Source organism: Anolis sagrei, chromosome 2 (assembly GCF_037176765.1).
Source record: "Anolis sagrei isolate rAnoSag1 chromosome 2, rAnoSag1.mat, whole genome shotgun sequence".
NCBI lineage: Eukaryota > Metazoa > Chordata > Lepidosauria > Squamata > Dactyloidae > Anolis > Anolis sagrei.
This window is the reverse complement of record NC_090022.1, coordinates 186212102-186720063: the sequence shown is the minus strand read 5'-3', so window position 1 is coordinate 186720063 and position 507962 is coordinate 186212102. Positions and strand designations below refer to the sequence as shown.

At 42.7% G+C, this 507962-nt stretch overlaps 8 protein-coding genes across 21 annotated transcripts; 3 read left to right on the top strand and 5 right to left on the bottom strand.

Annotated features, from left to right (window-relative positions):
• Positions 1-4537: 4537 nt before the first annotated feature.
• OS9 (OS9 endoplasmic reticulum lectin) lies at positions 4538-47035 on the bottom strand. 2 transcript variants are annotated; one of them, XM_060762960.2, is made up of 15 exons: positions 46819-47035; positions 31431-31607; positions 30860-30923; positions 28058-28134; positions 26454-26552; positions 25873-26074; positions 23799-23909; positions 21526-21638; positions 21306-21348; positions 20395-20483; positions 19499-19744; positions 17883-18108; positions 15364-15531; positions 12362-12474; positions 4538-10917 (listed from the first exon to the last, which is right to left on the bottom strand). In XM_060762960.2, exons 1-15 carry the CDS (start codon positions 46981-46983, stop codon positions 10780-10782), a joined length of 2031 nt encoding a protein of 676 aa, XP_060618943.2. In that variant the 5' UTR covers positions 46984-47035; the 3' UTR covers positions 4538-10779. The 2 variants fall into 2 exon arrangements, with proteins under 2 accessions (XP_060618943.2, XP_060618944.2); XM_060762961.2 differs by lacking the exon at positions 15364-15531.
• Positions 47036-70083: 23048 nt separating this feature from the next.
• On the top strand, positions 70084-162613 carry B4GALNT1 (beta-1,4-N-acetyl-galactosaminyltransferase 1). 5 transcript variants are annotated; one of them, XM_060762966.2, is made up of 11 exons: positions 70084-70397; positions 121564-121779; positions 123166-123339; positions 133326-133432; positions 133610-133647; positions 135082-135262; positions 150336-150443; positions 154621-154811; positions 156241-156381; positions 157842-158079; positions 159998-162613. In XM_060762966.2, the coding sequence occupies exons 1-11, from the start codon at positions 70360-70362 to the stop codon at positions 160210-160212; spliced, it is 1647 nt and encodes a 548-aa protein (XP_060618949.2). In that variant the 5' UTR covers positions 70084-70359; the 3' UTR covers positions 160213-162613. The 5 variants fall into 5 exon arrangements, with proteins under 5 accessions (XP_060618949.2, XP_060618953.2, XP_060618952.2 ...); XM_060762970.2 differs by lacking the exon at positions 70084-70397 and adding an exon at positions 89572-89633; XM_060762969.2 differs by lacking the exon at positions 70084-70397 and adding an exon at positions 98600-98738.
• Positions 161067-191172, bottom strand: LOC132767714 (solute carrier family 26 member 10-like). Its single transcript, XM_060762965.2, has 18 exons — positions 190875-191172; positions 187878-187988; positions 184615-184775; positions 183801-183965; positions 181517-181669; positions 181237-181319; positions 180871-181018; positions 178320-178433; positions 176967-177044; positions 175969-176064; positions 174624-174730; positions 173717-173786; positions 171534-171704; positions 169982-170021; positions 169512-169591; positions 167865-167919; positions 166504-166610; positions 161067-163006 (listed from the first exon to the last, which is right to left on the bottom strand). The coding sequence occupies exons 1-18, from the start codon at positions 191149-191151 to the stop codon at positions 162968-162970; spliced, it is 2055 nt and encodes a 684-aa protein (XP_060618948.2). The 5' UTR covers positions 191152-191172; the 3' UTR covers positions 161067-162967.
• Positions 191173-246578: 55406 nt separating this feature from the next.
• On the top strand, positions 246579-258369 carry LOC132767717 (transcription factor Sp5-like). The gene is made up of 2 exons (XM_060762974.2): positions 246579-246636; positions 256583-258369. The coding sequence occupies exon 2, from the start codon at positions 256700-256702 to the stop codon at positions 257516-257518; it is 819 nt and encodes a 272-aa protein (XP_060618957.1). The 5' UTR covers positions 246579-246636; positions 256583-256699; the 3' UTR covers positions 257519-258369.
• A 6171-nt stretch (positions 258370-264540) lies between these two features.
• On the bottom strand, positions 264541-393405 carry ARHGEF25 (Rho guanine nucleotide exchange factor 25). Of its 6 annotated transcripts, none has more exons than XM_060762963.2 (17): positions 393331-393405; positions 360162-360324; positions 299056-299366; positions 295076-295153; positions 290300-290427; positions 289483-289549; positions 281707-281810; positions 281111-281180; positions 279391-279480; positions 277541-277633; positions 276027-276077; positions 274545-274622; positions 271571-271765; positions 270186-270366; positions 267850-268070; positions 266060-266164; positions 264541-265012 (listed from the first exon to the last, which is right to left on the bottom strand). In XM_060762963.2, exons 2-17 carry the CDS (start codon positions 360286-360288, stop codon positions 264902-264904), a joined length of 2010 nt encoding a protein of 669 aa, XP_060618946.2. In that variant the 5' UTR covers positions 360289-360324; positions 393331-393405; the 3' UTR covers positions 264541-264901. The 6 variants fall into 6 exon arrangements, with proteins under 6 accessions (XP_060618946.2, XP_060618945.2, XP_067320351.1 ...); XM_060762962.2 differs by lacking the exon at positions 393331-393405 and adding an exon at positions 363342-363798; XM_067464250.1 differs by lacking the exon at positions 393331-393405 and adding an exon at positions 363461-363797.
• DTX3 (deltex E3 ubiquitin ligase 3) lies at positions 295594-448375 on the bottom strand. 2 transcript variants are annotated; one of them, XR_010909280.1, is made up of 6 exons: positions 448110-448375; positions 430055-430129; positions 420575-421308; positions 414517-414734; positions 410404-411198; positions 295594-295624 (listed from the first exon to the last, which is right to left on the bottom strand). XR_010909280.1 is itself a non-coding variant. In XM_060762973.2 (5 exons), the coding sequence occupies exons 2-5, from the start codon at positions 430065-430067 to the stop codon at positions 411123-411125; spliced, it is 1041 nt and encodes a 346-aa protein (XP_060618956.1). In that variant the 5' UTR covers positions 430068-430129; positions 448110-448375; the 3' UTR covers positions 408904-411122. The 2 variants fall into 2 exon arrangements, 1 of the variants encoding a protein (XP_060618956.1); XM_060762973.2 differs by lacking the exon at positions 295594-295624 and having other exon boundaries at positions 408904-411198.
• A 7754-nt stretch (positions 448376-456129) lies between these two features.
• Positions 456130-506656, bottom strand: PIP4K2C (phosphatidylinositol-5-phosphate 4-kinase type 2 gamma). 3 transcript variants are annotated; one of them, XM_067464246.1, is made up of 11 exons: positions 506347-506429; positions 497825-497915; positions 489511-489608; positions 486874-486970; positions 483814-483957; positions 480933-481079; positions 473753-473791; positions 472004-472117; positions 460433-460682; positions 459560-459663; positions 456130-458160 (listed from the first exon to the last, which is right to left on the bottom strand). In XM_067464246.1, the coding sequence occupies exons 3-11, from the start codon at positions 489573-489575 to the stop codon at positions 458080-458082; spliced, it is 1041 nt and encodes a 346-aa protein (XP_067320347.1). In that variant the 5' UTR covers positions 489576-489608; positions 497825-497915; positions 506347-506429; the 3' UTR covers positions 456130-458079. The 3 variants fall into 3 exon arrangements, with proteins under 3 accessions (XP_067320347.1, XP_067320348.1, XP_060618958.2); XM_067464247.1 differs by having other exon boundaries at positions 497825-497912; positions 506347-506400; XM_060762975.2 differs by lacking the exon at positions 497825-497915 and having other exon boundaries at positions 506347-506656.
• Positions 478081-478515, top strand: LOC137096113 (small ribosomal subunit protein eS12-like). Its single transcript, XM_067464248.1, has one exon. It carries the CDS (start codon positions 478111-478113, stop codon positions 478474-478476), a length of 366 nt encoding a protein of 121 aa, XP_067320349.1. The 5' UTR covers positions 478081-478110; the 3' UTR covers positions 478477-478515.
• Positions 506657-507962: the final 1306 nt, after the last annotated feature.

Genomic DNA, 507962 nt, shown 5'->3' with positions numbered 1-507962 from the left:
AAAATCTTTATGAAAAATACATATAGCAGCAGAACAGTTCTTGATGGCTAACAATGATACCTAGTGAGTCACCTTCAAACCGGAAAGTTTATTTGGTGGCCCTTGGCCCCTCTCCAGGCCATGCTTCCTGTGACTAGAAAGGAATAAATTGCTTCTTCTGGCAGCTAAAAGAAGTTTGTGTTCTAGAGGTTGAAGGGTTCCCACCACTGCTTTTTAAAAGAATAGTTTTGTGTTCCAGAATATGAAATAGTGAGTTACGTGTGGGGATCATTGAGTCGGAACTTGCAGGCACACGAGGAAATTTTGAAAGACAGGGAAATCTGTGTTGTCAAAGGCTTTCATGGCTGGAATTACTTGGTTGCTGTGAGTTTTTCAGACTCTATGGCCATGTTCCAGTAGCACTCTCTCCTGATATTTCACCTGCATCTGTGGCCGGCATCTTCAGAGGTTCTGTTAGCAGTGAAGTAAGTGGAGTGTATATATATATCTGTGAAATGTCCAGGGTAGGAGAAAGAACCCTTGCCTGTTTAAGGAAAGTGTGAATATTGAAATTAGTTAGCTTGAATAGCATTGAGTAGCTATGAAGCTGCAAAGTAAATCAGTGAGGGTATCCGCATAGAGGTAGTCTGGTCTTTGTTGCCTAGAGGCATCCTCTGTTTGGGAGGTGTGAAATGTTTGGGAAATCTTCCAGAGATCAGAGAATCTTTCACTCTACACAATTATAGCACTAGGATTCTACTTTATCATCATATCACAAGCAATCACTTGTATGCTTGCCTTCCAAAAGTAAGTCCTGGTGGCGGGAAAAATTGAATCTATATCCACTGCCATGGGCCAGTCTGTAGCTGGGGGCTTCCAGATTTCACAGCCCTGACCCTGTTGCTGCTTGCTGATCACCATGGGACATTTGTTGGTTTTGATTTACTTAAAGGCACCTGTGTGTGAGGAGCCCCCGGTGGCGCAGTGGGTTAAACCCCTGTGCCGACAGGACTGAAGACCGACAGGTCGCAGGTCCAAATCCGGGGAGAGGCAGATGAGCTCCCTCTATCAGCTCCAGCTCCTCATGCAGGGACATGAGAGAAGCCTCCCACAAAGATGATAAAAACATCAAATCATCTGGGCGTCCCCTGGGCAACGTCCTTGCAGATGGCCAATTCTCTCACACCAGAAGTGACTTGCAGTTTCTCAAGTTGCTCCTGACACGACAAAACAAGCAAACAAACAAATTGTGTGTGTATTTTTTTATGTGTGGAGATTGGTGCCTCTTATCTGTTGCAGCCTTTGTCCACAGTCACAGGCACTGTAGCCATCTATCTGTTCTGCCATTGAGGACTTCCTCAGATCATTGTATGTAACACAGAAGACATAATGTAACAGTGTCTTGCCAGCTGTCTCCCTCCTTCTCAGTGGCCACCAGAATGGCAACTAGTGATAGTGGGAGAGACACTCAACAGTTGCTGCAGAGGACATCATAGTTCCGTGCCTAGTTGGATGGCTGCCTCCTACTCTACTTTAACTGCAATGGTCACATGCTATTGAATTTTGGGATTATTGGCATCTTAGAGCCATTTACACATTCTCTTCTTCTTTCTGCTCAAGCTATGAATGCCAGGATGTAATGACAGTTTTCAAGTGGAATGATGTTATTTGTTCAGTTGCTTCTGACTCTTCGTGACCTCATGGAAAAGCCCATGCCAGAGCTCCCTGTCGGCCGTCACCACCAAGTCCTTCAAGTCAAGCCAGTCACTTCAAGGATATCCATCCATCCATCCATCTTGTCCTTGGTCGGCCCTCTTCCTTCTTCCTTCAATTTTTCCCAGCATCATTATCTTCTCCAGGAGTTCCTGTCTTTTCATGATGTGCCCAAAGGAGCTCATCTTTGCCTCTAATAATACTTCCCTCCAATGAGCAGTCGGGCTTTATTTCCTGTAGGATGGACTAGTTGGATCTTCTTGCTGTCCAGGGCACTCTCAGAACTTTCCTCCAGCACCACAGTTCAAAAGCATCTATCTTCCTTCGCTCAGCCTTCCCTAAGGTCCAGCTCTCACATCCACAGGTTACTAAGGGGAATACCATTGCTTTAACTATGCCGATCTTGGTTGCCAGTGTGATGTCTCTATTCTTCATTATTTTATCGAGATTGGTCATTGCTCTCCTTCCAAAAAGTAAACGTCTTATGATTTCCTGTCTGCAGTAATCTTTACATCTAGAAATATAAAGTCTGCCACTGTTGCCACGTTTTCTTCCTTTATTTGCCAATAGTTTTATATTTTATATAGGGAAAGTAGCAAAGGGGACCTAGCCATGCTCACAAAAGTAGAAGTCAACTTACCTGAGCAAGTTAATCCAGAGCAGCAAGGTGAGGCCGTAGTGAATTACCTCGCTAAAGCTTCCTGGAATGATGCTTTAAATGAGATGGCTAGAGAAGACATGCCCCAGCAACTCCACCCATGAAAGCATTGCCAGGTGTGATGTGCCTCAAGTACATCCCAGTCAATACAGGTGTACCAGGATGTACCTCAATTTATGGGAAAGAGAACTGCGCAGGCACTTTCTCCGTGCCTCCAACAGTCTTAATTTGGAAGGGATTAATCCTTTGCAGTTCCACAGCATTTCAGTTGCTTGCAAAATGTCCCAATTTTTGTGCCTCCTCCCACATTCACCTCTTTATCCTTAGTTCTACAAACTGAGTACAAAGTACTCAATGAACTCGGTAGAGAACACTGGAACAGGGAGGCAGACATTTTTCTTAACCAGTAGGTTCAAGCAAAAGCAAATTTCTGCAATCTCTTAGGTTCCCATTGATAGCTTTTGTCACACTCTCTTGTGGCTTAGCCATATGAGTCCCAATTTCCATCTATAAAATATTGTTGCAAGTAGAATAGTAGGGCACCATATGCTGCTAGGGGTTTTAGGAAACCTCTCCCCCCAGCAAAAGGAGCTTCTCTTTGCCTTAAGGGGAGAACAGTGACCCGTAAAAAGGTTGTGATGTAATGTGTCCTTTAAGCAGCTTGGTTTGATGGAAGTCTATCGTTGTTCGTGTTGGAAGAAGTAAATTCAAGGCTGAAGCAAGCAGTTAAAAACTCACAGAGGGATACATTCATGGATTTCAAAGACCAAAGGAGAACATATTGGCATTTTTGTCCTTTTCTTTCTGCAGCCACCAGATTCCAGGGCAGAAAGAAGGTAGACAGGCCATACTTGCCTAACCTGTTTGAAGGTCGTATTTTAAGTCCTGTTAACACTTTTCCAGCCCCCAAAACGTTCCAGGAACAGGGGTTGGGCTGCATGGCTGTTGTGGTCTTTTCCAAATCTATGATTCTATGAAATATTAAGCTCTGGACTTTCCAAAGCATACTCACACTTGATCAAAATATGCATAAGCAAAGCCTAAGCATATACTTGTAATAGTGTCATTTGGTCTAGAGGTGTGGGTGCTTTCACATTTGTTTCTATACTGGCAGAAAAGTTGGTTTCCTTCCTTCACTTTTTACACCTCCCCCACCCACAAGAATCACCCACTTAAGCACTACACTTTTTGCAAAAAGGGTTTGGCCACAGAGTTTTGAGAAATGTAGGTTTCCCACATGACTAGGATACTGATTTTAAGATACACCACTGCTGGTTAAAATGACTACAGGTATACTGAACCTTGCAACACTGATAGAATACAACCTTCTCAGTTCACGCTACTACTAGGTTCCTGTGAGTTTCCCGGGCTGTATGGCCACGTTCCAAAAATATTATCTCCTAACATTTCACCCACATCTTTGGCAGGCATCCTCAGAGGTTGTGGGGTCTGTTGGAAACTAGGCATGCTACGACTGTCAAAATAGTAAAAATGTGCCAAATATTGCAAGTGCAGGGGAAAGGCAACCCAACTTCAGAGAAAGAGAGCAAAAGAGAAAATCATAGAGTTGGAAGAGACCTTGTAAGTCATCCAGTCCAACCCCCTGCCAAGAAGCAGGAAAATCATTCAAAGCATCCCTGACAGATGGCCATCCAGAAAGAGAGTTGCACAGTCATTTTATTCATTTCAAAAGAAGGAAGAGAAAGAGAAAAAAACCCCCCATAATCAGGAAGTAACTAGAAACAAAGCAAATATGAACTTTTAAAAGTGCCGGAATTTTTTTTAACAACATTGTTAAAACAAGAATTGCTCAACCAGCACGAACAAGCAAAGAAAGATAAGATGCCCAAGAAACCACAGGAAGACGGGAAGAAGGATTTTTTTAAAACATACACTCACTCCTCCACATTTGCATTTTTCCCGTTTCAGATTTGATTATACACAAATTCCATTAAAGGTTCTCTAGCAAGCTTTAGGTGCTATGGTCTTTGTCTAGCAACATCCAGGGAGTCTGCATGAGCTGGCCACTTCAGAAGAGTGGTCAAATATGAGGATACTAGACTCCGAGCATGTTTGCTTTGCCTCTGCTCTCTTTACCCAGTCATACAGGACTGGCATCTAAGAAATGGACACAGTCATTTCCGTTAGTGCATGAACAAAGCCAAACAAACATACAAGGATGTGGAATAGGGTTTCACACTCGCTATCAGGTTTATTGATCTGTAAACTCAACTCAGGCAGAGCAAACAGAACATGATTACTTTGAACAATGACAATCTCCTTCTTGGCACCATTCAAAGCTACTGATTTTAGCCTGCCAGCATTACAGCTGGGTCACAAGCTGCATTTAATCTATATACACAACTGATTAACAGTAGCCTACAATTAATTTAGAAAGCCTCAATGTCATCTGTGAAGGTCTGGCTAGTGGTGCTGCATCCAGTTAGCCATCATTTCATATGGGACCCAGATCAAATTCAAACAGCTTAGGTGATTTTCACTGAATTTAACTAGAATACAGTTAAAAACACTTACAAAGGCTCAAGTGAACATAAGGAAAAAGTTATTGCTACACTGCAATTCAACTGTCCATAGAACTAAATCCATAGAATCTGTAAATTACATATGTAAAGCCCTTGTTTCTAAAATATTAAAAACATCCACTTCTTAGGTCCCTTCCACACAGTTGAATAAAAACCCACATTTTATGCTTTGAACTGGAATATACAGTATGGCAGTGTGGATGGAATCAGATAACCCAGTTCAAAGAAGATACTGTGGGATTTTCTGCCTTGATATTCTGTATTATATGGTTCGTGGAAGGTGAGAGCCACCTTAACCTGGGTTCAAAAACCCGGGAGCAGCCACTGACAAGACCTTCTCTTGTAAAGGTGGTAAGACTAAGGAGAGTGTCCCCTGAAGGTATTACATAACACAAGCAAGTTCATATAGGAAGATATGGCCCTTCAGACAGTCTGGAACCAAACTATGTCATAACTGGTGGTTTCGATTGTGACCAGATATGGAACAGTAGCCAGTAGAGTAACAGCAACAAGTTCCCTGTTGTCAGTCACAGTAAACAATCTGGTTGCCATCTCTTTGAGCAAGGTGAACTTTCTGAATACTTTTCAAAGGTCATAGACACATTATACATAATCCAAATAGAAACTAACCCATGTATCACTTTGGCCAGATCAGAAATTTCCAGGAAATGGCACTGTCAGTACTCCAGTATTCGCATTCCTGGCTACCGCCAAAACCGGGCACCCAGATTCAGATCTCAGTCCAGGAATATAACTAAGCTGCAAAGATTTCAGTGGGAGTGTAATATCATCAGCACAATTTGAATCCCTGTTCTCCCTGTCTTATTTCAATTACATTTCAATTAGTTTGCCCTCATTTAGTCCAGTAGGGACCACAAACACCAATTTAGATTGGAAATGGCTTCCATGGAATTAGGCGTTTGGGAGAAATATAATTGAGTGACATGAACATAATCATGTCCCCAAAAACTCCAAGCAACACCAATGCTCTCCGAGTGGTTTCACACACATGTTGAGTAACACAGAAGGCAAGTCAGAGGGCTGTGGAATTCCATGAGCCAAATGCCAAGGAGACAAAATTGAATATTTCAGCACCATCTTCTGAGTTTGCTCTTCCAAGAAGAATCAGAAGAAAACAGTGAAAAGCTCTATCCCAGATGGCACAGAATGAAGGTACTGAAAGCCACAGCAAAGTCCAGCAGAACAAACAGGAACATATTCTTCCCATTCTGTTACCATTGTAAGTTATCCAACAGAAGCCATATCTGCCTCATAACTTTCCTGAAGCCAGATGGAAATGGATCTTGGTCATCTTTCTTATCCAAAACCCCGTGCCGCTGGAAAGACGTTATATGCTCTAGAGGTGAAAATGGTGAAATCCCTCCACACCTAGATCAGTATCATCTCATCCTTATAGTGGTTTCCAACCTGTGCTCTGCAAGAACTAAAATATGGTTTGTGGCCTCACTGTTACTACACCGTTGCAACGAGATTGACTGGTCTAGCGAAATCCTCTCATAATGCTGAGGCTTATTAAATATGGTTTTCTGTGGGCGAGCAGATGGTGACTACTGGATGGCATATGTTCTGTATCAGAAACTAGAGCTGATGTGGTCTGTCCAATACAGTTTTCTGAATCAGCACCCCAAATAACCAAACTGAATCTAAAGTTGACCAAAAACTGATTCGTAACCCTTTGGGTACTAATGTTGGAGAGTGGTCCCTGGTCAAAGTGGTCCATGGTCAAGTCATCCTTGGTCAAAAAAAGGTTGGGAACCATTGCTGTAGAGAAAAAAAAAGATCTAGAGCATCCCCAGTAGACATGATGTACTCTTTGTAAGTTAAAAATGAATGTTGGAGATTCATACCACAACCCAGGAGACTACAACGCCATTCTGGGTAGTTCAAGAGGGAAGATTTTTGAGCAGCAGAATGGGTACTATTATCAAGGAAACCCCTATTTTAGTTCCAGCCAGGCAACTTCAAATAAGACACTGGTTATGATCAAATGGAAACAATTCAAGACATAGCGTGCCAGGAAAATCTAGTAGAGGGAAAAACCAAATTCAGGGGACTAGAAACACAGAGCCACAAGAAATGGTAGAACTGGAAGTCAGTGAAATCCCAGGGATGAGTACTGTTGTGGCATAGGCATTTGAAGGAGGCAAACACACAGTGCCTTCTTGCCTTGCACTTTCTGAGAATCACAAAAGAAGGGATGGATAGGCCTGAATGAGTCAGGAAACTCTTTAAGAAGTTGGGAAGCAAGCGCCGACTCCTTGGACTTCCAGGCTTTCCCCTCTAATTAATGTTGTGTCAGGCCACTTGTGGCTGTCCAGATGCAGCTAAAATTTAAATCTCATCTACTCTAAATTTAAATCTCATCTACGGTACTCATATCCAATGATAAAGAATGATGTCAAATGCAGTCTAATAAGACCAAAAAGAATATGTTCCCCAGCATTCCTGCTATGGAAGATCTCAGGGAAACACTTGAGGATATGGTGGGGATCTTATTCGTTTCTCAGTAATGGCATGGATAAGTTTTCCCCAATCTGGTGTAATCCAGAATTGTTGAGCTACAAAGAATCTGATACGTGTGGAAAGCACTGAATTGAGGAAGGTTATAATAATGCATTTCTGGGCAAACACGGGGTTTCTAAAGGACAACAGTACTTTATCCCAGTTAAAAACGTAATCTAAACAATTCTTGGCTTCCTACTTCAACTCTTCCTTGAAGCCTAAGCTAATGATTTACAAGCAGTTCTGCACTGAACCAAGTTGCAATACAGGCAGAAATAATGAAGACAAAGGGCCCTGCAACAACAATATACACAGAGATCCTTAAAAGGCAATGTTTATGACTTTTTTGCTGCAAAAAAGTGGTAGTACCAGAGGCATAGTGAAATATGTAGAAAGAAGAGTAAATGCCAACACCTTCAATATAGCATCAGCAATATGAACAATTTGCCAGTACCAACACCAATACAGGAGCTGTCTTGATTCCTCTTTAAGCAATTTAGTTCAGGTATTTCCAGAAAAGAGGCTTCAGCTTTTTTCTTCTTGCCTTTCTTCCCTCATATATTCCTTCCTTGAATTTCCATAAATAGTGAGCAAGATTTCTTCAGTGCTTTGTCATCCTGTTTCACAGTCTCTTGAAAAATCTGCACATCAGTTTTAAGACACACTCCAAATTTCAAATGAGATTGCAATGTTCGCAAAGCAGCTTCTCCGCCTGGTCCCAAATGGCCTTCTTCTGGCATTGCTTGCTCTGCCCAAGGGCTAAGCGGCCAGAGCAAGTAATAGATTGCAATTAAGGAGGAGCTGAACAGACATGAAAATAAGAAATGATTGATATTGTGTACGTGTATTCACAACTTCCATGTTTTTCTATATTTGCTTGGCAAACTTAAAAAGAACTCGGTACTCCTGCAGCTTTGATCATTGTGCAGAAAAGGTTTAACACATTAGCAGACACAAATTGATATTCATGGCTTAGTGATTTGAAGGATGGACTATGATTCTGGGGACCAGGGTTCAAATCCCTGTTTGGTCATGAGAATCCACTGGTAATCCTGGACAAGTTGCACATCCTTAGCCCAAGTGATAGAGTTGCCATGAGTCAGAAATGATCTGAAGGCACACGACAAATGCACTTGCAACCTTTGCGAGCAGAAACAGCAATATTATTAAATAATTATTAATTGCTTACTTTTTTCATTCAGGCTCCACATTTCATGTATATACTAGACTACATAAAGGTTGAAACACAAATTAAGAGATTCCTATTCATCATCAGATTCTCTCAGCCTCAAAGAAGGCAGTGGGCATTTGAAGATCTGTATCACTGGATGTTTTGCTTCAAAAGAAACAAAGAAGAGCAGGGAATGTAAGCCGCACCAAGTCCCTAGGGGAGATGGTAGCGGGGTACAAATAAAGTTTATTTATTATTTATTAATGTCTGAAGAAATATTACTAACTCCTTTTCTTCTAGACCAGTGGTTCTCAACCTGTGGACCCCCAGATATTTTGGCCTTCAACTCCCAGAAATCCTAACAGTTGGTAAACTGGCTGGGATTTCTGGGATTTGGAGGCCAAACCACCTGGGGACCCACAGGTTAAGAACCACTGTTCTAGTACAAGGGGAGCAGGGTGATGTGGTCCTCCAGATATTGTTGAAATGCCACTCCTAGCATTACTTACCATCAGCTGTGCTGGAAAAGAAGGATTGGAATTACTATTATCAATATGAAGAGGCAAGAATTATTCCAACCCAGTTCTAATGGAAGGGATTGGATGAGAACAATGTGAACCCACCTCCGAATGTTGCTTGACAACAACTACCAGTCTTAGCCAACATGAATGCAATATCCAACATTGGCCTGAGAGGCAGAAAATATGCTGTCAGTCAAGCATCGGGCTCGGAGGAGATATGGCTTCACTCAGCAAAGCAGCTCCTCCTGCTTGTCTTCACTCTGTGTCAGTGTTTCTGACTGTGATAATCCTGCAGTACTGTCCAATATTGCTTATTTTAAATGTATTGTGGTTAAATGTTCCAAGAAATTTGCATCCATGAACAAGACTTTTCAATACACAGATGATTCAAGGTCCTGCTCAGAAGTCTACGACAGTGTCTCCTCCCTGAAACAACCAAGAAAGCAAATTTCCAAAATCAAGGCTTGGGTGATCTGGATTTATTGACAGAAAAAAAGGAACTGTGAATAGTCCTTGATGTGCCAAGAGAGACGGGCAGGATTCTTCCAGGATCACCTCTTTCCTGGGGGAGCAATTCTTTCTTTCCAGTCACCCATGAAGTAGTTTTGATTGTTCTGTGTTTGAACTGGATTTACCGTCTTACTAGAAGAGTTTCCAGCCAAGTTTGTGGCTTGGGATTTCACAGAAGGAACAGCCAGCCCTGTCTGTAGGGCTCCTCCACAGAGGCTGGACTTTTTTTTATATCCAGTTCATGTTCCATTCCTAGAGTTCTAGCAGAAATGAAACAATGCAACAAGGGAAAGCAGTACCCAATACCTTTCCCCCACATCATTCTGCATTCTCTTTGCTGTATTCATGAGCTCAAACTGCCAGCTTCCACATGACCTTGGAGCAGCATCAGAGAAGTTGGTCACGAAGAATGGCCAGTACAACATGGGGCTTATTTGTGCTCAATTCACAAACTTTCAGACAAAAAGCCAAAAAGGGGAGGGCATTTGAGAAGAGGCCTAAACAAAATAAAGATACTAGCCCTCTCCTTTCAGTTTGACATTTCAAGGCACACAGGTGACACCATTTACACAAACCAGACCAGGGTGGGGTGGGGTGCAGAGGTAAGAATTTATCCAAATATACAAGGCATTAAGAAACAAAGGTTTTTTTACCCTGATTCCACCATTCACTGAATTGAAGGGCTTTTTTTGGTAGGGGCGCCGGAGCAGGGTGGGGATTAACAGTCTCAGGTCAGGAGAGTTGGATCTGCCCTTAACTTCAACTGGGGCAGGGGGCACCCTGGCCTTTCTCCTCCTCCAGCCAAGCACAGCTGGCTGGGAGCTGGAGGATGTAGCCAATAGCTTGGCACTGGAGGGCACCAAAGTTTAGGATCTGAGGAAAGGCCACAGTACTATTGGAGACAGCTGACAGATACCTTTGTGATATGGTGAAGAAAGGTGATGAAGGTGCCTTGGTAAAACTTGGCATGACAGCTGTCGGTCTAAAGAAGGTATTTTGCACCTGAGAACCAAGATGCCCCTTGCACTGGCTGCTTGCTTTGTGAGCATTCAAGTGGAATTCTGATCACTGTGGAAAATCATTGATCCTCCTTTTGATTATCAAGTGGAAGGTGCCATCCAGTCCTGCATGGTTGGCAAAAGTTCTAAGGACCAGTGAGGTTCAGAAATCCAACTCATCCGAATCCGTGCCACCAGTAGTTGGTAGCTCTTCCTGGTTGCGTCCCCACACAAAACGGTAGTTGTCTTCCAGCTGACGCTGGCGCCGCTGTTCCTTGTGAGCTTCCTCCGTACCCTGGATCTATGTGAGGAAGAACAAGGCTATGAGAAATCTACCATCACCACCTATATGTCCAGGAAATGAGGAACTCTAGGAACCACTGTGAACCCAAGATATTCTAGGGAAAAAGCAAAATGGAAATGCCCCTCACCCCACCTGGTAAAGACAAAGGAATGCAGGGAAGTGCTGCTGCCCCCATTTCACTGGAAAACAACTCTGTTCAGGGACTTGTTGAAAGGAATGGGAGCTGCACAATTGACACTCACTCCAACAAACCATATATATCCTCCAGATACTATTGGGTTCACCCCCCCCCCCCCTCCGCTATGAGGAATTCAGTTGTGAGAATCGATCTGTGGATTGCTGTGAGTTTTCTGGACTGTATGGCCCTGTTCCAGAAGCATTCTCTCCTGATGTTTTGCCTGCATCTATGGCAGGCATCTTCAGAGATGGTGAGGTCTGTTGGGAACTTGGCAAGTGGGGTTTATATATCTGCGGAATGTCCAGAGTGGAAGAAAGAACATTTGTCTGCTTGAGGCAAGTGTGAATGTTGCAATTGGCCACTTTGATTAGCATTTAATGGCCTTGCAACTTCAAGGCTTGACTGCTTACTGCCTGAGGGAATTGTTTGTTGGGAGGTATTAGCTGGCCCTGATTGTTTCTTGTCTGGAATTCCCCTGTTTTTGAGTGTCGTTCTTTATTTACTGTTTTTATTTTAGAGTTTTTAAATACTGGTAGCCGGATTTTGGTTTTCTCCTTTCTGTTAAAATTGTCCACATGCTTGTGGATTTCAATGGCTTCTCTGTGTAGTGTGACATGGTAGTTGTTAGAGTGGTCCAGCAGAGATGGTGAGCTCTGTTGGAACCTTGGCAAGTGGGCTTTATATATCTGCGGAATGTCCAGAGTGCTCTCAAATTATATGCTGTGTCCAGGTTGAAGCTGCAAGGCCATTACATGCTAATCAAGGAGGCCAATTGCAACATTCACACTTGCCTCCAACAGACAAGAGTTGGACATATAAACTCCACTTGCCTAGTTTCCAACAGGCCTCACAACCTCTGAGGATGACTGCCATAGATGCAGGCAAAACGTCCGGAGAGAATGCTTCTGGAACATGGCCATTCAGCCCGAAGAATTCACAGCAACCCAGTGATTCTGGCCATGAAAGCCTTCGGCAATAAATCAGATCTAAGGCAGGTATCCTCAAACTGAGGCCCTCCAGCTGTTTTGGCCTCCAGCTTGTTCAATGGTCACGAATTCAGGGAGTTGGGGGCCCAAACAGCTAGAAGGCTGCAGTTTGAGGATGTCTGATCCTCAAAATTCAACAATTTGGTGCTGTTCATCTTCCTTTGGAAAAAGACCACCACTGCCAAGAAAAACAAGTACATGAACATTGTTGACCCCAACCGTAATGTAAGAGGAGGAGCTATGTCTGTTTTCCAGTGTTGGCATCTTAGATCCTCACCAAAATGTTGAAGAAAATATCCTTGAGGTTCTTGGTGTCCTCTTCTGACAGCCAATGAGTGTCATCATCGTCTCCCAAGCCACCTGTCGTCACTATCTTGATTTCAATTTTACCTGCCAGTTACAGAGCAAACAAAACAACCATTAGACAGCCCTCCACAAGCGTTTGGGCAGCCATCTTTAATGAGATGCCTTCTAGGTATTGCTTAGCTCAGCAGTCTTCATGAGTGGTTATGTTGGCTGAGGTTGAGGAGCATAGAAGTTCAAAACATTTGGAAAATGCTAAAATTAAGAAACACTTATCTTAAAGAGTCACATTTAGGAAAATGGCCATGAGGGTGGATGAACTTAGCAGGGACCTTTTGCTGATTCAGTGCTAAGAAAGAATGTTCTTCTTCTTTAAAAGAGAAGCAATGGCAAGTAACGGAGCTACATAACAGTGACTTTGGCCCCAAGTAGCAGCAAAGACACATGCAGAGGCTTACAAAGACAATTCATGCAGGCTCAAACCAAGCATCATCTTACATCAGAACTTGAAAAAAAGAAGGGGATGAACTATAACTCAGGCAATGCAAGAGATTGTTGGAAATATAATCCAAAAAATAATTCTTCCCAAGCTCCCTTCCCTTGGAGCTCCCTGTCATATCACTTCAACTGGAAATGGAATATGTCATCACTGAGTTTAATGTTTCCCCACACATTAAAAGGCAATTGTCCATTAAGAGGAGAACGGGCAGGTAACTGCTAACTATAGTGCTGAGGCAATGGGGATGTCAGGAGGGGAGAGGCTGACTACCCACAAAAAATTACTATTATCACATCAGCTCTAGATTATTAAATATGGTTTTCTGTGGGTGAGCAGATGGCAACTATTGGGTGGCATATGTTCTGTATCAGAAACTAGGGCTGATGTGGTCTTTCCAATGCAATTTTCTGAATCAGCACCCCAAATAACCAAACTGAATCTAAAGTTGACCAAAAACCGATTTGTAACCCTTTTGGTACTAAAGTTGGAGAGTGGTCCCTGGTCGTTGTTGTTCATTCGTTCAGTCGTCTCCGACTCTTCGTGACCTCATGGACCAGCCCACGCCAGAGCTCCCTGTCAGCCGTTACCACCCCCAGCTCCCTCAAGGTCAGTGGTCCCTGGTCAAGTGGTCCCTAATCAAAGTGGTTCCTGGTCTAAAAAGGTTGGGAGACACTGCTCTAGGGTAAGCGAAGGCAAGTCCTAGAGACTTTTGTGTTACTTATTCCTTATTCTCTTTCTCTTTTGAATGCGAGGAATCACATGCAAATGATTAAATGTGAGAAAGCACGTGGGCTCCCTAGGATTAAACTCTCTGTAGTTCTTAATGCTAAAAGAGACTGAAAAGGAGAAGTGACTGAGCTGAGTCATCAGAAGCCAGACTCGATGTCCCCCTTCCCCCTCGTGGCTGAATGGGACAGAGTGGATGCACATGCACACATATGCAGTTATGCCCTCTAGCAAAACAAACACATGACTTGCCACAGTTTATACTCTTAAGAGGAAGCGCCAAATGAACCAAAGCTCCCCAAAATATAACTAAGGGCCCTTCCAGACAGGTCCTGATCCCAGGTTTTCTGTTTAACTCAGATTATCTGGCAGTGGGAAATCATATAATCCAGGTTAAAGCAGAAAACCTGGGATCAGATCCTGGGATATAGGGCCTGTCTGGAAGGGCCCTTAGAGAGCACTTGTTCAGTTGGGAAGGAAATGATGGATAGTGTCAGCTCTGCCCATTCACACTGGCCAGGGCTGGATGTGGCCATTTCACTAGTTTTTAGTTTTGATGTTAGATTCAGATTGACATAGCAGAAGGGCTTGATTTTCAGTTGTTTTGGATTCAGATGCAAAATTCCTTGTTCTCAGCAGTCTTATTCCCAAAAGATCTCTGTGATGGACACCCCCCCCCCCCTTGTATAGGGACAAACCACTGGTAGTCAAGAATTTTGAAACTCAACATGGATCTGCTATTCACTTGAATGCAGTCTAGTAAGAATTCAAAATTAAGTAAATCAGGCCTTGACCAATCTCTAATTTTGATGTGGTGGATGGGTGGGTAGCAAGAGAGAACGGATTATTCAGTGTCATCTAATTCTCACAGTATCTATAGATTTCTCTGAACATACTCCTTTGATGCTTAAGTTTTGAGAAATATTGGTTGAGGATCAGATACGCCATTTTAAAAAAAATCAACGTACATAATCTAAAGGCGTCTTTCAGCAACAATTACTCTTACAAATCATCTATTTTGCCCTACTTGAAAGATAAAGGATGTTTCATGGAAAAGATAAGTTGTTTCCTGTATTTCTTAGCTGGATCTCCCTGTTTTTTGAAAATTCATTTTAAATATCAAGTCTTAATCTCCTGTTTTCAATATGAGTCCCTCAAAGGATAGCATGACTCAGCATGACTCAGTTTATTTTATTTTCTTTCAAATTTCAAGATGAAGATGTATGTCAAGGTAGCTGTCAGCAATGGTTACTTTAAAAAACACCATTTGCCCATTCTGTATTTCCCAAAACAAATACATTTTATGCAGTGAGTGGACATCCTGGCATTGAATATGTGAGATCTTGGCATTGAATATGTAACATCTTCTTCCACTGAGACAGCCTGGAGTCTTCCATGATCTCCAGGCAGCGCTCTTTTCCAGGTTCCAAAAATCCTATTCAGTTTGAGTTTCACAGATGGAACAAGGAAGTGTGTGTGAAAACACAAATGATCTCCCAGTGAACTATGGCCCCCAAATTAAATGCTGGCAATCATGGCCTCAAAAACCTTCTCAGGAAGATCATTAATCAGATAATGTCTTGAGATTATCAGCTCAGGATCAGGGTAGCCCATGACTCCATGAAAGTTTGCCATGGGAATCCTCTGGTGACCTTGCGTCCCTGCCTGCACTCTGCCTATGGCACCTAGCTCAGAAAAGGCTCTAAGCAATGCCTATCGCCCTCCTTGCCCAAGTGGCATGGCTGCATTACCTTCTGCCTTCAGGCCTTCCTTCTCCAACAGGTCCTTAACCACACTCTCTATGTGGCGCAGCTGTGGATTGTCCCTGCTCATCTCTTGGACTCGCAGCTCCTTCTGCCGGGCGCTACCTGGCTTGACTTTAGTGACCCTGACTTTCACGCGCCCGTCCGGGTTGCCATCTGAGACAGAAAAGGGACAAGGGCGTATCAATGAATTGGCATTTGCAGGAGGAAAGTCAAAGCATAAGCTGGCTGCATCTGCTCGCAAGGGCTGCCTACAGAATGAGAGCCTCTCTTGTACCAATGAGTTCTAGGACAACAACATTTGCACCAAAGGCATTTTGAGCACAATATCAAGGCCTTCAAAGCACCCTTGCAAAAGCAGAAGAGCCTGGACAGCAGAGGAAAAGGAAGGCAAGAAGTCCTAGAAAGGTGTAGTGATCAGCCAGTGAGCCACATCAGCTTTGTTTCTGATCTGAATTCAGTCCACTAGTTGTGCACTGCTATCCACCACTATTCTATGGGCTCTGGCTCCTGCTTGGGTCTGCCAGCAGCAGGCAGAATGCAAGTTTGGGCTACTGGGCCACATTCAGCTGGGGAAGGGGCTTGTGCAGGAAATAACAACCAGTGGGCCCCTAACTTCAAAACCTTGAGCACCTAGAGCTTGACTTGAAAATGTTTGGATAATGCTGGAAGGGAATTTCAGAAGCAAAGTAGGAGAGCTAAACAAGGAAATAAAAGCTTCAGTGCAGAGACTTTACTATGGCTAAGAGGAAGTATTGTGCAAAAAAAGCAAGAGCAGCAACATTTTTTTTATTGCAGACAGACAGACAGAGACACACACACACACACACTAGCTAGAATCAATGGAAGACTTCAAAACACTCAATGGCAAAAGATGAGAAGTTTAGTTATTAGGCCCAACTGTTTACATCAGGCATCCTCAAACTTTGGCCCTCCAGCTGTTTGGGCCTTCAACTCCCAGAATTCCTGACAAGTGAACAAGCTCATTAGGGCTTCTGGGATTTGGAGGCCCAAACAGCTGGAGGGCCACAGTTTGAGGATGCCTGGTTTACATGGTCAGTAGTGATGAGATGACCAAATAGCAACAGCAGCAGAAGCAGCAGACTTATTAATTCCAAAGAGTTGACAAATTTCATTAGAAAGAGACTTATTCCCAGCAATAGATTTAATAACCAAAAGGTTTTCCCCAAGTGAATTATTGATCAAGAATAAGGAGAAAGAAGAAGAACACAATTCTTATAAAGATTTAGGTAATCAGCAAATCTATTCCGGAGAATCCCAGTCCAACCACCAAGACACCTTGAGATTTTGCTGGTTGTATCACAAGACATGTACCCAAATATTTGTCAGTTACCCTGTGGAACACACACACACAAGAGATTAAAACAGCTCCCTCCCTTTCTTCTTTCAAGACCCATTAAAAACTTTAGACAGGCCTTTAGTGAAGGAAACTAAGCTGGACTGAAAAGAAAAACCATAATGTTTATGGACTGGAACAAAGTGCAATTTGATCTGACAAGATGCCACAAGAATGTGAATGTATATTATTGTTGTTTTAAATTGTTAATTTATGATGTTTTATACTTATTATTGATGTATTTGGATTGCTGTGTACATAATTTTACTATGTTGTAAGCTGCTTTGGGTCCCGTGAGGGAGAAAAGCGAGATATAAAGATTTACTATTATTATTACCACCCTAAGTATCTTTAGCCATCTCCCAATCCATTTTCCTGCAAGAACTTTAGGGCAGTGGTTATCAACCTGGGTCCCTAGATGTTTTTGGTCTTCATCTCCTGGAAATCCTAACAGCTGGTAAACTGATTGGGATTTCTGGGAATTGTAGGCCAAAACATCTGGGGACCCCAGGTTGAGAACCACTGCTTTAGGGACATGTGTAAAGATAGGTAATAAAAATGTGGCTCCCTAAAATCTAGCTCCATATATGATCAGAGGTATGCTCCATCCCTAACTATTCCTAGATATTTTCTATTTACGTCATTTGCTGGTCACTAACAGTTATTTAGGACAATTCTTGTTCATCTTTTTTTGTTCGATTCAGTTAGCAAGCGAATCCTTAAAGTAATATCCTTAAAGTTCACAGCAGAATAGTGCCTCCTGCTGGCTATTACAGACAGATCCTCAAACTGGTATGTCATCCCCAACTTATGGTGGCCTTATCTCAGAGATTTCTTGGCAACATTTATTCAGAGAAGATTTGCTATTGGCTTCCTTTGAAGCTGAGAGTGTGTGATATGCCCAAAGTCTAGCTTGTTATTCAAAATCTCTACACTACACAAACATACTACCCTTATCTGAAACAGTACTCAAAACAATGAGCTCTACATCATCTATATCAATTGTTCTCAACTTGTGGGTCCCCAGGTGTTTGGCCTACAACTCCCAGAAATCCCAGCCAGTTTACCAGCTGTTAGGATTTCTGGAAGTTGAAGGCCAAAACACCTGGGGACCCACAGGTTGAGAACCACTGAGCTATATGAAACATACCACTGGCTGCATCGTCTTTAGCAGAATCTCCTTCATCCAGTGGTGTCTCCTCCTCCTCCTCCTCCTCTTCTTCTGGTTTCTTCTCTTGCTCTTTATCACCTTTATTTTGGACTTTGCCTGAATCCAGCTTGTCAATAAGCTTGTTGAGAGTTGATGCCAAAGACTTTGAGGCTTGCTTTCGATCAAACTCCCCTTTCAGGCCTTCTGTTTCTAGCTCATCCTTCACCTGTCAAGTTAGTCAGAGGAGGGAAAAAAACACAAGCCAAGATTTTTGGAGAATCTGAAGCTGTGACTGGTTCATTTCCTACCACAGTGGTAAACTTAAGCCAATGACAACTTCAAAAGAAGAAGCATTATTGTTGTTGTTCATTCGTTCAGTCGTTTCCGACTTCATAACCTCAACCATTAAACACAAAGCCTTTTACAGTATGACTAAGAGCCTGCACAAAAAGGGCACACAGATAGGAAGGGAATATCTTTGTTGGGGTTACCAGCAAGAACACAATCTTCCTTTCTATGCCAAATATAAGAGATTTTAATGCCACAATCTATGACACGCAATAATAATAATAATAATAATAATAATTATAATAATAACTTTTTGTAAACCGCCATGAGTTGCCCTCAGGCTGAGAATAGAAGCATAGTAAAGAAAGAAATAATAAATAAACTTTATTTATATTCTGCCCTATCTCCCCGAGGGGACTCAGGGCAGATTCCAACAAACATAAAACACAAATTCAATGCCTCAGTGCAATAGCAGATACAAACACAATAGCCCAAACAACCGCACTTATGGCAACAACTTATAACATGACATCTATACATTAAATAAAATGTAACTTATCAAAAATATATCTAACATAAAACCTAAATATAAAACATCCATATTTATTTACAGGAGTCAACGAAGACTCACTAAGATATGTGAGCTGATTGTACAGCCAGTGATGTTAACTGGACAAACATGGTCTGACAAAGCCCAAATACAATAATAGTGTTCAGTCAGAGGTCTAGTGATGGTCTCTCATCATCTTATCCTGAGCAAAAGTAAGTTTTCTGTTGTTTTTTGAAAGAGAGGAGGGAAGGGGCCAGCTTTATTTCTTTAGGGAGGGAGTTCCAGAGGTGGGGGTGACCACAGAGAAGGCCTCTCTTTTGTTCCCACCAGCTGTGCTTGAAATGGGGGTGGGACACAGTTCAGTGTACAGGCAGGATAATATATCTGGAGGCATTACGTCACATAACCCAATTATGTACAGTATGAAGTCTGAAATACCTATTTGGGTTAGTCTGGAATATCAGTATGCAAAGGGATCTTGTAGCACCTTTGACACTAACTGAGAAAAAGAAGTTGATAGCATAAGCTTTTATAGACTTAAGTAGATGCATGGAGTGAAAAGTCCACTCCTCATCCCATTCAGCCAAGGAAAATCAGTCTGCAAAAGCTTATGCTACCAACTTACGTCCCTCGGTCTCAAAGGTGCTACAAGAACCCTTTGCATATTATGTGAAATACTGCACCATACCATGACCTCTACTGGCTTCTGGACAATGTATTTTGTTTTTTTTTTCAAAAAAAAAATCCCTTCCCCATATCTGTCCTTACAGATCTTTACCTCATTAATGATATGATCAAACTCCTTCTCCATCTCAGATTTCACCTCTTCCTTCAGTTTGGCCATTTCAGACTTTGGCAGCAGGATGTCTTCCAGCTCCTTCTCGAACTTCCCCAGAAGTTCTTCTTCATCCTCCTCCTCTTCTTCCTGGGCCCCTTCTTCAGGCTTCCCCATCTCTCCTGTTGACTCCTTTTTGGGTGACGCATCTTGTGCACTTGCTTCTGATTCACTGGTCTTCTCCTTACTCTGGAGGAAGAAATGGCAACTCAGGAAGTAAGGTGGAGTCTGGGTGATCTAAGTCATCCATATCTTCCCTTGGCAGGAGAAAAGCAGGACACAAACCAAACAGAGTTGCAATGCACCCCCAGGGCTATCAGGGCTAACACAGGAACTCACAGCTAGACACCTCAGAAAGATGGTTATCCAACCTTTGCTTAAAAGCCTCCAATGAAGGATATTTTAAGCAAGATGACAACAAGCATCCTAATACTGAAGGCCCAAACTGCTCCAGAAATGCGGTCAAAAACATGCCTTTTTATATGATGTTCCACACACATTACACAGACAGGGAAGGAAGTGCCCATAGCAATTGTCAGACTGAGATTCCCACTACACTTCAGGATTGGGAATTTTGATTAAGATCAAGGGAGGGACAATCCAACTACATCTAGAGGGCTAGATTTTGCCCAGCTCTAATCTAGGAGGTAATGGGGAGTCAAAAGGCAGGGCTTGTGCTCATCAGGACTTGCATTAAAAAATCAGTTGTATTTGCACACATCATGATTGCTTTATCAGGGTGGGAATAACAAGCTATGAAGATGTGCATCTCATTCATTTAGTGGAAACTCTGAGCCTCAGCCCACCTTCAGATGCAATGTTTTGCCATAAAATCTTACCTTCCTGGCACTCTCCTTCAAATCGTGAATGAACTGAACCAGATCTCCAGGATTCCGGATAACTTTAAAGTGTATTTTTTTCTTGAAATCTAGAAAGATTTGGGCAACATGTATTAAATTCTCATGAAAACACGTGGCTGACAGGAATTCAGACAAATAAACATAAGCTAGTAAACACAGGGCTGAATTTAGAAGCCTGTAGAAGTCCTGTGAAATTTGTTCTGCATGAAATATATCACATTTCTGACCAATAAGGCCTTGATCCTCCATTAAACGTTTGAGCTTTCACGAGGCATTTCCCATATATGTGCCTTTCCATTGCCTTAAGGATCAGAAACTTGCTTTAAAATTAGACTATACATGTATACAGTGGAGGTGCCCAGTGTGTTGAATGTTATGTCACCTTACACACATGGGACCACAGTTTTATACAGATAGCTCTTCATTCCAGTCCCGTGGATAATAAAACAATGAAGTTATAATACATATTTGTTTTTACAAAGTCTTTTTACACCAACCCTGTCTCCTCTGCCTAGTTGGAGATTTTCAGCAGCATTACCACTGGAAAAGAGGGCACCTTCCCAATAACAACGTTTTATCTTGTACTCTTTAGATCACTGTTTTTCAAACTCTGCTCCTATAGGTGTTTTGGACTACAGCTCCCCAAAATCCCAGCAATCTTACTAGCTGTTAAGAATTGTGGGAGCTGAAGTCCAAACACCTGGAGGAGCATTTTGAGAAACACTGCTTTGGACCAGTGGTTCTCAATTTGTGGGTCCCCAGATGTTTTGGCCTTCAACTCCTAGATATCCCAACAGCTGGTAAATTGGCTGGGATATCTGGAAGTTGTAGGTCAAAACACCTGGGTACTCACAGGTTGAGAACCACTGCTTTAGACCATTGCAACTTACCTGCCAGACGACTTTCTTCTGCTTTTAGGATTGATTCTTCCTCCTGAAAAGCAATAATAAGAGGAATAGTTGGCATACTATCCACAGGAGCCATATCAAAGTGGGATTAAACAGTGAACCCTTTCTGCAATACACAAGCCCTTGAGCTCTGCTAGTTGTTCCACCAGGATTGATTTCCCACATGGGGAAGATACAAGCAACTGTTACAATTAGGTATTACCTCTGTGTCTTTTGGCATCTGGGATGCTTTCCCACCTCCACGCATTACTCCCTCCCAGAAATTGGTGTCATCGTCTTGTTCAGTCTCAGAAGGGGGAGAAGGAACTGGGGTCACTGAATAAACCAGCAACCAAAACCAAAACAAGACAAAAAAAAAAACAAAACAAAAAAACACAGTATGAGCTGGGAGGAAGCAATGGGACTTATCCACAGCATCTCTGCAGGACTCATATCAATTGGCTTCAGCAGGACTTTCCAATGATGAGAAGCACCTCAGCCCTCTAGCTGCACCTATGTGCTACCATTAAAACTCATTTTAGTTCGGCATGCATTTGGCCATCTGGTGCTGAGGATAAATGTTAGATTCCATGCCAGTAGGGCAGTGGACCCCCTCTATGTTTTAGTCTGAAATGTAAAAGAACTATCCACAGCTTTGAATCCTCCTGTCAATATACAGTAAGTTCAGCACCTTAAGAAAAACTCCTTTCAAGTTTAGAATAAATCCAGTGCAGATTTATCCATCGCTGTTGCCACCAGCCATCCTAGATTAGGAGACTGGGTTGCTGTGAGTTTTCCAGGCAGTATGGCCATGTTCCAGAAGCATTCTCTCCTGACATTTCACCCACATATATGGCAGGCATCCTCAGAGTTGTCTGTTGGAAACTAAGCAAGTAAGGTTTATATATCTGTGGAATGTCCAGGGTGCGAGAAAGAACTCTTGTCTGCTTGAGGCAGGTGTGAATGTTGCAGCTGGTCAGCTTATTAGTATTTAATGGTCTTGTAGCTTCAAAGCCAGGCTGCTTCCTGTCTGAGGGAATCCTTTGTTGGGAGGTGTTAGAAGTCAAAGGCTGGCAGGTGCGCCCATTAGTCGCTTCACTCAGCCAGAGCTGGCTTCACCAGAAGCGAGGCCAAGTGAAGCTGGCTGAGGAGGCCTGCACTGGCTTCTGCAGCTCTCCACAGCCAGTTTCACTGGGTCTCGCTTTTGACAAGACCTCGTCCGACCTCCATCTGAGTGAAGCAGCTGGCGAGTATGCCTGCTGCTGCCCACTGAGGCAGAGTGAAGCTGGCTGCAGAGGCCAGCACAGGACTCCTCAGCCAGTTTCACTTGGCCTCGCTTCTGGTGAAGATGCCTCTGGCTGAGTAAAGTGGCTGGTGAGTGCGCCCGCTGCCGCCGCTTCCCACGAAGCCACCTCCAGCCTCCTTCCTCACGCTGCTTCCTTCCTTCCTGGGTCCAGGTGGGTCTCAATGGAGCGTCTGGCCTATGCCACACTGCTTCCGGAGGTTACCTTTGGCCTCCATCTACATGCTGGCCTGTGCTGAGCACTGAGGACACCGCAAGCAAAACGGAGGAGGACCTCTGCTCACAGCGACCTGCCTGCCTTCCTGACTTCCAGGGCCATATTATTATTATTATTGAGGCTGGGTGGCCATCTGTCAGAGGTGCTTTGATTGTGCTTTCCCTGCATGAAGGCAGAATGAAGGGGGTTGGACTAGATGGCCTTTAGAGGTCTCTTCCAACTCTAGGATTCTATGAAAGGAGTCTTGGTCAACCACGAGCCGGTCATGAGCCAACAGTGTGATGCTGCAGCTGAAAAGGCCAGTGCCATTCTAGGCTGTGTCAATAGGAGAAGACTGAGAGAAGGTGAAAAGGAACTGATATGACACTTTACCTCAGCTGGTTTTTAAATTGCTTTTAATGATAATTATATAATTCAGCTGTTTGCTTCAACTTATTGTACAATGTTCAGTATTGTCTTTTGTTTAATTTTATGGGGTTTTTTATATAGGCATTTAATGTTTGCCTGTTACTATGTTGGAAGTCACCCTAAGTTCCCATTATTATAAAGTTATTGTTGATACCATATTGTTTTGTTGACCCTCCTTTTCCACTTACAGAGCTGGTTTACTGTTTTGCTTTGAAATATGGTAAATATTCAAAAACATTTAACCTATTGATACCTCAATTAATTTAATTTTATTGGTATCTATTATTGTTGTTGTTGAAATTTGCCAGGAGCTGCTGTATTTCCCACCCTCGGCTTATACTTGAGTCAATACATTTTCCCAGTTTTTTGTGGTAAACTTAGATGCCTCGGCTTATACTCTAATATATACGGTATTTTAATTCTATTTCTCTTATTTCAGAAACATCTTTATGATCCTGTTTTAGCCTCTCCAAAATGCTAAATGGTTAGGGCTACAATTCCCACCAGCCCTGGGGATGGAAGCTGTAGTTCAGAAAGCACAAAGTTGGCAAGAACAAGGGTGCTCTACCATTTCCATCTGCATCCTGAATAGCAGAATTACGGTCTGGCTCATTCCACAGTCGTGTGTCTAATGCTTTCAGCTCTTCAGAGATCTCCTCCACTTTGCGCTTGGTATCAGCTGCAGAAATTGAAATAAAGAAATGCTATTATATCCCACTGCCTCACACACTCTTGATCACTGTGGCTAATAAATAAAAAGTTCAAGACTACTGGGGTTTTTCCGAAGTCTTTTGGGAGTCAAGGGTAATAAACTAACAAGATCACTTTTTTGGAGTTGTTTGGCTCTTACTATACAAAGAGGGCAAATGAGGACACAGATATGGAGATTCCCCACCAATGTAAAAATCTGAAGGAGATATGAATTCATGGCCTCATTGAAGGCACAGCAATCTGTCATCTCATCTCTGAGATGTCTATGCCATGGGTCCCTTTAAGAGAGTGCAATGTGGATCCAGTAGGGCAGCAAGGATGGGGGAGAACTGGCCTTGGGCCTACCAGTGTTACCAACATCTGTCTTACAACAATTTTATTGTTAACTTTGAGATCAGATATCTCGATTGTTATGCCCCTGATCAATGATATACCCCTCTTGCTAGAACAATCCCAAGGAGAAACACAAGGGCTGCAACCCTAAGACAGGAGTGTCGGACACATTTTCATTAAGGGTCACATCAGCCTTATGGTCGCCTTTAAAGGGCTGCTGAATCTGTGGAAAAGGAGGGACAACTATATATATATTTACATAGTAGTTGGTGCCCTTTAGCATTTGCCCAAGTTAGGTTCCCAAATGTTATTGAACATCAACTTATTATCTGACATGCAGACTGGGATAATGGGAATTGCAACTCAACAGCACTGTGGTTCTGAGGTTGGGGAAAAGTTAGAGGACATTTTAAAGTCAGACAACATATATCCTCAAGCCTTGTATCTAAATTCAAACTCTGCTATGTTGACCCAGCAAAAGAAACTGCAACCTTCTAGGTGTTACAGTATCACAATTCTCATCAGCTGTTGTCGTGATAATAATAATAATAACAACAATTATTATTATTATTATTATTATTATTATTGACACAAAAGGACAGTATGTCACAGCAAATGAGATCTATGTGCTGGATTTCATATCACAAAATCACAAGTCGAACACTTCCCAAGCGTCTAGGACTGTGTGATGTATTTTCGAATGATATGCGCAGATCCAAGTAAGGTGGCCTTTTGCAGTTGACATATTGTGATTTTGTCGATGTTTATTGTTTCCAAATGCCGGCTGAGATCTTTTGGCACGGCACCCAATGCACCAATGACCACTGGGACCACCTGTACTGGTTTATGCCAGAGCCTTTGCACTTCGATTTTGAAGTCTTGATAGCGGCTGAGTTTTTCCTGTTGTTTTTCCTCAATGCGACTGTCACCCAGTATGGCGACATCAATAATCCAGACTTTTTTCTTTTCCACAATCGTGATGTCTGGTGTATTGTGTTCCGAAACTTTGTCAGTCTGGATTCGAAAGTCCCACAGTATTTTTGCATGTTCATTTCCCATGACCTTTGAGGGTTTATGATCCCACCAATTCTTTACTGCTGGCAAGTGGTATTTCTGACATAAGTTCCAGTGAATCATCTGTGCCACAGAGTTGTGTCTTTGTTTGTAGTCCGTCTATGCGATTTTCTTGCAACAGCCGAGGAAAACGTCTATGGTTTCATCAGTTTCCTTGCACAGTCTGCATTTTGGGTCATCTGCTGATTTTTCAATCCTGGCCTTAATTGCATTGGTTCTGATGGCTTGCTATTATTATTATTATTATTATTATTATTATTATTAATAATAATAATAATATACTGCCCTATCTCCCCAAAGGAACTCAGGGAGGTTTACAGACAAAAGAACAAAGTGGCAAACATTCATTGCCAAAATGAACAAATATCAAACAACATCAAACAAATGATGCCTAATGATGAAGAATACAGGAGTTGTAGTTAAGAATCTGGAGCGCCACATAAAATGGCACGGGAGTTGGATTCACCAATGAGTCTTGAATTTGACACAGGCGTCCTAAGACAAGACAACTCTGAGGTACTCACACACTTGGGCCTTGACATACTCCACATATTCAGCCGGGCTCAAAGCTGGATGGCAGCGGATGGTCTGAGGGGAGGCAGTGGATGGAGGCCGCAGGAATGGGTGGTGGCAGATGCGGGTGGTGTGGACAGTTAGAACATAGGAGCAGGACTGAGGTTCATCCACACGGGCAATGTAGTCACCTGCACCTTCTTCACACAGGAACTGGAAAAGGGATGTGGAAAAGCTCTGATTACATTTGCATCCTGGCTTCCACTCCCACAAATGGTAGCCCTAGCAACGAACAGTAATAACTTTGAAATCTGTTAGCAGCCTTGGTAAAAGCCCTTGGATAGTTATCTATGAGCTGGGGATGAGTGGGAAGTTCCTCTCTCCAAAGGGATGATGCATGAGATCCAGTTGAGTTTGCCAGCATGAAAGGGAGTCTTACACTGGTGAAGAGATCACATGCAGTTAAAATTACAGAAGTACAAGAGCTGCTTCCCACTTCTACCATTCTGTGACCACAAAGACCAACTCCCTTTCCATCACAGCTGCTGACAGAAGAGATGCTCTCAAGGAGCCAGAAAGACCCTTTCCTTACCCTGACTTCAGCCTCCCTGGGCTTCCCATTCAGGTTACACTTGGAACCATTGACATAGGTCTGGCTGTGATAACGCTTCAATTTGTGTTGCTTAGAAGCCTGCAGTGGAAAAGAAGAACCAGGAAATTCTGAAAATAATGTAAAGGAGCATTGGAAATTATCACAGCTTCTCCCTCAATTTCCTATGAGTAATTAGAAAGCCCCTTTATAAGCAGACACCACAGATAAATTCGATTACGGTTGATCCTAGATACAGGCAATAGTTGCAGTTTATCTCTAGCATAACATGGGAACAACCACCATGAGCACTCTGGAAATATCCAAGAAAGAAACTACTTTCAGTGGGATTGGAAGAGAGAAAGTGACTACGAGAAAGGAGATTCCATCTGAACATTAGGAAGAACTTCCTGACTGTGAGAGTCATTCAGCAGTCGAACTCTCTGCCCCGGAGTGTGGTGGAGGCTCCTTCTTTGGAAGCTTTTAAGCAGAGGCTGGATGGCCATTTGTCAGGGTTGCTTTGAATGCAATATTCCTGCTTCTTGGCAGGGGGTTGGACAGGATGGCCCATGAGGTCTCTTCCAACTCTTTGATTCTATGAGGTCCCTGCTTTGCCACATGAGGCAGCTAAAAGTCTGACAAAGGTCATTAAGAGAGCAGAAACTTAAGTCTCTAAAGGTCACTTCAACCTTTTCTTTAATGAGCCTTCAAACCAATGCAAAAAGGAAAGCTCTGGGTTAAGTCCTCCATAGTCAAGTGGCAGGAACCACATTTGCTCAATACATTTCCTAGCCAGAACAAGACAAATCAAAACAAGAAAACACAGAAGGGAATCTCTCTCTGCCTCATTGTACTCCAAGGCAGGTCACTGTAACAGGAGATTTTCTTTAAACGTATTTCTGAATCACTTTCCAAGATTGTGGCCTTCTTCAACAGGGTAACAATGCAAACATCAATACAACTCATTTAGAAAAGCATCTTAACGTTTACATAGACCAGTTAAAATGAAAATAAAACGTTCAAATATATATTAAACTATGTAATAGCATCTAAATATGCTAAAAACATTTCAATTAAGCAGACAGGGGAACAAGATGTTTTATCCGTATCTGTTATGAAGGCAGCCGAAAACATTTATGTTTTGGGAGATTTTTGGAAGCCAACTGCTGGACAAGGGGCTGGGGGAGAATAAGTTGGATTGTTTTCATAGTTTTTCTTTTTCTATTTAATGGCCATATTAATAAAATGAATACTATTTGTACCTTTTTCACAATGTGGATTTTTTAGTTGTAGCAATTTTAACTTTTATAAGTCACTTCAAGCCTTAGACTGAGAGAACAGTTTGATATTACAGTAACAGGAAGAAGAGGAGGAAGAGGAGAAAAAAGAAGCAAAGACACAATGGGAGAAAATACTACATAAATATTGGAATAATTTTCACTGTTGTCTGGTTATGATGCAGAAGAAAAAACTTGTAAAAAGCCTCTTCCTGAAATTTCTCAAATTCAAACACTGCAGTTGGAAAGGGGAGCGGGAGGAAGCTATTTCCTGTGTCATTTCTTCTGTTATTTCCAAAAGGAAACCTTAATTCAGGCTCGAACACTCACCTTTGCCGTTTCATTGTCCCAGTCAAATGCAGATTGGTAATATCCAAGGTATAAGATATCGCCCTTGATTTCAGATTCTGGGGAGACAACAGATGGGAAGGCATAAATAACCTGTGAGTAACCTAGGAGCCAAGGTCTTGCCCCTAATGAAGCAGACTGGGCTCATAAAAGCTCAGACCAGAATGAATTTGCTACACACTTATTATAAGTAACATGTTAGAAATTATAGTCACACATTACATTTATTATAAATTGGGTACCCAGCACTGCCTGGGTTATTTTCCAGAATGTTTTGTTGGTCATGGGGGTTTGTGTACCAAGTTAGTTCCAAGTCCATCGTTGGTGGAGATCAGAGTGCTCTTAGACTGCAGGGGAACTATGCATCCCAGTACCAACAACTCCTATAAATCATTGTGAATTCTCCCCAAACCTCTCTAGCATGTTCAGTTGCTGATCAATTCCTCTGTTGGCCGTGTACCATAGAAAATAATTGGAAAATGTTAAGGGAGAGGCAGTAGGCGGAGTCATGCAAATCCCAAACCAATGGAGAGAGAAGAAACACTGGGGGGCTTCCACACAGCCCTATATCCCAGAATATCAAGGCAAAAAAACCCACATTATCTGAGTGTGGATTCAGATAACCCAGTTCAAAGCAGATACTGTGGGATTTTCTGCATATTCTGGGATATAGGGTTGTGTAGAAGGGCCCTGGGATGCCTGTGGTGGAGGAAACATATAAAATCTAGGATGAAATGGTCCCCATATGAAAGCCTTCACTTGGGTGGTGGCAGTATGATGTTTTGGAGGACATTGACAGGGCCTTTGGACATGTTAATGGCACTCACTATAACCTGCAATATCATTGGAGGGGAGGGCCACTGGTGTCTCCTGAGTAGTGGAAGCTATAGCTATTTGGAAGTAGAAGCCTGTCTGTGTAAGTAGACACCCCAGCCACATACACACACATACAATTTTCACTTTTATTACGTGCATGGATGTGTAATCCTGAAAGATCCTGTTGTTTTGTTATATTTTTGATGGCACTGTTCATGGTGGGAGGGAATGTTAGCATAGGACAAAGAAACTAGAATGAGTTACACACCAGGATCAAAATTCAAGTCACTATTCCAGCTACAATCACATACACACACATACATCAATGGCCTGGGAACAATACCAAAAGTTTTATTTTAAACATATCGAAGCAAATTGTTCAAAAGAAATTGAGGTTGTTGCAATCCAGAGCAGGAAACGAGGTCCTAAGATAACCATCCACCACACTTGACTGGGAAAAAACAATCCTTTTTTATTGATGAAAAATGGTTACAAAATAAAGGAAAAATGCAAAGTCAAAAGCCACAACAAAATCAGCAAACATGAATGTCCATGAACAAGATCAAAAACCCAAAGCCACACTGTAAAATACTGGAACCTGTTAGCAATCCACTAACCGTACTTGGTGTCCTAGAAATCTCTCAAGCCGATGGCCAGAGGAACCGGTAGAACTGCCAAGGTCTTAATCAATCTAAAACGATGCCTGAACTGAGAAAGTCAGCCTGGCGGAAGGCACTTAAAGCCGAGGAATTGGTTTCATGATACGCCTCCCTGCTTTGAAGCCCTTGTTTGTTTTTCTTTTAATCTCGAAGACCTTCGCAAGCTGAGTGATTTACTCCTGTCTTGCCAGATCTGCCCCCTTCTATTCTCATTAAGGTTCCCAGGTGAAGAAGGGAGTGAAAGGTCATTGCTTCCCTCTGAAACATTCTCATGAACACTGGTACTTTCATTTTCCAAATCTACAGAAGTTTCTTCCTCACTAATTTCAGGAGCATTTTCACTAATTTCAGGATCATTGACATCAAGAATTACATTTTCATTAACATCAGGAAGTACATTTTCATCAGCATCAGTAAATACATTTTCATTAGCATCAGGAGGTACAAACAGAGAATCAGATTCAAACTCAGGCTGAACCCCAACAGAGGTCTAAGTAAGCTCTCCCATCACAAACTCCCCAAGGAAACCATGATACACTAAAATCCCAAATATGAACAAAACTACAAGATATGAAGGGTCTATTTCTACAGGCATCAAGTCTGTGATCTTAAATTAGGGACTTGGGTGAGTGAAATTATGGTACCAAGGGATGTGTTTTAATTTTGTGAACTGATGCAAAAAGAAAGGATGCTGGTGTATTAATTTTCCTTCCCACCTCAAGAAGAACAGCTGGGCGAAGAAAACCCATATTTATGCCAGTTTAAAATGAGGAAAAGTTAGACGATTCATGTTTGCTATGATTATCTGCAGATAATATGGCCCTCCAAGGTCATTTACCCGGTCCTCACTCAGGGTCAACCTAAGTCTGAAACGACTTGAAAGCACACAACAACAACAGCGATTCTATCACATCAGCCAAAAGCAGGCCCACATTTCCCACTGAAATACTAATAAGTTTATATTTGTTAAAATTGTTCTTCATTTTAATTATTGTATTGTTTTAAAGTGTTTTTTGCACTACAAATAAGGTATTGTGCAGTGTGCACAGGAATTCAAATTATGTTTTTTCCAAATTATAATCCGGCCCTTGAACAGTTTGAGGGACTGTGACCTGGCCCTCTGTTTAAAAGGTTTGAGGACCCCTGGTCTAGTTCATAGATTAGCCAAGCATTCTGTACAGAATGACTTCGTTTTAGCTTTCTCGAACCTTTCAGAACTTAGCATTTGTGATGTACCCAGTTTAACTTTTCCTTAAACGTAGACCAGGCAGGTAAGCAGGCAGCCAAGTGGCAAAGGAGAAGAAAGTACCTTCCATGTGATATTGCTGGATGTGCTTCCCGTAGCAAAACTCGTAGGTCCACCAGTCCTTGGTCTGAGAGGAAAAGGAGAAGGGTTAAGGTCCAGGATATTTCACTGATGCAAAACCTGTATAAACTGCCTCTTGAATTAGACCTCTCTTGAAGGACCACCACCCAAATTCTGCAGCCTTGGCCTATATAACACAAGAGGTCCCATGTAACCTTGCCATACTGTTGACCTTTCACATGTCTCATAGGGAGACCTCTGCAGGGTTCATCAACATTGTACCTGCACTGGATCTCCATAAACATCAGGGTAGCCCTGTTGAAGCCAGTCCCTCAACCTCAGTCCCCATAGCTGTGAAATGGGAAGGATAGTAATTGGCCTCCAAGAGTCCTTATGACAATTACTGAAATGAGTATGTACTTTGCTTATCTGGCACTGTCTTTTTATATGCCTCTGGAGCTCTGTGAGGAAAAACACCTCAGAGAAGATTGGTTTACAAACACCTTGGGTGTGACACCCACCATGCACCTCAGATTCCAATGGCTCCTTCCTTCCAAACCTAGTGTAAAAGTACCTTGATAAGGCAAGGTGCGGCTTCCATGGGCTTCAGCAGTTCTGAGATCCCCAGGCCAGTATAGCTTTGTGGATCTTCCTCTTTGTCCTGATGTATCTTCACAGCCGCAGCAGGCAGCCGGCACTCATATTTCTGCTTGTATTTTGAGGAGATGGTCACCACATCGGCAGATTTACTCTGAGAAAATAGAAGTAAGGGAACTATTGGTGAACATTTAAATGAAAATATAATATAGGCATATTTCAGTTAAGGAACCGCTCCCAAGAGTGACTGCTTTAACAAAAACTTCCTCCTGACCTTTAGGAAGAAATTAAAAATGTGACTGTGGGACCAAGCCTTTGGACAATAAACTCAGTGCAATAAGTGATATGGAACCAGTGCAATCACAACCAGAATGGCTCTTGGACTATGATTTTAGATTGTGTGGTTTTTAATTATTGGTTTTAATATTTAGGTGGGATTGTGCACCGGGATTGTGGCGCAGCTGGCTGAGTGTCAGCTGCATTAAGATCACTCTGACCAGAAGGTCATGAGTTCGAAGCCAGCCCGGGTCGGAATGAGCTTCCAGCCAATTTTGTGTAACTTGTTGTCGACCTTTGCAACCCGAAAGACAGTTGCATCTGTCAAGTAGGAAAATTAGGTACCACCTATGTGTGGGGAGGCTAATTAACTAATTTATGAGACCATAAAAAGACTCCAGCAAAAAGCACTCCAGCAAAAGCATGCGGGGAATGCAGAAATACTTCATCAGTGTCGCAGATGGACGATGAAAGCGACAGCTCCCCTGGCGGCCAGAAAAAGTTAAATAGCCTCTGTGTATGTTTATATACGTTGTATGTCTAATTGGCATTGAATGTTTGCCATATATGTGTACATTGTAATCTGCCCTTAGTCCCCTGCAGGGTGAGAAGGGCGGAATATAAATGCTGTAAATAAATAAATAAATAAATAAATAAACTTTATGGTTTTTTAATGCATTTGTTTATTCTATTTGTATATCTGTTTTATGCGGCATTGGTTTTTTAAATTAAGTACATAATAACACAATCTGTGAATAGGTAATAGACAGCTATTGCATATATACATTTTAAATAATGGGGTATTTCTATATTATGTATTCATCTCTTTTACACATTTTTTCCTCTCCTCTGCCCCCACTCTCCACCACTCATATCCCTACCACATTTTTCTCTATATCTTTATCTTTAACCATGAACATGATTTAATTAATCTTTGTACAATATCTATATTGGTTTTGTCACTTTTTATGTATGACAGCTTAAGCTGCTATACCTTCCCTATTGCAGACAGGCACACATGGCTGCAGTAGGATTGGCTAGAGTAAATCCTACTTTATCCTCCTTATCGGGAGAAAGGCGGGTTGAAATAATGTAAATAAGATAAAACCTGAAAATGAAAATCTGTATTTTCCCAGCTTTCCTTCACCTTTTCCCCAATGGTAATGTTGCTAAAATGTATTAGCTAGACAGAGGTTGAGGAAAAAAGGTGAAATGTAGGTTCCCTTTAAATACATAGTAGGAGTAGTAGAGTTTCCCACACCAGGATAATGAATATTTCACTCATTCACTTGTGAAATATTGGTTTTTATGTATTCAGAATATGAATATCAGTGACCTTGAATATAAAGGTGAACTTCTAGGTATTTGGAGAAATGGAGGATAGCAAGGTTTCCAGATAGAATCTTAATAATACACATACACACACACACAGAGAGAGAGAGAGGAATAACATATATTTACATCAGTGGAAAAATTGTGTCATTTGTTATCGGGTCTTTCAAGATTAAATACATGGTCAGCAGTGAGTACACAAGAAAACTGGAAGGCCAGCACTAAAATGAGGTCACCTTGTGCTCGGTTCAAACTGCCCAGCTACTCCAACAGCAAATCAAATTTTGGAAGCAGCTTTAATCTACTTACAGAAAAGGATGCCTTTCCCTGACAAATAATTTGGCAAAAATCCATAAACCCATTAATGTATTCCATCACTTCCTTTTGAAATTGATTAAACACGAGAGGAGATGGACTCTATTTTTGCAGCCCTACAGGGAATGGAAAGCTGTCAGCCACAATGTAAGCAGCAAGTTCACAGCAATGGAGTAAGTAGGAACCTATTCCTAAATGCAGAAGAGCTGTTTTATCACCACATTGTACTGCAGAGACAGTCGATATACCCAAGCTAAGAAACCATGAAGATTGCACAGATTCTTGAACTAGGAAGAAGCAGAGCCTGGAAAACCTGCTTGCTGCTCAGCAGGTTTTAGTGTAAACAAAAAGCTTTCTAAGCTTTGGAATAAGATCCCTAAACATCTTTTAAAAAGGTATCCCATACTGCCTACTGGATATTCTCATGTATAACTTGATCTCATGTATTAGTTGAGGGCTGATTTTGGGGTCAAAATTCTGGATTTTTATATGACCCATGGATAAGATGTGAGTTATCCCATGGAGAAGGGGGAAAAGGTCAGTACCACCTCAATGGGTCAGTTGCCCCTACCATTTCCTTCCCCAGATTTTCAAAAAAGGCCAGAAGTGACACTGTAATGAAGAAAGTAGAGGGAGTAAGTGATTCTTTTTAGTTCTCCTAGGACAAGTTAAACTCTTGCCTTTTGCCACATTACACAAAGAATGTGATGGTTTCTGCTTTTGTTACAAGAGTTAAGACACATTTCTTTGGCTTGTTGTAGGTTTTTTGGGCTATATGGCCATGTTCTAGAAGATATAGCCTGAAAAACCTATAACAACCCAGTGATTCCGGCCATGAAAGCCTTCGACAATACATTTATTTATTTATTTACTCTATTTGTATCCTGCCTTTCTTTACTGCGAAGTGGACTCAAGGCAGCTTTAAACAAAGAATGTGATGGTTTATGTTTTTGTTAAAAGAGCTAGGATACATTTATTTACTTATTTACTCTATTTGTATCCCGCCTTTCTCTACTCCGAAGGGGACTCAAGGCAGCTTTACATATGGTAACTATTCAATGCCTTTGGACAACAAACAGAATACACTTAAGTTAAAAATTAAAATTAAAGGCACATTAAAACATATAAAACATTGCATTCACTATTAAAATCATGCTAGACATTACTTAGAATGACCCATGGATATGTCGATCCCAGTTATCTGGGGTCATTTTTAGACAATAATTTGTTTTTCAACCACTTTAAGCATGCAGAGATGTCTGGCATCAAAATACAGCAGGGCAGAAAACCAAATAGAAAAGGATCCTTAATTGTATGGAAAGTAACAAGTGCCCTAATAACAGGATAAACAGATGGCATCAACACCAATACATAGCTTCAATCGATAGCTGTCAGGGTCCCATTAAAATCAGGGTGCATTCCATTAAAAAAGGATAAAACTGGTACTAGATGAGTTTGCTCAATGTCAGGAAAACCCAGCATGGACCTCTTACAGAGAAAGGGGGCAAAAGAGTGAACTTTGTCCAGATTCCACTGGAGTTGCCCTATCTTGGTATTTGTCTCCCACAGAAGAATGGGGGGGAGGGGAGATAACCTGACCTTCAAATACATGTACAGACAGTCCCTGAGTTACAGACATCTGACTTACAAATGGTTCCTAGTTAAGAACGGGGGTGAGACAACAGGAAGTGAGAGAAATCTACCCCTCGGAAGGGAAATTTACTCCTGGAAGAGTTATCATGGGGCAAAATTGTCTCAAAATTGTGTTATCATGGGGCAAAATTGAAGCTTTATCACCAATTCTATTTTTCCACTAAGCCAAATTTTTCAAAATCCAATTTTCACAGGGACAGAAAGTGAGGTGAAATCTTCTGAACAGGGGCACTGACAACAAAACAAACACCTTCAATCTGCTATCTAAAGCGAATGGCTGGGGCTACACTTAAAAATGTGCCTGTTCTGACTTACATACAAATTCAACTTAAAATCAAACCTACAGAACTTATCTTGTTCATAACTTCGGAACTCCTGTACTGCATTTCTTTAAGGTCTGATATATATGCAAAGATATGTGTTTGCAGCTAAAAAGACTGGAAGACTTACTCAAAAGGAACATTTTTTGTTTTGTTTATAGCAGCATTTGCTTAAACTGTTTCTTTTTCTTGCTTCGGAAATTGAGATTCTCAGGAAGCTAATGTCTGTGCTCATTAAGGCGTTTAATGGCTTTTTACCACTTCTGTAAATTGGCAGTACATCTGCCCAAACATACACATACTCATCTCACACTAAAACTTAACCACATGCCTGAACTGAAGCTAATAAGGTAACAGTTTCTCCACTTATACTCCTCCTTGGATCTTTCCATGGCACCAAAAACCTATTAGGGAAGAGTCCCCCATCCCTTGTGAGGTTTTTATGCCACATGATGAACATCACGAGGCAAAGGAGAATCAGTAAAAATGCACCACTGAATCCTGCACAAGTACTCTAATATCCTTCTTTTGATTTCCACAATAAATGTAGTGCCACATAATAATAATAATAATAATAATAATAATAATAATAATAACAACAACAACAACAACAACAACAAGCCATTCAAACCAATGCCATCAAAGACAGAATTGAAAAGTCGACAACAGATCCCAAATGTAGACTCTGCAAGGAAGCAAATGAAACAATAGCCTGAGCTGCTGCAAGAAGATCACGCAGACAGACTACAAGCAGAGGCATAACACTGTTGCTCAGATCATTAATTGGAACTTGTGCCACAAATACCATCTGCCTCCAACGAACAAAAAAGGCAAACATTCAGTGCCTCAGTATAACAACAAATACAAACATAATGACCCAAACTAACCCTACATATGAAAACAATTTATATCATGATATCTATTAATTAAATAAAACGTAACCTATCTAAAATTATATCCAGCATAAAACCTAAACATAAAACATCCGCATTAATTTACAGAAGCCAATGAAGGTTCACAAAGATATGTGAGTTGATTATGTGGTCAGTAATGTTAACTGGGCTAACATTATCTGACCAAGCCCCAATACAATAATAGTTTTCAGTCAGAGGTCTAGTAGCGGTCTCTCATAAACCCCTTTTGACTTACAGCTGGCCTACACTGCTGATATATAGGTACTCTCCCAGAAGTTTGTCCCAGTGAATTCCATGGAAATTACTTTTAAGCAGCATAACATTGCAGTGCTGTACACTTAGTGTATGGTGATAGTGATCTATGGCTCAAGTAGTGATAGAATACTTTAAAGAATCCCTCTGAGTGGTTGGTAGTAGCACATGGATTATTTTTCTTCAGCGATTTTTATATTATTAAAAATGATCAAACATTACTTTCAAATTCCATTTTACGACACTATTTGCTTGTCACATTCTGGAACAATCCAATGGAATCTAAAGTTCATCCTCAGATTGAAAGAGATGCCAAGAAAGCCACTGGGCAAAACTGTTCCCCAAACTGTACATGGGCTCCCAAAGTTGCTCAGCAGCACCTGAAGTATAAGAAAAAAATGGTGCCGGACCATATGAAGCCCTGTGGAACAACTGACTTAGTCTTACTGCTCTATCCATCACAGGATACCCCAAAAACCAGGAAGAAAGCCCAGGATATATAGCACATGGTCTAGAAAAGCAGTCCTATACGACATCCCCATTTATGTTGCCAGCACTCAGAAGCTAGTGTATTACCAATCCAGAACTGGAGTGCCACTTCCGTCTTACATAAAGAAGGAAGCAGCTACCTAGCCTTCAATAAAATGTCAAGCATGTGAGTTCTAATTTGTTTCTGTTTATTTAAAAAATAAACATTTCAAAATCTCCAACCAGAACAAAAGTCTAATCTTAAAGATTTGTTTGAAATGTCAGAACTGAACAGAGCACATAGTTCTTCCACAGAGAAGTCTATTCCTGACTCCTTCATTTCAGGAAAGACAGAGTTGTCGACTGCTCTAGTTAATTACGAGTTGAGGAATCTTGCTAATTAACTGCAAATCATTCAGAGATCTACATGCATATGCAGCCCAAGCTCCTATCTCTCCTTGTTTACAGCAGCTGCATGTCAAACATTCAAAGAAATTCCTGAATAATGATTAACTTCCACATGCCACCCTTTCCTATAGAAACAGACCTAAAGAATCCCCCTAGGCAAGGCCATATAAAGACTATAGCAATCCTAGATGAGCTCACTTGAATATAAATCTCACTGAATTTACATGCAAAGTCATATATGTATATTCGGGCTTACCTATAGCAATGATATAGTGAATGGTGATTTACGAGTCTAAATTAAGGTTGTATCTCTATCTCAGAATTAATACAGTATGACATCAATTTAGCTGCTGTGGCCCAATGCTAAGGGATTCTGGAGTTGTAGTTTCAAACGCCTTTGGCCTCTTCTGCCAAGGAGTGCTGGGGCCTAACCAAACTACAAATCCCTCACTTCCATAGCACTGAGCCATGGCAGCTGAAATTAAACTGCATTAATTTTACAGTGGAGATACATCCTAAGATACCAGGATCTGTCAGTTGAAAACCATCATTTTACATTGTTTATGCTCACTGCTTGGAATGCTAGCGGGCAGTATCCCATGAGTCCCCCCAAAATTAACTACCATGGCTTATGGTGAGAGATGACAGGAATGAGAGTCCAACATTACTTAGGACTACAGTTTAGAATTTATTTTATTTATTTACTTTACTTCTATACCGCTGTTCTCAGCCTGGAGGCGACTCACAGTGGTTCACAACACACAGGAAACAGCAAAAATTCAATGCACCAATATAAAAAACAGTTAACAACCTAATCTAATACACAGTTAGTACACAATTACTATAATAACCATTCACTAGCATCTCATCGCTAAAAAACACGATTCTTCGTCATCCATTGTTCAATTCCTATGTCATTACCGATCATTGCACTAATTATTCGAACGCCTGCACAAATAACCAGATCTTTACTTTTTTGCGGAATACCATTAGAGATGGTGCTAATCTAATGTCTGTGGGAAGACACTATCCTTCTCCTTAAAAGCCACTGGAACACTGCAAGTCTGAAAGACAAATTTAATTAAATTACTAGCTTAGAGAAGCTATTTAACTGGGCTGTTGTTCTTGTTTTAATCTCTCTGTGGAGAAGCAACATGCCACTAACAAGCTACACAGTGGAAGCTTCATTGCTTTATTATTTTTCATTAGTAACGATTTCAGAAAAATAAGCAGTCTGTGTACAAACACACAACCATCTTTTTTCTACTTCTCAAAAATTATTTTGTGCATAATGCGATGGAGGGAATGGAGGGAAAAATGATAATCTTGTAACGTTTTACAGCAATGTTCCATCCCCTTTCACCTGCCTCACTGTTTCTGAATTACAACCTCATTTTATTTCCCTTTTGGTCTTTTACCCTCTTCTTTGTTTCTTTCATTATTAATTTATTAAATTACTATCCCATTCTCTCTCACCCAGGAGGGGACTCAGAACGGCTTACAGTATGGCAAATTTCCATGCCACACTGCAATACAAAAACATAAATACAACACATTAAGCAATAAAAACAAACAAAAAGATATAAATACAGTTAAACTATTAAAATATAGTCTAGTTCCATAGTAATAATTTCTGCTGCTAAATTTATGTCAGTTCTGTATTGCAATACCCCCCCTCCCTCCCATGTGCCTGGTTCCATACCCAGGTCTTCACTTTTTTTCCTGAAAACCAGGAGGAGAGGGCTGACCTAATATCCCTGGGGAGGGATTTCCATAGTCGAGGGGCCACTACTGAGAAGGCCCTGTCTTTTTTACTCACCAGTCGCACTTGCAAAGAGGGTGGGACCGAGAGCAGGGCCTTCCCAGCAAATCTTAATGCTCTAACCGGTTAATAGGGAGAGATATGTTCAGACAGGTAATTTGGGTTGGAGCCGTTTAGGGCTTTACAGGCTAAAACCAGCATTTTGAATTGTGATTGATAGCAGATTGGCAGCCAGTGGAGCTGACGTAACAGGCCGGGTGTCCACTTCCTGTATGCCGCTCCAATAAGCAGTCTGGCTGCCGCCCATTGTACTACTTGGAGCTTTTGAACAATCTTCAAATGCAGCCCCACGTAGAGAACATTGCAGCAGTCTATTTGAGATGTAACAAGAGCATGGACTACTGTGGCCAAGTCTGGCTTCTCAAGATACGGATGCAGCTGGCACACAAGTTTTAATTGTGCAAAAGCTCCCCTGGCCTCCACTGAAACCTGAGGTTCCAGGCTCAGCGATGAATCCAGGAGAGCTCCCAAGTTGTGAACCTGTGCTTTCAGGGGGAGTATAACCCTGTCCAGCACAGGCTATAACCCTATACCTTGTTTGGCCTTTAGACTGACCATGAGTACCTGTCTTGTCTGGATTCAATTTCAATTTGTTCACCCTCATTCAGATCATCACAGCTGCCAAACACGAGTTCAGGACCTGGACAGCCTCCTCAACAGTTGGTGGAAAGGAGTGATAGAGTTGGACGCCATCTGCATATAGATGGCATCGTATTCTGTATATGTTAAACAACATGAGGGGCAATACTGAGCCTTGCGGGACCCCACAGGACAAAGGTTGTGGGGCTGAGAAAGTGTCCCCCAGCAACACCTTCTGAGAGCGATCCTCCAGGAAGGACCGGAGCCACTGTATCTATTTATTTATTTATTTATTTATTTACTATAGTTATATACTATCCCTCTCAGCCCGCAGGTGACTCGGGGTGGTTCAGAATTGGTGCCAAGACCATAAAATACAATTTCAATACAATAAAAACAATCAGATAATAAAACCATAACAAAATCAACAAAAACATAAACATTAGAGTCTCCTAATGTAAAACAGTGCCTTCAAGTCCCCTTCCCATGAGGCATCTCAGAAGGCCACTGAGAGGTCCAAGAGAACGAACAGGGACACACTCCCCTGTCTTCTTTACACCATGCAGCCGAAGCCTTGGTGGGTCCAGAATTATTGATACAACAGCATATTGAACATCTGAATAAAATGCTAGTGAATAACATGAAGAAGAAAAGGGAGAAATCATAATTCAGAGGAAAAAGGCAGCATGTGTAAACTAAAGCAGTTTGGGTTTTGACTTCATAAACTCACTTGCTGGATGATTCTGCAGAAAAGGTACCCAAAACAGCGGTAGGCATGTCCTTATTTTAGATATGCATTTGACCAATAAAAATTGATTAAAACTTGCTCTTGACTTAAATAGTGGTGAAAAACATAAAGCACAATTTGGTTTTAAATTCAATTTAATTTTATTGATTTATATTACAGTTTTTCCCCAACATGGAACCATGTTGGTTTAATCTTCAAGACCAAAGCATCCCTTAACATATGAAGGTGGCATCGTTCCACAATACAAAAAGCAAATTCACTTAAAGGGAAACCTCAAGCTCCTACAAATGTTTCTTCTTTATCCAACAAAGGATCAGAAAGAACTTTGTACATATTCAAATCCTGCTATCTTCTAATTTTTCAAGCTATGCAAAACTGTGAATTCACTACTATAGAAGCAACTGTGCCTTCTTGTAAAAGGGGCAACTCCTTTGTGACTCAGTTGCCTGTTCTGCAAAGTATGGCCAGAACTCAAGAAGAAAATGAGTGAAAGAGCCATTTGGCTCTCTCAAGCCATAGGGCAGTCCTTTTCAATCCGAAAGGCAGCAAAAGCACCTAAAGCCACACATAAATCTTCAATTTCCCCTGGGTCATAAAAAGTTTAGATGGTGCAAGCTTCACATAGGATGATGCAACTCTTGCTGAAGTTGTAAACACAGAGTCATTAAAGTCTGCTTGTCAAGGACAGGCCAAGGATTTTGGGCTTACCTGGAATTGCCCATGTGCAGGAGGAGGCACTACTGCTCCCTTGCTTCCATTCCTTCTTTCACTTTCTCTCCTCTCATACCTTTCCCCCTTTATTTTCTTTTCCTTTCTTTTCCTCCCCCCCCCCCTTTCTGTCCCTCCCTTCCCCCTCTTTTTCTTTCTTTCCCTTCTTTTTCCTTCCCTTCCCCTTTCTTCCTTCTCCAGCTCTGAGAGGGCCTACCCTACAATGTCTTCTTTTTGGCTCTTTTCTTCCATTCTCGCTTCCCCTAATATACGTCACAGGGGACCACTCTGCCTAGCAACAACCTTTGTAGTACAGACAGATGGGTGTATGTATGGACAAACATACTTTGATTTTTATATACAGACCAGCTAAGGTACCTGGTGATGCCCAGGTTAGGCAATATATAGTGCTGTTTGTTAGAAGAAATAACTGTTTGCTTTTGGATTTTATTAATAGTTCCATTAGAAAATGCATAAGGTTATGGGTAAACTACCATTCCTATAATCCCAGGTCAACCCCCCTCCCAAACTTGGTCAACAGTTATAGTTGGTCAAGAGGGGCATGTGTGCCAAGTTTGGTCCAGATCCATCGTCAGTGGGGTTCACAATGATCTCTGGATGTGGGTTAACTACAACCCAGCTTATACTCGACTCAAAATAATGGTTTAATCAGAATATTTACATAAAACTTAAATTATAGATTATGTAAATATTCAAAAACTTTTAACCTACTGATGCCTCAGTTAATTTAATTTTATTGGTATCTATTTCCCACCCATGGCTTATACTCAATACATTTCCCACTTTTTTGTCGTAAAATTAATATTGGCTTATATTCGGGCTCGCTTATACTTGAGTATATACGGTACACACACATACAAACAAAAACACACACACCTAAAGCATCAACTTCCTTGACAACCACCATTCCTGCATTTAAAAATGGTTCCTCCCACTCACAACGATAACTGGTGACTTGTGTATTCTGTTATGAGACATTTTGATTGTGCTATTCCTGCATAACCCAAGAGAGAAATTTAAGAGCAACCATTCACCTTCTTCAATATTTTAAAAGAACTTCACAGTATTAACAATGTACAGACGTTTGACAGCAATTCCTTTATCACTCCTATTAATTCAAGCATTATATAATAATCACAAAATTCTATAATAATCCACAAATTTGATGAAATGGGCCGAGTTAAAAACTCATGCTTTACAAAAGTTAAGAGCCATTGATGCCACAAGACTGTTGTTCTTCCTTACATGGCTGCCCCTCAGGAAACATCATTATGCAATATGCATCATTAAATAAATAATAAATGGATGTTTATGAGTAACTAATGTAGGGGGTTTTTTTTTGTCATGTCAGGAGCGACTTGAGAAACTAGAAATTCACCAAGCCCCCCTTTTGAAAGTGTGGAACACTGTCCCTTTAAAAATAGGAAGAAACCGGAATTCCAAGCTTGTTAAATTGACCCAGTTACCATACATCTTCATTCACACACTGCAGCCTCTGGTGCCTAGAAAGCACACAACTAAAAGCATTTTACCATAATACACTTATTATTATTATTATTATTATTATTATTATTATTATTATTTCTGGTATTTCTACTCCATCGCTTCTCTACCCCCGAAGGGGGACTCAGGATGGCTTACCAGGGGTATCGATACGATGCCACTACATAACAATTACAATAATAAAACCACAATTAACATAAATCATAATTAAAACAATAGACCAGCAATCAATAAAACAGTCTCATCAGCCGTATTGCCATTCCAGTCAATGTCCCTCTAAAGTGCTACATACATCTACTGTCTGAAAGCCTGGTCCCAAAATCATGATTTTAATTTCTTTCTAAAAGCCAGGAGGGAGGGAGCAGATCTTACCTTGTTTGGGAGTGTGTTCCATAGGCGGGGGGCCACAGCCGAGAAGGTCCTGTCTCTCGTCCCTGCCAGATGCATTTGTGCTGTTGACGGGTGCGAAAACAGGGCCTCCCCAGATGATCTTAGATTATGAGGTGGAATGTAGGGGTGGGTGTGTTTGGACAAGTAAGCTGGGCCAGAACTGTATAGAGCTTTATAGGTCAAAACCAGCACTTTGAATTGGGCTCGGAGATGGACCAGCAGCCAGTGGAGCTGGCATAGCAGAGGGGTGGTAGTAGACACTTAAGACATTTTGACACCGTTATTATACATCATGAGTGCAAATGTTCCACTTTGATCCATCATGGAAGTAAGCTTGGTCCTGCAACTGTGTGTACAATACTATACATCTAGAATGGAAGTGCATATTAAAGAGAAAAGGAAACAAAACTTTTCATGCTATAATACAACTATATTGATTTGGCATAAACATATCTATTCCAACTCTCCTGTAAAGGAAGTCAATTATATTCTCAATTCCACCTCCAGTGATCTAGGTCTTATAATTTCTGGGACGTGTTAAGGGATAGCCACATGATCAGTTTTATTTTATGAATGCTGACCATTTACCAAATTAGTTCAGAATCACTCTCACAAATTCCAATACAGCTTTTCTCCTCCCCCTTCCATAAAGCTTCATGAATTTTCAAAATCTCTTCCCATAGTTGTGTTTGCCCTAGATCTGTTCTAAAATATATCTGTCAATACAACATTGCTTCTGCTGGAAGCTGACTGATCTATATATAAAGGATAATGAAGAAAAGCGTCATGTTGCCAGGTAATGCAGACAACAGCAGCCTGCTGTGACTACACCAGCTTATCATGCTTCTGATAGCTCTATCAGTGTGCACTGCCTCTCAATGAATGAATATCATAAACAAAAAATAAGCAAGTTCTGCACTTGGAATGCTTACCAACAAAAACAGAAACCAAGGACCAACTAAACCTGGCAGAAAGTCTCACTAGCCTAGCATACATTATACCAGCAGCATTTCATGTTTGCAAGTGACAAATGTAACCCAAAGCAGTTTGTTCTTATGATCCAGAGAAGAGGGGAAACTGAATACTGTTTACTCAAGACTATAGATCTGAAAAATGATTCCCAGACACCAGATCTGGATTTCAAACATTTTACAAGTAACTTTCATCGCTCCATTTTCACTATACAATTCTTGATGTCAGGTTTTCATTCACTCATACAATCATTCTTCATACAACAAAAAGGTCCGCATGCCAAGTTGATCAGTTCTCATCACTGGTTGAGAACTGATCACTGCTATTCTTGCACATTTTCTCTGGAGAGTCTTTTTATAGACCTTCTAACTTCTGTTATCTGCATGCATGTGTTGTTTTTACAAACAACTGTAATAATGAACAATGTTTTCTTGTTATCTCTTGTTAAAGTTCCTATATTGACTAGTCCTGTGGCTTTACTTGATTTTTTTTTTTAAAAAGTCAGGAGCGACTTGAGAAACTGCAAGTCGCTTCTGGTATGAGAGAATTGGCCATCTGCAAGGACGTTGCCCAGGGGACGCCTGGATGATTTGATGTTTTTATCATCCTTGTGGGAGGCTTCTCTCATGTCCCTGCATGAGGAGCTGGAGCTGATAGAGGGAGCTCATCCGCCTCTCCCCGGATTCGAACCTGCGACCTGTCGGTCTTCAGTCCTGCTGGGACAGGGGTTTAACCCACTGCGCCACTGGGGGCTCCGCTTTACTTGATAACATGCAGCCATTCTGAAGGTCATACTTCCTCTCTCAGAGAATCCTCACTTTAGTTGTCAATTCACCATATCATCATGCATTGTGCTTCTCAATTTCTTCACAGATACTTTTGTTTCTTCAGCACAAGGGCTCAAGCACACAGGTTGGTCACAAACACTTCCAGCTTGAGATCAAAATACATTCTATTTTGAAATCACAAATGCTGTTGGAACACATGCATTTCCATTTTTATCTTTTTGAATTAAGTCTGATTGTTTTTCTTTACACTAAATATAACAATTATCTCATAATCAACAACAGTACGCTGCAAATCCACACAATGGAGTGTAATAAAACATGCAAGAAAGCTGTAGCTCTTGGCGAGCATTCCTTTAAAATATCATACCAGTGATACGCAGTTAGTACACTCTCCTGGCAGCTATACGCTGTGTTTCTCCATGTTGGAATTGAATTTTAACAAAATCCTTTTTAGTATTCCAAGTATGCGGTTCTAAATGTTTCTTCATTTGTTCATTTTGTAAAAGCAATGTCTTAAATTTTACATTTGTTGTTCATTCGTTCAGTCGTTTCTGACTCTTTGTGACCTCATGGACCAGCCCACGCCAGAGCTCCCTGTCGGCCGTCACCCCCCCCCCCCCCAGCTCCTTCAAGGTCAATCCAGTCACTTCAAGGATCCCAACCATCCATCTTGCCCTTAGTTGGCCCCTTTTCCTTTTTGCTTCCATTTTCCCCAACAACATTGTCTTCTCTAAGCTTTCATTTCTTCTCATGATGTGGCCAAAGTACTTCATCTTTGCCTCTACTATCCTTCCCTCCAATGAGCAGTCGGGCTTTATTTCCTGAAGTATGGACTGGTTGGATCTTCTGGCGGTCCAAGGCACTCTCAGAACTTTCCTCCAACACCACAGTTCAAAAGCATCTATCTTCCTTTGCTCAGTCTTCCCTATGGTCCAGCTCTCGCATCCATAGGTTACTATGGGGAATACCATTGCTTTAACTGTGCGGATCTTTGTTGCCAGTGTGATGTCTCTACTCTTCACTATTTTATCAAGATTGGACATTGCTCTCCTCCCAAGAAGTAAGCGTTTCCTTTATATAATTAGGTCCTACTACTATATTTAAATCTGACATTAATAATTCTAAAATTTTTTTTCTCTTAATCATTTCTGTAGCAGAAATTATATTGTCGAAGGCTTTCATGGCCGGAATCACTGGGTTATTGTATGTTTTTTTCGAGCTATATGGCCATGGTCTAGAGGCATTCTCTCCTGACGTTTTGCCTGCATCTAATCACCTCTCAACAAAAGTTTGCTCCAGGCTCTGTCAGGCCATTATATGCTAATCAAGGTGGACAGTTGAAACGTTCACACCTAGCTCCAGCAGACAAGAGTCCTTTGTCCCACCCTGGTCATTCCACAGATATATAAACCCCTTTTTCCTAGTTCCAACAGACCTCACAACCTTTGAAGATGCTTGCCATAGATGCAGGTGAAACGTCAGGAGTGAATGCCTCTAGACCGTGGCCATATAGCCCGAAAAAACATACAACAACCCAAAAATTATATTTCCTGTCACTAAGTTTTTAATATACGGTAAGTAACATTACAATTACACTCTTGATTTTGTTTATCAAGTTCAATTACAGTTGCATCAGATCTGGGGGCGCATCTGCACTGTAGAATTAACGCAGTTTGAGCCCACATTGAACTGCCCCAGATTAGTGCTATGGAATTATGGGAGTCAGGGGTTTGGGGAGGCAACAGCCCTCTTCAGCAGAGTTAACGACCTTGTGAAACTACAACTCCCAGGATTCCTCAGCATTGAGCCATGGCAGTTCAAGTGATACCAAACTGCGTTAATGCTCCAGTATGGATGACACTTCCCTTCCTCTCTTCCCCATCCAGGTGGGCCTACCTGCCCGGCCATCACTGGCTCGGCCCCGATCTCGATCCCGTACTTCAGCTCGCTGAGCTCCAGCAGGTTCAAGGAACCCAGCGCCTCTCCGCCTCCCAGCGCCGCTGCCCAGAGCAGCAGCAGGAGCGGGCCGCAAAACCTCGAAAGCAGGAACCTGGCCGCCATCTTCCCCGCACGGCCGCCCCCTCCGCCTGTTTCTGCCCTTCCTAGGCAACGGCCACTTCCGCCCTGCCTTCGCGTTCTGACCCAGGGAAGAGAATGGTCCCGGTGAGGTGTCAATTATCGCAGAGGGCGCTTACCATTGGCTGATTCCAAGGGGCGGGGAGAGTGAGGCTTTTCGGTGGGGAAAAAAAACCTGGTAAAACGCCATTGGTTCACTCCTTGGGCCAATCAGGGGAGCGAGCGCTTGCACAAGCCGCGGCTAAAAAAACCTGGTGGAAACCGATTGGCTGAAGTTCAGGCAATCCAAGCAGCCAATCAGAATGGCAAGCGGCTGCCCTACTGGAAAGCTGGCAGAAGGCGAGTGCGCCTACAACACAGAATTAATACAGGGCCCTTCCACACAGCCAAATAACCCAGAATATCAAGGCAGAAAATCCCAAAATATCTGCTTTGAACTGGATTATCTGAGTCCACACTGCCATATATTCCAGTTCGAAGAAGATAGTGTGGGATTTTAGTCAATTGTGTGGAAGGGGCTATAGTTTGATGCTGTTTGACCTTCCCTGGCCGACTTCTGTGACATGGGAGTTGTAGTTTGATGAGACACCAGCGCTCTTTTGGCCAAAAAGGTGTCCTTGGCAAAACTATAAGTTCCCTTATTATAAATTAGATTTGTAATAAGAGGGGGTCATGCTTGGTAACAGGTACTACATTATTTTCTTTTCTCTATATTGACACTTCCATCAACAAGGATCCCCAGTCATTCAAAGATGTCACCACTGACTTTTCTAAGATCTACAGAGACACTCCCTGGAACACCTCAGCAAGCGAGAGTCCAAAAGTGGCAGGCTCAAACCCAGAACCTCAACCAATGGCTGATACCAAATGAGAGACTCCCCCCTGGGCACACAGAGGACTGGGCGACTTGGAAGGCACTGAACAGACAGCGCTCTGGCACCACGAGATGCAGAGCCAACCTTAAGAAATGGGGATACAAAGTGGAATCCATGACATGCGAGTGCGGAGAGGAGCAAACCACAGACCACCTGCTGCAATGCAACCTGAGCCCAGCCGCATGCACCATGGAGGACCTTCTTGCGGCAACACCAGAGGCACTCCAAGTGGCCAGATACTGATCAAAGGACATTTAATCAACTACCAAACTCACACATTTTGTATTTTCTCTGTTTGTTTGCTTTGTTCTGTTAGAAATGTAATATAATTGACTGGCTGCCCTGACATGAGAAATAAATAAATAAAATACCACTGACTTTTTCATCCTTTTGATTACTGCTTTCATGAGATCATATCCAACTGAATTTCTGCATTAACAGTTGTTCGTGCTGAATGAACTACATGCCTGGCTGAATAACAAGTCCATGTGAAAAAGATCTTGGAGTCTTTGTGAACAAAAAGTTGAACATGAGCCAACAATGTGATCATAGAATCATAGAATCAAAGAGTTGGAAGAGACCTCATGGGCCATCCAGTCCAACCCCCTGCCAAGAAGCAGGAATATTACATTCAAATCACCCCTAACAGATGGCCATCCAGCCTCTGTATAAAAGCTTCCAAAGAAAGAGCCTCCACCACACTCCAGGGCAGAGAGTTCCACTGCTGAGCGGCTGTCACAGGAAGTTCTTCCTCATGTATTGTCGAAGGCTTTCATGGCTAGAATCACTAAGTTCTTGTGGTTTTTTGGGGCTATATGGCCATGTTCTAGAGGCATTCCATGTTCTAATGCCTCTAGAACATGGCCATATAGCCCCAAAAAACCCACAAGAACCTAGTTCTTCCTCGTGTTCAGATGGAATCTCCTTTCTTGTAGTTTAAAGCCATTGTTTCACGTCCTAGTCTCCAGGGAAGCAGAAAACAAGCTTGCTCCCTCCTCCCTGTGGCTTCCTCTCACATATTTATATTTGGCTATCATATCTCGTCTCAGCAGGCATGTAGCCGGGGGGGGGGGGGGCTTCAGCCCCTCCCCTCCCCAAAATTCTCATGGTGGTTTGAGAGAAGGCCTTACTGGTACATTATTTAAACTGTTATGTTTATTCATATCATGATCTGATCACCATGCTCAATATATTCCATATGCATGGGGGTATTGGGGTAACGATACAAAAGGTTTGCTAGTTTAGACCCTCTTTCACTTAGACTCAGCCCCCCCCCCCAAACTAAACTCAGCCCCCCCCCCCCCAAACAAAATTCTGGCTACAGGCCTGCTTCTCAGCCTTCTCTTCTTCAGGCTAAACATGCCCAGCTCCTTAAGCCGCTCCTCATAGGGATTGTTCTCCAGACCCTTGACCCTTGATCTCCAGACCCTTGATGCAGCAACTAAAAAGCCAATGGGATTTTGGACTGCATCAAAAGCAGTATAGCATGTAGATCGAGGGAAGTCCTGGTGCCTTTGTATTCTGCTTTGGTTAGACCTCACCTAGAATATTTATTTATTTACTTACTTACTGTATTTGTATACCGCCCCTCGCAGCCTTCCGGTGACTCGAGGTGGTTTACAAGGCAAAATTCAATGCCACCAAAAACACAATTACAAGATAAAAACATTAACATCAATAAAATCATAACAACTCTAATAAAACATAATTCAATAAATACACATTAGAACAATGTCCAGTCCCATCATGTAGTTGTTCCGTTCTTATGTCCGTTACTCAGTATTCGCAAATGCCTGCTCAAATAGCCATGTCTTGAGTTTTTTCTGAAATGCTAGAAGAGAAGAAGCCGATCTGATCTCCCTAGGAAGGGCATTCCATAGCCAAGGGGCCACCACTGAGAAGACCCTGTCTCTCGTCCCCACCAGCCATGCTTGTGATGATGGCGGGACCGAGAGCAGGGCCTCTCCAGACAATCTTAAAGTCCTCGAAGGTTCATAAGGGGAGATGCATTTGGACAGGTAAGATGGGCCAGAACCGTTTAGGGCTTTAAAGGCCAAAGCCAGCACTTTGACTTGCGACTGGTAGCAGACTGGCAGCCAGTGGAGCTGGCGCAACAAGGGGGTTGTATGCTCCCTGAGAGCCGCTCCAGTTAGGAACCTGGCTGCCGTCCATTGGACCAGTTGAAGCTTCCAGACAGTCTTCAAAGGCAACCTCACATAGAGAGCATTGCAGTAGTCTATACAGGATGTAACAAGAGCGTGGACTACGGTGGCCAAGTCAGACTTCCCAAGGTATGGGTGCAGCTGGTGCACAAACATTCAATAGAGATATTGACAAACTGGAACTTGTTCAAATGATCAAAGGTCTGGAGAATATGTCCTATGAGGAGCAGCTTAAAAAGATGGGGATGTTTAACCTGCAGAAGAGAAGACCATGTTTAAATATGTGAAAGGATGTCAGAAGGAAGAGGGAGTAGGCTTGTTTTCTGCTACCCTGAAGACTAGGACTAGGAGCAATGGGTTCAAATGCCAGGAAAGGAGATTCCACCTGAACATTAGGAAGAACTTCCTATCTGTAAGAGCTGTTCAGCAGTGGAACTCTCTGCTTCCAAGTATGGTGAAAGCTCTTTCCTTGGAGGCTTTTAAGCAGAGGCTGGTTGGCCATTTGTCAGGGGTGCTTTGATTGTGCTTTTCCTGCATGGTAGGAGATTGGATTAGCTTCCAACTCTATTATTCTATGACTATGGGGAACACTCTGAATAAAAGATCTTCAAGAAACTCATAGAACATAAACAGTTTGCTATGGATAGTTTATCTGGCATTTGGCAAATGAAATTGCTTATATCCCCTCTGACTTTGACACTAGAATTGGTACAGATGCAGTGAATGTAACTTTGACTCTAACTTGTTGATGATTGCTTTTTAATTTGAGCCACCCAAGAATGTAGACAGATTTCTTTGAGAGATACGAACTGCCATATGTGCGTTAGAGACTTGGCCTTCTTGAGTTATTAAAAAAAGGCTATTCATTTACTAAATAGACGGAGTGGTCAGTGTCATGCTAAAACATGACAGAATTCCAACTTGCCTGAAGAAGGCTGTTATAAGATAGTGGAGACATGGTGCTGGAGAACTCCAGGTCCCCTTGGCCATTGGCCTGTGGGATCATTCAGACTCACTTTGTCCTCCATGCTATTTAATAAATACACAAAACATGGGAAGTTGCCCAGAGCTTGGGGTTTGGTGTCAACAGTATGTGGATAGCACCCAACATCTACTACTCCTTTCTATCAAAATCCAAGGAAATTGTTTTTGTCCCAAATTTGTTCCTTTCACCTGTAATGCCCATAATGGATGTGAACAAATTGAAACTTAATCCAGCCAAGGTCTGTGACTTGGGTGTACTCTTGGCTTCAATCCTGAGCCTGGAAGCTCAGGTTTCAGTGCATTTGCACATTTAATGCTTGCTTGCCAGCTGGATCTGCTCCTTCAGATGCCACAGTGACACAGGATTTGCCTACATCACAGCTGGGTTATTGTGACACGCTCTACATGGGGCTGCCCTTGAAGAATGTTTGGAAACTTCAGCTGGTCCAAAAAGCTTCAGCCAGTTTGCTTGTTTGATACAGGGAAAACCCAACTCCACTGGCTGCTGGATGAAATTCAAAGACCTGGTTTGAAGCTATATGGGAAGGTTGAGTGAGAAAATGATGCCAGAAACATTAACAACCTTAGGTATGCAGATGATACCACTTTGATGGCTGAAAGTGAGGAGGAGCCGAGGAGCCTTATCACCAAGGTGAAAGAAGAAAGTGCAAAAGCTGGGTTGCAGTTTAACGGCAAGATTACGGCAACCAGACTGATTGATAACTGGCAAACAGAAGAAGAAAACGTGGAGGCAGTGACAGACTGTATTTCTAGTCGTGAAGGTTACTGTAGATGCATCCAGAAAATCAGAAGATGTTTACTTTTTGGGCAGAGAGCAATGACCAATCTCGATAAAATAGTGAAGAGTAGATACATCACACTGGCAATGAAGGTCTGCATAGTTAAAGCAATGGTATTCCCCATAGTAACCTATGGATGTGAGAACTGGACCATATGGAAGGCTGAGCGAAGGAAGATAGACACTTTTTGAACTGTGGTGTTAGAGGAAAATTCTGAGAGTGCTTTGAACTGTAAGACAATCAAACTAAGCAGTCCATACTCCAGGAAGTAAAGCCCGACTGCTTACTGGAGGAAAGGATATTAGAGGCAAAGATGAAATACTTTAGCCACATAATGAGAAGACACGAAAGCTTGGAAAAGATTTTTTTCCATGTGAGGAGTGACTTGAGAAACTGCAAGTCACTTTTGCTGTGAGAGAATTGGTCATCTACAAGGATGTTGCACAGGTGATGCCCGGATGTTTTACCATCCTTGTGGGAGGCTTCTCTCATGTCCCCACATGGAGAGCTGGAGCCTACAGAGTGAGCTCATCTGAACTGTCCCTGGATTTGAACCTCTGGCCTGTCTTTAGTCCTGCCGGCACAAGGGTTTAACCCATTGTGACACCGAGGGCTACAGATAAGATAATGATGCTGGGGGGAAAGGAAGGAAAAAGGAAGAGGGGCTGACCAAGAGCAAGATGGATGGATGTTATCCTTGAAATGACTGAGGGTGGCCAAGGCTGACAGAGAGCTCTGACGTATGCTGGTCCATGAGGTCAGAAGAGTCGGAAATGACTGAACGAATAAACAACAAACCAATCCTACTGTTATAGGGAAAGGAAGAGAGAGGGTTGCTGCCACCCACCACAAGGTGGCAGCTTTATATAAAGCTGGCTATTTCTTGACCGCCTAGCTCCAAGGCATTCTGGAAGAAGCGACAGGGGATTTTCCTGGCCATACTTCCCTTTGTCTCTTAAGCTTTGAACAATCCAGGGAACCAGACATCCAAGAAAAAGTCAGCTGCATGTTAAGCAGACTCCTAATGAGCAGGAGGCATTCCTCCTCCTCCTCCTCCTCCTCTACTACAGGGACTAGGTTGGGAGGAGCCACCTTCATTGCTGTTGCTTCCTATGTTGAGGGAATACCTTCCTTTCTGGTGCACATGGTGGAGCTGAGCAGCTGCCTGACTGTTCACATTGTGCAGGTGGGTGCTTCACTTTCTGCTGCGGACAATGGAAGAATTTGCATCACAACATGAATTTTCTCTCACATTATGGTCATTCCGTAATTATTTATGTAAGGATCACCCTGAGATCACTTCTCAATTATTCCATTACTTTGCAATCACAAGGCATCACAAAACAAGATTAGTATAAGTTCCAAGTACTGAATACATATAAACTACAAATAAATATAAGACAGCCAGTGTGGTGTAGTCATCTGAGCATTGGACAAGGAGACATTATGGTTCAAATCAATGCTTAGCCATGGAAACCCACTGGATGACTTCCCTTGGTCAAGTCACAGCCTCTCAACTTCAGAAGGAAACAATGGCAAACCCTCTCTGAACAAATCCCGCCAAGAAAAGCCTGTAACAGTTTTATCTCAGGGCCACCATAAGTAAGAAATGCCTTGAAGAGTCACCACCACATATGAATACAAGCTACTTTTTCAGATCTGCAAAGTCAGGCTCCTTGATAAATAGAAAATGCACTGAGCAACCCTTTTATGCTGCTTTAATATTTTAAAAATGTAACTAATACAGTTCTAGAACCAGTCTGTCTCCACGTTCAGATAAATTTTAGAAATTATGGACTACTCAGTAATATGTAAAATATAACTATCATGCTTTTTTACAATCAGGGCAAGGTTATGTTTACAGGATTATGTTAGAACATTAATATGCTAGTCCTGCAATATAATTGTGGTAGACTTCCAACCCAGAGATCCTAACCACATCACATTTTTCATTTCATGGCTCTTTTGAGTCATAGCTTTAGTGATGTTTGTTGTGTCTGAATGTATTGCCTCTCATGCTCATGTCTCCATATGATGAGGATGCCACTGCTATTAGTATTGCTATTATTGTTTATGGCATTTCCTCTTATGCCATTACAGTTAGGGCTGGTTTTTAAGAAAAACATTCTCTTGAACAGAGCAGGGTGTTTTCTTGTTATTTTATTTTATTTTTGTTGTAATTACGTAAATACTTATTATTTGTGCCAATGGCACACTGGCAGCTGGTCGCCCTGATATTTTGGAGTAATGAGCCCCTTCTGTGGTTTGGCCTAAATTTTAAAAGGGATATCCAATATGCTGAATTTATTTTGAAGTGATTGGATTCAGCACCTTGGATAGATCCTTTTATAGTCCCAACTAAAGCTCAAAGGAAAATCACTGGCCTGTTGTTTACATAGGAACCAGCTACTATTGACTTAATCCAGAATTGTCTTGAGCTCCTTCTACACTGCCATATAATCCAGAATATCAAACAGACACTCCACATTATCTGCTTTGAACTGGATTATCTGAGTCTATACTGCCATATAATCCAATTCAAAGCAGATAATCTGGATTTTATACAGCTATGTAGAAAGGGCCTTAGGCACACATTATTAGGTTCTCTGTGTAGTTTCAATAAGCCCAGACCTGTGGCATATGTGACACTTTCCCTAAACTGTCAGCTATACCAGGGATTCACTGCTATCTTGTTTTGTTCCGCTTCTCCTCATTAGATCCCTTTCCTCAGGGCACTTCCTTACAGTCATATAACCCAGAATATCAAGGCAGAAAGTCCCACCGTTCCTGCTTTGAACTGGAATATAAGAACAGACAAGCATCCTGAGCTCTGAGGATTACCTGGGAAGGAATCCCACTGGAGCATTGCAGCGCACCCAAATACCTGGGAGTCACTTTGGACCGTGCTCTGACCTACAAGAAGCACTGCCTGAACATCAAACAAAAAGTGGGCGCTAGAAACAACATCATACGAAAGCTGACTGGCACAACCTGGGGATCACAACCAGACACAGTGAAGACATCTGCCCTTGCGCTATGCTACTCTGCTGCTGAGTATGCATGCCCAGTGTGGAACACATCTCACCACACTAAAACAGTAGATGTGGCTCTTAATGAGACATGCCGCATTATCACAGGGTGTCTGCGACCCACACCACTGGAGAAATTACACTGCTTAGCCGGTATTGCACCACCTGACATCCGCCGGGAAGTAGCAGCCAATAGTGAAAGGACCAAGGCAGAGACATCTCCAGCTCATCCCCTGTCTGGGTATCAGCCAGCACGTCAACGACTTAAATCAAGACATAGTTTTCTTAGATCTACAGAGACACTCGCTGGAACACCCCAGCAAGCGAGAGTCCAAAAGTGGCAGGCCCATACCCAGCACCTCAATTCATGGGTGATACCAGATGAGAGACTCCCCCCTGGGCACTCAGAAGACTGGGCGACTTGGAAGGCGTTGAACAGATTGCGCTCTGGCACTACGAGATGCAGAGCCAATCTTAAGAAATGGGGCTACAGGGTGGAATCCTCGGCATGCGAGTGCGGAGAAGAACAAACCACTGACCACCTGCTGCAATGCACCCTGAGCCCTGCCACATGCACGATGGAGGACCTTCTTGCGGCAACCCCAGAGGCACTCCAAGTGGCCAGATACTGGTCAAAGGACATTTAACCAAATACCAAATTTGCAAAATCTGTGTGTTTTTTTCCTTTCCTTTCTTTTTTTTCCTTCTTTTTCTTTTTAATCTCTGTGTTTGTTTTGCTCTGTTAGAATTGTAATACAATGGTTGCTGATGACACGATAAATAAATACTGGAATATATGACAGTGTGAACTCAGGGCCCTTCCACACAGCCATATAACCAAAATATCAAGACAGAAAATCCCCGCATGTGCTTTGAACTGGGTTATCTGAGTCCACACTGCCATATATTCCAGTTCAAAGTTGATATAATTCTGGGATTTTATTACATTGTGTGGAAGGGGCCTCAGTTGATCCCCCCCCCCCCTCTTTTCACCCTTTATAAATTCCTTGAGATTTTTATCATTCCTCTTCAGGGACAAAGTGGCATATGTGACACCTACCAACTACCAAGCTTGCAAACTTTGTGTTTTGTCTGTCTGTTTGATTGTTTTGTTCTGTTAGAAATGTAATACAATGGTCTGGTTGCCCCTGACATGATAAATAAAAATAAAGGGACAAAGTGTTGTCTTTCTATGTTTTTGGCTGGGGCCAGGTTGGTGTGTGCATTATCATACCATTAGGCAGTGACTGCATAACAAAACAAATACTTCTATGGACAAACATATTAATTTATATAAACCAACACTGATGGAAATAAATAGCCTATTGGTGATGAGACACCACTTTCTTTTAATCTACACATTCCCATGTGTAAGATTGAAATGCTGCTTTTGCTTTCTTGGGACTAAAAATCCAGTAATCCTCAATAATCCACAAAATCCACAATATCCTACTTAAAAATAATGAACTAGTAAATGTCCATTGGAGCCCCCGGTGGCATAGTGGGTTAAAGTGCTGAGCTGTTGAACTTAGTAACCAAAAGGTCGCAGGTTTGAATCCAGGGAGTAGTGTGAGCTCCCGCTGTTAGCCCCAGCTTCTGCCAACCTAGCAGTTCAAAAACCATGCAAATGTGAGTAGATCAATAGGTATCACTCTGGCGGGAAGGTAATGGCACTCCATGCAGTCATGCTGGCCACATGACCTTGGAGGTGTCTATGGACAATGTCGGCTTTTCGGCTTAGAAATGGAGATGAGCACCAAACCCTAGAGTCCGACATGACTGAACTTAATGTCAGGGGAAAACCGTTACCTTTACTTAAGGTGTCCATTATGTTCTATTTGTGACTGCAAACCATAAATTAGCACACTATTGCTATTTTTTAATTACTTAAGAGAAAGTAATTCCCATGTTTTGCTTTTGTCAGATTTTATCTGTTAATTAGTTCTCATTCCTGGTTCAAAAATATCTATGGCACAATTTTGCCCAGGTTGAATGAGATTCTATCTCTTCCCCCTGGGTAACTGTTTCTAAACTACCATAATTGTAGCAGCTTCTCTATGGAAGCAGAACTATGCCTAACTTTTGTAAAAAAAAATTTACTCCAGTTGGCAGTTTTTGAGTAGTAATGGGACTTTGGAACTATCCTGATATTTGTTGGAAAATAAATTTTGCGAAGAATGTCAGGTCCAACAAATTCCTCACTTAACCTGCAGAAATTTTCATTATCCAGAAGGTGGAAGAATCAACAAGGTAATCAGCTATTTTAGATCTGATCCTAACCTACACTGACAACATGGTTAATTTTGTAGAATTGCCAGATTCCTTTGAAGGGAGGGAGTTTGTTATACAGTGGAAAGGGGAAGTCAAGCATAGTAAGACATGCATTTCGGATTTTAAGACAGCTGGCCTCAGTAAACTTAGGGGAAAAACTGTGTGTGATGACATAATCAGGAATATTGAAAAGCATTCATAATGGATGAAAGTTTCTGAAAAGTGAGATTGGATGTACAATTTCAAACAGTTCCAATGAGAAGGAAAAATAGGAGTCATCTATGATTCTATGAGAGCTGTCAATTTGGCCCAAATTTGGCAAGGAGCAATAACTGTCAGCATAGTGGCTCAAACATTGTGCTGTTTTCCTTGTCTCACTCATTTTCTGTGAATAAACATTAATCACAGTTATGATAGGACATAGTCCTCCTCTGAAGCTAAAAGCTTAGATCAGGGATTCCAAAACTAATGCCTGCAGGCTAGATGCTGCCCTAAAAGGTCATTTATGCAGGCCCCGCCTTAAACTTTAAACTGAAATGACTTGAAGATACACAACAACAAGAACAATCTGAATTAACTTGACTATCTCATCAGCCAAAAGCAGGCCCACATTTCTCATTGAAATACTGGTAAGTTTATGTTAGTTAAAATTGTTCTTTATTTTTAATATCAATTGCTGTGGCTCAGTCTGGTGATCTGGAAAATAAAGTAATGCGAAAGTGTTGGTTTCTAATATAAGTAATTTCTTTATGCTTTGTGAGTAAACAGTATTTCTTGTTGCTTCTTTGTCAGTGTTGATGTGGAGAGTGTCTGGTTTGCCTACTCTGGAATATGTGACATATCATAGTCCTTTATTTATTTATTTATTTATTTATTTAGGGTTCTTTTACCCCGCCCTTCTCACCCCAAAGGGGACCCAGGGCGGCTTACACAGTAAAGGCACGATTAGATGCCTGCATCACAACAATCATCACAAATTACAATAAATTCACAATTACCAACAGCTTCATGGATTATTCCAATAAAATCAATAAAATCAATACAAACCTAATTCCTCCCTTACATTGTCAGTGTTTGCTGTCTCATAGATCTGCTTTTAATACCATTTCGTCAATCCTGCTGGTCTTTAATTGCCTGATTGCCCAAAGGCCTGGTCCCATAACCAAGTCTTCACCCTCCTCCTGAAGGAGAGGAGGGATGGTGATGCTCTGATTTCCCCGGGGAGTGAGTTCCACAGGTGAGGGGCCACCACTGAGAAAGCCCTGCTCCTCGTCCCCACCAGCCTCACTTGTGAGAGTGGTGGAGTCGAGAGCAGGGCCTCCCCAGATGATCTCAAACTCCAAGGTGGGACGTAGCGGGAGATACGTTCAGACAGATACACTGGACCAGAGTCCTTCTTTAGAGGTCCCTTTCAAATCTATGATACTATATCTGTGTGTGTGTGTGTGTGAATCATATCTATCTATCTATCTATCTATCTATCTATCTATCTATCTATCTATCTATCTAATCTATGGCTGGATGGCTCTTTGTTAGGAGGGCTCTGATTACATTTTCTTGCCCTGATAAAGAGAGTTGGACTGGATGGCCTTAAGTATTTTCTGTTGGTCATGAGGGTTCTGTGTGGGAAATTTGCCCCAATTCTGTCGTGGGATTCAGAATGTTCTTTGATTGTAGGTGAACTATAAATCCCAGTAACTACAAATCCCACATGTCAAGGTCTATTTCCCCCAAACTCCATCTGTATTCATATTTGGGCATATTGAATATTTGTGCCAAGTTTGGTCCAGATCCATCATTGATTGAGTCCACAGTGCTCTCTGGATATAGGTGAACTACAACTCCCAAACTCAAGGTCAATGCCCACCAAACCCTTCTAGTGTTTTCTGTTGGTCATGGGAGTCCTGTATGCCACGTTTGGTTCAATGCCATAATTGGTGGAGTTCAGAATGCTCTTTGATTGTAGGTGAACTATAAAATCCGAGGAACTACAACTCCCAAATGAAAAAAATCAAAATATTTTGAGTGAAGGACATACATTAGGTTGTTAGGTGTATGCTGTCCAAATTTGGTGTCAATTGGCCCACTGGTTTTTGAGTTCTGTTAATCCCACAAACGAACATTACATTTTTATTTATATAGATTGTTCTTTTATGGTTTTTGCACTACAAATATGATATGGGCAGTGTGCTTAGGAATTCATGTTTTTTCAAACTACAGTCTGCCCACCCCCCCCCCCCAACAGTCTGAAGAACTGTGAACCATCCCTCTACTGAAAAAGTTTGAGGACCCCTGTCTTAGATGATAAATAGCTGGTAAGGGGCACACACATATCCCTTTCCATTCTGCAGCCCTCAGTATCCACCTCCTTAAACAACTGCCTGGTGCCAACAGAATGGCTCAACCTGGCAACTATATCTGGAAGAAAAATATATGGAGCAGTTTCTTTGTCCATCTGAACCCTGGCTTGCCAACAAAGTCTATATCAACTCATCTCTCATGATGCTCTTTGGTCCCATGTTCTGCTCTGTTTCTGGTACTATTTTCTGTACCTTGAATTTTGATGACTTCTTGGTCTTCCCTAATCTGATTTGCTGTCCACAACCCTGCCCTGCCAGCATCCCTAAATTTCAAACAGAAAAAGCCTTAAGTGAGCATGCCAGGTATGTCATCTAGCAAAGTCTCAATGGCAGGTTCAATGTCAGACACCAATCCTACCCCACCAGCAGCTGGGTTTGAACCACACTGGGTATGTTCTCTACTATAGGAAAATTGACTGAAATTATGAGTATTAATTCTTAATAACAACTTATTGCTGGAGTGCAAAGGAAAGGAAGAGATAGAAATTGGTGAAACATATTCCTGGGTGCATGGTTCTGGTAGCTATACGTAAAAAATAATTTCCTGAGGTGTGAAGGACACTGGTTGGTTTGTATGGAAAAGAGATCCCTCAAATATCACGGTCTCAACTTTTACTTCTTTTTCTCCAACTACCAATTTAGCAATGTGGTATTGTGGTTTGAGTGTTGGGCAATGTCTCTGGAGGCTAGGGTTTGAATCTCTGTGCAGCTTTGGAAAACCACTGGGTGACCTTGAGCAAATTACACACTCACTCCAGAAAAGCCAATGATAAACCACATTCATAACTCAAAAATGACTTGAATTTACACAACAATGGTAAGTCAATTAAACCTCCTCCCCAGGGCAGATGGTCTTTTAGACCTCTAGCACTTCTATCATGCAAACTGAGCCATGATTGGATGGCCAGCATCATCTGGGAAAGATGTATTTTCAAATCCTGTAGAAATCCCTGGACAATCCACTTGGGGTTTCAAACCTCCCCCTTTTCAGAGCTAAAAAAGAGCCACTTACTGGCTGTTTTGAATCAGGCATTGTACTGAGTCTCAAACTAAAAGTCTTCCACCCCCGATCAGCCCTCAGCACAGAGTGGTTTCATCAGGAGTCCTGCGTTGGAGATAATGGAAAGCATTGTGCCCTATTAAAGTGGTAGATACTGTTCTTCTGAGCTCCTGATACATAGCGCTATAATAGCTGCTGCAGCTAAGGTCTGTGGGATGGAGCAGAAGGCCTGCATCTGGATGGACACCCGATTCATTACTTAGACATTGCTGTATTTTTATAGACGGGCAGGGGAGAGGATTGTATCTGAGCTTAAATGCACAAATCCTTCAATCTCAGCTAGTTACTAGCAACTGTAGAAATCCTGACCATTAGGGTTATTTTATTTAATACAATTAAAGACTGAGAAGGATGGATCAGACTATGTCTGGCTCAGATTAAGGGACATAATAAGACTCAGAAACCTTGTTCCAATTCCTTTGTGTCAGATCAGCATTTCGAAAGTAACAACTGGTGAAAATGAGGGTTCGAGGTGGCTAGTTGTCTTAATAGACTGGGGATGCATCTATGTGGTAGAATTAATGCAATTTGGTATGTATTCTGGGATTTGTGATTTGGTGAGGCTTCACCACTCTTTAGCAGAGAAAGCTTTTTGAAATTACAACTCCTGGGATTCCATAGTATGGAGCCATGGCAGTGAAAGGAAGGTCAAACTGCATAATTATATATTGTAGATACCGTCTAAATAATAGGCCTGGGTAACAACGGAAAAATTGGTTTCTAAAATCGATTCGTTTTTGGGGGGTTTTTGCGTTTCGATATTTAAAAGAATTCCGAAATTTTTCTTTTAAAAAGTTCGATATTTACGAAATTTTGTAAATGTAAAAAAAATTACGAAACATTAACGAAACAAATACGAAACAATAACGAATTGATTCGTTAATGGCGGACGCGACCGTGCAATACGCTAAAAAACCTCCAAATGGGACAGGGGGAACTTCTGAAGCTCCCCTCTCCCTCTGTTGTTGACTGTTGGTGTGATATTATAATTTTTTTTCACTAATTAAACAAAAAACAACTATAACACTTGCCCCAGACATGCGGAAATAATAATGAAATGACCTCAAACCGATAATGAAACGAATACATAACAAATCCGAAGCATTTACGAAACGAATTTAAAAATTGTTTCGTTTTTAAGTTGCTCCAGAATGGTTCGTTATTGCTTCGTTATAAAAAAATTAACGAATTTTTAACGAATTACGAATTAATGAAACGAAACCGCCCAGCCCTACTAAATAAGATTAACTGAGATGCAATTCCAGACTAGATGGAGGTGCTTGGGGAGTAGTGTTCATATGTTTCTTGGTTGGTATTGAATGTTTGCAACATCCATGGAGATAGGGTGGTTTACAAATAAAGTTTTATTATATTATTATTATTTGAAACACAACAATATGAGTCCACAGCAGACACTCTGCTGGCTGTTGAATTGGATCACATGTCAGACACTTCCCAAGTGTCTAGGACTGTGTGATGTATCGGAGAATAATGTGTGCAGATCCCAGTAAGGTGGCCTTCTGCAGCTGGCAGATGGTAATTTTGTCAGCGCCAAGTGTGTTTAAGTGCAGGCCAAGGTCTTTAGGCACTGCACGCAGTGTGCCGATCACCACTGGGACCACCATTACTGGCTTGTGACAGAGTCTTTGCACTTCGATCTTTAAATCCTCATATTGTGTCAGCTTTTCCAGTTGTTTCTCTGCAATCCTGCTGTCACTTGGGATTGTGACATCAACAATCCGTACTTTGTTTTTTAACATGATTGTGAGGTCAGGAGTATTATGCTCCAGAACTCTGTCTGTCTGAATTCAGAAGTCCCAGAGGAGTTTGGTGTGTTAATTCTCTGTAACTTTTTCCGGCTTGTGATCCCACCAGGTCTTTGTCACAGGCAGATGGTATTTGTGGCACAAGTTCCAATTAATCATCTGAGCAATGGTGTTAATGCCTCTGCTTGTAGTCTGTCTGTGCAGTCTTCTTGCAGCAGTTGAGGATGTGATCTATTGTTTCATCTGCTTCCTCGCAGAGTCTACATTTGAGATCTGTTGTTGAATTTTCAATTCTGGTTTGATGACATTATAATTATTATTATCATTATTATTATTAGTAGTAGTATTACTACTAATAAATTAGGACCATGGATAAGAGGATCCATGCCTGGCGAGCATATGCTAAACCAGAAAGGCCAGGACAGAGAAACCTACTCACCAGGCTGAAGACAAGACACAGAGATTTATAACTGTGATGATGTGTAACTTTTATTCTTATGGTTATGTGTTTAAACAGTAGTTAATAAATGGTAAGTATGTAGGATTATATTTTGTTAGAGATGGTGGCTTGTGGCTTGAGCGGAGTTGCCATAGCAACGGGGGCGGAGCCAACTGTTACTTCACGGCGCAGCTTTTTGAAAGTAGCAGTCTGTAAGCCGGTGAGCTACAGGGAAGGACTGGTTTCTCTAGTGGGAGAAACAGGGAGTTTGTCTGTAACCGTTAGTGTTACAGGAAATTAATTGGTGACCAAAGGGGTTACAGGAAAGGACCCGGTAGTGATAAAACTACAGGGGGTTATTGATTCTGGGTTAAGAATCAAGGTTTGGCTGGGAGCCAATTCTGTTGAATAGGCCTTTTGGCTTATTTGTTTTGTTGGGACAGTTGTCCAGAAAAGATACATCTGCTTATAGAAACCTCTTGGAAGTCTGTGCCTGAGGTTACTCATTAAACCTTACTAATGTAACCAATCAAGATTCGTGCCGCTTGTGAAGAAACAATTAAACATGTTATACTCCTGTTAAAATAAACTTGTTACTGTTTTCCTCAAGCCTTGCCTGATACAGTTTCTCTTAAGTCAAACAGCCTGCATAAGAAGTAAAGCCAAACCAGGGACAGAAAACGCTATGCTATCAATACTTCTGTAAATAATAGTCCCTTTATAAATCAGCTCACAAGCTGATCTTGATCATTGCCCGGCTTCCCTCACAGATTAGGTGGCAGTAGTTTTACCCTCCTTCACAATAACGATTTGGCCAAAAAGGATGCAAGTACAGCAATTTGCTTCAAAATGTACAAACATATACATACAGAGAAATACAAGACATATTATACAGTTCTAACAGCTATTCGGACTTCCCACCCTCTCCCCTGATTGGCCAGAAAAGAAGTTAGGATCTGTGCTGGGATTGGCTGGGAAGGAGAATGACAGCCTGGGATTGGTCAGAGTGAAGGATCAATCAGCTGCAGAAGCACCCCCTGGGAGGGCACAGTCCAGGGAAAACAAATGGTAAAGATATGTTTATGGGCTTTTTATTAGCAAAAATGTCCAGTTCTGTGTCAAACAAAGGTATGGATCTTAGGAAACAAAGGTGCAATACCAAGGACAAAGATGCTGATATTGGATAATCAAGGGTTTGGTCATCAATAAAGAGATTTAACAAATGCACACACTCTGAACCTCTGTTTCTACAGGAAGCAATCTCTCAGCTTCAAATGAACCATATAATTAGACAAACAGGTTTGGCTTTATCTGGGCTGACAGGGAAGTCACTATCTCTGTATATACATAAACAATGGATTGTGATGATTGCCTGGTTGAGAAAGAACCCGAGGGGTTTGCCCAACCTTTTTATTTTCAAGAAATTCCTCAGCAAGGTTAGAAAAAGTGACTGTCTTTAGTTTATCTGGTCACATTTTGGTAAAGAACGAAGTGTATACATTTTATATACAAGAAATAGATGCAGTTCACAAAAAGATACAAGTTATACAAAAGTCATGAAAAAATAGATATTTACTAAAGGGTTAGATACGATATTTAGAGGTTTATAGTTGCTCTTGGTTTGGCCTCGATTTTAAGATGCTTTGAACTTGTGCAAGTCCGGAAAGGGTCTTTTTTTTTTTTTTTTTTAAGGAAAAATCATATATTTACTAGCTAGACCTGACCACTCTTCGCTGTGGCTCAGTCTGATATGAAATGAATGAGATAGTAAATAGAAGTATTGCTGCGAACATAGATTCACCAAGAAAACACATCATTCAATTCAATAGCCTGCCTTACATTGCTATGTCTATGTGGAATGAAAAGAAAGGAAAGAATAAGAGGTTTTTAACAGAAATTCTTTCAAATTGTAAAGCTAGTAGATTGATTACATTTTTGGTTTATCCATTTTCTGAAGAAACATAAAGATTGGACTCCGGAGCAAGCAATGCATAAGTGCCTATGAGGGAAGCAATTGTTTTCTAAATTCAAACCACACTTGCAAAGATTTCCCCTGCAATTTATTGATAGCCACAGTGACCACAAGATGTATTGAAAATTGAAGTTGTTAGTACTCGAATGCCATGTTGGTAGAAATGAGTGGTATGCCAATAGCAACCAATCACAGCTCAGCTTTCATTTCTTATACTGCTGAGGTAAAAGGAAAGCTGCACTGTGATTGGTTGTTATTTCTTCTACTGCTGAGGTAAAAAGAAAGCTGTTCAGTAATAGGTTGTTGTTTCTTTCACTGCTGTGGTAAAAGGAAAGCTGTACCACAATTGGTTGTTAGAGCTCAGTTTTTATTTCTTATACTGCTGAGGTAAAATGAAAGCTAGGCTGTGAGTGGTTGCTTTGGCGCATCACAAATTCCACTTTGTCTATTTCCAGACTGCTAGTTTTATGCTAAATACACGCATGTATTTGAATGCAACATTGTGTCAAAATTTCATTTTACTATTAAAAAAATGCTTGTATTGGAATGCAATGTTGTGTTGAAATGTCAAGTCAATCAACTGACTACTTTTTGAGTTTTGTGAGCACAAACATATGCAAATCATTGCTGAACCCAAAAGTTCTTGATTATTATAAACAATAAGATTGCAGATTAGCCAGTCTCAAAGTCAAGTAGGCCATTGCCAAACCCAAAAGTTCTTGATTATTATAAACAATAAGATTGCAGATTAGCCGGTCTCTAAATCAAGCAAGCCATTGCCACACCCAAAAGTTCTTGATTATTATAAACAATAATATTGCAAATAAGCCGGTCTCAAAGTCAAGCAAACCATTGCCACACACAAAAGTTCTTGATTATTACAAACAATAAGATTGCAGATTAGCCAGTCTCAAAGTCAAGCAAGCCATTGCCATACCCAAAAGTTCTTGATTATTACAAACAATAAGATTGCAGATTAGCCAGTCTCAAAGTCAAGCAAGCCATTGCCATACCCAAAAGTTCTTGATTATTATAAACAATAAGATTGCAGATTAGCCAGTCTCTAAATCAAGCAAGCCATTGCCACACCCAAAAGTTCTTGATTATTACAAACAATAAGATTGCAGATTAGCCGGTCTCAAAGTGAACCAAGCCATTGCCACACCCAAAAGTTATTGATTATTACAAACAATAAGATTGCAGATTAGCTGGTCTCTAAGTCAAGCAGGCCATGCCACACCCAAAAGTTCTTGATTATTATAAACAATAAGATTGCAGATTATTTACTTACCTAGGCGATCCCTCATAACCCAAGTATGATGGGTCCTCCAAGTGTAATGTCTTGGCGGTGGGTCTGTAGGTGGCTGTCTTGATCCGCATATTCTCCTGCAGTGAGGACATCAGTTTCCAGGTGGAAGGCAGTGCTGGTCAGGGTTGGCTTGACACGCCTACCTCTTGGCACATTTCTCCCTTTTGCCATTCATTCACGCCTCTTCGAATTCTGCAGCACCGCTGGTCACAACTGACCTCCAGCTAGAGCACTCAAGGGCGAGGGCTTCCCACTTCTCTGTGTCTATGCAACAATTTTTAGGGTTGGCTTTAAGCCCATCTTTAAATCTCTTTTCCTGTCCACCAACGTTATGTTTCCCGTTCTTGAGTTGTGAGTATAGTAACTGCTTTGGAAGACGGTGATCAGGCATTTGGACAACATGGCCAGTCCAATGGAGTTGATGACATAGGAGCATTGCTTCAGTGCTAGTGGTCTTTGCTTTTTCCAGCATGCTGGCATTTGTCCAGCTGTCTTCCCAAGAGATTTCCAGGATTTTTCGGAGGCAATGCTGATGAAATCACTCCAGGAGTTGAGTGTGACGTCTGTAGTAGACGGTCCATGTTTCGCAGGCATATAGCAGGGTTGGGAGGACAATAGCTTTATAAAACAAGCACCTTGGAATCCCTAGAGATGTCCTGATCCTCAAACACTCTCTGCTTCATTCAGAAAAATGCTGGACTTGCAGAGCTTAGGTGGTGTTGTATTTCACTGTGAATGTTGACTTTTGTGGAGTGGTGGCTGCCAAGGTAGCGGAAATGATCAACATTTTCTAACGTTACACCTTTAAGCTGTATTTTTGGCTTTGGAGGGGGATTAGCTGGTGCCTGCTGAAAGAGCACTTTGGTTTTCTCAATGTTCAGTGAAAGGCTGAGCTTCTCATATGCTTCTGCAAAGGTGTTTAGTGTGGCTTGTAGGTCTTCTTCTGAATGCACACAAACTATGCTATCAACATATTGGAGTTCTATAACAGATGTTGTTGTGACCTTGGTTTTGGCTTTCAGTCTGCTGAGGTTAAATAGCTTGCCATCTGTCCAGTAGATGATTTTCACTCTGGTGGGAAGCTTCCCATCAACAAGCTGAAGTATCATAGTGATGAAGATAGAAAATAAGGTTGGAGCAATAATACATCCCTGTTTGGCACCTGATTCCACCTTAAATGGATCACTTTGGGAATCATTGCTGTCCAAGACTGTTGCCATCATGTCATCATGGAGGAGCCACAGGATGTTCACAAATTTGTCACAGCACCTGATTTTTGGAGGATGGTCCACAGAGCACTGTGATCCACTGTATCAAATGTCTTTGCAAGGTCAATGAACGCCATGTGCAGAGGTTGACTTTGTTACCTGCATTTTTCTTGGAGCTGTCATGCAGTGAAGATCATGTCCACTGGAGGGGTGGAAGCCATTCTGGGATTCTGGAAGGGTGTCTTCTGAGACAGGCAGAAGGTGGTTTACAAGGATTCTTGCAAGGATTTTCCCAGCAGAGGTTAGAAGCGTGATATATTGATAGTTTCCACCATTTGTTCTCCCCCCCCCCACCACTTTTAAAGGGTGATAGTGGTGGTGTCTTTGAAGTTTGCTGGGATTTTCTCGCTCACCCACACTTTTTCAATGAGCTGGTGGAGTTGTCATGTCAGCTCAAGTCCACCCTCTTTAAAGACTTCAGCAGGGATCCCATCAGGTCCGCTGACTGATGGCATTGGTGACTTCTTCCAAACTAGGCAGTGCTGCAAACTCACATCTGGTTTGTTGTTGTGGAATTTGTGAGAGAACCTCTTGGGCCATGTTGGAACTGCGATTCAGGAGGTTTTGGTAGTGCTCTTTCCAACATAGTGCAATTGATTTTTTGTCCTTCAGAAGTTTGGTTCCATCTGATGAGTGTAGAGGGTGTATGCCATGATTTCTTGGTCCTCAGATGACCTTTGTTGCTCTAAAAATCCGTATCATGGGTATCAGCAAAGTGTTGGATTTCTTCATCCTTCAGCCACCAGATGTTCTTGAGTTCTCTGGTCCTTCTTTGAACCTCAGCTTTTGGACTGGCATGGATCTTTTTCTTGTCTCTGCAGTTGGTATCTCTCATGTTTGGAAGGCTTTCCTGTTCTTGTCAATTAACTGTTGGATCTCTTTGTCATTTTTGTCAAACCAATCTTGATGTTTCTTAGTTTGATATCCAGTAGTTTCATTGCAGGCTGTGATGATGGAGGCCTGCAATTTGTTCCAGTGTTCCTCAACATTTTTGGGGTGTTCTATGGGTAGATGATCCTTAAGTGTTGTCTGCAGAAGAACACATCTGGAGCGTTCCTGAAGGGTTTGGGTGTTTATTTTGTACCTTATCTTTCTTCCTTGAAGTCTCCATTTGGGAGCAATCTTGATAGCCATTTTGGATCAGATTAACCTGTGGTCTGTCCAACAGTCATTAGCACCTGTCATGGCTCTTGTAAGAAGCACGTTGCAGCGGTCTCTGGCACATGTAATTACATAGTCTAAGAGGTGGCAATGCTTTGACCAGGGGTGCTTCTATGATGTCTTGAGCTTGTTTTTCTGGCAGAAGAGCATGTTGGTGGTGACACATTTGGTGAGAAGCAAGATGCCATTTGGGTTGCTGTTTCCAACCTCGTCTTTTCCTATGGTCCTTGGCTGCAGGTTAGTTTCATCCGATTCTTGCTGGTGGCTGGCTATACCATTCCAAAGGCCACCCTCCCTGTTCTGGGGTTCCCTGAGCTGGACCACAACCGCCAAACCTCACAATCTTTCACAGTTTTACACCACAATGTTTTCAAACAGCAATGTTTTCAAACACCAATGTTTACAAACAGGATTGTTTACAGACAGCAATGTTTACAAACAGTAGTTTACAAATAGCATTTTTTTACAAACAGTGTTTTCAGACACCAGTGTTTTCAGACATCAGTGTTTCCAAACCTCAATGTGTTCAAACCGCAATATTTACAAACAGCAATGTAAAGTGCTGCCTCAATGGCCACACTGCCAAAAAACTCCTTCAGGATTTCAACCAACTACCTCATCCTATCTCCAAACCTCAGCCAAGGACCATAGGAAAAGACGGAGTTGGAAACAGCTTCAGCCCCCCCCCCCCCGAAATTCTCATGGTGGTCCGCGAGAAGGCCTTACTGGTACATTATTTAAACTGTTATGTTTATTCATATCATGATCTGATCACCATGCTCAATATATCCCATATGCATGGGGGTATTGGGGTAACGATAAAAAAGGTTTGCTAGGGTAGACCCTCTTTCACTCAGACTCAGCCCCCCCCCTAACCAAACTCACCCCCCCCCCCCCCCCCCGAAACAAAATCCTAGCTACGGGCCTGTGTGTTACCATCCTTGTGGGAGGCTTCTCTCATGTCCCCGCATGAGAAGCTGGAGCTGATAGAGGGAGCTCATCCGCACTCTCTCCGGATTCGAACCTGTGACCTGTTGGTCTTCAGTCCTGCCGGTCACAGGTTTGAATCCGGGGAGAGCGCAGATGAGCTCCCTCTATTAGCTCCAGCTCCTCATGCGGGGACATGAGAGAAGCCTCCCACAAGCATGGTAACACATCAAAACAATTAAATAATTGTTTTTTATAATATAATTTTATAAAATAATTAACATAATAGGGTAGAATGCACCCTTACTACTATGAAATACTGGGATGTGTAATCTGCTGAAGCACCAGTCCTCTTTGGTAGAGAAGGACCAAGTCCTTATAGAACTACAACTCCCATAGTTCTATAGCATGGAGCCATGACAGTTAAAGTGGTGTCGAACTGTATTCATGTTTGCAATTAGATGCACTCCTGGCCAAACAGTTGGAGGGTAAGCAATCAGCCAACATAGCCTCTTGCATTGTCGGAAGGGAGGGGGGAACGTTGCGACAAAGAGACTATCCCTTTGATGGGCTGCGCTTCAGACAATGGACCGTCCCCCCCCTCCCCTTTTCTCCCGCAGAAGTGGTATCTTCCGAATCTTGGCAGGAAAAGGCAATCACCGCCCTCCGCCGCACACCTCTCCGCGTGCGCTTCCGGCTGTGGCCACTAGGGGCAGGATAGAGCCAATTATATATTTTTCCCTCTAGTCTAGACCCTATAATAGCGCGCAGGCTGGGCTCCCTCCTCCCTTTTCTCCTTCATCCATAGGGATGCCTTTAGCTTATAGATCCTGGAGCATCCTTCCTTTTATGTAAAGGGGGAGAAGCCAAACGCCAGGAAGGCGGGGAGCTGGGAGGAGATCCAGCGGAGCTATCCAGGCACCAAGATGTGACAATGGCACAGAGGAGTCCCAGGCGCTGGTGAAGGAAGATGGTGCAATGTTGAATGGGGAGCTGCTCTCCTCCTCCGGAGCAAGGTAGGGTCCTTCCTTCCACCTCCATTTGCTCTGCTATTCAGGATTGAGGTGGGGGATTGTCGCTTTTCTTTTGTTCATGGCCGATTTGGGGTGGAGACACAACCGATCAGATCCATGATGCAGAATGACAGGTACCAAGGAAAACAACATGATAGGGAAAGATTGGTACCAATGCAGGCTTTATAATAAAAATGCGGATGGAAAGGAGAAAAAGAGGCCTGGATCCAGACCTTTCCTTTGTTTCTTTTCTCCTACTTCCAGGAAAAAAGGAGATCTCCTCCTCGGCTTTATTCCCTCCCAAGAAGGGAGCAAAGGGTTAATGGCTGCTCTTGCTTTGGCTCGGGGATGCTGGAGGGATCTTCCCTTTAAGAAACCTCACTGCGTCCTCTTCTCCATCCTGCTTTTTCATGTCTGGGATATAATAGAGAACCAAATAGTGGCATAGCTGGGCAAGGGTTGCCAACAGAGGCTGGAGGAACCCGGCAAAGAGGGCCCAAGATGCAGCCATATTCTCAGCTGGGAAGGATTCCCTGCAACAGCAGCAGGCAGGCAAGATGTGGGCAACCATTGCCATGCTTATGTCCTGAGGATGCAATAGTTGCCTTGTTGGACAACGATTGCCATCAGAAGCTGGAGGAACCCGGCAAAGAGGGCCTAAGGTGGAGCCATGTTCTCAGCTGAGCAGGATTCCCTGCAAAAGCAGCAGGAAGGCAAGATGTGGGCAACCATTGCCATGCTTACGTCCTGAAGATGCAATAGTTGCCTTGTTGGATAATGATTGCCATCAGAGACTGGAGGAACCCGGCAAAGAGGGCCTAAGGTGCAGCCATGTTCTCAGCTGAGAAGGATTCGCTGCAACAGCATCAGGCAGGCAAGATGTGGGCAACCATTGCCATGCTCATGGCCTGAGGATGCATCCACACCGTAGAATTAATGTTGTTTGATTGACACCACTTCAGTGCTGTGGAACCATGAAAATTGTAGTTTTACAAGGTCTCCAGCTCCCTCTGCTAATGGGTACTGGTGCCTTATCAAACTAGGAAGAGCCCTCGGTGGCACAGTGCCCTATGCCGGCAGGACTGAAGACCGACAGGTCGTAGGTTCGAATCCATGGAGAGGCGGATGAGCTCCCTCTATCAGCTCCAGCTCCTCATGCGGGGATATGAGAGAAGCCTCCCACAAGGATGATAAAACATCAAATCATCCAGGCGTCCCCTGGGCAACGTCCTTGCAGACGGCCAATTCTCTTCAATACGTCTCTTCAAGACAGCCAATTGCTTAGTGGGACCATGAAGCATCTGGCTCAGATTTTATTTTTATTTTTTGGCTTTTAGACATGACAATTAAAACTTATGGTTTCTCAACATTTAAAGTGGGATTTAAAAAATAGCATCCCAAAATCTTAAATTTATAATTTTGATAGCTCTCGTAAGATTTCATCAGTGTAACCAAAAAAAAAAAAAAAAACAGCTGCGGAAAGAGCACCCGTACCCCCCTCTGAAATACAGTGTTAAGTCATCATGAGCCTCACATGTTCAACTGTTCAGAAATGATTTTTTTTCCATTAAAGGTGTTTGTCTTTGGGAAAAAAGATTTCATCAATGTACAGGCATATTCGCCTGTATTGAAGTGTATGTAGCTGGCCCTTCACATCCACAGATTCAACCATCTACAACTTGAAAATATTTCTTTTAAAATTCCAAAAAGAAACCCTTGATTTTGCCATTTTATATATGGAGCACCACATAGTAGTAGTAGTAGTAGTAGTAGTAGTAGTAGTAGAATCATAGAATCAAAGAGTTGGAAGAGACCTCATGGGCCATCCAGTCCAACCCCCTGCCAAGAAGCAGGAATATTGCATTCAAATCACCCCTGACAGATGGCCATCCAGCCTCTGTTTAAAAGCTTCCAAAGAAGGAGCCTCCACCACACTCCGGGGCAGAGAGTTCCACTGCTGAACGGCTCTCACAGTCAGGAAGTTCTTCCTCATGTTCAGATGGAATCTCCTCTCTTGTATTTTGAAGCCATTGTTCCGCGTCCTAGTCTCCAGGAAAGCAGAAAACAAGCTTGCTCCCTCCTCCCTGTGGCTTCCTCTCACATATTTATACATGGCTATCATATCCCCTCTCAGCCTTCTCTTCTTCAGGCTAAACATGCCCAGCTCCTTAAGCCGCTCCTCATAGGGCTTGTTCTCCAGACCTTTTATCATTTTAGTCGCTCTCCTCTGGACACATTCCAGCTTGTCAATATCTCTCTTGAATTGTGGTGCCCAGAATTGGACACAATATTCCAGGTGTGGTCTAACCAAAATGGAATAGAGGGGTAGCATTACTTCCCTAGATCTAGACACTATGCTCCTATTAATGCAGGCCAAAATCGCATTGGCTTGTTTAGTAGTAGTAACACTTTATTTATAAACTGCCCTATCTCCCCGAGGAGACTCAAAGTGGTTTCCGACAATGGAACAAAGTGGCAAACATTCAATGCCAAAACAAGCAACTATTAAATAAATCAAATACAATAAGACAACCTAAAATGATATAAGACTGGCTAAAGAGTAACTAATTAGAACATAGATAAACATGATATAACATCAAACACGTTTAACCACATGATGAAATCTTATGAATTATGCTAACAAGGTATCAAAGTATAAAATGGTTTATAGCTGTCAACAGGCTGAGGTGAGTTTCCAGTATCTAGGCGAGGGTGTTTGGAAATTTATTAATCCTCCTCTTCTCTATAAGCTGAGGTGCACAAATAAGTCTTTAAGAGCTTTTTAAAGATGAGGAGAGAGGGGCCTGTTTTTAATTCTTTAGGGAGTTCCAGAGGTGGGGCGTGATCACGGAGAAGGCCCCCTCTCTCGTTCCCACTAACCATGCTTGAGATGGGGGTGGGCCGAGTTGTGCCAGTTTGTATATAGAGATGCGGTTTTTTAAAATAATCTGGGCCCGAACCATTTATGCTTGATAGGTAATAACCAGCACTTTCTATTTAGCACCGAAGCACACTGGCAGCCAGTGAAGCTGCTGTAACATAGGAGTTGTTTCCTCCATGTACCCTTTACTATGCCATTGTATATACTGTAATACAATGGTTCCCAACCTTTTTTTGACCAGGGACCACTTTGACCGGGGACTTCTTGACCATGGACCACTTTGACCAGGGACCACTCTCCAACATTAGTACCAAAAGGGTTACCAATCAGTTCTTGGTCAACTTCAGATTTGGTTTGGGGTGCTGATTCAGAAAATTGCATTGGATAGACCACATCAACTCTAGTTTTTGATACAGATCATATGTCATGGTCAGCGACAGGGAAGAGGTGGCAGGCAGCACTAAAGGAGTGGAAATAAAATAAAATAAAACAAACAAATAAATAAAGAGGAAGGAGGCTCAAGGAACAGATTTTAGTCCTTGCGGCCCACTGGCGGTCCACGGCCCACAGGTTACGAACCACTGCTGTAATAGAGCTAAATCAGGAACTGTCCAACTCATTTTCATCAAGGGCCACATAAGCTTTATGTTTGCAGTCAAAGGTCTGTTTGTAATAGTAAGACTGTATCAATGTAATTGTATAAATGTTCTCTGGTACTGAAAGCTTAGTGGGCCATATAAAATTATGTGGCAAGAAGGATTTGGCCCATGGGCCTTGCGTTGAACACATGTAAAGTAGAGCATTCATAGACTTTGGTCTACATCAGTGGTTCTCAACCTGTGGGTCCCCAAGCGTTTTGGCCTACAATTCCCAGAAATCCCAGCTAGTTTACAAGCTGTTAGGATTTTTGGGAGCTGAAGGCCAAACATCAGGGGGACCATAGGTTGAGAACGACTTTTCTACGTGGAGCATCCTGGACCCAGTAACGCTTCTCAATGAACATGCCCAAGACTGTTCTGTACTGTTGTCTTAAGAGTAATTTAGTTACATATAACATTCATGTAAATATCTTTTATTTCTTATAAATTTGAAAAATCATGGGCCAGATACACCATTGTTATTCTGGGTTTACTAGTGGTGACAAGTTGTCATACATATTTAGATTGGAGCAGAAATTACAAATTCCTCTAAAGTTTGAATCACTCAGTGGTCCATGGGGTTAAACTGCTGAGCTGCTGACCAAACCCAGGGAGTAGGGTGAGCTCCCACTGTTAGCCCAAGCTTCTGCCAACCTAGCAATTCAAAAACATGCAAATGTGAGTAGATCAATAGGTACTGCTCCTGCAAGAAGGTAATGGCTCTCCATGGAGTCATGCTGGCAACATCACCATGGAGGTATGTACAGACAATTCCAGGTCTGTGGAGATGAGCACCACCCCCCAGCCAGATACGACTAGACTTAATGTCAAGAGGAAACCTGTATCTTTACTTTACTAGAGTTATTGGGAAATAATTCTCATTATGCATACAGGTCAATCAATACAATACAAAACTTTATTATGGTCACTGACCAGAACAAAGTGGGGCACAAGTTCCCAGAGAAGGGGAAACACCGCTCCAAGTGAAGCAGTTATTTAAAAACAGATTAGAAAACAGTTTACAATCACAGTTTGAAAACACAGGTTAATGTAACAGATATTGAGCCGAGAGGAGGGGGGGAGACTGATAGGAGGGGTCAAAGTACTGGGGGAGGGGGCACTAAAGGGGATGGGAGGGGCAAATTACAAGTCTAGTAGCATTTCAGCTGTAATATGTTGCTCTAACTACATTCCCAATGGGGTGTTGCCTTGCAGGGGTCAATCATCATTGTCTAATTATAAGTGTTGCAGCACAAAACTTAGCAACACTGTACGTTATTGTAGTGCTGCAGGTCTGTGTCAAATTGGGAATATCTTTGTGGAAGCTTCTTCTGTGTACCTTATTTGAACTGAGGAATGTGTGTGTGTGGACATATACTGTAGGTGGTAAATATATAAGCAGGGTGTATATTTATTTTATTTCAATAGATTCCTATTCAAGTACTAATCAGGGTTGACCCTGCTTCCCTTGCAATACCCTGGCGAGACAGAGAGAAGCACCCAATCCCTGATTTTTCCCAATAAAAGGTCTCACCAAGTGGAAGGAAGTGTCACCGAGGTTTATTAGCGATTCAGCTGAAAAGGATGCAGAGCGGCAATCATTCGCCAAGCAGAGCATGTGGTTACAGAAATAAAGGCCATTTTTATAGAAAATACAGAGTTATGAGTTTCAAAATTCACACTCCCCCCTCCCGCCCAGCTCGAAGGGGATTGGTTGACATGCAAACAGCTGAGAGGAGGCTTGGCCATCCCCCATGCATCAGGACCAATCGCAGGGCTTTCGCGGGGTGCCAGAGCCTATCAGGAGGCTCCTGCTGCCTTGACGCTCCAGCGAATCAAAAGAGAGGGAGGTGGGATGAAGGGAGACAATGCATTCTGGAGTGGATTATGGAGTTTTAATGTCCTTAGGCTTATCGAGGCTGAGGATCGGCCTTCCAGAGAAGCCACTTTATTGTCCTGAGATGGGTTTGTGATAAGCATTGATGGCTTAATCCGGTTTTTCCTCTTACAATCAGATAGGGCACAAAGGGGAAACTTTTGTGAATGTTCTTGGGGGGGGGGGGAATGTTCAATTTCAGCAGGGTGTAGTGCCTTTAGGTTACTGTATTCAAGCTTTTTATATATTATTGATTTATTTATTTAAACCTTTTATATCCCAATCTTCTCAACCTCCTCGGAGGGACTCAGACCAGCTAACAGCAAGGATTCAGTGCCATAATACAGTCTAAAACATCATACAACGACAATAGATTAAAATACATATAAAATAAAGTACATATAAACCAGTTTGCTTTTGTGGAGAGTGGGTATTACCTTAAAATAAAGGCCTTTCTTCCTACTTAAGAGGCTCTGGGTATGGTCCAGAGGTCATTCAAGCAGCAGGTTTGGGTGTACATCTTCCCATGAAAGAGACAGCCTCTGTGATGCAAGGTTGCAGTCAGGACACAGTTCCAAATTCATCATCATAGTCTATGTTGGATGGGGTTTGCTGGGACTTGCAACCCAATGACATGGGGAGGGAGGATTGCTTTCATCCTCATCTTAGATTATCAAGTTCCAGAAAGTGCCTTTTTGTGATTGCTAGGTGCATGTGCTCATTTTACAAGTTGTAAATATATAATAGTTATATATTTTTTACTACAAATATTACTAAATCCCTTTTCATTTGCACGTATCCCAACTTAGCACAATGTTCCAGACACTGCACTGACCAATAATTACCACTGTCCATTCACAAGACATGTCATAAGTAACCTTAGACATTTAATATGCAGTCTGCCATTTTCTAAAACTATAAAGCTGCCTTTTTTAGATAAGAGCTGTCTCCAAAGCCTGGGTGAACTGGGTTATCTGAGTCCATGCTCAGATAATGTGGGATTTTCTGCCTTGAAATAGGCATATTAGGAATAATGTATCCAGATTTGCATTGCTGGTACTTTGGAGCACAGCATAGCGTTAGATGCTAGATTTCTGCAATCCAGTCCTCAAGTTCCATTGATGGCCATTTATGATGAAGGGTAAGGGGCAGGCTTTGGGGCAGTTGGATGGGATTGGGGGGATATGAGATTTAAATGCCATTTTATTAGGCATGTGCAATAAAATGTGCATTTTATTAGGCATGTGCAAAAAAATCAGAAGAGTTTGCTTTGAACTGGGTTATCTGAGTCCACACTCAGATAATGTGGGATTTTCTGCCTTGATATTCTGGGATATAGGACTGTGTAGAAGGGCCCCCAGTGAGGTGAATGCCGTAAAGCTTGCTTCTAAATGGAAAGATTAATCTCCCCAGGCAGAATTTGGTTGCAAATATCTTTTTCACTTCTGAGGCCCCTTCCACACCACTGAATAAAAAGTCACATTTTCTGCTTTGAAAGGGGATATATGGCATTGAGGACTCAGACAACCCAGTTCAAAGCAGGTATTGCCAGATTTTCTGCCTTGATTATTCTGGGTTACATCGCTATGTGGAAGGGCTTTATGGGTGAGGCAAGTTGTACAACAATGGTAGGTACATTTTTATACTATGTGTTTGTAGTTTGGGTTGGCTTCAAGGCCAAGGTGAGATATGAATACAGGTTCTTCTATACTGTCAAATTAATGTGGCTTACTCCATGGGCCGTTCCAGACAGCCCTATATCCCAGTATATCAAGGCAGAATATCCCACAATACCTGATTTGAACTAGGTTATCTGAGTCCACACTCAGATAATGTGGGATTTCCTGCCTTAATATTCTGGGATATAGGGCTGTGTGGAAGGGCTCCACTTTAACTGCCATGGCTCAATGCTATGGAATCATGAGAGCTGTAGTTTCACAAGGTCTTTAGCCTTCTCTGCAAAAGAGTACCAAGCTATAAATCCTATGATTCCATAGCACTGAGCCATAACAGTTAAAGTGGTGTCAAACTGCATTCATTCTACCATATAGAGGCACCTGAAGTTTCTTATACTCATTTTAGATTTGAAGAGCCTATGCTTGTCTATATGTACCTTTTTGTCATCTGTTGATGTATCCTCATCCTGAATTTCATTGCGTTTTTTGTGTGTGCAAGGAATACTCTGAGTTGATTTTGTCATTGTTTCCCTCTGTAATATAATCTGATGTTCATTGGCGGTCTCCAGCTGACTTTACTCAGCTTCCAAGATTAGATTGGTTCTAAATTAGATTATAGGTCCCATCTTGTAGAGTCTGCTTTGCTTTTTAAACAACAACAGGAGAAATATCCCTAAATCATTGGTGACACTTACCCACTCATCGCCTGGCACTAAAGGCATGGACTGTGTGCAGGAATCAGTTTTTACTCCCAGAACGCAACCGAACCCACAGTTCCTCCAGTCAAGATTTGTTTTTTCATGTTGGCTGGATACTTTCGAATAATAGAATCATAGAGTTGGAAAAACCAGAACCATCCAGTCCAACCCCATTGTATCATGCAGGAACATACTGTACAATCAAAACGTTCCTGATAGATTGCCAATTTAGCCTCTGCTTACAAACCTAGCAGCAATCATTGTGTTGTTGCTTCTGTTGGTCAATCATTGGGAGGTAAATATTCTTGCCAGCCTGCTTCACGTCATCTGGAGCTCTAGCAGGAGATGTGATCCTGCCCACCCCAAGTGTTGCATCACCTGCTCATTTACCATGGCAATGCTTTCATTCTTATTAGGCAGATATAATTTGCTTCACCTTCGCTAGTTCTCTCTGGCTTTGGAGACAGCTCACCTGAGGAGGGGTTCGTTCCTTAAATGAGAATACACTGTGGGTGAAGCCTGCTAAGCATTGAAGAGATGGAAGCTTGACATCAGGCATTTCCTTTGAACGCATTCTCACCCCACATGGTCAGCTGGCACCCCTCCTTCACTGTCATTTCAGGTCTGCAAACCTGAAGGAGGAAAGGAAATAAACATGAATGGACTGGCCAATCGATCAGTTGTGACACATGTTTTGCTGACTGTATTGTAGAATGGCATTTGTCAGGTCTTGTATGTGTCTGTAGCAATCGGAGGAATACAGTGGGACTTCGGTATCTGTTGGCATTTGGTTTCAGAAGTTCCAAAATCCAAGTACACTCATTATATACAATGGCGTAGTAAAATAGAATCATTCACACACACACACGTATTTAACAACAAGGAGCCCCCGGTGGTGCAGTGGGTTAAACTGCTGAGCAGCTGAGCTTGTTGACTGAAAGGTCGCAGGTCCGAAGCCAGGGAGCAGCGTGAGCTTTCGCTGTCAGCCCAACTTCTGCCAACCTAACAGTTTGAAAACATGCAAATGACAGTAGATCAATAGGTATCGCTCCAGCAGGAAGGTAACGGTGCTTCATGCAGTCATGCCAGCCACATGACCTTGGAGGTGTCTATGGACAACGCCGGCTCTTCGACTCGGAAATGGATGAGCACCACACCCCAGAGTCAGACACAACTGGACTTAATGTCAGGGGAAAACCTTTACCTTTATAACAACAAAAGCAATGTTTGCGCTGGGGGATTTTTTAGGATTATTTTAAAGCCATGGATGGTTAAATCTGTGATGCAAAACTCTGGGTTCATTTCTAAAACAAAGCACGCCCCACTTATAAATGCTCGGAAGGTGTACAATTAGGTGCAATTTTAACCGGACACATAATACCACTTGTTTTTTTAATTTTTGTATTTGCTTTATTTTAAATTGATCAACATGTGTGAGTGTTAGCTGCCTTGAGTCCCCTCAGGGAGGAAAGTGAGATATAAATACATCAGTTATAATAGTAATAATAATAATAATAATAATAATAAGTATGTGCGTATCATTATCATTACTATTCTTTCTATAATTTACTTATTTCCCATAGTTGTACCCCACCCTTCTCACCCTGAGGAAGTCTCAGAGCAGCCTTATATGTTGGCAACAATTAAATGCCATAAAAAAAAACATATAATTAAAATAATAATTGCATTAAAACCAAAAAAATTAAAACATCTAACATTACAGCAGTTATTAAAGACAACACAGTCCAAGATTGTATTCGAGAGCCATTCCAGTTGTCAATGCACAAATTCTGTATTCATTTATTGAGCTACAGTTGCTATCCGAAGGCTTAGTCCCATAGCCACGTTTTTACTTTCTTTCCGAAAGCCAGAAGGGAAGGAGCTGAATGAATCTCACTGGGAAGAAAGTTCCATAGCCGAGGGGCCACCATTGAGAAGGCCTTGTCCCTCATCCCCACCAACCGCTTCTGCAAAAGAGGTGGGGCAGAGAGCAGAGCCTCTCCAGAAGATCTTGATCTCCGAGGTGGTTCATTGAGGGAGATATGTTCGGACATGTAAGCTGGACCAGAACCATTTAGGGCAGGGGTTCTCAAACCTTTTAAACAGAGGGCCAGGTCACAGTCCTCAAACTGTTGGAGGGCCGGATTATATATATATATATTTAAAAAAACATGAATGAATTTCTATGTACACTGCACATATCTTATTTGTAGTACAAAAAAAAAAACCCCACTTAAAAACACTACAATAATTAAAATGAAGAACAATTGTAACAAATATAACCTTATTAGTATTTCGATGGGAAGTGTGGGCCTGCTTTTGGCAGATGATATAGGATTGTTGTTCTTGTTGCTGTTGTTGTGTGCTTTCAAGTCGTTTCAGACATCGGTTGACCCTGAGTGAGGGCCGGGTAAATGACCTTGGAGGGCCGTATCCCGCCCACGGGCCTTAGTTTAAAGACCCCTGGTCTATGGTATCGAAAGCCGCTGAGTGGTCCAAGAGAACTAACAGGGACACCCCCCCCCCATCCAGTTCCCTGTGTAGATCAGCCATTAAAGCCATCAAGGTTGTTTCATTGCCATGTCCCAGCCTGAAGCCAGACTGTGCTGGATTCAGAGAATCAGCGTGTTCTCCAAGAACACTATAACTTTTTTATTTATACATCCTAACTATTTCTTGGAAGAGAGCACATGTCATGTTAGTCCCACTCCTGCAAACAAGAAAGGACGGTCAGATACTCCCAGAACTATACCTGTGGCATCCATGCAATCTTTGCTTTCTTTATGTGGACCTCGTTTTTTTAGCCAAAAAGTCAAATTGATGCTTGGATGAGATAGAAAAATAAGCCTCCCCATAGGCTTTGCCTGGCCTGTTCTCTGCAAATTGATCTCAAGAGGAAAGAAAAATCAGCTTCCGGGCCCAGATAAAGCCTCTGGGGTGAGGAGGGATGAAAAAGATCAACAGTGGATAGGGAAATGAGAGTCAGACACTGCCCGAGAGGGAGAAAGGATGCAAGTATCTTCTTTAGACCTGTATTTCTTTGTGGGAGCTGTGAGAAAAGACCTGAGCAACTGCTGGACTGAGGACTTTTTGGCAGGGCATCCAAAAAAGGTGAGACTCCAGAGAAACCTGGACAGAGATGAGAACATGCTTTCTACCAATGGGAAGGCAAAACAGGTTAATCAGGCGAGTAGTGGACTTGGGTAGTTTCAATGAAATCCCTTTTACGTCTTAGCAGAGATATCTTCTTGTTCTTGCTTGTGGTCTTGCCTGCTCCTTGAGTCACCAACACTCCCAGCCTAGACCTGCTTGGGCTCCTCATCCCTTTCCCTGAACCCTACCAACTCCTGTATCCTGAAACCACTTACTGAAGCTCGTGGTGCAGCCATTTCCCATAACTTAGGGTTCTGTGACCTTAAAATAAAGGCCTTTTTTCCTACTTAAGAGGCTCTGGGTATGGTCCAGAGGTCATGTAAGCAGGGGGGTTGGGTGTACATCTGTATCACAGACAGCCTCTGTGATACAAGGTTTAAGTTAGGACACAGTTCCAAATTATGCATACAGGTCTGTCAATACAATAGAAAACTTTATTATGGTCACTGACCAGCACAAAGCGGGGCAGAAGTTCCCTGAGAAGGGGAAACACAGCTCCCCAGTGAGGCAGTTTTTGAAAAACAGATTAGAAAACAGTTTACAACCACAGTTTGAAAACACAGGTTAATGTAACAGGTATGGAACCAAGGGGAGGGGGAGACTGATAGGAGGGGTCAAAGCACTGGGGGGGGGGCACTAAAGGGGATGGGAGGGGCAAATTACAAGTCTATCTAGTAGCATTTCAGCTGTAATATGTTGCTCTAACTACATTCCCAATGGGGTGTTGCCTTGCGGGGGCCAATCATCATCTAATTATAAATGTTGCAGCACAAAACTTAGCAACACTGTACGTTATTGTAGTGCTGCAGGTCTGTGTCATATTGGAAATATCTCTGTGGAAGCTTTTTCTGTGTACCTTATTTGAACTGGGGAATGTATGTGTGTGGACATATACAATGGGTGGTAAAGGTATAAGCAGGGTGTATATTTATTTTGTTATTTCAATAGATTCCCATTCAAGTACTAATTTTTAAATCCCAATTTAAATGTTGAGAAACCATCAGTTTTAATTGTCAAGTCTAAAAGCCAAAAAATAAAAATAAAATCTGAGCCAGATGCTTCATGTTCTTGTTAAGCAAATACATGCAAATAGCCATGATAGGAATAATGTATCCAGTTTTCCATTGCTGGCACTTTGGAGCACAGGATAGAGTTAGATGCTAGATTATTATTGTATCCAGTCCTCAAGTTCATACATGATGAAGGGTAAGGGGCAGGGTTTGGGGCAGTTAGGTGGGATTGGGGGTGTGTGAGTTTTAAAGGCCATTTTAGTGTATTTATTAGGCATGTGCAAAAAATTGGAAGAGTTGGAAATCATAAGAAAATTGGAAGTTTTGTAAGTCAGAAGCCATATCCAAAGCGTTTGCATGGCCCAACCAAATATTTTAGAATAGAAACTTATCCCATACTTTTTCATGTTAGTATTGCAAATCTCAGAAGGCTCCCAAAGTCAGTTTCATATTCAGTGCAAGGAAGCAAAGCCAAAAAGCCTGCCTGTCTGCCTTAGTGCTTTCCTTGTCATTCCTCTCTCTGGAATTAATGGAGTCCTGTCTCAACATTTATTTATTTATTTATTTATCGTGTCATCCGCAACCAGAACATTGTATTACATGTCTAACAGAACAAACAAACAGATTAAAAAACCCCCACAAATTTTGCAAACTTGGTAGCTGATTAAATGTCCTTTGACCAATATGTGGCCACTTGGAGCGCCTCTGGTGTTGCCGCAAGAAGGCCCTCCATCGTGCATGTGGCAGGACTCAGGTTGCATTGCAGCAGGTGGTCAGTGGTTTGTTCTTCTCCGCACTCGCATGTCATGGATTCAACTTTGTAGCCCCATTTCTTAAGGTTGGCTCTGCATCTCGTGGTGCCAGAGCGCAGTCTGTTCAGGCGCCTTCCAAGTCGCCCAGTCTTCTGTGTGCCCAGGGGGGAGTCTCTCATCTGATATCACCCACGGATTGAGGTGCTGGGTTTGCACCTGCCACTTTTGAACTCTCACTTGCTGAGGTGTTCCAGTGAGTGTCTCTGTAGATTAAGAAAACTATTTCTAGATTTAAGTCGTTGACGGTCTCAACATTAGGAATGGTGGAAAGAGGTAGCAGTGCATTTTGGGGAGCCCTATGCCAAAGAATTCAAAAGGCTCTGCCCAGAACTACATTTTCCAGTCTGTATTAGCATCAGAAACCCCCAATTAGGAGAAGAGATTGATCTGTAGCCAGCTAGAGTTCCAATAAATTTGTTAGTATTCTGCACTATGATTTCTGTTCCTGGGTTATAAATGTCAATTCGTTATTGTTTCTGTCATAAAAACATGGCAAAAGTTTACTACACTGCAAAAATGTTGTCTTTGTGTAAGGGCCATCGTCCTATATATAGCACATTTTTCTTTGTTGAGTCTCTAGCAATTTAGTGAAGTTTCTGCCACAAAAGCAAAGTTTCTGGAGTAGAACAACTACTTTCAAAGTAAGGACTGCACAGTTAAACATGAAATGATATTTTGAAACTAGGAACATATTTTCTTTATGATTAAAATAATATTGTTTATAAAAACTTTGATACATCCCTAGTATTTATTGTATTTTAATTCTGTTTTTAAGGCAAAGGTAGAGGTTTTCCCCTGACATTAAGTCCAGTCGTGTCTGACTCTGAGGGTTGGTGCTCATCTCCATTTCTAAGCTGAAGAGCTGCCGTTGTCTGTAGACACCCTGCTCCTCGGATTCGGACCTGCGACCTTTCGGTCAGCAAGTTCAGCAGCTCAGTGCTTTAACCCACTACACTATTGGGGGTTCTGTTTTTACCACAACGATAATATTTAATTGTTTTTAAACGTTTGCAATGCACTTTTAAAACTTGTCTAATGTAGATGGTTAGCTGCTGAGTCCCCACGGAAAGAAAGGCAGAGTATAGATAAAATTAATAATAATAATAATCATCATCATCATCTGATCATGAGTCCAGCTAGAGCAGATACAGTGAATCCATTGCTGAATGGTGAATAAAAATGTATATACAATCTCTTTCTTCATTAGTTCAAATCTAGTTAAACTAGCAACTGGATTTTGGCCAGGGTTAGGGAATATGCAATCTCCCAGATACTGATGGACTGCAGCACCCTGTAGCCCATATCAGCACAGACCAGCAACATCTGGAGGACCTCAGGTTTCAGTCATGGGAACTTCTGCACCACAAAGCAGCAGTCCATAAAATGCAGATTGCATACTTTTACACTACGCATGCAGAGCACACCATTCTTAGGGCAGATTAGTCTCCTTTTAGCCTAGACCTACTCACTTTTATCTCAAAGTGAGCTCCAGTGTCCCCAGAGAAGGTTGTTGTTGTGTGTATCATCAGTTTATTTATGACTTGTGATGACCCTGTCATGGGGTTTTCTGAGGATAATAGGGTGTGACTTCCCCAAGGGTACTCAAATGGGTTTAAATGGCAAAGTGAGGATTTCTGTGCTGTTCTCAAGTGTCCAAACAACTATGCCATGCTGAGAAGTTAGTTCCATATTGCCCCTTGGACCAGTGATGTCAACCTTTGGTCCACCAGATGTCTAGGACTTCAGCCCCTTGAGTCCTTCGCTATTTGCTGTGTAGGCTGGGGATTTTGAAAAGCCCCATACCAGAGGTTGAGAACCACAGTCTTGGGAAGGGCTGATGACTGTAAAAGAGCTTTGAGACACACATTTAGCCTCAGGACAGTATTCTGCCCACCCTGACCTATATTAACAGGAAGCATCTTTCAGGGTTTCAGATTCCTATCTGGAAGTGCTGGGGAGTGAAGGCAGAAACCAACTTGCTTGCTCGGTCAGCTCACAAATTCCTTCTGAAAGGGGCTGATTCATCACTTGTCAAAGAGAACACATCAACACAATGGGTCTGATGCCTTTAGGGTATATGAACTCAATTTTCTCTACCGTGTCTAAATACAGCTATTTGTAATATCTTGACTGATGAAGATATCTAGACTAGCTTGCACATTTAGGTATGTGCAATCTTTTAGTTGCAGTAAAATATTTGCATAATGGACTTTGTATTTTTAGCTGTACCAACACATAAAGTTTGTGGGTTGACCAAAATAGTGAATCTGTTCTTAGAGTCTTCCTAGTTCTGAAGCTCCCATACTTTGTTTACCAGCCAAGTTTCCTCCTAATGATTTAAGTATGTAAGAGGTTCACACATACATATTACAATTTTCCTGCCTTTTCTCTTTCTTGGCTTTGACAGAGCCTTATGATGGTACCCTCAAGAACAGGCAACTTTCCACATCTAGGAATTCTGATCTCAGGTTTTCTGTTTATTCCAGATTATCTGGCAGTGTGGAGTCGTATAATCCAGTTTAAAGCAGAAAACCTGGGATCCGATCCTGGGAAATATGGCCTGTCTGGAAAGGCCCTTAGGCAAAGGTTGTTTACCTGTTGTGTAGCTGCCTTCTTTCAACACCTTTTTAGATGCCTTCACCTGTTTTAGATGCCTTTCCATGCCTTGGCTTCTACCTTGGGAACCTAGGTGAAGATTTCTTGTCAAATAGCCAAGGAATGCATTACTCATTTGCATCCTGCCTTGCCTCCCGCAAAGGAAGCTTAAACCATGACAACAAGTACAGATAAAACACACATCAATAACCCATTACAAAAAAAGAGATAGTTGCAATACGATTCGGCCATCGGTAGAATTACATTAAATTATTTAAATGTAAAAGACAAGGATAAAAACCATGGGTGGCAATGGTGGTTTCGGGTTGGAGTTTAGACGGACAAGCATTTCATGAAAGATAAACCTCTTAAGCTGCCAGTTGCTAACTTCTAAGGAAGGCTGGTTAGCTTGATTTGAGGGAATTTGGCTCCATCCAGAGATTATGATTTGGCTGTTTTTGGAGATCCTTGAAACAGAGGAAGAGAGCAGTTGGTGGCAGTGGGTGGTTTATTTAGCTGAAATACCAAAGGGCATGCCACCCGTCTTCCTGTTACAGCCTTTCTGTGGGAAGGGTTTTCTGAGAATTACATTTTACCCTTCCATTTGAGTAATGTTTCTGGTTGACTGAAATCTCCAAGACAGGTTTTTGTCAGGAGGGGACTTTCTTCCCCTGTGAGATTGAAAATTAGTTGGCGGAGTGTACATATCCTCCCAAAGAGCTCTGAAACGAAATCTAATTTTGCAGCCTAACAGCAGCTGGAGAATCACATGTTTCTTGTTTACCATTTCAGAATTATCCTTCTCGATTTAAGAAAAAGCAAAACTGCAAAAAGTTGGCTGTGAGACCTCTCCTTCTTTGGCTTTTAAGTAGTTCATCACACTAAAGAATGAATCCACTTTAAATCCGGGTTCTTCCTCCTGCATAATTCTGGTGTTTGTAGTTTAGCGAGGCTGGAGGAAAGTGCTGAGAGTGCCTTGGACTGCGAGAAGATCCAACCAGTCCATCCTCCAGGAAATAAAGCCCGGCTGCTCACTGGAGGGAAGGATACTAGAGACAAAGTTGAAGTACTTTCGCCACATCATGAGGAGACAGCAAAGCCTAGAGAAGGCAATTATGCTGGGGAAAGTGGAAGGCAAAAGGAAGAGGGGCCGACCAAGGATGAGATGTATTGTGTTGTTATTGTTGTGTTGATATTGTATATTGTGCTTTTATGGTTTTAAATTGTATATTGTTGTTGATTATCTTGTTGTAAACCGCGTTGAGTTGCCAGTTAGGCTGAGAAACGGCAGTATACAAGTAAAGTAAATAAATAAATAAATAAATAAATAAGATGGATGGATGGCATCCTTGAAGTGACTGGACTGACCTTGAAGGAGCTGGGGGTGGTGACGGCCAACAGGGAGCTCTGGCGTGGGCTGGTCCATGAAGTCACGAAGAGTCGGAGATGACTGAACGAATGAACAACAACAACGAGGCTGTTAAAGGCTCTTCCCTAAACTACAAACCCCAGAATTCTGTAGGAGGAAGGAACCGGATTTAAAGTGGATTCATTCTCTAGTGTGATGAGGTCCTAAAACTCACATTGTTCAACTCCAGAAGGACTTAATACAGGTTTTGACTATATCAGTGACTATTTTCAGATCTCTGTAACTTCTGGACAGCCATTTTTTTAGGACTACAGATCCTTTAGCCATGTGACTGGAGATGATGGGAACTGTGGACCCAAATATGTGAAAAGTCATAGGTTATTTACCTCTGCTTGAAGCAAAGAAATTTGCTGCACTGACTTTAACAATCCCATTGTCTTGTGGGGAAAATAAACTGGAAAGTGGAGAATTAGACTGCCCATAAAGATGACATTTAAGGGTGAGATTTATAAAGAGAAAAATCTACATTTAATGTACATCAGGGGTAGGAATTACATGTTCATACAAATGATGGATATTTGAAAACCCATTAAATTAGCAGAGTTCTAAATATGAATGCAAGCAAGCATTTGAAGAATCATCTTTCCTATTATTTTTCCATCTTGCACCTACACTAGCTCTGCCATTCTTATCTCTTATTGCCTGTATCCCTCCCTAGCATCTCTACTGCTGTCATTATCTCTATTATCTCTCTACCGCAATCATTTTTTATCATCCCTTCAAGGAAATGTTTAAGCCAAAAATAGTCTCAACATGCCAAACTTCAAAATCTCATGTTGTTTTGACTGTTTTTGGACAGGTTTTTTTTTTCGCCTGTCAGTTCACCCATTTTTGATCAGGGACAAAAACATCTGCATATATTCTGTAGATCTATAATTGTTAACCAACAATCTATATAAATAAAAAATAAAAATCTGAAAATAGTTTCTGGGATTAGCATAACTCAAAAACCACTGAACGAACTGACACCAAATTTGGACACAAGACACCTATCAGGCCAACGAGTGACCATCACTCATAAAACACTAACTCCAGCTCTTCTGAGATGATTCTTCCTTGATAGAATGGGGACTTGCTGAGGCTGGATGTGTTGTGTATCCTTTTTATATTCCACTTGGGCCTCAGTAGTTCCATTAAATACATTCATTTGCTATTCTACTTCCAGCTGTGTTTTTCTCTTAAATGTGTAAACCCAGGCTTCTGGCCAGCTGGTCATCTTGAGTTATTGTTGCTGTGTTTGTGCTCTTCACCATAGCATACTGTGTATCCAGCTTCTGGTGGTCATGGCTGGCTGTAGGTAACTAATTCCAAGAAGAAAAAAGGGTTGCCCAAATGGGGATCTATCTGCAGGACCTCTTGTCAGAGTTTTTACATTTTATCATTTCTGAGGATTACCTGGGAAGGAATACCACTGGAGCATTGCAACGCACCCAAATACTTGGGAGTCACTCTGCCTGAATATTAAGCACTGCCTGAATATTAAGCAAAAAGTGGGCGCTAGAAACAATATCATATGAAAGCTGACGGGCACAACCTGGGGATCACAACCAGATACAGTGAAGACATCTGCCCTTGCGCTATGCTACTCTGCTGCTGAGTATGCATGCTCGGTGTGGAACACATCTCACCATGCTAAAACAGTAGATGTAGCTCTTAATGAGACATGCCGTATTATCATGGGGTGACTGCATCCTACACCACTGGAGAAATTACACAATTTAGCCGGTATTGCCCCACCTGACATCCGCCGGGAAGTAGCAGCCAATAGTGAAAGGACCAAGGCAGTGACATCTCCAGCTCATCCCCTGTTTGGATATCAGCCAGCACATCAATGACTTAAATCAAGAAATAGTCTTCTACGATCTACGGAGACACTCAATGAGAGACTCCCTCCTGGGCACACAGAAAACTGGGCAACTTGGAAGGTGCTGAACAGACTGCGCTCTGGCACCACGAGATGCAGAGCCAACCTTAAGAAATGGGGCTACAAAGTGTAATCCATGATATGCAAGTGTGGAGAAGAGCAAACCACAGACCACCTGCTGCAATGCAACCTGAGCCCTACTACATGCACAATGGAGGACCTTCTTATAGTAACACCAGAGGCACCCCAAGTGGCCAGCTACTGGTCAAAGGACATTTAATCAACTACCAAGCTTACAAACTTTGTGTTTTGTTTGTTAAAAATGCAATACAACTGTTTGGTTTGCTCCTGACACTAAAAATAAATAAATCATTTCTTAAGTGACAGCAAGTAAGTGTAAGGATCAGGGCCAATAAGCATTAAAAGTCAAACCACCTGACTAGCATTGAGTAATCTACAGCTAGGGTGGAGTAGCTGTAAGTGTACTAGAGAAGCACAGGCTTCCATGGTGATTAGAGAATAGAGTTGTGTGTTGTTCCAGATGAAGCTGCCAAGAGACTGAAAGATTGGTGAAGAAAACCAGAGAGAGCATTTTGCAAAGAAGAAGGTATGAGCTAGGAAGAAGGGCTAAAGAAGAGACAAGATTTTCTGCTACACATATGTAAATATTTCTTTTTGACTGACAAGACAACTTGTGCTTGTCTACTCCTTAACCAGAGAGGGAGTGCTTCCATTATTTTGCTGCCACACCTCTCTGTTGTTGGGGCCCCTGGCTAGAAATGTTGTAGGGTGTAGAGAGAGTGAGCCGAGTATAGCTGTCCTTCCACATTTGTGATTTTGATGTTTGCAGATTTGATTATGCATGGATTTGTTTTAAAATATCCACTCAGGGAATCTCTTAGTCCTCCAGAGCAACCATATGGATGGCAATTAAACTTTTCAAAGCTAAAACAGTTGCACAAAGGCTGTATGGAGCCCAGCTTGGACCCTTTTCAAATTATGTCCCACAATCAAAATTCCTAAGAGCAGGTCTATAGGCTCCCACGTGTGTCTCTAATGCCACCCTGTGATTGGAGACACGCTTCGTGTAAGTGGAGGCAAGAGTATGAACAACCATTCTGAACTATTGGCTATGTCTATCCTTCCCCCCCATGTGGTCTTGTCCCTCTAACCATGAGGGCGACTTCCAGTCCACATGGATAGTGACAGTAAAGATCACAACACTAGGTTTCTCCCAAGGACAACTGCTAAGCATGAGATGGGATCAAACCAAGGATCTCATTATGCAACAGATCCTGGACATAGAGTGCCAATTGGACCTAGCTGTTCTCCAGTCTTTATTGTTAGGGAAGCCCATAGATACCTCACTGCCCCCATGGCATACTTTACAGACCTGGAGTGCCCAAACACCGAAGGACTTTTATCTTAGCAAGATGCCATGCCCTCCCATCGGAGGGGAGATATCCGAAAAAGCCCTTCAAGGAGAGATTATGCCCCTGTGAGTCCGGACATGTAGAAACAACTCGGCACGTTCTCCTTCAATGCATGTGCTATAGAGATCTTAGAACTAATCTCATTAAACCATGGCTTCTAAAATACTCAGGGCGCAGTGAAAAATATTGCTCAACTCTGCTGCTTTTGGACTCTAGCACTACAAGAACTTAGTGTTGCTAAGTTTTGGCTGCAGCACTTAAAATTAGACGGATGATGTAGACCCCGCAAGGCAACACTCTGTTACAGCTGAAATGTTACTAGACTAGTTCTCCAATGTGATTATGTGCTCAGTTTTCAGTCGAAATTGACCATGGAGTTGTGCTGGAAGACCTCGAAAGCACTAAAGAGGTGTTCTCTTAGGCAAGAGAGAGGGTTTTTTTTCCACTTTCACAGGGCTCTTGTGTCTGTCAAACCAAGTGGTTCTCAACCTTTGGTTTTCCAGGTGTTTTGGACCTCATCTCCCACAATTCCTAACAGCTAGTGAACTGGCTGGGATTTCTGGAAGTTGAAGTCAAAACACCTGGAGAAGCAAAGGTTAAGAACTACTGATCTAACCTAAGTGAATGTGGAGGGATGACTGTGGGTGAAATCTGAAAATGAGTGAAGCTGAGGCTGAACTGGAGGGCAGTGTAACTACTGGGGTGAAAGGGTGGGATGAAAATTATGTTAATAATGTATTGTCGAAAGCTTTCATGGCTGGAATCACTGGGTTGTTGTAGGTTTTTTCAGGCTATATGGCCATGTTCTAGAGAGGATGCTTGCAATAGATGCAGGCGAAACGTCAGGAGAGAATGCCTCTAGAACAGTGGTTCTCAACCTGTGGGTCCCCAGATGTTTTGGCCTTCAACCCCCAGAAATCCTAACAGCTGGTAAACTGGGATTTCTGGGAGTTGTAGGCCAACTGGTTGAGAACCACTGCTCTAGAACTTGGCCATATAGCCCGAAAAAACCTACAACAACCCTAAGTTAATAATAAATAAATACTCCTTTTCTCACTGAAGTGCAGATGATCAAGTTTACACAAAAACAAAAGTACCTGCTTTGTGTCCCCGTTCCCCCCCCCCCCCCCCACCGGCTGTACAGAGGGGGTTGTGAAATATTAGGGTGTTGTCAGGTCTGATCTGATATTCTCAGGCTGGAAGCCTGACAGTAGCAGGGCTTTGTGTATTCTATGAATACATTTTTGGTACCAGAGCTGTCTAGAGCTTGTGCCAGGTAAAGTTGCGATCTGTATGAATTTGAGCAAGCACGTGTAACTTTATGTACTTTGGGAGATTTTATAATGTGTGAGTTTTGCAGTTGTTTGCATTGTCTGTTCGTTCCTGCTATTAATGGTTCACTGATCTCTCGCTGAAGTCAGCCACTGCAAATCTTGAAAAATGGGTCATGGTTGGGTTTTTTTTATTTTGTCTCCATAAAATGTTGCAGTGGAGAAGTTCACACTGCAACCCTTCTGACCACAGCTAGGAATGCCAGGCCAAGATAAAACAAGGCCTTGAGATTTCAGAACCAGGATTTGAGATTTAAGGATGCTATGATTTTGCAGCATGTTGGCCTGTGACATTAAAAGGAGCTAAAGCCAGGATATTTTAAGCACCAGTCACAGTTAAAAACCATTTGAATAAAACGCACACATTCTACCACATGAAAATACACAACACTCTTTTCAATGCAGCACTTTTATCCTGGGATTTCTTGTTCCTCAATCTGAAACGTTAGTCCATGCCCTGAGATACAGGTCCGGGTCCTGAAATGGGATAGTGATAGTCCCATCCAGTTCTCCTCGCATCTTCTACTAACAATTGAATGGGCAACTTGAACCCTTGTATTTGCAAAGGACTAGACCAGTGGTTCTCATCCTGTGGGTCCTCAGATGTTTTGGCCTTCAATTCCCAGAAATCCTAACAGCTGGTAAACTGGCTGGGATTTCTGGGAGTTGTAGGCCAAACCACCTGGGAACCCACAGGTTGAAAACCACTGCACTAGACCTACACATTAAGGAGAGTGAATGTTGATAGAATATTGGATGGAACTTCTCTTTTTAATAGTATCACCTGATGATCTCTTACAATAGCGAGGAACTGCATGTTCTCGTTTGAAAGGGCTGTTTCTCCAAAGATTTGTAAAGGGAGAGCAGAGGGCTCTGCACAGAGGTTTCCTTATAATTAAATAGATATAATATAATTAAGCTATATTTGTTCAAAATGTTGTTTTCTTTCCAGACCTCTACATTGTAGGAACATTTCATGCCCAGTGTTCAACCAAGAATGCACAGACAAGTTATTTAGGAGATCATTACTGTTTTATTTGGTTATCTTCCAGGTTATACTCTAGAATATATTTGTATAACTTGGAGATCAATCCTTTATTTTCATTCTCCAAAATATTCTCCAACTCCGATTTCCTTTTGGAGAACTCAGTTTCTTAAATATATCCTGTAGTTGATGATAAACCAATTATTTATCTTTTGCTCTTCTCTCCTTTTTAATTTCCATCCCCCCCCCCCAAAAAAAACCCTCTCAAAAACAATATTGATAAACTGGAAGGCTTATCAGCATGTTTTTTTGCATCTCATAGACTTAGCATGGGAATTTGGTTAACCAGTTAAAATTTATGAGTAAACCAGGGTTTTTTTTTTAAAAAATCTGAAACATTTCGGGGAGGGTTTGAACCCCTAAAACCACCCCCTCGCTACAGGCCTGCCAACACCTCCTGAAACTCTTTAAGAGGTAGAATATTTAGCGTATGTCCTTATTATCTGAGATAGAAGGTTTTTCAATCTTTTTGAGTGATGATTTATAACAGAAATTCCTATTATTAGCTAATGACATTTTTACGATGTTGTTCATTAAACACACAAATTCTTTGCAATCCTTATGAGTCTCAGCGGAGGGGTCCCGGTCTACTTGTATGTCCACATTCCTATATTGTAGAATAGGCAAAGCATTTAAACATTTTTTAAAAGGCCATGTTATGGAGATACCTTGCAAACTGCACAATAACATCTCTTGCTCTGTCTTGCAATCGTGACATGAGCGTTTCAATTGGCAATCTATGTCTGCACTGCATTCTTTCATCAGTCAGCCTTAGATTTAAGAAAATTTGTGCAAGCCATGCTACGATCAATTTAGCAACAATTACATTATTCTCTCACCTCTCAGGTAGTTGGCAAAAACATAGGTTTAGCCTGTGGCTCCTATTTTCTTGGTTATCAAACAAATCTCAAGTGGCTCTGATGAAGTGTTCATCCTTTAAGCTTAAATCAAATACTTCTGATACTGTGGTTTCTGTTTTGGAAATACTGGCCCCAGGCATGTAGCCCGGAAAATGGGGGGGGGGGGAGGCATGAGGGGCTTCAGCCCCCCCCCCGAAATTTTCAGGGTGGTCCGCGAGAAGGCCTTACTGGTACATTATTTAAACTGTTATGTTTATTCACATCATGATCTGATCACTGTGCTCAATATATCCCATATGCATGAGGGTATTGGGATAACAATACAAAAGGTTTGCTAGAGTAGATCCTCAGCCCCCCCACCCGAATCAAACTCAGCCCCCCCAATCAAACTCAGCCCCCCCAAATCAAACTCAGCCCCCCCAATCAAACTCAGCCCCCCCAATCAAATTCAGCCCTCCCCCCCCCCCCCCCCCCGAATCAAACTCAGCATCCCCCATCAAAATTCTGGCTACGGGCCTGACGGGCCCCATGTTTGCTAAATTAAAGATCTAAAATATCACACACACCCCAAAAGAGTTCAAGTAAATGATCGTACATTTTAAGATTCCCCCCCCAAGTTGTGGTGCTGTTATTTATGTGAAGAGAGTTCAATGTCAGTCTACTCGATGTGGGCAATAGCTAGTTAAATTGCAGCAAACATTTCTAGACGCGGTTTGGATAATTCCCCACAAAGAATAAACAAAGCAGCATTCAGTGTTTGGAACTAAAATACAAAATATGTTGGATGTTTCCCAGAGCAAGAAAGCTAAGCAGCCAATGTGGTTTGCACCGAGCGGTGCCTCTCTCAGAAGGAACATCTTGATGATTCAGGACAAAGAAACTAATTGCCTAAAGAGGTGATGGCATCTCTTTCTCTAGATGTCTTCAAAAAGAGGCAGGACAGCTTTCTGCTGGGGGTGCTTAAGATGGAGATACTGTATTGAGTAGGAGGTTGGTCCATGAAGCCCCTTCCAACTCTACAATTTTATGAGATGAATACATACTTGTTCTACTTGCTGTCAAAACAGATGGGAAATGGAACAAAATGAATTGCAGATGTTGTTTTTGGCCTGCATCTGTGTTCCAGGTTTAAAGATGCAATCAGTATTCTGTTTTACAATGCACAAATATAACATTTTAATAACATTTCAACAACTAGGAGTCAATCTTTTGGCTCCCTGGGATTTGTAGTTTCAAAGGATATCTAAGAGTTTTTTGGAAAATGGAAATCTCCATAGCCTTTTGGAGATTTTATGATCTTTGGACCTTGTTAGAAGTCATAACCTTTTTGAAAATGTTACCGTACAGTCTTGGTATGTTAATATTATAAACTTTTGGGAAAATAGCAGTCATGCAAGGCAATTAGGTTTTTCAGCTGTTAAACTGATGTATCCAGATATGTATTTGAATGGTTAGGGACAAAGTTATGCCAATGCACAAAACAGACAGACACACAAATATATACAGCAGAGTTTCAGAAGTTTTCTTTTTTAATTGCCCAAAACATCTACTCTCTCTTAAAATATATTTGTCTTTAAATCATGCTCTCAAAAGACAAAATTAAGCAGTCTTCTTTAAAAAATAACATAGTTGGTTTACTCACAGACTTCATGTATTCAACATACAGGTACTTTGCATATAAGTCCAGTTACAGATAAGATTTGAAGTGGTTTCTCTGTGTAGGTAACACAGGGCATCCTTCTTAGAATCAACTGTCTATAATCTAAAGCAGGGGTCCTCAAACTTTTTAAACAGAGGGCCAGATCACGTCCCTCAAACTGTTGGCGGGGCGGATTATAATTTGAAAAAAGCATGAATGAATTCTTATGAACACTGCACATATCTTACTTGAACACTTAAAAGCAATACAATAATTATTTTCACAAATATAACCTTATTAGTATTTCAATGGGACGTGTGGGCCTGCTTTTGGCTGATGATATAGGATGGTTGTTGTTGTGTGCTTTCAAGTCATTTCAGATTTAGGTTGACCCTGAGCGAGGGCCGGCTAAATGACCTTGGAGGGATATATCTGGCCCTCGGGCCTTAGTTTGAGGACCCCTGATCTAAAGCATCTCTCTGTTCTGAGAGTCTAATAGAGTCTCTATCTAGTCTGAAAGTCCAGTGGAGTCTCTTAAGCATACTGTTCCTACTGAAATCTAAGAGTTCCTACAAAGTCTGAAGCATACTGTTCTAAAACGGAGTCTGAGTTCTGAACAAGCCCAGATGATCACATAGGCTGCAGCCCCTCCCACAACAAAAGAAAAACTGCAAACCATATGCAGTAAGCATAGCAATACATAACAAATAACTAGTGGAGGCTTGAAGAAAGTTGCTATTTCCAACTGAGTTCTCTTTCAGAGAGCTTTATGGCTTCACAAAACTACAAACCCCATGATTCTCCGAGAAGCCATATTACCTGTTGTGTCCAAACATGGGGAGACTGTGGTTTGGAGCAATAAAGACTAGCATTATGACTTCCTTTTTCTGATGCTTCAGTTCCCCTGGGCATTACCTCTGTAATAGATAATGTGGCACCAGAGGCCCAATTAACATGGAAAGCAGAGTTTCCTTAATGCTACCAGAAAGAGTAGTTCATCATATTTCAACACACTTTTAAAAAAAATTCAAGTTAGCCTTGCATAAGTCAGCAAAAATACTTTGAATCTTCTAGAGACCACTTGAAAGCTTCTTCCACAATGCATCCAGGAGAGATTTTTTTCTCCACCAGTCTCCATTTTTTATGATTTCCCTTTTAGTGGCCAAACTTCAAATACATAAACTGAGGCTAGATGGCCATCTGCCGGGGATGCTTTGAATGCAATTTTCCTGTTTCTTGGCAGGGGGTTAGACTGGATGGCCCACAAGGTTTCTTCCAACTCTGATTCTGTGTATGCATTTATACATGTAGGATCAACTAAAGTAAAATCACTCTGGGTTGCTGTGAATTTCAGGCTATATGGCCATGTTCCAGCAGGATTCTCTCCTAATGTTTCACCTGCATCTATGGTTGGCATCTTCAGAGGTTCCAAAGATGCCGGCCAAAGATTCAGGCAAACAGTTAGAAGAGAATGTTGCTGGAACATGGCCATATAGCCTGAAAAACTCCCAGCAACTCAGTGATTCTGTCCATGAAAGCCTTTGTCAACACATAAAATCACACCCTTTCCGGCATGAAGTTTTATTACATTTCTTAATGCAGATAAGTAGGTAAAGGTAAAGGTTTCCCCTTGATGTTAAGTCTAGTTGAGTCCAACTCTGGGAAGTGGTGTTCATCTCCTGCAGAAGCGGTACCTATTGATCTACTCACATTTGCATGTTTTTGAACTGCTAGTTTGGGACTGACAGCAGGAACTCATTCCACTCCCCAGATTCAAACCACCAACTTTGTGGTCAGCAAGTTTAGCAGCTCAGTGCTTTAGCCTGCTGCGCCACCGGAGGCTCGTCTTAATGCAGATGCAGTTTAGCAATGCAACACCGAACCTCTGTGTTTCGTCAACCTGCCGCCTCTATCCTTATAATATTGATAGAACCATAGAGTTGGAAGAGACCTCATGGGCCATCCAGTCCAACCCCATTCTGCCAAGAAGCAGGAAAATTGCATTCAAAGCACCCCCGACAGATGGCCATCCAGTCTCTGTTTAAAAGCTTCCAAAGAAGGTGCCTCCACCATATTCCAGGGCAGAGAGTTCCACTGCTGAACAGCTCTCACAGTCAGGAAGTTCTTCTTCATGTTCAGGTGGAAGCTGCTTTCCTGTAGTGATGATGATGATGATGATGATGATGATGATGATGATGTCCTTGGTGAGTGAGTTCCAGAGTCGAGGGGCCACCACCGAGAAGGCCCTCTCCCTCGTCCCCACCAATCGCGCCTGCGATGGAGGTGGGAGCGAGAGCAGGGCTTCTCCAGATGATCATAGAGATTGTGAGGGTTCGTACACAGAGATGCGGTCACGCAGGTAGAGGGGACCCAAACTGTAGGTAAGAACCTGCACCTTGAATTGGAACCGGAAAATGAACGGCAGCCAGTGGAGCTCCTTAAACAGGAGTTTGAACCCATTCTTCTGCATCCTAGTCTCCAGGGCAGCAGAAAACAAGCTTGGGGCTTGTTCTCCAGACCCTTGATCATTTTGGTCGCTCTCCAGCTTGTCAACATCTCCCTTCAATTGTGGTGCCCAGAATTGGACACAGTATTCCAGGTGTGGTCTAACCAAGGCAGAGTAGAGGGGTAGCATGACTTCCCTGAATCTAGACACTATATTCCTATTGATCCAAGCCAAAATCCCATTGGCTTTTTTTGCCGCTGCATGACATTGTTGGCTCATGTTTAACGTATTGTCCACGAGGACTCCAAGATCTTTTTCACACGTACTGTTCTCAAGCCACGCGTCCCCCATTCTGTATCTTTAAAAGTATCCTAGGACCCGCTTTAAAAAATGTAGCTGGACAGAAAATGAGGAGGAAAAGGGTGTCTGGGTGGCCAGGCCATGTAAAAAGGAGCTTATTTCTCAGAGTCTTTTAAAACTGAGTTATGCCTGTACATCCTTGGCTTCCTGTAATGATCACATTGTGGGAGGTCAGAAAGTGCAATTCCCAGCACGTGGCTGGCCTCTCAGCTTCCACCATAGCCATGCCCAAGGCGCAGGGTAGCCTCTCCTAGATGAGCAGGTAAACACAGTTTTCAGATTTTATTTATTTTGAATATTTACAGCCCGCTCTTCAGCCACAAAGGCTCTCCCTTAATTTTATAGTTCCTGCCCTCTGGCTTGCAATCTAAACAAGACAGGGCACACGCAAGGAAAAGGGCATGGCTGTGGAGGAGGGAGTAAAGTTCAGCAGATATTCCCGAGTTAGTTCCTCACTCCCTCTGAGCCAGCTGGCATGGCAACATGGTGAGCTGTGAATGTAGTACTTTTACAATATTGAGTTTTTTAGTAATTGCAATGTTTTAACAAATTTAGCCAGCCAACCACCTCTGCCTGCTAGATGACTTCCAGGATGAAGGTAAGGGCTCCTAGGATACTTTTAAATTCTACCAGATCTGTTGTAGCCTATACATTTTCTTGAACTACGATCTGTTCATGCAATATTTAAAGTGTGTTTAGCTAGCAGAGTTTGTGTCTGTATTTGTGGATGGACAAGCACATACAGGATAGCATCGGAGTCAAATAGCCATGCCTTAACTCTGTAATAACTCCATGTAAATGTTAAGCACTTTCCAGAGTGATACCTGTGTTGATCTGTTGCAGCATAAGCAAGCAAAATATGTACGTAAATCTTTAAAGTGCAAGTAGACACAATGTTGTTAAATAATGAACAAAACTACCCCTTTCAGTGACAGAATCTGGTGATCCCTCAGGTCCCTTCTACACTGCCATATAAAATCCAGATTATCTGCTTTGAACTGGATTATATGGCAATGTAGACTCATATAATCAAGTTCAAAGAAGATAATGTGGATTATCTGCTTTGATAATTTGGATTATATGGCAGCATAGAAGGGGGTTCAGTTTTCCCAGTTCTGCTCATCTAATGTGTAACCGTTAAATAGCTTGGTGCCTTCTAGAGGCTTTGGGCCAGACCTTCTCCTATTTCTGACCACTGACCAGTGCTATCTAGATTACTGTATATACTCGAGTATAAGTCTAGTTTTTCAGCCCTTTTTTAAAACTGAAAAAATCCCCCTCAGCTTATACTCAAGTCAAGGTTATTTATTATTTTGCTCTGTAATTACATTTATTATTTTACTTCATTGTTGTTGTTGTTGTTGTTGTTATGTTTATTATTTTACTCTATTTATTATTATTTGAAGGATACGTACTAAGCACATTTACATTGAAGAATGTCAGAATAATTGTTTATTCAGACTTGAACAGTCTTATCTTAAATTAGTTTTATGCAAATATTCAAAAACATCCAACCGACTGATGCTTCAATTAATGTAATTGTATTGGTATCTATTTATAATATTATAATGTAATACAGTATAATACTAATACTAATAATGATATTATAAATATGTATTTTATATTGCATGTAATATTACTAATAATATTACAATATAATTGTATAGTACAATATAGTGATGTATAGTGCTGATATTGTACTGTGCTAATGGTATAATGTATTGTGTGTGTGTGTGCGTGTGTGTGCGTATATATATATATATATATATAGTAAGCTGCTCTGAGCCCCCTTTGTGGTGCGAAAAGTGGCATATAAATGTCACAAATAAATAAAATAAATATTTTTATTTTGAAATTTACCAGTAATTGCTGGATTTCCCACCTTCGGCTTATACTCAAGTCAATCCATTTTCCCAGTTTTTTTGTCATAAAATTAGATGCCTCATCATATATTTGGGTTGGCTTATACTCGAGAATATACGGTACTTGGTATTTGAAGTTCAAAGGATCTGTCTAGTGGACCCAGGAGCAGAGTGGCCCACTTGGAAACTGTAATCCTCTTGCATTAAGTTCTGAATGTTGCAATTTTCCACATCAGATTTCTGTCATTTTATTCTTTTGGGTAGGAAAGTATGGCCATTCACTTGGGGAAACTCTCCTCAACCCAAGTCAACATAGCTTTTGGAAGCATAATGGGAGTTGCACTATAATGTCACGTGATGGGCAATATATTTTTGCATCCCCAAGCTGCTGAGTGGCAAAAACCAGAGCTTCTAAAGTTAGCTAATTTAGGGAACCAGGAAACTGGCGGCGGATAGCTTGTGGACCAACACTAGCCCATGGACCACTGCTTTGAGTAGTATTGGCTTAAACAATGTTTAAGGCAAAAGAACATTGGGTTGCTCTTAGTTTTCCAGGCTGTATGACCATGCTTGGAGTACATCCTTTTAGTCTGAGTTCCTATCTAAGAGATAAAAAGGAACCTGTGTTCCAGGTGGAAACTGTTCATGTGTAGATGTATCTCATAGGTGGGTTTCTGACAAAAAGTAAGGCTTGTATGTCCATTGTGCAGTTGCACAGTATTGACTAGAAAGCGAGTCTGTTGTATGGATTGCTCTATCTGCAGATTGGTGTGTTGCCTGAAAACACCTTAGTCCTCTTTCCCTAATCCATAGATCACTGTGGACTCAAACAATGATGGATCTGGACCAAATTCTACACAAATACTCAATATGCCCAAATGTGAACACTGGTGGAGTTCACATATAATCTTGACATTTGGGAGTTGTAGTTGCTGGGATTTATAGTTCACCTACAATCACAGAGCATTCTGAATCCCACCAACAATAGAATTGAGCCAAACCTCCCATACAGAACCCCCATGTGGGCCACAGCAACGCGTGGCAGGGGACGGCTAGTATGTTATATGTACTGTATATATGTATCAGGCATGGGCAAACATTTTGGTGCATTGTGCTTTAAATATTGACAGATGGATTGGGCCAGTGGCAGAAGGATGGAGAAACTAATTGGAAAAATAACAAATAATAATAATACTTTATTTATAACCTGCCCTATTTCCCCAAGGGGATTCTGGGTGGTTTCCAGCAGTGTAACAAATTGGCAAACATTTAATGCCAAAGCAAACAAGCATTAAATAAATCAAATACAATAAAACAACCTAAAACTAAATAAAGCTGATGAAAGAATAACAAAATTGAAACATAAATGAACATAACATATCCAAACACATTTAACCACATGATAAAGTCTTATAAGTCAAGCTAACAAAAAAAAATGAAGATGTTACAACATGAATGAATTCCTATGCACACTGCACATATCTAATTTGTAGTGCAAAAAAGAAAGGAAGGAATATAGGAAGAATAATACAATACAATAATTAAAATTAAGAACAATTTTGACCAACATAAATGTATTTCAGTGGAAGTCCAACTCCCTTCTGCCATGCAGTAGAAGCACAATCAGAGCACCTCCAACAGATGGCCATCTTGCCAATAGTAATAATATAAAATCACAATCTGGCAACTGCAAAAGGCCACCTTACTTGGATCTGTGTGCATCATTCGAAAATACATCATACAGTCCTAGATGCTTGGGAAGTGTTGACTTGTGATCTTGTGATACAAAATCCAGCATATATATCTCGTTTGCTGTGACATACTGTGTTTTTGTGTCAATAATAATAATAACAATTATTATTATTATTATAGCAGCAGAAACCCCAGGCTCCATCCAATCCAACTCCCTTCTGCCATGCAGGAAAAGCTCAATCAAAGTACCCCCTGAGTGGTGGAAAGGAAATAGGATTTTGGAAGCATGTAAGGCGAGGGAGGGAGGGAGGATCTGAGTGGCAAGGGAGGCGAGGAAAAAAGACTTGATGGCAAGGGAGGGGAGGGGAGGAGGAGGGGGAGGAGCAGGAATTAGGAGGAAAAGCTTGGAAAGGAGAAGGAAGGAGGGAAGAATGGAGCTGCTCAGTATGCCCTAAGGGCTCCACAGAGCACACTTTTAGAACCACTGATATATACGAATGGAGCTGTTTCTAACTACAGAAACAGAATCCACTCAAATTCTAACAAAAATATGGAAAATGAAGCAATGGTTCACAGATTGGGAATGCTCAAAATACATTCTAATTTGCAGCTGGGCTAGAATAAGTGGCCACACTGGACAACATAGAATCATAGAGTTGGAAGAGACCCCAAGGATCATCCAGTTCGGTGTCACTATTGAACAGCTCGTACAGTCAGGAAGTTCTTCCTGATATTCAGGTGAAATCTCATTTCCTGTAATTTGAACCCATTGCTTCAAGTCCTAGTTTCCAGGACAACAGAAAACAGGCTTGCTCTCTCATCCTTATCACACCCTTTCAAATATTTAAACATTGCTATCATATGGCCTCTTACTCTTCTCTTCTGCAGGCTAAACATATCCAACTCTTTAAGCCGCTCCTCATAGGGCATGGTCTCCAGACCTTTAATTATTTTAGTTGCCCTCCTCTGGGTACATTCCAGCTTGTCACTATTCATGTTGAATTGTGGTGCCCAGAACTGGTCTTATGTCTGTTATAACAGACTGCGCTTTTTATTTAATTTTAATTTGTTAAGTTATAATTCATATTTATAAGTTGGGTTGTATAAATGTTGTTAGTACTAGCTGTGCCCTGCCACGCGTTGCTGTGGCCTATAGTAAAACTTATCAAAGTTGAGGTAGATATCTGGACTATTATGAAAGAGAGGTACCTACCTATTCCTTCCCCCTTTCTCTCCTTTCTTCCTTCTCTACCTCTTTCTTTCTTTCCTTCTTTCACTACTTGGTTTCATCCTTCTCTCTTTCCTTCATTCCCTCCCCCTTTCTTCCTTTGCCTTTCTTCCCTCCCTGTTTGCTTCCTTCTTTCGCTTTTTATTTCCTTTTATTTCACCACCATCATAACAATAACAATAATGCAATGCATTGCCTCTGGGACCTGACACCTCTCCCATTCCCCCTAAAAGGGTCTCAGAGGAATCATAGCATCATAATAATCATAGAAATAACAACCTTTACCCGCCACGCATTGCTGTGACCAACCTTCCCTCTTTCTCTCCTTCTTTCCCTCCTTCCTTCCTTCCCTCCCATCTTTCCTTCTCCTCTTCCTTCTCTATCTCCTTCCTTCCCCCTTTTTCTTTCTCTTCTGGCCTCTTTCCTTCCTTCTCTCTTTCCTTCTTTCCTTCCCTCCCTCTTTCTCTACATCTTCCCCCTTCCTTCACTCCCTCTTTCCTTCCTTCATTCCCTTTTTTCTTTCCTTCTCTCCTTCCTTCCTTCCCCCTTTTTCTTTCTCTTCTGGCCTCTTTCCTTCCTTCTCTCTTTCCTTCTTTCCTTCCCTCCCTCTTTCTCTACATCTTCCCCCTTCCTTCACTCCCTCTTTCCTTCTTTCATTCCCTTTTTTCTTTCCTTCTCTCCTTCCTTCCTTCCTTCCCCCTTTTTCTTTCCCTCCCTCTGTCTCTCATTTCTTCCTTCTCTACCTCTTTCCTTCCTTCCCCCTTTTTCTTTCTCTTCTGCTGTCTCTCTTTTCTTTCCTTCCATCTTTCCTTTTCTTTCCTTTTCTTCTTCCTTCTTTCTCTAACTTTCCTTCCTTCCCCCTTTTCTTTATCTCCCTTTCTCTTTCTTCCTTCTTTGCTTCCTTCCTGTCTTTCCTGGATTTTGACAGGGCGGGAAGGGGTGCGGTGGGGTTTGGAGGTGGCGTGAAGTAAAAGGAGGTAAGATTGGGGCAGGCGAGTGATGGAGCGTGAGGTTGTGTGTGTGTGTGCAGCAGCGGGGGAGTGATGGAGCGTGGGGTTGCGTGTGTGTGTGCGGCAGCGGGGGGGAGTGGGGTTGCGTGTGTGTGTGTGGCTGTGGGGGGAGTGATGGAGCGTGGGGTTGCGTGTGTGTGTGCGGCGGGGGGAGTGATGGAGCGTGGGGTTGTGTGTGTGCGTGCGGCGGGGTGTGTGTGTGTGTGCGAAAGCGGCGCGGCGGGGCTTGGAGTGGGCATGGCTTCCGCAGAGGGAACTGTGTGCGCGCGCCAGGGAACTTGCGGCTGGGCACCAATGTGCATGCTCAGTTGTTTTGCCGTTTTGTGAGTGTGTTGTTGTGTTGTTTTTCATTTTGAGTAGATATGTTTGTACCTTGTGGGTTGTGTTATGGGCATGGCAATTTTGGTTAAGTTTCGTTGTTGTTTTTTTTAGTTTTGTTGTTTTGCCGTTTTGTGAGTGTGTTGTTGTGTTGTTTTTCATTTTGAGTAGATATGTTTATACCTTGTGGGTTGTGTTATGGGCATGGCAATTTTGGTTAAGTTTCGTTGGGGTTTTTTGAGTTTTGTTGTTTTGCCGTTTTGTGAGTGTGTTGTTGTGTTGTTTTTCATTTTGAGTAGATATGTTTGTACCTTGTGGGTTGTGTTATGGGCATGGCAATTTTGGTTAAGTTTCGTTGGGGTTTTTTGAGTTTTGTTGTTTTGCCGTTTTGTGAGTGTGTTGTTGTGTTGTTTTTCATTTTGAGTAGATATGTTTGTACCTTGTGGGTTGTGTTATGGGCATGGCAATTTTGGTACATTTTCGTTGGGGGGGTTTTGAGTTTTGTTTCCTCGTTGGATGCCCCTAACAAATTTATATATATAGATGGATGTATTGATGTTGTATTCGGGCATTGAATGTTTGGGGGAGATAGAGCGGAATATAAATACAGATGATGATGATGATGATGATGATGATGATGATGATGATGATGATTGGACACAGTATTCCAGATGAGGTTTGACAAGAGCAGTCAATAGGGGCACTATGAGTTCCCTTGATCTAGACACTAATCTCATGGATTGGTGTCTGTATCTGTGCATTTCAATTTTTTTCTGCCTAAGTGCAGTATCTTATATTTTTCCTTGTTGAAATTGATTTTGTTAATTTTAGCCCTACTCTCTAATCCGTTTTGAATTCTGGTTCTGTTTTCTGGGGTATTACCTATCCTTCTCAATTTGGTGTCATTTGCAAATTGTGATAAGTATGCCTTCTTATTCAGTCATCCAAGACATTGATAAACATGTTGAACAGAACTATGGGAATCCACTAGTCACTTATCTCTAGTATGAGGAGCAACCATTGGTGAGCACCCTTTGGGTTTCGCCAGTCAGCCAATTTCCAATCCACCCAATGGTAGCATTGTTTAGCCCAGGGGCCCTCAAACTTTTTAAACAGAGGGCCAGGTTACAGTTCCTCAAACTGTTGGAGGTCTGGATTGTAATTTGAAAAAAAACAACAACCACGAATGAATTCCTATGCAGACGGCACGTATCTTATTTGTAGTGCAAAATAACCTTTAAAACAATACAAAAATTAAAACTAAGGACAATTTTAACAAATATATACTTATTGGTATTTCAGTGGGAAGTGTGGGCCTGTTTTTGGATGATGAGATAGGATTGTTGTGTGCTTAAAAGTCATTTCAGACTTAGATTGACCCTGAATGAGACCTGTGTAAATGACCTTGGAGGGCTGTATTTGGTCCCGCGGTCTTAGTTTGGGGACCCCTGGTCTAGCCCATATTTTGTTAGCTTCATTGTGAGAATGACGTGGGGAAACTTGTTAAAGCCCTTACTGAAATCAAGATATGCTATATCCATAGCATTTCCTGCATCTACCAAGCTTGTAACTCTATCAAAAAGAGAGAGGAGATAAGATTAGTCTGGCATGTCTTGTTTTTGAGAAATCTATGTTGACTTTTAGTCACCACAGCATTCCTTTCTAAGTGATTGCAGACTTCCTCCTTAATGATCTGCTCCAGAATCTTTCTGACTGGACTATAATTGTTTGGGTCTTCTTTTTTCCCCCCTTCTTGAAGATAGGGACAACATTAGCCCTTCTCCAGTCAGCTGGGACTTCTCCTGTTCTCCAAGAACTCTCAAAAATTATTGCCAGTGGTTCTGAAATGATATCTGTAACTTCCTTCTATACTCATCTGGCTGCGGAGACTTGAATTCGTTTAGATCAGCTAGGTATTCCTGCTACTTCTCAGCTATTTTGGGTTGCATTTCCCCTACTGCCTCATTCACTCCATATTACTCAGGTTGAACACCGATTTCCTTTTGGGAAAAGACTGAGGCAAAGAAGGTGTTAAGCAGTTCTGCCTTTTCCCTTTCACAACCTTTTCCATGCAGAGCCGCCACTGTTTCTTTGTTTTTCCCTTTTCTACTGACACAACCAAAGAACCAATTTTTATTGTTTTTAATCTCTTGGGCAAGCATGAGCCTTTTGGATTCTTTCCCTACATATGTTAGTTATTTGTTTGTATTCCTCTTTGGCGATACCCCCCCCCTTTCCATTTTTGTACACATCTGTTTTGTACACATCTGGACATCCGTTCAGGCTTCTTTAGGCACAGTTGCAAACAATGCCAACAAGGAGAGAAAAATGTTTTCTCCTTTTGTTGACACTGTTTGCAATTGTGCCTTCAGTATCTCACTTTTAAGGCACTCCCATCCATAATTAACTCTTCTATTTTAGTATTCCTATCCATAGGATTGCACTAAATTTTCTCAAAACAGCTCTCCTAAAATCTCGAATGCATGTCTGACTTCTCTTAGGATCCTTCTACACTGCCATATAATTCATATTATCAAATCTGATAATCCACATTATCTGATTTGAACTGGATTATATGAATCTATAAGTTTTCCCCTTTCCCTCTGTATCACAAACTCCAGGAGCACATGGTCACTCCCACCTCAGATCCCACCACTTCCACTCGATTTACCAGGTTTCGAGTGTTGGCTGGGGTCGGATTTTAAATAATAAATAAATAAATGAAACTTTATTTATACCCCGCTACCATCTCCCCAAGGGACTTGGTACGGCTTACAAAAGGCCGAGCCCACAATACATCAGTAAAAACAACAACAGTAGTACAAAACAATAAAATAAAACTCATAAACAAAAAAATAAGCAGTAAACATCAACAATAACACAATAACGTTTAAAAACCTATGACTGGGCCAAATGTAATAGTTAAAATTTTAAAAATAATGCTGAGCATGACTAGGTGAAATATAATAGAATTTCCGGAGAAGAATGGGGCGTGCAGACAATCCTAGATCACAAATAAAGTGCATTTAGGGACATATTCCTGGGAGTTTCCTTATTCTGGGAAGGCACACTGGAACAACCATGTTTTCAGGCTCCTCCTAAAAACTGCTAGCGTTGGGGCATGTCTGATGTCCTTAGGGAGTGAATTCCAGAGTCGGGGGGCCACCACCGAGAAGGCCCTCTCCCTCGTCCCCACCAATCGCACCTGCGATGGAGGTGGGAGCACGAGCAGGGCCTCTCCAGGTGACAACATTAAGGACACACAAAAAGAGTGCTCAGATCTCAAGGTCTGGCCCTAAATTCCAGTTTTCAGATATCATCGTTAGAAAGGAGATGACAGTAGAAACTCTAGTTTTGTTGATTCATTTCCCTGCAAGAGGAAAGATCTGTATGCAAATCCTCACACAGCTAATCAAGCATCTTCATGTTACAGTTTGCAAGGCTTTATTGATTTTTTATTGTGTGTGTGCAATTTGTCAATATTTTCCAGGAAGATTTTTATTTACACAGCTTCCTCCTTCCTTCCTGGTAGTTTGGATACCAGGGCTCACTACTCTATTTTGCCTTCTGGCTAGAAACAAGTAGATTATGCTAAATGGTTAGTTTTCCCTCCGTCTCCCTAAGTAAAATGGAATATTGCTTGCTTTACCTTAGTCTAGAAACAGCTCTTTTAGCTAAAATTTCTGTCTTAATTTCCAATTAGAAAAAATATCTCTGTCTCTCCCAAATATTGAATGTATTTTTATTGAATACTAGCCATCCCCTGCCACGCGTTGCTGTGGCCCAGTCTGGTGATCTGGAAAAGTAATGAGAAAGTGTTGGTTTCTAATATATGTGATTTCTTTATGCTTGTGAGTAAACAGTATTTCTTGCTGTTTCTTTGTCAGTGTTGATGTGGAGAGTGTCTGGTTTGCCTACTTTGGAACATGCAACATAGAATTGTTCTTCTTTAGGGGTCCCTTTCAAATCTATACTATATCTGTCATAAACATGTGTATATGTGTGTGGGAATCATATCTATCTATCTATATCTATGGCTGGATAGTTCTTTGTCAGGAGAGCTTTGGTTATGTTTTCTTGCCCTGGTGAAGGGAGTTGGACTGGATGGCCTTAAGGCAGCATTTCTCAATCTGGGGGTCAGAACCCCTGGGGGGGGGGTCGTGAGGGGGTGTCAGAAGGATTGCCAAAGACTACCAGAAAACACAGTATTTTCTGTTGGTCAAGAGGGTTCTCTGTACCAAGTCTGGCCCAGTTCCACTGTTGGTGGGGTTCAGAATGCTCTTTGATTGTAGGTGAACTATAAATCCCAGCAACTACAACTCCCAAATGTTTTCCACAAACTCCATCTGTGTTCATATTTGGGTATATGGAGTATTTGTGCCACTTTTTGTCTAGATCCTTCATTGTTTGAGTCCACAGTGCTCTCTGGGTGTAGGTAAACTATAACTCCAAAACTCAAGGTCAGTGCCCACCAAATCCTTCCACTATGGGAGTTCTGTGTGCCAAGTTTGGTTCAATTCCACTGTTGGTGGGGTTCAGAATGCTCTTTGATTGTAGGTGAACTATAAATCCCAGCAACTACAACTCCCAAATGAAAAAAAAATCATTTTTTTAGTGATGGTCACTCCTTGGGTTAGTAGGTGTCTTGTGACCAAATTTGACGGCAATTTGTCCAGAGGTTTTCGAGTTATATTAATCCCACAAACGAACATTACATTTTTATTTATATAGATGGAATGTATTTTTAAGTGAAAGTTTTTATTTATTTATTTATATTTTACTTTATTTAATGAATATATGCTACCTTTCTCCCAGAGTGGAACCCAAAGCAACTGACAAAAAAAGGTTAAAAACATGTCAATTACAATCATACCTTTGAATAGCAATTAAAAATATACGCAAGTTCAAAGATGTGTGAAACATGACTTAGAAAAAGCCACCCTTGTTTATACAGATACTCCCCAAGTTATGAACAAGATATTCATATATTCATTCATATATGCATGCTCACACACACTATGCTGGATGCATGCATGCATGCTTTGGGTTAACATCCCTGTGGTGTTTACTTTGCTATCTATGACCCTGTTCAGAAGATTTCACCTCACTTTCTGTCCCTGTGATAATTGGGTTTTGAAAAATATGGCTTGTTATGGAAACAGGGGTTAGTCCTAAAGCTTCAGTGGAGATACCTTTTCCCCATGATGATTCTTTCAGGAATGAATTTCCCTTCCTGGAGGTAGGTTTCTCTCATTTCTTGTTGTCTCACCCCCGTTCTTAACTATGAGTCGTTTGTAAGTCAGATGTTTGTAATTCAGGGACTGCCAGTACATTAAAAACTTTCTGAAATAAAAATGTCTTCACCCGCCAGCAAAAGGAAAGCAGTGAGAGAGCCATACTAGCCTACCACGAAAGGACGTTCTCGGTGGTGGGAGCAGCCACTGAAGGTGACTCTATCTCATGTCTTCACCAAACAGGCCTGTGATGATGATGGGACCCTGAGAAAGCCTTCCCCATAGATCTTAGGAGTCTGGTTGGTTGGTATTGGGAGAGATGGGCTTTCAGATAGTATTACCTAAACTGTATATGGCTTTATAAGTCATTAGCAGCATTTTGAATTGTGTCGGGAAACAAACCAGTAGCCAATGCAGCTCTTTTAAGAAGGGAGTCATATCATATGAACCCTATATCTAGTCCCAGTTAGCATTCTGGCTATAGCATTATAGTGTTTGAACAGTTTCCAAAGGCAGGCACATTGTGTTACCATAGTAGCTCATAATAGGACACTGAAAAAAGGATACTATCTCAAAGGATTTTAGGTATTGAAACACAGAAAGATATAGCCACTATGTCAACTACAGGCTCCTTGAAATGGTTAGGTCATTTTAACATAATTTCCAGCGGGCACTTTACTTTAAAGTTGATATGCCAAGATACTTAAGAATCACTTTTACAAAGGCCAGATTTGAACAAATGGAGTCTATGGAGAGACACGTAAATTCAATCACATCCCACCCGATGAAAGACTGTATCTGTGGAGCCCCCAAAGTTGAAAACCTGAACCATATATTAAACTGTTAGAGGCCCTAGATTGGGTCTTTTTAGGTCCACGTCACGGGAGCACGGAAGGATGGAGACAGTCCCAATGAAAGATAAAAAAAACAAGGTTTTATTTTAGTTTCTTCATGAAGAAAGACGAACAGCCTGATAGCATTACGCAGATGCTATCCTTCAAGTGGCTGCTGTCCCCTCCCTTGAAATCTGCAAACTTTTATAGCTCATTTCAAACAGAAAGCTCAGGGAAAACACCTTTTATGAATAATAATTCTGACCTTTTTGATGGAAAGTACGTTCTGTACATGTGGCCTCTGCGCTTCAAAAACAACATTTGAAGTTAACCACAAACATCCTGTTTAAGAAGTACCTTCTAAATGTCACATCTTGTTTCTTCCGTGGTGCTCTACAAAGAAAGGGTATATCTCTCTTTTGTTGTTAATTTCATTCGAAGCCCTTACTTAGTATTTGCAAATTCCGCTCAAAGACACTTTCAAAACAAATGTTGTTTGTACGAAAAAGAAAGGAAACAACATTTATGGCCTTTTATTTGTAATCAAATCACCTGAGATACCACATTTTTACTAGCTGGTTATAACCCCGTTGTAACAACAAAAGTTGCCCTTTATCTGTTTAAAGCAGCTAAAAGGAGATCAGAGTATATTGATCAAATTGGTATACCGTGTAAGGGGGACGACAACAACTGATGTATATACCTAAAAATAAGGTTCGTTTCGTTATAAGTTGGCCATACCCACTTTTTCACTCTGTACTTGTATATTTATAATTTGACTTGGACTAGTTGTATACTGTTTTTGTGTTGTATATTGTGTTTATATTGTCTGTTTATATTGTCTTATCAGCCCAATTAGCTGATCAATAAAATTGTTTTGTGTTACCATAGTCCAACCAAGATGTGATCAAGGCATGTGTGACTGCAGCCAGATGTGATGTCTCAAGGAACAGGCACAGCTAGTGCACAAGTTTTAGCCATGTAGATGCCCTTCTAGCCACTACTGAAACCTGGCCACCCAAACTCAGTTGAATCCAGAGCACACAAGTTGTGGGACTGAAACTTCAGGGGGGAAGGAACTTCATCCAGTATAGGTGAAAAGCTCATTCCCTGATCTGTGTTTCGACTGGCTGGGAACACCCATCTTATCTGGATTAAGTATCAGTTATTTGGCCCCTCATCCAAGTTACAGCAGATATTACTTCATGAGTAAGATTATGTGCTTTTGTTTAGATAGAGTTCTGTGTTAGCAACTGCCGTATAATCCAGATAATCAGACCAGATAACACCAGATACTGGTGACACCACGCCATTTCTTGCAAATGACTTACCAAATCTATTGCGCACATTTCTCAATTAATTTTGAGAATACAATGTTGGCTCTGCAATGCTCTCCAACTGTTTTGATTTGCAAGGAACACTCCCATTAACTCGCTACCATCCCACATTATAATTACCCTTACTGTTTTTGGAATGTCTCAGTTTCGCTTTTCTCAAACCTTTTTCTTCCTTTGTCTTCAACTTGCTTCAGTTGCTCCAAACTACATTTAAAGTGCACAAAGTACATTCATTTTAGCAGGGAGGAGAGGAGTGGAGGAAAGTGGAGGGGGGGGGGGAATCTGGCCCTTCCCAGAAAACTGGACAAAAGCAAGCTGCTGCAAATCTCTTCTCGCTCAAATGCTCTTTCTTGTTAATAACTTTTTCCCTTTTTACCACACTCTTATGTGACTTGGCCACAGTATGTCCCGGTTTTTAAATTCTGAACATGTTCACTTTGCTTGGCTACTGTTGTTGATTATTGATGGTTTTTGTCTTTATGGTGTTTTATATGTATTTTATTGTGCTATATTTTAACTGTGTTGACCGGGCTTTGTCCCCATGTAAGCCAACCCAATGGTGGCGGGGTACAAAAATAAAGTTATTATATTGTTGTTGTTGTTGTTATCTGCGAAGTACTGGAGAGTATGCTCTCCCATCATTACCAAGAAAAGGTTGTTCACTAAAGGTGACGGCATGATTTGTAATCTGTTATTTCCAAACTCTGACAGCTTCCAAAGCAGGTCTCTTCTCTTCTTATGTGTTTTAGGTTTTGCTGGCTTGTTTGTTTTATGTGTGTATTCCAACAAAACATTGTACTATTTTCTCTCAATTCTTCTTTGTTGGTTTTGAACAACAGTTCCAACCTGTCAAACTTGTTTTTCATCTTAGCTTTCTGGCATCAGTGATCACATTTTTGTTGATAAACTCTCTGAATTTGTCCATCTCACTTACAAAATGGTTGCGACAACAACACAGCACCTGGCCAAAGTCTGTGGTATTCTGTTTAAGACCAAAGGTCCATTCCACACTCCACAATGATAGTACATTTCAACTGGCGTGACTGCCTCCTCTAGATTTGTATATCTTTCAACTGTCCCAATTTGGCTGGGGCAGCCCCAAGTAATCATCTGTCCGTCAAGCCTCTCTTTTGAGCTGATTTTTCCATGTCCAAGTCTCTCTCTCCTCACCTTCTCTCTTTGTCCTTGATTAACCTCATTGCTACAAACTGAATTCAAAGTTCAATTGTAGTTTGCACTTTGATAACTCAGCAGGTGGGAGTGGGGGGAGGAGAAGGAACTTTGCCTTTCTCTTCCTCTCACTTTCCCTGGAATCATAAAGCAGAAGAGAGTGCAAGTGGTGCCCCTTCAGCACTGCCATATAAAAATCCAGATTATCTGCTTTGAACTGGATTATATAAACCAGTTCACAGCAGATAGTGTGGATTATTTGATTTGATTATCTGGATTATATGGCAGTGTAGAAAGGGCCTGAAACCCAGCCCGACCCTCTTTGTCCCCAGGTTACATCAGTTGCTGCAAACCGAATTCAAAGTGCACCCCCTTAATTCAGTAAAGGGAGGGAGAAATGAAGAAGATCAGTGGTTCTCAACCTGTAGGCCGCAAGAACAAAATTCTGGTTCATGAACCTCCTTCCTCTTTATTTTATTTTATTTTATTTTATTTTATTTTATTTTATTTTATTTTATTTTATTTTATTTTATTTTATTTTATTTTATTTTATTTTATTTTATTTTATTTTATTTTATTTTATTTTATTTTATTTTATTTATGCTACTTTCTGCAGAGTTGACCAGCCCTGCCCCTTTTGGTAATAATGTTGGAGTGGTCCCTAGTCAAAGTGCTCCTCAGTCAAGTGGTCCCTGGTCAAAGTAATCCCTGGTCAGGAGAGCCCTGGTCAAAAAAAAAAAAAAAGGGGGGGGCTGGGAACCACTGCAGTAGAGGCAAGCTAAAGCAATCTGCTCCAGCCTCCATAGCTGGTGTGTTCTTTTTCGTTGCTAACTTTTGCCATCTCAACCACACTATATCACAGCTTCTATCTGTGATATGCTGGAGTAGGTAGGAAAGCTTCACCACTGAGGAAGCCTAAAGTTTTGCTCATCTTATCAGTTCTGATCCGTATCAAGTTGGGAAGGTGGAGAGATGTAAGCCTCTTTGTCTTCTTCACAACAGTCACATGCTTTTTCTACCCCCACCAGGATTTCTACCCCCACCCCGTAGCCAGGATTTTGATTTGGGGGGGAGCTGAGTTTGATTTGGGGGAGGGCTGAGGATCTACCCTAGCAAACCTTTTGTATCGTTACCCCAATACCCCCATGCATATGGGATATATTGAGCATGGTGATCAGATCATGATATGAATAAACATGACAGTTTAAATAATGTACCAGTAAGGCCTTCTCGTGGACTCCCCTGAGAATTTCGAGGTGGGGGGGGGGGAGCTGAAGCCCCTCAAGCGCCCCCCCCCCCCAGCTACATGTCTGACCCCCACGATTACTATGAGGAGAAAACTTCTCTTGGATTTGCTCCAAAATGGATGGGAATATAAAAATAGTGGAAGTTATCTTTTATGGATGAGTGATTTCACTGCTCCATCTAAATCTAGTTGTAAACCCTGATTGGCACTGAGGATTTCACGTGGGATGCCTTCCTCACTTTGTATTCATTGGTAGTTTCCTGATGAAGTACTGACCTATTTCATAGAGGTTAATGTTTTAAACCTTTATATGCTTTGTTTTATGTAAATGTGTTAGTGATTTAATATGTTAATGTATTGCATTTTATGTGTGGTATGGCACCATCATGTGCTATTTTGTAAGCTGCCCTGAATTCCTATGGGAGATGGTGGCGGGGTATAAATAAAATGTATTATATATTACTATTATTATCTTATGAACATCTATTTCTGTTTTATTGACTATTCTAAAGCCTTTGACTGTGTGGATCATAATAAACCGTGGTAAGTTCTTGGTGGTATGGGGATCCCAAGCCACCTTGCCTGTCTCCTGAGGAATCTATAGAATGACCAAATAGTAACAGTAAGAACAGACCAAAGTCTGGTTCAAGATTGGGAAAGGAGTACGGAAGGGCTTTCACCCAACCTATTCAACTTGTATGTGGAGCACATTATGCAATGTGCGGGGCTTGACAAATCCAAGGCTGGAGTTAAAATTGCTGGAAGAAACCTTAGAAATGCAGATGATACCACTTTGATAGCTGAAAGCAAGGAATTGCAGAGGAGCCTTCTAACCAAGGTGAAAGAAGAAAATGCAAAAGCTAGGTTGCAGTTAAAGTTAAATAAAATCAAGATTATGGCAACCAAACTGATTGATAACTGGAAAATAGAGGGAGAAAACATGGAGGCATTTCTAAGCACAAAGATTACTGTAGATGCAGACTGCAGCCAGGAAATCAGAAGATGTTTACTTCTTGGGAGGAGAGCAATGACCAATCTTGATAAAATAGTGAAGAATAGAGACATCACACTGGCAACAAAGATCCACATAGTTAAAGCAATGGTATTTCCTGTAGCAACCTATGGATGTAAGAGCTGGACCTTAAGGAAGGCTGAGCAAAGGAAGATAGATGCTTTTGAACTGTGGTGTTGTTAGAGACCCTTGATTGGGTCTTTCCAGGTCCCAGTCGCGGGAGCGCGGAAGGAAAAGAGACAGTCCCATTTAAAGATAAAAAAACAAGGTTTTTATTTTAGTCTCTTCATGAAGAGAGACGAACAACATGATAGCATTACGCAGATGCTATCCTACAAGTTGCTGCCGCCCCGTCCCTTAAAATCTGCAACTTTATATAGCATTTGCATCTTTCAAAACAGAGAGTTCAGGGAAAACACCTTTTATGAATATTAATTCTGACCTTTTTGATGGAAAAGTACCTTCTGTACACACAGCCTCTGCACTTCGAAAACAACAATTTTAACCTTTTAACAAAGGGAAATACAGGAAACTGCAACTACTTCCTGTCTGCACTCTGTTATATTTCGAAGCTTCAGCTTATTGAAAATCTGCTGATTTTGCTGGCTTTTCATTTTAAAGCCCCTTAGCATTTGCAAATTTTGCTCAAAGACCCTTTCAGTGTTGGAGGAAAATTCTGAGAGTGCCTTGGACCGCAAGAAGATCCAACCAGTCCATACTCCAGGAAGTAAAGTCATACTGCTCACTGGAGGGAAGATGAAGTACTTTGGCCACATAATGAGAAGACAGAGAAGCTTGGAGAAAACAATGATGCTGGGGGAAATGGAAGGAAAAAGGAAGAGGGGCTGACCAAGGGCAAGATGGATGAATCTTATCCTTGAAGTGACTGGCTTGACCTTGAAGAAGTTGGGGGTGGCCACGGCCGACAGGGAGCTCTGGCCAAAGAGTCAGAAGCGACTGAATGAATAAACAACAACAACCTTATGAAATCAGACAAGAGATCAGATACATGCAGCAGATACATGCTAGGGTTTCAGATAGAGATCTTTCCCAGCCCTACATGCAAGTACTGGAAACTAAACCTGGGGTTTTCAAAATAGGATGGATATCCCTGAGAACTCTCTGCCCCGGGTTGTGGTGGAGGCTCCTTCTTTGGAAGCTTTTAAGTAGAGGCTGGATGGCCATCTGCCAGGGATGCTTTGAATGTGATTTTCCTGCTTCTTGGCAGGGGTTGGACTGGATGGCCCAGGAGGTTTCTTCCAATACCTTGGGAATATCCTGAGAATAATATTATTAATTGTACCTGTTGAGCTCTTCAGAGTAAAAGATACAGTGAAGACCCCATCCATGGGTAAGAAGTTTAATGAATAAGGTACAAGCTCAGAACAAAGTATTGCTTTATCTCAGTGATCTAAATCTAGGTGCTTGGCAGGATTCTAAGCAGTAAGCCAACACCTACGTAAGTCCCACTGATTCAATGAGTCTAGTTTTGCCTAGCAATTCTGTTAGATTGACTTTCTGGTTTTGCTTCCCAGATCTGCTGGGTGTAACTTGTATTAGGCCATTTCTTTTCCATAAGGTGCCTTAGGCAAAATAAATAAATAAAATAAATAAATAAAGACTTGCAATGCAATGCAATGCAATGCAATGCAATGTTTGTTTGCTAGGCCAAGTGGGGCTTCTGGATGCAAATCCACTGAGACTTGGGCACTGAAGCTGTTTCACAGCATAGTTTATCTTCTGGAATATATGCAAAAGCACTTCAATATTATCACAGGAAATTAGCTTTGCCAGTCAAAATTCATGCCAGAAATCCCCGAGTAGAGGCACCATAGAAGCTAGAAGCACCCCTTTCATGTATAATCATCTCTCTGCATTTTCTGCATTTCACAGGATCCCTGTGAAAGTCAAAATCCTCAAACAAATAAAATGCTATTTTAAAAACTTTTTTTGAAAATATTTTTTATTATTTTATCTTTGGTTAACTTCTTGCTGTTGATAGTTGGCGCCCCAATGACTTCTCTTGATAGTCCACCAGCCATTATCCAAATGGGAAGAAGCCCATGCTTATGTTGAACAAATCCCAGTTGGGATGCTCTCCTGTGACCTCAAATGAAAAGAGAAGTCGTAACTTGTCCCTCTGCTGTAAATGTGTTGAGTGGGAACTCTGAAGTTGGAAACTCTGAAGCTCCTTCCATACTGCTCCTGGATCGCAAGATCTGATTCCAGATAATCTCCAGATAATCTTTGGCAGTGTAGACTCATATAATCTAGTTTAAAGCAGACAATCTGGGATCAGATCCTGGGATATAGGGTAGTGTGAAGAAGGGGGCTGAGACTCAGTTGTGTCTAGATATATTGGAACTTTGCTTGCAGTGTGTAATGCTACTATTTAGAAGTGCAGGCTTGTACTATGGCATACTTCCATAGCAGGAGTGGCTCAACCCATTATGCAAAGTAAGCATTTGCAGTATAGTTGATTTTGCCCAGGGGCACTCTTGAGGCGCTCTTGGGGGAAAATAGACCTTGACATATGCGAGTTGTAGTTACTGAGATTTGTAGTTCACCTACAATCAAAGAGCATTCTGAACTCCACCAATGATGGAATCAAACCAAATATGGCACACAGAACTCCCACAATGAACAGAAAATATATATCAGTGATTAGTTGGGTGGGGGGCGCCAAAATACTGTTTGCTTACCGTTGAAAATTACCTAGGGCCGCCTCTGTTCCATAGCCATTCACCAAGGTTTTTTTTTTTTTAATGCAGGTAGCAATATTGATTATTTCAGTTTCTCAGGACTAATTTATTTTTCATCTCTACCTGGAGTGGATCTTTTATAAAGTGAATGGATCTTAATTTCCCATTCAAGTCTGAATAGTGTTTTAATTTGCATTCAAACAGGGAGAGCTCACAGTCATCTTTTGTTGCTCAGAAAATCTATTTTAGTGGTGATGACTGCCACTAAAGTAAAAGGAAACCAGGAATCCTGATGTGTATAAAGGCATGGACTGTGACATCTTGCTAATCAAAAAGTCCCCATGCATGGTCCAATAGTGGCTTTCATGTCAGCAAAGTGATGGATCAGCTTCGGGTTTTAGCTCAGACTTTAAAGCTGCTATCTAAGGCCCCTTCCACCCATTGAACTGGATTATATGGCAATATGGACTCAGATAACCCAATGCAAAGCAGATATTGTGAATTACCTGCCTTGATATTCTGGGGGTCCTTCCGCACAGCCCTATATCCCAGAATACCAAGGCAGAAAATCCCACATTATCTGCTTTGAACTGGAATATATGGTAGTGGGGACTCAGATAACCCAGTTCAAAGCAGATATTGTGGGATGCTCTGCCTTGATATTCTGGGTTATAAGGCTATGTGGAAAGCCCCTGTTGAACTCAAGATTAGGTACCTTGGACAGCTTCTTTAAACTTTTGAGTAAGGCCCCTTCCACACAGCTCAATAAAATCCCACATTATCTGCTTTGAAATGGAATATATATAACTCAGTTCAAAGCAGATATTGTGGGATTTTCTGCCTTGATATTCTGGGATATAGGGCTATGTGGAAGAGCCCTAAAACTTGGCATGGAATTGCTATGTCACTGATGTGGAAGCCACTAGTGGTCCTGCTGGATTGATCCTTGTAGGAGATTCAAGTCTTAATGGAGACACGGAGAAGGGTTTGCTCTTTAAGCTCGTCATGCCTTTAGAAAATAAACATGAGCAGTGAAGGGGGCAGTGAAAACACGAATGATGATGTATGACATGCTGTACTCGTCTCAAAACCAAGGCATGCTTGTTACAAGATAAATTGAATGTACATTACTGGGGAAGGTAATAACTGAGGAAGGTTAGAAGGGAAGAACAGACTCTACATGTGTAATCCAGAAGCTGGACCCATACTAGCTTGAAGCAAAGCGAAAAGCGGTTGACTACGCCTTTCAAGTCTTTGATCAATTTGTTTGTGGCTGTTATCAGATCAGCAGAACATGTCAAGGCACCTCAGAACTTACCCTGAATTCACTAGGAACATAACACATTTTGCATGCCTAAGCAAACTGTTTTCTTCAATATGAGAGTGTGTGTTATGTGCCGTCAAATCATCTGTCAGCATATGGGTACTCCATGAATGTCCTTGTGGATCATGTCTTTTTTAGTTTGTAAGCAGAAAATTGTCAAATTAACCATTTGTATGATGCGCTGAGCACCTTTGTGGGTATAAATTCCTATTAGTTATTTATTCCTTTGCATCCTGTATTTTTTTCTACCATCGTCTGTATAATTTTCTTTGCTGAATAAAGAAAAAGTGCGTGTGTGGGTAGATGCAAATGATCGCCAGACTCACACAAGACTTCCTTGATTGTAACATGAGTGTCTTTCCCTGGATAACTCATATGTGTTTTATGCAACAGTGTCTTGAGGGAGGAAGTTTTGCAAAAGCTCATTGATAGCCCAGAAGGGGAGCTTTCTGTACTGGAAGCAGGTAGGCAAGACGGATTGAAGAGGTTTATGGGGTGGGTGAGGATTAGTTTACTCAGAAGATGAAGGGTGGAAATGTACCTTTTTCATTGCTTAAGAAAATACAGTGGGTCCTCCATAAATTGACTGCCAACTTGAAAGGACATGCATAACTATTTTTCGGGTTTTTTTAAGACGGGAGCAATTTACATTAGGTTATCATATGTGTCTATCTTCAGGATGCTTGTGGACATAAAGGCAGTGGTTCCCAACCTCTGGGCCATGGCCCACTGGTGGGCTGCGAGACCTAAAATAAGGTCTGCAGCTCTAGATTATTAAATATAGTTTTCTCTGGGTGTGCAGATGGCAACTACTGGATGGCATATGTTCTGTATCAGAAACTAGAGCTGATGTGGTCTATCCAATGCAATTTTCCAAATCAGCACCCCAAATAACCAAACTGAATCTAAAGTTGACCAAAAACCAATTTGTAACCCTTTTGGTACTAATGTTAGAGAGTGGTCCCTAGTCAAGTGGTCCCTGGTCAAAGTGGTCCACTGACTTGGGAACCACTGACTTATGGTGAAATCCATAGTTCCCCCCCCCCCCCCCCAGGTTTTGACAGTCCTTTTCTCTGAAATAAAGCCTTCAGCAAGTCCTAACTAAGGCTGACCCTGCTGAGCTTCCAAGACCAAGGGTTCCCCAATTTATTTGCTCATGGAACCCTTCAGAAGACCCCCCCCCCTCATGGACCCCTAACTCTGTCCCTAAGCATTGTGAACCCACAAACCTCTTCCTTCTTTCAGCTACTCATATTGCCATTTTTAATATAATGTAGGTTTGGAAATAAAGATATTACAATTTTGTTTTTAGAGCAAAAGTACATTTAATTTCAATAAGATCGTCAGACTTCCATATACATTTTAAAATAAGTTTTCTTTTTTCTTTTGTGATGCTTCCTTGGAACGCTATAGTTCCACAGAATGCAGTTTGGGAACCACTGCTTTAGAGTATTTGAATTTCTTTTAATAATGGTGGAGGCTCCTTCTTTGGAGACTTTTAAGCAGAGGCTGAATGGCCATCTGTCAGGGGTACTTTGTATGTGCTTTTCCTTCTTCTTGGCAGGGGGTTGGACTGGATGGCTAATGAGGTCTCTTCCAACTTTAGGATTCTATGATTCTATGATTCTAATTTGAGCAATCTTTTCCATGATATTTTAATATCCATTTTTCTATTCTCTCCTTTGGTGAAAATGGTGACTCAAGTCCATGAATCGCAATGAATTACTGAAGCATATGTGTTCTTTTAAGGCCAATTATCCATGACAAAGTAGTAGCCTTTTGGACAAAGAATTGGTGTCAGCACTGGGCCAATGCCAGACATTCTTGTGACTGAAACCTCCATCATCCCTAGCCAGTATATTAAGTGGAAAGAGATGAAAGAAGTTGAAATTCAACAACATCTGTAAATCTAGAAGATACACATGCTTAGCTAGGGCGGAAACTGAGTGTGGCTGTCACTCGGTCATGCCTACATAACTCTGTAAACTCTGCTTACAGTGTGTAGTGCTAAACTTTTTGTTTATTAGTTTTGTACCATGACACTTTCCCAGGGCCACTCACCAAAAAGAATTTAAAAATGCAAGCAGTGATATTGATTCTTTCAGCAATCCAGTTCTAGGAATTTGTATTTCTGCCTGTATCAAATCTATTATAAAGTGAATGGATCTGAATTGCCTGTTCAAGAGCAAACCATCTCAAAATACTTTGTGTTACAACAGGGAGAACAGAATAATGCATGATTGCTCAGAAAATCTATACTAGCTATGATGACTCCAATCACCCTGTTTCTTTTCTCTGCTTTTGTTCTTCAACTTGATGGAGTGTTTAAACTGAGATTTACCTACTGAGATTGAAAACTCTTTTCTTGCTGTTGGGTTAATGGGTGTTTCCACCATTCTAATATCCCTTTCTGCTTCCCTCTGTCTCCCATTGCCCCATCTTCCTTCTCCTCCAGGATGCGTCCAGTCCAAAAGTCCTTGTGTGTGCTGATGGTGCTGACAGCATCTCTGGCATTCCTCTACCTTCATGTGTGGTCACCAAAGCCCTATAGCACAGTGGACCTGAGACGTGGGCCTGTCCGGATGCCGGAACAGCTGTTGAACAGCCACCTCCTGGTGCCGGAGAAGAAATATGCCCACATTGCTTTTCGGATAAAGGAGGAGATTCTGGAGTAAGGAGCCTGTCCCCTGTCTTGTCCACTGCTCTCCTGAGTACCAGGAGATCAGTCCCTGGGTTTATAATAGCAATTGCTGATGAAATGCAGCTCCTATATGTGTTTGGGAAATATTGTACATGGAGGCTTTTAAAAAGTTTGCTTATGCTACAGCAGGTTAAGGTATATTTTGGGGGATTTTCTATTTAAAAAACCAGAACCTTGAGCTCTACCCATTAGAGCATCATGTCAAGGACATAATAGTAAACCTAAGCCCAAGCTCTGACTGGGGCTAACATTCCTAATGCACAAAAATACATTCCTAGCCTAAGCTTTCTTTCAACAACATAGCTAGGCTGAAGTATTTATGTCTGCCCCCTTCATTTGTTTTGTATACTGTTGTTAGAAGTCAAATTAGAAAAATTGTTTCTCTTTCCCAGGAAATTCACAGATATTCTTTGTTTCTCTGTCCCTTTAAGTCAGTTCCAAGTTGTGGTGACCTCTCTTGGAGATTCCCACTGAGGGGTGGCCATTGCCTTCCTCTGAAGCTGAGAGCATACGGCCTCCCAAAGATCGCCTAGTGGGTTTCCATGGATGAACAGAAATTCAGTTTCTGGTCTTCTAGGGCCCTTCCACACAGCCATATAACCCAGAATATTAAGGCAGAAAATCCCACAATATCTGCTTTGAACTGGGTTATTTGAGTCCACACTGCCATATATTCCAGTTTAAAGCAGATAATGTGGGATTTTATTCTGCCCCACACAGCAGAATAAAATCCCACATTATCAGCTTTAAACTGGAATATAATCCCACATTATCTGCAGAATAAAATCCCACATTATCTGCTTTAAAGGGGCCCCAGAGTCCTGATCCAGCTTTCAAACAATTACACTACGCTGGTTCTTTTAACCTTCTGACCACTTCTGCATTAGAAATCTTCCAGTTACAGTTCCCTCTCCACTTTTTTTTTTCTTGTGTCAGGAGTGACTTGAGAAACTGCAAGTTGCTTCTAGTGTGGAAAAATTGGCCGTCTGTAAGGATGTTGCCCAGGGGATGCCCAGATGTTTTGGTGTTTTACCATCCTTGTGGAAGGCTTTTCTCATGCCCCCTCTTCACTGAGAAGCTACATATCTGAATGACGGTGGTTGAATTCATCTTGAGAATAATGCACATGTATGTATGTAAGACTGGATCTTTGGCAAGAGACGTCCTATAATGTAAACAACATCCAGATCCTTTGTGACACACATTTTATTTATTATTCTTGAAAGTAGACTGATTCATTGATGTATGTCTTTTGCAGAGCAGAATGGGTTTCCTATATCTTAAATTGATTAGGCATACAGCCAGTGCTGAAAATCCTTCTGATAAACATATTGACCTGGGCCTCTCTCTTCACAGACTCCTTCCGAAGAACTCCTGCAAGTGTGAGGTGGAGCCGAGTATCAACCTCCCATTCCAGAAACAGCTCTTTGGTCATGTCTATTCTATAGAATTTGCAAATGCCTTTAAGCCTTCTGAACTTCCCAAAATCAACAGCAATCGAGAGCAGGAATACCGCAGTTACCGACAGAGGTGAGTTCCAGGATAGGTGTTCTCTTTGTACACATAGTGCAGCCACAGAAGTCAGAACTGCAGAGAAGAAGGAGGCTGATTTGGATTTCAAGTGAACATTCACTGAGTTTCGACATGGGTCTTTCCCCTAAGCAGGATAAACTTAAAAAATATAACAATTTGTTTGGCTTGTGTACAAAATATGGGCTGTAGAACTCATCCCCACCACAATAATATAGAATTCACGACAGATTATAGCTCTGACTATATTGGATAGCTGGTTGTGTCCTTGGAAGGGGCAGGGGTGAATCTAGTCTTCAAAGGATCTATCCAGGATGCCAAAGCTATTTGAGGAATAGTGTTCAACAATGGGTAGTTATTTCCAGATACGGACTAAAAACTGGAGCTGACGCATCAGCTCAGTGCCCGCAGCCCCAAACTACAAAGAACTGCAATGGACTATTAAAGCTTAGGAAACAAAATAATTCAGTAGCTCAGCAATGCTTTAAAACTCTATAAAATATCATCTGTCTTGGTTTCAGATCCCATTTGTTTATTTATGAATACAGGCAAATTCTTAATGTTGGCTCACTTCTAAATCAATGGCAACAGTGACAAAGCAAAACTGAGTAGCATGGCTGGTCAGTCATACTGTAAACAGTCCCTGGGATATTATTCAAAATAGCATGTAGCTGAGATCTTCCATCAAAACCACGAAATGCTCCTTGTTCAAAACCACTAAATGCTTCTTGTTCATTATGTAACCCATAATGAGGGCGCTGCTACCAAAAATCCCTTTTTTCTTGCCACCGTTCCCCCAAAAATGCTTCCCTGTTGTGTTAATTGTGTTATTCAGTAAGTAACACTGCTCTCACAGTTCTTCCCAGATTCAAGCTCGGCAACTCACAAAGAGCTGACAGTCCCATTAAAGAACCAGCACAAGATGTTTTCTGGAATCAATTCTGGTGCCCAAGCTGACAGCCACAATTTCCAGTGCTCAGTTTTTGAAATAAAAATAGCTATAAGAGTATCTTGAGTTGCCAATTCTTCTATTAGTTGCCATAACTCTGCCTTCACTAGTATCTTAGTGTATTCATAGGTAACAATGCTTAGATATCTGTGCTGTGAAAAACATCACTTGCTGATTGAACTACCGCTGAGGGTCCCAGAGTAGGCTAGGGTTGCATTTTTTTATAGATATTTGTCTAGTCAGTCGGCAGCTATTCCTAGAGCAAGTTCCATTAATAGAACTTGCTGACTAGTCAGTCTTGGATTTGTCTCACAACTAGCCTCGCCAAATCAATTGTTGATTCAATTCACCGAGGACCCAAAAGGAAAACGGTAGTTTTCCAGATGGAGTTTTGTGCGAATTGTTCACAAGGAATCCATTATACAATTTCTTTTGTGTAGAGATATTGGGTTCCAATTCCCATTGTTTCCAGCCAGCACAGCCAGTGACAAAACCAAGATGACAATGGGGATAGGATCTGGGTCAAATACAATGATACTGAACAGATTCTCACAGTTCTAACCACATATGGGGTCTTCTGGATGTGCACTTTTCCTGTATCCATGCAGACAAGAAGGCAGGATATATGTAGGATATATTATTTACCTATTCTCTTTGGATCTGCCTGCTAGCTCTCTGAAAGTTATAGTAAAACCAATCAGCTAAGTGACACCCTAAGGTATTGTGAAACAAAGCAGATCTTATCTGGTTGAAGGAGGAGGCATTCACACAAACTTTGGAAAGTTTGAAAAGAATTCACTTGGAGGTAAAAGGTGGGGTGGAAGGGTGTACAGCAAAGACACTTCAAATATAAACAGCAGGGAGGTGGAAGGAGAGATGTTACTCATGGCTCATTGAATATAAATTGAATGAGCTTGTTTTCTGCTTGCTATCATGCCTTGCTGCCATATAAAATGGGAATGGCACATTAAACCAAAAGGAAGTATTTAATAAGATTTGATTCAGAAGTATTATGTTTTAATATGCTTTAAAGTTTATATTGGAAATTGTTTATTGTACTTTTAAAGGTTGTATATTATTTGATGTCATTTCCTATCGCTGGTACAATAAACAGTTCATTCATGTTGGGATTGCACATGTTGTTGCCATCTTACAGAAACATATACCTGGCATGAGTTTTTGGATCAATGATCTAGAATGTGCCAGATAAATTGTTGTGTTTGTGTTAGTGGTATTAAAGAGTGAAAGAACCAGCCTCTTCTAGAGCTGAGTGTCTTTCTGGAATGAGGCATTTTCCTGCTTTTAGAGTTTGCAATGTATGCGCCACTTTTGCTCTAATTTTTTACTTTTTAAATCTGATTGTAATCTAGCCTCCTCCTCATTGCAAGGAATGGCAAAAGATCAGTTTTACTGCCATATTGAGATAATGGCAGCTCCATGTGTGTTCTTGGAACACCCTATGCTTTTGCACAAGGAGTTGCCTGATACTGAGCCAGACAGGTGGGACCTATGTGGCCTTCCTGATGACATTAAATAGCAATTCCATGGCCAAGGGTAAGAAACTGGGATTTGCAGTCCATACCATTTGGAAGGTTGCAGAATTCCCACTGTTGCTCTGTGGTTCTTCACCAAATGCCAGCATCCATCCAAGTCTTATGACAAGTGGTCTTTCCCAACTTTACCTTGATATTCTATGCATTGTACCTGGGACTTCTGCTTACAAAACCTTTGTTATACCACTTTATGGTCTACTCCAGGCACAGGCAAACTTTCCAACTTGGGCATTGCCTGAGTGAGGTGGGTGAGCCGGGAGAGAGGGGGTTCTCCCCAAGTCCCCTTCCTGCCCTTTCCTCCCCTTCCTCTTCTCTTTCAGAGACAGAAAGGGAAGGAAAGTCGGGAAACGTTTGGCTCCCAAAAGGGTTAGCCTTGGTCAAGATGAGATGGTGGACGTGTGAGAAAAAGTGTATCAATTAGAACCCGTATTTCCTGCTCCTGATATAGAATCCTAGAGTTGGAAGAGAGCTCCAAGGGACATCCAGTCTAAACCCCTGCCATGCAAGTAGGCACAATCAAAGCACTCCCAATAGACAGCCTCTGTGAAAAAGCCTCCAGAGAAGGAGACTACACTACACTCCAAGGCCGCCTATGCCACTCTCCAACAGCTCTTACTCATCTTTTCAGCTGAATCCCTTTCCCTGCCATTTGAACCCATTGCTTCCATATCTCTAGAAGAGCAGAAAGTCAGTTTTCCCAGTCCTTCTCCTCAAAGGGACACTTTTAAATCTTGAAACATGACTTTCATGTTCCCTCTCTTCCTTCTCTTCTCCCAGCTAAATATTCCACAGGAAGAAAGGAGGAAGGAAGGAAAAAGAGAAGGAAGGAAGGAAAAAAGGGTCGAAGGGAATGGAGGGAGGGAAGGGAGAAGGAAGGAAAGACAAAAAAGAAGAAAGGAAGGAGAGAGGGGAAAGGAGGGAGGAAAGGGTGGAAGAGAAGGAAGGATGGAAGGAGAAAGAGGGAGGTAAGAAAGGTAGGGAAGGAGAGAGGAAAGAAAAAAGGAAGGAAGGATGAAAGGGGGAAGGGAAGTAAGGATGGAAGGAGAAAGAGGGAGATAAGAAAGGGAAGGAAGGAGGGAGGAAAGAGAAGGAGGGAAGGAAGGATAAAAGGGTGGAAGGGAAGGAAGGATGGAAGGAGAAATAAGAGGTAAGGGAGGGAGGTAAGAAGGGCAGAAAGAGAGAAGAAAGGATGAGATTGTGTGAGAGGGAAGGGCCTGAGAAAAGAGCCCAATTATTATTATTATTATTATTATTATTATTATTATTATTATTAACTTTATTTGTACCCCGCTAGCATCTCCCGAAGGACTCGATGCGGCTTACACGGGCCGAAGCCTCAAAACACAGTACAATAGAAAACATAACACAGCAATAAACAAAGCAAATCAAAACAATTAAGCAAAATAACCACAATGAACAATACATCAAGACACTATTAAAAACTGGTTCGGCCAGTGCAATGGGGTACAGAGTTAAAAGTGCTGAGGTGGCAGGAGGAACGTAGGATTAAGTGCGGTGTGCAGCAACATTAGTTGTGCCAAAGTGCATCTAGGACTTGGGATGAGGATTCCTAATCTGTGAAGGCACATCGGAACAGCCAAGTTTTTAGGTTCCTTCTGAAAACCGCTAGAGTAGGGGCCTGACGAAGCTCTTTTGGAAGGGCATTCCAAAGTCGGGGGGCCGCCACAGAGAAGGCCCTGTCCCGCGTCCCCACCAAGCGCGCTTGCGACGTAGGTGGGATCACGAGCAGGGCCTCCCCAGATGACCGAAGCAAGCGTGTGGGTTCGTAGATGGAGATACGGTCACGCAGGTAGGGTGGTCCCAAACCGTTCAGGGCTTTGTAGGTGAGCACCTGCACCTTGAATTGGGCTCGGAAAATAAATGGCAGCCAGTGGAGCTCCTTGAACAAGAGGGTTGACCTCTCTTGATAATGAGCTCCAGTTAGCATCCTGGCTGCTGCCCGCTGGACCAATTGTAGTTTCCGAGCCGTCTTCAAGGGCAGCCCCATGTAGAGCGCATTGCAGTAATCCATTCTAGAGGTGACCAAGGCGTGGACCACCCCGGCCAGATCCGCCTTCTCGAGGTACGGTCGCAGCTGGCGCACAAGTCTCAGTTGTGCAAAGGCCCTCCCGGATACCGCCGACACCTGAGCCTCAAGTGTAAGCGAAGAATCCAGGAGGACACCCAAACTGCGGACCTGTGGCTTCAGGGGGAGTGTAACCCCGTCCAACACAGGTTGCCACCCTATACCCCGATCTGGTTTACGATCGACCAGGAGGACCTCTGTCTTGTCGGGATTGATCTTCAGCTTGTTCTTCCTCATCCAGATCGACACAGCGGCCAGGCACTCATCCAGCACCCCGAGGAGCCTCCTTGGAATTAGGTGGAAAGGAGTAGTAGAGTTGCGCGTCATCCGCATAAAGATGGCACCCAACTCCAAAACTCCGGATGACCTCTCCCAGCGGTTTCATGTAGATGTTGAAGAGCATGGGCGACAAGATAGAGCCTTGTGGGACCCCACAGGTCAAAGGCCAGGGGTCCGAGCAGGCGTCTCCCAGCTTCACCATCTGGGTGCGTCCCTCCAGGAAGGACCGGAGCCACAACAAAACCGTGCCCCCAAGGCCCATCCCAGAGAGACGACCCAGAAGGATACCATGATCGATGGTATCGAAAGCCGCTGAGATGTCCAGGAGAACCAGCAGGGTCACACTCCCCCTGTCCAGCTCTCTGCGGAGGTCATCCACCAAGGCGACCAAGGCTGTCTCGGTGCCATGACCAGGCCTGAAACCAGACTGTGCCTGATCTAGGTAGTTGGTATCGTCTAGGAAGCCCTGGAGCTGCGAGGCGACCACCCGCTCCAGCACCTTACCCAAGAAAGGGAGGTTGGAGACTGGCCTGTAGTTATTCAGCACCGTGGAGTCAAGGGAAGCTTTTTTGAGGAGTGGACGAACCACTGCCTGTTTCAAGCCAGATGGAAAAGTCCCTTGCTCCAACGATGCATTGACAATCAATACAAACCAATCAACCAACCCCTCCCTGGCTGATTTAATGAGCCAAGATGGGCATGGGTCTAGAGGTGAGGTGGTCGCCCTCACAGCCCCAAGAACCTCCTCTACGGTTTCAGGAAGAACAAGCCTAAAAGAATCCCACAAAATTGGACAAGCAGATGCCTCCGTCACCTCTTCAGGCGCTGCGATGGAATTGGAGTCAAGCTCAAGGCGTATCTGCGCGACTTTACCTGCAAAATGGTGTGCGAAATCACAACACCGAGCTGCTGGGTCATCAGTGACCTCCTCCACCACAGGTGGGTGGAGGAGTTCCCCCACGACCCGAAACAGCTCCGACGATCTATTTGCTGCAGACGCTATACGGGTGGTCATGAATGATTTCCTGGCCCCCCGTATAGCCACGGAGTATGCCTTAAGAGAGGCTTTAGCCCGTGCTCGATCAGAGACGCCTCGAGATTTCCTCCATTTGCGCTCTAGCCCCCTTCTCGCATGCTTCATCACAGTCAGCTCCCCGGTGAACCAGGGAGATGGCCTGTCATGACGCAACGAGATGGGGCGTTCGGGTGCGATCGCATCTACCGCCCTGGACATCTCCCCATTATAGAGAGTCACCAAGGCGTCGATGGAATCGCCAGGCTCCAAGGCAGGAAGAACCCTAAGATTCCTCAGGAATCCATCCGGATCCATCAGTCTCCTAGGGCGGACCATTTTAATCTGTCCTCCACCCCTGCGGAGGTTAAGGGTCGCAGCAAGTCTAAAACTGATCAGATAATGATCAGACCATGACACCGGAAGGATGTTTTGATCTTCCACTCTAATCATTTCGTTATCCGCCACGAAAACCAGGTCAAGAGTATGTCCAGCTTGATGAGTGGGACCAGATATTATTTGTGACAGCCCTATGGTCGTCATGGTGGCCATAAAGTCCTGAGCTGCGCCAGATAGGGTGGTCTCGGCGTGGATGTTAAAGTCTCCCAGCACCACCAGGCGCTGGGAGACCAAGGCCGAATTAGAGACCACCTCCGCTAGCTCAGACAGGGAAACTACTGGGTCGCGGGGTGGGCGGTACACCAGCAGGAACCCCACACTGTCACGGCTCCCCACTTTCAAGTGGACACACTCAAACCCAGAAGCCTGTGGGACAGCGCATCTGATCACGGCGATGGATTGCCGAAAGACTACTGCGACCCCTCCTCCCCGCCCCCCTTGTCTGGCCTGCTGATGCACACCAAAACCTGGTGGGCACAGCTGAGAGAGGTTTACACCCCCCAGCTCGTCCAGCCAGGTCTCGGTAATGCATGCCAGATCCGCCCTCTCCTCCAGGATCAGGTCCTGGATGGCCGCGGTCTTACCATTAACGGATCTGGCATTGATCAACAGGACCTTAAGACCAAGGGGGCTGCCAAGGAGCCTACCACTACCCACCTTTTCCAGGGTCGCAAGAACTCTGTTGCGCTTCTCCCTGGGATGTTTGTGACCCGCTATTCTCCTCCCCCACACGACTTGAATGGCACCCCCTTTCTTCGGAACTCTCCCCCCCCTACATGGCCAGGATCTGTAACTAGTCAGCTCTCAGAGGAAGGGGTCGGGCTGGGAAATAATCTCCCTTGTGCGTTAGGTAGAGATGTTTCTGATGATGAGGTAGATAAGAGGCCGCATCCGAGCCCCGGACCTGGGTTTGCCCATATCTGATCTATTGGTTATGCCTTAATAATACATTGAATTACTGTGGCACAGGTCTGCCATTCTTAGTCCTTTCAAAGATCCTTAGTCAAAGATACCTAGCATGCATTGTTCCACCTCAGACATTTCATGCTCTTTCCAGCTCTACAAAAAGGAAACCTTTGATATATCAAGTATACTAGAAATACAAAGAGCAGTCTTTAAATTCACACCTTTTCAAGCTTTTTCTCCTATTCCCAGAAGCTGATAAAGGATGTCTTTCTGAGCGACCAGTTCTTCTGTTTCATCGAACCTATTTGATTCTGAGATCTTAACTAAGCGCAGTAGAAAAGGGGAAACTTTTTTCAGAACTTTCATCAAATAATAAATAAACTTTATTTGTATTCTGCCCTATATTCCCAAGGAGACACAGGGTGGATTCCAACAAACAAAAGCACGAAAGCAAATATTCCATGCATTAAGACAGCCACAAAGACAACTACATTAAACAACCCAACCCAAATCCCAAAGCAACCTGACATCAAACAACAAATTATAAACATAAGACCTAAAAGTACATAATCAGTTAAACAATAAAAATTATCTCAACATAAGGAGCCCTCGGTAGTGCAATGGATTAAACCCCTGTGCCAGCAGGACTGCTGACCAAAAGGTGGTTGGTTTGAATCCAGGGAGCTGGGTGAGCTGCAATCTGTCAGCTCCAGCTTCTCATGTGGGGACATGAGATAATCCTCCCACAGAATGGTAAAACATCTGGGCATCCCCTGGGCGATGACCTTGCAGACGGCCAATTTTCTGACACCAGAAGTGACTTGCAGTTTCTCAAGTCGCTCCTGATATGAAAAAAAAAATCTCAACATAAGAAACATGAACCTTTATTTATAAAACTACTAAAGGTTCATTGAAAGATTTAAATTAATTATAGAGCTATAAAGTCCTCAGTGCCAGCTGAGCCGACAGGCCAGAGTACAATGGTGATATCCGATCAGAGGTGTATTAGTTGACTGTAATTAACTAGTCCTCTTCCTCTCCATATGCTTGAGAGCACAAGTGGATTTCTAATTGTTTTTTAAAGGAGGGGAGAGAGGGGCTGTTTTTATCTCTTTAGGGAAGGCGGTCTAGAGGTGGGGGGGGGAATCATGGAGAAGACCCCCCTCTCGTTCCCATCAGCTGTACTTGAGACGGCGGTGGGACCGAGAGTGGGCCTCTTCCACTGACCACAGTATCCCAGTTGGTTTATAAGAGTAGATGCAGTTTTTTCGAATAGCCTGGGCCTGAACCATTTAGGGCTTTAAAGGTAATGCCTAGCACTTTGTGGTCGTCTTAATTTCTTTGTGGGGAGATACAAATAAAGATTATTATTATTAGTATTATTATTATTATTATCATCATCATCATCATTATGTCTAACCTTTGTTAGAAAAGTTGCATTTTTATTTGTTCTTTCTTATTCTGGTTCTTTTCTTACTATGTTTTTTTCCTGTTTACATTTTTGTTTGGATCTTTTCATGTATTAGAAAATGCTTAATTACTTAAATTGCATATAAGGTGGAAGAAAAAAAACAAATTATAGAGAAACTGAAAAAAGGAAAGCAAGAAATCCACTTTTAAAATAAATTTATGTATATTTATTTGTAGTTTCTACTTATATGTAATTAGAGATGTATGTTGTGTAGTTTGATATATAGTTGTTGTATGTTTGTGTTGATGTGTGCATAAGAATTGTTGTTTTCCTTTATTTTTGTTTTTCTCTGTTGAAATTTTCAATTAAAATATCTATTTAAAAACAAATATACTCAATTACAATTATTTTAAAAGATGGGAAGTAATTCTCATACTTTTAGAGGTAAACAGCACACTTGTGCTTGCTCTAGAAGTACGGGCGGTCCTCAAGTTACGAACAAGATAGGTTCTGTAGGTTTGTTCTTAAGCTGAATTTGTATGTAACAGGTGTCTTTATAAGTGTAACTCCAGCCAAATATATATATTATTTAGCTTTGTATACAAAGGGAAGGGTTAACACCCATGTGGTGTTTGTTTTGCAGTCTCTGCCCCTGTTCAGAAGATTTCACCTGACTGTGTCCCTTTAATAATTGGATTTTGAAATTTTTGGCTTGTTATAGAAATAAGGATTGGTGAAAAGACTTCAGTGGAAACACCATTTCCCCATAACAGCTCTTCCAGGAATGAATTTCCCTTCCTAGGGGTAGATTTCTCTCATTTCCTGTTGCTTCATCTCCGTTCTTAATGATGAGTTGTTTATAAATCTTATATAAATCAGGGATGGTCTGTAATGCAAATGCAGTGAGACTTGTTCCAAGTGTCATCTGTTTAGTTTTTAGATTTTAACATTCTGTCTATGAACGTTTACCACAAGATGATTTTATTGCTGCTATTGTATTAATTTGATTGTTTTAATTAGTTATAACTGTTGTCGTTATATTGTATTTTGTATATTGTATTATGTGAACTGTTGGGCATCGAATTGTGCCTTTTGTAAGCCACCCTGACTCCCCCCTAGGGGGTTGAGAAGGGCGGGGTAGAAGCACTCCAAATAAATAAATAAATAAATAAACAGTGGAAGCTGCAAGTGAAATCATACAGACAACCAACCTGTTGCTTTTACTTGCCCTGAGAAGGAAATGTTTGGCAGGCAGAATCTTGAACTGGGTGGGGGCAAATCCTTGGTGCCTGCCAGATTTTCCTGGATATGTATTTCTTAAATGCCCGGGAGCCCCTTTTCTAAAGCAAGCACTAATCTTCCAAAGTTTTATTCCTTCCTTTCATTCTCAGGTCACAATCCCCAGCTGACCAAGTCCTCATTGTTCGAGCCAACTCACCTCTGGAGTATCCAGCTCAGGGAGTGGAGGTCCGTCCCCTCCAGACCATTCTCATCCCAGGTGAGTCTCTTTTCCCCTCATGTGTGCACTTTTCTGTTGTGAAGGTGGTGACCAACTAAAGTGGGTAGGGTAAATGGGGCAGAGGAGGATGCTGTTATTGGACTCAGTGTGCCTCCTCACAGTGGCACCACAGATAGTAAAGACCCACTGACTTACTTGTCGCTTTGTATTCCTCAGGCCTGAGCTTGCAGGCAGCTGAAAGGACATTGTATCGGGTAAGTTAGCTCTGGGGCACAGAAATCTGAGAACAGAGCATACAAGTTGGCTGTGTTTCTGCCTTGTTAGTTGCTAACAGACATATATTTTTAAACAATGGTTACTTTATGCATGGCACTCCTTTAGGCTGCAGATCAAGGTTGTGTGATTGCATACTTTCCCCAGGGATGGAGAACCCCCTGTGCTGGGTGACAGGGTGATTTAGCCAAATTAGGAAGCTGTTTTGATTGTCCCCAAAGGGCCTAGAATGCTAATTCTGGCCGTAGGATGCAAAAATAATGGGACTATGTGGAGGCAGGATGCCTTGGATACTTTGGCTTTAGAAGGGAGTGCCATTTGCCATTCTGTTTTCAGACTTTGCATATAGCATCTGTAAGAGAGAGACAATCTACAAACAAACAATCTACATACAAACAATCTACAAACCCACCAAGAAAATCCAACAAATGCTACGTTCAGCAAAGGACAAGAGGGATCCTCTCACCTCTGCAGGAGTCTACCGTATACCATGCAGCTGTGGACAAGTCTACATAGGGACCACCAAACGCAGCGCCCAAACAAGAATCCAGGAACATGAAAGGCACTGCAGACTACTCCAACCAGAGAAATCAGCCATAGCAGAGCACCTGATGAACCAACCTGGACACAGCATTTTATTTGAGAACACAAAAATGCTGGACCACTCTCACAACCACCATGTCAGACTGCACAGAGAAGCCATTGAAATCCACAAACATGTGGACAATTTCAACAGAAAGGAAGAAACCATGAAAATGAACAAAATCTGGCTACCAGTATTAAAAAATTCTAAAATTAAAACAGCAGAGAGAAAAACAGGCAGGGACATCTAAGCACCTTTCATTAAGAGTTTGCTCCAGGCACAGTCAGCCCATTGTATGCTAATCAAGGTGGTCAGTTGAAAAGATTCACACCTAGCCCAACTTACAAAAGCCTTTTGTCTCACCCTGGTCAGTCCACAGATATATAAACCCCTTTTTTCCCAGCTCCAGCAGACCTCTGAGGAAGCCTGCCATAGATGCAGGCGAAACGTCAGGAGAAATGCCTCTAGAACATGGCCATATAGCCCGAAAAAACCCACAAGAACTGAGTGATTCCGGCCATGAAAGCCTTCGACAATACAAAAAGGCCACACTTTGTTGAAATTCATTAATGTGTATTAGCAGGGCAGTGGGAGTGGTGGGAGAAGGAAACCAGTTTTGTACTAAATATCCATATTTCTTTATGTGCCAGAATCTATTTTGGGGTGGTGGATTTATTCCTTACTCTGGCAATCTGTGATCTATAGATGGATTTGGGAAAGGTCCTATTTCCTTCCCATGTCAACAGTTGATAAAATAGGTTCTAGAATTGCATACTGGCTCATTAGTCCTTGATGTTGCCAGTATTTTTTTAAAAATACCCTCCTCTGACAGGTGAACTTGACAGCAAAAATGGGAACCTTTGATGTGGCTGCAGAAGTCGATGGTGTCAAGGTGGAAGGAGAAGGTGGGATGCTCCTCGCCATGTGGGCATTCCAGCTGGACAATCTCAACCGACAAATGCAGTTTGTCACCTACACCAACACGCTCTTCCATCCCAACACAGCGGATACAGGTGGGTGTGGTGTAATAATAATAATAATAATAATAATAATAATAATTTATTTATACCCCACCACTATCTGCCCAAGGGGACTCGGGGTGGCTTACATGAGGCCAAGCCCAAAAACACATCAACACATGGTATGAAGGTAGCCACTGCTTTCCTCATTGGGACAAGAGCAGAGATCTCACAAGACAGAATCAAGTACATTAGGGATTGGTGACAGACCACGTATGGGGGATGATTTGCAATATTGGCAGAAACTATTGTTGTAATATAAACAAGGCTTTGAGGGAAGGTCAACTGTCTAAAAAGTGTTATACATTTTAGAACTGCTCAAATGTCTCCTCTCTTGGTGTTCCTTTGAGGAGAAGTGCCAAAGAACCATTACCATATCTCCACCCAAATATTCAGAAAGGCCAGGAGCTGCACTATGGTGGAGAGAGAAAGGAGTGTGTGTGTGTGTGTGTGGTGCTTCTTTTAGGTTTCCTGAGATGGACTAAGCCCACACCTTTTACAGCTTTACAAAGAATGCAATGGGTCCTTTTTTTGGTAGGAGTTAAGGTACAGTATGTGCATTGCCCCATGGATGTCATCCTAGGTTTTTGGGTTTGGTTTTTTAATTAAAATGTTTAGACTTACACACATGAGAAGCCATGGTAGCACAATGGGTTAAGCCCTTGTGCTGGCTGAACTGCTAACCAGAAAGTCAGCAGTTTGAATCTGCGAGGCAGGGTGAGCTCCTATCTGTCAGCTCCAGCTTACCATGCGGGGATACGAGAGAAGCCTTCCACAGGTGTCCCCTGGGCAACGTCTCTGCAGAGAGCCAATTTTCTCACACCAGAAACTACTTGCAGTTTCTCAAGTCGCTTCTGACATGATAAAAAAGTACACATGAGTATGTATTGTAGGTAAGTGTGATTGTTATATATTCACAATCCCTATGTAGCTTCTAGTTTAGAATTGGGATGGTGGCCTTGTGCATCCCCAATTACTAGTCAGCAGCTACCATGATGAATGTAGGTCTGTTCTACAGTTCCTCAGGAAACAGGTGATCTTGTGCTAGCAATCTCTGAAAGGGAATTGTCACAGGGATTCTACTTCTGCCTGTTACATCAGAGAAGAGTCATGGGAGAGGGTGTAAATAGTTGTTTCTCAAGTAAAAGGGAAGAAACTCCCATGAATCACAACAGCTACTTCCTAGGATGTTGTCCCATGCACCACAACCCCCCTCCCCGATTTCTAAACATTTTCAATGCAGAATAGAAACCATGTCCAATGGAGCTCATCATATGACGTAGGAGGACCTGTTCCCCATGTCCATCATGCCCAGGGGCGGCTCAACCCATTAAGCAAAGTAAGCATTTGCAGCATAGTTGATTTTGCCCAGGGGCGCTCTTGAGATGCTCTTGGGGGAAAATAGACCTTGACATATGCGAGTTGTAGTTACTGGGATGTATAGTTCACCTACAATCAAAGAGCATTATGAACTCCACCAATGATGGAATTGAACCAAATATGGCACACAGAACTCCCACAACGAATAGAAAATATATATCAGTGATTGGTGTTTTTTTTTTTTGGGGGGGGGGGGGGGCAAAATACTGTTTGCTTACCGTTGAAAATTACTTAGGGCCGCCTCTGATCATGCCTCATCAGAAAAGTGTCTCTGAGGTGCCTGGAACCCGGAGGGGAGGGTGGCACAAGCAGATATTATTTTCTGAGCTCATGAATTGCTACACAACTGGGGAAATGAGGGGAAACACATGGGGTAGGATCTGTCAAATTTGCCCATGCTGAATCACTTCACCGGGAGCTCCCGGTGGTGCAGTAGGTTAAACTGCTGAGCTGCTGAACTTGCTGACTAAAAGGTTGGTGGTTCAAATTCAGGGAGCAGGATGAACCCCTGCCTTTAGCCCCAGCTTCTGCCAACCTAGCAGTTCAAAAACATGCAAATGTGAATAGGTACTGCTCTGGTGGGAAGATAATGGCGCTTTGTTTTTCTGTCATTTTTCCTTCATAGTAATCTTGGCTTGAAATTGCACTATGGCTAGAGACTAATGAGATTGGGAGGAAGGAGAGGAGCCCAGAGAAGGGTTGTGTGTGTGCAGATCAATGCCTCCTGTTATCTTGCAGGCTTCATGTGTATCCTCAGGAGTAGCAGGATTAGAAGGGAAAGTCTAATAGCTCCAAAGTTATTACCTCACTTTTTTAATGGAGTGGGTAGGAACTGCATTCTATTGTGTGATAAACCTAAAAATTAATGGTTTGGGGTGAAAAGGCAAAAAAGAGCAACATATGATGGGATCTGAGAAATGATACAGTTTGCTTTCTTCTAATGCAAGAAGACATAAGGTAAAGGTAAAGGATTCCCCTGACATTAAGTCTAGTTGTGTCCAACTCTGGGGGGTGGTATTTCTATTTCTAAGCCAAAGAGGCAGTGTTGTCCATAGACACCTCCAAGGTCATGTGGCCAGCATGACTGCATTGAGCGCCATTACCTTCCTACTGAAGCGGTATCTATTGATCTACTCACATTTGCATGTTTTTGAACTGCTAGGTTGGCAGAAGCTGGGGCTAACTGTGGGAGCTCACCCCGCTCCTTGGATTTGAACTGCTGATCTTTTGGTCAGCGAGTTCAGCAGCTCAGCAGTTTAACCCGCTGCACCACCAAGGGGCTGCAACAGGACATAATGCCATGGATATATGATGGTCCTCCCAGCCTATGTGGGATAACGTCCTTAGAAAGTATGGACTGGGCTGGGATTTAGTACATTGCAGTTTAACCATGATGGTTACACATTTATGTCAACCATATCGGATTCCAGCCAATGTTAACAGGGCTCACTCATATGATATTGTGAGTAATAATAATAATATTAGCATAGCACACCAATGTTGTTGTGCTAGTTGCTTTGAAGCTACATAGCAACTTTAAGAATCTCAAAACCCAGCTGTGTATACTTTCTTCTCTTTGTTGGAATGCCTTTCCTTTCATAATTTCCAGTTTACGTGGCTGAAGTTACATAATGGGATTATTTATTTCAAAACATAAGACAAACTGGTTCTGAACAAAAGCATGTCTAACCCAGCATTTTCTTCATCTTGCAGCCGGCCCACTACTTCTTGGAAACCCATAGGCCAAGGCATGGGTGTGATCATACCCTCCAGTATGATATACAAGTAAATGATATACAGGCAAACCTCACTAATACAGCAGTTTAGTTCTAGATTGCTGCTTTAAAGTTATTCACAGTGTTAGTTTTTACCTGCCAGTGCATATAAAAGCTTCTGAAAGATATTTGCACTGTATTAAGTGCTCAAAATAGCCTTCTGCTGTGTTGACTAAGCATCCGGTATTTCGAGAGAGTTGATCCTTTTGATCCTTCATACCAACTGCCTTCATTATTTGTATGGTATATTATAAATATGTATTACAAATATGTCATGGCAACAATTTTATGCTTATATATTTTTTGTTAATCTTATGGTTATGTTGTTTTTTTACTTCTTATGTTTTGTGATGTTACCTGGGAACCGCTCTGAGTCCCCTCGGGGAGATGGAGCGGTATATAAATAAAGTATTATTAGTAATATATACCATACAAATTTGCCTTTGTACTATGCAAATATGACCTCTTTAAGACACCTTGTATCTCTATATTGGGAAAAAGATGGGATGAAATTAAAATAAATTAATTTACATTTTAAAAAATGAGAATAATTGAGAGCATGAAATTTTTATGTGTTGTCGAAGGCTTTCATGGCCAGAATCACTGGGTTGCTGTGAGTTTTCCGGGCTGTATGGCCATGTTTCAGAAGCATTTTCTCCTGATGTTCCACCCACATCTATGGCAGGTATCCTCAGAGGTTGTGAGGTCTGTTTGAAAGTAGGCAAGTGGGGTTTATATATCTGTGGAATGCCCAGGGTGAGAGAAAGAGCTCTTGTCTGCTTGAGGCAAGTGGGAATGTTGTAATTGGCCAGCTTGATTAGCACTGAATGGTCTTGCAGTTTCAAAGCCTGGCTGCTTCCTGCCTGTGGGAATTCTTTGCTGGGAAGTGTTAACTGGCCCTTATTGTTCCTTGTCTGGAATTCCCATTTTAAAGAGTGTTGCTTTTTATTTTCTGTCCTGATTTTAGAGTTCTTTTTAATACTGGTAACCAGATCTTTTTCATTTTCATGGTTTTTTACTTTCTGTTGAAATTGTTCACATGCTTGTGGATTTCAGTGACTTTCTCCCACCCTGGACATTCCACAGATATATAAACCTCAACTGCCTAGTTTCCAACAGACCTCAAAACCTCTGAGGATGCCTGCCGTAGATGTGGGTTTTTTTTCCATGTCAGGAGCAACTTGAGAAACTGCAAGTTACTTCTGGTGTAAGAGAATTGGCCATCTGCAAGGATGTTGTCCAGGGGGTGCCCGGATGTTTTTGATGTTTTACCATCCTTGTCGGAGGCTTCCTTTATGTCCCTGCATGGGGAGCTGGAGCGGACAGAGGGAGCTCATCCACGCTCTCCTTGGATTAGAACCTCTGACCTGACTGTCTTCAGTTCTGCCGGCTCCTATAGATGTGGGTGAAATGTCAGGAGCGAATGCTTCTGGAACATGTCCATACAGCCCAGAAAACTCTCAGCAACCCAGTTTTTAGTATGAACTTCCATAGATTTCAGTCTGCATAATGGCAAGAACCTAGTGTCACTTGGAGTCCGTGAATGCTTATGCAAAACATTTCTTTTTCTCAGTCTAAAAGATGCCAAAGAATTTCTTTATGACCTTTTATTCAGAAACACACCTGCAAAGGTGTCATAGAAACATAGAATCAAAGAGTTGAAAGAGACCTCATAGGCCATCCAGTCCAACCCCCTGCCAAGAAGCAGGAATATTGCATTCAAATCACCCCTGACAGATGGCCATCCAGCCTCTGTGTAAAAGCTTCTAAAGAAGGAGCCTCCACCACACTCTGGGGCAGAGAGTTCCACTGCTGAACTGCTCTTTGAACATTACTTCCTTTTTATCAGGTCCCATGGTTTATATAAGTTTTGCAGCCAGATATGACCATGTTGTAGTTTCACTTTTTCACCTGCGTAGGCCGTTTTAGGCTAGGCACAGAAATAAAAATGAGAAATAACTAAAAATCCCAGAATATAATACTGAGGCACAAAGTGCAGAAATGGCTGCTGGGGAAATAAAATGTGGGCTAGAACAGTCTTTGATCAGATCCAGCATGACTCTTTTATAGCCTTTACGTTTTACACTCTTTGTATAACAACCGTTTCTCGTAAGTTCAGCTATGTTAACATCTTGTCTAAAAATGTACTCTATTCTATGTTATTGAATGTTTGCTGCTATTTTGAATGGGATGGTTCTCACCCCGAGGGCCTGGGCTAGAGCAGGATAAACAGTTGAAGCATATAAATAGCTACTGTGGGTGAAGAGAAGACCAACCATTAGCCAGGCAGGGAAACAGTTTACAGGCAGTCACCAAGTTATAAGCATCCAACTTACAACCGATTCATAGTTTAGAACAGGGTGAGACAACAGGAAGTGAGAGAAAGCTATCACAAGGACAGAAAATGAGGTGAAATCTTCTGAACAGGAGCAGAGGCAGCAAAGCAAACACCACGGGAGTGTTAGCCCTTATTTATTTATTTATTTATTTATTTATTTATTTACATCACTTATATCCCGCCCATATCAGCCCGCAGGCAACTCAGGGCGGTCTACATATCGGCACAATTCGATGCCATCAATACAATACAAAAGTAAAAACAATTAAGTGCATTTAGACAAAAAAGACAGTGCAATAACAATTTAAAAAGAGCTATATCCTCTCATTCCAATCCTCATCCGTTTCATCGTCTTGGCCGTTCCTGGGTCATTCTCCATCTCAAGCTTGACTATTCCGGGGTTCCGAATGCCTGCTTGAAGAGCCAGGTTTTCACTCTCTTATGAAAGGTCAGGAGGGAGGGGACTTATCTAATATCCCTAGGCAGGGAGTTCCACAGCCAAGGGGCCACCACAGAGAAGGCCCTGTCTCTCGACCCCGCCAAGCGTGCTTGCAAAGCAGACGGGATCGAGAGCAGGGCCTCCTCAGATGATCTTAACTTCCTGGAGGGTTCGTAGGAAGAGATGCGTTCGGATAGGTAGGCTGGGCCAGAACCGCTTAGGGCTTTATAGGCTAAAGCCAGCACTTTGAATTGGGCCCGGTAGCAAACTGGCAGCCAGTGGAGCTGATGCAGCAGAGGAGTTGTGTGCTCCCTGAGCGCCGCTCCTGTTAGCAACCTGGCTGCTGCACGCTGGACCATTTGAAGCTTCCGGGCCATCTTCAAAGGCAACCCCACGTAGAGCGCATTGCAGTAATCTATGCGGGATGTAATAGCCCTTCCCTATGCAATCCAAAACTTATTTATGTATATAGGTATATGTATGCATATGTTGGAGCCCCCGGTGGTGCAGTGGGTTAAAGCACTGAGCTGCTGAGCTTGTTGATCGAAAGGTCGCAGGTTCGATTCCGGGGAGCGGCGTGAGCTTCCGCTATCAGCCCTAGCTTCTGCCAACCTAGCAGTTCGAAAACATGCAAATGTGAGTAGATCAGTAGGTACCGCTCTGGCGGGAAGGTAACAGTGCTCCATGCAGTCATGCCGGCCACATGACCTTAGAGGTGTCTACGGACAACGCTGGCTCTTTGGCTTAGAAATGGAGATGAGCACCACACCCCAGAGTCAGACATGACTGGACTCAATGTGAGGGGACTACCTACCTATGCATATGTACGGTGTGTGTGTGTGTGTGGTTTTTAACAGCTTTTTGAAGGAGAGGAAGGAAGGGGTCATTTTTATTCTTTCAGGAGGGAGTTCCAGAAATGGGGAGAGATCACGGCAAAGGAACCCTCTCTCGTTCCCACCAACTGAGCTTGTGACGGGGTGGGATTGAGAGAAGGCCCTCCTCTGCAGACTGAAAAGCCTGTGCCGGTTTGTATGCAGAGATGCGGTTTCTCAAACACCCTGGGCCCACACTGTTTAGGGCTTTATAGGTAATTTTTTGTTGTCGTGTCAGGAGCGACTTGAGAAACTGCAAGTCGCTTCTGGTGTGAGAGAATTGGCTGTCTGCAAGGACGTTGCCCAGGGGACGCCCAGATGATTTAATGTTTTTATCATCCTTATGGGAGGCTTCTCTCATGTCCCCATATGAGGAGCTGAGCTGATAGAGGGAGCTCATCCGCCTCTCCCCAGATTCGAACTTGCGACCTGTCGGTCTTCAGTCCTGCCAGCACAGAGGTTTAACCCACTGCGCCACCGGGGGCTTCCTTTTATAGGTAATAACCTGCACTTTGTATTTGTGTGTGTGATGTGTGTGTGTGTGTATACATGCACACATATACGGCTGTTGTTACACTTAAAAATGTAGCTGTTTTGACTTACATAAATTTTCAGCTTAAGAACAAATCTACAGAACCTATCTTGTTCATAATTTGGGAACTGCCATTTGTAGTCACCAAACAGCCCCCCAAAGCTTGGTTCCTGCTAAAATTATTGGGATATGCATTCCATCAGAGCCCTCGGTGGCGCAGCGGGTTAAACCGCTGAGCTGGTGAACTTGCTGACCGAAAGGTCAGTGATTCAAATCCGAGGGGGCGGGGTCAGCTCTCTCTGTTAGCCCCAGATTCTGCCAACCTTACAGTTCAAAAACATGCTAATGTGAGTATATTTATCGTGTCAGGAGCAAACCAAACAGTTGTATTGCATTTTTTAACAAACAAACAAAACACAAAGTTTGCAAGCTTGGTAGTTGATTAAATGTCCTTTGACATTTGGAGTGCCTCTGGTGTTACTATAAGAAGATCTTCCCTTTCAAGTCACCCAGTTTTTTGTGTGCCCAGGGGGTAGTCTCTCATTTGGTATCAGCCATTGATTGAGGTTCTGGGTTTGAGCCTGCCACTTTTGGACTCTCGCTTGCTGAGGTGTTCCAGCGAGTGTTTCTGTAGATGCTAATGTGAGTAGATCAATAGGTACTGCTTCAGTGGGAAGTTAACAGTGCGCCATGCAGTCATGCTGGCCACATGACCTTGGAGGCCTCTATGGACAACACCATCTCTTTGGCTTAGAAATGGAGATGAGTACCACCCCCCAGAGTCAGACCCGACTAGACTTAATGTCAAGGGGAAACCTTTACCTTTACCTTATGCATTCCACCATTCTCACTTGTTGAGATAGTGGAAGTTATAGTCCAGTAGAGAGCACTGCAGAGCACTCTGCTGGCTGCTTTTTCCCCCAAGTGCTCCTTGATTGGTTGAATGGCTGAGTTGTAAATAAGAGTGGGGCTTAACAATGCCAGGTTTACTAAAGCCTTTTCAGGATGATTCAGAAGATTGGGAATATACAGTCCAGAACCAGCAAGATGTTTCTATAATATTTATAACCCACCCTACCTCCCTGAGGGGAATCAGGGCGGTTTCCAGCAATGTAACAGACTGGGAAACATTCAATGCTGAAACAAGCAAGTATTAAATAAATCAAATACAATAAGACAACCTAAAGCTATATAAGACTGTTGAAAGAGTAACAAATTAAAACATAGATATGATATAATATATCAAATACATTTAATCACACTATAAAATCTTAAATGCTATGTTAAAAAGGCAATAAAATATGAAATGGTTTACAACTGCCAACAGCCTGAGGTGAGTTTCCAGTATCTAGGTGAGTATCACTGCCGAAAGTGTGTTTCCCAATCATGTCAGTCTCCGATTACATCATGGGGACTTGCTTCTGCAGAAACCTGATGATAATGTCCTGGCCGGGGGCAATGGGTATTTTCATCCATTGCATCTGGAGGGTTGGGAAATCTCTCTGCGAAAAAATGAGGCATCACAGCATAGTATCTGGGACAAGAAGGCAATGCCAACTTCCTTTCCCAATGGATTTAGGTTTAATTTTATGAGTTTGTCTTTCTGGGCCAAAGTGCTAGTTTGTGAGGAGTACGTGTGTGTGTGTGTGTGTGTTTCTCTAAAAGCACTGCTGTCCCTGGAAAACAAACACCCTTTGTTATCAAAGCATGTCTGTCCTTCTTACTGGACAAAAATGCTTGCCAAGGACGGGGGAGGCTCCCCTGCTTTCGAGTGGCTCCTGTCACATGCAAGGAGGCAATCTCCAGGGCTCTGGTGCCATGCAGTCCTCTTCCGCCTCTCATGGAGAGTGCTTTGCCAAGATAAGAGAGGGCATGGGATCATGCCATGCCTCATGCTGTGGATTAAATTACCTCCTCTTTTCCAGCAGCTTTAGCAGTTTCTCTTGTGTGGTTCTGCCTCTCCTCTCCGGCGTGCTATGAATGGCCTTTTGGAAATATACAGTTGCCTTCCTGGATATCATTATGTAGATTATGACTTAAATATTAGCTTCACAGTATCCTTCCAGGTGGAACACAAAGCTAGAATGAGCCTGATCAGGGCTGGTTAGTACTGCCAAGGACTGCCTGACAAAACCTTCTTCCTTCCCTCAGAAAGCCTTGTGACATTCATGGGTCACCATAACATGATGGTGGAGGAACTTATATTTGTCCCATCTCATAGAATCATAGAATAATATAGTTGGAGGAAACCACATGAGCCATCTAGTCCAACCCCCCACCATGCATCTCATACTGTATTATAATTAACTAGCTGTACCCGCCACTCGTTGCTGTGGCCAACCTTCCCTCCCTCTTTCTCTCCTTTCTTTTTCCTCCTTCCTTCCTTCCTTCCTTCCTTCCTTCCTTCCTTCCTTCCTTCCTTCAGTTTCCTTGCTTCCTTCCCTTTTTCATTCTCTCCTTCCTTCCTTCTCTTCCTCCCCCCCCCCTCTTTTTCTATCCCTTCCTCTTTCTCCCCTTTCTTCCTTCCCTACCTATTCCTGGACTGCAACTCACAGCAGTCCTCCTGATTGACTTACCTACCTACCTATATCTATCTAGTCTATCTATCTTATCTATCTGGAGGATTGCTGGGAGTTGCAGTCCAGGAATAGGAAATTGGAAATATGCAGGGATTGGGATGCTCTCAAAGAAATCCAAGGAAAAGAAAGCTTGCAGCTTGGAAGCAGTTCATTTGGATCATCCTCCTCTCCTAAAGGGCCTGGTCTAGGGGATGCTGGGAGCTGTAGTCCGGAAGAGAGTGTGGATATGCAATTGTGTGTTTTGTTTGCCAGGGGAGTCGTTTTACGCATGCACTGTAGCTTCTTTTTGCTTTTTTGCTTTTAAGTCCCTTCCGCTGTGTTTTTCAGTGTCTTTATGAGTGATGGTCACTCATTAGCCTGATAGGTGTATAGTGTCTAAATTTTGTGTCAATTCGTCCAGTGGTTTTTGAGTTATGTTAATCCCACAAATGAATATTACATTTTTATTTATGTAGACTAGCCGTCCCCTGCCACCAGTTGCTGTGGCCCACATGGGGGTTATGTGTGGGAGGTTTGGCCCAATTCAATCGTTGGTGAGGTTCAGAATGCTCTGTGATTGTAGGTGAACTATAAATTCCAACAACTACAACTCCCAAATGTCAAGATTCTATCTTCCCCAAATTCCACCAGTGTTCACATTTGGGCATATTGAGTATTAGTGTAGAGTTTGGTCTAGATCCATCATTGTTTGAATCCACAGTGATCTCTGGATGTAGGTGAACTACAACTCCAAAACTACACTGCCCACCAAACCTTTCTAGTATTTTCTGTTGGTCATGGGAGAACTGTGTGCCAAGTTTGGTTCAATTCCATCGTTGATGGGGTTCAGAATGCTCTTTGATTGTAGGTGAACTATAAATCCCAAATGACAAAATCCATTTTTTGAGTGAAGGACATACATTGGGTTGTTAGGTGTCTTGTGTCCAAATTCGGTGTCAATTCATCCAGTGGTTTTTGAGTTACGCTAATCCCACAAATGAATATTACATTTTTATTTATATTGATAGTACATCTAGAATAAGCAAAACATCTATATCACATTGTCCATTGGATAGGAATAGATCAAAACAGAGCTGACCCATTAGTGTCTCTGAACACTATCTTTAAGGCGTTCAGGTAACTTCTGTTTGCACTGAAGAATCATATTATTATTATTATTATTATTATTATTATTATTATTATTATTTTACTGACACAAAATTACAGTATGTCACAGCAAATGAGATCTATATGCTGGATTTCGTATCACAAAATCACAAGTCAAACACTTCCCAAACACTGTGTGATGTATTTTCGAATGATGCATGCAGATCCAAGTAAGGTGGCCTTTTGCAGTTGACAGATCGTGAATTTGTTGATGTTTATTGTTTCCAAATGCCGGCTGAGATCTTTTGGCATGGCACCCAGTGCACCAATGACCACTGGGACCACCTGGACTGGTTTATGCCAGAGCCTATTATTATTATTATTATTATTTTTATGTTTATGTTTATGTTTATGTTTGTTTATGTTTATGTTTATTTCCATCCTGTTTTTTCTCTCCATAAGGACTCTCAAAGCAGATAACATTAAAAGCATTGCAATACAATTTAAAATATACAAAGATTAACACAGTATTTAACATCATTAGTATTAAAAAACAATTCATATTAAATCTATAAAATCACAAACAACTACAGCAGCCCCTGACATATTAAAAACTTTCATCTTTAAAAGCCTGCCTGAATAAAAAGGTTTTAATCTGCCACTGGAAGGGCAGCAGAGAGGAAGCCATTCTGGCTTCCCTGGGAAGAAGGAAGTCCCGGAGTCAAGGGGTAGCCACAGAGAGGCCCACTCTCTAGTTCCCACCAACCAAGCTTGAGATGGAAGTAGGACTGAGAGAAGGGCCTCTCCTGAAGACCTTGAGGCCTGGGCAGGTTCATACAATGAGACATGGTCAGCCAAATAGCCTGGACCTGAGCTGTCTAGGGCTTTAAAAGTCATAATTAGCACTTTGAATTGTGCCCGGAAACAGACTGGCAACCAGTGGAGCTATTGCAACGGGGGTTGTCCACAAATGGTAGCCAGCCCCAGTCAACAACTTGTCTGTAGATCTTTCAACCTGCTGAAGTTTCCAAACACTCTTCAAAGGCAGCCCATGTAGAGCATGTTGCAGTACTCCAGGTGGGATGTAACTAAGGCATGTACCTTACTTTTAATGTAAGTGACTTTCTTAAAAAAGAAAAAGTCAACATTACCATCTTACACATCTCATATCTACTCAGAAGTGTTGTTGTTGTTGTTCATTCGTTCAGTCGTCTCTGACTCTTCGTGACCTCATGGACCAGCCCACGCCAGAGCTCCCTGTCGGCCGTCACCACCCCCAGCTCCTTCAAGATCAGTCCAGTCACTTCAAGGATGCCATCCATCCATCTTGCCCTTGGTCGGCCCCTCTTCCTTTTGCCTTCTACTTTCCCCAGCATAATTGTCTTCTCTAGGCTTTGCTGTCTCCTCATGATGTGGCCAAAGTACTTCAACTTTGTCTCTAGTATCCTTCCCTCCAGTGAGCAGTCGGGCTTTATTTCCTGGAGGATGGACTGGTTGGATCTTCTCGCAGTCCAAGGCACTCTCAGAACTTTCCTCCAACACTACAGCTCAAAAGCATCTATCTTTCTTTGCTCAGCCTTCCCTAAGGTCCAGCTCTCACATCCGTAGGTTACTACAGGGAATACCAGAAGTATATGCCACTGAATTCATTACTCCTAGGAAACTGGGTATGAAAGACAAAATTACTCTGAAAAGTAACCTTTGCACCTGCCAGTCTCCCCCTCAAACACCCAAACTCACGCTTTAAGCTCTGCCTGCTCTCTAAAGCAAACAGAATGTCTGTCCTAATGTTTGCAGTACAGTTCAGTACTTGTGTTTATTTTCTAGCAGTAGAAGAGCACGCTGCTGATACGGATTTTATAGGTTTGACAGAAAAAGAAAGTAATATTGTTTTAAAAAATAAAAGAGGCACGTGAAAATAACAAAAACATTAACAAATACTGCATAATCCCCCCACTCCCAAATTCTATTGTGTCAGGGATATCTACAGTCGAAAGTATTTCGGGGGTGCTTTGAATGCAATTTTCCTGCTTCTTAGCCAGGGGTTGGTCTGGGTGGCCTACAAGGTCTCTTCCAACTCTATGATTCTATGATTTGACTTTCTCAGTCCCCATTATATATATTTTTCTTTTTATCCGGGGAAGAGGAAACAACTGTGTTTCTAGAAGTAATAGGTGTTCTAGGAACAGTTCCAAAATGCTGCAAAACATGTGAATGAAACCATTGTTGTGTTCTAAATGTCACTCTACTTTGTGAGCATTACAATCCTGGCAGTTTTTAATTGGGTCTTCTAGCACTGTTTCAACAACTGTCAATGAAGCCTCCAGGAAGAGATCCTTTCCTTTGTCATGTCATAGTATTCAGCTCATGTCAAATGTCCAAAGTAGTTTATATACATTATTTCCACAATCCTTGCGATACCTCTGTTTTGTGGCCTTGTTCTGCTCTTCGCCTTATGAACCATCTAGGACAGGGGTCCATGAACTTTTTAAACAGAGGGCCAGGTCACAGTCTTTCAAACTGTTGACGGGCCAGATTATAATTTGAAAAAAATATGAATGAATTCCTATGCACACTGCACATATCGTATTTATAGTGCAAAAACATTTAAAAACAATACAATAATTAAAATGAAGAACAATTTTAACAAATATAAATTTATTAGTATTTCAGTGGGAAGTGTGGGCCTGCTTTTGGCTGATGAGATAGGATTGTTGTTGTTGTTGTGTACTTTCAAGTAGTTTCATACTTAGGTTGACCCTCAGTGAGGGCCGGGTAAATGACCTTGGAGGGCCACATCCGGCCCCTGGGCCTTAGTTTGAGGACGCCTGCTCTAGGACCTTAAGATCATCTGGGGAGGCCCTGCTCTCAGTCCCGCCTTTGTCACAAATGCGTCTAGCGGGGACGAGAGACAGGGCTTTCTCAGCGGTGGCCCCTCGGCTATGGAATGCCCTCCCTAGAGATATCAGATCACCCCCCTCCCTCTTAACATTTCAAAAAAAAGTCAAGACATGGCTTTTTGAGCAAGCATTTGCAAATGCAGAGTAACTGACATAGAAATATGGAACGACTAGACGATGGAATTGGACAATGTTTTTAACAAGGAGGCACTAATGACTTATGCTTTTATTGATGATGTTATGGTTTTTATTATATGTTAATGTTTTTAATTGTACTTATGTTATTGTGGGCATTGAATTTTGCCGTGTAAACCGCCTTGAGTTTCCTGTGGGCTGAGAAAGGCGGTATACAAATACAGTAAATAAATACATAAATAAATAAATATTGCGGAGGCAAGAAGGTGAATTATTTATTTATCTTGTGTCAAAAGCATTGCATAGAGAAGTATAAAATTGATAAAATAGATGGATCACAAGCAAGTAAATAATTTTTGACCAAAACCAGGCAAGAGCAACCACGTTGTCTATAGCTTTAAACAGGTCCTCTGTGCATGAGGCAAGGCATTGTGGGCAAGCATACAGATGCAGAGTTGTTTGTTCTGCTCCTGAGTCACACAAGGTGGAGGATTCTTCCAGCTAGTGTCATTTTGCCAGGTTGTCTTTTGATCTGCCAACTCCACTTGGAGTCTGTTCAGGGACTTCCAAGTTGCCCATTCTGGAGGCAGATCCTTGTGTGGGGCCATCCATTTGGGATTTCCTGGTTTAGCTGCCCAGAGGGATGCTCTTGCTGTTGCTGGGGGAACATTAAGAGGAGTGGTGGTTCTCATGAAACTTTTCCTTGATTTGAGTCTACTGGGAGGAGGCTGATAGCCATACAGTGGGTGACTGAGTGTTCAACCTATTATAGGTTTGATAAGAATGAGGTAGTATATGAACCCCATATCCGCAAGGGACATATTCCCAGACTTTGTGTGGATGAAAACTCTTTGTTGTTCTCTAACAAATATGATCCTCTGAGTATAGTTTGGGAACTATACTCTTGTAATCCAAGTAGACATGAATGGTGAAGAACCCTGAAACATATATAGTGGTATGGTGTGGTCTTTCTTTTTAAATAAGTGAAGGCAGCCCTAAACTGGTGGTCTGCCTCTTCCTCTGTTTTTCAGTGCAGTTTTCTACCGATGAGCATCATGCAACTTTCATAATCCGCATCCGCCATGCACCGACCCCCAGACTCTACAACCCAGGATCTTCCAGTGGAGGAAACAGTGGAGGTGAGCACAACATGGACACAGTTAGTGGGGAAAGGGTGGTCCGGTTTTTGAAGTCCTTTGGTTGTGTCTGCTGTGGAAGATCCAAAGCAAGCATTCACCTGATCATGTGCAGAGAGCTCCCTTACTCCCAGCAAGGATCAGATTTTTTTTAAAAAAATTAAATAGATTTTTATTCAGATTTTCAATTACTGTTTTACATAAAATGGGAAGAAAGATAACATTAAAGTTGCAAAATGTTTAGGGAGAAAGGGGAAGGGAGGGGAGGAAAGGAAAGAGGAGAAAAAGAAGGAAAAGGAAAAAGAAAAAAGAAAAGGAAGGAAAAAAATAAGAGAAATATATATAGAAAAAATCCTTGTTTGATTTCTACTCTGTTACTTTGTGGTATTGCTCTTTCTTTCTATCTTCTCCTATAAGGAAACTTTGACTATTCTCTAGTCCCTTTTTCGATTTTAGCAAGGATCTGTTTTTTAAAATCACTACATCCTAAGGACTAGAGAAGAACTCTGATGAAAAATGTCTACAGCATCATTTCCGTTGTGATATGAGTCACTGTGAATTATAGCAAGCACTGTGCTTTGTGGAGCACCTTTTCAGAGCCTCTCTTGCTCTCTAGTGGTCATCATGAGCACCACATTACAGAAAGATGCCTTGGTTGCATGCTGGCCTTACTTAGGGTTGCCAGACTGAAAACTGAAGAGAGAGTGTCCAAACTTTTAAAGCCAAGGGCCAGTTCATGGTCCTTGAAAACAAACACATTCCTATGCACACTGCATATGTCTTATTTTCAGTGCAAAGAAATATGTAAGAACAATACAATATATAAAAACAAAGAACAGTTGTAACCAATATAAACGTACCAGTCTTTCAGTGGGGAATGTGGGCCTGCTTTTGGCTAATGAGAGAGTCATTATTGTACTGTTGAAGGCTTTCATGGCCAGAATCACTGGGTTGTTGTAGTTTTTTTTTTTTTGGGCTATATAGCCATGTTCTAGAGACATTCTCTCCTGACGTTTCGCCTGCATCTATGGCAAGCATCCTCAGAGGTAGTGAGGTCTGTTGGAACTAGGAAAATGAGTTTATATATCTGTTGAATGACCAGGGTGGGGCAAAGAACTCTTGTCTGCTGGAGAGAGGTGTGACTGTTTCAACTGTCCACCTTGATTAGCATTTGATGGCCTGGCAGTGCCTGGGGCAATGTTATGTTGAGAGGTGAGTTTTTAATACTGGTAGCCAGATTTTGTCCATTTTCATGGTTTCCTCCTTTCTGTTGAAATTGTCCACATGCTTGTGGATTTCAATGGCTTCTCTGTGTAGTCTGACATGGTGGTTGTTGGAGTGATCCAGCATTTCTGTGTTCTCAAATAATACGCTGTGTCCAGGTTGGTTCATCAGGTGCTCTGCTGTGGCTGACTTCTCTGGCTGAAGTAGTCTGCAGTGCCTTTCATGTTCCTTGATGCGTGTCTGGGCAATGCTGTGTTTGGTGGTCCCTATGTAGATTTGTCCACAGCTGCATGGTATACAGTAGACTCCTGCAGAAGTGAGAGGATCCCTCTTGTCCTTTGCTGAATGTAGCATTTGTTGGATTTTCTTGGTGGGTCTGTAGATAGTTTGTATGTTGTGTTTCCTCATCAGCTTCCCTATGCGGTCAGTGGTTCCCTTGATGTATGGCAAGAACACTTTTCCTCTGGGTGGATCTTTGTCTTTACTCTCATGGCTTGTTCTCAGTCTTGCAGCTCTTCTGATGTTCGAGGTGGAGTATCCATTGGCCTGTAGAGCCCAGTTGAGGTGGTTCAGTTCATCTTGGAGGATTCTTTTTGCACGGTCTGCTAGAGTCATTATTGTTGTTGGAATATAGTTGTTGTGTGCCTTCAAGTCATTTCAGACAGTAGCATATTCTGCCTCAGTCTGGTGGAGTCTCCTTCCCTAGAGGTTTTTCAGCCGAGGTGGCATGGCCATCTGTCAGGAGGGCTTTAATTGTGGTCAAGACAGGGAGGGAGGGAGAAAGGACGGGAGGAAGTCCGATCCAATCCACCACAGTGGAAAAACCACAGACAAAGTGATTATGCTTTTAAATTGTCAAGATTTTAACTGCTGCCTTTCAGTGGCAAGATTCCTGAACGAAGTCTGTAAACTGAATGTGTAGCAAATGTGAATTTCCCTTTTCTATGGTTTGTACTGTATTTTATACCTTTTTGCTAAATATATGCCAATAAAGGCTTATTGGAGAAAAAAGGGAACGAAGTCAAGGAAGGAAGTCCTGGAGAGAGAGGGGCAGTGGAAATTTGGACAGGGGGTGCAATTGGTCCCTGGGCCACACTTTGGACATGACTTTGAAGAAGAGAATTTCAGCAGGCGTTGTTTGTCATACAACCATGTAATAAAAATACCTGCTGTAATTACCTCTTCTCCATTGGCATTAAAGATACAAGAGCCATCTCCAGTTCCCACTCTCAAAGTGTAACTGCACTTCTATTTCAGGGGATCTTGTAGCACCTTGGAGACTCATTCAGAGGATGGAGTTAGTAGCATAAGCTTTTGTTACATTGTAAAATTAATGCAGTTTGACATCATTTTAACTGTCATGGCTCCATGCTGTGAATCCTGGCAGTTGCAGCACTCTTTGGCAGAAAAGGCTAAAGACCTTTTGTAACTACAACTCCTAGTCATCCATTGCATTGATCCATGGCAGTTCAATTTTGGAAGGTGTCCAGAGAAGGGCAACTAAAATGAGCAGGGCAGGGTTAGCCTGGAGAAGAAAAGGTTGAGACATGGGATATCACAAGGAAGAGGGAGACGGCTTGTTTTCTGCTGCCCTGGAGACTAGGATTTGAAACAATATGTTCAAATTACAGAAAAGGAGATTCCACCTGAACATTAGGAAGAACTTCCTGTCCATATGAGCTGTTCAACAATGGGACTATCTGCCTCAGAGAGAAGTGGAAGCTCCTTCCTTCGAGCTTTTAAACAGAGGCTGGTTGGCCATCTGTCAGGAATGCTTTGCTTCTTTTCCATTGCAGGGTTTGGACTGGATGGCCCATGAGGTCTCTTCCAACTCTGTGATTCTATTATTCTAAGTGATGTCAAACTGCATTAATTCTGCAGTGTAGATTGACCCCTAGTCTACTTCTTTGGATGCTTGAAGTAAAATGCCTAAGAACAGATCTTTATAGATAGACTGTATGTGTGAATAGCCATAGAAATGCAAAACTTGTGGGCATCATGATGAGGTGACAAGTTCAATTTAAGGGATGATTGCTAGGGGACAAAGACATGAGGAAAGCTGATGCCTAAGGCCAAGTTGGGTAGGAAACAATGTGAATGGCAGAAGTAATTATTGGGATCTAGTGTGATAGAATCATAGAATAATAGATTTGGAAGAAACCACATGGGCCATCTAGTCCAATCCTCTGCCATGCAGGAAAAACACAATCAAAATATCCCTGACAGATGGCCATCCAGCCCCTGTTTAAAAGTTTCCAAGGAGGGAGCTTCCACCACACTCAGAGGCAGAGAGTTCCACTGTTGAACGGCTCACATGGTTAGGAAGTTCTTCCTAATGTTCAGGTGGAATCTCCTTTCCTGTAATTTGAACCAAAAAAGGGAATGGTGATAAACTGTCCAGAGGTCACTGTTTGGACTACTCTCGCTCTGTGGCAATGATCTTGCTGTTGTCCTCTTAGCACCAAGATGTTTGTTTGTCATGTCAGGAGCAACTTGAGAAACTGCAAGTCACTTCTGGTGTGAGAGAATTGGCCGTCTGCAAGGACGTTGCCCAGGGGACGCCTGGATGTTTTGACGTGTTACCATCCTTGTGGAAGGCTTCCCTCATGTCCCCGCATGAGGAGCTGAAGCTCATAGAGGGAGCTCATCTGCACTCTCCCCGGATTCGAACATGAAACCGTCGATCTTCAGTCCTGTAGGCATAGGGGTTTAACCTACTGCGCCACCAGGAGCTCCAGCACCAAGATGAGACTTGGAAACATATAGGAGGACAGAATCCCATTCTTCTCAATCAAATCAATCTTGCCCAGGCTGTTCTTGTTACCCAAAATTTCTATGCTGTGACGAATGCCCATTTTTGTGTCTACTTTTCTCCTGGCCTTCTCCTTTGAAGCCTTGTGATTGTCTCCTTCTGAAAGCAGAACTTTGCTAACTTCTTCTGTATTTTTCTCACCAGTAAAATATAATATCAGTGCACTGGTCACCATAGCAACCAAGACCTTCTTGCGCTATGACAAGTTGCGGGCGCTGATCAACAGTATCCGCAAATTTTACCCCACGGTGACCATCATCATCGCCGATGATAGCCAGGACACCGAACATGTGCAGGGCCCCCACATTGAACAATACTTCATGCCATTTGGCAAGGTGAGCAGACTCGCTGTGTGAACTAGGCTTTCCTAAGTGGTTTACTCAATTTCATGATTTATGTTGTCATAGGGCAGGGCTGAGGAGGCTATGTTCCTCCAAATGATATTGGACTACATTCCCTATTGTGTTGGTTGGAGTTGATAGAAGTTAGAATCCAACATCATTCAGAGGGTGAAACATTCCCTGTCTTTGCATTAGGGCCTGGGTGAAACATTCTCTTGGTAAACACTTGAAATGAGCAAGGGCCTAAGGAACACTACTTTAAGATGCAAAGCTCCTCTGTGCAGTTATGTTGGGTATTATCCTATTGTTATCATTTATAATCAATTATGGCAGAACGACTTAAAATTGTATTATCACAGATTAGGTAAAGGTAAAGGTTTCCCCTTGACATTACGTCTAGTTGTGTCCGAATCTGGGAGGTGGTGCTCATCTCCATTTCTAAGCGAAGAGCCAGCATTGTCCATAGATGCCTCCAAGGTCATGTGGCCAGCATGACTGCATGGAACGCCATTACCTTCCCACAAAAGCTGTGCCTATTTATCTACTCACATTTGTATGTTTTCAAACTGCTAGGCTGGCAGAAGCCGGGCCTAACATCCTACTCCCAGGATTCAAACCACCAACATTTTGGTCAGCAAATTCAGCAGCTCAGCAGTTTAACCTGCTTTGCCACCAGGGAGCTCTCCTTTGCCATTAGAACACCTTAATTATGTTCTCCCATAGTCATACAATATGGGATGCACTATTTGAATGCGTTATTATGTATGATTCTACTCTATGTGAATGTTTGAATGTTGAGAACCAACTATAAGTTGAAACAGAACACTGGTTGGAGAAATGTTATAGTTGGTCAGAAGCAGTGTGAGGAATAAGAGCTGAAATCTCAATAGTCAAATCTAGACCTCTGAAAGAACTATTTGATACCTGGGTTGCCAATACAGATAGAGTATGGAGTTGCTAATCACAGTTCCCAAAATCCTTTGACCAGCATGCATGCTGAGGGATTATAGGAATTACAATCCAAATCACAATTGTCCATGCTCTACTAGGGGTCTATGTGTTGGTGGAAGAGGTGCAGGAACCCAATAAAGAAGTAAAGTGTTCAGTGATTGAACTGATAAAATGTGATAAAATGATGATATTCAGTGCATCATAGTTAAATGAGATAGTGGCAGTGCTTGGGATTGGGGGCTGGGGTGGTTTTGTTTTGTTTTAGGACAGTGGTTCTCAACCTATGCGTCTCCAGGTGTTTTGGCCTACAACTCCCAAAAATCTCAGCCAGTCTACCAGCTGTTAGGATTTCTGGGAGTTGAAGGCCAAAACATCTGGGGACCCACAGGTTGAGAACCACTGTTTTAGGAGCTACTAGGCAGTGCCTCCACCTGGCATTTGCAGAACCTCTTCTATTGGGCTTTCTTTCTAGGGCTGGTTTGCTGGCAGGAACCTTGCTATATCCCAGGTGACCACCAAATATGTTCTGTGGGCAGATGACGATTTCATTTTCACACCTCGCACTAAACTGGAGAAGCTGGTAGATGTTCTTGAGAAAACATCCCTGGATCTGGTGAGTGTCCTCCCTTCCTGACTATAGAACAGTGGCTCTCAACCTGTGGGTCCACAGATGTTTTGGCATTCAGTTTCCCAATAATCCTAACGGCTGGTAAACTGGCTGGGGTTTCTGGGAGTTGTAGGCGAAAACACCTGGGGACCCACAGGTTGAGAAGCACTGCTCTAGAACATTTCCTCTGTCTAAAGAAACAAGCAGACATCTTTCCATCTGAGCTTCTTGGAGGCTAAGGACACAATCCAGAGTGGCACTGAAACAAGAGATAGGACAAGAGATAAAAACCTGTCATGGTTGAGACAGCTCTGGTGGGCTGGGCTATATGCTGCACTCTGGGAAATATCCTTTCCTTTTTTTCTTTTTCTTTTTCTTGTTAAAACTGTTTATTTTGATTATGGTACATAACAGAAAAGCAAATCATGGCAGATATAATCAGGTACCAATATTTTATCTGTTCCTGATCAGAAGTGTGCAAAGAGAGTCAGATAGGAAGAACCTTAAATTAAGCTGAAGTTGGTTCCTAGGACTCTGAGTACCATTTCTACTTTCATACTTGAGAAAACATCCCTGGATCTGTATTTCATTACTATTATACAATGGTATATTTTACTCACCACGTATAATAGCCATGGCCCAGTAAAGCCCCTTAACTTGCCCATGCCCTTTCCAGCTTTAGTTGGTTAAGTAAAGTGCAGGCCAAGTGATGCCCCATAGCTGGAATTTTTTTCACCACATAATAGCCACACACAATTTTTTCATCCACAAAAAAGATGTTATGTGATGAAATACAGTAGTTGCAAAATGTAAACCCTGTTTCAACTATGAAACTCTGATTCAGACAGTTCGAGGTTCAGTAACAAGATCTAAGTACCACATGTTAGGGACAATTGTGGAAATGGTCATTTCTAACCTCCAAAGAAGTAGTAGGGCACATGCTTGGCTACTGCTGAAAGACATAATGCTCCATTAGATGGGCTTAGTATATGGCTGAAACTAAGGATCAAAAATACTCCAAAGGCACCAGATCCCATCTGATCTTGGAAGATACAGGGTCAATGCTGATTCATACTTGGATGGGAAACCACCAATGAATACCAGGTGCTGTGGGCTATATTTCAGAGAGAGGAACTGGGAAAATCACTTCATGGGAGCGCCACAAGCCAGCAGGCAACTTGAAGACACACACACAGAGAAAGTCTGATGTTTACATGGCAATTCTCAAGTAAATCTCATATCTGTGCCAATGAAGACTGTTACTTATGGAATCCTAGATCATATTTGTTCCCAAAAGTGTTTGGGGATCCAGCATTGCTCAATATTAAATTCCCAATTCAGGCTTTTGTCAGTTTCAGAGTGATGAAACTGAATATTAGTTTACCATATCTGTTGGCATGAACATCCTAAGCTTGCTCTGTGTTCTATTTCTGTCCATCCCAAATATTTTGCCCTTTGTCTGGCAGGTGGGTGGAGCAGTACGGGAGATCACTGGCTACACCACCACATACCGACAACAGATCAGTGTGCAGCCCGGTGATGATGATGGTGATTGCCTACGAGTCCGCCACGGCTACCACCATATCATCGAAGGCTTCCCTGACTGTGTGGTTACCGACGGTGTGGTCAACTTCTTCCTGGCACGCACAGAGAAGATGCTGCAGGTTGGGTTCGATCCTCGCCTCAGCCGGGTTGCCCACCTTGGTGAGTGATACTGCCAAGCAAAGTGATGGTCCCTGGACTAGTTCCAGTCCTTGACCTGTTGGCTACCAGTCAGGCCTGTAGCGAGGGGGTGGTTTTAGGGGTTCAACCCCCCCCCGAAATGTTTCAGATTTTTTTAAAAAACTTGGTTTACTCATGAATTTTAACTGATTAACCCAATCCCCATGCTAAGTCTATGAGATGCAAAAAATTAAGAGTCCCTCCAGAACTGTAAGCACTATCTCAAGCAAATATCGACAATTTATTCACACTGTCATTATTTGCAGCAATAGCCGATGTCGTGAAGCAACCAAGTTGGGTGTGTGTGTGTTGAATGCTCTCATTAAGGAGGCCAGACTTGGTGGAGGTGGTTGACAGGGGCGGAGCTGCAGGCTATGGAAGGCTGCTCTGCCCCCTGCTCTGCTCTTTGCTTCAGCGTGAGCTAGGAGGCAGGTTTCAACTCCCCCCCCCCCCGAAATTTTCAACCCTCCCCAACATTTTAACCCCCCCCCCCCGAAATTGTCAACCCTCCCCGAAATTTTTTTCTGGCTATGGCCCTGCTACCAGTCCTTGGCATGTTTCCAGCAAGAAACAGAAACAGTTAGACCCAATTGGTACAAACAGTGCTTGTCTCTGGCATATTATTGGGGAGGGGGGGATAATTGTGGGTCCCCCAGACCAGATAGCTTGAGAAGCACTGCTTTAAGGTAGTTGGGGAAATTACTTTTTGAACTGTAACTCCCAGAATCTCCCAGCACCATGAGTAACTATGTTTGTTAAGGAATTTGGGGAGTTGTAATCAAAATATGAGTTTTCCAAGCTCTGATACTGGTCTTAGCAACTTAACACTTAACATGGTTTTAATTGATTTTAAATTCATAGTTATATATAGTAATTAGTCATATGATTTATATGTGTACTGTATTTTGGCATGGAATTTTTCCCATGAATATGTTGTAACCGTCTTGAGTCCCCCCAACGGCGAGAAAGGTGGTATATAAATACAGTAAATGAATAAATAACACCTCCTCGGCATTCAAATCCTCATATGCTGACCAATATATCACCCTCACCAATGTACTTTAAAGTCCTGAAGCCACGCATATGCTTCAGTGTGAGCAGGCAGGATCAGAGAAGATTTGACTCCAGACGCACAAGAATGGTAGTCTGAACACATCTACAATCATTGTATGCCCAGCTTGGGGAGGGGAATTACCAGATGCTTTTCTGATCCTACGTGTTGTTGCTGAAGTAGGAAATTCCTGAATGAGGTAGTTTCAGGGCTTAAAAAGTAAGCTAGAAAGGGGTTTGGGTGCTGCGCAGAGTGGGATACCAATCCCTACAGTGCCTGAAAAATCATATCTGCTCACATAGGGGCACATACATGCATGGATTTCCCAACCTGAATTCTAGCCATTGCCTGCAGTGAGATGTGAGGCAATCTTTTGTTTTTGTTCACTTTGTGAGCTGTCATATAACAATTTGTCTCAGGACCCACAAGAGAAGAATAGGAACATCCAAAAACATTATGTAGCCAAGGGGTGGGCAACAGCAAACATGTCAGAGGACTTTTTTTCCTTCCTGAACCTACCTTTTGAGCAGAAGCAGTATTTTTCATCATACCTGAAGTGACATTGTGCCATTTCTGGCTGTCTTTTTTTTAGTGTTAAGCAGTTAGAAGGGGAGATTTGTGGCAGATTGGTGGTGGAAAATTATCTCAAAAGCATTCCTAAACTTGTAAAAAATGGGAGGATGATTTGAGGAGCTTCTCATTGGTCCCGTGAGTCATGTTTATGTGTTTGAAGTGTGGCATGCCATGCATGGGCTGCACTTTGCCCACCACTAATGTAGACAAATGAGACTTTTTTGACTAACACCATATTGATCCTTCTACTTTTCTTGATTTTTTAAAATCCTACAGAGTTCTTTATTGATGGCCTTGGCATCCTGCATGTGGGCTCCTGCTCTGATGTGGTGGTGGACCATGCTTCCAAGATCAAGCTGCCCTGGCTGAAGACGGAGAGCGAGAAACAGTATGCCAAATTCCGCTATCCCAACTCAAGTGATGACAGCACCAACGTGAAGCAAAGGCTCTTCTACTTCAAGAACCGTTTCAAATGCATGACAGGCAACTAGTATTCCATTTGGGGCATCTGGCCCAGCCCCTGACTGCTGGCTAAATCCTCAGGCCATTAGGCCTACTGATCTCAGGCAGCCTACTCAGGCACCTGGCCACAGCCCTGGGCAAACCGTCTTCCCTGTCAACTAGCCAAATCCCCAGAGCTCAGGGAGGTCTTGGCATCCTTAGGCCTGAAGAGTGGTTTCAGAAATTGGTTGCCACTCCTGCTGTGAGAAAAACAAACAAACAAACCCAAAACACTTTTTCAAGTGGGATGGAAAAACTGCACTGTTTTGTTTCTGAGCTTGCACTACTGTGTTACTGTTTTTAGTGGAGCAGGTACTGCTGCCTACACTTGCATTTGTTTGACATATTATGAACTCAAAATCCTAGATGGGAAGCGATACTGGTGCCTGGCCCTGTGAAGCCCTGGGAATTTCCATTTTTCTACTCTGGTTGAAAGAAATGTCTGGCCTCTCTCTGCCCTGCTTCTGCCCCCCATGCGTGCTCCCATTGTATCAAAAATATCTGCCAACACAACCCGAGCATCTGCTGCTTCTCCTTAATCGGATTGAGCGGAGACGTAATTGGAAGGAGACAGTGCCTGAACCGTGGGGGTTTCTCCAGTGCCACAACTTTTTGTGCCAATTCTTTGCCCCTGTGCCCTGTTCCCTTCAGCTCCTTCCTCTGCAAGTGGGTGCCATCCTTGGAGATCTTGAAGTGCCAAAGACGTCAGTGATGGAAAATTGCCACCAGAGGGAAGCCTTGAGATATACATTGCCGTTGGGGTCAGGGCCAGAGCTCTCAAGCACACTGTAAAATTAATGCACTTCCCATGAATGACTTCTGTGTTTGTGGATGGTCAGATCAGTTTCTTTTCTAATGAAGCAATTTTTTATATGCTGAAGTACAAAGACTGTCAACGAGAAACTGTATTTTTATTGTTTCCAACAAAATCCATTTGCCAAGTGTTTTCCCCATATCCCAAAACCCTCTTTTCTTTGCTTTTCTGGTTTCAAACCTGCAACCTTCCTCATTGCTGCTTTTTCTACAATTGGTGGTGATTGGGAATATTTTCAAATCAGGGCTGAATAGTTTTGTTTTCCTCCCTATGTTTAGTTCCAATATTTTACTTCAAACAAACTGGGCCATTTAAAGAGAAACACTTCCTATAGCTGAAGGCAGAAATGCTTTCTCTGAACTGATTCCCTGTGGATAGTTGGGGCTATCGTTCTTATCAAACCTAATTAACAAGTAGTTACTTAGGGATCATGAGAGTCTCCATCTGCAAAGACGAGGCTAATGCTATTATTATGGGTTGGGCCTCCTTGTCCTGTTAATTTTGCTTAGTATAGGTGGTATGTTCATTGAAGCATTTAAATATGCTGCTATTTATCTGCATCCTGCAATCTTGAAAAAATACTGCTACTTGAATTGGTTGACCAGAGCTTGGGAAGTTTGTTTTTTGGATTACAACACCTAGGGTTCTGTGGTGTGTAATCCAAAAATACAAAACAAAACATTTCTAAACTCCTGTTGACAGTATAAACTACTGCTTGTCTCATTCCCTGGTTTTCAGTGAGATGTAAATGTGATGGTTAGAGGTACAGACCTTGAACGGAGGTGACTCTCTTTTCCAACTTCAGCAAAAAGGAAGGACCTATACTTCCAAATGTCTCTTGATAACAATGTGATTTAAATAATTACTTGGGCTAGAGCTTGCTGAATATGACACGAGTTCCAGACGTGTTGTTAATGCTCTTTGGGCATTCCTGGGAAGGACAAAGATCTAAAATGGTAGATAGAAACTCTTCAGGCTGAGGGAGACTGCTTAGAAAGTGAGTCCCACCTTCATTCTTGGCTCTCACAAAGGCTGCCTGCAACGGTACCTTCTGTCTAACTGGTCTTGCAGAGGAAAGGCAGTGTAAATATCTTGGTCAATGGTCAGCAAGTGACTTCCTCAGATCACAACAAAGGAATGCATGAGCCAAAGGTGTTTTCATCTCCACATCTTGGAATTTAAAGGCCATGCTGGTTAAGAGCATCCCAGTCTGTTTGCAATAGGTACTTTGATACCCTGAAGTCTCTCTTCTCCTAGTTACTCTTGCCTCCTGCAAGAGAGACTAAGAGTGGGGTGCACTGCAGATAGTATGAGTCTTCATCAGGATCCCATTTACACTGCACAGTTATAGCATTACGATCCCACTTTAGCTAGATGACATCATAGTAGTTAAAGTGGAATCACAATTGTGTAATATGAACGTGCCCCAGGTCTCATGTCTTCCCCTACACCATTCCCCAGTTGTATGGGCTGAAACCCGTTCTGTCCTTTCCCTTTTGGTTTGAATTGTTTTTCTGTTTAGTGCTGTAAAGAAAGCACTTGAGGGAAGGGAATAAAGCATTTTGTTTAAAAAGTAATCTTGTTCTTTTCTGTTGTGAGGAAGGTGTCAAAAGAAGAATGCTAAGATAGGAGGGAATGCAAAACAAGACCCTCCCTCTACTTGTGTAGCAGCAGCAAGCTAATTCGAGGTACTGCTAGCCATGCCGCTCTGGGGAAGAGGAGTTGTTGTTGAGCGAGGGCTGTGCTCATTTCATCCTCATTGCCTCCTTCTCCATGAGGCTGTTCCTGACAAACTGGACTTCCAGTAGTAGGCAGATCCTCAGTTTTCATGGCAGCCAGCTGCCTTTAGCATGTCTTTGTAATTTCAGATAGTCCATATCCTGGTATGTACAGGTTGATTGATACACTCCTTGATCCTTGGCAAGAAATGGTTACACCCAGATGGTTGGATCCTTCTGTTCCACATTTTCCTGAGGAGAAACCAAATGCAATCATCCATTAGGTTCTGAGCTAAACACCAGGGGTTTGCCTCTCCCCTTAGTCCTTGCTATTCACAGATCTTTCTGTCTCATGATTGCACTTGGAATAGGAGTATCACAACAACAGTGATCCATTTCACAAGATTATTGTAAGGCTTCTTGAGCTATCATGTCATAAACAAAGAGATCAAACCCAATGGATTATAGTCTTCTAGCTTCTGTAATTCACTCCCTTAGAATAAACAAATATCTAACCTGACAGCGAAGATTTATGCTCAGATCTTCCCATTCAGGAAAGAGGACTGAAAAAACTCTAGTTCATTTCCCAACAGGATATGTGGATACCCAAACCACAGATAATAATGAATGCTATTGAAAGATGCCTGGCCAAATAATACCAAAGTCATGCTGGAAGACCTTGAAAATGCTTAAAGAGGTCACGTTTTGTCAGACATGTATAAATGAAATAGCAGGTAACAGTCCTACAGATATTGGGGTCATATTGTATTTCAAATCTAGGTCTATACAAGCTTAAAATCAACATGCAAGACTACAAACAAATCATAAAAACTGTTCTCATTCATCTTTAAAATCTATAATAAAACAGAGAGAGAGAGAGAGTTCAGAAAGCGTTTTTGACTACTAGCTGGCAAAAAGACCTGTAAATGAAGAATTAGAGAGAACTGAGAGAGCATTCTCCCAAATGAGATGAACATAATCAAGATAGGGTGGAAGAAAATCTATAATAAAACTGCCATGGGAAGAATGCCTTTATCTTTGAGGCAGCAACTCTTGGGACACGGTGGAACGTTCTTGGTTAGCACAGCTGGAAAAGGGTAATATACTATTGGCAAAGCTGCAGAAAAGAGCCACCAAAATGATCAAGGGACCAATTCCCCTCCGGAAAGAATATAATGCTTGTGGTGGTGATGGTGAGAAACTAGAGATATGATGGTTGTGTATAAAATGATGGAAGGTGTAGACTTAAGTGGCAGCATTTCGTTTTCTCTTACCAAGTCAGATGCACCCACAATAGTGAAAGGGGAGGAGAAACTCCTTTACATAGTATACAGTTAAAGCTGCAAAAAATGCTACCATGGGATGGAGTGAAAGCTTTAAAAGGTGATCAGAAAATTCAGGGAGTTTAATAGCTACTAAAATATTCTGCTGCATTGGTCATAAAACAAATCAAGCCTGAACTCTCACTAAACCGAAGCCGTCGTATTTTGCCATTTCATGAGAAGGTGTGGCTTACTAGAAAATAAGAAGATGCTAGGTAAGGTAGAAGGCAGGAAGAAAGGGGAAAGACCTCATTAGAGATGGAGAGACTCAATCAAGGAAACCACAGCCTAATCCCTTATAAAAGTTTTATACAATACGTACACTGGATAAAAATAAATACAGTATTATTATTTTTTACTGACACAAAAACACATTATGACACAGCAAATGAGATATATATGCTGGATTTTGTATCATAAAATCACAAGTTGAACACTTCCCAAGCATTTAGGACTGTGTGATGTATTTTTGAATGATGCACACAGATCCAACCAAGTAAGGTGGCCCTTTGCAGTTGACAGATCATTATTTTGTCAACGTTTATTGTTTTCAAATGCCGGCTGAGATCTTTTGGCATGGCACCCAATTACCACTGGGATCATCTGTACTGGCTTATGCCAGAGCCTTTGCAGTTTGATTTTGAGGTCCTGATAATGGTTGAGTTTTTCCTGTTGTTTTTTTTGTCAATTCGACTGTCACCTGGAATGGCGAGATCAACAATCCAAACTTTTTTCTTTTCCACAATTGTGATGCCTGGTGTATTATTATTATTAGTATTATTATTATTATTATTATTATTATTATTATATAATTATTACTGTATAAAAGAGGTTTGAATTTATTTCCTTTCACTTATTCTGTACTACACTTTATTCTTGCATAGTTTCCTCTGTAATTGTTCCATGTGATTCATCACAAATATAATTTCTTTTTTTAATTGGAAACTTTTTCATTTTAGTAGCAAATACTAAGGCTGTGCAAAATTTTCAGTAGTCATCTTAACTCAGATCAAATTCATTAAATTTGTACTTACAACACAATATTCAACATGTGGGCATGACCCATGCTCAAAATGTAAGGATCAAAACTTACCCAATACTTTTTGTTTGAAATTTGTAAACCTCAGAAGCTTCCCAGAGTCTGTTTTATTTTCAGTGCAAGGAAGCAAAGCCAAGCCAAGAAAGCTGCCATTCCTCTTTAGATTAATGGCCTCTCATCATTAGGAGAGGGAGGCAGCAGGGAGAAGGCAGAGTTTGCTGGGAGACTGAGAAGCACAGAATTCTGGGAAATGCAGTTTGGGAAGATGAGGGGCCCTATGCCAGAGAAGTCAAAAGGCTCTGCCCTAAACTACATTTCCCAGAATTCTGCTCAGCATCAGAAAGCCCTAATCAGGAGAGGGGGAGATTCAGGAGAGGGGAGATATAACAGCAGCCACTCAGAGTTCCAATAAATTGTTGAATCTGCAAAGAGGAGGAGTGACTTATACTTCTAGTAAGTAAATCTCTCTGTTGGGCTGGGAAGAAGTCCCTAAATGGAAGTTCTATTGGTTAATGTGAGAGACATTCAATGAGATAGCTGTTGTGGCTTTTTGTCAAAAAGAAATCCCTAAAATCAATAGATGTAACATTTTGTAATTTTTTTTAAAAAAATCCCTAAAATCAATAGATGTATGAAAGTTGAGGGGAATGATCCCTGTTATCTTGTGTCATTGTATAGAAAATTCAAGGAGATCGCTCTTGTGGTTGTTGTTTTTTTAAAAAAACTTTGAAAATTTCCCAACAATCCATGGATAAGTGAAACATTCTGAAACTTGATGGGCTAACTATGGTAAATGTGTTTATCACTGTAGCAAGTTTTACACTAATAACTGAAAAAAGGAGGGAGAAAGGAGTCCCTGAAGTTTCCACACTTGCTCAATTATTATACGCGCTGTTATAGTAACTACTGTTACTCCAGCTGGATGTTGCTCCTCCTCCTTCAGAGGTGGTCAACACAATCCCCCACCAGATAGCCTTTGTTTGTGGGAGTAGGGGGGCATCTTTCATGTGACACACCTGTGGACTACACGTGACACACTAATGTGTTGTGATACACAGTTTGGAAAGCTCTGTTCTTGGTCGTTCAGCATGTTCTGTGGTATTCGTAGGCCAGAAATCCTTCATTTCAACAGGATTTGCTCTCAGTTTCACATATCCACATCTAGGAATGTCTCTCCTGTTGATACAGGGTCATACATTAACATTTTCAGAGATATGAGCCTTTGTTTTCAAGCCGAACGAGAGTGTTCCTGACCTTATTTTGGAGCTTCTTTGAAGCAAAAAGCCCCAAAATCAATCAGTCTGCCTCTCCAGTTTTAAAGCTGTGTGGTTTTGAAGCAACAAGCACAGAGGTTCTCCTGTTCTCCCTCTGCACCCTCAACTACTTACCATTGTCTGCTGAAGATAGGAAGCAGCATCGTGGACCGTGACAAAAATCTGCTGTGGGGGAAGGTGATGCATCAGGCCACAAAAGCTCAAAGTCTGTAGAATGTTGGCTAGATGGAAGAAGGCAGAAAAAGAAAGGCAACTCAATTTCTGGGACCTTAATCACATTGGAATATAATTCAATTATATCAGTATGCATTCGTAACCCTTTTAGTACTATGTTGGAGAATGGTCTCTAATCAAAGTGGTCCCTAATATTTTTTCTTTATTAGGGACCACTTTGATTAGAGACCATTCTCCAACATAGTACTAAAAGGGTTACGAATCGGGTTTTGATCAAATTTAGGTTCAGTTTGGTTATTTAGGGTGCTGAGTCAGAAAATTGCATTGGATAGACCACAACAGCTCTATTTTCTGATCCCCTTGACATCTTTTTTTTCCAGCTGCCTCCCTGCAAAGAGGGAGATGAATTTCCTCTCCTGGAACCACTTCTATAGCTGGATGCACAAGGGTCTCAGGTGATGGCCTTTGTTATTCCGTGTTTGAATACAGGGGTGTCTATGATGCCCTTGGGTCTCTGCCAGTCACCAAAGTAACAAACATAAGTGATTTTTTTTCCGTGTCAGGAGTGACTTGAGAAACTGCAAGTTGCTTCTGGTGTGAGAGAATTAGCCACCTGCAAGGACGTTGCCCAGGGAACACCCAGATGTTTTGATGTTTTACCATTCTTGTCCCCACATGGGCAGCTGGAGTTGACAGAGGGAGCTCATCCATGCTCTCGCTGGATTTGAACCTCAGACCTGTCGGTCTTCAGTCCTGCCGGCACAAGGGTTTAACCCATTGCACCATTGGGGACTCTAGAAGGGAAATAACCTTCTTTTTTTTTTCAAATTTTGTTACAAAGTGTTTTTTCACAAAGAAGTGAAATAACACTTTGTAACAAAATTAAAAAATGTTCCTGGTTAGAAAGTGCTGTTTCCTGTTTAATTCTGTGGTACCTACTTAGAAAGTCACCGTTATACTCCAGAAACTTTGTTTTTGTGGCTGCCACCAACTAGGTTGAATTGGTTGAGACTCTATGAGATATACATTGAAAAACTATAGCAAAATGTGCTGCAGGATGTCCCACAAAAACAAAGTTTTTACAAATTAATAAAACTTTTCCAAGTTTTTATGACAGTATCAATTAGAAAATGACATTTATAACCCGGGAACAAAACTCATGTTAAACAGTGTAATTTAATGACACTATCTAAACATACACTTTCCTCCACTAGAGTTTACAGAAGTATGCAGTCATTAAAAACAAAAACAGCATCAGTTGACAGGCAAGGAAGTGTGACAGCATCTCTTAAGTCACTCACCATTACAGGCTGCCAAATGCATCTGCACCCCAGCTTTCTGGCATTCCACACACACCTGCAAGGCAAGGGGATGTACAAGGATACCTGAGTGAACCCCTGGAACAACAGCTCTGGTTTACCAACATCCCCAGAATATTGCATTTTTTTAGTGAGCAACTAGAATTTCTGCGCAACAGGATCCAGAATGCCTGTATTTCATGCTAGCATGCTTTTACTGCTCCCATTTTTCATTCCAGGCAATAAGATAAGCACACATTTTTCTCCCTGAGAGAGACATCCCAACTCAGCTATTCAACAACAAATCAGGGAGAACTTTTGGTAAAACTAAGGAGGTATGGCTTAAGTGACCTGGATAAATGGGAAACCACATGTGAACCAAATGGAAGCTGAGGTGGCTCAGTTAATGCAAAACACAAAACGGGGGGTGCTCCATTATCATTAGTGATCACTTCTCCCACCATCCACTTCATCACATTTACTAAATTCCATTGAGTCCTACTCTTTAGAAGTGGTAACCCACTGTGTTCATCACATTAGGTTGGGTTCAAGTGTAGGGTAGAGCATTCTTTCTGTGTCAAAAGCATTGGGAACAGCTGTCTTTTCAGATGTTTCAAGAGCTGGTTGGGAAGTGGATTTTTGACCCAGATGGAGATGGGCAAAATGACCAATTCTGTAATGTGATGGCATTTATTGTTCTCAGGTTTAAAATGATTCACCCTCTTTGCGGAAATCCTCCTCTGAGGAAAAGGGAGGAGGAATGGCCTCTGGTTTCATAGATCCCACCCAGTCCAAACTCATTCAGCCTTCTTGACCACAGATGATGGGATTTGCTTTGGATCCAACTTCAATAGAACACTGTGACCCCTACGAATGACCAACCTGGACTAAACAAAGAAGACCCCTGACCAACTAAATATACTGGAGATGTTTGGGGGGAATTGACCTTAATTATTGGGAGATGTAGTTCACCTGTATTCAGAGATACTGTGACCCCCACTGACAATGGACCAGGACCAAACTAGGCACAGAGAACACCCCATGACCAACTGAACATACTGCAGGGGTTTGGGGGGAATTGATCTTGATTTTTGGGAGTTGTAGTTCACCTGCATCCTGAGAGCAATGGACCCTGCTGACTGCCCTATCTCCCAGTGTTTTAAAATTTTAATCCTTGAATTTGGCCCTGCCCATGGTGATCATTTTTAATGTCTTAATGTTTTGATTCTATACTATTGTGCCTCTTATAGACATTGGTTTTGTATTTTAGGTTATTTTCTTGTTTTTTAAGGTTATTTTCTGGTTTACTGTTGTGTTTTTGTGTTATATTGTGTATTTTGTATTGATGGGCGTGGCATCTTGTAAGCCGCTCTGAGTCACCTTGAGGAGATGGTGGTGGGGTATAAAGAAAGTTGTTGTTGTTGTTGTTGTTGTTGTTGTTGTTATTGGATCTGGACTTCTGCTCATTCAAAAGTGGGTGACATGGGGCCCCAGGGTTGCATGTAGCATTGATCACTGGGTGTACTTCGCCTATCCCAAGTTCGGGCATTGTGGTTGTGAGCAACATATGTTCTTTTTGACTATACATTTGCCATCATCCTCATTTCCAACCCCTTGAAAACATGTGAGCGCTCTCGCCATTTGACACACCTGAATAAGGAGCCGGGCTCCAGCTGAGTCAACAAAAGACACTCCACTGCAGTCAAGAATCACAGCCTGTACTGCTATGCCTGAAAGAGCAAACAAGACACACCAGAGATCAGTCCAAACTATACAGTGGCACCGAGGATATTTGGTTCTTTGCACATGGTCAGAAACACACGATTCCCCAGCCAGAGCAGAGAAAGCTGACTATAAAACTCTCATCTCAGATTCCTGCACAAATATTTTGGCTAGTTCAGCCCAATGCAGGAAAGGACTTAGCTATTGATCACTGGCTAGTGGCACTGAACTCAGAAATAATGTTCAGTAAATTACATGTCCATCATCACATGCAGGGTAGTCTCTGCTTCTGTCTGGAATGTATTACTCTGGAAGATTCAGGAAATGAAAATTTTCCCATTTCACAGTTCAGATTGCATGTTCACCAAGGAATCAGAAGGAAATTACCCTTTGTTTACCTGAGTTTTGCTTTTGCTCCAAAACAGAGACACTGCTCTCCTAGGAGGGAAATTCAAAAAATTAGTGGCCACATAGAAGAGGGGAAGAAAACAAGGTTCTTCAACAGAGACAGAGTAAAATCTCCAACACTGGGTTTGTTTTCATTTATTTATTTGAAATGCATTTCTCCCACTTCATCAAAGGATATTCCTATGCACGAGGGCTGACAATGTGACAATTTCCAGGTGGAGATGGATAGTAGCAACCAACATCCTTCACCATTGCTGACTAAAGCTCATGAGAGTTGTACTCCAACAACATCTGAAACATCAGACATTGCTCATCTTTGTCACAGTTTTTTTAAAAGCAAGTTCTGTTCATTTTTTAACTCATTAGGGACCAATGGAAGGGTTAAACAGTCAAGAACATCAAACAACATATATAATGTTCCTTGGGGGGCCTCTCATTTATGGAGCCATCAATGTTTGAGTAGCTGTTTGGCTGTCAAAAGCAGTACTAATCTGCTCTCTTTGCCTAGCTAATGTATAAGCATGTGCATTAATATCCCACTACGTAATACTTGACCATTGGTTCAACTATTTTTGATTCTTGCTTATATTCAGGCACAATAGATGTGCTACATGATAGAATCATAGAATCATAGAGTTGGAAGAGACCTCATGGGCCATCCAGTCCAACCCCCTGCCAAGAAGCAGGAATATTGCATTCAAAGCACCCCTGACAGATGGCCATCCAGCCTCTGTTTAAAGCTTCCAAAGAGGGAGCCTCCACCACACTCTGGGGCAGAGAGTTCCACTGCTGAATGGCTCTCACAGTCAGGAAGTTCTTCCTCATGTTCAGATGGAATCTCCTTTCTTGTGGTTTGAAGCCATTGTTCTGTGTCCTAGTCTCCAGGGAAGCAGAAAACAAGCTTGCTCCCTCCTCCCTGTGACTTCCTCTCACATATTTATACATGGCTATCATCATATCTCCTCTCAGCCTTCTCTTCTTCAGGCTAAACATGCCCAGTTCCTTAAGCTGCTCCTCATAGGGCTTGTTCTCCAAACCGTTGATCATTTTAGTTGCCCTCCTCTGGACACATTCCAGCTTGTCAATATCGCTTTTCAATTGTGGTGCCCACAATTGGACACAATATTCCAGGTGTGGTCTAACCAAGGCAGAATAGAAGGGTAGCATTATTTCCCTAGATCTAGACACTATGCTCCTATTGATGCAGGCCAAAATCCCATTGGCTTTTTTGCCGCTACATGACATTGTTAGCTCATTTGGACAACAAATCCCATAGCTGCTCATCACTGACCATTATCTGGGAGGCTCTGTGGCCTCTGGGAGCTGAAGTCCAAAACATCCCCAATGACAAATAACTTCTCATGTTTCATTACAGTTCTGCCTGGCAGCTGCTTTCTAAAACCATTCTACCATATGCTTGGATCTGCCAAAGAGCTGCGATGTACAATAAGAGGAATTGGGTGCATTTGAATTCAAGCCAGTATGTCACTCCATATACTCTCCCACACTACACCATTTCAACCCTTCAGAGCAAAAACATACCACAGTGCTGATGTCCATCTTAATCCTATTGTCTAGATCTTGGTCCTTGTGACGCTTCATGATGTCTTCCAGTCCCACAAGTTGGCTTAGAGTATCACGAAAGAAACTGCGATTGCCATAATAAATGGGGGCTTGGTAGCTTAAAATCTTGACACCTGGGACCTCGAAGCACTGAGAAATTGGAATAAGGTAGATAAAGAGATTACAGATGCGTCAGTGAGCTTGGCGTGCCTCATGTTAGCCTTAACCAGTTGTCACATTTGATCAGCGGTTCCCAACCTTTGGTCCTCCAGTTATTTTGGACTTCAACTCCCAGAAATCACAGACAACTTAGGAATTATGGGAGCTGAAGTCGAAAACACCTCGAGGACCTATGGTTGGGAGCCACTGCATTAGACAATAATGCATTAGACAATAACATCCATAGTCCCCCAATTAGCTTGCTGGCTGGCTTTCTTTCCTCCCTTCCTTCTGTTTATACAATTGCCTGGCTTATTCCAAAGGCATCCTTAATTAAAATGTATATTTAATTGATTGAGATTTGAGATCAACTACTAAGTGTACTCTACTAAGTAGTTTTGCCTGGCACTACTCTTCTTCCAACCCTGTCTTACTGGTTAGCAACTGAGGTCTGTTCTCCTCTTGATCAAGAAACTGACATTTCCATCCTTCGGCCACCATCAATTTCTGGTGCAACCATCAGGAGCAGAATCTCAGTCACAATTCCACCTTGAATCAGAATTGCTTATGGGAGGGAGGTGGACATGTCAGTCTGCTAGGTCCTGATCGATAGGAGAACAGATCTCCATCACTTGCAGTGGCAGATGCTTAGTATGGCAGGACCAGGGGACTTCTCCAATTTCTTACACCAGTTGTTCTCAACCTGTGACCTGGGGACTCCTGGGGGGGAGGGCAGTGATGTCATCACAGGGGGTCTGCAAACAATTAAGTTATTAACTACTATTTGTGTTTATACTGTTATTTTAAATTTGAATGGAATCATTATAATCAAAATATGATATTACCATAGAATAGGAGTGTGTACATTAACAGATTTGCTTATATCCCCTTCTCTCTAAATTTAAAGGACCTTCATGAGAAAACTTAAGTAAATATTTGATGCAGTCTTGTGCCTTAAATCTTGAGATAAGTCTTGGAGTCTGTGGCTACAAAGGGTATTTAAAAGGGGGTCCATGGTGAAGAAAATATTGAGAACCACTGCCTTACGCTATTGCCATGATTGTGAGTATGTAGGCTTATGAATACTAATCAGTGATGAATGGAGACTCTAATTTATGTATCTGTAATGGTGACTGCATATTCTAAGCTATATTTTCAGGGAAATTTACATGGTTTGGGAGGGGAAAGAAAGATATAAATCTGCCGTAATTATTCAAACCTTTTTTTGCTACTGTTTAATAAAAGAACTCCACCTTATTTCTAACCTATAGGCCAGTGATGTTGCCAAATGACCACTTCCATCATATCTGATCACTGGATTTGATGGGAACCCCCCAGTGGTGCAATGGGTTAAACCTTTGTGCCAGCAGGACTGCTGACCAACAGATCAGCAGTTCAAATCCAGGGAGAGCGAGTTGAGCTCCCTCCGTCAGCTCCAGCTCCCCATGCGAGGATGTGAGAGAAGCCCACCACAAGGATAGTAAAACATCAAACATCCTTGTAGACAGCCAATTCTCTCACACTAGAAGCAACTTGCAGTTTCTCAAGTTGCTCCTGACATGAAAAAAAAACTGGTTTTGATGGGAGTTTGAAGTCCAACATCAGCTTGTTAACCATACCTATTCCACCTCTACGACATGCTATATTTTTTCTATTTCAGACCCTAAAAATGGTCAAACACTAATGGCACAATCATAAACAACCTTATTCAGATGAATCCCCCACAGGGTTCACTAGGGCTTACTCTAAAATAATTGATTCTGGGATTTAAAAGGTAAGACGATAGAGAAGTGGGCACTTATAACTAGAAGTTGTATTATTGTTTTTCCAAACTTTGTGCATGTTCAGCCAGTGAGCTCAATGGGCAATGTAGTCCTAGGGAAGTCTGTCAGCAGCTCCAGATTTCATCATCAAAGATTTATGTTGCCTGTAAGGGCTGCTTTGGGATTTCACTTACAGAGCTGTGTATACTGTATATGTTTCCAAGTCTCCGCCACTCTTACCTTGCTGTTGTACTTGACAGGCTTATAGATCTCTGTGTCAGCTGCCCTGCCCAGCACTGAGCATTCAGCCCTGTAAGATTGAGGAAGTGATACAACAGAGACATTGGCATTAGCCTGGACAGAATTATCCAATACCCAGCAAGCCCTAGGCTTCTTCTCAGAAATGATGGTGACAACTTTGCTAGGGGATGCATTGACTAAAAAATCTGAGTGTATTCGCCTTGTAAAAGAGAATACATTTTGGTATTTAAGACTTGATTGTTATTTCTGCCCCACCTTTCCAATTGCTCAAGAAAAGTGGTCATAGGATCAGATCTAAAATACACTAGGTCCCACTGTTTGACAGTCTCCTGAATCAATTTGGATGAGCTCCCAGGACTTGGCTAGTTGCAATACTGACAATTATTTATATTTCCAATTTAGTCGGAAAACCCCGTTCTGAATGGCTTTAATATTGAATCTGTTACAGCAAGACTGAGTCCTTGGTCTTCCAACATTGACATACAGGTATATCCCAAAGCATTCAAAGGGTTTGAAAGGGTCTGGGAAGACTGTACATGTCAGCTAGGAGATATGAATCATATCCATTTTTTTGCCATTTCAGAAGTGACTTGAGAAACTGCAAGTTGCTTCTCATGTGAGAGACTTGGCCTTCTGCAATGATGTTGCCCAGGAGATGCCAGGATGTTCCACCATCCTGTGGGAGGTATCTCTCATGTCCCCACATGGGAACCTAGAGCTGACAGATGAAAGCTCACCTCGTCTCGCAAATTCAAGTCACTAACCTTCAGGTCAGCAGTTCAGCCAGCACAAGGGTTTAACCCACTGCGCCACTCGAATAATGTCCAATTAAAAACCAAGAAGGAACAGGTAAAGTAGGAGAAAGAGAGAAGTGTGCTGCCCATACCTCTGCGTGCGGCAAACTACAGTCATCATGGAGAATACAATCCCCACTGCCAAGCCGAGGTCCACACTGAGTACAACCACAGAGAGCCATGTGACCACCCAGACAGCCTGTGATGGATAATAAAGACAGAATCATAAGCAGTCTCGGAAAAGCAAATGTTCTGCCAGGAGAGCAATCTAAGGTGATCTCCCTCCAAATCCCTTGATTTATCAGCATTGACTTTGGAAACAGTGGACAACAACTCCCAGAATCCCCTAGCCAGTAGGGAGAAAATTTTGAAGCCATAGTTCAAAAAAGTAACATCTCTAAACTCAGGTTTTCCATAGTAATATGAAAGTATACAGTACTAGCTTTGCCTTTCTGCTTGCCTTTTGTCTATGGGCTTCTGATGAATCGTGCAGATGATCTTCAAAATCTGCTGTGGTAAAATCCTACCATATGAGAAAACTATGCCACCAGAAAATCTTTAAAAGACAGTTGGCGCAGTGGATAAGGAACAGACTCTTTAGCAAGCAGAGTTAAATGATGGACATAAGAATAATAGTTTATGGGGGAACTTCAAACTTAGGGTATACTAAACTAGAATTAATGCAGCTTGACATCACATTAACTGCCTTCTCTGGTGCTTCACCAAACAACAGCTTCCATGATTGCATGGCATTCAGCCATGGCAATTAAAGTGATGTCAAATTGCATAAATTCTACAGTGTAGATGCTGTTGAGATGTTCAAAACCAATTCCCATCAAACCTAACCAGTCCGATCAGTGGTAAAGTATGATTAGAAAAGTGGATTTTCAACATCTACAGGGAGGAAGATTCCCCATCCCTGTAATTTATATAAATAAAAATGTAATGTTCGTTTGTGGGATTAACAGAACTCAAAAACCACTGGATTAATTGACACCAAATTTGGCTACAAGACACCTAACAACCAAATGTATGTTCTTTTGTCATTTGGGAGTTGTAGTTATGTAGTTACCTACATCCAGAGTTCACTGTAGACTCAAACAATGATGGATCTGGACCAAACTCTACACGAATACTCAATATGCCCAAATGTGAACACTGGTGGAGTTTGAGGAAAATAGAATCTTGACATTTGGGAGTTGTAGTTGCTGGGATGTATAGTTCACCTACAATCACAGAGCATTCTGAACCCCACCAATGATAGAATTGGGCCAAACCTCCCACACAGAACCCCCATGTGGTCCACAGCAAGGGGGAGTAATCTAGTTGCAACAGTTGTCTCATAAATATCTTTGATAGGCAGGTAATATATACAGAGCTTTATTTTGGAAAACTACATTATAAATCAGTCCAATCTCAAATGCAATCATTGCTTACAAAGTCAATGCGGCTGATCCTCCATAGCTCAGGTAGATCCTGGAACTGAAGAAACATCTGCCGAAGACTAGTGACATTAATGCAAGCCAGGACGCACTAGAAAATATGAACAACAATTCAGGTATGCTTTGCCATGTTTTGCCCAATGGCAAAAAAGAAGGTGACACATTACATGCATAGCAGAAAAGGTCATTTCAAACCTGCATTTGCAAGCAATGGTTGAGAAATGGTATTTTGAGCCACAGCTCTAACTGTCTAGGGTTGCTTTATATCACACAATGACTTTAACTACACCCTGTTTTCATCATCTCAGGATATGTACACTTAGGTCAACCACAAAAAAGGAAGCTTCTAATGAAAGAGACATTATCCCTGAAAAGATTTAGTAATATATTGTCGAAGGCTTTCATGGCCAGAATCACTGGGTTGTTGTAGGTTTTTTCGGGCTATATGGCCATGTTCTAGAGGCATTCTCTCCTGACGTTTTGCCCGCATAGATGCAGGCGAAACGTCAGGAGAGAATGCCTCTAGAACATGGCCATATAGCCCAAAAAAACCTACAACAACCCAGATTCAGTAATGCTTTTTAAGTCCATACTGCAACTGTATGTTATCTTTTAAAATACAATAATAGGATGCAATGTGTTGGAAACAGGGAGATCTTTATTCTCTACAAAACAGAGAGATTTAAACCTGTAAATTTCAGACTAAACAACTAATGTAGAAGTTCAGACTAAACAACTAATGTAGAAGTCCTTTCAGTAAAGGAACATGTGTACATCTCGTATTTCACCTCCAAAACTGGGCCTTTTTCCAAAAATAAGAAAAAAGTCAACATTGTCCACCAAGGAAACTGAAAATCTGCAAACAATTGATTACCTCAGTTGATCAAATCAGTCAAAGAGTAAACACATATAATTATTCTTTGTTCGAGATTGAAGGGAATAGCATATTGCCTTGTTGGATCATATCTATCCCCGTCCTTCTGTTTAGTTTACCTTGGGCAAGTAGTAGAAAAGTGGGCCAATCCACATCAGGACTATCAGGACAATAGCACTAGTAAAAAGACCGGAAAGCTGTGGACAAAAGAAGTTGATTAGTCAAAGTTGACAGAAAGGACATTAGGTCCAGAGGGAATCAAATAGCATTATGTATTCTCACAACTCCACTGTACCAGGTAGGTAGAAATATCTCATACCAACTATGGGTGTTTCTACACCGTAGAATTACTGCAGTTTGACTGCCATGGATTACTGCTATGGGATCCTAGGATTTGTAGTTTGGTGATGCACCAGCACTCTACCTTAGACTTTCCATCCCACCTGGCAAAAAACCTCCTAGCATAGCACTGTGTTATGGCAGTTAAAGTGGTGTCAAACTGCTTAATTTTACAATGTTATATGCATTCTGTGTTCAGCTTGGTGTAAAATACTTTTTCAAAGTAGAAATCCAGACATCCATGGAGCTGTTAACTAGCTGTGTCTTATCTAGATATGATTATCATGATATCAAAAATTATCTTGCATGAATGCAGCACAGCACTTCATACAATCACTTCTTGCCAAGTTCACAGCTTCATATAGAGTTGCCACATACAGGTTCACCACTTTCATGCCTCTTGGTTTCTTCCAGTTAAAGAAGAACAGCCGCTTTCCATCAAAACCTGGCAACACTTTTCACATTTCTCCGAGACTGTGAACCTCTGGCTCAGTTTGTCAACTAGTCATTTTCTAGCTGAGCTCCTGTGCCTTTAACCGCTGCATGGTGACCAACAAATTCCAGATGCTGATGCTTTCCCTACGCATGTCTCTTTGTGCCAAAAGGATTCTATCAGCCCACGCAAGCCGTGAGATCATCAGGAGAGGCTCTCCTCTCAGTTCCACCACCATCACAAATATGGTTGGTGGGAACGAGACAGGAGGCCTTTTCGGTGATGACCCCGTGGCTCTGGAATTCCCTCCCCTCGTTATTGGCCTTTTGCTCCCAGGTGAAAACCTTTTTATGGAAGAAGGCCTTCCCTAACAACACACAATAGCGGCTTATCTCAGTCAGACACGGCACACATGGCCAAAGACTTAGAGTTCTGAGATGTTTAGTTTAATGCTTTAATTTTTAGGACAATCCTCAGTGGCCTGAGGCATAGAGATTTTAATGTTAAGGTTAATGATAATGGTATAGGTTGGCTAGGGTAGACCCTCTTTCACTCAGACTCAGCCCCCCCCGAAACTCAGCCCCCCCCCGAAACCCCCCCTGAAACCCCCCCCCCCCCAAATCGAAATCCTGGCTACGGGCCTGAGTCTGGGGAAGCTTCCTCATTCCACCCAATGGTAGGGCCGATTTAGGCCTTGTACCTGTGTGTGTCCACCAGCACTTTCCAAGATGTTGGTTGTAGCCAGTGTGGCCGAACTGGGGAAACAGGTGAATAGGGAGGAGACCAGGTTTGAAAGGCCATGAGCCAGGAGTTCCTGTGGGAGAACAAAAGCAAGTAAGAAGAAACCCATGAGAGAATGGGGGAATATCTGAATCTGAAACTGCTTTGACACAAGAGGAAGTGGGGGTGAGAGCAGAGCCAGAGTAAGGAAGGAAGCAGGGGAAGAATGCCCAATCTGAGCCTGTAGGAGTAATTCATTCTCATGGGATATTGCAAAACACCTGTTAGTAACAGCCCTGAGACCTCACTGGCATCCCCATAAATTGTTGTTTCTGCTGTATGCCTTCAAATTGTTTCTGTCTCATGACACCCTAAGGTGACCCTATAATTGGGTTTTCCTGGCATGATTTGTTCAGAGGAAGTTTGTTTTTGCCTTCCTCTAAGGCTGAGAGAGTATGAGTTGTCCAAGGCCACACAGTAGTTTCCATGGTCAGGGGGGAAATCAAACACTAGTCTCCAGAGCTTTAGTCCAATATTGAAACTACACACCACACTGGCTCTCTTATTCCCATAAATTCTTCACACAATGTATTGTCAAAAGCTTTCATGGCCAGAATCACTGAGATGTTGTGTAGTTCCTGAGTTGTATGGCCATGTTGTAGCAGCATTTTCTCCCGATGTTTCACCTGCATCTGTGGCTGGATCCTCTAAAGATGCCAGTCACAGATACAGGTGAAATATCTGGAGAAAATGCTACCAGAACACAGCCATAGAGCCTGGAAACCACACACTTCACAGAACATTGGTTACAAGGTTCCCTATGTCGGAGAGTGGAAGCACATACAAGATAATACATTAGCTTAAACTCTCCTTATCCTACTTGGATTTAAAAGTATCTTCTTTGCATTTTGGGGAGCTCAGGCAAAGACTGTTCAAAGAGAACTGAGGGCACTTCCAGACAGTACAAAAATGTGGGTTTTAAAGAGAGGGCAAAGAAACCCAAGACTTCAGAACATGTCCCCTCACACACCTGTAGGTCCCAGGATTTCTTCCCCCGCCATCCTCATAGGCCTCCTCTGTATCGGAACAAGCTGAAGAGCGGAGAGGGGGACATATGGTGAAAGTTTTTAAAAAATCAGTCCATTATGCGCTGAACTGTATATGCGCATGTGCAAATATAGTAATATAAATATAAGAAGATTTGCATGTGCGCATATGAGGTCCAGCACATAATAGAGTGAATTTAAAAGAACTTCAGCGGGATTTCTTCCTTCCCCTAATTGCTTCTTCAATGTCTGTTTAATATTATAAAGTTTAAAATAAAGAGTTTCAGAGTTCCAATTGCTCTCTATTGGTGTTTCCTTTAAACCAGCTGTGTGTCCGTTTCACAGCCCAATCAGCTGATCAGCTATTTCGAACTTTTAAAAAGTGGACATGTGCTGGAGCAGTCTCCACAGGGGCAGGTGGGAAGAAATCATGTGTTTTTCCCAAATGCGGGGATACAGTGATGCAAATATGCACATTTTGGCAAGAATAGGGATAAAAGGGGAATCAAAAGACTGGTGGTTTGAATCCGGGGAGCAGATGAGTGCCTGTCTGTCAGTTCGACCTTCTCATGCAAATACATGAGAGGAGCCTCCCACGGGATGGTAAAACATCTGGGCGTCCCCTAGGCAATGTTCTTGCAGTCAGCCAATTCTCTCACACCAGAAACGACTTGAAGTTTCTCAAGTCATTCCTGACACACATAAAAACATGCATTTAGAACTGTCATGTAGTCACCCCCCCTTTAACATGGAAAATCTCGTGTTTTAGGTCCTGAGATCCCTAATGTCTGTAGACAATCTTTACCAAGCTAGATGTGTTGAACTACAAGTATATGGCTAACTTGGTGGCAGGCAAAATGCATTACGAGGGCATCAGGCGAGAGAAGGAAGTTGCTGAGAGATTAGTAAAGACAGGAGAAAGGCAACAACTTAGCTCTCACAATGCTTCAAGCAGAGCTGAAAGAACAATGGTGCATGAAGCGATGAACAATAACAGCAAATATGGAAATTTCTAGAGTGATTTGCAGCCCTGAAATTTCCCAGTTGAGCTGCGAAGCCAGAAGCCAATGAAAACAGAGCAAGAATTGAGGAGCTGCTCCACCCCTGTATCTTGTGTTGCTCAGCTCTCCTTTGCCCAGATTCCCATAAATGCAGCACACACCTGAAGCCCAGTATGGAAGGCCCATAGATTTGTGGCTCTTGTTTTTCACTTTTTGGTGACACATCCCCAAACTAGCAAGTAAACCAAAGTGCAGTCCTGTCTGGGTGGTCAAGTTATACTCCCAGGTGTGGAGGCTGGATTTCTATCCCATAAGGTCAGATACAGGAGAAGGGAGCTCAGGGAAAAGCTGGGTGCAAGGAAAAGGAAGCAGGCTCAACAGGCAATGTAGAGACGGTACTGGGGCAAATGATCCCTGGCCAGGAGCACCCAAGTTCTTTCTGCCCACCCTGAGAAGACCCTAGCTTTCCAGGCTGGGCACACACCTGATTGGGGTCAATGATATAGTGGTGCTTCTCAGCGTAGATCATGGCCAGGGACACTGAGATGGCATAGGCCACGAAAGTGAGGGCCACCGTGTCACCCAGCACTTGGGGCAGCAGATGCAGGGCTGGGAGCTGGGGCTGTGGGAACCTGCATGAAAGAATGATGGAATGGGAATCACTGAGTGTCAGGAGGGACTGAGCTCTTCCCTTCCCCAACCCATGAGCCATCCCAGGTGCACGTCTATGTTACTCTAAGGCCAAGGAAGGAAGGTGCCCTTCCATTTCTCAGATCAACAGGATGGACAGTGACTATGCCCTCAGTCAGCATGAAGGAATTGGAAAGCAGAGAAAGAAAGAGGCTCCTACCCTGCTGTGAGGTGTCCAACAATCTGCACCTTATAATGAGTATTTAGGGAGGAAGCAAAGCAGATCCCAGTGGCCAGCAGTACCTGTCAAGAACAATAAAGACAAAAACAAACATGAAGGCCACACACTTCTTGTATGTGTTTAATTCCACTTTTTTTAAAAAAAATGTTCACCTCCTTGAGGAGACAGACAGAATACTAACAAATTGGCAGAGGAAAAGGAGAAGGAGGATGCAGTTGAAGAAAGCAACAATTTCTCCTGTTTAAGAATTTATACCCACCATGATGATTTCTCCTGGGATGGGGACCCACATCCGGCTACGGAAGCGATTGTTGATCTCTTTTATGGGCACCAGCACAGCCAAGCAGAGGCCAGAGATAAGTAATTCAGCAATGTTGGTTAAAGGCAAGGCTTCCACAACAGATGCCAGCGTCTAGGAGAAAACACAAATGTATAAACATAGGGTGCTCCTTGGATTATTTATTTATTATTTCTTCAAATGTTTTCATCCTGTGCCCTTTTGGGGCAGCCAGCATAGTGTAGTGGTTCAAGCACTGGAGTGCCACTTTGGAGACCTGAATCCAAATCCGCACTCAAAAATGGAAACTCACATGTCACACTCTCAGTCTACAAAGAAGGCAGTGGCAAACTTGCTCTGAACAACTCATGCCAAGAAAACATGTTTGGTTTAGGGTTGCCATATGTTTGAATAACTTAGCACGGCAATAAATCCTTCCTTTTTCTCACAGTATCTCAGGGTGGCAAATTGATAAAAATGTAAAACAAGTGGAATGATTCAACAATTTGGAGCGATAAAGGGCCAGAAGCATTAAAACCATGTATATGTACATGCCTTCAAGTCACATGTTGTTTAGGCCCCATCTGCACTGCCAGACAAAATCCAGATTATCTGTTAATTAGACATTAACAGGTAGACTAATATAATCCCATGTATGGCAGTGTAGACTAATCTAGGTCAAAGCAGATAAAATGGTATTGTATATTAATATAATCCAGTTCAAAGCTGATAATCTGGATTTTATTTGGCAGTGTAGATGGAGTTTTATCTCTACCTTATGCATTTCATAGGTTTTCTTAGGGTGCATCTACAAAGTAGAATTAATGTAGTTGATATCACTTGAACTGCCATGGCCCAATAGTGTGGATCAATCAGATGTGTGGTTTTAAAAGCTCTTTAGCCTTCTCTTCCAAAGAGTGCTATTGTCTTACCAAGCTACAACTCCCATGACTCCATAGCATTGAGCCATGGCTATTAATGAAGTCAATCCACATTATTTTGTAGTGTAGATGCACCCTCAGTCCTCAAGCAGGTGTGTATATGTTTGTGTGTGTGCGTGTGTGTGTGGGTGTGTACACACATCGTATTTTCCAGCATATAAAACGACTTGGTGTATAAGACAACCCTCAACTTTTCCAGTTAAAATATAGAGTTTGGGATATACTTGCCGTATAAGACTACCCCTCTTCCAGCACAAATAAATTTTTTAAAAGCATCAGATTTTATTTCAATATGGTTTTTTTCCTATTACTGTACTGTACCTCCTTCTCTGCCTCTCAGATCTCGCACATGCACACCTTCACTGCAGTCTTCAGGAACGAGATCTGAGAGGCAGAGGAGGAGGTACGGTAATAGGATACAAGGGTGGGCCAGACAGGTAAAAGAGGTATGTTTTTCTGGGCCCAGAGCAATTCTATCTCTTTTTCCATACCCCAGGCACTCCAGACGCTTGCAGCTTGCTCCGCCTTTCACTTACACCTTCCCGGTGAGGCACCACTTCACCTCACCATCGGAACCGCATTAAGTCCACGAATCCTGATGAATGGATTTTCTTCTACCGTACTTGTACAGCGTCGCCCTTAATGCTTTCATACAGTCGCTGCATACGGCAGGGACGCAGCCACTGCCATTTTTTAGCTCCCCGCACCATATGCGGCAACCACAGATTCTCCAATCTGGATTGGAAGTTTCAGCACCCGCTCTATAAGACGATACCTGGCATATAAGACTACTCTTGCGTAGAAGACTACTCCCACGTATAAGACTACTCCCGTGTAGGAGACTACTCCCGCGTATAAGACGACCCCTGACTTTTTAGAAGATTTTCTTAGGTTAAAAAGTATTCTTATACACCAGAAAATACGGTATATAGATATATATGCGCACGGCCACACACACACCCATATATAGGGAGAGGTGCTTCTTCAAGTATTCAGCTTCCCAGCTGTTTAGGGTTCTGTATGTAGGGTGTCCATGTTTCCAATTAAGGAGAGGAGCTGGAAATGCTTGTAGCAGCTTGGGAAGAGGAGGAAGTTCTGCTTACTGAAAGCTTCCAGTACTAATCAACATGAGCAGTAAGGACCAGTACACCTTTACATCCTTTTCTCAAATATGGTGAAAGCATGTAGAAGCAATGTAGATTGACACCACTTTACCTGTCAGAGCTCAACTAATATAGGATCAGTTGGAGTGAGATAAGAAAAGCATTCTACCCCTAAACATATATTTCTGGTTTCCTCAGAGACATAAGCACTGATCCAAATACCTGGAAGATGGCAAAGCAGCCATCAGGTCGTGGCAGAGGCAGTCCTAGCAGGCTCTGGAGCTGAGACACCACTACATGCAAAGCAGCACCGCTGGTAAATGCCTTGACCACAGGTTCTGAGAGGTAGGTGGAGAGGAAACCCAGGCGAAGCGTAAACATCACAATCTGGGAATGAAGCAGGGGAAAGTGTCAGGACCAGCAGCAACAGAGGTTGGACCTACACTGCTATATAATCCAACTCAATGCAGTTAATCTGCATTCCGAAACTGCATTATATGGTTGTGTAGACCAATGCTTATACCCCCAAGCAAAATGAAAGCCATAGCATGTGGAACCAGGTGCACGATTCAGATTCCTCAAAGATTTTATTTTTTAATCGGGTTTCTAGTCCATATGATGGTGGAAGTAGGCATGGAAATGTGACATTTCAAAGATCTGCGGAATTGCTGAAGATCGTTCCAAAAGACAAGAGAACCAAATTTAAGAAAGCAGACTCTGGTATCTTTAGATCTAGGATGCTACAGAACATAAACACAAAAATAGTTCATCAGGCATTAATGTAAGGGATTAATGGCCACCGAATGTGGTGATGCTCAGATACTCAGATGGTTTTTCAAAAGGATTAGGCAAAAGAAATGGAGCCCTCATGTCCAGAAGTATACTTCTGACTCACTATTTCATCTTTCATGCACCCTATGAAAAATCACAAACCATTCCATTATGCTAAATATCTTCCCTTGTGGGTTTAACTTTGTATTTTAGTCTTTTGGAATGGCTCATCCCTACCAAGTTCTAGCAGAACCTACAGACTTACCATGAGGAGTCCTACAAGGAAAGCCATGGCTGCAGCCACCCCAATGCGTTGCCCCTCCAACAAAGCTTCTTCATTAGGGACTGTGCCGTTGGATGACAGGGACACAGGAACCAAACGCTCCACCACTGAACCAGTCATTAGGCTGACCACAGCAAAGGTACCTGCGGAAGGATCAGGCGACAAGCGAGAGAAAAATGAATCTGAGTGCTAGACACATACAGAAGATTACCTTTTGGGGACTAATGGGATTTTGGTCTGCATCAATAGGAGCATGGTTTCTAGATCTAGGGAAGTAATGCTACCCCTTTATTCCGCTTTGGTTAGACCACACCTGGAATATTGTGTCCAATTCTGGGCACCACAATTCAAGAGAGATATTGACAAGCTGGAATGTGTCCAGAGGAGGGCAACTAAAATGATCAAGGGTCTGGAGAACAAGCCCTATGAGGAGCGGCTTAAGGAGCTGGGCATGTTTAGCCTGAAGAAGAGAAGGCTGAGAGGAGATATGATAGCCATGTATAAATATGTGAGAGGAAGCCACAGGGAGGAGGGAGCAAGCTTGTTTTCTGCTTCCTTGGTGGAGACTAGGACGCAGAACAATGGCTTCAAACTACAAAAGAGGAGATTTCATCTGAACATGAGGAAGAACTTCCTGACTATGAGAGCCGTTCAGCAGTGGAACTCTCTGCCCCGGAGTGTGGTGGAGGCTCCTTTTTTGGAAGCTTTTAAACAGAGGCTGGATGGCCATCTGTCAGGGGTGATTTGAATGCAATATTCCTGCTTCTTGGCAGGGGGTTGGACTGGATGGCCCATGAGGTCTCTTCCAACTCTTTGATTCTATGATTCTATGACTAAAACTTCCAGAATCCCCCAGCCATCATGGTCCTTGCTGACTGAGGGATTTGGAAGCTTCTGGCCAAGCTCTGGGCTTGCCCTCCTAAATATTCATAAATATCTTGCATCTGCTACATCACCCATAGTCTCCCCATTCTACTTTCCACCTGTATCATCCACTGTTTTTCTCCATATTCCAAGAGATTAAACATCTCCTGCTCTGTCTCAGGGATTTGGACAGATGGCATGGGACAGGCTGAGAAACAAGGACCATGGGAGCTTCAAAGTCCAATAGTTCTGTCTTTTTCTCTTGATTTTTTTTTTTTGCCATAAGAAAAAAGATGAAAGAGGCAGTGGCTATGGAAACATGGGAAGGATAACCAGCAGAAGATGCTACCATCTGCCCACCCACACTTAAATGGATATGGCAAGGTGACAGCAGAATCATAGAATTCAATGGGACCACAAGGGCATTCCAGTCCAGCTTCCTGCTATGCAGGAATATGCAATTAAAGCACTCCCAAAAGATGGCCAGCCAGACTTATGTTAAAAGCCTCCAAAGAAAAAGACCCCACCAGACCTCCAGGCAGCATGCTTATTTAAAAACCAATTTGAAACTTCTCTCAGCAGCCCATGGTAATAGCTGGATTTGATCTTGGGCATGCTATGTCATTAAATGCTCAGCCCAATGCCAGAAGCTTAGCTTAGTGATGTTTATAACTTAGTTTCATGCACAGAATTATTAAAAACGTTGCATATAAAATTACCAAGCCATGTATATAAGCTATATATTTCATGTTTAGACTTGGGTCCCCTCTCAAGATATCTCCTTATCTATATAAATAAAAATGTAATGTTCGTTCGTGGGATTAACATAACTCAAAATCCACTGGACGAATTGCCGTCAAATTTGGACACAAGACACCTACTAACCCAAGGAGTGACTATCACTCAAAATAAGGTGATTTTGTCATTTGGGAGTTGTAGTTGCTGGAATTTATAGTTAACCTACGCATTCTGAACTCCAACAATGATAGAATTGAACCAAATGTGGCATAACAGGACTCCCATGACCAACAGAAAACACTAGAAGTGTTTGGTGAGCATTGACCTTGAGTTTGGGAGTTGTAGTTCACCTACATCCAGAGAGCACTGTGGACTCAAACAATGATGGATCTGGACCAAACTTGGCACGAATATTCCATATGCCCAAATATGAACACAGATGGAGTTCGGGGAAAATAGACCTTGACATTTGGGAGTTGTAGTTACTGGGATTTATAGTTCACCTATAATCAAAGAGTATTCTGAACCCCACCAACGACAGAATGGGGGCAAACTTCCCACACAGAACCCCCATGACCAACAGAAAATACTTAAGGCCATCCAATTCAACTTCCTTCACAAGAGCAAGAAAACGTAATCAAAGCCCTCCCAACAAAGAGCCATCCAGCCATAGATATAGATAGATATTAGGCCTGGGTAACAACAGAAAAATTTGTTTCTAAAATCGATTTGTATTTGGGGGGTTTTTTTGTTTCGATATTTAAAATAATTACAAAATTTTCCTTTTAAAAAGTTCGATATTTACGAAATTTCGTAAATGGTAAAAAATTAACGAATCGATTTCCGAAACAATAACGAATCGATTCGTTAATGGCGGACGCGACCGCGAAATACGCTAAAAAACCTCCAAAACCTTCTGAAGCTTCCCTCTCCCTCTGTTGTTGACTGTTGGTGTGATATTATAATTTTTTTTCACTAATTAAACCATAAAACTGGCCCAGACATGCGGAAATAATAATGAAACGACCTCAAAACAATAACACAAACGAATACAATATTGAAATACGAAGCATTTACAAAACGTTTTTGAAAATTCGTTTTTTTTAATAATTGCTCCAGAATGGTTCGTTATCGTTTTGTAATTGAAAAAATTAACGAATTATTAACGAATTACGAATTAACGAAACGAAACCGCCCAGCCCTAATAGATATATATGATTCACACACACACAGATATAATATCATACATTTGAAATGGACCCCTACAGAAGGGCAATGAAATGTTGCATGTTCCAGAGTAAGCAAACTGGACAATCTCCACATCAACACTGACAAAGAAACAGCAAGAAATAGTGTTTACCCACAAGCATAAATACATTACATATATTAGAAACCAACACTTTCTAATTATTTTATTTTCCAGATCACCAGACTGGGCCACAGCAATGCGTGGCAGGGGACGGCTAGTGTACATATATGCAAATACTCCTGGCCCCAAGCATTTCAGATAAGCGTGGCTCAACCTGTAATATGTTGTGGCTGTAAATCTGTGGAACGGTATGACATCCAAACCCCCAAGAATGGCTAACCCCAAGTCCGAGGATGGCTATTGCAATTCTGGCTTCATCTTATGGTCTACTTACCTGTGGAGACATGACGTCCAGTACCAAAAAGCATGTATAGCAAAGCAGGGAAGAACGAGGTGTAGAGTCCATAAACTGGTGCTACTGAGGTTAAGAGAGCAAAGGCCATTCCTGGAGGATGAAGAACAAACAGAAAATTAGAGCTACCAGCTCAGGATTATCCAAGCCCAAGTCAAAACCTTTAACCCTGGACTGGTCTTGGTGAGATTGTTAACAGTTATATACTATGTGCCAATTACAATTGCTCCTAAGAGGGACAAGGAGGCAACTAGCACAGAGAAAGGTGGAGAAGAAGACACACCACAGAAAGGATGGCTTGAGTTTGTTCCAGGTGGAAAAATGGGATCTAACAGACATTTGATCATGCTGGCTCATCCAGATTATCAGTGCTCAGTAGCTGGAACAAAGTGTCTAGGTAACTTTGAAGCCATGTATCCCGTGCTCCAATGCATACAAAGCGTATCTTGGAAGCACCTCAAGGACCTGTGCCTCATTTTGCTACTGATATATTTCTGAAGTCTGGAATTATGCATAATAACATGACCACGATGTCCTCAATGACTGAAGTGATTTCTGTATCAAAATCATATGATTTTTGTAGCATAAACTTTCACTGAGTAGAATCTGTCTTATCAGATGCAGTATTTTACTATTTAATATTTAAGTATTTTAATTCGCATTTCATTTGTGGATTTCAATTTGTATTTCAGCTGTGTATTTTGTTGTATGTCTTTTAATAGTATCTATCTCTTGTTTTAATGATGTTGTATCCTGGCTCGAGCTGCAGGATGAGGCGGGCAATAAATTCATTATTATTATTATTATTATTATTACTATTATTTGATACACAACAAGATTAGAACACAACAAACAAGATCACTATGATGGCTTTTGTTTTCAATCACACGTTGGATACTTTGTTGGACAATTATTATTATTATTATCATTATTATTATTTGAAACACAACAAGATTAGTTCACAGCAAACAAGATCCCTATTCTGGCTGTTGTATTGGATCACACATCGGACACTTCCCAAGTTGTTGTTGTGTTGTTGTTGTTGTTGTTGTATTACACCCCATCTTGCCATGCAAGTGGTGAAGTCCATGAACACAAGTTTGACAACAAACAGAAAGTACTTTTGTTAAGGTGTCTCAAGATGTAGTACTGTTTCTGTTGCAACAGACTACCACATGTCTTAAGACACGGGGGGGGAGCCAAATGAGGTATCAACATAAAAATAGGCTCTGAAGGAATGGACTCTACATTGTGGAATGAATGCAATTTGACACCATTTTAATTGCCATTGATCAATGCTATAGAATCCTGGGAGTTGGAATTTGGTGCGGCACTCGCACTCTTTGGCAGACAAGGCTAAAGACATTGGAAAACCAAACAACTCCAACAATTCTACAGCATTGAGCCATGGCAATTCAAGTGGTATCAAACTGCATTAACTCTACAGTGTAGATATACTCATAGACTCTGGTATCCAATGTTGCTTGGTGGGATTTGAGTGTGGAAAAATCCACCAAATGAACACTTTTAAGCTCTTAAACTACCCTCTCAGATGTCTCCTATTAAAAGGTGGATACAGAAAGCATGCAATGCATCAGAATCAACCAGGATCAGCTAACACCTCCCAACAAAGGATTTCCCAGGTAGCAACCAGCCAGGCTTTGAAGCTGCAAGGCCATTCAATGATAAGGTGGCCAATTGCAACATTCACACTTGCCTGAAGCTGACAAGAGTTCTTTCTCCCACCCTGGACATTCCACAGATATATAAACCTCACTTGCCTAGTTACCAACAGACCTCCCAACCTCTGAGGATGCTTGCCATAGATGTGGGAGAAACATCAGGAGAGAATGCTTCTGGAACATGGCCATACAGACTGGAAAATTCACAGCAACCCATGCAACCCATTGCTGCATATCATGCCACACAGAATGCCACCTTAAAAGGGGCAGGCATGGCATGATTCCAGTCTGGGTTTGGAAAGACATCCAGGAGCTGCTCAGGTTTGTTTTAATTCTGCCACATAGCTACATTCACGTCCTGCTCCAGCGAATGTGTGACAGAGCCACAGAAAAAGGAGAAAGCAATTCATGAAGCAATATGGGCTCTTGAGCTGCGCTTTGTGTGTTTACTTGCAATGGACGTTCCTCTGTGCCCAATGCTTTCAGGTAAGTGTGCAACAGATTGCAGCCTTAGAAAGTGCAAAAGCTATCTCTAGAATATTTTTTCAAAGCTAGGAATCTGATCAAAGTTGCAGGGAACCAGGGAAGAAGTGAGAAGTTGGTGGTGTGAAGAACAGAATTACAGGTGAACAGAGAAGTATGTGTATGTGTGTGTGTGAGAGAGAGATCAAATAAAACTTAGAGGGAATCAATGTCAAAAGGTGGATGTAAGAAACCCAGTCTACAGGAGGCTGAAATCAAAATCTCATGTGGGTGGGTTTGGGAACAGCAAAGTTCGGAGCTCTGTAGAAGAGGCAATATTGTGATAGTTTTGGGGATGATCTGAAGGCACACAACAACAACAACAACAACAAAAAGAGCAGTGGCATCAATCAGAAACTGGATGGGCAAAAGAAGAGATCAGGAACTAGGAAGGCAACCAGAGAGAGAGAGAGAGAGAGAGAGAGAGAAACTGAAGTTGTTGTAGACGAGCAGAAAGTAGGTACGTAAAATCAGATTTGTTTTAATTGAAAGTGGGATTAAAAACATTGAAAGATGAGAAACCTAAGCAGGGGGAAGTGCAGAAACATGGATGACACCTATGTGTGGTTTTTCTGTTTCCTCCAATTTCCACACACACTCTTTGCCGTTCAGCTCAGTCAATAATACTTCCAGTACGGGAGAAGAGCCCCCACTGTTATTCCTGTATGTTTGAGCAGCCTTCTCCAGGCCGTGTTGTTCTTCAGCCTTTTAAGATGCAATTGATGCTGTGCCTTCTAGGTTCGAAGCAGACCCTCATGCCCACTCACTGACTCACCTTGTGGGATGTGTACAATGCCCACAGTCAGCCCTGCCACCAGGTCCCCCGGGAGCCACTTCTTAGGCTGGTACTTGGGCAGCCAGCTGGCAATCGGAAGCCTCCTCTGGAACAAGTGCCAGGCAGCAGCCCGGGAGCATCGACATCCCCGGCTCAGCTTGCCCTTCAGCATCTCTGCCAAGCTGCCCCCTGGCTCTGGAGTGGCAGCCACTCCATAGACCTGCTGGAAACGTTCTTCAGTGTAGATGCCACGGTACAAAGCCAAACTGCTGCTCATGGTGCTAGAGCTGTCAGCAAGGGAGTCAGTTCTGAACAGTTCAGGCAAGATGCTCTCTGTTACCTTTTATTCCTGCCTGGGCTTGCCTTTCCTGGCCAATAGTATCTCATGGGTTGCTGGGATTCTCCTCCCTCCGGGAAGCAGGATGGGGTCTGGGCAGGAAGAGGGAGGAAGCCCAGGGCCAAGTGAAGTGTCAAATGCAGGGCAGCAAAGCGCCAAGGAGGCCGCCAGAATCTTTGCCCTCCCTGAATCAGCATGCCCTGGCCCCTTGAAGATGCTTTGCCATCTCCCTTGTTGCCAGAGAACCTCCCTAGTCTGAACAATGTATGCATGTGTATGTTTGCTTTCAAGTCGCCTGCCAACCACTTATGACACGCGACTTCAAGACATCTATGCATACACAAACCTCATAAATATCATAGGATTTTAAAAGGCAAAGAATGGTTATTACTGGCTAGTATCAGTTCCCTTGAAATATAGCTCACAGCACCTGGGATCCATTGCTGGTCTCCCATCAGAGTACTGACGAAGGATGACCTGTTTAGGTTCCAGATTGGACAGGATCATTAAGTTATTTAGGCCCTTAGTTTGGGCCCTGTCTACACTGCCATATAAAATCCAAATTATCTGCTTTGAGTTGGATTATATGGCAGTAGGTAAAGGTAAAGGTGTTCCCCTGACATTAAGTCCAGTCGTGTCCAACTCTGGGGTGTGGTGCTCATCTCAATTTCTAAGCTGAAGAGCTAGCGTTGTCCATAGACACCTCCAAGGTCATGTGGCCAGCATAACTGCATGGGGCACTGTTACCTTCCCGCCGGAGTGGTACCTATTGATCTACTCACATTTGCATGTTTTCAAACTGCTAGGTTGACAGAAGCTGGGGCTGACAGCAGAAGCTCACACCGCTTCCCTGGATTCGAACCTGCAACCTTTTGGTCAACAAACTCAGATTAAAATGATCCAGTTCAAAGCAAATAAAGTGGATTATCTGCTTTGATAATCTGGAATATATGGCAGTGTAGAAGGGACCTTTGTTCCCTTTGCATTTTTTTGAATTTCAACTCCCATAATTCCTGTGACACTATATTAGTTTGGGATCCTGGAAGTTGTTGCCCAAAAGAGTAATTCTGCCACGAACTGAGCTATTCACGCTGTGCCCACCTTCTAATGTGTATTTTCTGGGTGGAAAAAAGGGAAGAGCCAATTGCAAGTACTGATTATCTACTTTGAACTGGATTATATGGCAATGTAGACTCATATAATTCAGTTCAAAGCAAATAATGTGGACAAATCTGGATTATATGGCAGTGAAGATCCAGCCTGAGTCCACACTGCCATGTAATCAAGTTCAAAGCATATTATCTGGATTCAGATACTGGATTATATGACAGTGTAGATGGGGCCAGAGTCACTCAGCATCATTTTAGCAATGGGTCCTGAAAACCTGGTCAGTCCACACCAATTCCAGCATGCCCATCACTTGATTGCTGCACAAACAAGTTCACACTCTTTTGTACCTAGATTTTCAAACCGAATATCTCGTTCCTAATTTAGAATGACTGACAAAGATCAGACTGTCTCACTATTATTTCTCCAACAATATCAGAAGAATGGAACAGTGTCTCTATTTACCATACTTGAATCTCTAATTCTGAGTCTAACGGACTGGTAAAATGAAAGGATACAGGGTACGAAACCTATGTCAAGTGATTTCAAACATGCACTACAGAGTCTCAAAAATGAAGAAAGGCCTTTCTTTCTTTCCATTTGAGAGATCTTGGCCTTTGTTTATACTCTGAAATTCAGAACTTATCAGAAGTTTTGAACCCACTTTACTTGGCAGCGTGTTCAACCCAAGTCCTCACACTGACCCCTTCAAAGTTGTTTTGTTTCCTACAGGATAGCCTGGACTTTGCGTAACCTGTGCTGGAGAAAATCCCTTTTCTATAAACAGAACCTTCTCATTGAAACCACATCTTGGGCCAAGAGCTGCTAACAAAATAAATGCTTCTTTGGGCAGCCCAGAGTCTCAGATCAGCAAAAGGCTATCCCCAGGTTTCTTGTTCTTTTCATCTCTCTTTTTCTCTCAGCTCCACTACACCAAACAGAGAAACTATTATGTCCTTGGGTGTAAACAAAGGGCACACAGCGGTTTGGTAAGTCACCAGGGTCCAGCAGCAGCTTGGAAAGGACCAGACAAGGCAGCTCAATGGCGTCAGCCAGAGGCGCCACCAAACATGCAAGCTCTAGTGTTCCTCATAAGGCTTTTTTAGAAGAATGGTGGTAACAGTAGTGATGATGGCCACTGCTTCGAGTATTAAAGGAGCATCTCATAATTATTGCAACTCACAGCGATTTGATATTGTCTCTCCTCTCGCCATGATAATCAGCAACTATGTGATCTGTATGGCATGGAAATTTCAAAGGATCAAAATTACACATCCATTTCCAAATGTTTGTCTTATTATTTTTATTATGAAGTTAGATCTATGGCAATCAACTAAATCAACATCCAAAATCCACAAGTGAGCTACAATTTCCTTAGAACTCTATGGGGCGGGGAGAAAGTTGGAGGGATAGAAAATGCTGGTGTATCTTTTCACAGGTGGCACCAAAATGCAGAACAATTAAATGCAATTGTATTTTTTTTTCTTAGCCCCAACTTGGTTTTAAATATTCTTCTAATGTACTGACATTTATTCTTCCATTTCTGTTTTTCACACATGCATTTCAGCCACAAGAGACCTGGATGAATCTAGATGTGACTGTATATGAAGAATGCCTTTCTACATGCATTCAGCATGTGAAAACTTTCATATACCAACAGTGTCTGCTCACCAGCTTCTTCCCAGTTCATCCCAGTTAATGAAATAGAGAGACAATTTCAAAAAGCACACAATTAGCGTATCAGAATCATGGTCTTATAATGCAGGAGTACCTTTAGAAAGAAAAATAATAAAATCAAAATGGTTAGTCATGATAACTTGTAATGGATCCTCCATACCCAGAGGCTGTATATCTCTGGGTCCTAAAAGCAACTGAGGGAGATACAACAGAGGTCAACTCTACTGGGATTTATCTCTACTTAGCTGTCATCCAGCAGCCATTCCATCAACTGAGGAAGAGAAAAAGAAAGAAAGAAAGAAAGAAAGAAAGAAAGAAAGAAAGGTAGCCATCCACAGAAGCCAACACCAGCTTTTTGCATCTCTCCAACTAATCCAGAAGCTATTTTGTCAAGATGAGAAACCTTCTAACATGAAGAATTTAGGCCCCTGTTTTATTTTATTTTATTCCACTTCTCTATTCTCTTTTCCTTATGAATTATGTCTTACCAGTATTCTTCTTAGATTTTAAAATCATGGGCTACATCTTATATTTTAAAAGAAAGATAGATAATTTAAAACAAACCCCAAGTGTCCCTTACCTAAGAAAACCCTCTGAAGTTCATCGAGTCTCCACAAGTCAACAAGTGACTTGAAGGCACATATATACATGAATTTAAATGGTATTTAATACACTGTTATGCAAGCCATCTGTAAAGTATGATGTTATAAATAAATATGCCAATGATTACAAATGTAATACAGTTAGTAGAGAAAGTAGGTAGCAGTATGTATCCACTGGTTCCTTGGTCTGGATCAGTGGCCTGCTTCTTATGTACAACACAGAAGAAAACGCACAAGTGTGGCCAAGTGACATCACTTCGTTGTCAAGAAGACAGGCATAGGTACCTCATAGGTATTGAATCTCATGGAATAAATATTGAAGCAGTTTGCTTTTGCCTGAGCCTGTTGGAAAGAGAAACAATTCACTGCCTCCTCATTTTGACTTTGCACTCAAACTGGAGACCTCATCAGATGAGGGCGAATTCTGCGGGATGTGCCAGTTCACCTATACTTTTATGACGGAGCCCACCGGCTCCCATCTCACGACACACTGCAACTTCAAGTGGGACTCCATTCTAAAAGGGAAGGCAACACATGCCACCACGGATTGAAGCAGTGACACTTCCCCTGTGAGAAGGCGACAGGTTCCCTACACTCCTGTATGGGCACCATTGGAATTGCCATGATCCGTGGTGAATCTCACATGTGTAGTTTGCAAACCCAGGGCTCACCTACACTGCCATATAATCCCATTCCTGCTTTGGATTACATGAGTCTACACTGCCCTATAATTCAGTTCAAAGCATATAATCTAGATTCAGAAACTGGATTATATGACAGTGCAGATCCAGCCTCAGACTCAAGGTAGATTGGCTCTCAGATGCAAATGAGCTTCAGATATCAGGAGAATTACCTGTTTTCCAAGTGCTTGCTGTACTATAAGATTCGTATCTCCCTAACTTTGCCACAGGTATCACTCACCATTCACTCACCAGAAGTAAATGATTATTCTCTGCTTGTAGCAACCTCCAACCAGGCAGATCACCTTTACCTATGGCAACCTTCAGCCAGCCACATCACCCCTTAAAGTCTGCCTGTGGCAGCCAGCTAAGTCTCCAACCCCAAAGTCCATTCTTCACAGTTTGGGTGGTGCTCACTCCAGGCTGCAGCCTTCCAATTCCTTCTATTGTTCCCAGTGGCGTCTTATCTTGGCGGCTGGCTGCCTGGCCTGCTGGCTCGGCACGTCCTGTCAGCCTTAATCCCACCGCAGGGAGCTCCCCCTCAGTCTCCCATTGTTTGTGGAGAGGATCACTCCCGGATGGGTTCCTGTGTTTCTGATGGGCCTCCGAGGATTAGCCTTGGCAGTGGGCCAGCTGGCAGCGTGCAGCCTGCCAGGGTGATGGGACGGAGGGTGTGTGTGTGGCAGACCTGGACTTGGGTGTCGTCTTCATGTCCCCCCACCCTCCCTCCCTCCCTCCTAGCACTATTGTCTTGTAGACAGGAAACCATCCCAAACACACGACAGAGGCCAAAATAGATTGCCATGGTTCCTGGGGGAGCATCAAGCCAAGCCTGAGCTTGGCAGCTACCAACACACACACACACAGGACCTCATCACATTGAGTTTTTTTTTTATAGCCACCTCAAGACTTATGAGGGTTATACAGAAAGTAAGGTTACAAGATGTTTTCAAAATAAAAAGAATGAATATATTTTAATAAAAGTTATATGTATTGTAGCATAGGTATTGCATTATTTTTCCATACAATCACAATTCGGTTTTATACATTTTGTCATCCGTGGGACAAGTTTTTGATGCCTGGGTCATAGAAATTTCCCTCTAACTTTTTCAGCCAGTTCGTCACTTTGATTTCCACCTTGTAGTTATTGGAAAAATGTTTTCATCCAGGTGTTCCTTCAATTTAGTGAATAGATGATAGTCACTGAGTGTGATATTGGGACTGTGAGAGGAGTGGCTTAAAACATCCCAACCAAATGAAGTCAACAACTCTTGTGTTGCATGAGCAGTGTGTGGTTGCGCACTATCATGAGGGAGATAGACTCCCGCCATCAGCATCCCATGACGTTTGTTTACGATGGCTTTGCGAAGTTTCTTCATGGTCTCACTATATATTACGTACCCATTTTGTCACATACTGTCTTGACATTACATCCTCTCCATAAACTGAAATTATTTTGTGATGAATCACAGAGGCATTCATGCCTTTAGTATTTAGGTGTGAACTTCACACTTGGAGAGAAACAGAATGAGGATACTCATCTCTAACCTTCATCACAATGCCAGTCAATGAGCTACTGACAACTGGCACTGCTCTTTCACTTCCACTGGTTTCCTGCTATCTGGCAGTGATACCAACTTCCCCTGCGAAAATTCCCTGAGAGAGCTACATGCCTTGTAAGCTTACTTTCTGGATAATGCTCGTACTAAGAAACAGAGCTTGACTACATGGACAAAAAAAGAGTATTCACCTCATAGCTGCTGCGATCTTCACACATCATGTTTTTGGCAAGTTGCTTATAATGCAGTTCTTTGGCTTTAAACCAAGTATGGGCAAATCCAGGCCTGGAGGCTGGATGCAGGCCCTTGGGCTCTTTTCTCAGGCCCTCCTCTCTCTCGTCATCCTATCCTTCCTTCCTTCTCTCTTTCCTTCCTCCTTCCCTTCCTTCCTTCCTTCCTTCTTTCTCCCTCCCTCCTTCCTTCCCTTCCACCCTTTAATCCAGGGGTCCTCGAACTTTTTATACAGAGGGCCAGATTAAAGTATCTCAAACTGTTGGAGGGCCAGATTATAATTTGAAAAAAACACGAATGAATGAATTCCTATGCACACTGCACATATCTTATCTGTAGTGCAAAAAAAAAACCCCTTAAAAACAATACTATAATTAAAATGAAGAACAATTTCAACAAATATAAAATTATTAGTAATTCAATGGGAAGTGTGGGCCTGCTTTTTGGCTGATGAGATAGGATTGTTGTTATTGTTGTGTGCTTTCAAGTCGTTTCAGACTTAGTTTGACTCTGAGCAAGGGCCAGGTAAATGACCTTGGAGGGCCGCATCCGGTCCCCGAGCCTTAGTTTGAGGACCCCTGCTTTAATCCTTCCTTCTCTCTTTCTTCCCTCCTTCCCTCCTTCCTTCCTTTTTGTCTTTCCTTCCTCCCTCCCTCCCTCCCTTTCCACATTTCCTTCCTTCCATCCTTCTCTTCATCCCTTCCTTCCTCTTTTTCCTTCCTTCTTTCCTCCTGGGAGATGTTTAGCTGGGAGAAGAGACGCTCCCAGAAGGAGAATGAGAACTGCAACTTGAAGTTTCTGATGGACACGAACTCACCCCGTTCCCTGAATTCAAACCGCCAACCTTTTGGTCAGCAGTCCTGCCAGCACAAGGCTTTAACCCATTGTTCCACCAGGGACTTCTTATTTGCTGTTAAATGGGGTATAAATTTTGGGCAACATACCACAGACATACAGAGAGGGGGGGGGGAAGGGGGCTGCTTGCTTCTGTCATAATCTAAAGGGACAAATACATTTTTCATCAACTTATTATGCTATAAAATAAAAGGACTTGGAAAACATATATGAAATTTGCAGTGACTTGGTAAATATCATCAGTGTTCCTACATTTGAAAATTAATGTCCCAGAATAATGATAAACAAAACAGAGAATTTGCTGAAGTGTTGATGACAGAGAGATACCTTTCCACACTTTTCTCTTCCACCTCTCTTTTGCCCTTTCCATAATCCTGAAAACGGCTTTGGCCCACAGTGATCCCTGTTTCACTCTGCACTTTACCTCCATCCCTCTTTTTTTTGGTCAAGGCTCAAATTCCATTTGGAGAAATGTGACCCCGAAGAGAAAGACACAATGGGCTCTTTATCAGTTCAAAAGAGTTCCTCCGTTGCTGGCTGCTGGAGACCTTTTAGCCAAGGAAAGTCTGCTGCCCGCTATAGAGAGGGAATGGGGAGGGAGAAGGTAGGAAGCAAGTGGCAGCAGATTCATCCTGTTCTCTCCAAATGGGCAGCCCATCCAGGCCTTTAGCACCATGCCCCTGAGCCCAGTCTCTGCACGTAGCTTTTCTGGGCTTTTTGGAGCCCCTCCCTGGCCTCCTGACCCTCATTGTCACTCTCCATACTCCCACTCATAACAAGGTTATTAAACCCTGAAACAAGCGAGCAGCCCAAATCTGCTGCTTTACAATAGACTTCATGTTACAAGGCAAGGTAATTTATCAAAGCTGTCCAGTGGGACACTCACACCAGGTATAAATAGTAACATGAACTTGGGTAGAGCCAAAGTTCCTGGCGCAAGCCTTAGAAAGGGGGTAAAAAACAGGAATCGGTACAAGGGGAAGGAATGGGAAAACCACCCCAAATTTTAAAGCTAAGCTCCTTCTTAGTAGATCAGAAGACAACGATTACCAGGAATTTATCAACAAAACTGGAAATCTGCCACAGACGATGAGAAGTTCTTTATCAAAGGATTTTTTCCCAACATTAAAATGCTTCTATACAAGATGTGCCTGCAAAAGACTCTAATTTTATTGCTTGATCACTTCAACATCTGGTGTCCACAAAAGCGACATGGCATGCTTCTTGACCTTGGCACTGTTGCCGTTTAGTGTATTGCAACCAATGGGCCAGTGCTTCCGTCCCATAGCATAGCACAGTGTTACTCTTGCTTTAGGGTGCCACCCAAAAAAGTACCTCTGCAACTAATTTTTACCTCCTTCTGTAATAATTCCAAGCTCTTACAATTCCATTGCAAAAATCCCTAGCTGGGACTCTTCCTATATGTTACATTGCATTGGCACCTCTTAGGCCGGTTCCACGTGGGAAAAATCAGGACTGATTCAGATTTTAAAAAAACAGTTCAGGCCAGACTTCTGTCCCCACATTGGCAGAAAACATCATATTTTCTTGAAGGGGTGTGTCCCCCAGAAAGCAATAAAAAAACCCAGAAAAGCCTTAAAAACTAAAAATTACTTCCAGTTACCATGACCCTACTGCTGGCCATTTCCGGGCACGTAAAAATGATGCCAGGAAAGGGCCGGCAGCAGGATAATTGTGGCGGATAAGGAATTTTTAGTTTTTAAGGCTTTTCTGTGGGATTTGTAGGAGGGGTTACAGCCCTCTGGGTTTTCCGGGCTCATGGTCTCGCGAAACACTCTTATAGTGCTGAGGCAAAGGGGATGTCGGGAGAGGAGATGCTGACTACCCATGAAAGGCATGACAACAAGCCTCCTGACTGCTGCTTCTCCTTCTCCCTCCTGCCCACCCGAGCAGAGCCGTTCCATGTGGCACCTGGAAGCGGGGACACCTTGGTATCTTCATTTTTAGGCCTGTTCCTGGGGTTATTTGGGGTGCTGGTTGAGAAAATTGCATTGGATAGACCATATCAGCTCTAGATTATTAAATATGGTTTTCTGTGGATAAGCAGGTGGCAACTACTGGATGGCATATCTTCTAAATCAGAAGCTAGAGCTGATGTGTTCTATCCAATGCAGTTTCCTTAATCAGCACTCCAAATAACCAAACCAAATCTAAAATTGACCAAAAACTGATCCATAAACCTTTGGTACTAATGTTGGAGAGTGGCCCCTGGTCAAAGCGGCCCCTGGTCAAGTGGTCTCTGGTCAAAAAAGAGGTTGAGAACCACTGCCCTAAAGGTTGGCTGCCATGTGAGGGTGAAGACTAGCAGCCATTATTGAAGTTGAAGCTGTAAGGATGATTCTTCCCAGATAAAGGAAAACAAAGAAAGAGAAGGAATAAGTGACATTTGCAAGTTAGAAGGAAGTAAAAAACTTGAGTGCATACAATATGGCTCCCAAATCAGTGGGGAACACATTACTGGATTTTGTTTAGATATATGAAATCACAAATAGTAAAGCTTATTGAAAAGAAGAACTTCTCGCCCAAAAATATCTCCTCCTGTCAGTGATTTCTAGTATATCAATCAGAAATAAGACCCCTTTCACCACTCATTGTTGTCCCAGAGACAACAGGACATGAGGATCAGAGGAGATCACCTAAATCGTCAACAGAATAGATCTCCATCGCTCAGTGTGGCTGCTGGCTATAAAGCAGTGGTTCTTAACCTGTGGGCTGCAAACCACCAGTGGGCCGCAAGGATGAAAATCTGGTCTGCGGGCCTCCTTCCTCTTTATTTATTTTATGTTATTTATTTCATTTCTGCTCCTTTCATGCTGCCTGCCACTCCTTCCCTGTCGCTGACCATGGTATACGTTCTGTATCAGAAACTTGAGCTGATGTGGTCGATTCAATGCAATTTTCTGAATCAGTACCCCAAACCAATCTAAAGTTGATCAAAAACGGATGCGTAACCCTTTCGGTACTCATGTCGGAGAGTGGTCCCTGGTTAAAGTGGTCCATGGTCATGTAGTCCCTGGTCAAAAAAGGTTGAGAATGACTGCTGTAAAGTTAGGTTTGCAGGATCAGATCAGCAGACTTATGGTTTTTTATTATGTTTATCGATATTAATTGTAATGATTTTTTAAATCTATGTTAAATGTTTTTAATGTTTAAACTGTTTTTGTACTGTTGTGGGCATCGAATTGTGCCGTTTTGTAAACCACCATGAGTCGCCCTCGGGCTGAGAATGGTGGTATAGAAGCGTAGTAAATAAATAAATAAATATGTAAATACTCATTGAACTACATCTCTGATGTGCACCAGCTGTGCAGTAGTTATATGGTTGCAAGGATGGTTTCAATTGTCTCAACAAGCAAGGAAATGGCATGCCCTGGCTCGAAGTTACTTCCTGTTGTATCAGAATGGGAGCAGGCAGGCGACAATATGAGAGACACTGGGCGTTTTATTGCCCATTGTCCTAAAACAAAGCCTACTTGCTATAACTTCAGTTTAATTATTTCCGTGTAACAACTTTCCTGCCATGTGGCACAAGCCCTGTGGTGCGAGATGCACAGCTATGGAATATCCCTGTGTGACCACAGCCGGACAAAGTCAATTCCCTTGTACCCTTAAGACAATGGGAAAAGGAGAAAGCACAAAGGCAGGTTTACAGCTGAACATTAAATAAAGAAAAATAATGAGCACAGGTAGATCACATAATCACACTGGCAACGAAGATCTGCATAGTTAAAGCAATGGTATTCCCCATAGTCACCTACGGATGTGAGAGCTGGGAAGGCTGAGCGAAGGAAGATAGATGCTTATTATTATTATTATTATTATTATTATTATTATTATTATTATTATTTTCATGTTGGTAACCTACTTTTTGACATACATCATTTCACAATTTGGTAATTCAGTTTTACTAGGAAACTAGAAGTGTATGGAGACACAATATATTTCATAAAAACCTTTCATTTATATTTTTTAAAATATATGACTTCTATGATAATAACATACATTTCCAAGATCGTCATTTATCATCATGTTCACGCCACACACCTACTCATTGCAGCTGATACGCAACTGTGTTGTGACACTCAATTTCAAAAGCTCTGATTTGCATGTTGAATCATCCCATCCAAAAAGAAAAGAAAAGAAAAGAAAAGAAAAACATCACAAGAAGTTGAAAAACCAAAAATCAGGAAAAATGACTAGACATCTGTGGAGTATATTTTGAGAAAGACTTTCCAAAAAGAAAGTTGTAGTGCTTACAATTAGATGGAATTGTGTGGCATTTTATTCTTCTTCAAAGGTTTTCTGTGACAGGAAAATATGGGTTTCAAAAGGAAGACAATGTAAAATGATGTGAGTAGGGCAATACAGTAGGATCTAAAGTATATTAAGCCCTTTGAAGCTTTTGTGTTTAGAAAAAAATATATAATCTGAGACTGAGATGACAGAAAAGGAAGTGAAAAGAGAGAAAGTATGTTTCTGGACAGAAATTGAGTAACACAAGGTCCTCTATTCCGGTCAGTCCGCACCCCAATGGCATGGCAAGGGATTGTACTGGATGGCCTGTATAGTTTATTCCAGTGCTATGATTCTATGCAGTACATCCAGGAAAGTTAATAGAAAGCACTTAGTATAATATGTGATTATATGACTATATAGATATGGCTATATGGCTGATAATGTTTTTAAATTGATTTTTTTACTTAATGTGTGGTATCGTGGTATACTGTGTTTCGTATGTGTTGGCATCGAATTGTTGCCGGTGTAAGCTGCCCTGGGTTCCCCCTCAAGGGTTGGGAAGGACGGGGTACAAATGTTTGAAATAAATAAATAAACTCTGAGTTTGCTTCTACTAGGCTGTGATGACAGCCACTGATTTAGATCACTTTAAAAGGGGATTAGAATTAATCCTGAAAGAGTTAAGTACTATTTACCGGGCTTTGTTAATGAAGCATCCAGGTTCAGAGGCAGTATATCAGTGAATATAGCGCTCCATGCAGTTATGCTGTCCACATGACCTTGGAGGTGTCTACAAACAACGCCGGCTCTTCGGCTTAGAAATGAGCACCATCCTCCAGGGTAGGACATGACTGGACTTAACGTCAGGGGAAAATCTTTACCTTTTAAGAGAGAACTACTTAGTGTGAGTGCAAGAAGTTTTCTTTAGGCTCACCACAGCTCTCTGGTTGCCTCCATTTAAAAAAGAGATACTGAGGTTGAGGAACCCAGAACTCCCTGCCTTCAAGCTAATCTGACCTGCAGCAGGGAGTTCCACAGTTCTCTATTGCCCGCTTTGGGCCAGCTTCTATGAAACATGCCACAGCAACAGCTACAACAAAGAAACCTTATTTTCCTCTCACCTTCTTCCTCCTCCTAACATTGCAACGAATCCCCCAATAAAATATCAATTAATTGTAACCTTTTCTCTTCCTAGTGCTACTTTGTGTCTTTTACTGCCTCCAAACTCTTCCCTGCATGAGCTTTCCCTCTCCCAGGCTGCAGATGGCTGCTGGTCTGTCCGGGATGTGATTTCTGCGTCCCGGGGAGGCCGAAACTGCGTTCCTCTGAACCGTGGATATGGAAACCCATTGGATCCCCGTATCCACGAGTCAATGGATCACCTCAAAATCGGTGCCATTCTTCTCCTGGGCAGATTCTAAGACTAATGGCTATCTCACTTTTGCTCTGCTAACCTATGTGCCCCAGAAATAACCCTTTTGCCCTCATAAACCCAAAGTGGAGCCCGGCTGGCTTCCCGATGCCACCCCGTCGGTGCCACCATCTCGCCGATGCCCATGGACCCTGTTGACCTGGGAAACCTGTCGCGGTCACCCCTTGGGACCCCCAGAAGACCAGCAGGCCATCAGGATCACGGGAGTGGCAGGATCTATAGTTTTTTCGCTCCCGATGTGGTTCCTGACCTCCAGCGCTGGCAGTCATCTTTATAAGGACTCAAATGGACTCCCGGGCACCTTCCCCAACTTACCCCATAAATCCTACAGTTTTCCCAGAACAACAACACTGGATTAGACTTGCTTAAAGGGATAGGCACCTTCTGGACTTTTAGATAGTTTTGGATGATAACTCTCATAATCCCCTTCCCTTGCCCATGCTGGCTGGAGCTGAAGGGGGTTGGAAGTCAAAATGTGGAAGTATATACCAGTTCTCCTCAAGATTTTCCTTGTATACTGAATTTATCTGACCTTCTTTGCCAATGTTCCTTCCCTTGACATTCCTCCCCATCCTATCAAAGGAAGGTGGTCATTCACACTTACTATATGGGGAATTCTCAGGTGTTGTGATGAAATGTGAAAGGAGAGATCTCTCTATCAATGCTGCAAAAGGCGGTCTAGAAAAGGAAGTGTGTGTGTGTAGTTTTGAACTTTGTGCTTGCATTGTGCAAAGTTATAGGCTGACCCTAGATCAGAAACATTATTTTCAGGATTAAACGTCCCAACCAGCAGGAGGGGCGGCCATGGGGGCTGGGGGATTCTAGATTATGGAATCTTAATGAAGAGTGAAGGGGGACAGTTCTACCCTGTCTCCTGCATATATCATCATTTGGGGACCCCTCTCCCCAGCACCAACTGCTGCTCTGGGCCAGAGTGAAGGGGGAGGGGGGGGGGAAGCAGGGGACAGCTCCACCTTGTCTCCTGTGCTATGCTAATAATATAATGTAATGTAATGTAATATATTGTATATACATATAATATTTATAATATTATAATGTAATACAATATAATACTAATAATATGATAATTATATATTTATATTACATGTAGTATTACTAATATTACAATATAATGGTATTGTATACTATAGTAATATATAATACTGATATTGTACTATGCTAATAATATAATATATTGTATGTATATATAACTTGTAAGCCGCTTTGAGTCCCCTTTGGGGTGAGAAGGGCAGCATATAAATGTCGTAAATAAATAAATAAATGTCACTTTTCCAAGCTCTGCTCCAGATGCATATTATTCAGCAGGGCATATAGATTAGCAAACTGACAAGAAAGATTTGCTTGTCTCTGATTCTTTCCCCCCCACAGCTAATTCAGCTGTTCTCCTCTTTGGCACCCACTTGAATGCTCAGTCCCATGAATAACCTAGCTAACCTCTATTTGTTGTTGTGAGCCTTAAAGTTATTTCAGTCTATGGTGATCCTAAGGTGAACCTTTAATTACATTTTCCTGGCCAAATGCATTCAGGAAGGTTTGCCCCTGCCTTCCTCTGAGGCTGAAAGAGTGTGACTTGCCCAAGATGACCCAGGAGGCTTCCATGGCCAAGCAGGGATTCCAACCGTGGTCTCCAGAGTATTAGTCAAACCACTTCACCGTACTGGCTCTCTATAGTTGTGTCTTTCAACCCCAGTGCAGTGGTTTGATGACGTTTGCAGCTTCAGCAGGAAGACTGATATCAAACTTTTCTTTGAACTTACAGCAGAGTAGCCAAAAGGTCAGCAAACACTTCACAGGATGATAACCACATCACCTGGTGCCACCTCAATGCTTCTGAGCAAAGCAGAGCTGGAAAACACTTCTTGTATCATTATAGAACAACACATTTTCTATATATCAATTCAGATTTTTCAAAAAAAAAACTCAGTAAAAAAGCTTGGTTGCTCTCTCTGGCTGGCACACACCACTCAGTTGTCCCAGGCATGGATCGTTGCCTCAATGCTTATTCAGTGAGGCAAGAAATCTAATCTCAAGTAGTGCCCTCTTGTCCGTGCAACGGCTTCCCGGCTGCAAACCAGACCTCTGTTCCATGCAACAAGTCCCAATTTTGAATAGGCTCTTATCTCTGGCAACTGATCACAGAAAACAGCAGGAGAACCTAGCTGGCTGAGTGGGAACCCTACTAGCTGCATCTGTGGGTTGCAAGAAGTTCCTCCCCCATACAAAACACACAGATATACTCAGTCCCCCTATAAATATACTAAGTACAGTAATTCCTCAGCATTTGCAGGTTCAATTATTCACATATTTGATTAAAATGTTCTCTCTAAAAATCAGGCTTAAGAAACCACTGGTTCTGGTGTCCTTTCCTCTAATCCCCTTCAGCTAGATCTGAGTTAAGGCATCAGGCTTAAGAAACCACTTTTTCTGGGATCCTTTCCTCTAGTATCCTTTAACTAGACCTGGGGAGGAATTAAATTCTCCCTGTGGGGATTCAAGGGAGTCAGGCTATTCCCTCCCTTAAGCAAACCATCCAAATATTTAAACAAATCCCTTCCCAAAACTTCTAAAATGCCAAAATACATCCTCTTTCCCTAAGAACAATGCCAAGGATCAGTTCCCTGTTTTCCTTACAGAAGAAACTGCCTCCATGCAAATGTATCATGACTCCAAAATCACAATCCTTTCCCCGAGAATGAAATAAGTGTCCAGAATTCTGCTTTCCCATAGCAGATATGACATTCCCAAGGTACACTGTCTCTTTCAATAGAGCATTGTGGGTGAACAGCACAGCTGCCTGTCTCAATTTTTGGATTGTAATAAGGTCTCTTATATAGCAATTTTCTTGCTGATGTTGTTCCAAAGTTGTAAATTAATTATATATGTTTTTCCAGCCTGAAACATCCTGACTTCACCATCTGTCGGGGTGCTTTGATTGTGCTTTTCCTGCATGGCAGGGGGTGTTGGACTAGATGGCCCATACTATCTCTTCCAACTCTATTATTCTATGATCCTATGACACCTGAAAAACAACACTCTTTCATCTGAAAGCTCTAAATTCTGTTTCTTGATCATGCTAGAGAGTGACTAACAGAAAGTACTCCAGAATTGTATGTGCTACTAATATCACATTGGTGTCCCAATTCTCCTCTAAGAAACTAACAACAAGAGTTCATTCTTGCAAAAACTATATGAAGGCTTCCAGGGGCCCTTCCACACAGCCCTATATCCCAGAATATCAAGGCAGAAAATCCAACATTATCTATGTGCGGATGCAGATAACCAAATTCAAAGCAGATACTGTGGGATTTTCTGCCTTGGGATACTGTGGGATATTCCGGGATATAGGGCTGTGTTGAAGGGCCCACAATGAGCAATGCAGCTAAGCGAGAATTTGACACTAGATTTCAAAACACCAACTTAAACAAGAACAATCTGGAGAGTATAAATTATTCCTTGCCCAAGTGGAGGAAACTGCCACTTCCTCACAACTGTATTTTTAAAAACATGAAACTGCTGAATCTTTCTTCTCTAGAAGGCCATGTTTTTTCAGAAGCTGAAACCATGCTGTTCATTCATATTGATGATTAATACAAATGTGATCCCTGAATAAAGCTACTACCTAATCCAAAAGTGAGCATTTTGTGACCCTCTGGATGTTGTTGTAATTCAGATCACATCAGCCATGTAGGCTAAGACTGATGGCAATAGCAGTCCAGCAAGTTCTGATGAGCTGCTAGTTGCATGTGTTTAGTATGATGATTTTTTTTATCGTGTCAGGAGTGACTTCAGAAACTGCAAGTCGCTTCTGGTGTGAGAGAATTGGCCGTCTGCAAGGACGTTGCCCAGGGGACACCTAGATGATTTGATGTTTTTATCATCCTTGTGGGAGGTTTCTCTCATGTCCCCGCATGAGGAGCTGGAGCTGATAGAGGGAGCTCATCTGCCTCTCCCCGGATTCGAACCTGCGACCTGTCGGTCTTCAGTCCTGCTGGCACAGGGGTTTAACCCACTGCGCCACCGGGGGCTCCAGTATGAAGGTAAGAAGTATAGTGATGTTGTCGGTATCTGTCTTTGAAGAGATAAAATATGGGGATGTCTGATATAATTATGGTCCAACAGTAATGCTAATTCTTCATGACTTACCTCCTGTTGTAATGTTCTCTCCCTTTGGAATCTTGTGCTTTGGATCCCTTTGGGAGTCAAAATCCAAATTGCTTTATCAGATGCAGAATAATTCCTCCACACACTCTCCCACCCCCCAAGGCTGGTCTCTTGATTCTTGTTGCTGGCAAATATGAATACTTGAATATTCATAGAGGGGAAGAAAAGGCACCTAGAACTGCTGCTAGAAATCTTTTGATGTGGCCATGGGGAAGAGTTCAAAACTGCCCAGGCCTCTGTTGGGATCCAGGATGGGTGGCCTTCTGCCCTTTAGAAGGGCCACCACAGATATGATCTTCTCTCAAAGAGAAAAATCATCCTGATTGCATACACTTTTACTGTGATGGGTTTGAGTTTCCACAGGCTTATTCACATATTCTCAAACTATTCCGATTAGCCAGGGACAGTCTTTGAATGTGTGCACATTTGTTGTTCATTCGTTCAGTCGTTTCTGGCTCTTCGTGAGATTATGGACCAGCCCATGCCAGAGCTCCCTACCGGCCGTCACCTCCCCCAGCTCCTTCAAGGTCAATCCAGTCACTTCAAGGATACCATCCATCCATCTTGCCCTTGATCGGCCCCTCTTCCTTTTTCTTTCCATTTTCCCCAGCATAATTGTATTCTCTAAGCTTTCCTTTCTTCTCATGATGTGTGCACACTGTAGAATTAATACAGCTTGACACTACTTTAACTGCCATGGATCATTGTTGTGGAATTCTGGGAACTGTAGTGTGGTGGGGTCCAGCAAACTTAGGCAGAGAAAGCCAAAGACCTTGTGAAACTACAGCCCTCGATAATCCAGTTAAAATGGTGTCAAATTGCCTTCAGCGGTGTAGATACCACCCAAATTAATGCTCTGTTAACCCATGTTTTCACCTGCTTTTAAATTGTCCCATAAGGGAAGATCCCAGTGTTCAAAATAATGTATTTCCCAACAGTCTGTTTAGGGCTTGAGCTGACACAGATTAAAGAAAGAAAGAAAGAAAGAAAGAAAGAAAGAAAGAAAGAAAGGCAAACCATGGTTTGGCTGTAACCTATTATAGTTTGGCACGGACCAGGATGGAACTCTCATAGCTTCTGATATCCCTTAAAGCAGTGGTTCTCAACCTGTGGGTCCCCAAATGTTTTGTCCTTCAACTCCCAGATATCCTAACAGCTGGTAAACTGGCTGGGATTTCTGGGAGTTGTAGGCCAAAACACCTGGGGACCCACAGGTTAAGAACCACTTCCTTAAAGTGTTGCAACAGGTGGGCAAAAGCATCATTTCCCAGAAGTTGCTGGACTACAGCCCCAATCAGACTTGACCAGCCAAGCCAATGGTGAAGGATGATGGGACCTGAAGTCCAATGCTATTAGAAAGGTCACAAGTGGTCCAACCTTGGAACAGGCAGTGGATCAGGGTGAGCCATGGTTTGCATCCATTGTGATTTCAAATGAAAACCATGGCTTGGACTTCTAGGCATATAGTAGGTTCATTCTCCATCTGTTTAGCCCTCATTTTTGTAAGTTCACTCCTGTCATCAATCTCTTCAAGCAAAGTCAGAGCAGGATAGCCAGATGCAAAAAAAAAAAAAAAAAAAAAAAAAGGCTCGATATTTCTTACTAGTTTCTGAAGTTTTCTAAATTCCAAATTCCCAATCCCTATGTTAGCATATCCAAACAACTTCCTCAGCAAAATTGTTTGTTTGAGCTCAAGGGACTTGTATTATAAAACGTTGCAAGCCTTTCATTTGGAGATGCGAGTTGAGGAAGGAGAAGGAACCATTCATTATTGTGTCTATCTAGCCACCTCAACCCACAGCCACAATTTTCTCATATTGAATGGCTATTGTTATAAACAATTAAAGCCACTCATGTTCTAGGTACACATGCCAAGGGCACTTATTATTTCCTTCCCAATTAAAAAAACCACAGAAACTAGGTGGTTGGCCAACGTCAAGTACTGTTACCATTGTGATAATGTGATATTTGAAAAACTAAACATAAGGTCTCAAAATACACTGGGGAGTTGCAATGTAACATTGAATGTAGTTAAAACAAGCATTGAAGCTTGGTATGAGTCTCTCCCATCAAGACCGCACATACACAAACCATACAATTTTGGTGGATTTAGGGACCATTGAATTGTTCTCATTACCCTCTGGGGACTACACGCACTGCCAAATACACTGAAGGAACAGACCAGGCAGGCCCGTAGCCAGGATTTTGATTGGGGGGGGGGGGGCTGAGTTTGTTTCGGGGGGGGGGGCTGAGTCTGAGTGAAAGAGGGTCTACCCTAGCAAACCTTTTGTATCGTTACTCCAATATCCCCATGCATATGATATATATTGAGTATGGTGATCAGATCATGATATGAATAAACATAACAGTTTAAATAATGCACCAGTAAGGCCTTTTCGTGAACCACCATGAGAATTTGGGGGGGGGGGCTGAAGCCCCTCAAGCCCCCCCCCCCCCCCCCCCCGCTTCATGCCTGAGACCAGGAAAGCTCAGGCACATTCTCCTTCTCCCCGGTGGTGATCCATCAGTATGCTAGCAACAGGGCTACAGCCCATATCCTCTTTAAGCAATTCTTTCTTGATAAATTCTCGATTTTTTCTGAGTTCTATTTTGAGTCCTAAATTAAATTTCACTTTTTATTTCCTTTTATTTCACCACCATCATAACAATATCAATAATGCAGTGCATTGCCTCTGGGACCTGACACCTCTCCCATTCCCCCAGAGTCTAATAGGAATAATAGCATAATAATAATAGAAATAACAACCTTTACCCGCCACGGGGGAGTGATGGAGCGTGGGGTTGCGTGTGTGTGTGCAGCGGCGGGGGGGGGGGTGATGGAGCATGGGGTTGCGTGTGTGTGTGCGGCGGTGGGGGGAGTGATGGAGCGTGGGGTTGTGTGTGTTTGTGCGGCGGCGGGGGAAGTGATGGAGCATGGGGTTTTGTGTGTGTGTGTGGTTAAGTTTCGTTGGGGGTGTTTTGAGTTTTGTTGTTTTGCCGTTTTGTGAGTGTGTTGTGTTGTTTTTCATTTTGAGTAGATATGTTTGTACCTTGTGGGTTGTGCTATGGGCATGGGAATTTTGGTTAAGTTTCGTTGGGTTTTTTTTTAGTTTTGTTGTTTTGCCGTTTTGTGAGTGTGTTGTTGTGTTGTTTTTCATTTTGAGTAGATATGTTTGTACCTTGTGGGTTGTGTTATGGGCATGGGAATTTTGGTTAAGTTTCGTTGGGGTTTTTTTGAGTTTTGTTTTGCCGTTTTGTGAGTGTGTTGTTGTGTTGTTTTTCATTTTGAGTAGATATGTTTGTACCTTGCGGGTTGTGTTATGGGCATGGCAATTTTGGTGCAGTTTCGTTGGGGGGTTGTGGAGTTTTGCTGTCCGGTTGAACCAACCTAACAGATTTATATATATAGATGTGAATGATGTTTAGGGGAAAGTATAAATCTGGGAATTGTGGATGTAACAAGGCAACTGTAGCATGTTAGATGTTTTTTTAAAATGACAAAAATTAGTATGTCATAAAATTTCTGAAACAATGGGAATTTCAAAAGATGTCCAGCAGGTGGAGCTGACATTCAGGGTTCCTTGCAAAACTTCCTTAGTAGTTCAAGAGCATAATGTGAAATGGTTTAGAAGACAGAGCCTCTACAGAGCTGGGCTGGAGCACCCCCTGCAGGAAAAAACCTGCCACAGGCAGAAATTATGTTCATTGTATTATCGAAGGCTTTCACGGGTGGAATCACTGGGTTATTATAGGTTTTTTGGGTTGTGTGGCCATGTTCTAGAAGCATTCTCTCCTGACGTTTCACCTGCATCTGTGGCAAGCATCCTCAGAAATTGTGAGTTTTGCTCGAAACTGGAAAACTGGGTTTATATATCTGTGGAAGGTCCAGGGTGGGGAAAAAGAACTCTTGTCTGTTGGAGCTAGGTGTGAATGTTTCAATTGGCCACCTTGATTAGCATTTGATGGCCTGACAGTTTTTAGGTGTGGCTTATTACTGCTTGGGAAATTTCCTTGTTGAGTGGTGACTAGGTGTTCCTGATTGTTTCCTGGCTGGAGTGCCCCTGTGTTTGAGCTTTGTTTTTTTTTTTATTTACTGTTATAATATTAGAGTTTTTTAGTTTGTATGTTGTGTTTCCTCGTCAGCTTCCCTATGTGGTCAGGACAAGAGCAAAGTGGGCAGCAATTTCTCAAAGTGGATATGAGCAAAGCAGACAGCAATTTTCCAAAATGGACAAGAGCATGAGACATGGAGCTGCTCCCTTGAAGCCCTAAAGCCTTGTACTCTTGTGCTAGCACTCCCTCTAGTGTTAACACTTAACTCAAAATGCTGCTCGTATGTCAAAGCAAATCCAGGCCAAGATCGATAAGGCATAGCACTATAAAGCAGGATTCCATGAGTCACCAACAAAGCAATCTCTCATGAGAACATGACAAAGTCCCAAGACCATGAACACAAGAACTACAAGATAATCCAGGCAAATGAGCCCAAGCTGCTTGGTTGAGCGCAAAGTTACTCTGACACAGGTTTGTTTTCAAACACACTGCCTAATACCCTTTGCAATACATTAAAGCATTTCTTTGGCCTTTGACCTCCTTCTTGTTAGCTATTCTCACACTTCTTCAAACTCTGAATTACAAACGGTCAGCCTTATCTAAGATTCCTGTTTCACCAAGGTCAGGCTGCGTATTAGTGTCAGCCTGGTTGCCTTCTTGCTTACCAGCAGGCTGAGAACTATCCTCCTTTTCTGAGTCAATCTGCACCTGGCTAGTTTCAGTATCAAAAACATCATTCCCTGCTGTGGGAAACTGAACTTGCACACCCTGTTCCTCATTGTCTACAACAGGAACATTTTGAACCTGATTGTGAACTTGAATCCCATCATCCTCGTCAGAGTCACTCTGAGTCCCCATCTGAGTCACAACACTATCAGTCTGTGTTGTGACTCAGTTCCAGCTGAGTCACAACACAGAAATAAATTCTTTGTAAAAACTTCTTAAAATTCCTAAAAATCAGTGGATGACCCAAATGTTCTGAAACTTGGCAGGGTTGAAGTTGTAAATGTGGCCTACAAGTGTGGAAAATTTAATCATGATAGTCTAAAAAATGAGAGAAAGACGAGTCTTGCCACTTTCCCTATTGGTACCAATGGACTGAATTTTCCCGGAATGAAAACGGAATTCCGAATTTCAAATTATGGATCGAACCCCATTCCCTCTTGAATCTCCTGATTTCCCCCAAAAACAGAATGGGGGGAGGCATCTGAAATTTGAAATGCAAGCCATTTTGCACACTTCTGTTCTTTATCATTAGACATCTTGGGTAGCACTAATAAGAGTTCTGAAACTTAGAAGGTTGTGCAGTTTGTTCTGTTTAGTCAGCATAATAGGCTTTGAATTTAGATACAATGTTTGTGGATATGATGTCTGACTGTAAAATGTCTAACTTTTCCCCAATCTCAGCCACAAGTGCTGTTGCATTGCAGTTCTCATTATCCCCAGTCCACATGGCAGAGAATCAGAAGTGGAGTTGCTTTTCATTCACACCTGGGGATCCAAACTGGGTAAAAACTAAAGAGCACTGATCACTATGTAAAAAAATATGTATATATAGTTGGTGCTCTGTATCCACAGATTTAGCATCCCTGGATTCAACACCCTTTGAAGGCAATCATAAGACTGATGTGGCTCTCAATGAAAATGAGTCTGGCACCCCTGGGTTGTGCAGTTTTAGGAGGTCCAAATTCTAATTCCCGTTGTGCCACGACAATAAGTAGTTTAACTAGGTCCTTATGTGTCCCCTGACCCATTAACTCTAAGCTGGTTGGAGGAAATCAAAACGCTTTAGTGAGACCTGAGATGTTTGGATCAAGGGACAGTGGGATTTGTTAAAACCAGATGTGAGTACAAAAGGGGTATATAGTCAGCCAACCATATTAACCGAGGTTTGTGGATATGAATTACTTTTTCTACCTGATAGAACTCCTCTCTTAGAATTTCTAGGTCTTCCAGAATGACTCTGTGGTCAACATTCACTGGAAGCTATACAGATAATTGGACTGGAAGACCTAGAGATTCCCAGGGAGGTATTCTCCCTAGAAGCCTCTCTCTAGCATGACTGAAGGAAATTGATCACAGGGTCACAGCAGAGGACCTAGAGATTCCTAGAGTGAACATTTTAAACCAAAAACAAAGTATAATCAAATTGGCAAAATTCAAAACTGCAAATGTTGAGGGACACCTGTACATGATAAAGTTGTATTTTGGAAGGATGGTCTTTTCCTTTGCTTTTGTGCCAGCTCTCTGAAATCCAGAAAGCAAGACAGAAATGCATGCAAATGTACACACAACACACACAACACAGGGTCAGGAGGAGCTGGCAAAGTACCTGGGCTGAACGGAATTTATCTGACTTAGACAAACTTCTGAAAGTCCTCTATTTATGAAGCAAATGTAGATTGAGTTCCCTTCTTCCACCCACCTACCCATCCCTCCCCTTTCCCCGCACGAGTCCTGTCTGCTGGCTCCCCTTGGGCAGCTTTGATTCAGACGGGGTTTGAAGATCAAGTGAAGCAAAAGGTAAATTCGGGCCCTTTGATCTGCAAACAGAAGCGTCTTAATTTCCATGTTTGATTTTTCATAGCTTTCTGAACTGAAAAAGGTGCCAATATATCAGCAGTCACCTTACAGGGGAACAAGAGGTTCTTTAGGGCCTCTTTAGGGTTATGCATGGCCCGTTTTGCCCATTTGGTGCTTTTTATATGTTGTTCAGGGCCTCTTTAGGGCTGTCCAGGGACCATTTTTCCCATTTGCTGTTTTAAAAAAAGTTTTGGGGCTTTTTTAGAGTTGTCCATGGCCCATTTTGCCCATTTGGTGCCTTTTGAAGGTTGTTTAGGGCCTCTTTTGGGTTATTCGGGGCCCTTCTTGCCCATTTGCTGCTTTTTAAATGTTGTTTAGGACCTCTTTAGGGCTTTTCAGGAACATTTTTTGCCAACTTTTTGCCTTTTAAAAGTTTTTAGGGCCTTTTTAGAGTTATCTAAGGCCTGTTTTGCCCATTTGGTGTGTTTTAAAAATTGTATTATAGAGCCCATTTTGCCCATTTGATGCCTTTTTAAGATTGTTCACAGCCTCTTTAGGGCAAGTATTGCTTCACCTTCACCCCACTCCTGGAGTACAGAATTCAAAAGCAGGCAAAATCCACAGATCTTTCCCCACCCTTGATATTAAAAGTACAAACAAAGCCAAAGAAATAACCAACCATTTTGTTCTCCTGTATGTTCTCCTGCAAGATCGGCTGCCTGAGATACCAAACAATAGGACTAACTATACAGTGCACCAGTATGACACAATTGTATATATGTACAGTAATGTACACATACAGTGAAAAGTCAGTGCTTGTATTAGGTAGAGCGATATGAGGATGAAACAAGGGCCCATGTAGCTATCTTTAATATTTTTTGAAATATTATTTCAAAAAACACCTGAAAATAGCCACATCACTGCTTTCTTGCTGTACCTCTTTTCAGAACTCTCTCTTATGCTTGCCTTCTTGTTCCTCCCACTGGAGTATAAAAGGAAGGCATGAAAGCAGCTATGGGTCATTCCCCACTGTGCAATTGTCTGCTAGCTTGAGTTGTTGTTCTGGGACTTAAAACCCTATTAAGTTGTTTTTAGTTCTTTCCAAAACATGCCTAAATGTTTATTAAAGCAACTGAATGTTTTTGAGTTCATGTCAAAAAAAAGCTTTTAAGACCAAATAAGGGAGTAGGTTATGATGAAGATCCCAGAACATGCACACCTGGATTGCAGGTGAAAAGTGAGGAAACTGCGGAAACTGCGGAAACTGAGGTGTCTGTCACTAGTTCATCTAATCCAAGCCCTGCCAAAGAAACCATGGAACAAGAGCAAAGACAAGAAGCTGTTTCATTGTTAGACCTCGGACTTTATATGAACACGACAGTTTCTGATGAGCAACTGAAAGCTCAGTTAGTGTAAAATCTACAGATTCCAATGCCATGATATGTATTTCTTGTGGATAAGAAGAGGCATCTAAGTTTTCATCCGAAATGGTTCAACAGATTTCCCTGGTTAGCCTACTCATTTCATGTATAAGGTGCACACTGTAAGTACTGTATGGTGTTTGGAGAAGTTGGGGGTACAGGTGGTCATCAGAAGTTTGGTACATGGATTGCTAAACCATTTGTGCAATGAAAATATGCAATAGAAGTCTCCAGTGGACACCAAAACACAGTATCATCAGAACAACTTGTACTTGGCTAAAAACGTCTTGCTAATTCACAGTGGAAAACGTCTTGATGTAAACTGTCATCATGATAAAGGAAATAAGAAGAAAGCAGAAGAAAATAGAAACTTCTGCCAATTGTGGAAACTATTGTTCTTTGAGACTGACAAGAACTGGCTTTAAGAGGGAGCAATTATTCAGGACCTATTATATATGAAGAATTTTTGCACAATGATGGTAATTTCAGGGCCTTGTTGAGATCGTGTGTCAGATCAGGAGACACTGATCTGAAAAGTCATTTCAAAACTACAGCTATGAAAACCCGGTATACTAATCCTCAAATACAGAATGAACTAATAGGCATTTGTGGTGACAAGATAGTAAAAAAATGCTGAAAGATGCAATGCATCACAATGTTTCTCTGTTTTGGCAGATGAAACTTTGTATGTGAGTACCTCAGAACAGTTATTCCTCTCAATAAGATACATTGATGTTGAAGTTGTAGGAATAAGAGAAGACTTTATAAGCTTTGTGAAGATAAGTGATATGACAACTGGAGGACTTACAGGTATTATTTTGAAAACACTGGAAACAATTGGACTGAACTTGGAATATTTGTGTGGACAAGGTTATGATGGAGCTGCTAAAATGAGTGGTCATATTAGTGGGGCACAAGTAATTATATTGCTGAAGTATCCAATGGCTGTCTATATGCACTGCAGTGTGCTCAGTCACCAAATTCTCTTAGCAAAGACTTGCAGCATTCCACCTGTCAGAAACTGCCAAGGAACAATATCGTTAGTGAGTAATTTCTTCAGAGCATCATCCATCACACTGGAACTGTTGAAGAAAAGTATACAATAATGTTTCCCTGAATCAAGAACAAACAACCTGTTGCCACTTTGTGAAAGCCATTGGATTGAGTGACATGTTGCAGTTTTACATTTTGTTGAACTGTTCAGTGTGCGGGTGATAACACTTGAAGAACTAAAAGAGAGTCCTCTATACGATGGAGCCTGATTTCTGTCAAAGTGTATTGACACAGTTTTCAAGTGTTTCCAAAAGGCATTGTGGTATTCTTTTGTAACCACTACCTTACCAATTAAGAGTCATTTTCAGGGTTTTTTTAGACTTGAAACTTTGTAGCTAAAATAGAAATATTATGTAATTAAGTCTATATAAAAATATAGAATGAGCCACAGAATTTAAATTATTTTGTGTTATGGATTTTTTTTCATGATTTAAAAATTGTTTCAAACCCACCCGCCCCACCTGAATTTTTTTCTGTCTATGGACCTGGTGTTGTGGCAGTTAAAGTGTTTCAAACTGCATTAATCCCGTTGTGTATATACACCCTGATACTCTTCTGAGTGATATCTTTTAATCTTTAGTCACTAGATATTCAGGCAGTCTTTTTATCATTTGCAGTCATTCCTGCTCCAGAAACCTCCTGCATAAAGTGCTATGCTATCTCTGGGACCCTCTGATGCCCCATCTACACTGACCATTTAATGTAGTTTCAAACTAATATTGAAGGAAGTGGTTTGAGATCCAGATGGTGATTACACAAACCACAGAGCACTGATGCACATTAAGGGCTTTCTTCTGCAAGCTTTTGAGGGAGTTTGTTATCTGGCCTCTGTAGTTTGAAGCTAGCTTCCAACTGTTTTAAATGTTCAGTACAGATGGGGCATAAGAAAACTCAAAGGCTTCCTTTACTCCAGGTTTGTCTGCCGGAATTCTAATAGTGACAACATGGTTTACTCACTTCACATCAATATTAATAGATCTATGAATGCTGCCCATTGGTTTCTGAGCTTAATTCAAGATGCTGATGTTTGCCTTGGAATCCAACCTGAATATGCATTAAGATCTTCAGAAGAAGTTGTTCTCCCAAAGCTTTGTACAGCATGTACCTACAAAAGAACAATGCCTTTTTGACATTACAGCTTGCATTCATGCACATTTGTATACTCAGGGAATACATTTTTTTCTTAAAGCTCTAGCAATATTTCTTTTTTACCACCAGGTTGTTCTAGTTGTTATTGATATCAGTCTCTCAACTCTATACGTTTTATTTGTGTCTTTCTGTATCAGAGTCTATTGAGCAAAGGGAAGTAGAGAAATATTTAAAATGTTCACAATATTTTAAATAGATCATTGTATGTTAGTTTTGAAAAGAAAAGTCATAGAAAAATACCGTGTTTTCTGGCGTATAAGACTGCTTTTTAACCCAAGAAAATCTTTGCAAAAGTCAGGGGTCGTCTTATATGCGAGAGTCATCTTATACTCGGGAGTAGCCTTATACGTGGGGTCATCTTATATGCAGGAGTAGTCTTATACGCCGAGAGTTGTCTTATAGAGCAGGTGCTGAAACTTCCAATCAAGTTTGGAGAATCTGTGGTTGATGCATATGGTGTGAAGAGCTCAAAAATGGTGGTGGCCACATCCCTGCCATATGCAGCAACTGTATGAAAGCATTAAGGGTGACGCTGTACAAGTACAGTAGAAGAAAATCCATTCAACAGGATTCGTGGACTTAATGCGATCCTGATGGTGAGGCAAAGGGGTGCCTCACCGGGAAGGTGCAAGTGAAGGGTGAAAAACCACCCCTTGCTGTGGACTTCCCAGAGGTCCCACCAAAGGCATTGGCAATTTAAAGCTGCAGGCATCCGGGACCCGGGTATGGAAAAAAGAGATAGAGTGGCTCTGGGCCCAGAAAAACACACCTCTTTTACCTGTCTGGCCTGCCCTTGTATCCTATTACCATACCTCCTCTGCCTCTCAGATCTCACTCCTGAAGACTGCAGTGAAGTGGTGCAGTTGCGCATGCACGAGATCTGAGAGGCAGAGAAGGAGACACAGTAATAGGAAAATTACCATATTCAAATCAAATCTGATGCTTTTTAAATTTTTATTTGGTGTGCGTTGGAAGAGGAGTAGTCTTATACGGCGAGTATATCCCAAATTCTATATTTTAACTGGAAAAGTTGGGGGTCATCTTATATGCCCAGTCATCTTATATGCCGGAAAATATGGTACTTTTTTCAGACTACAATATCCCTCCACATTCTGTGACGTCAGGAAGCTCTGTGAAGGTCAGAAAACCATGAATATCACACCCAACACCTACACACACTATTTTTTCCCCTGACAGAAACTTCTCTAGGAATCTCTAAGTTCTTCAGCAAATGCCCAGAGAAGTGTCCTCTCTAAGCCAGGGCTGTCCAATATTTTGATTTCCCTGGGCCACATTGGAAGAACTGTTTTCAACTATATGTAAAATACACTAACACTAATGATAACTAATGACCAGGAAAAATCAATGTATAATTTTTGTGTATCCTCCACCACAGATAAGAAGAAAAGCCCTCACATAATGATCCTAATTATGCACCACACAGTTCATAACCAGCAGAAGTTTACGTGTAAAGAGCAAGGGTTGGTTTCCATTCAACAGAACAGGATTGCAGATCCACAACTTCATAGGTTCTAAAAATAATATGTTTATCAAAGTCAAAAGAAATCCATTCTGGATAGGAAAGGTTCTTGGAGCTAACTGGCTTCACTGAGCTATCTTCTAAGGAAAATAAAAAGGAAAAATAACAAAGAGCCATGTCTACTATATCTTGCCTGGACAATGACAAGATGCCTCCTCACTCTAGAAGAAGAAAGGCAAGAGAGAGCCAGAAAATGGAGACAGGCCACATGGCCAGCCTAGGACCATAAAAATACCTTTAAAGAGGAAGTTACCTCATCCCTGAAGAAATCACATTGCTAATTATTCAAAGGGGAGGAGATAGTGGCATGCAAGATGAGTAAGACAAGGCATGCACACTGAATTTGGATAAGGAATCCCTCATTGCAATCTATCTGGGCTAACTACTCATTGAGGGCTAGAGACTTGTGAAGTCAGGGATGGAACCCAACAATAACTCTATGGTTAACTGCTGCATGTGTGCCACTGTTCTGTTACATGGATCACTTGGGGGGATGGGGGATGGGGGATGGGGGTGGGGGTGGGGGGGGTGGGGGGGTGGGGGGGGTGGGGGGGGAGGTGATAATTTCATCGGCATTCTGTTACTGTAAGGGAAAAAACCCAAAAAATCAAAACAGTGGAAAATCACGAGTCAAACTTGCAAAGTCAAGATAGCCTTCAATAGAGTGGCTGAAGAGCTCATGATACATACCCTCCAACTGTCCCTATTTGGCAAGCACAGTGCCCAATTAAACTTATTCCATCCCACTTTTTCATTGGCTATTAAAATGTCCCAGTTTCTCCCTCCTCCTCCCACTTTCCTCCTCTCATCCTCACCTCAATTGCTGCAAAATATAAGAATAATTTGCACTCAATTGACTCAGCAGGAGGTAGTAGGTAGAAGGGGGGCAAACCATTTCCCAGTTGTAGCTCTTCCTATATGTATTCCTCATTAATAACTTGCTCCAACTTAAAAATACTCTGGTGTTGCTTGGTCACATTTGTCCTGGTTTTCTTCTGTGAGGTGTCAGAGGATCTAATGACATCATACAACTAGCGTAAGTCACAATGTACTTTCTGCTTCAGCTCTCTATCTCATAGGGCCTTTCCACACAGCCCTATATTCCAGAATATCAAGGCAGAAAATCCCACATTATCTGAGTGTGGACTCAAATAACCCAGTTCAAAGCAGATACTGTGGGATTTCCTACCTTGATGTGCTGGGATATAGGGCTCCGTGGAGGGGCCCCTAGTTATCTCATTATTTGTGAGACTGTTGCAAATGGTCATTTGCACAATGTATGTGAATTCCTTTGACCACACTTAATGCTCAGCACTACTAGTGTAAGGAGGTCTGTAATGTCAGAACAGATTAAAGATTTACACATCAAAGATCCCACAAATACTTTCTCTTGGGATTTTGCTAATAACTGGATTGTTCATTTCAACAAAAAAAGAGACAAGCAAGATAGCAAGGCTCTAGGTGGCTAATGGCTTAGTTAACTATTCTGGCACAAATGAAAAGGATCTGAGTGTAGTGGCCCATTGGGTTAGCAGAAGAGTCATTGATCTGGCCTGAGAAAGCCATTTACACCTGGCACAAACCACAGAAGGATGTTAATTAGAACCAAATCTACATTCTTATGTAGGAAACAGAAGCTTTAAATTCTTAACTGCATAGGCATGGTCCAGCTTCCCCCAAACCTCACCAGGATGTAAAGTGGGTCACGTGGGGGGGGGGGTCTGTGTCCCAAGTGTGGTCAAGGTCTGTCATTCGTGTGGGTGAAGGCACTGCAAATCCCATCATCCATGGCCCATCCTCCCCCAGATCTCACCACGACATAAAGAGGATAATGGGGGATGGGAGCCCTGGACACAAACATATTCCATTGTCCACATACAAATGTTCACTCTTATTGTATGTGAATGTTATTGCACAGAACCACCTCTGCCCCTAATAATTGGCCTCCATGCTTCCAGTCGGCCCGAGCATCCCCAGACAAAGAGCAACACCCCACAACTCCATAAATCCCAGCTCCCCCCCCCCCCCCACACACACACACATACACATACACACATCAGCCTGAGCTGGTCTGCATCAGCAATCCTCTGGAGCTCTGGAGATGATTGTCCCAACAGTCCTACAAATACAATGTGTCTCTTGGACCTTCACCAATGCTCTGCCTCCCGATCCTATATAAAGTATCTTTTTCTATTTTTTTCTTTAACTTCTGCAAATTATTGTTTATTATTTATTTATTTTATTTCTATCCTGCTTTTCTCCCCATCGGGACTGAAAGCAGCGAACAAACATGTAACAAAAAAGGTTACACAGCATAAAAATAAGCATAATCATCACACCACAAATAAAAAATTATAAAACTGGTGATGACATAATACATAAATAATCCAAGACAGTTTAATCGTTCAATAAAGTTTTTAAAAATCTCATCTGATATCTATTCCTAGGCCATAAGGTAAAGGTAAGGGTTTTCTCCTGACATTAAGTCTAGTCGTGTCCAACTTTGGGGATTAGTGCTCATCTCCACTTCTAAGCCGAAGAGCCAGTGTTGTCCGTAGACATCTCCAAGATAATGTGGCTGGCGTGACTGCATGGAATGGCATTATCTTCTCGCTGGAGCAGTACCTATTGATCTACTCACATTTGCATGTTTTCAAACTGCTAGGTTGGCAGGAGCTGGAGCTAACAGAGGAAGCTCACCCCACTCCCCTGTAAACTTTCATTCAGCAAGTTCAGCAGCTCAGTGGTTTAAACCACTGGTCACCGGGAGCTCCTAGTCCATAGTCAAGTCCATTGCTGAAAGATATTATTAATTATTATTATTAACTTTATTTGTACCCCGCTAGCATCTCCCGGAGGACTCGATGCGATAATTAAAAAGTTCATTAAAATGCATACATTGAACAGATGAATCTGGTATTTGGTGAAGGAGCTGAAAGCAGCCCACAGAGGCTCCTTCTGCACTCTCCTTATAGCCCAGGATCTGATCCCAGCTTGTCTGTTTTGAATTGGATTATATGAGTCTCGCCTGCCAGATAATCTGGGATAAACAGATAATCTGGGATCAGATCCTGGGATATAGGGTAGTTTTGTTATGTTTTTGTTTTCTTTCTTTTTTTCATGTCAGGAGCGACTTGAGAAACTGCAAGTTGCTTCTGGTGTGAGAGAATTGGCCGTCTGCAAGGACTTTGCCCAGGGGACGCCAGGCTTCTCTCATGTCCCCGTATGGGGAGCCGGAGCTGACAGAGGGAGCTCATCCGCTCTCTCCCCGGATTTGAACCTGTGACCTGTCGGTCTTCAGTCCTGCTGGCACAAGGGTTTAACTCACAGCGTCACCAGGGGCTCCTACATAGGGTAGCGCAGAAGGGCCAAAGTTAACAGTATAAGGCTTAACTACCTGAGGAATTATCAAGAGATGAAGACTATTGCTGCTGTCCAAGGTCTGATCCTTCGAGTCCATTCAACAAAATGCAGACCCAGGGTAACTTGTGGCACCTGAGTCAGGAAGAGCTTGCCAGAGTTCATGAAAAAGTCACATTGCCTCATATTTTATACATACAGATACAAAATTATTGGGGACATGGATACATTCATAAAAGGATAAAAGGGGCATGCAGAGTTGGGAAGAGATTGGTCCTTGTTGTGGTTGTTAGTCCTTCCGCAGACTGGCCAAAACTTAACTCTTATTATATAATTCCAGCCTGGTGTCCTTGGTAAGACTATGAATTTCCTGATTATGAACGATCTTTTATTGGGGGGGGGGGGGGGGGTCACCTCCAACTGCACTATCAGCCAGCTAAACTGATAGTGCATTTCTTTACAAGGTGAGGCACTGATTATAACCACAGACTCTATTGCCCCTAATTGTTGCTTTTTCTGCTAGAGAAAAGTGGATGATTTGGGGGAATGAACTGGAGGCAGCCACGTGGGGTAGGCAGAGAGATGAAGCCAAATGGATTGGGACCGCATCTGGGGGAGCAAGCCCAATAGGCCCCTCAATTCTCCTAATGAACCACAGCTCATCTAGACAGCATAATTCATGGCCGCCAAGCACCCCATGCTGTGTACACCCCAGATCTATTATTCATGCCGCTGCCACCCTCTTAAAAGTCATTTCGGGCCCTCTTCATTCGTTTGACTGAGGACACTTCTGCCTGGTCCCTGAGAGGCTGCTTGTCTTAATCTGCTAATGAGCTGCTCCCTGGGGGGCTTCAGGCACCAAAGGAAACGAGAAGGCCCTAATTTGTGGCAAGGCTCACCAGAGCTGGGTCCTAGAAGCTCTTTTCAGCTCGGCAGCTCCACTTGAGGAGGGAGAGATATTAAGTACATTTGCATTTGCCTTGGTGATTACTTCCTGCTGGAGAAGGCAAGGCTTCCAAACAAAGTTTGTCTTATTCCACTAAAAAAACTACTCATCCAGAAGATTGGTCTCAATGTAACTAACAAACACATTAAAACAGTGGATGTGACTCTTAATGAGACATGCTGCATTATTACAGGATGTCTATGTTCTACACCAGGGGTCCTCAAACTAAGGCCCGAGGGCTGGATACGGCCCTCCAAGGTCATTTACCTGGCCCTCACTCAGCGTCAAGCTAAGTCTGAAATGACTTGAAAGCACACAACAACAACAACAATCCTATCTCATCAGCCAAAAGCAGGCCCACACTTCCCATTGAAATACTAATAAGTTTATATTTGCTAAAATTGTTCTTCATTTTAATCGTTATATTGTTTTTAAGTGTTTTTTGCACTGCAAATAACATATGTGCAGTGTGCATGGGAATTCATTCATGTTTTTTCTTCAGATTATAATCCAACCCTTCAACAATTTGAGAGACTGTGACCTGGCCCTCTGTTTAAAAAGTCTGAGGGCCCCTGCCCTACACCATTGAAGAAATGATACTGTTTAGCCGGTACTGCATCACCTGACATCCATTGGGAAGTAGCAGCCTATAATGAAAGGACCAAGGCAGTGATATCTCTGGCCCATCCTCTGTTTGGATATCAACCAGCACACTAATGTCTTAAATTAAGAAATAGCTTCCTAAGATCTACAGAGATACCCGCAGGAACATTTAAGCAAGCAAGAGTCCAAAAGTGACAGGCTAAAACCCAGCACCTCAATCAAAGGCTGATACCAGATGAGAAACTCCCTTCCCCCCCCCCTCCCCGGGCACTAAGAAGACTAGGCAACTTGGAAGACACTGAACAGACTGCTCTGTGGCATGATGAGATGCTTCCCTGGAGACTAGGACGCGAAACAATGGCTTCAAACTACAAGAGAGGAGATTCCATCAACAGTAACACACAAGCATTTAAAACCAATGACCGGGCCAATTGTAATAGATTAAAATTAAAAATAATGCTGCACATGGACAAGGTAAGATATAACTGGGGTAGAACTTTCAAGGAGAGATGAAGGAACGCAGTCAGTCCTAAATCAATGTTAAAGTGCATTTTGAGGGCATATTGCTGAGGGTTTTCCTTATTCTGAGAAGGCACACTGGAACAACCATGTTTTCAGGCTCCTCTTAAATACTGCCAGAGTTGGGGCATGTCTGATGTCCTGGGAAGTGAGTTCCAAAGTCGGGGGGCCACCACCGAAAAGGCCCTCTCCCTTGTCTCACCAATCGCACCTGCGGAGGTGGGAGCATGAGCAGGGCCTCTCGAGATAGAATCATAGAATCATAGAATTGGAGTTGGAAGAGACCTCATGGGCCATCCAGTCCAACCCCCTGCCAAGAAGCAGGAATATTGCATTCAAATCACCCCTGACAGATGGCCATCCAGCCTCTGCTTGAAAGCTTCCAAAGAAGGAGCCTCCACCACACTCCGGGGCAGAGAGTTCCACTGCTGAACGGCTCTCACAGTCAGGAAGTTCTTCCTAATGTTCAGATGGAATCTCCTCTCTTGTAGTTTGAAGCCATTGTTCCGCGTCCTAGTCTCCAAGGAAGCAGAAAACAAGCTTGCTCCCTCCTCCCTGTGGCTTCCTCTCACATATTTATACATGGCTATCATATCTCCTCTCAGCCTTCTCTTCTTCAGGCTAAACATGCCCAGTTCCCTAAGCCGCTCCTCATAGGGCTTGTTCTCCAGACCCTTGATCATTTGAGTCGCCCTCCTCTGGACACATTCCAGCTTGTCAATATCTCTCTTGAATTGTGGTGCCCAGAATTGGACACAATATTCCAGGTGTGGTCTAACCAAAGCAGAATAGACAGGTAGCATTACTTCCTTAGATCTAGACACTATGCTCCTCTTGATGCAGGCCAAAATCCCATTGGCTTTTTTTGCCGCCACATCACATTGTTGGCTCATGTTTAACTTGTTGTCCACGAGGACTCCAAGATCTTCTTCACACGTACTGCTCTCGAGCCAGGCTTCCCCCATTCTGTATCTTTGCATTTCATTTTTTCTGCCAAAGTGGAGTATCTTGCATTTGTCACTGTTGAACTTCATTTTGTTAGTTTTGATGATCGAAGAGATCATGTGGGTTGTACACAGAAATGTGGTCATGCAGGTAGGTGGGTCCCAAACCGTTTAGGGCTTTGTAGGTAAGAACCTGCACCTTGAATTGGGACCAGAAAATGAACAGCAGCCAGTGGAGCTCCTTAAACAGGAGGGTTGACTGCTCTCTGTAAGAAGCACCGGTTAGTAACCTGGCTGCCACCCGTTGTACCAATTGAAATTTCTGGGCCGTTTTCAAGTGCAGCCCCACATAGAGTGAATTACAGTAATCCAAAGTCTTAGGATGTTGCCCGGAGAACACAAGAGGCTTTCTGTATTCTCATTAGATAGGAGACAGTGTGGGAAGAAGCCAGGAAGCAACACTTTCCCTGTGTTATGGGCAAAGCGGCACAGCATGCAATGCGGAGTGTGGGACAACTGTTTGGCAAATCTCCCCACTGTTGCCCGGCTTCAGGTCCTCAGTGTGAGAAGGTCCCTATTGTTATTAAATTCATATTTATATTGTCTCTGAATTCAGACTTTGGTGATTTGTCTCAGGAGTTGTTTAAAGTACTTAGAGGGGTGAAACAGTTTGTAGAGTTCAGAGTCAGTCAGGATGTATTGGCGAAGGTGAGCTGATACAGCTATGCACTGCTGCGCTCCCACTGCTATACTCTTATAAAAGCTGCTCAACCTGCCAATTTGTAAATAATTATATATATGTCTTGTTTACATACCTGTGCTCCCTCCTCCATAAAGACACTGCAGCTGTGTCTGTGCTGAAAGTGTTATTGCTGTCTAATTGTGCAGTACTCACTTTGAAAGTAAGTAGTCCATGCTCTGGTTACATCCCGTTTAGACTACTGCAACGCTCTCTATGTGGGGTTGCCTTTGAAGACAGCTCGGAAGCTCCAACTAGTCCAACGCTCGGCAGCCATGATTTTAACAGGAGCGGAGCGCAGGGAGCATACAACCCCCCTGTTGCGCCAACTCCCCTGGCTACCAATCTGCTACCGGGCTGAATTCAAAGTGCTGGCGTTGGCCTTTAAAGCCCTAAACGGTTCCGGCCCAAGCTACCTATCCAACCGCATCTCTGCCTATGAACCCACCAGGACTTTGAGATCTTCCGGGGAGACCCTGCTCTCGATCCCGCCTGCTTCTCAAGCTCGGCTGGCGGGGACGAGAGATAGGGCCTTCTCGGTGGTGGCTCCTCGGCTGTGGAACGCCCTTCCTACGGACATTAGACTAGCACCATCTCTAATGGTATTCCGCAAAAAGGTGAAGACCTGGATGTTTGTGCAGGTGTTTGAGTAATTTAGTGCAATCTGGTAATGGAACATAGGAATGGAACAATGGACGACGAACCTGGACTACGCTTGGATGATGAGAAGATTGGGTACGGTTGTTTTTTGTAATAATTGTGCATTGTAATTGCTTATTGGTAATTTATGGATAATGTGTTAAGTCAATTGTTATATGTTGTATGGAACCACTGCTGTTTCTACTGTTTTTACTGTTTGTGAACCACTGTGAGTCGCCTTCGGGCTTGAGATTCAGCGGTATATAAGCAAAGTAAATAATAATAATAAATAAATAAATAATATTCTACTCCAGAAACTTCATTTTTGTGGCTGCGACAAACTATGTTGAATTGAGATATTCATGGACAAACTATATCAAAAGATGCTGCAGGATGTCCCGCAAAAACAATGTTTTTTGCAGTTTAATAAAAATTTTCATTTTTAAATGACAGAACCAATTAGGAAATGACATTTATAACCCATGAACAAAAAATTGTGTGGCATAGTGTAATCAAATCCACAAAAGTAAAAACTGCAAATGTGGAGGGATGGCTTTACCCTTTCAAGAGACTGTTCCACAAAGAAAGAGTGGAATCTGGAAGCACTGAGGCCCCTTCCACACAGTTGTATAAAATCCAAATTGAACTAGATTATATGGCAGTGAGGACTCAGAGAAGCCAGTTCAAAGGAGATATTGTAGATTATCTGCCTTGATATTCTGGGTTATATGGCTGTATGGAAGGGCCCTGTTTTAGTGAAGACGAGGAAAGAATGAGTTCAGCATCTCCTTTAGCATCCCACTGAAAGCTGGCTGATCATTTAGTCCCACAGAGGTCAGAGTTTCAACAAGTGGTACCATCCCACTCCAGAAGTATTCACTTTTCCTGATGTTCTCCCTGCAATCCCCCTGCCTAAATCATCAGTTTAATACAAAAGGAGGGGGTTGCCCGCCTCCCTGCCTTGTTTTTCCCCCGTAATTGAATGACGGGGGACTGGCAGCAGATGCTGCTCAGATGCCGAGTGCCGTGTTATGCTAAGCAGGTGTCTTCAAAGCCAGGCCTACATGGCACGAGCAAATTGGACAAGTCATTGGGTATCCACACGGGGCTCACGGGCCTTTGTACGACTGCATCCGAACCACTTGGCTGCTTCCTTCAATTTCCATCATCCGGGTAGTAGGAGACGAGATGAAACAGAGGCTAGTCAGGGGAACAGCTTGTCCCCCGAGTGAATGCTGCTTGTTGTTTTTCAGATGGAGGAGAACTTTGCACGAATCGCTGGGTTACAGAGACGATGTGGGCAGCTGGTCTGGGACTCGGTGGGTGAAATTTCACTTTGCCAAAAAACTTTCTGCACCAAGGAAAGAAAGAGTGATTGAGGCCTCCTCAATAGTTCATGGAGATGAGCTTTAAAGAGCATGAGAAGCCTAGATCCATCAGGTGTGCAATACACGTTTGTTGCATGTAAGTTAGAGAGACCATGAATGCTATGAAAATAAATATTACAGGGTACCTGTGTTGGCCGTGTAGGAAAAGACAACAAAATACAAAATCCACTTACCTGGTTAAGAAACTCTCAGTGGGAACATTTGAGGCTTAATTATAGTTTAGGACAGTGGTTCTTTATTTGTGGGCTGCGGACCACCAGTAGGTTGTGAGGATGAAAATCTGGTCTGCAAGCCTCCTCCCTCTATTTTATTTTATTTCTATTCCTTTTGTGCTGCCTGCTATGGCTGGGCGGTTTCGTTTCGTTAATTCGTAATTCGTTAATAATTCGTTAATTTTTTTAATTACAAAACGATAACGAACCATTCTGGAGCAATTTTTTTTAAAAACGAATTTTTAAACACGTTTTGTAAATGCTTCGTATTTTGTTATTGTATTCGTTTCGTTATTGTTCTGAGGTCGTTTCGTTATTATTTCCGCATGTCTGGGGCACGTTTTTTGTTTAATTAGTGAAAAAAAAATTATAATATCACACCAACAGTCAACAACAGAGGGAGAGGGAAGCTTCAGAAGTTTTTGGAGGTTTTTTAGCGTATTTCGCGGTCGCGTCCGCCATTAACGAATCGATTCGTTATTGTTTCGGAAATAGATTCGTTAATGTTTTGTAATTTTTTTCACATTTACGAAATTTCGTAAATATCGAACTTTTTAAAAGAAAAATTTTGTAATTATTTTAAATAACGAAACGCAAAAACCCCCAAAAAACGAAACGATTTTAGAAACAAAATTTTCCATTGTTACCCAGGCCTACTGCCTGCCATTCCTTCCCTGTCGCTGACCATGGCATATATTCTGTATCTGAAACTAGAGCTGATGTGGTCTATCCAATGCAATTTTCTGAATCAGCACCCCAAATTGAATCTAAAATTGACCAAAAACTGATTTGTAACCCTTTTGGTACTAATTTGTAACCCTTTTGGTACTAATTTTGGAGAGTGGTCCCTGGTCAAAGTGGTTTCAGGTCAATGTTGGGAACCACTGCAGATGACACCATGTTACTAACAGGAAATAGGACTAAGAATGACTGCTGATGAAAGTTAAGGAAGAAAATGTAAAAGCAGTGTTAACAATTGGATCTTTAAAAGGCAAAAATAATACTAGAAATTATTTAGCAGATTATTTGATGTTTGATTTTATAAAAGAAAGAAGAACAACAAATAATAAAGAAATGAGATGTATGGGGTAAAAATGATGGAAAACTGGTTGATTATATAAATAGATAGGAACTGAAAAATATAATTAAAGTGATCTTCCTCTGGAAAGATAACAGTTATGAAAATAAATAGCTAGGCTGCTCCCAAGGAGGTGGGATAGCAGGTCAGTTTAAGAATGGGAGAAAAGGAGATAAGTATGGCAGATTTTGATTTATATTACGTGAGTTAATGATGAGTTATTGAATTTGATATAGGATATTCCATTAATTTTTTTCTTATTTCATCTTTGGAAAAGAATAATAAACAGGTTTCTCTCTCTCTCTAAAAAAAAGGCAAAAATAATGACAACTATTTACAAAAGTGGAAAACGAAGAGACTGAAAAAGATTTCATATACCTTGGCTCAGTCATGAATCAAAATGGAGACTGAAGTCAAGATATCAGAAGACTAAAATTGAGAAAGGGAGACATGAAGGAACTAGATACACTTGTAACGACTTCACATTAAATAATATGGAGCCCCCTTCTGCCGACAGGACTGAAAACCAACAGGTCACTGGTTCAAATCCGGGAAAAGTGCAGATGAGCTCCCTCTGTCAGCTCCAGCTCCTCATGCGGGGACATGAGAGAAGCCTCCCACAAGGATGGTAAAACAGCAAAACATCTGGGCGTCACCTGGGCAACAACCTTGTAGACAGCCTATTCTCTCACACCAGAAGCGACTTGCAGTTTCTCAAGTCACTCCTGACATGAAAAACATTAAATAATACTAAAGGCAGGGTCATCCAAGCCACACTATTTCAAATTTTTATGTATGGTTGTGAAAGCTGGGCAAGTCAGAAAACTGACAGGAAGAAAATCAATGCATTTAAAATGTAATATGTGAAACTGTGACCATGTTAATTCTGGGAGCTGAAGTCCAAAACTTAGTTTCCCAAGTTCCTCTGAAGTGATAACAAACAAGGGCTTGCATTTCCCCCAAGGACATACAATGCCTTTACAGCAACAACCTCCAATATAGTAAAGTCTTCCCAAGCACAGAGATGCAGAAGTCAAGAAAGCTGAATCATTTGAGTTTCCATTCTCTCACTTGAAAGATTGGCCATCCTGGAGGCTCTCCTCCTTAACTTTTTCATTTTTATCTCACCTTGCATTTTAAAACCATCTAGTGAGGTTCATCGGAATCCAACATAAAAAATCCTGCTTCTCAGTTCAAACAATGTGATCTTGGGCTTGTGAAAGAGATCCAGCAAACAGATAGGTTTCACCTGACTGGTGGATGAGACTGGAGTCTGACCCCAAAGCAGAGGGGGCAAGGCCTCGCTGTTTTTATGGGATGAGGAGAAGAACCAAGCCTGAGAGCTTTGTTTTCCAGTTCAAAGTGATGCTCCATTGTTTACACTTCAAAGAGCTGAGCTGGGACCATATAGAGAAGCTGCAAGTGATGTAAAGCAATTAACAAACATTACAATGGGATAGATTAAAGAGCGTTCTCATGCGGCTACATCCACACATGGAAATTTAGTAAGAGTTGCAATACCCCAGCGTAAAACAACACAGGTATGTGTAGAATTACCATTGGGACATTGAGAACAACAAATGCATATACAAAGTAGCACCTGGAGAGATATGCACCACAAACACTGAGGTTCATGGAAGAGTGTGTGTGTGTGTGTGTGTGTGTGAGAGAGAGAGAGAGAGAGAGAGAGAGAGAGAGAGAGAGAGAGAGAGATGCTGATATATCACATTCATAAGTATCCAAGATAATGGTTGGATCCGAACCTAGTTTTGTGAAATACCAACACTCTTCAACAGAGAAGTTAAAAAATTTGTGAAATTACAACTCCCATGATTCTATTGCAATGAATCATGGCAGTTAAACTGGTGCCAAATTGCAGTAATTCTACAGTGTAGATGCAACCTAAATAATACATAACAGGTTGTGGTTGTTGTATGCCTTCTAATTTCTCACTTATGGACTGAAATAACAATTGTGCCAAAATACAACCAGAAGAAGATCCTCATAGAATTCAAAGATTATATATATTTTAAATTGATTTCTACTATCAAATCTAATTAACTGGGACACTATCACGGAGTGATACAAAAAAACTTATCTGTATGCAAAAAGAAAGAGAGGGCTCGGAGCATGACATATGAAATGTTTCGAGCAGTTAAGGAGAGATGAGAAGCAAAAGATACCAGAAATGGGGTCAAAACCCTGAATGCAAGTGTTCAGCAACTCATGTGTAGCATAGATACCGAGAACTGGGAGGACCTGGCTCTTGAGTGCTCTAGCTGGAGGTCAGCTGTGACCAGCAGTGCTGTAGAATTTGAAGAGGCACGAATGGAGGGCGAAAGAGAAATGTGCCAAGAGGAAGGTGCATCAAGCTAACCCCGACCAGGACCACCTTCCACCTGGAAACAGATGCCCTCACTGCGGGAGAACATGAAGGTCAAGAATAGGGCTCCACATAATGTATCCACCGCCAGGACAATCTTACTCAGACAACAAGGGATCACCTAAGTAGTAGCAGTAGTAAGTAGCGACACAGAAAAAAATTGTAAGAATAAATGAAGGGAAATATAGTGTGAAAACAACAACAACAACAACAAAGAAAGAATAAGAGATCTTTCCACAAGAGTTGAAAAATCAAAGGAAATTTAAACCAAAAATGAGGATGTCATACAACGGCAGGGAACACATTGCGTGAGCACATAGAAGTGAAAAGATGAGGGAAACAGTTCACTGAAGAACTATATAAATAAGACGAATAACTAACTGACAAACTGTATAAACAAGGTGAAAGGATAGCAACCAATTCAAGGGAGACCCATTTGAAGGAGAACTTCCCAATTTTAGAAAGTGAAATAGAAGCTCTTCTAAAAACACTTAGAAAAGTGGTATCCATGGACAAAGAAGGAGGGGGAACTGGACTTCAGATTGAGAAAGAGAAAAGTACTCTACATGGATGAAGGAGGAGGAGGAATTGAGCTTTATTTTCAGCAAATGTTTGGTTTTAATATCTATTTTAATACCAATATATTGGGTAATGTAAACATTTCTCAGGTTAGAAGGGGGGACAAGTGGAAAAGGTTTGAAAAGCTCTGGTCTATGCCATCACATCTCCCATTTCTATATGTGGTTGTCAAAGCTAAACTGTAGAAAGGTGACAGAAATAACATCAATTCAATTGAAATGTGCTAGAGAAGAATTCTATGGACACCATAGACTGGTAAAAAGACAAATACAATCTGGAATCTTCCCTACAAGCCAAGATGGCTAACCTGAGACTGTAGTACTTTGGCTATATCACCATACCATGAGAAGTCATGACTGAGTAGAAAAGAAAACAGCGGTGTAGTAGAAGGCCATAGAGAAAGGGGAAGCTGGCTTTCCAGATGGACGAACTCAAGTCCTGAGTCTGCAAGACCTGAGCAGAGCTCTTGAGGACAGGTTGAAGGTCTCCTTGCCTATGTTCGTCAAACTTCAGAGAACCTTCAAGTCAGTTGACAGGAAAAGCCAAACCTGTCATGGCATTTCCTTGGCAAGCTTTGCTTAGAAGGCAAGCTTTCACTTGATAATCCTTTTCTGAGATTGAGAGAGTGTGACTTGCCCAAGGTTGCTGAGTGGATTTCTATGGGAATTTAAACCCTGGTCTACCAGAATCCTAGCACAATGCAAAAACTGTCATCAGTGTAAGCTTAAAACCCTGGGTGAGTTAGGGATAAAAGTGCATTTATGAGAGAGGAGCCCAAGAAGGAGGGGCAATGGGGTTTGGCCTTTATAGGGAGCAGGGGAAGGTGCTTTTTTGAGGGGACAACTGTAGGTGGAAACAGACAAATGGACTGAGTGGTCACTCTCCGAAGGCACATCAGAAAAACCAAGTTTTTAGGTCTTTCTTGAAGGCAACTAGAGTAGGGGCTTGCCTGATCTCCCCAGGTAACAAGTTCCAAAGGCGGGGGGCCATAGCAGAGAAAGCCCTCTCCCTCATTCCCACAAGTCGAGCCTGTGATAGGGGAAGGGACGAAAGAAGGACCTCTCCAGAGGATTGAAGATATCATGTAGGTTTGTGGTAGGAGATGTAGTCACAAAGGTAGGTGGGTCCCAAACCATTCAGGGCTTTATAGGTGATGACCTGCACCTTGAATTGGGACCGGAAGATGAACGGCAGCCAATGGAGCTCCTTAAACAGGGGGATTGACCACTCCCTGTAATTTGCCCCAGTTAATTGTCTGGCTGCCAAGCGTAGGACCAATTGAAGTTTCTGGGCCGTCTTCAAGTGAAGCCCTACAGAGAGTGCATTGCAATAGTCCAATCTAGAGGTAACTAAGGCGTGGATCACTGTGATGAAGTCAGACTTTGCAAGGTATGTTCGCAGCTGGTGCATGAGTTTTAATTGTGCAAAGGCCCTCCCAGCCACCGCCAACACCTGTGCATCAAGTGTCAGCGCTGAGTCCAGGAGGACCCCCAAGCTGCGGACCTGTGCCTTCAGGGGGAGTGCAACCCCATCCAGCACTGGTTGCCACCCAATACCCTGGTCAGGCGTATGACTGACCTGGCGGAGCTGTCTCGGGTTCCCACCTTCAAACACACTCAAACCCAGAGGATTGTAGAACGGTGCATCCTACCAGAGCGATGAAATGCCTAAATATCACTGCAACCCCTCCTCCCCGCCCCCCAGACCTAGCCTGCTGGTGCACCCCGAAACCTGGTGGGCACAGCTGGGTAAGATTTACTCCACCCAGCTCGTCCAGCAATGTCTCGGTGACGCAAGCCAGATCCGCCCCCTCATCCAAGACCAAGTCCTGGATGACAGATGTTTTGCTGTTGACAGATCTGGGTTTCACAAGCTGGATCTTAAGTCCAGGGGGTCTGTCGTGGAGACTACTACACCTAACCTTCTCCAGGGTCGCAAGAACTCTATTGCGCTTCTCCCTGTTTTTGTATGCTCTTTAAAGCTATTTAATGTGCTGCATTATTTGTTGTTGTGCCTCACCTTGTTCCACAGAGAAAGGTGGGCAAGAAGAAATAACAATAACAACAACAACAGCATATTGGTTCCATGCTTAAAGTAGACCCACATACTTAAAGTAGATCCACATAAACCAGTTGGACATAATTTTAGTAATGGCTAACAAAGAATCCTACTGAATACCACTGATTCCTTTATGTATGATTAAGTTTGGATCCAATCCAACACACTTCCATAAAAATCGTATAGTACACATACTACTACTTATCCTTCTGCCATTCGGAAAAGAACTTCCACAGGCACAGTTGCATTGAACTTTAACTAATCTTTACAATGACTTTGGGGCATGAGGGATGCTGGCTTTGAAAAATATGCTGTCCTCAGCTATATCTGTACTAGAGGCCGGAGGTAGTTATTTTGGGATCCCAGTAATGTGCCTTTCATCATGACAGCTCCACAGGATACTTAGATCTGCTGCTTGATATCTGAGGAATAACTAAATCGGACTGAACATCCAACTAGCCTTGATGAAGTGCTAACCCTGTAGCAGAAACAAAGAGTGGATGGATTGTGTTAAGATAAGTGCAGATTTAATCAGACTCAACACTTCATCATGTTTCAGAGTGTTAACTTCCTACGACCAGGGCCACTTCCAAGAGTGAAGCAGCAAGTTAACTGTGTCTTAAAAGCAGAGCATCTGCTTCACATACAGAAGGTTGAAGGTTCAATTCCTGGCAACTCCACTTAAAACGAGAAGGTCCCTGTAATATGACAAACCTTTCTCTAAGCCTTGGACAGCTGCTTCCAGTCAGAGCAGACAAAAGTGAACTAAAGGAACAAATTGCCTAACTTGATATAAGGTCATTAGGACAAGAAAAGCAATGTTCCTGTTGGTCAATGACACATTGTCATTATCTCGCTCTTGCTGTGCAAATAACAACATTCCTACATGGAATCATTTCCATAGAGAAATTTTCACATGAGAAACATATGTATATAAAATGGAACAAACATGGATATTTGTATATTTCTTCATGTACAGTGATACCTTGAGTTAAGAGTTAATTCATCTAGTAACTGAACTTTTAATTCAAATTGCTCTTATCTCAAATCATGTTAACTCTTCCGGCCCTCTGAACCCCCTTTTTTGTTATGTGTTTTAAAATAAGAAAATATATTTTATAACTAATAAATAATGGATAAATGCACATTCACATGGAACAATAAAAAAGAAAGATCAACTTTTAAATGGGAGAAGCACAAAGTTGTGACACAATGGTAGAAGCATAACGTTGTGGCAAGGAAGCACGAAGCACAAAGTGAAGAGGCAGAAGCATCATTTTCTTCATACTCTACTCATTCCAGGCTCCCTCCCTCTCTTTCTTCCTCTCCCTCTCCTTCTTCATGAAGCCAAACACACCAGGAATAAGAACCACACAAAATCAACGAAGCCAAAGTTTCTCAATGCGGAGAAGAGCAAAGTGGACAGCAATCTCCCAAAGCAAACAAAAGCACAAAGCATGGGGGCTACTCTCTTGAAGCTTTAAATCCCTGTGCTCTTGCACTAGCACTTCCTCTGGCGCTAACTGTTAATTCAAAACTTTGCTTGTATGTCAAAATGAAACCTGGTCCAAGTGAAAGCTCTTAACTCAAGATGTTCTTAAGTTGAGATGCTCTTATGTCAAGGTTCTACTGTATTATTCGTAATAGCATTAAAGTATATAATTACTCTACACATACAAACTAGGTCCTAAATTACCCTAAAGGCGTTAAATCCAATCTCATCTTGGAAATTAAGCAGTGTCATCCCTAGTTAGTATTTGTATAGGAACCAACAACAAATACTAGGTGCTGTAGGCTAGATTTCATAGGACGGAACTGGCAAAACAACCTCTGAATATTCTTTGTCTAAGAAAGCCCCATAGAATTCATGGGCTACCATAAGTCATTCCATAGCTTGAAGACACACACTGTGCATAACATATACAGGCAACTGGAACTATAAATCATAGAATTGAAAGGGGTCCACATGCCATCATACTCCACCTCTGCAGAAACTCAATCTATAATCCAGCCTGTTTTTGAAGCTATCCAGAGAAAGAGACCTGATCATCTTTCTATGCATTTGCTTCCATTGCCAAACCACTGTTTCCAACAAAAAGTTTCTACTAACGTTCATCAAAAACTTCACCCATTAGTGATGGATCACAGATTAATATTATGTGTTTTAGATAAATAATGCATCGATTTAACTTATAATGCAGTTAACAATTCTCCAGCATAGGATTTGTTCTTGTTGTTTTGAACTATCAAGTACAAGCTGTCCCCAAGTTATGAACAAGATAGGTTTCATAGGTTTGTTCTTAAGCTGAATTTAAGTCAGAACAGATACATTTTGAGAGAGAGAGAGAGAGAGAGAGAGAGAGAGATTTGCACAGGAAAGGATTGTGGCTTTTAGAAAGAAATTAACCACCTCAACTGGGCTCTACAGGCCAATGGATACTCCACCTCAGACATCAGAAGAGCTGCAAGACCAAGAACAAGCCACAAGAGTAAAGATGAAGATCCACCCAGAGGAAAAGTGTTCCTGCCATACATCAAGGGAACTACTGATCGCATAGGGAAGCTGATGAGGAAACACAACATACAAACAATCTACAAACCCACCAGGAAAATCCAACAAATGCTACGTTCAGCAAAGGACAAGAGGGATCCTCTCACCTCTGCAGGAGTCTACCGTATACCATGCAGCTGTGGACAAGTCTACATAGGGACCACCAAACGCAGCGCCCAAACAAGAATCCAGGAACATGAAAGGCACTGCAGACTACTTCAACCAGAGAAGTCAGCCATAGCAGAGCACCTGATGAACCAACCTGGACACAGCATTTTATTTGAGAACACAAAAATGCTGGACCACTCTCACAACCACCATGTCAGACTACACAGAGAAGCCATTGAAATCCACAAACATGTGGACAATTTCAACAGAAAGGAAGAAACCATGAAAATGAACAAAATCTGGCTACCAGTATTAAAAAATTCTAAAATTAAAACAGCAGAGAGAAAAACAGGCAGGGACATCTAATCACCTTTCAAGAAGAGTTTGCTCCAGGCACTGTCAGCCCATTGTATGCTAATCAAGGTGGTCAGTTGAAAAGATTCACACCTAGCCCAACTCACAAAAGCCTTTTGTCTCACCCTGGTCATTCCACAGATATATAAAACCCTTTTTCCCAGCTCCAGCAGACCTCTGAGGATGCTTGCCATAGATGCAGGCGAAACGTCAGGAGAAATGCCTCTAGAACATGGCCATATAGCCCGAAAAAACCCACAAGAACTGAATTAACATCATGGTTTTGGGACCAGGCCTTCGGACAATAGATGTATGTAGAGTTTTAGAGAGACATAGACTGGAATGGCAATATGACTGGCGAGACTGTTTTATTGTTTTAATGCTGTTGATGTATTGTTTAATTTATGATTTATGTTAATTGCGGTTTTTATTGTAACTGTTATATATTGGCATCATATCAGGTGCCCAATGCCAGGTATTGAATTTTGCCATCTGTGTGTAAACCACTTTGAGTCCCCCCTGGAGTGAGAAAAGCGGTATATAAATGCTATAAATAAATTAATTAATTAACACTGTTGTGGTGTTTGCTTTGCAGTCTGTGCCCCTGTTTCTATGATAACTGAATTTTGGAAAATTTGGCTTGTTGTGGAAGCAAGGATTGGGGGATAAGCTTCAGTGGAGATACCTTTTCCCTATGATAACTCTTCCAGGAGTGAATTTCCCTTCATAGGGATAGATTTCTCTCACTTCCTGTTGTCCCACCCCTGTTCTTATCTGTGAGTCATTTGTAAGTTGAATGTATTGTCGAAGGCTTTCATGGCCAGAATCACTGGGTTGTTGTAGGTTTTTTGGGCTATATGGCCATGGTCTAGAGGCATTCTAGGATGGTCTAGAATGCCTCTAGACCATGGCAATATAGCCCAAAAAAACCTACAACAACCCTGTAAGTTGAATGTTTGTAACTCAGGGACTGCCCATAGTTTCTCACTGAAATAAAGCATATCCTGGGATTACCTTGGCAGGATCGTATATTGAAAGGAGATTTGACATTGAGAGTGACTTGTCCGAGGTCACTCAGTGGGTTTTTGTGGCCAATTGGGGAGTTGAAGCTTCCTCTCCTGGGCTCCTAATTAAGAACCTAAACCTCTGTACTTCATTGGCTGTACATTTTGGAGATACTGAAGTATAAAATAAGGCAATTTAATAATCAGACTCTACAAGCCACTGTCTCTTCATAGAGTTTTCAGAAATGGAGATGATGTCACATTTTGCCTGCAGGTCACAACTTCCCTACCCTGACCTAAACTTTGAACATGAACATTGTGGGGAGGTAAAAGGAATACCAATCCAAAGAGACAAAATAGCAAACAGCTACAATGCTTCTGGGGCTCTCTCTATGGCACCGGTAGAAGAGCTTCCTGCCAATTTATCCCACCCACCAGCCATTACCTGACCTATCTGTTCTCCCACCATGAAATGCCACCTGGATATCCATCCCTCTCTGTCTCAACCCAGCAATCACAGCTTGGTGCCGTCTTCAGCGGGCTCTTCATCAAAGTGTCCTGTTACACTGGCCAACACACATTTTGTTGTCTCAGATGTGCTTCCTTGCCACAACTTTGTGCTTCTACAATTTTAAAGTTGATCTTTCTTTCTTTTTTAATTGTTCTATGTGAATGTGTATTTATCCATTATTTGTTATGTATAAAGTACATTTTCATATTTACATGTAACAAACAAATTGGGGCTGGGGGGGGAGGGACAGAAGAAAACAATAGCATTCCAATGGTAAATCTGCTTTGAGATAAGAGCATTTTGAGTTAAGAGCTCAGTTGTGAAAGGAATTAAACTCTTATGTCAAAGTATCACTGTATATATTGCCAAGATATTTCATGAGGTATATGGAAATACATAATATCTCCAAGAAATCTCAGGATATATATCATCGGTGATCACTCATGGCCAAGTGTGATTGCCTTCCAAGTGTAGGGTCTTGGTGGTGGGTCCATAGGTGATTGTAGAGACCTATTCTTGACCTGTATGTTCCTTCTCAGTGAGGACAGCAGTTTCCAGGTGGAAAGTGGTCCCGACAAGGGTTGGCTTGACACTCTTTCCTCTTGACACGTTTCTCCCTTTCATCCTCCATTTATGCCTCTTTGAATTCCACAGCACTGTTGGTCACAGCTGACCTCAAGTTAGAGTGCTTGAGTGCCAGGACTTCCCAGTTCTCTGTGTCTATGCTACAGTTTTTTAGGTTGGCTTTAAGCCCATCTTTAAATCTCTTTTCCTATCTACCAACATTCAGTTTTCCGTTCTTGAGTTGAGAATGTAGTAACTGCTTTGGGAGACGGTGATTAGGCATTCGGACAACGTGGCCAGTCCAGCATAATTGATGGCGAGGATCATTGCTACAATGCTGGTGGTCTGTTTTTTTCACCTGTCTTCCCAAGAGATTTGCAGGATTTTTCAGAGGCAACGCTGATGGAATCATCACAGAAGTTGAGTGTGACATCTATAGATAGTCCATATTTCACAGGCATACAATAGGGTTGGAAGGACAGTAGCTTTATAAACAAGCATCTTGGTCTCCCTATGAATGTCCCAATCCTCAAACATTATCTACATTTTTCATTTGAAAAATGCTACACTCGCAGAGCTCAGGCAGTGTTCTATTTCGGTGTCGATGTTGACTTTTGTGGAGAGGTGGCTGCCAAGGTTGTGGAAATGGTCAATGATTTCTAACATTACACCATTAAGCTGTATTTCTGGCTTTGCAGAGGGATTGGCTGGTGACAGCTGGAAGAGCACTTTGGTTTTCTCAATGTTCAGTGAGAGGCCAAGCTTTTTATATGCTTCTGCAAAGGTGTTTAGATTGGCTTGAAGACCTCAGGATACATATTTGCTGGTGCACACCTCCTTGCTATCTCCCTGTGTATATGCCAACATACATTATAGAATCATAGAGTTGGAAGAGACCTCCTGGGCCATCCAGTCCAACCCCCTTCCAAGAAGCAGGAAAATCGCATTCAAAGCACCCCCAACAGATGGCCATCCAGTCTCTGATTAAAAGCCTCCACACTCTGGGACAGAGAGTTCCAATGCTGAATAGCTCCTACTGTCAGGAAGTTCTTCCTAATGTTCAGATGGAATCTCATTTCCTATCATTTGAACCCATTACTCAGAGTCCTAGTTTCCACGGCAGAAGAAAACAAGCCTGCTCCCTCTTCCTTATGACACCTTTTCACATATTTATACATGGCTATCAAGTCTCCTCTCAACCTTCTCTTCTGCAAACCTCTGAGGACGCCTGGCATAGATGCAGGTGAAACGTCAGGAGATAATGCTTCCTTTATTTATTTATTTACAGTATTTGTATACCGGTTTTCTCACCCCGAAGGGGACTCAAGGCAGTTTACACATAAGTAATGGCAAAATTCAATGCCAGTACAAACAATTACAATCATACAATACAATTAGACATATTATTATTATTATTATTATTATTATTATTATTATTACTTTATTTGTACCCCGCTAGCATCTCCCAAGGGACTCGATGCGGCTTACATAGGCCGAAGCCTCAGAACACAATACAACAATACAATACATAAAGCAAATTAAAAACAGTTAAGCAGAGTAAACAATAACAGTAACAATACATCAAAACAATTATTAAAACTGGGCCGGCCAGAGTAGTGGGTACAGAATTAAAAGTGCTGATATTGCGGGAGGAATATAGGATTATAAAATAAGTGCAGTGTGTGGTGTACAGTGATCGTGGATCTACTAAAGTGCATCTGGGACTTGGTATTGAGGTTCCTAATCTGCAAAGGCACATCGGAACAGCCAGGTTTTCAAGTTCTTCCTGAAGACTGCCAATGTAGGGGCCTGTCTAAGATCTTTTGGGAGGGCGTTCCAAAGTCGGGGGGCCACCACAGAAAAGGCCCTGTCTCGCATCCCCACCAAGTGCGCTTGTGACGCAGGTGGGACCACGAGCAGGGCCTCTCCAGATGACCGGAGTGAGCGTGTGGGCTCATAGATGGAGATGCGGTCACGCATAAATCAAGTTAAGACAATACATCCACAAGCAATAAAACAATAATTAAAACAATAAAACAGTCTTGTCCATTGAATTGCCATTCCAGTCATTGTCCTTTTGAAATGCTGCATACATTTACGCAAACTCTAAGATCTTCCGGGGACGCCCTCCTCTCGGTCTAACTACTGTCTCAAGCGCAGTTGGTGGGGACGAGAGAGAGGGCCTTCTCAGTGGTGGCCCCCCACCTCTGGAAAGCCCTTCCAAGGGAAATAAGACAGGCCCCATCCCTCCCCTCCTTTCGTAAGAGCTTGAAGACCTGGTGGTTTCAACAAGCCTTTGAAAATGGCCAGTTCTAGCTCAGCCCTACACATTGTCGAATACGGGCTTATTCTTCCTACCAATTACCCAGATCATTTCCTCTAGTCAGCCCCGGAATGAACAGCCACAGACCCGTACCTAATATTATTGTTGCCTGCCATAGCATTGCATTTAATTCCCGGGCCCCCTATAATTTTTGAACTTGCACAAATCTTGGCCCAGCCTTTTAAATTTTTTAAATTGCCTTGAACAGGCAGGATTACTTTTAATATATGTGTGTTATGGCGACAATTTTTATGCATATTTTGTTTTGTTAATCTTGTGGTTATGTTGTTTTTACTTTGTATGTTCTGTGTTTTTTACCTGGGAACCGCTCTGAATCCCCTCGGGGAGATAGAGCGGTATATAAATAAAGTTGTTATTATTATTATTATTATTATTTCTACTGCTCGAAGGCCAGGTCCCAAAACCATGATTTTAATTTCTTTCTAAAAACCAGGAGGGAGGGAGCAGATCTTACCTCATTTGGGATTGTGTTCCATAGGTGAGGGGCCATAACTGAGAAGGCCCTGTCTCTCGTCCTGCCAGACGCATCTGTGCTGTTGACGGTAGCGAAAGCAGGACCTCCCCGGATGATCTTAGATTACGAGGTAGGACGTAGGAGTGGATACGTTCAAGTAAGCTGGGCCAGAACCGTATAGAGCTTTATAGGTCAGAACAAGCACTCTGAATTGGGTTCGGAGATGGACCGGCAATCAGTGGAGCTGGCATAGCAGGGGTGGTGGTATGCTCCCTGTATGCCACCACAGTTAGTAATCTGGCTGCTGCCCTTGGACTAGCTGAAGTTTATTATTATTATTATTATTATTATTATCATTATTAACTTTATTTATACCCCGCAAAATCTCCCAAAGGACTCGATGCGGCTTACAAGGCCAAGGCCACCAACAACAACAGCATAACAATACAACAATAAAACTCATAAGCAAATAATAAAACATCAAGCAAAACAATAAAACACTAAAACAATGACACCATGACGCATTTAAAACCTAAGGCCGGGCCAAATGTAATGGACAAATTTAAAAAGTGCTGGACTTGACAGGTGACATGTAGAGGTTTTTTGGAGGTAGGTGCAATGTGCAGACAATTCTGATCTCTAACAAAGTGCATTAGGGACATGATGCCAGGGAGTTTCCTAATCTGGAAAGGCACACTGGAACAGCCAGGTCTTCAGGTTCTTCCTAAAGATTGCCAACGTTGGGGCTTGTCTGATGTCCTTGGGGAGAGAGTTCCAGAGTCGGGGGCCACCACAGAGAAGGCCCTGTCCCTCGTCCCCACCAAACGTGCTTGTGACGCAGGTGGGATCGTGAGCAGGGCCTCTCCAGATGACCGAAGGGAGCGTGTGGGTTCGTATATGGAGATGTGGCCATGCAGGTAGGTGGGTCCCAAACCGTTTAGGGCTTTGTAGGTGAGCACCTGAACCTTGAATTGGGACCGGAAGATAAATGGCAGCCAATGGAGCTCCTTAAACAGGAGGGTTGACCTCTCTCTGTAAGGAACGCCAGTTAACAACCTGGCCGCCAACCGTTGAACCAGTTGGAATTTCCGGGCAGTTTTCAAGGGCAGCCCCACGTAGATCGCATTACAATAGTCCAATCTAGAGGTGACTAAGGCATGGACCACCCTGGCCAGATCAGCCTTTACGAGGTATATGGTTGCAGTTGGTGCACGAGTCTCAATTGTGCAAAGGCCCTCCTGGCCACCGCCGACGCCTGAGCCTCAAGCGTAAGTGATGAGTCCAGGAGGACACCCAAACTGCGGACCTGTGACTTCAGGGGGAGTGTAACCCCGTCCAACACAGGTTGCCACCCTATACCCCAATCCGGTTTACGATCGACCAGGAGGACCTCTGTCTTGTCAGGATTGATCTTCAGCTTGTTCATCCTCATCCAGATAGGCCAAGCACTCATCCAGCACCTGAGGGGCTTCCTTGGAGTTTGGTGGAAAAGAGTAGTAGAGTTGTGTGTCATCTGCATAGAGATGGCACCTAACTCCAAAACTCCGGATGACCTCTCCCAGCGGTTTCATGTAGATGTTAAAAAGCATCAAAAGTTTCTGAACCATCTTCAAAGGCAGCCCCACGTAGAGCGCATTGCAGTAATCTAGAACATGGCCATACAGCCTGGAAAAGGCTTTGAAAGGCAACAGATCACAGGAGCTGTCTTCATAGACCTGTCAGCAGCCTATGATACTGTGAACCACCGCCTCCTCCTGAGAAAAATGTATAATATCACAAAGGACTACCACCTCACCCGCCTCATAGGAAACCTGCTACAAAACAGGAGCTTTTTTGTTGAGTTCCAGGGCCAGAGAAGCAGATGGCGGAAACAGAAGAACGGCCTGCCTCAATTGAGCATGCTTGCTCCATCCATGTTCAACATCTACACAAATGACCAGCCACTGTCAGAAGGGACAGAGAATTTCATCTATGCTGATGATCGTGCCATTACTGCTCAAGCAGGGAGCTTTGAGATGGTAGAACAGAAGCTTTCCGAAGCTCTAGGTGCTCTTATTGCCTACTACAGGGAAAACCAGCTGATCCCTAACCCATCTAAAACACAGACATGTGCCTTTCATCTCAAGAACAGAGAAGCATCCCGAGCTCTGAAGATCACCTGGGAAGGAATCCCACTGGAGCATTGCAGCGCACCCAAATACCTGGGAGTCACTCTGGACCGTGCTCTTACCTACAAGAAGCACTGCCTGAACATCAAGCAAAAAGTGGGTGCCAGAAACAATATCATATGAAAGCTGACTGGCACAACCTGGGGATCACAACCAGACACAGTGAAGACATCTGCCCTTGTGCTGTGCTACTCTGCTGCTGAGTACGCATGCCCAGTGTGGAAGACATCTCACCGCACTAAAACAGTGGATGTGGCTCTTAATGAGACATGCCGCATTATCACGGGGTGTCTGCGCCCTACACCACTGGAGAAATTACACTGCTTAGCCGGTATTGCACCACCTGACATCTGCCGGGAAGTAGCAGCCAATAGTGAAAGGACCAAGGCAGAGACAGCTCATCCCCTGTTTGGGTATCAGCCAGCATGTCAACGACTTAAATCTAGACATAGTTTTCTAAGATCTACAGAGACACTCGCTGGAACACCTCAGCAAGTGAGAGTTCAAAAGTGGCAGGCTCAAACCCAGCACCTCAACCAATGGCTGATACCAAATGAGAGACTCCCCCCTGGGCACACAGAGGACTGGGCGACTTGGAAGGTGCTGAACAGACTGCGCTCTGGCACCACAAGATGCAGAGCCAACCTTCAGAAATGGGGCCACAAAGTGGAATCCACGACATGCGAGTGTGGGGAAGAGCAAACCACTGACCAATTGCTGCAATGCAACCTGAGCCCTGCCACATGCACAATGGAGGACCTTCTTGCAGCAACACCAGAGGCACTCCAAGTGGCCAGATACTGGTCAAAGGACATCTAACCAACTACCAAACTCACAAGTTTTGTATTTTTCTGTTTGTTTGCTTTGTTCTGTTAGAAATGTAATATAATGGACTGGTTACTCTGACACGACAAATAAAAGCCTGGAAAACCTACAAGAACCCAATAGTCCAAAACAGTTCTGGTCCCAGGCATTTGGGATATGGGACACTCCAACCATAGTGTGTGAAGGCTCTGCCCAAGCCATGGCCTTTGCACCCCCTCCCAAGAAAAAGGGACAGCACTGAAGTCCCTCTGCCTGTGTCTCCTTGCCTGCCTGCTTGCCCTGCACCTTGGGAGAGATAAAAGGCGAGCAGGCCCTCTCCCCGGCTGGCCCACCAGCCTCCTCAGCCCCCTTTTGCATCCATAACAAGCGGCCCAGCAGGGGGGCCCGGCACTTAAAGGCGACCGAGCCAGGCCCCCGCTTTGAAATCCCTCAATCTATTTTAATGATTGGTTCGCTCGCCCGACTTCAAAGGCGCCTCCAGCCGCCACTCCTGATTGGCTGAAGGGGAGCCAAAAAAACAAAGCCAAAAGAAAAAGAAAGAGGGAGGGAGCGAGGGGGACCTTTGGGGTGGGATCGCGAAAGCTTGGGAGGGGAGGAACATCATCGAAGAGATGCAGGTGGGAGAGGAAAAGAGGGACTTCGCAGGGAGAGATGGAGAGGAGCAAGATTCCGGCTCCTATCCCGAGATTGTGACCTCTCTGTGCGGATAGTTTTGGGGGAAAGCAAGCAGGACGCTGGAGAAGTGGGGCAACCTCTTCCCTGCCTTCATACAGGTAAGATCTCCACTTCGGCTTGAGTTCTGGCCAGTGGGGAAGAGCTTTAGCCAGGTTTCAACCCAACAGGTGAGGCTGCGCCTTCTTTTTTAACCTGTTGGTTTTGCTGCCTGAGCAAAAGAGGGAAGGCCCTTCCAACATATCCCAGAATATCAAGGCAGAAAAGCCCACAATATTTGAGTGTGGACTCAGGGCCCTTCCACACAGCCCTATATCCCAGAATATCAGGGCAGAAAAGCCCACATTATCTGAGTGTGGACTCAGATAACCCAGTTCAAAGCAGATATTGTGAGTTTTCCTGCCTTGATGTTCTGGGATATAGGGTTGTGTGGAAGGGCCCTGGGTTATCTGAGTCCACACTCAGATATTGTGGGATTTTCTGCCTTGATGTCCTGGGATAGAGGGCTGTGTGGAAAGGACTGGGTTATCTGAGTCCACACTCAGATATTGTGGGATTTCCTGCCTTGATATTCTGGGATAGAGGGCTGTGTTGGAAGGGACCTGGGTTATCTGAGTCCACACTCAGATATTGTGGGATTTCCTGCCTTGATATTCTGGGATATAGGGCTGTGTGGAAGGGCCAGACGTGGGAAATGGCAATCCCACATGTGTGCTCATAGAGATCTCATTGAGATCAGAATCAATTTTGCAAATGATTGTGGTCTGGTCTCCATTGTTTTGAATGCTGAAACTATAGAATCATAGAGTTGGAAGAAACCTCATGGGCCATCCAGGAAAATTGCATTCAAGCACTCCCGACAGATGGCCATCCAGCCTCTGTTTAAAAGCCTCCAAAGAAGGAGCCTTCACCACACTATGACTCTGGAATCCTGGGTTGAAAACTCTGCTTGGCCATAGGGCAAGTCCAGCTCCTCCCACACAGGTGTATAGAATCCACATTGAACTAGATTTTTTTTTGTCGTGTCAGGAGTGACTTGAGAAACTGCAAGTCGCATTTGGTGTGAGAGAATTGGCCGTCTGCAAGGACATTGCCCAGGGGATGCCAAATGATTTGATGTTTTTATCATCCTTGTGTCCCCATATGAGGAGCTGGAGCTGATAGAGGGAGCTCATCTGCCTCTCCCTGGATTCGAACCTGCAACCTGTTGGTCTTCAGTCCTGCCGGCACAGGGGTTTAACCCACTGTGCCACTGGGGGCTCAATTGAACTGGATGATATGGCAGTGTGGACTCAGATAATCCAGTTCCAAGCAAATATTGCGGATTATCTGCCTTGATATTCTGGGTTATATGGCTGTGTGGAAGAGTCCTCTCACTCTCAGTCACAGAAGAAGGCAAAGGCAAACCCCTCTGAATAAATCTTGCCAATGAAACCCCTAAAGGTTGCTGTAAATTGGAAACAACTTGGAAACACACAACAAGATATATACAGTGCCTGTTTCTAAAAGATACCAAATCCATCTGAGGCCCACACAGCTGTATAGAATTCACATTGAACGGGATTATATGGCAGTGTGGACTCAGATAATCCAGTTCCAAGCAGATATTGTGGGATTTTCCTCCTTGATATTATGGGTTATATGGCTGTGTGGAAAGGCCCTTAGTCAGGCTAGATGCATTCAATAACAAGTTGCTTCCTTGGCGTACATATTATAATGGCAAAGACAAAGTAAATGAAGTAGGACGCTAGTTCATTGGAAGAGTATTGCTCTACCTGGAAAAGGTTGAATGTTCACTCCCTGGCATTTCCAATCTTCCTTTGAAACCCAAGATTGCTACTGTCAGTCAGATGTGACAGCATTGGGCTTGATGAGCAAAAGAGGCTGAGCTTTGTATAGAACTTTTCTACCTCTGAGGATGCTTGCCATAGATGCAGGCAAACCGTCAGGAGAGAATGCCTCTAGAACATGGCCATATACCCCAAAAAACCCTACACAACCCAAAACTTTCCTATTTACCTATAAATAGGAACTTTCACCAGCATAAGGCTTAGATCGGGATGCAAAGCCTACAACTTTTGGCTTTACCCCATGTGGCCTCACAGCTGGAAGCACCCCATTCACTTTTCCCTACAACCCACTGAGTTGAAAAGGGGCCATTCCCAAGTAGCAGCCACTTACCAGTGCTTTGAGTGGATAGGAGTATATTGAGATGGATATTACCAGTACTTGCACGCTGCCCTGAGTTCTTTTGATGTAAGACAGGAAAGCAATATTTCAAAAGTCATGTAAAATCTGGCTTGTGTGTACACAGACATGTGGCTTCGAAACCTAAAAAATTCTCATTGGAAACACCAGGGAGTAAATGTTCAAGCTTTTAGAGCTAGAGCACATACTCTTCCACTGAACTATGGTGTACTCTTTCTTTTACTCAGTCCTGGAAGAGATTTACACATAGACTGATCTTTTCATTGTATAGTGTAGTAGTCAGAGGCAGCCCTAGGTAATTTTCAATGGTAAGCAAACAGTATTTTGCCCCCCCCCCCCCCACCAATATATATTTTCTGTTCATCGTGGGAGTTCTGTGTGCCATATTTGGTTCAATTCCATCATTGGTGGAGTTCAGAATGCTCTTTAATTGTAGGTGAACTATACATCCTAGTAACTACAACTCACATATATCAAGGTCTATTTTCCCCCAAGAGCGCCCCTGGGCAAAATCAACTATACTACAAATGCTTACTTTGTGTAATGGGTTGAGCTGCCCCTGGTAGTAGTCTACTACACTAGCATAGTGTAGTGGTCTGTGTGCTGGACTACAACACTGGAGACTTAGGACCCTTCCACACAGCCCTATATCCCAGGATATCAAGGCAGTAAATCCCATATTAACCTGAGTGTGGATTCAGATAACCCACTTCAAAGCAGATATTGTGAGATTTTCTGCTTTGATATTATTTATTTACTGTATTTGTATACCGCCTTTTTCAGCCAATTGGTGACTCAAGACGGTTTCCAACAAATCGGTATACCTAAAACATAATAGATAAAAACATTAAACAGTATAAGACATCACAAAAGCAATAAAAGCAACATCATCAGCGTCTCATTATTCTCAAGCATTGTCCAATTCCATTGTCAGGTCATTCGATTTCCTATATTAGCTACTCTGTATTTGTAAACGCTTACTCGAATAGCTCACATTTTATTCTGAGATATAGGGCTGTTTGGAAGGGCCTATAAGGCCCTTCCAGACAGAACCTATATCCCAGGATCTGATCCCAGATTTTCTGCTTTAAACTGGATTAAATGAGATCACACTTCCAGATAATCTGGGATAAACAGAAACCTGGGATTAGATCTGGGATATAGGACCTGGGTGGAAGGACCCTTACCCACTTCCACGGAGCTGCATAAAACCTCACATTATCTGATTTGAACTGGAATATATGGCAGAGTGGACTCAGATAACCTAGTTCAAATCTGATATTCTGGGATTTTCTGCCTTGATATTCTGGATTATATGACAGTGCGGAAAAGCCCTAGGATTCACATCCCAATTCTGCCATGAAATCCAATGGGTGACCTTGGGCAAATAACACTCTCTCAGCCTCACAATGGTAAACCTCTTCTGAACAAACCTTGCCAACAAACCCCTGTGATACCTTTGCCTTAGAGTTGCTACAAGTGTTGATGGCACGCCACAGCAAAAATGTTATAAAGATAAGAAGCGGCAACCACTTATTCTTCATCTAAGGGATTTTATTATTATTATTCTCCGTTCTTATAACAGCACCAAGATTGTGGTTACTGTGACCACTGCCAGCCCTCGGGGGTAGGTCACCAGACATGCTCCATTCACTTCACTCTCTCCCTCCTACCACCTGCTCTTAGTCAGCCCCAGCCAAGGTGAGTGGCATTCCTTGACTGTCAAGATGTGTTACTCAGGAGTAATCCCGTGTACAAGAACGGGAAACTCACCCAAAAGCCATTGTAGGATAAACAGGACACCAGCACAGCCTAATAGTCCCAATAGTAAGAGAGTGTAGGGCAGGATAGGATAAGCAAGCAATGACAATGCATGACAGAAGCAGGAAAATAAATTCTGGAGCATGTATGTTATTCTGAACTTCACCCTGCAGAGCTAACCCTCATTATGAGGTTGCTGTGAAAATCATAGCGATAATATTTTGCTTTCTCTAAGATGAAGAACAAATGGTTGCTGCTGCTTATCGTTATTATAGCTTGTTTGTTGTTGTTGTTTGCCTTCAAATTATTTCTGAGCTGGGAACATGTGGGCCCCTTATACACAGCTATAAAATCCAGATTATCAAAGTGGATAATCCACATCATTTGTTTTAAACTGGATTATATGACATTGTTGTAAGTTTTTTGGGCTATATGGCAATTTCTAGAAGCATTCTCTCCTGACATTTCACCTGCATCTATGGCAGGCATCCTCAGTGGTTGTGAGGTCTCATAGATGCAGGCGGGTGCTGAAACTTCCAATTCAGATTGGAGAATCTGTGGTTGCTGCATATTGTGGGGGGAGCTCAAAAATGGCAGTGGCCGTGTCCCTGCTGTATGCAGCGACTGTATGAAAGCATTAAGGGTGACGCTGTACAAGTATGGTAGAAGAAAATCTATTCATCAGGATTTGTGGACTGAATGTGGTCCTGATGATGAGGTGAAGGGGCACCTCACTGGGAAGGTGTAAGTGAAGGGCGGAGCAAGCTACAGGTGTCCGGGGTGCCCGGGGTATGGAAAAAAGAGATAGAGTGGCTCTGGGCCCAGAAAAACACACCTCTTTTACCTGTCTGGCCCACCCTTGTATCCTATTACCGTACCTCCTCCTCTGCCTCAGATCTCGCTCCTGAAGACTGCAGTGAAATGGTGCAGATTCACAGGTGCCAGATGTGAGAGGCAGAGAAGGAGGTACAGTAATAGGAAAATTACCATATTGAAATAAAATCTGATGCTTTTAAAAATTTTATTTGCTGTGTGTTGGAAGAGGGGTAGTCTTATACAGCGAGTATATCCCAAACTCTATATTGTAACTGGAAAAGTTGGGGGTCATCTTATCTGCCCAGTCATCTTATATGCCGGAATATACAGTTATTATCACAGTAGCCATAGTGACCATGCTCTGATGCTCTCCAGGTTAGACTATACATTGTACATAGGACTGCCTTTGAAGGCTGTTGACAAGTTAAATGATTTGAAAATGTTGCCATTTTGCTAAAACTCATTGTGTTATTGTGTACCTCCAAGTTGTTTCTGATAGAAGGCAAAACAGAGTTGAGAGAACATGATTTGCCCAAGGTTACTCAAAGGTTTAATCTGAACCAACACAAATAACTGTCAATCCAATTCTGGGCTCTTTTTTATTGCTCTGTAATACTACTTGGGTCCAAGATACCTGATGGGCAACTGACCCCAAAATAACCCTCACTATACACTCAGATGCTTTCTAGGAAAAGGAGGAAAGTCTTTCTTAAGGTGCTCAGTTTATGAAATCTTCTCCTCAGAGAGTTGTACCAGCTGCAGACCCTGACGCCTGTTCAGTAGCTATCCGAGACTTTGAGAGGTAGTGGTAGTTACAAACTGACAAATAAATAAATAAAACATATTTACTTAGAAGTGAGTTCAGTCGAGGTGATGATGTGAATAACTCCCAACGAAGCATACATGCATCTCTAGCATTCGCTTAGGTGGGAAGAGCAGGGCAAGGGTTCTGCAAAGATAATACATCTGCATAGAGTGTTTTCTACCTGGCCTTACTGTATGCTTTAAGTCAGAACTAATCTATGTATATCAATGATATTAGTGCTGAGAACTAGGTACTTTTTGTCCTGTATGTGAAAGGATACTGAGAAAGATTTGAAAAACCTTTAATCTGTTGAAACAACCATCCTACTTTTCTTAAAAAATTTATAGAAAATGTGTAAAGGTTGAGCATTTTTTATCTGGAGATCTAAAAACCAAAACTGTGTACATGTGTAACTGAGATAGTGATACTTTTGCTTTCTGGTGGTTCCGTGTACACAAAACTCCTTTCATGTACAAAATTATTTAAAATATTATGTATAAAATTACCTTCAGGCTATGCGAATAAGGTTTGTATGAAATATACATGGATTTTATGCTTTGACTTAGATCTCATCTTCAAAATCTCTCATTATATAATAATAATAATAATAATAATAATAATAATTGTGATTTTGAAATAATTTTGTAATAATTGTAATAATTGTGATGATGATGATGATGATGATGATGATGATTTTGTGATACAAAATCCAGCATATAGATCTCGTTTGCTGTGACATACTGTGTTTTTGTGTCAATAAAATTATTATTATTATTATTATTATTATTATTATTATTTTATTCATGTACCCCACCTCCATCTCCCTGAGGGGACTTGTGGTGGCTTACTGATGACACAAAGTGCATAAAACAAAACATAAAATGAACTACAAAATACAAGTATAATGAAATAAAACATATGGCATATAGAACAACAATTAAAAACAGCGCACAATAACCTATGGCGACAAGCTACCAAAGATCATAGCCAGACAGTAAACAAAAAGACAAGGGAGTTAGATAGTGCTAATGTGTAGCCATGGAACAAGGACGTGGGATGAAGTGTAGTGCTGTGTCATTATTGCATAAACCACTAGGGACTAGATGTTCTCAAAAGCTTGTTTAAACATCCAGGTCTTCAGATCCCTACGGAAGGAGGACAGCCTGCCTAATCTCCCTGGGGAGGGAGTCTTAGAGCTGGGGGGGCACCACCAAGAAGGCCCCCTCCCTCATCCCCATCAACCGCGCTTGTAATGGTGGTGGGACCGAGAGGAGGACCTCCCCGGCATATCTTAACATTCATTCAGATTCATGGAGGGGATGCGGTCACTAAGATAGGCAGGGCCCAAACAATTTAGGGCTTTATAGGTGATGACCTGCTCATTGAATTGAGACCGGAAACTTATACACAAGTATTCCAAAATCTGAAAAACATTGAAATATGGAACTCTTCTGGTCCCAAGCATTTCAGATAAAGGATATTCAATCCGTTCTACACATCATGAATTTTTCAGATAAATCAATGATATGTAAGAGGTTATTGTATTGTCGAATGCTTTTATGGCTGGAATCACTGGGTTGTTGTAGGCTTTTCAGACGATATAGCCATGTTCTAGAGGCATTCTCTCCTGACGTTTCACCTGCATCTATGGCAAGCATCCTCAGAGGTAGTGAGGTAGTCAGACCTCACTACCTCTGAGGATGCTTGCCATAGATGCAGGCGAAACATCAGGAGAGAATGCCCCTAGAACATGGCCATATAGCCCCCCCCCCCAAAAAAAACAACCCTACAACAACCCACTAAGAGGTTATTGTTTTCTATTAAGTGAGAGAGAAACAGCTGGGGCAGAGAGACTAGTACAACGTATCAAATTCATCTGCCCTTTTGAAATTTAGATTCTGGGATTTCCCAGGGAGCAGCTCATGTGTGAATCACAGCAGCTATATACTCAGTGTATTACAGGGAGGTGTAGGATAAAGCCTTCTAGATTTTGTTGAACCAGGATAGCCAATGGTGATGAATCTTGGGAGGAGTTGTCATTATGTGCCTTCAAGTCAACTCCAACATATGATAACCCTACTATAGGGTCTTCTTGGTGAGATTTATACAGTACAGGGAAGGTTTGCCATTGATTATGTGAAACAGGCTTATCCAGTAAGTTTCTACTACAAGTAGGGTTCAACCTAGTTCAACCCTCAAACCACTATACTATGCTGGCTCCCTAACACTGGATGTTGTAATCCAAAAATCCCCCACCTCTGGCATATGATTTTCTAAGGCACATTTGATGGGCATTGTACCAAACAATCCTTGGTCTGATCCACCAGAGATAGTTCATGTGCACTTAGGGTCTTGTCTTTCTGGAAGAGAAGTGGTATGTTTGGTAAGAAAAGCTATGCCACAAAGAAAGAATGCAGCTGATGTTTAACAGGTTGGCAATATCAGGTTAACTAGTAACTATCTACTTCCAGATCTGAAGGATATACTGTAGTCGACTAAAAGGAGGGAAGACGTATCAATGTTAAACCCTTGGAAATAGTCCTCAAGTGTTGTTCTTAGTCCATCAATAAAAGCTGGAGTATCCTTTAACGTCTGAAACAGAAAATTCCTGTTGCAGTGACATTTGGGTACATCGCCATGAGTTGACATTTCCCCATTATAAATCCAACCATAAGTAAGAGACTTGCTTAATCGAAGTACAAAATAAGACTTCTAATTGTTATAGGAGTAAGACAAAGCTATATCTCTTGAGCCTCTACTTTCAAAGACAGCTCTTGTTTTTCCATGGTCTGTATCAAAAGAAAAGTCTGATGTTTCCAGATTTGCTGGGATTTCCCACATCCAAAAAGAATAGAGTAACATCAATTAAAGCCATACGTAGCCAATGGGAGATACATGAGGGTTAAGAGATCATCAGGAACATCACTTCAATCAAAACATAACTCAGGGGAGGCGCACACTTTAGTATCCAAAGGAGGGTAGAGCACTCTTTTCCTAAACACCAAACACTTCACAAAATGATAACGGTACACAACAATAACAACAAACAACTTGAGCTCCAGGAGACCAAGGTTCAAATCCCTACTTGGCTATGGTAACCCACTGAGTGAGCTTGGAAAGGTGGGAAATCTCTTAGTCTCAAAGGAAGGCACTGGCGGGGACATGCTCTTTGATTGTAGGTGAACTATTCATCCCAGTAACTACAACTCGCATATGTCAAGGTCTATTTCCCCCCAAGAGCGCCTCAAGAGCACCCCTGGGCAAAATCATCTATACTGCAAATGCTTACTTTGCGTAATGGGTTGAGCCGCCCCTGAATTCCTTGCCTTGAAGGCATTATTTATGTGAAGAGCTGTTAGATCAAGGCCGTCTTAGGAGACCATCTATGGTTAGGACCCGGATGGCAGATTGAGAAGGTAGGCATACAGCTCAGCCTTCTCAATTCCAGCAAGAAATACTGAATTTCTACATAATTCATAAACATCTTTTCTCAATTTTAATCTTTATATATACTTTAGCATATGCCAGTTTTATACAGAACTTTTGCTCATTGTCTTTGTTTTTAAAGGGGCATAAACACTCTGGTTTCCATGGTTTATTTAAGTATTAGCAAAAGACCCAAACAAAATAATTGTGGAAGCTGTAAGATCTGAAGGACAACAAGGTCATTTGGTTCCTGGTCTAAACCCTTGGGATCTACTTTATGCTTTCCATACATTAAGTTTCTTGGAAGTTTGGCTGCACTCTACTCTTGGGAGTGACTTGGGAAACTGCAAGTTGCTTCTGGTGTGAGAGAACTGGCCATCTGCAAGGACGTTGCCCACGGAACGCCCAGATGTTTGATGTTTTACAATACTTGTGGGAAGCTTCTCTCATATCCCCTGCATGGGGAGCTGGAGCTGACAGAAGGAGCTCATGCGCACTCTCCCCGGATTTGAACCTCCGACCTGTCAGTCTTCAGTCCTGCCTGCACAGCAGTTTAACCCATTGCACCGGTGTCTATAAATGAAAAGAAGCCTTCCTGGGGAGATAGGAAAGGAAAGCTGAAAGCTTTTGCACACTCGCCAAATGTATCTGTATAATGCCTTTAATAGGGTTCCACTTGAAGTTATGATAATCCAAAGTGGAGATGAGGACCAGAGGACACTTTCCCCATATTTTTAATGGTGCAATAGTAACAGTGATGGCAATATAATGTTAGTAATTAATAGTTTAGTGAGTTACTTTCTGGACTGCAGATTGGTACAGAGAAGAAAAAGTAGGGATTTATGTCAAAGCTCAAAAGTCTACTTTTCAGTGTTAATATTGATTTTGGGATGAGGAGAAACTCTTCAGTCTTTATTGTGTTGCAAGATAACGTCAACTCATTTCAAACTTGAAAAACTTAATGCAGTTAAGGATTAAGGATTATTAAAGTTTATGCTGAGAAGAGTCTTTCTTTTTCCTCTCTACTCTAGGCCAAGACCCTCATCTCATCTCCAGAAGGAACCTTTCCTTGCAATCCCACTTTTGTCACATCATCCACAACTTCCTGTTCCTCTGCAAGCCATCCAGGATCCTATGAGTCAGCAGAGATGTTCCAGCTCTGGAGCAATGAGATGCCATCAGGTTCCCACACAACCATGGCTTTTGGGCTGCCCAAGGTGCCATATCATGGCCAGATGGTGCCTGGTGGTGGCAACAGTTCTGGTAATGAACTGCCCCTGACACCACCAGCTGAGCCTACCTATTCCTTCGAATTGTCTTCTGTGAAGATGTTGGCCCCTTCAGTGGCCCCTTCATACACTTTCTCAGAAGCCCAGGACTTCTCCAGCTTTTTGCAAGGCCCTCGGCCTTTGGGCCCAACGGTTCCTCCAGGGACCACATCAACTGATGATGCCCCATGGTGGAGCCTGCAGCAACCTAGCAGTTTTTCTCTGAGCCGGCCATTGGTCTTAAGCCCCCAGCCGCCCCTTGCTGCCCTCCTGCAAGGCACCCCCAAGGCGTTGCTGGGCACAGCCCGCCGCTGCCGTCGATGCAAGTGTCCCAACTGCCAGGCAGTGAATGGGGTAAATGAGGAGCCTGGGAGGAAGAAGCAACATATCTGCCATCTGCCAGGTTGTGGCAAGGTCTATGGCAAAACGTCTCATTTGAAGGCCCACCTCCGTTGGCATGCAGGCGAGCGGCCCTTCATCTGCTCCTGGCTGTACTGTGGGAAAAGCTTCACCCGCTCAGATGAGCTGCAGAGGCACCTCCGGACACACACAGGTGAGAAGCGTTTCGGCTGCCAAATGTGCCCTAAGAGGTTCATGAGGAGTGACCACCTGGCAAAACATGTCAAGACCCACCAAGGGAAGCGCATGCGGGGCATGGCAGTGATGGCGGCAGCAGCAATCGGCATCAAGAGGGAATGAAATGTCGGATGGATTGGAAGACATTGAGCCAGAAGGGTTTAGTGGAGAAAGACTTATGATACACTTGAGCTTACATCCCAACCCTCAATTCAACAAGGCCGACCTATTAATTTGCATTCATTTCCTCAAGACACTGGGTTGAAAGGGGAATTCCCAGTCAGAAATATGTTTGGACCTGTCTCACAGAACTGCAGTCTCTGAGGAAGAGAGAATAATCCATTGGACTGAGGCAAATCCATACCAAGAAAAACCTCTCATACTTGCATACTTCTCCAGCTGTCTGAATTTGACAAGGACAGTCCTGATTAATTCATTGCAATCCCACTATTGAGGCAGCTTTTAAAAAATTTCCAGTTTATCTTTTCTCTCATTGCCCTCAGCTTATTTCAGTCCTGCAAACTGAATTCAAAAGTTGTGGCACTGAATTAAGCACAAGAAGAGTTAGGATCTTTCGTGTCCCAGGAGCTTTGTGTGTTGGTCATCTTTAAAAACTTTTGCCATCTTTCCTTTCCATTTTACCCTATATCCATGTATGTATAAATCAAGATTTGTGGGGAGAAAAAGAACAGAAGAAAGGAAAAGATCAGCAAACACATTCACCTGTCTTCTTCTGCCTGCTCCTATTGGCTTGAGGAGGACTGAGGCACATCTCTCTCCATACTGGGAAACTCCCAGATTTACCTGTGTTTACATGGCTACTGAGATGACATCACATTTGAACCGATGACATCACTTGGCATATGACTATGGGGATCTTTGTTCAGGAAGAGTGACAGGCTTCATCCCCACTGCACTGTAACTAAGATGGAGACACACACTTTGGCAGTTGCTCTCCTGTGATGTATACCTGAAGTAATAATTAAAATCACTCATACTGAAGGCTACTGTGTCCTTTCACATGTGGGTGGGTCAGGGGGCTAAGGAGTGTTGCACCCCCAAAGAGGATCCATGTACAGCACACAACATGTAGGTTTGCTAGATGAAAACTGGAGATGGTTCCTGAATCTTTAATTGTTGGGCAGAAGCAAGAATGGCAGCTAGTTGTGTGACAAGCATCCCCTGCTGAAATCCACTTTTCTACATCTGCATGAAATGAACAGGAGCTATCTCTAGTTTTCAATCTGGCCATTTTGCACGATAATATGTGCTTGCATTATGAATCAAATAGCCTGTTTAAAGGAGGCCCCGGTGGTGCAGTGGGTTAAACCACTGAGCTGCGGAACTTGCTGATTGAAATGTTGCAGGTTCAAATTCAGGAAGCGACGTGAGCTCCTGCTGATAGCACCAGCTTCTGCCAACCTAGCAGTTCGAAAACATGCAAATGTGAGTAGCTCAATAGATACCGCTCCGGCAGGGAAGTAACAGCACTACATGCAGTCATACTGGCCACATGACCTTGGAGGTGTCTCTGGACAACGCCAGCTCTTTGGCTTAGAAATGGAGATGAGCACCAACCCCTAGAGTCGGACATGACTGGACTTAATGTCAGGGGGAAACCTTTACCTTTACCTTAGCATGTTTAAAATATTGGTGCATGTGTTGCTTGTTTATTCTACTTATTTACTGATTCCTTTTTTAAAATTATTTTTATTGAAAATAATTTGATTCCAAGAGATTGGAGCATGAGATGCTTAAAAGAAAACACGATAGATTTACATCAAAAGTGTGGTAACAATGTGGGGGGGGGGGGATTAGGAAAAGAAAAGACAGAGGGTTAGGGAGTGAAAAATTAAAAAAAGAGGTTGGGGGGGGGAGAAAGGGGGAGAAGGGAAAGAAAGAGTTACATATGACTTCCAGGTTGCAGTAGTTCCCAACCTGTAGTCCGTGGACCACCAGTGTTCCACAAGAACTAAAATATGATCCGTGGCCTCACTGTTACTACACCATTGGAATGAGAGTGACTGGTCTCGCAAAACCCTCTTAGTGTTGAGGCTTATTAAATATGGTTTCCTGTGGGCGAGCAGATGGCGACCACTGGATGACATATGTTCTGTATCAGAAACTAGAGCTGATGTGGCCTATCCAATGCAATTTTCTGAATCAGCATCCCAAATAACCAAACCCAATCTAAAGTTGACCAAAAACAGATTCATACTAACGTTGGAGAGTGGTCCCTGGTCAAAGTGGTCCCCGGTCAAAAGAAAAGGTTGGGAACCACTGCTTTTTAGCCTGCTTTTATTCCAATGAGTTTAAACTGGTATGCAATTGGCCCTCCACATCCACAGCTTGAAATGATCAAACAAATACTAAAAAAACCCATTATATAGGTTCATTTTATTATGTCGTTGCATATCATGGGACTTGAGCGGTCACAGATTTTCATATACAGGGACTCCTGGATCTAAATCCCAATGGATGTCAAGCCCACTGCTTCGAGCAGCACGTCTTTATACTTTGCCCATTAATAGTTTTGACACTAAGCCTGCAGTAGAGCTGCCACATGAAGTAAGGTAGACCTATACAACATGTGGCCCTCACAAGGATTTGGTGTGGCCCGCAGAGTCCCTGAGCCTAAGCCTTTAAGAGGGAAGTCAGATGCGGCGCTATAGCAGAATAGCCATCAGAATACAACATTTCCTCCTCCAAGTATTTTACTTCTACATGTTTCCTTTCTGAATGCACCAAAGTTCCCAAACTAACTTGTGACAAAAGGGATCCCACTGATAGATCCAGACAGAATGCTGGAAGTGCATCAGTTGGAAACACCACCTGGGGAGGTTGTTGGATTCAGGTTGGAGTAGTCGGGAGCAGTAATGAATTTTTAAGAGCTGTCAGACCTCTATTCTGGGAGGTTGGAATATTTGGCTCCAAGATACGTTAAATTTTAACATTACGTAGATTGGTTGTTCTACAGGGAGAAGGAGGAGGTAAAGAAGAAAAAGTAAGGCTCTTGCCTTTGCCTCTGTAGTCTCCATCTCATCCAGCGGCAAAACCACCAGCTCTGCACTGTTCATTTGTGAAGGAACATTTTGACTAAGCTGCTCTTCCTTTTTCTTTGCCTCTGAGCTGCCTCCATTGCCTCCCCCTCCTCCAGTAGATAAAACCACCAACTCCCTATCAGTCAGTTCCCTGAATTTTGAGAAAGGCAGCTTCACCGCAATGTTGTTGTGGGATTTTTGTAGTGAAGCTAAGCTTGGATCTACGCTGCCATATAAAATCTAGATTATTTGCTTTGAACTGGGTTATAAAACAGTGTAAAGGTAAAGGTTTCCCATTGACATTAAGTCTAGTTTGGGAAGGGGGTGTTCATCTCCATTTCTAACTGAAGAGCAGGCGTTGTCTATAGACACCTCCAAGGTCATGTGGCTGGCATGACTGCATAGAGTGCCATTACCTTCCTGCCAAAGTGGTACCTATTGATCAACTCACATTCACATGTTTTCGAACTGCTAGGTTGGCAGAAGCTGGGGCTAACAATGGGAACTCACCCCTTCCTGCAAATTGAAACCATCGACCTTATGGCCAGCAAGTTCTGCAGCTTAGCGGTTTAACCCGTTTTGCCATCGCACCCCCTATAAGACAGTGTAGACTCATACAATCCAGTTCAAAGCAGATAATCTGGAAATCCTGCTTTGACAATCTGGATTACATGATAGTGTAGATCCAGCCTCAGTTTATCCCTCACAAATGAGGGAAATGAATAGTGCAGAACTGGCAGTTTTTCCCTCCATAAAAGACTGAGGCAGCCCAGAGGGATGGAGAAAGGAAGAGCAGCGGAGGCAAGAGCTGAGACACTTCTTTCCCTCAGTAATCCCATATTTTGAGCATGAGCCCTTCATAAAGACAGAAATGTATGCATTGTATGATTTATGAATGCAGCAGCAAAATACAGGGCTAAATTAACAGAAATCAATATTCCCAGTACGCAGTTGGACATATAGAAATAGGTGGCCTTTTAAAAAATACTCCTGCAGATGAAACCATTGTCTTCTTTAGTAAACAAGAACACCATAGGAATGGTTATGCTAAATCTTCTTCTCTGATGTGCCAGGTTACCATATGAGGGGAGCCTATTACATGTACAACCATTTCGAATTATGATATTCAGTCTGAATTTGTGAAACCAACAATTTGCCGCTTCTTCCTGTGCCGAGTGTAAATTGCTGCTGAAACATAACTTGCGAGAAATGAGAGTCTTTTGAATGTTTTCAGTCTTGGCACCTTGTCAGCATCTCATTGTTTATGTTGTGTAAATGTTGTTGCATTTTGAGAGCCCAATATCCATATCAGGCAAATGAACATTGGGCTTTCCCCATGAACGAGAGATTGTGAAAACCAATTAACTGCAACCGATTCTTTATCTGTTTTCTCACAGGGGATTTGAGTCAGGCCTTCCCAAACTATCACCAGGATCCAGACTTAAACAGATCCTCTATTGTTAAAATATGCTTCGTGGCCTTTGATATGTTAAAGAGCCGAGCTCCATTCATTTGCAACTCCTTTATAGTTCAAGCTCTGCTGGAAAAAGGGAGAAAAAGATAGGCTTCCTGGCCCTTCCCTTTTCTCAGGTGAAGCTAAGCCCTATTAACTCAGACCAGCATGGTAGGAAAGATCAGAGAAGTTTTTCTTGATCTTTGTACTGACCTTAAATTACAGATTTTGCAAAATAACAAGAAGCTTTAAATACGGGGGAGAGTGATGTGCCAGTTAAAATTGAACTGGTATGGCCAGTGCGTCCTTGAGATTAAATGCACTATATGACTACAATAAAGAGGATATGCCTTGTCACACAAATCAATGAATGTCACAGTATAACAATCCATTGAAAATAGTATAGCAACTAGCCCTTCCGATTTCAAATCATAGCCTCAGAGAACATGAGAAATATCTGTTCAAACAAGTAGAGAGAAGTTGTTTTGTTTTTGCTTTTTTCCTGGACAGTTTCTGGTCTGTATTCTCATTATTCTTGAATGGGAAATTCAAGCTGTGTGATATAAACATTCCTTGGATATGCAAAACAGTATATAGAGACTGCAGGTGGGTAGTGTATACCTAGACACAGTTGTTGCAAAAGGAGACCTAGAATCAGAATTGGAAGAGACCTCCTGGGCCATCCAGTCCAACCCCATCAAGAAGCAGGAAAATTGCATTCAAAGCACCCCCGACAAATGGCCATACAGCCTCTGTTCAAAAGCCTTCAAAGAAGGAGCCTCCACCACACTCAAGAGCAGAGAGTTCCACTGCTGAACAGTTCTCTCAGTTAGGAAATTCTTCTTAATGTTCAGGTGGAATCTCCTTTCCTGTATTTTGAAGCCAACTTGAAGCAGTAATTCAAGTTGTACATTTAACCCGTATTCCACTAACTCTAACCTAATAAAAAGACTCATGGAAATCCATGTGATTGTTCTCAGGGCCATCTGTGTCTTCATATATAAATTGGATGATAATGATTGTGATTGAGTTTCTCCCTAGTCTCCAGGGCAGCAGAAAACAAGCTTGTTCCCTCCTCCCTATGACTTCCTCTTACATATTTATATATGGACATCATGTCTCCTCACAGTCTTTACTTCTGCAGGTTAAACATGCCCAGCTCTTTAAGCCGCTCCTCATAGGGCTCCTATTGACATTTTTTGCTGTTGCATGGCTCATGTTTAACTTGTTGTCCATGAGGACTACAAGATCTTTTTCACATGTACTGCTGCTGAGCCAGGCGTCCCCCATTCTGTATCTTTGCACCTCTTTCTGAAATGTTTGAATTGTGCAGTGGCACAATTGAACATTAGCCAAATGTGACATTGACAGATTGCCAGTCAGTCATACTCTGCAATGACCTCCAGAAAGGGATAGCTAGGTATGTAGGAACAGATTTACTGAAAGGTGGATCAAGAACCATGTGCCCAGATGGTCAAACACACAGTACCACTTGCTATTGCTTTTCTCCTTTCCAATTTTTAAAAGCACAGGCAGCATTTTGCCCCAGCAATGCCTTCTATATAGCTTTCCCTTTGTACCTTTTGTCATTGAATGCCAAGGGAGTTTTGTGACTAACTTTGAGAGAGGCATTCTAGATTTTTAAAAAACAAGCTTGGACCTCTTGAAGAAAAGTCTTGAAGAAAATTCTAAAATTGCCAATAAATTGTACATAGAGCCATAGGGACAGGTCTGCGTATATATGTAAAGGTAAAAGTTTCCCCTTGACATTAAATCTAGTCTAGTCTGGCTCTGGGTAGTGGTGCTCATCTAAATCGAAGAGCCGGCATTGTCCATAGGCGCCTCCTAAGTCTTGTGGCCGGCATGACTGCATGGAGCACCATTACCTTGATCTACTCACATTTGTATGTTTCTGAACTGCTAGGTTGGAAGAAGCTGGGGCTAACAACAGGAGCTCACCACATCCCGTCGATTTGAACAGCCAACCTTTTGGTCAGAAAGTCCTGCAGCTTAGCAGTTTAACCCACTGCACCAGTGCAGCCCACATGTATATATGTATAACACTACAAAAATCACAAACAGGGTCGATGTATCTTTTGGTACCTTCTCTCTCAGTAAGATATCACTCAAGTTGAAAAAAAAAACTATGGCAACTAACTACATCCATGGACTTGTAGTTTCCCTACACAGGACCATCCGGAGATAGAAGCAGCCATGAAGAAGAAGACAGACAGTCTCAGAGGGCTTATAATGTCTGGTCTGTGAGCCTGCAAAATCTATTAAATCTTATGCTACTTGATGATGAAGAAAGGAAAACAGTCAAAATAAGTGCTAAAATAATTTCTAAATGGATTATAGTCTGCTTAAAATAGTCTTCAGAGGTAGAGAAAATGGTGAAATGAAGAGGTTGTGAAGGGAAATCATAGCATGAATGCACAGCTCACATAAAGTATGATGAGTTCTTTAGTTTTATGCTAAACTACGGTATATAGAAATGGAGACAAAGGAGGAGGTTCACTACATGGCACACAACTTTCTAGTGGAAGAGGCACAACAAATATCGAGTCATATAAATGTGCACTTTACTGCTGCCTGGCACAGCTTGCCAATTGTTGGATAATGTGCAGTCGTTGAACATCTTGTCTCTTGTGTTTGTTTTAACTAAAATCTTTATTATTACAACAAACAAAATAAAATTCTCATTTCACACCATCCAATCCCTTTGCCCCAAAGTCCTTACTCATAGCCCCTAGAACCCCACAGCATGCATATACTGGGGTCTGTGGGAAAGGGAAGGGCCTCCAGCAGCACTCCCTGGTCCCAATCCAACGTGTGGGTCCTGAATCTCTGACAGGATGCATCTCAGTATTAGGCACTGGACTGGAGGAGGGTTAGACAGTTTCCATCCTAATGCTGCTGCATCTCATTCCCAGAGCCACCGCGAGAAGACAGGGGAGCATATAGCCAGTCTAAGTCCCTGGGCCAGATAGGGGCCATCCCACAATCCATGGGTCACAGCTCATCCTCATCGAGTTTGGCAAGTCGAGCACAACCTTGAGGAACGTTGATTTCATGGACATCCGGATCTGGGAGTAGTGGCCTGGCATCGTCATCACTTGGGGCCTGAAAGGAAACAGAGAGATGAAGTAGGTGACAGGCAATGTTCCAGAGATGCTTTTCCAGTATAAACTCAAAGAACAAAAAACTCTTGCATCCTAATTTGTTTTATACCTTAACAGTATTTTGAATTAGGCCTTTTAAATTCTGTCTACACAAAACATGCATTCCGTAACCTGAGAGGCACGTTAACTGTGCAAAAAATATACTACAAACCACTATATTTATTTATTATTTATTTACTGTGTTTATATCCCACCCTTCTCACCCTGAAGGGGACTCGGAGCCAGGGCCGTAGCCAGAAAAAAATTTCGGGGAGGGTTGGCAATTTCGGCGGGGGCAGGGGGGTGGGTTGAGAATTGGGGGGGGGGGGGGGTGTTGAAAAGTTCGGAGGGGGGGGTTGAAACCTGCCTCCTAGCTCACGCTGAAGCAAAGAGCACAGCAGGTTGGCAGAGCAACCTTCAATAGCCTGCAGCTCCACCCCTGTCAACCACCTCCACCAAGTCTGGCCTCCTTAATGAGAGCATTCAACACACACACACCCAACTTGGTTGCTTCACTACATCGGCTATTGCTGCAAGTAATGACAGTGTGAATAAATTGTAAACATTTGCTTGAGATAGTGCTTACAGTTCTGGAGGGACTCTTAATTTTTTGCATCTCATAGGCTTAGCATGGGGATTTGGTTAACCAGTTAAAATTCATGAGTAAACCAGGTTTTTTAAAAAAATCTGAAACATTTCGGGGGGGGGGGGTTGAACCCCTAAAACCACCCCCTCGCTACAGGCCTGCTCGGAGCAGCCTTACAATCGGCAACAATTCATTGCCATATCAACAAACAAATGATAAAATAAACATATACATCAAAACAAAAATTAAAAAGCAATATAAACATTAAAATGAATTATTAAAATCACGCAATCCTAAAACATAGTCAAAAGCCATTCCAGTCATTATTGCACATAATACACATATGTGGAACCGGAAAGAGTGATATGATTTGAGGTCCCTTTGGATGAGCAGGGGCATTTCTTCAGTCCTACCCAAACTCACCTCTTGCAAGGACTCCTGCTGGGAGGTCCCAGAGAGTTGCACCTCATCAGAAGGGTGGTGACCTGGTCGGACTCCGGGAGAGCTTTGGCTGCGAGATGGCTGTGCCTGAAAGGTAGGAGGGAATTCATTTGAAGAGAGACACCTTGTGCTGCGGAAGTCACACCTAGCAGTTTGGGGGCCTTCAGAGTTTCATTACATGTATGAAAAGACATGCACAGTATGTTGTTGTTTTCTGAAAACAACAACATACTGTGCATGTGCTGGCAGCATACCATACAAACCTCAGGGATTGGGGTGACTGATATGATCTTGTCATCAACATATCTGCAAATTTAGGCCAACCTGCCTTTCTGAAGTTGAATGAGGCCTTATAGTTAGGAACAATTGGCATACTATTGGCCGGTACTGTGTGTTTGGTATTGGTGGTCGCACTGATTTAGTGCATTGCTGCACAATGCTGTCACTCACAAATAGGAGGTTGGGGTTATATCCTCGGTGCAATCCCCCACTGTTGTAAGATGCTGGGAGCTTATTATCATGAATAAGAGATATGCCGCATTATCACAGGATGTCTATGCTCCACACCACTGGAGAAATTACACTTTTTTGTCATGTCAGGAGCAACTTGAGAAACTGCAAGTCACTTCTGGTGTGAGAGAATTGGCCGTCTGCAAGGACGTTGCCCAGGGGACACCTGGATGAATTGACGTTTTTATCATCCTTGTGGATGATAAAATTACACTGTTTAGCTGGTATTGCACCACCTGACATCCACCGGGAGGGATTTCATTTGAAGAGAGACACCTTATGCTGCAGAAGCCACACCTAGCAGTTTGGAGGCCTTCAGAGTTTCATTACATGTATGAAAAGACATGCACAGTATGTTGTCATGCACCGGGAATTAGCAGCCAGCAATGAAAGTACAAAGGTATTGACGTCTCCAGCCCATCCTCTGTTTGGATATCAGCCAGCATGCAAACGTCTTAAATCAAGAAACAGCTTCCTAAGATTGAGAGAGATACTCGCAGGAACACCTCAGCAAGCAAGAGTCCAAAAATGGCAGGCTAAAACCCAGCACCTCAATCAGTAGCTGACACCAGATAAGAAACTCCCCCCTGGACACACAGAAGAGTGAACGACCTGGAAGGAGCTGAACAGGCTACACTCTGGGACCACGAAATGCAGAGCCAACCTTAATAAATGGGGCTACAAAGTGGAGTCCACAACATGCGAGTGCGGAGAAGAGCAAATCACAGACCACCTACTAAATGCAACCTGAGTCCTGCCTCATGCGCAATGGAGGACCTTCTCCCAGCAACAACAGAGGCACTCCAAATGGCCAGCTTCTGGTCAAAAGACATTTAGCCTAATGCCAAGTTGTTGTTTTTTTTTTAAAAAAAACAACTTTGTTTGTATTTTTAATTGCATTTTAACTGTAGTTCACTTCTGACATGATAAATAAATAAATGCCAAACAAACCTGGCAGAAGAAGCGAAACACACGTTTCTGACTATCCATTTTATTAGATGACTTTATCTGATCTTTCAAAGGAGAAACATGCACAGTGACTTTCTGTGCATAAATTATCTAATAACTGAAATGTCATTAACTGCCAACAATGTTTGGTAATTTCACAAGATGTCAGAAAAGGAGGAATAATGGACTGAACTGGAGTCTCATAGCACCCATTGACTTCAAAGCAGAATAGGAATTTCAGCCATGCCAGGCAGGCATCTCAACCCCACGGAAGAGTTCAGCTGGGTCCTTTAGTAATGCCATTCTTTCTTTACCTCAGCAGGCGGTAGATGCTCCGGCTGAACAGGGCCAGGAAGGTAAAGGGAAGGCAGGGAGGCATTGAGGGTCTGGAGGGTGGATCCCTTATTCTGGTCCATAGAGGCTGAGGAGCAGGGCCGGGTAGGACCACCGGGCAGTGAGTGGTGCAGGGCTCCCATTCGTCCCAGGCTGTGGGTTTTGCTCTCTCGGCGCTGGTACTCGATGGGCGACTGCAGTGCTGCAGGAGGGAATACAATGTGGCACAGTGAGTTCCAGGGCGAGATGAAATAGTCTTCAGCAACAGAAAATACATCTTGGTGCATCAGTGACTCATGATCCCAACAATTTGTTGAAGAATGACCACAAGCTGCTTCCACTTTGGGGGACACAGAATCCACCCACACATGTTTTCTGACTTGAATGAGGATGAGCTGGATACACAAAATAGCCATTGCTCAAATGATCTTCCCAGCCAGAACTGTCAAATCACTGCATGCCAATTAAGACGTATTTTTCCAGAGACATGGAGTGAAGTGCAGGGAAGTGCCTTTTAGAACTGTCAGATATACTCTCTGAGACGTTTTTGTTATCGTGTCAGGAGTGAATTGAGAATATAGTGCAAGTTGCTTCTATTGTTAGAGAATCAGCCGTCTGCAAGGACATTGCCCAGGGGAAGCCAGGATGTGATACTACCCTGTAGGAGGCTTCTCTCATGTCCCTGCATGGGAAGCTGGGGCTGATAGACGGGAGCTCACCCCATCTTGTGGATTCGAACCACCGACCTTCAGGTCTTCAGGTCAGCAGTTCAGCCGGCACAAGAGTTCAACCCATTGCACCACTGCAGCTCTCTCTGAAATAACACTGTAAAAGTTGGGACTATGCCTCATATTTTAGAATGGGGATATAAATCTTGCCTTCTGGGTAGCTAAGAAGAACACAAATGGGAAAAGATGTTGTATTTGGAATTATTTCCCTGAATTGGAAAATGTTATAACTTTTTCCCCAAGTAAAAAAGTTTCATACAGGCATTTAAAAAAATATCCACCTGTCTAGCATCAGCTTGAAGCAGTATTATCTGTGGTCCTGCTATTTCGGCCTGTGTAATGTGTGAAATGAGCTGTAGCTCAGGGTCCTATCTTTCAAAAGCTGTGAGTTAGCTTAATTCACAAAGGTCAAAGCACCATTTGCACTTGAAATGTATTCTGGGGAAAGAGACATCGCTCAATTTGCTCATCCCATATTATCATGCATGCACAGTGAAGACCTGGCCTGCACAAGCAGCAAATGGGGAAGAACTGTGATGTTCAAATCTCTGGCAAGGAAAGGAGACAAGACGATAGCAGAATAGACTGCAAAATTTCAAGCTGCAAATTATGCCAGGTAGAGGAAGAATCACATTTCTGGGCAACTAGAAAATTAGCATACAAAGTATGAGCTGAAACAGAACTCACTGATATGCCTTGTCTGTTTCAGTAACTGCCCATGAAGCACTCTGCCCATGGCTGACACTATCTTTGCAATCAGTTTGGTTCCAGGTCAAGGGCTTTCCATATATATTTAAAGCTGTCTGTTTCAAGACTTAAAACAGAGAAGAAAAATCCCTGCTTTATGTTGTATGATCTGTTATTAGTTGAGTGAGGATAGTTCATAAATATCCAAATAACTCTTTACCCCTGATTCCCCTCAGGGAGACAGAGTGGTATATAAATAAAGTTTTATTTTTTTATTTATAAAGTCATATTCCTTCAGACCCAGAGGAAGGCAAAGGCAAACTCCTTCGGAACAAATCTGACCAAGAAAGCCCCTTGACCAAAGTTTACCTTTGTGTCGTAAGTTGGAAATGACTAAAAGACATCACCACAATAATGTTTTCTAGGAAGTAACCCTCCGGGACCGTAATTCTGGATTAGCTGTCTTTCATAGAATCATAGAGTTGGGAGAGACCTCATGGGCCATCCAGTCCAACCCCCTGCCACGAAGCAGGAAAATCGCATTCAAAGCATCCCCGACAGATGGCCATCCAGATTCTACTTAAAAGCCTCTAAAGAAGGAGTCTCTACCACACTTCGGGGCAGAGAGTTCCACTGCTGAACAGCTCTGACAGTCAAGAAGTTCTTCCTCATTTTCAGGTGGAATTTCCTTTGCTGTAGTTTGAAGCCATTGCTCCGCATCCTAGTCTCCAGGGCAGCAGAAAACAAGCTTGCTCCCTCCTCCCTATGACTTCCTTTCACATACTTATACATGGTCCTCATCATGTCTCCTCTGCAGACTTCCCCTCACAAATTTATACACGGCTCTCATCATATTGCCTCTCAGCCTTCTATTCTGCAGGGTAAACATGCCCAGCTCTTACCGTTAAGGAAGTCACGTTGTGTCTCCAAGATGAGGCTGATGTCGGCCACCCAGGCCTGGGCGATCTCTGGCGATGATGCCTGCAGTATGTAACGGATGGTGCCTCGTTCTGCGCCACGAGAAATCAGTGCAAATTTGCAGGGATCATTGTCCACACTGGGCTCCAGGCCTAAACAGCTCACCTGGTGCAGAGAGGGACAGTGACTAAGGAGAGACAACAGATATGGAGTTTGCCCAGTAAAGGATCGGATCATTCGATACATTTCAGATTCTTTGGAAGTCATTTGTTGTTTATATTAATCAAGCCGACACTGGAATTAAAACTTCTTTGGAAAAAGAGAAATTTGAGAAAAACACTGTTGAAAGTTATGATTAATATATAAACAACAAATAACTACAGTACATCTCCCTTATCTACAAGGAATACCGTATATACTCAAGTATAAGTCGAGTTTTTCAGCACATTTTTTAAGGCTGAAAGAGCCCCGCTCGGCTTATATTTGGGTCAGCTTATACTCAAGTATATATGGGGGGGGGGGGCGCGGTCAGGAACGACTTGAGAAATTGCACAATATATATTATACACATATATGTGTGTATATACAGTATATACAGTAATTTTATTTGTATCCATTTTATTTTTTAAATTTACCAGTAACTGCTGTATTTCCCACCCTGGGCTTATACATGAGTCAATAAGTATTTTGTGGTAAAATTGGGTGCCTCAGCTTATATTTGGGTCGGCTTATACTCAAGTATATATGGTATGTTTCTAGCCTTTGCATGGATGTGCAAAATTACAAATAATAGCAAACCCTATTGAAATGAAGAATTTCTGGCCCAAGAATACCATTGTGCAGGAACAGTTAGAAAATGGCTTGGAGAGAACCTATTTTGTTAAATGTGAATAAATCAAACTGTGGATACTAGTTGCCAGATATGGAGTTGTTCACCTATTGTATTTTCAAGACGCAATCCTCACCGCTAAAGCCAGATAAGCATGCATATATAATAGTCAGATGCTTAAGATTGCACTTTATGTGTATTTAACTGGTTTTTATTCTATGTATTTTATTTGCTCACTGTTTAAACTGTTTTAGTTTATGGGACATGTTTTATAACTATGTTTAAGCGGCATTGAATCTTGCTGGAGTTGTAAGCCGCCTTGAGTCCCCCTTCGGTGGAGAAAGGTGGAGTATAAATGAAGCAAATAAAAAATAAAACAAATAAATAATAAATAAGGATGCTGAATTCAATACTCAATATTGAATTTTATGGATGCATAAAAACGGTGGCTATGCAGCCTTGGATGTGGGAGCCTCTAGTGCAAAATGCACTCCTAAGTTGCAGAGCTGTCTACGTTTGTCACTGTTAATCCTGAAATACCTTGATGCTGCTCTTGAAGGCATACGTTGGGGCAGTGTATGGACCCCGCCGCCGCTCCAGAATCTCGCTTAGAATGACAATCTGCTCAAAGAGGAAGATGCGCCGCTCACGGCCTCGGGCCAGGATCCCACCGGCCTGTTCTGTCACCCAGAAGGTGTTTTGTTGCAACAGCTTCCCTTGCGCCGTCAGCTTCCCCTGGAAAGGATCGGACAGACCCACATTATTGGCAGTGCAAAAGAGACAAAATGCCACATACTTATGGCAGAACATTTAGAACTACACATGTGCAGATGGAGGACTGCATGGTTGAATGCTGCTGTGTGCCAAATACTTGCCATCTGTGGAAATATAGAGCAGGGGTCCTCAAACTAAGGCCCGGGGGCCGGATACGGCCCTCCAAGGTCATTTACCCGGCCCTCGCTCAGGGTCAACCTAAATCTGAAACTACTTGAAAGCACACAACAACAACAATCCTATCTCATCAGCCAAAAGCAGGCCCACACTTCCCATTGAAATACTAATAAGTTTATATTTGTGAAAATTATTCTTCATTTTTAATTATTGTATTGTTTTTAAGTGTTTTTGCACTACAATTAAGATATGTGCATTATGCATAGGAATTAATTCACCTTTTTTTCAAATTATAATCCGGCCCCCCAATGGTTTGAGGGACTGTGACCTGGCCCTCTGTTTAAAAAGTTTGAGGACCCCTGATCTAGAGCATCATATATGCTCATGTATAAGACAATTTCATGTATAAGTCAAGGGTTGGTTTGGAGGCCAAAATTATGAATTTTGATATGACCCATGGACAATTTGGGATCATGCCACAGAGAGGAGAAAACACCAGTGCTGTATTTGGGAGCCAGCCAGAAGTTCTCCTGCTCAGTAGCAGTACCATGGTAGAGAAAGTAATGAATGAGTTGGGTGCTTCTTTTAGGTACTCCTGGGAAGACTAAGCCAGGGGTCCTCAGACTAAGGTCCAAGGGCCAGATACAGCCCTCATAGGTTATTTACCCAGCCCTCGCTCAGGATCAACCTAAGTCTGAAATGACTTGAAAGCACACAATAACAACAACAACAACAACCCTATCTCATCAGCCAAAAGCAGACCCACACTTCCCACTGAAATACTAATAAGTTTATATTTGTTAAAATTGTTCTTCATTTTAATTATTGTATTGTTTTAAGTGGGTTTTTTGGCACTACAAATAAGATATGTGCAGTGTGCATAGGAATTAATTCATATTTTTTTTCAAATATAATTCGGCTCTCTAACAGTTTGAGGGACTGTGACCTGGCCCTCTGTTTAAAACGTTTGAGGACTCCTTGTCTAATTTCTTGCCTTTAGCCACTCTACTCAGAGAAGGGGCTCATTCCTTCTTTGATAAGAGTTAAGGTGCAGAACTTAGAGTTAAGGCCCACGGATAAGTCAAGCCAGGTTTTGGTATCGGTTTTGCGACTAAAATTTCTAGACATATATGAATATATACAATAAGTGAGGCTAGCACTATTTGGCTTAATGAAGTATGCTTCTCAAATCAGAAAATAGAAAGATATAAATACAAACATTATAAGAGCACTAAAGTACCACAGCACCAGGAAGGACTGTGCCACCATGACAGGGCAAAATATCATAGAATCATAGAGTTGGAAGAGACCTCATGGGCCATCCAGTCCAACTTCCTGCCAAGAAGCAGGAATATTGCATTCAAAGCACCCCTGACAGATGGCCATCCAGCCTCTGTTTAAAAGCTTCCAAAGAAGGAGCCTCCACCACACTCCGGGGCAGAGAGTTCCACTGCTGAACAGCTCTCACAGTCAGCAAGTTCTTCCTCGTGTTCAGATGGAATCTCCTTTCTTGTAGTTTGAAGCCATTGTTCTGCGTCCTAATCTCCAGGGAAGCAGAAAACAAGCTTGCTCCCTCCTCCCTATGACTTCCTCTCACATATTTATACATGGCTATCATATCTCCTCTCAGCCTTCTCTTCTTCAGGCTAAACATGCCCAGCTCCTTAAGCCGCTCCTCATAGGGCTTGTTCTCCAGACCCTTGATCATTTTAATTGCCCTCCTCTGGATATATAGCACTATGTAAAACAATTTTTGTTCCTGGGTTATAAATGTCATTTATTATTTGGTTCTATCATGAAAACATGGGAAAAGTTTATCAAACTGCAGAAACTTTTTTTGTGGGACACCGTGCATCACATTTTGCGATCGTTTTTCAATGAATATCTCATCGAGTCTCAACCTATTCATCATAGTTTGTGGCAGCCACAAAAACGAAGTTCTGGAATGTAACAACTACTTTCAAAGTAAGTCCCACACAATTAGACAGGAAATAACACTTTCAAAGCAAGAACAGACACTTCTTTTAAATTTTATTACATAATGTAGTCATCACATCAAGTCTGAAGTTGCATAGTCCAAAGGGAAGGCAGTAGCACATACAGTAATACTTCAGAATGTGAATACTATACTTCTAAATACATTGACTGAATGCACGACAAATTCCCCCCTGATTCCGGCAATCCTTCCATTATTGTTATTATCATAATTACTTATGAATACAGGCATTTTAAAAAGTATCCACACCCTTTTACCCTCCAGGTGTTTTGGACTTCAGCCCCCAGAATTCCTGACCTTTGGGCAAGCTGGCTAGGATTTCTTGGAGTTGGGAGTTCCAGATACCTGGAGAGTCACAGGTTGATGAGACCTGCCTTAAGCCCACCATTCTTGTATTAGCATACATCGAAGAAGTGATCCCTCATAATGACTAATAAGATCTCTGTCTTTGGAGTGGTCAACAGATTTCACACCTCTACAAGGCTGGAGGAAATTTGCCGCCACGTCCCCTGCCAAACCTAACGAAAAATTACAGGCCCTTATAAATAATAGTCATTTAGAAGCATCTAGGAAAATGGATTAGCTTCCACGGAAGCTCCAGCTTGAGCGTCATGCTCCAGAACTTACCTCAAAGCCCTGAAGACGGCCCACGTTCATCATGTCATTGCAGCGCTTGGGAACGAAACACATCACCTCCACAGCTCTCTGCAAAGGCAAAGTAGGGCAGGAAGTTGGAGAAGGAGTTGCTTGAGGTAAGGAACTAGATGGTGCCTGCTACTGTTTCATGATTGCCAGCAAAAGACTTCCTGGAGATGGGACTATGTTCTCCACCACAAGGATGCGCAATGAAAGCTGTCCTCTCCCACAGTATAGTGCATAAAGCACCAGTCTTCCTAGGACTAAGCCTGATCCCAATAAAATAGTTGAGCTGAACAAAGTAACAAGATGGATGTCTAAAGGAGCATGGAAGAACATCCTGGGTGAGAAAAGCCAATCACAAACCATTCCCAGAGGTTTGGGTGGATTTGAGCTATTTTAAACAAATGGCACTATGCAGTGTGATAAGGCTGAAAAACAGATGCCTGTTGTCCCGTATGGATACTGTCATATTGGGGATGCTGAGACATGAGTTTAAGCCTTCTCAATTACAACCAATAATTTACATAGCTTCAGATCCTTCTCTCAATATTTAAGACAACTTGTAAAATATAAATGTTACTGTCTTGCTGGACTACAACTCCCACAAGTCCTAGGTAGCATGGTCAACAGTGAGGGATGATGAGAGTTGCAGTCCAACAACAACATGGGATGACACAACCTGTGGGCCGTTGATCACCAGTGGGCCACGAGGATGAAAATCTGGTCCATGAACCTCCTTCCTCTTTATTTTATTTTATTTCTGCTCCTTTTCTGCCGCCTGCCACTCCCTCCCTGTCGCTGACCATGGCATATGTTCTGTATCAGAAACTAGAGTTGATGTGGTCTATTCAATGCAATTTTCTGAATCAGCACCCCAAACAAAAATCTAAGGTAAGGTAAAGGTTGTCCCCTGACATTAAATCAAGTCATGTCTGACTCTGGGGTGTGGTGCTCATCTCCATTTCTAAGCCGAAGAGCCGGCGTTGTCCATAGACACCTCCAAGGTCATGTGGCCAGCATGACTACATGGAGCGCCGTTACCTTCCCACCAGAGTGGTACCTATTGATCTACTCACATTTGCATGTTTTCGAACTGCTAGGTTGGCAGAAGCTAGGGCTGACAGCGGAAGCTCACGTCGCTCCCCGAAATTGAACCTGCAACCTTTCGGTCAACAAGCTCAGCAGCTCAGCGCTTTAACCCACTGTGCTACTGGGGGCTCTAAAGTTGACCAAAAAACTGATTCATAATCCTTTTGGGACTAATGTTGGAGAGCAGTCCCTGGTCAAAGTGGTGGTCCCTGGTTAAAGTTGGCCCTGGTCAAAAAAAGGTTGGGAACCACTGCCTTATGGGCTAGCTTTCTAACACCTGATTCCAAAACAGCCATGTAACATCCAGTCCATATAACAAGGTGGAGTAAGGGTGCAGGGGACCAACAGCGACAAACATGTTACCATGACCCCAGCTCCTACCTCCAGCTGCTCTGTGTTTTTGCCAGCTTTGCCATAGTATTTCAGGAAATCCTGGAAAAGAGCGGAAACAACAAGATTATTTTCTTAAGTGGGCAATGGCGTGTCTTCAACAACTAGACTGGATCTGAATAGAAATAAGAAAAAACTATGGAAAGCAGGCTTTATTTCTCTTACACACCCTCAGCAAATTGCTCTCAGGGAAGCTAACCCAAATTGTGCTGTATTTACAGGAGTGTCTTTGCCTTCACAAATATGTCCTATAGACTAAGGGCATGTGGTACAGATTTGATTTTGAATGGCGTGTTTTTAAATTGTGTTGTTTACCGTTGGGTTTTAATATAAATGTTATTGCATTCTCGATGTTTAATTTTTATGCTTTATGTTAAATGTTATTTTGTGTTTTATGTCTTAATTTGGTTAGGTTTCTAATTTATAGTTATATGTTATTGTCTAGCAATTATGCTTTGGTTTTCACATGTATGTACGACATTGAATTTTGCCTTTATAATGTTGGAAACTGCTTTTGAGTTCCCTAAGAGGGAGAAAAGTGGTATTATTTTATTTATTTATTTATTTATTTCCAGCATTTCTACCCCGTCCTTCTCAACCCCCGAAGGGGGACTCAGGATGGCTTACATTTGGCACAATTTGATGCCATTAAATATAACAAAGCAATATAACAACAATTAAAACAATGAATAGAACATTAAATAAAACAATAAAAACAGTATTAACCGCCGTATCACCATTCCTGTCAAATTCCATATCCAAAGCATATGTATATAAATGTAGTAAGTAAATAAATAAATGTATAAGATTACAGTCTAAGTCCTTGGCATCTCCAGGCAGGGCTAGGAAAGAGTCTTGCCAAAAACTCTGGACAAGCACTGTCAACTACTGTTCATCATAATGTACTAGATGGACCAGTAATCTGCCTTCAAAAAGCTGTTTCTAATATTCCTGGGCTTGCATATTTGCAAATCAAGAAAATATTCCCCAAACACCAATTTCCAGTGCTATCTCCTTCAAATAGGAATGAAATCCTAAATCATCTGATGCCCTGAGGAAGTGAGGAGCATGTAATAAGTTATGGAGGAAAATCTGCTCAGAAATATCAAGAAATAGTTGCAGCCAATTGTGTACAAATGAAGGCTAGCACATACTGGCTGCCATGTAATGCCTGAAGCAGTCTCTTTCCATTGTTCCAGCTCTACAAACAGAGACAGCCACTTGTCGTTAGGTGGCGATAGAAGGCTACCCAACAAATTGGCCGCTCCTTTCGTGACATTTGGGTGGCTTGCTGTCCTGCAGATGACAGGCGGCCCTGAAGATCCTCCAGGACTCCCTCATCCCTGCTTTCCAGTTCCTCCCTGATCCTCCCAAATATCAAAGCCAGACATATAATATACAGCCTTTCTTCTTTACTGTGCAAAGCCAGTGCAAAGCCAGTTTTCCACCCCCACTGCATCTTTGTCTCTGCTTTGGAGAGCCCTCTCCATTTTCCCTTGCAGCACCTTGAGCAGAAGCTGGTATTTCATGATTCGCTGTACAGGTTTGATGAGCAAGTCGTTGAGCTGCAAGCGGTGCCCCAGTTCCTGCTTCAGTTCCTGGAAAGGAGGGAATGACATGCAGATGCAGCTGTAAAAGTCAGGTGGAAGGTCAGCTCTCCTGCTTTTTCATGGGGCAGGGGATCTCTCCATCTCTCTTTGCCAGCATCCCACTCATCCTCCTGAGAAGATCCTGTCTCTTCATCTTCCCACCTTATGCGGCTTTTATAGCAATCTTCAAAATGGTACGACTCATTTATCTAGCACAACGCATTTGGGAAGCCGAAGAGTGGAGAAGGCTGCTCTAGAGTAGACCTGCACATCCTGTGGCCCTCCAAATGTTTTGGAATTCTGGCCACTGGACAAGCTGGCTAGGGCCTCTGGGAGTTGGAGGCCAAAACATCTGGAAGGCCACAGGTTGTGCAAGCCTGCTCTAGAGCAATGATTCTCAACCTGTGGGTCCCCAGGTGTTTTGGCCTACAACTACTAGAAATCTCAGACAGTTTACCAGCTGTTAGAATTCCTGGGAGTTGAAGGCCAAAACATCTGGAGACCCACAGGTTGAGAACCACTTCTCTAGAGCCTCAACAGCAAATAAGAGTCCACATTATCTGCTTTGAACTGGATTATATGAGTCTATACTACCATATAATCCAGTTCAAAGCAGATAATATGGATTTTATATAGAAGTAGAAGATGCTGCACTGGTATCAAAGAAGTCCCGGTCCATATGTCACCAATGACCATCACACCATTTGGCCTTGGGCACACCAAACTCATCTCCTCAAATACACACACACACACATACACAAACAGAGTCATTTGCTTGCACACAAAAGGCTCAGTCTCTGACATTTTTACAGGAATCGCTTGTAGAAGCCCTAGGAGTAATCCAGCACCTGAGATCTCAGGTGACTTTTTGCATGTAAATATCATCATCTGACAGCTATTAGGTTTACTCACATTCAAACCTAAGCTTGGCATGAAAAAAAACCCAGCAAGAAAGATGAAGGCTAAGCAGAGTGCGGTGAACATCTCACTCTGGTCCAGAACACTACAGAGGCACCTCTGTCATTCCCCACCCTTTTGAAATATATTTCTTCCCCATGTAGCACAAGATGGTTTGGAGAAGTACAATCTCATAGCCAGGCCAGGTGAGGCAAAGAGGTATTCACTGTCCCTTGAGCCAGTTCAAAGTGTCAAGACAAACAAACCTCTCAAGATCCCAACCAAATAGGTAAGCGTAGCAGATGCCAGCATCCATACTCACTGGCAGAGTTAATAGAGGCAGTGGGCATATTGGTAGAGTGATTCTAGGAGGTGGAGTTCAAACACAACTTCCAGCCTCTGCTAATGAGTTTTCAATACTATTATGTATTTACATGTGGTTGGGATGGTTCTGTCAGGGCAGGATGTTGGGACACATATCTACTGTGGTGATGCATGCACCCACAGAAGCATACACTTGGGATGGGAGACCCAATTATATATAGTCAAAAGACTTCATTAAGTTGTCCAAAACCCACATACACAACCCTTCAGATGTTTATGGTGGCAGCATACAAAAACAAAAGGACATGGCATGTAGTATCTGCTATGTAAATGACCTCTATACAAGATAGGAGCTGTGGGGGACTTTAAACAGGGTGCCAAGCACCATTGATCATATCTGTATCAGCTCTAAAAGGGCACAGGATTGTAAAAGGTAGAGGCAGCTCCATCACAGCAGAAAACGGAATCAAATACAAGCAAACTACATGGTAGAAACTGCAAAGGGAGAGTGAACAAAACCACAGCTAAGTCATATCTCCCCTTACCTCAAAGTACGTGTCAATAAACTCGGACACAATATGCTCAGATTTGGGTTTGTTCTGACAGTAAACAACATACATGTGCAAACGGCGCTCCTGGAACACAAGAAGAAAACAAAATACTGAAAAGAAATCATACATATGTAACAGCATGATGGCTTGACTTCAAGAGCAAGAAGCATGTCAAAGAGTAAGGTTCAAGTTTACATCTGACTAAGTTACTTCCTGGGGCACAAGTTCCAGAAACCTCCAGCCAGCATGGCCAAGAAGCCATGCTCTGAGAGGTGCAGCTTAATAAAAACTTTTCTAAAATTTCCTTATGGGAACATAACCAAGTGAAAATTCCACAAGCTTCGTAGAAGATATGGATGAGTGTTTAAATTCCCATTTCTGTAGATAAATCCAGAAACAGTACAGAAGGAAATCCATACCTTATCATCTATGGATTGTGCCAAGAAAGATGTTTCTTCCCAGAGACTTGGAGATGGCATTGCAGGCATACCATTGCCTTTGCAATGGTATAGGTATTCACTCTTTACATAAACTATTGTTTGTTTCTCCAATATTTCAGACACGACACTAGGAATGCCAAGACTAGCTCTCATCAGGATAGTTAGAATAGATTTTGTGTGTGTGTGTATCAGGAACGACCTGAGAAACTGCAAGTTGCTTCTGGTGTGAAAGAATTGGCTGTCTGCAAGGACGTTGTGCAGGGGACACCTGGATGTTTTACCATCCTGTGGGAGGCTTCTCTCATGAGCTGGAGATGGGTGCTCACCCGCTCCCTGGATTCAAACTGCTGACCTTTTGGTCAGCAGTCCTGCCGGCACAAGGGTTTAATCCACTGCACCACTGGGAGCTCCACCAGTTAGAATAGATGCAACTATCTACAGTTATCACAGGCATCTACTGGCTACTGCCTTTATTACCACTAGTGAAGAATAATGGATTTCCTGTTCACCTGCAATGCTTGAAGCAGCTTCTGGAAAAGTCAACTTCTTTATTTGAATAGGTACGTATGTATATGTTTGTTTCGAAACATGCTCATGCACCTTCAATTGTGATATGGCACATCAATAAACTATTTTAAGTCACTGTTGAAAAGAAACTATTTCCCCCCACCACTATACTCAGGTATTTCTAAAGAACTTTTAAACAGTGTGATCCTATTCGTGGTTATTTGGAAACAAGTTCATTATGTGATTTATTTCCAAGTTAAGGGGCAGAGAAGCACTGCCTTGTACTACAATTCTATGCATGTTTACTCAATAATAGCGACCACCAATTCACGGTGCTTACTCCCAGAACATCATACAGGCTGAAATAGTCTGGTAGTGCAAAGAAGTAACTGTTTCACATTCAAGTGAAGGGAAAAAGGGACAACATCATCATAATTTCTGCTTAGAATATAGCTGATCATTGTTTGAACACAGTGCTATATACTACGCTTAAAATGGCCAGATCAGAACAGAGTCAAGCTGAAATTTCATGTAACTACACAGCTTATAAAATCCACATTATCTGATTTGAACTGGATTATATGGCAGTATAGACGAAGATAATCCAGTTCAAATCAGATAATGTGTATTTTCTGCTTTGATAACTTGGATTACTAAGAACTGGATATATCTGAGAACTGCAGGGCAATGTAAAATAAAATCAATTGTAATACTTTAGCCACCTTAGGAATTCTGTTCTTATTTTAATCATAGTAGGAGAAACTTACGTGCTTTATGAACAGCTCAGCCAGTAGATCAGGATCCTCTAGACATTTCTCTAGCTGCTTAAGTAAATAACTGGTTTGTGGGGGATAAGAAGGAACAGAAGTGGTGTGAGAATTACAGGATATGTTCTCATGTCTTCCCACACAGAGAAACACTCCATTCTCTTGTATTTCCCCTGATGGGCTAAACACAAATGTTTCCCCCAGAGATGGCTCATAAATGCCATAGCATCTCTCCCAGGACTAGACAATTCGGGGAGAGGAGGCAGGCGCCCACTGAGGTGTTCCCTCTCACCTTGCTCATCTCACTTGGATCATAGGCACTTGGACAGGAAATCCAAGAGGAGTCACTGTCACCACAAGCCTATCATACAATCCTATATGACAGTGGTTCTCAACCTATGGATCCCCAGATGTTTTGGCCATCAACTCCCAGAAATCCTAATAACTGGTAAACTGGCTGGGATTTCTGGGAGTTGTAGGCTAAAAAGCCTGGGGACCCACATGTTGAGAACCAGTGCTATATGAGCTTCATTCTCAAGTTTCTTACCACCATTGCTTGCCCGCGCGCACCCAGGAACGGATGCTCACTCACTCACTCTTTGTGCCAGTCGTAGATCTGGTGGATGTTCCCAAAGATTATCTTGTCCTTGCCCTTCATGCCCTCAGGGATACCACGGGCCTTCATGGTTGATATATAGCCCTGTAGAAATCACAACAGTAGGCCAGATAAGTCAGGCTTCTTCTTCTTTAAGGCCACTTAGAAAGCAAATCCCACCTAAAGATGGATTCAGAGCTCACAGATATACTCTTTTGGAATAGAAGCTCCCAGAATTAATCAGCAAGTTGGGATATCAAGATGCTAGCTGTGAATTTTGGGGTATTTTAATGCAAACAAGTATCTTTTCAAACTTCTGGTAGAATCAGTGCCCAGATAAGAGTGTCAACATGCGGGTGAGATGAGTAGGGACCTGAGTCTTAGGAACTGCAACAAGAACTGGGGAAGTGTGTACATGCATATTGACATCGTTTCCAAAGGCAAATTCCTCACAGGGTTCTTCAGGCAAGATTTGTTTAGAACAGGTTGGCCTTTGCCTTCCACTGAAGCTGAGAAAGCGTGACTTGCCAGAGGTCACTCAATGACATTCCATGGCCATGCAGGGATCGAAATCTGGTCTCCCGGAGTCGTAGTCCAATGTTCAGACCACAAAACCACAACTACGTAACTCACAGCAACTACCTGTGTTTGGGAGAATTTGGGAGCTTTTCAAAAGCTTATAAAGAATTCTACAAAGAGTGACACTAGTGATGGACAAACAGCATTGAAAAATACTGATAGCCTGTTATCATCTTGGAAGAAGTCACACCAGAAGACATGGGGTGCTGCAGGACATCTGGGTGCACATGGAACGAGGAGGAAGAAATTAGCTGGTTTATGGGGTCCTTCCTGAAATCTTACCAGCTTATTCTTTAGAAAAATAGAATCTAAGAAAGCATCTAGTTCTTTTGGGTCTCTTGATCTCAGGGATGGACAACACCAACCCACCCTCAGATCACTTTCCAGTGACCATGCTATCTGAGTGCTTTTAGGAAAGGAAATTCCAAATACCTGGAAGATCAAAGGTTTCCCACCCCAGCATTGATATATTTAATTCATAAAGGTATTAGTAAAATTATGCAGTTAATTACGCTCAGTAAGATACAGACATGCTACGGTGGGGTTGCTGACAAACAAGAAGAGTAATCGTTGCCTTCTACTGTCTCCTCTTGCTGTTGACAAGCATCATTCATCGACTAGCACCATTTTTCCGTTGACATCATTGTGTTCCAGTTGACCATTTGTTTCCTAAACTGGTAAACTTAGACTACTGATTTTCTTGGCTTTAGAACAAATCAGGGTGTTTGTTTTCCTGGCTTCAGAACATGGCACTTGTTTTTGTCATTTTGTCCATGAGGACATTTTTGTCCTCGTGGCCAATGTTGAACATGAGCCAACAAAGTGATGCAGTAGCTAAAACAACCAAGGGGATGTTGGGCTCCATAAATAGGAGTGTATCCCTCTATTGGTTAGACCACACCTGGAATACTATGTCCAATTCTGGGCACTACAATTGAAGGAAGATGTTGACAAGCTGGAATGTGTCCAGAGGAGGGTGACTAAAATGATCAAAGGTCTGGAGAACAAGCCCTATGAGGAGCACCTTAAAGAGCTGGGCATGTTTAGCCTGCAGAAGAGAAGGCTGAGAGGAGACATAATGAGGACCATGTATAAATATGTGAGGGGAAGTCACAGGGAGGAGGGAGCCAGCTTGTTTTCTGCTTCCCTGGAGACTAAGACGTGAAACCATGGCTTCAAACTACAGGAAAGGAGATTCCACCTGAACATGAGGAAGAAATTCCTGACTGTGGGAGCTGTTCAGCAGTGGAACTCTCTGCCCCGGAGTGTGGTGGAGACTCCTTCTTTGGAGGCTTTTATGCAGAGGCTGGATGGCCAACTGTCAGGGGTGCTTTGAATATGATTTCCCTGCTTCTTGACAGGGGGTTGGACTGGATGGCCCACAAGGTCTCTTCCAACTCTATGATTCTATGATTTTTATTAAATTGGAAGAATTTTAATTCATGTCTAGAAGAGTTCTGGTTTTTTATTTATATTATGTGTCCTTGAATCCTTCACTCCCAGTATGACAACATTTTCAGGGAATAGAGCCACAAATTATGAGTTTCTGCATAATTTTGATGGCTTCACCAGGGGGTAATGGCCGGTCCAAGACTAACATAACAAGCACTTTTATGTATATATTAACAGTATTGCACATAGAATACTGGAGAGAAGTCCTAACAAGCTCACCAACAAAACAATTTGGTTAAATAAAAAAGAAAATAAAAAGGCTGGATTATTATTCAAGTGGATAAAAAGCAGAAACGAGCACGAAATTTGGCAAATCATCAACCAAACAATGTAGCAAGAAACAAAATAAGAAAGCACAAAGCAAATTGATCAAGACATTAAAACCTTCAATACACTAAGAAGTAGAAGACCAGTCAGGAAGGTAGGGGAGCTATTAAATGACAAGGATGCACACAAGGAAGCAGGCTTAGCAGTGGGGGAACTGCAGATAAACAAATGGAATCATTTGCCAAAAATAATGATGCTAGACAGGTACCCATCTCTGAATCAGTCTGCTTTAGAACTGACTGAAGGGGGAAAACAAATGAAAAGTAAATCAAGTGGCATTCACCCAATAGCTCTTGAAGAATAGGTGAGGAACCGTTGACATATAACCCAAAATATGTGACAGCGCTGTCTGCCTCTTTGAATCAGAGACCTTGGAAAGGGACCGGTATAATAAAACTATCTTTAAAAAAAAATAACTTTGGGGGAAAGAGAAAGAAATCCAGGAAATTATAGGTCTAGGACAGGTACCCAGAATAGACACTGAAAAGAATGATTGAGGACGGTACTGTAAAAGTCTAAGGAAGAACAAATAATCTAGTTGCAGAATGAATGACTGGCAAGGCTTTTCCAAAGGGGACATCTGCCTCACCAGCCTTCCAAAATGTTGTGAGAGTATCAAAAACACACAGGGATATGGACAAAATGGAGGACACAGTATTCCTGGCTTTTCAAATGCTTTTTGGCAAAGGCTCTCAAACAAGAACCAAAGGAAATTGAGCGGATATGGAATAGGATTGGTCCTTAACAAAAATATGCTTTTAACTAAAGGACATGTGCTTTTCAATCTTAAAAACAGACATGCATCTCAAGCTCTGAGGATTACCTGGGAAGGAATCCCACTGGAGCATTGCAGCACACTTAAACACCTGGGAGTTACTCTGGATTGTGCTCTGACTTACAAGAAGCACTGCTTGAATATCAAGCAAAAAGTGGGTGCTAGAAATAATATCATACGAAAGCTGACTGGCACAACCTGGGGATCACAACTGGACACAGTGAAGGCATCTGCCCTTGTGCTTTGTTTTGCTGCTCTGCTGCTGAGTATGCATGCCCAGTGTGGAACACATCTCACCACGTTAAAACAGTGGATGTGGCTCTTAATGAGACATGCTGCATTATCACAGAATGTCTATGCCCTACACCACTTGAGAAATTACTCTGTTTAACCCAGTATTGTACCACCTGACATCTGTTGGGAAATAGTGGCCTGTAATGAAAGGACCAAGGCATTGACATCTCCAGCCTATCCTCTGTTCGGATTTTTTTTTTTTTTGTCGTGTCAGGAGCGACCGCTCCTGTTGTGAGAGAATTGGCCGTCTGCAAGGACGTTGCCCAGGGGACGCCAGGATGATTTGATGTTTTATCATCCTTGTAGGAGGCTTCTCTCATGTCCCCGCATGAGGAGCTGGAGCTGATAGAGGGAGGTCATCCGCCTCTCCCCGGATTTGAACCTGTGACCTGTCGGTCTTCAGTCCTGCCGGCACAGGGCTTTAACCCACTGCGCCACCGGGGGCTCTGTTCGGATATCAGCCAGCAATCCAATGCCTTAAATCAAGAAATAGCTTCCTAAGATCTACAGAGATACTCACAGGAACACCTAAGCAAGCAAGAGTCCAAAAGTGGCAGGTCAAAACCCAGAATCTCAATCAGTGGCTGATAAAAGATCAGGAATTCTCCCCTGGGCACACAGAAGACTGGGCAACTTGGAAGGTGCTGGACAGATTGTGCTCTGGCACCACAAAATGCAGAGCTAATGAGAAGAAATGGGACCAGAAAGTGGAGTCCATCACATGTGAGTGTGGAGAAGAGCAAACCACAGACCCCTTACTACAATGCAGTCTGAGGCCCACCACATGCACAATGGAGGACCTTCTCACAGTGACACCAGAGGCACTCCAAGCGGCCAATTTCTGGTCAAAGGAAATTTAGTATAATGCCAAGTTTTTAACTTTGTTTGTGGTTTTTCTATACATTATCACTGTATTCTCAATTCGCTTCTGACACGATAAATAAATGAGCTAAAATGAGAAGCAACAGAAGTGGGGAATGGAAAGTAAAGAGTGGTTTGCATAATAACCAGTGTTCTTTATCATGTATATACATTATCTGAAATCAAGAGTAAACTGCCTGGCTAGCAAATGCCCCCCCCCCCCCCAATTATTCAGTAGAATAATTGCAGAATATGAAAAGCTGCAGAAGGATCTCTACACATTTGAGGAGTCTGAACAACAAAGGAAACAGATCAAATTCAACATAAACAAGTGTTGCTGTAAGAATCTTAAGCAAACATATTCATAAACAAATGAGATCTAAATTGATTGAACACACTCAGGGAAGAGATCTTGGAAAGATAGTGCTACGCCAACTGCATCTGGAAACAACAAAAATGCACAAGCTGTTTCGGTTTGAGATATTTTAAATGAGGAATTAGGCCCTCTTTAAAGATACCCTATTCATCTGAATGCTGCACTTTTCTTACACAGACAGATTTAAGAAGGCAAGGATATGAAGAGTGGGAGCGGGTAGAGGATAGCTAAACAGACACAAGGCTGAAGCTATAAAATTACAGTGTGGAGACGCTGAATACCAGAAGTTGATGTCACCCAATAAAATTGACTGGCAGCCATTCAGCATAAAGAAGGAGAAGCAGAGAGAGGGAGAGAAGGAGAGGGGGAGGAAGGGAGAAAATAGATGGATCGCTAGCACTTTTTCGGTTTGTTCAGGTTACAACAGTATCTGGCAGCCATCACTGAATGTAGAGTCCTTTGCGACGATTACTTGCCAATCTATTTTCAGTAACTGCAAGGAGAAACGTGCCTATCCTGAAAGCAAAAAAAGAGATGGGCACAAAGACTGCCCCAGGCCAAATTCTAGATAAAATTTCACTTATGTGGAATTAAAGATGAACCAACCAGACCATGCTGAATTCATTAGGAAAACAGTGTGCATTTGTATTGGGATAGGGAGAGAGGGGAAGTCGTGCTATGCAAAGGACATCGCAGTTTTCATGCCCTGAGAGAACACAATGTGATAGTGGTAAAAGTGGCTTTCAGTCCCCACAAGGGATTGAGCCCTAATCTATATATATAGAAAAAATATGTATGTATATATGCTGGTTGTTATGTACCACAAAGGCTCCTATATGCTTCATGGACCTGAACCAAACTTGGCACACATATCTTCCACATATCTTTGGTTAGACCACACCTGGAATATTTTGTCCAATTCTGGGCACCACAATTGAAGAGAGATATTGACAAGCTGGAATGTGTTCAAAGGAGGGTGACTAAAATGATCAAGGGTCTGGAGAACAAGCCCTATGAAGAGTGGCTTAAAGAGCTGGGCATGTTTAGCCTGAAGAAGAGAAGACTGAGAGGAGATATGATAGCCATGTATAAATATGTGAGAGGAAGCCACAGGGAGGAGGGAGCAAGCTTGTTTTCTGCTTCCTTGGAGACTAGGAGGTGGAACAATGGCTTCAAACTACAAGAGAGGAGATTCCATCTGAACATGAGGAAGAACTTCCTGACTGTGAGAGCCGTTCAGCAGTGGAACTCTCTGCCCTGGAGTGTGGTGGAGGCTCCTTCTTTGGAAGCTTTTAAACAGAGGCTGGATGGCCATCTGTCAGGGGTGATTTGAATGCAATATTCCTGCTTCTTGGCAGGGGGTTGGACTGGATGGCCCATGAGGTCTCTTCCAACTCTTTGATTCTATGATTCTATGATTATCCATCATAAAATAATGGGTGTGTGTGTGAAATTTATTTATTTATATTTTTTAAAAAACCTTTCAGGCCCAGAGCAGAGGGAAAGAAAAAGAACAAAGTGTATTGGCTGTGGCTGGGTGAAGTGGCCCTCTGAAATGTCATTGAGAAAGAAAGGGAGTGAAATAGATTGGCAATTGTTAAGTGACAGGCATATGAGGAGAAGGGAGGAAGGGAAAACAAAAAGAAAAGGAGGGGGAAGAAAAAGAAGGGAAGGAAGAGAAAGGAAAGGGGGGAAAGTATGAGGGAAAAAAGAGATAGAAGGAAAGAGAAAGAAAGGGAGGAGGGAGGGAGGTAGAAAAAGGAAGAAAGGATGCAAGGAGAGGGAGGAAGGTATATGAGAGAAAGGGAAGAAGCAAAGAAAGAGCCACAAAGAGAGCCTGCCCATTGCAGCCAGAGCATTGTTATGGAAACATTGTGATCTAGGACACCTCAGAGCTGGAGAAAAGAGAAAGTAGGTGGACAGTGGCTCCTATGATACCTGGGCAACAGTGGGTATATATCGTAGTATAGCCACTTACAGGGAGTGGTCAACCCCACTATTTAAGGAGCTCCATTGGGTGCCGTTCATTTTATGGTCCCAATTCAAGGTGCAGGTTCTTACCTACAAAGCCCTGAACGGTTTGGGACCCGCCTACCTGCGTGACCGCATTTCTGCATATGAACCCACGCAATCTCTTTGATCATCTGGAGAGGCCCTGCTCTCACTCTTGCCCCCTTCACAGGCGCAATTGGTGGGAACAAGGGAGAGGGCCTTCTCTGTGGTGGCCCCCCGACTCTGGAACTCACTTCTTAAGGATATCAGGCAAGCCCCACATTGGCAGTCTTTAGGAGGAGTCTGAAAACGTGGCTGTTCCAGTGTGCCTTCCCTGAATAAGGAAATAATCCCCAGCAAAATGTCCTCAGAAGCACTTTAACTACTCGTTGGGTTGTTCTCCCTTCATTTCTTTCAAAACCCTCCTACCAGATACATCCTACCTCTGTTCATGCCCAGCGTTTATTGTTTAAATTTTAAACTATTACATTTGGCCCGGCCATAGGTTTTTTAAATCCTTGCGTGTTATTATTTATATGTGAGTTATATTAATTGTATTGTTTTTTGCTTATTGTTTTTTGTTTTACTGATGTGTTATAGGGCTTGGTCTCATGTAAGCCACTCCGAGTCCCCTTGGGGAGATGGTGGCGGGGTATAAATAAAGTATTATTATTATTGCCATATTACATAATAAAAAAGCTGGCATGAATGAGAGGTATCATCTGAATAGAAAGATTTTAAAAGCCCCTGAATGGAATTCTGTGATCACACTTTGTTCCCACTGTTCTCTCAAGAGGGGTGCCTCAAGGATCATGGGGTATATCTACACAGCAGAATTAACACAGTTTGACACCATTTTAACTGCCATGGCTCAATGCTACGAAATCATAGGAGCTGTAGTTTGGTGAGGCAACAACAGAGAACACTGAAGACTTGTAAAACTACAAATCCCATAGCATTGAGCCATTGCAGATAAGTGGTGTCAAACTGCATTAATTCTACAATGCAAATGAATCCACAGAAGTATGAAAACAGATGTATCACAGTTTGCGTAATAAAGTGAAGCAGCGCCTGATGGTAGAAAACGGAATTAGTGACTAAAACAGAGAGTTCTTTGGCACCTCCACAATCTGGCCCAGGTCCTCCACGTACATCTTCTCCGTCTCAATCAACTCCCTGAGAACAAACCTGCAGACAAGAAAAACAAGCAGCAGTGTCTGAGGAGAAGGGATTTCACTGGGTGAACCATGTCCCTCATTTTCTTACCTATCCTACCCATTTCCTTGTTCTGCACATACGCATCACCAATTTAAAAAGAAGCAATTGAACCTCCTAAACACAAAGTCTGAAGGGCACATCAAAACAGCCCAAGCTAGAGGTTGTTTTGTGTGTTTTGTCGAAGGCTTTCATGGCCAGAATCACTGGGTTGTTGTAGATTTTTTCGGGCTATATGGCTATGTTCTACAGGCATTCTCTCATGGCCATATAGCCCGAAAAAACCTGCAACAACCCACTGTTTTGTGTGTTATAAACAGATTGCTGCCACACTGTCTTCTGCCGATATGGTTAGCTTCCCGCAGTCATCCCGGCTAGGGCAATTCCACACAGTGTGTGTCTACATCATCTGTGCAAAAGTGGGAAAAAAACAATGCTCCTAATACTTGCAGGTATTTAAGGATTGGCAGAAGGGATGAGGAACCAAGCCACTGGTGATGGACTGTAAGAGCAATAGTTCACTAATGTCTGGAGGGTCAAACATCCCAAGGTCCTGCTTTTTGTGGGGTACACCCTAAGCACAAATGTTGTCTGCACATCAAAGGTGTTAAGTTGGGCATAAGAAACACCCCTGTGCGACAATTGCTAGTTCCCCTTGCTCCCATCCCCGGCCCTTTTCTCCCACCAAGCCTGTAAGCTGGTGCACCAAAGGAAATCACTTACATACTCTTTTCTAAGGCACTGCGCCTCTCCTCCTCTTCCTGTTCTTCAGAAGCTGGGGGCTGCGCAAGAGGTTCCGAGGGGGCCCCAGGGCTTTGGGGGTCACTGGGGAGCAGAGGAGGGTCAGGAGCCTGCCAGGAGAGAAGAGAGCCCATTGAACCAACTTTATGGCCGGTAACACTGAGAAATAAACTGAGACTGGTGTCTCAAGAGACACATCAGGTCATCTGGCTTGAGCCAGGAGTCCGGTCTCAAGTTTCCTCTCCGCTCACTTTGGAAGATGAGATGTTTTGAAAGATCAGTGGAGGAGTGAGAAAACATGCCAAATACAGACCCAAGAGCACTTCTACAATTTGAAGTGAATCTCTTGATTTTGAGATAGTCGCCAGATTAAGGGTCTTCCCAGAAGAAGTCATTATTGTGCTATTTTGCAGCCTCATTCACAGAATTTTAATCATGGGCTCAGAGGACATCGTTTTTTTGTTGTTGTTTTCTTTCAGTGTATAGATGCCTTCAAATTGCGCATTGATGTGTGGCTACCTAGTGAATTTCATGAGGCCTCCCTGTTTTCAAACTGCTGAACTTGCGGTCAGCTGTCCTGTCGGCACAAGGGTTTAACCCATTGCTGATGAAAATTAAGGAAGAAAATGTAAAATCAGTGTTATTGGATATTGAAAAGGCAAAAATAATAGTAGAAACTATGTAGCAGATTATATGATGTTTGATTTTATACAAGAAAGAAGAACTACAAATTATAAAGAAATGAGAGGTATAGAGCAAAAATGGTGGAAAACTGGTTGATTATTTTTTTGTCATGTCAGGAGCAACTTGAGAAACTGCAAGTCGTTTCTGGTGTGAGAGAATTGGCCGTCTGCAGAGATGTTGCCTAGGGGACATGCCAGAATTGTACTATATATAAATAACTCCTACTGATTCACAAAGCAATTTCCAACTTACTGTGATTCCAATTTTTTTTTCCAGTGTTATGATGTCCAACACTAATTCAACATCTTTGTCTACTGTTTTTTGCTTTTAAAACCTGACACAAGGTGACATTTAAAGCAAACACATACTACATCTTGTTCACAAAATGTAGTGCAATAAACTATTAATTGCTTGCCCTCAATGCAGGGATAGGTACAAAAAAAGCTTGCTGAAAAACAATATCTCAAATCTATCTTGTGAAGGATTATCTGCTTTGACAGGCTGTGTCTCTTTAGGTTTTATTTATTTCGTGTCAAAAGCATTGCACAAATAAACAAATACAAAACTGATAAAATAGAGGGAGCACAAGCGACTAAATAATTTTAGAACAAACACGGGCAACAGCAACCACATTGTCTGTAGCTTTAAACAGTTCTTCCTCTGTGCTTGAAGCAGGGCATTGAGGACATGCATGCAGATGCTGAGTTGTCTGTTCTGCTCCACAGTTGCACAAGGTGGAGGATTCTTCTAGGCAGTGTCGTTTAGCCAGATTGTCTTTTGATCTGCCCACTCCACTTCTGAGTCTGTTCAGGGACTTTCAAGTTGACCATTCTTGGGTTGTCCCTAGAGGCAGACTCTCTTGGGGGGGGGGGGGGGCACAACCAGTTGAGATTTCCTGGTTTAGCTGCCCAGAGGGATATTCTTGCTGTTGCTGGGGGAACGTTAAGAGGAGTGGTGTCTCTCATGAAGCTTTTCCATGATTTGAGTCTACTGGGAGAAAGCTGATAGCCAAGCAGTAGATGGCTTTCACAGTGTTCATCCTGATTTCTCTAACAATTAGCAGCAACTTCCCGTCACACATCAGTGGGGCAATGCCAGCTAGCTTATAGAGTCTATCAACAGTTATAGGTTTGAGACATCCTGTAATTATTCTGCTTCTTTCGTTCAGTGCTATGTTCATCTGCTTCGCATGGACAGACTTGTACCAAACAGGGCAGGCATACTCAGCAGCTGAGTAAGACAAGGCCAGGGCTAATGTTCTTATTAATTTTGGGTCTGCATCCCATGTGCTGCCAGTAAGTTTCCACAGAACGTTTTGTGTGCAGTTACTTCGTGCTTGGTGTTCACACAGTGTTTCCTAAATGTTAGTGTTAATCTAAGGCAGGGGTTCTCAAACTAAGGCCCAGGGGCCGGATACAGCCCTCCAAGGGCATTTACCTGGTCCTCGCTCAGGTCAACCTATGTCAACAACTTGAAAGCTCACAACAACAACAACAATCCTATCTCATCAGCCAAAAGCAAGGCAGTGACATCTCCAGCTCATCCCTTGTTTGGGTATCAGCCAGCACGTCAACGACTTCAATCAAGAAATAGTTTTCTAAGATCTACTCGCTGGAACACCTCAGCAAGCGAGAGTCCAAAAGTGGCAGGCTCAAACCCAGAACCTCAACCAATGCCTGATCCCAAATGAGAGACTCCCCCCTGGGCACACAGAAGACCGGGCGACTTGGAAGGCGCTGAACAGACTGTGCTCTGGCACCACAAGATGCAGAGCCAATCTTAAGAAATGGGGCTACAAAGTGGAATCCACAACATGCAAGTGTAGAGAAGAACAAACTACAGACCACCTGCTGCAATGCAACCTGAGCCCTGCTACATGCACAATGGAGGACCTTCTTGCGGCAACACCAGAGGCACTCCAAGTGGCCAGATACTAGTCAAAGGACATTTACTCAACTACCAAGCTTGCAAACTTTGTGTTTTGTCTGTTTGTTTGTTGTGTTAGAAATGTAATACAATTGTCTGGCTGCCCCTGACACGATAAATAAATAAATAGCTAAAAGCAGGCCCACACTTCCCATTGAAATACTAGTAATTTTACATGTGTTAAAATTGTTCTTCATTTTAATTATTGTATTCTTTTAAAGTGTTTTTTACACTACAAATAAGATATGTGCACTGTGCATTCATGTTTTTTTCAAATTATAATCCAGCCCTCCAACAGTTTGAGGGACTGTGACCTGGCCCTCTGTTTAAAAAGTTTGTGGACCCCTGATCTAAGGTGACACCAAAATATTTAGGATAGGAACAGGTCTTATAACCTGAACATGGGAACTTACATGTGAAACACATGGGATCTAGGACTAAATTACCCTCTCTTCAAACTCTCCATAAGACCCAAAAAGTATCACATTCAGTATTATACACAGTACTTTCTAGACTAGGGCTAGTGAATATGTAGCACTTTAGAAGCTTCACAGCCAATAGTGAGATATGTGAGTTGCAGTCCAACAGTATCCAATGTATTGCATATTTCTTATCCATGTTCTAAACCAGGGGTCCTCAAACTTTTTAAACAGAGGGCCAGGTCACAGTCCCTCAAACTGTTGGAGGGCCGGATTATAATTTGGAAAAAAAGAGTGCATTCCTATGCACACTGCACATATCTTATTTCTAGTGCAAAAAAAAATTAAAAACAATATAATAATTAAAATAAAGAACAATCTTAACAAATATAAACTTATTAGTATTTCAATGGGAAGTGTGTGCCTGCTTTGGGCTGATGATATAGGGTTGTTGTTGTTGTGTGCTTTCAAGTCGTTTCAGACTTAGGTTGACCCTGAGGTTGACCCTGAGTGAGGGCCGGGTAAATGACCTTGGAGGGCTCTATTCGGCCCTCGGGCCTTAGTTTGAGGACCCCTGTTCTAAACCTAATTAAAATCAGACACATCCATCGTGATATGTTTAAGTTTGCAAACAGAGTCACGCAAACACAAATAGTTCCTATATCTTTTTTTTTTTTTGTCATGTCGGGAGCGATTTGAGAAACTGCAAGTCACTTCTGGTGTGAGAAAATAGGCCGTCTGCAAGGACATTGCCTAGGGGATGCCTGGATGATTTGATGTTTTTATCATCCTTGTGGGAGGCTTCTCTCATGTCCCCGTATGAGGAGCTGGAGCTGATAGAGGGAGCTCATCCGCCTCTCCCCGGATTTGAACCTGTCGGTCTTCAGTCCTGCCGGCACAGGGGTTTAACTCACTGCGCCACCAGGGGCTCCCTATATCTATATCTATATGAAGTGTGTGTGTATAGGTGTGTGTGTACACACACACACACACATACACACACATGTATGTGTGCATATATATATATATATATATATATATATATAATCCATACACATTTTATATACGCAATATGCAAATATGCACAATGCTAGGAACATGTATGCATATTTATATACACATACAAAAAGAGTATGTGCGTGGGTGGGTGAGAAAGGGAGAGGAAAAGAAATCTGCTTTGATTCAGTTCATCTTTAATCTAGGGGAGTTTTGTTGTACCACTAAATTAGACAGGGTTGCTAAGAAGATTTTTATTGACTGCTTTTCCTTTTATATTTGCAAAAGATCCTTTTGCAGTTGAGTGGTACATAAGTATCACTAATAAAGAAAAGCAATTTAAATTATCTATCCACTAGGCACAAAAGGGGACACTTCAGCATTAGCTGTATCAGTATCAATGCCCACACCTTTCTGAAGTGGCAAAAGGCTACCTTGCATTTTCCAGATGCGGTCTGCTATTGTTCTGCCTTACTTGCTGAAATGTATGGGCTTTCAGGTCCATTTGTATTTATCATTCTTCTACTTCTTCCTCCATACTGTTTTTCTCTTACCATGGAATAGCTACACTTGAGCCTCTTGACTGCTAGCGCAAGGTGGAAATGGCTCCCCACCATGTTCAGACGTAGACTTTGTCTCATGAAGAAAAGAGAGAAACAGATCCCTGATCCCCTCATTTGAGAGGCAAAGCTGCCTTAGTCCATTTGTTCCACACACACATATATACACTCACCTGGGTCTGTCTTCCTGAGGCATCCCCTTCGAGCAAGTTGGAAACCAGGGAGAGGTCTGGGAGATGAGTGTTGCCATCCTGTGAATACAAGGAAAGGGTGTCAAGAAGACAGAGAATGGTAGCTTCACACTCCTCAACTTTTCACACTTTCCTGGGAAGCATACTGTGCTATCAATAGTGCTTCTGGTTGCTTTGGTGTCACCTTCCCAAATCCCTGACAGTTTTTCAGTCAGATCCTACCACACGTTGGCTTGGATCGGGACACACTCAAACATGAATTGTAAACAGCCTGCAACGGGTTTAAAAGTCGTTGTGCAGAAAGATGTCAATACTCTGTACTCCTCCTAGAGCAAATAAAGGAGTGATATTGTCAAAGGCTTTCATGGCCGGAATCACTGGGTTGTTGTAGGTTTTTTTCGGGCTATATGACCATGTTCAAGAGGCATTCTCTACTGATGTTTTGCCTGCATCTATGGCAAGCATCCTCAGATGCAGGTGAAACGTCAGGAGAGAATGCTTCTAGAACATGGCCATATAGCCCGAAAAAACCTACAACAACCCAAAGGAGTGATAGGCATTGAAGAGGAAAACTAGTGGGTGGAAGGAGACGTTTTCCTCCTCCTCGCCAGTTATATCTTGCAAACGGCCTCCTTGCCATTTTAAAAATGCATTCCTTCACTACCCACCAATCATAGTCAGGGTTTGGAAACTGGAATCAAGCCCAGCCGGGGTGAAGATATTCTGAGTGAAGCGGAGGAAGGGGTTGTTTTAGTGGAGCTTTTAGCACCTGTCACTAGCAACAAGATGTTCTTGATCTAACACTGGCATGTAAACAAAACAAACTGAGTAAGTATTGATTGCAGTAACTGAGGGCTGACAATTTGGAGCTCTCCACTGACCCATGTCAAATACTCAGTACCCAAAACTAGCATGTCAAATACTCAGTAGGCAAAATTAGTGTGCCAAATACTCAGTAGCCAAAACTAGCATGTCAAATACTCACTACCCAAAACTAACATGGGTTTTCTGTCACACAAGGTAGAAAATCCCACCTCTTTCCATCCTCAGCAGAAAAAACACTAGCTGAGGATGGATTGCATTGCCCTGTATCCCAGGGTCTGATCCCAGATTATCTGTTTAATATTATTAATTAATTAATAAAAACTTATTTATATTCCATCCTATCTCCCTGAGGGAGATATCCCAGATTATCTGGCAGTGTAGACTCATACAATCCAGTTCAAAGCAGATAATCTGAGATCAGAAGGATGAGCGAAGGAAGATAGATGCTTTTGAACTGTGGTGTTGGAGGAAAATTCTGAGAGTGCCTTGGACCGCAAGAAGATCCAACCAGTCCATACTCCAGGAAATAAAGCCCGGCTGCTCACTGGGGGGAAGGATATTAGAGGCAAAGATGAAGTACTTTGGCCACATAATGAGAAGACAGGAAAGCTTAGAGAAGACAATGATGCTGGGGAAATTTAAGAGGGGCCGACCAAGGGAAAGGATGGTTGGTATCCTTGAAGTGACTGGCTTGACCCTGAAGGAGCTGGGGGTGGCTATGGCTGACAAGGAGCTCTGGCGTGGGCTGTTCCATGAGGTCACAAAGAGTCGGAAGTGACTGAACAAATAAACGAAAACAACAACAAGAGCCAGTCATCACCTAATCTCTCTCTCTCTCTCACTCTTGGCTTCAGGACAGCTACAAAAACCCCTGGATTTCTCTGAAGATAGATAAAAGTCCTGCCGCCATGGTTTGATACTAAGCTATTTTCCCCATGTCTTGGTTTTACTGATTGAAATCTGGAGTGTCTATCCAAACTATGTTACACACTGTATTAATTATTCTGAAAGCAGCTTTGGATTTATTTGACAAAGAAAAGTCACCATGAACATAGTGCTCAGCTGATTATGTACCAATACCTCTTTTCCACAGATGTTTGCATAATTTGTGCAGCGTTGTCACAGGCGTTGCATTTGGATACTTCTACAGCTATTTCTTGAACTTGAATGTGTTTACAGATATGACTAAATAAATGCTCTTCATAGTATATCTTGCATGTCTTCTGTATGTGCTTGTCATTCTTGCTAACTTTCAAATTAGGACTAGAAAGTGCTCCGGGTAGAGTTGCCCTTAAAATGGACCTATGAGTGCTAGACAATTGGCATCAATTAGTATGAGTTTAAGATGCTTCTTCTTCTTTTTAAATCCCTCGGATGCGCTGGACTTAAAACTAAGCTAGATATTTGCTTAAATGACGAAGCAAATTAAGAAAGAAAAGGACAAGATAGACAGGGCAAACTAGTACCCCAAATTGGGATTGTTATTCTATGGAAAAGGATGATTACAAATCTTAAAACTCCATCCCAATCTTCCAGCACAATTTTCCATATTCATCTTTCCAGAAGGGATGGAACCACCAAATTTTATCAGTGCCTTCAAGTCTCATAGAGGGATGCTAAAGTCAACAGTATCAAAAGTCTCAAGGACAATGTAAAAGAGTACCGAACTCCTCCATCTTTTCACAGTTTGCAAAAGAGGGGATTTCAACAGGTACAGTGTCTCATGAAAGCCACACTTTCTGCAGTCCCTACTTCTACATAACTATGAAGGTGAAGGCACTATTTTTGCATCTGCCCATCCTCTCCTAGCTGCCCACATATAATGCAAGTTTATACTTCATGGGTTTGGTTATACATGAAGAGGTCTCCTGGTCAACTCCTGGTTTTGGGTTTTGTTTTTTTGTTTTTTGGAGGGGGCTCCGTGATGATGAAACTGCAATTGCTTCTGGTGTGACAGAATAAGCCATCTGCAAGAAGGTTGCCCAGGGGACGCCCAGATGTTTTTGATGTTTTACCATCCTTCTCTCAGGTCGCCGCATAGGGAGCTGGAGCTGACAGAGGGAGCTCATCCATGCTCTCCCCAGATTCAAACTTCCGACCTGTCTGTCTTCAGTCCTGCTGGCACAAGGGTTTAACCGATTGTGCCACTGGAGGCTCCCTCACCTGGTGGAAGCATACTATAGAGCTGCACTGGAAGACCTTAAAAAGCCTAGAGAATGGATCCCTTGTACAATACATGGGCAGACTACATGACCAGTCCATCTGCTGGAGAGTCTGCTCCTGGTGCATTACTGTATATACTTGAGTAGAAGCCAAATTTAGGCTGAACCCCCCCCCCCCCCTCGTCTTATACTCGATACAAAGTTATTTATTATTTTACTGGGTTATTATTATTATTATTATTATTATTATTATTATTATTACATGTATTATTTTACTCTGTTATTATTATATTTACATTAGTTTATTCTATTATTATTATCACACTAGCCGTCCCCTGCCATGCGTTGCTGTGGCCCACTCTGATGGTCATGGGGGTTCTGTGTGGGCCCAATTCTGTCGTTGGTGGGGTTCAGAATGCTCTGTGTTTGCAGGTGAACTATAAATCCCAGCAACTACAACTCCCAAATGTCAAGATTCTATTTTCCCCAAACTCCACCAGTCTTCACATTTGGGCATACAGAGTATTCGTGTAGAGTTTGATCCAGATCCATCATGGTTTGAGTCCACAGTGATCTCTGGATGTAGGTAAACTACAACTCCAAAACCAAAATACTGCCCACCAAACCCTTCCAGTATTTTCTGTTGGTCATGGGAGAACTGTGTGCCTAGTTTGGTTCAATGCCATCGTTGGTGGGGTTCAGAATGCTCTTTGATTGTAGGTGAACTATAAATCCCAGCAACTACAACTCCCAAATGGCTTATACTCGGGTCAATACATTTTCCCAGTTTTCTGTGGCAAAATTAGGTGCCTCGGCTTATGTTCAGGTCGGCTTGTACTTAAGGATATACGGTATACTTTAAACTGCACAGCCTGACCACAAGAAGATGGAGGTTAGTTAGTCTTGCCTTTTTAGGAAGAGTTTTAAATAAGACAGCCCCTAACCCTGCACACATCTGTCCTTTTGCTCTCTCACCGTGCTGACGGAGACACGGGGACCCGCAAAGGGTCCCTCCCCTTGGCTCAGGAGGCCCAAGTCGATGCTCTTGCGTTCCTCTTGACGCCCATGTCGCCGCATCCGGCCCTCTGGTTTCCTGAGTGGGCGTTCGCCTCGAGGGAGCCCACCAGCACTCAGCTTGCGCACAGGATTGGTCAGCCATTTCTTGAGAGTGCTGACCGAGTGACGGGAGGCAGGGGAGCTGGGAGCTGAGCTGCTGGATGCCTGCGGCTGGATGGAGGCCACTGAGGCTGAGATGCTGCCATCGCTGCCTGCAATGGAATAAGGATCTGGAAAGAGAGGATAGGCACAATCAAGGAGTGTTCATGGACAGATTTTGGGTTTAGACAGGGGTGAGCAACTCAGGGTGCAAATTTCTTGCTTCAAAATGGCAGTAAAGGGCTTTGGTGGCATTTCTGCCCTGGCCAGTTTAGGCACATGACAGATCTTTTTTTTTAAAAGAGGAAATGAAGAGGAAATTATATCTTATCCCTTCCTGTTAAAAACACTTCTAGTGGTACAAAAATCTCTCCAGCCCCCCAAAGGACATGGTGGCGCAATGGGTTAAAATCACTGAGCTGTAGAACTTGCTGACCAGAAGGTTTGTGGTTTGAATCTGCAGGACGGGGTGAGCTCCCACTGTTAGCCCCAGCTTCTGCCAACCTAGCACTTCGCAAACATGCAAATGTGAGTAGATCAATTGGTTCCAACTTGGCAAGAAGGTAAACAGTGCTCCATGCAATCATGCCGGCCACATGACTTTGGAGATGTCTACAGACAAAACAGACTCTTCAGCTTAGAAATCGAGATGAGCACCACCTCCCAGAACCAGAGATGAGCACAACCCCTCAGAGCCAGAGATGAAAGTGTATCTGTATTTCTGTATTTTGTTGTTTCTAGGCATTGACTGTTTGCCTGTCTATATATGCTGGGATCCACCCTGAGTCCCTTTGGGGAGACAGAGTGGAATACAAATAAATTATTTACATATAAGCTAAATAACAGTGGTGCTAATATGCAGCCTTGTCTGACCCCCTTATGTGTCTCAACACTGTTTTGAAATGCAGGAAATAAATTATTATTATTATTATTATTATTATTATTATTATTATTATTATTTTACTGACACAAAACTACAGTATGTCACAGCAAATGAGATCTATATGCTGAATTTTGTATCACAAAATCACAAGTCGAACACTTCCCAAGCGACTAGGACTGTGTGATGTACAGGGTTAGTCAAAATGCATAGGCCAATAAGCCATTCAATTGAATGGCTTATTGGCCTATGCATTTTGACTAACCCTGTATTTTCAAATGATGCGTGCAGATCCAAGTAAGGTGACCTTTTGCAGTTGACAGATAGTGATTTTATCAATGTTTATTGTTTCCAAATGCCGGCTGAGATATTTTGGCACGACACCCAGTGTGTCGATGACCACTGGGACCACCTGTACTGGTTTATGCCAGAGTTCGATTTTGAGGTCCTGATAACGGCTGAGTTTTTCTTGTTGTTTTTTCCTCGATGCGACTGTCACCCAGTATGTTAACATCAATAATCCAAACTTTTTTCTTTTCCATAATCATGATGTCTGGTGTATTGTGTTCCAAAACTTTGACAGTCTGGATTCGAAAGTCCCACAGTACTTTTGCAGGTTCATTTTCCACTACCTTATTATTATTATTATTATTATTATTATTATTATTATTATTATTATTTTCATGGTGGGTTCTTGTAAAGAGATCTGTCTGGAACATTTTTTTCTGAACTGTGACATAACTGGTACCCAATTCAGTGAAATGTTCAAAAATAATCCACTCGGTCCTCCTACAATTCCAGAGGGGTTGTTTGGTTAATTCAGCTTTGATTCATATGTGGCCACAATTCAGGAACGTTAAAATATTTTGAAACATTGTTTTTTCATTCTTACAAGATATCCTGAAGCAAAAAGTGTGCTAATAAGAGGCTCTTTTTGTCCTCTCCATCTTCAAAGGATCTAATTAAAACTTAAATATAAAAAATAAATTGCAATTCTCATGCATAGAAATTGCCAAACACTGGAAGCTCACAACTGAGATCTTTTTTTTCTCTTTGAGATTAAAAGAAGGAGGAAACTAACCTTTTCTATAACTGTATTCAATCTGTGTTTATTCTTAAAAGTTGAAATACAACAAAAATTAAGTATGAGGGAAACTGGAGGGGGAAAAAAAGTATTCTTATGAAAGCAACACTCCATTAATGAATCAGTAAATCTGGTCCCGGTTTTAGTTTAAAGAAGCCATCTGAGGCTTTGGAGGCTAGGGATCAATATTCTTTATACTCTTTTTGAGTTCAGGCTAAAACCTAAATCAGATTCATTGCCCAACTAATAAAAGACAACATCTGCCACGGCTTGGAAGTCTTTCTTCCACACAATTTGTGGGAGGGTTATTCAGTACTGATACAAAGGTACTCTACATATGCTCAAAACCATTCAGAGGAGATACCCAGAGCACATTCTTTACATACCAGGGGTCTGAGAATCATGATGATGTCAGGCAACAAGACTAGGAAACATCTTTGTGTTATTATTCATTTATTATTTAATAAGTGATGGAACTCACCAATGACATACATGGGGAATCTCCCATGTAATTCTAGGCTATCTCCCATGTAGGTACAGGTCAGATCCACAAATGCATTATCTTAACAAACCTTGTTGAAAAAGGGTATAGGGTCGCAACCTGTGCTGGATGGGGTTACACTCCCCTTGAAGGCACAGGTTCGCAGCTTGGGAGTTCTCCTGGATTCATCACTGAGCCTGAAATCCCAGGTTGCGGCAGTAGCCAGGGGAGCGTTCGCACAATTAAAACTTGTGCGCCAGCTGCGCCTGTACCTTGGGAAGTCAGACTTGGCCATGGTGGTCCATGCTCTAGTTACATCTAGGATAGACTACTGCAACACACTCTACTTGGGGTTGCCTTTGAAGACTGCTCGGAAGCTTCAAATAGTCCAACGAGAGGCAGCCAGGTTAATAACTGGGGTGGTATACAAGAGGCATACAACTCCCATGTTACGCCAGCTCCACCGGCTGCCAGTTTGCTACCAGGTACAATTCAAAGTGCTGGCTTTAGCCTATAAAGCCCTAAATGGCCCCGGCCCAAATTACCTGTCCAAACTCATCTCCCCCTATGAACCATCACAGAGATTAAGATCCTCCAGGGAGGTCCTGCTTTCCGTCCTGCCATTGTCACAGGCACGATTGGTGGGGACGAGAGACAGGGCCTTCTCAGTGATTGTTCCCGGCTATGGAACTCCCTTCCTCCTGTCCTTTAGAAGGATGGTAAAAACTTGGCTGTGGGACCAAGCTTTCAGGACAGGGCAATAAAGTGGCAATAGGAAAGATGACCAGGCCAATGATTTGACGCGGATGACTAGGACGGTTTTAAATGGTGTATTTTAATATTTTGCTAAATGTTTTTTTAATGTTTCTGTATTGTATGTGAATCTGTGTCCCGGCATTGAATGTTTGCCGTGTATATGCTGTGCTCTGACCTGAGTCCCCTTTGGGGTGAGAAGGGCGGAATATAAATGTTTTAAATAAAATTAAATAAATTGCTGCATCACCTCTGGCAACTTTGAGCCATAGCCCTTGCCTTCAACACTTGAATGGATAGTGCAAGTGTATCAATGATCTCACAAACAAATGGCAATGTTATATGCGTCCATTTTCTGGACCTCAGATTAAGACCAATCTTCAGAACAGAGTGTACCAAATTACATCATGTATGACACCTCTATCAATTTCTTTTAGGAAAACTATCCCTACTGAAATGCTCAGTGTGGCGAGATGAGTACTTCTCTCGGTCCCCACTAATCCTGAATAATATTCCATGTCTGCTCCTTCTGCAGCAATTGCATCACCTCCTTCAGGGCCCACCAAGATGTTATTAACAGATCTGCTTACAGCCCACATGTGGCTTGCAACATGAATTAAAGGGCAGGGATCCTGTACAGTTAATAGCTGTACAGAAATGGGAATTGCAAAAATTATGAGAGAAACTGGAGGGGGGAAAGTAATTGTTGCTTGTCACAGAATCATAGAATCACAGAGTTGGAAGAGACCACATGGGCCATCTAATCCAACCCCCTGCCATGCAGGAAAAGCACAAGCAAAGCACCCCCGACAGATGGCCATCCAAGCTTCCCAAGGAGGAACCTCCACCACACTCTAAAGAAGTGGTTCCCAACCTTTTCTTTTGACCAGGGACCACTTGGCCAGTGACTACTTAACCAGGGACCACTTGACCAGGGACCACTCTCCAACATTAATACTAAAAGGGTTACAAATCAGTTTTTGGTCGTCTTTAGATCCGTTTTGGTTATTTGGGATGCTGATTCAGGAAATTGCATTGATTAGACCACATCAGCTCTAGTTTCTGACACAGAACATATGCCACCCAGTAGTCGCTATCTGCTCACCCACAGAAAACCATATTTAATAAGCCTCGGCACTATAAGAGGGTTTCGCAAGACTACTCGCTCTTGTTGCAACAGTGTAGTAATGATGAGGGCCTGGACCATATTTTATTTCTTGCGAATCACAGGTTGAGAACCACTGATAGAGGCAAATAGTTACACTGTTGAAAAGCTCCTGAGGTCAGGAAGTTCTTCTTAATGTTTAGGTGAAATCTCCTTTTCAGTCTTAGTCTCCAGAGAAATGCAACTCAATGTCACTCAAACTTCATTTTCTGAAATTCCCTCTTCTATTAAAGATAAAGGAGTCAAGTCCCATATTTCATCTGGCATCTCCATTTTTATCATTTTTATTACTGCCATGTGGTGATGCACTATGACAATGGTTCTCAACCTGGGGTCCCCAGATGTTTTTGGCCTACAATTCCCAGAAATCCTAACAGCTGGTAAACTGGCTGGGATTTCTGGGAGTTGTATGCCAAAAACATCTGGGGACCCTAGGCTGAGAACCACTGCACTATGATCTTGAAGTTCCATGCAGAGGGCCATATAGGTGCAGTCCAGCAGATAGGCAAGATGGCCAGAATATGGCCTATATCTGATTGCATTGTAAACTGAAGAGCCAGAACATTGGCAACATCTGAAAAATGCACATGGACTGATGTTCCAGTAGCACCCAACCAAACTGCAATATTTAAGGCTTAAACTTAGCAAGAGACAATAATGCAATGCAGTGGCATGGCACCTGCTCCTGATATAACTTTCCCTGCGTCAGGTCCCAAGATGTGACCCCACCTTGGAAACTGTCATGGCAGCTTGAGGTGTGTTGCTACAGTAACTGGCTAATACAACTAAATATTCCATAACCTACTTGGGAATAAGGCTTAGGAAGAATAAAATTAGACCTCTGAAGTGTAAAAAACAACACCTTTTCTAACCTGCGGCTTCAGTCTCCCTAATTCTGTACTTACAACTCAGGAGGGAAGTATGCTGCTTCCAATAACAAAAAAGGGAGCTTATGTTGACTGAATATTCCTCGCTAAAAAAAGGATTCTCTCCAAATAAAATTTCCCGTTACATATAACTGGTACATCTGGAAGCGATGCTTTCAGAAGGAACCCTTCGTCAGCAGTCTAAAGAGGTGCAGCGTAGAAACAGTTTTACCACCTCAATGGTTGATTGTAGGAGCCCTTGGTGGCGCAATGGGTTAAATCCTTGTGCCGGCAGGACTGCTGACCAAAAGTTCACCAGTCTGAATCCAGGAAGTGGGGTGAGTTCCCATTTGTCAGCTTCAGCTTCTCATGCGGGTACATTAGAGAAGCCTCCCACAGGATGGTAACACATCTGGGCGTCCTGTGGGCAACGTCTTTCAGACGGCCAATTATCTCACCCCAGAAGTGACTTGCAGTTTCTCAAGTCACTCCTGACATGAAAAAAAAAGTTCTATAACACTGGTTGCATTTAAATACTGAAATAGAACCAGGCATCGAATCATAGAGCTGGAAGAGCTATAAGGGCCACCCAGTCCAAAACCATTCTGCCATGTAGGAACACACACTCAAAGCACCCCCAGTAGATGCCATCCAGTCTCTGTTTAAAAACCTCCAGAAAAGGAGACTCCACAACATTCAGAGGTTGCCTATTCCACTATCTAAAGTTTCTTCCTGTCTGGAAGCTCTTCCTAATATTCAGATGGCATTGTTTTTCCTGCAATTGGCATCCATTGCATATAAAATGTGGAATTAGTACAGTTTGACACCACTTTAACCACCATGGCTCAATGTGATCAAATCATGGGATTTGTAAAAGTTCAACTCCCATGATTCCACAACATTAAGCCAGGGCAACTCAAGTGGTGTCAAATTCTACAGTGTAGATGTACACTAGTCTCCAGAGCATCAAACAAGATTGCCCCCTCCTCAATGAGACATCTTTCCAAATATTTAAATAAAAAAAAATTGGTCGTGTCAGGAGCTCAAGTCGTTTCTGTTGTGAGAGAATTGGCCGTCTGCAAGTACGTTGCCCAGGGGACGCCCAGATGATTTGATGTTTTATCATCCTTGTGGGAGGCTTCTCTCGTGTCCCCGCATGAGGAGCTGGAGCTGATAGAGGGAGCTCATCCGCCTCTCCCCAGATTCGAACCTGTGACCTGTCGGTCTTCAGTCCTGCCATCACACTGGGGGCTCCTTACTTAAATAATAATAAATAATGATAAACTTTACTTATACCCTGCCACCATCTCCCTGAAGGGACTTGGGGCAGCTAACATAAATATGGCTCTCATGTGCCCTCTCAGCCTTCTTTTTTCTAAGCTAAACACATCTAGCTCTTTAAGCCATTCCTCACAGGACCTGGCGTCCAAACCTTTGACCATTTTGATCGCCCTTCTCTGGACACATTCCAGCTTATCAATGTCCTTCTTGAATTGTGGTGTGCAGAATTGAATGTAATGTTATTCCAGGTGAGATCTGACCAAAGCAGAATATAGTGGAATTATGACTTTCCTCTAGAACTAGATACACAGGCAGCATGGAAAAACATCTGAAAATAATATAGTAACATCTGTTTCCTGTCCAACCAACTAGAGGTCATGTTTAACTATTTCATCTCCCCTCCTCAAATACTGCAAACTTAAATTAGTATTTCAAGCTGGTGGGAAGCATTCTGCAGGAGATAACCGTTCAGCATCAACCACAGAAAAAGCCACCAAATTGCAAGTATCTAAAATCACATAAATGTCTTAGTTCATTTATATAAACTGATCAACCAATAACTGAAGATTTCATAGTATGCATATGCAAACGACTAATTGCAAGACTGAATGCAAAGGAGACAGTTATCTGACATTCTCAAACAAATACCTTTCCTTGGATTGAATTAATCCAGACTACCAGTCTTCCAGATGCCAGTGCAATGTGGTGGTTTGAGTGTTGACTAGGGCTCCAGACCAGGTTTCAAATCCCTTCTCACTCATGGAAATCCTTTGGGTGACATTACACAAGTCAGACTTTCTCAGCCTTTAAATAAATCGTGCCAAGAAAACCCCATGCGAGGGTTGTCTTAGAGTTGCCATAAATTAGAAAGAACTTGAAGCCACACAACCACAGCTTCAAGATATTTTTTTTCAGATCATAAGCGACTTGAAACTTGAACAAGTCACTTCTGGTGTGAGGAGAATTGGCCACCTGAAAGGACGTTGCCCAGGGGACACTCAGATGTTTTACCATCCTGTGGGAGGCTTCTCTCATGTCCCCGCATGAGGAGCTGGAGCTGACAGATGGGAGCTCACCCCGCTCTCCAGATTCGAACCACCGACCTTTTGGTCAGCAGTCCTGCTAGCACAAGAGTTTAACCTGCTGCATCACCGGGGGCTCCAGCTTCAAGAATAAAAAGATGAAGTGGCAGCTGTGCATTTGAAACCAGCTATAAAAGTTAGTTCAAGTATTCACTTCCCTGTCTCAGTTTTATATTTACTTTGAAGTAAACTACCAATCTGATTTTACATTCCATTCTCCTGTACAGAAAAAAAATGTTCACGTGTGCACATGCCCACACCAGTCAGTATAACAGAGCTTTGCAGAAGAACATACAGAGAGACTGACATACTGCACTTTAGACCAACTACAGAACTTTAGAGACACGCAGTCTGCCAAGAGAAAATAATCATATACAAGTTATTTTGGTGGCAGAGGAAAAAATCCACATGGATACACTGCACTGTAATATACAACTATATCATTAATCAACTAAATCATCAACATGTAGCTTCTTTATAATGGCACACCATGATGTGCACTTCAGGTGGCTTACCTTACACTGTGTAATGATATCAATGTGGCTATGAATAAATCTCCTGTTTGTGTGTATGCGTGTATGAGAGAGACAGAGAAATGAAGGATGGGGAGAGAATGCTTTTCTTGAAGAAATGTTCAGTGGATCACAAACACTTGTATGAGTCTGCTGTACTTAGACAACCTTTCCGAGTCCTCCCTTCTTGCTTCTAATACAGAGTTTCTCAACCTGGGGGTCTGAACCCCTGGGGGGGGTCGCAAGGGGGTGTCAGAGGGATCGCCAAAGATCATCAGGAAACACAGTATTTTCTGTTGGTCACAGGTGTTCTATGTGGGAACTTTGGCCCAATTCTATCGTTGGTGGGGTTCAGAATGCTCTTTGATTGTAGGTGAACTACACATCCCAACAACTATGACTCCCAAATGTCAAGGACTATTTTCCCCAAACTCCACCAGTGTTCACATTTGAGCATACTGAGTATTCATGCCAAGTTTGGTCCAGATCTATCATTGTTTGAGTCCACAGTGCTCTCTGGATGTAGGTGAACTACAACTCCAAAACTCAAGGTCAATGCCCACTAAACCTTCCTAGTATTTTCTATTGGTTATGGGAGTTCTGTGTGCCAAGATTGGTTCAATGCCATCATTGGTGGGGTTCAAAGAGCTCTTTGATTGCAGGTTGACTATAAATCCCAGGAACTACAACTCCCAAATGACAAAATCAACCCCCCCCCAACCCCACCAGTATTCAAATTTTGGGCGTAATGGGCGCTCTGAGTCACCTCTGGGCTGATATGAGCGGGGTAGAAATAATGCATATATATATATATATATATATATGCCCAATTTGACCCAGTGAATGAAAACACATCCTGCATATCAGATACTTACATTACGATTAATAACGGTAGCAAAATTACAGTTATGAAGTAGCAACAAAAATAATGTTATGGTTGGGGGCCACCACAACATGAGGAGCTGTATTAAGGGGTTGTGGCATTAGGAAGATTGAGAATCACTGCTCTAATATAATCTTCCCCAAGGTGGTACATTTACAGATATTCCTGGCTGCAACTCTCAGCCAACATAGCTATGCAATCCAAAAACTCTGGAGGGTAGCAGCCTGCTCCAATGGCTTTATGAAGAGCTGGCCTTGCAGCACCCAAAAAGAACTATACGGAAGAGTTGGAATATAGTGAACCATAAAGAGAAATGCCATATGAAGCGGTAGGAAAGTCCTGTCTCCCTCGGCTTCCTCACCCTGCTTCTATGGGCGATAGGGCAACAGCCAAGAATATTGGAGGAGGAGGACGAATGCGCACGGCACGTTCCTTGGCAGTGCCTGTGTGCGGCTCTGCCTGCGCCTTCCTCCATCTGTTTTTCAGACGTTCAATGTGCTGGTGGTGGGTGGAGCCGTGTGTGGGAAGGAGCAGCGCAGAAGAACTTGGAGGAAGAGGACTTTACACATTTTTCCCTCTATTCATCACCCGTTTATTTGTCAGGGCTTTCTAAAATCGGCGGCTCAGAGGCTGCGCTACCAGCCAGCAAGCAAAACTTCAGCACTCCATTTTCAGTCAATATTAAAAACTGAATCCAGGGAGGGATCTGGGAAGGGTTTAATCTGAGACCAGATCTGATTGTGGCAGGGCTCCAGGGGCTTGTTTTTCAGCATCCAGATTCAGTTCTAGAATATATGACAGGAAAACAAAAGGGCAGAAGGAACCATTACAGAGAAGGCATCGCTTTCCACAAAAGCTGGAATCGGACAGCAGGGCCTTCTCATTTCAAGGTTATGATTGTGAAGGAAGACAGAATCAAAACCCATGGCTTCAATTTCGTACGGTAAAATACCTTCTGGAGCTGTTTAAGTTTTGCCAAACATTGGATAAACATCCCAGCATGTCCCCACAGCAGGGTTTCTGCTCCAGGCTCATTGCAGGATTCTGAGAAATGAAGCCCCCAAAACAAACATTTCCAAGCATAGGTTAGAAGACTCCAAAGGGATGAGTTGAGGGGGGGGGGGGGAGTACTGCTGGCCTGCACCCAACATCTGCCACTAGTTATACCTGGGAATCCAGACGTGTGGGTTACACAAGAGGAATGTTAAAATAGGTCAAACTATATAACACATTTGATGGGTCACAACTAGCACAGTTCTAAATGATGTACATTTATGGAAAAAAATATGAATGTAGCACTTGGTCATCTGGCTCCCATTCTGCTGATTTGGCCACTGTATATTAGCACTGCCACTTTTTCATGTTAGGAGTGACTTGAGAAACTCCAAGCCGCTTCTGGTGTGAGAGAACTGGCCATCTGCAAGGGATGTCCAGATGTTTTACCATCTTTTGGGGGGCTTCTCTCATATCCCTGCATGGGAAGCAGATCATGACACGAGAAGTGAATCAAATGACCTGGAAGAGATGACTGACAGGAGCTCACCCCAGATTCGAACCACCGACCTTTCGGTCAGCAGTCCTGCTGTTACAAGGGTTTAACCCATTGCACCACTGAGGGCTCCTAGCATTGCCACTAAATAGATGGCACACAGATCCAGACCCTCCCTTCCACAGACCTTTGTGAGGAAGAGACACCTCTCCATCGGTTTCACAGCTCTAAAAGCAATGGAACAATGGGAGTCCTCACTCATTAAATTACTTTCCCAAACTTTCTACGGTTGTTATATTTGAGGAGGGGGCTTTCTCATGCACTTTCCCCCCTACCTTTTGTGGATTCTGGGATTGCCACATTGGATGAAGAGAAAGACCAGCAAAAGAGGGGATCATATGGTCTACCCTTCCCTCCAGTTGTTGGACTGCAAATCTCATCAGTCCTAAACAGCATAGTTGATGGTGAAAAGTGATGAGAACTGCAGACTAGCATTCGCTGGAAAAGTGCACTTTACCTCTTTCTGCTAAACAACTTCATGAGCAGCAGCCACTGAAAGATTACACTGTTCCAGTTACTGTACTTTGATGGTAAGAGCAGCCCAACCAGACCCAGCCCTGCCATTAGTCAGAATGAGATGTTCGTCTCAGATGGCAACTAGCTAGTGGGGCAAAGTTGCAAGATGCCGGTCGACAGAGGTGTGCATGCCATCTTATATGTGTGCATCTGTGTTGCTTGGCCTGGCCCATTGCCTGAAGCCTCACCTGACGGAGGACACAATTCTGCCATCACAGCTGATGCCAAATTCAACTGTTAGTCCGGTCATATCAAATGGAAGAGAGGTGAGGTAGGGAAATGTCTTGAGGTGTCCCAATGCCAGAGTATCTGCCCATAAAAGAGGTGGTAATGTTGCAAGATACAGCCCAAGGCCAAGAGGGCCCCAAGGAGAAAACTTGCCACCTTTAAGGCACAGCACTCAACTGGGACACAAGAAAAGTCATCAAGACACCAAAAAGTATTCCATTGTGCATTTGATTAAACAATTCCCTTGACTGTTGACTTTAATTTATGGCCTAAATATACTATGTCCTTGCACTTTGCTACTGCACTTTTAAAGTCACAATGTCCCTGTAATAATCTGCTTTTATCCTTATATTGCAACATGATCTATGCACCTTACCAATTAGCCTTTTTTCTAACCTGGTTGCACTCCAGCCCTCCTCCCACAAGACTTGAAAGTATATTCTTGGTTGTTGCTTATGATGGTTGTTTTATTATTGCTATACTTTTGTTTTATGTTACTATTATATTTTATATTTTATGTGCCATGTTTTTAACTCTGAGTGATTTCGCTTGGCCCCATGTAAGCCGTCTTGAGTCCCTTCGGGGAGATGAAGGCGGGGTGTAAAAATAAAGTTATATTACTATTATTATTATTACTATTATTATTATTATTATTATTCATGAGGGAAAACAGCTCTGCTAAAAGAGGCTGCAGGAGTTTGCTTTTGTCTATGCCTAAAGGGAAATGAAAGATGGTGTATTTCTTCTCCCCTTCCCACAGATGAATTAATAGACTTTGAACTCAGTTTGCAGCAATTAAAGTTAACTGAAGTTTAACAGCAAAAGAAAGAGAAACTGGGGTACTTTAAAAGTAGTTATAGAGTGGGATGGCAGAGGATTCATCAGGACTACCCCAGTCAAATTGAACCAGTTAAGAGTTATGAGACTGGTATCTCATCTCCTGTTCATCAGGCATTTTCCTTCAGAACATGTTTTGTTCAGATCCAATGCTACACAATGGCTGGAGGGATGGCAGTCTTTTAGAGCAATTGCATTGCTAGGTTAGGGAGATAATATTAACTACAAATCCCCCTCCCTTTCCCTCTCTTTCTTTAATGAAACAGGGGCAACGAAGCAAGGTTGTGTGAGACTTAAATAATACAGTTTGTCCTAATAAAACTCTGCACTATCTGAAGAACAATGACACTGGCTGCTCCAAGCCAGATGTGCAATATGGTAATCCAGTCATGTTACTTCGGCACATAAAGCATACGTTTCTCTGAGGATGTCTGCCATAGCTATGAGCAAAACATCAAGAGAGAATGCTTCTAGAATATGGCTTCACAACCCGGAAAACTCACAGCAACCCAGTGATTCTGGTCATGAAAGCTTTTGACAACAAAATTTTATTATTATTATTATTATTATTATTATTTAAAACATTTATATTCCACCCTTCTCACTCTGAAGGGGACTCAAGGCAGAGCACAGCATATATATGGCAAAAATTCAATGCCGGGACAAGAATTCATTATATGCATACATAAACATTAAAACATTGTCTCAATATTAAAATGCACTGCTTAAAACTGTCTTGATCATCTGCGTCTAATCTAATTGGTCTGGTAAAGTATCGCTGCTTTATTGCCCTGTCCCAAAAATCTCAGAAGTACCTCTCCCCATCCTTGGCAGTAGAAATAGCACAATGATAACAACAAAAATAGCTTTTAATTTGCTGCCCTTTCACGGCACCCCCCAAAAACGTGTTGTTTGAAGTGATTGTCTTGTTGGGACCATGCCTCTGAAAGGCTATGGGAGAACAGAAACAGTGGGAAACACCCAGTTCTTTCTATGGTGCAACCTTATATGTATTGCCCGGGAGCCAATCTCCCTAACATCAACAGAGAAAAATTAAACCACAAAACCAAAATGGTTAAATAAATAAATGAATAAAAGCAGAGTGAGCAACTGTACTCATTACACAGGATGAGGCTCTCTGACTTAGGCAATAACACAAATGGATAGCAAACCATAAATTATTTGGAGTTTTTAAACTTTTTTTTTTACCATCAGAGGAACATAATTTGGGTTCTATGCGTCATTGCTTATCCTGGGCATCAACCCATCCAAAACTCTAGAAAGTGCTTTTCCTATCCAACTACCCACATGAAAATCCCATAGGTAGTGGTGTAGTTGTGGTAGGATTCATAGAGTCCAATCCTCAGGACTTTTGATTAGTAAAGATTGTGACCTCTAACAACTGTAACAACCACCATGTCAGACTACACAGTGAAGCCACTGAAATCCGCAAGCATGTGGACAATTTCAACAGGAGGGTGGAAACCATGAAAAGGAACAAAACCTGGCTACCAGTATTTAAAAAATTCTACAATCAGGACAGTAAATAAAGGTTCGCAGTTTGGGAGTTCTCCTAGATTCATCGCTGAGCCTGGAGCCCCAGGTTTCGGCGGTGATCAGGGGAGCTTTTGCACAATTAAAACTTGTGCGCCAGCTGCGCCCGTACCTTGGGAAGTCTGACTTGGCCACGGTGGTCCACGCTTTGGTTACATCCCGTTTAGACTACTGCAACGCTCTCTACGTGGGGTTGCCTCTGAAGCTGCAGCTAGTCCAACGCTCGGCAGCCAGACTACTAACGGGTGCTGGGTACAGGGAGCACACCACTCCGCTGTTACACCAGCTCCACTGGCTGCCAATTAGCTTCCGAGCACAATTCAAAGTGCTGGTTAACCCATAAAGCCCTAAACAACTCCGGCCCTGTTTACCTCTCCGAACGTATTCTCCCCTATGAACCATCAAGATTATTAAGATCGTCTGGAGAGGCCCTGCTCTCGGTCCCACCGGTCTCACAAGCGCGTCTGGAGGGGACGAGGGACAGGGCCTTCTCGGTGGTGGCCCCTCGACTCTGGAACTCTCTCCCACCGGAGATCAGAACCGCCCCTTCTATCCTGACATTTAGAAAACAGGTGAAGACGTGATTATGGAGACAGACATTTGACAAGTGAGCCAACACCCTGAGATATGGATGGAGGATGATGAACAACGATTTTAGTGTGACGACTGACCATTGTAGTTATTGAATGTAATTTGCTGTTTTAATTGTTTTACTGTAATATGAATTATGATGTTTTATTGACTGTATGTGATATTATGGTTGGAAACCGGTCAGAGTCCCTCAAGAGAGGTGAGAAGGCCGGTATACAAAACTTTTAAATAAATAAACAACATTCAAAAATCAGGGGAATTCCAGACAAGAATCAACCAGGGTCAGCCAACAAAGGATTCTCCCAGGCAGGAAGCAGGCATGCTTTGAATCTGCACGGCTATTCAATGCTAATCAAGGTGGCCAATTGCAACATTCACACTTGCCTCAAACAGACAAGAGTTCTTTCTGCAACCCTGGACATTCCACAGATATATAAACGTCACTTCTTTATTTCCAACAGACCTCACAACCTCTGAGGATGCCTGCTATAGATGTGGGTGAAACGGCAGGAGAGAATGCTTCTGGAACATGGCCATACAGCCTGAAAAACTCACAGCTACCTGACTAGGATGTCGTTTTCCGTTTCCCAAATCTCTAATTCCCCTTGGGTTCGGTTGCAATCCCCGTGATACCGCCCCCACAATAGCTGGAACAGAAATGGATTTTCCCAGCAAGATTGTACCTTCATGAGCTATCTCTGTTGTGATTCACAGGACTGGATGGGTTGGGGGACATTTTGTCAGGTCTTTTTAAAAGACCTGCTCCATGTTGAGCATGAAAACTGGGGGGTGGGGGGAATCCTCTTTAGAGTGATCAACACAGATCTCTCCATTTTAGGGTTCTCACTGGGGATGTCACTACAAGGAGTTTAATATTGAGTTCATGCACTTCAAAATTTACTGCTGCTCATAGTAAACAGTGGACACGACTGTAAAGGGAATCATTTCTTCTTCCTACAGAGAATATGGCCATAAAGGAAACAGTATTTATAGTCTAATAGTTAAAAAGCAGTTTGGGTAAAAACAAGGAGCTGTGTAGTAACCAAACTCTATTTGGTATGTCTGCACCATTTCTGCAGGCTTTAATACATTTGTATTGTCGAAGGCTTTTGTGGCCGGAATCACTGGGTTGTGGTAGGTTTTTTTCGGGCTGTATGGCTATGTTCTAGAGGCATTCTCTCCTGACGTTTCTCCTGCATCTATGACAAGCATCCTCAGAGGCCACTACCTCTGAGGATGCTTGCCACAGATGCAGGCGAAACATCAGGAGCGAATGCCTCTACAACATAGCCATAAAGCCCGAAAAAACCTACAACAACCCATTTAATACATTTGTCAGAGCATGGAGGAAGTGGAAAGAGAGGGACCACAACATAAGGCTTAGCAAAGCGTCTTCTTCTGATCTGGCTATGATGGATGGCAAGATCCCTTTCTAAAACCAGGATAACAGGAGAATAAAATTGAATTCAAAGTCTTTAAATTTCACCCCAGGGAAAGCAGTGAAGAGATTAACACAGGTCTCCTCCCACAGCTAGCAAAACCTTGCCAGCATTTTCTTCACTAGATATGGACGGTATTTATCTTAACCAGTCTGGAAAAATCTTCCATGATGGCAGGATGATGGAGCTGGGGATACAAATATGCAGAAAGAGTTTGAGAGTTGGGTCTCAAGAGAGAGAGGCACGAAGCTACCTTAGACAATGTCAGAATATCAAATCAGCACAGTACTTGGAGTCCTCGTGGACAAGTTGAACATGAGACAATAATGTGATGCGGCTACTAGAAAGGCCAATGGGATTTTGGCCTGCATAAATAGAGGTCTAGTGTCTAGATCAGTGGTCCTCAACCGGGGGTCCCCAGATGTTTTTGGCTTACAACTTCCAGAAATCCCAGTCAGTTTATCAGCTGTTAGAATTTCTGGGAGTTGAAGGCCAAAAACATCTGGGGACCCCAAGTTGAGAACCACTGGTCTAGATCTAGGGAAGTCATGCTACCCCTCTATTCTGCTTTGGTCAGGCTACATCTGGAATCACACTGTGTTCAGTTCTGGGCACTACAATTGAAGAGAGATGTTGACAAGCTGGAATGTGTCCAGAGAAGGGTGACTCAAATGATCAAGGCTCTGGAGAACAAGCCCTATGAGGAGTGGCTGAAAGAGCACGGCATGTTTAGCCTGCTGAAAAGAAGGCTGAGAGGAGACATGATGAGGACCATGTATACGTATATGAGAGGAAGTCATAGGAAGGAGGGAGCAAGCTTGTTTTCTGCTTCACTGGAGACTAGGACACAGAACAATGGCATCAAACTACAGGAAAGGAGATTCCACCTGAACATGAGGAAGAACTTCCTGACTGTGAGAGCTGTTCATCAGTGGAACTCTCTGCCCTTCTTTGGAGGCTTTTATGCAGAGGCTGGATGGCCAACCGTCAGGGGTGCTTTGAACGTGATTTTCCTGCTTCTTGGCAGGGAGTTGGACTGGATAGCCCACGAGATCTCTTCTAACTCTATGTTTCTATGATTTTAATTAAATTGGAAGAATTTTAATTCATGTCTAGATGATTTCTAGAAGAGGCTTTTAAGCAGAGGTTGGACGGCCATCTGCCAGGGGTGATTTGAATGTGATCTTCCTGCTTCTTGGCAGGAGCTTGGACTGGATGGTCTCTTCCAACTCTATGGTTCTATGATTCTACTGTCTGAAAAGAAAGGTCTTGGAATCAGGAGATCTGTCTGAGGCCTTCCTAGGGTTGTTAGGTCAGGACTATCCCAGGCCTTGAGAAGCTGAGATTATGAGACATGTGATGACACAGGAGTTGGTGATATTTCAAGTCTGATATTACACAGAACGGCAGGGTAACCTTGATAGCATCAACCACATTTGCTTAGACTGTGCAATTCAAAAGCATCATGTTTATAGGCAAATAGATACAACACATTTCAAAGCAGCTCTTTCATCTTAGTGATCCTCTCTATTTCATGTGGACTGGAGCCCTGCCAAACACACTTCTCTATCCTGAAATCCTTTTAGCTCGAGCCAGCAGTAGGTTGCCTCTTGTGTATGTGTGTGCCTTCAAGATGCCTATGGAGACCCTTATGAATTTCACAGTATTTCTATAATAACACAACAACAACAAAGATGATTTTAAAGCAACTTTTAAGCGGCATGAGGGTTTAACTCAATGCGCCATCACACAATTTTTGTTGTCAATCCTGTCTCAGAAGTCTTCAATCAACATTTAATTTAATGGCAGATTTAAAGAGAATAATAAATGAATAAATGTAGATTGTTGTACATGAATAAACATAGATATACATGAAAAATAAGACATTTCCTGTAAATAAGTTCTAATGTGTCTTTTGGAGCAAAAATTAATATAAGACCTGGTCTTATTTTCAGAGAAATACAATAGTATTTATCTATTTTTGCCAAACTGAGTAATAACTGTTGGACAGAAGCAGGGTTTAGCTCAGGCATGGGAAAACTACGGCTCGGGAGCCGGATGCGGCCCCTGGGTGCTTACATCAGGCCATCCTCATTTTGCCTGTCCTTTCAGCATAAGGACACAGTGGTCCACCACATCCTTATGCAGAAAGGATAGGGGAGGAAGATACGCAGCAGCTGAGAGCCCTCTGGATCGCTCTCAGCCAGCTCATCCCTTGTTTGGGTATCAGCCAGCACGTCAACGTCTTAAATCTAGAAATAGTTTTCTAAGATCTACAGAGACACTCGCTGGAACACTTCAGCAAGCGAGAGTCCAAAAGTGGCAGGCTCAAACCCAGAACCTCAACCAATGGCTGATACCAAATGAGAGACTCCCCCCTGGGCACACAGAAAACTGGACGACTTAGAAGGCGCTGAACAGACTGCGCTCTGGCACCACGAGATGCAGAGCCAACCTCAAGAAATGGGGCTACAAAGTGGAATCCACAACATGTGAGTGTGGAGAAGAGCAAACCACTGACCACCTGCTGCAATGCAACCTGAGCCCTGCTACATGCACAATGGAGGACCTTCTTGCGGCAACACCAGAGGCACTCCAAGTGGCCAGATACTGGTCAAAGGACATTTAATCAACTACCAAGCCTGCAAATTTTGTGCTTTGTCTGTTTGTTTGTTTTTGTTCTGTTAGAAATGGTTGATACAACTATCTGGTTGCCCCTGACACGATAAATAAATACATAAATAAATAAATAAATAAATAAATAAATAAATAAATAAGCCACTGCATGCCTAGCCCTTCGCCCAGGATGGTGCAAGCAACCCCATCATTATGTTGAGAGGATGACCCAAAGAAGACATATAGTGGCTGAGAGCCCTCCGGAGTGCTCTCGGACGTCGCCTATCTCACCCTCCTCCTGGCATAATGCCAAGAGGACAGCCCAAAGGTTAGAGAAGGAGGATTGGAGTAGTCACCACATGTCTCATTTTCCTTCTGACATAGGGATCGGTTGAGCAGAACCATCCTTATGCTGGAAGGGCAATCTGAGGATGACCTAGGCCCTGCCCTGCCCTTTCCCAGGCTCTCCCTTTCCTGGCCCTGTGCCACTCAGCACAGGTTGACAATGCGACCCCAAGGCAAAAAAAGTCTGCCGATGTCTGGTTTAGCTCCTTTCCCCAAACTCAAATGTATAACTAGAGGTTATGTGCACAAGAAGAGTTTCCTCGTTCTTTCATCTGGCTGGTAGGCATCTTCCTGGGCTTCTTGAATAAGTAGACCAGCACAAAAGAGGCTCTCGAGCAGTAACTTGTAAACTGTGAATAATACAAATTATTTAAACCTGTGCATACAAAAATAGGTACGGCATGCCCTACAACCTTAAAAACCAGGAATGTGTGGCCAAGCAATATCAGAGCATGTCTCCCACCTGTCTCAATTTCTCTCTGCTCCCCTGATCTTACTTCATTTACCACAAAATGAGTTCAAAGTACAATGATATTTCCACTCTTTAACTCAAAAAGCAGGGCAAAGGTAGAGTTTTCCTCTTCCAATACAGGCAACCAGCCTAAAGCCATGGATGAGAGAATTTAGGAGAGACTGATAACGTAGTCAACATTCTGTTTGATGAGATGTATGGCTGTCATTCAAACTGTAAGGAGCCCCCGGTGGTGCAATGGGTTAAACCCTTGTGCTGGCAGCACTGAAGACCGACAGGATAGAGGTTCAAATCCAGGGAGAACACCGATGAGCTCCCTCTGTCAGCTCCAGCTCCCCTTGCGGGGACATGAGAGAAGCCTCCCACAAGGATGGTAAAACATCAAAACATCTGGGCATCCCCTAGGCAATGTCCTTGTAGATGGCCAATTCTCTCACACCAGAAGCGACTTGCAGTTTCTCAAGTTGCTCCTGACATGGAGAAAAAAAATCAAATTGTATGTCTCTCATTCAAAACCAGAAGAAAATTGGGCTTGCCCCATAACTGAAAAATCAACCATAAATCTCATTTTCATTTTGCATTTGTCTTCAGTTTCTAAAATAAACCTCACCGTGAGATTATCAGCATCCAGAACTGCCCCAAATCTACTGAGCTACAAGAGCAGACAACCTTCACACCGATTTAGGAAGTCAGCAATTCCCAAGCAAGGCGGGTTTTGGCATATTTTTTTTGTTTAAATCTTCTTAGCTCTGCTTCATCTCAAAGCAGAGTGTCATTTATCATCTGCATACATTTAAATGAATTATCGTACATAATGAAGAGCACTCTTTTCAGAGTGAAATGACAACTCAGCACAGTGACACAGTATAGAAATCCTCTGGCCCTACACAGTCCCATAGGGTTTAGGCTTCTACTAGACTGAGGATTGTGATTTGAACACTGTGAATCGCAGCAGCAGAAGGCCATGATTGCCAGCCACAAAAGAGAGAGGAGGAAAGATAAAGACAGGAAGGAAGGAAGGGACAGCTGCGCAGGAGGTGGGAGAAAAGGACATGGGGGAGAGAGGAAACATAAAACCCAGACAGATCCAGTGGAACTGAAAACAAGATTATAACAGGCTCTCCATATCCACAGATTCTGCATCCATGGATTTCACCAATCTCAGCTTGAAAATATTCCAAATAAATTCCAAAAAGCCACACTAATTTTTGTCATTCCATATAAGAGACATATAAGACAGAGAGCCCTCGGTAACACAGTGGGTTAAACTGCTGAGTTGCTGAGCTTGTTGACGGAAAGGTCGCAGATTCGAATCTGGGAAGCGGCATGAGCTTCCGCCGTCAGCTCCAACTTCTGCCAACCTAGCAGTTCAAAAATATGTAAATGTGAATAGATCAATAGATCCAGCGGGAAGGTAACGGTGCTCCATGCAGTCATTATTTATTTATTTATTTACTACATTTATATACCGCTCCTCTCCGCCCAAGGGTGACTTGGAGCAGTTAACAATAGGCAACAATTCGATGCCGGTGCAGATACAACAAATTAAAACACATGACCTTGGAGGTGTCTACGGATAATGCTGGTTCTTCAGCTTAGAAATGGAGATTAGCACCAACCCCTAGAGTTGGACACGACTGGACTTAATGTCAGGGGAAAATGTTTACCTTTACCTTTACATAAGAGACACCATTTTACTACATCATTGTATATGATGGGACTTGTGCTTCCACAATATTTGGTACTCAAGGAGTCCTGGAACCAAATGTATATCACTGTACAAAAAGAAATACAAAAGAAAGAAATACAAACCTCACCACCTCTGAGGATGTTTGCCACAGATGCAGGCAAAACATCAGGAGAGAATGCTTCTAACATGGCCATACAACCCGAAAAACCTACAACAACCCAGTGCTTCCGGTCATGAAAGCCTTCGACAATGCAATACAAAAGATGTTCTGCTAGGTGTTCAATCAAGATCCTGGAAAGGCTGAAGGGCAACCTACAAGCTTATGGCTTCTAGACTGGTGGAAGAGACCACAATTTCTATAGTAATGGGCAAGGATTTATTCAACCTTTGGTGCCGCTGCCATACAACTGCAAATCAAAGGTACAGCAGGATCTTGCTAGAATATGTCAACTCAATGCTACTGAAACTGACAACTTCCTAAACCAGTGCCAGTCCATGAGCCATCGTATGCTGGCTTGTTAAAAGTTTCCAAGAAAGTTCAAGCCAGTGGCATCGGATACCCTCCCCAAAAGACAGGACACCAGAAGAAAGACAATTATTCGAATTCTTTTTGGTCATCATTGTATGTTGGAAAGAGCAACCTTCTTCAAGCCTCCACTAGTTTTTGTTATGTACATAATCCAGATTGCTTACTGTATTGTATATGTGTGTATTGGTACACAGTTTTTCCTTAACTCTAGGTTGTGGGAGGGACTGCAGACCATGTGACCAGATCTGGGACTATTCAGATCTCAGACTCCATTTTAGAAACAGTATGCTTTTACAGTGGTTCTCGATCTGGGGTCCCCAGATGTTTTTGGTCTACAACTCCCAGAAATCCCAGCCAGTTTACCAGCTGTTAGGACTTCTGGGAGTTGAAGGCCAAAAACATCTGGGGACCCCAGGTTGAGAACCACTGTTTTAGAAATTAGTAGAATCAGAATGCTTTTACTCTATTAGACTCTCAAAGAAAAGATTAGCCTCTTACTTAGAGATGCTTTAGACGTTGGACTGCTGATTCTAAGAAAGATGCCCTGTGTAATCTATACAGAGAAGCTACTTCAAATCTATCTGTAACCAGATTGATATGAAATATACCTGTATGCTGAATACAATGAAGTTTGTGAGTAAATCAACTATGTTATTTTAACGAATACTCTCTTGAGAGCATGATTGAAACCAAGATATTTTAAGGGAGAGTAGATGTTTTTGGGCAACTGAAATAATACTTCTGAAATTCTGTTTTTGTGCATTGGCATATCTTTGTTCCTAACAGTTCAAAGAGTTATCTAGGTATATCAGTTTAACGGCTGAGAGACCTAATTGCCTTGTATGAATGCTAGTGGATATTTACCACTAAGAAGAAGGTGTGTCTCAAGCGAGTTTTTAACTCTTATCAGGGAGATTCCTGGTTTTCCCAAAACATTCTGAATGCCATTTCCCAAAAGTTTATGGAGATTTCCATTTTCCAAAAGAATGCTCTCAATTTAAGACATCCCCTCATTCAACACACACTTTCTCTAGCGATAGTATGATAGCTGAGTCCCATTATTATTATTATTAGGACCGGCAACATATGGCTTTCTTCACTTTAAGACTGAACAGAGTACTCCCTATGTCTACAGAGAATATATGTGCTAAAGGTTCTGCTAAAGGCAGAAGCTCTGTATTAAAGGCAACCCTCTGACTGCTCCATCAAAGCTCACCAGGGTGTCCTTGCAGCCACAAACCCCAGAGGACACAATGCACTCTACAACCCCGTGGAATGTCATAAAACAGATGTCCCCACATCAAATACATTTTTAACCAACCACAATAAAAACACAGCCAACACTATGATCAAGGGAGCCAGAAAAGCAGGCAAAGCTGAAGCAAACAACCAAAAGAGAAAAGGAGTTTTCATGTGTGACCAAAGGATGTTAATTATTTATTCAGTCAACTTTTTGCCATGTTTTAGTACTAGGAGTATTAGAGTAGCATAGAACTTGGTTTCCAAACCCCACCCTTTTACTGAAAGAAATTTCTTCCATTGCTAGAGGATGAGGATGATGTTCCTTCAAATTGGCTATGACTTGTGGTTACTCTATCCCAGGGTTTTCTGAGGAGGGTTTACTACTGTCCCCCTCTGAGGCAGGGATAGTCTGACTTGCCTAAAGTCATCCAGTGGATTTCCTTGGCCAAGCAGGGATGCCGAATCTGATCGACCCAAGTCCTAGTCCAGCAGGTAAATCACTACACTGCATTGGGTTTTAGATTAAACTGCTGAATCACAGCAAATGTGGAGTACTGAAGCTTCAAGGAATAAAAAAAAGAATTGTTGAAGCAGTATAGGATTGTCTGATTTGGTTCTTTAGCTCATGCAGCCTGACTTCTTGGGTGGTCCGTTCAATTCTGATTCCCATCCAGTTTTCCATCTGCCTCAGTCACTCAGCATTGCACTCTCTGAATGTGCTCAACCCTCCTTGGCCCACCGTATTATTTCCCTACACACTCTCTTAAGCCTTCTTGCCTAAACATAAACATTTTGTTTCACGCCTGCTCATATCTTTTCCTTGAACAGGGATGAAATCGTTTTGGACATGTAAAAATGGAAAACTCTGAAAACAGAATAATAATTATTATATAGGATTAACACATACAATGGCAATGAATCACGTTTAAGAGTTTTGATGGTGGAATACGAGTTGGCTACCTTCTCCATGCCAGTTGTTGTTGTTGGAATTCAACTCCACACTACCCAAATCTCAAGTCCTCAATGGGGAGCAATTAGTTAGTTTAGTATAGTCTGAGGGGGGAGCCCCCAGTGGCGCAGTAGGTTAAACTGCTGAGCTGCTGAGCTTGTTGACCAAAAGGTCGCAGGTTTGAATCTGGGGAGCAGCGTGAGCTTCCACTGTTAGCCCCAGCTTCTTCCAACCTAGCAGTTCAAATACATGCACACGTGAGTAGATCAATAGGTACCACTCCAGCAGGAAAGTAACGGCCACATTAAATTGGAGGTGTCTATGGATAACGCCAGCTCTTCGGCTTAAAAATTGAGATGAGCCCCAACCCCCAGATTCAGACACGACTGGACTTAATGTCGGGAAAAGCCTTTACATTTACCTTAGTCTGAGGGTTTCCCATCTCCCATGTCTTCTGAATGACAGTTGGGAATGCATCTATTTCTTCTCTCCTCTCTGTTCCTGTTCTCATTCTGATTGGTTGTGTAGAATGGATACTTTTCGACTGCAAGCTTTTTGAATCTGACTTCTGTCTTTTACATTTTGGTATGGAGAGCATGTGCTGTGTGCTTTGAGATCTCTCTCTGTTTGTGTGTCAGGAGAGATGTAGTGATTGAGTTTTTCCCTCTCCTGAAACCTTAGAAGAGATGGGTGTTAGAGTAGCTCAGGTCTAGTACTTGATTATTAAGAAATGCAGTTATTGTTTAAATAAATCTTTTGCGATTTTTAAATATTAGGCTCTGTATATTTGCCTCCTAAGCTTTAAATTCTTTACAGCCACATCACACTGGACTTCATGCTCTGCTCGCTAATGAGCTGATGCTCAACTTTAAGTGTCCTGTTTGTTTTTGGATGCTCTGCTTTATTATTTTGGGTAGTTTTTCATAACGTTGTCACACATCTTTTTTTTCTGAGCAGACATCTTGATTTCAAAGCATGAGGGAAGAAAGACATGAATGGATACGTGTACACATTATAGAAATAGAGGGAGAAAACGTGGAGGCAGTGACAGACTTTGTATTTCTAGGTGCAAAGATTACTGCAGATGCAGACTGCAGCTAGGAAATCAGGAGACCTTTACTTCTTGGGAGGAGAGCAATGTCCAATCTTGATAAAATATTGAAGAGTAGAGACATCACACTGGCAACGAAGATCCGGATAGTTAAAGCAATGGTATTCCCCGTAGTCACCTACGGATGTGAGAGCTGGACGATAGGGAAGGCTGAGCAAAGGAAGATAGACGCTTTTGAACTGTGGTGCTGGAGGAAAGTTCTGAGAGTGCCTTGGACTGCGAGAAGATCCAACCAGTCCATCCTCCAGGAAATAAAGTCCGACTGCGCATTGGAGGGAAGGATAGTAGAGGCAAAGATGAAATACTTTGACCACATCATGAAAAGAAAGGAAAGCTCAGAGGAGACAATGATGCTGGGGAATATGGAAGGAAAAAGGAAGAGGGGCCGACCAAGGGCAAGATGGATGGATAGTATCCTTGAAGTTACTGGATTGATCTTGAAGGAGCTGGGGTGGTGATGGCTGACAGGGAGCTCTGGTGAGGGCTGGTCTATGAGGTCACAAAGAGTCAGAAACGACTGAACGAAAGAACAACATCAAACACACATTATAGGTAACAATAGTCGTTCAGCAGTGGAACTTTCTGCCCCGGCGTGTGGTGGAGGCTCCTTCTTTGGAAGCTTTTAAGCAGAGGCTGGATGGCCATCTGTCAAGGGTGCTTTGAATGCAATATTCCTGCTTCTTAGCAGGGGGTTGGACTGGATGGCCCATGAGGCCTCTTCCAACTCTATGATTCTATGATTCAATAGTACTACTTTCAACACTTTGGAAAGAAATATCACCTGTTTTCAGGAGACTTGCAAAACATGTAGCTCTCCAGAGGTTACTAGACTACAATTTCCATCTCCTTTCACTACAAAGTATGAGAACTACAAAATTGGAGCTACAATCTCATTGCATCTGGAGAATCTTCTGCCCCTCACCCTTGATCTACAGCCTAAAACAAAGTAGGCAACTTCAGCGAGTTCTGGATGTTGCTATTGAACGATAACTCCCACTAGCCTCATCCAGCACTGATGAGGGATGATGGAAATTGTAGTCTAGCAACTCCTGGAGTACCAAATGTACCTGACCACCTATTGTGAAGACAAGATTAATTTCTTGCTTGCAAGTGGAATTGAATGTTGATGCTGGAAATGAGGCCAGCACTCTCTTGCTGCATGCAGAAAAGGTTGGGAAAGTAAGAACTAATTCACACAACTGTTCAACTTGCATTTTGGTATTCTTCTCAAAATGCATCCTAAGTTGAGCCTAGCCAGTGGGCTTGGCAGAATACCCTACTGGAAAGCCCACTGGCTATGCCTGCCTAGCAGCTTCTCTGAAGTGTCGTTTTTTTAAAGAATTAACACTTCCAAGTTTGATAAATCATTATCTAAAGAGGTATCTGAATTGTTTGGCAAGAACAGCAAAAGCTGGAAGATTGCTTTTTTCATGTCCCCTCTTTCAATGGTTGTGAAGCAGCATCTTTGACTTGTGCCCTCACATAATTTAAGGAGAACTCATTTCACCAAGAACTGATCTGAATCCAGATAGGCAGAAGGAAAAGGTAGAAAGCCAGCAGCTGTCCCCTTGCTGAATGGCTCTGTGATTCATCTCTCCAAGCTCTTTCCAGGATGGCTTAGGCGTAATGAATCTCCTTCACAGAAAGGCAATTATACCACACCACCCCAAGTGACTCAACACTTGTGCAAGTTACACTGATTCAATGGGACTATATTTTAGTTGAGACAAACAACTGGATTGGGGCTAGAAGCCCGCATCTCAAAATGATGCCAAGGTTTTGTCGAAGGCTTTCATGGCCGGAATCACTGGGTTGCTGTGAGTTTTCCGGGCTACATGGCCATTTCCAGAAGCATTCTCTCCTGACGCTTTGTCCACATCTATGGCAGTCACCTTCAGAGGCTGTGTGATCTGTTGGAAACTAGGAAAGTGGGGTTTATATATCTGTGGAATATCCAGGGTGGGAGAAAGAACTCTTGTCTTTTTGAGGCAAGTGTAAATGTTGCAATTGATCACCTTGATTAGCACTGAATGGCTTTGCAGCTTCAAAGCTTACGGAAATTTGGTTACTGTCTGGGGGGATCCTTTCTTGGGAGGTGTTAGCTGACCCGGATTTATTCTTGTCTGGAATTCCCCTCATCTCAAAAATGACTTCAAGGTTTTGTCGAAGGCTTTCATGACTAGAATCACTGGGTTGCTGTGAGTTACCCATGCTGTATAGGCATGTTCCAGAAGCATTATCTCCTGACATTTTGCCCACATGTATGGCAGGCATCCTCAGAGGTTGTGAGGTCTCTTTCCAACATATTAGGTGCCTTGGCTTATATTTGGGTTGGCTTATACTCAAGTATATATGGTATATTTCTTTTGGATTCACTCATAGGTTTTTTAATAAAATAATTAAAATCCTAGTATTCAGTGGGGAAATTCTTGCAGAATGGCCCTTGAAGATTAGAAATAACAAATCCTCCATATACTCCACTTCTCAATATTGGAAGTGCAGTGGATAGAAACTACTATACAAGGAAGAGTGGCAGAAGATCAATGATATTGGATTAATGGATGAGTTTTTCTGCCAGTGAAAAGAGACAATCCAAGCCAGATTCAAACGCAATGCGATTCCAGAAAGACATGACACTGTGCAGTAAGTCCCACCCAAAGGCGCTTTTCTCTTGCCATAACTGTGCTTTAGCAGCCTCATGTGAAAAGTCTTTCATTACCATCTAATTATCTAGATATGGAGTTCTCTTACACTTTTTAATGTTACCATATGGTCCACCGCACAGAGAGCCAAAAGTGAATGGGAGACATATGTAATGCGAACAAGCATTTTGGTCGGCATTGCATTCACATTATGAAGTACAAGCAAAGCAAGAGTTGTATTGAGCCGTGTGTGTTTGCTGAGTGTGCCCAGGCTTTCTGCACAAAACACTCTGAAATAGCCTTTTGAAACTGTATTAACTTGGATCATCTAGAGCAGTGGTTCTCAACCTGTGGGTCCCCAGATGTTTAGGCCTTCAACTCCCAGAAATCCTAACAGCTGATAACTGGTTGGGATTTTTGGGAGTTGTAGGCCAAAATACCTGGGGACCCACAGGTTAAGAACCACTGCTCTAGAGCAAAACATCAGGGCACTGGCTCCCACTGCTGCAGTCTCGCAGCCTAGCTCCCACCCCCTTTCCACATAATCAATACACACCAAGGAATTACAAAACAAGATCATTCCTGAAATGTATCCCACAAAGGTGGCGCAGTGGGTTAAACTGCTGACCAAAAGGTTGGCAGTTCGAATCCAGGGAGCAGGGTGAGCTCCCACTGTTAGCCCCAGCTTTTGACAACCTATTTATTTATTTATTTATTTGATTTATGATATTTGTACCTTGTCCTTCTCAACCCACCCACCCCGGGGGGACTACTCATGGCGGCTTCCAGCTGGCAACGATTTGGTGACTCCATGTGCACATAATAAAATACATAATAAAACCCAATAATTACATACAGTTAAAAACATTAAGACAAATTCAATTAAAATCTGTTTAAATATAACAGCCTGGTGGCCTTATCTAAGCCGAATCCTGTGGTTAGAGACTCCATCAAGCTTGTCCATTTCCATAGCGATTGTCATCAATGTCATTGTCATTGTCAACATGATTACCCGAAGGCCTGGTCCCACATCCAATTAGATAACCTAATTTCGCTGGGGAGCGAATTCCACCACCAAGAAGGCCCTGTCTACCATCCCCGCCATGCGCATTTGTGACAGAGGCGGGGTCGAGAGCAGGGCCTCCCCAGAGGTCTTAAACTCCGAGGTGGGATGTAGATGGAGATATGTTTGGACAGGTACACTGGGCCAGAACCATATAGGGTTTTACAGACCCATAGCCAGGATTTTGATTCGGGGGGCGGGGGGCTGAGGATATGCCCTAGCAAACCTTCTGTATCATTATCTCAATACCCCCATGCATATGGGATATATTGAGCATGGTGATCAGATCATGATATGAATAAACATAACAGTTTAAATAATGTACCAGTAAGGCCTTCTCGTGGACCACCCTGAGAATTTGGGGGGGGGGGGGCTGAAGCCCCTCAAGCCTCCCCCCCCCCCCCCCCCGGCTACATGCCTGGGATTTTATGGGTCAAGACCAACACTTTGAAAACATACAAATGTGAGTAGATTAATATATACCACTCTGGCAGGAAGGTGACAGCACTCCATGCAGTCATGCTGGCCACATGACCCAGGAGGCATCTATGACATCGCCAGCTCTTTGGCTTAGAAATGGAGATGAGCACCACCGCCCAGAGTCAGACACAACTAGACTTATTGTCAGGGGAAACCTTTACCTTTACTATCCTGCAAAAGTGTTCATGCCTTTTTAAGCCTACAAACTCGTATTTCCTTTGTAGATGGATGTTGCCCTTTCGACGCATGGCTTTCTCGTGCACCCACACATGTTTGTCAAGCTCTGCAGCTGCTCCAGTCAGCAGATGCTCCACTGAGATATGTTAGTGAAATGTTAAGCTCAGGGAGACATTAACCATCATCTGCTGTTGTGAAGATTACTGGCTGGCCCTTATAGCTGCATTAAACCCCCATATGAGTCGATCTGTCAGCTGGGAAAACTAACAGGGCTTGCAATGTAGCTCTCACCTGGCAGGAGCACCTTTATCTCCCCTCCTCCTTTCCCTCATCTATAAAGTAAGCCAGGTTTTCAGCCCAACATACAATTTTGTTGCTCTGGGACTGGAGAACAGATAGGTAGCACATCATGACTCCATTCATCAACCAGAAAACTAAGGGTCACTGGGAACTTACATTCCCAGCTTCTCAAGAGGAACATCAAAACAACAGGGAGGCTAACCTGGTCTGACTAATAGTCCAGAAAAGGAGCCGCTGATGCTCCAAATGTTTTATTTTTCCTTCCTTTCCTATTATATTTTTTAAAAAAATCTTAAGAGCAGAGGAAGGGAATTCTTTATGTCATATTGGCTGAAGTCTAAACTGCACTGCCTGGATCTGTAGCTAATGCTGCAAAAAGGAGTGTACTGTTTTCCATTTTTTAATACCAGAAATCCTAACTTCAAAAAGCTATCTCCCATTTTCCATTCTTTTTTAATCACGTCCATGTCAGCAGCAGGGTCATAGCCTTGCCTGTTTTCTTTTGTTTTTTTCTCTCTCTCTCTTATGGCTCAGAAATCTTGGTGGTACAATCTTAGAGAACTCTCTCCTGTTTTGTAACCCCTTCTGAAAGTATTTTCGGGTGATTTATGACAGGCTCCCATCTTCTTTTTCCCCTTCTAGAAAGAATCTTGTTTAGAATGTCAACTTGGAACTGGGCACCGCAATCTGGACAACCACCAAAAATGTTTCATGAAATGTTGAAATATCCACAATTTACCAATAAATTATAAGCATCCCTCTTCATTATTTTTTTGTTTCTAGATAGCTACTCTTAATCCCAACTAGCAACTTTAATTTGAAATGTGGGTGTAACTCAAATGGCAACTAGAAATAACTGTCAGATTATGAGCATAATAATAATAATAATAATAATAATACTTCATTGGAGCCCACGGTGGTGCAATGGGTTAAACCCTTGTGCCAGCAGGACTGCTGGCCAATAGGTCAGTGGTTAGAATCTGGGGAGAGTGGGTGAGCTCCCTCTGTCAGCTTCAGCTTCCCATGCAAGGACATGAGAGAAGCCTCCTACAAACATTGGGGCGTCTCACACCAGAAGCGACTTGCAGTTTCTCAAGTTGCTCCAGACACACACACACACACACACACACACACACACAAATACTTTATTTATAACCCACCCTATCTCACCTGGCGGATTCAGGACGGTTACATAATGGCCTAAAGTTATTGCTAGCATAATGGCCTAAAGCATCTAGCATAATGGCCTAAAGGTATTGCTGCTACAGACATTCTCTTTTGCTATCATAGTTAAGCACAATGGTTGTAACTTGTAAATTATTTATGCATGTTTGATATCAATAAGAACAACACACAATTGGAGATGGAGAACTGCAGCCAAGAGAGTTATGGAAAGCCATCTAATTTGTTCACAACAAAAATCAGTACACGTAAAATGGGATTACACCAAATCCCTTTTTAGGTTATATCTAACTACAGGTATATTGTTTTTAATAAAAAAATTATTAGTTTCTAGTGAACTATTACAGAGCAATTTTATAAGCAGTCATTTTGGTCTCACCCAGTGCAGTGCACACTAGACATGTGCACAAAATTTGTTCCTACCGTTTCTTTCATGTATCTCGTTTCTTCGGAAGCATGAAACAGGAAGACCCTCCCCACACAAAAATCTGCTCAACACAAAAGTTTGCTTTCTTGTGCATCTGAACTTGCCTCCTTGCCTTGGAAAGTGTGCGTGTGCGTGTGTGTGTGGTGGGGCGTGCAGGCAGGTAGGTCCAGAGCTCAGGTGCAAGTGCACTCCAGACCTGCCTGCATGCCTCGGGACACACGCACTCTCAGAGTATGGCGGGTTGTGTGTGGTGGGGTGTGCAGGCAGGCAGGCACGAAGTGAGCCTGCAGCACTGGTAGGTGTGCGCGCTTTCCAGGCCTGCCTAAATGCTCATGCACATGCCCAGAAAGCTCATGCACATGCCAGTGCCTACAACCAAGTGCCTCTAAGAGTAGAAACAACAGGTGCCAGGTAAGAAGAACGCATGCCAGGAAGCAGGCCCGTAGCCAAGATTTTGATTCGGGGGAGGGGGGGCTGAGTTTGATTCAGGGGGGGCTGAGTCTGAGTGAAAGAGGGTCTACCTAGCAAACCTTTTGTATCGTTACCCCAATACCCCCATGCGTATGGGATATATTGAACATGGTGATCAGATCATGATATGAATAAACATAACAGTTTAAATAATGTACTAGTAAGGCCTTTTCGCAGACTACCATGAGAATTTGGGGGGGGGGGCTGAAGCCCCCAAGGCCCCCCCTGGCTACATGCCTGCCGGGAAGGGGAGCCAGTGATTGGGAAGCCCCCCCCCCCAATAATGGTCTGATTTTCGGGCCCCAAAATGAAAGGACTGAAAACAACCCTCCTAATTTTGGGAGGCTTACAAAAAACAGTTCAAGCCCCCAACAAAAGCTATGACACAAAACAGGACAAGGTTTTCCCCAATGCACATATCTAGTTCACATTCCCTTAAGCTCCCTAGTGATGCTACTAATTGTTCTACTTTTACTATTCCCAATCATGCTTCCTAACTGCCGAGAGACCCATTTTTTTCCCACTGGAAAACAAATAATATCCCTAGCACATACAAAACTTCCTAGCAATCCACTTTTCTGACCGCAAGGGACTCTCCACACTCCTGCAGCAATAAGGAAAGACTGATTTGTGGGAAGTTGGCAGGAGGTGAATTCAATTACAGTCAGGATCCACATGAGTTATGTAGATTGTCAACCCCTTGCCTAAGTCATTTTTATAGTAAAGAAGGCCCTACTTGCTCAATTTGAGTGTACTGGATAATGACATAGGACTGAGCTTCAGACAAAACAAGAAAAGGAAAAAAGAGGACAAACCTAAACCATGCTTGTTTGTGGCTGCAAGAGCAACTAGGGACACTGGAGTTATTTTCTCATTTTAGATTTAAATTCAGCATCCCACATACAGAAAATGATCCCCAGATCTCAGTCTCTATCAAGGTCAAGGAGTGATCTTTTCTCCAAATAATGACACAGCTAATCGTGTAGTTTCGAGCAGATCACTGCTGTCCTTCCCCTCTTGCCAGCCATTATCTCTCCAGATAAGTTATCTGAAATTGGAACAGCTTCAGCAGGCACTCTCTACTTGAAATGACTACAAGAATTTTCTTCAGTAAAGAACTTTGTGGTTGTTTTCTTCCTTCAGTAAAGAACTTTGTGGTTGCTTTTTACCTATTATGTCTAGAGACAAACATTAATGTTGCATTTCAAGATGCTCTCAAGGAAGCAAAGTAACAAGGAAACCAAAGCTTTAGATGGGATCTCCATGCCCAGCATTATGTGAGCCTGGTAAATGTTGGAAGAGATAAATCTTGGCCTCAGTTAGCAGGGCATCACGAACCACCAGAAATAGTGGTGTGCAGATCTGTATCACAATGACATATTATCAGCTTGGAAAAGTCTCACTTTTCTAGACTTCAGTTCCCAGGATTTATCAGCCAACATGAGCACAGCTCTATAAATACCTTTGTAGTGTTTCCATACAACTCTTTAAAAAATGAGAAAAGTGCAAGAAGCAATCTCCTCCCAACACAAGTTACCATGTATTCTGGCGTATAAGACTACTTTTTAACCCAAGAAAATCTTTTCAAAAGTCAGGGGCCATCTTATACGCGGGAGGAGTAGTCTTATACACGGGAGTCATCTTATATGCTGGAGTAGCCTTGTGCATGGGAGTCATCTTATATGCGGGAGTAGTCTTATACGCCAGGAGTCGTCTTATAGATCGGGTGCTGAAACTTCCAATCTGGATTGGAGAATCTGTGGTTGCTGCAAATTGTGAGAGGAGCTCAAAAATGGCAGTGGCCGCGTCCCTGCCATATGCAGCGACTGTATGAAAGCATTAAGGGCGACGCTGTACAAGTATGATAGAAGAAAATACATTCATCAAGGCTCGTGGACTTAATGTGGTCCCGATGGTGAGGTGAAGGGGTGCCTCACCAGGAAAGTGTAAGTGAAGGGTGGAGCAAGCTGCAGGCGTCCGGGGCGCCCGGGATATGGAAAAAAGAGATAGAGTGGCTCTTGGCCCAGAAACCACAACTCTTTTACCTGTCTGGCCTGCCCTTGTATCCTATTACCGTACCTCCTCCTCTGCCTCTCAGATCTCGCTCCTGAAGACTGCAGTGAAGCGGTGCAGGTGCGCATGTGCAAGATCTGAGAGGCAGAGAAGGAGGTACAGTAATAGAAAAATTACCATATTGAAATTAAATCTGATGCTTTTAAAAAATTATTTGCTGTGTGTTGGAAGAGGGATAGTCTTATACAGTGAGTATACCCCAAACTCTATATTTTAACTGGAAAAGTTGGGGGTCCTCTTATACACCCAGGCGTCTTATATGCCGGAATATACGGTGATTTCCAGTGTATGTGATGAGGAGCTTAGTGTCACGAATGCTATTAAAAAGTTACCTGTTTTGTTTCTCAGGGTCAGTGTAGCAACTGCTCAGCATCTGCTTGAAACTTTCCACAAGTTATGGCAGTTCTGTACTCTCTGTAGCAAATCATCTACTCACAAGGAGTCAACCAGGCAAATTGTTTCTCACGATCAACAAGATGGCCCCGGGCACTTCCAGACAGGCCCAATATCCCAGGATCCGATCCCAGGTTTTCTGTTTAAAGCAGAAAACCTGGGATCAGATCCTGGGATATAAGTCCTGTCTGGAAGGGCCCCCAAACTTAGATAAAGTGAGGATAAGTGGCTGTTGCAAACAAAGGAGTTGCCCTGCTCTTATGTGTAGTCAAATGTGGTTTCAAATTCAAGTGACCTTATTAATACTATCTGCAAAAGAGCCCCCTGTAAACTCATATCCATGGCTTCCTTTTCCTGAACTGCTCCATTAGTATTGCAGCCTCCCTCTTTTCCTATTCTCTTCCACTTGAGTATTAAGCCTCATATTGCAGTTCATGCTAGATTGTCAATCATATTGTGATACAAAGAAGGACAGAACTGTGCTTCTTCCCAGATGTTGTTGGACTACAATTTCCAGCAGCCTAGCCAGCATAGTGAAGGAAAACATTTATTATATTATTATCCAATGCAATGATTCAGGAGGGATGGAATGTGTGAGTAAGGAGAGCAGCTTCCATGGTCACCCAAGACTGCTAATAACATCCAGATCCACTCCTGTCTGGGACAATATTTGAAGAGGCTTCTTGTCCTCTTTCAGATATCAATATGCAAGAAGATGCACAGATAAAGGAGACAGAGGAAGGGCAGTCTGGCAGTGGCCGTGAGAAGCAGCTGCTGTGGATTATACAAACACCTGAGAACCAGGTGCAAGGGAAAGGGCAAGTGTGAATCACGCCAGAGGGATCATTTGAAACCCCACAACCTCAAAGCCACACAATGATCCTGAACAACGCTATAGGCTTAAGCTTGGCTCTTGTGTTTTTAGCCTTGTTGCCACTCTGTGATGCTACCATCCATCATCAAAATCGGTAAAATAATGCTTGAAAGAGATGAAGGTTCTTCCAGCTTCCTAATCCGCCAGGAAGTAGCAGCCAATAGTGAAAGGACCAAGGCAGAGACATCTCCAGCTCATCCCCTGTTTGGGTATCAGCCAGCACGTCAACGACTTAAATCTACGTCCCACCTCGGAGTCTGAGATCATCTGGGGAGGCCCTGCTATCGACCCCACCACTGTCACAAGTGAGGCTGGTGGGGACGAGGAGCAGGGCTTTCTCAGTGGTGGCCCCTCACCTGTGGAACTCACTCCCGGGGGAAATCAGGGCATCATCATCCCTCCTTGCCTTTAAGAGAAGGGTGAAGACTTGGTTATGGGACCAGGCCTTTGGGCACTCCGGCAATTAAATCAGACAACCAGGCGAGTAAGACCAGCAGGATTGATGAAGTGGAACGTAAAACTAGATCTATGAGTAGCCAACGCTGACCATGTAAGAGGAGAAACTGGGTTTGTATTTGGTTTTATTGATTTTATTGATTTTATGGTTATAATGTATATTTGGTGTTAACTGTGTATTGATGTAATTTTGTGTTTGATTGTTTTTATGATGCAGGCATCAAATTGTGCCTTGCTTTTGTAAGCCGCCCTGAGTCCCCTTCGGGGTGAGAAGGGCGGGGTAAAAGAACCCCAAATAAATAATAATAATAATAATCTAGAAATAGTTTTCTAAGATCTACAGAGACACTCGCTGGAATACCTCAGCAAGCAAGAGTCCAAAAGTGGCAGGCTCAAACCCAGAACATCAACCAATGGCTGATACCAAATGAGAGACTCCCCCTGGGCACACAGAGGACTGGGCGACTTGGAAGGCGCTGAACAGACTGCGCTCTGGCACCACAAGATGCAGAGCCAACTTTCAGAAATGGGGCTACAAAGTGGAATCCTCAACATGCGAGTGTGGAGAAGAGCAAACCACTAACCACCTGCTGCAATGCAACCTGAGCCCTGCCACATGCACAATGGAGGACCTTCTTATAGTAACACCAGAGATACTCCAAGTGGTCAGCTACTGGTCAAAGGACATTTAATCAACTACCAAACTCACAAATTTTGTATTTTGTCTGTTTGTTTGCTTTGCTCTGTTAGAAATGTAATATAATTGACTGGTTGCTCTGACACGACAAATAAAAATTTATGTTTATGGGCAAAGTGAGGGTTCCAAACTAAGTCTGGAGCAAAAGAATCACACTGATAGTCTGGATTAGTAAAACAGACTTACAAAGGGGTGGTTCAGAATTTAAAATACAAGGATTTTTTTTTTCGTGTCAGGAATAACTTGAGAAACTGCAGGTAGCTTCTAGTGTGAGAGAATTGGCTGTCTGCAAGGACATTGCCAAGGGAACGCCCGGATGTTTTACCATCCTGTGGAAGGCTTCTCTCATCTCTGCGCATGGGAAGCTGGAGCTGACAGATAGGAGCTCACTCCACTTCCCGGATTCGAACCACCAACCTTTTGGTCAGCAGTTCAGCTAGCAGAAGGGTTTAACCCAGGGGTCCGCAAACCTTTTAAACAGAGGGCCAGGTCATAGTCCCTCAAACTGTTGAAGGGACGGATTATAATTTGAAAACCACATGAATTCCTAAGTGCATTGCACATGTCTTATTTGTAGTGCAAAAACACTTAAAATAATACAGTAATTAAAATGAAAAACAATTTAAACAAATATAAACTTATTAGTATTTCAATGGGAAGTGTGGGCCTGCTTTTGGCTGATGAGAAAGGATTGTTGTTGTTGTGTGTTTTCAGACTTAGGTTGATTCTGAGTGAGAGCCAGGTAAACGACCTTGGAGGGCCGTATCCGGCCCCTGGGCCTTGGTTTGAGGACCCCTGGTTTAATCCATTGCACCACTGGGGGCTCAAAAATACAAGGCATAGCTACTCAACCCATGAGTAAGCACCCCCCCCCCCCCCCCATGCTAACAAGCACATCTTTGCTGAGCGGCTTCTTACAGGCAAAAAAGATCTGCCCATCGATTTTGTACATGTTGATACTACAGAAATTCAAAACTCCTTGCCCAGAGAGAGGTCGTTCTGAAAAGTAATGGGTACCCCTGAACTTCAAATTCTAATCCATTGCACTTTGTAGATGGAAATGGTTCAGAGCTCACTTGCTCCATTCCATGCAGCATATACTACTATATTGTTGCCTAGCCTGTTCCATCTAAATTTGAGATATGTATGCATGAATAGGCATCCCAGAACTAAATTCCAAAAATGAAGTGTTACAGCTCAGTCATGCATCATGTCTAGCCAGAGACACTTACTTCACTTCCAGTGCAGTAGCTGTTTTTTCACTCAATGTGACATGGAAAATACTTTGCACAAACTCAGAGGCACTCCCTTCTTAAAAATATTTTCATTCTCCTGAATTTGGAAGCAGTTCCACGACCTGAGTCCACAGATGGGACTCCCAACTCCCCCCACATTAGACCTCACAAATGTTTCCACCCATTCACTGCGGGAAATGTTTCCAGTGCCTTGTTTATTGAGGCCGGGGCAAAGGAAGCAAGGAGGCAGGGGCAAAGTATAGCAACGCTCCCTCACCCCAAAATCTGGGAGCAGTTCCAGTCCTATCTGAACTGGAGGAGTTGTTGGTAACTGGAGCAGCCAGCTGTAGCGTGGATGGTGACTCACAGAAGCCTGGGCTTGGGCCAGCCTCTATTCTAGGGTCAGATTCTCAAGGAAATCCTGTGGAGCAGAAGAGGCAAGAAAGGTTGGTCTTTCCCCTCTACTCATCCTGACCCTTATTCCCTAAGCCTGGATTTTTTTAAACTAAGAGACGCTGCATCTCACCAGCTTGTGTGCAAGCTACATTTTTGACCCTGAAATCTTGTTGAAATCCCATCTGCTGCTTTTGTTGTATGCCTTCAAATCAGTTCTAGCCCATGGCAGCCCTAAATCCTACCACAGGGTTTTCTTGACAAGATTGGCTCAGAAGAGGTTTGCAAGGGCTTTCTTCTGAGGCTGAGAAAGTATGACTCAATCAAGGTCACCCAATGGGTTTCTTTTTTCTTTTTTTGTCATGTCTGGAGAAACTGCAAGTAGCTTCTGGTGTGGGAGAATTGGCCATCTGCAAGGATGTTGCCCAGGGGAGGCTTCTCTCATGTCCCCGCATCGAGAGCTGGAGCTGATAGAGGGAGCTCATCCGTACTCTCCTCGGATTCGAACCTCCGACTTGTCGGTCTTCAGTCCTGCCGGCACAGGAGTTTAACCCATTGCACCACTGAACAGGAATCCAAACCCTGGTCTGAATGCTCAAACTACTATGCCACACTGGCTCCTAATCCCATTAACAAACCAGAAAATGCCATGATTAACCCAATCATGAGGCAAGGTAAGCTGTGCATGATTAAAAATATTATTTTCCTGAAACTTGGCTCAGATTAAGTTCTTGCTATTATTTATTTATTTCCTATATTTATACCCTGGCCTTCTCAACCCAAAGGGGACCCAGAGCAGGCTTACAAGTAGGCAACAATTCAATGCATATACGGACATACAACAAATTAATCACATGCATTAAAAACCATAGAATTAAAAAAACATCTAAGCATTAAAACCTTTTATTAAAACCACACAATCTCAAATCATAGTCCAGGAGCCATTTGGGTCATAACTGCACTTATTCTATGTCACTTATTGCAATAAATATACTGTCCAAGGCTTGGTCCCACAGTCACGTTTTTAATTTCTTTCTAAAGATCTGGAGGGAGGGAGCTGATCGGATTTCGCTAGGGAGTTCCACAGCCAAGGGGCCACCACGAGAAAGCCCTGTCTCTCATCCCCACCAACCACGCTTACAAAGGAGGTGGTACCATCTGCAAGGACATTTCCCAGGGGATGTCCTGATGTTTGATATTTTACCATCCTTGTGGGAGGCTTCTCTCATGTCCCCGCATGGGGAGCTGGAGCTGACAGAGGGAGCTCAACCAGCTCTCTCTGAATTTGAACTGTTGACCTATCAGTCAGCAGTCCTGCTGGCACAAGGGTTTAACCCATTGAACCATTGGGTGCTCCTAATTATTTCAGCGATGGGAATAGAAGGCTACCATCTTCCATACCCTTTGTCCCAGGTTCACAAGGACCAGTGGCAACTGTTTCTAAGGTCCTAAAAGGCCTTGTTCAAATTCATCAAACCAGTGGCCCAGCCACAATGAAGCAGAGATTGAAGGTTGAACAAGGAGCTCTGGGGAACTATAAATGCAGGACTTGCAGCTTCATGAAAGGATGAGCCCGAGATATCTAAGGAGGAAGAACAAGGTAACACCCCAGCCATCCTCCAATTTCAAATGTACAGAAACCAATTCAGTCACATCCATTTTGAAGGACAAAAACAATAATGGCAAAGAATTCCAGACTGAACATTGGAGAAGATTCCTGTACCTTTGCTGGCTGTGCAGAGATGGGAATTTCAGCAGAGATTGCTTGTCATGCAAACAGATAATAAGTATCAATTGCAGGAATTCCTGGTTCCATACTACTGTTAAAGTGACAAGGGCCTACTCCATTCTGGCAACCCTAAGTAGCAAACAAACTAAATCATAGGATTGCTGTGAGTGTTCCAGGCTGTATGGCCATGTTCCAGAAGAATTCTCTCCTGATGAATTGCCCACATTCCAGACAAGAATCCCAAAAAGAATCAATTAGGGCCAGGAAACATCTCCTAACAAAGGATACCTCCAGGCAGCAACCAGCCAGGCTTTGAAGCTGCAAGGTCATGAAATGCTAATCAAGGTGGCCAATTGCAACATTCACACTTTCCTCAAACAGACAAGAGTTCTTTCTCCCACCCTGGACATTCCACAGATATATAAACCTCACTTGCCTAGTTTCTGCCACAGATACGGGTGAAACGTCAGAAGAGAATGCTTCTGGAACATGGCCATACAGCCCGGAAAACTCACAGCAATCCAGTGATTCGGGCCATGAAAGCCTTTGACTAAACAGCCTCCTCATCAATCTCCTGTCTGAAATTATTACATTATTTAGTTGCACCTGTAATTTAAACTTAAACCAGTCTTCAATAAGGAACATGCCTTCAGAAGTTGCTACTTCCTTTGAAAGTCCTCCCACCCTTCATCACTGGCTGGGCTGGCTAGGGCAAATGAGAGTTGCAGTCCAGAAACCTCTGGAGGACCAAATTTCTCATTTCTGAGCTAATGGCACTGCGTTAGAGAAATTACAGAACCTATAAATACACCTAACGCATAACAACTACAGCTCCCGATGGTTCTTGCATGGAAACTAGGTCCATTAAAACAGTAACCATTGTAAGTGTTGCTTCCTTTAACATAAATTTTTCAGATTATATTACACAGAAGAGTTTGATCCCACTTGAACTCCATCCCACATGGCTTCATCCTACCAAGTCCAAGGATTTCTTACTGTGGAGAAATGGTACTTCAGAGGAGTGCCTCTTCAGAGGAGGATCTCATGCGCTCAATTCGAAGTGCCTCAACAAATCCCAAGTTTCCATGGCATTTAAAGTGGGATCAAACTGGTCTAGTTCTCTAGTGCAGACACACTCCTGGCAATTTCTTACAATTGAGACATTTCCCTCGAAATAGGTCTACTTACTGGTCATTTCTTGCTATCTCAATGCAACAATCAGTCAAGGTGCATCACCTCACAAAGCAGCCCTTAATTAATTAATTAATTGAAAACATTTATATTTCACCCTTCTCACCCTGAAGGGGACTCAGGGCAGAGCACAACATATATACGGTAAACATTCAATGCCAGGACGTAAAACCATAAATATATACAAACATGAAAATCACTAATATTCACATTAAAAGTTGCTTAAAACCCTCTCAGAACATCAGTTTGCCTCCCTGCACTGCCTCAAAGGCTTGGTCCCACAGCCAGGTCTTCATCATCCTTCTGAAAGACAGGAGGGAGAGGGCTAATATTGCCAGGAAGGGAGTTCTATAAGTGGGGGGCAATCACTGAGAAGGCCCTGTCTCTCATCCCCACCAAACGTGCCTGTGGTGGTAACTGGACCAAGAACAGGGCCTCCTCAGAAGATCTCAGTTTCCACAGTAGTTTGTAAAGGGAGATGCGTTCAGACAGGTAAACTGCGCCAGGGCCGTTTAGGGCTTTATAGTTGAAAGCCAGCACTTTGAATTGTGCCCAGTAGCAAACAGGCAACCAGCGGAGCTGACGTAACATGGGAGTTGTGTGCGCTCTGTATGCCGCCCCAGTTATTAACCTGACTGCCTCTTGTTGGACTATTTGAAGCTTCCGAACCGTCTTCAAAGGCAACCCCATGTAGAGCACATTGCAGTAGTCTATCCTGGATGTCAGAAGCAGCCTCCACCCACACCCCAGTCCCCTTTAGACATAGAATCATAGAATCATAGAGTTGGAAAAGACCTCATGGGCCATCCTGTCCAACCCCCTGCCAAGAAGCAAGATTGCATTCAAAGCACCCCTGACAGATGGCCATCCAGCCTCTGTTTAAAAGCTTCCAAAGAAGGAGCCTCCACCACACTCCAGCGCAGAGAGTTCCACTGCTGAACAGCTCTCACAGTCAGGAAGTTCTTCCTCATGTTCAGATGGAATCTCCTTTCTTGCAGTTTGGAGCTGTTGTTTTGCGTCCTAGTCTTTGGGGAAGCAGAAAACAAGCTTGCTCCCTCCTCCCTGTGACTTCCTCTCACATATTTATACATGGCTATCATATCTCCTCTCAGCCTTCTCTTCTTCAGGCTAAACATGCCCAGCTCCTTAAGCCGCTCCTCATAGGGCTTGTTCTCCAGACCCTTGATCATTTTAGTCACCCTTCTCTGGATACATTCCAGCTTGTCAATAACATGTGCACAGCGCTATTAATGAGATGCCAGACTAGATTCTGAACATTTCATGCAATCTTGAATGGCAGTGGTATTCCTTTTGACTGCTTGTTGGCAATTGCTGCTTTCTTTCCCCATGATTAGTTCTACTTGCGAAGATGAACATGTGCAATCATTACCACCACTTGGAGAAGAGGGTAGAGCTGCTCTGGCAGAGAAAGAATATAATCACCAGGTTTTACAGAACTGGATATGTGCATAAATCAAAAGAGGGATGTGGATGATACCCATGTACAAATATGTGAAAAAATGCCATAAGGATGAGGGAGCAGGCTTGTTTTCTGCTGTCCTGGTGTCTAGAACTCGGAGCAATGGGTTCAAATTGCAGGAAAGGAGACTCCACCTGAACATTAGGAAGAATTTCCTGACTGTAAGAGCCGTTCAGCAGTGGAACTCTCTGCCTCCAAGTGTGGTGGAAGCTCCTTCCTTGGAAACTTTTAAACAGAACCTGGATGGCCATCTGTCAGGGAGCCTTTGATTGTGGATTTCCTGTATGACAGGCTTGGATTAGATGGCCCATATGCAGAGGCGGCCCGAGGTAATTTTCAAAGGTAAGCAAACAGTATCCCAACCAATCACTGATATATATTTTCTGTTCATCGTGGGAGTTCTGTGTGCCATATTTGGTTCAATTCCATCATTGGTGGAGTTCAGAATGCTCTTTGATTGTAGGTGAACTATACATCCCAGTAACTACAACTCGCATATGTCAAGGTCTATTTTCCTCCAAGAGCGCCTCAAGAGCGCCCCTGGGCAAAATCAACTATACTGCAAATGCTTACTTTGCGTAATGGGTTGAGCCGCCACTGCCCATACTCTATGATTCTAAGATATTTTAGCATCTGAGATTCAGAGAAAGTCTGTAACACAAGCTTTTGTAGATTGAGCCTACTTCATTACTCTTCAAAAGGCTTATCCTACAAACTTCTTTCTCTTGGTTAATCTCAAAGATTAATCTCAAATGGGTTATACCCTTGTGCTGGCAGGACTGAAGACCAACAGGTCAGAGGTTTGAATCCAGGAAGAGTGCGGATGAGCTCCCTCTGTTAGCTCCAGCTCCCCACACGGGGACATGAGAGAAGCCGCCCACAAGGATGTTTTTTGTTTGTTTGTTTGGTCAGATCAGGAGCAACTTGAGAAACTTCAAGTCACTTCTGGTGTGAGAGAATTGGCCGTCTGCAAGGACGTTGACCGGGGGACGCCTGGATGATTTGATGTTTTATCATCCTTGTGAGAGGCTTCTCTCCTGTCCCTGTATGAGGAGCTGGAGTTGATAGAGGGTGCTCATCTGCCTCCTCCTGGATTCGAACCTGCAACCTGTCGGTCTTCAGTCCTGCTGGCAGAGGGGTTCAACCCACAAGGATTGTAAAACACCAAAACATCTGGGCATCCCCTGGGCAACGTCCTTGCTGACGGCCAATTCTCTCACACAAGAAGCAACTTGCAATTTCTCAAGTCGCTCCTGACACGACAAAAAAAATATCTCAAAGATTAATCTCAAAGGTAGCACAATGGGTTAAAACCCTTGTGCTGGCAGGACTGAAGACCAACAGGTCAAAGGTTTGAATCTAGGAAGAGTGCGGATGAGCTCCCTCTGTTAGCTCCAGCTCCCCATACGGGGGCATGAGAGAAGCCTCCCACAAGGATGGTAAAACACCAAAACACCTGGGCATCCCCTGGGCAACGTCCTTGCTGATGGCCAATTCTTTCACACAAGAAGCAACTTGCAGTTTCTCAAGTCGCCCCTGACACAAAAAGAAGAGAGAATCTCAAAGGTGCTACAATATCCCTTTGAATACTGATCCAAGCTAATGTGGCTATGTCTTTGAAGAAAACACAAGGGAAATTCAAAAGTAGACTGATATAAAATTGATAGATGGCTCCGGACAGAACCAATCAAGAATTCACACATCCTTATATTTCTTTATGCAGCTATTTAGTATCCAAAGTCTGTATCAGCATACCAAGGAATTTTGTAGCAGCCTTGAGACTAACTGAAAGACATTTGCAGCATAAGGTTTCATAGACAGAAACGATGAAAGCTTATGCTACAAACACCCCTCTCCCGGTTATTCTCAAAGGTGCTGCAATATCCTTTTGTATGTCACTTTTTTATATTTCTGTTTGAAGAAACATACAGAGAGAGACATACATAAATTGCCCTAGCCCAATGATCTTCAAAGTGTGTTCCAAAGAACCACACTGGAATTCCTTGGGAAACTGAGAGTGGAATTATCAATAAGTTACGAAAAACAAAAACAAAGGAGGAGAACCTTTGCTGAAAGTTAGTTTACCCATTACAACCAATCCTCCCCTCAACATGAAGCCATGAGGAATTGTTGGGTATATTTTCAGATTCCTGTTTTGTTTGTTTGCTTTTTTCATGACAGGAGCAACTTGAGAAACTGCGTCCAGTGGCACACTGAGTTAAACCCTTGTGCCAGCAAGACTGCTGACAGACAGGTCAGTGGTTTGAACCTGGGGAGAGGTTGAGCTCCCTCTGTCAGCTCCAGCTCCCCATGTGGGGACATGAGAGAAGCCACACACAAGGATAGTAAAACATCAAAACATTCCCCTGAGCAATGTCCTTGCAGATGGTATATTCCCTCACCCCAGAAGAAGAAGGATTCGTGTTCATCAAAAAAGAGCCTAGTGTTTGCAAAATATAGTTTTTGGGCTGTTGTAGGTTTTTCGGGCTATATGGCCATGTTCTAGAAGCATTCTATCCTGATGTTTCACCTGCATTATATGGCAAGCATCCTCAGAGGTTATGCAGGCGAAACATCAGGAGAGAATGCTTCTAGAACATGGCCATACAGCCCGAAAAATCTACAACAACCCAGTGATTCCAGCCAGGAAAGCCTTCGACAATATAGTTTTTGTTTTGAACTGCAGCTCTCAGAACACCACAACTAGCATAGCCACACTCTAGAAGGGACACAGTAAATCAATGGTTCTCAACCTATGGGTCCCCAGGTGTTTTGGCCTACAACTCCCTGAAATCCCAACCAGTTTACCAGCTGTTAGGATTTCTGGGAGTTGAAGGCCAAAACATCTGGGGACCCACAGGTTGAGAACCACTGCAGTAAATTCTTATTCATGACTGGAGAGTGTATCCTGAAGACATGCTCTTCGACCAACTGAAGGCCTTTCCACATAGCCCTCTATCCCAGAACATCAAGGCAGAAAATCCCACAATATCTGCTTTGAACTGGGTTATCTGAGTCCACACTGCCATATATTCCAGTTCAAAGCAGATAAAGTGGGATTTTATTCAGCTGTGTGGAAGGGGACTGATTCCTTGCTGGACATCCATAAGTTCTTCAGCAGTGGAGAGTCAACAGGGAAAAGATACCTTGAACACAGAAGGTCTGGTTCAACCTGCTACCTGCATGGAGATGTTGTTGCCATTGATATACAGTGCGCATGGAATTTTCTTGCATGATAACAACAGAAGAAGTCTTTGCCCTGAGGGGCCTACAATCTACATATCAAGAGTAGAGGGCCAGCGTATGATGAGGGAAAGGGAAAGGCATAGATTGCAAGAAATAAGTAAAAACAGTTGCAAGTCATTTAGGCTTATTTGAACCCAGAGACTTCACAAAAAATGAAGTCTTGAGATGAAATTTCAAAAACAGACCAACAGATAGCAAGGTGCATTTATTGTGGGAAGAAGGTATAAAGGACAGCAAAGGGGATGTACTGTTTGCCAGGCATCTACCTCCACAAAGCTGCTATTAGCGTTTCAGACTCCCACAATAGAGTGCCTGGCTCCACATCATCTACACTCCCAAAATTAACTATTAATGATCTTTAGATCCCCGCTTGAAATCAATACTTTTGTTTTCAGCCTGATTTAGACAAGTGGAAAATGAAGATGAGCTGGGACAAGAGGGTAAGAGTGGTGAACAAACCATAGAAATAATCAGGACCAGCTGACACCTCCCAACAAAGGATTCCCCCAGGCAGGAAGCTGCCAAGCTTTGAAGTTGCAAGACTATTAAATGCTGATCAAGGTGATCAATTGCAACATTCACACTTGCCTCAAACAGACAAGAGCATTTTCTCCCACCCTGGACATTCCACAGATATATAAACCCCACTTGCCTAGTTTCCAACAGACCTCACAACCTATGAGGATGCTTGCCATAGATGTGGGTGAAATGTCAGGAGAAAATGCTTCTGGAACATGGCCATACGGCCCAGAAAACTGGGTAAGAGTGGTGAACAAACCATAGAAATAATCAGGACCAGCTGACACCTCCCAACAAAGGATTTCCCCAGGCAGGAAGCAGCCAAGCTTTGAAGTTGCAAGACTATTCAATGCTGATCAAGGTGATCAATTGCAACATTCACACTTGCCTCGAACAGACAAGAGCTCTTTCTCCCACCCTGGACATTCCAGATATATAAACCTCACTTGCCTAGTTTCCAACAGACCTCATGGCTAGAATCACTGGGTTCCTGGGAGTTCTCCAGGCTGTATGGCCATGTTCCAGAAGCATTCTCTCCTGACGTTTCGCCCACACCTGTGGCAGGCATCCTCAGAAGTTGTGAGGTATGTTGGAAACCTCTGAGGATGCTTGCCATAGATGTGGGTGAAATGTCAGGAGAGAATGCTGCCGGAACATGGCCATACTGCCCAGAAAACTCACAACAACCTACAAACCATAGAAACCTTAAGCATCCCAGTGCAGTACTGCTTAGCATTCCATATATCCAAGGGTTTTTAAACTATGTACATTAACAGCTCACTGGTAAACATACACTCCCAAGCCTGTGCCTAAAGCTTAGTCCACCAGGAAGTTGCAGCAATACAGCACGGCTAATGAAATTCATCTCCTGCAAAATAAGCACTTACAAGCATACAGACGAAATGCAGTCACGCAATACAGAGAGACACTTCTGCCCACATTTAAACACATACATTCAGTTGCCTACAGACAGACTCTCTCATTCTCTCTTTCTCATACAGACACACTTCCTGTATACACAGCTGCCCATAAACAGTGCAACACCCCCCCCCCCCCACAGCCTAGACATTGCTTGAACGCAGAGACAGATCTGCCCAAACAGAGATGAACACATGGATTTCCAAGAGATACACAGACAATTCTGTATCTGCAGCCTTAAATGCACTGCTTTGAAGTGTATGTATGTGAGAGACAGGGGAACAGATCCACCCAAACCACACTACAGCAGTCACGAACGCAAGCAGGGATGCATTCTGCCACATTTGCCCATGTTCTTACATTCCTACAATACATCTTTGTATTTAAAAAAATGACCCACTGAACTCCCAAGCACCCTTCTCCTTCGCCCTTTATCCTCAACCATCTATCGACCAAAATGCTGGGCCATAAGTCCTCTCCAAGTGAGCCTTGCTTCTCATTGGAAACTTTCCCTGCCACTTCCGATGCCCACTCCTCACTTAGGAGCCCCCAGTGGTGCAATAGGTTAAACCCTTGTGCCACCAGGACGGCGGTTCAAATCCGGGAAGAGGGGTGAGCTCCCCTCTGTCAGTTCCAGCTTCCCATGCAGGGGCATGAGAGAAGCCTCCCACAGCATGGTAAAACATCCAGGCAACGTTCTTGCAGACAGCCAATTCTCTTGCACCAGAAGCGACTTGCAGTTTCTCAAGTTGCGCCTGACAAGGGGAAAAAAACTTAGCCACCTTGTTAGTGCCCCATTTATTATGGTCACAAAAGAGTGGTACCTCTTCAATGAAGCTTGATGTGTCCTCATTCTATACAGTACTCTCAGGGCAGTGGGGCTGGGCAACAAGGGATGAGCGCAAATCCCACTCCAAGTGCCAACACCCTGACAGTAAAGTGTCCAGTGCACAGTGCCAGGCGTGGAAAGCAATTCTGTTTGATGCCAGCGTTGTGCCAGGTTGGCACACTTATGATGCCTAAATAAAGAAATATTAGTATTCAAGCAGCAAGAATGATGCCTAGGGATGGTATGCTAGGGTGCTGTCCAGTAAGAAAGACAACGCCCATGCCATGCTCAAAGAGGGTGATGCCCAGTTCAAGCAATGATGCATGGGCAAGGGAAGATGTGAGTACATTGCAGAGAAAGGGCAGAGAAAGCCGTGCCCATGCAAGGGAAGGGGTAGGGTCAGGGGAAAGGGAGGGGAAAGGGGCACCCATCCTGGGAATGCCAGTCACTCACCTCGTGTCCGGGAGGGGCAGCAGCTGCACTTGGCCAGGACTTTGCGGAACAAGTGGTGGCAGGCACAGCCTTGCTGGCTCCCACCCCTCATAGTGCCGCCCGGCCTCGCTGGGCTCTGTCATCCACTGTGCCAGCCATCTAGCAAGGGGACAGCACAGCCCCAGGCAGGGGAAGGAGGGAAGGAGGGAGGAAGGGGGGACTCCTGCCACCACAGCCTTTTGCTCAGTGACAGAACAACAGGGCTGGGCTGGTGCTGCCCAGGGGGAGGAGGAGCCTCTGCAGCTGCCCCCTCCCCTGACATATTTATCTTTCTCTCTCTTTCTCTCTCATCCAGAGCCTCCCAGAGCCAGACCCCCCTCCCTCCCTCATTCTCTCTCTCTCTCCCTTCTTCCCTCCCTCCTTCCTTCCTTCTTCTTGCTGAGCCATTGCAGCCAGCTCTGCAGCAGTGGAGCCTGAGGCAGGCAGATCTCCATGTCCTCCACTCCATCCCAGAAGTGGAGAAACAGGGCAAGGGGCGATAAAAAGGGGGTACAAAGCCCAAGACAAAAGTCAGCATATGATGATATAGGAGCAAAGATTTTTTGGATGCTAAAAAAAGGAACAAAGAAAAGGCAATGTGTTGTCGAAGGCTTTCGTGGCCGGAATCACTGGTTGCTGTGAGTTTTCCAGGCTGTATGGCCATGCTCCAGAAGCATTCTCTCCTGATGTTTTGCCCACACCTGTGGTAGGTGTCCACAGAAGTTGTGAGGTCTGTTGGAAACCTCTGAGGATGGCTATGTTCCAGAAGCATTCTCTCCTGACATTTCGCCCACATCTATGGCAGGCATCCTCAGAGATGGAGCCCCCGGTGGCGCAGTGGGTTAAACCTGAAGACTGAAGACTGAAAGGTCGCATGTTCGAATCCAGGGAGAGGCAGATGAGCTCCCTCTATCAGCTCCAGCTCCTCATGCAGGGGACATGAGAGAAGCCTCCCACAAGGATGATAAAAACATCAAATCACCCAGGCGTCCCCTGGACAACATCCTTGCAGATGGCCAATTCTCTCATACCAGAAGTGACTTGCAGTTTCTCAAGTTGCTCCTGACATGATAAAAAAAATCCTCAGAAATTGTGAAGACTGTTGGAAACTAGGCAAATGGGGTTTATATATCTGTGGAATGTCCACGTGGGAGAAAGAAATCTTCTCTGCTTGAGGCAAGTGTGAATGTTGCATTTGGCCACCTTGATTAGCATTGAATGGCCTTGTAGCTTCAGAGCCTGGCTGGTTGCTCCCTGGGGGATCCTTTTTGGGGAGGTATTAGCTGGCCCTGATTGTATGTGCCATAGATGTGGTTGAAATGTCATGACAGAATGCTTCTGGAACATGGCCATACAGCCTGAAAAACTTAAAGCAACTTAGAGTGTTATTTGCTTGCACACAAAAGACTCAGTCTCTGACATCCTTACAGGAATCTCTTGTAGGAGCCCTAGGAGCAAGCCAGCATCTGAGATATTGATATAACTGGAAACAAAGCAAAAGGGGTTTATATATCTGTGGAAAGTCCAGGATGAGAGAAAGAACTCTTGCCTGTTGGCAGTGATGCAGTTTTGTGTGCCTGTGACTGCAAAAAAGAGGTGGATTTCCTGAATGTATAAAGTTGGGGGTGTTTGAGGCATGCCCAGGAATGAGTGGGCAACTCCTGTTTGCAGGTTGGTAGGACTGAGCTCCATCTGGTGTCTCGACGACAACGTTATGGTTGCTTCTTCCCACACAATGCTCCAAAAGCAGTGGGAGGAAGCGGAGCAGCTACTCACCCACTCATCCCTACAGCAAAGGCAAGGGGCCTTTAGGATCCATCTTATACTGAGATGGTAGTCCATCGCTCTTTCCCCCATCCCTCATTGCCCACTTGGTACTGTGGAAGGGACAGGTGGTGCTGTGAGTGGGAAAGAGATGAATGTCACTTCCAATTGTTACATATTTCTAATATCGAAAGCAATAGGCAATAAAAGGTATGAAATTAATAGGTAGCAACAGTTGCTTGCAATTATATGCACACCTATTTCATTGCAGATATCAATTATAAGCTCCTCTGTGGCATGTGATGACTGGACAAGCAAAAATAATGGTTATAATGTGTTGTTGAAAGCTTTAATGGCCGGAATCACTGGGTTCCTCTGAATTCTCCAGGCTGTATGGTCATGTTCCAGAAGCATTCTCTCCTGACATTTCACCCACACCTGTGGCAGGCGTCCTCAGAGGTTGTGAGGTCTGTTGGAAACCTCTGAGGATGCCTGCCACAGGTGTTAGGCGAAATGTCAGGGGGGAATGCTTCTGGAACATGGCCATGCAGCATGGAAAACTCACAACAACTGAATGGTTAGAATATTTCATTAAGACTGAGAAGAGTCAAATTCAAACAATCATTTACCCATGAAGCTCTCCAAGTGACCTCGAGGCAGTCATTGATTCTCATCCTACCTCACAACATTGTTGTGAAGGTAATAGGAGAGTGGGGAAAGGAGCCATGTATACCACCTTGATCTTGTCAGAAGGAAAGCATAACCTAAATCTAGTATTTTAAAAGAGCGACAACACAAAAATACTTCTCTGTGTCTGAGACACATTGAATATGTTTGCTTCAGCCCTCAGCATGTTGCATTGTTGCCATCTGTTGATTTTTCTCTTGCTTATATATTAAAACCCAAATTTCATATCTAATTTAGTCTTATCCCCACTACTTTAGGTACAGCCCACTTTAGATGCATTTACACTCTAGAATTAAGACACAATGCTATGGAATCCTGGGAGTTTGGTGAGGCACCACTAGTCTTGGGAAGACCTTGTTAAACTACAGCGGGTGGTCACCTCTCAGCTCCAGGGTTGCCTAGAGGACATCAATTATCTGGATCAGTCACAGTCTGGGTTTAGGCCTGGTCACAGTACCAAGACGGCTTTGGTCGCCTTGGTGGATGACCTCCGCAGGGAGCTGGACAGGGGGAGTGTGACCCTGTTGGTTCTCTTGGACATCTCAGCGGCTTTCGATACTATCGACCATGGTATCCTTCTGGGATGGCTCTCTGGGATGGGTCTTGGGGGCACAGCTTTGTCATGGCTCCAGACCTTTCTGGAGGTTTGTTCCCAGATGGTGAAGCTGAGGGACACCTGCTTGGACCCGTGGCATTTGACGTGTGGGATCCCGCAAGGTTCCATTCTGTCCCCCATCCTTTTTAACATCTACATGAAACCGCTGGGAGAGGTCATCCGGAGTTTTGGAGTTGGGTGCCATTTCTACGTAGATGATACCCAACTCTACTACTCCTTTCCACCTAACTCAAAGGAAGCTCCTCGGGTGCTGGACGAGTGCCTGGCCGCTGTGACTGTCTGAATGAGAATGAATAAGCTGAGGATCAATCCCGACAAGACAGAGGTCCTCCAGGTCGATCGGAAGTCGGATAGGGGTATAGGGTGGCAACCTGTACTTGACGGGGTTGCACTCCGCCTGAAGTCACAGGTCCGCAGCTTGGGTGTCCTCCTAGACTCATCGTTAACACTTGAAGCTCAGGCGTTGGCGGTAGCTAGGAGGGCCTTCGCACAATTAAAACCGTGCGCCAGCTGTGACGTGAAGTCGGATCTGGCCATGGTAGTCCACGCCTTGGTCAGGGCTAAGGGAAACTGCTAGCCAACAATATCCGGAGGACTACCAGACTGTTTTAGGGCCTCCTACTGAACTTAACATCTCTAGAAAGATGACCAAAATTAATTTCGCTCTCATAACAAACTAGGTGTATTTGACCAAGCATGAAGACACTTGCTTTCCCAGAGACAGTGACGGAAGTACTGGCCTTGCAAGACTGGAAAACCCAGCATCAAAGTCCTTAATTCAGAGGCACTAAGAACAAATAGATGGTATTTTCAACTGTTTTACTCAAACCACAAAACAAGATAGGAATGAAATGGCAGAATTCACGGACGGCAGAGCATACAGTAGACTGTCAAAAGGAAACCACCTTTGAATGTTCTCCCAGATTATGAGGGGGGGGGGATAATATCCTTGCAAGAAAACTAACAAACCAGGAAGAGAGATATTTTTTTCTTCCTGGTATGTCTGTATTTCTAGCTAGCCCTAGTAGGCTAATATCTCTCACTAAAAAACAATATTACAAATCCGAGACTTATCATACTTTGAGACAATGCCACTCATTGGGTAACATAATAATGTGCATAAAGGAGAAGGCAGTAATAAAAGAAGAAGGCCACATTGCTAATGAATTGACAGTTAAGCTATGGCTGCCTTGAGTATGCAAGACTTGAGCAGGATTGTTGACAAGTGGGATTCTTGAGGGTCTCTCATTCATAGGATCATCACACATCTAAGCCAACTTGACAGCAAGTCGCAAGAACAATAATTACAGTATTTCACTTGCAGTGACTGTACTTTTTATTACACAAAGTAATAAATAACCTCTGTTGTATGAAATAGATGAGTTGCTAGGGCTGTGATATATCTCTCTACTCGTTTTTCTGCAGAGATGGTACAGGTAGAAGAATGGCCATTTTTTCAGTGGCATATAATAATAATAAGAAGAAGGAGGAGGAGGAGGAGGAGGAGGAGGAGGAGGAGGAGGAGGAGGAGGAGGAGGAGGGTTAGAAGGCATGATCATCATGTTTGCAGACAACACCAAATTGGGAGGGATAGCCAGTACTCCAGAGGATAGGAGCAGAATTCAAAATGATCTTAACAGATTAGAGAACCTGGACAAAACTAACAAAATGAAGTTCAACAGGGACAAATGCAAAATACTCCACTTAGGCAGAAAAAATGAAATGCAAAGATACAGAATGGGAGACGCTTGGCTCAAGAGCAGTACGTGTGAAAATGATCTTGGAGTCCTCGTGGACAACGTTAAACATGAGCCAACAATGTCATGTGATAGCTGAAAAGCCAATGAGATTTTGACCTGCATCAATAGGAGTATAGTGTCTAGATCCAGGGAAGTCATGCTGCCCCTCCATTCTGCCTTGGTCAGACCACATCTGGAATACTGTATCCAATTCTGGGCACCACAATTGAAGAGTGATGTTGACAAGCAACTAAAATGATCAAGTGTCTGGAGAACAAGCCCTATGAGGAGCGGCTTAAAGAGCTGGGAATGTTTCGCTTGAAGAAGAGAAGGCTGAGAGGAAACATGATAGCCATGTATAAATATGTAAGAGGAAGTTATAGGGAGGAGGTTTGTTTTCTGCTACTCTGGAGACTAGGACACAGAACAATGGCTTCAAACTACAAGAAAGGAGATTCCATCTGAACACGAGGAAGAACTTCCTGACTGTGAGAACTGTTCAGCAGTGGAACTCTCTGCCCCAGAGTGTGGTAGAGGCTCCTTCTTTGGAAGCTTTTAAACAGAGGCTGGATGGCCATCTGTCAGGGCTGTTTTGAATGCAATTTTCCTGTTTCTTGGCAGGGGGTTGGACTGGATGGCCCATGAAGTCTCTTCCAACTCTATGTTTCTATGATTCTATGATCATTATTTTACCCTGCCACCATCTCCCCAAAGGGATTCAGGATAGGTCACAGAACGCTCCAAGTGTCACATGAAGACAACAATATGTATAAATACAATGACATAAATATAATCAACAGTGCATAAAAATCTCATTTATTAAATAATAAAAAAATGAAAGCCATAAAATTCCTAAAATTCAGTGGAACCTGCTGGCAGGCTATCTGTCATAACAATCAATCAAAGTGTGGGCCAGTACTATCACTGATTCATCACATTGGCCATGGATTACTCAGGATGAAAGGCCTGTCTGAAGAGCCATATTTTTAGACTCAGCTGGAAGGACTGAAGAGAGGAGGCAAATCTAATTTTTTTAAGGCGGTTGTTCCAGAACCAGGGAGCCACCACCGAGAAGGCCTCTTTCTCATCTCCACCAGCTGTGCTTGAGATGGTGGTGGGACCGAAAGAAGGGCCTCCCCAGCAGATGCCCGTGCCGGTTCACAGAAGGAGATGCGGTCTCGAAGACAGGTTAAAGATATGTCTCGAAGATGTATATGCTAATACTATACATTTTATCTTTTAAATGCCATTGACCAAAATCACAAAAACAGAAATATTTAATCAGGAACCAAGTTTGAAATTGCATGAAAGAATCAGTTAGGAATGCCAAAGACATTAATGACTGCTGGTCAGACACCACATATTCTTATATTCTGTGTTCTTACCTGTGAAAATACAGCCACCCATAGCTCCTACACTCACAATCAGGTGGGTGAATGAGAATTTCTACTTCACCATTGCATAGCTATCTGTTTCCACTTCACAAACATTCTCCTGAGGGGGCTGAAGAAGCTCCCACAGAACAACAACATTAGAAAGCCGGTTCCTTAAACATAGTTTAGAAAAACTTTGCCATCTGGGTCTCAGCAAGCTTATGTCCAGTTAAACCTTCTTTCTGTTGAGATGCAAAGCTGGGACTACTTGCCAAACCCTTGGTAGGACAAAGCTCTTCCTTGAGACCTAGCTATGCTAAGCTGGAGACCACCTTCTTCCTTGTGAGATGCAAAGCAGGGACTACTTGCCAAACCCTTGGTAGGACAAAGCTCTTCCCTTGAGACCTAGCTATGCTAAGCTGGAGACCACCAGCCCCATCTCAGACCCCTACTATTTAGAATCTGGCCAACTCTGAGAGGCAAGTTAAATCTGACTTCCAAAACTGTACCCTTAATAAGAACAAGGCTTGGAGCTTGCTGGAGGGAAATGGAGCCCTTGGAGACTGGTACTTGTGACTGGCAAAAAAATGGAACTGGCAGTGTGCCTGCCTCCACCCAACACATCACTGTTTTGACTATCCATAGCCTTTAAAAAAACATGTATTCTGCCTTTCCTTCAAAGAGCTCAAGGCAGTGTGTAAGGTCTTTCAGTTTATCCTAAGAAGAACTCTGTAAAGGAGTCTAGGTGATGGGATGGTGATTGGCTCAAGGCCATTCGGTAAGCTTGGTGATCAACGACAGATCTACACTGATCTACTGTCCCCGGACCAATCCCAGCATAGTGTACACTGGATAGGATACTGGATGATTTTAATAGCACCCTGGCTGCTGTGAAGGCAGGAGGGGAACCCAGCTGTGCTGAACCTGATTGGCTGGATGGCCACCTTTTCTGTTTCAACTCATTCTCCATGTCATGGTGGTATCCAGGTACAACATGGGTTCTTTCAGATAGCTGTCACCTGCAGGAATGTTGTCTAGGCAACAAGTTGACAAAGGAATCGTGGAAGAAAGGAGGAGCCACCCCTCCTCTCTCCCTCGCTTACCCATTTGCCCCATCCACCCCAACAAATGTCAATGCAGACAATGGTCAACCAGCAGGACCCATGTTGTACCTGGAAGTCTCAGCGATACAAAAAATAGGAGGGGATGGTAAGTGCCATTCCATGTGCCTAAGCCACCTCAGATCAGGAAACATAGGATGGCCATGTAAATAGTTGCAGCCTGTTCCATCATGAAACCACCTCATGTTTACATGGGCCCAAAATATCAGGTTGTTATGAAGTTTGGGCCAGAATTTAGAGTATTTCACAACTTGGTTAATGTAGTTCAAGGTTGCACGAAGGTGATCTTGCCACATGTTACCCTGGATGAGCTCCATGCAATGTTTGGTCACCACAGAGCTGATCTGGGTCTCTTTGTAGTAAGCGGCCAATATAGATGTGCCCCGTGTAGACTTTCTGTTGTAAATAGCAATACTCTCAAGCCACCACTAGTTATTTGTTATGTATATAATTCACATTGTTTACTGTATTGTATATGTGTGTACTGGTTTGCAATTTTACTTTAATACTTTGTTGTAGGAGGGGCTGCAGACCATGTGATCAGAACTGAGATTTTTCAGTACTCAGATTCCATTTTAGAGTTGTATGCTTTAGACCAAGGGTCCTCAAACTACGGCCTGGGGGCCAAATACAGCTCTCCAAGGTCAGTTACCCGGCCCTCGCTCAGGGTCAAACTAAGTCTGAAACTACTTGAAAGCACACAACAACAACAACAACAACAACAACAATCCTATCTCATCAGCCAAAAGCAGGTCCACACTTCCCAATGAAATACTAATAGGTTTATATTTGTTAAATTTGTTCTTCATTTTAGTTATTGTATTGTTCTAAAGTGTTTTTTGCACTACAAATAAGATATGTGCAGTGTGCATAGGAATTCATTCATTTTTTTTTTCAAATTAAAATCCAGCCCTCCAACAGTTTGAGGGACTATGACCTGGCCCTCTGTTTAAAAAGTTTGTGGACCCCTGCTTTAGACTTTAATAGGAACAGTTTGCTTTCAGACACCAACAGGAACTGTATGCTTTAGACTTCAGTAGGAACTGTATGCTTAGAGACTTCAGTAGAAACAGATGTATGCTTTTAGAAGTTAGTTAAAACAGATTACAGAGACTCTATTAGACTCTCAAGACAGAGAGATGCTTTTCGATTATGGACTGTTGATTATGAGAAAGATGAGCTGTGTTACCTACACAGCAAAACTACTTCAGATCTACATGTAACTAGATTGCTATACGAAGTACCTGTATACTGAATACATTAAATTTGTGAGTAAACCAACTATGTTACTTTTAAATCAGTCTGCTTCTTTCTGTCTCTTGAGAGCATGATTTCAACTGAGAGATTTTAAGGGACAGTAGAAAATTTGGGGCAACTAAAATAACACTTCTGAAACTCTGCTATATGTGTGTTTTGTGCATTGGCATATCTTTGTCCCAAATAGTTCAAAGAGGATATCAGTTTAACAGCTGAGAAATCTAAATGCCTTGCATAAATGCCATTTTCCTAAAAGGTTATGACTCTAACGGGTCATGCTTTTACCAAGAGGTTATGGCATCATTTTTCAAAAGGTCGTGTCTTTCCGAAGATCATAAAATCTCCAAAAGGTTATGGAGATTTCCATTTTCCAAAAGTTTTAAACCTGGGTCTCGAGTTCTAACACGCTATGCTGCACCCTATTCCCCCTGCCCATCCACATAGGGAATAAAATCACTTTTTCCTTCGTTGGTGTACTGAGTTCTTGTATGATTTCCCTGCACTCTCCTTCAAACCTTTTGCTTCTCTTTTGAACTTGACTTTTCACTAATTTTATTCTGCTTAGCGCCATGATTATGTTACAATACTTATCTCTTCTGTTCCCTACATTGGCTGACTCATTCTTATTCAAACTTCTGTTGACCTTCAAATGTTCTCCCCACTAGTCAATCTGTCTTTAATCTGCCCCTTTTTATATGCCTCTTCCTAACTCTTTGGTGCACTTCTGCCCCCACCCCTCAAAACCCAATATCCAATCCTGTATTTTCTTCTTTGCAACTTACTACCCCGGGGGAAAGTAAAAATTTGCTTTCTAGCTTCTTATGATACCTGAGAAGGGAAAAGAAGCCCAAACTCACTTCATCTTTCTCTGATCTTGCTTTTTTGCTGGCATTCATTTCTCTCATTTTATCCAGGATGTCAGCCTGAGGGCACGTCCTGCTGTGTATGCCTTTTACTTTCTTTTGCTGTACTGCATTCGTTTATTTGGATCCTTTAGAAATAACACCCAATAGAAATAGGAATAACTTTCTACTGAAAGAATTTTAGCAGTGCAAGACTCGAATGTTTCTTGTGGTATGGATTCAGTTCGTTTACAGAAATGTCAACACACAGAAAAATGGAGACTTCCCATCCTCGTGGCATCACGAGGGGGATGCAGAGAGTGCCGGATCACACTAGGGGACACCATCAGAAAGGATGACAACAAAATGACTGCAGCAGTGTTTGTTTATTTATTTATTTACGACATTTATATGCCACCCTTCTCACTCTGAAGGGGACTCAGAGTGGCTTACAAGGTATATATACATACAATATATTATATTATTAGAATAGTACAATATCAGTTTTAAATATTGCTATATTGTACTATACCAATTATAATGTAATATTATTAGTAATACTACATGTACTATAAATATATAATTATAATATCATATTATTAGTATTACTATTATATTGCATTACATTATAATATTATAAATTATAAAGTGTTGAAACAGAATTTCATCATTTGACATTTTAAAAATGCCCCAGACATTGGATGTAACAACAAAAAACACTTTTGTCATTCCAAGGTACTGTATCAATCTACCTATGAGGCTAAGGACCTTATCACATTGGGATATATTGATATATTGGATTTCTGAGACTACTGGAACGTGATTCTGAATGTGTTCCTATCACATGTCACTTGTCTTATTCTGTCAGTAATCTGTTGGAATTCATCTGCAAAATGTCACAGAATATGGGATGGAGTAACTGCACATAGGATTCTAATGATTTTTTACAATTTAATACGAGCTTTAGCACAGTAAAACTTGCTGACCAAAAGGTTGATAGTTCATAGCCTGGATCAGCGTGAGCTCCTGGCCTTTACCCCAGCTTCTGCCTACCTAGAGATTTTGAAAACAGCAATGTGAGTAGGTAAATAGGTAGCACTAAGCGGGGAGATATTTAAGGCACCCATAAGGAAATGCCAGAAAAATGCCAGTGATTCGATCAAGGACGAAGTTTACAAACAAAAGCTCTTTGGCAGAGAAAGTGAAGCAACAGCTGAGCACAGCCTCCAAGATGCCGAAGATCGGAAAGCCTATATATAGGTACCTCTATTTATGTACAGTTGTCTGTCTTGTCAGTGTATAACGGCATTGAATGTTTGCCGTATATATGTTCTGTGATCCGCTCTGAGTCCCCTTCGGGGTGATAAGGGGGGAATACAATAGGTAAAATAAATAAATTCTAAGACACTGGTTTTACATTTGATCATAAAATCAGAATGAATTCTGTCAGCTAAAATCTTGTGAGAACAGTAGTTCAAGACTTTCAAGCTACATCATATAAACAGACTATATCCCAATGTGATAAGGTTCCAAAACTCTCTGCTAATTTACTTTTTTAACCTTTTAATGTGCATACGCTTTAGTTAGAATTGCCATTATTACCCAATTACAACAGTGCTCCAGATCACATAGTTTTATCAGCATCCACTACAAGCATGCATTGTTTTTGTTGCTGCCTGTTCTCTTGTAGTGGCTGATTTTGTCAACTTTTCTGGCATTTTAGCTGCAATTGTGTGGTATGGTCTGGTATAGGTCTGGTCCATGGGGTGACACTATCAGTTACCTCTCTGGGTGATACGAATCTAGTGTCACCACTGTCCCAAATGTATCTTGGTACCTCTAGTGGTTTTTCATACTATAGAATTCTTGCCTTCTCATCCTACTGCCATGGTTGGGAATCCTGATAATTGGAGCTGAGGATGGGTTTTTAGACACCTCAACCAGGAAGACCCTCTGGTGTTTTAGGTTTCTCATCATATTTAAATAGTGAACATGTTTACTAGAGCTGACTGGAGTTGCAGTCCAAAACAACTTGAAGGCACCGGATTAGAGGTCAATAATAATGTGACAAATGAGGAGGTAGCAAAGGAAGCAACCATTTTTCAGTGAGTAGTAGTTTAGGTGTTGGACAAGGACACTAGAAATCGGGATTCAACTCCTTTCTCTGTTGTGGAAACCCACTGGGTGCCTTTGGGCAAATGACATTTTTTCAGCCTCAGAGGAAGGCAAAGGCAACCCTCCTCTGAATAAATTTTGCCTTAGGGTCTCTTGAAGTTGTAAAAGACTTGAAGGCACACAACAACTGGAAGGACAATCTTTGCTGGCCATAAAGAGTGAGTGGCTATGAAAACCAGTTAACCTGGTCCTGCCCCCACTCACCATAGGCCTAACTTCTTTCCTTCTCCTCTGTCACACCTACACACCTCTAAAAAAAACCCCTCTTTGTTTCCGAATAAGCCCTAAAGGGCAGGTCACAGAAATACATTGGACTTACACTTCCTTGTAAAACAAAAAAAGAAAGAAGTCTAGCATAGTTAAAACTGGTCAGGGAACATTCCCACTTGCAGGAACTAAGCTGAATACATACTTTCCTACCAGCTTCTGCAGAAATGATAGGAAAATAGAGTACTCACCAAGTGATTAGCAATTTCACTAAGTTTCCCCCCCCCCCCCCCAAAAGCAGCCACAGCAGCAGAAGCCAGAGCAATGTTTCACCTCATAGTTGAAACTTTTTTTCGTGTCAGGAGCAACTTTTTTCATGTCAGTCACTTCCAGTGTAAGAGAATTGGCCATCTGCAAGGATGTGGCTCAGGGGACGCCTGGATATTTTACCATGCTATGGGAGGCTTCTCTCATGTCCCCACATAAAAAGCTGGAGCTGACAGATGGGAGCTCACCCCACTCCCCAGATTTGAACTGCTGGCCTTTTGGTCAGCAGTCCTGCCAGGACAAGGGTTTAACCCACTGCACCATCGCAGGCTCCTAAACTCGGAATGAGGGGTGCATGGTCTGCCAAATCTGTTGTACTGCAACTCCCATCATTCCTGTGACAATGCAGTATGAGGAAAGATATGGATATGGAGTACTGTTACGGTCATGAGTGTGTAACACAACAAGATGAGTCCACAGCAGACACTCTGCTGGCTGTTGAATTGGATCACACGTCAGACACTTCTCAAGTGTCTAGGACTGTGTGATGTATTGGCGAATAATGCATGCAGATCCCAGTAAGGTGGCCTTACTCAGCTGGCAGATGGTAATTTTGTCAGCGCCGATTGTGTTTAAGTGCAGGCCAAGTTCTTTAGGCACTGCACCCAGTGTGCTTATCATTACTGGGACCACCTTTATGCCAGAGTCTTTGCAGTTCAATTTTTAAATTCTCATATAATGTCAGCTGCTATTATTATTATTATTATTATTATTATTACTTACATACATCAATAGTTGTCACTTATTGATGAAAGTTTCGCAAGTAAAACCAGATTGCGAAACATGGGAGACATGGGATTACTTAGTGAAAAGAAAGGAAAAACTAGTGATGAAGGCCACATCGTCCAGCCTCGCAACAGGAAATCTAGCAAAGCAAGGGAGCAAAAGCTCAACTTGAAAAGGACCAAGGTGCTCACCTTCTGCTGTTGTCTGAATCCCGGAGGGCCCAGGTGCCAGGGCTTCATGCTGGATGGGCTCCACCACTTGATGCTGCTCCTTGGCGACCTCTGAAGCCTCGGCACTGCTACTGGCCTCAGGTTGCATCTCGGCTCCTTGTTCTTGGGAACACAGGTCTGGCAGCTGCAATTGAGCATGGAAAAACAAGTTTTGTTTTTAAGACCGGATGCAGGGAACCTGTTTGGTTCGAGGAGGCTCAGCGTCAAAAATAGAGCACAAGCTGGAGAACAGCCGTTCATGGGCATATTTTAGAGGCACGCAATTAGCATCATTTGCAGATCGTTTTCATGAACGACACGGATGCCAGAACTAGAGTTGGCAGGCACACTGCACTTATCACACCAGATTTTTCTTCAAGGAGATGTTTCCTCAATATCAGCGCCTATATGTGGGTCTATGTTGTGCATGTGCACATATGCGTGCAGAGGAGGAAGAGACCCATAGCGTTAAAAGCCATAGCTTTAAAACTGACAGCAATAAAAAAAATCCCAAGACACTGAAGTCTCACTTCTTTTCTATTTGGCCTTAAGAATTTATACCACCCTAGGATGTTTTGTACCACAATGACTAAAACATACTAATAAGAGAATCCAGACCAATGTCTCCAAAACTTGGTATATTAACTGCCATCTCCCAACTACAAAATGATGGAAGGAAAGAGTCCACTCCTCCTGGGTTAGCAATAGGTTAGGAGTGGCTGTTGCAGCTAATGCTGAGAGGAAATAATAATAATAATAATAATAATAATAATAATAATAATAATAATAAATCGAACTGCAAAGGCTCTGGCATAAACCAGTACAGGTGATCCCAGTGGTCATTGGCACACTGGGTGCCATGCCAAAAGATCTCAGTCTGCATTTGGAAACAATAAACATTGACAAAATCATGATCTGTCAACTGCAAAAGGCCACCTTACTTGGATCTGTGCGCATCATTTGAAAATACATCACACTGTCCTAGATGCTTGGGAAGTGTTCGACTTGTGATTTTGTGATATGAAATCCAGCATACAGATCTCGTTTGCTGTAACATACTGTGTTTTTATGTCAGTAAAATAATAATAATAATTTATTTATGTCCCGCCACCATCTCCCTGAAGGGCCTTGGGGAGGCTCACAAAAGCACTCCAAAGAGCCACACACATAAAATACATAATGCATAAGCATATAAAAATAATGAGAACATAAGTTTACACGATTACACATAAAATTCCACATAATAAGATTTCACTAACAGGAGAAAACTGAATTAAGAAGAATTCAAGGAGTGGAAGTATTTTCCCCCAAATGAGAAAAGTCAAAATGTTTTTCCTAAGCAGCTCCTGGGCAGCCCTTGGATTGCACAATTTTATGAAAAAAACAAACCAACAACAACAACAACTGTATAAATAAATACGATTCAGGGCAAACAACTCCTCCCTCCATTGCACAATCTCCACCACAGCGGCCATACCGTTGTGGGCTTTGGATAACTTACCAGCCTTGTCCAACGCAGTGCGTTTAGCTCTGGAAAGACTGGAGATTTCCTAACAATATGAAGAAAGGGGGGGGGGGGAAACCACCCTTATCTTTACTTTTCCACTGCAGATCTGCCCGCCCCACCCTTCTTCAGCACACTCTTCTTCAGTAACCTCCACAAACTCACATTTCCATCCCTGAAGAAATCAGCATTGGGGAGAAAGAATTCCAGGCTCCCCCTAGAGCAAAGAAAAGGTTGCAGTAGAACTAGTTTAGTAGATATCCTGGGCAAACTCACCAAAGCCTCTAAGGATCTCCACTTGGTCTGAAAGAAGGAAAATGCCCCAATGGAAGAAAGGGAGGGGACACTTCTTTCCATCACCCTACACACTGCCAGAGAGATATAATGGGAGTGTCCTAGCCATAAGGGAATGACAACACCTTTGACCCGGGGCCAACACAGACCTTTAGAAACAAATATACACACTGACCAATTGTCCCTTCTAGTAGCAAAAGCACTCTCGCAAAAGCCTTGTCAGCACCAGCCATGGATTAGGACTGGCTTTTATTATTTGGGGCCAACTGTGTTCCAGGTGCTGTACAAAAAAAGACCCAAAGCTCACCATGTCTGGAAAAACCACTCACATACACAATTATATACATACTCCTGGATTTGGGATTTGTGTATTAACATGCAGATCTCTAACAAGATTGGTCTTCTTTTCTGGGGGACGCCCAGGGAGTTGTTATCCAAAAAATAATGTCACCAAAACTCTGGTAATGAACTCTGCAGACTTCACAAGTTACAATGATGTCCTATGGACGCCTGGGGCTTCATCACACTAAAACAGTGGTTCTCGGCTTGTGGGTCCCCAGATGTTTTGGCCTTCAACTCCCAGAAATCCTAACAGCTGGTAAACTGGGATTTCTGGGAATGCTAAAACACCTGGGGACCCAGAGGTTGAGAACCACTGCACTAGAGCATCTGTCCACTTTAAATCTGGTTGCTGCCTTCCTCAGAATTCTGGGTATTGTAGTTTAGAGAGTTGCCTTTAAACTGCTCAGCCAAAGAAGTCCTGGGCCTTACTAAACTACAAATCCCAGAATTCTGCAGAAGATCGCAACTGGATTTATAGTGGATAAATGCTATAGTGCAGGAATGGGCAAACTTCAGTCCTCTGAATATTTTGGATTTCAATTCCCACAATTCCTAACAGCCGGTAAGAATTGTGGGAATTGAAGTCCAAAACACTTGGAGGGCCAAAGTTTTCCCATGCCTGCTCTATTATGATGAAGTCCTCACTTTCAAAGGGACAAGGACTCCAATGACGCTATCCTGGGAAAAGTCTAACCCACACAGCCCAGTTGTGGCATAACTAGTCCCTTCCCAGAACCCAATCGTCCAATGCTAGGAGACTTCATTCTCTACCAACAACAATGAGCAGTTAAGATGATGTTGATGTGCATTAATTCTACAGTATAGATACACCCTTGGTCTTAACAAGTGCTGTCCAGATGATGCAACAAATTGCCAACACCACTGCTGGGCCGCAAGCGCCTCTCCACAATGTTGCTCTTCTCCACTTCTGTCCAAAACAAAATGCTGCATTCCCCCCGTCCACTTCTTTGCACAGTTTTGCCCTTGATTTGACCCAAGGCCCCTTCTCTCTGTTGCCTTACCCACTGTTGGCTGGGCAGTGCCAGTGATGTCAGGATATCCCCCATAGCCCCCAGCATCTGGTCGGTGCGTCCCGATGCCCGCTGTGGGGCTTTCATGATGTAGCCAGTGTCCTGCTCACCTTCTCACGCCGCCTTCAGCTTCAGAGTCAGAGGCATCTGGGGGAAAACTGGGAGGAGGAGACTGGGCACCCTGCCTGCTGCCGGGTGCTGGGACAGCCAAGCCAAGCCCAGTTCCCAGCCAGAGCGGTCCAACTACCATAACTTCCCTGCTAGAAGTTGCTGCCTATTCTTTTCCCTCCCTCCCTATCACTCAGCTGCACCCTCTCCCTGCCTGTCTCTCAATCCCTTTATCTTTTCCAGCATCCCCCTTATTTACACTGGAAGGCTCTCCGACCTCATAGATAGCCATGGATTAGGGACAGGGCGGGGCAGCCGGGACACTCCAGACAAAGCAGAGTACATAGCCAGGACTGGGAGCTCAGTCTATATATGGGAAAAAGCAGATAGCACAGTCAAAAAGAGAACAGCAAGAGGAGGAGGAGTGAACCAGCTACTCCCAAAGAACAGCAGGACTTGTCCTTGATGTTAACAATTAGACTAGTTTAAACAAACTCGGTGGGGGAGTATAAGAGGATGGAGAGGAACTGAGAGGTAAAGTCCAGGGTTTATTTATTTGGCCCAAGAAAAGTAGAATGGGGAAAGAAAAATGTTCTGACTAGGATAGCAACACAGGTCCTGCTGCTTTCCATTCCTGATATTGAATGGAAGGAGCATTTGGCCAGGACCATTGCCTCCAAGGTAAAGGTAAAGCGTGAAAGAGGGTCTACCCTAGCAAACCTTTTGTATCGTTACCCCAATACCCCCATGCATATGGGATATATTGAGTATAGTGATCAGATCATGATATGAATAAACATAGCAGTTTAAATAATGCACCAGTAAGGTCTTTTCGCGAACCACCATGAGAATTTCAGGGAGGGCAGAAGCCCCTCAAGCCCCCCCCCCCCCCCCGCTACATGCCTGCTGGGGGGTGATGCTCATCTCAATTTCTAAGAGCTAGCATTGTCCGTAGACATCTCCAAAGTCATGTGGCCAGCATGACTGCATGGAGTGCCATTATCTTCCCACTGGAGCAGTACCTATCGATCGAATCACACTGGCATGTTTTCAAACTGCTAGGTTGGCAGAAGCTGGGACTAACAGTGGGATCTCACCCCACTCCCCGGATTCAAACCGCTGACCTTTCGGTCAGTAAGTTCAGCAACTCAACGGTTTAACCCACTGCACCACCACAGGCTCCCCAATGGGCTCTATCAGATGTATCCAGCTGCCCCATGCAGGAGAATGAGCCACACAGTTCCTATACTGGAGAAATGGTGAGATAAAAATAAATACATTTAAAAATTAAATTCCTCCACCACTTTTCACATTTTTTCCCTTTATCTCTCCCAAAGAGTTTCAAATTTGGGGCCCAGACAGCTGTTATAATTATTTCCAGGGAAGATCAAGGAAGGAGCACTGAGAAGGAAGTCAAGGGAGGAGGAGCACAGAGCGGTTGCTGCCTAATAAATATTAATATTGCAGACTCTCCAAAAACCAGACCTGGACTGCAGTACTGTACTCTATTTTATTGTTGCCTGGCAACTATCAAATGCTTCCTCCTCCTCTTCTAGTGTGGGTCAATCAGACAGCTTCAAGTCAGCCTTCCAAAGATCAGGGAGGGTCAACAGAAAATGTTAGGGAAACTGAGGGGGCAAACCAGGACAACATCTGGAAAGCCAAAAGTCCCTTAAAATTGTTCCCTCCTGCGCAGTTCAGAACATTTGCTTACAATTTGATATGTGCAGTGGCAAGGAGAATTGGCCAGAATGGAGAAAATAAAGCAAATTCCATGATTGGTTCGATTAGACCATTTTACTTTTTCATTGTATGTAATGGGACATGAGCATCCATAGATTTGGGTATCCAGATGGGATCCTGGAACCAAACCCAAAAATACACTCTATGCATTGAACAGCTTGCTCAAGTTGGAGCCCTCCAAATGTATCAATTAGGGGTGTGCTAATCTTCATTTTTAAATTGTAAGTCGTAACTAATTTGTAAGTTTTGTATATACAAAAAGATATTAAGAAACGCCTGGGGGGGAGGGGGGGACAAAAACCTAAGAATCAAAACTCACCCAATACTTTTTCGTTTGAATTCTGTAATGCTTGGAAGTCAGTAATGGGAGTTGTCGTTCAGATGGAGTAAAAACTAGATATGCCTTCTGTACCTTCTAGTGAAGTTTTAATGAGGGAAGAATAGTAGAGGCCAAGATGAAGTACTTTGGCCACATCATGAGAAGAAAGGAAAGCTTAGAGAAGATAATTATGATGGGGAAAACGGAAGGAAAAAGGAAGAGGGGCTGACCAAGGGCAAGATGGATGGATGGGATCCTTGAAGTGACTGGATTGACCTTGAAGGAGCTGGGGGTGGTGACGGCTGACAGGGAGCTCTGGCGTGGGCTGGTCCATCAGGTCACCAAGAGTCGGAAACGACTGAAGGAATGAACAACAACACCTTCTAATGAAAGAAGGTGGTACTGCCCCACCTGACATCCGCCAGGAAGTAGCAACCAATCGTGAAAGAATCAAAGCAGTGACATCTCCAGTCCATCCCCTGTTTCAATATCAGCCAATATGCCAATGCCTTAAATCAATAATAATAATAATAATAATAATAAAAAAAAACTTTATTTATACCCCGCTACCATCTCCGAAGGGACTCAGTGCGGCTTACATGAGGCCGAGCCCACAATACATCAATACAAGCAATAAACACAATACGAAGCAAAATACAACGACTAATACAAAGCAATTAAAATAAATCTCATACACAAATAGCATAAACATTGAACAATAGCACAAAACACATTTAAAACTATGGCTGGGCCAAATGTAATTAAGTTAAAAATAATGCTGGGCATAAACAAGATAGAGGAGGTGGGGCGTTGGTGGAAACGCACAAGCAATCCTAAATCAGTATAAAGTGCTTTTAGAGGACATAATGCTAAGGGTTCACTATTCTGGGAAGGCACACTGGAACAACCACATTTTCAAGCTCCTCCTGAAGACTGCCAGAGTTGGGGCATGCCTGATGTCCTTAGGAAGTGAGTTCCAGAGTCGGGGGGCCACCACCGAGAAGGCCCTCTCTCTCATCCCCACCAATCACATTTGCGGTGCAGGTGAGAGTGCGAGTAGGGCCTCTCCAGGTGATCGAAGAGATCGTGTGGGTTGGGTTCGTACACAGAAATAGTTTTCTAAGATCTACAGAGACACTCGCTGGAACAGCTCAGCAAACACGAGTCCAAAAGAGGCAGGCTAAAACCCAGAACCTCAATCAATGGCTGATACCAAATGAGAGACTCCCTCCTGGGCACACAGAAAACTGGAGGGCTTCTTAGAGCAAAACCAGAGGCACTCCAAGTGGTCAGCTACTGGTCAAAGGAAATTTAATATAATGCTAAGTTTGCAAACTTTGTGTGTTTTTTAAATACAATACAACAGTTTGGTTCGCTCCTGACACGATAAATAAATAAAATGGAAGAAGGGACTTCAGATGTTCCTTGTCATTCAACCAGGCAAGAAGCAACACCTGCTAAAATCCCCTCTTCTGCGCAACCCTTGAGTATAGAGGAGCCCTCTCTAGTTTGCACTCTGGCAACGCTTGGGTGTCAAGGGCTCAGAGGCTGGCACAGCTATTCCTCTGTGTTATATTTGGGGAGGAAAAATATAATTAAGCCACACTTCCCTCAAGCGTTTCTGTCATTTTGATATGGCATCACCACGCATTGTTCACTGCTGTCCTTTGTAGCCTTTGAGTCATAACAGTGATCCTTTCTTCGCAGGGTGGCGGGGTCAGCTCCTCCTCCCCTTTCCACTGTTGACTCCTGTCGACTCCTGTCTCTCCTCACTGCGCCAAATTGCTCCTGCTCATTATCTACCATAAAACATTCAAAGGAAGGGATGACTGTAACCTTAAGAGCAAGCTCTCCTGTTCTCTCTGTGACCACTCATTTCTTTCTTACGAGTCAAACGTTGCCCGATTTCCATGGCAGAGAGGTAAAGAGGCTTCCAAATATAACTGGGAAACAGCGACCAGAAGAAAACCTCAATAAATTACACAAATTACAACACAAATTAAATTGGCGATACGATTACGACACAAATTAAGTTTCAAACTCCTCAATAACAATAAGGACAATTAAAAGCTATGTCTACATTAGTCAGGAACAGAAGCGCTCTGTGTGCATCGATTTATGGCAACCCCATGAATTTTGTGAGGTTTTCTTAGGCAAGGAATATGCAGAGGTGGTTTTAACAGTTCTCTAACTGAATATAAAAGTGTTTGCTCCCAGCAGGAGGAGGATGTGTATGTGCGTGTGTCTTCAAGTCGCCCCCATGAATTTCAGAGATTTTCTTAGGCCAAGAATAGCATAAGCTGGGTCTGCTAATTCTTTCTTCCTATCTAAATAATAACTAAGACTGATTCTGCATAGCTTCCAAGATCAGGTAAGATCTGTTGCCTTCAGGATTAGGAAGATGAGGGAGGATCTACACAGCAAAATTAATGCATTATCGAAGGCTTTCATGGCCAGAATGACTGGGTTGCTGTGAGTTATCCAGGCTGTATGGCCATGTTCCAGAAGCACTATCTCCTGACATTTCACCCACATCCTAAGGATGCCTGCCATAGATGTGGGGTTTTTCATGTGTGTATGTGTCAGGAGTGACTTGAGATTCAAGTCACTTCTAGTGTGAGAGAACTGGCCATCTGCAGGCTTGCCCTAGAGACACCCGGATGTTTTGATGTTTTACCTTCCTTGTGGGAGGCTTCTCTGAAGTCCCCACATGGGGAGCCAGAGCTGACAGAGGGAGCTCATCCGCGCTCTCCCAGGATTTGAACCTGCGACCCAGGCATGTAGCCGGGGGGGGGGGGGGAGCTTGGGGGGCTTCAGCCCCCCCCCCCCCGAAATTCTCATGGTGGTCCGCAAGAAGACCTTACTGGTGCATTATTTAAACTGTTATGTTTATTCATATCATGATCTGATCACTATACTCAATATATCCCATATGCATGGGGGTATTGGGGCAATGATACAAAAGGTTTGCTAGGGTAGACCCTCTTCCACTCAGACTCAGCCCCCCCCCCCGAAACAAACTCAGCCCCCCAACCCCCCCAAATCAAAATCCTGGCTACGAGCCTGCTGCGACCTGTTGGTCTTCAGTCCTGTTGGCACAAAGGTTTAATCCATTGCGTCACTAAGGGCTCCTCCATAGATGTGGGTGAAACGTCAGGAGAGAATGCTTCTGGAACATGGCCATACAGCCCAGAACACTCACAGCAACCCAAAATTAATGCAGTTTGACACTGCTTTAACAGCCACAACTCAACGCTATGTAATCATGGGAGTTATCATTTTACAAGGTCTTTAACTTCCTCTGCTAAAGAGTACTGGAGCCTCATCAAACTACAATTTCCATCATTCCACATCACTGAGCCACTGTGGTTAAACTGGTGGCAAGCTCCATTAATTCTACAGTGTACATCCTCAAAGGACTGTCCCGCTGTATGGGCCTCCAATTCTTAGAAGCCCTAGCCAGCTTATTCAATGGTCAGGAATTCTGGGAGTTGGAGGCCAAAACATCTGGAGGGATGCCTGGTTCAGATGCATACCGGGAGACATTTAGTTTAACCTACGTGAGCTCCAAAAACTGAGCACTACCATTACAATAAGACACCGAGAATCTGGATAGTTTTCTCTGCAGGATGCTATAGCCTGGTAAATACGGTAGAAGGGACTCCCCTCCCCTCCCCAGCTGATTTCCGGTACTTTTTCATTCTGACTTTCCAGAGAGACAAAACACATATCTGGAGCCAAAGTGTTGAGCGTGAGCCACGGGGAGGGAGCGGGGAGAGGCTGGGAGCAGCCAGTACCCCTTGTCTTCTTTCCCTGCCACGCAACCACTCTAACTAGTCCCATTCCAACAAATGAAGCAAGTCTGTTTCAGTATGCATGCTCCTCTCTCCCACCCACCCACCCATACAGCTTCTGTCCCATCCTTAAACTCCTGTTCCTGATAGAGTCTCAACCACTTTTAAAAAAAATTCACAACAATCCTGAGAAGGAGGTGAGGCTCAGGGACACTGATGCCAGCTCCATGGGCTGGACACATCCTTGAACCCAGTTCTCCTGCACTTTAGCCACTGCACCAAGGATGGGAAGCCATCCATTACCCTAAATTTGTCTTGATCTGGCAGGAACAGTCCGATTAATCCTCTGCCTTTAAAATGTCCCAGTTTCTCTTTCCTCCTCCTGTGCTCTCTGTTTGTCCTCAGCTTCTATAAACTGCTGCCAACTGTGTTCAAAGTGCAGTAGTTTGTATTGAATGTAGTTCTTGCAGCAGAACTAAGCAAGACAGAACCTTGCCCTACCCAGTAGTCTCAGGCAGACACAAACTGCCGTGGCTTGCAAATTCTTCCTCATAGCCACTGCCATTTTGACCATACGTTGAAGTTGCTTGGTTACATGCGTTCATCAGTGAAATATTTATTTATTATTATTTATTTACTATATTATTTATATATTTATTTATTATATTATTTATTTACTATATTTATTTATTATTATTTATTTACTATATTATTATTTATTTACTATATATTATTGACTATAGTTATATATCGCCTTTCTCACCCCTGCAGGGACTCAAGGTGGTTTACAACATAGGTAAAGGTAAAGGTTTTCCCCTGACATGAAGTCTAGTCGCGTCCAACTCTGGGGTGGTGCTCATCTCCATTTCTAAGCCAAAGAGCTGGCGTTGTCCATAGACACCTCCAAGGTCCATGACTGCATGGCACGCCGTTACCTTCCCACTGGAGCAGTACCTATTGATCTACTCACATTTGCATGTTTTCAAACTGCTAGGTTGGCAGAAGCTGGGGCTGACAGCGGAAGCTCACACCGTTCCCCGGATTCGAGCCTGCGACCTTTTGGTCAACAAACTCAGCAGCTCAGAACTTTAACCCATTGCGCCACCGGGGGACACAAACTGCCGTAGCTTGCAAGTTCTTCCTCATAGCCACTGCCATTTTGACCATACGTTGAAGTCGCTTGGTTACATGCTTTCATCTGGGAAATATTTATTATTTATTTATTTACTATATTTATATACCACCTTTCTCACCCCTGCAGGGACTCAAGGTGGTTGACAACATATTAATGGCAAAAATTCAATGCCAACATACAGTAACACAAAGAAATCATCATCACTAATTACTACATATAATTTTTACTTAAAAGCATTAAACTGAAGACATAAATAAAATGTAAACATTCAGACAAAGCATTAGAATCATCACCTGAACCCCCGGTGGCACAGTGGGTTAAACCCATGTGCTGGCAGGACTGAAGACCGACAGGTCGCAGGTTCGAATCCGGGGAGAGCGCGGATGAGCTCCCTCTATCAGCTCCAGTTCCTCATGCGGGGACATGAGAGAAGCCTCCCACAAGGATGATAAAACATCAAAACATCCGGGCGTCCCCTGGGCAACGTCCTTGCAGACGGCCAATTCTCTCACACCAGAAGCAACATGCAGTTTCTCAAGTCGTTCCTGACACGACAAAAATAAATAAATCCTAGTATAAATATTAAAATCACATAAAAAAAATACACCATAGCAATTCCAATTGTCACTGCACGTGTTCCTTAATGATTCTTTGTACTGCATTGTTTTACTAGCCAAAGGCTTGATTTCACAATCATGTCTTTATTCTCTTTCTAAAGGTCAGGAAGGAAGGTGCTGATCTAATCTCACTGGGGAGGGACTTCCAGAGCCAAGGAGCCACCACTGAGAAGGCCCTGTCTCTCATTCCGGCCAACCTGCACTTGCGATGGAGGCAGGACTGAGAGCAGAACCTCCCTAGAAGATCTTAACCTCCATGATGGTTCATAGGGGGAGATACATTCAGACAAGCAAGCTGGGCCGGAACCGTTTAGGGCTTTATAGACTAAAGCCAGTACTTTGAATTGTACTCAGTAGAAGCAGGAGGGTTCCTGTACCCTGCTCCGGTGAGAAATCTGGCTGCTTCCATTGGACCATTTGGAGCTTCCAAACAATCTTCAAAGCCAACCCCTTTATTGGAGACATGGTTTCTCAACCTACAGCATTGTGTGAGTGGGGAGGGGGCTTCTTCCTTGAAACCCTACCATTCAGAAGGCAAAGTGGGGTAGTGATCTTGAGGTCATGGCTTTCCATCTCCATATGGGGAAACTGAAAAAGAGTAACACTGGCTGTTTGATTAGTTGGAACATCTAGGCACTGGGCAAATCTGCTTGGCTGAAAGGTTGGCTTCCTCAGGCTGGAAAAGCAAGAGAGTAAAGCTCACTGAACACTCACCATCCTGTATTGCCAAAAAAAAAAAACCTGAGGAACAGCAAGAAAACAGGTAGAGGAGGAAAAGGCATCCACAGTGTTTTTGCTTTCTATTTAGTTTCTAGAAGAACAAGGCCTTTCCTTAATATTCAGATTTTCAGATCTGCTGACTGAAAGGTCAGTGGTTTGAATCCGAAGAGCAGGGTAAGCTCCCGTTTGTCAGCTCCAGCTTCTCATACAGGGACATGAGAGAAGCCTCCCACAAGATGGTAAAACATCCGGGCATCCCCCTGGCAACACCCTTGCAGACGGCTAATTCTCTCACACCAGAAGCGACTTGCAGTTTCTCAAGTCACTCCTGCCATTTTAAAAAAATTCAAAAAGCTATATAAGCAAAGACATGATTCTTTCACTGGGCTGCATTGATATTTCTCTCCAAGCCCCAGAAGGTCCTGCCTTCAAATATGGCTCAAACATCTCTTTAAATATCAAGGGTTAATATAAACCATGGTTTTGCAAGATGTAGCCAGTTTCATGCCATGCCAACCCGACTCACTGGGCAACTTGTGGAGGTAGGCAAAATACAGATTACTCAACAGTGTGTGCGATAATTTACTCACGAGCAGCTGGTCACAGGCGGGGAGACAAGATGTACAGCAGTTTCAAGAGATGGAGAGATTCAAGCATCAGTCATTAATTCTTGTTACCCCTACCCATCTGGCATTTTTCACGGCTGTGTCACAAAAGCACAAAGAAAAACAAAATACCATCATTTCTTCTAATTCTTTCTGGACAACAAAGTCTATCATACTCAGCCATCTCTGGAAATGGTATAGGTAGCAGAGGCTATAGACAAAAATATCCAGAAGGAGTCCAATTGGGAAAAAATGGGTAATAATGTGGTCTCTGGAGCACAGCCCGCAAGTACCAATATGAGTTGGGGATGTCATGTCTGTCTGTAGAAATTCTGAGATATGCTTCTGGTGAAAATATACTATATGCAGTAAGTTTCTCTGAATACGAAACAACAAGAAGAACAATGCTCTTTATGAGGCAATGATGTACACATTGCATTGCATGTATGCACTTTCACATTGGTTCTCAGCTTATGGCAGCCTCATGAGATTCGTGGGACTTTCTTCAGCAAGGAATATCCAGAGGTACCGTATATTCTGGTGTATAAGACTACTTTTTAACCCAAGAAAATCTTTTCAAAAGTCAGGGGTCGTCTTATACGTGGGAGTTGTCTTATACACAGGAGTCGTCTTATACAGTGGAGTAGCCTTATGCATGGGAGTCGTCTTATATGCAGGAGTAGTCTTATACGCAGGGAGTCGTCTTATAGAGCGGGTGATGAAACTTCCAATCCAGATTGGAGAATATGTGGTTGATGCATATTGTGGGGGGAGCTCAAAAATGGTAGTGGCCGCATCCCTGCTGTATGCAGCGACTGTATGAAAGCATTAAGGGCAATGCTGTACAAGTATGGTAGAAGAAAATCAATTTGTCAGGATTCGTGGACTTAATGCGGTCCCGATGGTGAGGTGAAGGGGTTATGTGAAGGGCGGAGCATGCTGCAGGCATCTGGGGTGCCCGGGGTATGGAAAAAAGAGATAGACTGGCTCTGGGCCCAGACAAACACACCTCTTTTACCTGTCTGGCCCGCCCTTGTATCCTATTACCATATCACCTCCTCTGCTCTCAGATCTCGCTCCTGTGAAGTTGTGCAGGTGCACATGTGCCAGATCAAAGAGGCAGAGAAGGAAGGACAGTAATTGGAAAATTACCATATTGAAATCAAATCTGATGCTTTTTAAATTTTTATTTGGTGTGTATTGGAAGAGGGGTAGTCTTATACGGCGAGTATATCCCAAACACTATATTTTAACTGGAAAAATTGGGGGTCGTCTTATATGCCCAGTCGTCTTATATGCTGGAATATATGGGTAGTTTTGCAAGTTCCTTCTTCTGAAATACATCAAATAGCACCTGAGATTCGTTGGTAATCTCCCATTCCAATACTAATCAGAGCTGACCCTGCTTAACTACCAAGATCAGACAGGAATGGGTTTGTGTTGTCAAAGGCTTTCATGGCTGGAATCACTGGGTTGCTGTGAGTTTTCTGGGCTGTATGACCATGTTCCAGAAGCATTATCTCCTGACGTTTCTCCCACATCTGTGGCAGGCATCCTCAGAGGTTGTGAAATCTCACAAACTCTGAAGATGCCTGTCATAGATGTGGGCAAAACATCAGGAGAGAATGCTTCGGGAACATGGCTATACAGCCCAGAAAACTCACAGCAACCCAAGATTGGGTTTGTTTAGTTGCTTCAAAATGTGGTAAGTCAGCTACACTTCATGGTGGTGTAGCTTCCCCGGATGCAATTGTATCATTGATACCAAGAGTAAACTGTTAGCATCCAAAACAAGTGAGGGAATGAAATCTTCAAGCATTTACATTTTTTAGGGATACATCTATCATTATGCTAAGTATGCTACAGAATATCTTTTCGAACCGCTGACTTTCTGTGCAGACCTTGAGACTTGCCATGGAAGGGTTCCTTTAAAATTCTCCAGAGTTGAGACTTGACAGATTATTATTAAACAATGGCACTGTTCCAGCAGAGAGGAAATTTTAAAAGCCTGCCTCCCAGAAGGGAGAAAATAACTAACCACTGCCTACCCAGTTGTCAAGATTTCAGACAATGATGAGACGAGATCTGTGAGTTACTCTGAATCAGCTCCAGATAGCATATGCCTCCCTTCTCACTGTCCTGGTAAGGAACAGTCTCATTAAACCTCTGCCATGTATTTATTATGTATTTATTTACTTACTTTATGTTTATCCTGCCTTTCTTCCCATAGGGACTCAGGGCGGCTAACAACAACATGACACAACCCAATAGAAATTAAAATAGCAAGCAAATATAATAATAATAATAATCTTTATTTATACCCTGCCACCATCTCCCCAATGGGAACTCAAGCCCAGACAACATATTACAGCAAAATAAAACCAGAGCATAAGCAACAAACAACATCATCAAAATTACATAAAGGGAAAGAAATAATAATAATAATAATAATAATAATAATAATAATAATAACAATAATAATATAAACAGTCATAAAATAACATTCCTATAAACACAATCACAATAACAATTAAAAACAAATATCTGTGTCATGGACATAGAAGTTAAAATACAACCCTAAAATTAATGAGGTTTGGCACCTCTTGAACTTCCATGGCTTAGTTTGGAGAGACACCACCTGCCTTGACAGAGAAGGCTAAAGACCTTGTGAAACTACAACTTCCCTAATTCCATAGCATTTAGCCATGGCACTTAATGTGGAGTTAAGGTGCATTAATTCTACAGTGCAGGGATTCCCAACCTTTGGTCCTCCAGGTATTTTGGACTTCAATTCCCAGAAATCCCAGCCAGTTTACCAGTTCTAAGGAATTGTGAGAGCTGAAGTCCAAAGCAACAACAACAACAACAACAACAACAACAACAATGCTCTTTATGAGGCAATGATGTATGCATTGCATTGTATGTATGCACTTTCACATTGGTTCTCAGCTTATGGCAGCCTCATGAGATTCGTGGGATTTTCTTCAGCAAGGAAGACCAAGAGTTGGGAACCACTGGATGCACCCAGGACTGTTCTGTACCACTGAAACCCACCCTATTTCTGCCCCTTTCCCCTTGAAAACCAATTGAGATTAAATGCTCAAAAGTATGTTCCAGGCAGCTTAAATGCTTGGTGTCTCAACTAAGCTCCTCAGACAACGCGAATATTTTAAAGCAGTGCTTCCCAAACTTCAGTCTTCCAGTAGCTTGGGATTTCAGCTCCCAGAATCCCTAACTGTTGGCCAAACTGGATGAGAAATCTGGGCACTGAGGTCAAAAACAACAACTACAAGGAAAGGGGAAGAGCAGCAACCGCACCCTGGGACCACTGCCTTCTGTATCTGATTAATCGTGGGGGAGAAGCCCTCTTTGCGTCTTAGCCAATCAGAGAGCGACTTTAGGCCCTGGGAGATCTGGCGTGTGCCCCCATGTGCATTTTTTGAGAGTATTATTCCCTTCCTTGCGGCTTTTTGTAAAGGCGCTTGTTTGGGGTCGCCTGATGGCTGTATCTTCTTTCCTTCCAAAGGTTATGGAGAGACGACCCCCAACAATCTGATTCCTCCCTTTGTCTGCTGGGGACACAACCCAAAACAGACACGAGTTGTGTGTAGGTGTGAATCCCCCTCCTTTCTCTTTGCTGGTTTGTAAAGGAGCCAGGCTGTGTCTCGAGTGAAGCTGCAAAGGAGGAGGAGGAAGAAGAGGAAGGCAAGAAAGCAGAAATCTGATATCACAACGGGGGGGGGGGGGGGGGGAATTACCCAAACTAGACTCAAGCAATGCGGCTCTGCAAATGGGGTGTGTGGCTGCTGCAATGCTGGGCAGGCGCCCAGAGTTCAGATCGACTCAGAGTGCATCTACATTGCAGAATTAACGCAGTTTGGCACCACTGTAATTGCTATGGCTTGATAATAAGGATTTGGAGTTTAGAGAAGTAGCAGCACTCTTGATGCTCATCCAAACAGGCCCTATATGCCAGGATCTGAGCCCAGGTTATCTGTTTATCCCAGATTATCTGGCAGTGTGGACTCGTATAATCCAGTTTAAAGCAGAAAACCTGGGATCTGATACTAGGATTTAAGGCCTGTCTGGAAGGGCCCTATTCTAGAGAAGGCTAAAGGCCTTGTCAAACTACAACTCCATTTGTGCTGTCGCATGCTGGGCCTGTGCATAAGACTGTAGACAGGACATAAATTCTGTGTGCCCAACGGGACGCCGAAGCTGCCTCAGATTAAAGGCCTTTGGATTTCCTTAAACAGAGTCTTTAGATTGCTTAAAGGTTCGACAAAGTTCTTTATTAATAAAAACAGGTACTTTAAGGCTTTCTTAACAGTCTATCGGCTCTCTCAATCTTGTCCACAGGGAACAGGCACTATCTTCTTAACTGTAACTAATGGGGAAATCCTTAACTTCTAATCTGGGCAGTCTGTCTTTGCCTCTGTTGGCGTGGAGCCCCTGCACCCGGTACCAACTACTTCTGGCTTCCGCGAGTGACCCTTACCAAGCAGAGCTTTGTAGACTTCCAGGGGAAAAGAAGGAGTTCAGGTTTCGGTGATGGCTGGCTGAAGTGCTGTGGGACCGGATTCCCTCAGCAAAGGAGCTGTGGGGCTGCAAAATCCTCAGCCAAGCCGTGGGGCCTTTTCTCCCCGGCCAAGCTATAGAAGACGAAGCTTTCTACAGGAGCTCTTGGTATTATGTCCTGCATGGAAAGCTTCTCTGTGTGGACTGAACCCAAACTGGCTCCTATTCCCTCCAAAACCCAAAAAGGGGGCGGGACCAGGGAACCTAACTATAATTGACAAGTGGCTTGCCCTATGATTGCAGCCAAAAGAAGCCACCTATCTGCAGAGTCCCTGAAACTTAGGACTACAACAAACATTCAATGCAAAGCAAACAAAATTGGAGCTCCTGGTACAGTTGTACCAGCACACTATTGGTTCCAAAATATTGAGCCAAGGCCGTTAAAGTGGTTTCAAATGTCATTTATTCGACAGTGTCGAGGCACTCCCAATCACCTAAAGCAGGGAGGTGAAATAAGTAGGAGCTTTAAGTTAGGGGAGGCCTGAAAGCTGATCTTATTGAGGCAATGGAAGGAAAAGGGATGGGAAGATGGGGAGAAGGTAGAAAATCTCAGGTGCTTTGGCTTTCCTAAACAACACTTAACCTAGATTCTGGTCTTCCAGGTGTTTTGGATTTCAGCTCCCAGGATCCCTGATCACTGGCCAAGGCAAGTGAGGGCTTCAGGACCAGCCCGTAGCCAGAAAAAACAGAGTGGGTGAGGGTTGAAACATTTTTTAAGCAAATCATGAAAAGTAGATAACAAAATAATTTTAATTATATGACTCATTTTATATTTTCATATAAACTTACGTAAATCAAATTTATATTTTAGTTACAAAGTTCCAAGTCTAAAAATAGCCTGAAAATGACTCTGAATTGTTAATTCAGTGGTTACAAAAGAGTACCACAACGTCTGTTGGAAGCACTGTGTCAATACACTGACAGATAAACTTTGGTAGACACTCAAGTGCAAATCCAGTCAGTCTTTCTTGCCCCATTGTGCATCTTATGTATGTTTTCAACCATTTAACAGTTGAAAACAACCTTTTATTTGTAGCTGTTCATACTGACAATGTTGCAGAAATCTGAAGAAGTTTTTTCATATTTAGAAAAAAACTGTCCATCACAGACAGTATGAGGGTTGAATGAAAAGTATTGCTTCCACCTTTGTAACTCCTCAACAGATGGCAGTACTGGTATGCAGCAGGTACTGGCTTGTTCAGTACACGCTCCTCTACAGTTCATTTTGGCGGGAAGCCTTAGAATTGAACGGTTATGTTGTTAAAGTGCAAAATATGGAACCCTGCACAGACGGTTGGTTAATGTGACTTAAGTGACATGCGGTCATTGAATTCTTGACAGCAGAAGGTGTCACTCCAAAGGAGATTCATCAGAGAATGCAAGCTGTTTATGGTGATTGTGTTGATAGGAGTACTGTGTGTCATTGGGTAAGTAAGTTTAGAGATGTTGAGGTGGGAACATCTGACTTGTGTGACAAAGAGTTGGATGTCCTGTGACAGCAACCACCGAGTTTCACAAACAAAAGGTTGACAGATTGATTCAGGATGATCGTCGTATCACTCAGAGAGAAATTTCAAGCATAATTGGCATGTCACAAGAACGTGTAGGTCACATTATTGCTTTGCTTGGCTATTGGAAGATCTGTACACAATGGGTACGTTGAGAGAAGTGTGAGACGCTGGTTGCGGAAACAAGAGTGTCGACTTCTTCTGTGACAGCTTCAGAAAACTTGTTCATCATTGGCAGAAATGTATCCAATTGTCTGGTGATTATGTGGAAAAGTGAATAGTGGTAGTTAAGGAGCACATTCTAAGGATTATTTCTGCATTTGATTTATTAAAATATTCCCATCCAACCCGAAGTAACGAAGGTGGAGGCATTACTTTTCATTCAACCCTCGTACCTTTGATAGTTTTTCTGCAGGTGCAATATTTTTCCATTTTCCACACCACAAGTCAAATTCTTCCATCAGTGTGTCAGTATCTTGAAGGCATTTGTTTTTAAGTGCTGTGGATTTTAAATGGTCACCATTAATAGGGAGGAACACTTGCAGTTCCTGAACAACTTCCTCATACCTTGTCAACCTTTCTTGAAGCTGATTGTAGTAAAAGTCCAGAAATGGGACCCAGAGTTCCCTGGGAACCAGGGTTAGAATGCCTGCTTGGCCATGAACATCCACTGGGTGACTGTAGATAAGTCACACTTTCTCAGTCTCAGAGAAAGACAATAGCAAACAGCTTCTGAACAAATCTGGCCAAGAAAGCCCTGTGATGGAGTTGCCATGAGTTGTAAACACCTTGAAGGCAGACAACAAGATTGGCTCTCTTGGCCTGTGACAGGTTGTTGCTCACCAAACAGCAGCAAGTGACAGAGTGGATATTCCAACCCAATACCACCAGATTCATAGCTAGTCTCCTTGACTTTGTTATTAATTCATTCAGTCGTTTCCGACTCTTCATGACCTCATGGACCAGTCCATGCCAGAGCTCCCTGTTGGCCGTCACCACCCCCAGCTCCTTCAAGGTCAATCCAGTCACTTCAAGGATCCTATCCATCCATCCATCTTGCCCCTGATCGGCGCCTCTTCCTTTTTCCTTCCATTTCCCCAGCATCATTGTCTTCTCTAAGCTTCCCTTTCTTCTCATGATGTGGCCAAAGTACTTCATCTTGGCCTCTACTATCCTTCCCTCCAATGAACAGTCGGGCTTTATTTCCTGAAGTATGAACTGGTTGGATCTTCTCGCAGTCCAAGGCACTCTCAGAATTTTCCTCCAGCACCACATACTATAGTATATATTACCAGTAGAGTAATCTAATAAATATCAAAGTCCAGGTACTTTTTGGGAGAGTCCTCATACTAGCTGAGATTAACTGGCACACTCAGGAGGGGCAGAAGGTATCTGTCATCTGCTCCACGAGATCAAAGGCTGAGTGACGCCTCCACAATGCAATCCACCCACCCATCATATGGATAATCTTGCAATATAAACTTCAGCTCTCATCTGGGGACTGCCCTAACTAACTTGTTTTCAGTCCCCTACAAAACAAAGAAACCAGAATCAGAAGGTTTTCTGTGGGCCATTGGGTCCAAACCTATATACAGTTTAGGATCTACAGCCAGACCATCCCCAGCTCTTCAGCCTCTTTTTGAAGATAAAGACCTCCCACCATCACCTCCCACTATCATGGTCAAACCACTCTACTACCAAAAAGTTCCTTCTGGTATTTCATTGAAATCTATCCTGTTACTTAAAGCCTAAGGCTGCAAAGAACGAGCTTTCGCCTTCCTCTTTGTGGCAGCTCTGGAAGTATTTCAAGAGTGTGATTATGACATCCCCAGTCTTTTCTTCACCAACCTGAGTATGACCAACTCCTCCAGACTCCGCTATGATTTGTTCTCCATACCCTTGCAGCATTTAATTTTTTGCCGGATTTGTAAGCCACCTTGAGTTTTTTTAAAAAATTATGTTCATATTTTCCATTCTGTTAGCTATCTCTCCCAGTTTAGGAAAATAGTAATCTCCAAACTGTTGTAGGTTTTTTCGGGCTATATGGCCATGGTCTAGAGGCATTCTCTCCTGACGTTTCACCTGCATCTATGGCAAGCATCCTCAGAGGTAGTGAGGTCTGTTGGAACTAGGAAAAAGGGTTTATATATCTATACTGGTAGCCAGATTTTGTTTATTTTCATGGTTTCCTCCTTTCTGTTGAAATTGTCCACATGCTTGTGTATTTCAATGGCTTCTCTGTGTAGTCTGACATGGTGATTGTGAAAATGGTCCAGCATTTCTGTGTTCTCAAATAAAAGCATGGACACCATGAAAATGAACAAAATCTGGCTATTAGTATTAAAAAACTCTAAAATTACAACAGCACAACAACAGAGAGGAAACAAACTAGGACATCTAATCACCTCTCAACAAAAGTTTGCTCTAGGCACTGTCAGGCCATTATAATGCTAATCAAGGTGGTCAGTTGAAACATTCATACCTAGCTCCAGCAGACAAGAGTCCTTTGTCTCACTCTGGTCATTCCACAGATATTTAAACCCATTTTCCTAGTTCCAACAGACCTCACTACCTCTGAGGATGCTTGCCATACATGCAGGCGAAACATCAGGAGAGAATGCCTCTAGACCATGGCCATATAGCCCAAAAAAACCTACAACAACCCAGTGATTCCGGCCATGAAAGCCTTCGACAATACAATCTCCAAAGGTTTAGGCCTAAAACAAGGAAATATGAGAGTGTGAAAGAAATGGGAAATATAAAATGTTTCTTTTATAGCAAAATACTGTACGGATCTCCAAAATCCCTTAGAAATTAGGCCCAAAGTAAGACAATAAAAGTGATTGGGAAAAATGAAAAAACATAAAATATTTATTTTATAGTAAAATGCTGCAATGATCTCTAAAGCCCTGAAGTAAGAAAATATGATAGCTTGTAAAAAATAGAAAATGTAAAATATTTACAGCACAGCTTTCAGTATGAAACTTAAATGCTTTTTACATCAGTGTTTCCAAGAACATTACTAGAGTACTCTGCTTGTACTTTTGGATGCAATTATATTAACAACCACATTGTAACTGTGTACTAAATGAACTGCACTTGACATTATTGCTAGGAAAAAGTGTTTTCAGATATTACCAAACACCGAATATGGCCAGGTTTTTGCCCCAGACTCCAGATCTATTGTTCCTGTAGCTCAGAGTGAATGAGGGCTCCAAAGAACCTCTGGGCCCATCTTTCAGAGTTTTAGCATCCTCTTCTCACTCCAATGGAACAAATTGCTAAAATGTTGTCACGCACAGTAACCCTTGATCAAAGAACCAACTTTCATTTATCGTATCAGAAGCAAATTGAGAATATACTGCAAGTCGCTTCTGGTGTGAGAGAATCAGCCATCTACGAGAACATTGCCCAATGGATGCCCAGGTGTGTTACCATGCTGTAGGAGGCTTCTCTAATGTCCTCGCATGGGAAGCTGGGGCTGACAGATGGGAGCTCACCCCGTTTTGCAGATTTGAATTGCTGACCTTCAGGTCAGCAGTTCAGCTGGCATAAGGGCTTAATCCAGTGGTTCTCAACCTGTGGGTCCCCAGATGTTTTGGCCTTCAACTCCCAGAAATCAGCTGGTAAAGTGGCTGGGATTTCTGGGAATTGTAGGCAAAAACACCAGGTTGAGTACTACTGGTTTAATCCATTGCACCATTGCAACATGTAAGAACCAACTTACGTGAGAAATATACTTGTTTCAATTCATACAGATCTTTCATTGTCTGGATCCATGAAAGCTCAAGAGTCAAAGTGTGGAATAATTGAAAGATCTTTATTCACTAGTTCAGTTTATGAGAGAATTAATTTTCGAAAAAGTATATACTGGGATAGAGTTAGTATAGTAGTTTGAGTGTTGGACAAGGCCTATAGAAGCACATAATTTGAATCCTTGTTCAATGGTGCAAACTCGCTGGGTGATTTTGAGCAAGTCACACTTTCTCAGGCTCAGACAAAACAACACAAACCCATTCTGGACAAATTTTGACAAAAAAAACCCTCATAAGACGTTTGCCTTGATGTTGCCGTAAGTCAAAAATGACTTGAAGGCCCACGAAAGCAATGTGTTTGAATGCAGCAGAATGTAGAAAGTTACCTAGATTTAGTCTTCAACCTGATTTGAGGCATATTTACCCAGAAACAAGACTCATTGAGTTCTTTAGCAAAACAACTTGTCTGTGTACAATTATGATAACACAGAATAATGATGATGATAATTATTATTATTATTATTAATAATAATAATAATAATAATAATAATAATAATTTATTTATGGGCTGTCCTATCTCCCCGAAGGGACTCAGAGGGGCTTTCAAGCAAAAAGGCAAACATTAAATGCTATTGATAATAAACAAACACAATCAAGACTCTGATATTATTGTGAAGCAGGTAAGGAAACTGTACAGATTATGTTGAAGTGTAACTGCCATCATTCCTCATTGCTTAAAATGATCTACTACAGTGTTTCTCAACCTTCCTAATGCCGCTACCACTTAATACAGTTTCTCATGTTGTGGTGACCCCCAACTATAAAATTATTTTTGTGGCTACTGTAATTTTGCTACTGTTAGGAATTTTAATGTAATTTTGCTACTGTTAGGAATTTTAATGTAATTTTGCTACTGTTAGGAATTGTAATGTAAGTATCTGATGTGCAGGATATATTTTCATTCACTGGACTAAATTTGGCACAAATAACTGATATGTCCATATTTGAATACTGGTGGGATGTGGGGGGATTGATTTTGTCATTTGGGAGTTGTAGTTGCTGGAATTTATAGTTAACCTATAATCAAAGACATTCTGAACTCCACCAATGATGGAATTGAACCAAACTTGGCACTCTCATGACCAGCAGGGAAGGGCTTGGTGGGCATTGACCTTGAGTTTTGGAGTTGTAGTTCACCTAAATCCAGAGAGCACTGTGAACTCAAATAATGTTGGATCTGGACCAAACTTGGCACAAATATTCAGTATGCCCAAATGTGAACATTGGTGTAGACCTTGACATTTGGGAGTTGTACTACAGTGTTTCTCAACACTGGGGTTTATGGTTCACCTACAATCATAGAGCCCCTTGAAGCCCATCAACAATAGAATTGAGCCAAATTTATTTATTTATTTATTTCGAGGTTTTATATACCGACCCTCTCACCTTCAAAGAGGGATTCGGACCGGTTCACAACATGTGTTAACATACAAAAAATATACAATAACAACACAATGCCACTTCATTACACGATTAAAATATCAGCAGCATACACATTAAAACATTATCATCCCAGTTAAAAGAGCCAAATCGTCCAACACCATCACAATCCCATTCATCATCCTCCTTTCAAAGAATTAAATCAGTTGTCAAATGCCGCGTTCCACAACCAGGTCTTTGTTAGTTTCCAAACTTCCCACACAGAACCCCCATGACCAACAGAAAATACTGGAGTGATTTGGGATTCGCCGTCTGTTTCCAAAAGGGAAGAGAAGGACAGGCGGAGATATCTTCAGCCTTCTCTGCTAAAGGGGTTCCTAAGACCATGAGAAGTATGTGTTTTACGATGGTCTTTGGTGACCCCTCTGAAACCCCCTCATGACCTTCCTAGGGGTTTCGACTCCCAGGTTGAGAGACAGTGGTCTACTAGGATCTTCAACTCAACAATATCCGAGAAATTCTGGCCCTACTTACCTCTCCGAATGCATCTCCTCCTATGAACCAACTAGGACACTAAGATCATCTGGGGAGGCCCTGCTCTCAGTCCCGCCTGCATCACAGGCGCGCTTGGTGGGGACGAGAGACCAGGGCCTTCTCAGTGGTGGCCCCTCGGCTGTGGAACGTCCTGCCTGCAGATATCATATTGGCCCCCTCCCTGCTGCCGTTTCGGAGGAAAGTGAAGACATGGCTGTTCGAACAAGCATTTGATTAAACAGTGTAATTGAACATAGGAATACGGAATAATGGATGACGAGACTGGATTCTGATTTTACTGTTGAGGCGCTAATGATTGTTATACTGATGTTAATGTTTTATGTGATAATTGTTTTAATTGCCCTATACTTGTTTTGTGATATTTTGTACTGATGTTGTTCACCGCTTTGAGTCGCCTGAGGGCTGAGAAAAGCAGTATAGAAATAAAGTAAATAAATAAATTGCACAAACTCCATTTTGGATGAAAAGATTAGTTGAATGTCCCAGTTTATTACTGCAGCTTAGTAATATAGAATTTAGTTAGTGTTTTCTCCAAAAGGTGACTAACATGTTCCCTCTCTGCAAGGCAGTGCCGAAATCTGGAAAAGTCTTTCTAAGTCCTGGTTAATTTTTTTCTCTCTGCAGAGCCAATTAGAACAAACAAAACCCACTTGGACAAACAAATGATGGTCCAGAACAGGCAGGTTCTTAGGTTTCTTCCAATGTGTTTGCTTCCCAATAAATATGCATGTTCTTTAAGCAAGGAGTTCAATTTAGATTTGGTAATAATTCAACATATATTTCAGTTCTACTCCAAGGCCCCTGTCCTTTTTATTAAAAAATAATAATATTTGCACAGCGCTCCATACAGTCATGCCGGCCAAATGACCTTAGAGGTGTCTGCGGATAATGCCGGCTCGCCGGCTTAGAAATGGAAATGAGCACACACACACACACACACACCCCCAGAGTGAGACACGACTGGACTTAATGTCAAGGGGAAAAAAATACCTATATATATCTATATCTATATCTATACACACACACACATATACACACACACATCACAAAATGTATTCCGGCTCATTCAGATTCATGGTTTGCTGGGCTAGTGGTAACACTTTAGCTCTCAGGCGTCTCATTGTGGGCTGTTATGCCAGATAAAAGGGAAGGTTGACCCCCATTTGCCACCCCAGAGAGAAAAGCTTTTCTTCCATCGTTTTAACATCTCACACCACAGCCCCTCGCTCACTTCCGTCTCTTTCTTTAAATGTGAAGTCATCTCCAAGCTCCCAGACCTGCTGGTAATTGATTCTCTGGCTCAGTGGGGAAACCTGCTTTAGTTCTGCAACTCCAAATGTCCTCAGGTAACCTGCTAAAGGAAACGGATCTGTGGCAGTCCAACGTGCTTCTAGCTGGGCTGACTCTTTCCCCTTGTTCATTCATGATTCAACTCCTGAACCGAGCACAAGGGAAGTGAGATTATCCAGGCAGCTGGGAGGTACAGCCAGCCAGGCAGTAGCAAAAGCAGGTGCTTCTGCAAACAGCTGTCTGGACAGTCCTCAAAGGAACTCAAGGAATATTTCTGGCATCTAGAGAAAAGTTTGAAAGATGTGGGAGGGGGTGCAAATCCATCTTCTGTAAAAGACTATGGGCCAAACTATGCAAAGACTTCCCTGGGGGCTAAGAGAGTGAGATGTAGTCTTACAGAGCTTGGAAGAAGCGGCTTTTTTGGAAGACAGCTCACAGAACTTAGTGACTTGTGGGAGGCTCACATTCTTCTTCCTAAATTGAATTCTTCCTGGAGTTCAATTCACTATTGCAAATGCCCATTGCGTACATGACGGAGGTGACGAGATCGCACTTCCTTTTCTCTCTTCTCTGAGCTGAATATTGTTGAAGTAGTTCTGAATTCAGACATGAGCTTGACCACTAAGTTGATGATATATACAAGTGGGGAACATGTAGCCTTCCAGATGTTGCTGGATCAGGGGCGGCTCAACCCATTACGCAAAGTAAACATTTGCAGTATAGTTGCTTTTGCCCAGGGGCACTGTTGAGGCGCTCTTGGGGGAAAATAGACCTTGAAATATGCGAGTTGTAGTTACTGAGTTCACCTACAACCAAAGAGCATTCTGAACTCCACCAGTGATGGAATTGAACCAAATATGGCACACAGAACTCCCACGACGAACAGAAAATATATATCAGTGATTGGTTGGGGGGGCGGGCAAAATACTGTTTGCTTACCATTGAAAATTACCTAGGGCCGCCTCTATGCTGGATACCTGCATCTCTAGATAGGATAGCAAGTAGTGGCAAATATTGGGATTCTCAACCCAGTGCAATTCTTCAAGTTAACAATTCTCTCAACGTAATCATCTGTTTTACTCACATTGTTTCCTTCGGTCAATGCTGCTTTTGCACATACAAACGGTATCTGTGACTCTGGCTGCCTTGCTTGCCATGCCCAGATGAAGTATAATGGGTTTTTTCCAAAGCCTTTCCTATTGCTCACACTCAGCTTTCGATTTAAACAAACCAGGCACCACTAAGGAACCAGGACCCACAGCCTCGTAGAACAGCACACTCAGCAGGCAAGATGGGAACATTTTGGGCTTATTGTTTGGGCCGTGATGGTCTGGATGAGGATTAATAAGGTGAGGATCAATCCCGACAAGACAGAAGTTGTACTCGGTTCAGGAAAAAAAAAAGAAGAGAGGGGGAAAAATACGAGGGAAATGAAGGAAGGGAAAAAAAGAGTCACAAGGATAGCATGTCCACCATTACCAGAACATTGCCATGACATTGTAAGGTAGGCCTTCTCAGAGCTGGAGAAGGAAAAAAGCAGGCAGGCAATGGCACTAGTTATCTGCTAAAAGAGTAATGTCCTGGAACATACTTGCTTTCTTTACAGAGACACATCTGCAGATGTTTTCATCATAAATACAGGCCAAAATGGTAAGGCTTATCGCACTCATTCTCCTTTCAAGGTACAAAGTGGAATAAAGTCACTGTCAGGTCACCATCTTTCCTTTTCTCTCTCTTGCTGAAATGCATTGCGATAGGTGGGCCCTTAATCCCAGGCCTCTGGATAGTTTTTCTACCTTTAAATATATTTTTTGCAATTTTGATCTTTGGTGTTATTGTTTTATATATGCAAACAGTATATTGGATTAGCACAGAATCACAGAGCCAGAAGAGATAGCAGGGATCGTCTCCAATCCCCTGCCATGTTGGACAGCAGTGCTAAAAGATGTCTATCCAACTTCAGGTCAAAGATCCCCAAAAGTGTAGAGTCCATGAACCTCCAAAGCAGAATACAGTGGAACTAAGGCTGCGGTGATGTAGTGGGTTAAACCGCTAAGCTGCAGAACTTGGTGACCGGAAGGTCAGTGGTCCAAATCTGCAGGACGGGATGTGCTCCTGCTGTTAGGCCCAGCTTCTGCCAACCTGGTAGCTTGAAACATGCAAATGTGACTAGAACAATAGGTGCCACTTTGGTGGGACGATAATGGTGCTCCATACAGTCATTCTGGCCACATTACCTTGGAGGTGTCTATGGACAAGGAATTTAGGGTGTTTGCGATATTGAATTTCCTGGTTTGGTCTTTGGTTTTACTGGCATGTTAATTTATTGTTAATTGAATTTATTGATTATTTGTAAGATATGTTTTAAAATGTTTTTACTGTTTTAATTGTAATTTTATGTTATTAGCATCATTAGCATCAAGGTACTCCAGCGCAATGCTAGTCAACATCCTTCAGTCATGCTAAAGGACCTAGCAATTTCTAGAGAGAACACCTCTCTAGGAATCTCTAGATCCATTGCAATTCATTTTCCAGTAGAGGTTGACAATAGAGTCATGCTGGAAGACTTGGAAATCCTTAGAGATATGTTATCATAGGTCAGGCCTGCACAACCTGAGACCCTCCAGGTGTTTGGGCCCCCAACTCTCAGAAGCCCAAGCCAGCTGTTTCAATACTCATGAATTTGGATAGCTGAAGTCCAAAACACCTGGAGCTGTTTTGGACTTCCTAAAGCTTTAAAAATGTCTTATTCGCTGTTTTTAGGGGGAGGCTGGCTGTAGTTATTTTGTTGTTGCTATGTCCCTTTGAGTGAGCTCAGACCTATGGAAACCCTATTAGAGGCCTTGCCAACATTTCCTTAGAGCAGCTTTGCCATTGCCTCCCTCTAAGGCTGAGAGAGTGTGAACTGCTCAAGGTCACTAAGAGCCCTTCCACACAACTGAATAAAATCCCACATTATCTTCTTTAAACTGGAATATATGGCAGTGTGGACTCAGATAACCCAGTACTGTGGGATTTTCTGCCTTGATATTCTGAGTTATATGGCTGTGTGGAAGGGCCCTAAGTGGTTTTCCATGGCCGATTCAGGATGTGAATTGTGTCTCTCCCCTACCCCTCCAAACCAAGTCCCAGTCCAATACTCAGATCTCAAGTACCAAGCTTTTCTACAAGGATGAGAGGTTTGGCAGGAGAGCAGGATAAAGTATTTTGTTTATCATATCCGAAACAAACCAAGAGTACAGTTGCGATGTATTTAAATAACATAAAGTTTAAAAACTTGGCATTCTATTAAATGTCCTTTGACCAGTGGCTGGCCACTTGGAGTGCCTCTAGTGTTGCTATAAGGAGAACCTCCATTGTGGATGTGGCAGGGCTCAGGCTGCATTGTAATAGGTAGTTTATGGTTTGTTCTTCTCCACATTCGCATGTCGTGGACTCTACTTTGTGGCCCCATTTCTTAAAGTTGGCTCTGCATCTCGTGGTGCCAGAGCACAGCCTTCCAAGTCACCCAGTCTTCTGTGTGTCCAGGGGGAAGTTTCTTATTCGGTATCAGCCATGGCTTGAGGTTCCGGGTTTTTGCCTGCCACTTTTGGACTCTTGCTTGCTGAGATGTTCCTGCAAATATCTCTGTAGGTCTTAGAAAACTATTTCTTAATTTAAAGCATTGGCATGCTGGCTGATATCCAAACAAGGATAGCAACCAGAAGTGAGGCAGAATGAAGTGAGAGGCTAAGAGAGAGGCCAGCTTGAGTGACACACTAATGCATTAAATTGAAGATGCTTGGAGAAATAGTTCTCTGCCACCTCATAGTTGCCCATCCATTTAGCTTGGCCACTGAAGAAAATCTTGACCTGCAGACGTAGTTGATGTGGTCAGTACAAGACTTAAGCACCAACCTAAAGAGAAATTGCCAAATATGGGGAAAGCACAAGAACTGGCACACACACACCCTCCCCAAAGGAAAGGGACTGGACCGAGCCAGAAGCAGAGAGAGAACGAGGGAAGGGTGAAAGTAATGAGTGTTCCCCTTTCCAAAAAAGCATCCGCTAAGATTCTCCCCCATCCTTGTCTGCACTAAACGGTTCGACAGGGAAAACAGAGGCAAGCCCACATTAAGGCTGTTACCCTACCACCTATTTGCAGTGCTCTGCTCCGGATCCGCACTACCCAGCCAGAAGAGCCCCTGGCACCAAAAGGGAGCAGAGATAAAAATAGACACATCTGAAGGTTAAAAATAACCTTACTAAGCACGCTATTTGTAAGGCAGTAGCAAGATACTGGAATGACTTTATAGGAGGAAGGAAAGGAGGAAAGGAAAAACAAGGGGCATGTGGACAAATGTAAGTCCAGAAGAAATTGGGGAACAGAGAGTCTCTTCAAGTGGTGTTCCTGCTTTTAGATCCTTGGGTGTGGGATTTAGCTTCCCCGGCCCGCTACAAAAACATCAGGCTGGAGGGGCAAGCCAAATCGTTCATCCCAAGTTTGGGAGCCAAAAAAGAGGATATCTTTTAATTTTTACCATGTGTCACCATTTCTCAATCCTCGGAAACGCATCTGAATGTACTTGTATAGCCAGCCAGCACACGCATACACACACACACATCTCTTCACACTACTGCATCTACACTTCTAGATGGACAGGGGGAAGCCAGGAAAGGAGAGGGAAGCTGGTGCCCCTGTTTTGCCACTGGGCCCCAAACTCCCTGCTAGACCTGGAACTACAATAAGGGTTGCGTGACTTCATGGCTCCATCTGCTGGTGTGAAAATACCACAACAGGTCGAACCAGAACGCTTTTTTGGTGCGTCTACATCAGTGGTTCCCAACCTTTTTCTTTGATCAGGGACCACTTTGACCAGTGACCTACTCTCCAACACTAGTACCAAAAGGGGTACAAATACGTTTTTGGTCAACTTTAGAATTGGTTTTGTAATTTGGGGTGCTGATTCAGAAAATTACATTGGATAGACCACATCAGTTCTAGTTTCTGTTACAGAACATATGCCATCCAGTAGTCACCATCTGCTCGCCCACAGAAAACCATACTTAATAATCTAGAGCTGATGTGGTAAGTAGTAATCTTTTGTGGTTAGTCAACCTCTCTTCTCCCTCGTTGCCTCAGCACTATAAGAGGGTTTCGTGAGACCAGTCACTCTCGTTGCAACAGTGTAGTAATGGTGAGGCCATGGACCATATTTTCGTTCTTGTGGACCACTGATGCAGAATGAAGACAGTTTGACAGTACTTCCACTGCCATGGCTCAGTTCTATTGAATCTTGGATGTAGGTTTACAGAGGCGGCCCTAGGTAATTTTCAATGGTAAGCAAACAGTATTTTGGCGCCCCCCCCCCCCCCAACCAATCACTGATATATATTTTCTGTTCGTCATGGGAGTTCTGTGTGCCATATTTGGTTCAATTCCATCATTGGTGGAGTTCAGAATGCTCTTTGATTGTAGGTGAACTATACATCCCAGTAACTAAAACTCGCGTATGTCAAGGTCTATTTTCCCCAAACTCCACAATGTTCACATTTGGGAATATTGAGTATCCGTGCCAATTTTGGTCCGGATCCATCATTGTTTGAATCCACGGTGCTCTCTGGATGTAGGTGAACTACAACTCCCAAACCCAAGGCCAGTGCCCACCAAACCCTTCCAGTATTTTCTGTAGGTCATGGGAGTCCTGTGTGCCAAGTTTGGTTTAATTCCATTGGTTGAGTTCAGAATGCTCTTTGATTGTAGGTGAACTATACATCCCAGTAACTACAACTTGCGTATGTCAAGGCCTATTTTCCCCCAAGAGCGCCTCAAGAGCGCCACTGGGCAAAATCAACTATACTGCAAATGCTTACTTTGCGTAATAGGTTGAGCCGCAACTGTAGGTTTACAAAGTCTTTAGCCTTCTCTGCCAAAAAGGGCTGGTTCCTCATCAAATGACTACTCCCAGGATTCCCTAGCATTGAGCCATGGCAGGTAAAGTGATGTCAAACTGCATTCATTCTACAGTGTAGATTAACCTCTTGTCACAAAATAAAAGATGGGGTTGGTGCCCCAAGTCGGCCGACACTGGGCAGCATTGAACAAAAAGGTTTGCACTTGCTATGTGGCCAACTTAACTAAAATTGACATTAAATTCCCTCATATTTGCTAATTATTATTATTAGTATTTCTTACCTGCCTCTACTTGTGGCTCAAGGCGGGTTACATAGAATAATCCACTCATTACATTAACTACAGCTTTACAGAATTTACTTTGGATAAGCTGCCCCAAATCCCTTTTGGGAGATGGTGGTGGAATATAATAATAATAATAATAATAATAATAATAATAATAATAATCCTGCAGGACCCGGTGCGGCTTACAAGAGGCCGAGCCCAAATACATCATAAAACATAACAACAATACAACAATAAATAACTCATAACAAAGCAAAACAATACAATAATGACATGAGCCAATTAAAAACCTGTGGCAGGGCCAAATGTAAGAATTAAAATTTTAAAATGCTGGGGATGTCCAGGGAAATAGGTTGGATATTTTAAAGATAGGTAGGCGTGCAGACAGTACTAACTCTCTCGTAAAGTGCATTTGGGACATATTGCTTGGGAGTCCTTATTCTGGGAAGGCACACTGGAACATCCATGTCTTCAAGCTCCTTCTAAAAACTGCCAGTGTTGGGGCCTGCCTGATGTCCTTGAGGAGGGAGTTCCAGAGTCGTGGGGCCACCACCGAAAAGGCCCTGTCCCTCGTCCCCACCAATTGCACTTGCGATGCAGGTGGGATCGTGAGCAGGGCCTCTCCAGATGAATGAAGAGATCATGTAGGTTCATATACAGAAATGTGGTCACGCAGGTAGATGGGTCCCAAACCGTTTAGGGCTTTGTAGGTAAGCACCTGCACCTTGAATTGGGCCCGGAAAATGAACAGCAGCCAATGGAGCTCCTTAAACTGGAGGGTTGACTCCTCCCTGTAAGGAGCACCAGTTAACAGCCTGGCCGCCGCCCGTTCAACCAACTGAAATTTCCGGGCCGTTTTCAAAGGCAGCCCCACGTAGAGTGCATTACAGTAGTCCAATCTGGAGATGACTAAGTTGTTGTTATAATATCCTCCACAGTATTTTTATGACAGTCTTTATTCCACTGCCAGCACCAGGACCTATGCCTTGCAATGGTACTAGTTCTAGGGCATTAGAAAAGATGGGTCCAAGAGAGCAATGGAGTCAACCGCTGTTGTCAAATAGAGAGTGGGGCTGGTGGTGGGAATAAATGAGCAATGGTAGAACCATTGCTAGTCATATGCTTCTCCCGTACAAGACTGTTGGGGAATTTCTCTTCTTCCTAGAGAGGCGAACCCCTATTTTGTTGCCCCCCCCCCCCCAAAAAATGTATTGAGAATTTAAAACATCCCCATTTGTACTCAGCTCCACCTAACTGGCTGCTGTCTTCAAGCACACCAAGAGACATTTGTCTCATCACCATGTTTGGAGATACAACTCTCTGTCCCATCGGTCTCTAGAAGTGGATTAGGGTCAGGGCCATCTTGTCCCTACACCTCAGGCAGTACAGTATCTTGGGTCAGTCTTGGCCCTCTTAATTTTTTACCCAAGACAAACATGGAAACAGTGAAGAAACACAAGCAGACAGTGTAACCATCATATCTTGCCAGGTCCTGCTTTACGTCTCGGTTTTTATAGACAGCAAAGCTCTCTTCTGTTTAGCTAAAATCTAAAGGTGGATCACAGAAGACACTTTTATTCCCTGACTATCCTCCCACGCCCCAAAAAGGATCCCTTTTGGATGCACGGCTCTTACCTTGCTAGGTCACGATTTTGAAACCCGGCAATGTGAACAAGAATGTGACGGAGCCAGACTCCAGGAGGTCTGTTCTGCTTCGACAGGGAAGAGTTGGGTTTTGTAAGTTTCCCCCGTCCCACCCCCTTCCCCTTCGTTTTTGCTGGATTTCTGGACTTTATTCTCAAGAGCAAGGTGGCAAAATGCCAGGACAGCTGGTTTTGGCCAAAAATCTGCAAACATCCCCCACCCCACCCCATCCCATGCCTCAAGAGAATCATATTCCCTCACACTCAGAAAAGAAAACAAGCCCAATCCAAAATGGTTTGGAAGAGCCTGGAGAATGTATCAAAGGGGGGGGGGGGGAGAGACCTACTACTACTCCATGCCAGAAGAGAACAGAAATACTGTTTGCAAATAGCATTTAAAAGAAAACAACCTTGGTTTTAACCCTCGTACTGACATCAGTGTAACTTACTAATACACGGGATAATTACATTCAGTTTTTAGCATTCTGGCTTCTCCGCCCCATGCTTTTCAGTGGAGAATTGAATGCTTCAACTATTTTATACTCTCTCACAAAGGGCAACAGAGCTCAGAAATTGCAGTTTGAGAAGGAGAGGGAGAGAGGCGTTTTTGCTATGTTTATTTTTAAGACTAACCCAAATGTTTACATCTAATTCCAGATCTGGACATATAGGCTCCATAGAACAGAGATCATTCACAGGGTCTCAATGAAGGGTCTTTTCCCATGTTGGAATGTGTCTCCTAAGGCTAAGCATTCGCCCTTAGATGTGTGCTGTGCTGAGCTCAGTGAGGTTTATGCTCTCAATAAATATGTCTACGTCTGCAAAGCTCTATTGGACTGAACCCACACGGGCAATGACCAAGTTGTGCACTTCCCACGGTACTTGCAGCAAACATTTGGCTGGAAAGAACTATGAAACATTTCCAAGGCATGACAAAGAAAAGGAAATATTCCTTCACTAAAAACAGAATTCACTTTGCTGATTTATTGCCTAAGGATATATGTAGTAGTGGCAACAAACCAATAGACATTTCAGGCTATCATACACAACAGCCCAGACTAAGATTTCCCAATCCAAGGTATTTGATGTAATCTGAACAAACACTGAAGTCATTTCGGGGCCCTGTCACATTACACAGTTATAGCACTATGATTCCACCCGGATCAGGGTGAGCTCTAGGCCTTCAGCCCAGCTCCTGCCACGCGCGGTTGTGGTGCCACGCGCTGGGCCTGTAATAATTGATTTTTTAAATAGGGCGTGCTCTTTGTGCCCAGCGGGGAGCTGGGGAGCCTCGGGTGAGAGGCCTTCAAGAATTTTCCCATACACAGTCTTTAGAAAACTTGAAATGTTTAACGAAGTCCTTTATTATTGCTTAGGTCTTCAATAAAACAACAAACAATTCTTGGGTCTTCAACAGATTAAACAAATGCTTCTTAACTTGCCCCAAAATGGACAGGCACCTTGCTTGGAGAACTATTTCTTTCTTTAACAAGGAAAACCCTTTTTTAACCCCTCCCAGGCAATCTATTGTCTAACCTTTGCTGATGTGGGTTCTACTACCAGTTCCAATCTGCGTCTTGGGTCCCGAGTAGACCTACCAGTCAAGGCTATGTAGATTCTCCAGCTGGAGTTCTTTAGGACTGTTTCCCTCAGATGCTGTAAAGCTGAGAGGCTGTAAGCTCCCAGCCAGAGCTTTGGGACTGTTTTTCTCTGGAATTTCTGCCCTGGATGCTGTAGGAAACGAAGCTTTTCTACGGATGGTGCTAATCCACGTCCTGTAGCTTAGCTTTCCACTATAAGACTGAACTAAAAATGGCTCCCTCTCTTCCCATGGCCCTGGGGAAAGGGGAGGAACCAAAACTAAACAATGATAGACAGGTAGCTAGCCGTATGATTGCAAACCAAGGGAAGCCACCTTGTTGCAAATGCATGGAACCTTGGAATATATGCAAACACTCAATAGAAAGAAAATGAAGCTGAAGCTCCTGGTACAGCCATACCAGCACAAAGGTACCTCTTTAAAAAGCGGGGAGGTATTTAGGCACCCATAAGAAAATGCCAGAAAATATCGGTGATTCAATCAAAAAGTAGTTTATGAACAAAAGCTCATCAGCAGGAAAGATGGAGCAACAGTACCCACCCATGGCCAGAACCAAGAACAGCCTCCAAGATGCCAAAGATGGGCGGAAAGCCTATCTATACCTCTATCTATGTACAGTTCTATGTCTTGTCTTTGTATAACGGCATTGAAGGTTTGCCGTATATGCATTATGTGATCTGCTCTGAATCCCCTTCGGGGTGAGAAAGACAGAATATAAATATTGTAAACAAACTGATAAATAAATAAATAAACACCATGGCTGTCTCCTATGGAGTCCTGGGCTTTGTTGCGGCTCCAGAGGGGCTCCCTTGCTGGAGATTGTAAAACTCCTCTCCATGGCATATTATGATTATGTTTATACCCGCTGGAGTATATACCCAGCATTTCCCTGCCTGCTTCCTCCCTTTTCTAGCTCTGAGAAGGCCTACCTCAAAATGGCAACAGTGGCAACTCTCTTTGGGCAAGTTCACTTTATGGTCCTTACTTTCCTTCCTCCATTTCCCTCATAAACTTTCTCCCTCCCTCTCTCTTTTCTTTTCTTCCTTCCCTCTCTCCTTCCAGTTTTCCCACATATGCCAATCACTTCTTTCTTACAGTTCTCTTCCTTCTTCTTGCTTTGCTTTTTCTTTCTGCCCTCCCTCCTTTATCCCTTCTTCCCTTTCTTTCCCTCTCATCTCTTCCCCCCTTCTTTCTCTTCCTTCCTTTCTTCTCTTTCTTTCTTTCCCCCTCATCCCTTTCCCCCTTCTTTCTCTTCCTTCCTTTCTTCCTTTTCTTTCTTTCCCCCTCATCCCTTTCCCCCTTCCTTTTCTCTTCCTTCCTTTCTTCCCTCCTTTTTCTTACCCCTTTCCCTTCCTTTCTCTTCTTTTTCTGTTTCTTTCTTTCCTTCCTCCCTTCTCCTCATACACGTCACCTTTCTCTCCCAGTGATATCGCAGGGAGCACTTCACCTAGCAACAGTCTTTGTGATAAAAACAAACAAATGTGCATGCATACATACTTTGACTTTTATAGATATAACAGATCATTTCCCCAAATTGAGACTCAGCGGCTCATAATTGAAAAGAATAAAAAACATATTAAAAGCACATATTAAAAAAGAGTCCAATTACTTACAGTACTCAAACAATTTGCATCTGATGAAAAGAATGAAATGCATTTAGATGCTAGGATTCCATAGGCGCTAAAATGGAATCACAGCATCGTAACATTGTGGTAAGGGGGTAAAAAGACTTCTTGTCTGTTTCTGAGCTTCCCTGGGAAACCTAGCTGCCCCTTGCAAGGAACAAACAGATCCTTGTCTGGTTTAGCAAGGCCATTTCTGATCCCTACAGACGCAATCACAAGAAGACTCTCCCATCCACAGACCAGGGATTCAGGCAAACAACAGGATAAGGGTACAAAGTACACTAAGCTAGCTATGTTACTATTGCACATAAGGTATGCACTTCTCTCCATACCCAACAGTAAAAATAAAGTATCTTAAAATAAACTTTTCATAGCATTTTCACAAGGGAAGTAATAATCCCTTTGCCATCTGCAATCATCTGGATTCATCAATGTAGATGGGAAAAGGTCGAAATGTCCTTCCTACTTCCTATAGTTCTTGAATTTAAATGAAACTTGGGACTGGGCAGCCTTTCAAATAGTTGTCTGATAGGCTTGCAAACAGAGGACTTTCCCTTGGACAGCATTTCTCAATCTGGGGGTCGGGACCCCTGGGGGGATCACGAGGGGGGGAATCACCAAAAACCATCAAAAAACACAGTATTTTCTGTTAGTCATGAGGATTCTGTGTGGGAAGTTTGGCCCAATTCTTTCATGGGTGGGGTTCAAAATGCTCTTTAATTGTAGGTGAACTATAAATCACAACAACTACAACTCCCAAATGTCAAGGTTTATTTTCCCCAAACTCCACTAATGTTCACATTTGGGCATATTGAGTATTCATGCCAAGTTTGGTCTAGATCCATCATTGTTTGAGTCCACAGTACTCTCTGAATGTAGGTTAACTGAATCTCCCCTTAATCACTGTCAATTCATTCCAAATCCCCCCAGTATTTACTGTTGGTCATGGGAGTTCTGTGTGGTATGTTTGGGCCAATTCTATCATTGGTGGGATTCAGAATGTTCTTTGATTGTAGGTGAACCATAAATTCCAGCAACTACAACTCCCAAATGTCAAGGTCTATATCCTCCAAACTCCACCAGTTCACATTTGGGCATATTGAGTATCCGTGCCAAGTTTGGTCTAGACCCATCATTGTTTGAGTCCACAGTGCTCTCTGGATGTAGGTGAACTACAACTCCCACACTCAAGATCAATGCCCACCAAACCCTTCCAGTATTTTTTGTTGATCGTGGGAGTCCTGTGTGCCGATTTTGGTTCAATTCCATCATTGATAGAGTTCAGAATGCTCTTTGTTTGTAGATTAACTATTAATCCCAGGAATTATAACTCCCAATGGCAAAATCAACCCCCTCAACCCCACCAGAATTCAAATTTGGGCGTATCGGGTATTTGTGCCAAACTTGGTCCAGTGAATGAAAATGCATCTTGTCTATCAGATATTTACATTATGATTCATAACAGTAGGAAAAATATAGTTATGAAGTAGTAATGAAAAAATTATGGTTCGGGGTCACCACCACATGAGGAACTGAATTAAGAGGTCGTGGCATTAGGAAGGTTAAGAAACACTGTCTTAGGAAGAATACATGACTTACCCTCTCAAGGTTGTAGAAAAGCTCCCTCTAGTCTGGCACTCTTTTCTCAAAGCCGGGGAAGTTACAAGCCAAGACAAAGTCTCCCTCCCGTTTCATTCTAGGCAAGTTGGTCATATCAGTATTAAGGAAAGAATAATGTTTACTAGATCTACAATGGAAGAAACAATACGAAAGCTGACTGGCACAACCTGGGGATCACAACCACAGTGAAGACATCTGCCCTTGCGCTATGCTACTCTGCTGCTGAGTATGCATGCCCAGTGTGGAACACATCTCACCATGCTAAAACAGTAGATGTGGCTCTTAATGAGACATGCCGCATTATCTGTGTGCCCTACACCACTGGAGAAATTACACTGTTTAGCAGCCAATAGTGAAAGGACCAAGGCAGTGACATCTCCAGCTCATCCTGTTTTGGTATCAGCCAGCACGTCAACGACTTCAATCAAGAAATAGTTTTCTAAGATCTACAGAGACACTCGCTGGAGCACCTCAGCAAGCAAGAGTCCAAAAGTGGCAGGCTCAAACCCAGAACCTCAACCAATGGCTGATACCAAATGAGAGATTCCCCCTGGGCACACAGAAAACTGGACGACTTGGAAGGCACTGTGCTCTGGCACCACGAGATGCAGAGCCAACCTTAAGAAATGGGGCTACAAAGTGGAATCCACAACATGTAAGTGTGGAGAAGAGCAAACTACAAACCATCTGCTGCAATGCGACCTGAACCCTGCTACATGCACAATGGAGGACTTTCTTATAGTAATACCAGAGATACTCAAGTGGCCAGATACTGGTCAAAGGACATTTAATCAACTAACAAGCTTGCAGATTTCATGTTTTGTATGTATGTATGCATGTATGTATGTATGTTTAAAAATGCAATACAACTGTTTGGTTTGCTCCTGACACGATAGATAGATAGATAGATAGATAGATAGATAGATAGATAGATAGATAGATTAGATGGATGGATGGATGGAAGAAATTGCTCAGAGGATAGCAATAGCAAGTATACCATTCTAAATTGTAGGAGATGGAATGATGTTATTTTTTTCCTCAAAAAGCTGCACCTGCTTACATTTTTTCCCATGGGAAGCTGTTAAAAAGTACGTTTCTACTTTATCTTATGAGAATCTGCCCAGGAAAATGTAGAACAGAACAAAAATAAAATGCAGGCTCTTTGCTGTTCATCTGTCTAAAAAAAAGAAAGAGACGTAAGCAAGGAGAGAAAGACAACTGGAAAAGAAAGAGTCTTCATAAGGGAGGTAAGTAGGCATGAAAGTCAGGGCTTTAGTAGTACCCAGGTAACCCGTTTCCTAAAAGAAGCATACCAGGCTTTATCACTTACCAGTTACATCTCTCTGACTTTTCTAGGAAACGTTGGTTGTAAATGCTACTAATCCTCACTACCTCTGAGGATGCTTGCCATAGATGCAGGCGAAACATCAGGAGAGAATGCTTCTAGATCATGGCCATATAGCCTGAAAAAACCTACAACAACCCAATGCTACTAATCTTACCTTTCTGCTTTTAAACTATTCTCCTCCTTGTATTATGTTCTGCTTCATGTGTGCCAGTGTTTTAGGACCCAAAGTGTGGCAATTAAATCAATAACTATAAAAGCATCCCACTGAGTCACCCTTAAACCCTTGTGCCTGCATGACTTCTGACCGAAAGGTTGGTGGTTCGAATCTGGGGAGCAGGGTGAGCTCCTGTCTGTCAGCTCCAGCTCCCCATGCGGGGACATGAAAGAAATCTCCCACAGGATGGTAAAACATCCAGGAGTCCTCTGGGCAACATCCAATTCTCTCCCACCAGAAGCTACTTGCAGTTTCTCAAGTCGCTCCCGACACGAAAAAAAATCCCATTTCAGATTGTGTCCGGGTTTAAGAATGTGTTCTCTAGGTTTGATTAAAGTTCAAGACTATTGGAATAATATACCTCCAAGCTTATGCTAGTTTCACCCTTTCATATATGGTCATTGTATGCACTGTAAAAAAAAAAACCTGTCTTCTTAAGCGATGCCTTAAACCAGCTGTTGCTGACTTGTGGACAGACTGACCAGGCTACAGAAAAGCTTGGTTAACTCTCTGCCCGGAGACCTTTGCCAAGCATCCTTTATGAGGCTTTGCCTGCTGGTTGCTAGGCACAGCTTCTCAGTACTCATCCCTTTGTTATGTCACTCAAAATGTTTCTGCTTGCACTAATATTGCAAACCAGAGACTGAAAAGGGGGAAGCCTATTTATCAAATCAGGACATTAAGAGGGACAACCCCTTTTTTGGCTTCAAGGGAATGGACAAACTGGAATGTGTCCAGAGAAGGGTGACCAAAATGATCAAAGGTTTGGAAACAATGCCTTATGAGGAACAGATGAGGGAGCTGAGTATGTTTGGCTCAGAGAAAGGAGGCTGAGAGGGAACATGATAAAAGGTACCATAAATGTTTCCCCTTGACATTAAGTCTAGTCATGTCCAACCCTGGGGGGTGGTGCTCACTTCCATTTCTAAGTCAAAGAGCCAGTGTTGTCCATAGACGCCTCCTAGCTCATGAGGCCAGCATGATTGCATGGAACACCATTACCTTCCCACCCGAGTGGTTCCTATTTATCTACTCATATTTGCATGTTTTTGAACTACAAGGTTGGCAGAAGCTGGGCTAACACCGGGAGCTCAGCCTGCTCCATGGACTAGAACCACCGAACGTTCGATCAGCAAGTTCAGCAGCTCAGCAATTTAACCCACTGTGTCCCCAAGGGCTCTCTAGGGAACATGATAGCCATGTTTAAATATTTAAAGGGATGTCACCTTGATGAGGTGGCAAGCTTGTTTTCTGTTGCTCTGGAGAACAGAACACAAAGTGATGGATTCAAATTGGGGGGGGGGGGGGGGGAGAATTCCACCTAAACAATAGGAAGAACTTCCTGATGGTAAGAGCTGTGTGGCAGTAGAATATGCTGACTTAGGAGGCTGGAGGAGTCTCCTTCTCTGTGGAGACTCCACCAGCCTCCTAAGTCAGCATATTCTACTACCACACAGCTCTTACCATCAGGAAGTTCTTCCTAATGTTTAGGTGGAATATTAAGCAGATGCTGGGTGGCCATCTGTCGGCTGCTTACATTGGGTGTTTCTGCATAGCATATTGAGGTTGGATAGGATGGCCCCGGTGATCTCTTCCAATTCTATGATTCTAAATATTTTAAATGTGGTCATATAGATAGGAGCCCCTGGTGGCGCAGTGGGTTAAACCACTGAGCTGCTTAACTTGTTGACTGAAAGGTCGCAGGTTCAAATCCGGTGAGCTTCTGCTGTCAGCCCCAGCTTCTGCCAACCTAGCAGTTCGAAAACATGCAAATGTGAGTAGATCAACAAGTACCGCTCCGGTGGGAAGGCAATGGCACTCCATGCAGTCATGCCAGCCACGTGACCTTGGAGGTGTTTACGGACAATGCCGGCTCTTCGGCTTAGAAATGGAGATGAACACCACACCCCAGAGTCGGACATGACTGGACTTAATGTCAGGGGAAAAGCTTTATCTACCATATAGATAAAACTGCAAATGTACTTTCTGTTGCTGCAGAGGGTAGTAGAACCAAATCAACAAGTCCAAGTGATGGGAAATGGGATTTCACCCAAAGATCTGCATTAATTGCTTCCCCATGGGGAGGGGACTGTTCTGAAAAGTGTTCTTGCCATACATCAAGGGAGCCACTGACCGCATAGGGAAGCTGATGGGGAAACACAACATACAAACTATCTACAGACCCACCAAGAAAATCCAACAAATGCTACGTTCAGCAAAGGACAAGAGGGATCCTCTTATCTCTGCAGGAGTCTACCGTATACCATGTAGCTGTGGACAAGTCTACATAGGGACCACCAAATGCAGCATTTCCCAAACACGAATCAAGGAACATGAAAGGCACTGCAGACTACTTCAACCAGAGAAGTCAGCCATAGCAGAGCACCTGATGAACCAACCTGGACACAGCATATTATTTGAGAACACAGAAATGCTGGACCACTCTCACAACCATCGTGTCAGACTTCACAGAGAAGCCACTGAAATCCACAAGCATGTGTACAATTTCAACAGAAAGGAGGAAACCATGAAAATGAACAAAATCTGGCTACCAGTATTTAAAAAATCTAAAATTACAACAGCAAAACAACAGAGTGGAAACATTCAGGCACATCTAATGATCTCTCAACAAAAGATTGCCCCAGGCACTGCCAGGCCACCAAATCCTAATCTATTTATTTATTTATTTACAGTATTTATATTTCGCCCTTCTCACCCCACAGGGGACTCCGGGCAATTACAGTGTACACATATATGGCAAACATTCAATGCCAATTTCACATACAACATATACAGACATACACAGAGGCTATTTAACTTTTTCTGGAAGCTAGGGGAACTGTCGCTTTCATCGTCCATCTGCGACACTGATGAAGCACTTCCGCATTCCCCGCATGCTTTTTGCTGGAGTGCTTTGCTGGAGTCTTTTTTATGGCCTCGTAAATTAGTTAATTTAGCCTCCCCACACAAGGTGGTACCTAATTTTCCTACTTGACAGATGCAACTGTCTTTCGGGTTGCAAAGGTCGACAACAGGCTACACAATTGGTTGGAAGCCCACTCCAATCCGGGCTGGCTTCAAACTCATGACCTTTTGGTCAGAGTGATCTTAATGCAGCTGACACTCAGCCAGCTGTGCCACAATCCCGGTGCTGATCAAGGTGGTCAGTTGAAATATTCACACCTAGCTCCAACAGACAAGAGTTCTTTGGCTCACCCATGTCATTCCCCAGATATAGAAACCAATTTTCCTAGTTCCAACAGACCTCACTACCTCTGAGGATGCTTGCCATAGATGCAGGTGAAACGTCAGGAGAAAATGCCTCTAGAACATGGCCATATAGCCCGAAAAAAACCTGCAACAACCCAAAATGGCTCTTTTTTATTGGAGGTATTATGCTTGACCAATGGTTCCCAACCTTTGGGCCTCCAGGTGTTTTGGACTTCAGCTCCCACAGTTCCTAACAGTAGGTAAGCTGGGTGGGATTTCTGGGAGTTGAAATCCAAAACACCTTGAGGCCCAAAGGAACTGTGGGAGCTGAAGTCCAAAACAGCTGGAGGCCCAAAAGTAGGGAACCATTGGTCAAGCGTAATACCTCCAATAAAAAAGAGCCATTTTGGGTTGTTGTAGGTTTTTTCGGGCTATATGGAACCACTGAACCAGAGGCTGGACAGTCCTTTAGCAGGGGTTCTCTGCACTGGATTACCAAAAATCCCAGGGCTTGAATAAGATGACCTTTGTGGTATCTCCCTGTTCGTCTCTATAATTATTGTGCTTACTGTTGTGTGCCTTCAAATCATTTCCATCCTATGGCAGCCCTAAGATGAACAATTTGTTCAGAAGAGGTTCACCATTGCCTTCCTCTGATTCTGGGAGAGTTTGACTCCTCCAAGGTCAGCCAGTGGGTTTCATGGCCGAATGGTCATAGCCAAGCATTTCAACCACTACACCACACTGACCTCCACCCCCATATAATTACATGGTACTATCTTCCATCCTTACTTGTTAATGTGCTCACTTAGTATTATTCACCACAGAGCTGCCTTCTGCAAAATAAGAGTATGTATACTTTTAATTATATGGAAAGATTCCAGCTACAGAAGCGTCATGGGTAAAATCTGCTCTCCCCATCAGGGGCGGCTCATCCATTACGCGAAGTAAGTGGTCGCAGAACACTTTTTTTGCCAGGGGCGCAGATGCACCTCTGTAAATGTCCCTCGACCGCCACTTGAGGAGCACCCCCTCAGCTCACAACAGCCCTAGCAGTCCGGGGGGAGCCTCGACTTTCTTGCCTCGCTGCTGGGCGATCCTCTTCCCAAAGGGGCTGGGCTCTTGAGCCTCGCCTAGCCCCTTTCGTTCCTGCTCCACCCGACCACCGGGGGTGCGAGCAGAGCCGGCGCTCAATCGTTCTCCGTGTTCGATCCCTTCCCCATGACCGGCTCCCTTTCCCGATCTCTGGGCGCTCCACCCGCCTCCTCTCCTCTCCCCAATCCGTGGGTGGGCCAAGGGGCGGAGCCACCGCGCCTGGCCCGCTTCGGGTCCGGAGGCGTGTTTGAAGACCCCAGCATGCGCACCAAAAGTTGCCTCTTCTCCTGGCTTTCTCTTCAGCCATTGGGACCAAGAGAGAGAGAGAGCCCCTCTGGCTGGAGGTATCTCCCACCTCCACTCCCTCCTTTGTTTTTGCGCCTACCTTCAAGAAAGGTGGGTATCTCCACCTCTGTCTCTCTCTCTCTCTCTCTCTCTCTCTCTCGGTCCCAATGGCTGAGGAGAAAGTCAGGAGAAGAGGTGACTTTTGGTGCACACGCCGGGGTCTTCAGGCATGCCTCCAGACCCAAAGCGGGCCAGGCAAGGGAGCAAGTGCGGCAACTGTAGTTACTGGGATGTATAGTTCACCTACAATCAAAGAGCATTCTGAACTCCACCAATGATGGAATTGAACCAAATATGGCACACAGAACTCCCACAATGAACAGAAAATATATATCAATGATTGGTTGGGGTGGGGGTGGGGGGCGCCAAAATACTGTTTGCTTACCGTTGAAAATTACCTAGGGCCGCCTCTGCAACCAAAGCATAGAAATAGATGAACTCACAGTGTTATGTACCTCAAAGTCTCCTCAAGGGTGGGGGATTAAAGACCTCTGCTGTGCTAATTTCCTCCAGAGCCCTCCAGCAAAACCAGGGGATTACACAACCACGTTGACAATAGGTTAGCTGCTGATAGACTCCAGCAAGGAACAGAACCTCCAGGCAGAGTCAGCTTTTAGAGACACACAGAAAAACCCCACTCCATTCAGATGTAGGAAAGCTAGAGAGTCAGGGGAATCTTGTGTTTGAAGATCCTGAATGCATGTTCAGGGTGGAAGGAGGTACAACTGATGACAAAGAGATCCCACTGCTCAGATCCCATTTTGACCTTGTGTTATTTAGTACGATGCAGATAACCCTGGCTGAATGCTCTCTTCTGTCCTGTCTGCACGGCTCTGGTCTTGACATCAATACATCCGATGATGTAATACACTAAACATACACCAGATTAGATCAACTGGAATCAGGAGTCCTTAAGTTCTACAAAAAGCAGACCCCCTACCTTAAATCCGTATCATGAAAGTTCAAAATACGGAGCTAAAAATAAGTCTCACAAAATATGTAAACACTGGCTTGTCTTGCACAAACTTGCTCAATGTGTGGTAGCAAGCGATAAGAACAAAGGTAAAGAATATGAAGAAGATGGCAATGACCACCAGCAGGAGATAAAGAGAGATGGTAATTAGGCCTAGCACAAAAATATCATCTTAAGCTAAGTGCGTTGCCAGACATTAAATTGGAGTGGCTGTACAAACAGAGAGGATTAGATTACTGCAATTCGTTTTTGTTTTGCCCATAGGACCTGGAACTGATATGCATGATATCCCATAGTCCTTTGCACTGAGTGTATTAGGAGACTGCACAACACTACTTTTCTGGTCACAATAAAAGAGCAATAATGGAGCTTCCAAGTCAGGGCCCCATTTGAAAATGAGAATTGTCATACAAAAGTAGGAAATGTGCATAATTCCCCTGTGTATTCAGATCATTTCTGCCTTCTCCAACATACTTAATATAATAATAATAATAATAATAATAATAATAATAATAATTTAAAGATAGAACTGCAAAGACTCTGGCACTAGCCAGTAAAGGTGGTCCCAGTAATGATCGGCACACTGGGTGCAGTGCCTAAATACCTTGGCATGCACTTAAAAACAAATTGGTGCCGACAAGATTACCATGTCAGCTGCAAAAGGCCACCCTACTTGAATCTACAAACATTATTTGCCAATACATCACATGGTCCTAGACACTTGGGAAGTGTCCGACGTGTGATCAAATACAAAAGCCAATATAGTGATCTTGTTTGCTGTGTACTAATCTTGTTATGTATCTAATAATAATAATAGTAATAATAATAGTAATAATAATCTGTGCGCATCATTCGAAAATACATCACACAGTCCTAGACACTTAGGAAGTGTTCAACTTGTGATTTTTTGACATGAAATCCAGCATATAGATCTCGTTTGCTGTGACACACTGTGCTTTTGTGTCAGTAAAATAATAATAATAATAATAATAATAATAATAATAATAATAATAATAATGGGTTGTTTTAGTTTTTTTCGGGCTATATAGCCATGCTCTAGAGGCATTCTCTCCTGATGTTTCGCCGGCATCTATAGCAAGCATCCCACTACCTCTGAGGATGCTTGCCATAGATGCAGGTGAAACGTCTGGAGAGAATGCCTCTAGAACATGGCCATATAGCCCGAAAAAGCCACAACAACCCAGTGATTCCGGCCATGAAAGCCTTCAACAATACAATAATAATAATAATAATAATAATAATGTAATAAAACTTTATTTATAACCCGCCCTATCTCCCCAGGGGGACTCAGGGCGGTTCTTGCCTCCTCCAAGATAGTTCAAGATAAATGCACATCAAACAATTACTGCTAAAGCAGCAGAGTCTCCATTCAAGAGAATATGAGTTCCTCTCCTCAAGTCAACAAGGAGTAAAATATGTGCCATGAGAAAGCTCTCTCAGCCAAATGGAAATTTACCTATCAGCAACAGTTAGGTTTGGAAGCCTTTAGCATTGTCGAGTTTGACAGCAATGCCTCCTTTAGTCCATATTAGTGAAGTGAACATAGGAGACCAGAAATGACTTGTGAGTAGAGAAACTATTTCAAATCATATCTCAATCATCAGAGCTGGAAACTGGGTATTTGATCAATTCACTGTAATACTAGTCCACGGACACTTGCCAGACCACATCCGTTTGCTGCCTAATACTGCAGAACTTCTGGGAAAGAAAAGAAAAAGATGTCACCAAGAAATGTCCCAATCCATGCACTTTCCATTTTTCTTCTGGTTTTAGATGACCTCATGCCCAATACAAACTGTTTAATTCCAAAGTGTGTTTTCCCCCTGGCATTTTTCATCTGGCAATAAACCCACCTCTCCACCATTCTTTTCATTTGAGCCATGTTTCCTTCCATTAGTTCAGAAGAACAGGTTGACTTCCTGTGGCTGTAGTTCTTCCAGTGATCTTCTGTGAACTCACACAAACACAGTCATTCAGCTCTTGCATAGAGATCTTTGAAAGCTTCCAGGGCTACATTTTAGTGGTAACCTTGCCCCCTCTCTGGCATGCATGCAAGTCATACATTCATAGCTACCCAAGTCCCAAGCCCACCACCTGAATATCTGGAGAAAGGGGTGGTATAAAGAGTGGAGGAAATGAGGTTGTATGAAGTAAGGAATGACTACTTGGAAGATCCAGTTAGAATTGAGTCTTCTTTGTGGTCTCTGTGATTCACGCATATGGGAGAGCAGCAATCTAAATTCACGAAGGGCAACAACATTAATGGTCTTAATTCACCACAAAAATGGAAAAGAGTATTCAATAAACTTAGATGTCTCAATTATGATGTAATTGCTCTTCAAGAGACACATATGTCCCACAAACATGTAGCTCATTTTACAAAAAAAAAAAAAACTTTGAAAAAAATTACACTTTGCTTTTGAGATCTGTATTATCAAAGGTTTTCATGGCCAGAATCACTGGGTTGTTGTAGGTTTTTTGGGCTGTATGGCCATGTTCTAGAAGCATTCTCTCCTGATGTTTCACCTGCATCTATGACAGGCATCCTCAGAGGTTGTGAGGTCTGGCAGGCATCCTCTGAGGTTGTGAGGACCTCACAACCTCTGAGGATTCCTACCATAGATGCAGGCGAAACGTCAGGAGATAATGCTTCTAGAACATAGCCATACAGCCCAAAAAACATACAGCAACCCAGTGTGAGACCTGTAGGAATGGCTTGGACCAATGCGGCTTTGTTTTAGCTTGTTGTGCAGTCTGGGACTGGAAACTGTATTTCCTAACCATCAATCCCATTTTCTGGTTGTGTTCCAGCTTTTTGCCCATGAAACAGCAGAACAATTCCTGTTCATCTCATGCAGTGGTTCTCCACCTGTGGGTCCCCAGATGTTTTGGGCTTCAACTCCAGAAATCCTAACAACTGGTAAACTGTCTGGGATTTCTGAGAGTTGTAGGTCAAAACACTTGGGGACCCACAGGTTGAGAATCACTGATCTAATGGAAGATTTCCAATGATCAACCTTGATTCAAGGGTTACTCTTGATAGCGGTAATTAGGTATGCCCATGAAGAGTGAAGCAATTTGTCATGGCTGTACTAGTTGCCACATGCTTTATTATGGGAGTCTACAGAGCTGCCTTGTTATTCAGAATGGAAAAGCAAAGCTTCCTTTGTATCACTGCCTGAAAAGAATTTATGTCTGTGCATTTGTGGGGTGTCACTATATTCCTAGAAGCGGTGTTGATAGTCACCCATGCAAGCCTGATAATTTGCCTCACTTAGGCCCCTTCCACACAGCTGAACAAATCCCACACTATCTGCTTTGAACTGGAATATATGGCAGTGTGGACTCAGATAACCCAGTTCAAAGCAGAAACTGTGGGATTTTCTGCCTTGACATTCTGAGTTATGTGTCTGTGTGGACGTGCTCCTGGCTCAAAATTAGAAGCCCAAACCATACAAGCATACTTGTCACACTTGCATCAAAAAGAAAAGAAAAAACCACAGGAGAACGAATGTCGTATTTTCAGTTACTCTTTTGAAACAGCAAAGAAAGCCCCTTCATCCAAACTGTGCATCTGAGGGGAGCTCTCACAAGGCAAAGTGAGTATCAGAGTTCATCTTTGCCAGAGGCGACACGCTTAACAGTTAGCCAAGAGACGTCCCCTTCCCCCAATTCCCCCAAACACTCAACAAACAAGGTAGGTGCCAAGAGTCAGGAGCATACAGACCAGCCAAGGCCAGGCCCAGTTCCAAATGATACTCAGGGTATCCCCTGCGGGACAAGGCTGGAATAATTACACAACGGTCGATATGCCAGCACAGAAGGTATATACACGAGGCGTGGTCCATGGAATTGCCAACTGTCCTCACCGGAGGTGGCAACTTGGTGGTCTGATGTCCACGAATAGAGTCAATAAGCTATTGCCGTCCAACTGGACCCGGAGGGATGGCAGTCCAATGTTTCTGGAAGAAAGTTCTGCTTGATTCCAATCCTGGATATTAGCAACATGAGTGTACCGTCACATGTTTGGGCACCTCAAGTGAAGGAGGAGTGAAGGTAGCAGAGAATAAGGTTAGAGGCTAACGGTCTCGGGGCACCATCACATACTTCACACTCTCTTTCCCATTCACTCACTAGAAACCACCCCAGTTTCCATCCCGGTGGTTTAAGTCAAATCCCCAGTGCTAAGCATTCTGGGCCCAAATGACTACAATTTCACAAATGTACTGGCGTTTTATTCCATTTCGTACAGTCTAGTTCTCAGAAGTGAATTCTAGTAGCATGACTAAAGAAGTTAAAGGGCAAGAATAGGATGCAATGGAAATGCACGTGGAAATTCACCCCCACTTTGGCATCCCTTGGAGCTGAATAGGGGCTCCCTTGCTCAGTGATAAGATAAGTGGGAGACCTAGTTTTTAAAAACCCAAGTGCTTCCTTTCACTCACAATAAATGTCCTGATCGCTTCTTTTTCAAACACACACACACACAACATCTCTTCATGCCCACTAAAAGCGCAGGTAGGAAGGCTTCATTTTAGTATCAAACAGAGCACCCAAATGGGATATACAGAACCTCCTTCTCCTTCTCCATCTAACATCCCTGTCTGTAGTCCTGCTCCGAGCTTTCTGCCAATCTCACAAGTTTTCTTGCCTGGAGAGCGCAAAGACTGGAGAGGAAGAGCACAAGGGAAGTAATGTTGGGAAGCTCCTGTCACCAGAACCCTCCTCTTAAGGTAAATCAAAACAACTCCAAACAATCAGGCACATCTAATCACCTCTCAACAAAAGATTGCCCCAGGCACTGCCAGACCAAATGCTAATCAAGGTGGTCAGTTAAAACATTCATGCCTAGCTCCAACAGACAAGAGTTCTTTGCCCCACCCTGGTCATTCCACAGATATATATAAACCCATTTTCCTAGTTCCAATAGACCTCACAACCTCTGAGGATGCTTGCCATAGATGCAGGCGAAACGTCAGGAGAAAATGCCTCTAAAACATGGCCATATACAAACCTACAACAATCCAACTCCCATCTCTTTTTTGAAATGTGAATGAGGCAGAAATGTGAACAAGCCAAAAGAGCTTGCCTCTTCATTAACCTATTTCTGGGTCAAAGAGCCAATCTATTACTATGCAGCTAATAAAAACCTGGACTTAAGTGATGTCAGATGAGAGATACCAGGGCTATTATTTTCAAATGTTCTGAAAATGAATTATTCCTGCATATAGTCGTCCAGTACATCATAGAAAAGGATTCAACACAGGACTCTCTCTGATATGCTTGTTTACTACACACAGGAAGTTGCTTTTTCCGCTTCTTTTTTGAACTTAAAGAGGGTATCATTTAAAATAGTGATCCCATTCTACCAAATAGTCTGAGCTTCTACAGTCCAGGGCTCGACTGTCTCATTCTGTGCAGTGTGTAGGCTGGGCTTGAACTTTTTCTTACTGGAACCAATTCAAAGGCAGATGTTGAATTCATTCTCTCTCTTTCTCACTCACACACATTCATGCACACACACAGATGTCCATAGGCCTCTGCTCCCTTATTCTTCGGGTAACTGGTTCAACTTGGAATGTCATCTCAATATGAATAACCAGGCTCTGTGCTCTGGATCAAGACCACATCATGAGACAGTTGGCTCCAATAGGTGAGAATGCTCCATCCACAACGGCTGGACTCGGGAGAAAGGACAAGCCATTCCTGGGCATCGGGGAGCAGGGAATAAGATCAGTCATTGGTGATACCCTTGGCCCGTAGTTCTTCTTGCACCCGGGCAAGATATGTAGCATCAGGGTAGCCAAACCTAAGAATGAATGGAAATGAAATATCAGACATAGAGGCCAACCATTTCGCTATATACAGTAGTGAGTTTTCATGTAAGCCACCCCGAGTCCCTCCAAGGAGATGCAGGCAGGATACAAAAATAAAGTTGTAGTCGTTGTTGTTATTATTATTATACTACAAAAAGGGCTGGTGACTTTTCAAACATATTTCACACAATTCTAGGATTCCTTGGAAGCCTAAAATGGATTTCTTGATTAGATCGATGAGCGAATGTGGTATTATGCTATGATATATATATATATATATATATATATATATATATATATAATTTACTTACTACTTATTTACTGTATATCCTCGAGTATAAGCCTAGTTTTCAGTCTTTTTTTAAGGCTGAAAAATCTAGATTATATGGCAGTGTAAAAGGGGCCAGAGACATTGTGAAGTTGGCCTTCTAAGAGCTGGAGAAGGGAGAAAACAAGTGGGCAGCGGGCTTTCTGACACCTGAACAATACTAGGTATTTACACTAGTAGCAAAATAAAACCACCACAAGGTTAGACAGGCAGGGATAGCCTGAAAACCAGCTGTAAGCAAATATTTTTTCAGACCAGTTTGTAAGGTTGACACAAAAATCATCACCCAGTGTCTCCTCTCAGGTCCCTTCCACACAGCCTTGTATCCCAGAATATGGAGGCTGAAAATCCCACATAATTTGAGTGTGGAAAAAGTCTCCCTTGGCTTATACTCGAGTCAAGGTTTTTTATTATTTTACTCTATTATTATTATTATTATTATTATTATTATTATTACATTAATCATTTTACTCTATTATTATTACATTTATTATTTTATTCTTTATTATGTTATTATTACATTCATTATTTTACTCTATTATTACTGTTATTATTACATTTCCATTATTTTACTCTATTATTATTATATTTATTATTTTACTCTATTATTATTGGAAGGATATGTAAACACATTTACATTGAAGAAGGTTAGAATAATGCTTTAATCAGAGGACAGTTTTCACAAACATTTAACCTACCGATGCCTCAATTAATGCAATTTTATTGGTATCTATTTTTATTTTGGAATTTACCAGTAGCTGCAACATTTCCCACCCTCGGCTTATACTTGAGTCAATCCATTTTCCCAGTTTTTTGTGGTAATATTAGGTGCCTCGGCTTATACTCGGGTCGGTTTATACCCGAGTATATACAGTATTTACTATTTTCCAGAACCTGTTTGCAGTGTGCATGGGTTCCTCAGCAGTAGGGGTGATACAGAAACAATTTGCTGAGTTTATGTAGCTGTGTGGTTATGTATGATTTACATGTCATCTTAATGATCAGGTCACAATTACTTGGATTGACATCATAAACAAGCCATTCCTAGACATATGGGAGCTATGAACAAGATCAGTCATTGGTGGTGCCATAAAGTTATGATTTATATAAAGTTATAATGTACATAACCTTAAAGAAGATAATGAGGTAGTTATAAATTTTCTATCCCTTGGCTCAATCATGAATCATGAGGAATGGTGATAACAGGGGCAAGGATACAACCTAACATGTGACTTTTTCCTTCTATGTAGCTAGAAAAAACACATCTTTCACTATATCATCATTCTGGAAAAGTCCAGTTTTCCATCTATAACATGGATGATATCACCACTGCTCAGAATCCGTAAGGGGAAACCTTTACCTTTAACTGTGTTTGGTTGATTCTAGGCATTGAGTGTTTGCTTTTGTGTTTGTGTATGCTGGAATATGCCCTGAGTTCCCTCAGAAAGATAGGGAAGAATACAAATAAAGCATTATTATTATTATTATTATTATTATTATTATTATTATTATTTGATACACAACGAGATTAGTATAAAGCAAACAAGATCACTATGCTGGCTGTTGTATTGGATCATACGTCAGACACTTCCCAAGTGTCTAGGACTGTGTGATGTATTGGCGAATAACGTGTGCAAATCCGAGTAGGGTAGCCTTCTGCAGCTGAAAGATGGTAATTATGTCAGCGCTGATTGTTTTTAAGTGCAGGCCAAGGTCTTTAGGCACAGCACCCAGTATGCCGATCACCACTGAGACTACCTTTACCGGCTTGTGCCAGACTCTTTGCAGTTCTATTATTATTGCTGTTGTTATAAAAAAGATGTCTTATATTCCAGAATAACCAAACTCTATGTGTAGCAGTCTGGAGCTTTAAAAACAATAGTACTTAACAAAATAAAAACACAGTTTTATGCAATACCACACAGCGTTTCTCAACCTGGGGATCGGGAGCCCTGCGAGGGTCCCGAGGGGATGTCAGGGAGCTCGCCAAAGACCATCAGAAAATACAATATTTTCTTTTAGTCATGGGGGTTTTGTATGGGAAGTTTGGCCCAATTATATCGTTGGTGGGGTTCAGAATGCTCATTGATTGTAGATGAACTATAAATCCCAGCAACTACAATTCCCAAATGTCAAGGTCTATTTTCCCCAAACTCCACCAGTGTTCACATTTGGGCATATTGAATATTTGTGCCAAGTTTGGTCCAGATCCATCATAGTTGAGTCCACAGCACTCTCTAGATGTAGGTGAACTACAACTCTAAAACTCAAGGTGAATGCCCACCAAACCCTTGCAGTATTTTCTGTTGGTCATGAGAGTTCTGTGTGCCAGGTTTGGTTCAATTCTATTGTTGGTGGAGTTCAGAATGCTCTTTGATTGTAGGTGAACTATAAATCCCAGAAACTACAACTCCCAAATGACAAAATCATTCTCCTCCAACCCCACCAGTATTCAAATTTGGGCATATTGGGTATTAGTGCCAAACGTGGTCCAGTGAATGAAAACACATCCTGCATATCAGAGATTTACATTACAATTCATAACAGGAGCAAAATGACAGTTCTGAAGTAGCAACGAAAATAATTTTGTGGTTGAGGGTCACCATAACATGAGGAACTGTATTAAGGGGTCGCAGCATTAGGAAGGTTGAGAAACACTGGCCTAATATCACAAAAGGGGACCAGAGTAATAACTCAAGGGCACTCAGACCAAAGTAGAGCACCAGGTTATTCCTGGAAGGTGTGGCCCAGCATTTTTTGGACTGCAGTTCTAATCAAACCTAAGTCTAGTTGATGGTGAGGAATGATAGGAACAATATCAACTGGAACAGGTACATCCCCATTCCTGTTTGAATAGCACATTGCTGGATTTCCTAGGATCTTGTTTAACTCACTTCACCCTTAATGAACTCTGAACTTAGCCACACCATGCATAGACCCCCAACTACCTCCCCCCCTTCCTGGCCGCACAGCCCATCCTTACAGCTGTGGCCCGCCTGTGCAGTTGGTTTTGTGGTGGATGTCGTTCCAGGTGATAACATTGGCTCGTCCTGTGGTCATGGAAGTGCCGATGGTGAAGGTGAGGCGTTGGTCAAAGGCCTTGCGAAACAGAGCCAGCACCTTGTTGCCTTCAGGGCAGTCGGGTAGGTAGGCCACGCGGGTGGTGCCTGGGTAGCGGACGCCGGGATTGGGGTGCTCCACCTGCAAAAGGGGATCGGGGAATGGCAGGAAAAATATGTCATTCATCCTCTCAAAGGTAAGTGGGTTAGAAAATAGCTGAGATTGTAAAAACAGACAACATCAAGTGAAACGCCTTCCTTAATTTGGGCTCTCCTGCCTTCCCTAGGGCAGCCCTATTGAACCTAGTATCTTCTAGATCTGTTGAAATAACAACTCCCGTCACACCTCAGCAAGCATAAGACAACATATCCAAAGGGCGCCGTTTTAAGGATGGCGACACTAAGAACACTCAATCTTTGCCAGAAAATATTATTCTGAAAAGCTTTCATTTATACCTCTACTTTTAACTAAAACTGGGACAAGGCAGGATTTTTGAGAATGCTGAAAACACCGGAGGAAAGAACGTGAAACACACCTTGGAAGAAGAGTCAGAGAAAGAACTGAAATGTCAAAAATCACTTGGTTTCAAAGCTTTGTCATGATGATAAAGTGAGGGGGCGGATTAGTGGAAACCAAAATATAATAAAGTAGGGCTGGATTAACAATGAACATTACTATTTGACATATTTAGGAAGTGCAGTGATATACATTTTCATTCTGGGAAGATCATCGAAATAGCTCATCTGGTTCACTTTCAATATCATCTCCTTACTTCAAACTGATTCTGTAAGAAATGGGTTTTAGATAAATAGTGATCGTAGAATACCATCCCCGACTTATATTATTATGTTCTATCAAGTTAGAACATAATAAGGGCACAGCAGATTAAACCGCTAAGCTGCAGAACTTGCTGACTGGTAAGTCAGTGGATCGAATTCGGGGAGCAGGGTGAGCTCCTGCTGTTAGCCCCAGCTTCTGCCAACCTAGCAATTCGAAAACATGCAAATGTGAATAGATCAATAGGTACTGCTTCTGTGGGAAGGTAATGGCGCTCCACGCAGTCATGCTGGCCACATGACCTAGGTGTCTATGGACAATGCCGGCTCTTCGACTTAGAAATGGTGATGAGCACCACCCCCCAGAGTCAGACTCGACTAGTCTTAATGTCAAGGGGAAACCTTTATCTTTACTTATCAAGTTACATGAACATATTTGCTCTAGGAGCAAACACTACACCTTGTTTTGCCATTTGATTCAAACCAGTCATTGATATACTGGGAACAAGGCTTATGGGACTTAATGCTTTCACGTATTCATTTATTTTACTAGGCGCTTAAGATCCACCATCAGGACCTGGGGATCCTAGAATTCAACCTATCTTCTGGTCCCAATTGCGAAACAATATGACATTAAAGAGTTTCTAATGCATAACCAATCCCATGGAGCTGCTCCCCTCCAACCAACTTTAAAATAGTAGAAAAATATGTTTCTGTTACAGTAAATAGCAGATTATGTTTTCAGATCAGTTTTGAGTCCCTATTTATCTTCCCTTTATGGCTTCTCCCTGGAAAGCAACACCACTGCATTTTCAGAGCCTATTCCACACTTGGCTTACTGAGGACCCATCTGTTCCTATTGGCAATCCCCACCCAATTATCTCTTCTCCTCCCCATTGCTTCTTTCCAATTTCTTTATTAAGACTGTCACAAAGGAGATTGATCTACAGAATGGAAACCTCTTAAAGGCAATGGGCCAACTGGACATTGCGTGACATTTTTTCCCCCATGTCAGGAGCTACTTGAAAAACTGCAAGTCACTTCTGGTGTGAGAGAATTGGCTGTCTGCAAGGATGTTGCCCAGGGGATGCTCGGATGTTTTACCATCCTGTGGAAGGCTTCTCTCATGTCCCCGCATGGGAAGCTGGAGCTGATAGAAGGGAGCTCACCCCGCTCCCTGGATTCAAACCGCCGACCTTTCAGTCAGCAGTCCTGCCACTTACTCTAATGCATGTCCAGAAAGGTGCCTCCTCTACCATGCAGATTTCCTAACAGATAATACCTTCATCTGCCTACGTTTTCACAGGAATCATAGAATAAAACACCACCACCACCACCAACAACAACAATTATTACCCACCTGCAGGTTACAGCAAATTTATCAAATAGAATAAAATACCCTCTAAATAGAATATATGCCACTTTTAGATGTTTTCTTTCAGATTTCATACCTGTTCCTAAGCATCATCCACACTTTTACATGTCAAGCACACAATCCTACACAAACTTGTTTGGGAGTAAGCCTTAATATATACAGTGGAATCTACTTCTAGTCTACTTCTTATGGTTGCATCTCTCCCACTGAAATCAGTTGGAGAACAAAGTGGTAAGAGTTTGGGTGTATCATGCCCTCCCCTTTTTATACATAACTAGCTGCCCCCTGCCACGCGTTGCTGTGGCCCAGTCTGTTGATCTGGAAAATAAAGTAATGAGAAAGTGTTGGTTTCTAATATATTGAATTTCTTTATGCTTGTGGGTAAACAGTATCTCTTGCTGTTTCTCTGTCAGTGTTGATGTGGAGAGTGTCTTGTTTGCCCACCCTGGAACATACAACATATCATAGTCCTTCTTTAGGGGTCCCTTTCAAATCTATTATACTATATCTGTGTGTGTGTGAATCATATCTATCTATCTATCTATCTATCTATCTATCTATCTATCTATCTATCTATGGCTGGATGGCTCTTTGTCAGGAGGACTTTGATTATGTTTTCTTGACCTGATGAAGGGAGTTGGATTGGATGGCCTTAAAGTATTTTCTGTTGGTCATGGGGGTTCTGTGTGGGAAGTTTGCCCCGATTCTGTTGTTCCTGGGGTTCAGAATTTGATTGTAGGTGAACTTTGAATCCCAGTGACTACAACTCCCAAATATCAAGGTCTATTACCCCCAAACTACATCTGTGTTCATATTTGGGCGTATTGAGTGCTTGTGGCAAGTTTGGTCCAGATCCATCATTGTTTGAGTCGACAGTGCTCTCTGGATGAAGGTGAACTACAACTCCCAAACTCAAGGTCAATGCCCACCAAACCCTTCCAGTATTTTCTGTTGTTCATGGGAGTTCGGTGTGCCAAGTTTGGTTCAATTTCATTGTTGATGGAGTTCAAAATGCTCTTTGATTGTAGGTGGACTATAAATCCCAGCAATATAACTCCCAAATGACAAAATCATAACTTTTTGAGTGATGGTCACTCCTTGTGTTGTGAGACATTTTGTTGCCAAATTTGGTGTGATTTCGTTCATTGGTTCTTTTGTTTTTAAGGTACTCATTATGCACAGAGCATTTATATATATATATAGATATATACATGCACTTGAAACCCAAACTGATAAAAACCCAATGTAAAACATGTCAGTTGCAAAGCAAATACTCAAAATGTAGGAAATCCCAAGTTTGTGCACACCCAACTGACACATGCACTGGCCATGAACTGTTTCCGCTCTATTCTTTTTCCTCATACCACCTAACCTCAGGGTCACCTAACTTTCCAGAGAAAATTTTCAGGGTGCTTAAAATAGCTGCAGTCATAGACACCCTACAACGCCGATTGAAATGTTTCTTTTCTAAGTGGTAGAAGAGATCAAAACCATTCTTAAAATGAGAAAGAGGCAATCATTTGGAAGGTTAGCGGAATATAAAAAGGAAAGGAAAAGCGGCTGGGATCCTCTCACCTCTGCAGGAGTCTACCATATACCATGCAGCTGAGGACAAGTCTACATAGGGACCACCAAATGCAGCATTGCCCAAACACAAATCAGGGAACATGAAAGGCACTACAGACTAACTCAACCAGAGAAGTCAGCCATAGGAGAGCACCTGATGAACCAACCTGGACACAGCCTATTATTTGAGAACACAGAAATGCTGGACCACTCTAACAACCACCATATCAGACTACACAGAGAAGCCATGGAAATCCACAAGGAGGAAACCATGAAAATAAACAAAAAGCTGGCTACCAGTATTTAAAAAACCTCTAAAATTACAACAGCAAAACAACAGAGAGGGAACAATCTGGGTTCACTGAAGGTGAACCCGGCGAAGACTGAGATTCTCTGGCATGGCTGCCCGGCAGGTCTGACTCCTCCATTACCCACCTTCGATGGTGCCGCCCTATCTCCATCGACCACTGTTAAGAGCTTAGGTGTCATCCTGGATTCACAGCTGACAATGGAAGCTCAGGTCGCTGCTGCCAGCAAACAGGCCTTTTTCCATCTACGACAAGCGAGGCAACTGGCACCCTACCTATCTGACGAGGCTCTGGCAACTGTCATCCATGCCACGGTCACGTCTAGGGTGGACTATTGCAAGGCCCTGTATGTTGGCCTTCCGATGTCTACGACCCGAAAGCTTCGTATTGTTCAGAATGCGGCAGCCAGGTTACTCTCAAGAACGCCCAAGAAATGCCATATAACACCAGTGCTGCAACATTTACATTGGCTTCCAACTGAGTACCATGGCCTGTATAAGATGCTAGTTCTGACCTTTAAAACTCTTTACGGCCAGGGTCCATCGTACCTTAGGGACCGCCTCTCCTTCTCCCATCATCGGAGGTCGCAACGACCAGCCCAACGTGACTTACTCCATATACCGGGTCCTAGAGAAGTGTACTTGAAAAGGACCAGACACAGGGCTTTTTCTATTTCTGCCCCTGCCTTGTGGAATTCCTTGCCGCCCTACATGAGAGCCATGCGTGACTTAGGGCCTTTTACTCTCGCACTTAAGACCCGGCTTTTTACTAGAGCATTCGATCTCTGTTGATTTTTAATTTTTGTATGTATGTATTTTATCTTTTGTAATTTAGCTGTAAATCGCCTGGAGCATACTTGGATGGAGGGCGATTAATAAGTTATTAAATGATGATGATGACATCCAATCACCTCTCAACAAAAGATTGCCCCAGGCACTACCAGGCCATCAAATGCTAATCAAGGTGCTCAGTTGAAACATTCACACCTAGCTCCAGCAGACAAGAGTCCTTTGTCCCACACTGATCATTCCACAGATATATAAATCCTTTTTTCCTAGTTCCAACAGACCTCACTACCTCTGAGGATGCTTGCCATAGATGCAGGCGAAACATCGGAAGAGAAAGCCTCTAGAACATGGCTATATAGCCCGAAAAAACCTACAACAACCCTGTGATTCCGGCCATGAAAACCTTCGTCAAAATATCTGCATTTACAAATCTCATTGTGCTGGACAAACTCTTAAGTATAGTCTATGTATCATATGCCTCTGGGCACAAAAGGCAGATGCATGTCGTAGGAGACTAAGATCATCAGGGGAGGCCCTGCTCTCGGTCCTGCCACCTACACAGGTGCATCTGGTGGAGATGAGGGACAGGGCCTTCTCAGTGGTGGCCTTCAGCTGTGGAACTCCCTCCCCAGTGATATTAGCGCAGCCCCCTCCTTCCTGACCTTCAGAAGGAAAGTAAAAACCTGGCTCTGGTGTCAAGCCTTTGCAGATTAACTACAGTGCAAAATAACTACGAAATATATGCAATGATTTTCGGAATGGCCCAGATTACGACTGTGGATGATTTTAAGAGTGAATTCTGGTCAGCAAGTACAGCAGCTCAGCGGTTTAACCTGTTGCACCACCAGGGGGCATCTCATCAGCCTACCTTCTGAAAAAAAGGGAGGAATGCCTTTGTCTGACAGCACACTTCATGAATCTGGACATTGGGAAGAACTTCCAGACTATGGGAGCAGTTCAACAGTGCAACTCACTGCTTCGCAGGGTAGTGGAAGCTCCTTCTCTGGAGGCTTTTAAACAGAGGCTGGATGGCCATCTGTCAGGGGTAATTTGTGCTTTTCCCACATGGCAGGGGGTTGAACTAGATGGCCCATTCGGTCTCTTCCAATACTATGATTCTATGAATCTTGGGTTAGACATAAAGACAAAGAACATGAAGCCAACTTACCCCTTGTATGCCAGGTGGGAAGACGTACTGGATGATGATGGTGCCATACTTCTCATAACCAGGGAGCAGCACGCTTGAGTCCTTGGAGACCAGCATGCGTCCATTCTCTGGCTGGTTGCCCACCAGCTGCCCATAGAAACGGCCACACATTGGACAGGCTTTCTTGACCTGCAAGGCCCGGGTGATACAGTCCTCGCAGAAGGAGTGCTTGCACTTCTCCAGAGTCTTAATGTTCTGGATCTCCCCCAAGCAGATGGGGCACTGGCTGTCCTGTTCCTCTTCCCCGCCCCGTGAGCAGCCGGCGACCCCTCCGCTCCCACTGACCACTCTGGGCCCGGAGGTCTGCTGCCCTCTGGATATCAAGCCAGTCCCTCGGCGATGGAGCTCGACTGGCCCGTGCTCCCTGTTCTTCTCCATTAAGGCCATGCAGCCCATCAGCTCGCTCTGGCGCTGGGCTTTCTTCAGCTCCTTCTCAGTCTCCTTCAGCAGAGCCTTGAGAGCCTTGCGGGCCAGGTAGAGGCCATTGCTGGGCCCGTGGGCAGGCATGGTGATCTGGAGCACGTAGATCTCCGAGGTCTCGCCATCGATCAAGATGCTCACCTTGTTTTCCTCCTTCAGCTTGACCAGCTTGGCGGGGCTTTCCTTGGTTAGAAAGTCCCAGACGTGCTTATTTACCGTGAGCCTATTTTTGGTGGTGCCTCCGCAAGCGGCCATCCTGGATAAGACAAATGATACTGGAAAGGAGAAGGAAGAAAAGAAACGAAAAGAGAGAAAGATGGAGAGACAGAGAAATGGGGCAGTCATCAAAGTAGCTCCTGGCAGGATTATAGACAACCACACAAACAGACAGCCACCCACATTCAGCCCATCCTAAGTGCAGAGCTGGCCAGACATCAAGTTTTTATTGGTCTAGTTTGGGAAAGAAAAAAACTTGCTGAGCAAAATGTATACCAGAAACCCATTAAGACACTCTCAGATATTCAAAATTCCTAACTCTTTGTTCAGATTCAGTGCATCCATACCACATAATCCCATGCTAACACAACACCCTGTCAAACTAACAGGATAGTTGAATAATCAGAAAGTGGGGGAAGTTAGCTGCTCGGATATGAGGGACATCGCAAAGCTTTCTGATTGCAAAGGGTTAGAGGAGAACAGTGTCATTCCAATCTAAATAAGGTTTTAGATCATTTTTCTTGAGGTTAAAGATACGCACTCTACTTGGGGCTGCCTTTGAAGACGGTTTGGAAACTTCAGTTAGTTCAACGGGCGGCTGCCAGATTACTAACTGGAGCGGCATACAGGGAGCATACTACCCCCCTGTTATGCCAGCTCCACTGGCTGCCGGTTCATCTCTGAGCCCAATTCAAAGTGCTGGTTTTGACCTATAAAGCTCTATACAGTTCGGGACCAGCTTACTTGTCTGAATGCATCTGCCCCTATGTCCCACCTCGCAATTTAAGATCATCCAGGGAGGCCCTGCTCTCGCTCCCATCAACAGCACAAATGTGGCTGGCGGGGACGAGGAGCAGGGCCTTCTCGGCTGTGGCCCCCCGCCTATGGAACACACTCCCAAAGGAGGTAAGATCTGCTCCCTCGCTCCTGACCTTTAGAAAAAAATTAAAATCATGGTTCTGGGAACAGGCCTTTGGACAATAGATATATACAGCTTTTAGTGGGACAAGGACTGGAACGGCGACTCAACTGATGAGATTGTTTTATGGTTTTAATAACTGTTTTGATATTTGTTGAGGCACTGTTTTTAAATATGATTGATGTTTAAAGTGTGGTTTTACTATTGTAGTTGTAAGGCATTGAATTTTTGCCATTATCTATGTGTAAACCGCTTTGAGTCTCCCTAGGGGTGAGAAAAGCAGTATATAAATACTGTAAATAAATAAATAAATAAATACTGTAGAAAAAGTTTTTAAAATGTAAATAACAGGCCTGGGAGAAGGGAGGAGATTTTACCCACAGATTTTATTATACATAGAATTTACTTCAATCTCAAGAAGTTACCATAAATGCAAACTTGTGGATTGGATTATTTTGGGAGGTCAGACTATATTTGTATACATTCTTCCTCTTTAAGTTTCTCTCTTTCACTCTTACACACACACTTTTTTTTTTTTTTGCATGATGGATGCATGTTAAATATAGGACTTGCTTCACACAGGCATGGGAAAGTCCCAGAGTTTCCCAGCAAGGTTGGTGAGCGCTTTCTGCACTCTGAAGGTCAGGCTACTAACCATCCAGCTTACTATTACGTTGATCAACACACATTTTAGTTCCTGAAATGCTAGCCTGATTTCTGGGTATATTTGACTTGTTCATTTCAAAAGTGACACTGATTTCCCCCATCAGTTGTAGTTTATGAGAAACAGAACATATTACATCTTCTAGTCGCCATCAGCTCACCCACAGAAAAAATGACAACGATATCTGAGAAACTAGAACTGACGTGATCCATTCAGTGCAATTTCCTGAATCAGTGCTCCAGATAACCCCAGGAACAGGCCTAAAAAAACAGGTAAAGGGAAAGGTTTTCCCTGACATTAAGTCTAGTCATGTCTGACTCTGGCAAGTGGTGATCATCTCAATTTCTAAACCGAAGAGCCAGCGCTGTCCATAGGCACCTCCAAGGTCATGTGGCCGGCACGATGGCATGAAGCGCTGTTACCTTCCTGCAGAAGCAGTACTTATTGATCTACTTATACTTGCATGTTTTTGAACTGCAAGGTTGGCAGAAGCTGGGGCTAACAGCAGGAGCTCAAACTGCTTCCCAGATTCAAACCACCAACCTTTTGGTCAGCAAGTTCAGCAGCTCAGCAGTTTAACCCACAGTGCCACCAGGGGTCTCAAGAAAACAGAACACAAAGAATATAAATGTTGCTGTTGTTGTCAGGGTGTGCTATCAGCTCACCTGGGACTCATATTCTCTTTACTAGTGGATGAAGCAGAGAATGTTTGAGGACCGGGACATCCATAGGGATACCAAGGTGCTTGTTTATAAAGCTATTGTCCTCCCAACCCTGCTATACGCCTGCGAAACATGGACAGTCTACAGACGTCACATGCAACGCCTGGAATGATTCCATCAGTGCTGCCTCCGAAAAATCCCGCAAATCTCTTGGGAAGACAAGCGGACAAATGTCAGCATGCTGGAAGAAGCAAAGACCACCAGCATTGAAGCGATGGTCCTCCGCCATCAACTCCGCTGGAGTGGGCACGTTACATTGTCCAGATGCCCGACCACCATCTCCCAAATCAGTTGCTCTACTCTGAACTCAAGAACGGAAAACGGAATGTTGTTGGGCAGGAAAAGAGATTGAAAGATGGGCTCAAAGCCAACCTTAAAAACTCTGGCATAGACACTGAGAACGGGAAAGCCCTGGCCTGTGAGCGCTCCAGCTGGAGGTCAGCTGTGACCAGCAATGCTGTAGAATTTGAAGAACCACGAATGGAGAACGAAAGAGAGAAAATTGCCAAGAGGAAGGCGCGTCAGACCAACCCCGACCGGGACCGCCTTCCACCTGGAAACCGATGCCCTCACTGTGGGAGAAGATGCAGATCAAGAATAGGGCTCCACAGTCACCTATGGACCCACCGCCAGAACACCGACCTTGGAGGACCATCATCCGAGGGATCGCCTAAGTAAGTAAGGGAGGCTTCTCTCATGTCCCTGCATGGCGAACTGGAGCTAACAGAGGGAGCTCAACTCGCTCTCCCCAGATTCAAATTGCTGACCCGTCAGTCAACAGTCCTGCCAGCACCAAGGTACTAGTGGTGTCAAATCACTTGGGACCTAATGAATGCAAAGCACGCCCTGTATTACTAAGCTATAGACCCTCCCAATACAATGGACCCTGCCCATGGCATTGCCAATAAGGCATCTATTCCTATGCTGCAACTACTCTACAGATCAGTGTGGGCAACTCTAGCTTTCCCAGTGTTGTGGAGCTATAGTTAACAGTGGAGTTGCCATGCGTCCCCTCATTCTCGATTATCAGCAGAAGACCAACTAATTATTTTAAAGCAGTACAGACTGCAAAAGGGATTGTGTGATCAGGCCTGTAGCTTGGGTGGGGGGTGGGGTTAGGGGTTCAACCCCCCCCCCCCCCCAAATTTTTCAGGTTAAAAAACCCCTATTTTTTGGCTATTTTTGGCCTTACTAGCCTTGCATACCTTGCATCGTATACCTTTTACGGAGCAATAAGGGTCTTTGGACTGTATTAAAATGTTGTTGTGTTCTCAAACTACTCTTCATGATTTGCTAAAAAAATGTTTCAACACCCCCGCCCCCCGAATTTTTTTTTCTGGCTACAGCCCTGTGTGTGATGATCTCATTCGCAGCATTGTGATAGGACAAAATATGTTTTTAATTTTGCACATATAAAAGACACATATGCATTGGATGTGGCTTTACATACATGCAGTTCTTCAGCAAAGAGCAGGTCTTTCAAACTAAGCGTAAGCACAGTGCTGTGCACTCCAAGGCTCTCTTTCTGAGCCAATGGGCTCAAGATGGAGGATCCTTAAGGGAGCCTTGGCAATCCTAAACAGAATGTCACAGGGTAATCAGAACCCAGCGGCAACCCAGGAGGAATCAAGGATTACTTAAAAAGCAGAATTCAAAGCCTTTGGAGAGGCATAGTGGAGGAGAGGCATCCACAGAGATTTGCAGAGGGAAGACTAATTGGGTGGAATGACTAAGAGACACACATAACATAACCAAGAGCCAATCCCAAGAAGATTTATTCAGAAGCAAATTGCAGAGAATTCGGTGCAATCTGTCTCTTTATTAAGTGTTGCACAGATTCCAGATTATGGAAAGACGCTAATTGGAAGTGCACCTGGCAAAATGGTTTATTTTAAAAGTGCACAGTTAAATGACTCAGTGCTGCCAGGACTTTTCATTTTCAGATCATGTTTTATTGTCCTGTTATGGAAAGAGCACTTGAGTCACACAAGAACCTTCTCCTCTTGAGTCAATTCTTCACAGCCTGGCTACCTCACAGCATCATGCTGTGCCCTGCTATTTTGAGCATTATTATCACAATACACAGAAAGATAGATCAGGTTTTATTGGTTCAACCATTTTTTTTTTCATGTCAGGAGCAACTTGAGAAACCGCAAGTCGCTTCTGGTGTGATATAAATGGCTGTCTGCAAGGATGTTGCCCAAGGAACGCCTAGATGTTTCATGGCTCCACATGAGGTGGAGCTGACTGACAGGAGCATACCCCACTTCCTGAATTCAAACCGCCGACCTTTCGGTCAGCAGTCCTGCCAGCACAAGGGCTTAACCCAGGGGTCCGCAAACTTTTCAAACAGAGGGCCAGGTCACAGACCCTCAAACTGTTGGGAGGGCCGGATTATAATTTTTTTTAAAATGAATGAATTCCTATGCACACTGTACATATCATATTAGTAGTGCCAAAAACACTTAAAAACAATACAATAATTAAAATGAAGAACAATTTCAACAAATATAAAATTATTAGTATTTCAATGGGAAGTGTGGGCCTACTTTTGGCTGATGAGATAGGATGATTGTTGTTGTTGTTGTTGTGTGCTTTCAAGTCATTTCCGACTTAGTTTGACCCTGAGCGAGGGCCGGGTAAATGACCTTGGAGGGCTGCATTTGGCCCCCGGGCCTTAGTTTGAGGACCCCTGGCTTAACCCATTGCACCACTGGGGGTTCCTAGTTCAACCATATTGATATAACCAAACTCAATGAGAATAACTGCAACATCAGATTCACTTGTAGTTAAATGTTGGTAGATAACGGCGCTCCATGCAGTCATGCCCGTCACATGACCGTGGAGGTGTCTATGGACAACGCCGGCTCTTCAGCTTAGAAATGGAGATGAGCACCACACCCCAGGGTCAGACACGACTGGACAACCTTTACCTTTTATCAAGGTATATCTAAGCATGGAGCCTTGATGCTGCTGAAATAAGACCATTGTGGCCAGGATATTCTTGGGTATTCTTGAGGAATACCCAAGAAGAGTTTCTCTTCTTGGGTATTCCTCAAGAAGAGAAACTCTTGAAGGACTTCACTGGCACAACATTCTCATTACAAGCACAGAAAGTGAAAAAAAATGTGGATTACCCCATGTAGCATCAAAGCCAAAGCTAGCCAATTTGAGATGAAACTAGATGGACCTTGCCAGATATTCCTTGTCAGTCTGCATTGGATGCTATTTGCCCAGGGATCCCACTGCTCTCCTGGCCAACAGGAATGCTTGCTGCCAATTCTCTCATACACTGAATGGCTGTCTTTTATTAGGTTATATTTACAGTGTTGTACATACCACTTTGGGATTTGTACAAATGAAAAACAGTATAGAGATATTTCAGATAAATAAATGCCTGCTATCTTAAGAAAATATGAAGACACTTGCAGGATTTGAAGATTAATAAAATATTAACGAAGGCAGTGGCTAGAAATTGGGATTTTTTTATATATACCTCGAGAACGGGATACTTTTGCATTTAATACACCTTTAGGTTGGAATTTGTTTTTTTTAATCTTAGAAAACAAAACAAAAACAATCTTAAAAAACAAAATTTAAAATTCACCTTTCATATCCAGTCATATTTTATTTATTTATTTATTTATTTACGACATTTATATGCCACCCTTCTCACCCCGAAGGGGACTCAGAGCGGCTTACAAGTAAAAAGTAAATACAATGTATTATTATTATCATAGCACAACATTAATATTATATACTATATTGCACTATAACATTATACTGTAATATTATTAGTAATATTACATTTAATATAAAATATATAATTATAATATCATTGTTATTAGTACTAGTATATTGTATTACATTATAATATGAATATATTATAGGCAGAGAGAAGCAAAGAATTGCTTTCAGGAAGGAAGAATTGAAGTCTACATGATTTCTGAAAGACTTCGTAGTCAAGACCCAATGGTGTACTTCCACATTCAGTATCTTTAGGCATAAATGTACATTAAGAGTATGCTGGCAATATAGATAATGGGCTAGTTTAGTACTCCTTAAAGCTGTAAGATGTAGGAGACTCAATTTTTCCCATATTATGCCAGGGACTGGAACTTTTAAGAGAGCTGTAGCCAATGGCTTAGGGACAGCACCACCCAGAAACTACCACTTTTAAGTAGCATTAGGCTAGCATATTCTAACATGAACTTATTGCACCTTTGGTACCATTTCCATAAGGTAAAGGTAAAGGTTTCCCCTGACATTAAGTCTAGTCATGTTCGACTCTGAGAGGTGGTGCTCATCTCCATTTGTAAGCTGAAGAGCCAACGTTGTCCATAGACGCCTCCAAGATCATGTGGCTGGCATGACTGCATGGAGTGTCATTACATTCCCACAGAAGTGGTACCTATTGATCTACTCACATTTGCATGTTTTCAAACTGCTAGGTTGGCAGAAGCTGGGGCTAACAGTAGGAGCTAACCCTGCTCCCTGGATTCAAACTGCCAACCTTTCGGTCAGCAAGTTCAGCAGCTCAGTGGATTAATCTGCTGTGCCACCAGGTGGCCCACTGCCATAGAGGCTGTAAATTTCTCACAATGTCTGCAATTTGCTATCACCCTCTTTAATCCAATTGGGAACAGCAGACAAAGTCGTTGGGCTGGAGTGGGCCTTACATTAAAAAGAAAAGAATCAATAGATTTAATTTTATAATGGCAATAACTGTTACAGTTTCCCGGACCTTGACTTCCAAGTAAATCTCTGTTCAAATCAGCATTAACATACTGCATGTTGGCCAAACATCATAGGCAGACAGGCTAAAACAGAACACCCTAATCAAAAACCGTTTGTTTCCAGACAAGTAAACACGAAACAGATGTATAAGCTCTGTGCTCCCTGCCATTTTGGGCACTTGAGGTGGTGTCCATTTTTAATACGAACTTACTGTAACCTCATGAGGCTTATTCAGTAAGCCCTATTAAAAATGGACACCACCACTCCCTTTAAGTCCCCAATATGATAGAAAGCGCAAAGCATTTCTGCATTGACTCATCAATAAACAGTCACAGATTTTTTTGGGATTGATTTGTCGTCAAAAATGTTTCAACTTATACACAAGTATGCATGGTAATAATAATAATAATAATAATAATAATAATAATAATAATAATAATAATAAATAATACATGGCATGCCCCAACTCTGGCAATCTTTAGGAGGAGCTTGAAAACGTGGTTGTTCCAGTGTGCCTTCCCAGAATAAGGAAACTCCCAGCAATATGTCTCTCAATGCACTTTATTAGTGATCTAGGATTGTCTGTACGCCCCATTCTTTTTCGAAATTCTATACTAGTTATATTTCACCTGGTCTTGCTCAGCATTATTTTTAAAATTTTAATCATTACATTTGGCCCAGCCATATTTTAAATTATGTTATTGTGTTATTGTTGATGTTTACTGCCTATTTTTTGTTTATGAGTTTTATTTTATTGTTTTGTATTACTGTTGTTGTTTTTACTGATGTATTGTGGGCTCGACCTCATGTAAGCCGCACCAAGTCCCTTGGGGAGATAATAATAAAGTTTTATTATTATTTATTGTTATTTATACCCCACTCCATCTCCCCCAGGGGGACTCGGTGCGGCTTACATGAGACCATGCCCAAAAATACAGTAACACAATATAACTCAAAAGCATAACAAAACCAGAAATGGTAACTAAGAACAGGCTACGATTTAGAGTGAAGGGTTTTTTTTTTTAATCAGAAGCAACTCGAGAAACTGCAAGTCGCTTCTGGTGTGAAACTATTGGCCATCTGCAGAGACGTTGCCCAGGGGACGTCCAGATGCATTACCATCCTGTGAGAGGCTTCTCTCATATCCCTGCACAGGAAGCTGGAGCTGACAGATGGGAGCTCACCCCATCTCACGGATTCGAACTGCTGACCTTCAGGTCAGTCGGCACAAGGGTTTAACTCATTGCACCACCGCGTCTCCTATAGTCAACGGATGCCTCTTGGTTATGGCAAGCTACACCAACACAACAGATGAGGAAATCATGCAACCTCCCAGATGTTATTCAGTTTCATACATCGCTGAATGGACAAGGCTGCTAAGATTTGCAATCCAACATCTGGGGAGTCACACAATTTTCACCGTCCAATAGAGCTTGGGGAGTATGAAGGAATAGCTAGAATTCAGCTGCTATGCCAGTCAGGAGATGTGTCCACTTGGTTAAACAGAAGTCAGAGAGGTTTATCATTATCCAAGGTCCTACTTAGCGCAGCTCAGAAAGATGCAGAAGGAAAAGGGTCAGGGAGGTAAATGGTTTCAAGTTAACACCACAGCCAGATTCATGAGTGGATAGAGTGAAAGGCTCTCATTTTCCAAAATCCATACCTTGGAGAGGGGAAAATTCAAATCACTGAGTGATGGAGTGGGTAGGATTTGAACAAGGAGACCTGGCTGGAGAGTGAGCCACATAATCACAGTGTCTTACCTGGTGAGCCCATGGGAAAGGCTGAGGACGAGGATTAACTGGATGTGGGAGTTCAGCCGAGCGGTGAATCAGAAACTGAAAAATGGGAAGAAAGGAGCGTATTAAGCCATGGCTGTGCATTACATTTATATCTAGCTGCCCATGAACCATCTCAACCATCTCTACATCACAGCTTCAAGTCTAAGTACATACAAGGACCACAAAGCACATCCCAGGACAAGAACGTCTGCCCTCCCCATTCCCACATATTTCTTCTCTGGGTTGGGCCATTGTGGCAGTGCCACCATATCCGATGTTTACTCACAAGTATTCAATTGGCTCTACTACTAGGTATAAACCTTAGTCACCAGATGCTGTCTGATCTTGGAAGCTAAGCATAATCACATCTGATTAGTACTTGGATGGAAGACTACCAACAAATACCAGATTTTTTTAAAAAAAAATAAAAATGTTACTAGCTGTCCCCTGCCACTCGTTGCTGTGGCCCAGTCTGTGTTTTGTGTGTGTGTGTGTGTGAGTGTGTGTATGTCTGTGTATATGTGTATATATGTGTGTGTGTGTGTTTGTGTATATATGTGTTTTGCACATGCGTTGTAATGTAATTTTGGTTTTTTGGCTTTTAAGTCCTTTCTTCTGTGTTTTTCAGTGTTTTTATGAGTGGTGGTCACTCATTGGCCTGATAGGTGTATTGTGTCCAAATTTGGTGTCAATTTGTCCAGTGGTTTTTGAGTTATGTTAATCCCACAAACAAACATTGCATTTTTATTTATATAGATTTTAGGACATACACATATAGGATTAATATGTGAAAGAAAATAATCCTGGTGGTAGTGGAAATTGTAACTGTTGTGTTTGTAAATGTGTATGTCCTAAAATAAAAAAAATACATTTTAAAAATACCAGATCTTGTATTTATTTATTTAAAGCATTTATATTCTGCCCTTCTCACCCCAAAGGGGACTCAGAGAGGAGCACAACATATAAACAGCAAACATTCAATGCCAAAACATGACCATACACATACAAAAGCATTAAAATCACTTATCGTGACGTTAAAATCCTCTAGTTAGAACTGTCTCAACAACGATATTGGATTTGGTTGGCATACTTAGAGTTCCTGTCACTGCCTCATTACACAGTCCCAAAGACTCGGTCCCACAGCCACGTTTTTATCATCCTTCTAAAGGACAAGAGGGAGGGGGCTGACCTGATCTCATTAGGAAAGGAGTTCCATAGCCAAGGGGCAATCACTGAGAAGGCCCTGTCTCTCGTCCCAGCCAAATGCGCCTCCCCAGAAGATCTTAATCTCCGCAGTGGTTCATAGGGGCAATATTGTAGTCTATATTTTGGAGGAAGTAACTGACAAACCCATCTTCAGCTGTCAAAGAAAACCCTATGCAATTTATGGCATCACCATAAGCAATTAGAACACACCACAAACATATTTTATGGATGGCAGATTCGTCATGCCTCCCCCGCAGAAAAAAAACTCATTGCCACATCAGGTTTGAGATTTTTCTGCTTTAAGCAAGGCAGGTTTAAAATTTGGTTATTTCTCTATATCAGTGGTTCCCAACCACTTTGACCAGGACCACTCTCATTAGTACCAAAGAGTTACGAATCAGTTTTTGGTCAACTTTAGATTAGGTTTGGCAATTTGGGGTGCTGATTCAGAAAACTGCATTGGGTAGACCACATCAGCTCTAGTTTCTCATACAGAACATATGTCATCCAGTAGTCACCCACAGAGAACCTTATTTAATAAGCCTTGGCACCATAAGAGGGTTTTGCAAAACCAGTCACTCTCATTGCAATGGTGTAGTAACGCTGATTATGCTGGGGAAAATGGAAGGAAAAAGGAAGAGGGGCCAACCAAGGGCAAGATGGATGGATGGGATCCTCGAAGTGACTGGATTGACCTTGAAGGAGCTGGGAGTGGTGATGGCCGACAGGGAGCTCTGGCGTGGGCTGATCCATGAGGACACAAAGAGTTAAAAATGACTGAACGAATAAACAACAACAACAAGTAACGGTGAGGCCATGAACCATATTTTGATTGTTGTGGTCCACAGGTTGGGAACCACTGCTCTCTCTATATATGATTACAATATAATCTGGTGCAACCCTATCCTTACTTTCAGCTGTGTTCAGGGAAATTACGTCTTCCTCTTACGTCCCTTCAACTCTGCCATATAAAATCCAGATTATCCCCTTTGAACTAGATTAAATTGCAGTGTAGACTCACATAATCCAGTTCAAAGCAGATAATGTGGATTATGTACTTGGATAATCAAGATTATATGGTAGCGTAGAAGGGACCTTATACAGCTCTAATATTTTAAACTGAGAGTTAGTAGAGTATATAGTAGCTTAAGTTTTGGACTGATTCTGGAGAATGGGGGTCAAATTCCTACTTACTTCTGGAAGCCTGCTGGGCGATCTTGGGCAAGTCACAGCCCCTGAGCCTCAGAGGAAGGCAAAGGCAGACCCTTCTGAACAAAGTAAACCAAGTAAACCCAAAAAGGACTCAAAGACACAAAACGACTTAAAAGGGACTGTTTCATTATTCCCCTCAAGATGGGTGGAACATTTTTTCTCTTCCTGATCTTGAATCAAGGCTGATATCTCATCCCAGAACCAAAAACAGTATTGTTTTGCTCAATGAAAACAATTCTACTCAGATGTTCCTTGTAATACTAAAGCATTAATGCCGCCATTTAAAAGAGGGGGGAAAGACAATCTTATACCTGCTTTCTACTCCAGCACTACTTATCACCTCTCAACCTCCCACACCTAGGAATAAAAAAAAGCTTAACACCCAGGAAGCCAGTTTCTAAACTAAGCACTGACTAATCTTAGAAACCATTTGTAGCTGAGAGACCAGTTTTTAATGCCGCGGGTCCTGTAAGGTGTTATTCCTCCCAAATCAACAAATGTTTAACTAGCTGCAAAGGCAGAAATCGTTCTTGCTGAACTCCAGCAACTGCATTCTTGCTGTTACTGTAAACGACTTTCCAGACAGGCCCTATATCCCAGGATCTGATCCCAGGTTTTCTGTTTATCCCAGATTATCTGACAGTGTGGACTCATATAATCCGGTTTAATTTGGAAAACCTGGGATCAGATCCTAGGATATAGGGCGTGTCTGGAAGGGCCATAGTTTGCATATTACCAAAACCAGAAGCAAACAACATGGAGAGATTAGTAGCTCTGGGTAGGTGCCCAGTTCTCCAAGTAAAATAACTCAACAAGGACCATTCACTTTCACAACTACTAGTTGGATTAATATACACAGGACATTCCTGACCCACTGGTGAATCATGCCCAACACTGTCTACTCTGGAAGCATGGGAGTCTTAGGCCATATAAATCAATGAGGAGGGATAATGAGAACTGTAGTCCAACAATTTCTAGAGGGTCTGTTCTTGTTTTTTATTCGTTCAGTCATTTCCAACTCTTCATGTCTTCATGGACCAGTCCACATCAGAGCTCCTTAGCAACCATGGCCACCCCCAGCTCACTGGAAGGTCAAGCCAGTCACTTCAAGGATCCCATTTATCCATCTTGCTCTTAGTCGGCCCCTTTTCCTTTTTCCTTCCATTTCCCCCAGCATCATTGTCTTCTCCAAGCTTTCCTGTCTTCTCATTATATGGCCAAAGTACTTCATCTTTGCCTCTACTATCCTTCCTTCCAGTGAGCAGTCAGGCTTTATTTCCTGAAGTATGGACTGGTTTGATCTTCTTACAGTCCAAGACACTCTCAGAATTTTCCTCCAACAGTTCAAAAGCATCTATCTTCCTTCGCTCATCCTTCCTTATGGTCCAGCTCTCACATTAATAGGTTACTATGGGGAAGACCATTGCTTTAACTATGCGGATCTTCGTTGCCAGTGTGATGTCTCCACTCTTCACTATTTTATCGAGATTGGCCATTGCTCTCCTCCCAAGAACTAAATGTCTTCTGATTTCCTGATGTCTACAGTAATCTTCGCACCTAGAAAGGCGCGAAAGGGAGGAATGGGCTAAGTACAGGAGTGACAATGTCTATTGGTAACTAAGAACTAAACTGAGCCTGAAACATTGCTCTACCACTGCCTTGTTGTTCCAGAATTGAAAGTTCCTCACAGGTTTAACTGTGAAATAGAGGAGTAAGCAAATAATCATTGTAATTCAAGGTGAACTAGTAAATCTTATGGCTAGATCGGGATGCGTAACTAAACCTTTCCCGTAAAAATTATTTTTCCCTTTTAACTTTCATTAATAAAGCCCAGTCCATCTGTATTTTGTTTCACAAGGATGCCTTACAATGGTAAAGTGAAATCCTATTACTATAAAAGTTCAGTGGGAATGGGTTTTCATTGTCGGCATAGGCAGCTGCCATGGCTATGATACTTGACTGCTCCTTAATCCACTATTTTTATAAACTCCATTATCACACTAGTTCGACCAAGATTTGAAATTGGATGTGCAGTACCTTTGACCAAGTATCGATTGCATTTGAAATTCCAAGTTACACTAGCAATTGAGGATTCCAGCCCAGAAAGCAATCTTTCTCAGCTTGCCTCTCAGGTCAATTTATATTGCAGTTTCATACATGCATTGGGTGCACCCCACTTTTTAATTTATCTATACAGGAAGGGCAAGGTGGATGGATGGTATCCTTGAAGTGACTGGATTGACCTTGAAGGAGCTGGGGGTGGCCATGGCTGACAGGGAGCTCTGGCGTGGGCTGATCCATGAGATCACGAAGAGTTGGAAGCGACTGAACAAATAAACAACAACAATACAGGAAGTCCCCAGATTGCTAACAAGATAGGTTCTGTAGGTTTGTTCTTAAGTTGAATTTGTAGGTAAGTCAGAACATTCACATTTTAAGAGTAATTCCATCCATATGTATGTAATGTTTTGGATAGCATAGGGAAGGATTAACACCCCTGTGGTGTTTGTTTTGCAGTCTGTGCCCTGTTCAGAAGATTTCACATCATTTTCTGTCCTTGTAATAAGTGGATTTTGAAAAAAAATGACTTATGGAAATAAGGATTGGTGATAAAGCTTCAGTGGAGACACCTTTTCCCCATGAAAACTCTTTCAGGAGTGGATTTCCCTTCTTAGAGGTAAATTTCCTCGTACTTCCTGTTGTCTCACCTCCGTTCTTAATTATGAATCGTATGTAAGTCAGATGTATGTAACTTGGGGACTGGCTCTATGAAATGGCCCTGTCATTAACAACTTATTCTAGATGATAGAATAGTGTCTGAATTTGGTTTTGAATTGTATATGTTTGGTGTTAATAGTTTTTGTTTTGAATACTTTGTATATTTCTTTCTTTTGTGTTATTATATGTGTGGAAACTGCCCTGAGTCCACTAGGGAAAATAGAACAGTATATAAATAAAGTTTTATTATTATTGTTATTATTGTATTGTCGAAGGCTTTCATGGCCGAATCACTAAGTTCTTATGGGTCTTTTCGGGCTATATGGCCATGTTCTAGAGGCATTTCTCCTGACGTTTCGCCTGCATCTATGGCAAGCATCCTCAGAGGTGAGGTCCCCTTTGAGGATGCTTGCCATAGATGCAGGTGAAACGTCAGGAGAAATGCCTCTAGAACATGGCCATATAGCCCGAAAAGACCCACAAGAACTTACTGTTATCATCATCATCATCATCATCATCATCATCATCATCATGTAGCCATGGGAAATGTATCACGAAACTATGCAAATCTAGTAGTAAGAAATGCAAGTTCAACACCTACTGGCTCATCGGTCTCACAGTTTGGCCTGGGACAACATTCCTCCTCCAAATCTATGGCTACCACCATTGGGCCAGTGTCTGTATATTTGCATCTGCAACTCTGTCAATGTGTTTCTTTCATATCTTTATTAATGGGGCGTTTTTGGCGTCTATGCCACATCATCTTTCTAGAGAATGTTGCTCAGTAACATCATCCCCAAATGGGAAGGACCAAATACCTGCAATTTACTATTCACAGTTGGAAATTCCCAAGTAAGCAATGTTGAGATTGGGTAACGCTCAGAAACATTTACACTATGAAGGTCTCAGTGACAAAGTACTACATATACTTCCTCCATTCCTTGCTGTTGTTTCTCAAAATGGGGTTGAAGGAGAAAAAAGTAATGCTGGTTTCTTCAAACAGTGCAGAAGTATTTGTCTTTTAAACGAACTAGAAAACACTGTGCTGAAGGATGACTTTAATTAAGACCAGAGGTTTGGGGCACCCTTGTAGAGAACATACGATTTTAATTCCAGGTAAATAAATAGTTCTATTTTTAACCAGCCTACTGGCTCGGCACAATGCCTGACCCATTAAAGGGGCCCGGGAACTAGAAATGCATAGCAAGAAGTATGTAATACGTTTTTTCTTCTAGCAAAACAAAATATCCCCAAAATGCTGAATGTAGAAATTTAAAAGGGAGTGACAGATTTGTGTTTACAATATAGCTATAAGCATTAAAAGGAAGAAAACATATTATTGTTACTGCTGTTATTGGACTTTTCACCCCACCTCATCCCCAAAATTGGTTTAGTGAAATTAGATTGCAAATTAAAGTGGATATAACAGAGCCCCCGGTGGTGCAGCAGGTTAAACAGCTGAGCTGCTGAACTTGCTGACCGAAAGGTCAGCAGTTTGAATCCAGGGAGCGATGGTGAGCTCCTGCTGTTAGACCCAGTTTTTGCCAACCTAGGAGTTTGAAAACATGCAAATGTGAGTAGATTGATAGGTACCGCGTCTGCGGAAAGGTAACGTTGCTCCATGCAGTCATGCTGGCCACATGACCTTCGAGGCGTCGATGGACAATGCTGGCTCTTTGGCTTAGAGATGGAGATAAGCACACACACACCCGAATCAGACACAACTAGACTTAATGTCAGGGAAAACCTTTACATTTTATAACAAAGTTACTACATGCAAAATGCTGCCGTTAAAATACAATTACATTATTAGCGATATTAAAAAGTTAACTATTAATGAGCTTTAGAACTACAAGTTTTGCAATTTAATATCCAATACTAGTCACTGACTAAATAGTAGTGGTTTGATTGCATCTTACAAGGTATTTGTGCCTAGGCGCTATTTTATTCATCTATCTATCTATCTGTGGTAGAATTTGCTATTTATCTCAAATCACATTTTTCCTAAGATGAGTATTTTGCAGTCCTGTGCATCTATTCTAGACCACCACTTGGAAACACTACTGGAGTACGAATTCCATAGTTCCTTAAAATTAATCATGTTGGTTGGGGTGTCTAAAGTCCCAACATATGGAAGGCAAAAAAAGTTCCCCACACCAGTAAATGACTGAGCAAGGAGCATTCTTTCAGTTCTGGGAACTCTTCTTCCATGGCACTTGGTAGTCAGAGATTTTTCCAATGCTTCTCAGCAGGCAGTTCCATCATGACGACAAGTAAACTAACTTCCAAGGCAGATGGGTTATATATCAGCAAACATCAATTCTGTTGGGTTTCATCCCTGGACTGTTCAAGTCTCTTGTGTCATCAAGCTTCCAGACCTCAATGAGTAAAGAGACTAGAGATAGGATTAGGCTGTGGGATTCTTCCTCCACATTCCTATGGAAGTTTATCGAAAGGGCTTTGTCTTTCCTCTTCCTGCTAGCCACTGTCTCCTCCTCTTTGAAGATGTAGCAATGGAATTTGGTGAAGGAACTTCCTCTTTAAGTTTTACTGCCCTGAGCTTGGTCATGTGGCCATTCGCCATTTTCCAGTCTCTTCTGCCTTTTCTTCCTTCCAGTGAGGACGCATTTTGCCTCTCTCTTTAGGCAAAATGTAGCTGCATGGATTTTTTATTTACTTTTAACCTTTCTTAGAAGATAAGTTTAGGTAAGCTAGTGAGCTCCAAGACCTTTTCTATCTAGAATGTATTTCTTTCACTTCAATAAATATTTTTGAACCTAAAGTTCTGACTTTGCAATCCTGTGCCATCCTAAGGAATAGAAACTTATCCCAGGTCATCATATGTAAGTTTCTGCTGGTTATGGTACTCTGCTATATTTATGGTGGAATCACCCCAACTGAGGGAGCCCCCAGTGGCGCAGTGGGTTAAACCCCTGTGCTGGCAGGACTGAAGACTGACAGGTTGCAGGTTCGAATCCGGGGAGAGGCGGATGAGCTCCCTCTATCAACTCCAGCTCCTCATGCGGGGACATGAGAGAAACCTCCCACAAGGATGATAAAAACAAAAAACGAAAATCATCCAGGCGTCCCCTGGGCAACGTCCTTGCAGACTGCCAATTCTCTCACACCAGGAGCGACTTGCAGTCACTCCTGACACGACAGAAAAAAAAACCAACTGAGCATTATTTTTGAGCCTAACAGCTCAGATTCTCCAACAAATTCATGTACAAACAACAGAGGGTGAGTATAAGGATGGTGTGATACCAGGCAAGGTTCCTATCCTGTTGCTGGTTTCTGGTTGTGGGTATCACAGTCCCTTTTTTGGTACGCCATCCTTGCATTGCTTAAGTTATTTTGAAGATTAATGAGGAGCACTGAAATTACTCAGAGATGCTGCCACTGACAGCCCATTCCTCGGGAAGGAATAAAAACTAGATTGACTCTTGCAGTTCACGATTTTCTTCCTAAAGTCTTTTCAACATGGCTTATGTAAGGATGGCCATCGAAATAGCCCTCTAGGTGTTTTGGCACTACAATTCCCATCAGCAAGACCCAACATGGTTAACGGTAAGACACAGCAGGCACCGTTGTCCAGAACATCTGGAAAGTCAAACATTCACTGCTTCTGCCAAGCCTGGAAAGTACTCTCACTGCCAAGGTGACACCCCAGTGAGTCCTTAATTGCAACAGATCTATCTTGCAGAGGAAGAGCAGACTCCCACTCTGCGGGACGCGAACAGCACAGCAGGTCAGTGTGTCTGCATGCAGGCTCTGCAAAAATGTTCCATCTTACAGGAAACTGTCTGGACCACCATGGGCACAAACAGAAGTGTCTACATTCTGGGAATGGTCTGATAACCATGGAATTTGAGTGTCTGGTTCATTTTTGATGGGATGCACGTCCACTTTCATTTCTAGCTGTCTGGGAAGGGCGGAGGGGCAATTCACTGCATTTTGCTATGAATTGGGTCCATTTAGAACAGTGGTTCTCAACCTGTGGGTCTCCAGTGTTTTGGCCGACAACTCCCAGAAATCCCAGCCAGTTTACCAGCTGTTAGAATTTCTGGGAGTTGAAGGCCAAAACATCTGGAGACGCACAGGTTGAGAACCACTGCTTTAGAACAAAGAAATGGCAAAGTGAGGTCTTGTGGGGCACAAACTGCCACAAAAATAGGGTTTCCAGCCACACACAGCTCACTGGCAATACTGTCCTAACTTCGATCTGAAAAAAAGTCACTATTTATCTATTTATTGCTTTTATATACCGCTTTTCTCATCCCTGGAGGGACTCAAAGTGGTTCACAGCACAATCAATGGCAAAATTAAGTGTCTCATATGTATAGACATCATAGATCAACTCAACAACAATAACAATAGATTAAACCCATTAAAACTATAAAACTGTAACAGCACAGACACAACATAAAACATTTAGGTTTTGCATTAATCCCAGTGTCTTAACCTTTTTCATATTTTCATAATTCTGTCATTCGCCAAAATGCCAGCTTGAATAAACAAGTCTTAAGTTGTTTTCTAAATGCTATGAGGAAGAGGGGCAGTCTAATCTCACTGGGGAGGAGTTCCACAGCCAAGGGGCCACCACCGAGAAGGCCCTGTCCCCCGTCCCCACCACTTGTGCATGCAAAGGGGGTGGGACCAAGAGCAGGGCCTCCCCAGCAGATTGTAGTGATTTAGCTAGCTCATAATTTGGAGATGCATTTGGACAGCTAAGCTGGACCGGAACCATTTAGAGATTTATAGGCTAAAGCCAGCACTTTGAATTCTGCTCAGTAGAAGACCGGCAGCCAGTTGAACTGATGCAAAGGGGGGTTGTATGCTCCCTGAAGCCACTCCAGTAAGCAACCTGGCTGGAGCTTCCAAACAGTCTTCAAAGGCAACCCCATATAGAGCGTATTGCAGTAGTCTATTCAAAATGTAATGAGAGCATGGATTAGTGTGGCCAAGTCTGATTTCCCAAGGTACAATGTTTTTAAAATGTCACAGTGAGTTCTTCAGTCACATCCTGGACTTATATTTGCTTCAAAGATGTATGAACCAATAAACTGAACACTGATTCACTTGGCAAGTCTTGCCTCTGCCTCCCCCTCTGTTGCAAATAAACTACTCATTGTAAAGCTCCACCTGTCCATTTACTCATTTCTTAAAATCTACAAATGTGAAAGATTATGGCAAATCTGCCACAAGGGCTGGGGAAGAAATGCAGTAAGTAGGCCTGTAGTACAACTGTTGCCAATCAATCTTTGTCCTACACGAGATGATCTTCACAGTTCAAGGCTCACCCAGGAACTCTGAACAACTGTATGTTTTAAAGAGCTCTCTCCTGTGTGTCACAGAACAAGGTTGTTTTTGTAATAAGAACCACTTCCTTTGACTGATCTAATGTATCCGGTAAAGCAAAAGCTTTTCTGGAACCTTTAGAGGTGAGACTGTGGTTTATGCAAAGCAAAGGAGTGTTTCCAAGCCCTGTGACATCTGTAGCTCACAAGAGGATGTGTCTAGTAAAGGCTTTCCACTGGAAGACAACGTTTAAATGGTTCCAGTTGACCCTCTCATTTTTGTAAGAACAGCAATGAAGACCAGCAGACCTGATGTCTACTGCATGAAAATGTTATGTGTTTCCACCAAATGCTCTGTGATATGCTAAGGTTCTTCAATGTCTCCAGATAATGTGTTATCTGAAAGGTGGAAATCTGGATCCCATATGTTTAAGGAAACCCTACAGGAACCCGGAGAACTTCTCAATCATGTTCCCCTGGTCTTAAAAAAAAAACCATTTTGCCAGGAAGGTCCTTTGCAGCTGAGGAGAGGTGTTTTTGACCATTTCCACACATTACACAGCCCAGTTTAATATCTATCTATCTATCCATTTTGGTGTCTTGGTCTTCTCCCTAGGATTGATTTGGAAAATTGAATTGGATAGCCTATATCAGCTGTAGTTTCTTAGATATGGTCATCACGGTTTTCTACGAGCAAGAAGATGAAGATTGGTACATGGCGTGCGTTCTCTATCTCACGAACTAGAGCTGATAGGGCAGTGGTTCTCAACCTGTGGGTCCCCAGGTGTTTTGGCCTACAACTACCAGAAATCCCAGCCAGTTTACCAGCTGTTAGAATTTCTGGGAGTTGAAGACCAAAACATCTGGGGACCCACAGGTTGAGAACCACTGTGATAGGGGGAAAGCAGTGCCATTTTTGGAATCAGCAGGTCAAATGTACTCATAAACAGGCTTAACATTTGAGGCACCAAAATGTGTGTTGGCCAGTGATTGGAGCATTTCAGGGCCTACCATATTTTAAAGGTTTCTAGAGACTTTCCTCTTGCTTACACAAATTTTTCTTGAAAAAGAAAAGTGAGCAGGCAGGAAGTCCAAGTATTTCCTGTTTGGAGGGAAAAGAGCTTCTACAGACTGACAAAGAAATGGGTCCAAGATTAAAACACGCCTGAATGTGCCCTAGAAGACTGAACGGAGACCACTGAACTTTGCCCATAGCTTGAAAGTTCATGACTCACTAGAAAAGACAACAATGCTTGGTATGGTAGATGCCAGAAGGAAAAGAAGAAATCTGGATTGCAAGCAGACCAGTGGTTCTCAACCTGTAGGTTCCCAGATGTTTTGGCCTTCAACCCCAGAAATCCTAGCAGCTGGTAAGGGAAAGGTTTCCCCTGACATTAAGTCCAGTCTTGTCCGACTCTGGGGGTTGGTGCTCATCTTCATTTCTAAGCCGAAGAGCCGGCATTGTCTGTAGACACCTCCTAGGACATGTGGCCAGCATGACTGCATGGAGTGGTGCTACCTTCCCGTCAGAGTAGTACCTATTGATCTACTCATATTTGCATGTTTTCAAACTGCTAGGTTGGAAGAAGCCGGGGCTAACAGTGAGAGCTCACGCCGCTGCCCAGATTCAAACCTGTGACCTTTCGGTCTGCAAGTTCAGCAGCTCAGCAGTTTAACCCACTGCGCCCCTCCGGCTGGGATTTCTGAGAGTTACAGGTCAAAACATCTGGGGAACCAGAGGTTGAGAAGCACGGACAGACTCATCCAAGGAAGCCATGGCCCTGAACTTGCAAAAACCTGAGGTGGGTTATTGATGACCAGGTAGGTGACTTTGAGATCTCTCATTCATAAGTCAAGGAAAGTCAACTTGATGTCAATTAACTACTACAGACTGAAGAAGGAAGGCTTTGGGTTGCATTTAGGAATGTAAACTTTTAAGAAGCACAGATATTTTTCACAAAAAGGAATGGCAAACAGAAAGGAAGGCCAATAACAAATCATTTAAGGCCCCAAATGAGTCCAAAATAGAGCAGACCAACCTGGACAAGGAGAATTTGGTTGGGTACAATGATTAACTGAATTGACTCTAGTCGGTAGTTAGCTATGTGGGTCTAAAGGTTTTACACAGCTTTAAACCAGCAGCACTCTTTACATTTCATATTTATAATGTACTGCCTGATCCTGGAAGCAAATCTTTCTAATTGTGGTCTTACTTTAATAAGCCCGTGCAGGATTCCAGCAGTAATACCACCGGGCTTACCTTCAGCATATCTAGCATAAAAGCATATCTGGTGATGCAATCTTAGTTATTTCTCCATTCTACTTCATAATTTAGATGACAAGCCTGCAATTCCCACATAACATTGCAAATAAAGCTGCCAGTTCAAAGGAGGTGCTATTTATTAGCCAGCCTAATTCTCTTCTGTTTTGACACAATACAGTAATAGTATACATGCACATATAAACAAACCTCTTCCATTTACTGAAAGTTTGCTTGGTCGGAAGAGAGCATTTGAGCCCACAAGCCAATGCCATTTCCAAAGCCAGAGCTAGATAGACTAAAGTCGAGTTTGTATGCAAACTAATCATCTCACCTATTTTGTGAATAAATATGGCAACGGCTATCTATGACCCCTTCCAGACAGCTGTATAAAATCCACATTAAACTAGTTATATGGCAGTATGGACCCTAGGCCCTTCCACACAGCCCTATATCCCAGAATATCAAGGTAGAAAATCCCACATTATCTGAGTGTGGATTCAGATAACCTAGTTCAAAGCAGATATTGTGGGTTATCTGCCTTCACATTCTGGATTGTATGGCTTGTGGAAGGGCCCTATGACTCACATCACCTTGATCCCTCCCTAAAAAATGGGGGGGGGGGGCATTTTGATGTGTGAAGTCCATTCTCTCTTTTCTACTTTTATAATTCAGTAAAAATCTGCCTAGAATGAAAATTAAGCAACATATCATTTTTCTTTGTTGTATGAAGTCCATTCTCTAAACACCGGGATACAGTTTCTCTGTCCTGAAAGCCTCTTTGGTCCTGATGCTGCTGGCTGGTTCGGCGTGTTGGGGGAAAATCGGCAGGGATGTCCTGCAGCTGTACCCCAAAACGAACATCATACTACCCTTTGGGAATATACTAGAGCCACCTTCCCCAAAGGGATGACCTCTTAATGTGTCAAACAACGACATTCACCAACCTCAACCATTAGACCAGTGTTTCTCAACCTTCCTAATGCTGCAACCCCTTAATACATTTCATGTTGTGGTGACCCCCAACCATAAAATTATTTTTGTTGCTACTTCACAACTGTAATTTTGCTACTGTTATGAATCATCATATATATCTGATATGTAGCATGTATTTGATACAAATATGCAATATGCTCAATTTTGAATACTGGTGGGGTTGGGGGGAAGGGATAATTGATTTTGTCATTTGGGAGTTGTAGTTGCTGGGATTTATAGTTAACCTACAATCAAAGAGCATTCCGAACTCCACAAATGAGGGAATTGAACCAAACTTGGCACACAGAACTCCCATGACCAAGAGAAAATACTAGAAGGGTTTGGTGGGCATTGATCTTGAGTTTGAGAGTTGTAGTTCACCTTCATCCAGAGAGCACTGTGGACTCAAACAATGATGGATCTGGATCAAACTTGGCACAGATACTCAATGTGCCGAAATGTGAACATTGGTAGAGTTTGGGGGTAAATAGACCTTGACATTTGGCAGTTGTAGTTGTGGGATTTATAGTTCACCTACAATCAAAGAGCATTCTGGACCCCACCAATAATAGAATTGAGCCAAACTTCCCACATAGAACCCTCATGACCAACAGAAAATACTGTGTCTTCTGATGATCTTTGGTGACCCCTCTGACATCTTCTCATGACCCTCCCCCCCAGGGGTCCAAACCCCCAGGTTGAGAAACGCTGCACTACACCCACTGGAGACCCTTCCACATGGCCCTATATCCCAGAATATCAAGGTAAAAAATCCTACATTATCTGAGTGTGGCTTCAGATAACCCAAAGCTGATATGGTGGGATTTTCTGCCTTGATATTCTGGGATATAGGGCTGCGTGGAAGGGCCCTGGGACTGGGTTATGGAGATTATCGTGCAAGATTTCTACAGAGGAGACTAATCTAAGTCTTCGGGAATTAAACATGCCAACTAAACAGCGATTCTTATGTCAGAGTGCATCTTACTCTACAGAATTTATAACAGTTTCTATGCTATGTTAACCTAATTGCCATGGCTCAATGGCATGGAATCATGGGAGTTTTAGATACACGTCTCTAGGGGTCCTTCCACACAGCCATATAACCCAGAATATCTGCTTTGAACTGGGTTATCTGAGTCCACACTGCCATATATTCCAGTTCAAAGCAGAAAATGTGGGATTTTATTCAGTGGTGTGGAAGGGGCCTTAGTCTTCTCTGCTAAAGAGTGCTGGCACCTCACCAAATGATTCCACAGCACTGAACCATGGCAGTTAAAGTGGTGTCAAACTGCATTCATTTTACAGTGTGGATGCACACCGAGTGGAAGACTTTACAAAAGAGGTGGTGGAAGAAGAAAAGGAAGAAGAGGAAGCAGCCAGTCAGCTTAAATAGTTATTTATATTTGATAGTGAGCCTGACGTACATTGTCAAAGAACTCAGCACATAAACTTCATCCAACTCTACAAGAAATCATCAAAAAAGAACTCTACAACAACCAACCGACCGTGCAAAGAAGATGCAGCAAAAACTAACAACACAGTCCCAATGTCTCCAGCTTTCATGACCTGTTGGACCTTGAGTAGGAGGAGAAAAACACACAGCCTTGCCATGTAGGAAAAAAATGCACCCCTACCCAAGGATCAGAAAGGGTTGCTTTTTATTTCCTGCCTTTTCTCTCAAGATGGAGGCTAAGGGACTTACCCTACAGAATTGAGCAACCCTTCAAAAATGGATTTATATTTTTCTCTCTCAATGGCAGCCTGCAAGAAGAATTACACCAAACAAGGCAGTCCAGCCAGCAGAGGTGGTCCATATATTTGATCTCGGGGATGCAATTCATACTCGTGAGAGTTGTGAATGGGGAATGTCTTCTGATGCTGTTTTTCCCAAACAACACCCGCTCCCCCCAATGATGACTAGCTGCGCCAGGCTGAAAGCTACTTTGCCTTTGTAGACACATAACCGCGATGCATGGATACAGGAGCCTTGCCTTTATCTGGACAGCCTTTGATCCAGGTGACCTTGGGCAAGGCCGAGACTGTACCTTTCTGTGGGTCTCACCTGGCTGATAAAAGATCACAGGCCTGGTCTATTGTCAGTCAGGGAGAGGGGGTGAAAAAAGGAAAACAAACATGGCAAAAGGAGGGGAAAAGGAAGGGAAAAAGGAAGAAGGAAAGACATAAAAATATTTTAGTGGGCAGAGGAAAGAACGCCTTTCCCTCCTTGAGATCCAGTTCAGGGTGGTGGTGGGGAGAGGCTTTATTATTAGTAACCTCTTCCGACGACTAGCGGATCCACGCATGAGATCTTGTTTATCAAAGACAAGAGAGAGTCCCATCTTTCTTTGGAAGGAATAAAGGATAAATAGGGAACAATAGAGAAGCGGACCACCAATGGGGTGGAAGACAATGGCTCGGAAAATAAGCCTCGGCGCCCCATCCTTTTGGATCTGATCCCAATTGGAGCCACTTCTGTCCCCATATTCCCCCCCCCCCCCATATATATGTGTGTGTGTATGTGTGTGTGTGTGTGTATATATATATATATACATAGACCTCTATTTTCCCACCTTGGCAAACATTCCAGAGGTCTATCCTTTTGGACATATTTATTTATGTTACACCTCCAAAACAAAAAAACAACAACATCCATACACCTCTATTTTTCAGACCACTTCCCTTAGAGAATGAGGCGAGCACCTCCCAAAATTATACATAGACCTCTATTTTTCAACCTGGGAAAACAATCCAGACTTCTATCCCTTTGGACCAGTTCCAAATTGGTGCTAGATTAATATATTTATTTATTTTACGCTTCCAAAACAAAACCATCCATAATACACCTCTATTTTTAGACCACATCCCTTGGAAAATGAGGCTACTACCTCCCAAAATATATAAATAAATCCCCATTTTTCCACCTGGGAAAATAATACCTTTGGACCAGCTCCCAAGTGGTGCTAGATTAGTATATTTCTTTATTTTACGCCTCCAAAACAAAACTATCCATAATACACTTCTATTTTTTAGACCACATCCTTTGGAAAATAAGGCCACCACCTCCCAAAAATATAAATAAATCCCTATTTTTCCACCTGGGAAAGTAAGCCTTTTGGTCCTGCTCGTAATTGGAGCTAGATTATTATAATTCTTTATTTTACCCTCCAAAACAAAACCATCCATAATACACTTCTATTTTTTAGACCACATCCCTTGGAATATAAGGCCACCACCTCCCAAAAATATAAATAAATCCCTATTTTTCCACCTGGGAAAATAATATAGATTCCGATCACCTTTGGACCTGCTCCTAATTGGAGCTAGATTAGTATATTTCTTTATTTTACACCTCCAAAACAAAACCATCCATAATACACCTCTATCTTTTAGACAACTTCCCTTGGAAAATGAGACCACCACCTCCCAAAAATATAAATAAATCCTCATTTTCCACCTGGGAAAGTAATACCTTTGGACCAGCTCCCAATTGGTGCTAGATTAGTGTATTTCTTTATTTTATGCCTCCTAAACAAAACCATCCCTAATATACACCTCTATCTTTTAGACCACATCCCTTGGAAAATGAGACCCCCACCTCCCAAAAATATAAATAAATCCCTATTTTTCCACCTGGGAAAATAATCCAGACTCCGATCCCTTTTGGACCTGATTGTAATTGAAGCTAGATTAGTATATTTATTTATTTTACACCTCCTAAACAAAACCATCCCTAATACACCTCTATTTTGCAGACTACTTTCCCTGGAAAATGAGGCCAGGGGAGGCATCAATTTGGACCTGCTCTCCTTAACCATTTGACACCCTGATTGGAGGCAAAACAAAAAAACACCCCTATGGATGCACAAAAAAATAATCATCCAAATACACCCCCTATGGTAAGACCCTATATCGCTTCCCCTCCCCAAAATAAGAGATTGTCAATGAGGGAAATACTCCCTGCTTCAACCTCACAAAGGTGGGCACTAGGTGAGCTCCATCCAGGATTGACACAACTGTATCAATCTCTTTTGGGGGGGGGGGGGGCACCCACTTCAATGCTTTTAGGGGGGCATAAAGGAGATGCTGCATTTTTAAAAAGGTTGTGGGGCCTTTAAAAAAAAGGTAGGGGCCCCCACCTGCAAGTTCCCCCAAATAATACAACAAGGCAGAGACCCAGCCCCAAAAAACACTCAACAAGGCAAGGGCTGATGCTGCAGCTGTTTGCAATGCGCCACATGCAGAGGCGTTTTTGATGAGGTCCAGACGGCGGCGGTGCCTTGTTTCGCGATGGATTCTCCCCTCCTCCCCCGGCTCCTGCTTCCCCCGCTTCCTCCCCCTCTGAAGCGACACGATCCCGAGATAAACCCACCATAGCGGCACCTCTGGGGGCGGCAGGGAGGCTCCATCCATCGAGGCTGAGGAAGAGCTGACGTGCCGGAGGAGGAGAAGGTTGCCAAAGGGAGAGCAGGAGGAGGAGGAGGCGCTGCTGGCTGCTGCTTGCTTTGCTTCTTCCTCCTCCTGCCGCTGCTGCTGCTTCTGCCTTTGGCGCGCCCGAGGAAGCCTCGCGCCGCCCGGGGTCTTAGCGCCGCCGGTTCCCCTTCCTCCTCCTCCTCTTTCTTCCTCTTTCTCTCCTCCTTCCCCGCCGAGGCGCAGTCACGTGACCGTCGCCATAGCAACAGCCTCGCCAAAGAGCGAGAGAGGGGCCCAGGAGGAGGCTGTGGGCGGGCGTCGAAGAGGAGGAAAGGAGGAGGAGGAGAAAGAAAGAAAAGAGGAGGGGAAAGAGCTGTGGGTTTCTCTGCCCAGAGGGTGGGGGGCCAGGATGCCTTCTCCTACGGCAGGGGGCTGTCAGAGGGGTCGCCAAAGACCATCAGTATTTACCCATTTTCCTCGTTTCCAACAGACCTCACAACTGGGTTGTTATAGGTTTTTTCGGGCTATATGGCCATGTTCTCTAGAAGCATTCTCTCCTGACGTTTCGCCTGCATCTATGGCAAGCATCCACAGAGGTTGTGAGACCTCACAACCTCTGAGGATGCCTGCCACAGATGCAGGCGAAACGTCAGGAGAGAATGCTTCTAGAGAACATGGCCATACAGCCTGAAAAACCCACAGCCTGCACAAACTTTTTAAACAGAGGGCCAGGTCACAGTCCCTCAAACTGTTGGAGGGCTGGATTATAATTTGAAAAAAACATGAATTCCTATGCACGCTGCACATCTCTTATTTGTAGTGCAAAAAAAATTTAAAACAATACAATAATTAAAATGAACAATTTTAACAAATATAAACTTATTCGTATTTCAATAGGAAGTGTGAATCTGCTTTTGGCTGATGAGATAGGGTTGTTGTTGTTGTGTGCTTTCAAGTCGTTTCAGACTTAAGTTGACCCTGAGCGAGGGCCGGGTAAATGACCTTGGAGGGCCGTATCCGGCCCCAAGGCCTTAGTTTGAGGACCCCTGGCCTACACAGTATTTACTGTTAGTCATGGGGGTTCTGTGTGGGAAGTTTGGCCCAATTATATCATTGATTGGGTTCACAATACTCTTTGATTGTAGGTGAACTATAAATCCCAGCAACTACGACTCCCAAATGTCAAGGTCTATTTCCCCCAAACTGCACCAGTGTCCACATTTGGGCATATTGAGTAACCATGCCAAGTTTGGTCCAGATCCATCATTGTTTGAGTCCACGGTGCTCTCTGGATGTAGGTGAACTACAACTCTGAAACCCAAGGCCAATGCCCACCAAACCCTTCCAATATTTTCTGTTGGTCATGGGAGTCCTGTGTGCCAATTTTGGCCCAATTCCATCATTGATGGAATTCAGAATGCTATATGATTGTAGGTAAACTATAAATCCCAGCAACTACAACTCCCAAATGTCAAGGTCTATTTCCCCCAAACTCCACCAGTGTCCATATTTGGGCATATTGAGTATCCATGCCAATTTTGGTCCGGATCCATCATTGTTTGGTCCAGATCCTACATCTCTGGATGTAGGTGAACTACAACTCCAAAACCCAAGGCCAATGCCCACCAAACCCTTCCAGTATTTTCTGTTGATCATGGGAGTCCTGTGTGCCAAGTTTGGTTCAATTTGAGGGTTCATTTCCCTCATTGGTGGAGTTCAGAATGCTCTTTGATTGTAGGTGAAGTATAAATCCTAGCAACTACAACTCCCAAATGTCAAGGTCAATTTTCCCGAAACTCCACCAGTGTCCACATTTGGGCATACTGAGTATCCATGCCAAGTTTGGTCCGGAGCCTTCATTGTTTGACTCCATAGTGCTCTCTGGATGTAGGTGAACTATAACTCCAAAACCCAAGGCCAATGCCCACCAATCCCTTCCAGTATTTTCTGTTGGTCACGGGAGTCCTGTGTGCCAATTTTGGTCCAATTCCATCATAGATGGAATTCATAATGCTCTTTGATTGTAGGTGAACTATAAATCCCAGCAACTACAACTCCCAAATGACAAAATCAATTCTCCCCCAACCCCACCAGTATTCAAATTTAGACATATTGGGTATTTATGACAAATTTGGTCCAATGAATGAAAATACATCCTGCATATCAGATATTTACATTACAATTCATAACAGTGACAAAATTACCATTATGAAGTAGCAACAAAAATAATTTTAAGGTTGGGGGTCACCACAATATGAGGCACTGAATTAAGGGGTTGCAGCATTAGAAAGATTGAGAACCTTACTAAAGCATGCCCAGGGGTGCAGCATCTACACATTGTGGCATTAACACGGTTTGGCACCACTTGCCTCAAGGCGATCATCATTATTAATACTAATATTAGTTAATTTCTATCCCTGGGTTGCTGTGAGTTTTCCAGGCTGTATGATCATGTTCCAGAATCCTTCTCTTCTGATGTTTTGCCCACATCTATGGCAGGCATCCTCAGAGGTTGTGAGGTCTGTTGGAAATTAGGCAAGTGAGGTTTATATATCTGTGGAATATCCAAGGTGGGAGAAAGAACTCTTGTCTGCCTGAGGTAAGTGTGAATGTTGCAATTGATCACCTTGATTAGCATTGAATAGGTTGTTTGAGTTAGCCAAGGATGCATCTGTGCTGTAAAATCAATAGTTTGACATCACTTTAACTGTCATGGCTCAGTGCTATAGAATCAATGGAGATATATATTAGATGTATTCTCTCTTTTTTCAATAGAGTTACCGGCTTGGTAGATGCAGGGAATTGGTGGTTCAGTGGTAGAATTCTCACCTGTCATGTGGGAGGCCCGGGTTCATATCCCAGGCATTGCACCAAATGAAGGGGCACCGATGTAATGATGATGCTCCAATAGCATATCTTGATTTCAGTAAGGCCTTTGACAAAGCCCCCCATGACCTTCTTGCAAGCAAACTAGTTAAATGTGCGCTAGGCAAAACTATTACTACATAGATTTATAATTGGTTTACTTGGTATAATTGGTTACTCCACTTAGGCAGAAAAAACAAAATGCAAAGATACAGAATGGGGGACAATGCCTGGCTCGAGAGCAGTACATGTGAAAAAGATCTTGGAGTCCTTGTGGACAACAAGTTAAACATGAGCCAACAATGACATGTGGCAGCAAAAAAAGCCAATGGGATTTTGGCCTGCATCAATAGGAGTATAGTGTCTAGATCCAGGGAAGTAATGCTACCCCTCTGTTTTGCCTTGGTTAGACCACACCTGGAATATTGTGTCCAATTCTGGGCACCACAATTGAAGGGAGATATTGACAAGCTGGAATGTGTCCAGAGGAGGGCGACTCAAATGATCAAGGGTCTGGAGAACAAGCCCTATGAGGAGAGGCTTAAAGAGCTGGGCATATTTAGCCTGAAGAAGAGAAGGCTGAGAGAAGATATGATAGCCATGTATAAATATGTGAGAGGAAGTCACAGAGAGGAGGGAGCAAGCTTGTTTTCTACTTCTCTGGAGACTAGGACGCGGAACAATGGCTTCAAACAAGAAAGGAGATTCCATCTAAACATTAGGAAGAACTTCCTGACTGTGAGAGCCATTCAGCAGTGGAACTCTCAGCCCTGGAGTGTGGTGGAGGCTCCTTCTTTGGAAGCTTTTAAACAGAGGCTGGATGGCCATCTGTCAGGGGTGCTTTGAATGCAATATTCCTGCTTCTTGGCAGGGGGTTGGAATGGATGGCCCAGGAGGTCTCTTCCAACTCTATGATTCTATAGTTAAGCAACCGAACCCAAAGGGTGCTCACTAATGCTTCCTCTTCATCCTGGAAAGAAGTGACAAGTGGATTGCCACAGTGTTGGGCCCAGTTCTGTTCAACATCTTTAGTAATGATTTGGTAGAAGGTTTAGAAGATGTGCTTATCAAGTTTGCAGATGACACTGAATTAGGAGGAAGAGCTAATACTCCAGATCATACTCACTTTAACAAATTATAGAGCTAAAATAATGAATTTCAACAAGGACTAAAATGTAAGATACTACACTTAGGCAGAAAAATGAAATGCAAAGATACAAGATGTGTGATGCCTGGCTCAACAACAGTACATGTGGGAAAGAACTTGGGAGTCTTTGTGGACAACAAGTTGAACATGAGCCTACAGTGTGATGCAGCAGCTTAAAAAGCCAATGGGATTTTGGACTGCATCAAAAAGAGTATAGTATCTAGATTGTGGGAAGTCATGGTGCCTCTCTATTCTGCTTTGGTTAGTACTCACCTGGAGTCTGGAGACAGTTAATCACTATGATGAGTGTCTTCAAGAACTGGGTATTTTTAGCCTGCCAAAGAAAAGATTGGGAGGAGACATGATAGCTATGTATGAATATGTGAAAGGGTGTCATAAGGTAGAGAGAGCAGGGTTGTTTTCTGCTGCTCTGGAAACTAGGACTTGGAGCAATGGGTTCAAATTACAGGAAAGGATATTCCACCTGAACATTAGGAGGAACTTCCAGACCGTAAGAGCTGTTCAACATTGGAACTCTCTGCCCTGAAGTGTGGTGGAGGCTCCTTCTTTGGAGGCTTTTAAGCAGAGGTTGGATGGCCAATTGTCAGGGATGCTTTGAACATGATTTTCCTGCTTCTTAGCAGGGGGTTGGGCTTTGTAGCCCATGTGGTCTCTTCCAATTCTATTATTCTATGATTGTACATACTAGCCATTCTAAACACCTTTGCAGAAGCATTCAAACAGCTTGATCTCTCACTGAACATTGAGAAAACCAAAATACTCGTGCAGCAGGCACCAGCCAATCCCTCTGCAGAGCTGGAAATACAGCTTAATGTTGTAATGTTAGAAAATGTTGACCATTTCTGCTGCCTTGGCAGCCACCTCTCCACAAAAGTCAGCATCGACACTGAAATATAACACTGCCTGAGCTGTATGAGTGCAGAATTTTTCTGAATGAAGCAGTGTTTGAGGATTGGGACATTTGTAAGGAGACCAAGATGCTTGTTTATAAAACTATTGTCCTCCCAACCCTGCTATACGCCTGCAAAACATGGACCGTCTACTACAGACGTCGCACTCAACTTCTGGAATGATTCCACCAGTGTTGTCTCTGAAAAATCCTGCAAAATCTCTTGGGAAGACAGGCAGACAAATGTCAGTGGTCTGGAAGAAGCAGCAAAGATCACCAGCACTGAAGCAATGCTCCTATGCCATCAACTCTGTTGAACTGTCTACTTTGTCCGAATGCCTGATCACCATTTACCAAAGCACTTACTATACTCCCAACCCAAGAACTAAAATGGTATGTTGCTTGACAAGAAAACAGATTTAAAGATGGGCTTAAAGTCAAGCTTAAAACTGTGGCATAGACACATAGAACTTGGAAGCCATGGCCTTCAAGCATCCTAACTGGAGGTCAATTGTGAGCAACAATGCTGTGGAATTCAAAAAGGCACAAATGGATGGCAAAAGGGATAAACATGCAACAGGAAGGCATGTCAAGCCTTACATCTGGAAATTGATGTCCCCACTGCGAAAGAACATGCGGATACAGAATAGGTCTCTATGGTCTTCTACGTGCTCATCCGCAAAGACCCTTCACTTGGAAGGCAATCTTACTTACCTATTATGATGAGCAGGGTGAGCCACTGCGTTGAAAGTGGTGTCAAACCTCATTCTACAGTGTAAATTGACCGTTCAGCAGTGGAACTCTCTGCCCCGGAGTGTGGTGGAGGCTCCTTCTTTGGAAGCTTTTAAACAGAGGCTGGATGGCCATCTGTCAGGGGTGATTTGAATGCAATATTCCTGCTTCTTGGCAGGGGGTTGGACTGGATGGCCCATGAGGTCTCTTCCAACTCTTTGATTCTATGATTCTATGAAATACATACACAACCCTCTGCCTATTGGCTCCACCTTCTTTCCTCCTCAGGGCACCTAAAACTAAAACTTTATTTTCATTGGTCCTAAGAGCAGATGCATTGGTTCAAGTGTACAGTAGTTGAGTGAGGCATGGAAAAACTCCTGGATTTAGTCTTCTCCATTAAAAATATAGTGATTAGTTATGTCATTTATTTCTATAGTGCTACCCATGTACATGGTGCGTTAGAAGGTAGGTAGGGATCTATTGGGATAGATCCCTGGTGACCGAAAGCAAATTGCTGTCTAAAAATTACCAACTGTGCCAATACATAATTTTATGCAGTATTTTAAGGGTGCATCTCGCAATTGATTTATGTAGCATATTAATGATTCTAATTCTTTATATAGTATTTTAATGGTATATTTTGTATTGTATTTTATAATCTGGCTTTTATGTATTTATTTGTATGTCCTATATGTGAAAGACCTATGGTCTAAGCATTAAATAAACTATCAATAGCAGCATTGGCAGGTGTCCACATGTACTGTTCTTCAAGGACAGGGAGAAACTCAAGTTGGGCAACAGTGACTCAAATGTGAATGTATAGCTATGTGCATATGTTAGTGCAAGAGTTTAGGGTGCAGTAGCTAAATTGGCTTATGTACCGCCATCGTGACGAAATAGGTTCTTCAAGCTTGGCGCCTGTCCTCTTTCTTCATTCATAACAGAAGGGTGGCGTTATCTCCAAACTGCAGACAAAAGATGGATGGGCTAGAGAAGTTTGCCCAAAGCCAAACTGGGACACCCTTTGAATTCAGGACATCTTGGCCTGCAGTCATCAGATCTCATTAGAGACTCCAGAACTGGTTTTAAGAAGCTCAGTGTTGGTGGGCAAGTTATTATTAATTTTACTTGTAGGTACTTTAAGGGGATGGTCAAATTATGCTTCCCATCCATTATCATTGAAACATCCTTGGAATATGAAGTCTTACAAGCACAATAACATACTGAGGAGTGCCCCAGCACCCACTGCTCTCTCACTAGCAGTATGAGGTTTCTTGAAAATGTATCAACAATAGTATAGAGCCATAAAGGGCCACAGTTCCATACTTGTGGATTTAGTTATAGCTGCATAGGTACTACTCTGAACCAATGGCATTTACAGGGGTCGATAGAACTAGAACATTAGAAAATGATTTTCCTGAAGTAGGCATTTTGTATAACAATATGAAAGCTATTACTATTCAGTTGAGAACTGTGCTGCATATACAAAAGTGTAGCAAATTCAGATGATCTTTGGCCCCGTGAATGGAAATGTTTTGTTCAGTGAGACTCCTCAAACCTCACCCTGTGGTGGAGTTGCCTTCTCTGGAGATTTTCAAACAGATGGATGGTCACCCTTGTCAGGAATGCTTTGGGTTTTCCCGCATTGCAGGGGGATGGCCCTTGTGGTCTCTTCCAGTTCTAGGATTTACCATTAAGAACCAAATAACAGAATTAAGTTTTGAATACTGGCATCATTCTCTTCCCTATCCCCCTGAATAAGCGAAGTGGGCAGAGAATAGGGAACAGGGTTATCTCAGTTCCCTATTCTCTGATCACTTCACTTCTTCACATAGGTACACAAATGAGAAAAAAAAAACTAGTCTGCACTTACTGTTGAAATTAACCATGAGACTGAAATTGATTACATATTGTTTTGTGTTCTGCAGCTATTGTTGGATTTTACTGATCTTAATCGGGGGGTTTTGTGATGTTTATGTTGGTTGTTGTTCCTTTGTGTTGTTGTCTTTGCACTTTTTTTAATATTACGTGTTTGCACTTTTGAGTGCTTTGTGAGCCTCCCCAAGTCCCTCTAGGGGATGGTGGCAGGGTATAAAGTATTATTATTATTATTATTATTATTATTATTATTATTATTATTCATTAAGTGCTGTGACTTGGGAGTTTCCCCCTTGCCTTTCCATACTGGGCCCCCATTTTTAGCCCCCCCCCCCAAATGCAGAGGGGTACAGATTCATATTCTTCCACTCAAACCACTGGGTTCTTTTTTCCAGATTGCAGGAGTAGCAGGGCCGAAAGACAGCAATTCTTCATGCAAGCAACTTCAGGTTCAATAATTTATTTCTATCAATACAAGATTGAACTGGAAATACACACCTTCATGTACAATGAAAACACGCTGAGAGGGGCAAGGAAGGAGTGCATGCACATACATACACCTGTTGGGCACAAGAACATTTCCATGGCACTGGGCTTTATTGTCTCGAGAGAAGGAAAGGCAACAGTCCCAGGAACACAAATGGGACAGATGGGAGAGGACTAATAGTTAGGACAGAATGTGACCTACTCTGTTTTAGGCCTAAAGGAAAGCAAAGCCTGCCAAGGGTCTCTTCCTTTAATCAAGAGGACTGCTTCCTTGTACCGGAGCAGTAAGGAGGATTTCATCTGTCTAGTTCCGTGTCTGTACCCTGCCTATCTCTCCAATGCACAATGCAAAGGGATGGTGATCTCTGGGGAGCCCAGTGTTGCTGAACTGGTGAAGGCTTGTCTTCTTTCATACATCACACAGTTCCTTAAGCCTATAAAACCTTCCACTCACCCCTGAAAGCCCCTCTGAACAGCTGCTGTCACAAGCGTTGACTTTTTCCTCATCATACTGATTTGTTAGTTTGATATAAATACACACACAGGGGAGGAAATAGAACCCCTTTGACAAGAGGACACAGAGAGGCGCACACATAGACACACACACACAAAGTATCTGAAAATATCCCAGCACTGAGCATGGTATTCCCACACCTTCCTGTTCCCAAAAGCTATCCTTAAAAAGCAGCCTTCCCACCTAAATGTGGAGCAGGACTTTCAAAGTCAGCACAGGCTTTGGAACTGGATAAGCTATCCCTTTGGTGGATTGGGGCACCCAGAGCCTGTTACAGGTCCCATCATGAAGAAGTTAGTGGACGCTTGCTACGGAATAAAGCAATGGAATAAAGCTATGGCCAAGTACTCCCTGGAGTGAATGAAAAGTGTCGGTACATGAGATCAGGGTAAAAAAAAAAAATCCGGTTTCTTTCATTTCCCCATTTCCCTCTGCCATAGCAAGCAGAGCAGTGACAAATTCTGTGTCAGAAACTCTGAGGAAAGTGCCTCAAAAGGACAATCCCCAAATTCCTATTGGCAGCCTCGAGGTAGTTTCCAGTCCCTGCAGTATTTTTCATCTGTCATCTGAGGAATGGAGGCAAAGTGCCACAGGAAGGCTGAAAGCAGTGGGTGTGGGAGAGGCTCTGTTATAACTGAGTAGAATGTGGACAACAGGGTTCGAGAGCCTGCAGTTCCAAATTAGATCTGGACTGCATTGTTAGGCTCCAAGGGTGCTCAGGTTCTGCTTGCCAGAAGGGACCAAATCCTTTCCAAAAGATGGGAGAGCCCAGTACAATCATGTAGCTAGGGAGGTAAAGAATCAGTAGAGGGGTTTTGAAGAACATACACAGTACCACTGGGTATCACGGAGAAATCTGACCCTACATCAGATACCTTTATAAGAAATGGATTGCGTCAGCGAGGAAGATACTGCTCTTCTTCCAAGGCACAGGACTAAATTCTTATTGCATATTATTCTGTCTAGGAATAAAGATACCGTTTAATTCTCTATGTGAGTTGAAATCCTGCCCTGACTAGAGGAACCAATTGAGTGTCCTGCTACGACAGTTTAAGGGATGGAGGTGGTTGGTATTGGGAAGAATATTCAGAGTCAGCCTTCTTTCTCCTGCTCCTGAGAAGAAGCCAGAGAAGCTTCTCCCAAAAGCAGCCATCCAACAGCTTCTTTGGTGCTTTGGCCATTTTCCTTTCACAGAAGATCAAAATTAAGGCACTTGATTCAGCAGCTATCCTCCAGACCAGCCACAATAGCATCCCAACTCTCCTGCTGACCCAAACAGCAGGGGACAAGCCCTCCCTCTTACTGAGAATTGGGGGCAGGAGGGAGGAGAACTACAAGGGAATAGGACATCCTTTGAACTTAAGCTTTGGCCATCAAGAAGTTTTGGAAAACAGCTAAGCAAATATATTAGTGACAAAGTCCAGAAAGCGTTTGGCGTACTGCTCTGGATGCACCGTGGAGATCTCTGCACCAGCCTGCAGGAGGAGACAAAAGTCATTAAGATCCAGAACCCAACCTCTTTTGTTTAGCCCACTGCTTTGGGCATAAAGGTGTCCAAATTCTAAGAGGCAGCAGTCTGACCTAGGATCCACTTGGGCTCCCCCTACTCCTGCCCAGTGGATCCTAAGACAGACTGCTGCCTCCTGGAGTTCGGATACCTGCCCAGTGCAAAAGACCTAGCTAGAGGTGACAAGAAGTCTACTTCCAGATTGGTAAAACTTATAGGGCACTTGCATTATATTAAAAAATAAATTACAACTCCCAGATCCCCCTCTCCCCCCCCCCCCCAAAAAAAAGATCACACTAAAAGATTCCCAGTCCAGGACAACCTGTGTCCTCTCCCACACTACAAGTTCCTTGTAGATTAGAGGTAGGCAACTCTGGCTCATCACATTAGTCAACAGTGAGAGATCAGGGGAACTGTAGCCAAAAACACCTAGAGCATCCCTCATATGTAGAGAATACTGAGGGTATATAAACTGAAATGAATAATGCAGAACACATACTGATCTGCAGAAAGGCCTTGACCGTTTTGCTCAGAAACGTGTTCTCTGACTTGGGTTATGTCTGAGCAGTGTTCTCTAGCATTATAGGATGATTCTGCCCAGACCTGCATTCATTTTATATACTCCCTCACAGCGAACGTCCTAGTGTGGCTACATAATGCTAGAAAGCCCCAACTTTCAGATGGTAGTGAAAATGTTTCTGAGAAATCATTCAAAGGAATTAGCTTTTTTTTCTGCTGGGTTTTGTTTCCTGCAACTAAGGCTCCCTTTCTTTCCTGCCCCTACTCTACTGTGTTTGGTCCCTAGGTTGTGGCTACAACCATCTCCATGTATACTGTAAGATGTCCTGAAACTCTTCTTCAAGGCAATAACACTGGGGATTCCTAGCTGGCAGCAGTAGGCATCATCAGGCATGATCATTATCCATCTTCACCTTAAGCTGGTTAAGACTGGTGGGAGTTTCAGTCAAGCAATATCTGGAGAGCCACACATTTCCAACCCCTTTGCCCTGTAAGGTCTTATCTCTTGAACTTTCAAAAGCAGAATGGGGTCTGCAGTCTTTCTGCCCAAGAATAAACTAGAAAGCTGTAGGAAGATGGAGACATCTAGGAGAAGCTCAAGAACAGGCTGCAGTTACATTTCCCTTTTCAGACCAAACACACACATCTGTCTAGCCAGCCAGGGCTCATTCACATATACCAATGTTCTGGAAAAGTGCACAATAAAAGGGAACAGATTTCTCTGAGCAGCAGGAAAAGGTACAAAAGGCCTTATTATAAGCAGAGGGAGGCATATTCTATCAGCCAGAAATCTCAGGATGAACTATTTCTAAGCTGCCATTATAAAAGATGGTGCGGGCCAAACTCACCCCATGCTTGACTGTCTTGGCTGCATGGGCAGCCTTCTTCTTGGCATCGTACTGTGTGAGGATGTCAATCAAGCCCATGAAATAAACCTCCTTTTGTGGACTATCTGAAATTGTAAAAAAAGAGTCGGTGAAGGACATGAGTAATCCTCTTTTTTGGTACCAACATGTACAGGCTGTTCCTACATTGAGTCCCACAAGGATTGCTATTGTTATGTGCCTTCAAAAGATGTTTCCAACTTATGACAACAGTAGAACCCATATTTCTAAAGAGTCAAAAATGGAAACTCATTTACAGTGGTCCACGTTAAACCTGTTTGACACCTCAGGTTCCACCAGAGGCACTTAGTAACGAACTTTGAAGAAAAAATAACAGCAAAGGTGGGATCCAAATGTTGCTCCATTCTGTGCCAAATAACCAATTTACACTGCAATCCTGCCAGCATGTACATACACAAAAGACAGTTGTCTAGCTAAACACCTTCTCCGATTTCAGAGATTTTTTCCCCAGCAAACAGCACACAATCTACAATAGGCCTGTGTGAACAGACAGGAGGCCCGTGCTTTGACCAAACTATAAAGAGGGCAGAGAATAGAAAAATAATAATACTATATCTTGGATCAAGTGAATAAAAGTTTTGATTATAAATCCTCCAATTTCCTATCATTGACTATAGTGGGTGAGATGCAGGGCATAGTAGACAAAAGGTTTCACAGTCTTTCCACCTCATAGTGGGTTCCAGCCCATGGAAGCTCAAGCTACAATAGATGAGTCCAGTGAAGTGCCACATGGCTCCTCACTGTTTTTGCTATTGCAAATAAACACAGCTATGCTTCTGGAAATCTCCTTGGCCAAGTTTAGTTATTTCAACTTACTTTCAGCACTTTTGATGGCATATACATCAATGTAGGGGTCAAAGTCTCCAGGTCCCAGGGGTTTGTGGGAATTCAGATAGCTGCCAATGCCCTCTGGGGAAGTGCCGTAGGAACCCACAGATGCCACAGGATCACTTTCTCCATCCTCCTCTTCCTCTTTCACTTCCTCCTCATCTTCTTGCTCGGCTCGTTGCACATCATGGATCCCCAGTAGCAGACTATAGCCCATAATTTTCAGTTGGACTAGGAACTGAACATTAGAATACAATTATCAGTTGGCTGGGAACTGGTAGCTAAATCCCTTTTTCCTTCATACAAGACAAAAACAATTAACTTATTTACTTGCTTTAAAAAACATTTGTCTTATCATTCTGCATTTCTTTACAGGAAGCATGGAGGCAACACATTCTGTTACTACAACTTTTATAGCAAAGATAAAGGTTTCCCCCTGACATTAAGTCTTGTCGTGTCTGACTCTGAGGGGGTGCTCATCTCCATTTCTAAGCCAAAGCGCTGGTGTTGCCCGCAGACAACTCCAAGATCATGTGGCTAGCATGACTGCATGAAGCGCCATTACCTTCCTGCCAGAGCACTACCTATTGATCTACCCACATTTTGCATATTTTCGAACTGCTAGGTTGGCAGAAGCTGGGGCTAATAGTGGGAGCTCACCCCGATCCCCGGATTCGGACCACTGACCTTTTGGTCAGCAAGTTCAGCAGCTCAGTGGTTTAACCGCTGCACCAAACAGTTAGAATGATCAGCATTCTAACATCCCAATAACTTAAAAGACTGCAGGCAGAAGAGCTCACTTCAATAAAGCTGAAGCTCTGGCCATATTTGTGGTGAAAACACAATAGTTTTATTCATGGTCAGGTAAGACACCCACATTGGAAAAAGATAGTCAGATCCAGACTTAGTCACATTTAGAGCAGGCCCACTCAAATCAAGGGACTTAATCTACACATAACTAATGCAAGACCCATTGTGTTCAATATGAGTATTAAATGACTAAATCTGATCCAGTTCAAAGCCAAAAAAAAGTATTCAACAGGATTCCTTCCCCCTGCCCTCCCGATAAACAGTAAGCTGCAGTGTTGGAGAAAAAATGCACGTCCTATACTTAGACTTTACACCACCATTCATATCTATGTGAGTCAGTGGTGTAAAAGAACATCTAAAGCACTCCCAATTTTGGAAATACAGTTTCCCAAATACCTGAGTTCTAACAAGCCTCAAAGTCATGCCCACCACTTCCTGGATGTATGGGGGCACTTCACTCATGCTAAGAAGTACTATTTCAGTGACTTAATGGGGAAGATTAATTGAGCCTTGATCCAAAGGAAGGCCTATTGATAGAACATTTCCATTTTAAACTACATTCAGGAAAACAAGATGAAGTTGTATTAATGAATGGATGGATGGGGAACCCAAGGCTATCCAGATGCTGTTCTACAACTCTCACTGTCCCTCATAGTTCTCTATGCTGCCATGGGCTGATAGGAGCAGCAGACTAACTACTTGGATATCTTCTCCGATCCCACTTTCATGACTCACCAGAGGCTAAGAAGGAGGAATCTGATTCTGTTCTCTGCAATCCATTCTTGCATTTATCCATCCCCCAGAGTCTGAAGTTAATCAGATTAACTCTTACTCCGGACTGTGAAACTGTTCTTTCCCACATATAGCACAGAATGGAGTAGTAGATTCACTGGGGAAACAGATCAAACTAAACACAAATATCTCTTCACTTGGGAAAGCTTTAGTGCAGCCTGCTTCCTGAGGAACTCATTTACTGTCCCAGATGATCACTTATATCACAAGAGACCTAAGGGTGGTAAAATGGTTTGGCCACCAGACTACGATTCTGAAGAGTAGGGTCTGAATCCTTACTTGGCCATGAAATCCACTGGGTGACCTTGGGCAAGTCACTGTCTCTCAGCCTCAAGAGGAAGGTAATGGCAACAGTCTGCCAAACAAATCTGTACTTGTGGGTTGCTGTGAGTTTTCTGGGCTATATGGCGATTTTCCAGAAGCATTCTCTCCTGATGTTTCACCCACATCTATGGCAAGCACTCCCAAAGGTTGTGAGATCTGTTAGACACTAGGCATGTGGAGTACCCAGGATGGGAGAAAGAACTCTTGCCTGTTTGAGGAAAGTATGAATGTTGCAATTGGCCACCTCCCAACAAAGAATCCTCCCAGGTAGCAACCAGCCAGGCTTTGAAGCTGTAAGGCCATTAAATGCTAATCAATGTGGCCAACTGCAACACACACACTTTCCTCAAGCAGACAAGAGTTCTTTCTCCTACCCTGGACATTCCTCAGATATATAAACCCCACTTGCCTAGTTTACAACAAAATTTATTTATTTATTTATTTAGCAATTTTGTATACCGGTCTTCTCCCCTCTATTGGGGGACTTGGGCCGGTTTCCAACAATAAAATCACAAAACAATCATTAAAAACATCATATAACATATTCACTTAAAATGTTAAAACAGCAAAATGCAATCACATAATAACAATGGTCAGTCGTCATAGTGAATTCGTTGTCCATCATTCATCGTCATCTATCTGATCACAGAAATATTGATTCACTCGTTGAAAGCCAAACCCCATAGCCAGGTTTTCACCCATTTTCTGAACGACAGAATGGAGGGGGCAGTTCTGATCTCCAGATGGAGAGAGTTCCAGAGTCGAGGGGCCACCACCGAGAAGGCTCTGTCCCTCGTCCCCTCCAGACGCGCCTGAGAGGCCGGTGGGACCGAGAGCAGGGCCCCTCCAGACGATCTTAACAACCTAGATGGTTCATAGGGGAGAATACGTTTGGACAGGTAAACTGGGCCGGAATCGTTTAGGACTTTATAGGTTAACACCAGCACTTTGAATTGTGCTCGGAAGCTAACTGGCAGCCAGTGGAGCTGGCACAACAGAGGAGTAGTATGCTCCCTGTACCCTACTCGTGTTAGCATTCTGGCTGTCGCACGTTGGACTAGTTGGAGCTTCCGGGCAGTCTTCATAGGCAACCCCACATAGAGTGTTGCAGTAAACAAAACCCACAACCTCTGAGGATGCCTGCCATAGATGTGGGTGAATCATCAGGAGAGAATACTTCTGGAATATGCCATACAGCAACCCAGCAATTTTGGCCATAAAAGTCTTCAACAACAAATCTGTAATAGGTTCTCCCTAGGGTTGCCACAAATCACGAAGGACTTAAAGGCACACAATAAAGAGAATTTTAAAAATATATCACCACATCTCCCCTTGCTGACAGAAGTGATGAAATTGGAAATGCCACCAACTCATTCTGCACAGTATATAGGACAGAAATGAAAAAAATAGAAAACAGAGACTCATTTTCTCAAGTACTCTATATTACTTATGAGGATCTGCACATCTTTCAAGTCTTTAGGTTCGAAATTGAAATTCCAAAATGCATGTTCGCTATTACCAAACAGAAATGTGCCGTCTTTCATTTTAAGGATTTATTGTGGTCTAGCTAACCAATTAACAACTAATGTAAGGACAGATTATGCACACATGTGCAACTAGAGTAGCCATGCTAAAACATTAAATGATCTTCTGAGTGAAAATGTATCCAATGACTGCAACAGCAAGAACTTGAGGGCAGTATTTACCCTAGTTTCATCAAGAATGAATCACACAGCCTTCTTGCATTTACAAGTTTTAATCAGAAGGTGGCATTTGCTGGGAGTGGAGGTGTGTGTGTAGGGGGGGGGGGGACAACCCCCTCTTGGCAGCTTGTCCCCATGATTAATTGCATTGACTGTTCAAAGCTGTGTACCCTTGTTTCTACCTGGAAAGCCTCCAGCTTTAACTCCCAGGCACGGGTCCTTGTTCTGATTCTGCTTGCGTGGCTGGAGAACCTTTCATAATCAAGCACTTTCTTCCTCTTGCTGGGGAGTCTCACAAACCCACTCCGACCATTCCAGCATCACAGATCCTCTGGCAGTTGCTAAAGTCATGCAAAGGTGGCACAACTGGCATCAAGTGCTGGAATGGCACCCCAAGCCCAGACACAGGAATGATATATCTGACCAGCTTTGCTTGAACATGTAAATTGATGTCCATTTAAAAGCCTGATCTTGCTTTGCACAGTTCTAATAGTACATTACTTTCATTCTTACTAGCAGCAAAGTGAATGGCAAGCTAAAACCCAGAACCTCAATCCGTGGGTGATACCAGATGAAAGACTCCCCCCTGGACACACAGAAGACTGGGCGACTTGGAAGGCGCTGAACAGACTGTGCTCTGGGACCACAAGATGCAGAGCCAATCTTAAGTGGAGTTGTAGTCCAAAATGCAAGATGTACCGATATACTTCTGGTCGCTTCTGAAGAAGCCAGCTGATCCCTAATCCAGCTGATCCCTAATCCATCTAAAACACAGACATGTGCTTTTCATCTTAAGAACAGACAAGCATCCCGAGCTCTGAGGATTACCTGGGAAGGAATCCCACTGGATCATTGCAGTGCACCCAAATATCTGGGAGTCACTCTGGACAGTGCCCTGACCTACAAGAAGCACTGCCTGAATATCAAGCAAAAAGTGGGCGCTAGAAATAATATCATATGAAAGCTGACTGGCACAACCTGGGGATCACAACCAGACACTGTGAAGACATCTGCCATTGTGCTATGCTACTCTGCTCCTGAGTAAGCATGCCCAGTGTGGAACACATCTCACCACACTAAAACATTGGATGTGGCTCTTAATGAGACATGCTGCATTATCATGGGGTGTCTACACCACTGGAGAAATTACACTGTCTAGCCGGTATTCCACCACCTGACATCCGCCGGGAAGTAGCAGCCAATAGTGTAAGGACCAAGGCAGTGACATCTCCAGCTCATCCCCTGTTTGGCTATCAGTCAGCACGTCAACGACTTAAATCAAGAAATAGTTTTCTAAGATCTACAAAGACACTCGCTGGAACACCCCAGCAAGTGAGAGTCCAAAAGTGGCAGGCTCAAACCCAGAACCTCAATCAATGGCTGATACCAAATGAGAGACTCCCTCCTGGGTACACAGAAAACTGGGTGACTTGGAAGGTGCTGAACAGACTGTGTTCTGGCAGCATGAGATGCAGAGCCAACCTTCAGAAATGGGGCTACAAAGTGGAATCCACGAAATGCGAGTGTGGAGAAGAGCAAACTACAGACCACCTGCCGCAATGCAACCTGAGCCCTGCTACATGCACAATGGAGGACCTTCTTGCAGCAACACCAGAGGCACTCCAAGTGGCCAGCTACTGGTCAAAGGACATTTAATCAACTACCAAGCTTGCAAACTTTGTGTTCTGTTTGTTTGTTTGTTATAAAATGCAATGCAACTGTTTGGTCTGCTCCTGACATGATAAATAAATAAATACCTATATACTTGAGTATAAGCTGACCCAAATATAAGGCAAAGCACCTAATTTTATCTCAAAAAACTGGGAAAATGTATTGACTCGAGTATAAGCCGAGGGTGGGAAATGCAGCAGCTACTGGTAAATTTCAAAATAAAAATAGAGACCAATAAAATTACATTAATTGAGGCATCAGTAGGTTAAATGTTTTTGAATATTTACATAAAACTGTAATTTAAGATACGATTGTCCAACTCTGATTAAACCATTATTCCAACCTTCTTCAATGTAAATGTGCTTACGTATCCTTCCAATAATAATAGAGTAAAATAACAAATGTAATAAAATAATATTAATAATAAAGAAAAATAATGGAAATGTAATAATAACAGTAATAATAGAGAAAAATAATAAATGTAATTATAATAGAGTAAAATCATAAATGTAATAATAATAAATTAATGTAAATGTAATAATAAATAGAGTAAAATAATAACTGTAATAATAATAATAATAATAATAATAATAAGCCAGTAAAATAATAAATAACTGACTCGAGTATAAGCAGAGCGGGGCTTTTTTAGCCTAAAAAGGGGATGAATAACTCAGCTTATACCCAAGTATATATGGTAGTTTTCCTCCATCTCAAAAGGAGAAAGGAGTCCTCCCCACAGAAGTAAAAGACATTAAGTACTAATAAGTAATATTTGACATTTAGGCAATGTGTTTCAGTGTTCAGAACAGCTTGAATAATTATCTCTGCAATCCTTTGAAGCCCACCACATATTAAGTTAGCATTCTCTCAATATTACAGACACCAGAAAGAGAGGCTAAAAAAACATCAAGAGATTTTGAAGCAGGAACTCACGATCCAAGCTGGGAAATATCAGTCACTCTTGTAGTAGAGTTCTTGAAAAGTTTTGAAAAAGTGCCAGGGAAAAACAGGTTGGTCCTAAGCGTCAATTTCACCAGGCAATCTTGGGCCTCTCTCTTGTCCATTCATACCCACTGTTATATCGTGGACAGTTTTATCTTACATGCATGTTGTGAAGGTAAAATCAGGGAAAGAAAAAGTATACGTGCCATACTCTAAGCTTTTGCAGGAGAGAACAATATACACTTCCTTTTAAAAGAAAGACAAAGCTTATAACCGGCCGAGCACAATGTTTAAGTATGTTGGATAAGTCCATTTAAAACTTCACACAGTAAGCAGAGACGTTCCACTAATATTTTTAGCTCGATCTACCTATGCAGGTGCATTAAAAAACAGGGAGAAGACTATGTGTACTCTCTGTACTAGCTAGATTTCCTTGGAGGAAGAGGCAGGATATAAATACATAAAATAAATAAATAATGAGCATGCCATTATGAAAGTAGGTTATTACTGCCACCCAAGATCACTGGACTAAAAGGAAGCCAAAAGAGCATTTAGGCACATTTGTGGCTGAAATAAGATGTGGATTGGATTTTCACACAGTCCCGTTACTTCATTTTCTGAGAAGCAGAGAGGAATTATCATAGAATCATAGAGTTGGAAAAAACCTCATGAGGCAACCTTACCTTTTATGGTACAGAATAAAGCAAGAAAAAGAGAGAAAGAAAGAATACAGAAACAAAAAAAAAGATTCCCTCCCCAGTCATAGAATCATAGAATCACAGAGATGGAAGAGACCTCCTGGGCCATCCAGTCCAACCCCCTGCCAAGAAGCAGGAATATTGTATTTAAAGCACCCCTGACAGATGGCCATCCAGCCTCTGTTTAAAAGCTTCCAAAAAAGGAGCCTCCACCACACTCCAGAGCAGAGTGTTCCACTGCTGAATGGCTCACAGTCAGGAAGTTCTTCCTCATGTTCAGATGGAATCTCCTTTCTTGTAATTTGAAGCCATTGTTCCGCGTCCCAGACTCCAGGGCAGCAGAAAACAAGCCTTCTCCCTCCTCCCTATGACTTCCTCTCACATATTTATAGATGGCTATAATGTCTCCTCTCGGCTTTGTCTTCTTCAGGCTAAACATGCCCAGCTCTTTAAGCCGCTCCTCACAGTTCTCCAGACCCCTGATCATTTTAGTTGCCCTCCTCTGGACACATTCCAGCTTGTCAATATCTCTCTTCAATTGTGGTGCCCAGGTGTGGTCTAACCAAGGCAGAATAGAGGGGTAGCATGACTTCCCTGGACCTAGACACTATGCTTCTATTGATGCAGGCCATTAAGAAAAATCCAATACTGTTTAGTTCAGCGTTTCTCAACCTGGGGGTCGAGACCCCTGGGGGGTTATGACGGGGGTTGCCAAAGACCATCAGAAAACACAGTATTTTCTGTTGGTCATGTGGGTGCTGTGTGGGAAATGTGGCACAATTAAATCATTGGTGGAGTTCAAAATGCTCTTTCATTGTAGGTGAACTATAAATCCCAGCAAATATCTACTTTCCCCAAATGTCAATATCTACTTTCCCCAAACTCCACTAGTGTTTACATTTGGGCATATTGAATATTCGTGCAAACTTTGGTCCAGACCCATCACTGTTTCAGTCCACAAACTACAACTCCAAAACTCAAGGTCAATGCTCACCAAACCCAGTATTTTCCGCTGGTCATGGGAGTTCTGTGTGCAAAGTTTGGTTCAATTTCGTCATTGGTGGAATTCAGAATGCTCTTTGATTTGTAGGTGAACTATAAATCCCAGCAACTACAACTCCCAAATGACAAAATCAATCCCACCCAACCCCACCAGTATTCAAATTGTGCCAAATTTGATCCAGTGAATGAAAACATTCTGCATATCAAATACATACATTATGATTCATAACAGTAGCAAAATTGCAGTTGTGAAAAATAATGTTATGGTTGGGTGCCACCATAACATGAGGAACTGTATTAAAGGATCGCGGCATTAGGAAGGTTGAGAAACCATGGTTTAGTTCATGTAAATGCAATCAAAGCAGGCATGTTTACACTGAGAGTTATTAGAAAGATATCCATTGACTAAGGACTTTGGACCTCATGTTTGTAAGGGCTGTCACCACGTAGCTTCCATTTCTGCACTGAGTTGCTTCCAATTCTGAAAAAAACGACCCACCCCTTGATTCATGGCAACATTAGTGAGATTTGCAGAGACACATAGATATCAACACCTGGAGTATTTGAGGAGCGATTCAGCTGATGAAGAGGAAAGGACTGCATGGCTTATTGGGTTAGCAAACAGACTGCCAGCATCTGCAGCCATCCCTTCCCCCCATCATCACATGCTATTAACAGTCATTAAGGCTAATAGGGTGAATCTTGCACTGCAGAAGCATTTTCAATTCTGCAGACTCTGTCCCCAAGGAAATATAAGAGCTGATGAGATACTGACTCTGAGCATTTTTCTAGGCTAACTTCCATTCTCGCCTCATTGTGGCAAATACAGTGGGCTGGTTTTTCTATCAGTTTTCTTTTGCCAGTTTCCACCTCCAATTTGTGCTTTGAACACAAAAGTTGCAACTGCAACCTTGACCAGAAGCTGAAAACAAAAAGTAAAAAAAATAGGGGTGAATTTAGAGCAGTGTTTCTCAACTTTCCTAATGCCACGACCCTTTAATACAGTTCCTCATGTTGTGGTGACTCCCAACCATGAAATTATTTTCATTGGTACTTCATAACTGTAATTTTGCTACTATTATGAATCGTAATGTAAATATCTGATATGCAGGGTGTATTTTCAGTCACTGGAAATCCCAGCAACTACAACTCCCAAATGACAAAATCAATCCCCCCCCCCTCCAACCCCACTAGTAGTCAAATTTGGCAAAAATACCCAATAAGACTACATTTGAATACTGGTGGGGTTGCGGGGGGGGGGGGGATTGATTTTGTCATTTGGGAGTTGTAGTTGCTGGAATTTATAGTTCACATACAATCAAAGAGCACTCAGAACTCCACTAACGATGGAAGTGAACCAAACTCCTATGAACACTGGAAGGGTTTGGTGGGCACTGACCTTGAGTTTTGGAGTTGTAGTTCACCTACATCCAGAGAGCGCTGTGGACTCAAACAATGATGGATCTGGACCAACCTTGGCATGAATACTCAATATGCCCAAATGTGAACACTGGTGGAGTTTGGGGAAAATAGACCTTGTCATTTGGGAGTTCCAGTCACTGGGATTTATAGTTCATCTACACTCAAAGAGCATTCTGAACCCCATCAATGATAGAATTGGGCCAAACTTCCCACACAGAACCCCCATGATCAACAGAACATACTATGTGGGTTGTTGTAGGTTTTTTCATGCTATATGGCCATGGTCTAGAGGCATTCTCTCCTGATGTCAGGAGAAAATGCCTCTAGACCATGGCCATATAGCCCGAAAAAACCTACAACAACCCAGTGAGTCTGGCCATGAAAGCCTTCGACAATACATAGAACATACTATGTTTTCTGATGGTCTTTGGCGACCCCTCTGACACCCCCTTACGACTCCTCCAGGGGTCCCGACCCCCAGGCTGAGAAACGCTGATTTAGAGGGTCTCTGAAGATGGAAACTGGCAAGGGCTTTAATTTCCACGGGATGAGCAACCTCCCCTCACTTTTGCCCTGCAAACAAATCTCCTCACTACTGATTCGAATCCTCATTTAACCTCAATTTCTGCCTCTCACCTCATGCTTCAGATGCACCATCTACTGCTTCTATCATTTCAAGCACTATGTGTACACTTATGCAATGACAAGTTCACTTGTGACCTGAAAGGGTGTTGTTTTGTTTTGTTTTTAAAGACAGGAATACGTTGTTGAACAAATACTGCAATGAGGAAAGGATGTGGTTTTTGGGTGACACAGTTGCCAACCAATGAGCATTGTCAACTCAGATGAAGTCATGCTACAAAATGACTTCTCTCAAATCCAACCCTGGAAAGAAAATGCATTTTGTCTCAAATGCTATATACCTGGGACAACTCTAATAGGAGCAGTCACAGACAGTTATGTAACCAATGCAGGTGGACCAAAGTCTTCAGAACATTAGAAGCTCTGAGAAATCTCCAGCGTGCCAGCAGTGCAAGAGAGCCTTTGCAAGCAAGTCCCTTTTCTCCCCTTTGCTTCAGCAATCTGGACTCCTTTTGAGGAAAGGCACTAACAAAGTGGGAGATGTAGAGCATCCTCAGGTACTCTGTGCAAAACAAGATAATGGGAACTTGGGGTGGGGGCTGTTGGACCCCTTGCTAGCCCAGGTATATTGGCAAAAGGTCATGCGTACCGCTTTCTAGACTTAGCTCCAAAAAGTCTGCAAATCCATTCAATAGCTCATGGATTACCAACTATAATGTAGTTCTTTTCACCCACCAAAACCTAAAATAGCTATCTTTTATACTTCTCCAGTGGACCTTTCAATACAGAGTCTGGCTTTCCTTTGCCTCTTTTCCCTTCACCCCATAAGCTGGTATTATCCCAGTACTTCAAAAATGAGTTGTATCGCTGTTTCATACCAATAGCATAATATGGCTGGAGCGGGGAGCTACCATGAAGAAAGGGATGGCAGGACCTGGATTTTTAATCTTGACAGTGGATATTTAAATGCATTTCCTAGGAATAAAAATAGGTAGGTACCCAGGGCCATGGTGGTGCAGCGGGTTAAACCTCTAAGCTGCTGAACTTGATGACCAAAAGGTTGGCTGTTCAAATCCGCAGGGAAGGGTGAGCTCCTGTTGTTAGCACTAGCTTCTACCAAAATAGCAGTTCAAAAACATGCAAATGTGAGTAGATCAATAGGTACCGCTTTGGGGGGAAGGTAACATGCCGCTTTGGGGGGAAGGTAACATGCCAGCCACATGACCTAGGAGACGTCTACGGCAACATCGGCTCTACAGCTTAGACATTGAGATGAGCACCATCCCCTAGAATCAGACTCGTTTAGACTTAATGTCAATGGGAAACCTTTATCTTTACTTTACCTGGTATTCCATAAAAATTCCTTGAAGTCATTTTGATAGGTCCCCAAGGGGCTAGACCTAATGGCCCCTAGGGTTCCTATGGTTATGTGGTAAAGCCCACTCATATTCATCTTCCTGGAAGTGGGAATAGTCCATTCATTATTTTAAAAAGACCCTGTTCAAAAGTAAAGACAGAAGTCTTTTAGCACCCATTTCCTATTGGATATCCATCTTTGCTTATGAACTACATACTATGCTACCATTAAGCATGGGCACAGACATCCACAGTACCTCGACATCTCGCTTTAATTTCTCCATGAAGTCCTTCTTGGCCTCTTCACTGACGTATACTTTTTGGTTCATGTTTAGAAAGTCAATGTCTTTCAGGGTTGGGAGCTCCTTGCCCTGGAAAACAGAATTTTGCATGATATAATGAGGATTGAGCATCCACAGATCTTGATATCCATGAGGAATCTTGGAAACAAACCCCAGCAGATACCACTATATTCCTGAACTGCCTGCCCAGATGAGAATTGTCAGTGTAATGTCTTTTGCAATCTCTTTTGAGAGTATCTCAGAAGAAGGTTATCAGTTAAATTCTGTGCCCAGTGCTGCATTTTTCTATATTTCTATGGAATCACTGTACACAGACATGTATATGGAGTAAAGTGTCTACCCTTCTTAAGAACAGGAAGCCTTGTGCTAGCCAGAACTTGGGAAAGTTTCTTTTTTTGGACTACAACTCCAGAGTCCCCCAGCCAGCATGGTGGATGTGGCAGATTATAAAAAGCTGTCCCCAAAAAAGCAATTTCTCTTGGCTCTGCATCAGACCAGTTTTTACCTATCTGGCCCAGTATTGCCTACTCTGCCAGGCAGAGGCTCTCCAGAGTCTTTGCCATTATTCCATATTGCCGCTAACCCTCCAAGAACTGGACTTGGAACAACTTGCAACCAAAGTATGCTGTTAAATTCTGCAACTCTAGAAAGCCTCACATTCGTTCACATTTGAAGCTTCCATCTATTCCTTGGCCAATTGTTTGGATCCTTCAGCCAAGACCCTGGAAAGCTACTTCCAACATCAGAAGGAGACAGTTTGCTGGAAGAGGAGAGCAGTTTGGCCAGGAGCTTTCCAGCATATGCTGAGCCCAATCACTCACTGTTTTGTTGGGGGGGGGGGGGGAGACAGGGGATGAAAATGCGTCTATAAAACTGGCCTGTTGCATTTATTTATTTATAGTATTTATATTCCGCCCTTCTCACCCCGCAGGGGACTCAGCGTGGATTACAATGTACACATATATGGTAAACATTCAATGCCAAAGACACACAACAGATATAGACAAACAGTCAGAGGCTATTAACTTTTTCTGGCCACAGGGGAGCTGTTGCTTTCATCATCCATCTGCGACACTGATGAAGTACTTCCGCATTCCCCGCATGGTTTTTGCTGGAGTGCTTTGCTGGAGTCTTTTTTATGGCCTTGTAATTTTTCTTAAATTAGCCTCCCCACACAAAGGGTCTTTCAGGTTGCAAAGGTCGACAACAAGCTACACAATTGGTCAGAAGCTCACTCCGATCCGGGCTGGCTTCGAACTCATGACCTTGTGGTCAGAAGTGATCTTAATGCAGCTGACACTCAGACAGCTGCGCCACAGTCCCGGTGCATTGCCACTGAAAAGGCATGGGGGGGACGACTGCATTCTTTTATGCAGTTCTGCAAAAAGCACAATGCCAATACAACCAAGAGCTACAGCAGCACGTCAGATCTTTTCAATAGTGGAAGGTGCCACATATATAAGGAGGTCAATGTCAGTGTTTAGATGCCCTTTTGTAAAGAATTAAATTCTAAAAATAATACACACATTCACGAGCCTGCGGACACACATTTAGGACTTGTTAAATAATGCTCTGTTCTTTGTTAATTAACAGGAAGCTTGATTGTCACCTTTGGTTAAGCATAATGCAAAAAATGACTCTACCCACCACATCAACACACATTACAATATGCATGAGAAGACATGAGCCATAATCTCCCATTACCTTCTCTTTATCACTTGCTTCTCGAGATACCAGAGAACCCTAAAAAGGTAAGTAGAAAAAGATATGTTTCCAGTTAGGAAGCATTCAGCAAATTCACAAACACAAGACAGTTCCAGGACAAGCTTCAAACCAATTTGTTCTAACGTAAGCATGTGGCTCTTGTAGATCAAGGAAGGCTCGCCAGGCTTTGGCTAAATGTAATTTCCTCCTCCTCTAGCAGCTCTGCCAAACCATAATGAAAGGAAGTTCTTTTAAAAACACAAGTATCAGTTGAAATTGTCAGAAATCAGGGATGATCATAAACTGAACAGTGGTTCTCAACCTATGGGTCCCCAGATGTTTTGGCATTCAACTCCCAGAAATCCTAACAGCTGGTAAACTGGCTGGGATTTCTAGGAGTTTTAGACCAAAACACCTGGAGACCTACAGGTTGAGAATCACTGTGATAGAGGGAGTTAGTAAGTAAGACAATAATCTCAAACATCGTCTCTAAAAGTTGTATGTTCTTATTTGATTTTATATTCTATAACAGCAGAGAAAAAGTAAGATCTTTATACATAACTAACTTTTTCTGATCAGAGAAGAGATAGAAGCAACGATGACAACACAGTTTTCTTCTGAAAGCCAGTCACAAGTTCTAACCAAAAGTCCATCCCTAGAAGAGATAGGATACGGGATGGACACCTTTCTCCACCATCTGTTCCACCAAGAGCTCACATTTAGAAAGCTTCGAAAGGGCTGCAATGTAACATAGAATCAGCACACTTCATGACACTTCTTTTTACTGTTCAGATTACAGTCTTTGTTAATTCTAACCATATGCAGCAATACATTATTTGTATCTCCATTTCACAGGAGCAAGCAAGGAAGCTATGGAAGTGGCAATCTAAGGAGGTATTGAAAGTAACTTGAAAGAGTTACCTATTTGACTAAAACTCCCAGACTCCCTCGGTCAAGAAAGTAACATTCTTAACCTCTGTTCTGGGTGGAGCCAAAATATGGACCTAGGTTTTGAGAGCAATGTTCCTCAAACTTTATTTGGGTAATGGTGAACTGTTCTTTCTAACTGGACTTTGTCAGATAGGAAGTATTTATTGCCAGTATCTTAACATGCAATAGCTGTACCTCAGGGATTGACTTGACCTCAAACATGGTGACTCCTTTTAATCCAGTGGTTCCCAACCTTTGGTTCCCTGGGTGTTTTGGACTTCATCTACAGTAATTCCTAACAACTGGTAAGATAGCTTGGATTTCAGGGAGTTGGAAATCCAAAACATCTAGAGGACCAAAGATTGGGAATCACTGGTTTGTTGTAGGTTTTTCAGGCTATATGGCCATGTTCCAGAAGCATTTTTTGGCCATATAGCCCAAAAAAACCCTACAACAAACCAGTGATTCCAGCCGTGAAAGCCTTTGACAATACATTGGGAACCACTGTTTTAAGCAGAAGCACAACCTCCTTGCCCCATGGAGGCAGTGATGCCCCAAAGTGGAAAAAACCTGTCAGTGTCAACTCAGAAGCCTTTGTTTCACCTGCTTTGGGTCTGTCCTCACTCCAACCTTCTACTAAGATGCTCCCTATATTTCCATCATTGTGACTTGGCTCAATTTCACTCACATCAGAGTTCGTGTTCTATCTACAGTGTGATATTTTTCACCCTGCCAGTTTATCCCATCTTGCAGGTTTTCAAGGATTAAGACAGCCCAGAGACCCAAACAACATCAAATTTAAGAAACCCTACAGATATACTTGAAGTATTAGCACAACATTAAATAACATTTTAGACAATGTTCTTCCCCATTTACTTTTTTTTTAAAGCCACCTAGTAAATTAAAATGGTTATTTCAAAGGCCTCTTGGAATCCAAGGTCACAAATTCTGTATTTTATAGATAAATCCAGCACTAGTCTCTTTTTCTTAGACTATTATCCCTCTGTGTGGATGATGCATTGTTTTTGAGGTGCGTGTAGCACTTCACTTATTTTGAATGGCTGCTAAGTGGAGTGAAACCCTGGCATCAGAAATGTAAGTGACCCAATGGATTCAATCCAATTCTCCCTCAAGGAAATAACCAATTTCTAAAGCGTTCCAGGCAGATGGCTGCCTATCCCCCTTGGAAAGGTTACTGTCACAGACATGAAAACAGCTCCATTAATTTCTATCAAAATGCACTGAGTTGCCCAATATATTCTACAACAGGAGTGGGCAACAACCGGGAAGCCTGTAGGTTTTTGTGAGGAATACCCAGATTCTACTTATAAAATGGGAATGGAGAAGAAGAGAAAATAAAAGTCACATGATTGCCAACATAATTTTGAAAAACATGGTAGTCAATGAAAACAAGCTCACCTCAACTGCCCCTTTTCCTGGTTAGCTGACCCAAACACTAATATTCAAAAATAAAATTGTGGGACTAAGTGGCATGTTAACCTAGTGTATCACCTCCTACACTAGGTTAACATGTGGTTCTCAACCTGTGGGTCCCCAGATATTTTGGCCTTCAACTCCCAGAAATCCTATCAGCTGGTAAACTGGCTGGGATTTCTGGGAGTTATAGGCGAAAACACCTTGGGACCTACAGGTTGAAAACCACTGGCTAGCTCCTGCCAATGGAGGAGCAAACAGACCACCCTGTGCAAGAACCACTGTCCTACACCATGTTGATTAGCTTCATATTCACATTATATAACTTCCTCCTTTATAACATGCAACATGAACTTAGATCCTTCTGCTGAAGCTGCCTTTTTCCATGGCCTGATTTGCACCACAATTCCTCCCCTGCCTCCCAAAGCACTTATAAGCTGTGAACAGGGACCTAGTTAACTACAAAAGATCTATATAACCTTGCTGTTGGTTTGCTTTAGGTCAGCTTTAATGATGTCTAACTAGGCAAAGGGAGCACCCATATCCATCTCATTTTCTCAGCTTCATTTTCCAACACACACATATTCAATCACTACTGACCCTGTATTTGAAGTATTGAATGAATTCCCAGGGAAGAAGTGGGACCACTAAACTGCAATAACAGGAGAGTGAGGCAATTTATAGTGAGAAGAACAATCCATATACCATCAATGATTGATGGCAGCCCTCTAGTGCTCCGTTTGTGTATTTGTGGGCCCCAGAAATTTCAGATTTGCTATGTTATTTACTCTTCTGCATATTGTATTCAGAACCAAGATCCAAAATTTTGGGGTCCGTTCTGTCTAACCTATGTTACAATAATGTGTCAGAAAAAAAATCTTTCTATGGCCCCTTCTATATCCCAGGATCTAATCCCAGAATATCTGATTCAAACTCTACTGCTAGATAATCTGGGATTATATAGAGCAGTGTGGAAGGGGCGTATCTCCTGTGTGACACCAATTCTATTATTTATTTATTTATTTACATCGCTTCTACCCCGCCCTTCTCACCCCTGAGGGGGGGCTCAGGGCGGCTTACATGGGCAACAATTCAATGCCATAATATCAATACAACAACATAAAATCAAATACATAGAAAATTAACAATAACATTAATTAAAATCACATACTCATATACTAACATAGTTGCCTAATCTACACTAATTCTACACTAAGTCACAAGGTTTTGCTTTTTGCCTTCACAGCAAAATAATAATAATAATAATAATAATAATAATAATAAACTTTATTTATATACTGCTCTATCTCCCCGAGGGGGACTCAGGGTGGTTTCCAAGCAACATCACCAAAACATACAGAGTAAACAGGATAACATAAAATTAACCAAACAACATAAGCATAAAATAATCACAATAACACATATATATTTAAAATAATCCTGCCTGTTCAGAGCAATTAAAAGGCCAGGCCGAGACTAGTGCAAATAATAATAATAATAATAATAATAATAATAATAATAATAATAATTTATTTATATACTGCTCTATCTCCCCGAGGGGGACTCAGGGTGGTTTCCAAGCAACATCACCAAAACATACAGAGTAAACAGCATAACATAAAATTAACCAAACAACATAAGCATAAAATAATCACAATAACACATATATATTTAAAATAATCCTGCCTGTTCAGAGCAATTAAAAGGCCAGGCCGAGACTAGTGCAAATAATAATAATAATAATAATAATAATAATTTATTTATTTATTTATATACCGCTCCATCTCCCTGAGGGGACTCAGAGCGGTTCCCAGGTAACATCGCAAAACATATAAAGTAAAAAACAACATAACCATAAGATTAAGAAAACAAAATATAAGCATAAAAAAGATTTGTGCAAGCCCAAACATTCTAAGGGGCCCGGGAATTCAATGCAATGCTATGGCAGGCAACAATAATATTAGGCCGAGGAAGGCATTGTTGCTGGAGGTGTAATGGATGTCAACACCGCCCTTCAAGAAGTGCTCAAGACCGCACTCATCCACGATGGATTGGCCCGTGGAATTCATGAAGCTGCCAAAGCCTTAGACAAACATCAAGCCCATCTTTGTGTTCTTGCATCAAATTGCAACGAGCCCATGTATGTCAAACTAGTTGAAGCCCTTTGTGCTGAACATCAGATCAACCTTATAAAGGTTGATGACAACAAGAAGCTGGGAGAGTGGGTAGGTCTCTGCAAGATTGACAGAGAAGGAAAACCCCGCAAAGTTGTGGGCTGCAGTTGTGTGGTTGTGAAAGACTATGGCAAAGAATCTCAGGCTAAAGATGTCATCGAAGAGTACTTCAAGTGCAAGAAATGAACAAATAAAATATTTTTTAGCCTGAAAAAAAAATAATAATATTAGGTACGGATCTGTGGCTGTTCATTCTGGGGCTGGTTAGAGGAAGTGATCTGGGTAATTGTAGGAAGAATAAGGCCGTATTCGACAATGTGTAAGGCTGAGTTAAAACTGGTCATTTTCAAAGGCTTGTTGAAACCACCAGGTCTTCAAGCTCTTACGAAAGGAGGGGAAGGATGGGGCCAGTCTTATTTCCCTTGGAAGGGCGTTCCAGAGGTGGGGGGCCACCACCGAGAAGGCCCTCTCTTTCGTCCCCACCAACATGCTTGAGACAGTAGTAGAACCGAGAGGAGTGCCTCCCCGGAAGATCTTAGAGCTCGTGCCGATTCATAGAAGGAGATGCGATCACGGCGGGGCCAGAACTGTTTAGGGCTTTATAGGCCATGACCTGCACCTTGAATTTGGCTCGGCAACTTATCGGCAGCCAAAATATGAGGGGACTGGGAATTAAGTACAGCGCTATAACAGGCTAACAGCAAAATCAGGTACAGGTCTGTGACTGCTCATTTCCAGGACCTATTAGAGGGCTGACCGGGGTAATAGGTAGGAAGTATGAGGCCATATTCAACAAAAGAAATCGGCAAATATATAGCCAAAATCACAGTAAAATGTTATGGGATGCTTTTAACAAAATAATTCTATTCTTGATGTCACATTGCATTATACTGATATTTAATTTTAATAGGCAAGATCTTTGTGCGAATCGTTTTACATAATATTTTTATAATGTTTGATATTGTTGTACTTTTATACTCTTTTATATTGCTGCTTTTTATATTGTTTGCACTGCTGCATTTTAGATATTGTTCTTATCTCTGTGAATGCAATTGACCTTTGGTCTGGGCATTAATAAACAAGAAAGGCGAAACATATCTTCAATGGAAACTAGAAAGGAGTAGAAATGAAAGAGGCATAGTTCTTTCACAGTATGTCTGAACTACAGACTTATGCCTCCTTTAATCACAGGCCTCAAGGGCACATTTGAGCCACATTTCTGCAAAGCAGGCAGCCAAGGCCTATTTTTGCAGCTGTAGAAGACAAGTATAGTAGATGGAAAGCAAGCTGTCAGAGGATGCCATATTGCCAAGGGAGGAGAAATGAAGTCTTTGCTTCATGTAGCCTTCAGATTAGAACTGGAAACTCTTCTTTATGAGATCCATTTCAACTCTAATTGACTTCAAAGAGATGGCTAGAGGAAGCTCAAAGGGGGACTCTGCCTGCCACAGACCAGTCATCTCTGACTTCAGAAGGCACAAGGCTTTAGGCACTTTTTGTGTGTGTGTGTGTGAGTGGGAGGGAGGGATTTCTGCCTAGAGAAAACAGAACTATTTATTACTATACATTATAGAAAGAATCACCAGAGCACATGGCTGTTTAAAAAGCAACATAAGCAAGAGCAGTCCTTGCCCCAAGGAAGTTATTATCTAAATTTAGACACCAAGGGTCGACAGAAAGGAGGACAGCAGAGGGGGGAAAGGAAAGACAGGATATAAAGGGGGGCAATGTCACAAACTGAGCTGTAACAAATTCAAGCTGCAATTCAATACTCACATATCTAGGCCCTATAAAACGAAATTAATATTCCTTTCTAAGTGGATTTTGTAGGATTGTACTGGGATGGTAGAGGAGCAGGCAAGCAGGATGCTGGAGCAGACGCATGTATCAGCCTTCATTTCTTTTGGAGAAAAGGAATAGGGGTGCTGTGTGGTGTTTAAATTGTTTGTGACAGTTTTATATTTGTTTGTTTTTATGTGCTTTACATTATAATTCTAATATTTGTCACATTTAATTTAATATTAATATTTATATTTTGTCCATTTTAAATTGTATAGTTTTTAGGTTTATGAACCACTTTGGGTCTTAGTTTCGAGATAAAACGGAGAGGAGAAAGATAGTTGTTGTTCAGGTTGTCTTAAGGGAGCAACTACAACTCTCAAATGAAAAAAAAAACAATCCCTCCCCAACCCCACCAGTATTCAAATTTGAGCAGATCGGGTATTTGTGCCAAATTTGGTCCAGTGAATGAAAATATATCCTGCATATCAGATATTTACATTATGATCCATAACAGTAGCAAAATTACAGTTATGAAGTAGCAATGAAAACAATTTTATGGTTGGGGGTCACCACAACATGAGGAACTGTATTAAGGGGTCGCAGCATTAGGAAGGTTGAGAACCACTGTCCTATAGTCAGCTGAGGATTTTCAAAACAAGCACTACCTACTCCCACCTCTTCAGCCTGATGACCTTTGGAAATGTTAAGATTGCCAACGCCCATCACATCCACACAGCAACTCTTTTAGGCCAAACTGGTAGAAGTTTGACCTACATACATGGAGAGACATGGTGCAAAATATGGCTAAACAGGACAAGAGACTTGACACAAACTGTGACCATCCTGCCAACATCCATTACCTTCAGATCATACTTCCTGTGCACTGTAAGTCTGTGGCTGAACATGTTCCTCATGACCATCATGTATCTCTCCTCATTGTCAACACTGAGTCGGTACATGCCCAGGAACTGGGGCAACAGGGTGCTCCCATGACACTTCACAATGTACTGGAATAAGAAGATTACAACATGGGTGTTAGAAAGTACTGTTCCCTCTCTCTTTCAATGAGCCCAGCGCCGAGAAGCAAACAAAAGGCTACAGAAAACTCATTTGTGGTAACTGGAGAAAGCGTGTAATGACACATTTGGGAACCCAATGAAAACCCCGATATGAGTTTCAAGAGAGATAAAAGAACTTTTTTCAAACATGGCAAATTTAAAGGATGGGATTAGTTACAAGATTAGGTAGTTTTTGAAAAAAGAATTGAACAAATGTATGGAAGGTAATGCATAATGTGAGTAGTTACCATTGTTTGTGTATTTATGTACTAACTTTCTGAAACTCATCGGGGCAATGTGCAAAACAAATAATAAAATGTTACAAAACAATGCAAAACAGCATAATCCGTTTTAAAATGATCTTACAAGTGGGTTGTTGTGGGTTTTTTCGGGCTGTGTGGCCATGTTCTGGAGGCATTTCTCCTGGCGTTTCGTCTGTATCTGTGGCTGGCATCCTCAGAGGTAGTGCCACCTCACTACCTCTGAGGATGCTTGCCGTGGATGCGGGCGAGGCGTCGGGGGGGGGGGTGTGCCTCTGGAGCATGGCCATGTAGCCTGAAAAAACCTACAACAACCCACTGATTCCGGCCATGAAAGCCTTCGACAGTACATAGATCTTACAAGTGTCTGTTTCTGAACACAGAAAAGTTGGCATTTAATTACCATTTCAAGTGGAGTGCATCCAAATGATTGATTTTCCATTCCTTTACTAGAGTTATTTTTGTATTTGGTCTTCTATACAGGCAAAACTAAATATTGCATGTTTCTTTGTAAAACATACATAAGTGAAACATTACATATATCTTTAAAAAAACAACCTTCATGGGTGGCACTAAGCCTCTCCAACCTAAGGATACGTTATTTCTAAGCTGAAGCTTCTGTCCTCTGCTGCAAACACAGAATTCTAATGGAAGTCTAGACAGCATCAACATTGCCTTTTCTGCCAGTTCTTTGTTTCTGTTGCTTATGAGAATAAAAAAATTAAAGAAAAATGGGGGGAAAAACCCGATATGGCAGTCTAATTCTTAAAATACTATATGCTCTTCTGCTCTTTGGTGACTAAACAGGTTAAAGGCAGAAGCTGTATTTCATGAGTCTGGCAACTGGTATCTGGAGAATTTCAAGATGGAATCTTTAAAAGATAGATTTCAAGGCTTCATGGTTATAACAAAATCTTGAAAGGATTGCAGATGGTATCTTCATGGGCACTCAGAGCAAAACAGGATCTGTCAGGGCTTTCACAGGTGGGGAGTGGGAGAGACAACAATCTCTCTCTGATGATGATTACTTCTTGCCACCACTCCATCCCACTTCACTAGTCTTCATCATTGTTCTTGATCACAAAATCAGCGCCTTATTTGAATGCCAAGTACACCTAGCTGAGTTTAAATAGGACTCTAGATCAGCCATCATAATGACTCAGAAGAACTAACACTCTTCACTGTGAAAAAAATGAATCTGTTTCTATGCTAAGTTTGTCACCTAGAATTCATCTCCAGTTTTGCTGATGACAAGGACTGCTAGGTCTTTCTTTGCCTTTTCTCCATTTTACAATGGTTTTGCAAAGCATGCTGCTTTGTGCTGCTACCCAAATAGCTGCTGCTGGATTTTTTTGTTTTCAAATAGGAGAGGAGCCATTGCTTCGTCACCCATGAATGCCTCGTCCAGGCTGGAATCTGTTTTGTAACCAGCATGATTGAACATTTTGTATGTTCCAACTGAATGGTATAATGAAGTATAACACAAGGCTTTTCATCAGAGTTTACATAAAGATTTAGCAAATAACACCTCATTCCATGTTTCTGAATATATGATGCAAGAGAAATTTGTGTGGACTCCAAAACATCTTTTAAAATGCTTTAATTAAAGTGTTGCATTATAACTTTGTCCTGGCCTTGCACTGCTCCTTTCAAAGGCAGCATCTCTAACCAGATCTCAGCATATTTAATTCCCCCTCCATAATCAACATATTTACTCCCACCCCCATGATCAGAATATTTAGTCCCCCCATGATGGAGTTTGGCAACCTGGAGACAGACTCTGTCGCAGAGTTTGAACAGTTGCATAGTGCACAGATAAGTGAAGTGCTTTATAAACAATGCTGATATTTTCCAATGTGGAATGTATGGCGTTCTCTGAATGTAGGCTTTTTTTAAACTCTACTTTTGAAAAACAAATTTTGTGCTCCTGAGGCTGTGAAAGGAAACTCGAAAAGATGAAGCAGTGCCTGATCACTGCTTGAAAAGATGAAGCATTGAGGAACTGATGACAACTCCCAGTGGGTCAGAAGAATAAAGACTTCGATGTTCTGTGTAGCTTTTTTTGCCCCCTCTCATGGCTGCACCAAAACTGTGCAGCCTGCAACTCTCAGTTCATTTGAGTGTGGCCCTTGGGGGTTTTTTTGTTTTTTTTTAATTCAGAGACTTTGATCCCAAGATAAAGCAACATATGGAAAAATGAGAAAGAAATGTGTCCTGCCGCTCCACCCTATAGCAGCCAACTGCATATCCCTAAAGCCTCTCTAGAGCATTACATTGGGGGCAGGAAGCTTCTGAACAATGTGGGACAGAGCACAGGGGAATGGGAAACTTTGACCTTCTCAGCTTCCTTCAGTTAATGTACTGTAAGACTGAAACCTATACCGCTCCCCGGCTGTAAATTAAGGGAATGAATCACAGCTTACCTGGTGGTAATGGGACAGAAGACTATGCATATCAGCTACATCTTCACTGGAAATCTCCTTGATAACCAAGGTCCTATCATAGGACAGGAGGAAGCGTCCCCCACCCTCAGTTTCATACGTGGGTGGGCTGCGTGTCAACGAGACCTGGAAAATATTGAAAAACATACCAAACAATGACTAGGCTGTGTTCCAAGATCCTTGTGGGGATATGTCTTCAAAAGAAGCACAGCCCTAGTGGGCAAGAGAACTAGACGTCTGTGAGGGATTATGGGATCCAGTGGGGAAAATCCTGCTGGCTACAGGATCTCAGAAAGCAGAACCCGCCAGCCTTAGAAAGACCCATAGTTAGCCTAAGAAAATTCACATACTTCCCCTCAATCATTTGGAAACAACGTTGATGGGTATATGACGGCTTGACACATGGTATCAGCTTTAAACATTTTGGACTCCGACTCCCATGGCCCTATCAAGCATTCCAAATGATTAACTGCGAAGGAAATTGTAGCCCAACAACTATTTAAGGGATCTGGTTTGACAAACTCTGATCTATGAGGTTGGAAGTATTTACTGGACAACTATACTGGAGTTGTCTAAACATAGAAATGCTTACTATATTTAGGTGCATTCAGTTTTCTCCATCCCTCCCTGGAAGTAGGTCTCACAAAGCTCAACAGGATTTGGCTTCTAAGTAAGTATATGTAGACTTGCATCCATACTGAGAAAATGTTGCTTCACTAGTCACTTTATCAATACTAAAAACCACTAAAATCAGGAAAGTAAATAAAAAGCAGCACTCAAAAAGCAGGGGAATTCCAGACAAGAATCCAGACAAGAATTAATCAGGGCCAGCGAACACCTCCCAACAAAGGATTCCTGCAGGTAGCAACCAGCCAGGTTTTGAAGCTGCATGGCCATTACATGCTAATCAAGGTGGCCAATTGCAACATTCACACTTGCCTCCAACAGACAAGAGTCCTTTCTCCCACCCTGGACATTATTCCACAGATATAAAAACCTCATTTGCCTAGTTTCCAACAGACCTCACAACCTCTGAGGATGTCTGCCATAGATGTGGGTGAAACATCAGGATATAATGCTTCGGGAATATGGCCATACAGCCCAGAAAACTCACACTAACCCAGTGATTTGTATGCGATTTTTCTGCTTCTTGGCAGGGGGTTGGACTGGCTAGCCGACGAGGTCTCTTCCAACTCAATGATTCTATGATTTGAGCCATGAAAGCTTTCAACAACACACCTTACAAATAGGTTTAGGGTATTTGAACTTATAGCCAGCCTTTATGCTACTTTGATTCACAATGGAGGTATATATACAACAAAATGCCATAGTAGTTACATGGAAGAGCTGTGACTCCTATGATGCATAGCCAAGCCGATCCAAAAGCAGATAGGTACATAAATCACCGATGGCCACATAACCCATTGGCCTTTTCTCACTTTTAACAGTAATTTATCTCGAAAGACTAAAGATGCAACTGGCAGCTTTAGTGATAATATTAGGAATCAGCTAAACTTAGAAAGTAATCTTAATTATACATTAAGTGGTGTAATTTGTAACCTCTCCAATTAATTCCAGCAGAAGCATACTTTGATGAATTAGCTGAATTTCAAACCAACTTTCTAAACAATGTTCTCAAAAGACTTTATAAACAATTTATCGAAGGAGGCCAGGATTCTTTATGTACATTTAGCCAGTGCACAGCAAAACAAACAAACACAGAATTTAGAAGGAGCACACTCAATGTCACAATGTTATCCATATAACGTTGCTTTGGAAACTAATATGAGGGCAACAGTTTCTATTTCTCTAACTTAACAACTATTAGGAATCTCAGTAACATTATTTCAACAAAAATGTAATGCCTGCTTAGTACTTTTTTAATCTTTTAGGGTGGCATCCATTTTTCTACTTTAAGTCAATTGAAACAAATACTTGAGAAAAATCATGTAATAGCAACACATTGGTAAGGCGCTAGTAAAATAGAACTTTTTAAACCACAAGCAAAAGTTAACAACACAGGCAAGTAATAATAACTTACAATAAATAATAACCCAAGTTCTTTTAAAAATATTTACCTCCCCCATATTTGTTCATTAGACTTCTTCTGTAGGCTGTATACTGTCCCTAGGGCTGCTTCTTGGTCCTAGGACCTCAAAACATTTCCCTTTTTTTTGCCTCAAAATGCTCTAAAACAGTGGTTCTCAACCTGTGGGTCCTCAGGTGTTTTGGACTACAACTCCCAGAAACCCCAGCCAGTGTACCAGTTGAAGACCAAAACATCAGGGGACCCATAGGTTGAGAACCACTGCTCGCTCTCTCTTTTAAAGGATTTGTCATATTTTTTATTATTTTATCATAGTTCAATACATTTGTTATACATTGTTTATTTTGATAAAATAACCTTATGGGGTGATGATGGCCATGTTCCCATTCTGTTTGGAGGCCGTTATGCCCCTCAGGCATAAAATAAAGAAATTGAAACTTTTCATATCGATCTCTAGATTCCCACTATTGACCATCTAGTCCTATATCATCAGAGACCTTAAAGAAAACATCCTCATTCTTTTATTTGAAAACGGGGAGAAAAGTAGTCTGAAATTCCACAGCTAAGATGCCAACACAGAGAAGGCCTTCACCTTATTCTTATCAAAAGCAGCCAGTCTACGCGACTACCAAGTGGGAGGGATGAGGAGGAGAAAAAAAGAGGCTCTCTGTAGATCTATACCTATCTATTAAGGAGGTGCGAAAGCGCAATGGGTTAAACCCCTGTGCTGGCTGAACTGATGACCTGAAGGTCAGTGGTTCGTTTCCGCAATATTGGGTGAGCTCCCATCTGTCAGCTCCAACTTCCCATATGGGGACATGAGAGAAGCCTCCCACAGGCGTCCCCTGGACAACGTCTCTGCAGACGGCCAATTCTCTCACACCAGAAGCGACTTGCAGTTTCTCAAATTGCTTCTAACACAATAAAAAACCTATCTATTAGGTAACTAAAATTTGATGCAGGTACATAAGAAAGGAAAGAAGAGATTTACTCACTTGATAATCCTGGTCATCAATGCTGAAGCGCTCACGGAGATTGCGGAATACCTGTGGACAGTACTCCTTGAATTTGAAGTGTCCAGGCAGGTTTTCCCTGTAGGAGCAGAAGGAGACATACAACTACCATGATGAGAAAGCCTGGTTCACACATATGGCTGATGAACATTGGAAGAGTAGAGGATACCATTTCCTAGCTAGGAAAGTAAACAATATTTGTGAGTGCTACACAAATAAGAAACTTCCTTCTAAAAAAACCAAAACCCTGAAAACCACAAATATGGCACATATAGGAAGAATCCAGCCCAGGCGCTTCTATTTTTTATTTGCAAGGTGGATTTTATTTATTTAAATGTAAGCAAGTATAAAAGTATATATTTCTCCCCACCTTACAATCTGAAATGGTATTGTCCATTCTATCACTTTAGGCCTCTGCCACATATACAGCCCAAGGGTTTTGTTTTTTCTATTATGAAGAAAAAATTGGAAGTACTACATTTATAAGTCATTCTTGTAAAGCCCCTCTGTTTCCTTCACCCGAGAGCCAGCTTTACTGACAAGTGAGCAAGGCTTTAGCAAGCAATAGTACCAAATCATCTGGGCATTATCTCAGTAATCTGTGGCCCATGCCCCATAATCCCCCACCATTAGCCTCCTCTACCACATGGGGTAATCCTCCATCATTATGTCAATGGTTATAACATAAGGCAGGCAGACCAACCTTACTTTAAAACTAAGCATTAGATTTCAGGGAGATGGGAAGGACAAGATAATTTCACTACTTTATATATTATCAATTTTTAAAATACCATTATTAAACGGAAGATTAAAGCCATGAAGTCCCTGGCCTTTTGAAGTGGTACAGTCTTACATAATTTTCACCCAAATTGGCATATCTCAAATCACATAACTATTTAAATGTCTTTTTAAAAACCCCTGTACCATCAGAGACTTGACTTTGGGGGGGGGGGGGGGGGATCTGTCCATCCATACCAGATCATCCCATTCCACCCATCTAAAGTTTCTTTCCACTTCTGCACAGGACTCAGAGCAGTGGATCAAGAAAAGTTTCCACTAAAAATGATCCAACTGAAATTATGTACATATTCGCTGCTGAAATACACAGTACATCCCTGACCAGTTTATAATAGTTTCACCAAAACAAACATATGGCTAAACTGTGCATACATACATACTCCACAAAACTCAAAATGTAAAGTTTGGAAAACTGATCTCTTAGGACTAGAAAGCCCAGAATCCCTCAAACATCATTGCAGCTGACTGGCCTGGTACTCAGTTTCTGAGTAGTCCCAAAAGATAACATTTCCAACTTTGAAATAAAACTGTCTTGTGGTTAAAACAAAATATGTCAACAGGCTGACCCAGGGATGTGTTAAGAACATATATATTGCTCTGTATTAGTAAATATAGGCAGAATGGAACAAAATATTTTTGGGCTGATAGTGAAAAACCAAGTTAGAACCATCATATTCAAATACCAACTGGGCTATAATTATGATGTTGCCCACTGGACCTCTGAAGGTAGAAAGCTGACTGAAAGGACATAGGACCAAGAATGATGTCCACATAATTCTACCCTTTGGCAGCTATTGACTGAAATAGTGACCTTCCTTTGCCTAATAGGAAAACTGACAAAAAACTCAACTTGTAATACTAAGACACACTTTCCCCCCATATAAACATCTCAAAAACGGGGTGTGTCTTAGAATCAGGGGCGTATCTTATGCATATTTTTTTGGTGGTGGTACTGAAATGAGTGTGTGTCTTACAATTGATGGCATCTTAGAACTGAAGAAATATGGTATGCATGCTTCTTTCAGAATGTAGTCATTTTGATCACCAGAGAGTATGCATGTGGTTCCTCAATATTTGCAAGATTCCCTGGGGTTTGGTCCCAGCAACTCCATGGGTACTAAAATCTGTGGATGCTCAAGTCTCATTGCAAAAAAATAGTAATCTCGTGTGTAATGACAAAATCAAGATTTGCTTTGTGGAATTTCTAAAATATATAAATTTTCAAGCCATGCTGGGTTGAATACATGGATGCAGAATCTGTGGATATGGAAAGCCAGCTGTAGCCAGCAAGAATGGGAACCAGTATGAGACTTATGGTTACAGAGATGCTCATAAGTCAGGGCTGTTATCAAAAGGTGGTTGGCTATCAGAGAGGAGGAAGTTGACAGAGCAATGCTATACTCAAGAATAGGACAGATTCATTTTAAGGCCTTATCACACCAGAGGATCTTAAAGAGTAAACAGAGTATGCATCCCATCTGAAATTCTCTGGCTCTCCCCTACAGAATACTAGAGCTTGTAGTTTAGGAGAGAGGCTTTTAAAATGCTCAGCTGGAGAGGTCCGACGTCTCATTCAACTACAAGCTTCAGAATTCTGCAGGCGGAAGCCACAAGACTCCTCCACTCTTGGGTTGAGAAGGGCAGAGTAGAAATGTTGTAAATAAATAAATAAGATTTCCGATAGGAGGCATACTCTTTGTCTACTCTTTCAGCTCTAGTGTGATAAATATATCAGTGCCAGAGCAAAGTTCACCAGAAAAAAAAATCACACCCTTTACATTCTCATACTGCCCCTCCCCCCAAAGAAAATCAGGGACTCACCTGTTGAACAGATGATTGTTCACCTTTATTTTGGAATTGGCTTTGAAGTCATCAGGGAGCAGCATCACTGGTTGAGGGACCTGGCTCAGTTCATTGATCTAAAGTGGGAAGACAAGGAAAGAAAAAGAATTGGCTTGTCCACCATAAGGCTACCTGTTGGTTCCAACATCACAGATTCCACCAGGTGTAGCTTGGTTAAGGAAGACACAACATAGTCCTCTGTCTATTACAGAAGTGAGAAAAGGGCAGATGATGACCCAAAACTGGATCTCCCAGCAATTCAAAGAAAACCAAAGCAGATTTTGAGCCATCACACACCTTCTGTGGAACATGAAGGGGCAATTTCACCAACTACTAGAATGATTTCATCAGTACTGCCTCCGAAAAATCCTGCAAATCTCTTGGGAAGACAGGAGGACAAATATCAGCGTGCTGGAAGAAGCAAAGACCACCAGCATTGAAGTGATGTTCCTATGGCATCCTCCACTGAACCGGTCCTGTTGTCCAAATGCCCAATCACTGTCTCCCAAATTAGTTGGCATACTCCCAACTCAAGAATGAGAAACGTAACGTTGGTGGACAGGAAAAGAGATTTAAAGATGGGCTTGAACGCTCTAACTGGAGGTCAGCTGTGACAAGCAGTGCTGCAGATTTTGAAGAGGCACGAATGAAGGGTGAAAGAGAGAAATGTGCCAAGTGGAAGGCACGTCAAGCCAACCATGACTGGGACCGCCTTCCACCTGGCAACCAATGTTCTGCCTATGAGAGAACATGTGGATTAACCACCTATGAACCCACCACCAAGACACCAGACTTGGAGGACCATCATCCTTGGGCTACGAGGAATCACCTAAGTAAGTAATTTCACTATGTTGTAGTGGACTCCAAGGCATTTTAATGACCCAGGTCATTTCTGAATCACTTTGTTAGATAAAAATAGGTTCTCCTGGGCCAAAGCATAGAAAAAACTAAAAACCTGGATGTTTGAGCAAGTCTTCAATTGACCTTCGATGTGATGTTTTATCTGACCATGGATTAGCAATCAAGATAACGAATTGGATGATGATTTTAACTATGAGATGTCCCGATCTGTATTGGTGGCCCAATACTGTGTATGTTTTTTGTATGTATTTTTATTTTAATTTTATATGCTTAAATGAATTGTATATTTTAACATGTTGTAAACCGCAATGAGTCGCCGCACAGGCTGAGATATTAGCGGTATACAAGCATACCAAATAAATAAATAATAAATAAATAAATAAATAAAAATGGCCCCAATAGATATAGCCAAGGCAGCCCAGAGCTCCCAACCGTTGCTCACTCCTGCTCTATTGGTTAGTGCAGCCCTAATCAAAGAGCTGCCAAGACAATTAATGAGAATAGGAGAGGCAATTAAACTACATTATTGGATTTATCAGCAGGGCATTGAATTAGAAATAATAATAACAATATACACAATTCTTGAAAGGATTTCTATGCTCAGTTTTTCAGCTTGCATCAGAGCAACTGATCAAAGTGTGTGCATATATAAATTACAGGAACAGTTGTACCTAGTGTTTGATTTATTGACAAGACTAGCTTTTGAGAGACTGTGGTAGAGGCATATAGCGGGGAATGACTACGTGAGACAGTGGACCTGAGGCAGTGACATCGGAAAATATCAAACCCAGATTCTTCAAAAGTTTTTAGAGAAAATCACTTTCACAAGGAACAGCCATATACCTGACCCCATTCTTAGAGGTTTCAACCTGGGCTAAAGCATTTTGAGGTTCCCAATAGTTCCTTCAGCTTAAAACCTCAGTTTGTGACCAGCAGTGAAAAGTCACAAAAGTTTCATAATTTGTGATGGAAGGTGAAGTAGGAAAGGACAGAAAAGGTTGCAACAGGATAAATGTGATGTCTCACTTTCCAAGGTATGAACTCTGTGAAGAGAACAATGTGACTCGCCATATCACATAACTCTGGATCAAATGCCCTTGGTTCCCACTGAAATTGAGGGAAAACTTCTGATAAACTTAGCCCATTTATTTTAATAGGAACTAGCCTGGTTTGGATTCAATTCTCTATCTAGTTCTTGTGGTGTTGGAGGAAAGTTCTGAGAGTGGCTTGAACTGTGAGAAGACTCAACCAGTCCATACTTCAGGCAATAAAGCCCGACTGCTCATTGGAGAGAAGGATAGTAGAGGCAAAGATGAAGTACTTTGGCCACATCATGAGAAGAAAGGAAAGCTTAGAGAAGACAATTATGCTGGGTAAGATGGAAAGAAAAAGGAAGAGGGGCCGACCACATGCAAGATGGATGGATGACATCCTTGAAGTGACTGGATTGATCTTGAAGGAGCTGCGGGTAGTGACGGCCGACAGGGATCTCTGGCATTGGCTGGTCCATGAGGTCACAAAGAGTTGGAAACGACTGAACGAATGAACAACAAGCCTGGTTTGGATTCAATTCTCTATCTAGTTCTTGTGAAATTAGACACTTTGGACACTACCCCTTTGGACACTACCCCTTTGGATAGCAAGCAAGGAGCTAAGTATTTAAATGCTCACCCATCTGTTGTTTTTTAATCCTTGAAGAAAACTACTTTATTTCAGTGGCGCGGCAGTTTTTATGTGGCAGGAATTGACAATGGACAGCACACAGTATTTCTTCAAAACCAAGTAAATGACCAAAAGAATGAGCTGGCACAGATTATTTCAACAGCCACTACCATAGATGGAAATTAAGTCTGACCAAAAATAGCAGCGACAACAGCAAGAATGGAATACAATGTTATATTCAGAGAAAATGTCTATGAGGGACACGCATACACAAACTAACGCATGCCTTCAAGTCATCTGTCAACTTCTGGCAAGCCAATGAATTTAATAGGGTTTTTCTTGAACAAGGAATACTCAAGAGGCTTTCTTCTAGTTCCTTCCTCTGAAATATGGTATAGCCTACAGTACTTGCAATTGGTTGGTGGTCTTCTATCCAAACACTAACCAGGGCTGACTCTGGTGTCTTTAGGGCAGTGGTTCTCAACCTGTGGGTCCCCAGGTGTTTTGGCCTACATCGCCCAGAAATCCTGGCCAGTTTACCAGTTGTTAGGATTTCTGGACGTTGAAGGCCAAAACATCTGGCGACTCACAGGCTGAGAATCACTGCTTTAGGGTATTTAGCCAGGATACTTAGGCTGGGGGACTTATCTCTTTGCTCCAGCATAAAACAGAGTGTTCTGCATTTCACCGAAGAAGGTGGCTGGACTAGAAGGTTGCTTTCACTTCAACAGTAATAATGGGAAGTATCCTGTGATGCATCAGGAGACTGAGACTACTTTAGTGGGCAAGATAGATAGAAAAATAGAATAGCATCAGGTCCAAAGGGACTGCCACTGCTATCTACCACCTCCACCTCTGAGTCGATTCCCTCACTCTACCTTAACTAAATAAAGTACTAAAACCGGAGAGAGTACTAGAACAATTTGCCATTCATTTTCATCACTGAGGACTGCTTTTTCTTTGAGTTCTATCAACAACTTCCCTGGCACATCTAATTAGCTGTTGTTTAGGACAACTTGTTGAGCTAGGATGATGGCCATCTCTTGGGAATGTCCTAGTTGTATATTTTCTGCATGGCAGAAGGTTGGATTAGATGGCCTTTGTGGTCCCTTCCAATCCTCTGGACCACTGTTGAATGCATTCATGTCTGAACCAGCACACCGTGGACTGAAATGACCCACAATTATCTGTATTACAGGGACTGTGTCAGCAACAGCCTGCCAGCCCTAGTTTTCATTAAATGAGATTCATCTGAAGACACCGGTTGTCATGGCTATGAATTAATCCCCTCTAAATCTTGATTGGGTAAATAAAGCGCACAAGAAAGAAGTTGGACAGCTACAGGACTGGTGCTATGTCTTAACATGTTTTAATTGTATTTATATGTTATCTGATTTTAACAGTTTAATTGTGCTATGTATTGTTGGGGTTTTTTGTGATTGTGGCATTGAATAATTACCAAAATTGGAAGCTTCTCTGAGTGCCCCTCAGGGTGAGATAGAGAAAGATAGAAGTATAGTAAATAAATAACTTAGAATGGTATCAAACTGAGACTTTGTGGTGGTCTCCCCATGAGGAAACATGGACAATAGAAGTACTGTACTTGAGGAATTTTAGTCCAACAATTGTCCAAAAAACCTGGGTCAACTTACCCATAGGTCAATATAAATACGGGATCTTAACTCTTACCCCCCAAAAAAGAACCACCACTGTGTAGAGTGACAAAAGGTGAGAGCCAAATCCTTCCCAGGAGAAACTAAAAGAAGCACAGGGCCCTTGCGCTCTCCGTCACAGTACCACTTCTGGCCTTTTTGAATGCCCGGGAAGCAAAATGGCAACAGTGGCAACCCCAAGAATATCTAGCACAATGAGGTTTGTGATAGTATAGTCCCCTTTCTGTGGAAGGAGCCATAACTTAGGGCCCTTCTGCACTGCCAATGTTTATCAGAGAGGCACAAAACAACCAGATCTGGGAACATGTGTCTTATATTAGTAGTTGTCAATTGGTGGTACATATACCACCAATGGGATGCAGAAATAATCTGGGGAATGAGTGATACAGAGTTTCCATAACTATTTTCTGCTACTCATGAAAACACTTTTACTTGTTTTAGTTAATTTCCAATAATGCTACAATATGTTTTGTGTCTTTAAGCTTACCATGAGCCAGTGATTCTTAGGCATTTTTAGAGGTCAGGGGACACAAGAGTCAAGAATCTAATGAAAACCCATGGAGCCCCTTTCCAGAAAAAATACAAACAAACATCCAAACATAAGTGCTTGCATAGAAAATAAAACTTGATTTATATTATGGTATTAGCCGTCCCCTGCCATGCGTCACTGTGGCCCAGTCTGGCGATCTGGAAAATAAAGTAATGTGAAAGTGTGGGTTTCTAATATATGTAATTTCTTTTTGCTTGTGGGTAAATAGTATTTCTTGTTGTTTCTTTGTCAGTGTTGATGTGGAGATTGTCTGGTTTGCATACTCCGGAATATGCAACATATCATTGTCCTTCTTTAGGGGTCCCTTTCAAATCTATGATACTATATCTCTCTGTGTGTGTGAATCATATATATCTATTTATATTTATGACTGAATGACTCTTTGTCAGAAGGGCTTTGGTTACACTTTCTTGCCCTGGTGAAGAGTTGGACTGAATGGCCTTAAGTATTTTCTGTTGGTCATGGGGTTTCTGCGTGGGAAATTTGCCCCAATTCTGTTGTTTGTGGGGTTCAGAATGCTCTTTGATTGTAGGTGAACTATAAATCCCAGTAACTACAAATCCCAAATGTCAAGGTATATTTTCTCCAAACTCCATCTGTGTTCATATTTGGGCATATGGAATATTTGTGCCAAGTTTGGTCCAGATCCATCATTGTTCAAGTCCACCGTGCTCTCTGGATGTAGGTAAACTACAACTCCCAAACTCAAGGTCATTGCCCACCAAACCCTTCTAGTGTTTTCTGTTGGTCATGGGAGTTCTGTATGCCATGTTTGGTTCTATTCCATAATTGGTGGAGTGCAGAATGCTCTTTCATTATAGGTGAACTATAAATCCCAGCAACTATAACTCCCAAATGACAAAATCAATTTTTTTGAGTGAAGGACATACATTGGGTTGTTAGGTGTATGGTGTCCAAATTTGGTGTCAATTCACCCACTGGTTTTTGAGTTCTGTTAATCCCACAAATGAACATTACATTTTTATTTATATAGATTATTAATTGGATTCCTTCACACAGACTCCTCTGGATTCAAAACTGTAATAAGTAATAGATCAAAGCAACAGAAAGAAAAGCAACTCTTCAAATCATTTTGCATTTGCTCATGGAGACACTGAAGTATATTAACAAAAGGCCTGCGAACATCACTGTTAGAAAACGCGTTCTTTAGTCATAGTGGTACTTGGGTTCTTTTACAGACTGATGTCCAGAATTTAGGGCTGTCATATGCTAGCAGCAAAGGCACTGACATGAGGATAACCAGAGGATAAAATTTGCTATTTCTAATACAAGGCAGGACCAGAGGGAGCCAAATGAAAGTTACCTATGAGAAGAGGGAGTTCTATGCCCAGGTGGATGTTGCAAATTGCAACTGGGTGTAGCCCAAACCAGGACAGTCAAGGGTGAGGGCTGATATGAAATATATCCTAAAAATATCTGGAAAGTCACAAGTTGCCCACCCTAGCCTAAAATAGTAGGCCTTACTAATCTTTACATATTGTTTCTCATGCTCTTTAAGCCTGGAAGAAAACCAGCTTTCCATGATCTAACTGAGTGACTCAGATTTATAAGAAAATACCACTCATTATGAATTGTGCTCAGCTTAGCATGATCTGCCATCAAATGTGACAATGTCTATACTGTTTTCAAAGGGCCCCCTTGTGGCACAGTGGGTTAAACCACTGAGCTGCTGAACTTACTGACCAAATGGCTGGCAGTTCGAATCTGGGGAGCAGGGTGAGCTCCCGCTGTTAGCCCCAGCTAACAGCAGTTTGAAAACATGCAAATGTGAGTAGATCAATCCTTCAGCGGGAAGGTAACAGTGCTCCATGCAATCATGCCGCCCACATGACCTTGGAGGTGTGTGCGGACAATGCCAGCTCTTCAGCTTAGAAATGGAGATGAGCACCACACCCCAGAGTCAGGCACAACTAGATTTACTGACAGGGGAAACCTTTACTTTATATTATATTCCATGGGCCAAGCCACTTGCCCTTCCTAAATTCTGAGCCTTCTTGAAACTCATTGTTTGAACTTTGTTTGAACTTTGTTTGAACATTGTTTGAACTTTGTAATGTTACATAAAATTTTCTCTACTAACTTGGTGTTTTAACCTACATTCTAAATTGTATTGTCGAAGGCTTTCATGGCTGGAATCACTCGGTTGTTGTAGGTTTTTCGGGCTTCTAGAACATGGCCATATAGCCCGAAAAACCTGCAACAACCTAACTCTAAATTGTGTTTTTAACTAGCTAACTTATTTTTTTAACAATTTCATATATGGTTGACATACTTTTTTTTAGGTCAGTGATTATGTCATGAAGAATTTCAACCATAAACCCTATTATTAGCTACCCTGGACATTTTAAACTAAACAAATAAAACATACATTGTACCTAGCCAGAGGTAAATAACAAGATGGCACACACTCTCATTTTATGGACAAAAGCCAAGTGGATTAGAAGTTGCATTGTTATTCAACACTGAGAATGGAACAACATCTTCTACTGCTCCTGAAGATAGCAAGATGGGAAAAGGGGACCAGCACAGATAGCTGTGGGTTTCTTCTCTGTCATCTTGCTCTTTTGATAACTATACACACTTTTATCTCTCTGCAGTTTCCTTAGTTAGCTATTTCGGTGGCTCTCTCGAAGGATAGCAACATCTGGACCTGCCTGCTGGAGGCGGCTCATCTCCAACAAAGCACACTTCATCACGTGGGAATCAAGATACTAGGCAGAGGCCAAGAGCCAACAATTTGACAAAGGCACTGACATAAAGATAACCAGAGGATAAAATCTGCTACCTCTATCTAATACAAGGATCAGAAGAACATTAGCCCTCCAGGTGCTGTTGGTCTGCAAATCTCATCAAACCATATATGTAGCTAGCTGCCTAAGGCTGACTGGAAGTGCAGTCCATCTGGAGAACTACATATTCTCCAGTACTGTTCTGACAGAGAGGAAAAATCCTCTGCTTGCTTTGTTATGTTGTTGTGGATCCTGGGCAAGGAGGGAGATAAGCACTATACACTGCTATGAATTTTAAAGCTTCTGTATGCCTAATGATGCTGTTTTTTGGCATTATTCCTGCCACAGAGCAAAGGTTAGAGCAGAGATGTCTACGTGAGTCAATTTCTAAGCTAAAATCCACTAAACCAAAGTAACCATGAGCAGCATTAACAGCCATACAGAGGAGACGTATGCACACAGAGTTAAGGGGCGACAACCTCGACACAGTAGTTATTGGGAATGCAGGAGCCAAGACACAATGACCCCAAAGTGTCCCTCCAGACCAAAAGAAAGAATCCAAGACATGCAAAGCAATATTAGTTCCACCATTACAATTTTAATCCCATTTCTTAGTACAAACAAACCATGGCATGTATTATTTTCAGGCACTGATAGGAACTCAGCAGCCAGAGTTTTGTGGAAGTGCTGCAGGGCAAAGCGGAACGAAACAACTGGCCTTCTGAACACAAAAGGAAGATGCCTGCAGCAATGAAGACATTTGCAACATAGAAGGTCATGCTACAAGGCCCACGTACCAGCTGCCTCCTTCATTCCAGAAAATGCATTATTTTGTGACTCTGGCTTGGAGCTCAGATTCTCCCCCCACATTCTGGAGTCGTGCAACTGCTGGAACCAGAGGAAAAAGGTCAGTGAAGCTTAGAGAGGTTTAAGGATGGAATGCAGTCTGTCTGCTTAAGACCTGTGTGCACATCAGGCAAAGAGAGGAAATGACTGTTCTACAGAAATGCATGCTATGCCTCAAGGTCTTCACTCGTTCCTCTGCATTGGAAGGCCGGGAAAGCAATCTCCTTGTGGAGTTCAAAAGAGACCGGGCTCATTAGCACAGAGAATAGAGAAGGATGCAGTACATTGTACGATTAAAATAGAAAGTGTTGTGTGTGTGTGTTTTTTTTTCTTTTTACCTTTAAAGCCCTACATGGTCTGGGTCCAGGTTACCTACAGGATCACCTTCTCCTATACAATCGATCACGGACACTTAGGTACTCTGAGAGGCAGCTACTTTAGCTTGCCAGAACCCAACTGGCGACCGTCACCCGGAGGAACTTTTCATCAGCTGCCATGAGAAGACTATGGAACGATGGAAGAGATCTGACAGCTAAATCAGCTGTCAGAATTTAAAACACATCTGAAGACCAATCTCTTCTGGCAGGCCGGTCCAGTCAGTGTTAATCATTAATTTTAAACTCATGTCTTGTGTCTACTATATTTTAATCATTGTTTTGTGTATTATATATATATATATATATATATATATATATATATGAATGAGAGAGATGCTGGAGAAAATGGAAGGAAAAAGGAAGAGGGGTCAACCAAGGACAAGATGGATGGATGGTATTCTTGAAGTAACTGGATCCTTGAAGGAGCTGGGGGTGGTGATGACCGACAGGGAGCTCTGGCGTGGACTGGTCCATGAAGTCACGAAGAGTCGGAAACGACTGAACGAATGAACAACATACATACATACATACATATTAGAAATATGTTTTAAAATGTGCATTTTTCTGGTCTTTCAATACATGTATTATGTAGAAATACATTTTAATATGTGTATTTATATAAAGATTATGTGTTTTAGCTATGTTGTAACCTACTTTGAGCCACACGGAGAGGTAGGTAAGAAATAAAATTATTATTATTATTATTATTATTATTTTCAATGCATAGATGAAACTACTTGAAACTTTGAGCTGGAAACTTTGAGCTGTTTACCTCTCCGAACGTATTCTCCCCTACGAACCATCAAGACCACTAAGATCGTCTGAAGGGGCCCTGCTCTCGGTCCCTCCGCCTGCACAAGCACGGCTGGTGGGGACGAGGGACAGGGCCTTCTCGATGGTGGCCCCTCAACTTTGGAACTCCCTGCCATTAGACGTTCAGGAAATTAACAAAGACCTGGTTGTGGAACGCGGCATTTGACAACTGAAAGGAGGATGATGAACGGGATTGTGATGGTGTCGGACGATTTGGCTCTTTTAACTGGGATGATAATGTTTTAATGTGTATGGTGCTGATATTTTAATCGTGTAATGAAGTGGCATTGTGTTGTTATTGTATATTTTTTGTATGTTAACACATGTTGTGAACCGGTCCGAATCCCTCTTTGAAGGTGAGAGGGTCGGTATATAAACCCTCGAAATAAATAATAATAATAATAATAATAATAATAATAATAATAAAGAATTAATCTCTCCTTTTCAACAGATATTAGAAAAATATCTGAAGAATACTAGGTGTCTCCCCTGCCCTTCATGGCTCTCAGTGAAGATCTACTGGCAGAGATTATTCTATGGTGAAAAAAAAAGCTGTGTCCCTTCATTAACCCCAATTTTTTTTGGGGGGGGGGTTATACCCTCCTCTATTAAACCTACTGGAATCAACAACCCCTACTACTGGATTTGCTATTAATACAGAAACAGATTAAAAAAACATTTTCCATCAACACACAATAGAGCACGATAGTCTATTTGTAAATTATGTGAAAGAAATATACAACTAGTTTAAAGAGAAAGTGGCATATTTTTATCAACCGAAGCAGCAAAACATGAACAGCAGGGACATTGAGGGGTTATATTTCCTATGCAGTCCACATCTTATTTACAGAGATGAAAAGGTTTTCTTTCTTTTTTTTTCTTTTTTCTTTTTGCTAAACCATACCTGAGTGTTTAAGTTTGCTTTACACCCACTCTACTTATCTTGATTTCAAATTACTCCAAATGCTCCTTCACAGAACAGTTCCAAGGGAATTTCAGCAAAGTACAGGAGGATATGTTTTAAGGAACATGCCAGAATTTGGCCTTAATTTGCTGTCCTACATCTAGCCCACCCAGGCATTGCCATAGGGAATATTGTAATTTCACTAGATTCAGACGTGACAGTAAAATAAAGTAGGGTGCCATCAGTATCCTTTTCAGACTTTGCTACAAAACTACTGACAACTACTCCCAACAGCTTCATATAAAATTAAACAGCATTATAAATACAATGATATCCACTGCACAATTGTGTGAGGAGTAAGAAACGGTTTTCTTATGCCACTCTCCAAAACCTGCAAGATACAATATCTGGAATCTGCAAGAGAAGATACTAAAGCACAGCACTTCCCAATCCACTGAATCAAGGCAAATAGATGCTATGCTATTAAAAGCTGTTGAAAGACCGCGCAGGAAAAATTGGATTGTACTTGCCATCTCTCCTTCCATAGAGGTCATATACTTGTTTGACTGAGGCTGATTCACTTCTGAATCACCAGACTGAGATGGATCTAGGAAACTGTTATCACCCCAAATAATCTGCAACTGCACTTGGGACGCTTCCTCAATGACCTTCCCCTGAAAGGAATGGCTTTCATGAAAAGAATGTTAGGAGAAAACCTGACAAGCATATTTCAAGAGAAGAGGTGACCAAAATAATGATTGTGACAGAAAACTGTCCCATTTTTGTATGGAAACCCATAAAGAATAGCAAAAGCCCATACATGTTTAAGACGGCTAAGTGGGCCTGCCTGTAACATGCCAAAGATAGGAGAAGACTCTATGGCAGTGTTTCCCAGGTATTTTGGACTTCAGCTCCCAGAATCCATGAGTATTCTCCAAGGCAGTTTAGGCTTCTGGGAGCTGAAGTTTAAAAAACATGGAAGAGTTTGGGAATTACTGTGTGACCTTGTTTCAGCACCTCTGTTTCTTTAATAACACTATGTAACAAAATTTGAAAGGTTTTTTGTTCCTGGTTGGATAGTGTTATTTCCTGTTTACCGGTGTGGTACTTTGAAAGTAGTTATTATATTTACTCCAGAAACTTCATTTTTGTGGCTGCCATTTTTACTTTCAATGTGCCATTTTCAACCCTTTGTGCAGGCCGCAAAAACAAACTTTTTGCAGTTTAATAAACTTTTCCCATGTTTTTTTTATGATAGAATTAATTAGGAAATGACATTTATAACCCAGGAACAAAGATCAAGTTACATGGTGTAATCCTAAAACATACATCTGTCAAGGAAAAGGGTATTGTTTGGAAAGAGGCTAAAATGAAAGAGCTGGGAAATGGACACTCTGCACATGAAGTAGCTAGGTATTTTGAAGCAGCATCTGTCATATACAGAATTCAAACACAACAGTCTGGCATAGGAGAGAAATCTCTTTGGTTTTTATGCTAAGAAGAGGGAGCACCAGATAGGCACTCCACAGATGAGAGAGAGGAGATGGGTCATTATTAGACCAATCCTACATATGCTTTACTCAGAAGCAAGCCCGCCAAGGTCAATGAGGCTTATTTCTTGGAGTTTGATAGCTGAAGCCTAATTCCTTCTCATCTTTTCCTATGACCCTCTGTCTTCCTGGATTACGATCCCTTCCATCTCAGAATGCTGACATTTTGGGTATCATATGAATATGGTGCAGAACCAGTTCCAGAAGCAGCTACAATCTTCTGATTTTTAAAAAAGTATTATTTCCCCAGCCCTACCAAATGATCAGAGCACCTATCCCTCTTTGCTACACAACTGATGGATGAAACCTATTCACAAAATAGCACTCGTAAATAAGGACAAGGAAAGAAGGTATCCAGATGGATACCTGCTCAATTTACTTGTGACATTATGACCCTCCATTTACCTTTAAAATAGCTTTCAAATCATACACTTTCAGAATAGGATCAAAATCACTTCCAACAGAGGAAGAAAATTTACTCACAAAGTACCAACAGTTTGATTGCTTGATATTAAGCCTGTTTCAATAACAATAACAACAACTCCTTCTTTGTTATCTGCCTTTCTTCGGGGCTCAAAGTGGGGTAAAACATAGTCAAAATACATAGATAAAACAAAGAATCACAAAAAACATAAAATAAAAAACACAGAACAAAGATTAAAATATCAATACTAATAAAATACATGCAACAACTCCTTAACAAAAAACTACTATCCCTGTCCTAACTTTCCCATATTTGCCTGAAGTCAATACACACAAGAGAAACAAACCAACTAGTATTTTGACCATGATAACTTACCAGCACAAATCAGGGGCATAGAGAAGAGTGGAGGACGGGAAATATAAGTACTGAATGTACAAGGGTAAGGGATGGGCTGGTTTGACATTGAGGACATCAATAAAGGATTCCATAGCACATCTGATGCTGAAAGGTGCATTACAAAGTAGATTTTACGCAGTTTGACACCACTTGAACTGCCTGGGCTCAATGCTATGGGATTCTGGGAGTTGAAGTTTAGTGAGGCACCAGCGATTTCTCTTTGGCAGAGAAGACCTTTTGAAACTTCAACTGCCAGGATCCCTTTGGCACTGCTGCATTCATTTTACAGTGCAGACAACCAAGGACAGGAGAGGGCGGAGAGCCATTCTGTGAATAATTCTGAATCAGAATTCTGAATTATTCTGAACCAGGGTGAGGAAATCTTTCCTACCTTCCCTTCCTTCCAACCATAAATCCTGTAGGAGGAAACTCAACTCTTTCCATTGGGCACCACGACTAATTTCAAGGTGCAGGACTACATATGGTCAGGCAAGTAACTATTAAATTTGACTGGGGGAGTGGGTGGGAAACCTTACTTTTGTCATCAAGTATCATCCTCATCCTTAAATATGAAGCCTCTGACAGGCACAGTCTCTTCTCAGGGCTCTTCCACACAGCCATATAACCCAGAATATCAAGGCAGATAATCCACAATATCTGCTTTGAATTGAATTATCTGAGTCCACACTGTCATATAATCCAATGCAATGTGGATTTTAAACAGCTGTGTGGAAGGGGCCTCAGATATACTTTTCATGTGTCCAATGGACTTTTGGTAACCAATGGGGGGTCTGGTTTCAAGACACCACTGGATATTAAAATGTGTGGATGCACATTGCATTGCATTATGTAACAAAATTTGAAGAAGAAAAATCAGTTCCTGGCTTGAAAGTGTTCTTTCCTATTTAATTGTGTGGTACTTACTTCAAAAGTAGTTGTTATACTCCAGAAACTTCATTTTTGAGACACAAACTATATGGAATTGGTTGAGACTCTTAGGAGATATTCACTGAAAAGCTATAGCAAAATGTGCTGCAGTATGTTGCGCCGAAACGAAATTTTGGCAGTTTAGTAAACTTTTCCCCATGTTTTGAGTGACAGACCCAATTACGAAATGATATTTATAACCCAAGAACAAAAATTGAATCGTGTTATACTGTGTTATATATAATGAAGCAGTAAAATGGTACCCCTTATAGCTTCTTCTTTCTAAGCTATTTTCCCAACGGAGGGGATATCGTTTCCACAGGGCTTTGCTTTGGGCATCCTCAGGATGGCAGCACACATGTCTTCGTTGATTGTGTCCATCCATCTTTGTAACCTGCCTTGAGCCATGAGGCGGCAGGTAAGAAAATTATTATTATTACCATTTTGTTGGCCATCCACATGGTCGCCGTCCTGCAATCTCCAAATGCAGTGCTGTTTGTGCTACTGATGTTGGCTCTCTTCTCATGACATGGCTGTACCATAGTAATTTTGCTTCCTGCATTTTCTTGCTGATTGCTTTTATTCCTAGGGCCCTTCCACACAGTTTTATAACCCAGAATATCAATGCAGAAAATCCCACAATATCTGCTTGGAACTGGGTTATCTGAGTCCACACTGCCATACATTCCATTTCAAAGCAGTAAATGTGGGATTTTATTGAGCTGTGTGCAAGGGGCCTTACTCAAAAGTTTAAAGAAGCTGTCCAAGGTACCTAATCTTGAGTGCAACACTTAAGGCCCTTCCACACAGCCATATAACCCAGAATATCAAGGCAGATAATCCACAATATCTGCTATGAACTGGGTTATCTGAGTCCACACTGCCATATATTCCAGCTCAAAGCAGATATTGTGGGATTTTATACAGCTGTGTGGAAGGGGCCCTAATTTTTGACAGATGTCATCATTTGTCACATGGTCAAGAAGTGTCAATCTCAGCATTTGCATTTCCATCATGTTGAGAGAGTGGCCAATATCTGCTAGATAATGGAAGAAGGCAGGGAGTTTCAGAAAAAACATATATTTCTTATTGACTATTATAAAGCCTTTGGACTGTGTGGATCATAATAAATTGCAGCAAGTTCTGGATGGTATGGGGATACCAAGCCAAATTGTCTGTCTCCTGAGGAATCTGTATAACGACTCAGTAGCAAAGCGAGGAAGAGCTGAGGAGCCTTCTAATCAAGGTGAAAGAAGAAAATGCAAAAGCTGGGTTGCAACTAAACATTAAAAAAACAAGATTATTGCAAAAAGAATGATTGACAACTAGGAAATAGAGCGAGAAAACATGGAGGCAGTGACAGACTTTGTATTTCTAGGTGCAAAGATTACTGCAGATGCAGACTGCAGCCAGGAAATCTTGGGAGGAGAGCAATGACCAATCTCGATAGAGAAGAGTAGAGACATCACACTGGCAACCAAGATCCACATAGTAAAAGCTATGGTATTCCCCGTAGTCACCCACAGATGTGAGAGCTGGACCATAGGGAAGGCTGAGCGAAGGAAGATAGATGCTTTTGAACTGTGGTGCTGGAGGAAAGTGCTGAGAGCGCCTTGGACAGAGAGAAGATCCAACCAGTCCATACCTCAGGAAGTAATGCCTGACTGCTCATTGGAGGGAAAGATGAAGTACTTTGGACACATCATGAGAAGAAAGGAAAGCTTAGAGAGGACAATGATGCTGGGGAAAATAGAAGGAAAAAGGAAGAGGGGCCGATCAAGGGCAAGATGGATGGATGGCATCCTTCAAGTGACTGGATTGACCTTGAAGGAGCTGGGGGTAGTGACAGCCGACAGGGAGTTCTGGTGTGGGCTAGTCCATGAGGTCACGAAGAGTTGGAAATGACTGAACGAATGAACAACAACAAAAGCAATGATAAGAACAGACCACAGAACAGCAGACTAGTTCAAGATTGGGAATGGAAATCAATTTTTTTGTCGTGTCAGGAGTGACTTGAGAAACTGCAAGTCGCTTCTGGTGTGAGAGAATTGGCCGTCTGCTATGACATTGCCCAGAGGATGCCCGGATGTTTTATCATCCTTGTGGGAGGCTTATCTCATGTCCCCGCATGAAGAGCTGGAGTTGATAGAGGGAGCTCATCCACACTCTCCCCGGATTCGAACCTGCGACCTGTCGGTCTTCAGTCCTGCCAGCACAGGGGTTTAACCCACTGCGCCACCGGGGGCTCTGCATGGAAATCAATGACCTTAGGTTGTTTTGGACTTCAACTCCCACAATTCCTAACAGCCTAAGGTAAAGGTAGTCCCATGACATTAAGTCCAGTCATGTCCGATTCTGGGGGTTGGTGCTCATCTCCATTTCTAAGCCGAAGAGCCAGCGTTGTCCGTAGACACCTCCAAGGTCATGTGGCCGGCATGACTGCATGGAGCGCCATTACCTTCCCGCTGGAGCGGTACCTATTGATCTACTCACATTTGCATTTTTTCAAACTGCTAGGTTGGCTGACAGCGGAAGCTCACGCCGTTCCCCGGAATCGAACCTGCGACCTTTCCATCAACAAGTTCAGCAGCTCAGTGCTTTAACCCACTGCGCCACCGACCCAATGACCCTAGGCTGTTAGAAATTGTGGGAGTTGAAGTCCAAAACACCTGCAGGGCCCAAGTTTGCCATGTCCGACCAAGGTATTTAAATTGGGTGGCCTTCTTATAATATAAAATGGCAAAATCAAGGCATGGATTTGTTTTCTGTGGATGGGGAGAGAAAAGCCTACTCGAGCTGATTCCCAAGCAATAGAAGGCAGGCGACAATCCCTGCCAGGAGCCTTACACCCCTTTCCACACAGCTGTATAAAATCCACACTGAACTGGATTATATGACAGTGTGGACTCAGATAACCCAGTTCAAAGTAGATCTTGTGGAGGATCTGCCTTGATGTTCTGAGTTATATGGCTGTGTGGAAGGGCCCTGAGTATTTCTTCTGCCTGGTATAAATTCGGCTAGGCCAGAGGTGCGTCCACACTGTGGGATGAATGCAGTTTGAGGCTGGAAGGGAGGGTCTTACCTGGTGGTTGATGCCCCACCCCAGGACGCGGAGCAGGGGGTCGGCGGACCGCAGCACCTTCACCCGCTGAGGGACGAAGTGCTTCTTCTTGGTCTTGGTGCGGGTGCCCGGCCCCGCCGCCGCTGCCATGCCTCTCCGCCGGCTACTCTTCCTCCTCTCTCCCCTTCTTCGCCTTGCCGCCGGCAACGGAAGCACCGGTCAGCTGATCCAGTGGGCACGTGACTAACGAGGGGCGGGGCAGGCAAGCGAGACGAGGGATCGAGAGTGTGTGTCTATCGTTATCCCTTCTCCCTCGTGCCAAGGTGAGGCCGCACTTCCGGTGGACGTGGAAGCCGAGCATCATGGCGAGGGTTTCGGACTCCAACTCCCACAATTCCCTGCCCTTCGCTGACCTGGCTTGGGCTTCTGGGAGTTGAAGTCTAACAAATCCTTCAGCCCCCCCCCCCTTCCTTTGGAGAATCATGGAATCCTATAGGGACGAGTTCACATTAGAACAGAGGCTGCCTTCTCCCAATCGAAGGGTTTGCTCCCGCAGAATTCTGGGAAATGTAGTTTACGGCGGAACCTTTGGAATTCTCAGCCAGAGAGGCCCCGGCTTTCCTAAACTACCTGTCCCAGAATTCTGCAGGAGCAAACCAGGCAATAGGGAAACACAGGCCTGTAACGTGACAGAGATTGAGCATGTTGTTGTTGTTGTTTTTTCAGCAGTTACCAGGCAATCCCTCTCCAATGCCAGAAATACAGCTTAATGGGTTGACATTAGAAAATGTTGACCATTTCCGCTGCCTTGGCAGCCACCTCTACACAAAAGTCAGCATTGGCACTGAAATTCAACACCACCTGAGCTCTGCGAGTGCAGCATTTTTCCAAATGAAGCAGAGAGTGTTTGAGGACCAGGACATCCTTAGGGATACCAAGCTACCAGTTTGCTACCGGGCACAATTCAAAGTGCTGGCTTTAGCCTATAAAGCCCTAAACCAGTGATGGGCAACTTTTTGAGCTTGGTGTGTCAAAATTTGCCAAAAACCTGAGCATAATTTGGGTGGGGTGTCAACTTCGAGAAAAAAACCACATAATTTTGCAATATTTATAGTTTAAATAAGAAAAATGTATACTCCAGGCTGAGTTATGGAGTGAACAATGCTCACACGTGCAGATGTTAATTTGTAGAACCTTTTACAAATTTAAGGATGGCATTAGATTGGCTCTTATAAGGTGTACTTCTCTGTATGCAGTCACATGTGGCCACGTGTAATCAAAACTAGCCATGTGTGTCAGTGCTGACACGCGTGTCATAGGTTCACCATCATGGCCCTACTTACCTCTCCGAACGCATCTCCTCCTATGTACCGACTAGGACACTAAGATCATCTGGGGAGGCCCTGCTCTCAGTCCCGCCTTAAAAACTCTGGCATAGGCACTGCATCACAGGCGCGCTTGGCAGGGACGAGAGACAGGGCCTTCTCAGTGGTAGCCCCTCGGTTGTGGAACGCCCTGCCTGCAGATATCAGATTGGCCCCCTCCCTGCTGGCGTTTCGGAGGAAAGTGAAGACTTGGCTGTTCGAACAAGCATTTGATTAAACAGTGTAATTGAACATAGGAATACGGAATAATGG

What these genes read in the sequence shown, in the direction of transcription:
- OS9 (XM_060762960.2), bottom strand. Translation starts at nt 46,983, where the DNA reads ATGGCGGCCAGGTTCCTGCTTTCGAGGTTTTGCGGCCCGCTCCTGCTG. An exon ending in CCAGCAATATCACATGGAAG is followed by an intron (nt 28,135 to 30,859) that starts GTACTTTCTTCT and finishes TTGTCTCCCCAG; the next exon opens with AATCTGAAATCAAGGGCGAT. An exon ending in GTATGTCAAGGCCCAAGTGT is followed by an intron (nt 23,910 to 25,872) that starts GTGAGTACCTCA and finishes CAATTTCTGCAG; the next exon opens with CTGATACCAAGCGCAAAGTG.
- B4GALNT1 (XM_060762966.2), top strand. Translation starts at nt 70,360, where the DNA reads ATGTTGAATGGGGAGCTGCTCTCCTCCTCCGGAGCAAG. An exon ending in CTCTCCTCCTCCGGAGCAAG is followed by an intron (nt 70,398 to 121,563) that starts GTAGGGTCCTTC and finishes CTTCTCCTCCAG; the next exon opens with GATGCGTCCAGTCCAAAAGT. An exon ending in CCAGACCATTCTCATCCCAG is followed by an intron (nt 133,433 to 133,609) that starts GTGAGTCTCTTT and finishes TGTATTCCTCAG; the next exon opens with GCCTGAGCTTGCAGGCAGCT.
- LOC132767714 (XM_060762965.2), bottom strand. Translation starts at nt 191,151, where the DNA reads ATGAGCAGCAGTTTGGCTTTGTACCGTGGCATCTACACTGAAGAACGT. An exon ending in CATTGTACACATCCCACAAG is followed by an intron (nt 187,989 to 190,874) that starts GTGAGTCAGTGA and finishes TTCATCCTCCAG; the next exon opens with GAATGGCCTTTGCTCTCTTA. An exon ending in TTTTCTACTACTTGCCCAAG is followed by an intron (nt 176,065 to 176,966) that starts GTAAACTAAACA and finishes CATATTTTCTAG; the next exon opens with TGCGTCCTGGCTTGCATTAA.
- LOC132767717 (XM_060762974.2), top strand. Translation starts at nt 256,700, where the DNA reads ATGTTCCAGCTCTGGAGCAATGAGATGCCATCAGGTTCCCACACAACC.
- ARHGEF25 (XM_060762962.2), bottom strand. Translation starts at nt 363,437, where the DNA reads ATGAAAGCCCCACAGCGGGCATCGGGACGCACCGACCAGATGCTGGGG. An exon ending in ACCTGGGCCAGATTGTGGAG is followed by an intron (nt 281,811 to 289,482) that starts GTGCCAAAGAAC and finishes TGATTTCTACAG; the next exon opens with GGCTATATATCAACCATGAA. An exon ending in AATACCAGCTTCTGCTCAAG is followed by an intron (nt 276,078 to 277,540) that starts GTGCTGCAAGGG and finishes GCTCTTTTCCAG; the next exon opens with GATTTCCTGAAATACTATGG.
- DTX3 (XM_060762973.2), bottom strand. An exon ending in TCCCACCTGGCATACAAGGG is followed by an intron (nt 414,735 to 420,574) that starts GTAAGTTGGCTT and finishes CCCCTTTTGCAG; the next exon opens with GTGGAGCACCCCAATCCCGG. An exon ending in TGCACAGGCGGGCCACAGCT is followed by an intron (nt 411,199 to 414,516) that starts GTAAGGATGGGC and finishes ATTCATTCTTAG; the next exon opens with GTTTGGCTACCCTGATGCTA.
- LOC137096113 (XM_067464248.1), top strand. Translation starts at nt 478,111, where the DNA reads ATGGATGTCAACACCGCCCTTCAAGAAGTGCTCAAGACCGCACTCATC.
- PIP4K2C (XM_060762975.2), bottom strand. Translation starts at nt 506,475, where the DNA reads ATGGCAGCGGCGGCGGGGCCGGGCACCCGCACCAAGACCAAGAAGAAG. An exon ending in GGTGGGGCATCAACCACCAG is followed by an intron (nt 489,609 to 506,346) that starts GTAAGACCCTCC and finishes TTCCCACTTTAG; the next exon opens with ATCAATGAACTGAGCCAGGT. An exon ending in TTGATGACCAGGATTATCAA is followed by an intron (nt 483,958 to 486,873) that starts GTGAGTAAATCT and finishes AATATTTTCCAG; the next exon opens with GTCTCGTTGACACGCAGCCC.